Below are 576,716 nucleotides of genomic sequence, written 5' to 3' on the forward strand. Positions count from 1 at the left end.
CCAATTTGCAAACAGCCTGCTTAAAAACTGGATTGCCAGACCCAAAACTAGACAGGTGTTAGCACTACCTGCCATACACTGACACTTCCTCCATATCCTGCTTTCTCATTCCATCAATTGACCCTGTGGAAGAGGGAAAGCTACAAGATGAATTGCACTGCTTAAACATTACTAACGTGAGAAAAAAAATCCAAGTGTGCTTTAAAAGTATGCTGTAGACCATCAGGTATGGTAGCATAGTGGTATTATTATTGGGCTAGGAAACTAAAGATACAAGTTTAAATCCCACTATCGCAGCTGGAGAATTTAGCTTTAATTAAATAAATCTGGAATTAAAAAAGGCTAGTATCAGTAACGATGACCACAGAACTGCTGGATTGTCACTAATGTCCTTTAGGGAAGGTAAACTGCTGTCCTTACTCAGTTTGGCCTATATGTGGTTGACTCTTATCTGCCCTCTAAAACAGTCTAGCAAGTTGTTCTCAAGAAGGTATTCCACCACTGCTTTTTCAGGCACAATAGATATTGGCCTTGCCAGCGATGCCCACATTCTGTGAATGTATAGTTTAAAAAAGGTCAGCATAAGTAGGAACACAAATTGATCCATGAGAGAACATAAAAATTATATTAATGGGAGATTTCAAACAAACAAATATAAACACCAGTCGTTCAGAACCAGAGTTGGTAAATACAATGCATAACTGCTTCATGACCCAGTACATCGAGGAAGCAAAGAGAGGCAAACAATCTAATCACCAGGGATAGATGGTATTTTTCCAGATCCTGACTGAGACACGGGAGGAGATTAGTGAAGCACAGACAACTATTACAAGGGAAGCACTGGACACTTGGGTGCCATCGGTAGATCAGTAACAGGCGAATGTGGTGGCCTTATTCAAAAGTTAATTAAAAAAGACATCAGCAACTGCAGATCCATTAGTCTCATTAATCATGGAATCAACTAAACCTGAAGATTATCTAACACGGCAAATAACAGTCAGCATGCATTCAGAAAGGGAAGAGCCTGTCTGGCCAACCCCCTTGAATTTGAAGAAGTGACAACCCAAGCGGGCTGTAAAAAGCTTTACACACACTGTACCTAGATGTTCAAATGCACTCAACAAAGTTCAATACAAAAGGCGACTCGTTAAACTCAAAGTTGTAGGGATTTAGGTTAAACCTTGGGATTCGATAAGAAAGGGGGTGAAGTGCAGAAAACCTTGTTAAAGGTGGTTATGTCAGGGTGAGGGAAAATATTGAATGGACTGCCTCAGGACTGTGTGTTGGAGCTATTACTGTTTCCATCTATATGAGTGGTCTGGCTTCCGAATCTCAATGCAAAGTAGCCAAATTTTGCTCATGATAACAAATTATGAGGGGTACTGAAATTGGACAAGGTAGTTCAGAATGAGATGGGCAAAATATGTAAGCTGCACTGGGACCATGGATAGGAGGATGTAATTAGAACATGACACGTTTACATAGTCAGTTTTCATTGTGGATGGCATCCTTCCATCTACGAAAGATGAAGGACATGCAGCAAACAATCTATTTAGGTGGGTCTCTTCTCTCGGTGCATCTTTGCTGATGGCTGTGAAGGCCAATCCTTGAAAGGCAGTTTCTGCCACAAGTGCTGCGCGTGAAGCTGCCAAGTGATGCTGTGAGTTGTTTTAGACATTGGCTCCTGTTGCCAAGCTGCTGTCGCAACTGGTCTTCATGGTAGTGCGTTCCCAATCTACAGGATGTGTCACCATTTCCTTCTTTCGCCAGCAAGTGACTCCCACATGCAATAGTGAACATTTATGGCCTTCATGTCACACTTGCAGGCATCCTTGAAGCAGAGCTTTGGGCACCTGCTGGTCACCTGGCCCCGATTATCTCACCATACAGAAGGTCCTTAGATATGTCCTTTAGGTCTTCCATCCTGCGGACGTGTCTGTCCAACTGAAGGCACCTCTGTTTGATTAGTGCCAACACATTTGGGAGCTCTGCCTTTGAGAGGACTGCCACATTTGTGATTTTGTCCTGCCAGGATATACCCATAATGTGCCGCAGACAGCGAAGATGGAAATTATTGAGCTTCTTTTCCTGGTAGCTGTAAGTCGCCCAGGATTCACAGCCATACAGCAAGGTGCTGAGAACACAGTCCTTGTAAACCATGAGCTTGGTCCTAAAGGTCAGCTTGGTGTTATTCCATGCACGTTTTGCAAGTCAGCCAAAAGTGGTAGCTGCTTTCCCTATTCGTGTATCGAGCTCTGCATCAAGGGACAGGTTGTCTGTCGCCGTGGATGCAAGGTTTGCAGAATTTGCTAACCACTTCCAGTGGGGCGTTATTTAGTGTGATCGGGGTGGAAGTGCAACACCTTGTCCCATGACCACAGTTTTATCGACACTTATAGACAAGGAGAACAAGTTACAGGCACGGAGAAACAGTCCATGAATCTTTGTAGCTAAGTTTCCATGTGAGCGACTAGCACAGCATCATCAGCACAAGAGGAGTTCTCTGATCAGGACGTGTTGTGTTTTTGCCTTCGCTTTCAGCCTTGATAGATTGTAGAGCTTGCTGTCTGACCTAGTGTGCAAATAGACTCCTTCCATTTCTGCAGGGAAGGCAAATGTCAGGAGCACGGAGAAGAAGATGTCAAACAGAGTGGGGGCTAGGACACAACCCTGTTTCACTGCATTCTTTACTCCAAAACGGTTGGAAGTGGAACCATCAAACTGTACAGTGCAGCGCATGTTATCATGGAAGCAGCGGATGAAACTGAGGAGCTTCAGTGAAAGCCATTTTATCCAAAATCTTGTAGAGCCCTGGTCTGCTGATGGTATCAAATGCCTTGGGGAGATCTGTGAAAGTGAGGTAAAGGGGTACACTCTGTTCCCTACAGTTCTCTTCTAGCTGGCTATGGAGCAGATCAAATCCACAGTAGATCTGCTGGCATGGAAACCCTGCTGCACTTACAAGTACACTCAGTCTGCAAGTAATGGAGTCTTTTAAGTTTGACTCTAGCAAAGGAGTGAGATGCCCCAGTAGTTGTTGCAGATTCCTCTGTCGCCTTTGTTTTTGTATCGTGTGATGATTTTGACATCGTGCATCTCCTCTGGAACAGAGCCTACTTACAATTTTTTTTAATTTTTATTTTTATATATGTAAATAAAAGATTTTCTAATGCAAATATAAAATTAAGGACCAAGTTTATGACTTAAAAATGGGGACTCAATTACATCTTCCCTCCAGCTCTGCTTCATCTGAAGACGACACCTGGTTTTGAAACACCATGTACAATGCCATATAGAACATAGAACAGTACAGCACAGTACAGGCCCTTCGGCCCACGATGTTGTGCCGAACCTTTAACCTACTCTAAAATCAAACTAAATACCTACCCTTCATTCTACTATCATCCATGTACCTATCCAAGAGTCGCTTAAATGCCCCTAATGTATCTGCTTCTACTACCACCGCTGGCAGCGCATTCCACGCACCCACCACTCTCTGTGTAAAGAACCTACCTCTGACATCTCCCCAAAACCTTCCTCCAATCACTTTAAAATTATGTCCCCTGGTGATAGCCCTTTCCACCCTGGGAAAAAGTCTCTGACTATCCACTCTATCTATGTCTCTCATCATCTTGTACCCCTCTATCAAGTCACCTCTCATCCTTCTTCGCTCCAATGAGAAAAGCCCCAGCTCCCTCAACCTTTCTTCGTAGGACATGCCCTCCAGTCCAGGCAGCATCCTGGTAAATCTCCTCTGCACCCTCTCTAAAGCTTCCACATCCTTCCCATAATGAGGCGACCAGAACTAAACACAATATTCCAAGTGTGGTCGAACCAGGGCATTATAGAGCTGCAGCATAACCTCGCGGCTCTTAAACTCAATCCCCCTGTTAATGAAAGCCAACACACCATACGCCTTCTTAACAACCCTATCAACTTGGGTGGCAACTTTGAGCGATCTATGGACATGGACCCCAAGATCCCTCTGTTCCTCCACACTACCAAGAATCCTGCCTTTAAGCCTGTATTCCACATTCAAATTCGGCCTTCCAAAATGAATCACTTCACACTTTTCCAGGTTGAACTCCATCTGCCACTTCTCAGCCCAGCTCTGCATCCTGTCAATGTCCCATTGCAACCTACAACAGCCTTCCACACTATCCACAACTCCAGCAACCTTCGTGTCATCGGCAAAGTTGCTAACCCAGCCTTCCACTTCCTCATCCAAGTCATTTATAAAAATCACAAAGAGCAGAGGTCCCAGAACAGATCCTGTGGAACACCACTGGTCACCGAGCTACATGCTGAATACTTTCCATCTACTACCACCCTCTGACTTCTATGGGCCAGCCAATTTTGTATCCAGACAGCCAACGTTCTCTGAATCCCATGCCTCCTTACTTTCTGAATGAGCCTACCATGGGGAACCTTATCAAACGCCTTGCTAAAATCCATATACACCACATCCACTGCTCTTCCTTCATCAATGTGTTTTGTCACATCTTCAAAGAATTCAATAAGGCTTGTGAGGCATGACCTGCCCCTCACAAAGCCATGCTGACCGTCTCTAATCAAACCATGCTTTTCCAAATAATCATAAATCCTGTCTCTCAGAATCCTCTCCAATAATTTGCCCACTACCGACGTAAGACTGACTGGTCTATAATTCCCAGGGTTATCCCTATTCCCTTTCTTGAACAAGGGAACAACATTTGCCACCCTCCAATCATCCGGTACTACTCCAGTGGACAGTGAAGATGCAAAGATCATCGTCAAAGGCGCAGCAATCTCTTTCCTCGCTTCCCGTAATATCCTTGGGTATATCCCGTCTGGCCCCGGGGACTTATCTGTCCTCATATCATTCAAAATATCCAGCACATCCTCCCTCTTAACCTCAACCTGTTCGAGCATATCAGCCTGTTCCACGCTGTCCTCACAAATGACCAGGTCCCTCTCAGTAGTGAATACTGAAGCAAAGTATTCATTTAGGACTTCCCCTACCTCCTCCGACTCCAGGCACAAGTTCCCTCCACTATCCCTGATCGGCCCTCCCCTCACTCTGGCCACCCTCTTGTTCCTCACATAAGTGTAGAACGCCTTGGGATTTTCCTTAATCCTACCCGCCAAGACTTTTTCATGTCCCCTTCTAGCTCTCCTAAATCCATTCTTCAGTTCCTTCCTGGCTACCTTGTAACCCTCTAGAGCCCTGTCTGATCCTTGCTTCCTCAACCTTAAGTAAGCTTCCTTCTTCCTCTTGACTAGCTGTTCCACATCTCTTGTCATCCAAGGTTCCTTCACCCTACCATCCCTTCCCTGCCTCATCGGGACAAACCTATCCAGCAGTCGCAGCAAGTGCTCCCTCAACAACCTCCACATTTCTGTCGTGCATTTCTCTGAGAACATCTGTTCCCAATTTATGCTCCCCAGTTCCTGCCTAATAGCATTTTAATTCCCCCTCCCCCAATTAAATATTTTCCCATCCCGTCTGCTCCTGCCCCTCTCCATGACTAAAGTAAAGGTCAGGGAGATGTGATCACTATCACCGAAATGCTCTCCCACCGAGAGATCTGCCACCTGGCCTGGTTCGTTGCCAAGCACCAAGTCCAACATAGTCTCCCCTCTAGTCGGCCTATCTACATATTGAGTCAGGAAACCTTCCTGGACACACCTGCAAAAACTGCTCCATCCAAACTATTTGCACTAAGGAGGTTCCAATCAATATTAGGGAAGTTGAAGTCACCCATGACAACAACCCTGTTACTTCTGCACCTTTCCAAAATCTGCCTCCCAATCTGTTCCTCCATGTCTCTGTTGCTTTTGGGGGGTCTATAGAAAACTCCCAACAAAGTGACTGCTCCTTTCCTGTTTCTGACTTCCACCCATAATGACTCAGTAGACAAACCCTCCTCGACGACCTCCCTTTCTGCAGCTGTGATACTATCCCTGATTAACAATGCCACTCCCCCACCTCTTTTACCTCCCTCCCTATTCCTTTTGAAACATCTAAACCCCGGAACATCCAACATCCATTCCTGCCCCTGTGATATCCACGTCTCCGTAATGGTCACAACATCGTAGCTCCAAGTACTGATCCATGCTCTAAGTTCATTACCCTTATTCCTGACACTTCTTGCATTAAAATAGACACACTTCAACCCATCATACTGGCTGCAACTTTGCCCTGTCAACTGTCTAACCTTCCTCACAGACTCTCTGCACTCGGTATCTGCCTATTCAACAGCTAGCCCATCCACTGATCCGTGGCTCTGGTTCCCATCCCCCTGCCAAACTAGTTTAAACCCTCCCGAAAAGCTCTAGCAAACCTCCTGCCCAGGATATTGGTGCCCCTCCAGTTCAGATGCAATCCGTCCTTCTTGTACATGTCCCACCTTCCCCGGAAGGTATCCCAATGATCCACATATCTGAATCCCTCCCTCCTACACCAGTTCTGTAGCCACGTGTTCAGCTGCACTCGCTCCCTGTTTCTCGCCTCACTAGCACGTGGCACCGGTAACAATCCTGAGATTACTACTCTGCTCGTCCTGCCTTTCAGCTTCCAACCTAACTCCCTATATTCGCTTTTCAGGTCCTCATCCCTTTTCCTAGATATGTCATTGGTACCGATATGTACCACGACCTCTGGCTGCTCCCCCTCCCCCTTAAGAATCCTGTGGACTCGATCCGAGACATCCCTGACCCTAGCACCCGGGAGGCAACATACCATCCGGGAGTCTCGTTCGCGACCACAGAATCTCCTGTCTGTTCCTCTCACCATTGAATCTCCTATCACTATCGCTCTCCTATTCTCATCCCTTCCCTTCAGAGCCACTGAGCCAGGCTCAGTGCCAGAGACCTGGCCACTGTGGCTTTCCTCTGGTAGGTCCCCCCCCCCCAACCGTATCCAAAACGGTATACGTATTATTCAGGGGAACGGCCACAGGGGATCCCTGCACTGTGCGCCTATTCCCTTTCCCTCCCCTGACAGTCACCCAGCTACCTTTATCCTGTAACTTAGGTGTCACTACTTCCCTATAACTGTTTGCTATCACCCCTTCAGGATCCTGAATGATCCGAAGTTCATCCAGCTCCAGCTCCAGTTCCCTAACGTGGTTTGCGAGGAGCTGGAGTTGGGTGCACTTCTCACAGGTGAAGTCGGCAGGGACACAAGTGGTGACCCTCACCTCCCACATCCTGCAAAATCTAATCTAATGTATGCAGACACTTCCTGTGCCATGGTTAAGTAACGTTTTGATGTCAACGTTTACGATGGGAGTTGTCTTTGAAAGTATTTGTATCATCAATTTTCCAATGTAAACACTGATCTGTCACACTGTGCTTGAGGATCTCCCACCATGGATGGCACTGGATAACCTTGAGATCCTAAACTTCCATGCCTGCCTGCCTGCCAACCTTCAGTGCTAACCTTCCCACCCTACGCCTCAGCTCCACTATCCTTCCAGAATCAGTACTGGTCTTCCCACCCCAAACTTCAACTGCACTCTCCTTCCAGAACCTGTGCTGGTCTTTGAACCAAGGGTCTTTCCTCGGTTTACTCCTTTAATGGCTTCCTCAGAGAGACAGGGACAAATGGGGGACAGAAAGAAAGAGGCACAAATAAGTAGAGAATAAAATAGTAAAGCTAGGGAGAGTCTGAAACATCTGGGCTTCAACTGGATATTTATACCTTGAAACAGTTGAAGGAAGATTCTAACTACATATATGCACGCTCAAGAAGTACGGTTTATATAAGCTCTCAGCATACAATGTTTGCATCACCGTGAGTTGGTGGAGAATGGTGTATCCCCTCATCCCCTTGTTATACCAATGTGCTTTGTTGATTGATAATTTTCTTTAATCCACTAACTGGAAATCTGAATTTATATTTTTAAAAAGACATTTAAAAAAGAAAAGCTATAAGGATGACTTTGCTAGCAGCTTAAGATGGCCACCTAATTTGCAACACTGTAACTTACACCGCAATGCTGTGAGGAGGAACACAAAATGTCTGCTCAGTCCCCAGCAAGAACCAAGATCCAGGAAGTTTAAGGGAACTACCTGATCTTTTTAGCAAGAAGAAGAAATACTGTTAACTGCTATGTTTGAATCACTGAGTGACTGTCATGTGACAAGCCCCTTCCCATCTGTGATTTTAAGCTTGTGTCTTTCTGCAGCAGGGAGAAGAGAAGCAACTGGACTCTGACATGTGCAGAACCAAGTGGGAGTCCCCCCCCCCCCCCCCCTCTCTCTCTCTCTCCATTCCAGCATGAAAGCTTTCAAATCTTGCTTGTTGACTGACCACCTGTGCATACTCCGACTATAATCAGAAACCTCGTTGGAGGAAATCATCTGCATCATTGTCTCCAAGAGACCCACTGAACTAGTCATCTACATTTTTAAACTAAAAGCCTCAGGACCACCGAATTGAGCTATAAGCCAGCCGAATCACCAAACGCCATAGACTGTATACGCTTTTTTCTATGGGCTCTAACTTAACCAATCCACCTTTCCCCATTCTGTAACCTATTGTGTGTATGTAAACCTCTAGTGTGTGTGTGAGTGAAAGTTGGCGCATTGTTTATTATTTTCATTCATTCGGTTTAGGTACAATAAAGTTAACCTCTTTCTTTGCTAACTCAAGAAAAACAGTCTGAGTGGTTCTTGTTATGCTCATAGCAAGTAAGTAATCAAACACCTGAATTGGCCAGTACATCCATTTTAAGAAAGAATTAAACCTGCTGTGGTCAAACAAGGAAAGGGAAAAGAGGGAAGCCCTTTGATCTCTCCTCACTTGACCGTAACCCCTCATTTCCTTTTCCCAAAGCTGTGAAAGAAACTGGAACTTGAATTCTCAAAATTTTATTTCTGGCAAGTCTGATATTTAAATTAACAGCTGCAGCATTTCTGTTACGAACTTTTCACAGACATCTATACTTAGAGCAGGTGTTGTTCCTTTGTTGACAGAAATAAGTTAATAGATCTTAAGAAATAGGAGCAGGAGTAGGCCATTCATCCCCGTGAGTCTGCTCCACCATTTAATATGATCATGGCTGATCTGATTGTGACCTTAACTCCACTTTCCTGCTGGCCCCCCATAACCCTTGATGATTAAAAATCTGTCTAACTCAGCCTTGAATATATTCAATGGCCCAGCCTCCACTGCTCTCTGAGGAAGAGTATTCCCAAGATTAATGACCCTCTGAAAGAAGAAATTCTGCCTCATCCCAGTCTAAAATGGGAGAACCTTTATTCTGAAACTGTGCCCCCTAGTTCTAGATTCCCCCATGAGGCAAAACATCCTCTCAGCATCTATCCTGTCAAGCCCTCTCAGAATCTTATATGTTTCAATAAGATCACCTCTCATTCGTCTACACTCCAATGGGTTTAGGCCCAACCTGCTCAATCATTCCTCATTAGGCAACCCCTTCATCCCAGGAATCAACCTCGTAAGCCTTCTCTGCACAGCCTCCAATGCAAGTATATCCCTCCTTAAATAAGGAGACCAAAACTCTAGGCAGTACTCTAGGTGCTGTCTGACCAATGCCCTCTACAGTTGTATACTCCATCCCCCTTGCAATAAAGGCTAACATTCCATTCTCCTTCCTAATTACTTGCTGTACCTGCATGCTAACGTTTTGTGATTCATGTACAAGGACACCCAGATCCTTCTGTACCACAGCATTCTGCAGTTATTTAAATAATATTTTGCTGTTCTTTTCTTTCCACCAAAGCGGATAAGCTCACATTTTTCCACATTATACTCCATCTGTCAAATTTTTGCCCATTCACTTAACCTATCTATATTTCATTGCATGTGGCCTCCTCACAATTTACTTTCCTACCTACTTTTGTATCATCAGCAAATTTGGCTACAATACACTTTGTCCCTTCATCATTACAATAGATTGTAAATCAAAATAAAAGCATCATTTATCAAAATATCTTTAATTTGTAGACTCTTGCCTCTGTGCTTTAAATGAAAATTGAGTTTTAAAAAATCTCTTGCTTCTGATTCATCTTTGAGACAAAAGGATTTTTACAATAAACTTGGAAACCACAACACAATGAATATTTGAGTGTTTTATATGGTAATTTATGTTGGTTCAAGACTTTATGGGGGTAATTATAAACTAACCTGCCCAATTGCATTAACTTCAATGAGAGGTAAATTGGGCAAAGTGTAAAATGGGTAGTTAATCTGATCTGATCCCATCAGCTTCCAGCCAGGCGGATCAGTTAAAATTGTCTCCAATAACAGGCTGAATTTAGCTGCTTGTAATACTGACTTTTACTGAAAGGATGATTCTGGATTTCTGGTGAACCCAATGAGCAGCTGTTGGAAATCCTGAACTCCCATCCCCACCCCCATGGATACCGACGGCAGATCCGGAAGTAGGTGCCATCGCTGCCTGTGACGTGTGGGGCTAGCCAACTGCAATAACGCAGCTGGTGGCCATTTTACATAATGGAGGCACAGGGCCCGTCCAATCACGCATCGGGGTCGGGCTCCGAGGCGGTGAATGTGGCATCAGATGACTGCAATGTGGGTGCTCACACCATATTTAAAGTGGTGCCAGCGCTGCTTGTAATGCTGACTTTTACTGAATCAATGATTCTGGATTGCTGGTGAACCCAGTGAGCAGCTGTTGGAAATCCTGAACTCCCATTCCCCCCCACCTCCCCCAGAGAAAGACGTACGACCATTGGCACACAGCAGGAATGAATGGACACTATGGCTAGGGTAAGACCACATGTGGCCACATGGTTTAGTGATGCCTTCCTGAAGATTTTCCTCCAGGGTGCAAGGGAAAGACTGGAGGTCCACTTTCCAAGGGATGGCAAGAAGAGGGCCTCCTGCCTGACCAAGAGAGCCTCAATGGAGATCACAGAGGATGTTGACAGCCGTGGGGTCATCCAATGCAATTGGGTCAAGTGCAAGAAGAGTCAATGACCTACTTCATTCTGCCAAGGTGAGTGCTCCATACCTCCTTCCTCTTCGGGGCTTGCATGGGACGTAGCGCGACATGGGGAGGGAGGCACCACAAAGGCAAGGGGGTTAGTCATCACCACATCCTGGCAGATGCATTGATGCATCTTGGCGTCAGGCCATCTTCCTTCGCAGCTCAGCCCAATGACATCCTGGGGACAAGGGGAGGAACCATGTAGGAAACCCTATCAGGAGACAAGGGTCTCTAGCAGAACTGTTCTCTTGTTCTGCCTGCAAAGTCTATGTCCTACTTTGCACTTGCAGGACAACGGGCCCATAATGCCAGGGAGACCTCACAGACTGGCAGAAAAATAGTAGATTTGCAGCTTCTTTCCATGGCTGAGGAGATGGCACTGGAGGTAGCAGAGGCCCAGGGCGGCTGCTCGATAGTGAATGGTGAGACTGCAATCTCTGCACAAGAGAGTGAGGATTGTCTTCATTCGACATCCACCACATGTCTGGCGATCCACATCACGTATGGTTGGCATGACAAGATCTGCAATGCCTAACCTACAGTTGTTTATGTTCTCTCATGCAAATTATTGTCCAGCTGAAGGGGGACAGCCGTCAACCTCTGAGGAGGAGCAGCAGTCAGAGGAAGCACCATCACGTGACTCTCCTGCACCTTCCACCAGTGCAGAGATGTTCACCTTGGTGGGTTTGTGATCGGCCTTAGAATCAGGGTCACAAGCTGGTGAGAGCACCACACACACGCCTGAGCAGCTGACTGATGCTGAGACAGCTGAGGCCACTGACACTTGGAGGACTGCTGAGCCCCAGGCTGATGGTGAGCCTCTGGTGTCGATAACACAGGTCATGCTGGAGTTGCAGAGAGAGACAAGGCAACATCTAGCGGAGATGTCAGAGGCCATGCACAGGCATGAGCAGATGAAGGAGGAGTCCATCCATGCCATGAATGCTGCCATGTTTCAGGTGTGTGAGTACATGGCTTCCTCCATCGAGAGGCTGGTGACCCTCATAGAGAACCAGATCCCACAGATGCACACAGATCTGCACACCATCGCCTTGGCCATGAGCTTAATGCAGCAGCAGCAAGGTGAGAGAAGGACCAGGCGCCTGGAGTCTTCTCCAGGTCCTCATCCTTCTTTGGTGAGCAGGAACGTTCAAGTGATCCTTGAAAGGGAGGAGGAGGAGAGGCTGATCTCCACAGCTAGAGGCTCCCCTCAGGGTGGTCTGAGTGTGGACAATGGCACCTCAGCCCCTCCGCCAGCGAGCCCGGCTCCAGTAGCCACGACACCTGGGGAGAATCCTGCACCCATGCAGGAAACGCTCAGGCAGCCGGGCCTTCCAGGCCTAAGGCAGTCAGAGAATGGCCACCAAGTTCATCCCAGCCCTAAGTGCAGCCTGATCAGCAGCCTGCCTCCAGTCCAGCTGCTATCGCAGGGTTCACACCTCATAGAAGCACTCGTAAATATATTTTAAAAAGCACCTAGGGACATTTGCCATTTATATTATTTTAAAAAGGTCTATTGTTATTACAGTTCACATTCATTGTTGTAAATTGCTTATTCTTCCATGCCTTAACTGTGAGATGCTGACTTCACCGTTGCTCCCTCATTGGGCTGCCAGTATAGGCATAGGCTGCCTTTAACAAGGGTCTCAGATGTGCCAGAGTGAGTGGTGAAGCTGGGGGCTAGGCATGGAGTCCAGTTAAAATGGAGGCAACAGACTGAATATATTGAGGTGAGTCTTTACTGCATTCACTTTGACAGGCTATCACGATGGGTAAGTATGAGATTATCTCTTGCCTCCCTTGCTCATTTCTTAATGTGCCTGGCCTCCGGTTGAGGACTAGCAATCAATCATGTCCTCCTCATGCAAAGCCTCCCCCTCTGCAGTGCTAGAGAGTGCAGAGCACAGCAGATCACCATGATAGATGAGACCCTTGTTGGGACATACTGCAGGCCTCCACTGGATCGATCGAGGCACCAGAATCTCGTGGCCTGCTCGATGGTAGCTCGGGTGGAGCCGTGGCAGGTGTTCTACCACTCCTGTGCTGCAGTGCGAGGATTTCTCACAGCATCAAAAGGCATGCCTTCAATGGTTAGCCCTTGTCCCTGAGATCCATCCCTGAAGGTGAATGGGCAGCCTGCAAAGCTGTGGCATCTGGGACTGTCGAAGTATGTAGGTGTCATGGCAGCTTCCTGGAAAGCGGTCACACACCTGCAGGAAACGCTTTCTGTGGTCGCAGATCAGTTGAACATTGATGGAATGTAAACTCTTCCTGTTGATGAAGGTGGCTGACTGGTCCATGGGAACCTTGATGACTACATGCCTGTCATCTATCACATCTTGCACCTGGGAAAATCCAGCGATGGCCCCGAAGCCGGTGGCCCTCTCGGCCTGAATGTCAGGGTCAGTCCAGTAGCACACATAGCCGCTGGCCCTCAGGGCATTCATCACCTCCTTGATGCAGCAGTGGGCTACTGTCTGGGAGACCCCACACGTTTCCCTTGGAACCATGGAAAGAGCCTGGTAAAAGTTGAATGCCACAGTGATCTTCAGGGCTACTGACGTAGGGTGACCACCGTAGCCCATATGTCGCAACTCAACCTGCAGCATAGTGTATAAGCCAGTGATAGCCTCCCCGGAGAGTCGCATTCTTCACTGACAATGCCAGTCAGGCATTTGGAGGTAGCTGAGTCGAGTCCAGTCCGCCCTCTGGTGCGTGGATGGCTGTTGTTGCTCTCATCGTGGAGAATCACGGGCAGGTTCAGCTGTCTCTTGGCCCTCCCTCTGTCAGCGGCACTGCATCATGCCATAGGTGTCCACAAAGACAGGGTGGATGAGACCCATACCAGCTGATCATTATGTCTGCACAGCATTGTCCTTGCCTTTGCCTTTGCCTTTTCTACTCCCCTCGGCTACACGCTAATAGCACTCAGTGCCCGCCCTTGCTGAGAACCATGCCAACACCCAGCACTATGGCCATCCAACCCTCACACCCAGTACAATGGCCACTGGAGCCTCTCACCCAAGACCAAACTGACCTGGCACTGCCACCCGAGACCAAGCCCACCTGTGCAGAGGGTACAGCACTGCAGGCCGACAATGACCTCCACTTCTCCCTCTTCCCCTTTCCAGTGCTCGTCATGGCTGCCTTCCCGTCACCTCAGTGCCATCACCTTTTAATGGCCGGGGATCTGAAGGCACTTGAGGGCTGTCGCCATTTATTTAATTCCAAACCCTCCACTGAATCATAATCAGTTGCATACTAATGTATTACAATGACCTGTTCAGCAATTCAAATGGCAGTCCTGTTGTGTCGGGGCGGTGATGCTGCCTTGAAGCTTTCATGCTGCTGACTAAATCCTGAACTGACGTCACAATGTCAGATTTCCGAGCAGGCACATCTGTCACTAATCTCCGGCACCCCCCACCACCACCCCCCACGTCTCCATTCCCGCTCCTAATGCCTCTTAAATTCCGCCTAATGTGTGCCAAAGGGTAAATTTCTATTTCTTCACACCAGCGTCAGTTATTGGGAAATTGAACCCCTCAGCCATGACTGCAAGGGCTGCAGCGGTTCAAAAAGGCAGCTCGCCATCACCTTCTCAAGGGCAATTAGGGATGGGCAATAAATGTTGGCCCAGCCAATGATGCCCACAACCCATGAAAGAATAAAAAACAAAATTTACAATCCATTAAATTTATTGGATAGAACATCAAAGCTGGAGTGTTTCAACTTCCTGATATTTTCAGAAAATATATATCCTTGGAGATGCATATTATATATAACCACTTTGACTAATATCAAATTTAGCTCATATTTTTCCTCTGAGTCAACAGCAAATTACCTTTGATTACGAAGTTATTAATTATGTACAAGCACAGCATTATAATTTGGGTCTTTTTTTTATAAATAAGGTATTAGCAATGTGATAAAACCAGGTATTTGCAACATTTGTTCTTATATTAATATCTAAAATTCAACATCATTTAATCTATATAAAACTAACAGAACTAAACAAAATAAAATAAAATATCTTCCAGTTGATATCCTGGACGGCATGTTCTCAGTACACGTTGGGCACAAGACCTTTGCTATTTGATTTCTACTCAGCAACCTTCACACACATTAATAACTTACATTGTTAGTGAATGACAGCAGAATTGTAACCTTATGTGTTTTGTCTTCTAAGGAAAAATCCTCAGAAAATAGCCTTCTAAAATAATGAACAGATTGTAAGCCCTGAAATTCAAGTCAAACCACCTCCCCATTCCACTCTCTCTCATCAGTGTTACCAAACCACAGATTTACATTCCACAGTATTGGCAATCCAGAACCATTTCCCAATTCAACCAAACCCCAACGCCCTTCCCATAACTGTTCCAAAAATTCGACAACTCCATGCACATTATTCCTAAACCTCATATATCTCCCACAAATCTGCTATATTTTGCCTACCAACTTCCTGACAAGAGATGAGATAAAAAACAAATACATAGGTAAGAGAATACATCATAATAATCATTGTAACTCGATCACAGTTTACATGGAAACATGAGCAGAGCTCATGGCAGTGATATTCACTGGGTTGGAATTTCAGAATGCGTGGGGGAGATTTGATCGAGAAACCCAGAAGTGTGGGTTTCCCCAAATGCTGTGCAGAGTTTTTAAAAAGATTTTTCATCTTCCACCATCCATAAGCTTGACATCATCCAAAACTCTGCTGCCTGTATCCTAACTCACACGAAGTCTCATTCACCCATTACCCTTGTGCTCGCTGACCTATGTTGGCCTCTGCTTGAGCAATGCCTCAATTTTAAGATACTGATCCTTGTTTTCAAACCCCTCCATGGCCTTACCCCTCCCTATCTCTGTAACTTCCTCCAGCTCAACAACCATCAGAGATTTCTGTGCTCCTCTAATTCCAGCCTCTTGTGAATCCCCGATTTTAATCACTCTACCATTGGCAGAGATGGCTTCAGCTGCTGAGGCCCTAAACTCTGAAATTCCCTCCCTAAACCTCTCTACGCCTCTTCCTCTCTTCTCTTAAATACACTCTTTAAAGCTTAGCTCTTTGACTAAGCTTTTGATCATCTGCCCTAACATCACAGAATGTGGCTTAGTGTCAAATTTTATTAACACTCCTGGGAAGTGTCTTGGGACATTTTATTACATTAAAGGCACAATATAAACACAAGTTGTTGGTGTTGTTGAACAGCTTTCCTACCTGGAAGCCAGCCTGACTGACAGGTTAAGCTACCTGTTGGGCAAGGAAGGCTCCGGAAAAGTCCACAGCCCAGAATCGTGTAAAGATTGTTGTTGTTGAGGGTTGAGATCTTTGGATTGGGGGAAGAAATGATCATGGTGATGTTGAGGGGGGTGGGGGGAGGTGGGTGGTGGTCAGAGATCACAGGGTAGAGATCAAGGGGGAAGAGATAGGGCATTCGGACAAAATCGGAGATTGAGGGGGTTTGGGGAGATCAGGGGTCAGTGATGGGTGGGGTTGGGAGCTGAGAGATGTGGGACTTTGAGGGTGGAAGTGGTAGGAGAGTTTATAGGTTAGCTTGTTGGGCCTGGGCAAACACTCCTGCTCTTCCTTGGCCACAAGCACTTGCCTAATAAATCCTCTCCACCTTGCCTCCTTTTATCTGACAGGTTTTCTCAGCCCTGGGAAACAAGGCTAACGTGAGTTAAAAATGGAATGATTGTAAAAATGGAAGCATGCATTCTCTTTAAAGGGCCTTAGCAACTGATCCACCTGCTGAGAGTGGATTACTCACCTGCCCCTCATATTGTCTCCATTAAAACGGGAAGTGCACGGGCACAAAACAGCTTCCCACCTAACCCAAACCTCCAATGTCCAAAGCACCAGTCAAAATCCCAGAATATCAAGTAATAAAAGTGGAATTTGCAGGATTCAGTCATCATTAAGCATTGACAAAGATCTGTATTGTTTGTTATGCAGTAAAATACTCCTATTATGAAACCTCAGTGGCCCTCTTGGGCAGTCATGCAAAATGGACAATAGCAAATTGCACCCTCACCCAATATTGTTTCCATTGATGTCATCCAAACCAAGGACGTGACGCAAGAAGTCTCAATGAAAAGGAAGGTTTCAGAAAATAGTTTATCTACATGACCTATTAACCCCTAAAAACAAAAAAAAGTACTTGAGTGAAAAAGCAGAGGATAGGGAACAGAGATTTTATAGATGAAATGCACTAAAAACACACACCTACATATGCATTGTCTAAACATCAACATTTCAATTAATAGGCAATAGCCTCTGGAATTTCCATGTAGTTAGTGGAGAATATAAATATTGATATTTCACATCAATAATCTTTGGCTCTTATGTTGTCAGTCTTAAAGGACTTTTCAGCAGTAGAGAGAATACTATCTTTAAAATCTCACTGAAGGTTATTCTTTAATCCTGAACACCTTGAAGGACAATGCTGAAAAAAGCTTTTCAGAAATGTTAATTTTCTGTCCCCATTTAATATAACTACAGACTAAAGAGCCTTCCATATTGAAAGGAAAACTCAACATTGCTATTGGACAACACGAACTTGTTGCCATGCCATGAAAAGTCTTAGACGTAGTTCCCAAAAGGTATGGAACTATCAATTAATACCAATTTGAATAGATGAGGACAAGTTATCAAGAAGTTTATCTGATTTGTCTATATTGCTACGGTCACTTGGAGAAGCTCAGTTTATGGAGAAAATCTGTGTGCACTGTTAAAGCTGATCTGTTTTTCAGATGTTTGAGGAGTAATTTTCGGCACAGTGATACAGCTTAAGCCAAAGGACTATCCTAAGTCAGTCTTCAGGTATTGTCATCATAACTGCGGCACGCTGTGGGCATCAATTGGGTGCCGCAATGCAAGTCACCAGTCAGGACCTAATTAAATTTGGCTGGCTCAAGCAATGCCAATGCCAATGCCCATAGGTGAGTCTGGAAAAGGGGAGACGAGCAGATGGAGCAGAGGCTGGCAGCAGCCACAGTATTATCGTGGACGACGACTCCTAGCTCCGCAATAAATTACATTAAAAAAACTTTAAAAACACTCCCTTTAAGGCACTTGGTTGGACCACTGTAGTGCCCATCCAAATACTCAGAGCTAGTGGCAACACCAGCTCTAACTACCTTTAAAACAATTTTAAAAATGTGTCTGGAAATGGATGTTTTCTTTTATATTCATTCATGGGATGTGGGCATCACTGGCTTGGTCAGCATTATTACCCATCCCGAATTGCCCTTGAACTGAGTGGCTTGCTCGGCAAATTTCACAGGGCAGTTAAGAGTCAACTACATTGTTTTGGTCTGGAGTCACATGTAGGCCACACCACGTAAAGGCATCATATTTCCTTCCCTAAAGGACGTCAGTGAACCAGATGGGTTTTTACAACAATCAACAATGGTTTCATGGTCACCATTAGACTAGCTTTTTAACTCCAGATTTAGTAATTTGGTTATTAATTGGAAACTCGATTTTCAGAACTTCTGCTGGCAGTGGTGGCACTTTGCAAAATGGCCAGCAAAGTACTACCTGGAGAAAGGATCTTCTTTTGAATAAAAAGACCTTTCGAAGAGGACACGGAAGTCACTTAGGAGCATTTAAGGGTAAATTTTGTGGACTTTCTGACCTCTGTTGCCGGTACTAAAATATTACAGTTGGGTCTAGGCCGGTAGACTTGCTTTGAAAATAGACAAAGTATTTGGCCAGCAAGTGAAAAGTCTTGACGGGTGAGGTGGCACCCAGAAACCAAAGTCTTATATATATGAATGTACATGAAATGACTGTTGGTACACAGAGTGCTTTAAAGAAAGCAAAGAGAAACAAAAAATGGTGAAGTGGGAGTGGTGAAGGGGGTGGGGAGTGGTGTAGGAGCACCCATATGATTCCAATATTGAAATGAGGCCTGCGCTCATTTCATGCAATACTCATGGCTGCCTATAAAAAGGTCCTGCTGAGTTTAGTGGGTGCTCAGGCACACCTGCAGATCAAGCGGGTTTCTTCACAACTAGATGGCTATTATTGTAGCTGTTTTATTCCTTAAAATGGGTGCAATGCCATTGAATTTAGGCCCTGGTGTCTTCACTAAAATCCATTTGTTTTAGGATGTGCTTACCTGTATTAGAAGTGTGTGTGAGGTATTTGTTGTTTTATTTTACACTCATTACTGTAGTCAAACTCTCTATGAGGCAGCCAGCAACAGTGTAACACCAGTTAAAAATCTTCCTCTCTTTTGACAAAATGAAATCTCTAGAGTGATAACATACACCAGGTAACAGCCAGAAGTTAACCAACAGCCTGAAATTGCAAACCAGCACCTAACCTGTAAGTTTTGCATGATGCCTTTAAATAACAATGGTGATGGATTCTTCCTTCCAGTTAGTGCCATGTCGTGCTGGGAAAGTTAAGCATACGGCTATTCTTGCAGGATCCTAATGTAAATAACATATTCAGTTCTTAACATAATTTTGACAGGTGCTTACACAATATGGCAATAGCACAATTCTGACTCTTGATGAGTGTGTGCTTTCTGCCTGTCATATTGGAGGCATAAGAGCCCATTTAGTGCCTGAAAACCGGTCACTGCATGATTGAATTTCGAGGCCCAGAGGTTTAAAGGCGCTAAAGTACATAACCTAGTTGCCTTTGAGAATTCATCAGCTGGTCTGCGTCTTTTCAAAATAAGTAATATAAAGTCAAAACCCATGACATCTATAATTTGTTGTTATCGAGAGTGTTAATGAATTTTATCATTATGTATTGCCAGACTCAATTGCAGGCATGCACTGGCCACAGTGTATGAATTGCTAGCCTTTTGCATTATTGGATGACAAGATCTTTAAAATTCATTTGCCTTAAAGGAAACAAACTGAGTAAAAGCAAGGGTCTATTCGAATGTTATTGAGAGTCATATGGAAGCCATTTGGCCCATCGATTCCATGCTGGCTCTCCACGGAGCAGTCCAGTAGGTCCCACTCCCCTGCCCGATCCCTGTAGCCCTGCAAGCTTATTTCCTTCAAGTGGCCATCCAATTTCCTTTGAAGTCATTGGTTGTCTTCTGTTCCACCACCCTGGTGGGCAGTGAGTTCCAAGTCATTACCACCTGCTGTGTAAAAAAAGTTCTTCCTCACATTCCCCCTGCACCTCTTGCCCAAAACCTTAAATCTGTGTCCCCTGGTCCTTGTACTATCAGTTAATGGGAACCTTTATAAAGGTTCAGCCTAACCTCTCTCCTTTGTACTCAAAACCTCTATTTATGAATCCCAAGATTCCATATGCTTTGCTAACCACTCTCTCAACAAGTCCTACTACCTGCAAAGATCAATGCACATGTACCCTCAGGTTCCTCTGTTCCTGCACACTCTTTAGAACTGTGCCATTAAGTCTATATTGCCTCACCATAACCCTTCTACCAAAATGCATCACTTCACACTTCTCTGTGTTAAATGTCATCTGCCACTTATCTGCCCATTCTACTAGCCTATCTATGTCCTGTTGCAGGTGATTCGTATCATCCTTACTGTTTGTCACTCCTCCAAGTTTGGTATCAATGGCAATTTTTGAAATTCTACTCTGTATTTTTTTTTTGTTTATGGGATGTGGGCATCGCTTGCTAGGCCAGCATTTATTGCCCATCCCAACTTGCCCTTGAACGGAGTGACTTGCTAGGCCATTTCAGAGGGCATTTTAAGAGTCACATGTAGGCCAGACCAGGTAAGGATGGCAGATTTCCTTCCCTAAAGGGTGTTAGTGAACCAGACAGGTTTTTTACAACAATCGACAATGGTTTCATGGTCACCATTAGACTAGCTTTTTAATTCCCAGATTAATTGAATTCAAATGTCACCATCTGCCATCTGGATTTGAACCCATTCAAATCCCTAGAGCAGTAGCCTGGGTCTCTGGGTTACTAATCCAGTGACATTACCATTACGTCACCGCCTCCACCTACATTCCAAGATCTAACTCATTTATATATGACAAAAGAAGCAGTGATCCTGGCACAGACCCTTTGGGAACACCACTGTCTCCCATCCTCCAGTCTGAAAATCAAACATTTACTATGACTCGCTGTTTTCTGTCCTTAAGCCAATTTTTTATCCAACTGGACACTGACCCTCCTATTTCATGAGCCTCAATTTTGCTCACCAGCCTTTTATGTGGTACTTTATCAAATTCTTTCTTAAAATCCAAATAGACAACATCCACTGCATCCCCTTCCTCAACCTTCTTTGTTACTTCATCAAAACATTCAATTAAATTAGTCGAGCATGATCTGCCTTTTACAAATCAGTGCTGGCTATTCTTAATTAACGCAAACCTCTCCAAGTGCCTGTTGATTTTTTTCCCTGATTATTGTTTCTAAAACCTTACCCACCACTGATGTTAAACTAATTGGCCTGTAGTTACTAGGACCAAACTCACATCCTTTCTTGAATAAGGGTGTCACATTTGCCACTCTCCAATCCTCTGGCTCCTCCTCCATATCTAGTGAAGATTGGAAGATTATGGCAAGCCCTTCTGCTATCTCCACCCCCACTTCCTTTAGCAATCTGGGGTGCAAGCCATAAGGACCAGGTGACTTATCTACCCTAAGCATAGTCAGCCTTTCAAGTTCCTCCCTCTCAATTTTTACTCAATCCATTGCCTGTACTCTCTCCGCTTCTACCAATATTTTGTCAGATTCCTCTTCCTTAATAAACACTGATACAAAGTAATCATTAAGTATTATAGGGTGGCACAGTGGCGCAGTGATTAGCACTGTAGCCTCATAGCTCCACCGACCCAGGTTCAGTTCTGAGTACTGCCTGTGTGAAGTTTGCAAGTTCTCCCTGTGACCATGTGGGTTTCTGCCAGGTGCTCTGGTTTCCTCCCACAGCCAAAGACTTGCAGGTTGACAGGTAAATTGGCCATTGTAAATTGCCCCTGGTGTAGGTAGGTGGTAGGAGAATTGAGGGACGGTGGGGATGTGGTAGGGAATATGGGATTAATATAGGATTAGTAGGATTAGTATAAATGGGTGGTTGATGGTCAGCACAGACTCAGTGGGCCAAAGGGCCTGTTTCAGTGCTGTACCTGTCTATGACTCTAAGGAAGTTCTCCTGAATACATTTCAGAAATTCCTTATCTTTTACTCAATTATCCCAATTGATATTAGGGTAATTAAAGACCACCAATATCACTACTCTATAGTTGTTGCACATCTCTGTGATTTCCCTGCCGGTTTGCTCCTCTATCTCTTTCACTATTTGGAGACCTATAGAATGCCCCCAGTAGCATGATCATACTCTTTTTGCTTATCAACCCTAACAAAATGAATTCTGTCCTTGCCCACTCACCCTTCTTTCCAGCAATACAATATCTCCCCAAATCAGTATTGCCAGCCAACCTCGCTTTTTTCCTTCCCTATCTTTTTTGAACACTTTGTATCCTGTCTGTTAAGTGTCCACTCCTCACCATTTTTAAGCCATGTTTCATGCCTGCAATTTTTTTTTCTGGTTTCTGAAGGATATTCAGCTTAAACAGCTCTATGGCTGTGATTTACATTCATATGTAATGCATTAACTGAAGGATTGGCTGGTGATAATATTTTAATATCAAGAGGCATGAGAATACTTGACTGTCATCATTCACTGTGTCAACAATCAAGACATTGTTTTATACATTGAGGTGTATAAACAATAGATAAAGTGAAACTCAATTATTTCTTCAAGGTGTCATGCTAGACCTCCACCTGCCAAGGATGAGGCGTATTAATTTTTTTTTTAACTTTAGAGATACAGCACTGAAACAGGCCCTTCGGCCCACCGAGACTGTGCTGACCATCAACCACCCATTTATACTAATCCTACACTAATTCCATATTCCTACCACATCCCCACCTGTCCCTATATTTCCCTACCACCTACCTATACTAGGGGCAATTTATAATGGCCAATTTACCTTTCAACCTGCAAGTCTTTGGCATGTGGGAGGAAACCGGGGCACCCGGAGGAAACCCACGCAGACACAGGGAGAACTTGCAAACTCCACACAGGCAGTACCTGTGTCATATGAACATTGATTTGAAAACTGTTGCTGAAGTGAAGAAAGGACTTGTTTAAATAATCACCAGGCCCTTGGCTGGAAATACATTTGCATATTAATAGACAGTGCTTGTGGAGACAAAAGGGGTTACTTCCCTTATCCAATGGACTTTGAGTACAAGAAATTGAAGGTGAGGGAGCTCAAATTTCAGGATGACTGCTGGGATAGCTAAATCGTCAAACAGACGTGGTCAGACCAGCTGATCACATGACTAGCCTGCTTGGTAACCTGTTTTTTCTGAATTGTACAAACAGTTTGCAAGAGTGTCTGTTTGCTCCTGTACTGAAAAGACCTCTCCTGGCTGGCTCGCCTCAGCCTCTCCTGTCTGCTCCCATCTCTTTATCACAGAACTCCAAATCCACTGAAGCCACATGAACCATAAGAGAGTAAAGTCTCCTACAGTGAACAAGGTTTAAGAAGAATACTGGGTCCCAATGAAAAGCAAGACCTATCTACAATCAAGAACTCTACAGTGAACTCGAAGAACAGTAACAAAACCCTCTTCAGAAATTGTCTCAAACTTTTCCACTTTATTTTTCTTCTGCTCTTTTCTGTCTCTATCTGCATGTGTGTATCACGTAAGCATGCTAGCATGGGCATGTCATGTATCCGTAGGCGTTGACCGAATTAGAGTTTAAATTTAACACATTTCAACTTTTCTTCTTTAAACCTAAGAAAACCTATTTGTGCTGGTTTCTTTGCCTTATAATTGGAAAGCAGTGAACACGGATTCACCAAGGGGGAGCTGAAAGCACGGTGTGTTTAAAATTAAACCCTGTTACGGTAAGACCAGGTGAAGGCTGAGAGGGAACCCTAAACCCCTTTCTCACCGGGTTGTAACAAAGGTAATTCATGCCTACAGGACAAGAGGACATTACTTTAAAGTAATGAAGGTAAGTTTAAAATAGAGCTTAACAAAAATTCTTCAAGTGGATAAACCTTTGGAATAATCTACCAGGTAAGGTAATACAGTTAAAGACGTTAGAGGAGTTCAAACTGCGGTTGGATGCTCAGCTGGGTAAGTAGAAATAGCAACAGCATGAGATCAATGTGCGTATGAGAGTTGCATGAAGTTATACTTAAGCTAGTAGTTGTGTTGCTATATGGATTACATTCTGTGGCCAATCCTCACTGTAGATGCAGAAGTCAAGAATTCACAGATTTCAGAGAGTGAAGGCAGTGGTCCACCTTCATCAATTGTCATCAGGCCATTAAATCAGGAGGGCCAGATTGTGGTCAGAGGGAGAAATTGTGGATGGGTGGACCTGGTGGTTGGGGGGGAGGGGATGGTGGGGAGCAGATAGATCACAGGGGGTTTGGTGGGGGGGAACATTTACAGGGTAATTTGTTGGGCCAGGAAAATAGTCCTGCTCCACCCAGTTCACAAGCAGTACTGTCAAAGCACTCACATTATGGATTTACCCCTTCTCGCCTTCTTTTACATGTCTGGTTTCCTGAGGCCTGGGAAACACAGCCAGAGTGGGTTACACTGTTAAAATGAAGGCATGCAGCCTCCTTCATAGGTTTCAACCAACAACCTGTCTTCTGAGACTAGATTGCTGTTCTCCTTTAAAATCAGAAGTGAGCAGACTCGAGGTGGTTTGGGTTCCTGTTTCAGCCTGATAATTTTACATCCTTCCACCCAATCCAAACCCATCTGTTTTAGGGGTTAAAATTATCCCCTTAAAGTTTGACCAAAGATTAATCCAGCAGGTACAAATTAGCCACCTTCTGATATCATGGGCAGGATTTTGAGTTTTGGGTTGGGAACCTGACATTGGGGTCAAATAGCGTCACAACCTCCACTGTGTGAGAAAATAGTCAGCAGCTGGGCCACCATTGTGGAGGGAAAACCCAATTTTTTAAATCAAAGAAACAGGGAAGAAGAACCATAATGAATGAAAAAATTAATTCATGATGCACTGATCATACAAAAGAGGTTTAATTCAGACTTCCTAATGCTCTCCTGATCAAACATGGTACTTTTACTTATGCATTTATAAGTGTGTTTTTCCTTTTGTTTAAATTATTCAGATTGCTCTTGATTACAAACACGAATGCAGTTTTTTCAGGAGATCAAATTTTAATTATGACCCTTTGGAAAGACCAAGTCAAATAAATAAATTTCCCACATCACAGGGCTGAAAGATGTGCTGCATACTACTTTGCAATAAAACATTTAACTTTGAAATTCAATGAAAAGTCAAGGTGAAAATTTATACTTACTGATAAATAATATGAGGTATATACTGTAATGTGTTTAAGTTTTGCAGATAAATATAACAGCAATATTTATACTAGCCTTTAGCTGTTTAAAAAATGGAACCTAAGAGCTGCACCGTTCTGCACAGATTCAGCATTGTCTTTTCTAGTCTGGGAGTTGTAAGGTTAATGTTGTCACCAGTTAATGGAAGATCAAAAGCAAACTGCCATAAATTAGTTTCTGCCATCATAAAAGTTGGAACAAGAATCAGGGATAGGAAAAGAAATAGCTTCCTGAGTCTCTTCCACCATTCAATTAGAACATGGCTGATCTGAATCTTAATTCCATCCTGCCTTAGTTCTGTAACCCTCAGTTTTGAGATTTTCAATTGACCTAGCCTCAATAGCTTTTTGAGGGAGAGTTCCACTACCCTTTGTGTGAAAACATACTTCCTGACATCACCTTTGAATGGCCTTATTTTTAAGGTTATGTCCCCTTGTTCTGGACTCCCCTAAAAGTGGAAATAGTTTCTCTATCTAATCTATCAAATCCTCCAATCATCGTAAACAGCTCAATTCAATCACCCTTAATCTTCTGTACTTGAGAGGTAGATTTTCATTCTTTCCATCTGGGCATGAAACAGTGCCTGTGGAGCACAGAAAGCAAAATCCGCAGGGAGGAATTGCATAGTTCTCACAGAAAGTGCCAGATCTCCTTTCCATTCATTTTAATGGAAAAAGAATCATGGAAGCCATCGACATTTTCCAATCTGCATTTGCCCAGGCAATGCTTAGTGCTAGCTGCAAAGACAACAATTGATCCTAAAGTGTAATCTCTATAACACCATATTGGTTTGGTTATGAATTTTTACCTACCAGATGTTCCTAAACCAGGAATCACATGAGCAAATTCAGAAAGCTTGTAGTGGATTAATCATTGCTGCTTAAGTAAATCTTGTTTCCTTAACACATCGATTGTTACTGTAGTGTATGCAAAATATGCAGATTAAGAATACTGTTAGCTGATGTTCCCAGAGTCAGGCACAGAAGGGTCACTGACCTGAAACATTAATTCTGCTTCTCTCTCCACAGATGCTGCCAGACCTGCTGAGTATTTCCAGCATTTCTTGTTTTTATTTCAGATTTCCAGCATCTGCAGTATTTTGCTCTTACTAAAGAAAAATTGCCATCTTTCCACAAACCAGTAGCTGTGCAGTAACAATAGTACAATGTAAATTGACCTCCAGGGAAAATTAGATTAAACTCAACACTTCGATTTTGTGGAAAATATTCTGAATAGGAGCATGTCAGAATCATATCAGGACTTGATAATTACTCCTACTGAACTTTCTTTTCTCTGAATTACATTTATTTATTTATGACAACACTGCCAATAAAATATTCCATTACATTGCAGGATTATTGTGTCTTTTATTAATGTTCATGTACAAGGAAATTTATTAGACAGTTATATTTGCTGCTTGATATTCTGGCCAATGTACCTCTAAAAGCCGTATTCACCTCAAGATCTGTTGTTTTAGTGAAATGAAAAACACTCTCAAATAAATCCTGTCCAAAAATGTAGAATGCTCATGATGCACTCAATGATTCTAAGCCAGAGTTAAATATTTTGCTTTAGAAGCATGGAAATTCCTCCAGTAACTTACATCAAATTTGCCATGAGATTTTGCACTTGTATAAAAAACATTGGAGATGAATGAATTTTCATGTGAGGGACAGAACTAACATATTAGAGTAAGATATAAATGTAGAATCCTTATTAAAGTATCTTTCAGTACTGTATTAATGAAAAGCTAAATGATTTATATTTATAGCATGACAATGTGCAATTCATTGCTCAAATTCACTCTTATAGATCAGGAAGGCTCTTGTTCTGTGTTGTTAGCTGATTTCAGACAGGGCAGCAGTAGGAATGCTATAATTGACCTCCATGCTCCTGGGCTAGGGAGGAGGAAATCATCCTTGCCTATTCTGGAATAAAAACAAGAAATGCTGGAAATACTCAACAGGTCTGGCAGCATCTGTGGAAAGAGAAGCAGAGTTAATGTTTCAGGTCAGTGACCCTTCATCAGAACTCTCTGGTCCTAATCTGGTCCTGATTGCTTTCCAGTGTTTTTTGCTGGGTGCTTATGTATGTATGATGGGAAAGGACAAGATCAGGTTTGGCTGTGATATTTCCTCCTCCATCATTTCCCCGCCCCCCACAGTTGAATTGTTTATTGATATTCACTGTCAGCACTCACTCATGAATAATGGGCACTTGGGTGAGGTACATGGGAATAACTTGCTCTCCTGCACCACTAAGCCCAACAAAGGAAAGAGATGCACTTAGCTTGAGAGCCTCTGCCCTGTTGATCGGCCACCAATCTCTCTGTATACTGGAAAAGCCACATCTGATGTGGTGCTCAGGCATTTGGGCCCTGATGTTGAGCTCAGAATATGTTTTGGTGCCCGTGATTTAAAATTTTAGTCAACCGAATCAAGGCGGGAGGCAAGGGATAAGTCTCCCTCTCTATTTTGACTGCCAGTTTCCACTAGGTTGGGGGAGTTAAATTTCTCCTCATAAGTGTTTGAAGGGATAAAACACTGAAAAGTATTTAGTACAACCAGAGTGCAAGAAGAATTACTAAACAGATTTCAAGCATAAATGATTTTGCCAACATTTTCAAGTTGTTGCTCACAGAGCCTTGAAGATCCAGTATGATTGATCAAATTTAACCTTTTTGATCCCATTCACTTCAAGCCTTACATTTTATATACTTAGTAAAGGAGACCCCCGGAGGACAACATGAAAACCATGTGAAGTCATGTCACACAATCTATCTATAAAGGTTTTACATCCAGCATCCTCCATACCTGAAGCTTTGTGTACAGGCCATGGATGAATTCTCTGTTGCCACTGCCTTGTTTGCACTTTAAAAAAAAAACAGAGCCAGAGCAAGACCAAATTAACACAGCGGGTAGGAGCGGCAATTTACTGTCAAGTTGCTGCCTGACCTGCTTTGCAACCAGAACCTCCCTCCCATCCTTAATGAGTGGGAGGCTCATACATTTATTCAAATTGTAGTCAGAGGATGCAGCTCCAACCCATGATACCATTTTCATCTGGACCCTCAGTTCTTGCTTTTGTCTGCCAACTAACATGGGCAGTACAAGTTTGGAAATAGCCATTTCCTGTGAAAATTAAAGAGAAAGTTAAAAATTAACCCAATTGGCTCAAATTGACAAACCAACAACAAATCGCAACAGGTAGGGAACCTACCAATAAAAAAGTAATTTCTGGGTATGAGAACTACTGAGACATATCAAGGAAGTACAAAAGTTACCAGTCAGCAGTCCTATCAATAAAATGAAAGAAAAATTGTATTTAAAGCATCTTTTGCATCTTCATGCTGTTTCAAAATAATTTACAGCCAATGAAGTACTTTTGAAATGTAAGCAAATGCAGCAACCAATTTGTCCGCAGCAAAGTCCTACTAATAGCAAATGAGACAAATGGTCAATGAATCTTATTGGTTGAGGGATAAATGTTGGCAAGGACATTGGTAGAACTCCATGCTCTTCTTTGACTCATGCCTTAGGGTCCTCAACAGACAGAGATGACCTCATTTAACATTTCGTCAGAAAGATAACATCTTGGGCAATGCAGCACTATCCCAGTGGTGTAAAGAAGTAACAGCCTAGACTCTGCACACAATTCTTGAACCTGTGACCTTCTCACTGAAAAGTTAGAATGCTATCATTGAGTCAAGCTGATAATTCTAAAACAAACAAGCAGGGGAACCAATGAAACTACTAAAAGTATGTTTTGGAAATCCTTTCAGCCGCTATCTCATTTTGTCAGTAACACAAGAACAGTTCAGTAAAAGTAAGGGCTTGAAGATTCACAGAATCACAGAATAATACAGTGCAGAAGAGGCCCTTCGGCCCATCGGGTCTGCACCGATGCATTAAAACACCTGCCCTGTCTACCGAATCCCATTTGCCAGCACTTGGCCCATAGCCCTAAATGTTATGACGTGCCAAGTGCTCATCCAGATACTTTTTAACGGATGTGAGGCAACCTGCATCTACCACCCTCCCAGGCAGGGCATTCAAGACCGTCACCACCCTCTGGGTAAAAAAGTTCTTCCTCAAGTCCCCCTTAAACCTCCCACCTCTCACCTTAAACTTGTGACCCCTCGTAACTGACCCTTCAACTAAGGGGAACAGCTACTCCCTATCCACCCTGTCCATGCCCCTCATAATCTTGTACACCTCGATCAGGTCACCCCTCAGTCTTCTCTGCACCAGCGAAAACAACCCAAGCCTCTTCATAGCTTAAATGTTCCATTCCAGGCAACATCCTGGTGAATCGCCTCTGCACCCCCTCCAATGCAATCACATCCTTCCTATAATGTGGCGACCAGAATTGCACACAGTACTCCAGCTGTGGCCTTACCAAAGTTCTGTACAACTCCAACATGACCTCCCTGCTTTTGTAATCTATGCCTCGATCGATTAAAGGCAAGTGTCCCATATGCCTTTTTCGCCACCCTATGAAACTGCCCTTCTGCCTTCAGAGATCTATGGAAAAACACGCCAAGGTCCCTTTGTTCCTTGGAACTTCCCACTGTCAGGCCATTCATTGAATACTTCCGTGTCACATTACTCGTTCCAAAGTGTATCACCTCACACTTTTCAGCATTAAATTCCATCTGCCACATTTCTGCCCATTTGACCATCCCGTCTATATCTTCCTGTAACCTAAGACACTCCACCTCACTGTTAACCACTCGGCCAATCTTTGTGTCATCCGCAAACGTACAGATCCTACCCCCCACATAGTCATCTATGTCGTTTATATAAATGACAAATAATAGGAGTCCCAGCACAGATCCCTGTGGTATGCCACTGGACACTGGCTTCCAGTCACTAAAAGAGCCATCTGTCATCACTCTCTGTCTCCTACAGCTAAACCAATTTTGAACCCACCTTATCAAGTTACTTTGTATCCCATGTGTATTTGCTTTCTTGATAAGTCTCCCATGTGGGACCTTGTCAAAGGCTTTGCTGAAATCCATGTAAACTACATCAGCTGCACTACCCTCATCTACACACCTGGTCACATGCTCAAAAAATTCAATCAAATTTGTTAGGCATGACCTCCCTCTGACAAAGCCATGCTGACTATTCCTAATCAAATTTTGCCTCTCCAAGTGGAGATCGATTCTCTCCTTCAGAATTTTCTCCAATAGTTTCCCTACCACTGATGTGAGACTCACTGGTCTGTAGTTCCCTGGCTTATCTTTACAACCTTTCTTAAATAGTGGGACCACATTAGCTGTTCTCCAGTCCTCTGGCACCTCCCCCGTGGCCAGAGAGGAATTAAAAATTAGGGTCAGAGCCCCTGCAATCTCCACCCTCGCCTCCCACAGCATCCTGGGACACAAATCGTCCAGACCTGGAGATTTGTCCACTTTTAAGCCTTCCAAAAGCTCCAATACCTTGTCATTCCGTATGACAATTTGCACAAGAACCTCACAGTCTCTCTCTCTAAGTTCCATATCTACATCCTCATTCTCTTGGGTGAAGACAGATGTGAGGTATTCATTCAACACCCTGCCAATGTCCTCTGGCTCCACCCACAAATTTCCCCCTTGGTCCCTAATGGGTCCTACTCTTTCCCTGGTTATCCTCTTACCATTGATATACATAGAATACCTTGGGATTTTCCCTACTTTTACCAGCCAGAGATTTCTCATATCTCCTCTTTGCTCTCCTAATTGCTTTCTTAAGCTCCATCCTACACTTTCTGTACTCCAGTAATGCTTCCATTGATTTGCTCTCCCTGTATTTGCAACAGATTCCAGCAGGGCAAAACTTATAACCATTGAAATATATGTGAATATATACTTTCGTACAAGGTTAGTCATTGCTGGTCTAGGGTGAAAAGAACAAGCTTCAAGAGACAATGTGAATGGACTGTGAAGGGACATCTCCAGAGATCTCTATACTTCTACCTCTGGATGATAGATGAAGAGTGCAGTTTGTCAGTTTATTGCATTTCTGTTTCTTTAGGCTTGTCAAGCGACAAGCAGAGCTAAGTGATCCCATAACCAACGCATCAGATCTAAGCTCAGCAGTCCTGCCACATCCAGCCGTGAATGGTGGTGGACAATTAAACAACTAACTGGAGGAGATGGCTCCACAAATATCCCTGTCCTCAATGATGGGGGAGACCAGCACATCAGTGCAAAAGATAAGGCTGAAGTATTTGCAACATTCTTCAGCCAGAAGTGCCGAATTGATGATCCATCTCGGCCTCCTCCTGAAGTCCCCAGCATCACAGATGCCAGACTTCAGCCAATTCGATTTACTTCACATGATATCACAAAATGACTGAAGGCACTGGATACTGTAAAGGCTATGGGCCCAGACAATATTCAGGCAATAGTATTGAAGACCTGTGCTCCAGAATTTGTCGCGCCCCTAGCCAAGCTGTTCCAGTACAGCTACAACACTGGCATCTACCCAGCAATGTGGAAAATTGCCCAGGTATGTCCTGTACACAAAAAGCAGGACAAGTGCAACCTGGCCAATTACCGCCCCATCAGTCCACTCTCAATCATCAGTAAAGTGATGGAAGGTGTCACCGACAGTGCTATCAAGGTACACTTGCTCAGTTTGGGTTCCGCCACAGCCACTCAGCTCCGGAACTCATTACAGCCTTGGTTCAAACATGGACAAAAGAACTGAACTCAAGAGGTGAGGTGAGAGTGACTGCCCTTGACATCAAGGCAGCATTTGACAGAGTATGGCATTAAGGAGCACTAGCAAAACTGAAGTCAATGGAAATCCGGGGGAAAATTCTCCACTGGTTGGGGTCATACCTAGCGCAAAGAAAGATGGTTATGGTTGTTGAAGGTCAATCATCTCAGCTCCAGGACATCACCGCAGGAGTTCCTCAGGGTAGTGTCCTAGGCCCAACCATTTTCAGCTGCTTCATCAATGACCTTCCCTTGATGATAAAGGTCAGCAGTGGGGATGTTCGCTGATGATTGCACAATGTTCAGCACCATTCACGACTCCTCAGATATTGAAGCAGTCCATGCAGAAATGCAGCAAGACCTGGACAATATCCAGGCTTGGGCTGATAAGTGGCAAGCAACATTTGCGCCACACAAGTGCCAGGCAATGACCATCTTCAACAAGAGAGAATTTAACCATCTCCCCTTGACATTCAATGGCATTACCATTGCTGAATCCCCAACTATCAACATCCAAGGGGTTATCATTTACCAGAAACTGAACTGGAGTAGCCATATAAATACTGTGGTTACAAGAGCAGGTCAGAGGCTAGGAGTCCTGCGGCGAGTAACTCACCTCCTGACTCCCCAAAACCTGTCCACCATCTACAAGGCACAAGTCAGGAGTGTGACGGAATACTCTCCACATGCCTGGATGGGTGCAGCTCCAACAACACTCAAGAAGCTCGACACCATCCAGGACAAAGCAGCCCGCTTGATTGGCACCCCATCTACAAACATTCACTCCCTCCACCACCAATGCACAGTGGCAGCAGTGTGTACCATTTACAAGATGCACTGCAGCAATACACCAAGGCTCCTTAAACAGTACCTTCCAAACCCTCGACCTCTACCAACTAGAAGGACAAGGGCAGCAAATCCATGGGAACACCACCACCTGCAAGTTCCCGTCCAAGTCACACATCTTCCTTCACTGTTGCTGGGTCAAACTCCTGGAACACCCTTCCTAACAGCACTGTGGGTGTACCGACCTCACATGGACTGCAGCAGTTCAAAAAGGCAGCTCACCACCACCTTCTCAAGAGCAATTAGGGGTGGGCAATAAATGCTGGCCTAGCCAACGAGGCCCACATCCCACGAATGAATAAAATAAAGTGTTGGAAGATTTGTTCCTTTTTAATTCAAATGCTATTTTATTGGAACTGATGGTGAAAGTGGTGCGCAGGAAACAATTATCTGAAACAGGGATGTCCAAATGTTTTGTCCTATGCGCTGCATAGATGCATCAAGATGCAGAACAAGCAGGTGTATTTAGTGTTCAGGGCAAAGGAGGTCATACTGGTGGGATTCTGAGGTCATCCCATTGTCCTGCATCATCTTCTGACATTGGCACAGAAGGGAATGTACAAAAAAATCATCCAACCTGTAGGGTGTTTCCAATCGTGTGAGGGTCGTTCAGCCTTGCTTGTCACGACCAAACTCATTTATTTACGTTCGAAGGTCTGGGCCTACCCTTATGAATCACACTGAAGGATGATGAACAATGCAATCAACACAGCTTTCAGATTTCGAATAATAAAAGTATGTTTAATATGTACAGCGAATCTCAATATGGCAAAACCGATGCTAATGTTCCGATATGACTAACAACAAATAGATTACTTCCCTTTGGACTTCTTAAACGAAGCCCCTCCATGTTCCCTTACTCATGGTCAGTTAACTCCCAACACTACACTAACCCCTTTTTCTAAGGTTTGGTCAGGACATGCAGAGGTAACTCTCCACACAGCTGTGAGTTGAATATTCTGCAGGCTGCGGATGAAATGCTCACCCTGCTGTCTTTGGCTGCCGGGTCGTGTCTTCTAAGATCGAAATCCATGGGGGCAGTACCCATTCCTTAGGGCATGCGACTTCCTTTGGTACTGGTTGTAGAGAGAGCAACATGCTCTGATCTTCTGTCCTGTAAAGCTGTGTGGCTGTTGTCTGTTTGACATCAACTGCTTGACCCTCTTCTCCTTCCTCAGGCTGTTTCAGTTCTACTGTTTCAGCAGGCTTGCTTCTTTTGCCAAAACCGAATGTTCCCTTGTTTTCTGACTGATCTTGTCAGATGGTGTAAAATGCTTCGATTGGTCCTGGAGAGAAAGCTTTGTTTGAATGTGTAGTATTTTCTTGTCACTCATCTAGCTGGTTTCAAGCGGGGGAAGGGGAACAATGGGAACTGCTGGTCTTGCGTCATCTAGTTGAGTACTATATGAGGTGTGACCTGTTTCCGATGGGTTCTGTTGTCCAGACCGATTGACTTGATTATATCAACCAATGGATTTCATTGTCTCCTTAGCCAGCTTGGAGCAGTGATGACGTGGGTGGCTGGCTGAGAGCAGAGGCAATGACTCTGTTGTGTTGGGTGGGTTTTGGTTTAGCATTTGAAAAACTTGTCCTTTCTGGTCTGGGAACAACAGCCTGTCCTTTCGTAACTGTGTTTCAAACAGGATCCTTTTCACAGCCATTTTCCCAAAACTGGGGTTTTACCCCTGGCGAATAAAGTGTTGGATTAAAAATCATAATCCTTCAAACCCTCTTCCCACTGTAATTTCCTACATGGTTCCACACTAAATTCCATCTGCAGACCAGCATAAATCTTTGTAGGAGCCTCCTGGTCCAGGGATTTCAGATCCAGGCCCTTTAAGAATGCAGATAACACAATGAACCTACATCATCAATCTGTAATGGTGTGCAATTCTTTCAGTTCAGAGTATATTTTCCTCTCAGGGTAATGAAAAAGTAAATAGGCAAGTAAGACTGAAAGCTACAGTGCAGTTTTCTTTCAAGTTTTCCACTGCTATTCCAAGTCTGTTCCCATGTTTTGTGTTAGAAAAGATAACCCACAAGGTAAAACAATGCTCATTAAGCCTTTTGTAAAAGGCAGTCAGGATATATGTTGATTCCTGCTGGCAGAAAATGAGGCTGTTTTTCCGCAGGACCTTCTTGAACTAAAGGTTAATTCTGTATTTCAATCATGTTATCTGACAGGATTGCTACCTGTTAGTAGGTTGAAAACGAACTAAATTTGTGAGGGGTATATTTTGACTCGACATTACCAATTCTACAGTTGTTTGAATTAGATATTTTATTATTTAATTATATACCAATTTAGTTGCTTGAGAAGTATGATTTTGGATAGATCCTGACTGGTCAATTTACTTCCACTACAGTAACAAATTCAGATTGAATGGGGACTTTGAAACAAAATGGAATGTGTCCATTATGATTTAGGTTCACTATCCTCTACAATATAAGGATAATTAAATATTTATCTAACAAAATACTCTCTTTAGATAGTTAACAATTTACAGACAGCAGATTTATTAAGCTTGTGAGTTTGTTAATTTTTTCCAAATGTCCTTCATTTTCACTTAAAGGTCTTCAGTGACTTAAAATAAATGTATTTTTCAGCAAGGTGGTATATTGGCCTGCCACATTAAATCAACAATAAAAATCAACTTTTGCCACATTCATGATTATAGAGAATATTGATTTCCCATTTACATTCACTAAAACCCTTTTCATTAATTCTGGTTTGACGGAATACCAGCTGATAGAATGGATCATAAAGCAGCAGAGGACACAAAGCAATCCTATACTGCCATCTTAACTGCTTTTATATCACCTGACTTAATGATGTATTCTGGAAAATTCAGCAATATAGTAGTTAACTTAAGGATCTACTGTAGATTTTCAGTTTGCAACAAAATACAATTTACTTAATTTCATCAAAAGATGATGCAGAATGATGCTTTAGAGAGCTTGTACCAAAAGCAAAAAAAAAAAATCAAAATACATTTCTCAATATGCAATAGATTATGGAGAATTCTAACTGAAATACTTATTGAGGTAGAAATGTGTCTTGTACAGGAGTGCAACATGGGTGTAATCCGTCAGCTGCCTATTATACACCCCACCAGATATTCAATCCCATTAACCATTGTTGGGGAGATGCAGGGGGAGGTCGACAATTGTGGGAGCGGGATGTGTGAGGCAGCGATTCGCAGAGAGAAGGCCAAAGGTTTCATGAAGGGGCCGTGGGGAAGACTTCTGCTCCTCCTGGCCTACAAGGAGTGCTTGTAGGTATGCCTGGTGTTGCTCCTGGCATGCTCTCCTGCACTCCTCATTGAGTCAGGGTTGATCCCCTGGCTTGATGGTAATGGTAGAATGTGGGATATGCCAGACCATGAGGTTACAGATTGTGGTTGAATACAATTCTGCTGCTGCTGATGGCCCACCAGCACCTCATGGATGCCCAGTTTTGAGCTGCTAGATCAGTTTTGAATCTATCCCATATACCATGGTGGTATTGCCACACAACAGGCAGTATCCTCAGTGTGAAGTTGGGACTTTGTCTCCACAAGGACTGGTGGAACTTTGTATGGTACATTCTTGGACTGGAGAAGTTTAAAAGTTTACTGAGTAGATTGAAATGAGGTGCCAACATGGTGAAGCTGCATGCATGCTAAACACCAGAAGCAGCATGCTATAGACAGAGCTCAAATGATCTCACAACCAACGGATCAGATCAAAGCGCTACAGTCCTATCTCATCCATAGTGAAAGGTAGGGGACAATTAAACAGTCAACAGGAGGACGAGGCTCCATTAACACCCCCATCCTCAATGTTGGGGGAGTCTAGTACGTCAGTGCAAAAGACAATGCTGAAGTGTTTGCCACCATCTTCAGCCAGAAGTACTGAGTGGAAGATCTATCTTAGCCTCCTTCTGAGGCCCTCACCATCACAGATGCCTGTCTTCAGCCAATTCAATTCATTCCACGTAAGAAACACACTGGATACAGCAAGGGCAATGGGCCCATCAACATCCCAACTGCGGTGCTGACGACTTGTGCTCCAGAACTAGTCGTGCCCCTAGCCAAGCTGTTCCAGTACAACTACAGCACTGGCATCTTCCTGACAATGTGGAAAATTGCTCATGTATGCCCTCTCCACAAAAAGCAGGACAAATCTATTCTGGCAAATTACCACTCCATCAATCTACTCTCAATCATCAGCAAAGTGATAGCACTGTCGATGACACTTAAATGAGTGGCACTTACTCAGCAATAACCTGCTCAACTATGTCAGATTGGGTTCCACCAGGGCCACTCAGCTCCAGTCCTTATTACAGCCTTGGTCCAGACATGGACAAAAGAGCTGAATTCCAGAGGTGAGGTGAGAGTGACTGCCCTTGACATCAACGCAGCATTTAACCTAGTGTGGCATCAAGGAGTCCTAGTAAAATCAAAGTCAATGCAATCAGAGGGAAAACTCTCCACTGGCTGGAGTCATACTTAGCACAAAGGATGAAAGTTGTGGTTGTTGGAGTCCAGTTATTCAGCCCCAGGACATCGCTGCAGGAGTTCCTCAGTGCAGCGCCCTAGGCCCAAACATCTTCTGCTGCTTCATCAATGACCTTCCCTCCATTATAAGGTCTGAAGTGGAGATGCCTGCTGATGATTGCACAATGTTCAGTTCCATTGGCAACTCCTCAGGTACTGAAGCAGTCTGTGCCTGCATACTGCAAAATATGGACAACATTCAGGTTTGGGCTGACAAGTGGCAAGTAAGATTCATGCTGTACAAGTGCCAGACAATGACCATCTCCAACAAGAGAAAATCTAGCCATCTCTCCTTTACATGAAGTGGTATTACCATCACTGAATCCCCACCATCAACTTCCTGGTGGTCACTATTGTGTAGAGACTTAACTGGACCAGCCACATAAATACTATGACGATGAGAGCAGATCGGAAGCTGGGTATTCTGCGGCATGTTGCGGCCTTGTGACTCCCCAAAGATGTTCCACCGTCAAGAAATTCTGTCATGGGGAGAGGAGTTGCAATTGACAAGGATGGATATCCCGAGGTGGCAACTGCTCAGATTATTTTTTGGATGTGCACTTCTGCATCTAAGTCTCACAAAAATACTTCAAGACTTCCCTTAGCTGGGTCTCTTTTGCAATGCCCATGGAACTGATTGAAGTATACACTGTGCATATTAAAATGGGCGTATCACCTGAAACAGACAGATGCTTTAGATATCCAGGTGTAGGCTCCTTTTGAAATGGTACCAACTGTGCACCAGTATTAATAGGGCGGTAAGGCATTTTGAGGCTGTTAACATACAGTTAATTCCTGACAAAGCGAAGGAAAATCAACTCTAGTGGGTAAGATTTTCTATTTTTTTCCATAATGGGCACAATGCCCATCCACACGTTATCTGGGAAACCTGACCTATTTTCAGGTTTGGAATTATTCCCAGCAAGCAGTAGACACCCCTCCTGGCCTCACAAAAATCTTTTCTTTAAAAAGACTCAAAAATGTACCTTTCCAGACAGGCCTCCAGCATTCCTTGAAAAATTCCTAATTCAGCCTGTCCATGCCTGGGGAAACTAGAACTAGCATGCACAAGCATGCTCCAGTCATTTCTCCATGAAAATTGCAATTGGCACAAGACGTCAATTTGCATATTTAAATAGTCCCCTGCCTGTGTTTATTCATTCATTCTCAGGATGTAGGTGCCATTGGCAAGGCTGGCATTTATTGCCCATCCATAGTTGCCCTCATTAAGTGGGAGTTAAGCCTTTTTATTGCACCACTATTCTTTGCTGTGGTTTTGATACAACTGAGTTGCCTGCTAAGCCACTTAAGAGGGCAGTTAAGAGTCAGCCACTTGGTGTGGGACTGGAGTTACATATAGGCCAGACCAGTTGAGGACAGCAGGTTTCTTTCATTAAAGGACACTAGTGAACCACTTTGGCTTTGATGACAGTTTGACAGATTTGTTGTCACTTTTACTATTACATATTTTTTTAAAAAGTGAATTCAAACTCTTAGACTGCCATGGTGGGATTTGAACTCGTTTTCTTTGGATTTTTATCCAGGCCTCTGGATTACTTGTTGGGTGGGAGTGCTGGGTGACCATTTAAAGGCTTGCCTGAAAATTGATTCAGGCAGGCAAGTCGGTGCACAAGATACCCACCAGAGTTACTTGTGTCAGTCTCGTGTTTCTCAGTTGAGAAACTGGCAGCCGGCAATTGTAAACCACCCCTATTATTTATGCAGAAGGTTGTTATGATGTAGAATGTCCCATTAAATATGTTGCGAAGTGCAGGATCCATAAAAAAAACTTTTACAGAGGTAGTGGATAAATTATCAAAAGAAAAAAATTAAAAGAGTATAGAGACTGAGCGGGGAAATGGGAATAAGGGATAACTCGTTCAGAAAGCTGATGTTTTATTCAACCATCTTCATTCCTTCCCTTTATGTTGCAAGTGTATCAGGGTGATATTGAGCCTTTGGGAAAGGTGCAGAGGAGGACCACCAGATTAATTCACAGCTTAAAGCATTTTAATTATTAAGATAGGCTCAAAGAGTTGGGGCTCTACACTTTGGAGAAACATAGATACAGGGGTGATTTGATCAAGGTTGATAGATGATTAAGCCCTTTCCTATCCTGAGTGGCGTGAAACAGGGCTGTGTTCTCGCACCCATACTTTTTGGGATTTTCTTCTCCCTGCTGCTTTCACATGCGTTCAAGTCCTCTGAAGAAGGAATTTTCCTCCACACAAGATCGGGGGCAGGTTGTTCAACCTTGCCCGTCTAAGAGCGAAGTCCAAAGTATGGAAAGTCCTCATCAGAGAACTCCTCTTTGCTGACGATGCTGCTTTAACATCTCACACTGAAGAGTGCCTGCAGAGTCTCATCGACAGGTTTGCGGCTGCCTGCAATGAATTTGGCCTAACCATCAGCCTCAAGAAAACGAACATCATGGGGCAGGACGTCAGAAATGCTCCATCCATCAATATTGGCGACCACGCTCTGGAAGTGGTTCAAGAGTTCACCTACCTAGGCTCAACTATCACCAGTAACCTTTCTCTAGATGCAGAAATCAACAAGCGCATGGGAAAGTCTTCCACTGCTATGTCCAGACTGGCCAAGAGAGTGTGGGAAAATGGCGCACTGACACGGAACACAAAAGTCCAAGTGTATCAGGCCTGTGTCCTCAGTACCTTGCTCTATGGCAGCGAGGCCTGGACAACGTATGTCAGCCAAGAGCGACGTCTCAATTCATTCCATCTTCGCTGCCTCCGGAGAATACTTGGCATCAAGGTGGCAGGACCGTATCTCCAACACAGAAGTCCTCGAGGCGGCCAACATCCACAGCTTGTACACACTACTGAGTCAGCGGCATTTGAGATGGCTTGGCCATGTGAGCCGCATGGAAGATGGCAGGATCCCCAAAGACACATTGCTCAGCGAGCTTGCCACTGGTATCTGACCCACCGGCCGTCCATGTCTCCGCTTTAAAGACATCTGCAAATGCGACATGAAATCCTGTGACATTGATCACAAGTCGTGGGAGTCAGTTGCCAGCATTCGCCAGAGCTGGCGGGCAGCCATAAAGACAGGGCTAAAATGTGGCGAGTTGAAGAGACTTAGTAGTTGGCAGGAAAAAAGACAGAGACGCAAGGGGAGAGCCAACTGTGCAACAGCCCCGACAAACAAATTTCTCTGCAGCACCTGTGGAAGAGCCTGTCACTCTAGAATTGGCCTTTATAGCCACTGACCACCTCCAGGCGCGTATCCATTGTCCCTCGAGATAAGGAGGCCAAAGAGATAGATGATTATGGGAGTAGATTGTGTTCGTATGCACAGCTTGTTTCAACTAAATAGGTTGGAGGACCAGGGTCACAATCTCAAGCTTTTTCAAGCTAGGAATAGGTTAGATGTCTGGAAGTGGTTCTTTTATCAGAGAATAGGGGACCAGTGGAACAAGCTGCTTTCTCATGAGGTGAACACTGTTTCACCTAATTCCTTCAAGTGAGACCAAACCTTTCCTGGCTGGAGTGAGATCACCTCCTACTGCATGACATTTATCAGGCCCAGATTGGTCTCCTGGACTAGATTTAATTGCCTAATGGGGTTGGAGAGGAATTTCCCAGATTCCCTTCCCTCCTTCCCCCAGCCTGCAACTGGCCTGGGTCTTTATCTGATTTTCCACCTCTCCGAGGAGGGTACATGACTTTCAGGTAGGGCAGGGAGTATATATCATGATGCACAACATAGAAAACAGGACCAGGAGTAGGACGTAGCTCGAGTGTGTTCTGCTATTTAATAAGATCATGGCTGATCTTCTACATCAACTCCATTTCCTTTCCTATCCTCATATCCCTTGATTCCCTTTGTGTCCTAAAATCTATCGATCTTTGTCTTGAATATATTCAATGACTGAGCATCCATAACCCCCTTGGATAGAAAATTCAAAAGATTCATAACCCTCTGAGTGAAGAAATTTCTCCTCATCTCTGTTCTTATTGGCCCACCACTTCCCCTAACATTATGATCCCTAGGGTCATAATCAAGGCATCACAGTTGTTTTGAATAGGCTGGTTGGATCAGAGGGTTTTTTTGCTGTCCATCATTGTTCATATGTTTCTACCTAGCTTGATTAACTCAGGCTAAGTATACAACTAAATATATCTGACACCTATGCCTTACTTAAATTGACCTCAATGGCTATCTACATATCTGTGACAACTTGCTTATATGGTAGACTATGCTTCATAAAGTAATTTCTCACTATGTTTTTCAAGTTGGATGCCATCTTTTGGATAACCTGCAGGTACAAGCTGAGTAGCTCTTACAGAGAGCTGTCACAGACATGACAGGCCGAATGGCCTCCTTCTGTGCTGTAACCATTCGGGAGTGGTTAGCACTGCAGCCTCACAGCTCCAGCGACCCGGGTTCAATTCAGGGTACTGCCTGTGTGGAGTTTGCAAGTTATCTCTGTGTCTGCGTGGGCTTTCTCCGGGTGCTCCGGTTTCATCCCACAGCCAAAAGACTTGCAGGTTGGTAGGTAAATTGGCCATTATAAATTGCCCCTAGTATAGGTAGGTGGTAGGGAAATATAGGAACAGGTGGGGATGCGGTAGGAATATGGGATTAGTGTAGGATTAGTATAAATGGGTGGTTGATGGTCGGCACAGACCCGATGGGCCGAAGGGCCTGTTTCAGTGCTGTATCTCTAAATAAATAAAAATAAATAAATAAATTCTATTCTGTCTCTGCACAATGTCCAATATGACCATTTAGTTTAGTTTAATTTAGAGATACAGCACTGAAACTGGCCCTTCGGCCCACCGAGTCTGTGCCGACCATCAACCACCCATTTACACTAATCCTACACTAATTCCATATTCCTACCACATCCCCACCTGTCCCTATATATTTCCCTACCACCTACCTCTACTAGGGGCAATTTATAATGGCCAATCTACCTATCAACCTGCAAGTCTTTGGCATGTGGGAGGAAACCGGACACAGGGAGAACTTGCAAACTAACATACTTTCCACTGTCTATGCTGTTGCCTTATTTTCCCCAGAAATTACCCACAGCACGGTGATTGGCTCATGGAACACTTTGTATTAGTTAACTGTCTGTTTATCCAGTTAAGTAGTGTCCTTGTAAAAGCTTTTGGATTGGCCACTTGTGAATCACCAGACCTTCCAAGAAAATGGCAAACAATTAATTCTCAACTGTACATGAAAAGGGTTTTCATCCCTTTGAGTCTCATTTTTGTGCAACAGGCATTTGCTGGAATTTTTCTTTTTTAAAAAAAGGACTATAGATTTCAAATTTTCCCTGAATAGGACAAGTGTCAAGTTGAACAGAATTGCAGCTGTTTACCATTTGCTTGCATAGATAAAATGTTTTGTGAAAGCTAGTGATAGCTTTAACTATTCTTTTAATGTGTTAGGAACATAATGGCCTTTGACATATCAAGTGAAATGCATTAATTTAAAATTTAAATGTTGATTTCTTGATGCACAGAATTTGACAAATAAATTGCATTTTTGTACTAGATGCTGGCTAGGTACCATTTGAACCTTATACCATTTATATATCTGAAACAGAAAATGTGAGAATTACAACCTGCATGTTTTATAAGCTTACTAACTTGTCAAGGAGGAGGTATGGGGTGTGGTTACAGCGATTGATTTGTTGTTTGTTTCCTTGTTGTACACGTTTTGAACTTAGCTTGCCTAGGAGATATTTAACTGCAGAAATCAATTCTTCTATGATTAAAGAAAAACTGATTATTTTGCCCTGTCAAGAATGCTGTTATTGCATTCTAGTTAGGGAATAAACTTTCTGATCACTTAATGCGTTGTATCAGAGCAAAAAGAAGTTGCATTTGTATAACATCTTTAACATAGCTAAGCATCCCAAGTCATTTCACAGAGTAAAGGTTGGAACTGAGCAGCAGTGAGGAGACGAATTAAGGAATTTGGAAGAGGTAGGCTTTAGAGAAGCTTCTGAAGATGGAGAAAGAGCAGGAAGGTGCATAGTTTGGGAAGCAAACTCCAGACTGTGGAAAAAAGATGGCTGGTCTAAAAGTAGAATGGAGAGAGGAGAGAATGCACAGTTGGCCTAAATTCAAAGAGCAACGAGCACAAGGCGAGAAGAGGTTGCAGAGTGCAGTGGATCAAGGCCACTGAGCGATTTGTAGAGGAGGATAAGGATTTTGTAATCAATGAACTGATGGACTGGGAGCCAGCAAAGATTAAAAAAAACAGGAGTGATAGGTGTGTGAGGCTTACTATCAGAAATGATGCAGTAAAGATTTTGGATGAGTTGAATGTAGGATGGAGCTTTCGTGGATGATGCTTATGACAGTGCCGAGGTGAGGCAGCGATATATCTACGGGGTGGAAATAGACAGTTACATTGAGGGGCAATGTGAGGGTCAACTCAGACTGCCCAAGCTCTTTTCACCTAGGAACTTTCTAGTCTGCAAAGAGTAGAGACTTTTAACCAAACAATCTGTCTGGATCTGAAACCAAAGGGCAGTGTATCCCCAGGTATTGCCCAGTCCCTGAAGGAATTTTCCACAAGGCCTGTTCAAATTTATTTTTAGATTGTCAACAGTTTACATCCCATGATACATCCAGAATTCACAGATACATGTAGAGAGGTATCCAGATAGTCGTGTACATCTGGCTAGCACTACACATAAATGCTAATACTATTCATTTTTTTGTGGGTGGTTACAGGCCAAGAAGACTAGAATAGCGGCACATTGCAGAAGATGTAAATATAAATCATTGAGAAACAAATTCAGAATGGACATCTAGAAAATTGTTGTTTTACACAGAATGATAAATGCTTGGAATCAGCCATTAGGGAAAGTAATGCAGGCAAAACCATTGAGGTTATTCAAAAGACATTTAGATGCCTTGGGAGATTTAATGTAGTGGAGGGATGAGCTTCAATTGACCCAAAGGCCCTTTCTCACATCTAATTTTTCCTTAGGTTCTTTTCAATATTAAAAATAGCACTACATTTTGGTCCTTGCCCTTTCAGCTTGGTTTCTCAATAATAATAAAAAGCTAACACTCATTTACTTCTGAGAATTGTAGTATCTGATCAGAAATATTTCAAACTGGCAAGTCTCTAAATTCAATGGGTAAGGCTATATTACTGTTGCATTACAACAAGAAAACATTAGCACCAAGCTGAATTCTGTAAACACAGCATTCTCCATTAATGCCTTCACAGGATTTTAACACTGTGCTGTGATTGATGGAGGGTTGGACAAGACCTCTTTAAGCCAACACATCAAGCATTGTCAATAAGGACATTTAATATTTTATAGGTGGTGCATATGCCTAGCCTGAACAGCACCAGTAATCCTACTTGTGTTTATTTTTGCACAGTATTTGAAAAAGACACAGGCGTCAGATTGGGGAAAAGTGTTATCCATCATTTGCTCTAATAACAACAATCCTTCTCAAATAGATCCTTGCAGATAGTTGGCCACTTTACATACTGGCATCATTTATTCACAACACTACAGTGCAATATTGACAGTGACGTGAAAGGTGAAGTACATTTAAATTAAGATTGAAATGCTCATCTAGTCGCACATAATTTCATTTTGCTAGCACATTAAAATAAAACTCTGTTGGTTTGAGACAGTACCAAATGAGAGAATAAGATATTATTGAATGAACTTACCCTTTGACCACCTCCAGGCGCGTATCCATTGTCTCTCGAGATAAGGAGGCCCAAAAGAAAAAAGACCCTTTGACCTTTCAAAAAATATCAGACACTATTGAAACAACATGCTGATCTGGAACAAATTATTGTGCAAAGGCAATGCATTGAGAAGTAGACAGAAAACAAAGACAGATGGAATGTTTCATTTATTGGTAAGAGATAACAGAAAGCAAGTCACACAAGAGTCACAGAATACAACTGATCGAGAAGGTTCATTGTTTGATGTGCACTGTGTGATTTATCATATGCGTAATATTACTTTATTTTTCTTGATGTGAAATTTATTTTTGTGGGGTGTAAAAGTATTAATGCTTACAGTATAAAATATTCTGGTAGATTTCCTTCATCTTACCCTTGGGCTCTATAGCTGCCTCTGCAGGAGCTATTCATTGTCTAGCATCACTGTACCTAACAAGTCTTTCACTTAACCTGAAAACGTTGCTATATCTGATGTATAAAATTGTATAGCATGGAGCAAATCTTGCATGACTTATTATTTCTTGTTTTGCCCTCCTGACGATGAGGGTTGTCAGTACTGAGGAGTATAACACTTTACAACCTGAATAGCCAGAGACAGCATCAAGCTCAGCTATATGCCACTTAGTCCAGCCAGATGTAGTTTAAAGCTCCATTTACTTTGCTCCAGCAGTATGCCACCAATTTCGCAGGAGTTTCCACATTTGTCTCCCTGAATGGGGTTGGTAATTTATGTACTGAATTGTATAAATACTCTTATGATTTGGGAGTCCAATTCTATTAGGAACTGAGCTCAGGCTGGCCAAATCCATTCACCTACAACATATTCAATCAGCAACGGATAAGGCCTCCGTCCATTAGTCCAAGTTGGACTGCACCAGTTGCCTTACCCAATTCCCTGATTGTAATAGCCATACAAAAGTCATACTGGTGCAATTCCATGGAATACTCACTGCTCGCCTGGATAGGTGGACAGGCAACAACATGCGAAGTTTGAAACCATCCAGGTCAGAGCAGTCAGCTTGCTTAGTGCCGGTGCCACTGAGCTCAATATCTATCCCCTCACCACTAGTGCACCATGGCTGCTGTATGTTTTATCTATAAGATGGATGGCAGCAGGTTTACTTTAACAAAACCATCCAACCCTGTAATCTCTACCAACAAGAAGGACAAAAGCAGCAAGATCATGGGAACATTACCCCGCTCCTCTTTCCTCCTCCTGGGGCTCCAGTGGCTGGACAGGCGGCAGTTCTTGTGAGTCTGAAGCCAGTCTGAATTCAGGAGGGGAAGATTGCTGTGTGGGAAGACGGGAGTGGGGTGAGAAGAAAGAGTCCATGGTCACACCATCACCAGCTTGCCCATCATGCCAGATAGCAGAATAAGGGTGGGCTGGGATTTGAGAAGTGTCATAAGCCAGGAAGATGCTGTCATCCTCAGTGTTCTCAGCAATGTCAAATCCTATGGGCTCCATCACGGCTGACCCCATGATTCTGAGAGCCATCTTCTCCACAGGGCTCAGGAGATGCAAGTGCCCTTGTCACCGCTGGATCTGCTCTGCTCCCTTCTATTGTGTGCTACCGTGTCCTGCAGAAGAGGGCAGAATGCCAATGGTTGTATAGACCTGTGTAATATTACTTTTATTTTTCCTGATGTGCCTTCCATAGCTGACTAGCTGGATGTATGTGGAGGTAGTGAGAGGTAGGTATGAGGCTGGCACCATTGGTAGGTGAGTGTGTATGAGGTGGTGTACCTGGATGTTAAGCATGAGTCCTGATTGCTAGGGAGTGCTGCTACATGAGTGAGGGAGTTGTGGTGCATTGAGCAGTGTGAGAGGCTGATGTTATGGTGATTATGAGATGTCCTTTGAAGATGCAATCACTGTTTTGACCACATGCATGAGATCATTCGACTTCTTGTGGCACTGTTGCCAGGTCCTTAGGCCCAGACTCAGGGAGTTGACCTTCCTGGCCACCTGTTCCCACTCCCTTCTTAGGGTGGGGCTGGAGGGTCTCCTGACCTATGATGTCTCTCCTCCTGTGCATCTACACCACCAATACCTCCAGCACAAATCCATAATCCTAGGTCCCTCTGTCTGATCTGGTGTCCAGTTTGCAAGAATTTCCAGTGCAGCAATCTTTCTTTTAAGAAGTTTCCTTTTAAGAGGCAGCCTGCCTTTAAGAAAAGGTAGGCTGCCTGTATCATGTGGTCTTAGCATCGCTGTCTGAGAATCCTGCTGTGTGCAGAGTTCACCAGCAATGTTGAGAAGGAGAGAGCAGCGCATGGAGGCACAGGAACTAGCATCAAAATCATTCAGATGAGTGGATAGATGAATATTGTGTCTTAGCCACCTCATTATGAACCAGTGTTTTCATGTAAGAGAGACCCTGTGGTTTCTGGGAACTGTCGAAAGCTGTGTCTTTAAAATAACAGGAAAAAAATCCCTTTCCAATATTTATCAATCCCACTTTAAATTATATTGTGCATTCTTTGTTCTAATAATCCTCTGTATGAAAATATTTTTTCCAACTTCCCCCTTCAGTCTTCTATTATATTGAATTAATTTCTCGGTGTTATTGATTTGCTAATTAATTAAAACAAACCACTTGACCTCCCAAAACCTTTCACAGTTATGAAAGCTTAAATAGATTCCCCCTTAGTCTTTAAGTCAGTGAAATATATCCAGTGCTTCAAACCTTCCTTCATAACTATAACTGCTCGTTGATTTATTGTTCTAGTGAATTTCTGCTGTATTGCTATGCCTCTAATATATTTCCTATAATAGGTGGCCACAACGTCTAGCAATATTGAAACTGAGTCTAACCTGTGCCTTTTATGAATTCAAAATCACTTTTTGTGTTTTAAGTCAATGCTCCATGTATAATACCCAAAATCCCATTATTTTTTACTTGCACTGACTTTTTTAAAAATTCATGTATTTGCATTTGTAAATCTCTCTCTCCATTCCTTATCTTACCCTTGAGGAGCTCCTCCTCATTCCACAGAAATAAATTTTTTTTAAAAAGTTAACAAGTCTTTGTAGGTGGCCTACAGTGGTCCCTTTAATGACTGCTAGTTAGGCCACTGGACATCTGGAAAACTTGAGTGGAATCACCCAGTTGATGACGAATTTCGAGCTGAGTTCTAAAATTGGCATTAGACCCTGATTTTCATCTTCAAGGTGCTGTTTGAAGTTGTCAACTGGCAATTTGGCAGCTGGCACACTTTTGGGGGAGTTCAGACATGACTCAAAATTGGACCCTGACTTAGGAAGTACATTCCCTTTTGCTTTATAAGGGGTGAACGAATGTTCTGCCACTAACAAGACAAACAGGAAAGCTGACATGACCAAATGTCTGCCATTCAGCATTTCCATTGGCCAGTCTCCCGTTGTTACGACCAGGTGAGCAATGTGTCTAGGGGTCTCTTGCTGTCTTCACCTGGTCTCATTGTAACAGGGTTTAATTTTAAACACACTGTGTTTCGAGCTCCCCCTTTGTGGTTCCTTGTTCACAGGTTCCAATTATAAGGCAAAGAACTGAGCACACACAGGCTTTCTTTAGTTTAAAGCAGAAAGAAGAAATTTATTAAAACCTTAAACTTAAAACTCTATTACAGTTCACACCTACGGATGTACGACATGCTCATGCTAGCCTGCACACGCAATATAAACATGCAGATAGGAATAGAAAAGAGCAGAAGAAAAGATAAGTGGAACAGTTTGAGGCAATATCTTGTTACTGTTTCTTGAGCTCTCTGTAGTCCTTGATTGAAGATATGGTCTTCCAATTCGTTGGGGCCCAGTAATCTTCTTAAAACTCTGTTCACAATGCAAACCCTTCTCTCTTTGAGTTTCATGTGTTGTCACAAGATTCAGTTCTGTGGGAAGAGATGAAGGCAGGCAGGCAGACAGACAGGCAGGAGAGGAGAGGAGATGTTCTCAGTCTCGGGAGAAGGTCTTTACTCCATGATCACATGGCTTTGTCTGACTTTGTTGGGAGTTTCAAATTCAAAAAGCTCCCAGGGTGCTCAGCAGGTTAGTCATGTGACTAGCTCCTTATATGGAACAGTCTCTTCAACATCCTATGTTGGAAGTTCAAATCCAAAAGCTCCAGCCAGCTAGACATGTGATTAGAACCAGTTTGACCACTTCTGTGTATTGGAGAAACTGCTGAGTCCCCATTGTTTCAACATTGTCTGGTACTATGTAAATGTCCTTCCAGTCTGGGTTTGCAATTTTTAAGTTTTAATGTTCATGTGGCAAAATAACATGTGCCTCAGTCTTGGCAGGTGGGGTTTTGCCTGACACCCGTATTACGATGAAAGACTGGAAGAACTCCTGAGAAAATTCAAGATCAATTTCTTTCTCACAATCAATTTAAAGTATGACAACACTTTGATATAAATTGGCCTTAGGCTATAATAAGCTTCAAAGTAATTGACACAAATGGGAGATTTTTGTTCCATTGAGTATGAATTTACTAGTTTGGAGGCATAGCAATATATATTAAACATAAATACTTTACAACCCAGTTACTGCTTTTCCAAATTAATACAAATTGAAGAATGTAATAACCTCTGAATAGTGCAGCAGTCCAATGAAAAGCATACATATCATTATTGGAGAAATCAACTGAACTGTCCACTAGAGCTCCCGAAAGCACCTACACATGACTAGTTCTGACTCTTAGCAACCTCTGCAATTGGCCACCTCAGATTAAGCCCAGAAATACAGAACTTTGGATATACTGCTCATTTCTGAGCTGAACTTCCTCCTCACATCCAATCTATTAGGAAGACCATTTTCTATCACATGCATAGCATTGCCTGCTCTATCCTTACCTCTCCCTCTCTGCTACAGGAACTATTATCTGCATCTATATTGTCACAAAGCTCTATTTATTCACAGATTACAATTTATCTAAAATTCCACAGAATGAGGGGAAATCTGGATTTCTGAGTTTTCCATCTGAAACTCTGCCCACCCCACCAAAGTAACCTGCCTTTATTAATGTCCAGGCTGAAGACTCCAAAGCAGGAAGTATAAATTAGAATATTTAATTCATTGCAAAATCATATACAGGAAGCAAAATAAGGAGAGGGAAAGAAAGATGGGATAGAAAGGTAAAAGAGGCCCACCCCTCTGTCACTGGAACCTCAGTGACCCCAAACACCATCCTAACCCATATGAGGTCTACAGCCGATCAAACCACACCACACCCATCAATTTAACCTAATGATATAGCGTCTAATAACACCATGTTTGACTTAAATAAATTAAAATGCCAAAAAAATTCAGAAAACAGGCTAACAACTGGACCCAGAACATTCCAGCTCATAATGATACAATCTCAAATCACCACCTCCGTTCCCATCTTTGATAAACATAGTGCATTAGCTTTTCATTGGTTCACACCCTGTGTGCTTTTACTGTGTTGACAGTTTCTTCTGCAAATCCCTGTGGGAGTGGCAGATCTTTCTGAAACAATAGCTGGGTTCTAACATAGTCATTTTTCAAGAGTGAGATATGATTTCTTTTAAAGCAATTTACACATTGACAAAGCAGCTTGTAGAACAAGTCACAACCATCCAATATAAAGAGCTCAGCCCAGCTGGAATAGTGTTAAAAGCAGATTTCCTGCTCTCCTCTACCACCTCTTCATCATCTAATCCTGCAAGGAACTTGTCAGCTCGTACCAAATCCATGCAACCACAAAATCAAAACTGCAGTATGAACCAAATGTGCTTATGCATTAGACTTACTTAGTGACTGTATTTTTGGATCCAGGATGTTAGCTTGAGGCTTTACCATGAATTATTAAATGTACTGAGTGCGACAAAGCGATACTTCTTCAATAGCTGGATTTATGTGTGTGACTGAAATAGCAGTTTACCGTATACATGAATATATTGGCTCCTAAAATACTATTCTGTCTTGTTTTTAATGCTGAAATGAAGGTGTAAATGTAATTGTAGGTCATTTTGGAATATTAAAGATTACTTTTAAAATATCGATTACAGGGTAAGCATGTTGGCTGTGGAAGTAAAAGATTTTGGAGTCTAAAACTAGTAGGAATCCATTCAAATCCTAAGTCTCAGTCCACACCTGAACTCACATAGCTGCACTGCTTAAGTTCTGCCAGCTTTGAGCCAGGTTTAAAAAGCACAGCAGTGAAGTATTTAGTCTCATGGTGCAAGAAAAATACAATTTCTGTGCACTTTCCACCTATCATTCACAGGAGCATTGATGGCTGCCATGGAGAGGTCTGTGGCCCAAACTGTACTTTCAACTACCTGCAGAAGGAGGCATGAGAGTGGAGGAAACAAAGAGACAGAACAGCAAAATACACCACCTCCATTTTAACCTGGGCATATTTGAGGATGGGCAGGCATCCCTGGCAGCCAGCTGAGCATGAGTCTCGGGCCATTTTCATTCCCGAGCCTCATTCATATTGTTCTGGACTATCTCCGGCCTGAAGCCAGTGGGAATGTTGTAAGATCCAGCAGGCAGAGTGGGAAATTGGGCTACAAGACAACATTGATGGGGACACAAGGGGATGATCCCATAAGTGACGAATGGTGGGGGTGGGAAGGGAGGGTGCTCAACTTTAGGGGAGTGGAGGTTCAAGGCTACAAGGAACCTCCAGAAATTGTAAAGAAAAACTTACCTGGGCCCCTACTGGATGCTATGTGGGGCTCCCAATCCCTGAATCTCATTGACTCATATGTGACATAATCGGGCCATGGCATTTACATTTTAATTATGTCCCTGCCTGCCTATGGTGGGTAGTGTCCACACTGCCAGAATCCTGACAATGCAAAAGGCATGGGGCAAGAACATGTTGGGAATATGGTGCAAACTCCCCCAACCATTTCAACTATCCGCCCGCCCCATTTGCACCATGTTGGCTGGATAAAAAACTGAGTTTAAATCTAAAAATACAACATTAATTGGGAATTTCCTTGGAGTTTTCCCATTCCGCCACTGCAAATTCACTGGGAATATTGTGGAAACCCCATTTACATGGTTTGTGTTGCATTACCAGTGAAGTTGTGGCAGTGGAGGGGGAGCTGTCCCACAGAATTATTTGTGCTGCACAAAATGTAAACTGATTGTCACTTTTATTCTCATGCTCATGTAATCCTAGGAACAGTTACACTTCTGGTAAAGTTACACCAGCAAAACAGAAACAGCTTTGAGGACATTCTGGTCCATTATTTTTAAGCTGCTTGATGGCTTGCACAGACACGATGGGCCGAAGGGCCTGTTTCTGTGCTGTATAACTCTCTATGACTCTAAGCTGAACCATACAGAACTATAAAGAACAATTTTTAATTAAGAATTCTTTATGAATATTGACTTTTCATTGACAATAGAGCCTGTTGATATGACTAACATTGTAACTTCTGTCATGCAGGCCCCCACCTGCCAAGAACGAGGCATATTAATTTTGTCATATGAACAATGATTTTAAACTGTTACTGGAGTGAAGAGGACTTGTTTCAAAAAATCACCAGACACTTGGCTGGAAAAACATTTTTACATACTAATAGACAGTGCTTGGAGGGACAAAGAGGCTATTCCCTGCTCCAATTTAACCCACAATGGACTTTGAGCACTAGGTATTGTGTGTAAGAAGAGACATTCCAGGGTCGGCTAAGATAAGAGAATCCACAGACAGATGTGGTCAGACCAGCTAGTCACATGATTAACCTGCTTGGCAACCTGGTTTTTTTTTAATTGTACAAAGAGTTTGAACTCAGAGAAAGACTGTTTGCTCCTGGAGTGAGAAGACCTGTCCTGTTTGCTCCCATCTCTTTCTCACAAGCCTCTGGACCCACTGAGGACACATGATCTTCAGATATTGCCTCAAACTTTTCCACTTTATTTCTTCTGCTCTTTTCTGTCTCTGTCTGCATGTGTGTATTGCGTATGCATGCTAGCGTGGATGTGTGGCGTATACGTAGGTGTTAACCAAATTAGAGTTTAAGTTTAATAAAGTTCAACCTTTTTTCTTTATCCCGAAGAAAATCTGTTTGGCTAGTTTCTTTGCCTTATAACTGGAAGTTAGTGAACAAGGATTGACAAAGGGGGAGCTAAAAAAATGGTATGTTCAAAATTAAACCCTGTTACGGTAAGGTCAGGTGAAGGCTGAGAGGGAACTCTAGACCGCTTTCTCACCTGGTCGTAACACTTTGTTTAAAAATGGAGCGAGGGATAGGTCGAATAATTACATACCAGTCAGTCTAACCTCGGTAGTGGGCAAATTATTGGAATAATTCTGAGAGACAGTATAAACTGTCACTTTGAAAGGCACGGATTAATCAAGGACAGTCAGCATTAATTTGTTGAGGGAAGATCATGTCTAACTAATTTGATTGAATTTTTTGAGGAAGTAACAAGGAGGATTGATTAGGATAGTGGTTTACATGGATTTTAACGAGGTCCCACATGGCAGATTGGTTAAAAAAAAGTCCATGGGATCCAGGGAAATGTAGCAAGCTGGATACAAAATTGGCTCAGTGGCAGGAAACAAATGGCAATTGTTGACGGGTGTTTTGCGACTGGAAGGCTGTTTCCAGTGGTGTTCCGCAGGGCTCAGTACTAGGTCCCATGCTTTTTGTGGTGTATATTAACGATTTGGACGTAAATGTAGGAGGAATGATCAAAACCTTTGCAGACGACACAAACATTGGCTGCATGGTTGATAGCGAGGAGGATAGCTGTAGACTACAGGAAGATATCAATGGATGGTCAGGTGGGCAGAAAAGTGGGCAAATGGAATTTAACCCAGAGAAGTGTGAGGTGATGCATTGGGGAGGTCAAACAAGGAAAAGAAATACTTAATAAATGGGAGGATACTGAGAGGTGTACAGGAAGTAAGGGACCTTGGAATGTATGTCCACAGACCCATGAAGGTAGCAGGACAGGTCGATAAGGTGGTTAAGAAGGCATATGGAATCCTTTCCTTTATTAGCTGAGGCATAGAATACAAGAGTTAGGGAGGTTATATTGGAACTATATAAAACATTAGTTCCCTTATAACTTAAATACTATGTGCAGTCTGGTCACCTCATTATAGAAAGTATGCAATTGCACTAGAGAGGGTACAGAGGAGATTTACGAGGATGTTGCCAGGACTGGAAAAATGCAGCTATGAGGAAAGATTGGATAGGCTGGGGTTGTTCTCCTTGGAACAGAGGAGAATTAAGGGAGATTTGATTGAGATGTACAAAATAGTGAGGGGCTCGGATAGAGTATATGTGAAGGGCCTATTTACCTTACCAGAGAGGTCAGTGACTAGGGGGAATAGATTTAAAGTGATTGGTAGATGGATTAGAGGTGAAATGAGGAAATTCTGTTTCACCGAGAGGGTAGTGGGGATCTGGAACTCACTGCCTGAAAGGGTAGTAGAGGCAGAAATCATCATCACATTTAAAAGGTGCCTGGATGTGCACCTGAGTGTCGTAATATGCAGGGCTAGAGACCAAATGCTGGAAAGTGGGATTAGGCTGGGTGGCTTTTCTTTTTTCAGCTGGTATGAACATGATGGGCCAAGTGGCCTCTTTCTGTGTTGTAAACGTTCTATGATTCTATAATTATTAAAGGGCTCTTGCATTCTCCACTTTGATCACTTTTAGGGTTTATTGCACCTATCTGAGGTATTCCAAGTCTTCAGGAGCAAAGGCAATGCTGTTAAAATTCAAGTTATTTCTTCTTTTGCCCCTTCTCCAGATCCTGTCAATAAAGACTAGATGAACAGTCTTGTCCTCTAATTTTCCCTCTCACAAACCTTTGTGAAATCATGAACTAACAGGATTCCCAGATTGGATTTGTATATTGGAGAGGAGCTGCTAACCCAATATCAGGCAAAAAAATGTAAAAAAGACTTTAAAATTGCTCACTGTTGTCATTTTATATCCTTCTTCTTCCCTCATCAAGTCTGGTGTGACATACCCTTGCTGGGGAAGTAAATGGGTCGGAGACCAAAACTGCTCTTTAACTAGCCATCAGTACCTGAAAAGGACCTGGTATAACTGACCATTGCATTTCCATTCCTCCAAAATTGTGTAGAAGCAATTGATCTTCCCCAGCAATCTCCTTATAGCAGCAAGGTTTTGATTGGTCATTCCAAATGAACTTACACTATTCTAATTAATTTCCTGGAATAGATGAAGGGTCACTGATCTGAAACGTTAACTCTCTCTCCACAGATGCTGCCAACCTGCTGAGTATTTCCAGCATTTCTTGTTTTTATTTCAGATTTCCAGCATTTGCAGTATTTTGCTTTAATTATCCTGGAATAGAAGTTGGGCTAATAGTTTTATTGTTTTTTGTGATTTGTCTCCTGCCTGAAAAACAGGTATTGCATTTCCTTCTTCCTATCCTACGGTAACACCTCAACATTCATTAAATCTTTCCTGATTATCGCTATTGCTGTGCTTTTTTTCATCATCTGGTCTCCTCAATTCTTCTGAGTATATACCTTGAGGCCCTTGGAATTCATTTGTCTATATTCCCATTATTTTTTTCAAGCGTCTCTACCATATTGACCTCCAAATTCTCTAGAGTCCTGTAACAGTTGAGCAAATATATTTGTGTTGTACTCATTTGGGTTTTGACTGTGTTCTTTTGAATCTCACCTCCACCGTTATCTCCCAGTATTCTAACTTGGTCGTTAACTACTCTTCTGTTATTGTGTTACTTCGATATATTATTTTGTTTATTTTAAGCATACTTATTTTCTGTATTCCAACATTGTGCTTTTAAACATATTCCACTCACTTTCAAATTAGACATCCTTCAGTTATATCTCCTAATTAATTTATTTTAACTTCTTTCTCATTTTTGTACCTTTCCCTTTTAAAATTAGATATTTTTGCTTACTCCTTAGTGGTGCAGGTTTTTACATTTTCTCAAATTAAATCCTGTTTCAGCCATTAGTTCCAATGCTTCTAAGTTGCAAATTCTGCCCCGATTTTTTGATATAACTAAGTCACCATCCTTACCATTCCATTTGAGTTCTAAAAATATTGGGGTAGATTTTGATTTTGTGCAATAGTGTAAAGTGGGTGATAGCCAATTTTAATTTTCATTACAGTTAATGGTCCAAAAGCAATCATACCACCTTGACTGATTCACATGCCCTCTGTCCGGATGGTTATTCCCACTTTATGTTGAGACGATTAAGCTACTATTGTCAGTTACTTGATTCGATTGCTGTCCAGAAATGTGTCCTCATAGTGAATATGGAAGACCACTTTCATTGAAAAGCTATTGTTCCCAGTGGATCAAAACATGACCTTATGGAGATAATTTTAAGCTAACCCACCCAGCAGGAAACTAATGGGATCGATCAGCTGACCATTTTATACCCTGCCCAATTTTACTTTCTATTTTGGCCATAAAAACAATCGTGTATAATTTTTAAAGATTTTCCTGGTGCCAAAGGATGCCATTAATGCACTAACATTCTTAGGGCACAGATGTCAGGAAATACATCAAATTACATATTTACGCATTCTAAACTTATGAGAGCTGCTTCATCATTAAATATAATGAATTTGTTGTGAAGGAGCTTTGATATAGTCCTATAATTTGGAACTGTCATTTTAGTTTAGTTACATTTCTTTCTGCCTTTAAAGGGTACTTTAATTTATGTCTACCTTATTGGTTCTTTGAGTATAACCCCAAGTTCTCTTTTATCAGTAAGAGTTTCTGATCACTCGAGAAATGAGAGTAGAAATGTTTGAGTCATGGAGTTTTCCCTAAATAGTACCAATGGATATTTATAATTGGACTACAGGAAATATTAGGATGAGCTGACTTATTTCTTTGTCCCCAGTGGCAGACGAGTTGAAGCAATAGATAGTGCTGGCACTTGTGCTCGTAACTGGGAAATAGATGTTCCATTGTGCTACCAGTTTCTTTCTTGCTTTAAATCTACAACTATACCTTTTCGTGGTTTCAAAACTAGTGATGGTTTGACCACTCCAAAAGTGTACTGTTTTGCCTTGCAACAATTTTTACATATCCCCAAGCCATCGTCTTCCAGCAGAATGTCCAACCGGGACATCAACACTTTTACTGACACATTATATACATTGTTTTGTGAGGGATTATGATACAGCACACATATTCTGACTTTTGCCGACTGTTATAATCTTGAAACTTTCTATTTTTCGCACTGATATAAATTCCCAAACCATAATGCTTTCTCCCTAATGCTTTTTAATGCAGATATTAGACAAAAGCTTGTTTTCTCTGACTTATATAGTTAAAAGCTTCTATCTGTCTGGATAAAATGTTTAACTTTCATCTGTTCATAGCATTTGATTCAAAGTCAGGCATGCAAGGCATGCTTTGTCAAATAACGTTTGCACTGTTCTACTAAACCATTTTGTTTCCCATTGCAGCTCCATCACAGCACCTGTATTTGTTAAGCCTGCATACTTTTAAACAAGGTGTCAAACATTTCTTGAGCTTGTTCATTCCATTCATGTATGAAACTCTTCTGTCTGTTTTGGGGCTAATAGCTTCAAACCATGCAGATTTTCACTTCTTTTCATGATTGTTCCTGACAAAGCTATGAAGGAAATACTTGCTTATGAATTTGAATCATATAATCTTGCTACCTTCAGTATTGTGCTTCTTAATCTGGATTTAACACAGTCCTGACATTGGATTCTGTTTTTTTATAAATCAAAAGCAAATCCTGCTATTTAATCATTTTTCAGTTTGTGCAGCCATAAGATACTTCATGTGGAATGCACTTTTCATATATTGTCTGTATTGTCCTGAGAATGTATTAGACATTTTGCAGATTATTATGGCTGTTTCTGGATTATTATCTTATATCTTTGATTTAAATACACCACAAGGCTGCCATGACTTCCCTTAACTTTGACATTAATTTCACATTTCCCAAATTTAATATTAGCAATTTTATTTAACAACAATGACAACTGATTACTGCTTGATGTCTCTCTGTTTTGAATCATATCTTGTGTTGAAATCTAGGTATTCTTGCACATTGAGTCCTTCAATTTTCCCAGCTGTCAACGAATGCAGTGAAATTCTGTCACCAATATAATTCACTCAGACATGTATGAATAGATGAAACTTGACTGGGCTAAGGATGTGCTCAGGTTTTAGTTGACTACAGTTCAATTCTATTGGGTGTTCCTTCTTTCTATTATAATGAATTCAACTAAGGCAGGAGGATGCAAATATTAAAATTAAAACACTAAATAGCAGCATGATTCTATCATTAATCCATTCAGCATATTTGTGTAGTAAATGCCCAGAATCATGTTTGGGTATCCATCAAATGTTACCAGCATGAGTTTCTACTTTTTAACTTTGTTTTACTGCTAATGACAAATTCAGTTACCCAACACAACAGAACATCTAATAATATGAATTAAACAGCTCAATTAGACAGAAGTGAGTAACTGGGCATTTGGTTATTTTGGTGATAATTAAAACAAAATCAAATAAATCTTACTGAGCCATTAATCATGCTCAAGGAGTATAAACTTTGTAGAAATAATTCATTAAATATAAAAATAATCTCCCTCATATACCAAAACAAGAAATCTAAAAAAAAGTAATGTAGAGAACTGCAGAGAATTGGAGGCTTGTAAGAGTAAAGGGAGTTCATAATATCAGTTTAGCTGGAACCCTACCAACAAAAGTACTATTGAGTTCCTCCAACACTTTCCTCACTGCCTCCCAAGCTCAACCCTTACAAACTGCAGCTCTGTTATTTGCCAATCCCTATGCTACACATCTCTCATCTGGCCTTATCAACCTCCACCAGTTCCCTATCTCCAAATGTAATTATTTCAAAATCTTCATCCTCATTATTAATTCCCTTCATGGTCTATTGCCATCTAATCTCTGCAATCTTTTACAGCCCTATATCCCAACATGCACCATCCACTCTTCTCGCTGATCTTCCTTGACTTTGTACCCATCTCTCTGTTCTACCACCAGTGGCAGAATTTCCAGCCACTTTTCCCCTGTGTTCTGGAATTCTCTTCCAAATCCTCTTCATCGTGTTATATCTCACCTCACCCAAGTAAAACTTACCTCCTTGAGTCTACCATCAGCCACCCTCCTAACATCTCTGCTGCCTGCTTTTCACTGTCCACCACTTCCCTTTTAAAGCACCTCATGACCTCTCATCATGTACAAGTTATTTTACTCTGATGAACAAAAAGAGTGGATTCATCAAGCCCCCAGACTCTAGTAAGATTTTTTTTAACATTATGTAATGAACTGAAAGAAGAGAAAGGCCTGGGGAATGCCTATTATTATACAAGGGATTAACAGCCATTAGAAGAGTATCCGAGAGGACAGTATAATTCTTGAAGATTCTTCAACTTTGGGGTTGAGTTTCACTTGGGAAAATTGGTGTTTACAAGGTAGATAGGATCTAAAAATGGGGTTGATAGCCTTACCGCCCAGTTAGTCCTGACCGTCAGCCTATTGTAGCTTTCCACAGAGGCCTATCGCTGGGCAATTGAACCAACTATTTGAAATGAGTGGTAGGACCCTTCCCTGGCTTCTCATGTCCCCATACTGTGGTTCACTGCCGTCCCTGCCCAGCCTCACCTGCCTTGGCATCGTGTGTCCCGCCCCCCACTCCAACCTCGCAGTATGTAGCAGTGGGCCTCTGTTGTCCGCCCAGACAGCTGACATTCCTGAGCCTGAAGAGTGGTAAGCTGCGTCAGGACCCCTGTTTGGCATCTGTACCTCACCTTCCAAATTCAAATGAGGCCTGGGGACTGAAAATCGCGGCCCCCCTCTTCACCATCGGAACAGGTAGTCAGCAAGTGCGCTCTTGAATTTTGAAAATACACTATTTTTGTCACTGGTGTGCTACATTTATAACCTCCATTTGATTATGCAGTCTCCATAAATAATCGATAAACAGCATTCATACTTTATAGAAAAATCCTACATTTATACATCAAGGTCTCAGAGTATTTTCATTTACAGTATCCTTTCTAACACACACCCTTCTTCGCTGCAATACATCAATAAACAAAGCACAGGAAATAACACTGCATTTGATTTGCTGTTAAACACCACTCGTACTGACTGCTTTTTAATGGAATAACTCAGCATCTCTCATCATCTCAAGGAGACTTAGAGACTTAACATATTTTAGCCAAAATGATCTATATCTGTGCACCACTAAGTCTTTTTCCAGTGTACAATGATCCTAAAATTATTGCTGCTAATTCCCTTCTACATAAATCAGCTAAAATTGTTACCAAAGACTTAGAGGAATTGCCATTGAAAATACTTCAAGTAAAAATATTTCGTGGTATAATTACAAACATTATCTCTTATTTGCTGTAAAAACACTTGGTGAGTCAATTTAATATGAACATGTTTGAGAGAGATTGTTTTCATGTGTGCTTTTCTTTTAAAAAATGACAATGTTTTGCAGGTACACATAGTAATACTGTCATTTCTGACAGGATATTCAACCACAGAAGTTTAAACTGGTTGATATTTTACAGATGAGCCTTTATTATAATGGAAAGCTTCCCTTCAGATTATTTACTTGCTACCAATTATTTACAGTCATGTGAACATGGTTGCATTTACACAATCTGCATTAATACACAGAGTTCTAAGCCTCACAATGGCACTACAGAACCAAATGCCGAGGAAATGGCACATTTGCTAGGCCACTCTATGAATTTTTCCCATAACATGCCACTACAAATTACTAGATGCATAGTGTAAAATTATCAAATCCATTCCTAGCAAGATAAACATATTCCATAGAAGCAATGTCACTATAGAAAATTAATGTAATATGAACTATACTTTCAGAGGTAATTAAAATACATTGTTGTAGAAAGAGTCACCGATATGCCACTTGTATTTTAAGAGCAGCTACCAGAGTAATTCTAAATATATTAGTCAACAGATGAAGTGCAATAAAGGAATGCTTTATGCATCATATCACTGTTCATCTTGCTGACAGAATTTTTTTTGCAGTTTTGATTCCACCAAACCTAAGGATTATTAATGAATTTAATCCAGCATGATGTAGTTTGAGATTAATCAGTTCACTAAGAGCACATATTATCCCAGTTCTATGTTAGTAGGTTTTCCTGTTGAGGATATGAACGATAGTGTTCAAATTTCAGAGCTATTTCTGGGAATAAGTTGAAGTCGATGAACATGGGCAGATCCATATTTTAGATTCCAGTGGCAAGATAAATTTCAGATATTTCTCTGCCTGAAATTTTTAATAATGGTTGTAAAGGCTTGCTAACCCCAAAATGACATAACTGACTATAAATTATTGATTCAGATGCAGGTGCTAAAATGTACTCTTTACAACACATCTGCTCCTGTTAGCAAGCTTCATTGACTGTGGAGAAAACTGCATTTCCCATAAAGTGGTTGATGTAGTACCAAATGAAAAAACTGAAGTTTATATGGCCTGACAAACAAGCAGTGTCATCTCAAGAGATAATATAGGCTTACGGTTTTGTTATTTTATAAGTTATTTTAATGGATATGTAAATGTTTTGTATATTTTCTTCTCTTTTAGTTCTTTTAAAGATGTCTCATCATTATACATTTTGACTTTTGAACGACTGAACAATGGAGAGTGCTGGGTGACTGAACAGTGAAGGGTGCTGGGTTACTGAACTGTGGAGGGGGCTAGATCACAAAACAGTGAAGGGTGCTGGGTCACTGAACGGTGGAGGGTGTTGAGCAACTGAATGTTGGAGGGTTCTGGGTCACTGAACAGCAGAGGGTGCTGGGTGGCTGAATGGTGGAATGCACTGTTTGGTTGTCTGTTCCAGCAGCAAAGATACCCTTGCTATTTAAATTTGGCACTTAAGATGAGTGGTGCTAAACAGGTGGCCTGATGTAGTTTGCCAGAATGAAGCCTGAAGATTGGACCAGGTCAGCTGATTGAAGGTAAATCGGGAAAGGCAGGTCACAATTGTGGGGGTGGAGTCCCAGGGTGACAGCGGTCCAGATTATTTTTATGGGCCCTGGAGGACCAGGTTTAAAATAAGCAAAAATAATTCAACACTTATCTTTGACGTATTTCTTTGATTCCATTGTCCATGGAAGAGGTCCCTAAGTGCATGGCATAGGCACCTCCCAACTCTGGCATAAAATGGCAACTAGGGTCCTATTACTGTAGTAGGATACTGAATTTGTTACAACCGAGACTGGAGGAATGCACTGTCTTTCTCTAGTTCCACGGGTCACAACATATATTTAAATGTTTTACCCAGTTACCGCCATGGTCAATTATATATTCTACTTTTAGTTTCAGACTAAAACTGACCAGCCAGGTTTCTTTAATAAACAACAACATTATTAATTTATTATCAAACAAGACTTATTCAATAAAGATGCAAAGCTTATTAAAACACAGGTTGAAATATGAAAGTTCCCTTCCAAATAAATCCAACACACACAAGCACGGCCACTGTGGGAGATTCTGCCGGTCACGGATAGGCCTGGCTAGCCACCAGCGGCCTGCAACCAATGAGTACAACCTTCCCAAAATTTTTGTCTGTGAAGAAATGCCAAAAGACTGAGCAAATGGGAAGGATGCCTGCTGGAAACTGTCAGGGCCCTTCTTTAAATATGCAGATTGGATTTTGGTGATATTATCGGGGCTCATAATTCGAGAGTAACATTAAATCTATATCCGATCTATATTACAGTTAGTGTGACCATCATACAGTTAGTTTTAGCATAATCATGCAAAAGGACAAAGATAAAACAGGAGTAAAAGTTCTAAATTGGGGGAAGGCAAATTTTATGAAACTGAGAGGTGATCTGGCAAAAGTGGACTGGATACAGCTACTTGAAGGAAAATCAGTGGCAAACCAGTGGGAGGCATTCAAAAGTGAGATTCTATGGGCACAGTGTAGGCATGTCCCCACAAAGTTAAAGGGTGGTACTGCCAAATCTAGAGCCCCCTGGTTATCTAGAAGTTTACAGGATAAGTTAAAACAGAAAAAGAAAGCTTATGATGATCACAAAAAGCTTAATACTTTAGAAAGCCTAGAGGAGTATAGAAAGTGCAGAGGTGAAGTAAAAATGGAAATTAGGAAAGCAAAGAGAGGACATGAAAAAATATTGGCAGATAAAATCAAGGAAAACCCAAAGATGTTTTATCAGTACATTAAGAGCACGAGGATAACTAAGGAAAGGGTATGGCCTATCAGAGATGTACAAGGGAACTTATGCATGGATGCAGAAAACGTGGGCAGGGTTCTTAATGAGATTTTTGTCTCAGTCTTCATAAAGGAGAGGGTTGATGTAGACATTATAGTTAAAGAGGAGTGTGAAATATTAGATATGATAAGCATAATGAGAGAGGAAGTACTAGAGGGTCTGACATTCTTGAAAGTGGATAAATTGCTGGGGCCAGATGGATTGCATCCCAGGTTGTTAAAGGAAGCTAGGGAGGAAATAGTAGATGCGCTGAGGATCATCTTCAAATCCTCACTGGATATGGGCAAGATGCCAGAGGATTGGAGATCTGCGAATATTATACCATTGTTTAAAAAGGGTGTGAGGGATAGGCCAAATAATTATAGGCCGGTCAGTCTGACCTCGTTGGTGGGTAAATTATTAGAATCTATTCTCAGGGACAGGATAAACTGCCACTTAGAAAGGCAAGGATTAATCAGGGATAGTCAGCATGGATCTGTTAAGGGAAGGAAGGTCATGTCTTACTAACTTGACTGAGTTTTTTGAGGAAGTAACAAGGAGGATTGATGAGGGTAGTGCAGTGGATGTGGTCTACATGGATTTTAGTAAGGCATTTGATAAGGTCCTGCATGGCAGACTGGTCAGTAAAATCAAAGCCCATGGGATACAGGGGAATGTGACAGATTGGATCCAAAATTGGCTCAGTGTCAGGAAACAAAGGGTAGTAGTTGACAGATGTTTTTGAAAATGAAAAGCAGTTTCCAGTGACGTTCCACAGGGCTCAGTGTTGGGTCCCTTGTTATTTGTGGTATATATTAATGATTTGGACTTAAATGTGGGAGGCATGATTGGGAAATTTGCTGATGACACAAAAATTGGCCGTGTATTTGATAGTGAAGAGGATAGCTGTAGACTCCAGAATGATATCAATGGTTTCGTTGAGTGGGTGGAAAAGTGGCAAATGGAATTCAATCCAGAGAAGTGTGAGGTAATGCATTTGGGGAGGACAAACAAAGCAAGGGAATACACAATAAATGAGAGGATATTAAGAGGGGTAGAAGAAGTGAGAGACCTTGGAGTGCATGTCCACAGGACGCTGAAGGTGGCAGGACAGGTAGATAGAGTGGTGAAGAAGGCATATGGGATGCTTTCCTTTATTGGCTGAGGTATAGAATACAAAAGCAGGGATGTAATGCTGGAACTGTATAAAATGCTGGTTAGGCCACAGTTGGAGGACTGTGTACAATTCTGGTCACCACATTACAGGAAGGACATAATTGTTCTGGACAGAGTACAGAGGAGATTTACAAGAATGTTGCCAGGGCTTGAAAGTTGCAGCTATGAGGAAAGATTGGATAGGCTAGGGTTGTTTTCCTTAGAGCAGAAGAGGCTGAGGGGTGACTTAATTGAGGTGTAAAAAATTATGAGGGGCCTAGATAGAGTAGACAGGAAGGACCTGTTTCCCCTAGTGGAGAGGTCAATTACCAGGCGGCACATATTTAAGGTGATTGGTACAAGGATTAGAGGGGACAGGAGGAAAATCTTTATCACGCAGAGGGTAGTGAGTGTCTGGAATTCACTGCCAGGAACCGTGGTGGAGGCAGAAACCCTCAACTCATTTAAAAGGTACTTGGACATGCACCTGAAGTGCTGTAACCTGCAAGGCTACAGACCAGGTGCTGTAAAGTGGGATTAGATTGGGCAGCTAGATTTTTTTGGCCGGCGCAGACAGGATGGGCAGAATGGCCTCCTTCTGTGCCATAATATTTCTATGGCTCTATGGCTCTAATATTAACAATGTGTTCTCCATCATTTTTCTGATTCAGGTGGTGTTGATGACAGTGTTGAATGGCTCTAATGTTGAATTTTACCACTCTAAAATTTAAACAGGTACTTATTTCCCTGATGTCAGTTGATAACAGTTTGCTTTGATATAGCCCCTAATGACAGGAAGGAGAGATTTGTTGGTGGTGGAGGTGTTAAACCATCAAATGCACAAAATGCTATTTTGGGCCTGCACAGGGATGTTATTGTGGCTTTTGTGTCAGGCCAATCAAGCAGGAAGAAGTTGGGGCCGTGAGACCAAAAATGGTAATACTGCTGCCCAATATTGCTCTACTGCTCACCAACCAGCTGCCATTTCCCACAGGGTGTGGACAAGAGACTGAATGAGGTTATACTGATCAGGCTCAGAAGTTAAAAACTCCCAGGTTGAACACTGCTAAATTCAGGACAGTTTACCCCTGCCTCGGCCCAGTCCATCAGACTCCATCCCTAAAATTTGCGCTACAGGTAAACACAGTTCAGATTAGTCACTGTTTTGTTCTACCAAAACTCATTATTCAGGGTATGTGTGATTATGGGGAGACAGTGGTGTAGTGGTAATGTCATTAGACTAGTATTCCAGAGGCCCAGTCTAATTCCCTGGGGGCACGAATTCAAATTCCACCATGGCAGCTGGCGAAATTTAAATTCAATGAATAAATGTAATTAATTAATAAGAATCTGGAATTGAAAGCTAGTCCCAGTAATGGTGTGATGAAACTATCATCGATTGTTGTAAAAACCCATCTGGTTCACTAATGTCCTGTCGAGAAGGAAATCTGCCATCCTTACCCGATCTGGCCCATATGCAACTCCAGATCCACAGCAATGTGGCTAACTCTTAACTGCCCTCTGAAATGGCCTACAAAAGGCAACAATGCTGGCCTTGCCAGTGACACCCACATCCCATGAAAGAATAAAAAACAAGTCAGAAACTCAAATTAAATATGATCAAAGTACTGTGGTTGCTGGAAATCGGGAATAAAAACAGAAAATGCTGGAAATACTCAACAGGTATGGCAGTGTCTGCGGACAAAAACAGAGTTAATATTCTGACGAAGAGCCATTGATCTAACACATTAACTCTGTTTCTCTCCACAGATGCTGTCAGACCTATTGCATATTTCCAGCATTTTCTGCTTTTATTTAGATTAAATAACTTTGTGATTTATTTCCAAGAGATTGTTCCCATTTGCTACAGCATTACAATGAACTCACCATCAGTGAGCTGAGTTTACAATCCCGTTATAAGGTGACTGGCTCAATGTATGTAAGACAAACAATAACCAAATCACTGCATTCAAATATAGATAGAATTGTACAAGCTGGTGCATTAAGCAGTGCTGAGAAGTCAAAAGCTGTCAAGCAAGATTGATTGTGATATATTCTCAAACTCTACTAGAGTCTTCAGCCTTCTTCATTACAACAATTTTGCTTCTTGGCTTGATAAAGTATTCAGTTAGGTTGAGCTGGACAGAAGGTGAAAAGATGTTCCTTCTCTGTAATAAAACATTACTATCATGTTTTATGATTTTGTTTTCCACAGAAAGGATTTGGAAAGGAGTTTCATTCAAATTTGTACTCATATCAAATTGTTAACAGCTGGAATGGCCTTTTCTTATCCCTGAAAATGTTTAAATCTTCTTTTGTAAATATTAATATCTATTGCAACTGAAAGACTATGCTACTAATTTAAACACATTCTGCAATTCCTACAGGAAAAATAGGCTTTATTTACATAACAACTTATCCCATCCTCAACATATTCCATAGCAGTTTATGATTAATTACTTTTTGACATACAGCCACTTTGTTTTGTAGCCAATCAGCACCCAAGGTCCATAAATAGCAGTAAAAAGAATGATCAGTTTATCTATATTGGTGGTGATTGAGTAAGGAGTTTTGGCCAGGAGAACTCCCTTGTCTTCTGCTAAGGCAGCTATAATATCCACCTAATCAGACAGACAGGCCCTCAGTTTCCTAAAACACAACATACTGGAAACATTTAACTGGTCAGTCAGCATCTGTAAAGAGAACAGGTGTGAACTTTTCAGGTAAATACCCTTCACGGAACAGGTACAGAAAAGTCTGCTGAGACATGGGGCAGGAAACGAAAGTTAGGATCATTTCTGGGTCTCAAACCCGCCCACGGGAGAAGCAGAAATGAGCCCTGAGTTTCATGGGGGCAACCCCTTAATTGATAATGAGATGGGTTTGTCGGCCAGTTAGTGGCCGCAGGGGCGGGATGGACGCAGTTCAACTCAAGTGTCAGTCCGATTTAAACTCACCACGGCAGCCATTACTGTGGCTGCTGTTTGAGTGCTGAAAGTGGACAGTGAAGATTCACAGTGAACATTGGGCTGATTTTTCATTTCCATGATGTCTCAGGAGAGCCGGAGGCCTGGAACCTGGGGCAGGGTAGCATTTTGGACACTGACCTAGAGGTGACGCTGGAGGCTGTGAGGGAGAGGACGGAGGTCCTCTTGCTGGAGTGTGGCAGGAGGAGGACACCCTGCCAAACCAAACAGGCGTGGACGGACATTGCCGCCACTGTCGGTGGCAGAAGCATGATGAGAAGAACCAGGATCCGGTGTCGGAAAAGGTTCAATGACCTCATACATTCTGGCAAGTGAGTGTTACCCCCCACCACCTTCAGGATAGGTCTCTGGGTATTCACCTTCCAGCAGACACACCAGCTGGGGAGCCTCAGAGCACAAGCTGTTCCTGAACATGAGGTGGGTATGTGCCCAATCTACTCACTCAACCCTCAGAATGGCTCTGAGCCATAGAGCTGCTAAGAACCTGCCAGCACTGAAACATGCACCTTCCAATGAATAGGAGCAGCTGCCATTGGGCACAAAGGACAGCAGTGCCTTATCACACTCTATTTTGTCTTTGCAGGAGAAATGGGCACATAATGCCTGAGAGTGGGTTCAAGCAGGTGGAGGGGTACCCTACCTGCATTAGATAATGGCAATGGAGGATAGAGCAGTGAAAATAGCCAGGATCATGGACCAGGAGGAAGTTGGCCCTGGCGAATTGGACACTCATAGTGGAGATGGTGATTACAGAGGGCAATGTGCTCATTAAGGGGGTAGAGTGCACTCTACCCTGTCCGACAGCATGCAGAAGACTGAGTTGCATTGGGAGGCTTGAGCACTGCAGAGGCTTCTGCTGTCCAAGGCTAGTTCCCATGATCTCTTCTTGTGTCTCTCACGGTGCAGACTTCCACCCCATGAGACCTTTCACTCTCGCTCTGTGGCCCCAGATGACCATCAAGGAGTCAAAGAAGCAACATCACACCTTATAAGTGCACCATCCATCAACGCAGATACACTCACCTTAGTGGGTCCTCGCACGCATTTAGATAGGGTGGCACTGGGTGAAGAGCATGGCACAAGTGTGCAGGAGGCGGTGCCAAAGGCAGCTGTGGACAGTTTTCACAGAATCACAGAATAATACAGTGCAGAAGAGGCCCTTCGGCCCAGCGAGACTGCACCGATGCATTAAAGACACCTGACCTGTCTACCTCATGCCATTTGCCAGCACTTGGCCCACAGCCTTGAATGTTATGACGTGCCAAGTGCTCATCCAGGTACTTTTTAAAGGATGTGAGGAACCCGCCTCTACCACCCTCCCAGGCAGGGCATTCAAGACCGTCACCACCCTCTGGGTAAAAAGGTTCTTCCTCAAATCCCCCTTAAATCTCCCACCCCTCACCTTAAACCTGTGACCCCTTGTAACTGACCCTTCAACTAAGGGTCCCTAAGCTGCTCCCTATCCACCCTGTCCATGCCCCTCATAATCTTGTACACCTCGATCAGGTCACCCCTCAGTCTTCTCTGCTCCAGCGAAAACAAACCAAGCCTATCCAACCTCTCTTCATAGCTTAAATGTTCCATCCCAGGCAACATCCTGGTGAATCGCCTCTGCACCCCCTCCAATGCAATCACATCCTTCCTATAATGTGGCGACCAGAATTGCACACAGTACTCCAGCTGTGGCCTTACCAAAGTTCTGCACAACTCCAACATGACCTCCCTGCTTTTGTAATCTATGCCTCAATTGATAAAGGCAAGTGTCCCATATGCCTTTTTCACCACCCTATTAACCTGCCCTTCTGCCTTCAGAGATCTATGGACAAACACGCCAAGGTCCCTTTGTTCCTCGGAACTTCCCAGTGTCCGGCCATTCATTGAATACTTCCGTGTCACATTACTCCTTCCAAAGTGTATCACCTCACACTTTTCAACGTTAAATTCCATCTGCCACTTTTCTGCCCATTTGACCATCCCGTCTATATCTTCCTGTAACCTAAGACACTCCACCTCACTGTTAACCACTCGGCCAATCTTTGTGTCATCCGCGAACTTACTGATCCTACCCCCCACATAGTCATCTATGTCATTTATATAAATGACAAACAATAGGGGATGCAGCACAGATCCCTGTGGTACGCCACTGGACACTGGCTTCCAGTCACTAAAACAGCTGTCTGTCATCACTATCTGTCTCCTACAGCTAAGCCAATTTTGAATCCACCTTATCAAATTACCTTGTATCCCATGTGCATTTGCTTTCTTGATAAGTCTCCCATGTGGGACCTTGTCAAAGGCTTTGCTGAAATCCATGTAAACTACATCAACTGCACTCCCCTCATCTACACACCTGGTCACATGCTCAAAAAATTCAATCAAATTTGTTAGGCGTGACCTCCCTCTGACAAAGCCATGCTGACTATTCCTAATCAAATTTTGCCTCTCCAAGTGGAGATAGATTCTCTCCTTCAGAATTTTCTCCAATAGTTTCCCTACCACTGACGTGAGACTCACTGGTCTGTAGTTCCCTGGCTTATCTTTACAACCTTTCTTAAATAGTGGAACCACATTAGCTGTTCTCCAGTCCTCTGGCACCTCCCCCGTGGCCAGAGAGGAATTAAAAATTAGGGTCAGAGCCCCTGCAATCTCCACCCTTGCCTCCCATAGCATCCTGGGACACAAATCGTCCAGACCTGGAGATTTGTCCACTTTTAAGCCTTCCAAAACCTCCAGTACCTTGTCACTCCCTATGATAATTTGCTCAAGAACCTCAGTCTCTCTCTCTAAGTTCCATATCTACATCCTCATTCTCTTGGGTGAAGACAGATGTGAAGTATTCGTTCAACACCCTACCAATGTCCTCTGGCTCCACCCACAAATTTCCCCCTTGGTCCCTAATGGGTCCTACTCTTTCCCTGGTTATCCTCTTACCATTGATATGCTTATAGAATATCTTGGGATTTTCCCTGCTTTTACCAGCCAGCGCTTTCTCATATCCCCTCTTTGCTCTCCTAATTGCTTTCTTAAGCTCCATCCTACACTTCCTGTACTCCACTAATGCTTCCATTGATTTGCTCTCCTTGTATTTGCTAAAAGCCTCTCTTTTCCTTCTCATCGTACCCTGAATGTTTCTGGTCATCCATGATTCTCTGGGCTTGTTGCTCCTACCTATTAACCTAGAGGGAACATATTGGGCCTATACCCTCCTCATTTCCTTTTTGAATGCCCCCCACTGCTCTTCTGTAGATTTCCCAACAATTAACTCTTTCCAGTCTACCTTGGCCAGATCCTGCCTTATTTTACTAAAATTTGCTCTCCCCCAATCCAAAACCTTCTTTTGCAACTTGTCTATTTCTTTCCCCATAACAAGCTTAAACTGTACCATGTTATGGTCGCTATCACCAAAATGTTCCCCACCAACACATCAACCACCTGTCTGGCTTCATTCCCCAGAATTAGGTCCAGCACTGCACCCTCCCTTGTTGGATCTTCTACATATTGAGCTAAAAGGTTCTCCTGTATACATTTTAAGAACTCCACTCCATCTAAGCCCTTAACACGATGACTATCCCAATTAATGTTGGGAAAGTTGAAATCACCTAATATAATTACCCTATTATTATTTTTACACACCTCTGCGAATTGTGCACATATTTGCTCCTCAATTTCCCGCTGACTATCTGGGGGTCTATAATAAACACCTAGCAATGTGGCTGTCCCTTTTTTATTCCTAAACTCTACCCATAAAGCTTCATTTGATGCCCCCTCCAAGATATCATCTCTCCTTACTGCAGTAACTGACTCCTTAACTAATATTGCAATGCCCCCTCCTCTTTTACCCCCTCCTCTGTCTCGCCTGAAGATTGTATATCCCGGGATATTGAGCTGCCAATTCTGCCCCTCCCTCAACCATGTCTCTGTGATGGCTACTATATCACAATTCCACATGTCAATCCTTGCCCTTAACTCATCCGTTTTACCTGCAATACTCCTGGTATTAAAGTAGAGGCCTTCCATCCTGGTCTTACTCTCTTGAAACTTACTTCCGCTGTATTCCCTCTGACTTGTTCGCTTTCCTGTGTTTAGCTGTGTCCCTATTCTGCGAGGAGTCTGCATCCTCTCCCCCTGCCAAATTAGTTTAAACTCTTCCCAACAGCACTAGCAAACCCGCCAGCAAGGATGTTAGTCCCCCTTTGGTTCAGATGTAGATCGTCCCGCTTCTACAGGTCCCACCTTCCCCAGAAACGGTCCCAGTGGTCCAGGAATCTAAAACCCTCCCTCCTGCACCAACACTTAAGCCACGCGTTCATCTGTGCTATTCTCCTATTTCTATACACGCTAGCATGTGGCACTGGGAGTAATCCAGAGATTACAACCCGAGAGGTCCTGCTTTTTCGTCTACTGCCTAACTCCCTGAGTTCTTGATGCAAGACCTCATCCCTCTTTCTACCTATGTCATTGGTACCAACATGTACTATGACCTCTGCCTTATCACCCTCCCCATTCAGGATGCCCTGCAGCCGTTCAGTGACATCCCCGACCCTGGCACCAGGGAGGCAACACACCATCCTGGAGTCACGTTGATGGCCACAGTAGCGCCTATCTGTTCCCCTGACTATAGAATCCCCTATTACTATTGCTCTTTCTCTCTTTCCCCCTTCCTGTGCAGCCAGGCTGCTTGCGGTGCCAGAAGCTTGGCTCTGTCCGCACTCCCTGGAGGAACCAGCCTCATCAGCCTCCAAAATGGAATACCGATTTGCAAGCGGGACCCCAGGGGACTCCTGAACTACCTGCCTGTTTCTCTTGGACTGCCTGGTGGTCACCCATTCCCTTCCTTCTTCAAGTCCCTTCAGCTGCGGTGTGACCACCTCTCTGTACGTGCTATCCACAATGCTCTCAGACTCGCTTGGAGAATAGAGGACAAACACACCCCTGCTCAGTTGGGCACAGTTGCAGGGCCTCAGGAGTCACAGGAAAGGAGACCCCACCTCGATCAGCAGCAGCAGATGTGCTCCCACACGTTTGAGTTCCCTGAGGCAGCGCAGGATCATGGAGTCCATCCAGCTCATGTGTACCACAATGGTTTAGGGATTTGAATGCATGAGCTCCTCCATGGAGAGAATGGCCAACCTTTTGGGAGCCATATGCAGCAGTACTTTCAGTGCTTGCAGGAACTGCGCATTGATGTCCAGAACATGAATGCCACAGTGTGTAGCCGGGACCGAGTCAGTGGCACTGGTGGCATAGTGATGTTGGGAGGGCATGTCAGTTGCACCCCAGCTGGTGCTCCCCTCCAGTCATCCAGAGCATCTGCTAAGGGTTGAGGATATCATGCAGCGCCTTCATCATCCTCGGCCTCCTTGGCTCCTCTGATAATGGGAGCATCTGTGCAGCAGAGCCACGTGACGGAGTTTGTCCTGCAATGATACAGGTGCAGCAGCCTCTGGAGATGTCCCCATGGGCACCTCAACGATGAGGACAACCACCACATGTGCCTCAGCCGCAAGCCAATACAGGTGAGCAGGCTACCTCCACCTCCTCCGAGGCCACAAGGGGAGCACTGTGTAGAAGTGGCTGAAAGTGGAGGCCTCTGTGTAGCACGGAGCACTGAGTGGGTCACTGGTGTGTCTTCTTGCTCTAACTGTGCACTGTTTTCCTTCCTGAGCACTATGTTAATAATGACATTTGAAAGCTCATTTGAAACTCCTTTTATTGATGGCAGGACAAGAAATTAAGAATGAAGTGGTGAAGGAGAGCAAGGGTTCCTCAATGGTGATGGCAAAACCTCTGGGCAGATGTGCTTGCTTCATTGGTGGTAAGAGTTTAGATGCTCCAGGCTGTGTCTTCAATGGATGTGTTATCACAGGTACCTCAGAGTGAGTTGCATACTACATACTATGCACTTCATCCTGGGTCAGAGGGGCTCAGTTGAAACATTCCTCAATAAAATGATCCCTGACATTCAAGGCATCCTGATGAGACCCTTGCACCCTACGCCATGCCTGGCCATCTCCCTGTGCAGCTGGAGCACCTCGGTGTTCTGCATCCTCCCCCTATGCCTCCTCTTCCTCTTCCTCTCCACATGCTGTCCCTCCTCTTCCTCCGATAAGTTGCCACGTTCCAGGGCCTCACCGTCCTCAAGGACCACAACTCTCTGCATGGCCATGTTATGGAGAGCACAACAGACCACCACAATGAGTGAGACCTTTGCAGGGCACCAGCCCACCAGTCCAAGCACCAGAACAGCCTCTTGAGAAACCTGATTGCCTGCTCAATGGTTGTCCTAGTGAGCAGATGGCTTTGGTTGCAGCACCACTGTGCCTCTCTTTGGGGCCCTCATAGAGGGGTGAGTAGGCATATCTTAAAGGGATATCCCTTATTCCCTAGGGTCCATCCACAGACTTTGGTGGGGTGGAGTGAACAGCTATGGCAGCCTGGAATTCTGGAGGATGAAAGGGTCATGGAGCTGCCAGGGAAGTGAGCGCACACATGGAGGAAGCTATTCTTGTGGTTGTAGACCAGCTAAACATTGAGGGAGTGAAAGCCCTTCCTGTTGATGAATCTCATTGGCTGGTCACTGGGTGCCTTGATGACCACATGGGTGCAATTGATGACAGAGAAATCCAGCGATGGCAGTGAAACCCTTTGTCCTTGGGAGGCCACATCTGTCGTGAACTGAATGTACTGTCCAGCCCTCAGTGACCTGCGAGATGCTGTGGTGTGCTGCCATTTGCCAAATGCCACCAAGGTCCACAACTGATCCTTGGAAGGAGACAGAAGCAAAGTTCAAGGCCACTTTGACACTTACTGGCAGGGCATGGTAAGCAGTGTTGTGAGCTGTGAGATCTTTGGTGATTGGGGCACAGATGTCTCTGACCATCTGCCTGGAGAGTCGCATTCTCCTCTGTCGCTGGTGATCAGTCATCTCCAGGTAGCTCCATCTTCACTGACAGATCCTGTGCTGAAGGTATGACCTCCATGTCCTCTGCCCATTGTCTCTCTCACCTGCCCTACTGATACCTTGGGCTCTACCCTTCCTGCAGAAGGTGTTGCTCCTCATTGCCACTGGACCTGAAATGTGACACAATCATGCCTGCATTGCCAGCTACAGCCTTTCTTGTGGTCAGGTGGCTGTCCATTTTTTCTTGGCAGCCTTGCCACTGCTCTTATGCCCTGCACAATGCCAGGAGGGTGGGGACCCCCTGCTCTGCCCGATCGCTTACTGCCCACTCTCTCCGCTACCTCCGCAGTGCCAAAGGTATCTGTTTGTCAATGGTCAAGTCCCTCACTACATTGTTCACCATTTTATGGGTGCAAGGCAATTCCCTGAGGTGGCCATGACTGGCTCCCTGTGTACCCACCTCTATTGACCTGGTCCGCCCAGACAGCGTGTGCAGCCCGTGCGCCCCCATGAAAATCACAATCCATTAACGAGCTCTTAATCAGCTTCCCATCTGCCTTAACTGACCCTAATCTGTGACTGGGCGGGTTCACAATGCCACTCTACCCCGCCCTGGTGAACATGGCCAGCACCGGGAATGACATTGGGAAACCGATATCTTCAGCCCCCTTTCTCCTCTGTTCCTGCCCATGACGAGACCTGAAAATTTAGCCCTTGATTGTAATCCCATACTCAAACAATGTCTAATATCCAGTAATAATTATATTATTTTAGTGGAAGATTCAAGAACCTAATCATTTTGTAGTTTACAATAAACCTTGACAGGCAGGTTCATAAGTCATTCTTGTGATCATCTACTGTACAATTAATTCAGCTATTTGAAGCAACTGATTTCAATATATCTGTACACTTGGGATATCTGGTAACATTATTTTAAATCCAGTGACAGCTAACTGACTGTCTAATGATAGTGGCCAAGATTACATATCCTGTGTGTAACCTGTAGTGGGTGTGAATTTTCATAGGTCATGTTACAAATGTGGCAGTCCTCCCAAAGGCAGAGCTCCCAAGTGTGTTGGCCTAATCAAACTGAAGCGGCCTCGGTGGATTGGACACATCCGCAGGATGGAAGACGGTTGCATACCCGAGGATCTTCTGTATGGTGAGGTAGCCGGGGCCAGATGACCAGTGGGGCACCCAAAGCTCTGCTGCAAGGATGCTTGCAAGCATGACATGAAGGCCCTAAATGTCGACGATCACACCTGTGAATCACTGGCTGGCGAAAGAGGGAAATGGTGACACATCCTGTGGACTGGTGTGCACTACCAAGATGACCAGTTGCTACAACAGCTTGGCAACAGGTGCCAATGTCAAAAACAACAACTCACAGCATCACTTGGCAGCTTCATGTGCAGCATTTGTGGCAGAACCTACCTCTCAAGGATTGGCCTTCACAGCCATCAGCAAAGGTGCACCAAGAGAAAACACCCCATCTAAATGAATTGTTTTCTGCAAGTTCATCATCTTTTGTAGATGGAAGGATTCCAACCAACCATCTGAGGTTGCTCCTAATATTGAATTTTAAGAAACAACTACAATTAAAATTGCCTATTTTTTCCTTGAACTTACATTTTCTTTTTGGAAAAATACAATTATATAAAAGCTCCTTCCCATAAAACTTTGGATGATCCTTTTGGTGCCACACATCTTCACAACTGTATGGATTTCTGCAGTAATATTGGGGCAAAATCTCTTGAGGATTCCAATTTTCTGCAGCCTTCCAGTGGCCCTGATTATAGACCATCTCCCTCTTCTGCTGGTAACTGCGGTGCACAAATATCCTGCTGACTTACACAAATTTTCCAGTGTTTTGCTGATAGGTAGGGGAAGAAAACAGGGAAGGAGGGGTGAAACTCATTCCCCTGGGTCCATGCTCATTTGTACAGTTGTAAGGATCTTCTGGTGTCACTTGTATCAGGTGCCAGAAGCCCCTGCAAATACAAGTACATGTGCAAACAAAGAAAATTTAAATGAGGCAATAATGATGGAGTGATATAAATTCTAGAGTCCATTATAAAAGATTTTATAGCAGAGCACTTAGAGAACAGTGGTAGAATCGGGCAGAGTTAGCATGGAAATCATGTTTGACAAATCTACGAGAATTCTTAGAGGATGTAACGAGTAGAGTTGATGAGGGGGAGCCAGTAGATGTGGTTTATTTGGACTTTCAGAAGCTTTTGACAAAGTCCCACATAAGAATTTAGCATGTAAAATTAAAGCGCATGGGATTGGGGGTAGTGTTTTGCGATGGATAGAAAATTGATTGGCAGACAGGAAACAAAGAGTAGAAATAAACGGGTATTTTTCCAAACGGCAGGCAGTGACTAGTGGGGTACATCAGGGATCGGTGCTAGGACCCCAGCTATTCACAATATATATTAATAATTTAGATGAGGGAACTGAATGTAATATCTCCAAATTTGCAGATGACACAAAACTGGGTGGGAGGGTGAGTTGTGAGGAGGATGCAGAGAGGCTTCAGGGTGATTTGGACAAGTTAAGTGAGTGGGCAAATGCATGGCAGATGCAGTATAATGTGGATAAATGTGAGGTTCTCCACTTTGGTAGCAAAAACAGGAAGGCGGATTATCTGAATGGCTATAAACTGAGAGAGGGGAATATGCAATGAGACCTGCGTGTTCTCGTACACCAGTTACTGAAGATAAGCATGCAGGTCCAACAGGTGGTAAAGAAGGCAAATGGTATGTTGGCCTTCATAGCGAGAGGATTCAAGTAAAGGAGCAGGGATGTCTTGTTGCAATTTTACAGGGCCTTGGTGAGGCCTTCTTCTTTGGCCTCCTTGTCTCGAGAGACAATGGGTAAGCGCTTAGAGGTAGTCAGTGGTTTGTGGAGCAGCACCTGGAGTGGCTATAAAGGCCAATTCTAGAGTGACAGACTCTTCCACAGGCACTGCGGATAAAATTGGTTGTCGGGGCTGTTACACAGTTGGCTCTCTCCTTGCACTTCTATCTTTTTTCCTGCCAACTGTGAAGTCTCTTCGACTCGCCACTCTTTAGTCCCGACTTTATGGCTGCCCGCCAGTTCTGGCGATCACTGGCAACTGACTCCCATGACTTGTGGTCAATGTCACAGGACTTCATGTCGCGTTTGCAGACGTCTTTAAAGTGGAGACGTGTACGGCCGGTGGGTCTGATACCAGTGACGAGCTCGCTGTACAATGCGTCCTTGGAGATCCTGCCATCTTCCGTGCGGCTCACATGGCCAAGCCATCTCAAGCGCCGCTGACTCAGTAGGGTGTATTTGCTGGGGATGTTGGCCGCCTCGAGGACTTCTGCGTTGGAGATACATTCCTGCCACCTGATGCCAAGGATTCTCCGGAGGCAGCGAAGATGGATTGAGTTGAGACGTCACTCTTGGTTGACATACGTTGTCCAGGCCTCGCTGCCGTAGAGCAAGATACTGAGGACACAGGCCTGATACACTCTGACTTTTGTGTTCCGTGTCAGTGCGCCATTTTCCCACACCCTCTTGGCCAGTCTGGACTTGGCAGCGGACGCCTTTCCCATGCGCTTGTTGATTCCTGCATGGAGAGACAGGTTACTGGTGATAGTTGAGTCTAGGTAGGTGAACTCCTGAACCACTTCCAGAGCGTGGTTGCCGATATTGATGGATGGAGCACTTCTGAGGTCCTGTCCCATGATGTTCATTTTCTTGAGGCTGATGGTTAGGCCAAATTCGTTGCAGGCAGCTGCAAACCTGTCGATGAGTCTCTGCAGACACTCTTCTGTGCGGGATGTTAATGCAGCATCGTCAGCAAAGAGGAGTTCCCGGATGAGGACTTTCCGTACTTTGGTCTTCGCTCTAAGACGGGCAAGGTTGAACAATCTGCCATCTGATCTTGTGTGGAGGAAAATTCCTTCTTCTGAAGACTTGAACGCCTGTGAGAGCATCAGGGAGAAGAATATCCCAAACAGTGTAGGTGCGAGAACACAGCCCTGTTCCACACCACTCCGGATGGGAAAGGGGTCTGATGAGGCATACCTATTTTCTATGTTTCTATGTACATCATTTTCTGTCATTATCATATTGGCAACACTGGACGCTACTTACAGTAGCATTTAATAGTCATGTACCAATGCTAAGGGAAGTAAAATGGCAGAAATAATTTAAAGGGTCAAAACAAGATGATATTTGGATTTAGACACAATACTTTGGTAGTTCTACACCACTGGATTTTGCTAATTTATTGTTGCCTGGAATTTTTGTTTCTGTATGAATCTGTCTGCCCCTTTAAACCACTGCAGGCATTTGTTTCTTCCAGGAGCAGCCATTTCCTGCCCCTACCCCACAGGCGACCTCATAAGTGAGGCAGGAGTCGCATTGCATTATATTGTATTTACAGCACAGAAACAGGATATTCAGCCCAACAGGTCCATACCAGTGTTTATGGTCCATATGAAACTCTTTCCATCTATTTTCATCTAATTCCATTGTTATGATCGACGCAGGAGGAGTGCACTGTCTTCTCAAGTCCCACTTCTCCACAGGTCACAACATATATTTAAAAAATGTTTACCCAGTTACCAATACGGTCAATCATAGACTCTACTCTTTACATACGAACATACGAATTAGGAGCAGGAGTAGGCCACGTGACCCCTCGAGCCTGCTCCGCCATTCAATAAGTTCATGGCTGAATTAATTACTCCACATTTTCACCTACCCCCGATAACCTTCCGCTCCCTTGCTTATCAAGAATCTATCTACCTCTGCCTTAAAAATATTCAAAGACTCTGCTTCCACTGCCTTTTGAGGAAGAGAATTCCAAAGACTCACGACCCTCTGAGAAGAAAAATTTCTCCTCATCTCTGTCTTATCCCAGAATAAAATACACCAACCGGGTTTCTTCAATAAGCAATAAAATTATCAGTTTATTATAAAAACTGACCTATCCAATAAAGAAGCAAAGCATTAGCACACAGGTTGAAATATGAATGTTCCCTTTTTAACCCCCACACACAAACTCACTTATACAGCTGTAAGGATCTTCTGGTGAAACTTGCATCCGGTGCTAGAAGCCCCTGCAAATGCAGGTACATGTGCAAAAAATTCTCTCTGCAGAGCTCTGTTACAAAAATAAGACAAAAAAGAATACTTGGCCAAATACTTGTTAATTCTTGAAGGAAAAGGAGATGTGGAAGGAGTTGTCCCTTTTAGTTTAGCGTCCGGGTGTATGGTGACGGGTCACTGGGATCTTTTCAGAAGCAGTTCATTCTGGAGATGTCGAGAAATAGTCTGGTAGGTTTTCCAGGAGAAATGCAGCATCAGGGGCTTCCGCTATCACACTGTGGTTTTGCGGGGTTTTTTCAAAGACAGGAGGAAAGAGGAGCTGACACACTGGACCTCTCAGGGTCTCTTCGAGAGGTGCAGGAAAGATGAGCTGGAGGTTTAATCCTTTGCAGGTTGATCTTCAACTGCTTTTCAAACACAGTCCACACCCTAACAGAGCCAAAACAATATCTCAGAAGTGAAACCAAACAGCAAGTCAGTACCTCCTGACGCTCATAAATTGTGATATGTCACTTCTCTGTAAACATCTTCCCCAAATCACTGAGGTTTCTGTTGTTTATTGAGCTGAAACGATGTGATTTCCAGGAAAGATTGTTTTCAAATAAGGCCTCATGTGTCCTTCTAGTGACCTCTTTTAAAAAGCAAAGTACAACATTGATGTATTTATTTCAGTTCCCTAATAAATCCTTCTCCACATTTTAAAAATGAGTCCTCGGAAAAAATATTTTAAAAAAGAAGCACTTTCATATACCATCAAAATATCCTTTTATTCCTTTCTCCCTCATATGCTTATCCAGCTTTCCCTTAAATGCATCTATGCTGTTCACCTCAACTACTCCTTGAGGTAGCAAGTTCCACATTCTAACCACATTCTGGGTATAGACGTTTCTCCTAAATTCCCTACAGGATTTATTAGTGACTATCTTATGTTAATGGCCCCAACAAGTGAAAACATCTTCTCTACATTGACCATATCAAACCCTTTCATAATCTTAAAGACTTCTATCAAGTCACCATTAGTCTTCTCTTTTCTAGAGAAAAGAGTCCCAGTTTGTTCAATCTTTTCTGATAGGTATAACCTCTCAGTTCTGGTATCATCCTAGTAAATCTCTTCTGCACCTTCTCCGTTGCCTCTATATCCTTGTTATAATATGGAGACTAGAACTGTTCACAGTAATCCAAGTGTAGTCTAGCCAAGGTTCGCTATAAGTTTAACATAGCTTATCTGTTTTTCAATTCTATCCCTCTAGAAATGGACTTTTGTGCTTGATTTGTTTTTTTTATGGCCTTATTAATCTGCGTCGCAACATTTAGTGATTTGTGTATCTGTATCCCCAGATCCCTCTGCTCCTCTACTCCATTAAGACACTTAGGCTGAAGTTTCATTAGGTTGTGCTGGTATTTCCAGCACAATTCACCCAAAAGCGACCAAACCAACGCAATGGATCGAAGAATTTCAAATAAATTTTGGCCAGTGCAAATTGAGTTTCCTCAATCTTCTGCGCTGTTTTAAAAAACTTTGCACTTGAATCTGGCCCCCAGATTGAATTCATCACCATGATGAGTTTCCATTAATTGCGCTCCTTTGCAGGCCTTTGGGGGCTCTTAAAATTAACCTTTTTAGGTGCAAGGGTACTACAGGCACTTTTTAAAAGCTTTTAAACATATTTTTTAATTTACTAAGAAACTAACTACTGTACATCAATGTAACTAGCAAATGGTTCTGTATAGTTTTTTAAAGCCACATTCAGTTGTTTAAAATTAGGTTACTCACAGTTGTTGGACTAGACACTCAGATAAAAATACTTATTTTTTCATGATAAACCCATTTTCAACTGCAATAATAAAACTGCATCAGGTTAATACTCTTGGATACATCAAGGAATTTTTTAATGCAAAATGTTTTGTAAAGAAAAACTGTGTTCTAAAATGCTGCTGTGTTTCGCTGGTTCATGGAAGATTTTACATTCGGTGATGTGAAAATGATCTTGACCAGAAACTTGAGCAAAAATTCACTTTGCTAAACTAGCGCAATTTTCACCCAGATCATTAATTATGCTCAATGCAGAAACCCTTGGTCTTAGTTTCCAAGGAATATGTGGCCTCCTTAGTGTTCCGACCAAAATGTATCACCTTACATTTATTTATACTAAATCCTGCTAAAAATATTGAAATAAGGCTGACCTTGAAATGTTGCTTGTGTCAATAGTAATAAGAGCAAGCACAATAGTCTAGCTGAGGCCTAATTAGTCTTTTTAAATAAAGGTTTAGCTTAACCTCTTTGCTTTTGTACTCTATGCCTATATTAATAAAACCAAAGATCCCATGTGCTTTTTTAACAGCCATCTCGACTTGTCCTGCCACCTCCAAAGATTTGTGTACATATACCTCCAGATCTCTCTGTTCTTGCACCCACTTTAAAATTGTACCATTTAGTTCATATTGCCTTTCCTCATCTCCCTACCAAAATGTATCACTTCACACATCTCTGTTAAATTTCATCTGCCATATGTCTGCCCAATTTACCAATCTATGTCCCCTTAAGACTGTTACTAGCCTCCTCACAACTCATTGCATTTCCAAGTTTCATGTCATCTGCCAGCTTTGAAATAATGCCCGGTGTAGCCACGTCCAGCTCATTATGACAGATCAAAAAGAAACAGTCGTCCTAATACAATCCCTGGGGTCATCACTATACACGTGCCTCCAATCTGAAAAATGACCGTTCACTGCTACTCTCTGCTTTTTATGCCTTAGCCAATTTCATATTCATACTGCCACTGTCCCTTAAATCCCGTGGGCTTTAATTTTGCATACAAGTCCATTATGTGATACTTTGTCAAAAGCCTTTTGACGTAAGTCCATATAGATCAATCTCACTACCTTCATCAACCCTTTCCTTTACTTCATCAAAGAACTCAATCAATTAGTCAGACAAGACTTGGCTTTAATAATTCCATGTTGACTTTCATTAATTAACCCATACTTTTCCAAATGGCAATTAATTTTATCCTTGATAAAGTCTCTAAGATTTTCGCCACCGCCAACACAGGGCAGATGCTTCCAGTACCTTGGAAACAAAAGAAGCCACCAGCTTATGCAACCATGCTTTAAGAGGTGCATTTCCTCATTAATTAGGCCTCTGGCTGATATGCTGGAAATTACCAACCAGAAGTGGGTAGTTTCCCGTCAGGTTAGCTGGGTGATTATAATGAGGCCCAGGAGTTAAAGTAACCCTAGTCTGCATTTGGCAGAAGTGGATGAGTTTAAAACAGAAAACCAAAACTTACTTGGTTAAAATCACACCCCTGTGTAAGACTGTGAGATCACTGATGCCTCTGTGCACAGGTGCTGATTTGTACCATTATTTTTTCTTGCAGGCTATTTGTTCTTAGTTACATATAGCCAGCATGCAGGTAACTCTGTCATTTATACAGTGGAGAAATCGATTCCACGATCAGCAGAAATGTGCCTTTTCTCACTATTTGTATTTTTGATTATGTCTTCAGCCTCCCTTCTATCACTTTTTAACAATGGATCTAAAATCATATTCTGGCATCAGTGCAAATATTAATTAATGCACAAATTTAGGCATAATTAGACAATACCATGCATAGTTGATTGATTACTGTAACAGCTTTGCAGTGCATTTTAAACAACATTTTATGTTTATATAGTTCCAGGATATGTCAACCACACAATGATAATGATGTTCTTATTGCATTTATGACCCAATTATACTTTAGGTGCTGGCTTAACACCAGTGCTTGCTTTAGAGTAATATGAGCTGCAGCTCTGAGTTATGATGTTGGGTCCAAAACATGCTCTAGTCAGAAAAAGCAAAGTTTTGTACGTATGTACTTTCATGCATGTAAAGAATACATCTCACCTTCTTTTTACTTGTATCTAATGTTACAAAAAAGTTGACTGTCCTGTAACTCCTTTCCTAATATTAGAAACCTATAGGTTATTCAACAGACCACCTGGAAACTGGAACTTCCCCAAGCAGTCATTCTTCATGTATAAGTGTTGACAAAATGGCAGCACTGTTCTTTCATTAGGGACATCATTGCTGAGCCCTTTCTTGTCAAAGACACCTGTGAAGCACCTGGGACATTTTACTATGTTAAAGGCACTATATAACTATGTTATTGTTGTTGACCTACGTAGTACTAATGCCATGAGATTGACATGCCAAGTCCGTGATTGGGAGCAACTTTCAGTAATGGAGATTTCTTACTACTGACCAATATTTTTGCTATACATATTCACATATTGATATCTAAGTTTGTTCATGCCTCAAACCGAGTGTATTTTGCTGGTGAGCGGTGCTGGCATGCCAGAAAGGAAAACCCAATGGCGAAATGAAATTCAGTTTCAAATCTCAGCTTCAAAATTCTGGAGAGCTGTAGGTTTCAACATAGCTTGCCTGCCAAGACCTAAACAATTTTGCATCATGTGGCAATACCATGGTGCTATGTGGGATAGATTAAGAACAGATCTAGCAGCTAAAAACTGGGCACCCATGAGCTGCTGTGGGCCATTGGAAGCAGGAGAATTGTCTTCCACAACCGTCTGTAATCTAATGGCCTAGTGTATACCTCAATCCTCCATCACCACTAAGCCAGGTGAGCAACACTGGTTCAATAAGAAGTGTAGAAGAGTATCCAGAGAGCAGCACCCACTGTACCTCAAAATACGGTGCGAATGTGGTGAAGCTGCAACATAGGGCTGCCTACATGTATGCTAAACAGTGAAGGCAGCATGCCATAGGCAGAAATAAGCCATCTGTCATGCTAGGCCCCCACCTGCCAAGAATGAGGCACATTAATGTTGTCAGGAACCCTAGATTAAACTGTTACTGGAGTGAGGGGAAGACTTATTGAACAGATCAGCCATGGCTGGAAAATACATTTTCATATTAACAGACGGTGTTTTTAAAAAATTCATTCACGGGATGTGGGCGTCGTTGGCCAGGCCAGCATTTATTGCCATCCCTAATTGCCCTTGAGAAGGTGGTGGTGAGCTGCCTTCTTGAACCGTTGCAGTCCATGTGGGATAGGTACACCCAGTTTGGAGAGACAAAGCAGCCATTCCCTGGCATTCAACTCACAATGGACTTTTGATTACCAGACGTTGAAGGTGGGGGTGCTCACATTCCAGGTTGACTGCTAAGATGGCCGAACACACAAATGGACATGGTCAAACCCAGCAAGTCAAATGACTAACCTACTGGGCAACGTGAGATTTTTGAATTTTTACGAACAGTTTAGGCAGAAAGGTGTTTGCTCCTGGACTGAGAAGATCTCTCTCCTGTCTGCTCCCATCTCTTTCGCACAAGCCTCTGAATCCACTGAGAATCCCAAGAGAGAAAAGTCTCCTACAGTGAAAAAGGTTTATGACAAATACTGGGCCTCAACGAAAAGCAAGATCTACCTACAATCAAGGACTCTACAGTGAGCTCAAAGAACCGCAAGAAAAACTCTTCAGATATTACCTCAAATTTTTCCACTTTATTTTTCTTCTGCTCTTTTCTGGCTCTATTTGTCTGTATGTATCGTGTATGCATGCTGGCAAGGCGCGCGTTGTGTATCTGTAGCCATTAACCAAATTAGAGTTTAAGTTTAATAAATTTCAACTTTTCTTCTTTAAACCTAAGAAAGCCTGTTTGTGCTGGTTTCTTTGCCTTATAATTGGAAAGCGGTGAACAAGGATTCACCAAGGGGGAACTGAAAAAACGGTGTGTTTAAAATTAAGCCCCGTAACAGTAAGACTAACTGAAGGCTGAAAGGGGACACTAGACCTCTGGTCATAACACATCACACAACCAGTAGATTAAACCAAAGCTCCTACCATATGCAATCATGATCAGTGGTGGACAATTAAGCAAGTAACAGGTGAAGAAGTCCACGAACATCTCCGTCTTTAACAATGGTGGAGCCCAGCATATGAGTGCAAAAGACAAGATGGAATCCTTTACAACCATCTTCAGTCAGAAATGCCACATGGATGATGTTTCTAGGCCTCGTCTTGAAGTTGCCACTCAGGGGTCAGCAACATGTACAGACATGGACACCAGTGTCCATGGTAAAAATTTTGAGGTCCATGACTGATAATTTTAAATGTCTTGCTCCAAGGCTGCATGGTTGTTCAACATACTGCCCGCCAAAGGTGCCTGACATTCTGGCTCACAGATGTAAACTGCGGGAATGTCAAACACCTCGGTGGGCAGCTACAAGTTTGTCAGGACCCTGCTCCCACACAATATGGCTGCACCCAGCAGAAAGGCAGCATTCACAGCTTGCCTCTGTTATCGGCATTTATGGGGCGTGTACAGACAGAGCGCGGGGAGTGGCGAACATGGAGCGGAATCCGAGAGAGAAACACAGAAAGAGAGCAGGGAGAGAGAGACACGCACTCACACACACACACACACACACACACACACGCACAGAGGGAGGAGAGAGACACACAGAAAGAGAGCAGGGAGAGAGACACATGCAGAGATAGAGGAGAGAGACACAGGGAGAAAGGAAGGAGAGAGGCAGAGGGAGAGAGGGAGGAGAGAGGCAGAGGGAGGGAGGAAGAAGAGAGACAGAGGGAGAGAGGGTGCAGACAGACACAGAAAGAGGGGGAAAGACACAGAGAGAGGGGGAGAGAGACAGAAGGAGAGGTGGGTAATGTGACACAGGGGAAGAGGGGGAGACAGACATAGGGAGAGAGGGGACAGAGAGACACAGGGCGAGAATTTGTTCCCAGCCTGATGTCAGATTTAGTGGCGGGGTGGGGGGCTGGGGGGTGGTGGTGGGACTGGAGATTTGGAGCGGCAGCAGCTACCACGGAATGTGACCCTGGGATTGCCAGGCCTGAGCTTCCCGGTGGCGGGGAAGCTCCATGGCAGCCCCTCCGCTGATCTGCAGTGGGACCCTGGTTTAAATATTTAAAATACCAATCTGCATATATTACTATATCATCTGCCGCGATCTTCCCATCCGTTCCCAATCTTCAGCAAGACGTGCGGCACTCACATGCCTTCGCTTTCTTGTCCAGGAGAAGTTTGCGCCACCGAGGAGGGGAAGGGGTAAACTCTGCATTCTGTGTAAGGATAAAGGGAGATGGAGCAACTCTGCAATTTCTTGTGGATATGGGGGTGAGGAATGGGGTTAACTCTGCATTATTTTGAACTGTTTGCAGGACTGGCAGGCTTTTAAAAATGGCGTCTGCACCTGCTGCGGCATCAGGTGACGCTGTCAATGGCGTCACCAATGCCGCCTCCACCACGTGATTGTGGAAGTGGGGCGGGGGGGGGGGGGGGGGGGGGTGGTGGGGGGGGGAAACGGCCACCATCAATATGTTAAGTGGCCACCCACTGTGTAATTACGAGGTCATGGCAGCGCAGCTCCCATGTGGGGTGGCCGCCATTTTCTACACCCACCGCCATTCCTGGCAGCAGGACAGCAAATTCCAGCCCAGAGAGAGGGGGGGGGGGGCAGATAGACACAGGGAAAGAGTGGGGAGAGAGACACAAGGAAAGAGGATGGAGAGAGACAGAGAGAGAGGGGGCAGAGAGTCACAGGGATGGGGGGGGAAGAGAAACACAGGGAGATAGTGGAGAGAGAGACACAGGGATAGAGAGGGAGAGAGAGTCACAGGGAGAGACGGGGGGAGAGAGACACAGGGAGAGAGAGATATAGGGATAGAGTGGGAGAGGGTCACAGAGATAGAGGAGGAGAGAGATAGAAGAAGTGAGGGGGGAGAGAGACACAGTGAAAGAGGGAGAAGAAATGCACAGGGAGAGAGGGGGAGAGAGAGACAGGGAGATAGATGGGAGTGAGACAGAGGGAGAGAAGGAGTGAGACAGAAGAGGGGGAAAGGGATACAGAGAGTGGGGGGAGAGCAACACAGGGTGAAAGGTGGAAGAGAGACACAAAGAAAGAGGGGGGAGAGACACAGGGAGAGAAGGGGGAGAGATACAGGGAGAGAGCGGGGAGAGAGACATAGAGGGGGAGGAGAGAGACACAGGGAGACAGGGGGGAGAGACGCAGGGAGAAAGCGGGGAGAGAGACAGAGAGGGGGAGGAGAGAGACACAGGGAAAGAGGGGACAGAGAGATAGAGCATAGGGAGAGAGCTTGGGGAGAGAGAGAGAGAGAGAGAGAGAGAGCGTGGGGAATGAGAGAGACAGACAGAGAGTGCAGGGAGAGAGAGAACCAAAGAGAAAGCACGGGAGAGAGAGACAGAGAGAGAATGCAGGGAGAGAGACACAGAGACAGAGCATAGGGAGAGAGAGATACACAGAGAGTGAAGGTGGGGGAGATAAAGAAATGGGGAGAGGGGGGAGAGAAAGAGATCAGGATCACTCCTGATGGACATTTATCCCGAATACTCCGTGACATCAAGTGTGCAGGCAGAGATCGAGTATTTATGTAAGCAGAAACAATGCCAGATATATCACTAAATCAGTGACAAGAAAGTAAGTCAATAAATTAGTCTTCTCATTTAAAATTTCTTCAGAAAAATGCATATTTGTTGTTGTTTTGCTTAATGGTAAGATGAATTTTTACTGCCTTTACCTTTCTGAAATTTTCTCACTGGCCCCCTATGTAGGACAAAAGATTTAATGTGCCCTCCGCCACATGAAAAGATTAGACACCCCTGCTCCAAGCCTTTAACATTGTGTTTTAAAATAACCTGGCAGCTGGTTAATTTAAAACGCAAGGTTAAAGGCTTGTGTTATGTAAACTCACTTTAAAATGGCAAAAGTCACTTTGGGAATGTCTTGATTTCTATGGTCTGGCACACATTACTTTCACTTGGGACACAAGCTCAGAGACATGTTGAACAGTTATGGACTTTTACTTCTATATAAATGTAGCAATTCTGCTGCCATCCATTTGGAATTATGCCATTCCAGAACTTGTACTGAGGGGAAAACAGGCAAGAACATCCAAGGAATCTGAAGAAGTCAGCTCAGTACGTTCCTCATGAATACAAGAGTACGATGTAATAGGGCTGAGTGATATTGGCAAAAACAGGATGCTGCTGACCCATAGACAATAGTTAGTTAATACAATATAATGGATAGCTTTAATGCACCTTAATCTATGATGAACTGTCTACAGTTCCTTAACAGAATCCACGCTGTATTTTCAGTTTTAGAACCATATTAGAAGCAGTCATTAATTGATTTTTTTTATTGTAAATTGGGTTAAAGGAAAAGTTTTACAGGTATGTCTAAGATCAGTAACTGCAATGTGCATCATTTACTATCCAGTTTGAGGGCAGATAACCCGTGTGGCCAATGTCATTTGAAAATTGTCTGTATCATATCATTACATTACTTTAAAAGTGCACCTGTGCTAACAGGTAAGAGATATGGCTTGAACATTGATTGGTTAGTCATTGTACAATTTTACAGATAATGACTAAACATTTTCTAACTGAATAATACATGCAGTAGCAATCATTCAACTTTTTGCAGAACAGCTCTTATGTTAATAATTATCTTGTCAAAGCTGAATCAGAATTGACAGTGATAGACTGAGGTTTAGACATAAGTGAATTTAAGAGAATTGCTTTATTGGAAGAGCTGAAGGGCAGTCTTTATTTGTAATTGTGTTTATCAAATGTTTTCACTAGCTTCGGTGAGCAAATTAAAATTTGTCCATGAGAGATTCTGTTGTTTCTGTCTTTTAGAATCCAGGATCTGGTTTAATAGCCTGTCAAGATGAATAAACTAGCCTTGGCTACCTACCATTAATCTGTCTGTTCCTACCTGTCCCACTCTGCTTTTCTGTTTTACATGACTCCTCTGAACTACTGTCTGCTCCATCCTATAAAATTCTCCTGATTTGGAGATCGCTGCCCTTTTGTTGGCTGCCCTGTCTTCAGACACATATTACAAGCAGATGGAGAAGTTGCACACACGTTGACCACCATGGGTTAAATTGTCTTGTGACAATAGCAGTGTGAGAAATGACCCCTCTTCCTATAGCTGATTGTTCTACTGCCTCATCTCAATAACCACAATAACAATCCTCTCCTCGAGTTTCATGGCTTATTTGTTGAATTTGCACTCCTGGCACAGTGTGAATCCACAGAGGTCATTCAATACCACCCCGTGACATGGTGTAGCTAGCTATATTCTATCAATAAAAGTAATTTGCATTGGCATTGCATACTATTTAGCTTGCTAGCTAGCTAATACAGTTGTGTTGCTCTCCATTGATGTTTGTATGCTTAACTACTTCATTTATAGGGAGAAATGTGTTTTAAATTGAACTGTGTTTTAATGGCATTAGGTTAGCTATACACTTTATATACAGACTAATTGCCCCCATGTCCGTGGCTGAGTCAATAGTTTTGTCAAATGTCCATGATGCAACATGTCGTTGCCTATCCCTGTTGCCACCATCACAGATAACAGTCTACAGCCAATTCAACTCTCTCCATGTGACATCAAGAAAAGGCTGAGTGCACTGGACACAGCACAGGTTATGAGTGCCAATAACATCTCGGGAGTAGCACTAAAGAGCTGAGCTCCAGAATTAGCCACATGTCTAGCCAAACTGTTCCAGGACAGCTATGACACTGGCACTTACCTGGCAATAAAGGTCCTGGTATGTCCTGTCCACAAAAAGCAGGACAAATCTAATCCAGCCAATTCATACTCAGCCAACTCCCAATCATGAGCACAGTGATGAAAGGAGTTGTTAAAGTGCTATCAAGTGGCACTTACTCTCCTAGAAGTTGTCCACTAATGTTCAGTTTGGATTCTGCTAAGACCACAGCAGAAGGTGGAATTTGAATTCAGTTAATAAATCTGGAATTAAAAAGCTAGTTTAATGATAACCATGAAACCATTGGCGATTGTTGTAAAAATAAAACCCATCTGGTTCACTAATGTCCTTTATGGAAGGAAATCTGCTGTCCTTACCTAGTCTGGCCTACATGTTACTCCAGACCTTCTATATAAATGTAGCAATGTGGTTGACTCTTACATGCCCTCTGAAATGGCCTCGCAAGCCACTCAGTTGTATCTAACAGCTACGAAGTCAATAAAAAGGAATGAAACTGGACGGACCACCCGGCATCAACCTAGGCACCGGAAACAACAATGGCAAAACCAGCCCTGTCGACCCTGCAAAGACCTCCTTATTAACATCTGGGGGCTTGTGCCAAAGTTGGGAGAGCTGTCCCACAGACTAGTCAAGCAAAAGCCTGACATAGTCATACTCACGGAATCACACCTGACAGACAATGTCCCAGACACTGCCATCACCATCCCCTGGTATGTCCTGTTCCACTGGCAGGACAGACCCACCAGAGGTGGTGGCGCAGTGGTATACAGTAGGGAGGGAGTTGCCCTGGGAGTCCTCAACATCGACTCTGGACCCCATGAAGTCTCATGGCATCAGATCAAACATGGAAAAGGAAACCTCCTGCTGATTACCATCGACCGCCCTCCCTCAGCTGATGAGTCAGTACGCCTCCATGTTGAACAGCACTTGGAGGAAGTACTGACAGTGGCGAGGGCACAGAATGTACACTGGGTGGGGGACTTCAATATCCATCACCAAGAGTGGCTCGGTAGCACCACTACTGGCCGAGTCCTAAAAGACATATCTGCTAGACTGGGTATGCGGCAAGTGGTGGGGGAACCAACACGAGGGGAAAACATACTTGACCTCGTCCTCACCAATCTGCCTGCCGCAGATGCATCTATCCATAACAGTATTGGTAGGAGTGACCACCGCACAGTCCTTGTGGAGACTATGTCCCACCTTCACATTGAGGATACCCTCCATCGTGTTGTGTGGCACGACCACCGTGCTAAATGGGATAGATTTCGAATAGATATAGCAATACAAAACTGGGTATCCATGAGGCACTGTGGGCCATCAGCAGCAGCAGAATTGTACTCAAACACAATCTGTAACCTCATGGCCCGGCATATCCCCCACTCTACCATTACCATCAAGCCAGGAGACCAAACCTGATTCAATGAAGAGTACAGGAGGGCATGCCAGGAGCAGCACCAGGCATACCTCAAAATGAGGTGTCAACCTGGTGAAGCTACAACACAGGACTATCTGCGTGCCAAACTGCGTAAGCAGCATGCAATAGACAGAGCTAAGCGATCCCATAACCAACGGATCAGATCTAAAGCTCTGCAGTCCTGCCACATCCAGCCGTGAATGGTGATGGACAATTAACCAACTAACTGGAAGAGGTGGCTCCACAAATATCCCCATCCTCAATGATGGGGGAGCCCAGCACATCAGTGCAAAAGATAAGGTTGAAGCATTTGCAACAATCTTCAGCCAGAAGTGCCGAGTTGATGATCCATCTCGGCCTCCTCCTGAAGTCCCCAGCATCACAGATGCCAGACTTCAGCCAATTCGATTCACTCCATGTGCTATCAAGAAACGACTGAAGGCACTGGATACTGCAAAGGCTATGGGTCCTGACAATATTCCGGCAACAGTACTGAAGACCTGTGCTCCAGAACTTGCCGCACCCCAAGCCAAGCTGTTCCAGTACAGCTACAATATTGGCATCTACCCTGCAATGTGGAAAATTGCCCAGGTATGGGCAGGACAAGTCCAACCCGGCCAATTACCGTTCCATCAGCCTACTCTCAATCATCAGTAAAATGATGGAAGGTGTCATCAACAGTGCCATCAAGCGGCACTTGCTTAGCAATAACCTGCTCAGTGATGCTCAGTTTGGGTTTCGCCAGGGCCACTCAGCTCCTGACCTCATTACAGCCTTGGTTCAAACATGGACAAAAGAGCTGAATTCAAGAGGTGAGGTGAGAGTGACTGCCCTTGACATCAAGGCAGCATTTGACCGAGTATGGCATCAAGGAGCCCTAGCAAAACTGGAGTCAATGGGAATCAGGGGGAAAACCCTCCACTGGCTAGAGTCATACCTAGTGCAAAGAAAGATAGTTGTGGTTGTTGGAGGTCAATCATCTGAACTCCAGGACTTCACTGCAAGAGTTCCTCAGGGTAATGTCCTAGGCCCAACCATCTTCAGCTGCTTCATCGATGACCTTCCTTCAATAATAAGGTCAGAAGTGGGGATGTTCGCTGATGATTGCACAATGTTCAGCACCATTCGTGACTCCTCAGATACTGAAGCAGTCATGTAGAAATGCAGCAAGACTTGGACAAAATCCAGGCCTGGGCTGATAAGTGGCAAGTAACATTCGCGCCACACAAGTGCCAGGCAATGACCATCTCTAACAAGAGAGAATCTAACCATCTCCCCTTGACATTCAATGGCATTACCATCGCTGAATCCCCCACTATCAACATCCTAGGGGCTACCATTGACCAGAAACTGAACTGGAGAAGCCATATAAATACTGTGGCTACAAGAGCAGGTCAGAGGCTAGGAATCCTGAGGCGAATAACTCACCTCCTGACTCCCCAAAGCCTGTCCACCATCTACAAGGCACAAGTCAGGAGTGTGATGGAATACTCTCCACTTGCCTGGATGGGTGCAGCTCCAACAACACTCAAGAAGCTCGACACCATCCAGGACAAAGCAGCCCACTTGATTGGCACCCCATCTACAAACATTCACTCCCTCCACCACCAATGCACAGTGGCAGCAGTGTGTACCATTTACAAGATGCACTGCAGCAATACACCAAGTCTCCTTCGACAGCACCTTCCAACCCCACAACCTCTACCAACTAGAAGGACAAGGGCAGCAAATGCATGGGAACACCACCACCTGCAATTTCTCCTTCAAGTCACATACCATCCTGACTTGGAACTATATCGCCGTTCCTTCACTGTCGCTGGGTCTCCCTTCCTAACAGCACTGTGAGTGTACCTACCCCAAATGGACTGCAGCGGTTCAAGAAGGCAGCTCACCACTACCTTCTCAAGGACAATTAGGGATGGGCAACAAATGCTGGCTTGGCCAGCGACGCCCAAATGCCGTGAATGAATTAAAAAAAAAATGTACCAGGCAATGACCATCTCCAACAAGACAAACTCTAATAACCTCCCTCTGACATTCAATGATATTATCATTGCTTAGTCCTTTACCATAAACATCCTGATGGCTGCATCGACCAGAACCTCAACTGGACCAGCCACATAACTGCTGTGTCTACTAGAGCTGGGAAAAGATTAGATATTCTATGGAGAGTAGCTCACCTCCTGACTCATGAAAGGTACAAGTCAGGAGTCTGATGGAATATTCTCCATCTGCTTGGATGAATGCAGCAGCCACAACAATCAAGAAGCTCAACGCCATCCATGACAAAGCAGCCCACTTGGGCAGCTCCTCATCCACTAGCTCAAACATCCACCCCCTCCATCCCTATTTGCTGTGGCTACAGTGCATAATATCTACATGATACACTGCAGTAACCCGCCAAGGCTTCTTCAGCAAAACCACACAAACACACAAACTCCACCACTTGGAAAGACTAGGGCAATAGGTGCACGGGAATACCATTACCTCCAAGGTTCCCTCCATATCAGACACCACCTGGACGTGGACATATATTGCTGTTCCTTCATCGTCGCCACATCAAATTCCTGGAACTCCCTCTTCAACAACACTGTAGAAGTTCCTTCTTCACACAGAGTGCAGTCATTCAAAAAAAAGCTCACCACCTCCATCTCAGGACCACAAGGAAAGTGCAATAAGTGCAGCCTTGCAAGTGAAACACATATCCTGTGAATTAATTTCTAAAATTCCTTTGGCAACATCACAGTAACTTTAATTTCAATGAAGTAGAAGCAAAGATAATGGATCTGAAACATCACAATGACTAATTTCTGAAATGTTCCTGGAAACTATTATCAAATTACAAAACTGCAAGATTAAAATTCACAGGTGTCCTGAGGCATAATTTATCATTTAATTTACTGTAGGTAATAGATAGTCTTGGAATATATACGTTATGATTTAAAAATCTATTCTATCAGCTTTACTGCATTGGAGTAAAGCAAATACTTTGGTCACAGTTTACTTTTCTAAATAATTCTAACGTCTTGGAGGTTTAAATATTTTATGGCCAATATTAAATACTGGCCTGGCTATGTTTCCCATTGGACCTAAACAGCAACTGTTGTGGTATATAAAGTTATTTACCTAGAGTAATGTTGCTGCGTAGAGACTATTATTGAGCTAGAAAATGCTGCAGGCTACTGCTTGATGTGAGATAAAAAATGGCATGAAGGAGAGGCAAGACTTCCACTTTTCTTGTACTGTTGATAACACATTAATAGAATCCTATCTTGTGATCAGCAGTGGTTGCTAGCGTCATGCATGCTACAGTGCTGAAATTCTCTCGGCACATTTTGAATTATCAAGACAAAATATCAAGCAGTTTTGTATTATGCTTCAATAGATAATTAAGACAAAACAAGCTTAGGGACGATTAGATCTTAAATCAAAAGAACCTAATATTGCATTGGGTTGAATCCACCTGGCAAGAAAATAACACATTCATTAAAAAAAAGGAATGGTGTTACGGCAAAAAAAGTTGTTGCCGGGTAACAGGTAGAAGTAATCTGTCCAGAAAAAGAGTAAGTTACAGTGGTTATGATTCTTATTCACTCACACAAGCAATGTAGGACAAACGAGGGTGATTTTCTGCTGTGGTGCAAACACACACTGGACTGAATTTTATTGAGGTCCCGACGTCGGAATCCATGGCAGGGTGGGGAGGGTGGCTGGAAGATCATACTGGCAGAGGTCCGCCAAGGAGTTCGAAACCGGGAGTGCCGGGCCCGATCTTCCAGGCGGCAGCAACGACGGGACCTGACTTTAAATATTTACATTAAGGAAATGAATACATTTAAATAAAATTGACACCGATCTTACTGGCTGGCCGGGATCTTCCGGGCAGCAGCCGACGCTCACCCACCTCCATTTTCTCGTCCAGGGAAAGCTGGCGCCACCGACGTGGGGAAGGGGGAAACTTAGGATTTTTAGTGAAGTGGGGCTGGGAGGGGGGTGGGGGGTGCGAATGGGGTCAAAATTGCATTTCTAGTGTTGGGGGTGGGGGGTGGGTGGAAAGGGGTGACCTCTGCATTTTTAACAGGTTGGGGCGGTGTGAAGGAAATGGTCAAATCTTGCATGTAAGTGTTTTGTTGGTGGGAGAGGACAACTATTATACGTTAAGTGTTATTAGGGGAGGGGAAGGGGCGATATTTTTTATTGCGGTGTGCTTGTGGGGGCTGCCTGTGCAGAGGCAGCTGATGCCATTGCTGGCATCGCAGAGCCCGCCCCACCACGTGATTGGGGCGGGGGGGTGTGGCCCGACCAGCGTATTATCCTGAGCCACCGCATGCTAGATCACGTCAGTATGATGGCATGCATGGGCCATCCCGGCAGCGGGAGCATTAAACCCAGACCACTGGGTGGGAGGTGATCAAAAATCAAGAGCCGAGTCAGAGTGCTGAAAATACTCCAAGTAGGCTGCACAGTATTTTCCAAGCACAAACCATTGGAAACTTTGCAGCCTTACACTGCTGGAGTAGCTCCAGTAAAGGTCCAAACAAATATTCTAGTTAAGGCAGGGCTTCCCTCACCCACATTTTCTAGGTTTACTTCTGAAATACTTTATCAGCATAGAGGATCCATGTAAAACCTAGTGCACTTCCATTCACTTCTTGACCTTCAGAACTGAGGGGCTTAAAGGTGTCTGTCCCTACTGGTTTGAAAGAACATCATCCTGTCATGTCATCCACCGGTTCAGGATCAAGGTTCCCGTACAAAACAGTAATAGAGTTTTGTGTTTTTAGTTTGCTGTTGTTATTTACAGTTACATGCAGTTTGTATCGTTACTGCTTTTGACAGTTTCATTTAGAATCTTTTTTCAAATCACATTATTTTCCCTTTTTGTTCAGCTTCAACTCCAGACTGCCTCTGCTCCCGAGCCCAACTCAGGAAGACCTCTGCTTAATTCAAGTTCAGGAACACTTCCAGACAGCTTCAGTCTCAGGAACATCTCCACACCTAGATTCAGTTCCAGGAACATCTCCTGCCAGTCATAGGCCCAGAATACCTCTTGCCCTGTTCGATCCTAGGATTACCTAGAGTCATAGAGCACTGAAACAAGCCCTTCGGCCCACCGAGTCTGTGCTGACCATCAACCACCCATTTATACTAATCCTACATTAATCCCATTTCCCTCTCACATCCCTACAATTCCCCAACCTACACGAGGGGCAATTTACAATGGCCAATTTACCTGTCAACCCTCAAGTCTTTGGCATGTGGGAGGAAACTGGAGCACCCGAAGGAAACCCATGCGGTCACAGGGAGAACTTGCAAACTCCGCACAGGCGGCACCCAGAACCGAACCCAGGTCGCTGGAGCTGTGAGGCTGTGGTGCTAACCAATGCGCTACTGTACCACCCTAGTTGCAAGCCTAGGAGAATCTCCATTCTTGGTCTCAGCCCCAGGTGACCTCTGCCCACCTTGGACCTTGGACTTTACTATTCAAGCCATTAGGTAACAAATCCTGCTCCATCTTGCTTTGACTGACACCTCTTATTCCACTTCCTTCCCGCTCCAGGTCCCATTTTGCACAATGCCTGTGCCACTTTTTACATGGAATTTACAGTACAGAAACAGGCCATTCAGTCCAACTGGCCTAAGATAATCTTTATGCTCCAAAAGGAGCATTCTCCCACTCTACTTCATTGAACCCTTTCAGAAAATCCTCCTATTCCTTACTTCCTCATGTACTTAATTAGCTTGGCTGCATGTTGCATTCCCTACACACCTACACTGTTTTCATTCCCATGCACGATTCTCTATCCAAATGCTGCATTCTCCCACCCAAGTTCCAACTGCCTGTGAGCAATGGCACTGGAATTCAATTCATAAACAAACCACATTAAAACATTAGAATTCAGGAGAACTTTGATATGTCACAAAGGCCACCATTTTCCAGGTGGTATTCCAGTGGAGGCAGGTCATAAATCTGATGTGTCAATCTGGCTGTGAAGTAGAGAGAAAGTGGCAACTTAAAAATTTATTGCTTTTTTTCTCTTTTGAAATTTGATTTATGGCTGCTGGTCCAGTGAGGCTAGGAAAGAAAGGGAGTTTCAAATTTTGTTCATCTGATTCCTTGCTTGCCTAGTGATGCAGCTACTTCTTTCCTGTTGAGCAATCCAAGTAATCCTGTCCTTGATCCCTGGAAGTCTACTGAAAAGTAAAGCATCGGTGTTGCCTGGCCTTCTATAAAGGAACATCAAGGAAACCTGAATGATCGGACCACAGTCACAAATACACAGACATTACAGCCTCTTCGACCAAAGACAAAAAAATCTTCAAAAATAAATAATTCCTGCTCAGCCATCAGTGACTTTACAGATATAGCCACAGGATACAGCAAAACACAATAGGATAGTTTAGGATTGCACTCATTGATCTACAACGTAGGTCTATCAATCTTGGTAAGTTCTTGTGGATCTCCAGTGGGGTTACTCACAGGTAAATATTAAAAATAGAAATAATTAAATATATAAATAAATAGCATTCTCCTCAGAGGCAATGGGTAAATAAAGAAATATGCTCCCCTCAGGTATTGCCGTTCCAGAAGCAAATGAATCTGCGTGCACAAGGTGCAGTAGTTATATAAATATCATTCACATAACTATCATTCACACACCAGAGTCACACAAATACATGAAATTGTGGTCTGATCCATACCTTGTTACATAGAATTAGAAATTGAATAAATAGATGTAAGAAATATACAGAATGTGCACAGAAGTATTCAGAAAATAAATATACAGAGTAAAATCTATGGAACAATGTGGCTAAAATTCAAGATGCCCAATAGTGGATATCGGCCAGCCGTTGGACATCCTGCCCCATTAACTTCTCATTGATTTCAATGTGAAAAATGTCAGTCAGGTTATATATGGACTGCTGATCTGCTACCTCACGTATTGTGTATCAAGTTACATTAAATTGTATACGTGTGCACCTGAAATTTCTGTGAGAGTTTTTTCCACTCTTCATTGTTATTCCAGGTTTTATATATATATATATATATATATATATATACAGAAAGCAGGTAGTTAAAAAAGGAACAGGTATTTTAGTGCCACTGCTTTTGACAGTGGAGGGGGCAGCTGACTAAATCAGGCAGGAGCCTCATACATATATGCAAATCAGAGTCCTAAGATGTCAGTAAGAACTCAATGGTCACTGCCACCCTGCTCAACGAAAGTTGTTCTGGAGACTTAGGAGGCCACAAAATATAAGTGTTAAACTTTCCTTTCTGGCGCCAGAAAAGCAAGAGTGCTCCTTCAGATCCCGCGAGAAAAGTCTAGGCCTTTGCTGCCCCAGTTCCCCCAACTTTCTCACTGATGAGACACTGCCACTTATCTGGATGGCCTCTTAGCCATGTAAGTTTAAGAAGCTGGCCGCTGTCCTAATCAGGCAGGCAACTGGCCAATCAATTGAATCAAATGATCTGGGGTTTAAAATAGATTACGTCTTAAATTGGTGCTGTTGTGGGTAGGGGCAGGGAGGGTTGGCGTTGCCCCACCCCATGCTCAGGTTGAGGTTATGGTGGTGTGGGTGCTATTTCTGTTTCATATAATTTAATCTCAGCTTTAAAACATTAAGGAAGTCAGATGTACCATGCAGTGCTTTTATGAATAATAATTAGATGCGTGTTTTCAATTGCCCAGCCCAGACTCTCTGGAATAGTAATAAAACAAATCAGAATAGATCTCACCTAATTTTTCCCTTATTTTTTACAAATCAGATGTAACTCAGATTTCTTATTTATCCAAGCCTGAAAACCATATCCTCTGGTCATTTTTACCCCACCTGCATTTTCCACCTGACCCTAACTGGTGTGTTCCAGCCACGCAAACCTGGATTGGTGCATTCATAGCCAGCTGATGCTAAAAAGCATGTACTGTACAGGGTGTCTTCCTGCTATTGCCTTTGCTGAAATCCTCCAGGCCAACTTTTGGTTTGTCTTTTGCAACTTGTGGAGGAATAGTAAGAAAGCAACTTTAAAACAATGGAAAATTGCCATTCAGCATTGGGTGTCTGGAAAGTCACCAGGTACATGTACACATGTACAATCAACATCAGGCCTGGGGGAGAAATTGCATTGGTTCCTAATTAGACTAGAAAGGGAGGCTGGTTGAGCCAGAAAATGAGAGAGGTTGGGTTGATGGCTAAAATTAAAAGTAGAAATCTGAAAATAAACATGAAGTGGCATGCAGGATAAAAATATAAGATGTAGGGACAAAAAGTAAAGATCAAAAAAGGACGGCCTCTTTGTGCTTAGGAATTAATCTACAGAGTCACATCATTACCATAGACCAATGAGCAATGATGTAGTAAATCCATTATATTACATACACATAAGCACATTTTTCATAATATAGAGATAGATGAAGTTGTTTAAAATAAACATTTCCACTTCTGCTTTAGGTGACCGAGAACCTAGCTATCTTATCACCAATAAAAATAGAATGCCTATTGATTTCATATCATAGGTATACCATACTGTATACATTATGCAAAAGTAAGGGAACTACATGCTTTATATGCACATCCCAAGCATATTATACAGGAGCTCTAAGTCACTCATGGAGGAGACATACACCATACATATTGGTGATGTTCCCATCTGGGTTGGTAAATAAATCAATAGTCATTCTTCAGTCGTCTAGACAATTGACTCTCCTCTCACATTTCTGATCTACTGCAGAGTTCCATCTTGCTTCATATTATAAGATTTGTGTTCTCAAATTATTTTTTAGCTAAGCTGATTATTAGGAAGTTAAAATAGAATTCAGATATTGTCTGGGAGCCTGAGTTTAAAGTGAATATGCAAACACGGGGCAGACCACCAAGACTACATATTGGAAATTCTGCGTGCACGGTGTATGGTTTTCTGTCCATAATTTTGGGTCAGGAGACCGTGCACAGCAAGTTCTCCTCTCCTCCCATGAGCATGAAATCATAAATTAGCTTTATATGTTAATTGTCGCTGATTTCTCTCCTGTCTGTGAAACAATATGTGCATACGATAGCTTGAAGGCACATAATGGTCACTTAGGGGACATTTTGCGGCCAATCTATTTGATATTCAAGTCAAGTATTACAAAATTCAAAACCCATCCAAATGCCAGCAGTCGGCAGTTCATGCACTATCTGCCTCAAAGATAAAATCAGTTAATAACATGTTTGTGAACTGACTGGTTCGATTGGAAGTGTTGTTCAAAGAAGATAGACTCCACTTCAAATGAAGGTGGAAGAATGTCTGGGGAGCTGTTCTCAGATATTTAGTTCCCTTACTTTAAAAGCTTATTTTCCATGTCACAGCAGTGAGATGGAATTCCAAAAGCAGGAAGAAGTCTATGTTACGATCAAAGACTCATGAAGATTTTTGAAAATGACTCTAAGTCTTCGAACAATTTAGCATTTTTTTTCGAGTCAGTGTAAATTAGAATATAAATCAAGCAAAGGAAATCACTTCTACAGCAAAGGAACCATTTGGACTATTGTGGACCAGTTTCTTGAAAGATTCAGTCCTTTTATTCCTATTTCCCTGCACTTTCTCCATACCCTTTTAATTTATTTCCAAATATTTATCTCTACTTCTCTTTTAAAAGCACAGCTTTGGCTCAGTGGGAGATGTGAAAAATCTAGCTAGCAGCTTAACCTTAAAGATGTGTCCACATAAAGCCAAGTGCGCAGAAATCTGCTGCATGAAATACCAGGGCAATTTTAAATGAATTTCAAGATTTTAACCTGCTCAAAACACACCTACTTGTACAGAGTTAAAATTGGACCCTTGTGTTTAGTGGATGTGAACTCCAAGTAATGCAAGTAACATTTCTGATGGTATATTCTCAATGCAGAGCATTGCCAGCTGGACATTCTCAATGCTGAGCCTTGCCAGTAGGAAACTAATATGGAGAATTATTTTCTACCCATTAAGACAGATGGAAAATCATGGACTGTATGCTCATAATTTCCCAATATGTATATCGGGTTGGCAAAACTCTGCACCAGGACTGTGCAATCAGATTTTGTGGATATCTATATGGTCTCGCATCTTTCACTTTAATGCACAATGGGGTCCGATTAGCAACAGACTAATTAATATTAATATGCAGCCAAATCTGCTTTGCATCAATGCAAAAGTGCCAATATAACTACATCCTTAACTAGATTAAACATTGAGTAATGGGAATACTTGATTAAGATATGGTACTTCGCAATTTAAGTGAGTCCAACTATTAAATCATATGAGTGGACTTTCAAAAGCTGTTTGATATAATACCACAGAATAGACTTGTTAGCAAAATTGAAGTCCATGGGATTAAAGGAGCAGTGGCTGAAGAGATAAGAAATTGGCTAAGGGATAAGAAGCAGAAAGCAGTGGTGAATGGTTGTTTGTCAGACTGCAGAGAATTGTGCAGTGGTGTCCTCCAGGGGTCGATGTTGGGATCACTGGTTTTGATATAATAAATGAGTTGGATTTGGGGCCACAGGGCATCATTTCAAAGTTTGCAGATGACGCAAAATTCAGAAATGTAAGTGAAAAGTGAGGAAAGTAGTAACAGACTTCAGGAAGACATAGACAGACTGGTACATAGCAGACAAAATGTAACACATAGAAGTGTGAAGTGATTCATTTGGTAGGAAGAATGAGGAGAGGCAATATAAACTAAATGGTACAATTTTGAAGGGGATGCAAAAGCAAAGAGACCTGGGGGTAAATGTATGCAAGTCTTTGAAGGTGACAGGGCAAGTTGAGAAGTCTGTATGATAGGCAAGCAGGGTAATTGGCTTTATAAATAGACGCATAGGGCTGAATTTTAACTTGCAAGAGTGTGTGGGTTTGGAAGCAGCTTGGGGGGGTTAAAAGCAAGGAAATTGACAACGTGTCAGGAAGCCAGTTCCAAATCGTCAACTTCCATATTTATTTGCAGTGCGCTAGGCTGTGTGTGAGCAACCCATTAGGAGAAACGGGTTGTCAGTTTCAATATGTTGATCACTGACAGGCTTCTTCCTCTCATCAGTAAGGAACAGTATCTCTCTGTGCGTCCTTACAGTCCCCAGCATCACATCCAGGACAGCACTAAAACAAGGCACAGCCTTTGAACGTGTGCATTCCATTCCGTCAATTTGTTGTGTTGTTCTTCCAACTCTAAAATCCCTTAAATTTCATGTTTGCAATGTCCCTTTAAATACTGGAGTTGAAATGACTCATTTGCCTTATCATCATGTCTGCTCAAGCTGTTTGGTCAGGAAACTCAGAACTAATATGGTAATGCAGTGGCTGGGTTAAAAAGCCACTTACAGATTTGCTAGGCTTACTTTTGGGTTTCCTGTGCACTAATGGCCTCACCCCCACCCCACCCCAGTTCCCAGCACACTGAGAATATAACATCTAGCCCATACAGTGCAAATCAAGGAAATTATGCTGACCGTTTATAAGACAATGGCTGGGCCCAGTCATATTGTGTTCAATTCTGGGTATCACACTTTATGAAATATGTCAAGCCATAAGCGGGTGCTGAGCAGTACCACTAGAATGGTACCACAGAATAGTTATGTGGAGATACTAGAGAAACTGTGGTTGTTCTCTTTAGGGCAGAGAAGGTTAAAGGGAGATTTTATAGAGCTGTTCAAAATCATGAAGGTTTTTGATAAGAGTAAATAAGGAGACACTGTTTCCAATGGCAGAAGAATTGGTAACCAGAGGACACAGAAGCAAGGTAATTAGCAAAAGAACCAGAGGCAACATGAGAGAAAAAAAATGAACACAGTGAGTTGTGATCCGGAATGCACTGCCTGAAAGCATGGTGGAAGTAGATTTAATATACTCTTGCTGCATCACAGGTACCACAGCTCAATTGCTCATTACCAGTTTCATTCTCCTAGTATGCGTTGGTCTTTCCATCCTAAACGTCAACTAGTATGCTAAGATCTCTTTCCTGTGCAAAATTATGGAGTATGCAGCAGCTGACAAGCTAGAAACTAAGGGCTCGTGGGCAGGGAGCTTTACTGTAAGGCTTTCCTGATCTGTCCAGACACTTGAAGCACTACTTTAAGAATGCTCATTATTGGCTTTGTCCTTTAAAAGGATTTCCATTGCTATATTCTAAAGTATTTAAGGTTATATTTTGCATACCCAAAATAGATTTCAGGAAAGTTTTAAAAAGATTTTTAGAAAGATTAGAATGTTAAAGGAAATTAATAATTGTGGCTCACTTTATGTTAGCTTTTAAACTGGTCTTCAAAAGCTAAATCAAATGTTTGCCAGAACTAATAGTTAATAGTCTAGGTACAGAATCCAAAGTAAAATGAGAAGTATACATAGAAGGTCAGTTAAGCTGGTATGAGAAGATGGCTAAAGAAAGAATATCGTGACGACTTATCAGATACACACCCAAGATGAAGCCAAGCATCTTTTAGGAAGGTGGAACCATCCAATGCTACAGAAACCAATCCAATGAAAAATTAAATTGTATTTTTGTGCTCATAGCACAGAAGGTTAAATGAATATCAGAAACATATCAGTGTTATATTAAATATAAACTGTAAGTGTAACCTTGCTCATCTGTATTATGATCTTGGACATTGAAAATAACTGTTAGTCTGTCATTATGTTAAAACCAGCTAATGCTGAAATATTGTGATGCACTTAATCTAACACGTACAGATTTTGATTTAGACTCCATTGATTAGTAATTGCTATCCAAGTATGTTATGCAATCCTCAGTGTTTAACAATGTGATGGCATTAATTGTGTTATCCCATAGTAGTGTAGTATTTTTAGAACTGAACTAATAATCAAAAGGTTAAAGTTGAAATCACATCAAAAGTATGTTGGAAATTGAATTTAATGAACCTAGTAATTTGTGGGCTAGCATCTGAAAATAATGAACATGAAAGCTCTGAATTGTTGTTAAAACCTAACTGGCTCATGTAAGTCAAACCAATCATAATGTGGCCACAGTATAGCACTTATTTAGAGTTGTTGTTTTCTTATCTTCACACCTTTTCCTTGGAGAATAGTGCAAAGTAGTGTAAGAATTCATAGGCTAATAAAATGTGAAAGCTCTTTCCATGGCTGTAACCATCTGTATACCAGCCAAAAGAGCATTTGGTCCTATATGGCGGGAGAGTCTTATGAGGAGAGATTGCAGAAATTGGGCCTGTATTCTCGAGAGTTACAAAGAATGAGAGGTGATCTCATTGAAACTTACAAAATTCTTACAGGGCGTGACAGGGATCAGTCTGGTGAACCTCCGTTGCACTCCCTCTATGGCAAGTATATCTTTCATTAGATCAGGAGACCAAAATTTTACACAATACTCCAGGTACAGTCTCACCAAGGCTTTATACAATTGCAGCAAGACCTTTTTATTCCTGTACTCAAATCCCCTTGCAATGAAGACCAATATACCATTTGCCTTCCTAATTGCTTGCTACATCTGCATACTAGCTTTTAGTGACTCATGAAAAGGACACCCTGGTCGCTTTGGACATCAACACTTCCCAAACTCTCACCATTTAAGAAATACTCTGCCTTTCTGTTTTTCTACCAAAGTGGATCACTTCATACTTATTTACATTATATTCCATCTGCCATGTTCTTGCTCATTCACTAAGCCTGTCCAAATCCCCTTGAAGCCTCCTTGCATCCTCCTCACAACTGGCATTCCTACCTAGTTTTGTGTCATCAGCAAATTTGGAAATATTACATTTGGTCCCCACATTCAAATCATTTCTATAGTTTGTGAAAAGCTGTGGCTCAGGCACTGATCTTTGCACTACCCCACTAGTGACAGCCTGCCATCCTGAGAATGATCCATTTATTCCTACTCTCTTCTTTCTGTCTGTTAACCAATTCTCAATCCATAGCAGTATATTACCCCCAATCCCATGTGCTCTAAATTTGTTTCCTAACCTCCTGTGTAGGGCCTTATCAAAAGCCTTCTGAGAATCCAAATATACCACATCTACTGGTTCTCCTTCATCTATGCTGCAAGTAACATCCTCAAAAAACTCCAACAGGTTTGTCAAACATGAATTCCCTTTCACAAATCCATGTTGACCCTGCCCAATCATATCATTATTTTCCAAGTGTCCAGTTATCTCATCCCTTATAATGTGCCTGCAGCCATTTCTGGCATGGCTTACTCAGTGTTCCAAGCTGCGAAGGGCACTACTGTGGATCTGCTGTATATGCCCTGGAAGTTTTCACATAGAGCAGATCATGACATCCAACAGCCTCTCAGGCTGACTTGATGCACGTTCTGAAAATTTGGACTGCACAGATCCAAGTAAACATCCTCTCCGTGCTTTCAGCTCCAAGAGGGTCCCACCACACTGGTGCTACATAAAGGGCTAGCCATTCAAATTGCAGGTGAAGTGCTTTTGACTCACTGTGGTTCTGGCAAAGTTTATGGAAGTGCTGTGTTGTGTTCTGGAGGAGTTCTGGTGATTTGTTGGATTTGGAAGGGGGTGTTGTGCATCCTGATAGGGAGGTCAGAGGAGTCTCACCTGTCCACAGAAGGACTGCTCCAGTTATGGGGGCTGTACTTACTGTCTCTCTGGGCTGGGTTTTGTTGGGACAGCAGTGGCCCTGATGGGACAGAAAGCTGAGGGCAACCCCGCTTCAACTGTTTGGGGAAGTCCCAGTCGGACTTAGAGGTCCAGCATGCAGCTAATAAGCTGCCATCGGAGCCCGCCTCCAATAGATACCAACAATCAGAGGGCCGGCACCACTGGGAGTGGGTGGCAGTGCTGGGACTGCACCCAGCTATTTTCCACAACCCCCCCACAGCGCCCCCCCCACCCCCCTCACCCCGACCTTCTGTTACCTCTTGCAGGCCCCATAAAAGTCAGCCCCCTGGGTCTGCAACACAACAGGGAAATTGAACTAAGGCTGCAAAGAGGGGAAGCTTTGTGCAGAGGGAGGAGGGCTCTTCACAGAAAGCCCTACCAACCAAGGGTCTTCAAGGAGCAGTTCTTCAAATTCCACTTCAGCCAGAAGAAATAGGAACATAGGACATAGGAATATGCCATTCGGCCCTTCAGGCTTGCTCCGCCATTTCGATAAGGTCATGGCTGATCTGGTTGTGGTCTCAACTCCGCTTTCCTGTCTGCGCCCGCATAACCTTGACTCCCTTCTCTATCAAAAATCTATCTAACTCAGCCTTGAAAAAATTCAATGACCCAGCCTCCACTGCTTTCTGGGGAAGAAAATTCCACAGACTAATGACCCTTTGAGAAAAAAAATTCTCCTCATCTCCTTCTTAAAAGGGAGACCTCTTTTTCTTAAACCAGTTCTAGTTCTAGTCTCGCCAAAGAGAAAACCTCTTCCCCATATCCACTCTATCAACTTCTCTCAGGTTCTTATATGTTACAATAAGATCATCTCTCATTCTTCTGAACTTCAATGGATATAGGCCCAATCTGTTCAACCTTTCTTTATAAGATCAGCCCTTCATCCCTGAAATTAGTTGAGTGAACCTTCTCTGAACTGTTTCTAATGCAATGATATGCTTTTTCAAATGAGACCAAAACTGTACACAGTACTCCAGATATGGTCTAACCAAGGTCCTGTACAGCTGCAGTAAAACCTCCCTACTTTTATACTTGATTCCCCTTGCTATAAACGTAGTCAACTACATCATTGTTCAAGCAAGAGACTGCAAAGATATCCACAACACCCACCTGGTGACAGGTACCAACAACTGCTGGATCAATCACCAGCTCATCCGATCTACCATCTCCATCAGCCTAACTCCCAAGCAGCAGAAGCAGCAAAAGCTTTGCCAAAGAAAATAAACAATGAAGACCTCAAAGATTCTGCCAAAGTGACCCTTCTCAGACAGCACCTTACCACCAACCTCTCAATGTTCAACCACCAGGAACCATTGTGTGCTATTACTGCCTGGTCAACCCTAAAGGCCACTATAACAAGCACCTGCAAAGAAGTCCTTAGCTTCTCCATCAGGTAGCATCGTGACTGATTTGAAAAGAACGACTTAGTAATACAAGAACTAATTGAACGTAAGCGCAAAGCCTTCACAGACTGGAAACTTCACCTCACACCCAAGGTAAATCAGCAATCCTACAGGCTCCTGAAGCCAGCAGTGCAGCATAAAACCCAGAACACAAAAAACAAATGGTGGGCAAAAAGAGCACAAGAGATTCAGCAACTTGCAGACACCAACAACGTGCACGGTTTCTTCAGTGCTGTCATGGTGATATATGGCCCAATCACTCAAGGTCCCACCCTGCCGAGAGCCAAGAATGGAGGAGAACTCATGAAGGACAGGGAGGCAGTGCTCGCTGGAGGGAACATTTCAAAGAACTCCTCAACTGACACTCTGTCTTTGACTTGAATGTCCTCAACTCCATCCCTTAACACTCTGTCTGGCTCAGTCTTGGTGCTACCCCAGTCCAGAGCAAGGTCGAAAAAGCCTTTCAACAGCTGAAGAATACATGGCCTCTGGAGCAGACAGAATCCCTGCTGAAAGCTTGAAGCATGGCAGAGATACACTCTTGGCGTGACTGCACAACCTCATATCCCTCATCTGGGATGAGGAGTGCTTGCCGGGGAACTTCAGGGATGCAGTGACCATACTCTATTCAAGAAGAAAAACAAGACCGATTGCGGCAACTACAAAGGAATCTCCCTACTGTCTGCCACAGGGAAGATCATTGTAAGGATTCTCCTCAATCGCCTCCTCCCCGTGGCTGACAAGCGCCTTCCAGAGTCGCAGTGCTCCTTGTGCCCATCAAGAGGTGCCACAGACATGATCTTCAAACAGCGGCAAATCCGAGAAGAATGTAGGGAAAATGTATGGCCTTTTTGAATCTTACAAAAGCCTTTGACTCTGTCAACCACAAAGGCTTATGCAGTATCCTGCTCAAATTTGGCTGCCCTCAGAAGTTTGTCATCATCCTCCGTCTACACCACAATGACATGCAAGCCGTGATCCTCATCAGTGGAACCACACAGACCTTATCTCAGTCAAGACCAGAGTCAAGCAAGGCTGTGTCATCGCACCAACCCTCTTCTCCATTTTCCTTGCTGCAGCGCTACACTTCACCTCCAGTAAACTACCCACAGGCATGGAGATATTATACAGAACAGATGGGAAATTGTTCAACCGACACTGCCTTCAATCCAAAACCAAAATCACTCTAACCTCAGTCTTCATACTTCAGTATGCTGATGGCACTTGCATGTGTGCTCACTCTGAAACTGAGATCCAGATCGTTGTCCGAAGCATATGAGAAAATGGGTTTTTCTCTAAACACTCAGAAAACGAAGGTCCTCTTCCAACCAGCTCCCTCAGCACAACACCTCCCCCATCAATCACAATCAATGGCGAGATCCTGGAAAATGTGGACCACTGGAAGCCTCCTCTCGGCGAAGGCACACATAGACAACAAGGTTCACCATTGCTTCCAATGTGCCAGCTCAGCCTTCAGCTGATAGAGGAAAAGGGTATTTGAGGATCAGGATCTCAAACCCAAGACTAAGATCATGGTTTAGTGGGCAGCAGTGATCCCTGCACTCCTATACGCTTCGGAGACTTGGACAACCTACAGCAGGAACCTCAAAGCACTGGAGAAGTACCACCAGAGGTACCTGTGCAAGATCCTCCAAATCGGGTGGCAAGAAAGGCAGTCCAAAAGCGACGTCCTCTCCCAAGCCAACCTGCCCAACATCAGGGTGTTAATCACCCAAAAACAGCTTAGCTGGGTGGGAATGTCATTCACATGCCTGACACCAGACTATTCAGAACTTTGTCGCACTCTGAACACTTCAGAGATCAAACATCCCCATCGACTTATAGGAGTCCCTGACTCGTGACCAGTCTAGATGAAGAAAACGCATTCGGGAAGGCATCGTACACCTTGAGGGACTTCATTGGGAACATGCGGAGGTGAAGTTGAGGCATCAGAGGGAATGCACAAACCTCCAAACTACTCATCTACCTGACACTTCAAGCACCACCTCCCCCTCATGTGGCAGTCTGCAGATCACGCATTGGACTTACCAGCCATCTCAGAACCCATCGAACTGAAGTGGAAGCAAGACATCCTCGATCCCAAGGGACTGCCAAAAAAAATGTAGGCTATTTCAGAGAGCTTGGAGAGTCAGCCACATAACACAGAATAAACAATCAATATACAATTTTAAATGGAAACTCACTTGTCACACAGAAAAGAAATTGATAGCATTGGTGATTTTGATCTTCAGGGAAGGAATCTGCTGCCCCTACCTAGTCTGGCCAATAGATGTCTCGTCCTACGCTGTACGGTTAACTCTTTGACAGCCATGGCCGGTGCTGTACAGATGTTGCATGTTGTATGGAGGTCCTTTTGAAGGAGATGGCACAGTTCTGTAAAAGCAAAATACTGCGGATGCTGGAAATCTGAAATAAAAACAAGAAATGCTGGAACCACTCAGCAGGTCTGGCAGCATCTGTGAAAAGAGAAGCAGAGTTAACGTTTCGGGTCAGTGACCCTTCTTCGGAACTGACAAATATTAGAAAAGTCACAGATTATAAACAAGTGAGGTGGGGGTGAGGCAAGAGATAACAAAGGAGGTCTAGATTGGACCAGGCCACATAGCTGACCAAAAGGTCATGGAGCAAAGGCAAACAATATGTTCATGGTGTGTTGAAAGACAAAGCATTAGTACAGATTAGGTGTTAATACACTAAATATTGAACAGCAGCAAGTGCAAACCTTAAAAAAAACAGTGGGTAAGCAAACTGAACAAACTAAGATGAAATGAAATAAATGCAAAAAAAAGATTGTAAAAAATGTAAAAAAAGAATGTAAAAAAAAGGAAGAAAAAATAACTAAAAATGAAAGTAAAATGGGGGGCTGTCATGCTCTGAAATGATTGAACTCAATGTTCAGTCCGGCAGGCTGTAGTGTGCCTAATCGGTAAATGAGATGCTGTTCCTCGAGCTTGCGTTGATGTTCACTGGAACACTGCAGCAATCCCAGGACAGAGATGTGAGCATGAGAGCAGGGGGGAGTGTTGAAATGGCAAGCAACCGGAAGCTCAGGGTCCTGCTTGCGGACTGAGCGGAGATGTTCCGCAAAGTGGTCACCCAGTCTGCGCTTGGTCTCCCCAATGTAGAGGAGACCACACTGTGAGCAGCGAATACAGTATACTACATTGAAAGAAGTACAAGTAAATCGCTGCTTCACCTGAAAGGAGTGTTTGGGGCCTGGGATAGTGAGGAGAGAGGAGGTAAATGGGCAGGTATTACACCTCCTGTGATTGCAGGGGAAGGTGCCATGGGACGGGGACGAGGTGGTGGGGGTAATGGAGGAGTGGACCAGGGTGTTGCGGAGGGAATGATCCCTTCGGAATGCTGACAGGGGAAGGGAGGGGAAGATGCGACTGGTAGTGGCATCACGCTGGAGGTGGTGGAAATGGCGGAGGATGATCCTTTGGATATGGAGGCTGATGGGGTGAAAAGTGAGGACAAGGGGAACCCTGTCACGGTTCTGGGAGGGAGGGGAAGGGGTGAGGGTAGAGGTGCGGGGAATGGGCCGGACACGGTTGAGGGCCCTGTCAACCATAGTGGGGGAAATCCTCGGTTGAGGAAAAAGGAGGTCATATCAGAAGCACCGTCATGGAAGGTAGCATCATCAGAGCAGAGGCGTCGGAGCCGGAGAAACTGGGAGAATGGAATAGAGTCCTTACAGGAGGTAGGGTGTGAAGAAGTGTAGTCGAGGTAGCTGTGGGAGTCGGTGGGCTTATAATGGACATTAGTAGACAACCTATCCCCAGAGATGGAGACAGAGAAGTCGAGGAGGGGAAGGGAAGTGTCAGAGATGGACCATGTAAAGGTGAGAGAAGGGTGGAAATTGGAAGCAAAGTTGATAAAGTTTTCCAGTTCGGGGCGGGAGCAGGAAACGGCACCGATGCAGTCATCAATGTACCGGAAAAAGAGGTGGGGGAGGGGGCCTGAGTAGGACTGGAACAAAGAATGCTCGACATATCCCACAAAAAGAGAGGCATAACTCGGACCCATGCGGGTACCCATAGCGACACCTTTTACTTGAAGGAAGTGCGTGGAGTTGAAGGAGAAGTTGTTCAATGTGAGAACAAGTTCAGCCAGGCGGAGGAGGGTGGTGGTGGATGGGGACTGGTTGGGCCTCTGTTCCAGGAAGAAGCGGAGAGCCCTCAAACCATCCTGGTGGGGGATAGAGGTGTAGAGCGATTGGACGTCCATAGTGAAGAGGAGGCGGTTGGGACCAGGAAACTGGAAATTGTCAAAATGACGTAGGGCGTCAGAAGAGTCACGGATGTAGGTGGGAAGAGACTGGACCAGCGGAGAAAAGATAGAGTCTAGATAGGAAGAAATAAGTTCAGTGGGGCAGGAGCAGGCTGACACAATGGGTCTGCTGGGACAGTCCCGTTTGTGGATTTTGGGAAGGAGGTAGAAGCGGGCTGTCTGGGGTTGTGGGACTATGAGGTTGGGAGCTGTAGAAGGAAGATCTCCAGAGGAGATGAGGTCAGTGACAGTCCTTTGGACGGTGGCTTGATGTTCGGTGGTGGGGTCATGGTCCAGAGGGAGGTAGGAAGAAGTGTCCGTGAGTTGGCGTTGAGCTTCTGCAAGGTAGAGGTCGGTACGCCATACGACAACAGCACCACCCTTGTCTGCAGGTTTGATGACCATGTCGGGGTTAGACCTGAGAGAACGGAGTGCCTCAAGTTCAGAGGGGGACAGGTTAGAGTGAGTGAGGGGGGCAGAAAAATTGAGATGACCAATGTCTCGCCGACAGTTTTCAATGAAGAGATCAAGAGCGGGTAAGAGGCCAGGGGGAGGGGTCCAGGTAGAGGGAGAATGCTGGAGGCGGGTGAATGGGTCTGCTGGTCGGGGGGAGGACTCCTGGTCGAAGAAGTGAGCCCGGAGGCGGAGGCGACGGAAGAAGAGCTCAACGTCATGCCGAGCGCGAAATTCATTGAGATGGGGGCGTAACGGAATAAAACTGAGACCTTTGCTGAGTACAGAACGCTCAGCATCAGAGAGTGGGAGGTCAGAGGGTATAGTGAATACACGGCAAGGGGTCAGATCAGAAGGGGTGGGGTCAGAGGGAAGTGAAGCGGAAGGAGGATCTGGAGGGGCATTAGTCCCCATCAGCTGCTGGAGCTTGCGTTCCTTAACACCTGAAAGGAAGAAAAAAAGTTTTTGTTAATGCGTCGGATGAGACGAAAGATGAAATGTTACTGCCATCCAGTTAAACCTCATGAGCTTTAGGCATATCTCTACTATCATTACCATATAGCTTGCCAAGTATAATAGACTCGGAAAGGAAAAATGAGACTTGACAAGAAGACTGACATGCTATCTGACAACATGGATAGTTTTTTATTTCTCTTGCGGCTCCTCTTTTTCCCAGTCCAGTGCCAGTGAATGCAATCCCACAATGTACAAAACTGTAGTATACAATCTAAAGTAGAACATCTAAATTGGACAAAGGCTAACTTCAATGGGATGAAAGGGGATCTAGCCAGGATAAAATAGAATCAAAGGTCGACAGGAAAAACTCTAACGGAACAATGGGAGATGTTTCAGGTATAGGGTACATTCCAACAAGAGTTAAAGGTAGGGGAAAAAAAGCCAGGGCTCCTTGGATTATGAGGGAGGTGGAAAATATGATGAAACAAAAAAAAGAGGGTGTATAATGCATGTCAGGTGAATTTTTCAAGTGAAAACCAGGTCAAATACAATATGTTGAGAGGAGAAGGGACAGTCAGCATGGATTCATGATGGGAATGTCATGCCTGACAAATCTCATTGAATTTTTTGAAGAGGTGACTAAGGTAGTGGACAGGGGAATGTCTATGGATGTTATTTATATGGACTTCTAGAAGGCATTTGATAAAGTCCCACATAAGAGACTGTTAACTAAGGTAGAAGCTCATGGAGTTGAGGGCAAATTATTGACATGGTTAGAAAGTTGGTTGAGTGGTGGGCGACAGAGAGTGGGGATAATGGGTAAGTACTCCGATTGGCAGGATGTGACTAGTGGTGTCCCGCAGGGATCTGTGTTAGGACTTCAATTATTCACGTTATTCATTAACGACTTGGATGATGGCATAGTAAGTCACATATCCAAAATTGCTGATGATACAAAGTTAGGCGGCACTGTAGACAATCTAGATGATAGCATAAAATTGCAAAGAGATATTGACAGACTCGGTGAGTAGGCAAAACTGTGGCAGATGGATTTCAATGCAGGCAAGTGTGAGATTATCCATTTTGGACCAAAAAAGGATAGAGCAGCGTACTTTCCAAATGGGAGGAGGTTCAGTACAGTGGATGTCCAAAGAGACTTTGGGGTTCAGGTGCATAGATCTTTAAAATGGCACGAGCAAGTGCAGAAAATAATCAAAAAGGCTAGTGGAATGCTAGCCTTTATATCTAGAGGATTGGAGTATAAAGACACAGAGGTTATGCTGCAGCTGTACAAAACCCTGGTTAGACCCCACTTGGAGTACTGTGAGCAGTTCTGGGCACCACACCTTAGGAAGGATATATTGGCCTTGGAGGGAGTGCAACGTAGGTTTACAAGAATGATACCTGGATGACAGGGGATAAGTTACAAGGAGAGATTACACAAATTAGGCCTGTTTTCGCTAGAATTTAGAAGGTTAAGGGGCGATCTGATCGAAATCTTCAAGATATTAACAGGAAAAGACAGGCTAGATAAAGATAAACTATTTCCACTGGTTGGAGATTCTAAAACTGGGGGGCATAGTCTAAAAATTAGGACCAGACCGTTCAGGAGAGATGTTAGGAAGCACTTCTTCACGCAAAGGGTGGTAGAGGTTTGGAACTCTCTCCCACAAACAGCAGTTGAAGCTAGAACAGTTGTTCATTTTAAATCTGAGATAGAGAGATTTTTGTTAAACAAAGATATTAAGGGATATGGACCAAAGGCAGGTACATGGAGTTAGGCCGCGGATCAGCCATGATCTCATTGAATGGCGGGACAGGCTTGAGGGGCTGAATGGCCTACTCCTGTTCCTATCTTCCTATGTTCCTATGAAGTGAAGAGGAACATAAAACTGGCAAAGAGAGAATATGAGAATAGAACGCAGTTAACGTAAAAGGGAACCCAAAGATCTTCTATCAAAATGTAAATAGTAAGTGGGTACTAAGGGGTGGGCTGGGTCCAATTAGGGACAAAGGAAGTGATATATGCTTAGAGGCGCAGGACAAGGCTGGAATATATAATGAGTACTTTGTTTCGGTGTTTATGAAGGAAGAGGATGCTGACAAAATATCGGTAGAGGCAGTGATGACAGAGGTAATGGACTGGGTGGAAGTCGTAACCTTCTACCCTTGACAGGTTACTCTACAGTTGGAACACGAGAATTCCGACACTCAAAGTTCAAATAAACACTAATGTCTTTACTAGTTTTGGTAGGAATACCAGTTAACAATACAATATTGATAAGCTCCATGTTTCTTACACTTTTCCCCAGTAAAACTTGCTTGTGGAATCAACTGCTCTACATTTCAAAAGAAGACAAACCCTGACATCACCAATTAATGTCATCTTGCACCACATAAGGCAGCTGAATTAGCACTCTTTTAAACATGTTCAGCCATGCCTAGCTTTTATCCCTGTAGTATAAGGGTATGAAAGGGTTAATCCTGAGAGCACGTAAAGATTACTGCCCACCATGATGATGTAAGGTATCATGTGGGAGATACTCGAGAAAAGATATAATGTGGCTTTTGAAGGAAACAGTGTGGAGTGTGTATAGTTGTTATGAAATAAATATTAATGTTTAAATACTGTAGTCTAAGAACCTCTCTGGTAGACTCAATAAGGTGGCAGCATGCAGAACCAAACATATAACAATCTCCATGGCTGTCAGAGCAGACATAATGCGCTGGATTTAGTGTGGCCATCGAGGGCAGGATTGCTGGTAGGTTGGGACGGGAGGTTCTGGAGAATCACAATGCAGTCACTTGCCTGGAAATCCAGCATTGTGGCGTGGGTTACAGATTTTATCAGTGTTTGAAAAGTACAATGGCAGCACTCTCACCGCAATGCAGTGGGATGCTGGTTTAAATGTATTTAAATATCAATGAAAGAGATTTTATGTCTGAAGACCGATTCTGTGAATGACAGGCAACACTGACATGCCTCTGGTTTCACGACTAGTCAAACCTGGTGGCATAAAAATGAGAGGGAACATTGAAGCAATGTGTAGGCAGCCTTGAGCACTGCAGCCTAGTGGAAAAGGTGAATTTGGAGGCCATTCTGGGAGTGCGTTGCTGGAGGCCTCTGGAAAGGGATCCAGGATTGCTTGAGGGCTCTGCAAAGGGGTCCAGGATTGCTGGCAGCCTCTGCAAAGGGGTCCAGGATTGCTGGCAGCCTCTGAAAAGGTTTCCAGGGTAGCGGGGGCTCTGCAAAAAGGTGAAATCTGCATTTCGGGGGGCCTGGTTGTGGGGGTCACTCTGAGGTAGGCACATAGCTGTGCGGTGGATCTGTGTAATCTTACAGCTGGAACGGACATTGGACCTTCATTTAGGCTGGGATCTGAGGTCCATGAGAGACCATGCACATCCTCATGTACCAAGGCAGGAGATCAAATGGGTAGAGGAACATGCAAAGGAGGCAACAGAGAGAGTCTCACAAGGAATTAATTACAGCCATCCTGTTGTTGGTTCACAGAGAGTGAAATAAAGTCTCACCTTAATGCCTGAGCTCTGTCGCATGCTTTCCATGTGGTCCCTGTCTTGCGTGCGGATGGGTAATGTGTGCTGGTGCCCAAGGGAGAGCATTTGTTCACGGAGGCTCACATCACATTGACATGTTAATGAAGGCCGTGTTCACATCGGCATAGCCCGAAGGGGGAAGGGTGTCGACCTCTCACAATTAAGGAATAATGGTGCATGGCTTACAAACAACGAAGCCTAAAGATTTGAACAAAGCATCTTTTAATTATTTAACACAAAAGGTATAATCGGCACTCGTGAAACCCAAAGTGTTGCTATGTGCTTTTTTAAATCTGTTTGCGGGTGCTCCTATGTGGTGTGATCCCAGTGGCAGCAGCTGTGCTGGAGGAAGGCTGCTCCAGTCTGATCAGTCTGCCCCTTGCCCTTTGATGACTTTGGTGGATGTCCTCTGGCTGCCTGAGGCCTGGAGGGCCCCAGCTGCCTGGAGGTGTCCTGGACTGGCTGCTGGAGCTGGGCTCACTGGCAGAGGGGCTGAGGAGCCAGGTGCCACACTTGGAGCACCATGAGGGGAGAACCCAGATGTTGCTGTCAGTCTCTCCTCCTCCTTTCAAGGCTTTCTTGAACCTCCCTGCTCACCAGGGAAGGACCAAGAGCAGCAGACACATCTGACCTCCTGTTCCTTCTCTCACCTTGCCACTCTGCATTGAGCTCCTGGCCAAGCCGGTGATGTGCAGATTCGCTCAGATCTGTGGGATCTGGCTCTCCATGAGGATTGCCAACCTCTCGATGCAGGAAGCCATGCACACACATCCCTGAGAGATGGCAGCTGCCATAGCATAGATAGACTTCTCCATCATCCACTCAAGGCTGCACATGGCATCGGACATCTGGCATCTTAGCCAGATTTCATCCTATCCCTCTTTGCAACTGCAGCATGCCCTGTGCTGTTGACACCAGAGGCTCATCATCATCCTGGGGCTCAGAATGGACCTGGCCACCTACAGTCCTCCGACTGTCAGAGGCCTCGGCTGTCTCAGCCTCCACCAGCTGCTCATGCACATGTGTGGTACTCTTACCAGCTTGTGACTCTGATTCTGAAGGTGAACAGGTACCCGCTGAGGTGAAAATATCTGCGCTGGTGGTGGGTGCATCAAGTCATGGGATGGTGCACCCTCTGGGTCTTCTTCCTCCTCAGAGGTGGACATCTGTCCCCCAGTGGTTGCGGGCCCCTGCGAATGGCTACCTGCATGAGAGAACACATCATATGAAGCTTAGTCTGTGCAGTTCTCCTGATGCCTACTAAGCATTGTGTCGGTCTCCAACATTGATGCACATGCCAAGGGGAGACAATCTTCACTCTCTTCCACAGGGATTCCAATCTTCCCGTCAGCTATTGAGTGGCCGCCCTGGGTGCCCACCAGCTCCAAGGCCTCTTCCTCAGTGGAGATCAGTGGATGTACATCTGGGATTCTTCCGCCAGTGTGGGACATCTCTTTCCTATTATGGGCCCTCTTGTCCTACAAGAGAAAGGATGGAGATGGTTGAGAATCAACAGATCAACATGACAGTTCAGCTCTTTTCAACCCCTCAACCCCGACTGGAGAATCTGATGTCTCTCATGCCAACACTCGCTGTCATGGGAGTTAAGGGGGAGATGAGCTATGAAGGAAGGTGGCCTGTGACCAAGAGATATCCATGCACCTGTCAGGAAGAGACAGACCCTTAAGCACTCAGGCAACACTGCTTCGCTGCCGCCCTCCCCATGTCCTGCAACCTCCTGTGTACTCACATGCAAGCCTCAAGGAGGTGACTGATATGGAGTACTCACCTTGACAGAACGCAGTTGGCCATTGACCCTCTTCCTGTACTGGACCCCATTGTGCTGGGTGACCCCATGGCTGCTGACCTCCTTTGTGATCTCCACCCAGGCTTGCTTGGTCAGGCAGGAGGACCTCTTCTTCCATTGCATGGGAAGAGAACCTCCCGCCTTTCTCTTGCAGCCTGGAGGAGAATCTGCAGGGAGGCATCACTGAACTGTGGGGCCACCCTGTGTCTTTGTTCTGCCATCGTCTTCTGCCTTCCTCAGGAGTTGGGGGGATGTAGGACACAGTAGAACAGAGTTGTATGCTGCACCATTTCCAGGACAGTAGTGAATGCAGAGCTGTAAGGCCTTTAAAGTCATCTGAGACTGTAATCAATGAATCGCATTCCGCCCCCACCATGTAGTTGAGGTGGCGTGCATCTCCAATAAGGAAAATGGTCACCCGCCACATAATCACGGTGAGGCAAACGCCCATGTGATGGGCGGAATGGTGCCATTTACCAGGTGGGCTCACTAAATTCAGCCCCACATTTCCACATTCTTTGTGTCCAGTTTCATTTCTTAGCAGACTTATCAAAACATGAAGTTTCACTGAGGTTCGTACTTGATATCAGAGCAAAACAAAGGTTTGAAGTATGGCTGTTTATTGGTTTCAACCCAATTTTATAGCCTCTGAGTCTCTCGGTCAAACATTCCATATCCTGAATGTGTTGTTTTCCATCACAGACCAATGATCTCTTATATCTATTTAAAAAAGCAGCCAGCAGCTTTTAATAGGTTACTTTAGTTTGAAAAGCCTTTTGGCCTTCGCAATGCATGCTGGTAAGGTTTGGTCAGTTTTCATACACCTGCCAACAGCAAACAACATTTTGTATTTCAATTAAACTATCCATACTCCTGGGTTGGATGGTAATTGCAAGTCTCAACCACAAATTTTGTTTAAAATAATATTACCATCTCTTACAGGGGTGAAAATTGATAGACAGGATGTGCTGGAAAGGATGGCTATGCTCAGAGTGGATAAGTTGGCTGTTCCAGATGGCTTAGAATCATAGAAAGTTTAAGGCACAGAAAGAAGCCACTTGGCCCATCGTGTCTGTGCCGGCTGAAAAATGATCCACCTATTCTAATCCCACCTTCCAGCATTTGGTCCGTAGCCCTGCAGTTTACAGCACTTGAGGTGCATATCCAGACTCCTTTTGAATGAGTTGAGGGTTTCTGCCTCAACTACCCTTTCAGGCAGTAAGTTTCAGACCATCACCACCCTCTTAGTGAAAACGTTTTTCCTAATCTCCCCTCTAATTTTTCTACCAATCACTGTTAAATCTATGCCCCTTCATCACATTTCTCTGCTAAGGTGAATAGACCCTTCAACTCCACTCAATCCAGGCCCCTCAAAGTTTTGTACATTTCAATCAGATCTCCGCTCAGCCTTCTCTGTTCCAAGGAGAACAACCACAGCCGATCCAATCTCTCCTCAAAGCTGCATTTTTCCAGTCCTGGTACCCTCTCTAGTGCAATTACATCCTTTCTGTAATGAGGTGACCAGAACTGCACACAGTACTCAAGTTGTGGCCTAACCAACGAGTTATACAGTTCCAGCATAACCTCCCTGCTCTTGTATTCTATACCTCGGCTAATAAAGAAAAGGATTCCATATGCCTTCTTAACCATCTGAGGTTGCTAAAGGTAGTGGGGCGGAGATAGCTGAAAGGCTTGCCATTATCTTCCAATCTTCCCTAGGGGGAAGGTGCCAGAGGATTGGAACTTGCCAATTGTGACACCCTTATTCAAGAAAAGGTGTAAGGACATTCCGAGTAACTACAGGCTGGTCAGTTTAACATCAGCAGTGGGTAAGGTTTTAGAAACAATAATCAGGGGAAAAAATCAACAGGCACTTGGAGAGGTTTGAGTTCATTAAGGAGAACCAGCACGGGTTTGTAAAAGGCAGATTGTGCTTGGCTAATCTCATTGAATATTTTGATGATGTAACAGAGAAGATTGATGAAGGGAGTGCAATAGATGTTGTCTATATGGATTTTAAGAAAGTGTTTGACAAAGTACTTCATGAAAGGCAGGTTAACAAAACTGAGGTTCATGATATAGGAGGGTCAGTGTCAGCTTGGATAAAAAAAATGGCTTAAGGACAGAAAACAAGAAGTCGTGGTAAATGGTTGTTTTTCAAATGAGTGGATGGTAGCCAATGGTGTTCCCCTAGAGTCAATGCTAAGACCATTGCTTTTATTAATATATAAATGACTTGGATATTGGAATACAGACTAAAATTTCAAAATTTGCCAATGATACCAAACCTGGAGTGTGACAAACATTGAGGATGATACCAATCCAATGGAACGGGACTTAGATAGGCTAGCAGTCCCGCTTACCCCTCTGCCTGACGTACACATACAGGACAGCCACGGGCAGCCCGCTATCAGTTAGAGGACTTTTGGGCCAGATGAAAACGTTCAGCGGGCCGGACTCTGGCCTGCAGGCCATATGTTGGACAACTCTGGACTAGAAGAATGATTAGACAAATAAATGGTAAATAGAATTTAATATAGAGAAGTGTGAGATATTGCATCTTGGCAGAAGAGATAGGGAGAGGCAATATAAACTTAATGGCACAGTTCTAAAAAGTGCGCAGGGAGAGAGGGACTTGAAGCTTCATGTGCATAGATCTTTTAAGGGGACAGGACATATTGAGAGAGTTATTAGCAAAGCATATGGGATCTTGGGTTTTCTAAATAGAGATATTGAGTACAAAAGCAGGGAAGCTTTGCTGAACCTTTATAAAGCTCTGGTTAGGCCACAACTAGTGTATTGCATTCAGTTTTGATCATTACACTTTAGGAAGGATGTGAAGGTCCTTGAAATGATACAGAGGAGATTTACCAGAATAGTCCCAGGGATGAGGGATATTAGCTCCAAGGTTAGATTGAAGAAGCTGGGGTTATTCTCCATGGAGCAAAGGAGATTGAAGGGAGATTTCATGGCGGTGTAGAAGATTATAACAGGTTTAGATAAGGTAGACAAAGAAAGGTAGACAAATAAAAGCTGTTTCTGTTAGTTGATGGTACATGGAATAGGAGACGCAGATTTAAGGTTTTGGGCAAGAGATGCAGGGGGGAACATGAGGAAGAACTTTGTTCCGCAGCAAGTGGAAATGACCTGAAACTTGATGCCTATGAGGGTGGTGGAGGCAGAGACAATCAATGATTTCAAAAGGAAATTGGGTACTTGAGGAAATAACTTGTAGGACTATGGGGATACAACAGGGGAATGGGGCTGACTGAATTGCTTTACAGAGAGCTGGCATAGTCTGAATGGGCTGAATAGCCTCCTTCTGTGCAGTAATGACTATGGCTTTATAACTATGCTAAGAAAATTTGCAGCAACTCACCTATAAATTAATATTCCACCTTTCTGATTACATCCTCTCTAGCAACATCTATTCCTTTTAAGTGATATGAATACATCAAACAAGAGTACTCCATTATGAGGCACTTCATTTTTAACTACCTAATCTGTTAATTTCAACAAGATTAATTGACCTATCACATGTCATGAGTGAATGCATTGGCACTTGAGCTGAAAATTCTCCGAACAATAGTTTTGTAACAGCATAAAAACAGGCAATGTGCAAGCAGTATAGAATATTTCTGATATTGCTGGTCACTATGCTTAACAGTAACAGCAACATCTAAGCTATTGTTTACAGTGTTTCTATTGATCCAATATTAAAGAAAAATCAAATGGAGTTGTAATGGTTGATATTAATTTTACACACTATCACCAACTCACAACTACCTTACAGACTCCATTTATGTTTGGCTGACTTCTATGTATCTAATTGCAATATTGGTACAGCATTTGCTGGTATTAAAGAAGCATCTCTACATCTTAATATATAGGCAAGTAGTACAAAAATTTAATCAATACTATGATTATTTGTACAACCTTGACAAGCCAAGTTAACTTAAAGCTAATGCACAGCACCACAATAAAACAAATTCTGATTGTAATGTCGCTGTTTTTGTATAGGTTACAGATAATGGCAGGTTTATGAGAAGTTAAAAAGAATTTTATAATGCTTGGAAATTAGCCCATGTTAAAGATCACAGGTTCTCACACGATATATTTAGCACATTGATACCAGACGAGAGGAAAAAAATACTCTGGCTGGAATTTTATGCCACCCCAACGAGCCGGATGGTGGCGTAAAAATGAGCGGGAGGCTCCAGGAGGCTTTCCCGACCCGCTCCCACCTCTGCCCCACTTTATATGGGTGGGGAGAGACGGCGAGAAATGGGCAGCCCACCCCAGGCCAATCAAGGCCCTTCAGTGAAAGCTGGTGGCCCCTCAGTGCCCCGGGGCTTGGGCCTTGACAAACAGGCACAGGGTGCCCGATTGAGGCACCCCACTTCCCCAACCACCCCCAGGACCCGAGACGCCCCCCCTTCCCCCCACATGACCACCCTTGCCTCGCCAGGCCGCAACCGATCACACCAGCGAGGCAAACCAAATTTACCTGTAGTCTTGGCTCTATGTCCTCGGCTGGACTGCAGTCCCAGCAGTGGCCACCGCTTCCGGTGGCCCTACTGGAACTAAGAACTGCCGGCCTGATGATTGGCCGCAGCTCAATGAGGCGGGATTTCCATCCTCAAGCGGGTGGAAGTCCCGCCTCAGAACAATTAAAGCCCAGGAACCCGTAAAATGCAGGACAGATCCCCGGGCCGGGCAGAAGCGGGTTCGCCACAGACCTTTACGTCGGTAGCCAGCTCCCGTCCGCCCGTCGTAAAATGCAGCCCACTGAATCCAATATGTCTTTTAGATGTGATAATCTTAATTTCATATCTCACCACTAATAATAATACATTCATTCCACAGGTCACAACACTCTCTATAGATGTAACCCTCTTGAAATCTCTATCATCATTGATTCCAGTATTCAGCCAGTTCAGTACACCTCATACGACATCAAGAAGTAATTGAATACATTAGACGCAGCAAAGCCTATGGACTCAGACAACATCTCTGGTTGTAATGCCGAAGACCTGCACACCAGATCTAGACACCCCTCTACACCCACCCAAACTACACTCATGCAATCATGACCAGGCATTAATCTGATGATGTGGAAGACTACCCAGTATGTCCAATCCACATAAAGCAGTATAATTCCAGCCAAGTATCAATAAAGTAATGCAGGAGACATCAATAATGCTGTCTAGTGATTGCTATCCATCAATAACTGCTCACCGATGCTTAGCTCAAGTACTGTTGGTAACACTCAGCTCCCAACCTCATCATTGCCTTGATCTAAATGTGGATACAAAAGGTTAATGCCAAAGGAATGATGAGCATTCATGCAAGTAATGTACCAGGGAGCTCTAACGAAAGTGAAATCAATGGGGTCAAAGCAAAAAACTTCTAGTGGATGGATTCATTTCTAATACGAAGGAAGATGTCCATTGCATCATTAAAGGTCTAGGGTATTGTTGTAGGAGTTCCTCAGGTAAGTGTCCTTCACCCAACCATCTTCAGCTGCTTCAAATCAGTAATTGTCCCTCCTTCAGAAGGTCAGGACTGAGGTAATTTGCTGATGATTTAACAGTGTTCAGCTCCCTTCATAACCTCCTTGTTAGTGGAGCAGCCCATGCCAATCTATAACAGAGCATAAATAACATTCTGGCTTGAGCTGATGATAAGTGACAGGAGCCAGGCAGAGACTGGTTACTCAGTAACAAGTAGCTCACCCACTAATCCCTCTGTGCTTCTCTACCAGCTACGAGGCTCAAGCTAACAGTGTAATGGAATTCCCACCACTCACCTTGTTTGGTGCAGGCACAATAACACTCAAGAAGCTCAAACCCTCCATGACAGAACAATTCAATTGATTGGCACCCTTGCCACTGGAATCAATATCCACCACCTCCATCATTGGCCCGCATGCAAGATTCGCTGCAACAACAAGGTTACTTCAACAACACCTCCCTCCTCTGTATTCTCTACCACTGAGAACAACAGCAGCAATATGACAGGAGCACCTTCACCTCCAAATCATACATTATCCTGATCTTGACATATATCACCATCATGGAATGAAAATCAGGCAAGTCTGTAACAGGTGGGTGATTTGCTCCAGTAACTGACAGCCCATACAGTGAAGACAAAAATTTTATCTCATTTTGCTTTGCCTATTTTTTTTAATGACATTGTTGTATTCACCTTTACTATATTTCTTCTTTCCTCCACACTCCCCCACCTGCCCCCCACCCCTCAACCCACACTCATGCAGTTACAAGAATTCATTTTATAAAGAAGCACAATGCATTGAAAATAACCATTTAATGCCCCAGCATGCTGCATAGCCTTCTAACCTGCATCGGTCGATGTTCATTTATGGACTACAGTCATCACTACATTGATATGAATAGCTATCAGCGTGAAATAAATTCAAAAGTATAAACTCTGACATTTTTAAATGATTTCATTTATTGACCTGCCTAATTATTTTAGTAACAGTGAGTTCTGTACTGATGTACCTGATTCAAGTTAGCCATTCAGAATAATATTAGTTATCAGTCTTCTAGCTGGACAATGATGCTATTTGAATTGCCACTCAACCTGCTCTGAATGAGTCTTTTTTCATTTATGTTACACTTTGTACTCAGATCCGGCATTGCACTGTTGCATTGCAATTTATATCAATCATATTATTCCTATGCTTTTTTTTTTGTATTTATTATGTTACCATCATCATAACAGAGAAGCAATCGAAGCAACTGGGACTATGCTTCAAATGTGAATATGTTCCTGTAGAGTTTGTGGCCTCAGCAAAAATAACTCCCCGTTTCTCACTTCTTGCTTCAGATCTGCATTCAGCATATCTGTCAAAGCTGCTCTGTGTACTGAACCAGATCATTAGTATTTAGGCTGCAAAACTGTAATCTTTAACTGTAGCTCATTTATACAACTGTTCCCACCTGTAATCAGTCATGAAACGAGAAGCTTAAGCTAATTTTGCAATGAATATGTGAAGCAGACTAATTTTAGAACCGTATTAGTCCCTTCACTGAGGGATTTCAGACATTTCTGGAGAGGCGGAAAATGATCAAATGAGAAATGTCATAAAGTTCCCTACTATTATAACATTACTATGGTGAAATCTTAAAGGTATTCCATGTAAAAGATATGTCATGAATTGGTTGTCAACTGTCAGGATACATTTTATGCATTAGGCTCTGAACACAGAACTTTGCATCTTCTTTCTTTGGGCCTCCTTATCTCGAGAGACAATGGAAACGTGCCTGGAGGTGGTCAGTGGTTTGTGAAGCAGCGCCTGGAGTGGCTATCAAGGCCAATTCTAGAGTGACAGGCTCTTCCACAGGTGCTGCAGAGAAATTTGTTTGTCGGGGCTGTTGCACAGTTGGCTCTCCCCTTGCGCCTCTGTCTTTTTTCCTGCCAACTACTAAGTCTCTTCGACTCGCCACATTTTAGCCCTGTCTTTATGGCTGCCTGCCAGCTCTGGCGACCACTGGCAACTGACTCCCACGACTTGTGATCAATGTCACAGGATTTCATGTCGCGTTTGCAGACGTCTTTAAAGCGGAGACGTGGACAGCCGGTGGGTCTGATACCAGTGGCGAGCTCGCTGTACAATATGTCTTTGGGGATCCTGCCATCTTCCATGCGGCTCACATGGCCAAGCCATCTCAAGCGCCTCTGACTCAGTAGTGTGTACTAGCTGGGGATGTTGGCCACCTCGAGGACTTCTGTGTTGGAGATACGGTCCTGCCACCTGATGCCAAGTATTCTCCGGAGGCAGCGAAGATGGAATGAATTAAGACGTCGCTCTTGGCTGGCATACGTTGTCCAGGCCTCGCTGCCATAGAGCAAGGTACTGAGGACACAGGCCTGATACACTCGGACTTTTGTGTTCCGTGTCAGTGCGCCATTTTCCCACACTCTCTTGGCCAGTCTGGACATAGCAGTGGAAGCCTTTCTCATGCGCTTGTTGATTTCTGCATCTAGAGACAGGTTACTGGTGATAGTTGAGCCTAGGTAGGTGAACTCTTGAACCACTTCCAGAGCATGGTCGCCAATATTGATGGATGGAGCATTTCTGACGTCCTGCCCCATGATGTTTGTTTTCTTGAGGCTGATGGTTAGGCCAAATTCATTGCAGGCAGCCGCAAACCTGTCGATGAGACTCTGCAGGCACTCTTCAGTGTGAGATGTTAAAGCAGCATCGTCAGCAAAGAGGAGTTCCCTTTGCATAATGGAGCTCTTATCAGGACCTTGTGCATAGAGGCCAGTGCAGTCTGCACAAGATTTTCATCCATTAATTTTAATCCACGGAGGATCACATGTTCCAGGTCCATCTACAAGTGCAAACTATGTGAAGCTCTTGAAGCCTTCCAAGAAAACCACTGTCCAAGCAGAAGACCTGAATTGCATCATTGACCAGCCTCCCTTTCGGAAGAAGATTGAATTGTGCATTATCTGGGGTTTATGGGTCAGGCCTAATAAGAAGGGAAAATGTGCATAAAATGTGTACATAAGTATTTTTATTTTATTAATATGTACTGCCAATTAGAATTTAACTAATGTTCATTGTAGATAAGGTTTGATTGAAAAGTATGATTTTCTATGATGAGCAGTAAGCTTGCTGCATAATCTGCAGATGACTGTATAAGTCATAGCTTATATTAACTAAGAGAGTTTGTTGTTATGTGATTCTGTCAAATCTCTTAGGTGCATAGTTTATTTTTCCCATACTATTTTGCACACTATTTAACAGGTCTAATTAACACAGTCTACCCAAACATTTTGTGAAATTACACCATAAATCTATGTCCACTCCTGCCTTTAATCTTTTTTTGCTAAGTTGTATATTTAAAAGTAAACTCTTATTTGCATTCATAAGACTACATCAGATTTTATGGTAATATATACAAAGCATTGTTAAATTTTTCTGTTAATTTAACGTCCACTGTAAAGTGCAGATAGGAAAAGATGTAATAACTTTCACCACATACTATATAGATTGCAGAAATTTAAATAATCAGATTGAGTCTACTGTGATACTGCTGTCAATTGCATTCAGTACCCTGCCGACCACAGTTATACTGCAGGATACAGGGTACCAGATTTCTCATTAAGCTCAGCCTGGAAAGAGAACTGCACTGCCAAATAATATTAGGCAGGCAGAAGCATCCACATACCAGAAAGATTAAAACACTCTGCAGTAAGTCTGTTAAGTGTCAAGGGTTTCCAATGGATGTGCAAGTTATTACCTTGTCACTTTTTATAGTAAAAGGTACTAACTGTAACCCATAACAAACATTCATCTTCTCTTCTGTATTGATATCACTATTGTCCAATGAAATATGTTGTGCTTTGTTATATGAATAGTTAGCAGTGTGAAATAAATATGAAAGTATAAATGCTGGCAATATTGGTTAGAATACCCAAGGTGTTGCACATTTGTATTTCACATGCCATTTCTGACATTTACTGAGATCCACTATGACTGTTATCCTACTCTCTCTTTTAAGCTAGAATATTGTCTACTTCTTCTCAATCCCTGTTCTATATTATTTTCCTTCCCTTTGTTACAACTGAGGCGGGGGGAGTGCACTGTTAATTCAGTCCCACTTCTCCGCAGGTCACAACGTATTTTTAAAAAATTTTCCCACTTACTGAAACAGTTAATCAGATGTACTATTTTCCCAGAATAGAGCACACTAACCAGGATTCTTTACTGAACAACAAAATTAACTAGTAATGAAGTAAAACAGTATCACACAGATCAAATTACACTAATTTTTAAAAAGTCCCCTTTTAACCTTAATCAAATTTAAAGTCCCTTTTTACTTTAGTCCCTTCACACTCACACTCACACACACATATACACCGGTTAATTGAAAAAATAAAAAAGATTTTTAGATCAGAGCTCTATTACCAACAAAAAAACACCCGGGCAGATCACTTCCCCACTACTGAAGAAAACAGCCGATGAGACACGTTGCACCAAAACTGGCATACAGTCCAACTTTCGAGTACACGCAGTCAGGATCTTTAGAACAGTTCTCTTCAGGCAGCATTGAGAACTTTTTTTTAGCAGGCTTTCTTCAAATACAGGAAACAAGATGAATTGACACAATGTACTTCTCAGAGTCTTTTAGGGAATTGTTGGAAAGCGAGCTGGGTTGTAGTCTTCTGTTTTTCCTTGGAATTCTCTCCTGTAGCAGACTTGACTTATTAAACATTCAGCAAGAATCTGGTCTCTTCCTCCAGAAGGTAAAACATACATTCTGACTCACAACCAGAAAATCTGACAATTGCTCACTATTACTACTAGGCTTGTCCAATCAAAGGAGTGCTTGTCATCCTTCTGCCCCTGTTACCAAGGTTTCTGTTCGAACCCTAACCCGAACCATGTGGCAACCAGCAACACTCTTGCCAATTCAGCTCCCTCAGTGCCATTGGTGACTTCCTTTTTTAAAAAAAAACTTGGTCCACATTTATTCAGCTTAATTATAAATTCCTTTTAAAAATAATTTTTTAACAAAAAAGAATCACTTCATAACACCTTCCATAGTGTACAGAAATATTAGAAAGAACTTGCAGCTGTCATGACCTCAGCACATCCAAATGAAGTAGGTTTGCAGTGTAGTCACTACTGTAATGTAGGAAATGTGTCAGCCAATTTGGTGCACAGCAAGGTCCCACAACCATTAACGTGGTAACAATGGAATCATCTGTTTTACTGATGTTGGCTGCTGGACAAGCATTCACCAGAACTCCCTGCTCCTCATCAAAATAGTGCTATGGGATCTTTTACGTCCACTTGAGAGAGAAGATAGAGCCTTGGTTTAATGTCTTATACAAAAATGACACCTCTGACAATGCAGCACTCACTGAGTACTGACTGGAGTGTCAACTACAGCCTTGTGACTCAGAAGGAAGAGTGCTACCCACTGATCCATGGCAGACAAAACCTCTTTTCTGCAATTACTGAAGTGGGAGTATGTGAGCAGTTGCATGAGGCCTGTGACTGTGCACCCTCAGAAGGTATCAGCTCCTTTGAGGAATTGTCATCTGTGACCTCCACCAAATTCTGTGATGCAGATAAAAGATGTGAATTAGTACTGGCAAGGTAAGAATGGAGCACTTATCATTTTGAAGATGAACATATTTCACTCGCTGTTGAAATCAAGTCAACATGACTGAGTGCTGTATGGTATTTGGATCACTGATATTTTATTGTATCATGAAGTAGCTGGGAGCTCACTGTCTTTACATCTCCGATAGACAGGGACAGCAAAAAGCCACTGATCCCCAGCAACTCCTCCTCTGCAGTTTTTAGCATGGAATATGTGGAGGCCCACCTCTGGTTTTCCTCCTTTTATCATATTCTGTGTTTTCTTCTCCTGTAAGGGGGGAAAGAACAGACCGATGAGCACGTGTAATGGCATGTGTTTACTTGACGGATGGAGTACATTTGGTGAGGGAGACTATGGGCTGGATTTTGTGCTGCAGACAGGGCTCCGAGCGTCGGCCAAAAAGGCGGGGGAACTCTGCCTCTGCCTTTTCCTACCCACCCGAACAATCCTCCAGTCTTTTTAAATCAAAGTTTCAGGAGGCAAGATCCCAGTCCCTTTAAAGTCTTTAAAGGGATGGGGATCCTATCTCTAAGAGCTGCTGCCAATCAGACGGCTGGCAGCTCAGCAGTATTGGCAACACCTCTGGGAGTGGTGGCTACTGCCGATACTACAGAGGCCTCAGACCCAGGCTCGGTGCTTGAACATAGCTGAGGCGGGGTTTCTGGGGCCAGTCCGGAAGGCCTGGCGATGGGGGGATGGGGGTGAAGGGGTAGTTCTGTAGTCCAGGGGCAGGGAGGCCCAGGAGTAAAGCTGTTTCCAGTGGGGGTCCTCTGTGGGCCACAAATTGCCCATGAAGGAGTGACCCCCCTCCTCCAAGTCCGCTGGAGGGCACCTCATTTGACAACCTGTCCTCCCCACTTGCTGAGGCTCCCTGCCGTTGGTAAAATCCCAGCGGCGGTGGGAAGAGGCCCTTTAATTGGCCTTTAATTATGGACCTCAATTGGCCTCTGGGCAGGAAGGGCATTGTCGGCCTATCCCACACGTGGGAACATCACTGGACAAGGGGGAGGTGATGAGCCTGCCATTGGTGCAATACTCAGTGACCCGTATGCCACCCCGCCTCAGGGGGCCTCACAAATTACCAGCCTGTGAGACAGAGTCAGGAAATTGCATAAGGATAAGAATGAGTGGGAGTGGTCGATGAATAGATGGAGAGGTGAGGAAGACTAATGCCAACAGCATGAGAGGCTGGTGGTTTGGTGAGTATGAGAGGTGATGTGAAGATGCATTTACTCACCTTGACCATGTGTGTGATGCCACCAAATTTCTTCTGGCATTGCTGCCAGGTCTTCAGGGTCAGATCTTGGACATTTACCTTCCTTACCATCTTCTCCCACACCCTTTGGAGAGTGTGGTGTGAGGGCTTCCTGACCACCCTTGGAAACATTGACTCTCTCCTTCACTCCACCTCCACTAAGAGTGCCTCCAGCAAGGCCTCTGAGAATATTGGAACTCTCTTTCCTGGCCAGGTGTTCTATGTTCCTTCACTTTGACAGTATCAATATGAGTTATTTGCAGCCTTCAGTTAACCGGTACAGCTTCCCTTTAAGAGGGACAGACTGCCCTTAAGATCTGGAGGCTAGCTAGAACATGTGTTCATCTCACATATTCTTAGATTCCCTATTGTGTGTGCAGTCAGCCAGTAGCATGGGCTGGACACCAGAATCATTCAAAATAGGAGACAGCACAAAATGTACTTGTTGCCTACCTCCACTGGGACCAGTACAGGCAGGTCACGAATTCTGACCCTCTTGCCCAGAAAAAAGCACACACCAATTTTTAGCCTGAATGTTCAGAAAGCAGGAAGGGCAGAATCCCACTCCTCTCCCTAAACATTTACATTGATCATCTAAGCATTTTGTAAACCATCCACACAGCACTGGATTTCCATTCCATGCTGTGTCAAATTGAAGCAGTGCGAACATACACCATGTGGAGTAAGGTAAGGCCCTGATTCCAGAATTACATTACCAGTGTGAAGTTCAAATTGCCTTGCACTGACACTAAACCTGCTGTGTAATTGTAGCCTAAGTATATGTATTTTTTCTAACACAATGCTGACAATTTTAAAACACACTGGCTTAAGAAATGATTCTAAACAAAGCTGTCATTAAATTAATCTTCATTAAATTAATCTTCATTTGTCTCACACATGTATGCCTGGATATCTTTCATGGCAACTTTTTAATTTGTGGGCAGAAAAGGACCAATAGGTTCATATGTCATTCTGCTTACAAGGACTCACAGGTTAGCAATGAACAGATGTATAAATAAGCAAAAGAAATGCCAAATACTGTTTTGTGAAGACCAAGGTCCCTTTATCCCCTATTATTTATTTGCACAGCGAGAGCTGAATAACACACATGCAAGTGTTGAAAGAGGAAGAAGAAAGAAAAGATTGAAAGGTCAGCAAATCAGCCAGTTCAGTAAAAGAATTGGCAGATTACTGGGACCCAGTAAAGTATAGTATAGGGAATAGAGAACTTTTGAAAAAGAGAAAATGATTTACTTCATGCAGAAAATGAAAAGGTTTCAGTTCAAAATTCACTGCTTACAAATGATAGCAGATATGTCAAAGTGTGCAATCATATTGATTAAATAAAAACATACTGCTTTGCCCTCATTTTGTTGTTCTTAAAACTGCCTATTGTTAGAATAGTTTATTTTTTGTACTAAAATCTTGGAATTCTGTTTTTTTTTAAATTGAAAGAAAAAGACTTTTTTTCAGTGGACATTGATTGCTAAAATTTTGTGGGTTTGAACTGAGTGAAATATACACAGGCTGCAAGGCATCTGCAAATAGATGAGATTGTATACAAGGACAAAAAAACAAGCCATTTCAAGGAAACCAGCAAGGGGTTTGAACTCCTCAGAGCAACACTTTGAAGAACAGGGGAGACTCTATGGGCTGGATTTTACCTTAGGCGGACGGGAATTTGCCACCGATATAAAAGTCGGTGGCGAATCTGCTTCTTCCTAGCCCGGGGATCTGTCCCACATTTTACGGGCCCCGGGCTTTAATTGTCCCGAGGTGGGACTTCCACCCGCTTGAGGGTGGAAGTCCCGCCTCATTGAGTTGCCGACCAATCAGCGGGTTGGCAGCTCTTAGTCCCAGCAGCGTCACCAGGAGCAGTGGCCACTGCTGAGACTGCAGCCCTGCCGACCAGATGGAGCCAGGAGACGAAGTAAGTTGGGCATGCTTCACCAAGGAGATCAGTCCTTCCCTGGTGAGGTTGCAGTGGTTGTTTGGGGGGAGGAGGGAGTCTTGGGTTCCGGGGGTGTGTTGGGAGGTGGGGGCGGCCATCAATCGGGCACCCTGTGTCCAACTGCCATGGCCACCCCCACTGGCGCGCGGAAAGGCCGGAAACTATCCAATGGAGGCAGGCGAGGGCCCTTAGGTGGCCGTTAAGTGACCACTTAAGGACCTTGATTGGCCTCAGGCGGGCGGGCCATTCCCCCTTTCCACCCCCCCGCCCGACCACCGTAAAGTAGACAGGAGGCGGAAGTGAGGCGGGTAGGCCTCCTGGAGCCTCCCGCTCAATTATACGCTGTCCCTAAGCCACCATCCGACCCGCTGGGTGGCGTAAAATTCAGCCCTATGTCTGGTCATGTTGTCGGCTCAGGCAAGTTTGCTTTCACTTTGGACCCTTTTAAAAACCAGTCTGTGAGACAAAGAGCAGATATTTCGAAATTTGGTTTTTGACCTGACTAGAGATCAAAGTGGAAGACCCAGAAACAGACCTCTCTCCGTAAAGGAGACTTGTATCTCTTGAAAATAAAGCCTATTGCCTCCTGTACCTGAAGATTTCCTGCATCCATTGTGGTTCCTGTTGTCTCCTGTGTTTTGGGAGATCCTGGAACCTGAAGAAAGCTTCTACTGCTGTATTGCTGCTGTGAGTCCTAAGCAGACCTGTTGCTACACCCCTGCTGAATGAGCTATGTGACACCTGCTGTAGTCAAATTACCTTGAATGTCTACCCATCACAGACTGTTCATCAACCTCACCTAACAAGCCTGTCAATAAGACTGACTGCTGGGCAGAAAACAGAAGAAAAAAATGTGAATGAAATTCTGCTATTAAATTCAGCAGGACTCCTTGCCTCTGGTCTTGCTGTATTCTTTTCCATGCTTCCCTGCACCCTCCTGCCAATATTGGGCCAAACAATCAGAATCACAGCACCTGGAAGCATACCGACTCCCGACACAGGCTTTTACTTCACCATAACAAGTAATACAATGTGGTTGACTCTTAACTGCGCTCTGAAATGGCCTATCAAGCCATTCAGTTGCAAAGGGCAATTAGGGATGGGCAACAAATACTGGCCTTGTCAGTGGCGCCCACATCCCATGAAAAGAATTAAAAAACAATCTCCACTGACATTAATATATTATTCACAACAGATAAAGGGTGTGGGGAGCATTTTTTTAAATAGGACCTGGTACACCTTTATGGCAGTAAAATCTGTGATCTACTCCAAGTTTGACTGCAGCAAATTTCAAAGGTCCGAAACTCAGAATGTACCTTGATGGTTAATGTACATAAGATGTCATTGTTTCAACTGTAACCAATATTGATTGATGTTTACACTATAGTTGCCTGTACGCTCAATGCAATGACTAGTGGCATTTTGTCAATAATAGATTTTTAATCTTCTCCCCACTATATATTTCCCCTAAATCTCATAATATCACTGGCATTTTTATAATCCCCAAATCACTGGCAACTTAAAGTAAGTGATTTGCAAGTTTAATTTTAATAACCAGAATTACATTGGGACTTCGCTAATGAAAAGAAATTGAAATAGTTGTACAACTGGTTATAAAAATATAAGAAATTCTATGGGAGAGGAATCTGTATTTTCTAGCCCCAAAATGGGCAGAACAAAGTTGGACTTTGCTGGGCAGCTCCCACATTGGAAATGTGACCAATGCTATATTGGTTCAGGCACTCCATGGGTGTTAATAAGGCTCCAGTGTCTGAATCAGAACCCTTTTGTGAAATTGGTGTCTATGTGTGCCTGAAACGTCAATTCCTAAATGCACCCAGCAAATCATGATGGGAACAGTTGTCAGGCAGCAAACGGTATTGAAAGGGATCCTCACCTATTAATACTATATATTAATTGGGTGTATAATTGTATTCAGGTGGTGAGCAGTAATTGAGGACTCACCTGTGCACTTACATATCGGAGCAGGATGAAACTGTAGTTGTTCGTTGTAGGTGCACAATATGTAATGTGTGTCTCTATAAATAAAAACTTGTAACTGTATAAAGACTTGGCTCCAATGTTCTATCCTTCACTGCCTGGCTATCTGAGTTCTGACATCACCTCCATTCAGGTCAGTCTCTGGTTAGTTGTTTTAGGCTTCTACAGTGCTTTCAGGCTAGGGTTTTGACTGTTCACAGAATCACAGAATTGTTACATCGCAGAAGGAGGCCATTCAGCCCATCATGTCCACACTGGCTCTCTGAAAGAGCAATTCCCTCAGTTCCATTCCCCTACCTTCTCCCCATAACCCTGCACATTCTTTCTTTTCATAAAACTGTCTAATTTCCTTTTGAATTCTTCAATTGAACCTGCCTCCACCACGTTCTCAGGCAGCGCATTCCAGACCTTAACCACTCGCTGCCTGAAAAAGTTTTCCCTTATGTCACTTTTGCTTCTCTTACCAAATAATTTATATCTGTGCCTTCTCGTTCTCGATCCTTTCACGAGTGGGAACAGTTTCTCTCTATCTACTCTGTCCAGACATCTCATGATTTTGAGTAACTCTATCAATTCACCTCTCAGCCTTCTCTTCTCCCAGGAAAATAGCCCTAACTTCTTCAATCTATCTTCATAACTGAAATTCCTCATCCCTGGAACCATTCTCATGAATCTTTTCTGTACTCTCTCCAATGCCCTCACCTCACGTCTTTCCTCAAGTGCGGCGCCCAGAATTTGACGCAATTCTCCAGCAGAAGCCGAACTAGCGTCTTATACAAGTTCAACATAACTTCCTTGCTCTTGTACTCTCTGCCCCTATGAATAAAGCCCAGGATACTGTATGCTTTATTAACTGCTCTCTCAACCTGTCCTGCCACCTGCAGCCCCTTTAGAATTGTACCCTTTATTCTATATTGTCTCTCCATGTTCTTCCTACCAAAATGAATCAAGTTCCAAGAAGTGGGTGAAGGAGGCAAGATTGCAGGAAGCATTACAGCATGTGAATATGCTGGAACATAACATACCTGAACCTCACAGACGACAGTGTGTAAGGTGGTTGTGTTTCAACAGGGACTGTTACTTATGTGTGCTACCTGTGGGGGTGCGAATTGCAGCCTGTAGCGAGAGCATGCACTACATTGCCTATGGCAGTGACAGTCACCGTGACTCTAAACTTTTAATGCCTCTGGCTCCTTTCCAACTGCTTCTGGTGACATCAGTAACTTCAATCAGTTTGTTGTACACACAGTGATAAGGCAGTTTGTGGGAGGTAACAACAGTTCATTAGCTTCCCAATGGAGGATAAGACAAAGAGCATTGGAATTTACTCACTTTGTTGGATTCCCACAGGTGCAGAGCATCATAGACTGCAGTCATATGGCCCTGCATGCTCTCCATCACAGAGTAGAACTATTTTGCAACAGGAAGAGTTTCCATTCACTCAATGTTCAACTTGTTTGTGAACACAGGTAGCAAGTCATGCAGGTTTGTGCCCAGTTTCCTGGCAGTAATAATGACACTTCCATACTGCAGCAGTTCTCAATACCCTTTCTGTTCCATTCAGACCATCAGATAGCAGGCTGAATGCTGGGAAACAAGGGGTATCCCTTCAGCAATTGGCTCATGAACATTGTCAGGAACCCAGGCACAGATGCAGAGCACTGATAAGAGACATGCAACAACAAGCGTGTTGATTGAGTAAATAATTGGAATCCTGAAATACCAGTTCCACAGCTCAGAAGGAATCCATCAGTATAACTTGTAATGAGTGCATGTCAACACCAAGGGGAGTTGACTTGGAGCTGCCTGAGGAGGAGAAGTGGAAGAGGAAGATGAAGAAGGGGGCGAGGAAGTGAAAGTTGCACAGGAAGAGCATGCCCTTTGGTTTTGTGAATTGCCAGAGCTCTAAGGTTGAAAATTATAGAGAAGAGATTCTTATGAACTATCTTTTCCCTTCCCAGAGCATCAACACTCTATCCTTCCTTCTGATCTAGTCCTAACGTACACCATATCAATGCTCTCAAACTGTACAACATCATGGGTGTTCCTGCTGCAGAACTAAAATCAAAAGAGTTCCTCTTCTGCAGTGCTGCTCTCTTCTTCTGTTCTCCAAGTTCCTGGACCTGAACTGGAAGAAAGGGACAAGGGTTAGCACTTATTGGTATGGGTAAGCGTCTGAAAGCAGCTGCAACTTGCCATACATAGAGTGTGCGGATGAGGTTTAAGTGAGAAGGTAACAAAAGAATAATGACGTAAACTCCTGTGGGACTTGTCCTCCAGCTGGCAGATGCCAACTCCTGATGCAGTCCCTGCCCACAATGTGCAGAAATTGTTCTTCAGGCCTGACCCACCTCTTGTGGCTGCCTGCTCCCTCTTGCTCTGCAAGGAAGAGTTAGGACTTTTTTTTTATTCATTCAGGGATGTGGGCATCGCTGGCTAGGCTAGCATTTATTGCCCATCCCTAATTGCCCTTGAGAAGGTGGTGGTGAGCTGCCTTCTTGAACCGCTGCAGTCCATTTGGGGAAGGTATACCCACAGTGCTGTTAGGAAGGGAATTCCAGGATTTTGACCCAGTGACAGTGAAGGAACAGCGATATAGTTCCAAGTCAGGGTGGTGTGTGACTTGGAGGGGAACTTGCAGGTGGTGGTGTTCCCATGCATTTGCTGCCCTTGTCCTTCTAGCTGGTAGAGGTCGTGGGTTTGGAAGGTGCTGTCTAAGGAGGCTAGGTGCATTGCTGCAGTGCATCTTGTAGATGGTACACACTGCTGCCACTGTGCGTCGGTGGTGGAGGGAGTGAACGTTTGTAGATGGGGTGACAATCAAGCGGGCTGCTTTGTCCTGGATGGTGTCGAGCTTCTTGAGTGTTGTTGGAGCTGCACCCATCCAGGCAAGTGGAGAGTATTCCATCACACTCCTGACTTGTGCCTTGTAGATGGTGGACAGGCTTTGGGGAGTCAGAAGGTAAGTTACTCGCCTCAGGATTCCTAGCCTCTGACCTACTCTTGTAGCCACGGTATTTATATGGCTACTCCAGTTCAGTTTCTGGTCAATGGTAGCCCCTAGGATGTTGATAGTGGGGGATTTAGCGATGGTAATGCCGTTGAATGTCAAGGGGAGATGGCTAGATTCTCTCTTGTTGGAGATAGCCATTGCCTGGCACTTGTGTGGCAAGAATGTTACTTGCCACTTATCAGCCCAAGCCTGGATATTGTCCAGGTCTTGCTGCATTTCTACACAGACTGCTTCAGTATCTGAGGAGTTGCGAATGGTGCTAAACATTGTGCAATCATCAGCGAACATCCCCACTTCTGACCTTATGATTGAAGGAAGGTCATTGATGTAACAGCTGAAGATGGTTGGGCCTAGGATGCTACCATGAGGAACTCCTGCATTGATGTCTTGAAGCTGAGGTGATTGAACTCCAAAAACCACAAACATCTTCTTTTGCACTAGGTACGACTCCAACTAGCAGAGAGTTTTACCCCGGATTCCCATTGACCTCAGTTTTGCTAGGTCTCCTTGATGCCATACTTGGTCAAGTGCTGCCTTGATGTCCAGGGCAGTCAATCGCACCTCACCTCTTGAGTTCGGCTCTTTTGCCATGTTTGAACCATGGCTGTAATGAGGTCAGGAGCTGAGTGGCCCTGGCGGAACCCAAACTAAGCGTCTCTGAGCAGGTTATTGCTAAGCAAGTGCCACTTGATAGCACTGTCGATGACACCTTTCATCACTTTGCTGACTGATAGGGCAGTAATTGGCCTTGTCGGATTTGTCCTGCTTTTGTGCAGAGGACATACCTGGGCAATTTTCAACATTGCCGGGTAGATGCCAGTGTTGTAGCTGTACTGGAACAGCTCGGCTAGGGGCACGGCAAGTTCTGGAGCACAGGTCTTCAGTACTATTGCCGGAATGTTGTAAGGGCCCATAGCCTTTGCAGTATCCAGTGCCTTCAGTCGTTTCTTGACATCACACGGAGTGAACTGAATTGGCTGAAGACTGGCATCTGTGATGCTGGGGACTTCAGGAGGAGGCCGAGATGGATCATCCACTCGGCACTTCTGGCTGAAGATTGCTGCAAATAATTCAGCATTATCTTTCGCAGTGATACGCTGGGCTCCCCCATCATTGAGGATGGGGATATTTGTGGAGCCACCTCCTCCAGTTAGTTGTTTCATTGTCCACCACTATTCACAACTGGATGTGGCAGGACTGCAGAGCTTAGATCTGATCCGTTGCTTGTGGGATCGCTTAGCTCTGTCTATCGCATGCTGCTTGTGCTGTTTGGAACGCAAGTAGTCCTGTGTTGTAGCTTCACCAGGTTGACACCTCGTTTTGAGGTATGCCTGGTACTGCTCCTGGCATGTCCTCCTGCACTCTTCATTGAACCAGGGTTGATTCCTTGCTTTGGTGGTAATGGCAGAGTGGGGGATATGCAGGGCCATGAGGTTACAGATTGTGTTTGAGTACAATTCTGCTGCTGCTGATGGCCCACAGTGCCTCATGGATTCCCAGTTTTGCATTGCGAGATCTGTCCAAAATCTATCCCATTTAGCACGGTGATCGTGCCACACAACATGATGGAGAGTATCCTCACTGTGAAGACGAGACTTCGTCTCCACAAGGACTATGCGGTTGTCACTCCTACCATTACTGTCATGGACAGATGCATCTGCGGCAGGAAGAATTGTGAGGACGAGTATGTTTTTCCCTCTTGTTGGTTCCCTCACCACCTGCCGCAGACCCAGTCTTCCAGCTATGTCCTTTCGGACTCGGCCAGCTCGGTCAGTAGTGGTGCTACCGAGCCACTCTTGGTGATGGACATTGAAGTCCCCCACCCAGAGTGCATTATGCACTCTTGCCACCCTCAGTGCTTCCTCCACGTGGTATTCAACATGGAGGAGTACTGATTCATCAGCTGAGGGAGGGCGGTAGGTGGTAATCAACAGGAGGTACCTTGCCCATGTTTGACCTGATGCCATAAGATTTCATGGGGTCTGGAGTCAATGTTGAGGACTCCCAGGGCAACTCCCTCTCGACTGTATACCACTGTGCCACTACTTCTACTGTGTGATGGTGATGGCAGTGTCTGGGACATTGTCTGTAAGGTATGATTCTGTGAGTATGACGTGGTCAGGCTTTTGCTTGACAAGCTTGTGCGACAGCTCTCCCAACTTTGGCACAAGCCCCCCGATGTTAGTAAGGAAGACTTTGCAGGATCAACAGGGCTGGGTTTGCCGTTGTCATTTCTGGTGTCTAGGTCGATGCCGGCTGGTCCATTCGGTTTCATTCCTTATCAATTTTGTAGCGGTTAGATACAACTTAACGGCTTGCTCAGCTATTTCAGAGGGCATTTAAGAGTCAACCACATTGCTGTGGGTCTGGAGGGCAGACCAGGTAAGGACATCAGATTTCCTTCCCTAAAGGACATTCGTGAACCAGATGGGTTTTTAACGACAATCGACAATGGTTTCATGGCCATCATTAGACTAGCTTTTAATTCCAGATTTATTAATTGAATTTAAATTCCACCTTCTACCATGGTGGGATTCGAAGCCATGTCCCCAGAGCAATACCCTGGAACTCTGGGTTACTAGTCCAGTGACAATACCAATACGCCACAGCCTCCCCACTAATTAATTCTTTTATTTAAATATATTTACAGATGTAAATTTTGCACCAGTCGCCAAGCAGCGGGGGTGGGGGGGGATGTGGAGCAGTTGTGGGGGCCGCTGTGAGGCCTCGATGCCACCAGCAATATCAGGCTGGGCCTTCCTGGCGTCAAGGCCTGTGCAGGCCTCTGCCGGGGCCATTTTCTGGCCCCGCCCACCACGACCCCCAATGTTGGAGGAGCTGTAAAATTCAGCCCTTAGAGTAATGAGAAGTTTTGAGGATGTACATGTCAGGGCAGAATAGTATTTCTGGTGTGTGAAAGATGGCAGAGATGTGAGGAGGCCAAGAAGTGATAACGAGGATAGTAGAGGATATGAAGTACTGTAGTGGAAGCATAGGACATTGGACTGATGTACTGCAGTGACTGGAGGAAAATGTTGGTAATCGGGGGAGAGAAAGGTTATGATTGCTGGGGAAACAGGTGGTGTAAGGCTAAGCAGAGGCTAGATAAATCTACGAGTAAGGAGGCTTACCTTAACCAGTCTTGTGCAGTCATTTAACTTTTTCCAACATTGTAGCCATGTGCTGGTAGCAATTCTTTGGCATTGACCTGCTCTGTCGCCTGTGACCACTCACGTTGGGAAGCTTGCCTTGATATCTTCTTGCTACTTGGTGGATAGAAGATGTCCCCCCTCCTGATAACATTCTCCACCAATACGTCCAATGAAGAAGAAGAAGTGTTGGAAACATAAGGGGCTTTGCAGCTTCTCCTATGCCAGTCACTTTTGACAATTCTCAGTGACAGTTGCCTTCAACAAGGTGTGCCTCCCCTTTAAGAGGTGCAAGCTCCCTTTAAATATTAAGCACCCAGCCCCCTGCCTGCTTCCAATTTGGTGAGCTGCAAATGAATAATGCGAGTAACACTGGAAGCCCATCTATTTTAGCTAAGTGAATTGGGGAGACCAATTTGGGGCCTTAGTTACATCCATGTAATTGGGCACACACTTAGTGAAGCACCCATTCTGCGCCTGAAAATAGACTTAAACCAATTTCTGCCCTTATACGTTGGGTGAACAAATTTGGAGTCAGTGGCAATAATGCTTCAGAAAACTGTTCAAGTTAACTAAATAAATGACATTAAAAGCATATGGAGCTTGTGGATTAATACTTGAAGAATATTTTGCAGAGAATCCTGTTATATGACTTTGTATATGTTTGCATGCACCCTATCACCTCAACCTTGGTGCAAAGTGTAACATTACTTGTTCCTTTGATATGTGAACTATTTAAAACTCACAAAGCTCCAAGTAATATCCAAAGAAAACATCAGTTCTATTATAACTTAACACAAGCCACATTTAAACACATCTCACTCTGTTGGGCAACACCCAGAACTCCCTGGTCATGTGTGACACGACATCTCTTCCTCTGGTGACCTTCACTTACAGCTTCTTAAGGTGATCCTCTCTTAAGGTCGTCCCACATCACCCCCCTGTTTTCCCAAAGATAAAAATATATGTGCAATATACAATGATGTTTCAGTTCATACTAACTATACATGATTAAAACAAAACATTATTTAGAGGTAAGCAAGTTTAACACTCTTGAAAACATAGAGGAGGTTTGCGTATTCATCCCGATCTTGTTATCATAAACCTCTTCCCACAGCCGTGCTCATCTTGACAACTCCTCTGAGACTCTGGTGATTTGGAACTCTGATTAGCATGTTCTTCCTCTGTGCTCATAGCCTCTGTACTTTCATCTTCAGATTATATCTTTGAACGTGTCTGCGATGCCATAGTATTGTCACGTGTCGCGTAGTTGTACTTCGGTTCCACCTGAGAATTGTACAATTGGGTGTCTGAAACTTGTACGATCTGGGCTAGTCACACATCCTAGCAACCTCTGCAGGATACCACATTCCCGATGTATAATTGAGAACTTTGACCTTCTGTCCTACTCGCAATCGAGATAATTCTGGTCCTGCGTGCCTGTCATACGATGCCTTCATCTTCCCTTGATTAGAAAGGTTATAAAAATGATAACTGGCAATATCACCAATCACCAGTAATTCCTCTGGCTTCTGGGTACTTGCTGCAATGAAATGAAGCCCAAGGACAGACTCCCCATCATATCACCTCTTCGTGTCAAACCTCCCAACCTTTATGTCATCCCTTACATGGACTGACTCGATACGCTTGATCTGGACCAGAATTGATACATTATGAATAAATGAGCATCCATATACATTGTCATTACACTGTGAGGTGTATGGTAGCAGTGTGGGAATGACACTCCCTCCTATTTATTTTGTTGCCTTGGGTGCTGCTTGTTTCCCTCAGAGTGTTTCCTCAAACTGTGCAATTGAGATTTCAGCACTGTGGGAGACTAGGTCTGTGGTGCTCCAATGCACCAAGTCACCACATCTTAGTTTGTACTTGAGTCCTTATAAGTACATTAAATTATACAATTTTCAATAATAAAATGATGAGGTCGATACTGAACAAACAAAAATGGAATTATTATAAATTTTTAACATAAAAATGGGATTTAGACTGATGAAAAAATTAGCATTTTTCCCTAAATTTACATTTCCAACATGAGACTGGTTAGTTGAAAAGTTTGTTAAATCTGCAGATCATAGGGCTCCACCTACTTTACATGTCCAACTCATAATAGGTACAGTGATGAAGGCACACACAAAGCTGAACAAAGTTAAATATAGAGCAGAAAGCAAAAGAACAGCAGAAAGGTGGATATCAAATTTCCCAGCATGAACTGGAAGGCCATTGATATCCTATCAGAGTTCAAACTTTTTCAATGAAGAATGCAGTAAAGCTTCACAGAACAAGTGATTGTAGAACCAGAGAAGCAGGCTGTGAAGATATTGATAGCAGTTGTAAATGAGAGATGATACAGAATTAATACCTCTGGCTTATCTGAAGAGGACCAGAAAGATCCCACAAAGATATGGAAAGTGCTAGAAGATCAGCTTTGGGTTAAGAGTGAGTTTTAGAATTCATCACCTGGAATTGATGTCCAACAGGCAACGGCCACAGGAATCAATAGATTAATTTGTCATTAGATGCCATAGCGAGGGCAATACATGCAATTTTTCAGAAACTGAGCTGTTGGAGCGAATAATGGAGTTGGCAATTGTCTCAACATCTATTGAAGCGTTTCAAAAAAAGACCTCTTGGGGAAAAAGGTCACACCATTGATGCGCTGCTAGAAGATGGCAGGAAATATGCAGCCATTGTAGCTGGACAACAGCATCTGCAAGCACTAGGTGCATCTAACAGTATCGGCACAGTAACCAGGTCAAAAAAAGTAAGCAAGCTGTGTGGTAAATGTGGTTTGTCCCACTCACTGCGAAGTTGTCTTCATTTCAAGATCTGTGCAAGGTGTGCAGTGCAAAAGGACACTGGGCCCACCTATGCAATAAATCTGGCTCCAAAGATGTAGCCAGAAGTCACGATAGGACATGAACAAACAGAGACAGGTGCAGCAAGGACAGTGCCAGAAACCTGCATAAATGCAAGCTGATACACAAAGTGCACAGTGAAACAGACCTGAGACAAGACTCAGAGTGGAGCGATCCTCAACCAGAAGACGAGCAGGCATTTCACATTGTGAACCTGCCACATTGTGTTGATGTAGTCAAACAACTGGAAGATTTTGATATTAACATCATGTGCCCAAAGAAAGTTGGCAAACACACACTCAGGACTAAGACTGACACCAGAGCTAGTGCAAATATCCAACCAGTCCAAATCCTGAAGGATATGTACCGGGGTCATTGGAAATTAATGATAGAACTGACAACTGCAAAGTCAACTGCATACAATCCCTTGCAGTGACACACTAACAATGCAATACAGCTATGGCTAGTTGGCATGGAAATCACAAATATTTTACCTGGTAGACACAAGCAGACCAGCAGTGGCAGGACCACCAGCATGTAAGGACCTCAACATTGTGACTATCCATGAGGTCTCCAAGGTACACATTACAGCAGAAGAGACCAAGGGTACCCTCATTGAGTCAGTCCAGGACATACAACAAATATACTCAGACAGGTTTGACGCCATAGGAGATTTCAAAGGCAATGGCATACTGCACCTCAGAGAGGATGCAATTCCATCAATCGATGACCCCCCCCCCCCCCCCCGTAGAAAGTGCAGCGTGCACATCCAAGAAAACCTTAAGCACAAGTTGGATGCTAAACATGGATATTGTTCAATACACCTAGCTAAGGAATCTCAAGAAGTCACCACTTTCAGGACACCATTTGGAAGATATTGCTTCCAGAGACTACACTTCAGCTTATCTGTCAGTCAAGATCTGTTTCAGCAACATATGGATAGAATTATAGAAAACGTGCCTGGATGTTTATGCATTGCTGATGATATTGTAGTAATGGGCAAAATGAAAGAAGAGAATGATCGAAATCTTCATTCGTTGATGGGAGTAGCTTGTCACGAAGGACTCTTTTTCAACAGCAAGAAGTGCCAGCTGAATGTAAGTCAAATCAATTTCTTTGGCTCCACCTGAATCCATCCTGACCCAGGCAAAGTCGAAGATGTAAGGCATGTGCCGACCCCACAAGACAGGGAAGATCTACAGAGATGTCTTGAATTTTTTAAACTTCTTGGCACCATGCATTCCAAATTTTTCTGACAAAGCATCATTGTTGAGAGAGCTCTTAAAGAAAGACGTACCATATATATGGCAGGAGGACCATCATCATATGTTTAAGTCTCTCAACCAAGCATGTCAGCAGAAATCTGTACCCTGCAGTACTATGATCCAAGGAAGAAGACAATCCTGGAAGTCAACACCTCACAGAAAGGGCTAGGAGCGTGCACCCTGTAGGATGGCAAACCAATTGCATTCGGATCGAAATGTTTATCCTCAGCAAAATCAATTACTCAAACTTGGAGCATGAAACACTTAATCTGGTGTTTCAAATCACAAGGTTCCACAACTACCTGTTTGGTAAGTAGTTCACTGTGGAAACTGACCACAAACTACTGGAAATGATCTGCAGCAAACCATTGACTAGCACACCACCTTGACTATAGTGGCTGTTAGTGAAAGTGCAGGGGTACGACTTTGACGTCTGCTACAAACCAGGTACTGAAATGGTCACCTCGGATACTCTGAGCAGATTGCCAAACCTGACCAAGATTTAAAGAAGTTCCACTGGATCTACAAGTAGACAGCATTGACATCGAGATGGAAGGTGTGCTCAAAATCTATCAGTAACATCCAATGGCCCACAACTGAAGGCACTGTGAAGACTAATCATAGAAGGTTGGCCTGAAATGGTAAAAGAGGTGCCAGAAACCTTCAGATGCTTTTGGCCTTATAGAGATGGTATCTCGAGAGGTGTCACCTTCAAAGGATAACCAGTGATTGTGCCCAAAGCTCTCCGACAGGACATATTGTCACAACTTCACCAAGGCCATATGGGCATAGAGCGAATGAGACGACTGGCACGAGACACTGTTTATTGGCCAGCGATCAAAGATGACATCGAGAAGTTAGTGAGGATGTGCAAGGCATGCCAGAGCCACCAGCCACAACAAGGTAAAGAACCTCTACATCCTCACGAGATTCCATCGGTCCCTCAGTCCAAAATCACCACTGATCTATTTACCGTGAATGAAGACGACTGTATCTTAGTCTCCGATTATTTCTCCAAATTTTCAAATGTCAGACAGGTAAAAGACACTTCAAGTGTGGTCGTCACAGACACATTGAGTGCCATATTCAGTCTATTCAGTGCACCTGAAGAAATTATTTCTGACAATGGGCCACATTATACAGGCAGACCTTTCAGGGATATGTGTGCCAAATGGAGTATAAACCATGTGACTTCCTCACCACATTACCCTGGATCTAATGGTCTTGCCGAGTGAATGGTTTGCACAGTTAAATTTCTTCTCCTGAAGTGTCGGACAACGAAACAAGATTCTCGTGCTGCCATGTTACACCTCAGAGCTACACCTATGGATATGGGCTTACCGTCACCAGCAGAGATCATGTTTGGCAGACAAGTGAGAACGATTCTGCCAAGCCATCATCTGTCCAAATTCTCCGAGATGCAGGAGATACTGCTCGAAAAACAGGAGAGAATGAAGATGGTGCATGACTGACATGCAGGGGCTGAACTACCTCAGCTACACATAGGATAAAAGATCAGGGTCATACACCCCACAATGGGAACGTAGTTACCCACAGAGCTATCCAAAGTATGCAGTGAGCCTAGGTCCTACGAGGTTACAACATCTAATGGAGCAGTGTTGAGGAGGAACTGAAACCAATTAAGAGAAGTATGCCGTACTCCAATTGCACACAGCAGCCTCGAACGAACACACTCTGACGATGAGGGTGTGATGGAACAGCAGGACAAAATTCAACACATTGACAACATGTCTGCAAACCAGAAACAGCCAAAGGTGAAATCCACATCCCCAGAAGGTTATACCATAACAAGATATTGAAGAGTTGTCAAGTCACCTAAATGATATATGTACTTTTAAGCTTCTGCACTCGTAAATGTCACAGTCCCTATCCTTATACTTGTGAATTTTATAATCTGTATCCCTTATAGCTAATTTTGACATTATCCAATTTTGTGTTTTTACTTGTAGCTTACAAGACTTATTTTTGGAAAGAAAGGGGACGTTGCCTCAAGAGTGATGTCCCTTTAAGAACTCAATACACTAATGAGCCAAGTAGCAGGATGTATTCATGTGACTAGAAGCCATAGTCACTCTGCAATGTAACATCCTAGAAAAAGGTTCTGTATTTAGTTTGCTCTGTATTATATATACTTGTGTAGCTGTTAATAAACTTTCTAGATATCTTCAACGAACTGGAATCCATGTACTTCATTGTATTACTTAAGATAATAGAAAGAATACATGACAATGCGCATCATTGAATATTTGAATAAAGTAAAATATAATGTGCCTCGCAAGTTCTATAGACTGCATGCCTTCCAAGCTTTCTCTTCAGAACAGATCAACAGAGGTTTTCTCACCCAAAGGGATCTAGGTGTTCTTGTACATGAAACACAAAAAGTTAGCATGCAGGTGCAGCAAGTAATTAGGAAGGTAATGGAGTTTTGGCCTTTATTGCTAGGGGGCTAGAGTTTAAAAATAGGGAAGTCTTGTTATAACTGTACACGGTGTTGGTGAGGCCACACCTGGAGTAATGTGTACAGTTTTGGTCCCCGTATTTAAGGAAGGATATACTAGCATTGGAGGCAGTTCAGAAAAGGTTCACTAGGTTGATTCCTGGGATGAAGAGGTTGTCTTATCAAGAATGGCTAAACAGGTTAGGCCTTTATTCATGGACTTTAGAAGTATGAGAGGTGATCTTATTGAAATATATAAGATTCTAAGGGGACTTGACAGGGTAAATGTTGAGAATATGTTTCCACTGGTGGGGGAATCTCGAACTAGGGGACACAGTTACAGAATAAGGGGTCACACATTTAAAATTGAGATGTGAAGGAATTTCTTCTCTCAGAGGATGGTGAATCTCTGGAATTCTCTACCTCAGAGAGTTGTGACGGTTAGGTCACTAAATGCATTTAAGGAGGCGTTAGATAGATTTTTGAAATCTTGGGGAGTCGAGGGTTATGCGGAGCAGGCCCAAAAGAGGAGTTAAGGCCTGGGACAGATCAGCCATGATCTCATTGAATGGCAGGGCAGGCTTGAGGGGCTGAATGGCCTACTCCTGCTCCTATTTCTTATGTTCTTATGTGAAGTCAATAGCTTGTGGTGTCCAGTCCATTACTTGTTCTACTATTTGCGATTTGATTATATACCAGTTTTTTCTTGAAACAGAACAATAGTGGCATTAAGGCATTTTGATTTGGCTCTTGGAAATTGCTTTCTGCAGGACATTATATATGCCATGATGAGAGAAATAATGTAATTTGAAAAACTCTACTATTTAAGATTTATGTCTGTTTAGCAACTGAACTGCTGCTTCAGAAATGTTAAAGGATCATAATTGTTGGGGGGGATGGGTGGTGGGGAACATATTCACTGCTATTTTATTGCTATCACTAATGAAATCGAATTCTCAGAAATCAAATATTCCAAAAACATATTTTCCTGTGATTTAATTAGTGGCTCATTAATCTCAACAATAAATAGGCAATTATCCATTTTTCAGCAGGAAAAGTAGGTTACTTCACATCTTAAAATCATTAATCTAAGGAATGCATTGCTGCTGAGTGCAATGAATGTATTTCCAATTGAAGAGCTCAGAAAAAGTACCATATCCCTCAATTGCCCACCCTCCACTTGTCTTCCACTCAACACCATCAGTTAATAGGACACCTGCTCCTGGGCCTCTACAATGCACCATGAGACACCGTGAAAGGTGTATGATAGCAGAATGGGAATGCCACGCCCACCTATTTATCTTGCTACTTGTTTTTCCTCAGTGTTTTCTCAAACTTTGCAAGTGAGATTTCAGCAATATCAGAGACAAGGTGTGTGGTGCTCCAACGTACCAGGCCACCATATCTTCGGGCAGGGTTTCAGGACCCTGGGATGAAATGGGGGGGGTCCCAAGCTCGCACTTGCTGGCAGTGGGACCAACTCAACAATTTTGCCAGAGACAGCCTCCTAATTGGCTGCCTCCAGGGTCACTGTCCAATTAAGGATGGCAGGTAAGCCTCCGATGCTGCCGTCCCAATCAGAGGACTAGCAGCTCCAGAACATCGTCAGTCCCACCAGAAGACGTGGGCAATGCTGAGGCAGCTCAGGGAAATCGAGAAAGCACAGAGTTAAGTAAAAAGAAATTAAAATCCAGAGGGCAAGCAGACAGGCCCCTCTGGATCGCCCAGTGGGGCCACGGGGGTACCCTGCCCTGCCAGTGTCCCCTTCTTTGGAGCATAGAGCCTCCAGTTCCAATGGCCCCCTGACGCTGGTTGTCTCCCCATGCAACAGGAGGCTGCACTGCCACTGGCAAAATGCTGGTGAACCCAAAGAATGGACCCTAATAGGGTCCTTACATATTTAAGTTGGCTGCCTGTCTCCATTTGGCAGGCAGCCGGTTCCACTGCTGGGAAACTTCCCCGGCACAGGGACTGCATCAGGGAGCTATCTTGATGCAGCTCTCCACTATTTTCCAGGCACCCCAGGGCAGGGAAAATCCGGTCCTTAGTTTTTAAACTACTTATGAGGTTTGAAGTATATAGATACAATTATTAAATAATAAAATTAATACCAAAGAAACAAAAATTATAATTTTTAATGTTAAAAAAGGGATTTTGAATATTGCAAAAATGAGCATTTTTCCCTAAATTTACATTTCCAACATAAGGTTTGTTACGTTTGCAGATGATCGGGCTCCAACTACTTTGCTAGAGATTATCAGCAGCCTTGCTATTAAATAATTGTTTAATCAAGGCAAATGGCATTAAATTCCAGAAGGACATGTGCAAATGACAGCTTTCTCCACTCCATTATTTTTACTTGTACGACCTAGATCCAGAGTTTTGTTTTATTAAAACATTAAAAATGTTGATTCATAGGCAGCCCCACCAGCTATGATGTCGAGCACCTGCAGTTGTACAGTGATTGTTTTTAATAGTTTTATTTTTCCAGAGATTAATTACAGTATGGAATTAAAACAAATTATTGATTTTAAAAAATTTAATCAAAACAATACCACTGAAACAAATGGTTGGCACGATACTCAAATCAAAAGTAAGGCGACTTGACAAAGTCTTCTCACACAGCACAAAGGAGTTCAGGTTGCGTGAAGTCTGCTTGGATTTCGACAAGTGCATCCTTTCATCCTTTTTCAACCAGACTGCACAACAGAACGAGAAAATGTTTATTCTGAGCTCAACCTACTTAATCAAATCATTTCAACCTTTGGGAAAAGTTCCACATAGTTAGTTCCAAAATGTATTTTTAATACCACAATGTAATTTGTTATAGACCAGTAAATAAAGAGGCCAGCTGAGTTATGCAGTGCAATTCGAAACATTTTTAAAACAATGTATGTAAAATATCCCTTGAACATTTCACAAAAATCCATGCCTAAAAAGAAACTGTAAATGCTGATAAAGGCAATTTTTAGACTGAAGAGGATGAACTAATTTCCCTTACATGAAAATGTAATGTAAGCATTTCTCACAAATGGATATCTCAGCCCTTAACTTCTAGAATATCAAGGAGATGCAAGGAGTGAGATTTATGATCACAGAGCATGACAGATAACCAAAAGTAAATTTGCTCATTTTTAAACCATGACTGGCAACAAAATAGATTTCAGGTTTTCTTTTGCCTATTTCCTCCATCACTCATATGTTCAAAGTGGTGAATCTACAGGCATTTAGTCCTGAAGCACAAGTCATTCTCTGGTGGCTTGTTGCATTCATGTGTGTTTAGACATTAAAGGGTAGGAATTATTTTCGCCAAGTATGAAATTCCTTTGTTCAGTGTTTTAACAGAGCTGTTAGGCCATTTTCTCCTCAAAGCTGAGGTAGTTTGCACAAATTGTAATATCCACCAAGTCCCATTTCCCCTATCTTAGCTGACCTACATTGGCTCCCGGTCAAGCAACGTCCGGATTTTAAAATTTTCATCCTTGTTTTCAAATCTCTCCATGGCCTCACTCCTCCCTATTTCTGTAATCTTCTCCAGCCCCACAAAACCACTCAGATATCTGCACTCCTAATTCTGGCCCCTTGTGCATCCTCGATTTTTAATCGCTCCACCAAGGGTGGCTGCACCTTCAGTTGCCTAGGCCCTAAGCTCAGGTATACCCACCCTGCCAACACCACTCCATCTCTCTACCTCACTTTCTTCCTTTAAGACACTCCTTAAAACTTACTACTTTAACCAAGCTTTTTGTCATCTGACCTCATAGCTCCTTATATGGCTCGGTGTCATACTTTGTTTTATAATGCTCCTGTGAAGCGTCTTGAGATGTTTTATTACATTAAAGGTGTTACATAAATACAAGTTGTTGTTGTTGTAGTACTGCTGACCTGGCACTTTCCCATCTGCAGAACCTGGTTACAGGCTACCTTTACTAACAAAGCCATTAAGGTTCTATTTATAAATGAGAAATAAGTGTGACGTCATGTACGAGAAGATGAATAAGCACAGCACAAATTCACATACAATTTCTATCCCACAATGAAAAATAAAGGAACAGGATGAAAATATCCACCCTTATAGGATCTTGATCCATCATCTAAAGAACTGTGTGCATGTGAGACTTGATTTTCTATCTGGGGTTGGGAACCCGATGCCCGGATAATTTCCAGGTTCCAACCCCACACCGCCACTGCATCGCACACACAACACTATTTTTAAAATGCTAATGGCCTGACTGGGCAGGAGGCGAGCTCGGCGTCCAATTAGAGGCACTGAGTGCCTCCAGGAGGCCAGAGCTGCCTGCCTGCCGCAAGAGGCAAAGCCAAGTGTCAGCCACGATGGGGCCTCCCGCTGCCTTGCTGAGGAGAGCAGGCAGCTCCTCAGAGGAACAGCACCAAGTATAAAATTGAAAAGGAGGAGGTGAAATGGCCAAAACAAAGGTACGGTGCATGACCCCACGCAGGAGAGCAGGGCTCCTGATAATTTTAAACATTTTTAAAAACACTTTCCCTTTGCCCTGTGCACTAGCATGCACCAGAATCCCCTTCCAAAATTGTGGTGCTGCCATTTCCGGCCCGTTAACAAGATCCTAAAGGAGCTTAATGGGTCCTTATGTGGAGGTGAGCAACCTCCCCCCTTCCCACCCCCTGCTATTGAAAATTGCAGACTGTCCTGAGGCGTCGGGTCCAGTAGATGACTTCCAGGACCGCCATCTTCAAATCACGTCCACTCCAGCTTCTGACTCCACGGCCCTTTGAAAATCCAGCCCGTGGTGTATTAATCTTTCACTCCTCTGGATCAGAATTCGGCAGCTTTCCTAATTCCACAAATAAAGATAATCGCATTGGGTCAGATCTGGATTTAGGGTAAAAAATCCTATGTGTCTTGATAAAGATACCTCAAATCCAAACTCAAAAGTGAATTTCCCACTGCATCAGAGAGGTATTTCCATGTTCCATGCTATTCAACCCTCTGATCTCATTGAATAAGACAAACAGTTAAAATCCTATTAGTGCAAAATCATGTATAGGAAAAGGGCTCAAACTCATTCCACCTGGAATGTTGGTAGCAGTTAGAGAGAAGAATTGTTGATCCTATTTATCAAAGCTTCATTTAAACCCAGAGCTCTGAAATGAAACCACTGTGCTGCATTCATTCCTCCCTAAGTAACGACCTAGCAACAAAACTAAATGTTTTAGACACATTAAAGGGAGCTGAAAGTCAGCAATTCCCTCGGGGTGCTAAGCCACACCAGGGAAGTGATTTGTGAAGCACTGAGTCATTTTGAGGAAGCAATGAAAACTGGAGATGTTCCAATCAACTACAAACAGGAAACACATTCCCTCTATTTAAAAGGGTCAACAAAAACATACTTGGCAATTACAGACAGAAGCAGTACCAAAAAATGAGGTGCCAATCTGATAAAGCTGCAAAAAAGAACTACTTGCATGCTAAACAGCAGACAGAGTTAAGAGATCTCACAACTAAAGCATCAGATCAAAGCTCTGTAGTCCTGCTATGTCCAGTCATGAATGGTGGTAGACAATTAAGCAACTAAGTGGAGGAGGAGGCTCCATGAAAATCCCCATCCTTAACGGTGGTGGAGCACATCATGTAAGTGCAAAAGATAAGGCTGAAGAGTTTGCAATCATCTTCAGCCAGAAGTGCCGAGTGGAAGATCCATCTCAGCCTCCTTCTGATGCCTCCACCGTCACAGAAGCCAGTCTTCAACCAATTCAATTCACTACACATGATTTCAAGAAACAGCTGAGTGCACTTGATACAGCAAAGTCTAAGGGCCTCAACAACATTCCAGCAGTAGTACTCCAGACTTGTGCTCCAGAACTAGCTGCACCCCGAGCCAAGCTGTTCCAGTACAGCTACAACAGTGGAATCTACCAGACAGTGTGGAAAAATTCCCAGGTATGGTCTGTCCATAAAAAGCAGGATAAATCCTAATTGGCTCCATTATCATTTCATCAGACTACTTTCAATGAGCAAAGTGATGGAAGGTATTGCCGACAGTGCTATTAAGCAACACTTATTCACCAATATTATAAAAGCAAAATACTGCAGATGCTGGAAATCTGAAAGAAAACAGAAAGTGCTGGAAATACTCATCAGGTCAGGCAACAGCTGTGGAGAGAGAAGCAGAGTTAACGGGTTGTATTTTATGTTGCCGCTGCCGAGTAGGGCGGCTGCCGTAAAAGATGGCAGCCCACACCGGCGGGTTTCACTCCATGGAGTCGCTGCGATCTTATACGCAGCAGCTTGTTAACAGGGCCGGGGCTGACCGCCCCCCACCCCCCAATGACGTGGAGGGGATGGGCCGAGCCGTCCCCGGTGTCACTGCGCAGGCACGGTACCATTTTTAGAGGGCTTCCAGCCCTTACATTTACTTTAAATTTTTAAAGAGACATTACTTTACAAGTTATTACAAATAATGAAATAAATGTTCCCAGCCCCTCTCCAACCCCCCCAATAAATTTACATTTCATATAAACATAGAAACATAGAAAATAGGAGCAGGAGTGGGCCCTTCGAGCCTGCTCCGCCATTCATTATGATCATGGTTGATCATCCAACTCAGTAGCCTCTTCCCGTTTTCGCCACATATCCTTTGATCCCTTTAGACCCAAGAGCTATATCTAACTCCTTCTTGAAAAACATACAATGTTTTGGCCTCAACTGCTTTCTGTGTTAGCGAATTCCACAGGCTCACCACTCTCTGGGTGAAGAAATTTCTCATCTCAGTCCTGAAAGGTTTACCCTGTATCCTTAGACTATGACCCCTGGTTCTGGACTCCCCCACCATCGGGAACATCCTTCCTGCATCTACCCTGTCAAGTCCTGTTAGAATTTTATAGGTTTCTATGAGATTCCCCCCTCACTCTTCTGAACTCCAGCGAATATAATCCTAACCAACTCAATCTCGCCTCATACGTCAGTCCCGCCATCCCAGGAATCAGTCTGGTAAACCTTCGCTGCAATCCCTCTATAACAAGAACATCCTTCTTCGGATAAGGAGACCAAAACTGCACATAATATTCCAGGTGTGGCCTCACCAAGGCCCTGTATAATTGCAGCAAGACATCCCTGCTTCTGTACTCGAATTCTCTCGCTATGAAGGCCAACACACCATTTGCCTTTTTTACCGCCTGTTGGACCTGCATGCTTACCTTCAGCGACTGGTGTACGAGAACACCCAGGTCTCGCTGCATATTCCCCTCTCTCAGTTTATAGCCGTTCAGATAATAATCTGCCTTCCTGTTTTTGCTACCAAAGTGAATAACCTCACATTTATCCACATTATACTGCATCTGCCATGCATTAACCCACTCACTCAACTTGTCCAAATCACCCTGAAGCCTCTCTGCATCCTCCTCCAAAGGTCAGAAACTTTTAACTTTACCCTTTCCCATCACCCCCTAGACCAATCAAGTAAGTTTGACTCCGCTCCCCCTCTCCGATAAACTTACCTCCTCCCCCTCCCTACAGGTGTCGAGCCTTGTTTCCCCGGACGGGGATCCAAAGGCGCGTCAGTACCAGCCGCCAGGATGAAGATTGCAGCAGTACATCAGGAGGCGACGGGAACTTCATTAATGCAGATAAGTTAATTTATTTACATATTTAAATTGAGGTCCTGGGGGCAAGTGGCAAGGGGGCCGCCACGAGGCCTCACCGCCGCCGGCAAGGTCGGGATGGGCCCTGCCTGCATCGAGGTCTGTGGTGGGCCTCATCCGGGGCAATCTTCATGTACCCCCCATCACGGATCCAGACGTCGAAGACCCTATAAAATCCAACCCAACATTTCAGGTCTGTGTCCGTTCATCAGAACCCTTGGATGAAAGGTCACAGACCTGACACGTTAACTCTGCTGCTCTCTCCACAGATGCTGCCAGACTGTTGAGTATTTCCAGTACTTTATGTTTTTACTTAATCACCAATGACCTGCTTACCAATGTTCAAGTTTGGGTTCCACAAGGACCACTCAGCTCCAGACCTTATTCCAGCCTTGATCCATACATGGACAAATGAGCTGAATTTCAGAGGTGAGGTGAGAGTGTCTGCTCTTGACATCAAAGCAGCATTTGAGCAAGCATGGCATCAAGAAGTAAAATTGTAATCAATGGGAATCATAGGGAAAACTCTCCACGAGCTAGAATCATACCGAGCACAAAAGAAAGATGAAGAGCAATCATCTCTGCCCCAGGACATTGCTGCAGGAGTTCCTAAGGACGGTGTTTTAAGGTCAACCATCTTCAGCTGTTTCAATGATCTGTCTTCCAACACAAGGTCAGAAGTGAGGAGGTTTGCTGATGATTGCACAGCATTCAGTTCCATTCATAACTCCTCAGATAATGAAGCAGTCCCTGCCTGTATATCGCAAAACCTGGACAACATTTAGGTTTCGACAGATAAGTAGCAAGTAACATTTGTGTTACACAAGTGCTAGGCAATAACAATCTACATCAAAAGAGAGTGCAACAACCTCCCCTTGACATTTAATGCTATTACCATCATCAAATCCCCCACCATCAAAATCCAAGGGGTCAACACTGACCAGAAGCTTAACTGGACCAACCATATAAATACCATGGCTAAAAGAGCAGGTCAGAGGCTATGAATGCTGTGGTGAGTAACTCACCTCCTGACTCCCAAAGTCCTTCCACCATCTACAAGGCAGGAGTGTGATGGAATACTCTCCTCATGCCTAGATGGGTGCAGCTCCAACAACACTCAAGAAGCTCAACACCATCCAGGACAAAGCAGCCTACTTGATTGGTATCCCATCTACCACCTTAAACATTCACTCTCTCCGCCACTTGCAAATACTTCTTCGGCAGCACCTCCCAAATCTGCGACTTCTACCACCAAGAAGGACAAGGGCAGCTAGATGCAGGAGAACACCACCACCTCCAAATTCCCGTCAAGTCACACACCATTGTAACTTGGAAATGTATCACCATTCCTGGGTCACTGGGACAAAATCCAGGAATTGCCAAACCCCCCTCTCCACCTCTCTATCAGCATAAAAGGCCAAGATGGGATCTTAAACAAAACGCTGGTTTAGTCCACATTTCAAGCAAGACAGCATCTTGTAAATAGAGTTGAAGCCAGTGCTAGGAACAGCTGTCGAGAGGCTTGTTATACAACTGATTGCCACTTAGAATGCCTGCTAGCACTCATTGGAGACGCTGTTCAGCAGTTTGGTAGTTAATGCTTCAACTAACAGCCTCTCCTAACAGCGACCAGCTGCTTGGGAATAAACAAATCTTTAATGTCGATTTCAATCATTACTCAAAGGGATACTCACCATTTCATGGTCATTGCTGCTGGAGCTGTTAAGAGGATCTCTGAAACATTTCGGGAGACTTTCTATGGTACCTTAAGGCTTCACCCAAGCAAATTTATTTTGGAAATTCTTTCAGGAAACCACCTAAAGAGAAAGACTTGCGGGTTGATAGGTAAATTGGCCATTGTAAAAAAAAAAATGCCCCTAAGTATAGGTAGGTGGTAGGAGAATTGAGGGAAAGTGGGGATGTGAGAGGGAAAATGGGATTAATGTAGGATTAGTATAAATGGGTGGTTGATGGGCAGTGTGGACTCGGTGGGCCGAAGGGCCTGTTTTGGTGCTGTATTTCTCTATGACTCTAAATACAATGCCACTCCACCTTGAGAAAGGGAGTGCTTGCTTATGGCTATCTTGCTAGGGATGGCCCTTGGGCTGGCCAAGTAATGGGAAGAGGACCTGAGACAAGGCAAAGTGGCACCAGCTGCTGTAAGAGAGAGAGAGACAGTAAGTCAAAGAGGTAAAAGTGACCCTGTGGGCACAGAACATCCCTCCTCCTCTGGACTTCTTCCACCCAGCCCTCCAGTGCCATATCCTAGAAACTGTGTGCTCTCTCCCTCAGTCCCTGTGGCAGCCAGAGCACTCCCCACCTCTAATGGGTGTGAGGAACCCACATATACTATTCCATGAAAGTTCCATCTAATCAGCACTTCAGTGCCAAACCTGCAGGTGTCTGTTTATCACCAACAGGCCGGTTCAAATGACAGTAAACAGCAATTTGGACCAAAATTGTGTGCTTAATGCAGACTTTCAAACAGGTGTGTCTTATTAGCACTGCACCCATTTAGCACCTGTTTTCACGCTTTGGCCAAATTAACCCCTTTGTTACTGGAGTTATTAGTTATTAAAGATATTAAAGTTATTAGAGCCATCAATGATCCATTCCGAATTGTGAGCAGCGTTCAGCACAATCTCTGGCATCTTCAATGTGGTATTCAAAAGCACATACCAAAGTATTGTTCACATGCATACATTTTGTTATAATGAATTATTACTTTTTGCATGGTAATGTGAAAGGTTTGGGGTATGACATGAGTAAGCTTCAATGAGTTGAATGGCCTTTTCTCACTTTTCTGTGATCTTATTTTATGTTGTCTCTTTAAAAAATAAATTTTAGAAAGGATAAAATTAATTCTCATTTGGAGAAGTATTGGTTAGTAATGAAGAGCCAGCACAGATTTGTTAAGGAAAATCACATCTGACTAATCTGGTTAAATTCTTTGAAGGAGTAAGAGAGAGGGTTAATGAAGATAGTTCAGTAGATGCTGTATATATGATCCTTCAAACTGCATTTGATAAAGTTCTTAACAGACTTGTTGAGAAAATCGTAGCACATGGTATTCAAGGGAGCTGGTAACTTGGGTAAGGAAGACCGAGAGTAATGGTGAATGGGTGTTTTCCTGACTGGAGAGAAATATCCAGTGGCATCCCCCTAAGGGTCAGTGTGAGGACCATTGTTTTTCCTATTATATCTAAATGACATGGACTTGGGTATAGGAAGTATGATTTCAAAGTTTGCAAATAATACAAACCTTGGCAACATAGTAAATAGTGAACATGATAGCAGCAGCCTTTAGGAGGGCATAAACAGACTGGGCAGACATAATGCAGACATGTGAAGTGATGAACCTTGGGAGAAACAACATGCAGAGGCAGTCTAATTTAGATGGTGCTATTTTGAGCATGTGCAAGAACAGAGGGGTTTGCAGGTATATATTCACAAACCTTTGAAGGTAGTAGGGCAAGTTGATCAGGTGGTCAAGGAAGCATCGGCAACACCTGACTTTCTAAATAGGGGCATTGAACACAAAACAAGGAAGTCATTATATATTGTTACAAATTACTGGTTAGGCCTCAGCTGGAGTATTGTGTACAACTCTGGGCACTACACTTTAGGAAGGATGTCATGGCCATAGAGAGGGTAAAGACGAGGTTTACCAGGATGATACCAGGGATGAGAGGGTTCACTTATGTGGAGAGGTTGGAGAAACTGGTATTGTTCTCCTTGCAGCAGAGAAGGTTAAGCCAAGAACTAATAGAGACATACAACATTATGAGTGGATAGTCTGGCAAGTGGATTGGGAACCAAAGGTCATAAATTTAAAATGATTGGTAAAAAAAAACAGGAAATGAGGAGAAAGTTCTTCCCATAAAGGGTTGTTAAGATCTGGAATGCACTACCTGAAATGGTGCTGAAGTCACATTTCACAGAAACCTTTGCAAAGCAATTGGGCATATACTTGAAGCAGGGTTATGGGCAAAAAACTGGGGTGTGGGACTAAATTGAACAGGACATTCAAATAACTGGAACAGGCATAATGGGCCAGGCGACTTCCTCCTGTGCTGTAAAGTTACAAGATTTATTTTAAAATAACCAGATATACCCTCTTCTGAGTCTTTCATTTTGCATTCTGTTTTAGTAAACCACTGCATACATGACACTAAACTGAGATCACTAACAAACGATCTCATTAGTGATCTTCATGTAGTCCTGAGTGAGAAATAACCTTCAACGCCTATGATTGGGCTACATTGAAGTACAGCTGTATGAATCACACCAGTGCAAAATCAATTAGAAACCTCATTAAAAAAATTAACATTTTATGTTAAAATGCTGGAGAACAGTTGCTATGGTGATACTGGTGATGTAAATAGTCTAGAGAATCAAATTAACTGTGGTTCCTTTCTTTTAACCTGTCTGCAACATTCTCCCACACCTGGTGTTAGTTTAATAACTCATTAATTTAACAGTAGAGTTTTAGCTGCAAAGTTTCTTCAAAGTCTGTTCTTTGTTAGAAGAACTTAGAACAGTAAAAGTAGATTGATTGAACATTAGAGCAGGAGAAGGTAGAAAAATTATCTTCAAGGAAACCTTGCAACCTTGTTAAGTTTTAGATCCAAAGCATCCTCTGTGAGAGTGCAGCCACTTCAAATTGAATAATGTGAGTACATGTGGTCAGGCAGCAGTCCAACAATTGCTCACTTTACTCTGTAATGGGATGTCGATATTTTAGAATTAATTACTTAGTGATTCTGTGTTAGGAGAAATACAATGTCTATAAGTAACAAACTTTTACTCAGCCTACTTGTCTGATGGTGCAGTCTTATACATTAATAATCTAGTAGAAGACTAGCATATTTAGCCCAATCTTTCCCACAGGTACTCAAAAGAGAAGCCAATATTTTCCACATTTGGCCCAGGCATCTAAAACACACAGAAATATCTGAATATTCATGGCAGCTGTGACAGGTGTGTGGCACTTCTGCTCCTTTAAAGAGAAAATCCTTCTGACTGTTTTGTTTTCTGCATTTAAGCTCAAAATTCAAACATTTGAGTGGGATTCCTCAGCAGCACAGCATCACAATCATAATTGCCTGACTTTTAGTAGAAGGAATGTGGTATGGATGCCACTGAGAGTGAACGTGCTGCTCTGCAGTGCCGCCATGAGCAGCCGATAGGCCTAGAAATTCCACACATTGAGGTGCCCAACTTTTAAGCCAATGGAAAATAACTTGTTCACATCAATGGTCTGGAAAGGAATTTACATCAGAATTTCATGGATCAGTACACTTCCATATCCATTGAAGTGGTGATTGGTGCAAAACACAGGTGACAAGACTGGCTGCGGTAACTACAGAGGGGTATCCCTGCTGTCCACCACAGGGAAGGTCATTGCAAGAGTCCTTCTCAACCACTTCCTCCCCATGGCTGAAGAGCTCCTACCGGAATCACAATGTGGATTCCATCCATCAAGAGGCACATTGGATATAATCTTCACAGCAAGACAACTCCAAGAAAAATGTAGGGAGCAGCAGCAACCTTTATACATAGCCTTCTTTGACCTCACAAAGGCCTTCGACTCTATCAACCGGAAGGAATTATGGAACATCCTCCTCAAATTTGGCTGCCTGGAAAAATTTGTCACCGTCCTCTGCCCATTGCCTTACAACATGCAAGCTGTAATTTAGATTAGATTAGATTAGAGAGATACAGCACTGAAACAGGCCCTTCGGCCCACCGAGTCTGTGCCGACCATCAACCACCCATTTATATTAATCCTACACTAATCCCATATTCCTACCAACATCCCCACCTGTCCCTATATTTCCCTACCACCTACCTATACCAGTGACAATTTATAATGGCCAATTTACCTACCAACCTGCAAGTCTTTTGGCTTGTGGGAGGAAACCGGAGCACCCGGAGAAAACCCACGCAGACACAGGGAGAACTTGCAAACTCCACACAGGCAGTACCCGGAATCGAACCCGGGTCCCTGGAGCTGTGAGGCTGCGGTGCTTACCACTGCGCCACTGTGCCGCCCCTTGCCAACGGATTGCCACTGACCCAATCCGAGTCCAAACTGACGTCAAGAAAGGCTGTGTCATCGCACCAACGCTCTTTTCCATTTTTCTCGCCGCAACACTCCGCCTCATCTCCTTGAAGCTCTCTGCTGGAGTAGATCTACTCTACAGGACGAGCAGCAAACTATTTAACCTACGTCGCCTCCAGTCCAGAACCAAGGCCACTCCAACCTCTGTCATCGAGCTGCAGTATGCTGGCGATGCTTGTGTACATGCACCAAGCTTCAAACCCTCGTCAATGCATTCATGGAGGTGTATGAAAGAATGGGCCTTAAGCTAAACATCCAGAAGACAAAGGTCCTCTACCAGCCTGCTCCCGCAGTGTAACACTTCCCCCCAATTATCAAGATCCACTGCGAACCACTGGACATTGTGGATCACTTCTCATACCCTGGACATTGTGGATCACTTCTCATCCTCTCAGCAAGGACAGACATTGATGATGAAACTCAGCACCACCTGCATTTTGATCTTGTTGTTGGATATGGTGAGGTCAAGAGCATAGTGCTGCCGATAGTTAGTGACTGAACCCCAATAATGTCACCATGGCATCACTGAGAAGAACTGCGCAACTATAAGTTTCCGCCCCCTTGTTACCCATTCTTAGCTTGTTTTCCTGTGAATCCATCTACAGAATAAAAATGAAGAAGTTGATGATGATGAAGAGGGAGGTGAAGAAGATAAAGTTGGACTCAAATCCACCCATAAGTTCCTGCCCAATAGATTTTAAAGGGCAAAAATAATGCAATTTGACATTAAACATATTCGTAAATTAATTTATGTCTAAAAAAAAAGGAAAAAAATGTTAAAAATTAGTATCAGATTTTAAGCAACAATTCCCTATTTTAATAGCAGTATGAGTCACAAGCTGAAATCTAATGTACAAGGTGAAAATTACACTTCCTACAAATGTTTCCATCTCCAAGCTACAATTCTCCAGACAAGCTCAGGGGTAATTGTTACCTACCTCACGTGATGAGAAACTGACCCTATCCGATCAGCCACTAGTTTTATGCACCACCAAATTTTACTTTCTATTGAAGTCAAACAGGCAGCCAATCCAATTGCATCAGTTTCCCACCTAACAAGTTAGGGGTTAAAAGATTCTCTTTACAACCACTACAGTGATAAAATGATGATGCCTCATGGAGAAAGACCAAGATCTGCAAACACAATTGTACGGAGTGCACATTTGAAGCTACTTCAGGTGACTGTGGTGTCATGTAAAGTTGGATAAGCTGTTAAAAATCCCATTTACACGACAGTTTCTGCTAAAGTAAGTTGATGGTGGATGTCATTTTCAAGCAAGGCCATACAAACTGATGAAATACAGCCACAAAAACTTAGCTTTCCTTAAACAGCATAGCTTTGTTGTTGAGGCAGCTTCAAAATGACCCGAGATCAATAGTGCAAGTCACAATTGATCTTCACAGCCTATCTCCTGTGATACCTGTGTAACTGAATTGTGAGATGTGAAATTCTGCTGAAATGTGAATTCTGCTGTCAGTGAACATGTACCCAAAGGTAGAGGTACTCATACCACTCTGGGGCCAGCAGAAAATCAAGGGTCTAGAAATCTGAGTATGCTATAACAATTTTATGTGTAAAATGGACACCTAAAGGTCCAATATGATGGTTGCATGTGCTTCCCTGTTCCACGCTGGAAATGAGCGACCTGCCATATTGAAATGGGCTCCTCTGTAGGTGTCCAGGGCTTGTGCCATATTAAAAGTGTTCACTATAATATGCAATAAATTTCCTTGCTTGTTGTAAGGCCCATTTGTGAAATTGGGCTAATCCCAATGCTTGGCTCGCCAAATGAAAAAACACTCAGCAAATAATGATGCTAACAGCCAGCCAGGACCCTGCAGTAAGGCTATTTGAAAGGATCATCCATTCTGTACAGTTTTTTTCATGGCTTGTCCAGTTAAGCTGCTGTTAACTTTAACTTTAACTATAAATTTAAGTCTATTTCTGTATTCTACATCTAAATTCTGGCTTTTGCTAACGAGTGTTTGCTGCTTTTGGCAGCCTTCAAAACAGCTTTATTGCAGTCATGGGTGGTCTGGTAGGTCTACCTTTAGGGCTGGAGAATGAGGGGAGTAGCGAAGAAGACAGGAGACAACAGGAGCAACAGTGAGGAGGAGGAGGAGGGCACTGCGCAGCAAGTCATACCCAGAGTGGGTCTTCAGAGAGCACTTCTCCTCTACCAAGAGCAATGTGCCAGCCACCTTCATTTCACCAAGGAGGCTATCACATGCTGCAGGCACAATTTGAGCCCTAAACCAGCACACAGACTGCACCGCCTGTGGCCCTCAATGTCACAATTAGCTTTTATGCTACGGGCCTCTTCCAGGCTGCAACAGGTGATATTAGCGGCATCTCCTAATTTGTTGTGCAACTCTGCAGCTGGGAGGTCTCCAAGACTCCCTACACCAGGAGGAACACTGACATCATTTTCCCCATGGACACTAAATCTGGAAGAGACAGCACGCACATTTCTGTGCTTGGCACCCCATTGCCATCCTGCCATTTTCCAAATAGGAAGGTTGGGAATAGTACAAAAGTGAGAGGAATCGTAATAGTAGGGAACAAGTGGACAAGTTGCAGAGGGATCATGACAATTTGTGAGATTGAGCCAAAAGGTGTGTGATGTCATTCAATGAAAAGAAATACAAAGCTAGGGAAGCTGGAAAAGGGACGTAAACCATGGGAGCATAAAATAAATGGGAACAGTTTACAGAAAATGATACAGAGGTGAATCTGGGGCTTTTTTTTTAGAAAACACCCTGACACTATCTGAAAAGTGTTCAGTAGCAGTGCAAAAAACAATAACCTAGAAATCGAAATCCCTTTTTGGGCACAAGGGGGTTACAGGGAGTGATCCTCAAACTGATAGGTGAGGCCCGAGGTGCCCTTAATCTCATTCCATCAAGCTTGTAAGCTGTGCAGCCAAATTTCTAGGCTGATAGTCTCAAGGGATGGAGAGAAAATCCTAGGAAGCGCTAGTCCACCCCACATACAGTTTTGGGAATTGTACCACAGGAAGGACATGATGACTTCAGAGAAATTACAAAGAAAGGAAACTAGGCCGATGAATGGAATTAGCATCTTTGCTATGAGAAGAAACTATGATACCAGAGATGTTTACTTTGGAAAAACAGTGGTGTAGTGGTGATCTGATTGAAGTATTTATCAATGAATAGATAAATTGGATCCAGAGAGATGTTCATCATCAATACAAGCCCTATCAAAAGGGGCATAGGGATTCAAACCAGGATGAGAAAAGAAAAATATACAACCTTTTCATGCAATGGGTAGGCTAGTCAACCAGCGAAGTACTAGAAGTGAATAGTACCATAAATTCCACTCGGTGATGAGTGCGTTTTTGGCAGACAGAGCTATTGAAGGGCATGAAAGATAAAAGTGCAGCAGGAATCCTGGTTTATTGGATATAAATTGTCTTTTCAAGTCCTATGTTTCCAAGGACATTGGAATATATTAGATGGTGGTAGTGAGCAAGGGCATAGGTTAGTTAAATGTGTCGAGTAATGTATCATAGCTAATCTTGTATTTAATAAATTTAAGAGAGTTTATTGAAGAAGTGATTGTATATGTAAAGAGAATACAGTTGATCTAATCTATGAATGGATTTTCTGAAGGCATTTGATAAATTGTCTCACGGGATGTTTGTTCCAAAAATTCAAGGATGTAGCAAAAGGAGAAATATGACAGCATGGAAAGAAAATTGACTGATTGTTAAATAATGAAGAGCTAGGGTTCACCAGCAAGTATTTCAGGAGCACACAGATTAGTTAGTAGAATGGGCCACTTGGTGGCAGATGCAATTTAATGCAGAAAGATAAGAGGCCATTACTTTTGGAAGAAAAAAACAAGAAATGCAAGTTTATATTAATGGAAAGATGTGGCTTAAAGGGTATGGAGCACTCTAATGACAAAAATATATAGGACCAGATTTTCAAACTCTGCTGAGAGCAGGAGCAGCAATGAACACAATTTGAAGATCATCTTCTCAGAGGTCAGCAATGGGTCCAGCCACCTCTGGAACGCAATGCTATTTTAAACTGCAGCTGGCAGAGAAAGAATGGGTCGGACGTCCATTAAAGAGCTCATTAACAGGCTTGTCAGGAGCAGGGAGCTATTTTTAAAGTCTGGGAATGGGGGAGATTCCATGGGGGGAACACAACAGTGTTGTGAAGATGTGAGCATTTTGCAGGGACATTATGGCTATTGGAAGGGCTGATTAAATTAAAGCAGAGGCAGCAAATAAAGTTCAGCTGAGTCAGATGCGTCTCAGTGTAGATATTATTGAAGCTGGAAGAGTTAAATGTTACATTGGAGAATGACATGAAACTGGATAGGAAAATGAGCTGGCTGGAATTACAGTGGCAGCTAAGGTTGGCACAGGAAGGCCAAGTGAGCGTTGAAGGCTCAGCTGAGGGAGTTAAGATGGGAACAGGCTGCTCTGACATTGGACAGAGCAGCCAGGATGAGCTGTGGCAGATGCAACCTCCTGGACAGCTGGAGGCCAGAGGAACACAGCGGGTGGCAGCAATGGGAGGAGGGTGCTACCCAAGGTATCGGGTCTGCCACCCAAGAGTCAGCTACCCGCAAATGACAGAGCGCCAGTGCTGTAGGAGGTTGTGTCTATCCAGCCAGATAGTCTTAGTCCTGTGTGCTCTGATCCACAATTACCTGAGGCCTCAGGGCCCCCATGGCAGTCCCCTACCTGCAGCCATCAAGGTCTCAGGTGCCGTGAACTGCTATGCAACCTGGTCATTCCAGGGATCAGCTGTGAAAATAGGTGGCATTTCGCAGTCGGCAACTCATTAGGCCATCAGGCAGGTCATGGATGCCCTTTTCAGAAGGGCAGGAACTGCAGCCACTTTGATACAGTTGGGACTGCGCAGGCACAGAGGGCATTGGGGTTTGACGCCATCAATGGATTCCTTCAGGTGCAGGGCATCATCAATGGTACTCATGTGGCCATCAGCGACCGGTCAGTGAGATCTATCAACAGGAAGGGTTCTACTCCACAACCACAAGAGCTTCTTCCATGTTTGCTCTCACTTTCCTGGCAGCTGCCATGACTCCTTGAACCTCCACCAGTCTAGGCTGCCTTGGTCCTTCACTGCATCCCCCAAAGTGATTGCTGGTTCCAAAGGGACGAGAGAAATCCCTTGAAGAGATGGTTACTGCCCCCTCTACAGGAGCCCCAGACAGAGAAAAAGAGGTGATACAACCAATGCCACCTGATCAGCAGGCCAACCATTGAGCAGGCCATCGAGTTTCTGAAGATGCGATTCTGGTGTCTGGATTGGTTGGGTGGTACCCTGCAATACCCTCCTGCAAGGATCTCGGTCATTGTGGTGGTCTGCTGCACTCTCCATAACACGCCCCTCCAGAGAGGTGTGGACCTTGAGGACAGTGAGGTCCTGGAAAGAGAGAGTCCCTCGGGGAGGAGCAGGAGGAAAGAGAAGAGGAGGAGGAAAAGGGGTTGGCGGGGAAAACATTAAACAGAGAGGTGCCCATGCTGCAGGACAAGGTGGCCTCCTCCTGCCATCCTCTGGAAAGAGGGCATCCCTCCTCTTCCTCATGGCGTTAGATCCAGGTGGGCATCGATGAAGCAAGGGTCTGCCCTGATCTGAGTGCTAGGTCTCCAGCTCCCCTGTGATATCTTACTTCCCTCTGGTGCTTTGGGAGGTGGATCTCTCCCTCAGGACAACCAGCAGCCTCAGTGATGGCTGCCGCGGAAGTCTACATGAGCTCCACACTTGATCTGACCCACTGCCATTTTCAATCCCAATGACTCTAAGAGGACAGGAAACCCATCTCCATACCAATTAAGGGTTTACGCATTTGAAAATTGCAATCTGAATCAGTTTCTCAGAGGCAGGTTTCAGACCAAAAACCAGACCAGGCTCCTGTTCCCCACCACCAATTTGAAAATTCGGCCCATAATGTCTTGAAGATACAAGTGAAAGCAGATAAAGATGTAAATAAAAAAAATAGCTTAGGGCATAGGGTACATGTGCTAAAAGGTTATCAGTTGGAGAGGAATTTCCCAGAGTTTTCCTAACATAAGGCCACAATTTATTTCCTCTCCTAGGAGATGTTGCACTAATATATATAGTGAACATTGATAGATTTGATAGCCTATTCTTACTCTTCTTTTCATTTATTTATATGTAAAACATGTTTTTTATTTGATTAAATATTCAAACTTAAAGAAAGAGAATATTGTTCACTGTAGCCAGCAGCAAAACATTGTACTATTGTAAAAGTACAAGAAACTGATAAACAAGGTCATTGTGATCTAGAGTGGATAGCTGTTACAATTTAATGCTTGCAACTCTCAGGCTGTGTTTCTTGTTAATCTTTTTTTCTTTGGCATGATCACAGTTTCAGTGTTTTAATTATAACAGGATGTACCTTTTTAAAACAGAATAGCACCCTTTCTCTAAAGTTGTGATAGTTGTCAGCACAAGTGTAAAAACAGCATCCTGGAGTGTGAGACATGATTATTCCATCATAATTCTGTAACAGTAATGATCTACATTACACTTCAAGCAGACATCAATACTTGCCTTTTCAAACAAAGCTTTGAAAACATTACCTGGAAATGTTGTGATTGCTGTTTAATATTGTCATATAATTATGAATTCTATAGATTATTGTTTTGGTGTCTGTTCTTTCAGTGTAAATTGTTACTTTAACATGCTTCCCCTTGCAGGGGAGTTTATTCTTCAGAATTAAATGATTTTATAAACTGATAAGGTTCTATTGTAAAAACAAGCCCTTTAAGGAAGGCCTTTGTTACTGGAGCAGTGTGGTTTGAAATTGTTTGCCCATGTTTGACTCAGATTATGCTATATGCTAATTGTTGGGGAAGAAATAGAATAGCTCTGCTTCCAAAATTCTGCTTTGTCTAGTAGTATAAATCAAAGCATCGTGTAGAGCAGTGGAGTCACTTAATAACTAATGTATTTCGGCATGCCTTTTTGTAAAGCTTCTTTTGTAATGTTAGTGGATTGAAAAAATGCACCTCACAGCACTGACTACGTAAGGACTCATAGATTGTCAGTGTAATTGTTCATGTCAGTAATAATTGTGTGGGTGGTGCAGAAAGTTTGCGAGTTCCTGAACTCATGTGCTTGCAGCCCACTGACGACTGTGCTGAAAATTCCTGGAAGGATTGTATGTCAGTGGGCCACTTTCTCTCACTGTCTTTGTATTTATCTCATTAATATAATGTGAATAAGTGAAGCGATCCAGAAAAAATTGAAAGGCAGAGTATTTCTTAAATGGTGAGATGTTGGGAAGTGTTGATGTACAAAGAAACCTGGGTGTCCTTGCTCATGAGTCAGTAAAAGCTAGTATGCAGGTGCAGCAAGCAATTAAGAAGGCAAATGGTATGTTGGCCTTCATTGCAAGGGGATTTGAGTACAGGAGTAAAGATGTGTTGCTGCAATTGTATAAAGCATTGGTGAGACCACACCTGGAGTACTGTGTACAGTTTTGGTCTCCTGTTCTGAGGAAGGATATACTTGCCATAGAGGGAGTACAACGGAGATTCACCAGACTAATCCCTGGGATGGCAGGATTGTCTTATGAAGAGAGATTGCAGAAACTGGGCCTGTATTCTCTAGAGTTTCGAAGAATGACAGGTGATCTCATTGAAACTTAAAAATTCTTGCAGGGCATGACAGGGTCGATGTGGATAGGATGTTTCCTCTGGCTGGTGAGTCTAGAACAAGGGGACGCAGTCTCAGAATTAGGAGCAGGCCATTTAAGACTAAGATAAGGAGGAATGTCTTTACTCAGAGGGTGGTGAATCTGTGGAATTCTCTAACCCAGAGATCTGTGGAAGCTTAATCAGTGAGCATGTTCGAGACAGAAATCAATAGATTTCTGAATACAAATGACATCAAGGGATATGGGGATAGTGGGCAAAAATGGCGTAATAGTAGATGATCAGCTATGATCTGTTTGAATGGTGAAGCAGGCTTGACAGGCCGAATGGCCTACTCCTGTTCCTATTTCCTATGATTCTATGATCCTATGATCCTACCAAGTTGAGGGGGGAATAGGTAATCTCCCTGCTTTCATGCATCACAAGTGCAGTGTACTTGTCTCACCCATTTAAACTGGGTATTGAGATCAGGTAGGTTGACATAGAAATGTAGAAACAAGTTAGCAGCAGTATCTGGCATACCTAAAACAATGAGGTGCCACCTACAACACAGGGCTACACGCATGCTAAACAGTGGAAGCAGCATGCTATAGATAGAGCTACGTGATCCCACAACCAATGGATCAGATCAAAGCTCTGCAGTCCTGCTATATCCAGTCCTGAATGCTAGTGAACAATTAAACAACTAACCAGTGGAGGTGGCTCCAAAAACATCCCCATCATCAGTGTTGGGGCAGCCCCGCCCGTCAGTGCAAAAGACAAGGCTGAAGCATTTGCAACCACCTTCAACCAGAAGTGCTGAGTGGATGATCTATTATGGCTTCCTTTTGAGGTACCCCCTATCATAAATGCCAGTCTTCAGACAATTCGATTCACTCCACCTGATATCAAGAAACGGCTGAAGGCATTGGATACAGCAAAGGCCCTGACAACATCCCAGCTGTAATACTGAAGGCTTGTGCTCCAGAAATAACCACGCCCTTAATCAAACTGTTCCAGTACAGCTACAACACTGGCATCGACCCAGCAATGTGGAAATTTTCCCAGGTATGTAAGCAGGATAAATCCAATCAGGCCAATTACTACCCCATTAGTCTGCTGTCAATTATCAGCAAAGTGACAGAAGGTGTTGTTGACAGTGCTATCAAGCAGCAATTACTTAGCAATGACCTGCTCACCAGTGCTTAGTTTGGTTTCCTCCAGGTCCACTCAGCAACAAACCTCATTACAGCCTTGGTCAAACATGGACAAAAGAGATGAATTCCAGAGGTAAGGTGAGAGTGACTGCCCTTAACAACAAGGCAGCATTTGACATCAAGGAGCTTTAGCAAAATTGAAATCAATGGGCATCAGGGGGAAAAGTCTCCACTGGTTAGAGTCATACCTAGCACATGGAAGAGGTTTGTGGTTGTTGGAGGGCAATTATCTCAGCCCCAGAATATTGCTGCAAGAGTTCCTCAGGGTAGTGTCCTGGCCCGACCATCTTCAGTTGCTTCATCAATGATCTTCTCCCCAACAAAAGGTCAGAAGTGGGGATATTCACTGTTGGTTGCATAGTGTTCAGTAGCATTCACATCTCCTCAGATACTGAAGATACTGTGCCTGCATACAACAAGACCTGGACAACATTCAGGGTGATAAATGGCAAGTAACATTTGTGCCACACAAGTGCCAGGCAATGACCATCTCCAACAAGAGAGAATCTAATCACCGCCGTTGTGTGATTGCCTTTAAGAGTGATGTCCCTTTAAGATCTTAGTATGCCAATAAGCTCAGTACCAGGATGCAGTCATGTGATTACTTGCCAGAGGCACTCTGTAACTGTCACACCTAGAGTGGCATTCTGTAAATAATTAGCTCTGCACTATATATACTTGTTAGCTGTTAATAAACCTGTTTTAGATCTTCAACCTGCTGTACTCCACACATCTCATTTATGTTGCATCAGACAACATAAAAAGAACTCATTACAATCTCCCCTTGACATTCAATGGTATTACCATCGCTGAATCCCCCATCACCAACATCCTGGGGGCTACCATTGACCAGAAGCTTAACTGGACCAGCCATTAAATCCTCTGGCTACAAAAGCAGGTCAGAAGCTGGGAATTTTGCAGTGAGTAACTCACCTCCTGACTCCACAAAGCCTCTCTAACATCTACAAGCCACTAGTCAGGAGTGTGATGGAATACTCTCTACTAATTTGCATGACTGCACCTCCAAAAACACTCAAGAAGCTCGACACAATCCTAGACAGAGCAGCCCACTTGATCGGCATTCCATCCACCACCTTAAACATTCACTCTATCACCGATGCACAGTGGCCTCAGTGTGTACCATCTACAAGATGCACTGCAGCAACTCACCAAGGCTTCTTTGACAGCACCTTCCAAACCCATGAGCTCTACCACCTAACAGGACAAGGAGAGGAGACGAATGCAAAAACCACCATCTGCAAGATCCCTTCCAAGTCACTCACCATCCTGACTTCAACGTATATGGACTTTCCTTCACTGTCACTGGGTGAAATACCTGGAACACCCCTCCTAACAGCACTGTGGCATACCTACACCACATACATGGACTGCAGCAGTTCAAGAAGGCAGCTCACCACCACCTTCTGAAGGGCAATTAGAGAAAGGGAATAAATGCTGGCCTAGCCAGCGATGCTCACATCGCAAGAACAAATAAAAAAAATAGGTGATTTATAGCACAAAGGAGGCTATTCACCCCATCATGGCTGTGCTGGCTGAAGCAGAACTATCCAGCCTAATCCCACTTTCCAGCTCTTGGTCCATAGCCCTGTAGGTTATGGCACTTCAAGTGTAATGAAGGTTTCAGCTTATACCACCCTTTCAGGCAGTGAGTTCCAGACCCCCATCACTCTCTGGTTATTGACCTCTCTGCTAAGGGAAATAGGTACCTCTTATCAACTCTATCAAGGCCCTCCATAATTTTATACACCTCAATTAAATTATCCCTCAGTGTCCTGTGTTCTAAACAACCCCAGCCTATCCAAACTTTCCTCATAGCTAAAATTCTCCATTCCTGGCAACATCATCGTAAATCTCCTTTGTACCCTCGCTAGTGCGATCACATCCTTTCTGTATTGCAGTGACCAGAACTGTACACAATACTCTAGTTGTAGTCTAACTCATGTTTTATACAGTTCTAGTATAACCTTCTTGCTCTTGTACTCCATGCCTCACCCAACAAAGGAAAGTATCCTGTATGTCTTCTTAACCACCTTGTCTATCTGTCCTGCTACATTCAGGGAACTGCGGACATGCACGCCAAAGTCCCTTTTTCCTCTACATTTCACAAGTCTCCTATCATTCATTATGTATTCCCTTGCCTTGTTTGCCCTCCCCAAATGCACAACCTCTACTACCTCAGACTTCTCCAGATTGAATTCTATATTCCAGTTTCGCACATTTGGGAATTGAAACTTAACACCAAACTGTATTTATATGAAGATGAATTTTGCATGGGACTTCACAAACTTTTCCTTGTAGTACCTTTGATGTAGAAAATTATCTGAGTGCACTTTGGGCAGCAGTTTTTCTGTTTTTGTTGAAAAATATAATTTAAAATATGAGGATCGCTTTCACTCTACTCTCACTTGATTTAATGGAGGAGGATCAAGAGGACGTAACAAGATTACCTCTAAGTTATCTCTGAAGGCTGAAAAGCCAAGTTTCTCCATTTTCTCCTCATAACAAATGACAATAGTGCAGGTGGAAATCAGATGGTACCAAAGGTATACCAAGTTCAGCAAAGAGGCACCACCTTCTTCAAGATCTGCAGACAAGGTCCATCATAGAGTTGGCCAGTGGCAGTCAAGGTGACCCCTGCATTCAACTTTCATGCTTCTGGCTTCCTCCAGGCTAGCACAGAAGACATATGCAATTGGTTGCCCACCGACTTAGCAAGCATCGAATACTTGGAGGAAGAAATCATTTACTCATTAATGTATCAGTCCACACAGTGATGCTTTGTTCAGTAGGGCCAGTAGCCTAATTTCAATGATTGCTTCTTGTAAGGATTCATTAAGGAAAAGATGAGTCCCAAATTGCTGCAATGCAAGCAAAATTAACAACTTTGATATGAGCAAGGTAGAAATACCATACAGGCTTAAATGATTCAAAAACAAATAAATGACCAGGGTAGACGATATTTAGCCCAGAGGAATAATTGAGACAATGAAGAGGATTGGAAAGAGGCTAACATGGTGGCCATTTTTAAAAAGGTTGACAACAGAGACCCAGACAATTATACGGCCATTAGTCTTGAATACCATGCAAAATATTGGGAACTGATTGCCAGAGTAAAGTCGAGGATTACTTTTCATCTAGATAACGGTAATTCAGAAAATAGTAACAGATATGGATTCAGATGGTGAAGATGCTACCTTGGCTTTTTTAAGGTATTTGCATCCCAAGTACACTGTGAAAAACCTATGATACGGTGGGACCATTTTCCTGTGGCTACTCAACTGGGCACTAGGCATGTAGAGAACACACAAAGTCATCTCCAATGACCTGAAACCACCAATGTTTTTGGCTTCAGTTTATTTAAATGGCCCACCCCCTGGCAGGCACCAGTACCTGAAGTAGGGGAGGCAAATCAAGCACTGCTCTAGGCCTCCCAAAAGACCACAGTAGTTGGGGCCCTTTTGACTGCTGTCCAAAAATCATTGAATATTTATGCATTAGAATTGGAAACAATGTACTAATTTAGAAGCTTCTAGCTCCAGTGTGTGCCACACTTATGCCACTCATGCCTTATCATGGACACTACATTATCAAATTAGTACCAGTACAATGTCCCTGTATCAATAAAAACATTTGACAGACTCAAATAGAATCGGAAAATGTTTTTAATTCCTTCTGGAACACATTTACAAAATGTCTACTGTAAGAAAATGGCAGAGGAGCTACTATGCAATACAGTTGTCGTGAAAAAGGAGTTAAAAGGTCTGATCCTTCTACATTAACCCTGTTTTAGTTAAAGAATTATTTTTATTTATTTGACTGCATTCACATAGGATGGCCTAGTTAGTGATTTTTTTTTTGTTTACACCAGGCATTATTACAGATTTTTCTATTGTTTTCTTGTAATAGAATTAAAGGACTAACAAGATGTTTATGCATTAAAGACAAGAAATGCTGGAAGTACCCAGCAGGTCTAGCAGCATCTGTGGAGAGAGAAGCAGAGTTAACTTTTCAGGTCAGTGACCCTTCTTCAGAACTGGCAAATATTAGAAATGTAAAAGGTTATAAGCAAGTAAAGCAGGGATGGGGCAAGAGATAACAAAGGAGGTGTAAATAGGACAAGGTCACAGAATAGCTGACCAGAATACTTTTATTTCAGATTTCCAGCATCTGCAGTATTTTGCTTTTATGTCTATGCATTAACCTTGGTATCATACACAAAATAATAAAAGCTTTAGAAAAATAGCTGTTTTCAGAGGACAAAGACAGTCATATCTTTCATTGCATTTCTTGATTCTCTATTAATTGCTGGCTCATTTCTCATGCTGCAATGTCTACCTAACTGACAGCTCGTGTCCCATCTGGTGCCTTGTGCCTCAATGACTGCCTCCTATTTTTCCCTCTTTAGCTGCCTAACTGTATTGGCCCATACTTAATACAGGTGACCAATGTTAAAAACAGTGTCAAATAGCATCAGCTATTGCAATGGAGTAAGTAATGATTTTGACACACATACATATGCAACAGTAAATCAATCCATTCATTTAAATGGATGTCAGAAATCATTTTAATGCTACAGCTTTGTCAACATTTCAGTTTCCCTTTTTCCAACCTCTGATCGCTTCTTTTTCTATTATGTTGTTTGTTGTAAAGAAACCGATGGTGATTCAGTACATGGGCAGCAATGCTTCTATTTCAAATATCATATTAAACTGTCAGATGGATTTCCTGTAGTAAATCATGGCTACCTTATGGCATTGGATACATAACACTATCAGTGGCGGTGTTCTTTTTAACTTTTTGCTTATCATTTTTATTACTATATTAATATAAAATCAGGGAAAATTCAGCACTCAGCATGTTAGCACGCCAGCTTAAGGTGATTAAAAAGGGCGTTTTCCCCATCCTCACAAAGATTTCCCAAAATGAGACGGACGATTTGGCAGTAAAATTGGGTGAGCTAATCCGTAGAACTCCTAGCATTCAATTTAGGTGCAGAGTTAACACAGGTGAAAGAACAAATTTTCTGCATTAGTCATTGGAAGAAAATAAACTTACAAAATCCAGTAAAAAGAACATCAGTAAATTCAGTGGATGGTACTGATAATTTTACTGTCCTTTGGATTGCTATTTTTCACATGTAAAAGTCATTTTATTCTTGCGACGGGGGTCCTGGTAGAGGGCTGGAAGGCAGCCCTCAGCCTTCACCTCAGCCCTCCATCAGACCCCCAAAGCCATTCCACAGTGGGCAGCCAATTAACTGCCCGCCATCAGAAACTCCGTCCCTTTAAGGGACGAGCTCCCACCTCCAGAGCTGCTAGCCAATCGGAAGGGAGCAGTGGCGCTACCAGTGCTGCAGGAGGCCCTGCAGCACTGAAAAAGGAGACCCCAGCACAGGTGAATGGGGTCGGGGTTGCTAGGTCTTTCAGACAGGCCCTAACAAAAGGGTGGGGGGGGAGGGTAGAGAGGGACAAGTGGATCAGTCAGGATGGAGCTGTATTTTCCCAGGGGGAGGGTGGTGGTAATTGCCATCAATTGGGGGCTCTCTGGGGCCTCTGGATTGCTCACAAAGGAGGGAACACCCTCGACCCCACTACGTTTTACCTGGCGGCTTCTCCCGGCAGTGGTGGACCCCTCCGCCTTCGACAAAATTGCGGTGGAGGCGGGAAGAGGCCCCTTAAGGGACCTCCCCCGCCCCAGACAAAATGGCAGGGGGCCCGGGCAATGTTAGACAAGGCACCCCCTGTAATTCTGTTTGCCACCCACCACCACCTCCCGGCCCACCTCCAAGGGCAGAATAAAATAAAATAATTACCCAGTAATATTAAGTAGCAAATGTTGTTCTACAATTAAAGGGTCTAGTCAGGCTTAAAGTTGAGATTGGCTTTTGTTAATGAAATGTGATAATTTATTTGCACCTGAGTACTCCAGATATCCAGGACTTTACTGAAAGATTTGCCGTTGCAGGTGAAGATTTGGGTTGGATTTTCCTCCAAGTTACTGTTTGTTTTGGGGTGAATTTGGGGCAATAAACAATGTAAATGGGTTCTTAGAGGGTATTGCCTGAAATCCACTGTTAAAAAACTGCATGTGAATTATAATGAAGCACCAGTTCTCTTTCAGTACTATGAGTGTGATTGCCTCCTGTAAATTGGGTTGGGGTGGTGGTGTGGCTAATCCATCTGGCACATTTCACCCAACTTCTTCCCCAAATAATTTCTGCCACAATACAAGTAGCAATATAAGTTGTAGGAAAATATTCTGTGGAGATATTACATCGAGTAGGCTGTTTTTGTATGCTGCTACTAAAAGTTGGTGTTACTTTTGTTGCATGTTCTTTGAACCTCTGTGCTACTGTGGACTGTACAGGAAGACTGACCACTCCAGATAAATCAGTAATACAAGATTGTGGGTTTTTTATTAAATACTGAGAGAGCAGCTGGTACATTGAGATTTACACTGTACAAGTGTTTCTTCAAGACTGCGAAACACTCAGAATCGCATGGTGTGTTACATCATAGCTCTTACATGACTAGCATGATCTTGTAGCCACACCTGTTAAAGGTGTACACACACAACTTTGCCTGCATAACAATCTCTTTAGTGCTTTGGCGGTTCAGCCAGGACTTTCTCTGCTAATTTTATTCAGCTGTATTCAAAGTGCAGTTTTGCACTGAGGACATGTATTTTCCAATGTGAATGTGTCTATTCTTTGCCATGGAAAGGAGGATAAGGACATGGGAAAGGCTAGACTGGGGTCTCTTAGAGTGAGGTGTCACAGATAGATGCAAACAGGTTGCATAAACTAAGCTTGTATTCCCCCAAGTATAGATTAAGGGATGGACTAATTGAATTGTTTATGATGCTTAAAGGATTTAAAAAGCTAGATAGAGAGGAACTATTACTCCTGGTGGAGAGTCCAGAACAAGGGGGCATAACCTTAAAATTAGAGCAAGTCTGTTCAGAAGTGATGTCAGGAAGCGCTTCTATACAGAGAGGAGAGTGGAAATCTGCAACTCTCTTTTAGGTCAATTGAAAGTTTCAGAACTGAAATTGATGGATTTTTGTTAGACAAGGGCATTAAAGGATCTAGAACCAAGGTGGGTAAACAGAATTAAGATATAGATCAGCCATGATCTAATTGAATGGCGAAGCAGACTCGAGGGGCTGAATCGCCCTTTCCTGTTCCTATGTTCATAGAGGCTCTTCTGTACATATTCATGTGTACTCACCAGCATCGTATAGACCAAGAAGGTCTTACTTAGACTTTTCTGAGCATCAGTGCCTCAGAAGGCTGCTTTTCTTCCCAAAGGTTATTAGGAAAATATGCCAACTGAGGAGTGTAGGGACCTAGATTTCAGGTCTTGAAAAGAGAAATATTTAGGAAACATCATTGCTATGTGCAGGCAGTGGAGACAGTTTCCATACATATGGTTGAGATGATGGAAGGAGCCCACTACTCACATCTACAACACAATATGGGAAGTATCCTATGGCTTGCAGAATAATGTGGAGACAGTGACAGCCAGGAGATTTCCGCATTTTCAATATACCAAGCTTACCTTAAAAGGACATTGGTGGCTTCCAGAGTGGCAGCTCCCATTGCTGCAATAGATACCTTGAGAGTCAGCCTGAACACTACACTTCACAGGCCTTCTTTTTTTTAAATTCCTTCACGAGATGTGGGCATCGCTGACAAGGCCAGCTAGGTTGCCCTTCCCTAATTGCCCTTGACAACTGAGTGGCTTGCTAAGCTACTTCAGAGGGCAGTTAAGAGTCAACGACAATGCTGTGGGTCTGGAGTCACATGTAGGCTAGACCAGGTAATGACGGCAGGGTTCCTTTCCTCAAGGACATTAGTGAGCCAGATGGTTTTTATGGCAATTGATGATGGTTTCATGGCACCAGTACTGAGACTAGCTTTCAATTCCAGATTTTTTATTGATTAATTGAATTTAAATTCCACCAGCTGCCTTGGTGGGATTTGGACCTGTGTCCCCAGGGCATTAGCCTGGGCCTCTGGATTACTAAAACTATTCACTCCGTAATAACAACAGGAGAATTCAGACCCTTGTGTTAAATTCTGATTGATTTAAAAAAAAATATTAACTAAATAGTTGGACTATAGCCTGTTCAAGCTATAGGTACTAGCCTAAAACTGGCTGTCTGGTCTATTCAATTTGTATCTTTCATTTTAGATTGTTACACAGTAGGAACAGCATTGCTGAGATGCTTAAAAGTATTTCATTTTTATCCATATCATCTATGCATATTCATCGGTTATTCTTATGATCTCAGTGACTCCTAACATAATCTTAATTGTAGTGACACTAACTGCAGTCATAAAGTTTTAGATGTCTGCATCCAAATTTTAAACCCAACTTGAACATTGACTATGGTAAATAAATAACTTGCATTAATACAGTATCTTTCACAAAAGTCATAGCCAATGGATTGCTTTCCAGTTGGAATCACAATTATTAGATAGGGAAATGGGACAACTAAATAGCACGCTGAAAGCTCCAACAAACAGAAATGAGATAAATGAGCAGATTAATGGTTGATGGCTAAATGTTGGCTCAGAGTATTTCCAGCACTTTCTGTTTTTATTTCAGATCTCCAGTATCCGCAGTATTTTGCTTTTATTTTAGGGAAAAATTAAGCAGATATCTGTGCACGGGTTATGTCCTTGCCGAAGAGAAAACAAAGTATGTCACTTGCTAACAAAAGCAAGATCAAGTGCAAACTATTTTGTGAGCTAAAGCCAATCGGTTGGACAATGAGGAAGGTTTGGAGCATCTCTTGAGCTTTATGGCTAAATTTTATAGGAAAGATGATCTATTAAATGCATACAAGGCATGGTCAGCCTTTGATAAATTTAGAAAGACAGCCGGTTATTCCATAGAAAAATATATCATGAAATTTAACACACCATATAAAAGATTACAGAAATTCTATTTGGAAATTCCTTGTTGAGTGCTCACTTTCAAATTGTTGGATTGTGTTAAAGTGTCACACACGTATAGGCTCCTGGTCTTAACTGGAGTTAGATTCTTAGAAAGAGACACGTTTTTAGATCAGGTGTCTGATGCTTTAAAAAAATTCCTGGGAAAGCAGTCATTTCCAGCAGCCTTTATGGCACAAATGGGACATTCAGCAGTGTCACAGAAGATGGAGGACTCAATGCTATTGGCATTTGGAGATCGTTTCGATATGGGGCACAGGCATCAATACAGCAGAAGATCACAGACAAAAGAAATGAGGATGGAGACATTTTTGGCAGATCTGGCTGACAGCAGGGATGGAATAACAATAACAGACGAATGAACCCCAGGAATGCCTGGGGAATTATTCAGGTGTGATTCAAAATATCATTATACTGTAAATTGTCCAAAATGGAACGAAAGGGTTTCGAGGAGACACGTGACATGGAAGGTTCGGAAGCAGAAGGTGATATTGATCAGTGTGAAGGAATTGCACTGGTCATAAGAAGCTTCAGACAGGTAATGAGTGTACTAGTTGCAGTTTATTTAATTGCACCATGCTGGACAGTGATTGCACATCCACAGTACGTGAAACTGATTGGTTGAAATGTTATTTGGATTCACTCAATAGTAAGGATCAAAGTAAGGTCAGTGAATATGAAAGTTCTACTTGCTTCAGGTTCAGGGATGACAACACATTAAGGTCATTGAATAGGGTGGTGATTCCATGCAGATTAGCTGGAGTAAACCACTTTATTAGTACAGATGTAGTGAGATACACTTGCTGCTGAGCAAACTTTCCATGAAAAAGACACAAATGAAATTGGACATGGTACATGATAAAGCAATTGTCTTTGGGTAAATTGGAAATTTACTGCTTTCCAATCTGGACATTATTGCATCCCTTTAACAAAACCTAGCATCTCTAATGAGAATGTTAAAGAAGTGTTAATGGCATCAAGTGAGAGGAGTTTGAGAGCCAAAATGCAAATTGCCTTAAAGTTACATCAACAATTTGCTCATCCCTCCTGATTAAAAATCCTACTAAAAGATGCAGGGGTGGTTGAACGCACAAAGTTTATTGAAGAGATTAGTGAAAAATGTGATATATGCAAAATGTATCAGAGGATACCATCACAGTAAGTCTCCCATTAGCAAGAGACTTTAATGAAGTAGTAGCTATGCATTTAAAAGGTGTAAGTCAAAGACAGAAACATTTTCATTCTGGATTTCATAGACATGGCAATAAGTTTCAGTCTTTCTGCAGTAAAACATGGTAAAAGCAAAAGTGATTGTAGACAAAATGATGGAAAAATGAATAGGGACTGGACTGGGGTCACTGGCTAAATTCCTGAATGACAATGGAGAAAAATTTTCCAATTTTATTTATTATTCGTTCATGTGATGTCGCAGTTGCTGGCTAGGCCGGCATTTATTGCCCATCCCTAATTGCCCTTGAGAAGGTGTTGGTGAGCTACCTTCTTGAACCGCAACAGTCCTTGGGGTGTAGGTACACCAACAGTGCTGTTAGGAAGGGAGTTCCAGGATTTTGACCCAGCGACAGTGAAGGAACGGCGATATAGTTCCAAATCAGGATGGTGTGTGGCTTGGTGTTGGTGGTGTTCCCATGCATCCGCTGGTCAGAGGTTGGGAATTCTGCAGCGAATAACTCACCTCCTGACTCTCCAATGCCTGTCCACCATCTAAAAGGCACAAGTCAGGAGTGTGATGGAATACTCTCCATTGCCTGGATGGGTGCAGCTTCAACAGCACTCAAGAAGCTCGACACCATCCAGGACACAGTAGCCCGCTTGATTGTTACCCCATCCACCCCTTTCAACATTCACTCTCTTCACCACCGACGCACAGTGGCAGCAGTGTTTACTGTCTACAAGATGCACTGCAGAAACTCACGAAGGCTCCTTCGACAGCATCTTCCAAACCTGCAAACTCGACCACCTAGAAGGAAAGGGGATAGCCAGCCTTGTCACACAGATGGATATGTACAGAGAAAGTACTCCCAGATGGGACCTAAAACGCTAAAGTCAGACTAGTGGCTCAGGGTTTCGAAGAGAGATTTGGTGATCAGGATGTTACAGTGGACTGCCCCACGGCAGGAAAGTGATCTTGAAAATCATCTTAGCTCTTTTAGCCACTTACTTGTGGAAATGTAGGTTGATCGATATGAAAGCTGCATTTATGCAAGGTGAAAAATTTCAAACAGAAGTGTTTTTGAAATCACCTAAAGAAGTGAGTGATATAGAAGGGAAGCTGTGGAAATTAAACAAATGTGTTTATGGATTGAATGATGCGCCAAGAGTATGATATTTCTCACTTAGATCTGTCTTACTGAAAGTAGGTTGTATTCAGCTGAAAGCAAATCTAGCAACATTCTAATGGTATCACAAAGAGAAACTCGCAGGCATCTTTATGATGCATACCGATGATTTTCTGTGGGGAGGTTCTGCGCAATTTGAGCAATTGGTTATCGATAAGTTAAAAGGGGAATTTAAGATTGGGAGTCAGGCTTCGGGGATCTTTAAATATATAGGATTAGACATTAATCAGAATAGGTTGGGAATAACCTTAAATCAACAATCAGAAAGTGTTAATTGTATCCCAATAAATCGAGCCAGATTGTTACAGAAAGATGATCTTACATCCAAAGAACAAATAGAGCAGTTAAGAAGCGTGATTGGACAGTTAAACTGGTTATGTACTCAGACAAGACCTGATGCCAGTTATGACATATTGAAACTTAATACTATGATAAAACACGTTACAATTGAGGAAGTTTTGAGGGCAAATAAACCATGAAAGAAATCAATTTCGGAGAATACATACTCAAGTTTCCAGCCCTGGGTGATCCAAAATACATGAGATTAGTCCTTTTATTCTCATTCCAATCTTCTGGATGGATATTTGAGTTCAGCTGTGTTTATCATATTCTTGGTGGGGAAAAATGGAAAGTGTTGTCCCTTTGCCTGCGTAGACAAGAAAATAAAAAAAGGTAGTTAAAAGTACCCTAGCTGCAGAAACACTGGAGCTAGTAGAAGTGATAGATATGGGATTTTACTTATCTAACATTTTGGAGGAAATCCTATACCAGGGGCATTCTGAGAAAAGTGTGTCCATTGAATGCTATGTGGATAACCGTTTCCTGTGGGATAATGTACATTTGACAAAGAGTGTCACTGAGAAAAGGTTAAGGATTGGCCTTTCTAGTATAAAGGAAATGTTGAAGAGAAGAGATAAAGAAGATAAAATGGGTCGACGCAAGTCACCAATTATTGGACTGTTTAACAAAGAGGACTGCCTGCTCCAAGAAATTGTTGGAAGTACTAAAAGAGGGACACCATGTATTATAATGAGTTTAGGAAATATGGAAAACCATTTTTTTTCTTTGATTGATTTGAAATTATTTAAGTATGTTATAAAGTTTTGTTTAAAGAAAGGGGTATCTGTTAATGGGAGGTTAATTATATTGTTAAAGATTCACAGGTGACACATTGTTTATTTAAGAACTTAGAGGGAATATAAAGACAGCCTACTGGGACACGAATGGTTAAACAGGAAGCAGCAATATGTAATGCTGCATTCTGTGAATAAACCCGACTACCAAGAAAAGGATCTGTGTCTAGCTTCATTTTTCACCATTTGACTTGGATCTATTTAACACACTCCACCACCTGAAGGCTATTTGTTTGTACCTGCACACTTGTGAGTGACAGATCTTTCACACTCAGGGAAGTAAATTGCCAACACTGCCCTTGTTGCTAAGCTTAGATATCTAGATTAACGGAAATAGAATGTAAAAAATCTCAAGAGCAACAAGAGTCCTGTAAACACTGAGAAACTTGAACAACTCGAAGTTGCATGTGTTAGCAGTTTTACAAAACAATTTATTTTAGTTGCACTGTCACTGTTGTTGACTAGACACAACCACAAAACATAAAGCAATAAATTACTCCTATCAGTTCTCCTGGGAACTGCAGTCCATGCTATGAACAATCTTTCTTGTCATGCCACAAGCTGAAACCAGCAAACCAAAATAAGGTAATAAGTATTCTTTATTCCCTTGAAGATCTGCTCAGCAAATAGAAAATAAATGTTCAGGAATAAATGATTAGAGAAACATTTACCATTATATAAAGATTAATCGCATTTCAAAATCATAAAATCAGTGAAGGACACATAGAAACTAATTATGTGCATTTCGTCCTTACAAAGAACAGGAAGTGATTTCCAAATATATGCAGATTGTGGGTCCAGATGGAATTACTACGAACTAGGTAGAAAGTCACTGAGAACATGCTATGCAGCTTAAAGACAGCATTTTTAAATAATTGAAGCATATCAGAGATACAGTGAGGTCCCAATTGTCATCCTTCAAGTTATAATGCCAGCTTTATTTAATCTTATTTAACTGTGTGGTCCAGTTGCATCTTTTTTTCTAATTTTTAACACTAAAAATTTAAATATTAGATGAGAAAAACACACACAGCAAGAAGGAAACTGGATTTATATTTGTTGAAATAACAAGTACTCTTGCCTTGATATTCTCAAAAAGATGGGGAGAATGAAATCTGGATTTGAGGACAGAGCGATGCCCAGTGAAAGGTGCACGTGAGTACTCGCAAAATACATTGTTTTTGAGATGTTAAGAAGGTGTTTACAGAAGCTGTGAAATTAGAAACAGACACAAATATGGCTTGATGGATGTACAGTGGCAGATCAGTAGCTCTTGTAACTATGTAACTCAGTGGGATGTGGGATTGAAGGCAGAGGCAGCAAAATGCAATTATATTTCTTTCCAGTTAAATTTAAAAACTAGCCAGTCTGACAGTTACTTTGCAACTGTATGGAAGTTAGCATTTATTTTCACATCTACAAACACTTGAGAATCAAGCTTCTTCTTTAAATGCATGAAATATACCAACTTGTTCTCGAATGGTATAGTTTAGTGCTGCAAATGCAGCTGCACAGGAGAATAGATTTCCCTGAGTGATACACACACAGACACAATGTCATGGTAACTTTGTATCCTTGACTTAAAAAGGCAGAAGCTAATAATTATAACAATCTTCGAGAACAGGTGTGAGGGGCCACATTACAAATTTTGTTCCACATAGGGGGCTGGTGAGCAAATTTTTGAAGGATAAAGGCATTAGAAATTTATTTTAATATTAATCAAAACAACAAAAAATGTGCATATTTGTGAACAAGCTTTAAATGAAAAGACTAATTTATTAATTTACTATGTTGAACACTGATTTAGTGAGATACCTGGCATTGTTTTTACTTGCACAGTTAAACAATGTCTGCCCGCACACTTGTAGCGATGCAGAGTATTCCAGATAAATGTCCATCTGCCAGGAGTGATCATGATCTCGTTCTCTTCCCTCTCCCCCAAACACTGTGTCTGTCTCCCACTCTCTCCCCCTCTCTAAGTCTGTCTCCCTCTTCCTTCCCCTCTCTGTATCTATCGCCTCTCTCTCACCCTCTCTGAGTCTGTCTCGCTCTCTCATCCTCTCTGTGTCTGTCTCCCTCTCTCTCACCCTCTCTGTCTGTTTCCCTCTTCCTCCCCCTCTCTGTGTCTGTCTCTCTCTCTCTCCTCTTCTCTGTGTGTGTCGCTCTCTCTCTCCTTCCCTCCTGCCGGGTCCAGGCCATAAACCATGGGCTCACCTTCACTTTAATCAGCATGCTGTCTGTTCCCCAGGGCGACTGCAACTACTGTCTCTGATGTGACTCTCTCCGCTCATTAGCCTCTGGGATTCCACCACCGGGCCACAGCTAATCAACACGCAGGCACGCAGTGCTCTCTGGGAGTTGTCGTCCCAGATTATGGTTCTGTCCATAGCGACCAGGAGCAGGGGGACTACATTTCCCAGCAGGCGCTCACTCACCAAAAACAACGGGGCGGCCGATTGTAATAGAAATCTTTGGTGGGCCGGAAAAAATTTCACATCCCTGAAGCTGAAAGCAAACAACCGAGGGCCAAAACTGTGCAACAAGGAGGAGGAACGGCCAAGTACAGTTTTCATCCACGGGCTGGATGGAAAACTTAGGTGGGCCGGCCTCTGCCCACCGGCTGTATGTTGGACAACACTGTTCGAGAATATATGCCGGTGTAGATTCTTTTTCCAGCTAGACAAAGGTAATACCCTGGTCCTTTCTTGACCTTTTTAGTTCAGAGTGAACCTAGAAGGGAACACTCGTGAAATGTGCTATTCTTGATGAATCAAACATATGAAAAGGCCCTGAAAACATGGAAGATGACTAGAAATAAATAATTGTTGTTTTTGTATGGAGCACGAGTAATTATTACTTGTCCTTTCTTCTGAAAGTATACTGTAAAACATACGAACATACATACGAACATACTAATTAGGAGCAGGAGTAGGCCACTCGGCCCCTCGAGCCAGCTCCGTCATTCAATAAGTTCATAGCTGAACTGATTACTCCACATTTCCATCTACCCCAATAACCTTCCACCTCCTTGCTTATCAAGAATCTATCTACCTCTGCCTTAAAAATATTCAAAGACTCTGCTTCCACCGCCTTTTGAGGAAGAGAATTCCAAAGACTCATGACCCTCTGAGAGAAAAAAATCCTTCTCATCTCTGTCTTAAATGGGCAACCCCTTATTTTTAGTTCTAGGTTCTCCTACAAGGAGAAATATCCTTTCAACATCCACCCTGTCAAAACCCCTCAGGATCTTACATGTTTCAATCAGAAAGTCAAAACGCAATCCATCAGAGTCAGCATGGTTTTATGAAGGGTAAATCGTGTTTGACTAATCTGCAAGAGTTCTTCAAAGATGTAACAAGCAAAGTGGATAATGGGGATCCTGTAGATGTAGTATGTCTAGACTTCCAGAAGGCATTTGATAAGGTGCCGCACAAAAGGTTAATACACAAGGTAAGATCACATGGGGTTAGAGGCAATTTCTTGGCTTGGATAGAGGACTGGCTAACCAACAGAAAACAGAGAGTCAGGATAAATGGGTCTTTTTCTGGTTGGCAAGATGTAACTAGTGGGGTGCCACAGAATTCAGTCCTCGGGCCCCAACTATTTACAAGCTATATTAATGACTCATTCAAGGATAGAAGGTATGATAGCCAAATTTGCAGATGACACTAAAATAGGTGGGATAGTAAGTTGCAATAAAGAAATAAGAAATTTACAAATGGATATGAATAGGTTAGGTGAATGGGCCAAAATTTGGCAGATGGAGTTTAACGTGGATGAGGGTGAGGTTATCCATTTTGGTCAGAAGATTAGAAAGGCAAATTATCATCTAAATGGAGAGAAACTTCAGAGTGCTTCAGTGCAGAGGGATCTGGGTGTCCTCGTGCATGAATCGCAGAAAAATAGTATGCAGGTACAGCAAGTAATAAGGAAGGCAAATGGAATTTTGGCATTTTTTGCTAAAGTAATACAGTATATAAGTAGGGAAGTGTTGCTGCAACTGTACAAGGCATTAGTGAGACCGCACCTGGAGTATTGCATACAGATTTGGTCCCCTTACTTGAGGAGGGATGTAATTGCATTGGAGGCAGTTCAGAGGAGGTTCACTAGATTGATTCCAGAGATGAGGGATTTGTCTTATGAAGAGAGATTGAGCAGTTTAGACCTTTACTCTCTCAAGTTTAGAAGAATGAGTAGAGATCTAATTGAGGTATATAAGATGATTAAGGGGATTGACAAAGTAGACGTGGAGAGGATGTTTCCTCTTGTGGGGCAATCTAGAATGAGAAGTCATAGTGTTAGGATAAAGGGTAGCAGATTTAAAACAGAGATGAGGAGAAATTACTTCTCTCAAAGGGTCGTGAGTCTGTGGAATTCGCAACCCCGGAGTGCGGTGGATGTTGGGACATTGAGTAAATTTAGGGAGGAGATAGACAGATTTTTAATTAGTAATGGGTTGAAGGTTTATGGAGAACGGGAAGGAAAGTGGAGTTGAGGCCGAGATGAGATCAGCCATGATCGTATTGAATAGCATAGCAGGCTCGAGGGGCTGAATTGCCTACTCCTGCTCCTAGTTCTTATGTTCTAAGTCGCCTCTCACTCTTCTAAATTCCAGCAGATACCAGCCTAGCCTGTCCAAACTTTCCTTGTAAGAGAGCCTGCCCATTCCAGGTATTAGTCTAGTAAATTTTCACTGTACTGCCTCCAACGCATTTACATCCTTCCTTAAATAAGGAGACCAGTACTGTACACAATACTCCGGATGTATAGCTCTGAAGCATAACCTCCCTACTTTTGTATTCAATTCCCCTCATGATAAACGATAACATTGTTAGCTTTCCTAATTATGTGCTATACCTGCATGTTCATGCACTAGGACACCCAGATCCCTCTGCATCTCAGAGCTCTGCAATCTCTCATCATTAAAATAATATGCTTCTTTTTTATTCTTCCTGCCAAAGTGGACAATTTCCCACTTTCCCACATTATACTCCATTTGCCAGGTCTTTGCCCACTCACTTAACCTATCTATATCCCTTTCTAGCCCCCTTATGTCCTCTTCACAAGTTATTTTCCTACCTATCTTTGTGTCATCAACAAATTTAGCGTCCATACCTTCAGTCTCTTCATCCAAGTCATTTACATAAATTGCAAAAAGTTGAGGCCGCAGCACAGATCCCTGTGGTACAAATGTATCAGTTTCAAGTATGTAAAAGTTTCATACATGCCGTACTCCTGTGCAAACAATCATGGACGTGCCCTAACTGCTTTGAACAAAATGATGAAAGTTGTCTATAGGTTTAGAAGTCGAACAGAGAGGATGCTGTAAATAACATCGACCCATAAGGACCGAGTGACAAATCAGTAGTCTTTTCTATGCGTTGGTCCAGTATGAAATGATGATTAGTGAATGTATTTACCTTCACTACCAGTTTGCAGAGTTGCTTTATCATTGCTCAGTACAAATATTCATTTAGCTTTAGAGCACAAGATAGAGAAATAAATCAATGGCTGTGATTAATATAATCTCAATAATCTATGTTTAAAGATGTTTAGCACTAGTAAGTTCATGGAACAACTTGTATCATATTAACAACAAGAACTTTCATTTATATTGCACCTTCAACATAGAAAACAGTCCAAGCCATTTCATAAAGATGTAAGGAAGAGAGACTTTGAGCCAATGAAGGAGAGATTAGGAGGGAATAACCATAAACTTGGTCAAAGAGATCAGTTTTAAGGAGGGTCTTACAGAAGGAGAGGGGGTTGGAGTAGCAGTGTGATTTAGGGAGGGAATTCCAGAGAATGGGACCTAGATTGTTGAAGACACCACCTGTCATGGTGCTAACTGGCAGGAAGGCTCCCATACTTACTTGAATATGGAGCGGTGTGGGCCAAGAGTGCTCCTCCCAAACCCACATTAATTGAAAGAAGGATGTAAATGTGTTGGAGGCGGTTCAGAGGAGGTTTATTGGATTGATACCTCGAATGAGTGGATTGTCTTATGAGGAAAGGTTGGTCAGACTTGGATTGTTTTCACTGGAGTTTAGAAAAGTGAGGGGAGACTTGATTGAAGTGTATAAGATCTTGAATGGCCTTGGTGGATGTGGAGAGGATGTTTCCTCTTGTGAGTGAGTCCAGAACTAGGGGGCACTGTTTTAAAATTAGAGGATGCCCTTTTAGGACGGAGATGAGGAGAAATTTTTTCTCTCAGAGGGTTGTGCGACTTTGGAACTCTCTGCCTCAGAAGGTTGTGGAGGCAGGAACATTGAATATTTTTAAGGTGGAGGTAGATAGATTCTTGTTAGACAAGGGAATCAAGGGGTATCGGGGTAGATGGGAATGTGGAATTTGAAATACAAACATATCAGCCGTGATCTTATTAAATGGCGAGCAGGCTCGAGGGGCAGAATGGCCTACTTCTGCTCCTAATTCGCATGATCGTATGTATGTATGTTCGAATGTAGGCTGCTGCCACACCCCTCCCCCCCCCAACCCTCACCAATCTGCCTATCAATCCCCCCTATCCAGCTACTGTTCCCCTGGTCACCGAATGCTCCCTGCCTCAGGGAGCCTGAGGCCTAATCACTCCCTCCAGCCTCACTTACCTGAGGGCCACTGTGTCGCTAGCACATGCCTAATCTTTATGACGGTTCATTGGCAGCTTGCCAAGTTCACGGGAATGAGCCCAAAGGCTAATATTGGGGGTGCCTCAAACTGCCATTCAGGTGCAGGGATAATACTTTGCGGCCCATGTGTGCTCAAAAATGAACAGATTTCTGGACGTATGTCCTGCTAGTCCACTAGCCCAGTTAAAGGTTGACTGGGAGGTCAGATTTTGTAAAACAAAAGGGGGAAACTAATTTTTGGGAAGGTGAGAAAATATAAAAAAAATCTCTCACTCAAAAATGTGACATGCAATCTGTTCACACATCATGGTGCAATATTTTTCACCAAGCAACAACATATGAAAAAGGTCAGTTCAAGCTATTCTGTATACTGAATCTGATCATCTCATTCATGCTGTTGACCCTGCTGTATGAACACTGCTGAGAAGGGATGATTAGTACACACATCACTGCATGTTGCAGTTAATATTATTATTTAAAATTCAGGAACAAAATTAAGAACAGCAGTTCCATATTGTGTTTTGTGATTTAATACAGGGAAAATGCTGAAGTGCATAAATATGGCAATTGTAGCAATTGGATACCTGTATTATAATTAGCCCTGATATTTAAAGTGTAAAACTCTTGCCCAGATTAATCAATCTGGTCAGTAGGAAATATTGTGGAAAGCCACTTTCTACAGAATTGCTGAAAAAAAAGGAATGAACATCATTTTATCGTTAATGGTTTTGTTTAACTTAATTTTTTCTCTTCATTTTTTCACCCCTTTCAGGCCACACGCTGGGATGAATTTAGTGCAGCCATTTGGAGCGGGAATGGAGACATGGGGGTCAGAGAATAGTATTGAATGAGCCTGCCCAGATATCCTACGTTGTGACTTTGGTTCCAGATTGAGTCAGTGATGGGAAAGCACTGAGGCATCGTCGCCACCCAGACATGATGGAAGTGTAATTTAAATTGTAGAACAGTTAGTTTTAATGCATTTGCATGTAATTGTAAGTGATTTCCAATGGGGTGGGGGGGGGGGCATGGGATTAAGTGGGCGACGTGTGGCTTTCTTGTGCCTTTGGAACCCTGGTCATTGAAAGCTGGTGGCACCGAGGCATTCCATAGGGGAAGAGGGGGAAGTGGAGGCGATTGTTGGCCTAAAGTGCTGCGTGCACTGTAAGGGTGAGCAGGATCTCGGGCACTGTGTAAGGGGGTGCTATCAGGTGGTCTGCAAGGGCGGGGCTTGGTTTCAGCTGGCAGTATCAGGTGCTCAAACTGTTGGGTGAGAGGTCCGGATGCCCATACTGCCGGGGGAGAAGGTCACCTATCAACAATGGTTGGCACTGAGGGCCATTAGGGAGTCTGCCAGGAGAAGTAGCAAAGGGGAGGCTGCCAAGACAGGGTCGCCTCTGCAAGAACAGTGCTTGGGAGGCCTACTGATCACCTGGCTTGGATCTCATACAACCTGTCTTTTTGGACTGCCATGGTGTGATGCAGTGCAACTGACTGAGGGAGGGCCAAGAGGCAGCTGCGTCTATCTGTGACGCGCCACAATGAGGGCAACAGCAGCCGGCCATGGCAAGAAGGCCCAACTGTACCAGAGTGTTTACCAGACTCGAGTCAGCTACCTCCAAATGTCCAAGTGGCCAGTGTTAGCGAAGACGACGGCTCTCCAGGGAGGCCGTCACTGACTTATGCGCCATGCTGTAGGATGAGTTGCGACCTATGGCATGTGGTGGTCACCCTATGCCCGTGGCATTGAAAATCACTGTGGCACTTAACATTTACACTGTAGGATCATTCTTTTGATTCACTGTGGACATGTGTGGGGTCTCCCAGGCAGCAGCACACCACTACATCAAGGAGGTGAACAATGCCCTGTTCAAGAAGGCAGGAGGTCACCAATGCCCTGTTTAAGAGGGCTGGTGACTATGTACGCTACCAGACCGACCCTGACAGTCAGGCCGAGAGGGCTATCAGCTTTGGGGCCATCGCTGGATTCCACCAAGTGCATGGAGTGATAGATTGTACACATATGGCCATCAAGCACCAATGGAGCAGCCAGCCGACTTCATCAACAGGACAGGGCTTTCATTCAATCAACATTCAACAGGTCCGCGACCACTGATATCATTTCCTACAGATGTGTGCCCACTTCCTGGGAAGTAGCCACGATGCCTACAACTTTTCAGGACCCCACTCGATTCTTGGGGTCAAGGGCCATTGAAGACATGGTAGGAATATGGGATTAGTGTAGCATTAGTATAAATGGGTGGTTGATGGTCGGCACAGACTCGGTGGGCCGATGGGCCTGTTTCAGTGCTGTAACTAAACTAAACTAAACTACACTAAACTAAACTTGGCAGACCGAAAGAGGTCATTGACTCTCTTCCTGCACTGGAGGGGGTTCAGATGGAACAGGCTACGCTGACATTGGACAGAGCAGTTAGAATGAGCAGCAGCATGTGCAACTTCCTAGACAGCAGGAGGCCAGAGGAGCATAGTGGGGGCTGCAAGGGGAGGAAGGCGCTACCCGAGACATCGGCTCTACCGCCCAAGAGTCAGCTACCTATAAATGACAGAGCACCAATGCTGCAGGAGGCTATGCCTATCCAGGCAGATGGTCGTGGACCTTTGCGCTTTGATTCGCACTAACCTAAGGTCTCATGGTTCCTAGGGTAGTCCCTTACCTGCAACCGTCAAGGTTACCTGAATTTCTATGCAACTGGCTCATTCCAGGGATCAGCTGCAGTCCTAGGTGGCTTCTCACAGTTGGCAGCTCATCACACCATCAGGCAGGTCACAGATGCCATATTCCAGAGGGAGGAGGACTCCATCCACTTTGACACAGATGGGCCTGTGCAGGCACAGAGGCCTTTGGGCTTCGCTGCCATCAATCGATTCCCGCAGGAACAGGGCATCATTGATTGCACCCATGTAGTCATCAAGAGACCGACAGTCCAGCCAGTCAGATTCCTCAACAGAAAGGGCATGGGCAGAATGCAGTTTCAGGTTCCCAGGCCACTGGCACTGGTGCTACAATGCGGCATCCCCCTTTGGAGAGGAAACAACAATAACACATCTGTCAGAGTGGTGAAAAAAGAGATTATATTGTGAGGCATATGAAACGACAGACAAATTTGCTCAAAAGCACCCTATAGGTGAATTCAGTGCCAGGGTTCCTCTCCCTAACACTCCTACAGGGTTCTCCCCCGCAGCTGAAGATGAGGTGGAGGCCGCCTGCTCCGTACTCTCTGCCCCCTGCAATGAGATTGCCCATGGGGGCTCCTCCACAGGCTGCTGTGCCTGTGTCATAGCAGGAGCTGCCTCTGTCACGGTCCCTGGCACACAGATAGCTCCTGAGTCCAGAGGGTGAAGGGCCGAAGGCTGATATCAGAGCCCTCGAGCAGTTGCCCCGTTGTCTGCCACTAGGACTGTCTCAGCCCTTTCATGGCGCCCGTGGATGCTGGAAGCGGCCAGTGACTGGAACGCAGCTGGCATCCATTCCAAGCACCTTAGCGCCATCAGTGACACTGAGCAGTCAATTCTGTAGAAAGTTTCACTCTTTCTGTGCATATCAGCGCGCTGCTCCTGCACCCATTCAGACTGGTGCTGCACATCGTTCTCCAAGGGATTGTCCAGTCTCACAATGGAGGAGCTCATGATTGAAGCCCTGGGTCATGACGGAGCACAAGTACTGCATGGACTTCTCCATTGCCTGCCCATGGCTGCTCAAGCCCTCAGGGAACTCCGGCAAACAGAAACTTATCTGTTTCTGGTTCTTGAGAAAGGCCCTGCTTGTCTGTGACACCTGAGGTCCAACAGCCTCATCCAGCGAAGCATCGCTGTGTCTGTCCTCTGAGGGGGAATGCCCACAGTTGACTCTGCCTCACCCTCTTCCTCCTGCTCGCATGTGATGTGAGGTTCACCCAGTGCTTCCCTCTCTCTGCTAGTCTGTACCAAAGTGAGTGTCTCAGCGCTGGTGGAGTGTGCCAAGGTGGGATGTGACAGTGAAAGTTCCATAGACACTCCCCCCATCCATGGATAAGGGCCCTGATATGGCAGGTTCACTTTGATGCCTCATTGCAACTGGCCCTGTGGGAGACAGAAGAGAATGATGATGAGAAACGGCTTTACTCAACAAATGCCCCGGTATAACCATCCCCTTAGATGACACTGTTCTTAGTCCATAGATTGCATTGGGTAGGAGTCTCCTCTTTCACCTCAGGAAAGAGCTAACCAATGACCCTGTTGTTCACGGCCTCCCGTCTTGCCATCCCTCACCAAATGGCTCTTTGGCACCCTGGCAATCTCCAGCGCCACCTCCTCCACTGCTGTCAGTATGTGAAGCAGGGCCACTCCACTTTGCATTTTGGCTATTTTCTTCGTATTATGGACTCTCTTTTCCAGGATGAGAGGAGAATGATTCATCAGTCGGCTGCCCTCCCTCATCTCTTCCAACATGACATGCAAGTGGGCTGATGTTCCCCTCAGTGATGTCCCCATCTGAATGTGGTCCCATATGTGAGGGTGGCAGTGTCTCTGAGTACAGAGTGTTGGCCAGGGGCTGCAAGAAGTACAGAGTCTGTTACAAACTGTTGAATTGCTTGTGAACTGAAGTAACCTGAGCTCAGACACTGTTGGATTGCTTGTGAACTAAAGTAACCTCTGCTCAGACACTGGCCTGTGCTGGTAAAAACCAGTTTGAACTAATTAATTTATGTGAAAGACAAGGGAGAGATCACAGGATTAGAGCCTTATTTGGACACGGAGTGATACTGGGGTCTTTGGACCTGGGCCAATAAGGAGAAGATATGAACGAGGTGAGCAGGCCTAAACCAACAGGAAAGACACAGCACAGCTCGAAGAGATAAGAAAGAGAATAAGTATGGAGAATCTCAGGCATTGAGCCAGCGAGAAACTCTGGAGACCAACCATCGCGGAAGTGGAAGACCCTGCGTCAGCAATGCGGCGACGACGTAAAAGAGAGAGAGAGAACGGAACACCTGGCCAGCATCAGCTCTCCCCTTTTTTGGGTATGATCCTTTGTTTTCTGTGACTAGATCAGGGAAATGTCAGAGGAACCTAGTGGGTGTGCTTATCGGTTCTAGTTAGCTTTGTTATTAACTGTATAACCCAGTTTGAGTTGCATGCTTTTGTCTAACCAAGTGTATAAGCCTTATTCTTACATTGTACAACAACGTGAATAAAGTAAATTGATAATTAAAGAAAGGACTGAGTTTCCTCCTCTTTGTACTAAGCCATTAACCCTAGCCAGTGGATTAGGGGGAGGGTGGCTCTCCTGTAACCCCGATATCCCAAACACCCAGCCTGAGCCTGAATTAAGAGGACTTAGTCCCACGTGACGGCCAGGATCAAGTGGGTGAAGGGAATAAAGGGGCCAAGGGGGAGTTGACTCCACGCCACAGTTTACAAGAGCGTTCACTTACTCTAACAACATGAGGGAGAACTATGGGCATTCTATGAGGTCAGCTTGTATGCATTCTGGTACTTAAAAGAGTTGGTGCCCAATGAACTGGGTGCCGCTGGCCACTCACTTAACTGGACTGCAAGAGGTCATTGAATCATTTCCTGCACTGGACCCAGGTCCTTCTTGTGGGTCGCTGGCTGCTGACCTCTGTGGCCACCTCCATCCACATCTTCTTGGTCACGGTAGGCAGATTCCTCCTCCCTGAGGCTGGGTAAAAGATGTCACCCCTTTCGGAGACAGCATCAATGGGAGCCTCCAGAGAGGCATCATAAAACGGGGTGCTGCCCAGAGCCTCGTGCCCCACACCAACACAGGCCCTCCAAGCTTCCTGGTGATGCATCTGTAATGACAACAGTGATGGTTGTTACTGGCCTTTAAAAATTGCAGTCAATGACCTGTTTCCACCTCCAAAACCTCTAATTGGGCACCGAACTCGCTACCAGACCAATTACTCGGTTTGCATTTTAAAGTAATACTGCCTCAGGGGAAGGGACCCGGAAATGCTCCAGGCATCAGGTTCCCAACCCCAGAATGAAAATCCAGCCTAAGGGGTCAGTTGCTAGCCCTTGCACCACTATCCTTTGTTGTCTACCATTGAATCATCTGTCAATCCATATTCATACATTTCCATCTATCCCATCTGCTAGGACCAATGTAGCAGCCTATTATGTGGGGTGATTCTTGAAATGGAAATTCAGGTAGATAACACCCACTGTGTTTTGCCTATCTACTAGGTCTGTTATCTCCTCAAAGAAATCCAAAAAATTAGTCAAGTATGACCTTCCTCTCTTAAAACTATGCTGACTGTTTCAGATGAGCTAATGCCCCTCAAGATGCTTCCTCATATTATCCATCATAATACTTTCAAATACTTTCCCAACAGTGGAAGTAAAACTTACAGTTTTATACTCTAAATTACAGAAGTAAATTATACAGACATGGTCTACACTAACAAAATGTAATTATAAACCAATTGTAAGAAACTCTTCACAAAAAATGATCATACATTGAACTAACTGATGAAGCAGAGACACCAAATATCTTGGAATCATTTAAGAAATAATTACCAGAAGGTGCGGGTAGGAGGGTGGGAGAGGGAAGAGACAGTAAGGTCTTTCTGGGTGGATAAATTATGAGCTGAATTGCTCTCCTCATCTATAACCGTCAAAGTCATTTGGCGGAATGCCTCATCACCAGAACTTTCAAACAAGCACCAAGACGTAGCTTGGCTGGTGGTGAGAAGGGCCCTCCCCGTCAGATCCTTCATGCACACCCGAAGTCTCGCCCCCTCCGCACAGTGCCCCCGCGTTGGCTGTGGTGGGGAAGAGACGGTCGCCCACCTCCTCCTGGAATGTGCCTTTGCAAAGCAGGTGTGGAAAGAGATGCAGTGGTTTTTGTCAAGGTTCATCCCAAGCAGCTCTGTAACACAGGAGTCTGTGCTCTACGGGCTGTTCCCAGGGACGCACACCGAGACAAACATCAACTGCTGCTGGAGGGCTATCAATTCGGTGAAAGACGCCCTTTGGTCTGCCCGAAACTTGCTGGTCTTCCAGCGCAAAGAGTTGTCCACCGCCGAATGTTGCAGACTGGCACATTCCAAGGTCCAGGACTACGTGCTGAGGGACGCACTAAGGCTTGGGGCAGCCGCAGCAAAGGCTCAATGGGGAAAGACCACAGTGTAAGGTTCCCCCACCAAGCTGGACTGAGGGGCTGGATCCATGGGAAACCCCTCGAACTGTATCGTTAATATTCTCAATTGCTGTAAATGTAAAACTGTAATTGACATGACAATTGTGAAACAGAAGGGTTGGGAAGAAACTCATGACAGTATTGAAAGAAACTGATCTCTTTTGCAATGTTTGTATTTTTTGGTGTGGTTTGGAAACTGTTTGGCAATGTAATTTTTACAGATTTTTATGAATAAAGTATATTTTGGAAAAAAAAATAATTATCTGGTGATCTTCTGAAAACAAGTCACGGGAAAGAAACAATTGCATACAAGGAGCATCAACGGTCAGTGGGTCAATTCGTGGCTGCCATGCAATTCAACCAGCTGCCTCCTACTCATTGTGGGTTCGCTGGTGCACCTGCAGCCTATTAGAGGTAAAGAAATGCCCCTGACAATACCCATAAAAGGACTTAGAATTGCTACAGCCAATTCTTTCACAGGCCTGAGATGAAAGTTGTCAGAGGCAGGAGTCTTATCTACCTTAAGCTTCATACAACCTCCCCAATATGCCCTCTCTTGTGATTTAAATTTTTTCAGTCTACATTCAACATTAAACTATACTCTCAGTTCTGGCACTTTCTGCTCATTTATTTTATGAATAACAGTTAAGTATTTCAGCATTTTCTCTATCTTCAGACACCATTTCCCTATTGTCATTTTGTAATGGGCCTCTTTGCATCTTTTGTTTAATCCTGACATACTTGAAGAATGTGTCACCATTTTGCTTTTTGCTTCCAACTAGTTTTTCCTGGTGATCTCTCTTTGCAGCTCTTACCAGTTTCTTGGCATTCCTCAGCCTATCTTTGTAGACCTCTCTATTCTTTTCCTTTCCTGAGCATTTGAGATTATTTTTCTTTCTCTCCATGATGCCTTTCATAACTGAATGTAAGGACATTATCATTATGCAATCTCAAATGTTTCTTTCCTTCTACTTTGTTTTATGTTTCAACTTCATTTATTAAAACTAAATTCAAAACGCACTACACTTTGTGGTTTCCTTAATGTTTAGGAATGAGTCCTCACAATTTCGATAAATTCTTGTAATACGTTCTTTATGTTGTCTGATGCAACATAAATGAGATGCGCATTAGTATATTAAGATCTTAAAGGGACATCACTCTTAAAGCGATCATGCAACAATTCTCAATCCCATGTGACTGTCCCATTGTCACTCCAGTCAATATGAAGATTGAAATCCCCAGGAGTACTACTGAATACTTGCCACTCATCTGTCTTATCATCTCCAACATAACTTAGATCAGAGTCCCTTTGATTTTTTGGTGGCCTGTATCATAGTCCTAGTATTAACTTTTTCTCCCTTTACTATCCTTTAATTTTAACCAAAGAGAGTCAGTACAACTTCCAGTATAGAATTACATTGTAAGTAGCTTCTCTAACAAATGATGCTGCTCCACCTCATGCCTTACCTTCCCATAGAAAAGTTACAGCACAGAAAGAGGCCAGTCCTTCCTAAAAGACCAAAACACCTCCATTTACTTACATTTGATTTAACCAAGTTTCAGTCATTCCTACAACATCTATTTCCTCCCTTTCGCAGCATTTCTCGCCCAACAAAAACAGATGGGAGCCTTATTAGTCCAGGGTCCGATAATGTGGGTTTAAAGTACTAATGTGTAAGAGCTTGCAACATACTGCGTGGGTTTCCGCCGGGTGCTCTGGTTTCCTTCCACAGCCAAAAACTTGCAGGTTGATGGGTAAATTGGCCATTGTAAATTGCCCCTAGTGTAGGTAGGTAGTAGGAGAATGTGGTAGGGAATATGGGATTAATGCAGGATTAGTATAAATGGGTGGTTGTTGTTGGCACAGACTCGGTGGGCTGAAGGGCCTGTTTCAGTGCTGTATCTCTCTATGACTCTGACTCTATAATCTATACATGATCTGTTCATTGTCACAGAGTGACCTTACCAGCTGGGCTGTTGAAGGGCACCCAGGAAAGGTATAAAAAAGATTTATAAACAATTTTTCTGTAGAAAAATTGATCACACCAAAATAGCCAACTATCCAGACCCCTCCTTGAGATCACTTCTTCTACCTTATAAGTTACCCGCAATCTTTACCTGCAGTACAAGAACAGAATTCATAATTTTATTGCAATTTGCCAATCCTGCTTGTTCAAACTCATTAACTCCCTTAACAATGGATCTACTTGCTTAATAGCCAGTAATATGAAAAATTGTCTGTCTAAAGACACTTATGACAATTAAGACAGACTAACCATATCAGTGTATAGAATCATAGAATGGTTACAGCACAGAAGGAAGCTATTTGTCCTGTTGAGTCCATGCTGACTCTTTGCCAGATCAATTCAGCTAGTCTCACTGCCCCACCCTTTCCCAGTAACCTTGCACATTTTTTATCTTCGGGTGCTTATCCAATTCCCTTTTGAAAGCCACAATTGAATCTGCCTCCACCACACTCTTAGGCAGTGTATTCCAGAGCCTAATTACTCAATGCACAAAAAAGTATTTTTCATGTCACCTTTGGTTCATATTTCAATAACCTTCAATCTGTGTCCTCTGGTTCTTGACCCCTGCATCAAAGGGAACAGTTTTTCCCTCTCTACTCTGTCTAGACCCCTCATGATTTTGAACACCTCTATCAAATCTCCCCTCAACCTTTTCTGCTCTACGAAGAACAACCAACCCCAGCTTCTCCAATCTATCCACGTAACTGAAGTCCCTCATTCCTAGAACCATTCTCATAAGTCTTTCCTGCACCCTGTATAAAGCCTTCACATCCTTCCTAAAGTGCATTGCCCAGAATTGGGCACAATACTCCAGTTGAGGTTAAACCAGTGTTCTATAAAGGGTCATCATAGCTTCCTTGCCTTTGTACTCTATGCCTGGATTTATAAAACCAGGATCCTGTATGCCTTTTCAATCCCACTTTCTCAACCTACCCTGCCACCTTCAGCGATTTGTGCACATATGGCGCCCAGGTCTCTCTGTTCTTGCACTCCTTTTAGAATTGTACCCTCTAGTTTATATTGCCTCTCCTGGGGCTGCATTTTGAAAGCCCACTGCCAAAATATGAGGCGGGTGAAAAACATGGCGGCCTGCACTCATGGAGCGCACGTCGCAAAGCCACCGCGATTCCAAATGTGGCGGCTCATTAGCATGGCCAGGGCGGCCGACCGCCCCTCCCAATGACGAGGAGGGGGCAGACAGACTGTCCCCGGCAACGGTGTCCAGCACCACTGCACCGGCGAGGGCGCCATTTTTTAACGGTCTTACAGCCCTAAATGGCCATTTAAATTTTTAAAGACACAGTGAATGTAAAGGTAATAAAAATGAATGAAAAAATCTTTCAAGCCCTCTCCCACCCCTCCAATGGCATTATACATAATTGCTGCCCTTTCGCTGCTACCTCCCCCACCCCCGCATACCTACTGTGAATATATGACCTTCTTCCCCACCCCAAAGTTCAGAACCTTTGTCCTTTACTCCTTCCCATCACCCCCCAAACCAAGCCGAAGAGTTTTTTCCCACTCCCCCTTTCCCACACTGAGAGAAGTACTTCCTCCCCCCTCCCCACAGGAGTCGCGCCTTGTTTCCCTGGATGGGGATTCGAAGGCGCGGCATTGCTGGCCGCTAGGCTGACGATCGGTGCGGCAAATAAGGAGGCAACAGGACCTTCATCAATTCAGGGAGGTTAATTTATTTATGTATGGAAATCGTGGTCCTATCGCCGAGTGGTGGTGGTGGGGGGGGTGGGGTGTCGCCACAAGGCCTCTCTGCCTCCATTGAGATCGGGCTGCGCCCTGCCAGTGTCAGGGTCAGTGGTGGGCCTCATCCGTAGCGATCTTCATGTCCTGCCCCACCACCATTCCTGGCGTTGGGTACCCTTCAAAATCCAGCCCCTTATTTTTCCTACTTCACATTTCTCTGCATTAAATTTCATCTGCCATTTATCGGCCCATTGCACCAGTTTATGTATGTCCTCTTGAAGTCTATCACTATCCTCCTCACAATCCACAATTTGTCTTGGACAAAACTTGGAAGTATTTTCTTGTAAAATTCCCCAACATAACTGATTTTCTTGCATCACAAATCCCTTTGACATTCATTGAATATTTCATTTTCAAATTAAGCCTTCAAATTGTTTTGGAACTGGAATTTGTACTCCCAGATTCCCCAGCTATGGCAGAAACACTTCTTCCCTTGTTAGAAAAATAGATAACAGATCTAGCACTGTAAGCAGACCAGCTGAAACTTAATGTATACAATTAGATTTGGTAGATTGAGATGAATTGACACCTAGATAAGCCTAAAAGATTCCAACAGTAATCATCATTTTCACTAAAACTGTGATCACCAGAAAACTTGTTTTCCCAAAGCAGTCTTCAGAATCTTGAGAGAGGTTTCTTGTTTTTATTTCAGATTTCCAGCATCCGCAGTACTTTGCTTTTATTTTACTTTAAGCTGTTTGCTTGAACAACTTATATTTCTGGAGGTATGGGCTGATGCTTCCATATTTGGAGATAACTCATCTTGCTCCATTTCCTGTTCATACCCTAATTTTCCATTATTCTTCTACACTTCAGTGTTGCAGCAAATACTTAAGACCTGGTTCAAACAGGCCTTATTAATGTTCACAATTCATCCATGAAATTGGAGTGGAAAGCAGGTGGAGTGACTGATAACGCCTTTAATTAATGCGTGCGCAAAGTAAAAAAAAATCTTGCAGAATGACGCTGTGTGCAAATATATGTGAAGAAAACCACGCCATGCAAATGCATAGCAAAACAATGTTAACATTTTCCAAACATCAAGTGCACTTCAATATGTGTAACATATAATTCTTCTAGTGCCAAAAAGAAAAAAAAATATATATAACCCGAGTGCCTAAGCTCATGACACATTACTTAAACTGTCCTTACAGAACTGAAAAGAAGTACATATCGTTAGATATTCAAACGTAGGAATAGAAATTGGTATGCAATGTGCCTATTTCTCAGGTGTAAAATGGAGCAGTACATAACAATTTGGCAGTGACGTTGTGGTCAATCTACGCAGGCATTAGTTCTGCTGTCGAATCAATTTGGCATTTTATTTAGGCGTCTGGGTCTTAAATGATTCTTCGTAGCCCCCTGCTGTCAACTCCAAGTAAGTTTTTAAAAAATGTCTGAAAAGCCTATCCTGTGGATTTAGCAGGAGCAGCAGTATGCCTCATGCCTCCACCTCCCCAGGAGATGCCATTGCTTCTATCCCTCCAACCATAGCCAACCCCAATATCCCCTTCCTGAACTTACTTGAGGGCCATAGTTGACGAGGCAGACAACATGACATTGATGTCTTTGCTCAGGCAAGAAGCCTATGGGAGTGCGACCAGTGCTGGTAGCCCATGTTGAGTATGCTGATGAGGCACGAGGACCAATTTGCATCGATCCTCGGGCCTCTTGGTACAGGTAGATATGAATCGTGCCTGCTGAATATGGGCCATAGTGTTGCTCCAAAATTAAAAAGAAAGGTTACCTATGTAATCTGCTGCATAATCAACATTTAATCATCACATTAAACATTTGTAATGCATCATGTCAATAAAAGACATAATAGTCATTTGGTAGTACAGAACTTGAGTATTGCTGAAAATAGAGACATGTCGTTGCAGCTTTTCATCTTGCACTCATCAGGACAATCTGCAAGATACCAATGTAAATTTAAACCAGGCAGCTGCTTGGTTTAAGTTTAAATTTCAAACAAAGCTTGGCAGTTAACTGTCAGTCACTGTAAACTGGTGCATTCTCCATGGCAATGCCTCTACCAATCAGAGTTTACTTGCCAACCAATCAGCACTCTCTTCCCATACAGTATAAAGTTGTTGTTTTCCCTTACATTGGTATCTTGAGGATTGTCCTGATGAGTGCAAGACGAAAAGCTTCGACAACTTGTCTCTATTTTCAGCAAAAGACATAATGCTTTACGGGAATCAAACAGCACATTTTACACAATCTACATACTACACTCAACTGCTTTATTTTCTGATAACATTAATTATCCTTCCAGCTGCCTTATTTATTTGAATAATCTTTTCAATGAGCCAACAAGATGCCACCTCAGTTTGAAATGCTAAAGAGCACTTAAAGAAAAAATAAATAATTACATAAGACCTTCATTGTAGCAACCTGATAATGTGATTTCATGCAGGTTATTCTGTATTCAATCACTCTCAGTTCTTTTTTCTGTTACTGAATGTAGAGACACTGACCTTGACAACATGACTTGAATGCAGACAGTAAGCCATTGTGAGTAAGATATAAAGCTCCTGTTAATTGAAAATATATATACCAGAGCAGAGTCTAGAATTTGTTGAACTAAAAGGTATGCTGTGATTAGAGACTGTTAAAGAGCATTAATTGGTGTATATATTATTTGCTTTGGTAAATATTACTTAAACATAATTCAGTACAGCTAAGTTTGACTTTTTGAACATAGGAAGAACATAGCAAGATTGGATCAGGAGTAGGCCATTTACCCTCTGATCCTGTTGTGCCATTCAATTTTATGGCGACTGATCTGCACCTCAACTCCATTTAGCCCCCTTTGCTCCATGTCCGTCAGTAAACTAAACCTATCAAAAATCTAACCATCACAGCCATGAAAATTTCATTTGATCCAGCATCAACAGCCTTTTTGAGGAGAGAATTCCAGATTTCACTCCTTAAGTGCCTCTGATTTTAAGATTATACTCATTTACTCTGTATTTCCCATCGAGGAAATCATTTCTCTGTATCTACTCTATTGAATCGCTTTCTTATTTTAAAGACCTCAAATAGATCTGTCCTCTGCCATTTAAACTCCAGAAATATAAGCTAAGTTTAGACAACCAGTTCTTGCAATTTAACACTTTCAACCCTGATATAGTTTTGGTGATTGGGCACTGTATGCCCTCCTGAGATGTGGTGCTCAGACTGAACCCAGCACTCCAGACAGGGTCTGAAAAAAATATCTGTATAACTGAAGTGTCACTTTCTCACTTTTGTATTCCAAACTCCTTGAAATAACGACCAACATTTCATTTGCTTTATTGATTATTTCTTGTACCTGTGTATTAGCTTTTAGTGATTTCTGTACCTGAATACCTAAATTATTTTGCTTCTTCATAGTTCTTAGTCGTTCACCATGAAGAAAATATTTGGATTTGTCTTCCTTGGGTCCATAGTGAACTCCATCTGCCATGGTTTTGCCCACTCACTTACTCTATGTCCCTTTGTAACATCTTGCTCCGATCTATACAACTACTGTGCTCCTAACATTGTATAATCTGAAAACTTAGCTATACAGCTCTCTACTCCTACATATATTACTATATACTATATATGGTAAAAAAAACTGACACTCCAGCACAATAGATTTCAGCTGTAGCTCAGTGGTTGTATTTTCACCTCCTGGTCAGAAGATTATGGGTTTAAGTCCCGTTACAAGAGACTTGAGCACAAAGTTGAGGCTGACACCTGAGTGCAGTGCTGATATGGTGCTGCAGTGTCACAGGTGTCATCTTTCAGATGAGATGTTAAACTGAAGCTCTGTCTGCCCTGTCAGGTGGATGTAAAAGATCCCATGGACTATTCAGAAAAGAGCATGGAAATTCATCCGATGTCTTGGTCAATATTTATCCCCACACCAATATCAGTAAAACAGATTGGCCACAAATCTGTCTCTGTAGCATCGTTGGTTTCAATACTATGGGAACTCAGAAATGATAAAAATGGTGGAAGGCCCGCTTCTGGCCACTGATCACCATGTTAGGAGGGGCAATAGTGCAAGCACCAGAAGCATGCAGAGTGGGCAGATCATGACAGAGGTCAGTGTCTAATGCTGATTGGGTGCCTGACCTACCATTTAGAACCTCACTGGTCCAGTTAACACTCTTGCTTAAACACACATCATGCATTTAGCTGCAAGAGGGACTCTCCTGACCTTCCTCCCCCACCACCCCCCACCCCAACTGCCACCCTATTAGCACAGGCAATTGAGAGGAAAAGCTGTGGACAGAGGGAGGAGGAGGAGGGTTCTCATTAGATGGTCATACTTGTTGTGATATTGCTTTAATTGCTTTAATACTAGTTAACATACTATTGAATATATATATAGTTTAGTATACATCATCACAGGAAGTGATGCAAGTTAACATGTGATACAGTAGTTTGAGCAATGTTAGTCAGCAGGTAGCACATATATTGAAGAGTGCGCCTAGAATCCTGTTATTCTTCAACAAAGAACCCTTTGTTTAGTTTCCCAATAATTGTTGTAGTGTTTGGTAGGTTTGTATTAAGAGCCAATAGCACAATATGATGGCAGTGATGAGGATGTGCACAATGTGCTAGCAGTGGTGTTCGACACAGGGAATTTAATTAAATTATTCCAATCAATATTTGGGTAAAATAAAGGGTAAGCAGCGGGAGGAATTTCTGACATGTGTTCAGGAGAACTTTTTTGATCAGTATGTCCTCAACCCAACTAGAAAAGAGGCACTGCTGGATTTGGAAATGAGGTGGATCAAGTGGACCAGGTGTCTGTGGGAGAGCACTTGGGTAGAGTGATAATTGTATCTTAAGGTTTAGACTAGTAATGCAGAAAAGCAAGGAACAAAATAAGGTAGAATGTCTAGATTGGAAGAGGACTAATTTCAACATGATGAGAAGGGATCTAGCCAGGGTAGATGGAATCAAAGACTGACAGGAAGAGCTGTATTGGAACAATGGGTTATCTTTAATGCATCAGCCACATAACTGGAATAAAAACAAGAAATGCTGGAACCACTCAGCAGGTCTGGCAGCATCTGTGGAAAGAGAAGCAGAGTTAACGTTTCGGGTCAGTGACCCTTCATCGGAGCCACATAACTGTCATGCATTCAGAGATACCTGCAAGGCATGTGGTCTAAAAGGATACTGGGAAAGACTGTGTAGAAAATCTGGCAGCGAAGAAGTGGCCAGAAGACACAGCAAGCCACAGTTCAATAACAAAAAGGTGCTACCGAGCAGCAAGAATAAAAACGAGTTTGCCAAGTGCCATTTAAAGCATAGGCACATCCACAAGGTAGGCATAGACATGGACAGCAAAGAAAGCACCAAAATAGGCAAACTCAAGCTAGAAAGTGAACAAGCTTTCCATGCAGTGACAGTTACACTACTGGAAGCTTTCACCACAGTTGAAATTACATGTCCTAACAAAAGTGGCTAGCACAAGCTATGATTGAAGATAGATACTGGGGCAAGCTCCAACAATTTGCCACTGCGGATACTCAAAGACATGTACCTAGCAAAGTGGGAGCCAATGTTACAGCCAATAAGAGCTAGTCTCACTGCATATAATAGTTCACCAATCTACTGCATGGGAGCATTGACATTGGAGTGCAAATATGGAAGTTCTGCATGATCGCCACAAATCTTCTATGCTGTTGACACCAATGGTCCAGCAGTAGCCGGACTGCCAGCTTGCGGTGAACCTCAGATCGTGATGATTCATGAGATCAGTAAAGCGCCAATGCTGGATAATCACGGCAAGTGTGAACCCATTGAGTCCATTCAAGATTTGCAATAGAAATATCCAGATAGATTTGACACTGTGGGCAGTTTTAAAGGAGATGCCATTCTTCATCTGAAAGATGATGCAGTTCCTCCCATAAATCTACCATGGAAGTACAGTGTCCACATAAAGGACAAACTAAAAGCTGAGCTTGACACAATGGAACAATAAGAGATTAATTGCTGTGATCAGAAACACACAGATTGGTGTAGCTCTATAACCATTGTAATTGTTATGACGGAGGCGGGAGGAGTGCACTGTCTTTTCAAGTTCCACTTCTTCACAGGTCAGAACATATATTTAAATGTTTGCATCAGTACTTTGCATCAGTATTCACCAAAGAGAAGGACTTGGTGGATGATGAGTCTAGGGAAGGGAGTGTAGATAGTCTGGGTCATGTTGTTATCAAAAAGGAGGAGGTGTTGGACGTCTTGCAAAGCATTAAGCGAGATAAGTCCCCAGGGCCTGATGGGATCTACCCCAGAATACTGAGGGAGGCAAGGGAAGAAATTTCTGGGGCCTTGACAGAAATTTTTGTATCCTCATTGGCTACAGTTGAGGACCTTGAGAGCCAAGGTCTTCTCAAAGTTGGATGCAAAACATGGTTACTGGTTGGTGCATCTTTCCGAGGGTTCACAGGAACTAACAACTTTCAGAACATATGGGAGGTATTGCTTCCTATGGTTACTATTCAGTCTGTCAGCGGATCTAGACCTGTTCCAACAGCATATGGATCGCATTACCAAGAGTGTTTCTGGCTGTGTTTGCATTGCCATTGACATCGCAGTCCTGGGAAGTACCAGAGCATGACAAGAATCCTCACATTCTAGTGGAGATGGCTGGGCAAGAAGGTCTCATGTTTAATCGCATAAAATGTGCTATCAATGTGAGCCATATTAATTTTTTCAGTTCAATCTATTCTGACACTGGAATATGACCAGATCCCAGTAAAGTTGAGGATGTACATTCAATGCCTACTCCTCAAGATAAAGAAGATTTACAGAGGTGTTTAAGCCTGTTTAATTTCTTAGCACCATATATCTTGAATTTCTCTGAGAAAGCATCATCACTGCGTGAACTTCTCAAGAAAGATATGCCATTCTTTTTGCAAGAAGATCTTACGCTCACATTCGATTTGTTAAAACCATCACTTTCTGTTAAAGCATGTTTACAATACTATGATCCAGTTGAGGACTGGAGAATAGCCAATGTTGTTCCTTTGTTTAAGAAGGGTAGCAAGGATAATCCGGGAAATTATAGGCCAGTGAGCCTTACGTCAGTGGTAGGGAAATTATTAGAGAGGATTCTTCGGGACAGGATTTACTCCCATTTGGAAACAAATGAACTTATTAGCAAGAGGCAGCATGGTTTTGTAAACGAGAGGTCGTGTCTCACTAACTTGATTGAGTTTTTTGAGGAAATGACGAAGATGATTGATGAAGGAAGGGCAGTGGATGTTGTCTATATGGACTTCAGTAAAGCCTTTGACAAGGTCCCTCATGGCAGACTGGTACAAAAGGTGAAATCACACGGGATCAGAGGTGAGCTGGCAAGATGAATACAGAACTGGCTCGGTCATAGAAGACAGAGGGTAGCGGTGGAAGGGTGCTTTTCTGAATGAAGGACTGTGACTAGTGGTGTTCTGCAGGGATCAGTGCTGGGACCTTTGCTGTTTGTAGTATATATAAATGATTTGGAGGAAAATGTAGCTGGTCTGATTAGTAAGTTAGCGGACGACACAAAGGTTGGTGGAGTTGTGGATCATGATGAGGATTGTCAGAGGATACAGCAGGATATAGATCGGTTGGAGATTTGGGCGGAGAAATAGCAGATGGAGTTTAATCCGGACAAATGTGAGGTAATGCATTTTGGAAGATCTAATACAGGTGGGAAGTATACAGCAAATGGCAGAACCCGTAGGAGTATTGACAGGCAGAGAGATCTGGGCGTACAGGTCCACAGGTCACTGAAAGTGGCAACGCAGGTGGATATGGTAGTCAAGAAGGCATACGGCATGCTTGCCTTCATTGGTTGGGGCATAGAGTATGAAAATTGGCAAGTCATGCTGCAGCTGTACAGAACATTAGTTAGGCCACACTTAGAATATTGTGTGCAATTGTGGTCGCCATACAAAAATAAGGACGTGGAGGCTTTGGAGAGGGTACAGAAGAGGTTTACCAGGATGTTGCCTGGTCTGGAGGGCATTAGATATGAGGAGAGACTGGATAAACTCGGATTGTTTTCACTGGAACGACGGAGGTAGAGGGGTGACATGATAGAGGTTTACAAAGTTATGAGTGGCATGGACAGAGTGGATAGTCAGAAGCTTTTTCCCAGGGTGAAAGAGCCAGTTACTGGGGGACATAGGTTTAAGGTGTGAGGGGCAAAGTTTAGAGGGGATGTGTGAGGCAAGTTCTTTACACAGAGGGTGGTGAGTGCCTGGAACTTTCTGCCGGGGGAGGTGATGGATGTAGGTACGATAGCGACGTTTAAGAGGCATCTTGACAAATACATGAATGCAATGGGAATAGAGGGATACGGTCCCCAGAAGTGCAGAAGGTTTTAGTTTAGACAGGCATCAAGACCGGCGCAGGCTTGGAGGGCCGAATGGCGTGTTCCTGTGCTGTACTGTTCTTTGTTCTTTGTTTACCCAGTTACCGATACGGTCAATCATAGACTCTACTCTTTATCCCTGAATAAAAATACACCAACCAGGTTTCTTTAATAAACAACAAAATTATCAGTTTATTATAAAACAAGTAACGAAGCAAAGCATTAACACACAGATTGAAATATGAATGTTCCCATCTACCTTAACCCCTCGCACACACACACCAGTTAACCGAAAAATAGAGATTTTTTTCTTTCGAGCTCTGTTACAAAAAAACGGACAAACAAGAATACTTTGGCTAAATACTTATTAATTCTTGAAGAAAAAAAAGAGAAGATTTGGAAAGATGTCAGTTGTTCCTTTTTAGTTTGGCATCCCAAGTGTGCGTAGACAGCTGTCACTGGGATCTTTCTGGAACAGTTTTTTCAGGTGACGTTGAAGATCAGTTTTGCAGGCTTTCCAGGAGAAATGCGGATACAGGGGTTTCTGGCAGGTTTTTCAGGAGAAATGCAGCATCAGTTTCTCTATTTCTTACACTTGATTCTCAGGAAGTGCTCAAAGAGTTGGAAGAGGGTGAGCTGATGGTGGCTGCTGTCTTGGCTGGTTTTCTCCAACTGTGTGCAAAACAGTTCCCATCCCAACTCACTGTCCAAAGTGAAACCAAAAACAACTTCAAGAGTCAAGCCTCCTGACTCCTATAAATCTTGACCTGTCACGTCTCTGTATTTATCTGAAGACAAGTGACTTCCAGTAAATTTTGTTTTCAAACAAGGCCTCTCAGTGTCCTTTCAATGACCCCTGAGAAAAAAAAAAACATCCTTGGAAGCCTTTTCAGTTTTCCCAAATAAAACAATGTCCATAATTCTAAAATACATGAGTTCTCAAAAAAAACTTAACAAAAAATATAGAAGCACCATCATAACATAATAAAGATGGTACCATTAGAGTATTCTTGGATCTCAGAAGATTAAATCGAGCACTCAAAAGGTGTCCTCACAAGACTCCTATTTTCGAGGAGCTCAACCTAAGGTTTGCTAGAGCCAAGGTCTTCTCAAAGTTGGATGCAAAACATGGTTACTGGTTGGTGCATCTTTCCGAGGGTTCACAGGAACTAACAACTTTCAGAACATATGGGAGGTATTGCTTCCTATGGTTACTATTCAGTCTGTCAGCGGATCTAGACCTGTTCCAACAGCATATGGATCGCATTACCAAGAGTGTTTCTGGCTGTGTTTGCATTGCCGTTGACATCGCAGTCCTGGGAAGTACCAGAGCATGACAAGAATCCTCACATTCTAGTGGAGATGGCTGGGCAAGAAGGTCTCATGTTTAATCGCATAAAATGTGCTATCAATGTGAGCCATATTAATTTTTTCAGTTCAATCTATTCTGACACTGGAATATGACCAGATCCCAGTAAAGTTGAGGATGTACATTCAATGCCTACTCCTCAAGATAAAGAAGATTTACAGAGGTGTTTAAGCCTGTTTAATTTCTTAGCACCATATATCTTGAATTTCTCTGAGAAAGCATCATCACTGCGTGAACTTCTCAAGAAAGATATGCCATTCTTTTTGCAAGAAGATCTTACGCTCACATTCGATTTGTTAAAACCATCACTTTCTGTTAAAGCATGTTTACAATACTATGATCCAAGGAAAAAACTACACTCAAAATAGATGCTTCACAAAAGGGTCTCAGAGCATGTATGTTACAGGAAGTTAGACCAATTGCAATAATTTCTAAAAGTTTGTCACCCACTCAGGTGAACTATTCAAACATAGAATGAGAAACATTGGCACTAATGTTCAGTATTACCAGATTCTAAACGTACCTATTTGGAAAACACTTTGTTGTCAAGACTAATCGCAAGCTGTTAACAATGATTCGGCAAAAAACACTCACCAGCATGCCACCTCGACTCCAAAGACAGCTAATCAAGGTACAGGAGTATGATTGTGAGGTCCGATATAAAGCTGGAAACCTCATGGTTCCGTCTGACACATTGAGCAGGCTACCCAAACAGAAGAAGGCAGCAGATATACTGTTGAATGTCCAAGCGGATGAAGTAGATGTGGAACTGGATGTGTACAACATTGACCTAATGTGATTTGAACAGAACAATCGTGAAGAGCTCCAAAGAGAGACTTCCAGAGATTCGGTCCCTAGGGCATGAAGGCAGCTCATCATCAGTGGATGGCCAGATACAATGCAAAAGGTGCCCACAGACCTCAGAACCTTTTGGCCATATCCTTACCCAATTACATGATGGTCATATGGGCATTGAAAGATCAAGATGACTTGCACATGGGACTGTTACTGGCCAGGGATCAATAATGACATAGAACGAGCAGTGAGGATGTGTGATGCATGTCAAAAGCATGAGCTCGGTCAACATAGACAGCCACTCCGTCCTCATGATGTTCCATCACATCCATGGTCAAGAATAGCTGCCGACTTATTTACTGTCGGGTCTGATGACTTCTTATTTATTACCGACTACTTCTCCAAATTTCCTGTCATTCAACTGAGCGATACATCAAGTGCATCGATAGCAAATACGAGTGCAGTTTTCAGTCTCTTTGTTTCTCCGGAGAAGATAGAGATGGATAACAGTCCGCAGTACACTGGTAAGCCATTTCAAGACATGCACAAAGTGGGCTGTAAATCACATTACGTCATCTCCACACTATCCAAGGTCAAATGGACTAACAGAAAGGATGGTGAGGACAGTAAAATCACTAAACTTGAAATGTAAGAGAGACTGATCAAGACATTCAAATAGCAATATTGCACCTGTGATACAGGATTACCATCCCCAGCTGAGATCATGTTCGGAAGGCAAGTCAGGACAACTCTTCCGAGTCATCATCTGATCAGATCGCGGTCAGTCCAAGAGCCATTATTGGTAAGACAAGAGAAAGTAAAAATCATACATGACAACAGCAACCATCTTCAGCCAGAACAAACAAAGAGCAAAGAACAGTACAGCACAGCAACACGCCATTCTGCCCTCCAAGCCTGCGCCGGTCTTGATGCCTGTCTAAACTAAAACCTTCTGCACTTTCGGGGACCGTATCCCTCTATTCCCTCCTATTCATGTATTTGTCAAGATGCCTCTTAAACGTCGCTATCGTACCTGCTTCCACCACCTCCCGCGGCAGCAAGTTCCAGGCACTCACCACCCTCTGTGCAAAGAACTTGCCTCGCACATCCCCTCTAAACTTTGCCCCTCTCACCTTAAACTTATGTCCCGTAGTAACTGACACTTTCACCCTGGGAAAAAGCTTCTGACTATCCACTCTGTCCATGCCCTCATAACTTTGTAAACCTCTATTACATCGCCCCTCCACCTCCGTCGTTCCAGTGAAAACAATCTGAGTTTATCCAACCTCTCCTCATAGCTAATGCCCTCCAGACCAGGTAACATCCTGGTAAACCTCTTCTGTACCCTCTCCAAAGCCTCCACGTCCTTCTGGTAGTGTGGCGACCAGAATTGCACGCAATATTCTAAGTGTGACCTAACTAAAGTTCTGTACAGCTGCAGCATGACTTGCCAATTTTTATACTCTATGCCCCGACTGATGAAGGCAAGCATGCCGTATGCCTTCTTGACTACCTTATCCACCTGTGTTGCCACTTTCAGTGACCTGTGGACCTGCACGCCCAGATCTCTCTGCCTGTCAATACTCCTAAGGGTTCTGCCATTTACTGTATACTTCCCACCTGCATTAGACCTTCCAAAATGCATTACCTCACATTTGTCCGGATTAAACTCCATCTGCCATTCCTCCGCCCAAATCTCCAACCAATCTATATCCTGCTGTATCCTCTGACAATCCTCATCACTATCCACAACTCCACCAACCTTTGTGTCATCCGCAAACTTACTAATCAGACCAGCTACATTTTCCTCCAAATCATTCATATAAACGACAAACAGCAAAGGTCCCAGCACTGATCCCTGCAGAACACCACTAGTCACATCCCTCCATTCAGAAAAGCACCCTTCCACTGCTACCCTCTGTCTTCTATGACAGAGCCAGTTCTGTATCCATCTTGCCAGCTCACCTCTGATCCCATGTGACTTCACCTTTTGTACCAGTCTGCCATGAGGGACCTTGTCAAAGGCTTTACTGAAGTCCATATAGATAACATCTACTTCCCTTCCTTCATCAAAGTTGATGATCCATCTCGGCCTCCTCCTGAAGTCCCCAGCATCACAGATGCCAGACTTCAATTCACTCCGTGTGATATCAAGAAATGACTGAATGGAATGGATATTGCAATGCCAATGGGCCCTGACAATATTCTGGCAATAGTACTGAAGATCTGTGCCCCAGAACTTGCAGCGCCCCTAGCCAAGCTGTTCCAGTACAGCTACAACATTGGCATCTATCCGGCAATGTGGAAAATTGCCCAGGTATGTCCTGTACACAAGAAGCAGGACAAATCCAACCCAACCAATGACCGCTCTATCAGTCTACTTTCAATTATCAGTAAAGTGATGAAAAGTGTCATTGACAGTGCTATCAAGCGGCACTTGCTCAGCAATAATCTGCTCAGTGACACTCAGGTTGGGTTCCGCCAGGGACACTCAACTCCTGACGTCATAACAGCCTTGGTTCAAACATGGACAAAAGAGCTGAACTCAAGAAGTGAGGTGAGAGCGACTGCCCTTGACATCAAGGCGGCATTTGACCAAGTATGGCATCAAGGAGCCCCAGCAAAATTGGAGTCAATGGGAATCAGGGGTAAAACATTCTGCTGGTTGGAGTCAAACGTAACACAAAAGAAGGTAGTTGTGGTTGTTGGAAGTCAATCATCTCAGCTCCAGGACGTCACTGCAGGAGTTCCTCAGGGTAGTGTCCTAGGCCCAACCATCTTCAGCTGCTTCATCAATGACCTTCCTTCAATCGTAAGGTCAGAAGTAGGGATGTTCGCTGATGATTGCACAATGTTCAGCACCATTTGCGACCCCTCAGATACTGAAGCAGACCGTATAGAAATGCAGCAAGACCTGGACAATATCCAGGCTTGGGCTGATGAGTGGCAAGTAACATTCATGCCACACAAGTGCCAGGCAATGACCATCTCCAACAAGAGATAATCTAACCATCTCCCCTTGACATTCAATGGCATTATGATCGCTGAATCCCCCACTATCAACATCCTGGGGGTTACCATTGACCAGAAACGGAACTGGAGTAGCCATATAAATACCTTGGCTACAAGAGCAGGTCAGAGTCTAGGAATCCTGTGGCAAGAAACTCATCTCCTGACTCCCCAAATCCTGTCCACCATCTACAAAGCACAAGTCAGGAGTGTGATGGAATACTCTCCACTTGCCTGGATGGGTGCAGCTCCAACAACACTCAAGAAGCTCAACACCATCCACAAACATTCACTCTCTCCACCATCAATTCACAGTGGCAGCAGTGTGTACGATCTACAAGATGCACTATAACAGTGCTCCAAGGGTCCTTAGACAGCACCTTCCAAACCCGCGACCTCTACGCCCTAGAAGGACAAGGGCAGCAAACGCATGGGAACACCACCAACTGCAAGTTCCCCTCCAAGCCACACAATTGACTTGGAACTATATCACCATTCCTTCACTGTCACTGGGTCAAAATCCTGGAACTCCCTTCCTAATAGCGCTGTGGGTGTACCTACCCTACATGGACTACAGCTGTTCAAGAAGGCAGCTCACCACCACCTTCTCAATTCGGGATGAGCCTAGCTGCCTAGCCAGTGATGCCCACATCTCATGAATGAATAAAAAAAACAAACATGCAGGCGTAAAGTTGCCTATCTGCCTATAGGACAGAAGGTCATAGTGATCCACCCACAAGGGAAGACGTGGTTCCCTGCGGAAGTGTCAAAAATCTGTATTGAGCCACATCTCAATGGGGAGATGTACTGGAACCACAAAGGGTTCCGCTCCCTGAACATGCAGTTGTGTGCGACCATGCACAGAGCATCGTGTGAATACGCTATCTTGGCAGCAGCCACGATGCTTTTCTCCTGCACCAGTCAGCTGCACCTACCTTCTTTGAGCCATCATGGCATATCAGAGGGTGGCTGCTTGGTGGCAAGGGCTACCCACGCTACATGCAACTCACGACTCCTCTCTGCCACATGTGGATAGCACTTGTATAATGACAGCCATGCAGCAACCAGGAACGTTGAGCAGACAATCGGCATCTTGAAGCAATGGTTCCTGCCGAGACTACTTAGAGGAAGAACTCCAATACTCATCGAGTGTGTTTCCAAATTTAAGGTTGTCTGCTGTGTCCTACACAACCTGGAAATCATGAGGGTGCTGCCCTTGCCCCCAGGCCTTTGCCAGCACCTTAAGAGGAGGAAGAGAAGAGGAGAAAAAAGAGGAAGAGGAGGAGGAGGAAATGGAGGAGGAAGAGGAGAAGGAAAAGGAGGAGAAGCAAGGGAGGAGGCATCTCAGACATCATTGCTCCATTCAGGCTGTCCAAGAGCATGTTATCGGACTCCAGTTACCCTGAAAACATCCCCAGATCACCACAACAATTCCCCAATTGTTCACCCATCTGCAGCAGACCATAATGTGTTCTCTTGGCCAAAGTCCTGAAATAAAAGACACTACAAAATAACCATTCCATAACAACTTTATTCAACAACACTTCCAATAATACATACAATTCTCAACTATTCACCCTTGTTCATTCCCTTAGAGCCTATCTTCCATGTGTCTGCCTGCCCAAGTGCTCTTACATGTGCAACCCCATTGGCTGCAGTATGGCTGGTGAAAGGCTGCTGATTTTCAGTGGGGAGACTGCAGATGACCTTCCAGGATGACTTTGAACAGCTCTGGGCCTTGAGGGCCTGGCTTTGGAAAGCATTACCTCGGCATGGGCAGCAGCAGTCTGAACTGGCTGGTTGGGTGGCAATAGCAGGGGTACTGGCAGAATGGCAAGGCTGGGAACACAAATGCAATAATCCCGAGAGAGGACAGTGGGTTTGTGCACCACAGAGCCACTGCCATTCCCTTGGGGCAGAACCTCAGCAATCCTTGTAATCTGATGGAGGACAGATTGCTGGACTGCTGCAAGAACCTTTGAGCACTGGTATCTGCAGCCATGATGTTAGCAGTTTGAGATTGCATGGCTACAAGCATCGATCTCATCACTTCAGTCTGAGCTTTCATTGCAGCACTGAGATATTGGGTGGTTTCTGTCTGTGCAGCATTGGAAACTGAGACATCGACCACCAGAAGCTGCATTATAACTGGCTCCTCAAGTGTTATCATGGAGTTGTCCATCATTTCCACACTGGAAAGGAACGGCTCCGAGCTGTGCAGGAAGCCCTGTGCCAAGTTGGAGTCAGGCTCCACCAGGTTTCTGACAGTGACAGTCGGTGCTCTGGCAGGCCTCCCAATGCACTAAGCATTTTGGTGTCCATACCCATTAACCTTTTCCTGCACACTGCCCCATTAAAGTCCTCATCTGTGTCCTCTGCATCAGAACAGATTTGAGACATTGCCCTCTGAGGAGTTGACACACATGCTATTCTTTCCTCCTGGATTTGCCCAGTGACTTACCACATGCTGATCCCACCTCTATATTTACACTCTAAAGTACATGCAGTACTAATATCTGAGCTGGTGGCTGCAGGTGTCAAATTAAGTGATGGTGCTTCTTCGTCGGTCATCTGCTCTTTTTCTTGTTCTTCATTATCTGGTTGCACTGGCTGACCAGGTGGCAGGTCGTGGATATCTGAAAGCATAAATGCGGAAAGGGAGGGTTGGAGTGAGGGGAGGAGGGGTGTGTGGCAAGCAAGAGGTGCATGGTCACACCATCAACAGTGTGTACATCATACCAGATAGTGGAATGGGGGTGAATTGGGAATGGAGAAGGTGCATGAGGCAGGAACATACCATCATCCTGGATGGTTTCAGCGATGCCATTTGCAACAGCCTCAGTAATTGCTGCACCAATAATTTGCAGCACCACCTCCTCCAAGGGCTCAGGATATGCAGCTGTGCCTGTCCCCTGCTGGTTCTTTCCTGCTCCATCTTGTTAGCTGCCACACTGCCCTGCAAAAGAGAGGCAAGAGTGTAAGTGAGTGAACTGCAATTTATCTGGATGATATGCCTGTCATAGCTAAATAGCTGGAAATATGTAGAATTTGTGAGATGTGGGCATGAGGTTAGCAGCAATGATAGTATGTGAGGGTGAGGTGGAGCATATGAATGTAGGCATGAGTTCCGATTGCTGATGAGTAGTTGAAGGAGGTGTGCGTGAATTGAGTAGTATGTGAGATTGATGGTGCAGTGAGTAGGAGAAGGCACTTGAAGATGCATTCACTGACCTTGACCGCTTGTGTTAGATCATTTAACTTTTTTCAGCACTGCAGCGAGGCCCTCAGGGCCAGACTCCTTGCATTGACCTTGTGATTATCTGTTCCCATTCCCTTTGAAGTGTATGTCTGGAGGGCCACCTTTCTTCTCCTGCCCATAGCCTGGATGAAGGCAACCAGCACTACATTGGAGAACCTGCAAGCTCTCTCTCGGACCTGGTGCTCCATTATTCCTCTTTCTTCTTTGTGAGCAACACTTTCAGAAACAGTTCCAAGACCTGTTGCAGCCAGAATGCATCTCCCCCTTAAGCAGGGCAGTTTGGATTTAAGAAGTGTCGACTATCTTTAACTCATGCTGACCTCGTATGAACCTGGACCCCTACTAAGCATGCAGCGAATCAGCAGCATGTTTAGCCCTGAGCTGTATGTCTCTGTTCTGGTGATGAGCTAGCAGCATGAAATTTGCATGCTGTCTGCATCACCTCAATTGCGGGGGGGAGTGGGTAATCGTGCATCTTGATCCCTGTGCCCACTAATGGACCATATCCAATTTTAGCCCATTATCTGGTCATTATCTCATTGCTATTTTTGGGACATTGCTGTGTGCAAATTGGCATATTTGTTCACTGTATTACAACAGTCACTGCACTTCAAAAATACTTCAATTGCTGTAAATTGCTTTGGGACCTCCTGAGGTCATGAAAGAGATCTATTTTCTTTTTCTTTTCACAGATCCATGCAGAACACTGCCTGTCACACCTGCCAATCAGAGAAAGTTCCCTTTATTGTTCTGATGAAAGGTCACTGACCTGAAACATTAACTCTGCTTCTCTCTCCACAGATGCTGCCTGACCTGATGAGTATTTCCAGCATTTTTTGTTTTTATTCCCTTTATTGTTACTCTCTGGCTCTTAGTTCCCAACCAATTACCAATTCATGTCACAAGATTACCTCAATTCTTTACGCTCTCATTTTTGCTGATAATCATTTAGTAAATGCATTCTAGAAGTCCATATAGGTACTCCCCTATCCACCATGCTGGTGCCATCCTAAAAATATTCAACTGGATTAGTCAAACATGACCTATCCTTCACAAATCCATGCTGACTCTTTTTGGTAGCTTGTACTTGTCCAAGTGTTCAGTCACTCTGGGGTCGATCTTGACTTTGTGTAATAATGTAAAATGGGTGATAGTGAATCAGCAGCTGGTTTATATCTCTCCCAATTTTTATTTTAATTGAAGCCCCACACAAGTTGCCACCCGGACACCTGCACCTTGTGCACTCCATTCAAAGTACCTTGTGACTCACATACCTTGACATTTGTGTCCGTAGGACAAATTGCTACATACTCCGCAGGAAGGCAAGTCAACTGTCGGGTGGGGGCTGGAGATCTCCTTTCTGAAGCCACTGACAAAACAAAACACAGTGCCTGAATGAGCAAGTTAAGACTTAAATGATTGTATATAAAATAGCACTATTATAAAACTATATACAGAAATGAAATGTGAAAATATTTAGTGCAGAAGAAAAGCCTGTTAGTGTTAATTGCTTTTTGAATCAAAGGTTTATTGCTATTGTTTACTGAATAAAGTTTTATTGTTACTGTTTGCTGAATAAAAGTTTTGTTCTTTCTTGATCTCTCCTGCCTGTCAGTATTTGAGTTCACAAACCCAAGAACAGCTCCTGTCACAGTGCCTTCCAAACTCGTGACCTCTACTGCTGAGAAGAACAAGGACAGCAGGCGCTTGGGAGCACCAGCACCTGCAAGTTCCCCTCCAAGTCACACACCATCCTGATTTGGAACTATATCATCATTCCTTCATTGATGCTGGATCAAAACCCTGGAACTCTCTCCCTCACAGCACTGCAGTTGTACTAACACCACACGGACTACTTTGGTTCAAGAAGGTAGCTCACCATCACCTTATCAAGAGCAATTAGGGGTAGGAAATAAATGTTGGCCTTGCCAGCGATGTCCACATTCTTTGAACAACTAAAAAATCGTCCACAACAGTATGGTTGAGACTTCATCATACCGCTGCAGCTAGCTGTCTTGTAAGGAGGAACATTCCAAAGTTGGGGGCAATCACTGATCACCATTAGGGTGGCACAGTGGTGCAGTGGTTAGCACCGCAGCCTCACAGTTCCAGTGACCTGGGTTCGGTTCTGGGTACTGCCTGTGTGGAGTTTGCAAGTTCCCCCTGTGACCGCGTGGGTTTCGCTGGGTGCTGTGGTTTCCTCCCACAGCCAAAGACTTGCAGGTTGATAGGTAAATTGGCCATTGTAAATTGCCCCTAGTTTAGGTATGTGGTAGGAGAATTGAGGGAAGGTGGGGATGTGGTAGGGAATACGGAATTGATGTAGGATTAGTATAAATGGGTGGTTGATGGTTGGCACAGACTTGGTGGGCTGAAGGGCCTGTTTCAGTGCTGTATGACTCCCACCTCTGGGTTCTTGGCAACGGGTCAGAATCCTTAGGTTCTATGGGCTCTTCGTCTTCTAAGTCCAGGTGAAATTGTGCATTGCACAACAGGTCACTACAGTCTTTGCCATACTCTTGGGCCAAGTAGTATCAGAACGACCCTGCCTGTCCAGGCATCTGGAGGGAACTGTAGAGCCCTGAAAGATCCTCTCTACAACCTTTCAGGTCACCACGTATGTTCTGAAGGTAATCATGTGAGCTTTTACTCAGTGAGTTAGGCATTTTGCGAGGCCTCTGACATGCTCAGTTGAATTTGCATTGGGTCCTAATGGCATCACAGAACTCCTGTCTGCATGCATTCAAGAAGCACCCATTTGTTTGCTACCTATATACAGTGGGCAGTACAAATGGCAGTCAGGATGGTTACCTTGAGTTTTCAGGCCAGATGGGTTAAAATGATCCCCTATTGCCAAAAATGTAATTTTGAAGCTAACCCAACATCAAAGAGACCCATTTTTCTCCCCTTCCCCTCCCCCATAGTGGAAACACTTGATCAATTTAATGAGTGCAGTACATAAGGCAGCCAGGCATATGTGTAAAATTACTACTACTGTTCGTTCAGTCGCCTGTTGGCTGTGACATCTAATTTATTTGGTATGGCTCATCTTATGAATATTAATAAGCTTCAGGAGGTTAATCTAACACCACACATCTGAGGTGTGATTTAACTATTGGAACTCTGAATATCATTTGCAGCTCTTGTGATTAAAATTCCAATAGCATCTGTAACAAGGGTTCTGCACATTTTTGATGCTGGATTTATCAGGTAGAATTGGAGAAACAGAGATGCAGATCATTTCTTCAGGATTAATATTTTCTGAATACACCACAAAATTCAAATTTAATATTGTGTGAAAGTGCGATGAAAATTTGCTAAGAGCTCAAATGAAATATTCGGCTATCAACCATCACTGAAGATAACACAGAGGGATAAAATGCCTGATCAATATGAATAATTTGACATAAAAATATGATTTTGCATTTATACAGTGACACTGTCAACTGGAAACTATTTCTTTTTGGTACTCTGTATAGCAGTGGAAATATATGTTGTGCTGTGCACATTAAGATTTTACTTGCAGCAAAATTCACTGGAGACCAATACAAGAATACAGCTGTGATTTAAGGTGCATACATTTTGCCTAAATGCCTAAGTAAATTGAAGGGAGAGCACTCTAGCATTTCAAAACAAGTTGTTTGTCGAAAACACAGCTTAAATCTCCTCAAAATGGACAGGGTTTAATTCTCTTTGGATCCTGAAAATCTCTCCCCCCTTAAAATGTTCTCTCCATTGAGACAAAACTGACAGTACACATATTACTAGTGAAATATGTGCACAGTATTATCTGAAATAATATCTGCATTATTATTACTAGCTTTTTAAACGTTTATAAATTTGATTTTGTGGATCCTAAAACTAGCTGAGAAGTGCTTTTTTGCATTTTGCTGCAGTTTCTTTTGGGCCTCCTTATCTCGAGAGACAATGGATACGCGCCTGGAGGTGGTCAGTGGTTTGTGAAGCAGCGCCTGGAGTGGCTATAAAGGCCAATTCTGGAGTGACAGGCTCTTCCACAGGTGCTGCAGAGAAATTTGTTTGTTGGGGCTGTTGCACAGTTGGCTCTCCCCTTGCGCCTCTGTCTTTTTTCCTGCCAACTACTAAGTCTCTTCGACTCGCCACAATTTAGCCCTGTCTTTATGGCTGCCCGCCAGCTCTGGCGAATGCTGGCAACTGACTCCCACGACTTGTGATCAATGTCACACGATTTCATGTCGCGTTTGCAGACGTCTTTATAACGGAGACATGGACGGCCGGTGGGTCTGATACCAGTGGCGAGCTCGCTGTACAATGTGTCTTTGGGGATCCTGCCATCTTCCATGCGGCTCACATGGCCAAGCCATCTCAAGCGCCGCTGACTCAGTAGTGTGTATAAGCTGGGGATGTTGGCCGCTTCAAGGACTTCTGTGTTGGAGATATAGTCCTGCCACCTGATGCCAAGTATTCTCCGAAGGCAGCGAAGATGGAATGAATTGAGACGTCGCTCTTGGCTGGCATACGTTGTCCAGGCCTCGCTGCCGTAGAGCAAGGTACTGAGGACACAGGCCTGATACACTCGGACTTTTGTGTTCCGTGTCAGTGCGCCATTTTCCCACACTCTCTTGGCCAGTCTGGACATAGCAGTGGAAGCCTTACCCATGCGCTTGTTGATTTCTGCATCTAGAGACAGGTTACTGGTGATAGTTGAGCCTAGGTAGGTTATTGTGGATTATATTAATGATGATTTGCAGGTATAATTGAATGAATGGTATGTACAGTGTTCTTTAAAATTAAGATGTTTTATGTTTATATCTGAGAGTATATTAAGGACCAAATATAAGAAACACATTTTACCAAATCAGTTCAAAGCAATTCACTGGAATTATTAATACGTTTCAAGAGGTGAATCTAACACCACACATCAGAGGTGTGATTTAACTATTGGAGCTCTGAATATCATTTGCAGCTCTTGTGATTAAAATGCCAATAACATCTGTAACAAGGGTTCTCCACATTTTCGATACTGAATTTATCAGGTAGAATTGGAGAACAGAGATGTAGATAATTTCTTCAGCATTAGTATTTTCTGAATACACCTCAAAATTCAAATTTAATATTGTGTGAAAGTGTCACTAAAATTAGCTAAGAACTGAAATGAAATATTCAACTATCAACTATAGAGTAAATGCTAATAAAACAGTTTCTTCTATAAATATTGCCATTATATTTAGAGTAGAATATGTTAATGACATATTCCAAACACGAACATACAAATTAGGAGCAGGGGTAGGCCATTCGGCCCCTTGAACCAGCTCTGCCATTTGATACGATTATGGCTGATCTGATTGTGGCCTCAACTCTAATTTCCTGTCTACTCCCTATAACCTTTGACTCCTTTATTAATCAAGAATTTATCTAATTCAACCTTTAAAATATTCAATGACCGTGCCTGTACTGCTCTCTAGGGAAGAGAATTCCACAGGCCAATGACCCTCTGAGAGAAACATTTTCTCCTCATCTCCATCATAAATGGGCGACCCCTTATTTTAAGCTGTGTCCTCTAGTTCTAGTCTTTCCTCTCAGCATCCACCCTGTCAAGAGCCCAAAGGATCTATAAGTTTCAATAAGATCATGGCTGAGATTTTACGGCAGGTGGATGGGAGCCGGCCACCGATTGAAAAGTCGGTGGCAAACCCACTACCGCCTCACCTGGGGATCCAACCCGTATTTTGCAGGTCCCCGGGCTTCAACTGGTGTGAGGCAGGACTTCCACCCTCTTGAGGTAGGACGTCTCGCCTAATAGAGCTGCCGGCCAATCAGCGGGCCAGCAGCCCTTAGTCCCAGCAGCGTCACTGAGTGTGGTGGCCACTGCTGGGACTGCAGCCCAGCATGAAGAGAAGATGCCTGGGAGCCGGGAAGGCAGGTAAGTTTTGGTTGCCTCCCCGGCGGTAATCAGTCGGACTCTGGTGAGGCAAGGGTGGTCAATTGGGGGAAAGGGGGGCAGGTTGGGTGTTGAGGATGGTTGGGGTAGTGGGGCCAGACATCCATTGGGCACAGAGTGCCTGAAGATGTGGGCAACCCTGGGATGTTCGAGAGCTGCCTGGTTTTGTTAGGCAGCTTCTCTCGGCTCCTGGACGTCCACTTGCCACGCGTAAAATCTGCCACTTAAGAGCCTTGATTGGCCTGGGGTGGGCAGGCCGTTTTTCGCCCCAACCGCCCTACGTAAAGTGGTGGCGGAGGTGGGAGCGGGTCGGGAAGGCCTCCTGGAGCCTCGCGCTTCATTTTACACCACCACCCCCCACCCCCCCACTGTTCCGCTCTTTGGGGTGACGTAAAATTCAGCACCACATCTCATTCTTCTAAACTCCAATGGATACAGGCTCAACCTGTCCAACCTGTCCTCATAAGATAACCCCTTCATTCCAGAATCAGTCCAGTGAACCTTCTTTGAATTGCTTCTGATGCAATTATATCCTTTCTTAAGTAAGGAGACCAAAACTGTACACAGTACTCCAGATGGGGTCTCACCAATCCCTGTACAACTGTAGCAGAACTTCCCTACTTTTATACTCAATTCCCCTTGCAATAAACGATAACATTTCATTTGCCTGTCTAATCACTTGTTGTACCTGCATACTAAGCTTTTGTGATTCATTAACCAGGACACCCAGATCCCTCTGTACCACAGAGTTCTGCAATGTTTTTCCATTTAAATAATATACTGCTTTACTATTCTTCCTACCAAAGTGGACAAGTTCACATTTTTCCACATTATACTCCATCTGCCATATTTTTGCCCACTCACTTAACCTATCTATATCACTTTGCAGTGTCCTCATGACCTCTTCACAACTTACTCTCCAACCTATCTTTGTGCCAGCTGCAAATTTAGCAACCATACATTCGGTCCTTTCATCCAAGTCATTAATATAGATTGTAAGTAGTTGAGGCCCCAGGACTGATTCCTGTAACACTCCACTAGTTACAGCTTCCCAACCCGAAAATGATCCATTTATCCCTACTTTCTGTTTCCTGTTAGCTAACGAATCCTCTACCCATGCTAATATGTTACCCCCTACACCATGAGCTCTTACTTTGTGTAGTAACCTTTGATGTGGCACCTTATCAAATGCCTTTTGGAAATCAAGCATACTACATCTACACATTCCCCTTTATCCACATTGCTTGGTACTTCCTCAAAGAATTCTAATAAATTAGTCAAACACAATTTCCCTTCCACCAAACCATTTGACTCTGCCTGATCATATTAAGATTTTCGAGATGCTGTGCTATAACCTCCTTAATAATAGATTCTAGAATTTTCCCTATGGCAAATGTTAGGCTAACTGGTCTATAGTTTCCTGCCTTTTGTCTCCCTCTTTTTCTTGAATAGAGGAGTACATTCGCTATTTTCCAGCCTGATGGGACCTTTCGGGAATCTAGGGAATTTTGGAAAATTACAACCAATGCATCTACTATCTCAGCAATCACTTATTTTAAGACCCTAGATTGCAGGCCATTGGGTCCTTGTAAGCCTTTAGTCCTAACAGATTTCTCAGTACCCTTTCCCTGGTAATTATAATTGTTTTAGGTTCCTGTGGTATATTGTATTATCTTTTGTATACTGCCTCTCTGCTGCCTTTTCTATCGGGAGGTGTAAATAAAAGTTTCCAACATGGCTGCTCCCAGTTAAGACCTCATATTAGTTTTACTCTGAATACACAACAGAAACATGATGACAAGGATGGGATTGATTTTTTTTGCATTTCATTCTAGAGATTACAGTCTGAAGAACATTCTGGCACACTCTTTGGAACTCTCAAAGTTGATTTTGAGGAGGTTTTAGTGATTTGAAAGATTGCCTCATGTGTCTGCAATTCGTGTTCAGTTCAACTCTGAGTATGTAATTTTAAAAATGTTTAGTTTTTGTTTAGTTTAGAGATACAGCACTGAAACAGGCCCTTCGGCCCACCGAGTCTGTGCCAACCATCAACCACCCATTTATACTAATCCTACACTAATTCCATATTACTACCACATCCCGACCTGTCCCTATATTTCCCTACCACCTACCTATACTAGGGGCAATTGCTAATGGCCAATTTACCTATCAATCTGCAAGTCTTTGGCATGTGGGAGGAAACCGGAGCACCCGGAGAAAACCCACGCAGACACAGGGAGAACTTGCAAACTCCACACAGGCAGTACCCAGAATTGAACCCGGGTCGCTGGAGCTGTGAGGCTGCGGCGCTAACCACTGCGCCACTGTGCCACCCATGATGACATATTTTGGGACAATGGGGGAAATCCAACTCTAACAAAGAGGACTGGTGTAATTATGAACAAAGATTACACATTTGGCTTAAAGCTGACAAAATCAGAGATTAGGATGATGTGAATGATTTCATCACCATGATGGGGCAAGATGCTTTTGAGGTGGTGTTTAACCAATGCTGTCCATGAGACTTTGGACTATTCTGAAATAAATGAGATTCTGGACTCATATTATGCCTCGACTAAGAATGAAATTGCACTCTGAGTTGCATTTCGTGGAAGGAAGCAGTTGCCAAATGTATCTATGGCAGATTATATTCTCAAATTAAAGAAACTGTCTCGTCACTGTGGTTATGGTGCCAACTTAAAAGTCAACCTTCGAGACACATTTGTTGGAGGTCTAAAGAACAGTAAAATCCAGGCCAACCTTTTGTGTAAAGGCAATAAACTGAAGTGTAAGGAAGCCTGCGATGAGGCCGCAGCCATGGAAACAGCAGGAAGAAATAGCTGCAGATTGCAAGGAAGTTCTTTTCCTGAGCTGTCAGAGGAGGTCTCCACCAGACTTCAGCAGGAACCAGGCAGTCAGGTTCACAGACTCAGAGTCAGAAATTTAGATGCTATCATTGCCATGGTAGCCACCAACCATCTAAATGCTCCCAGTTCCAATCAAAGCACTATGCTTGTGGGAAAGTCAGTCATATGCAGATGGCATGCAGGAGTAGAGGAAACAATAATGCTCCAGGTCGCAGAAAATTTCCAGGTCGCAGCAATGCACCAATTTGAGGCTATGTTAGATTTAATGCTAGATCAGGCTCCTGGAAGTCCTCAAATGTGCATATGGTAGATATGGAAACAGAAGTTGATGTTCTAGAGCATGAAGGTCAAGAGTTATACTCAATCAGAGAGCAAGAAAAACAAAGCATGGAAGTTGAGAGAAAAAGGGTTGAAGATATAATTCCAGCACCCACAGTAAAAATGAAAATCGAGGATTCACAACTTACTTTCGTAATCGATACAGCCGTAGCAGTGTACGTTACCTCATAAGGAGAGTACAAAAAGTCCCTAAGTCAAATTTGCTTACAAAAAACTGGTGCGAAACTGACTAGTTATTCCAACAACAGTATTCCAGTCTTAGGTGAAGTGAGTGTTAAGGTGGAATACAATGATGCATCGTATTATTTGCCATTGGTGGTAGTAGGAAGGAGGAAATAAAGTCTCCCTAATGAGAAGAAATTAGATTAAGAACATACCTTTAAACTGGGCTAAGTTATTTACAATAGGGATCAGTAAGAGTACCTTTGACATTAAGGAATTGAAGACCAATTCATTTTTAGCCCATGAGTTACCTATAAATTACTTTACATACACAAATGATATGCCACTGTCTGCCAGAGAAATTTCTGAAGAATCTTGCAAAGAAGTGGTGCTCAGTAAAGTAATAAATTATGTTAAGAATGGCTGGTCTAAAGAGTGCAATGATGAGCAATTGCAAGAGTATTTTACATACAGAAATGAACTAAGTGTCTCCTCTGGGATTTAAGAGTCATTATTCCACCAAGGTTTAGGGAGAGATTGTTAGAGAAACTTCATCAAGAGCACACTGGGATAGTCCATAAGAAAGCAGTCGCAAGAAGCTATTTTTGGTATCCAAAGTTAGATAGAAATATCGAAGAGTTGGTGAAAAGTTGTGAAGTGTGTCTCAGAATGAGAAATGATCCAACCAAAAGTTCCTTTTATTCCATGGTCAAACCGTGGGAATGAGTACATGTCAATTTCTTTGAAGTGTAAGTTAAAGAGTATTTTGTTTTGGTCAATAGCTATAGCAAGTGGATAAATGGTGAGTTTATGCCCAATACCACAAGTGCCAAAACTATTGAGGTTTTGAGAAGTTGGTTTACAATTTATGGATTACCAGAAGTGTTGGTGTCAGATAATAGTCCACAGTTTACATCAGAAGAGTTTCATATATTTCTGAGTAAGAATGAAATCAAACATTAATACCTCCAGCATCAAATTAAGCTGCAGAAAGAAGTGTACAAATTATGAAAAGGTCTTTGTGAAGTATTTGCTAGGGGACAAGCTAGACAGTAATTTCCATGTTTCTGTTTGACACAGGCTAAACATTTTTCTGTTCTCTTACAGAATAACCGTAAAGTCTACAATAGTCTTATGAGTTAATGTTTAAGCATGCTCCTAGGACAAAGTTTAATTTTCTTAAGCCTGATGTCAATAGCAAATTAAGAGAAAAGCAAGACAGAGAGAAGATAAGTCATGATACTCGAGTCATGAAACTTAAAGAGCTCAGTGCTGGTCAGAAGGTCATAGAGAAAAAACACTGAGGTGATAACGAGAAGTATGTGTTTGGAGTTGTTGTAAAAAGACTAGATTCATTCACATATTTACTGAAGGTTGGAGAGAGACTCTGTCAGTGTCACAACAATTGTTACAACCAGGTGGGGAGGGGTTGAAAGACTCCCCTCTTGTCCCTCTCCTTGTTTGACCGCAACAAGGTTTATTTCTGTTAAACAGTGGATATGCTTACCAATTCAGTGAGTGTTTAACCATTTATATGCTATGATCATAAAAGGACCATTCAGACAGGTATTTTGGAGTTTAAACAAGAAAGAGGTTAGTTTATTGTACTTAAAATCAAAACTCAATCTAAGTAAAAATTATAGCTATGCTCCAACTTTCTCACACACATACGAGAATCACAAACACACAAATAGGTTACAGAGTGAAGAAGAGTAAATTGATTGGATTTGACTGTGGAGTTTGGCAATCCAGTTGACTTCTGGCTGAACTCATGGTCCTGAAGTTTCTGGTGAGTAGAGGTGGCCACCTGGTTCAGGGCTTTCTTGGAGATGGTGATGTAAATGGTTTTATCCACTGAGTCTCTGTCTGCAGCAATGATAAGCTTGGATGGTTTGTAGCCCGCAGACAGGGTTTGAAACTTACAGTGTTACCTGCAGATAGATAGATAAATAGATAGATAAATAGATAGAGAGAGAGAGAGAGCGATCCCCTTTGGTACTGCACTGATTCAAACTCAGAAGTTTGTCTGATGTAGGCAAATGAAACTCCAAGTTTTCACACAGATGGAGAGACTGTCACATGATTGTCCTAGTGTATTGTCTTTTGTGCTTTAATGAGATCCAATCTCTCTCAGGTCTCATTGTTTCATTGTTTACTCTTTGAGGTTCATCTCCACTAGTGGTAATGTTCCAAGATGGCTTTGAATGTCTTGCTAATGAAGGTGATAGCAGGTAATTCATTCAAACTGCTTAAGCCATTGTTGTGGTGGAGAGCTATTCAGACATGTCTCTCCACCTCAATACCTTGGAATGTGAGGCATTTCAATGCAAATGGTGGTGGCGATCTTTGCTACTTTCTTTTTAAAAGTTGAATTTAGGTTTCCAACCAATGAATTAAAAATCATTATTCAGCATAATACATTCATGACATGATCATTAGCTTGAAAGAGGAAATCTGACAAAGGGAGGGCATGAGAAACCTCCTACAGTCCAAGTTTCTACAGTTCCAAGAGAAAGTCAGGAAGAAAGTCAAAGTCACAAAGAAGGTGAAGGTTTGCCGAAATCACAGAACCCACCAGTAGAGGAAAGTAAGTCAGGGTCTTTGATTAAGACTAATCAATCAAATTCACAGCCCTAACCATTAAGTGGAGTTGGTAGTCAATGTCAAAGTTCAGAGTTGACACAGTGTGAGATCCTGGGAGAGCACAGTCAAGCTAATAAAAATAGAAGAAGATACCCGGACAGAATGAGAAAGAAGTCAGATAGGTTAATTGAAAGTATTCAGGAAGGAAGAATAAATAATTTGTTTATTTCATTACTTTTTGCCAATGATGATATTTTTGTTAAAGACATACTGATGTTAAGGAAAAAACTTTTTTTACATGTAAATTATTTTGCAAGTTTTGGTTATATATGTTTTAGTTGTGATTACAGTAACAAGCATGCAACTCAACCTATTAAATTTCAGAGTATCTTTATCGTACTCTGGAAAATGATCTACAAGTACCATTTACTGTGTAAGTTATTTGTTTAAGTGGGGAGGGAGTGTTGTATATTGTAATATCTTTTATATACTGCCTCTCTGCTGCCCTCTCTGTTGGGAGGTGTGAAAAATGGTTTCTAATATGGCTGCTCCAGTTAAGACCTCATTCGTGTTACTTTAACTCTAAATACACAACAGTTCCTCCCTTCTTTTCACCTCTTGATTTACAAGTATTTTTGGGATGTTATTTGTGCCTTCTACAGTGAAGACAAACACCAAATATATGTTCAATGCTTCTGCCATTTCCTTATTTCCCATTATCAATTCCCCAGACTCACTCTCTCGAGGACCAATGCTCATTTTAGTTACTCTTTTCCCTTTTAAATGCTTGTAGAAACTCTTACTATCTGTTTTTATGGGCTGGATTTTAAGGAGCCCTCAATATCGGGATCCATGGTGGGGTGGGGGGGGGCGGCCTGAAGATGGCGCCGATTGAGGCCTGCCACAGACCCCGATATTGCCGATGGTGATGAGGCCTCATGGCGGCCCCCCTGCCACTCAGTAATGGGACTGCAATTTAAATATTTAAATACATTAACATATCTGAATTAATTACTCTCCCGTCACCTACTGATCTTCCGCCATGATCTTTACCCCGGTGACCGACACTGCCAGGCCTTCAGATCCTTCTCCAGGGAAATAAGGTGCAACACTGGTGGGGAGGGGGGAGGAGGTAAGTTTCTCACTGTGGGAGGGGGGGAACGGGGTCACTTTGATGTCATGGGTGTAGGGGATGGTGCGAAGGATTATAGTTTAACGTTTGTGCAGTTGAGGGGGCTAAGGTCAGATGATAAAAGTAAGTGTTTTGGGGGTGGGAGAGGGGCAAATAATTAATTTAGGTGTTATTGGAGGGTGGGAGAGGGGCAAAAGAGATATATTTATTTAATTTCATTTAATCTTTCTTTAAATATTTAAATTTTTGTCTATTTTTGTCTATTTAAATTTAAATAAAACTCAGCAGCTCCAAAAGTGCCACAGAGAAGCTGTTGTGAGAGCTGGAAGACATGCTTTTCTCAATGGTGAGTAGTAGGAATCTGGAGAGAGATGTGAGGCTACTGGCATCACTTGTGCAACTGGGGTTGGTACGGGAAGGCCTGGTGAATGAATGAGCCCCAGCTGAGGGAGTTCAGATGGGAACAGGCTACTCTGACTTTGGACAGAGCAGCCAGGATGAGCTGCAGCAGATGTAACTTCCTGGACAGCAGGAGGCCAGAGGAGCACAGCGTGGGGCTGCAAGGGGAGGAAGGCACTACCCAAGACATCGGGTGCACAGCCCAATAGTCAGCTACCTGCAAATGACAGACAGCCAGTGCTGTAGGAACCTGCGCCTATCCAGGCAGATGGTCTCAGACCTTTATGCTCTGATCCACAATGGCCTGAGGCCTCACTTCCCCAACGGCAGACCCTTTCCTGCAGCCACCAAGGTCACAGTCATCCTGCATTTCTGTGCAAGCAGATCATTCCAGGGATCAGCTGAGGACCTAGATGGCATCTCACAATCAGCAGCTTGTCACGCCATTAGGCAGGTCACAGATGCCATATTCAGGAGGGCAGATGATTACATCCACTTTGACAGAGAGGGGCTTGCATAGGCACAGAGGGCATTGGGTTTTGCCTCCATCGCAGGATTCACCTAGGTGCAGGGCATCAGCAAATGAGCCCATGCAGCCATCAAGTCACCCAGTCACTGGCCAGTGAGATTCATCCTCAGGAAGGGCTTCCACTCCCTCAACATCCAACTGGTCCACAACCACTACAAGAGCTTCTTCCATGTATGTCCTTGCTTTCCTGGCAGCTGCCATGACTCCTTCATCCTCGGGCAGTCCAAGCTGCCTTGGATCTTTATTCCATCTCCCAAAGTGCATGGATGGATCCAAGAGGCCAAAGTAAATCTCTTGAAGAGATGGTTACTGACCCCTCTTCGGGAGACCCAGACAGAGTCACAGAGGTGAAGCAACCAATGCCACCTGTTCAACAAGACAATCATTGAGCAGGCCATCAAGCTTCTGAAGAGGTGATTACAGTGCCTGGACCAGACAGGTGGTTTGCTCCAGTGCCCATGTGGTCATTGTCATTGTGGTGGTCTGCTGTGCTCTCCATAACATGGCCCTCCAGAAAGGTCCTTGAGGACAGTGAAGTCCTGGAAGGATACAGCTCATTGGGGGAAGATCGGGAGGTAAGAGAGGAGGAGGTATTGGAGGCAGAGGGGGATAACACTGAACAGAGAGGTGACCCTGATGCATGACAAGGTAGCCATTTCCTGCCACCATTTGGGAAGAGGACCTCTCTCCTCTCCCTCATGGCCTGCAACATTAGATCAAAGGCGGCACAGTGGCGTAGTGGTTAGCACTGCAGCCTCACAGCTCCAGGGACCCGGGTTCGATTCTGGGTACTGCCTGTGTGGAGTTTGCAAGTTCTCCCTGGGTCTGCGTGGGTTTTCTCCGGGTGCTCCGGTTTCCTCCCACAAGCCAAAAGACTTGCAAGTTGGTAGGTAAATTGGCCTTCATAAATTGTCACTAATATAGGTAGGTGGTAGGGAAATATAGAGTCAGGTGGGGGATGTTTGGTAGGAATGTGGGATTAGTGTAGGATTAGTATAACTGGGTGGTTGATGGTCGGCACTGACTCGGTGGGCCGAAGGGCCTGTTTCAGTGCTGTATCTCTAATCTAATCTAATCTAAGGTTGACATCGATGATGTGAGGGTCTGCCCTGCCCTAGTGCCAGACCTCCAGCTCCCATGTGATATCTCACTTCCCTCTGGTGCTGTGGAAGGCAGATCTCTCCCTAAGGACATCCAGTGCTTCAGTGATGGATGCCGTGGAAGTCTACTTGAGTCCCATACTTGATCTGGCCCACCTTCATTCCTGGCCCCACTGGCTCTAAGTAAACAGGAAATACTAATTAAGTCTTACCCGTTTGAAAATATGAATCTGCATCAGTTTCCCACTGGAGGTGGGTTTCTAATCCAAAATCAGACCAGGCTCCTGTTTCCTGCCTCCATAACGAAAATCCAGCCCTAGAAGTTTCTCAATTTTGAAGGCGTGAGCCTTGAAATAACTTTGTATGAATGTTAGCACATTAGTAGGGAATTACTGTGCACATTTTTTTAAATGGAGGCATGAGTGCATTTGGGTTTGTTCCAATTGCATTTGTATGCAAATATTTGTACATGCACTTTTCAGATTTTCCTTCTGTATCCATTTAAGCCAGCAGAAACTGGGGCCGTTCCAATGTCAATAAACAGATCGTGACAATGTGCAATGAGAGTACTGTATTTCAATTCATGTTGCCTGAAATGATGAAGTAGATAATTATAAACAAATTCTGGTCATTTTTCTACAGTTATGGTTGTATTTACCTATGATGATTATTATTAGATAACTAGATAAAAGTTTCAAAATGATGCTGTATGATCAGTGGCAGAAGAGTGGCTTTTTTGAGCTGTGAAAACAATTTAAAAAATAATCTAAGGTTGCCAGTTAAAATAATTTCACTGGAACAGATTCCATTAAAGGGATTTCCGAAATCTGCATTATTTGCATTTTGACTATCCACTTTTCTGACTATCAGCCAAAATTTTCACAAGGCAAAGCCATGCGGGAGACATTGCCTGCCTTATTTCCCAGCCCAGTAAAATCATACTCCTCTTCTTGAAATAAATCAACTTCACACTCAAGGAAATAGTAAGTACAACTTATATTATTTATATTGCATTTTCCTTGGAACATATAAGCACAGGGAAAGTAAAGAAAGCAGAAAAAGCTTGCATTTATACTGTGATTTAACATGATCCGAGGATAACCAAAGTGTTTCACAACTAATTAATTACTTCTGAAGTGGGGTCACTGATTTTTGTGAGAAAATGCAACAGCCAATTTGCATACCATGAAATGCACAAATAGCAAATGAAATAATTGAGCAGTTAATTTGCCTTTGGTGATGTTTGGTGAAGGCAAGGTCACTGCCAGAACTTCTTATTTTTCTTCAAATAGTATCATGCATTGTTTCACACCTCTTTGAACCACAGAAATGAGTAGATGAGGTTGTAATGTCTCAGTGAAGAGATAGCAGCAATGAAGCACTCCTTCAGTACTTCAGTGAAATGCCAATCTAGGTTATGTGGACATTTCATGGTCCAGTGTGCTGCCTATTGAGCCAAGCTGACTCTTGAAGGATGAGAAAGGAAATATTTTGTCCATCAAAGTAGGACCTCTGGTTATTGAAGATTCAGCTAAATTTTACACTCCCTCTTTATTGATTCATCTAACAGATAATCCCAAACATTTAAAACTTTGAGGAAAAATATTTTTTCTTAATTTTTTTTTTAAAGCACCAATTTCTGTCCAGTTTCACTTGATGAAGTCTGTCTGTCTATCCATAATATATTGAAAGTTTTAGGGCGGCACAGTGGCGCAGTGGCGAGCACCACAGCCTCACAACTCCAGCGACCCAGGTTCAATTCTAGGTACTGGCTGTGTGGAGTTTGCAAGTTCTCCCTGTGTCTGCGTGGGTTTTCTCCGGGTGCTCCGGTTTCCTCCCACAGCCAAAAAGACTTGCAGGTTGATAGGTAAATTGGCCATTATAAATTGCCCCTCGTATTGGTAGGTGGTAGGGGAATATAGGGACAGGTGAGGATGTGGTAGGAATATGGGATTAGTGTAGGATTAGTATAAATGGGTGGTTAATGGTCGGCACAGACTCAGTGGGCCGAAGGGCCTGTTTCAGTGCTGTATCTCTAAATCAAATCAAATCAAAATCCACATGCACGGCCTGTTTATGCTAATTGATTTCCTTTTATGTTTTGTTGTGTCAACCTTTTCCATTATAAATTCTTATGTCCGCATTTATAATGGAAAGCACTTATGACACTCTGGTTGCACAATCTGACCATTGGGTTTTCAGAATGTACTTAAAATTCTTCCGAATCTTTTATTCATCCACCATTGTTTCCCCTGCAATTGAAATTTATAATGCCCAAAATAAGGGTTTAATCAAAACAAAATATTCTAACAATTCCAAAAATTACACCTTTTACAATGTCATTGTCAAGGTTATCGTGAATTGCCTTTATTTCTATTAAATATTCAGCACAGTTTTTACTTAAAAGCCTTAAGCTTCTCTCAGAAATGATGGCTCCGAGTTGATCGTTTGGCACAGACTTCTGATGCCTTGAGTTGAATTTGGACTGGTCTGAGTGTGTGCAGATGCATCAGTGCTATAGAGTCAGCTGTACCAAGGAATATGTTTTCTTCAGCTTCCAGCAGTTTTCGCACAAAAGTTTTTCACATGTATTTGAAGGAAAAGTAGAAAAATTTGAAAAAATTTACTGAAGTAAGATTCTGTGCCTGTGTATGAGAGAGATAAAACTAAACTCTAAAAATAGACTTACAAAGTAAAACTGAGAAAGAGAGATACTGGGGTAACAGAGAAGGTGAGTAAGGGATTCGGGGGGGGAAATGTGCATCAGAATATTATTTCAGTTATCAAAAAACCCAAAAATTGTGTTTTGAAGCCAAAACCTGTGTTTTGTTGACAGTTAGAAATGGCCAACACTAGGACTTAAGCCACTCTGAGACAGAGTAGTAGAAATTGAGATGTGTTGCGCACAATTTTCAGGTGTATAATTTCTTGTGGGATTACCTTAAGAATAGACCACCTTACGACAGGGCCACCTTAAGGGTTGTAAGGGAAGGTCACTGGAGGAAGTGATGTTGTGTCACATATGACCAATTAGTTGTGGGTGGAGTCCGGAAGAGAGAGCCATGTTTTAGATGTGCTCGTGTAATAGTTGTCTGTACATATGTTTTCCAGTTAAAGTATAATAAAACCCACATTTTTTTTAAATATTATTTGTAGTCCTGTGAGTCTTATAATAGATCACAAACCAAAGGAACATATAATATTATATGGTGGCAGCATCTGGGATATATTTTTTTCTGAAGAACACCAAATATTACTTGATGGCAAGGCTTGGGTTTTTTTTTCTTTCTGAAGACCACCAAAAACAATGTCATGGCAGGCAATTTTCCAGGAGACCAAGGTTTTCACCTATCTGGCAGAGGGTTGATAAATTTGAAAAGCAGTAGCTGAGGCCATTAATATTTTAGCTTTCCTTTTTTTTTGCTTCATGGGTGGGGCCTAAGCTGAAAAGAGTGGGAATAACCCAGCAGCGCCACTGGAGGTCCAGCACAAAGTAAAAGGCTGGCTGTGGCAGCTGCTAATATTGCGAGCTCCAGCCCTCTTTAAAAAACTGCTCTGTTTAAAAAAAAGACAGCTTGTAGTTTGAAAAAAAAATCAATCAGCTGTGTCAACAAAAAGCTGATCTCTCAATTTACAAAAACCAATGAAATCTGTAGTCTCTCACTCTTAAAAGGGTCAGGTATGAAAAAAATGAATCTGTCTTAAAAAGGAAACAGAAAGGAGCGTGCCTGTGAAAAGTAAACCTGTGAAAAAGTCTTACATTTATAAAAAATCAGATTAAGACAATGGCTTTCAAATATCCAATTATAGATTGGAAGGTGCTGAACATGGTGTCTGATTTAAATTGCTTCGACAGTGAATGGAACTGTGTTTCCTCGACCAAGAATTGAGCAAAACAGAGGAACAAGTACCAAAATCAAGATCACGCTGGGCAACGAGGCTCTGAAATGGATCAATATGTCAGGGTTGCCAGCTGATGATCAGAAGCACCCTAGAAAGATATGGGCATTCCTGGAGCAGCAATTCAAAATGAAGATAACATTTCCAAGTACATTAACTTGAGCTAATTACCTACCGGAAAAGGCAAGATGAATCCATTGACCAGTTTGTTGCAAGGTGCCGAGACAAAGCTCAATATAGTGACTTTGCAGATGTAGAATTATTGGAACGGATTATGGAGCTAGTAATCGCATCTACCCCACTAAAGGCCTATCAAAAAGACCTGATAGAAAAGAAGAAAGGGCACACCATGGGCTGGATTGTGTGGAAGAGGCGGGATCCCAGTGCCAGGCTGAAACGGCTGGGGGATCCCTGTCTCGGCCTTTTCCTGCCCCCCAAGTGTGATCTTCTGGTGTTGTGAAGATTAAGTGTCCCGTGCGAGATCCCCATCCCTTTAAAGACGGGGATCTCGCCTTCATGAGTTACCAGCCATCAACTCATCACTATTGGCAGCGCCACTGGGAGCGATGACCATTGCTGGTGTTGCAGATGCCTTGGACCCAGACCCAGCACTGGACCCCCACACCTCAGATAAGTGAGGCGAGATTGACGGGGCCTTCTGGCCTATCCCACACCCAGCAAGATCACTGGGCGATGTGGTGGTGATGGCCCTCTGTCCCCGCCACCCATTGCGATTCTATGGGCCCTCCCGCCACCGAACTCAACTCAGGGGGCTCATAAAAGCCAGCTCCATAGATGCACTACATAATGATGGAAGGAAATTTGAAGCTATCACGGCTGGGCGCCAACAGTTACAAACGTTGGGGGTGGTTACAACAATTGGTATGGTAACCAGGGCTCAAAAGTCTGCTAAGCCTTGTGGCAAATGTAACCTGGCTCACCCAATTTGCAGTTGTCCGGCATACCAGGACATGTGAAAAGCTTATGATATATGAGGACATTGGGCAAGGCAGTGCAGTAGGCCGAGCTCAGATACTGCAGACAGGCATGGTGGAAGATCACATGCAGAGAGAACGTCTGCAAGACAGGATGGCAAATGCAACAAAATGCATGCCAACACGCAACAAAAGCTCAAGCAGGTATATCAGGTTGGCAGAGTGACAGATTGCCAGGAGGACACAGATGAAGAGTGCACTCATGTGAACAGCAAGTAAGCATGTCACATAGTCAATCTGCATCAACATGTCAATGCGATTATGCAGTCTGAGGCATTCGCCCTGATCGAGATTATATGTCCACAGAAGAGTGGCAAGCATTAGCTCAGAGTAAAAATCGTGCTAATATTCTGCCCATCCTTATAATGAAGGACATATACTTAAAGAAATGGGAATCTATGGTATAACCTGCCACAGATAGGCTGACTGTCTACAATGGTTCTCCAATCAAGTGCATTGGAACAATAACCTTGCAGTGCATCTACATGAGCTCAGAATGGCTACCACAAATGTTTTTTATATTGTAGACACAACTGGTCCAGCTGTCACCGGACTTCCAGTATGCCAAGATTTACGAATCATCAAATTACATGAGGTCAGCACTACACCGAAAGGTATGAAAGGTTGCAACACAGAGTGCATTGAGTCGGTGAGAGACCTGAAAATACTTTACCCAGACAGGTTTGATGCAATCGGCGATTTCAAGGGTGATGCCATACTGGACAAGAGGGAGGATGCAGTTCCGACTATTGACACAACAAGGAAGTGCAGTGTTCATGTTCAAGAGAAGTCTAATGTGGAGCTGGATGAGATGGGGCGTAACGGAATAATCCGCAAGTGCACCAGCAGATTTTCTTCCCTAAAGGACGTTAGAGAACCACTTGTTCGGAAAACATTTTGCCATGGAGAGTGACCACAAGCCACTTCAAACTATATGACACAAACGGCTCACGAGCACTCCTCTGAAGTTGCAGATACGTTTAGTGAAGCCCCATGGCTATGATTGTGACGTTCCATATAAACTGGGCAGCAAAACGGTCACATCAAACACCCCAAGGAGGTTGCCTAACCCAAAATAAAGATTCAGATGTCTCGCTGGATTTGCATGTCCACAGTCCAGATACTTTTTATTTCCAAAATATAATATATTCATAAAAATCTGTAAAAATTACATTGCCAAACAGTTTCAAGCAGTTTCAAACAGCACCAAAAAATACAAACATTGCAAAGGAGATCAGTTTCCTTCAATACAATCATGAGTTGCCTCACAACCCTTCCATTTCATTTGTCATGCCATTAACATTTTTACATTTTACAGCAAATGAAAATTTTCCAATACAGTTCGAGGGGTTTCCCCTGGATCCAGCCCCTCCGTTCAGCTTGGTGGGGGAACCTTACACTGTGGTCTTTCCCCATTGAGCCTTTGCTGCGGCTGCCCCAAGCTTTAGTGCGTCCCTCAGCACGGAGTCCTGGACCTTGGAATGTGCCAGTCTGCAACATTCGGTGGTGGACAACTCTTTGCGCTGGAAGACCAGCAAGTTTCGGGCAGACCAAAGGGTGTCTTTCACCGAATTGATAGTCCTCCAGCAGCAGTTGATGTTTGTCTCGGTGTGTGTCCCTGGGAACAGCCCGTAGAGCACAGACTCCTGTGTTACAGACCTGCTTGGGATGAACCTCGACAAAAACCACTGCATCTCTTTCCGCACCTGCTTTGCAAAGACACATTCCAGGCGGAGGTGGGCAACCGTCTCTTCCCCAACACAGCCACCCCGGGGGCATTGCGCGGAGGGGGCGAGACTTCGGGTGTGCAGGAAGGATCTGACGGGGAGGGCCCTTCTCACCACCAGCCAAGCTACATCTTGGTGCTTGTTTGAAAGTTCTGGTGATGAGGCATTCCGCCAGATGACTTTGGCGGTCTGCTCGCGGAACCATCCGACAGGATCCCCCGTCTCCTTTTCCCACAGGGCCCTGAGGACATTCCGTGCAGACCACTGCCTGATGGATCAATGGTCAAAGGTGTTTTCCCACAGAAACTGCTCCACGAAGGACAGGTACGGCACGGTCCAACTGCATGGAGCGTTCCGCGGCAATGTGACCAGGCCCATCCTTCGCAACACCGGGGACAGATAGAACCTCAGCACGTAGTGACACTTGGAGTTTGCGTACTGGAGATCTACACACAGCTTGATGCAGCCGCACACGAAGGTGGTCATCAGGATGAGGGCCACGTTGGGTACATTTTTCCCGCCCTTATCTAGAGATTTGAACATCGTGTCCCTCCGGACCCGGTCCATTTTAGATCCCCAGATGAAGCGGAAAATGGCTCGGGTGACCGCCACAGTGCAGGAGTGGGGTATGGGCCAGACCTGCGCCACGTACAGCAAAAACATGAGCTCCTCGCACCTGATGACCAGGTTCTTACCCATAATGGAGAGAGATCGCTGCCCCCACATGCTCAACTTTTGTTGTACCTTGGCTACTCGCCCTTCCCAGGTTTTGGTGCATGCCCCGGCCCTTCCGAACCACATCCCCAGCACCTTCAGGTAGTCTGGCCTGAGACGGGGACAAAGGATTGGTCAGCCCAGTTCCCAAAGAACATGGCCTCGCTCTTGCCGTGGTTAACTTTGGCTCCCAAGGTCACTTCGAACTGGTCGCAGACGCTCATCAGTCTGCGCACGGACAGCGGATCCGAGCAGAAGACGGCGACGTCATCCATGTACAGGGAGGTTTTCACCTGAGTGCCTCCGCTGCCTGGGATTGTCACCCCTCTTATGCTCGAATCCTTCCTAATAGACTCAGCAAAGGCTTCAATACAACAAACAAACAAGACCGGGGAGAGAGGACAGTCCTGTCTGACTCCAGATTGGATTGGGAAACTTTCCGATTCACACCCATTGATTGAGACTGCGCTACTGATGTTTGTGTAGAGCAGTTTGATCCAATTGCAGATTCCCTCCCCAAACCCCATTTTGGAAAGCACGTCCATCATGTAGGTGTGCGATATCCTGTCGAAATCCTTCTCCTCCTCCAGGCTGATGAGGCAGGTGTCCGCCCTCCTGTCCCGTACATAGGCGATCGTATCCCTGAGTAGCGTGAGACTATCAGAGATCTTCCTGCCGGGTACAGTGCAGGTCTGATCAGGGTGAATCACCAACTCCAGAGCAGACTTGTCTCAACTGGTTATGACTTTGGACAGAATCTTGTAGTCAACATTAAGCAGTGAGATGGGCCGCCAATTTCTGATTTCTGCCCTCTCCCCCTACCGCTTGTCGATGAGGGTGATGATGCCTTTCCTCATGGATTCTGACATGCTGCTGGCCAGGAGCATACTCTCATATACTTCCAGCAGGTCTGGGGCGACCCAGTCCTACAGGGCCGAGTACAACTCGACCGGTAAGCCGTCGCTTCCGGGAGTTTTACTTGTCTCGAAGGACTCAACGGCCTTTGTCAGCTCGTCCAGAGTTAGCGGCTTGTCCAGTCTCTCCCTCCTGTTGTCACCTAAGACCTCTGTGATAGATGACAGGAAGGACTGGGAGGCTCTGCTGTCTGTGGGCTTCGCGTCATACAGCCCAGCATAAAAGGATTTGCTGATCCTTTGTATGTCGGACTGCGAAGACGTTACCGAGCCATCCTCTTCCTTCAGGCTGCTGATAACAGAGCTCTCTCTGTGTACCTTTTGGAAGAAGTAACACGAGCATGTCTCATCCTGCTCGATGGAGCGGACTCTGGACTGGAAGATGATCTTGGAGGCCTCCGTGACAAAGAGCGAGGCCTGCTGGCTCTTCACCTCTTGGAGGTCCTCCTTGACCTCGACCCCCATCGACTGCAACCGGAGCAGATTTTGCATACTTTTCTGGAGTCGGGACATTTCCCTCTGTCTCTCTCTCGCCTTCTGAACACCTTTGTGGATGAAGAACCTCTTGATATTCTCCTTGATCGCTTCCCACCAGTGAACTGGAGACTCAAAGAGGGGTTTCACGGTCCTCCAACCTTTGTAATCCCTTTTGAGTTCCTCAATGTTCTCTGGGGTCAGCAGTGTAGCATTGAGCTTCCACGTCCCTCTGCCAACCTGCTGGTCGTCCTGTTAGTGAGTCGGCCAGTAAGAGGCAGTGGTCGGAGAAGAACGTCGGTGGATCCGACCGTGACAGCACGGGACACAAACAGGAAGTCAATCCTGGAACGGGCAGACTGGTCCGATCTTGGCCAGATCGGTCAAGGTGCGCTCTGTCTGCAGGTTTGCTGAAGACGTCGTGCAGTTTGGCATCTTTAACTGTTTCTATTAGGAATCTGGACATAGCGTCCAGTTTGCTGTCGTCACTGCCAGATCGTCCAGCCGCATCAATGATGCAGTTGAAGTCACCGCCTAGGATGACCGGCCTGGACGTCGCCAGCAGCAGTCCAGATACTGAGATTAAGGATGTCAACTTCATGAGTTTTGGACCTCACAAATGTGAGCAACTAAGAGATGAGATGGCATGTGACCCTACCCTATCATTGTTGTGGAGGTGCTTGTGGAAGGATGGTCTGACACCACACAGGAAGTAACTGAACGTCTACGCTTTTTCTGGCCACATTGAGACAAGCTTGGTATATCACAGGTTGCAATTTTCAAAGGGGAACAAGTCCTGATACCTGAAGCTCTGCATTTTGATATCCTAGCCAAACTGCATCTAGGGCATTTATGAATAGAAAGTACCAGACTGCTTGCCAGAGAGATGGTCTACTGGCCAGGAATCAACAGTGACGTTGAGACGGTGGTGAAATCCTGTGAAGCATGTCAAAATTTTCGGCCGAATCAACAGAAGGAATCCTTGATCCCACATGAATTACCTTCATAGAATAGTCATAAAAAGTTCAAGGCACAGAAAGAGGCCACTTGACCCATCGTGTCTGTGCCAGCCAAAAAACGATCCACCCATTCTAATCCCATCTTCCAGCATTTGGTCCGTAACCCTGCAGATTACGACACTTGAGGTGCACACCCAGGCTCCTTTTGAATGAGTTGAGGGTTTCTGCCTCAACTACCCTTTCAAGTAGTGAATTCCAGATCCCCACCACACTCTGGGTGAACAATTGTTTCCTCAGCTCCCCTCTAATTTTTCTACTAATGACTTTAAATCTATGGCTCCTAGTCACCGACTTCTCTGCTAAGGTAAATAGGCTCTTCACCTCCACTCTATCCAGGCCCCTCAAAATTTTGTACATTTCAATCAGATCTCCCCTCAGCCTTCTCTGTTCCAAGGAGAACAACCCCAGCCTTTCCAATCTTTCCTCATAGCTGCATTTTTCCAGTCCCAGCAACATCCTCATAATACTCCTTTGTATCCTCTCTTGTGCAATTATATCCTTTCTGTAATGAGGTGACCAGAACTGCACACAGTACTCAAGTTGTGGCGTAACCAGTATCCAGTTCCAGCATAACCTCCCTGCTCTTGTATTTTATACCTCGGCTAATAAAGGAAAGAATTCCATACACCATCTTAACCACCTTATCGGCCTGTCCTGCTACCTTCAGGGATCTGTGGACATTCACTACAAGGTCCCTCACCTCTGTACACTTCTCAGTATTTTCCCGTCAATCATGTATTCCTTTGCCTTGTTTGACCTTGCCAAATGCATCACCTCACACTTCTCTGGGTTGAATTCCATTTGCCACTTTTCTGTCCATCTGAGCATACCATCAATATCTTCCTGCAGCCTACAGCTATCCCCCTCGCTATCTATGACACGGCCAATCTTTGTGTCGTCTGCAGACTTCTTGATCATGCCCCTACATTTATGTCCAAATCGTTAATATACACCACAAAAAGCAGGTGACTCGGTACTGAGCCTTGCGGAACGCCACTGGAAACTGCTCTCCAGTCGCTAAAACGCCCTTCAACAATTACCCTTTGTTTCCTACCACTGCGCCAATTTTGTATCCACCTTGCTGCATTCCCCTGCATCCCTTGGGATTTTATTATTTTAACCAGTCTGCAATGTGGGACCTTGTCAAAAGCCTTGCTAAAATCCATGTAGACCACCATCAACTGCACTACCCTCATCTATCTTCCTTGTTACTTCTTCAAAAAATTCGATCAAGTTGGTTAGACAAGATCTTCCCTTAACAAATCCATGCTGACTATCCTTGATTAACCTGTGCCTTTTTAAGTGACAGTTTATCCTGTCCCTCAGAATAGATTCCAATAATTTGCCCACTACTGAGGTTAGACTGACTGGTCTGTAATTATTCGGTCTATCCCTCGCTCCCTTTTTAAACTGAGGTGCAACATTGGCAATTCTCCAATCCTCCAGCACCAGACCTGCATCCAATGAGGACTGGAAAATGATAGTCAGACCTTTCGCTATTTTCTCTCTTGCTTCTTTTAACAGCCTGGGGTGCTTCCATCTGGCCCTGATGATTTAGCAATTTTCAAGGATGCTAATCCCATTAATTCTTCCTCACTCCCTATGTTTATCACATCCAATACTTCACGCCCTTCCTCCTTAACTACAATATCTGCATCATCCCCCTCTTTTGTGAAGACAGATGCAAATTATTGATTAAGAACAATCCCAACATCTTCCACCCCGACACGTGCGTTACCTTTTTGGACTTTTATGGGCACTACTCTTTCCTTAATTATCCTCTTACGCTTAATGTATTGATAAAACATCTTTGGGTTCACCTTGATTTTGCTTGCCAATATTCTTTCATGCCCTCTCTTTGCTTTCCTAATTTACTTTTTGATTTCACCCTTCCACTATCTATATTCTTGGCTTTCTGTAATATTCACATCCATGGGCGAAGATCAGCACAGATTTATTTCATGTTCATGGTGATGATTTCCTCCTGTTACGGATTACTTCACCAAGTTTCTGATCATCAGGCAGCTGCGAGATACGTCAAGAGCTGTGGTTGCTGATATGGTCAGTGCCCTATTCAGTTTATTTGGTGTGCCAGAAGACATCATCTCTGATAATGCACCGCAATGTGCTGGAAGACCATTCTATGTGCGCCTGTTGGGGAGTCCGTCACATGACACTGTTGCCGCATTATCCAAAGTCCAAAGGCATGGCTGAACATATGGTGCACACCATCAAATCACTAATTTTAAAGTGTAGGCAGATGGGACAAGATCTCAAGGTTGCAATGCTGTATCTCTGAGTTATTCCATCGGACATGAGCTTACAGTTGCCTGCAGAGTTGATGTTTGGATGGCAGGTAAGAACTACCCTGTCCAGTCATCATCTCTCAAGTATTCCACAGTAAATAATATACTTCTCTCTAAATAAGGGAAGATGAAGGCATCATATGACAGGTATGCAGGACCAGAATTAGCTCGATTGCAAGTAAGACAGAAGGTTAGAGTCCTCAATCACACGTCAGGAACTTAGTATCCTGCAGAGGTTGCAAGGATATGCAACTAGCCCAGATCATATGAGGTCCAGACACCCAATAGTGCGACTCTGAGATGGAGCCAAAGTCAGCTCAGAGAGATGCACAACAACACTAATTGTGACAACAATGTGTCATCGCCTTCAAAGACAAAGTCTGAAGATGAACATACAGAGGCTATGAACACAAAGGGAGAACATGCTAACCAGAGTTCTGAGTCTCAGAGGAGTCATCAAGATGAGCTCAGCTCCGGGAAAAGGTTCACTATGACAAGATCAGGATGAATAAGCAAACCTCCTCGACTTTTTAGGGAGTGTTAAATTTGCTTACCTTAATCATGCATAGTTAGTCTGAACCGCAACATAACTGCTTATTGTATATGTGTTTTTATCTTTGGAAAAATGGGGGATGTTGTGGGACGACCTTAGAGCTTACAAAAGGGCCACCTTAAGATCTATAAGGGAACATGACAAGAGGAAGTGATGCCTTTTCACACATGACCAGCTAGTTGTGTGTGGAACCTGGCAGACAGAGATGTGGTTTAGGTGCGCTTCTGCAATAGTTGTTTGTATGTATATGTTCCAGTTAAAGTATAATAAAACCCACATTTTCTTTGAATATTACTTGTAGTCCCGTGAGTCTTACATTAGATCACACACCAAAGTAACAAGTAATATTAGCCAGTAAAAATCAATCAACAACTAAACTGAAGGTAATTAATGAAATTGAATAAGAGATATTGTTAACTGAAGCATTGAGCTTCAAAATGGCAGCACTGGCATTGCAGTTACCATATTAAAACAATATAATTTAAGGCATTGGTGATATAAATCAAACCCACTTAAAGCAATATTCAGGTTCATAAGGTATGTTTAGTCCTTTTTCCCCCACTGAAGGAGAAACTAACTTTACAGGCTAGGATCTTTGATGGCAAACCTATAAATGATAACTAGACTTTCAATTTTCTCCACATAATCTTTAAAATCTTGTTTTGAAATATTTGGATTTGTAGGACTTATGCATGATATATGCATGCTAACCATTTCATTCAGTGTCTCCTGTGCTGACATCTGCCCATGCTGCGGCAATGTTGTTTAAACTGGCAACTTGATAGACCAATCTGTAAGCCAGTCACCCATTTACCCCAGGTACATTCCCCCATATATTGTGAAATCTTGCCTTACTCTTGATATCAATGGCACATACAAGTGTTTGTTCTTACAAACTAGTTTATTTACCTATTACCCAAACTACAGATATACTCACTATACTGGTAATTGGTAACCCTGAGTGCAAGAGTTCATGCCTGGCTAATCAGTCCAGCGAACAAGTTCTCTTCATGTCTTCAGTGACTGACCATGTCACTGTTCCTGACTGCAGCAACAACGTCCTTGTGGGCTGTGACTTTATACCTTTTTCTGACCCTGGTCCCTTGACATATAATGTAATGTCTCGAATTGGGTCATCCGATTGGGTTTCACTGCCTTATCAATCCCACCCGGACTATGTCAGACCACCTGCATGTGCTAATATCCTGTTCTCAGCAGGTGGGACCTTAGGTGCATACCAGCAATGGATGTGATATCTGCTTCTTGCAAATACAGGAAGAACACCATTCACGCATATCCCGAGGGGCCATTGTCTATGAGAGCTGTTGTAGACAGAGTGTTTGACGTTTTAATAGTCTGGAGCTACCACCTTAATGGCATGTCCTGACTCGTCTGTGTGTGTGTGTGTGTGTGTGTGTGTGTTTATGTGTGCGGGTCCTTGTTCAGTTAAAACTGTCTTTATTTTTAAAAAGTCCAACATGAGCCCCAGTGATGATGCCTTTGGTCAGAATTCTTCTCTCTTTGTCCCAATGTCCTCCGTGCTCCATGTTCCTACCAACCTTTGTCAATCTCTGCACACTAAATCACCAAGTCCCAGCTTACATCTGTAACAAGTCCATTTCACAATTTGACAGAGCAGTTAAAACATAAACTGAAATCCAGCAAAAACTGCTACAAGCAAATAGCTGAATAAAAACATTGCAAATCCTGGCTTCTGTATGTTTATTTTTTCCATCCACCACCCCTCCCCACTTCCAGGATTATTGAGATCTATCAAAAGAACATAAGAGACTTATCATTTGGCAAACATATTGTTACGATTACTGTTTTGGGATAGTCGCCTGCCATTAAAAGGATGCATGAGTGTGCTTTCATTTAAAACAACTGACCTTTGTACATATCCATCCGTAATCTTCTTTGGTCACTTCTCTGAATTACTTCCCATCTCAATATGGTATAAAATAGAATAAAGTGATGGATATGTCTGTTACAAAGAAAGAGTGAATTTTGACTAACTCCACTTTAATCTCTTTAACAGTGATCATAGTGAATAGCAGCTAGGCACAAATCAAAGTATGATTCTTCATGAACTATGGAATACAAGCCTAATCTATGTAATCTCACTTTATAATCTAACCCTTGGAGCCCTGGTAACATTCCATTAGCCTTTATGATTATTTTTTGTACCTGCCTACTACATTTTAGTGATCTATGTACATAGACCTCTCAATCGCTTTGGAAACTGTTTCCTTCTCTTATCCAAACTGTCTGTTTTTTTGGCAAATTATCTCTGTTAGTCTTCCCACAGACTCTCCACTGCCTGCATCAACGCTGTTCCATATCAATCGACAGGTGATCCACTTTACAGGAAGTGATGGATCTGGCTGCAAAGTAGCCCTTTACCTCCAAATTGGAATAATTGGTATTGCAAGATCCTCAACCTCAAAGCTTAACTTTAAACTCATAACATTTCCCTACAGAAGAAAGCTGATTTTGAAGTGTTACTCCCTGAATGAAATCCAGTCCTCTGCATTCATATCATCTTTTTAAACTTGTCAAATTACTATTTAAATCCTGGTTTGATCATTTCAAAATGCAGGTTACCAGTGTAAATAAAATATTGCAACGTGATACTAAATTGGCATCGCGCATGTCCTGTGGTACTGCTCCCTCGTCCCAGCACAGGCAAACCAATTCGTAGAGTGCTGAGAGTATAGCAGGCTTAGCACTCTTGATTATTTCAGGGGTAATGCCGTCCTTCCCAGGGGCTTTTCCGCTGGCTAGAGAATCAATGGCATCACTGAGTTCCAATTTTGTGGCTGTACGTCCAGCTCATACATGACTGGCAGAGGCTGGGCTGCATTGAGGGCGGTCTCAGTGACAACATTCTCTCTGGAGTACAGTTCTAGGTAGTGCTCAACCCAGCGGTCCATTTGCTTGCGTTGGTCAGTGATTGTGTCCCCTGATTTAGATTTAAAAGTGACCACGGTGACTGCAACAACTACCATGGAATCTCACTGCTCAGCATAGTGGGGAAAGTCTTTGCTCGAGTCGCTTTAAACAGGCTCCAGAAGCTGGCTGAGCGTGTCTACCCTGAGGCACAGTGTGGCTTTCGAGTAGAGAGATCGACCATTGACATACTGTTCTCCCTTCGTCAGCTACAGGAGAAATGTCATGAACAACAGATGCCCCTCTACGTTGCTTTCATTGATCTCACCAAAGCCTTTGACCTCGTCAGCATACGTGGTATCTTCAGACTACTAGCAAAGATTGGATGTCCACCAAAGCTACTAAGTATCATCACCTCATTCCATGACAATATGAAAGGCACAATTCAGCATAGCGGCGCCTCATCAGACCCCTTTCCTATCCTGAGTGAAGTGAAACAGGGCTGTGTTCTCGTACCCACACTGTTTGGGATTTTCTTCTCCCTGCTCCTCTCACATGCGTTCAAGTCTTCAGAAGAAGGAATTTTCCTCCACACAAGATCAGGTGGCAGGTTGTTCAACCTTGCCCGTCTAAGAGCGAAGACCAAAGTACGGAAAGTCCTCATCAGGGAACTCCTCTTTGCTGACGATGCTGCATTAACATCTCACACTGTCTGCAGAGTCTCATCGACAGGTTTGCGGCTGCCTGCAACGAATTTGGCCTAACCATCAGCCTCAAGAAAACGAACATCATGGGACAGGACGTCAGAAATGCTCCATCCATCACTATTGGCGACCATGCTCTGGAAGTGGTTCAAGAGTTCACCTACCTAGGCTCAACTATCACCGGTAACCTGTATCTCGATGCAGAAATCAACAAGCGCATGGGAAAGGCTTCCACTGCTATGTCCAGACTGGCCAAGAGAGTGTGGGAAAATGGCGCACTGACACGGAACACAAAAGTCTGAGTGTATCAAGCCTGTGTCCTCAGTACCTTGCTCTACGGCAGCGAGGCCTGGACAACGTATGTCAGCCAAGAGCGACATCTCAATTCATTCCATCTTCGCTGCCTCCGGAGAAATCTTGGTATCAGGTGGCAGGACCGTATCTCCAACACAGAAGTCCTCGAGGCGGCCAACATCCCCAGCTTATACACCCTACTGAGCCAGCGGCACTTGAGATGGCTTGGCCATGTGAGTCGCATGGAAGATGGAAGGATCCCCAAGGACACATTGTACAGCGAGCTCGCCACTGGTATCAGACCCACCGGCCGTCCATGTCTCCGCTTTAAAGATGTCTGCAAACGTGACATGAAGTCCTCTGACATTGATCACAAGCTGTGGGAGTTAGTTGCCAGTGATCGCCAGAGCTGGCGGGCAGCCATAAAGGTGGGGCTAAAGTGTGGTGAGTCGAAGAGACTTAGCAGTTGGCAGGAAAAAAGACAGAAGTGCAAGGGGAGAGCCAACTGTGTAACAGCCCCGACAACCAATTTTTCCTGTAGCACCTGTGGAAGAGTCTGTCACTCCAGTATTGGCCTTTATAGCCACTCCAGGCGCTGCTCCACAAACCACTGACCACCTCCAGGCGCTTACCCATTGTCTCCCGAGACAAGGAGGCCAAAGAGGAAGAAGAAGATACTAAATTACACTATTGTTCAATAAATACTCTTCCAGGCTCGCTTTGTAATGTTAATGTGTTTTTCTAAAGCAATTACCGAAACAGCATTAATCAACAAGGTCACAGCCACCATATTCTGTGCACCTACTCATCCCGGCATCAATCAAATTTTGGCTGTTCTGAATAACACTAATGGTAGGAAGAACATTTGTCTGTCACTATGTTTGCAAACTGAAACTGTGATGCATAGTAACTGCTATTAACAGTGACCTTGAATTACAGCTCCATAATTCTTTATTTTTTGGCTTGTAAATGGGAATTCTATCTCTTTTAAAGAATGATGTTACAACAATTGCAATACAGAATCCCCTGTGCTCCAACTTTCCACATGAGTTTACTACCATTTTGTGTTTTCACAAATGATTTACGCGTTGAAAGGAAATCCATTCAAAGCAGCACGTTGGAAATTAATTTGATGTTGTGTTGGCTAAAGCCAAAGTACAATGCATGGTATACTTGTACTTATTTACATGGTCAGAGATCGACTATTGACATGCTGTTCTCCCTTCGTCAGATACAGGAGAAATGCCGTGAACAACAGATGCCCCTCTACATTGCTTTCATTGATCTCACCAAAGCCTTTGACCTCGTCAGCAGACGTGGTCTCTTCAGACTACTAGAAAAGATCGGATGTCCACCAAAGCTACTAAGTATCATCACCTCATTCCATGACAATATGAAAGGCACAATTCAACATGGTGGCTCCTCATCAGAGCCCTTTCCTATCCTGAGTGGTGTGAAACAGGGCTGTGTTCTCGCACCCACACTTTTTGGGATTTTCTTCTCCCTGCTGCTTTCACATGCGTTCAAATCCTCTGAAGAAGGAATTTTCCTCCACACAAGATCAGGGGGCAGGTTGTTCAACCTTGCCCGTCTAAGAGCGAAGTCCAAAGTACGGAAAGTCCTCATCAGAGAACTCCTCTTTGCTGACGAAGCTGCTTTAACATCTCACACTGAAGAATGCCTGCAGAGTCTCATCGACAGGTTTGCGTCTGCCTGCAATGAATTTGGCCGAACCATCAGCCTCAAGAAAACGAACATCATGGGGCAGGATGTCAGAAATGCTCCATCCATCAATATTGGCGACCACGCTCTGGAAGTGGTTCAAGAGTTCACCTACCTAGGCTCAACTATCACCAGTAACCTGTCTCTAGATGCAGAAATCAACAAGCGCATGGGTAAGGCTTCCACTGCTATGTTCAGACTGGCCAAGAGAGTGTGGGAAAATGGCGCACTGACACGGAACACAAAAGTCCGAGTGTATCAGGCCTGTGTCCTCAGCACCTTGCTCTACGGCAGCGAGGCCTGGACAACGTATGCCAGCCAAGAGCGACGTCTCAATTCATTCCATCTTCGCTGCCTTCGGAGAATACTTGGCATCAGGTGGCAGGACTATATCTCCAACACAGAAGTCCTTGAAGCGGCCAACATCCCCAGCTTATACACACTACTGAGTCAGCGGCGCTTGAGATGGCTTGGCCATGTGAGCCGCATGGAAGATGGCAGGATCCCCAAAGACACATTGTACAGCGAGCTCGCCACTGGTATCAGACCCACCGGCCGTCCATGTCTCCGTTATAAAGACGTCTGCAAACGCGACATGAAATCGTGTGACATTGATCACAAGTCGTGGGAGTCAGTTGCCAGCATTCGCCAGAGCTGGCGGGCAGCCATAAAGACAGGGCTAAATTGTGGCGAGTCGAAGAGACTTAGTAGTTGGCAGGAAAAAAGACAGAGGCGCAAGGGGAGAGCCAACTGTGCAACAGCCCCAACAAACAAATTTCTCTGCAGCACCTGTGGAAGAGCCTGTTACTCCAGAATTGGCCTTTATAGCCACTCCAGGCGCTGCTTCACAAACCACTGACCACCTCCAGGCGCGTATCCATTGTCTCTCGAGATAAGGAGGCCCAAAAGAAAGAAAGAAGAATTTACATGGTCAGTAGTACAATTGTTGATAGCAGCAGGAATGAAAGCATAGCAGTCAATCAGTAGAGCACCATGCTGGTGTTTCAGTTTCAGAAGAGCAGTATTTTGCGACTATATAACTTGGCTTTTTTGAACAGTTTGTTAATGTAATTGCTAGGGTTAATCCTATAGAGCCTCAGTACCTCTATTTTCCATAGTTTGAGTCTCAATAGACAGAAATTGAGGTTGATTATGACAAACATCCACTAATCCAACCCCCACCCTCCCTTCATGTATTACTAATTAATTTTAGTGATCTAACAGTGATTGGCTGTTAAAGAACGAGCGTCAAATAAACCTTTGAAAACTCAATACCTCAGCACACCAAAAAAATCAATAATGAGCCCAAAGGTGCTGCTGTGCATCAGGCAAATGTGCCTCACATTTTCCGGCACCGATCTCTAATGTCATCCTGTAGTACTGGTCCCAAGTGCTTTCACTGTATAGAGCCTATGGCACCTAGTGCATGTGGTTCATTAATGGCTCTATTTTGATGCTAATTCAGGGCATGTTCCTTAATGTGCCTCAAGCACCTGTCGGTTGTGTGTTGTTGTATTAGTAGCATTGTAGGACATTCTAGAGAAAGTCTCAGGCTAAGGTATAGATTAACTCAGAACTGTTTATTATTTATAGTATACTATATACACACTCCACAAGCCACCTAAGCGAGCATCCTCCATTCTTCTTCTTCTCCAACCTATGTCATGTAACTGTTACATTATCACTCTTACAGTGGGAGAGATCTCTCTCACTGCCTCACTACTTTTACATCCTTATATTACATCTCCCCTCAAGTCTTTATCCAACATTTTTCCAAACATATATATTTTTATGACTTCTCCACTATTCTCTCTCTCCCAAGTGTCTGCCTTTACAGATTCAGTCTCATCGGAGGTTTGACAACTCTCCCCGATCCGGTTGTAATTTGTCTGAGACGATCAGTAGCTTTCGTAGTAATTCTGGGTTGTTAACTTGGTTTTTCGTTTCTATGGACTGTCGTATTTCATTCGGTTTGGTTTATTCATCTTCATATGGATCTTGCAGATGGATTATTGGCTGTTGCTTTTGCGTAATAGGAATGGGGCGGCACAGTGGCGCAGTGGTTAGCACCGTAGCCTCACAGCTCCAGCAACCCAGGTTCAATTCTGGGTACTGCCTGTGTGGAGTTTGCAAGTTCTCCCTGTGTCTGCGTGGGTTTCCGCCGGGTGCTCCGGATTCCTCCCACATGCCAAAGACTTGCAGGTTAATAGGTAAATTGGCCATTATAAATTGCCCCTAGTATAGGTAGGTGGTAGGGAAATATAGGGACAGGTGGGGATGTGGTAGGAATATGGAATTAGTGTAGAATTAGTATAAAATGGGTGGTTGATGGTCGGCACAGACTCGGTGGGCCGAAGGGCCTGTTTCAGTGCCGTATCTCTAAATAAATAAAATAATAAATAAAATATTCCTCCAATTCCTTCATCTGTCCCCTTCAGTCAATCGCTGATAGTCCTCATGTTTATGGATTACTGTCCCTTCTGTATCCAAACGTTTTGACCAGTGTTCAATTTGGGTAAGCTTCTTGCTCAAAATCTTCTATTATAATTCCAGGTTTCTTTCATTCTGTAGGAGTTTTCTCTTTCTTGAATTTTCTTGTAGTCTTGAGTCTTCAATCCAGGAATTAATTGTTGAGGCAATACTGGAAGCTGTGTTCTTAGCTTTCTTCCCATTGGTAATTCAGCTGGTGATAATCCGCACATTAATGGTGAGTGGTTTCTGCCATATCATTGCCAGTGGTTTCTCATCCGTCTCAACTACGAAATGCTTGACAAAGAGATGAGTGTGAAATTTGGTGATGCTGAGTACCAGTGCGAGTGTTTCCCTTTATATGTTGGAATAATTGACCTTTTAACAAAGCAGCTACTTCAAGAATGGTGTCTTTATTTGGGTCATAATACTGCAAACATGCCTCTGTTGACAGTGATTGCTTCAGCAAATTGAATCCATGCTGGTGGTCCTAGGGCCACAGGTAGGGTGTATCCTTTTTGAGGAGTTCCTGTGGAGATGAAGACTTCTCAGAAAAAATTGAGATGTAGGGAGCTAGGAAATTAAATAGAACAAGACATCTCCATAAGTCTTCCTTGTCTGTAGGCTAGGCATGGACTGAATATCCTCTACCTTGCTGGGATCCAGTCTTATGCCTGTATCACTGTAGATTGATCCAAAAAATTGATGGGGCTTGTGTTGATGGCACACTTCTTGCTGTTGAATACAAAGCCTTCCTTTCTGACTGTTTGCATTAGGATGTGCAGATTCCTGTCATGCTCCTCTTTTATGCTGCCCAAAACTGCTGTGTTGTCTGCAATAGAGACACACCCTGGAACATTCTCAGTAATATGATCCATACATTGTTGAAATAAATCTTGGCTTACTGCTAGGCCAAACAGTAAGTTCAAAACCAATATCTTCCAGAGTTCTTAAAGTTTCTAACTCCTGTGAACTTTCAGAGAGATGGACTTATCAATATATGTGCTTTGCATCTAGCTTCAAAAAGAATCTGGCTCTTGCAAACTTTGGATTTAACTCTTCTGAAGTGGGGATTTTATGGGGACATCATTTTAACATTCAGTTCAGCCTTCTCGGGTCTAAACATACCTTATGGTCTGTTTGTTTTGATCACAGCTGTTACAGAGCTGCACCATAGAGCCATAGAGTTATACAGCACAGCCCTTTGGCCCATCGTGTCTGTGCCGGCCATCCAGCACTCAACTATTCTAATCCCATATTCCTGCACTTGGCCTGTAGCCTTGTTTGCAATGGCATTTCAAGTGCTTTTTAAATGTTGTGAGGGTTCCTGCCTCCACCACCTCTCCAGGCAGTACGTTCCAGATTCTAACCACCCTCTGGGTGAAAAAAATTTCCTCAAATCCCCCCTAAACCTCCTGCCCCTTACCCTAAATCTATGCCCCTGGTTCTTGACCCCTCCATTAAGGGAAAAAGTTTCTTCCTATCTCACCTATCAATGCCCCTCATAATCTTGTATACCTCAATCATGTCTAAGTCCCACCTCAGCCTTCTCTGCTCCACGGAAAACAACCCTAGCCTATCCAGTCTCTCTTCATAGCTGAAATGCTCCAGTACAGGCAACATCCTGGTGAATCTCCTCTACACCCTCTCCAGTGCAATCACATCCTTCCTATAGTGTGGTGACCAGAACTGTACACAGTACTCTAGCTGTGGCCTAATTAACGTTTTATATAGCTCCATCATAACCTCCCTGCTCTTATATTCTATGCCTCAGCTAATAAAGACAAGTATCCCATATGCCTTCCTAACCACCTTATCTACCTGTGCTGCTGTCTTCAGTGATCTATGGACAAGTACACCAAGGTCCTTCTGACCTTCTGTACTTCCTAGGGTCCTACCATCCATTGTATATTCCCTTGCCTTGTTAGTCCTCCCAAAATGCATTACCTCACACTTTTCAGAATTAAATTCCATTTGCCACTGCTCCACCCATCTTACCAGCCCATCTATATCTCCCTGTAATCTAAGGCTTTCCTCCTCACTGTTTACAACACCACCAATTTTCGTGTCATCTGTGAACTTACTTATCATATCTCCAATATTCACGTCTAAGTCATTAATGTACACTACAAACAGCAAGGGTCCCAGCACTGATCCTTGTGATACACCACTGGTCACAGGCTTCCAATCGCAAAAACAGCCCTCAACCATTATCCTCTGCCTCCTGCCACTAAGCCAATTTTGGATCCAATTTGCCAAATTGTCCTGGATCCCATGGTCTCTTACCTTTTTAACCAATCTCCTACGTGGGACCTTATCAAAAGCCTTACTGAAATCCATGTATACTACATCTACTACTTTACCCTCATCGATACATCTAGTCACCTCCTCGAAAAATTCAATCAAGTTAGTTAGACACGATCTGTCCTGACAAAGCCATGCTGATGTTAGACTCACCGGCCTGTAATTACCTGGTTTATCCCTGCTACGCTTCTTGAATAATGGTACCACATTCGCTGTCCTCCAGTCCTCTGGTAACTCTCCTGTGGTCAGAGAGGATTTGAAAATTTGTGTCAAAGCCCCTGCTATCTCCTCCCTTGCCTCACAGAACAGCCTGGGATACATTTCATCTGGGCCTGAGGATTTATCCACTTTTAAGTCCACTAAAATAGCTAATATTTCCTCCCTTTCAATGCTAATATGTTCAAGTATATCACAATTCCCCTCCCTGATCTCTACACCTACATCGTCCTTCTCCATAGTGAACACAGATGAAAAGTAATCATTTAAAACCTCACCTATGTCCTCCGGCTCCACCAAAAGATTGCCACGTTGGTCCCTAATGGGCCCTACTCTTTCCCTGGTTATCCTCTTACCCTTAATATACTTATAAAACACCTTGGGATTTTCCTTTATCTTGCTCACCAGTGTTTTTCATGTCCCCTCTTCGCTCTCCTAATTACTTTTTTAAGTGCCACTCTACACTTTCTATACTCCTCTAGTGCCTCCGCTGTTTTCGGCCCTTGGGATCTGCCGTAAGTCTCCTTTTTTTTTCTGATCCAATCATCTATATCCCTTGACATCCAGGGTTCCCTGGGTCTGTTAGTCCTACCCTTCACCTTAATGGATACATGTTGGCTCTGAACTCTCACAATTTCCTCTTTGAATGACTCCCACTGATGTGATGTAGACTTTCCTACAAGTGGCTACTCCCAGTCCACTTTGGCCTGATTCTGTTTTATCATATTAAAATCGGCCTTCCTTTATTTATTATTCAGTACCTTTATTTCTGGTCCATCTTTGTCTTTTTCCATAACTACCTTAAATCTTACAGAGTTATGGTCACTATCCCTGAAATGCTCGTCCACTGACACTTCTACCACTTGATCGGCTTCATTCCCTAGGATTAGGTCCAGTTCTGCCCCTTCTCTTGTAGGACTTTCTATGTACTGGCTCAAAAAGCTCTCCTGTATGCATTTTAAGAATTCCGCCCCTTTTAAGCCTTTTGCTTAATCTGTGTGCTGCTGAACATTTGGAATAATTCCTTGCCTCTCCATAGTATCCAGCACAGCTTTGAGTTTGTCCGTGATGTGGATGCTACATTTCCTTGGTGGATTTATAGAAGGAATGACATCATCTCTCACATGTAGAGTAGCATCTCCTTTAAAACTTCCCACGGTATCAAAACGATCTTGGTACATTCATTGCAATTCCTGGATGGACTCAATGTGGTCACATCTATTTTGGTTGTCTGTCCTTGGCACACTGCTGATTGACACAATTAAAGGCTCTCTACGTGCCAGTATTCCTGTAACTGCTGGACCATTGGTATCAACTATGTAGAAGACTTGCTGTGACCACATAGCATTTTCGTATCTGTCCTCCAACCTTAATGCTCCCATACAGTTGATAGGAGAACCATTGTATGCAATGAGGCTTACCTTTGTAGTTGTATCATGGCTTCCTATCTTGCCAGGTACATATTCTTTAATATTCTGAGTGGCAAAATATTTGTACTTGCCCCCATATCATCCTTGAGTCGCAACTTGTGCTGGCCACTCTTCTCTGGGCATATGATGTCGATGATGGTGAATGCTTCCCACTGTGTAAGCATATCTATCTGATGTGCAACTGTTACTGTGTGAAAAGTTTGTGCACCTTCAGTGCCCTCTTTATTACTCATGTCCTTGTCTATCTTGTGGACATGTCTGTTTAGATTAACTTCTTACAAATTCATCCCTGTTTCTCCCACAAAGTGGTATTTGTTTGTCAGGTCATGGCCTGCTGTGACTTCTCCCCAATTTTCCATTACGATACCTGCTAACAGCCTTTCCCAGTGCCCTTTCTTGCCACACATCTTGCAGTTGCCCATGTAAGCTGGACAATTTCTCAGTTGGTGCATCAGACCTCACTTGCCATATATTTTGCCTTGCTGAGGTGACCTGCTTACCTCGCCTATGATTGTTGATCCAACTGTTCGTATGCACTGCCCACTTGCATCTATGGCCTCGAACTTTCTGCGTTCTTTCAGGACACTTTGAATGTCATACCCTTTTCCTTTGTCTAATAACTCTTCCTGAAAAGCTTCAATCAGGGTAGGTGCAATGACCGATTCCATTAAACCGTTCGATAACTCCATTTCCGCGAAATCACAGACTTTTCCTTTCTCGTGGCATCTGCTAACACATTCATAGTTGGTCCCAATTTTTATTTTTATCGCTTGCTTGTCAGGCTCCATGACAGTAAAATCCAAAAAGCAAAACTCCATGCGCTGTTTGAAGAGTTGGAATTCATGGAGGAGATCTTGGGTTTTCCAATTCATTGACAGGTATTTGGTAGTAATGGTACCAAATTTCTTTATTGCAAGAATCCTTAGCTGGAGCGTTCTCCCTTAAATGACTCCCTTTTCTTTTTTTTTTACTGTTTCTGAAGCTTTCCATGAAGGGAAAAAAAATTCAGATCTACTGTGTCTATAGCATCAGACTTCAGCCATGCCCTGAGCTCAGTGCCTGCAGTGTGGGCTTTAAGCCTGTAATCAGGGAGACTCCGCCTCTGAAGTGATCATGGCGGGTAAACACACAGTGTGTAATAGCAGTGCCGCTCCACAGCCTCAACAGGAACCAACTCTGTTCACTTTTCCCAAGCTCGATTTCTCCCGATTCCTGCCTTTTCTTGCTGGCCACCATCAAAATAAACAACCTCCTTCGTGTACTCACATGCTCCTGGGCACTGAATTGAGTGGATGGTCATCAAACCTGACAGTATTGTGCTACTGCCTCTACCTCCGACGACATATCACATCGTCCTGTCTTTGACAGATTCCGACAGGAAAGATTGCTGTTCCTGATTCTCACTCGAGATCACTGCCCCATTCAACAGCATTGCTGAGCCACTCTGCAGTACTGCTACCTCAATGCGTTCTGCTGCTTCCACGCTGTGGTCTTCAAATACACATCATTGCCACTGCTGCCACTATATTATGTCATTTCCTTCTTCAACAATAAGATACTAAACAATCTTGAGCTGATTGGTAGTTAAATAGTGGGTTCTTTATTATGAAGGAGCAAGTTTACAAGAGAGCTCTATCATACATATGTGACTAGGTAGCTAACCTGGCTCCAACTACCCGAATCACATGTTGGTTGACATTACTTTCTGTGATAATGTGTGAAGTACTCAGACTGTTAAACTGATATCACAACAATCCCAATGCTGCATTATTGATTCCAATGTTCCTAAGGTCTGTGATGGAATTCCACAGATAGAAGTTAAACGATTGAACAGGTGGAAAGAGCAAGAACTCAACTGAGAATACAAATATTTTGCCACTCAATAGCTTATAAATCCAACTAATCATTTCAGGCATAGAATGGTCTACCATCTATTGCATATTGTAATTTTGGGTTAATTGAATATTCTGAGTGGGTACCTACCCTTGCAACAAAGGTCCCCACCTCACAAAGGAGACAGAACACAGAGCCGAATCTTGATGCTCTGACAGAGGGAACCAGCTAAAGACAACTGCCATGGAAATTCTTGTGCTTTTTCTTAGGGAATGGAAGGAAAACTTGCTTAAGTTAATCAATCTCTCTGTGGTTGATCAGCTTTGCTTTATGTTGTCCTTCACGGGCCTTCGATTGGCCCATAACCATATTTCTGCCTACTCTCAGCAGGCGGGGAGCTCGACTGGAATCCACAGGCAGATTACTGAACAAGAGAAATGAATTTAGGCCAGCAGTTCCCCTAATAGCCATGATTAGCTAAATTCCGAGACTGGGGATTGAAGAGTGCAATGTTGTGGGGTGGTAATGCAATTGCCAGGGCTGTGGTTTTGGGCAGTATTTCTACACCTCCTGACTCCAAAAAAGGTGCTTTTTAAAGAATTAAATTAAAAACAACTTGCATTTACATTGTGCCTCTAAAGTAGTACAACATTCCAAAGGAAGTACCACACGTAGGGCCAAGACACTGGAGGCACAGCCACCAGTGGTGGGGCCATGCACAGGAAGCCATAATTGGAGGAATGCAGAGTTCTCAGAGGGTTTCAGATATGGACTATGTTACAGATATAGTGAGAGGCAAGGCCATGAGGGGTCTGAACACATGAACATCTTTTGTTGATGATTATGGGATAGGGGAGCGCTGAAGAATCCTGAAAGGGGCAAGTGTAATTTGGTAAAGGGGTTCTTCACAAGGTGTTAAGTTCCTCATTAATGTATTCAAGGGAAGTACACCTGTTTTAAACATTCGATCAGGATGCCTAAAAAGATGGGCCCAAGAATTTACCAGTTGAATTAACAGCTCTGTTGATTAAACACAGACACAGTTAAATTGGGATGGAATGAATTTATCTCCATCATACAATCAGGAGTGAGGCATTTCTCCATCTTCAGCTCCATTCACAGCTTGCTATTCTGATAATAAAGCAGTCCATATCAGTCTACACCAGTGGTAAGTAATATTTGTGGCACATAAGTATCATGTAATGACCATTATGAACAAACAATGGCATAGTTACCTCCCATTGAAGTTTAATGATACCACCATTGAAAATTTCCACTTTATCAATATCTTGGGGATCACCAGGGAGCTGAAAATGAATTGGACCAGCCAAATCAAAACCGTAGCTGCGAAATCAGGGTAAAGGCGGTACTCTGAAACTTATGGCTCACCTTCTGATACCTCAAATCCTCTCCACTATCTACAAACCTGAAGTCAAGAGTGTAATGGAATATTCACCACTCACCCAATGGGTGCAGCCACCATAATACTCAAGATCCTCAACACTATGGAGGGCAGTGCAGTTCATTTGATTTTTGTCTCTGCCACTGGAGTCAATCTCCAACAGTCCACCATTTATGCATTAAGGCGGCAGCATATACAATCCATAAGATGTACTGCATGAACTCAAAGGTTACTTCAAGTTTACTCCCTCGACCACCAAGAAGAAGAAGACCAAAAATCTGCTGGGAACACTATCAACTCCAGGTTTTACCACACCCCTCCCCAAGTCACATGCAATTCTGACTTGGACACACATCAATATTCTTTCATCATTGCTTGGCAATACTCTAGAATTACCTATTGAACACCATTGCAGCAGCATCATCACAAGGGGCTGCTCGACTCTGAGGGTCGTGGCGGGGGGGGCCTGTAAAATTCTGCGGGGATGGGCCTGCCTTGTCCCCCGATGTCGAGAAGAGCTCGCCGCATATTACAGGGGGCCGGGGGACCTTAATTACCACATGCAAAATGATACTTACCTCTCCTGATTATGCAGCCAGCCGCCTCTCGATGCACACTTCCGCATTTTACGTTGAACGGGCGACCGTCATATGACGTCCCGTTCACGAACAGAAAACCAGACAGGACATCAGGAGCAGAAGAACTCGTCAGTGAAGGTAAATACAGATATAGAGGGGTCCCAACTCTGCATACTGCAAGGGAGGAGGGAGGGGGGATGGAATTACAGGGGCCATGTCTGCAGACTTGCAGGGAGTCACTGCGATTCCACCCTCTGTAATGGTTGTCAACACTGTGCCATTGCTTGCCTCTGTCAGTGAAGGAGCAATGGCACTCGAGTCACCCTGTATGTGGGGAGGGTGCCAGAAAGGGTAGGCGTCTGAAGCTTATATGTCTGGTGAGCCAGTTGAGCTTATACAATCTTTATGAGGTCATGCGGTGCCACTGTTAGTGGGAGCTACGACAGGCAATGTTATGCCATGCCACATAGCTGCTACATGAAAGCACCTGATGTATCAGTCAACATTAATCTCTGCCCTGTCAGGAATCTTTGAAGAAGTGAAGGAACCAAGTTTAATTGCAACTTAGAGATGGGGTGGTTGACCCTATATTAATAGATCTGTGAGGACTCGTATGCGCCACAGGCTAAAACAAAAGGAAGTTGCAGCCCACATAGAGGCCCCTGGTCATGAGCAGCATCACCCAAGGAGAGATCGCCACTACAGATTGCCGCGCATCTTCAGGTCCCGCATGACATACCTACAGATGTCAGAGCGCCAGGGTCAGAGGCGACTGCGAATGTTGAGAGAGGCAGTGACACATCTCTGTGCCCTGAAGCAAGATGACCTGCAGTCCAGGAGCTTCGTTGAACAGTCTATGCCTGTGACTCTCAAAGCAACAGTGGCTCCCAATTGTTAAGCATCTGCATCATCTCAGGGGCCCACGGTAGACCTTTGGCCGGTCATTCCGTCAGCAGTGCACCGCTGTATCAGGGAGGTCACCAATGCCCTGTTCTGGAGGGCTGGAGACTATATCTGGTTCACGATGGAACCTGAAAGCCGGAACCAGAGGCCCATCGGTTTCAGCTGCATCGCGGGATTCACACAGGTATAAGGGGTCATAGATTGCACCCATGTGGCCATTAAGGTTCCCGCCAGGCTAACACCTGCAGACGTTACCATTGAAGGATTCATTTCAATCTAGGTGCAGCTGGTATGTAGCTCCGGAGATGCTTCATGAAAATCTGTGCCCGCTTCCCTGGCAGCTGCCATGACACCTGGGTCCTGCGCCAGTCCCGGCTGCCGCTGCTGTTCACTGAACTGGCTCAGATGGAGGGATGACTTCTTGGAGACAAGGGCTATCCCTTGCAGACATGGCTCCCGACATCAGTGAGAGACCCCACCACTGCTGCAGAAGAGAGATAAAATGCCATCCACTGAGCTGAAAGATCTGCCATTGAGCAGGCGATCTGCATGCTCAAAACATGCTCTCGATACCTGGATAGATAAGGTGGTGTCCTGTACTATGGGCTAAAAAGGGCAGCACCTTTCTTTCCTGCTCGAGGTGCTCTGCACAAATACACACCCAATAGGGAGCATGCCTGGCATGATGAGGAGAGACATCAACTGCATTCCTCCTCGAACAATGAAGACGCAGAGGACCAACAACAGGACAGTCGCATGGGAGAGCAAATGCCACCCAGGCTCCGCATGCAGGGCTAGCAGGGATCTAGGGATGTATGGCAGTGCCTTAGCAGACAAAGGCTCTCTGCTCCATAGGAGACGACATGAGCTCTGCAAGCCACACATCCCCCTCGCTCATCTGCTTTATTCAAACATAGACTGGGATAATAGTAGTGTAAAGGGCAGTGAGGGGCAAGAGTTCCTGGAGTATGTTCAGGAACATTTTCTGCAACAGTATGTTGCTAGTCCAATGAGAAAGGAGGCACTGCTAGACCTGGTTCTTTGGAATGAGGTGGGCCAAGTGACTCAAGTATCAGTAGGACAGCATTTAGGGGATAATGTTAATTGTATAATAAGGTTTAGGTGGACTATGGAAAATGACAAAGAGCAATCCAGGGTAAGAATAATTAACTGGGGGAAGACCAACTTCAATGGGGTCAGAATGGAGCTGGGACAAATAAATTGGAGTCAAAAGCTGGCAGGAAAACTGGTAGATGAACTATAGGCTACTTTCAAAGAAGAGATAGTCTGGGCCCAGACAAAGTATGTTCCCTCAAAGGGGAAAAATAGGGCAAACAAATACAGAGCTCCCTGGATGACAAAAGAGGTAGAGATTAAGATAAAGAAGTAAAAGTGTGCTTATGACAGATGCCAAGTAGAAAATACTATTGAGAGCCAGACTGAATATAGAATTTCTAGAGGGAAAGTGAAAAAGCAAACAAGAGACCAAAGAGAGAGCATGAAAAGAGACTGGCAGCTAGCATTAAAGGAAATTCCAAAGTTTTCTATAGGCACATAAATAGTAAAAGGGTGGTAAAAGGAGGAGTGGGACCTATTATGGATCAGAAAGGGGATTTACACATGGAGGCAGAGGGCGTAGCTGAGGTATTAAAAGAATACTTTGCATCTGTCTTTATCAAGGAAGAAGATGCAACATCCAGGTTTGGGCTGGTAAGTGGCAAGTAACATTCACGCCACACAAGTGCCAGACAATGACCTCAAGGAAGAAGATGCAACATCCAGGTTTGGGCTGGTAAGTGCAAGTAACATTCATGCCACACAAGTGCCAGACAATGACCATCTCCAACAAGAGAGAATCTAACCATCTCCCCTTGACATTCAATGGCATTACGATCGCTGAATCTCCCACTATCAACATCTTGGAGGTTACCATTGACCAGAAGCTGAACTGGGGTAGTCATATAAATACTGTGGCTACAAGAGCAGGTCAGAGGCTGGGAATCCTGCGGTGAGTAACTCACCTCCTGACACCCCAAAGCCTGTTCACCATCTACAAGGCACAAGTCAGGAGTATGATGGAATACTCTCCACTTGCCTGGATGAGTGAAGCTCCAACAACACTCAAGAAGCTCAACACCATCCAGGACAAAGCAGCCCACTTGATTGGTACCCCACCAACAAACATTCACTTCCTCCACCACTGACGCACGGTGGCAGCAGTGTGTACCATCTACAAGTTGCACTAGAACAACGCACCAAGGCTCCTTCGACAGCACCTTCCAAACCCACGATTTCTACCATCGAGAAAGACAAGGGCAGCAGATGCATGGGAACACCACCACCTGCAAGTTCCCCTCCAAGCCACACATCATCCTGACTTGGAACTATATCGCCGTTCCTTCACTGTCACTGGGTCAAAATCCTGGAACTTCCTTCCTAATAGCACTGTGGGTGTACCTACCCCAATGGATTGCAGCAGTTGAAGAAGGCAGCTCACCACCACCTTCTCAAGACCAACAAGGGATGGACAATAAATGCTGGCCTAGCCAGTGATGCCCACATCCCATGAACGAATAAAAAAAAAGATGCAACCCAGGCAATGTTGAAAGAGGAGGCAAATCAGATGCTAGAGGGGTTTAAAATGTTTAAAGAGCAAGTATTAGATAGGCTGTCTGTACTTAAAGTGGATAAAGCACCAGGACCAGATGAGATGCGTCCAGGATACTGAGGGAAGTGAGGGTGGAAATCGCAGAGGCACTGGCCATAATGTTTCAATCTTCCTTAGACTCAGGGGTAGTGCCAGAGGACTGGAGAATTGCAAACGTTATTCCCTTGTTCAAAAAAGGGTGTAAAGATAAGCCCAGCAATTGCAGGCCAGTCAGTTTAAGTTCGGTGGTGGGAAAACTTCTGGAAAAAATAATTTGGGACAAGATCAATAGTCACATGGACAAATGCGTGTTAATTAAGGAAAGCCAGCATGGATTTCTTAAGGGAAAATCATGTTTAACTAACTTGCTGGAGTTTTTTGAGGAGGTAACAGAGAGGTTTGATGAGGGCAATGCTGTTGATGTGGTGTACATGGACTTTTAAAAGGCATTTGATACAGTGCCACACAACAGACTTGTGAGCAAACTCGTAGCTCATGGAATAAAAGGGACAATAGCAACATGGATATGAAATTGGCTGAGTGACAGGAAACAAAGAGTAGTAGTTAATGGATGTTTTTCATGCTGGAGAAAGGTTTGTAATGGAGTTTCCCAGGGATCTGTGTTGGGACCCTTGCTTTTCTTGATATATATTAATGACCTAGACCTTGGTGTACAGGGCACAATTTCAAAGTTTGCAGATGATACGAAACTTGGAAGCATTGCGAACTGTGAGGAGGATAGTCTCGAACTTCAAAAGGACATAGACAAGTTGGTGGAATGGACAGACACGTGGCAGATGAAGTTCAATGCAGAGAAATGTGAAGTGACTCATTTTGGTAGGAAGAACATGGAGAAACAATAGACAATAAAGGGTACAATTCTAAAAGGGGTGCAGGAACAGAGGAACCGAGGTGTATATGTGCATAAGTCATTGAAGGTGGCAGGACAGGTTGAGAGAGCAGTTAATGAAGCATGCAGTATCCTGGGCTTTATTAATAGGGGCATAGAGGACAAGAGCAAGGAAGTTATGTTGAACTTGTATAAGACACTAGTTCGGCCTCAGCTGAAGTATTGCGTCCAGTTCTGGGCACCGCACTTTAGGAAAGACATGAGGGCATTGGAGACAGTACAGAAAAGATTCATGAAAATGGTTCCAGGGATGAGGAATTTCGATTATGAAGATAGTTTGGAGAATTTAGGACTGTTTTCCTTGGAGAAGAGAAGGCTGAGAGGTGATTTCATCGAGGTATTCAAAATCATGAGGGGTCTGGACAGAGTAGATGGAGAGTTCCCACTTGTGAAAGGATCGAGAATAAGAGGGCAGAGAGTTAAAGTATTTGGTAAGAGAAACAAAAGTGACATGAGGAAAAAAATTTTCACGCAGTGAGTGGTTAAGATCTGGAATGTGCTGCTTGAGAACGTGATGGAGGCAGGTTCAATCGAAGCATTCAAAAGGGAATTAGACAGTTATATGAAAAGGAAGAATGTGCAGGATTATGGGGAGATGGCAGGGGAATGAAGCTGAGATAATTACTCTTTCGGAGAGCCAGTGCGGACACGATGGGTCAAATGGCCTCCTTCTGCACTGTAACGATTCTGTGATTCTGTGATTCTGCTGTGCACCAGTTCACATCTGCAGTATCTCCGTGTAAACCATTAGAGGCAGCAGCTGACTGAACCAATATCCATGTCACTGCATCCGTTGAGAGGCTCATGAGTTATGGTGGCATTGCAATGATTCGATTGAATACATTAGCTTTCCTGAAGGGCCAATGGAGCAAGGGATTTGACATTGGCACTACATGCTGGCACACATCATTCAACCAGGAAAACAGGACACACATCTTAATGAATAACATTTGTTGCAAGACTTCTGCACATTGATGTGATACCCATGCATTCCTATTTGTGTCAGTGTGCTCTTTTTAAACACTTGCGAGTGGCCCTTCTCGCTGCAATCTCTGCGCTAGCAGTCTGAGGGGAGGAAGGTTGCTGACCTGATTGCCCCTTGGCTGTGGATGACTTCGGCAGTTGTCCTCTGCGAGCATGAGGCCTGGAGGGCCCCGGCTGGCTGGAGGGATCCTGCGTCATCACAGAACTCTCCTCAGACATCGCGGCTGCTGGAGTGTCACTGGCGGAGGGGCCAGCGTCCACATTGGAATCACCTGGAGAGCGGACCACAGATATAGTGCGCTGGCTCACCTCCTCCGTCTCAGGGTTCGTTGGAACCCCTCTGCTCTCCCAGGAGGGACCAGGGTCAGGGTCAGTCTCCATGCCCCCATTCGCTCTCTTGCCTAGCCACTGCTGAATGGATGTCACGGCAGCGGCGAGGGATTGCAAGTCTGAAAATATTAATTGATTCTGGCTCACCATGAGGGCTGTCGCCGCCTCCTCAATTGATGACGCCGGGCACTCATATGCCTGGGACATGTCAGCATTCATGGCCTGGATGAACTCATCCACCATCCGCTCAAGGCTGCGCATGGCCTCTGGCATCTCCACCTGTAGTTGCCATAACTTATTCAAAAACTCCGGCCTGCCCTGGTCTGTCAACAGCAGAAGGTCATCAGTAGCCTGGGGCTCAGCATTGGCCTAGCCACTCACAGGCCTCTGACTGTCAGGGGCCTCAACTCTCTCAGCCTCAGTCAGCTGCTCGGGTGCATGTGCAGTGCTCTCACCAGATTGCGACACATACTCTAAGGCCTGACGGATACCCACTGAGGTGACAGTATCTGCGCTCTTCGCCTGGAGGGGCAAGGAGGCAGATATTAACAATGGCATGTCAACAGGGCGACACATGTCAAAAGACAGTTGCAGGCCACAAAGGTGAGGGGTTCTCAGTGTGCACTACTGAGTGAGCCACTCATGTAGGTGCCATTTCCTGAGCACCAGACAAGGGTAAGTTCTGTCATGCATTGCACCATTCATATCGCTTCATCCTCCCCGCCCAACTTCACATTCTTCGGCACAGCAGTGGCACACATATGCCACTTTGTGTGGGTGCACCCAGTTTCAGTGGAGCCCTGATAGACATTGGCACTTACTATCGCGCTTCTTAGCAGGTCATTCATCCGTTTGCGGCACTGCACCCAGTTGCGATGGATGGCACCACGGCTACTCACTTCCTGTGCCACCTCCAGTCAGGCTTCCTTGGTCAGGCAAGAGGACCTCTTCCTACCATTGCATGGGAAGAGGACCTCCCGCCTTGTGTGCACAGCCTGGAGGAGAGCGGTCAGGGAGGCATCACTGAACCATGGTGCCACCCTGGCATGCTGCTCTTTTTCCATTACGATAGATGCCTTGATTGTTACCGGCCTCTATTGCAGGGATCCATTTTGGGCGCAGGCATAGCTGCTGTACTGGCTGCCCTTTAAATCGGTCCCCGGCACACGACTCGCAGCTGTGCCGACTTGCAACACGGAGCTGTCAGTCTCGCCCTACATGTAATATGGAGGGAGCCGTTCGTGGTGTCTATGGTAATGAGTCCGGCTATGAGGCGGCTGCTGAATGCGCGGCACGCGAATAAAATCCAGCCCAAGGACTGCAGCAGTTCAAGGAATTCAACAGGTAGTTTATTCATATGCTGATAATTAATTGGAATTATGGTTGCTTCAATTGGTGCTGAGGCCTAGAAATAGTGTTCAATTAATCAAAAGTTTGACGACAATTTATGACAGGCAATGTTTGGCCTGAATGTTACAGAATGTAATCTCATGTTGTTATACCTTCATATCGTTTAGGATGTTCAATACTAAGAAGCAGGAAACTCCCACACCTAGCATACATTAGGATCAAAATAATTTTTTTAGCAACAGGATTTATAATTGTCTACTTTGGATGGCAAGTGGTGATATCAATGATATAGATCATAATCTGAATGGATCGACAAGTACAGAAAAATTAGTGCAGGATCAGCAAAGCTGGCTATGCTGGACTCTGGAACTAATACTCCAGCGCCCCAAGCAGAAAGGAAAAGCGATGCTGCTCGGATGGACAACCTGGCTGGGTGGTCCAGCGTACTATAAAGACTGGAATTTATAGAGTGCCTTTTACGACCACAAGATGTCCTAAAGCACTTTATAGCCAAGGAAGTACTTTTTGAAGAGTAGTCACTGTTGTAATGTAGGAAACCTGGCAGCCAATTTGCACACAGCAAACTTCCCGAAACAGCAATGTGATAATAACCAGATAATCTGTTTTTCGTGATGTTGATTGACGGATAAATATTGGCCAGGACACCAGGAAAAACTCACCTGCTCTTCTTCGAAATAGTGCCATGGGATCTTTAATGTCCACCTGAGAGGGAAAATGGGGCCTTATTTAATGTTTCTAGTAGTAACTAGTAGTGCAGGTAAAGGGGAGGCAGTAGATGTAGTATACTTGGATTTCCAAAAGGCATTTGATAAGGTGCCACACAAAAAATTAATACACAAGAGAAAGGGATGGATTTTAGAGCCCCCCACATCGGGGGTTGTGGCGGGGGAGGCCTGAAAATGCTGGGTCACAGGGAAGGCCTGGTTCAATATTGCCGGTGGCGGCGAGGCCTCGTGGCAACTCCCCCACTGCTGAATGGTGGGAGCAAAATTTGCATAGGCACATGTATTTAAATAAATGATAGAGGTGAAGGTAAGAGAGGAGGGGGAGTTGCACTATTGATGAGGGAGGACATCACGGCAGTACTTAGCGAGGATATCCCAGGGGGAATGTCCAGCGAGGCCATATGGGTAGAACTTAGAAATAAGAAAGGGGTGATCACTTTGATGGGATTATACTATTGGGCCCCCAATAGTCAGAGGGAGGTGGAGGAGCATATATGTAGGGAAATCATAGATAGGTGTACGAATTATAGGGTTGTAATAGTAGGTGATTTTAACTTCCCTAATATTGACTGGGACTGCCTTAGTGCTAAGGGATCTGATAGGGAAGAATTTGTTAAGTGTGTGCAGGATAGTTTTCTGAAGCAGTATGTGAATGGCCCTACTAGAGATGGGGCTACACTCTACCTCCTTTTAGGAAATGAGGTTGGGCAGGTGGTTGATGTGTCAGTGGGGAAGCACTTTGGGACCAGTGACCATAACTCTATTAGCTTCAAGATAGTTATGGAAAAGATAGGACTGATCCTCAGGTTGAAGTCCTAAATTGAGGGAAGGCTAATTTCGATGGCATCAGACAGGAACTCTCAAAAGTTGAATGGGAGAGGCTGTTTACAGGTAAAGGGACGTCTGGCAAGTGGGAGGTTTTTAAAAGTGAGATAGGAAGAGTTCAGGGCCGGCATGTTCCTGTTAGATGGAAAGGTAAGGCTGGCAAGTTTCGGGAACTTGCCGAGGGATATTGAGGGACTGGTCAGGACAAAGAAGGAGGCATATGTCAGGTATCGGCAGTTGGGATCGAGCGAGTCCCTCGAGGAGTATAGGGGATCTAGGACTACACTTAAGGAGGAAATTAGGAGGGCGAAAAGGGGCCATGAGATTTCCCTAGCTGTTAAGATAAAGGAGAATCCTAAAAGGTTCTATAAGAATTAAGAGTAAAAGGGTAGCTAGGGAGAGAGTAGGTCCCCTTAAGGATCAGTGTGGCAATCCATGTGTGGAGTCCCAGGAAATGGGCGAGGTCTTAAATGAATATTTCTCGTCCGTATTTACTGTGGAGAAGGTCATGGAAGCTAGTGAGTTCAAGGGAGGGAACACCGATATCCTGGAGCATATCAACGTTACAAAGGAGGAGGTGTTGGAGGTTTTGAAGCACATTAAGGTGGATAAATTCCCAGGGCCTGACCAGGTGTATCCTAGGATGCTATGGGAAGCAAGGGAGGATATTGCGGGGGCCCTGGCAGAGATTTTTGTATCATCGTTGGCCACGGGCGAGGTACCGGAAGACTGGAGGATAGCTAATGTTGTGCCTTTATTTAAGAAGGGCAGCAGGGATAAGCCAGGGAACTACGGGCTGGTGAGCCTTACATCAGTGGTGGGAAAGTTATTGGAAGGGATTCTGAGAGACAGGATTTATATTCATTTGGAAAGGCATGGTCTGATTAGAGATAGTCAGCATGGCTTTGTGCGTGGGAAATCAGGTCTCACGAATTTGATTGAGTTTTTCGAGGAGGTGACCAAGAGGATTGACGAGGGCAGGGCGATGGACGTTGTCTACATGGACTTTAGCAAGGCCTTTGACAAGGTCCCGTATGATAGGCTGGTTCAGAAGGTTCGAACACATGGGATCCAGGGTGAGCTAGCAAATTGGATACAAAATTGGCTTGGTGATAGGAGGCAGAGGGTGGTAGTGGAGGGTTGTTTTTCAGATTGGAGGTTGGTGACCAGTGGTGTGCCGCAGGGATCGGTGCTGGGCCCTCTGTTGTTTGTCATATATATTAATGACTTGGATGTGAATGTAAGGGGCATGATTAGTAAGTTTGCAGATGACACCAAAATTGGTGGTATAGTGGACAGTGAAGAAGGTTGTCTAAGGTTGCAACAGGATATAGATCAACTGGGAAAGTGGACAAGGGAGTGGCAAATGGAATTTAACGCAGACAAGTGTGAAGTGATGCATTTTGGGCAGTTAAACCAGGGCAGGACATATACAGTGAATGGCAGGGCCCTGGGGAGTGTTCTTGAGCAGAGAGACCTTGGGGTGCAAGTACATAGTTCCCTGAAAGTGGCAACATAGATAGACAGGGTGGTGAAGAAGGTATATGGCATGCTTGCCTTCATCAGCCGAGGCATTGAGTACAAGAGTTGGGACGTCATGTTTCAGTTGTACATAACGTTGGTTATGCCGCATTTGGAGTAATGTGTGCAGTTCTGGTCGCCGCACTACAGGAAAGATGTGATTAAGCTATAGAGAGTGCAGAAAAGATTCACAAGGATGTTGCCTGGTTTGGAGGGCTTGAGTTATAAAGAGAGATTGGATAGGCTGGGTCTGTTTTCCCTGGAGTGAAGGAGGCTGAAAGGGGACATGATAGAGGTATATAAAATTATGAGAGGCATAGATAGGTAGATAGCCAGAGTCTGTTTGCCATGGTAGGGGTGACTAAAACTAGAGGGCATAGATTTAAGGTGAGAGGGAGGAGGTTTAAAAGGGATCAAAGGTGTAAATTTTTCACACAAAGAATAGTGGGTATCTGGAGTGAGCTGCCAGAGGAGGTGGCGGAGGCAGGAACAGTAGCGACATTTAAGAGGCATCTGGACAGGCATCTGAATGAGCAAGGCATAGAGGGATATGGAATTAATGCAGGCAGGTGGGATTAGTATAGATAGGCATTATGGTCGGCATGGACACAGTGGGCCGAAGGGCCTGTTCCTATGCTGTATGACTGTATGACTCTATGACTTTAATCAATTACTTATCTGCTCCTGCCGTCCGTCTGGAGCAATATTGCTGCAGGTGGCCGGCACTCCTGTGCCCTCGGAACCCCGTCCGGGGATCCGAGGCGTAACATTGGTAGGGAGGGGGGAGCAGGTAAGTGTTTCAGTGTGGGGGGTGGGGAGCAGGGTCAAACTCATCTGATTGGTGTAGGGGATGGTGGGAACGGGTGAAGTTCACAGTTTATGAACTTCGGGAGGTGGGGCGTAGGTCAGGTGGACAAGGCAAGCATTTCATTGCTGAGAGGGCAAGGAATGAATTGTTCGGGGGTGGGAGAGGCATTAGAAACATTTATTTATTTTTTTTGAATCAATTTAAAATGACTGTATCTTTAAATATTTAATTAAATGGAAGGGCTCGAAGCCCTTTAAAAACGGAGTCGGCGCCTGCACAATGGCACCTGCGCCCTTGCCAGGGATTGACAGCCCGCCCCCTCCACCTCATCGGGATCTGCGGTCCGCCCCAGCCATTTAAATGAGTCACCGCATTTAATATCGCGGCGACTCCGTGATGTGCGGTCCGCACAGGCGGACCGCCATTGTTTACATCGCCGCCAATTTTGGTGGTGGACATGTAAAATGCAGGCTAAGGACTCATGTAGTTGGGGTAATATATTAGTATGGATGGAGGATTGGTTAATGGACAGGAAGCAGAGAGCAGGGATAACTGGGGCATTTTCAAGTTAACAGGCTGGAATTAACGGAGTGCCACAAGGATCAGTGCTGGGGCCTCAATTATTTACAATCTATATTAATGAATTAGACAAAGAGATCAAGAGTAATGTATCCAAGTTTGCTGACAATACAAAGCTAGATGGGAATATAAACTGTACAGAGGACACAAAGAGGCTGCAAAGAGCTATAGACAGGTTAAGTGACTGTGCAACATGGTGACAGATGCAGTATAATGTGGGGAAGTATGAGGTTATTCACTTTGGTAGCAAGAATAAAAAAGAATATTTTTAAAACATGTGAAACTTCTAAATATTGATGTTCGGAGACGCTTGGATGTACATGGAACAGAGAAAGTCAGTATGCAGGTCCAGCAAGCAATTAGGAAGGCAAATAACTTGTTGGTTTTTATTGCAAAGGGATTGGAGTAAAATAATGAAATCTTGTTACAATTGAATAGGGCTTTGGTGAGACCACACCTGGAGTACTGTGCACAATTTTGGTCTCTATATCGAAGGAAGCATATACTTACCATGCAGGCAGTAGATTGAAGGTTCACTAGACTGATTCCCGGGAGGAGAGGGTTGTCCTATGATCAGAGGCTGAGTAAATTGCTCCTATACTCTCAGGAGTTTAGAAAAATGAAAAGTGATCTCATTGCCACATGCAAGATTCTGAAGGGCTTGACAGGGTAGACACTGAGGGGTCGTTTCCCCTAGCTGGGCAATTTAAAACATGGCGCTGGATTTTATAAGCTCACCACCGATCTCAGTGACAAGCTTCAAAAATGGGGCAGACCGCCCACCAAAGAGCCGTCGCGATCTCAAGCATCATTCTTAGCATACCTGACAACCAATTTAAGATTGTCAGTAGGGCTTGCAATGTGGCGCATTTGCGCATTTGTGCCTACTAGAAGCTACATATATTAATACACATGGCCCTGTTCTTTGAAGACGGAAAGAATATGTACAAACATTGCACCTGTTTCAACTGAACAAAATAAGGGACAGCCATTTGCTGGTTCAATCCTCAGGGCAATGCCTTGACCAATCAGAGTCAAGCTGCCTGGTTTAAATTTCAAACAAAGCTTGGCAATTAACTGCCAGCTATCGTAAACTGGTGCATTCTCCATGGCAATACCTCACCAATCAGAGTTCACTTGCCAACCAAGCAGCACACTATTCTCATGCAGTATAAGTTGTTGATTTCCCTCACATTGGTTATTCTTGCGTATTGTCCTGATGAGTGCAAGACTAAAAGCTTCGACAACATGTCTCTATTTGCAGCAATAACCCACATTTGTTCAAGTGACTGTCCATTTTGTCCTGAGTTGCTGTTTCTAAAAGCTTTCCTATGATCGAGGTTAAACCGAATGGCCTGTAGTTGCTGGCCTTCTTCTTACACACTTCTTTGAACAAGGATGAAACATTTGCAATTCACCAGTCCTCTGGCACCACCATGTATTGAAGGGGGATTGGAAGTTTATGGCTAGTGCCTCTGCAATTTCCACTCTTACTTCTCTCATTATCCTTGGATGTATCTCATCCAGTCCTTGTGTCTTTAAGTACAGTCAGCCCATGGAATACCTCCTCATCATCAATTTATAGCCCATCCAGTGTCTCAAATACCTCCTCTTTCATTATGACTTGGGCAACATCTTCTTGCTTGGTAAAGATAGATACAAAGTACACATTTAGTATCTCAGACATGCCCCATGCCTCCAGGCATAAATCACCTTTTAGGTCCCTAATCGGCTCCACTCCTCTACCATCCTTTTACTATGTATATGCTTATAGAAGACGTTTGGATTCCCTTTTATGTTAGCTTTTCTCATACTCTCTCCTTGCTTCTCTTTTTTTTCCCTCTGAACCTTTTATATTCAGCCTGGTTCTCAATTGCATTATTCACATGACATCTGTCATATGCACCTTTTTTTCTGTTTTATCTTACTCTCTATCTCTTTCGTCATCCAGGGAACTCTGGATTTGTTTGCCCTACCTTGCCCCCTTGTGGGATTGTATCTCTACTGTACCAATTATCTCCTCTTTAAAGGCAGCCTATTGTTCAGTTACAGCTTTTCCTGTCAATCTTTCATTCGAATTTACCTGGGCCAGATCCATTCTTACTCCATTGAAGTTGACCCTTGCACAATTAATTATTTTTAATTTGTATTTCTCCTTGTCCTTTTCCACAGCCAATCTAAACATTATGATGTTATTATCTTGCTACAACTGTATCGGTGCATAAATGTCGGGAAGTCTTGATACAACTGTACAGGGCATTTAGGGGATGTGTGAGGCAAGTTCTTTACACAGAGGGTGGTGAGTGCCTGGAACTTGCTGCCAGGGGAGGTGGTGGAAACAGGTACGATAGCGACGTTTAAGAGGCATCTTGACAAATACATAAATAGGATGGGAATAGAGGGATACAGTCCCCGGAAGTGCAGAAGGTTTTAGTTTAGGCAGGCATCAAGATCGGTGCAGGCTTGGAGGGCCGAATGGCCTGTTCCTGTGCTGTACTGTTCTTTGTTGACACTGCACATTGAGTACGACATATAGTTTTGGTCTCCTTACTTAAAGAGGAATATATTTGTATTGGAAGCAGTTCAGAGAAGGTTCATGAGGCTGATTCCTGGGATGAAGGGTTTGTCTTATGAGGAAAGGTTGAGCAAGTTAGGCCTATACTCATTGGCGTTTAGAAGAATGAGAGGTGATCTTACTGAAATGTATAAGATTCTGAAGAGGCTTGGCAGGATAGATGCTGAGAGGATGCTTTCCCTCACAGGACAATCCAGAATTAGGGTTCACAGTTTCAAAATAAGGGGTCTCCCCTTTAAGACAAAAATGAGGAGGAATTTCTTTTCTCAGAGGGTCGTTAATCGTTTCTTCAGAGAGCAGTGGAGGCTGGGTCATTGAATATATTCAAGGCTGAGTTAGACAGATTTTTGATCTACAAGGGGGTCAAGGGTTATGGGGAGCTGGCAGGGAAGTGGAATTAAGGCCACAATCAGATCAGCCCTGATCATTGAATGGCAGAGCAGGCTCGAGCGGCCGAATGGCCTACTCCTGCTCCTATTTCCAATGCATTATATTGATCCACTTGACCCACCTCATTCCCCAGAACCAGATCCAGTAATGCCTCTGTCCTCATTGGACTGGAAACTGATGTAGAAAATTCTCCTGAACACGCTTTCGAAATTCTACCCCCTCTCTGCCCTTTACACTATTACTATCCCAGTCTATAGTCGGTTCATTAAAGTCCTCCATCATAACTGCTCAAAAACTATTGCGCCTCTCTGTAATTTCCTTGCAAATTTGTTACTCTATATCTTTCCCACTAGTTGGTGACCTATAGAATACACACAGTATTGTAATGGTAGCTCTAACCAGATGCATTCTGTACTTGATCCCTCCAGGACATTCTGTCTCTCCAGCACTGTAATGTTATCCTTAATACTGTTACCCTCTCCTCCTTTCTTTCCTTCCCTATCTTTTCTGAACACCTTGTAGCCAGATACATTTAATATCCAGGCCTGTCCTTTTTTGAGCCAGCTCTCTGTTATCACCATGACATCATACTTTCACGTGGCTATCTGCCCCTGCAGCTCACCAACCTTATTTACCACACTCCAAGCATTCACATACATGCACAGTAAACCTAATTTAAACCTTATTACATTCCCTCTTACTCTGACCTCACCTAATACCTTACTATTTCCTACTCTGGTGCTATCTCTCTCTCTCTCACAATTATCTTTGCACCTTGTTTATCCTCTTAATATTACCTCCTGGTTCCCATACCACTGCCAAGTTAGTTTAAACCCTCTCCAATAGCATTAGAAAATTGCCCCACAGGGACACTCTGTTTAGTTGCAATCCATCTGACCTATACACTCTCATCGCCCCCAGAAGCCCTCTCTCCTGCACCATCTCTCCAGCCAAACATTCATCTTTGAAGTCCTGCTTGGCAGTTTCTTCCCTAGCTTCCTAAACTCTACTTGCAGGACCTCATTCCTCTTTCTATCTATGTCATTGGTTCCAATTATGGACCATGGCCTCTGGCTGTTCACCCTCCCCCCTCAGAGTGCACTGTAGCCGCTCAATGATGTCCTTGACCCTGGCAGCAGGGAGCAACATACCATCCTTGACTCACATATGTGGCCACAGAAGTGTCTGTCTGCTCCCCAAACTATTGAATCTCCTATCTTCCTCCTGCCCCTCTGTACAACTGAACCGGCTGTGGTGCTGTGGACTAGGCTCTGGCTGCACTTCGCAGAGGAACAATCATTCTCACCAGCATTCAGAACTAAATACTGATTGGAGAGTCATATACATTCAGGGGACTGCTGCTCTACCTGCCTGGTCCTTTCTGACTGTCTAGGGTCACCCATTCCCTCTCTGCAAAGTCTTAAGCTGCAGAATGAGCACATCTATAAACATGCTATCCATGAATCTCTCAGCTCTGCAGATGCACTGCAGTGCCGCCAGCTGTTGCAGCAGATGGCACTTCCAGCACATGTGGTTGTCCAGGACACGAGAAGTGTCCTGGAGTTCCCACATGTAACAGGATGTGCACTCCATGGGTCTGAGCTGCCCTGCCATGCCTCTATTTATTAGACTATTAAATTTGCTACTGAACTAAATGAAGACTCACCAGCTCCTTACCAATCAGCAGCTTCTGTGCTGATGCACTTTATTTTATAGGGAGATCAGCTAAAATTTTTATTTAACTCTTATTATCTAAAAACCTTAGATTTTAGTTTACTGAAAAAATCAGACTTCTTTGGTGCTACTATCCCTTGGTATTTAATTTTAACTTTATCCCCTAGATCTTATTGATTAATAGAGCACTGATTTTAATTATATGATAAATTATCAAATTCGCTTTAGTTTTTGTACTAATTAATCTTACATTTTAGTTGATGAAGATTAATTTAAAAGCTTACCAGAAAATGCACCTCTACATGACTCCTTATCCTGTGACATCATTTTGCGATTTGTTTTCCCTGCCATTCGTTTCAGGCTCACACCCACTCTGATTCCGGCCTGCTTTGTGTGTCTCCGTTCTGATCCCGGCTTGCTTTCTGTTTCTCCGCTCTGATCCCAGCCTGCTTTCTGTCTCTCCGTTCTGATCCCGGCCTGCTTCCTGTATCTCTGCTCTGATCCTGGCCTGCTTTCTGTATCTCCGCTCTGAGCCCGGCCTGCTTTCTGTCTCTCCGATCTGATCCCGGCCTGCTTTCTGTCTCTCCGAACTGAACCCGGCCTGCTTTCTGTCTCTCCACTCTGATCCCAGGCTGCTTTCTGTCTCTCCGCTCTGATCCCGGCCTGCTTTCTGTATCTCCGCACTGATCCCAGCCAGCCTTCTGTCTCTCCACTCTGATCCCGCCCTGCTTTCTGTTTCTCCGCTCTGATCCCGGCCTGCTTTCTGTATCTCCGCACTGATCCCAGCCAGCCTTCTGTCTCTCCGCTCTGAAACCGGCCTGCTTTCTGTCTCTCCGCTCTGATCCCAGCCTTCTTTCTGTCTCTCCGCTCTGATCTCAGCCTGCTTTCTGTTTCTCTGATCTGTTCCCGGCCTGCGTTTTGTTTCTCTGCTCTGATCCCGGCCTGCTATCTGTTTCTCTGCTCTGATGCCAGCCTGCTTTCTGTCTCTTTGCTCTGATCCCAGCCTGCTTTCTGTCTCTCTGCTCTGATCCCAGCCTGCTTTCTGTCTCTCTGCTCTGATCCCGGCCTGCTTTCTGTCTCTCTGCTCTGATCCCGGCCTGCTTTCTGTCTCTCTGCTCTGATCCCGGCCTGCTTTCTGTATCTCTGCTCTGATCCTGGCCTGCTTTCTGTATCTCCGCTCTGATCCCGGCCTGCTTTCTGTCTCTCCGATCTGATCCCGGCCTGCTTTCTGTCTCTCCGAACTGATCCCGGCCTGCTTTCTGTCTCTCCACTCTGATCCCAGGCTGCTTTCTGTCTCTCCGCTCTGATCCCGGCCTGCTTTCTGTATCTCCGCACTGATCCCAGCCAGCCTTCTGTCTCTCCACTCTGATCCCGCCCTGCTTTCTGTTTCTCCGCTCTGATCCCGGCCTGCTTTCTGTATCTCCGCACTGATCCCAGCCAGCCTTCTGTCTCTCCGCTCTGAAACCGGCCTGCTTTCTGTCTCTCCGCTCTGATCCCAGCCTGCTTTCTGTCTCTCCGCTCTGATCCCAGCCTGCTTTCTGTCTCTCCGCTCTTATCCCAGCCTGCGTTTTGTTTCTCTGCTCTGATCCCAGCCTGCATTCTGTCTCTCTGCTCTGATCCCAGCCTGCGTTTTGTTTCACTGCTCTGATCCCGGCCTGCTTTCTGTCTCTCTGCTCTGATCCCAGCCTGCTTTTTGTCTCTCCGCTCTGATCCCAGCCTGCTTTCTGTCTCTCCGCTGTGATTCCGGCCTGCTATCTCTCTCTCCGCTCTGATCCCGGCCTGCTTTCTGTCTCTCTGCTCTGATCCCGGCCTGCTTTCTGTCTCTCCGCTCTGATCCCGGCCTGCTTTCCGTTTCTCTGCTGTGATCCTAGCCTGCTTTCTGTTTCTCTGCTCTGATCCCGGCCTGTGTTTTGTTTCTCGGCTCTGATCCCAGCCTGCTTTCTGTTTCTCTGCTCTGATCCCAGCCTGCGTTTTGTTTCTCTGCTCTGATCCCGGCCTGCTTTCTGTTTCTCCGCTCTGATCCCAGCCTGCTTTCTGTTTCTCTGCTCTGATCCCAGCCTGCGTTTTGTTTCTCTGCTCTGATCCCAGCCTGCTTTCTGTCTCTCTGCTCTAATCCCGTCCTGTTTTCTGTCTCTCCGTTCTGATCCCAGCCTGCTTTCTGTTTCTCCGCTCTGATCCCGGCCTGCTTTCTTTCACTCCGCTCTGATCCCGGCCTGCTTTCTGTCTCTCTGCTCTGATCCCAGCCTGCTTTCTGTTTCTCCGCTCTCATCCCGGCCTGCTTTCTGTTTCTCCGCTCTGATCCCAGCCTGCTTTCTGCCTCTCCGCTCTGATCCCGGCCTGCTTTTTGTTTCTCTGCTCTGATCCCAGCCTGTGTTTTGTTTCTCTGCTCTGATCCCAGCCTGTGTTTTGTTTCTCTGCTCTGATCCCAGCCTGTGTTTTGTTTCTCTGCTCTGATCCCAGCCTGTGTTTTGTCTCTCCGCTCTGATCCCGGCCTGCTTTCTGTTTCTCTGCTCTGATCCCGGCCTGCTTTCTGTCTCACTGCTCTGATCCCGGCCTGCTTTCTGTCTCTCTGCTCTGATCCCAGCCTGCTTTCTGTCTCTCTGCTCTGATCCCGGCCTGCTTTCTGTCTCTCTGCTCTGATCCCAGCCTGCTTTCTGTTTCTCTGCTCTGATCCCAGCCTGCGTTTTGTTTCTCTGCTCTGATCCCGGCCTGCTTTCTGTTTCTCCGCTCTGATGCCAGCCTGCTTTCTGTCTCTCTGCTCTGATCCCAGCCTGCTTTCTGTTTCTCAGCTCTGATCCTGCCCTGCTTTCTGTCTCTCTGCTCTGATCCCAGCCTGCTTTCTGTCTCTCTGCTCTGATCCCGGCCTGCTTTCTGTCTCTCCGCTCTGATCCCAGCCTGCTTTCTGTTTCTCCGCTCTGATCCCGGCCTGCTTTCTGTCTCTCTGCTCTGATCCCGGCCTGCTTTCTGATTCTCCACTCTGATCCCAGCCTGCTTTCTGTCTCTCTGCTCTGATCCCAGCCTGCTTTCTGTCTCTCTGCTCTGATCCTGGCCTGCTTTCTGTTTCTCCGCTCTGATCCCAGCCTGCTTTCTGTCTCTCTGCTCTGATCCTGGCCTGCTATCTGTTTCTCCGCTCTGATCCCGGCCTGCTTTCTGTATCTCCGCTCAGAACCCTGCCTGCTTTCTGTCTCTCTGCTCTGATTCTGGCCTGCTTTCTGTCTCTCTGCTCTGATCCTGGCCTGCTTTCTGTTCCTCCGTTCTGATCCCGGCCTGCTTTCTGTTTCTCCGCTCTGATCCCCGTCTGCTTTCTGTTACTCTGATCTGATCCCAGCCTGCTTTCTGTCCCTCCGCTCTGATCCCGGCCTGCTTTCTTTCTCTCCGCTCTGATCACACCCTGCTTTTTCTTTCTCTGATCTGATCGCGGCCTGCTTTCTGTCCCTCCGCTCTGATCCCAGCCTGCTTTCTGTCTCTCCGCTCTGATTCCGGCCTGCTTTCTGTATCTCCGCTCAGATCCCTGCCTGCTTTCTGTCTCTCTGCTGTGATCCCGGCCTGTGTTTTGTTTCTCTGCTCTGATCCCAGCCTGTGTTTTGTTTCTCCGCTCGGATCCCAGCCTGTGTTTTGTTTCCCTGCTCTGATCCCAGCCTGTGTTTTGTTTCTCTGCTCTGATCCCAGCCTGCTTTCTCTTTCTCTGCTCTGATCCCAGCCTGTGTTTTATTTCTCTGCTCTGATCCCAGCCTGTGTTTTGTTTCTCCGCTCGGATCCCAGCCTGTGTTTTATTTCTCCGCTCTGATCCCGCCCTGCTTTCTGTTTCTCTGCTCTGATCCTACCCTGCTTTCTGTTTCTCTGATCTGATCCCGGCCTGCTTTCTGTCTCTCCGCTCTGATCCTGGCCTGCTTACTGTTTCTCCTCTCTGATCCCGCCCTGCTTTCTGTATCTCCGCTCTGATCCCAGCCTGCTTTCTGTTTCTCTGATCTGATCCCGGCCTGCTTTCTGTCTCTCCGCTCTGATCCTGGCCTGCTTACTGTTTCTCCTCTCTGATCCCGCCCTGCTTTCTGTATCTCCGCTCTGATCCCAGCCTGCTTTTTGTTTCTCTGATCTGATCCCAGCCTTCTTTCTGTCTCTCCGCTCTGATCACACCCTGCTTTTTCTTTCTCTGATCTGATCCCGGCTTGCTTTCTGTTTCTCTGATCTGATCCCAATGAAATTATTTCAATGAAATAAGTGTTAAATTACCCAGTACTTTTGAAATGCTGCTTTGATGTCTTTAACAGTTTGGCTTACTGTCAGTTTCCTATTTCTCATTTATTTCCTCAAGATCGGCAGCCCATATTACATCTCTCCCATCGTTTATTTCTATTGACCTCAAATCGAGAGAGCTGTTAATAGGCTGCCGATTTGCTGTCACCCATTTACACTATCTACAAAAGTCAAAATAAGCCCCAGTGACCAGACTAAACTTAACTCAAAGAAACACTTTTGCTTCTCATTGAAGAGTGTAGCTCTGTCTTAAGGGAGATTGCAAACTAGACCTAATCCAGATTTGGATGGTTTAATGGAGCTCAACCAAACCAGATTTGGTTGGTTCTGGCTCAGTTAAGTTGAAACTTATTTTATAGTGATTGAATCTATTTTTTTTAAATCTGACTTTGAAGCAGAGCCAAGCTTTTATTTGCCATTGATTTTGAGGTAGAAACAACAATGTTTGCAACATTTGTAAACCAATATTTGGACTTGAAGTAGATTGGTTTTAGTTCATTCTGATTAAATGATCCGTAAATTAATTTTATTTATCTTGATATTGTAAAGAAACTGTCAAAGACACGTCCACATTGGTTCCAAATTACTTTGTTTAGAAATCTATTTGTTTCCTTTTCCATGTTTTTGTATCAATTTTATTTTTGTTGTTTTATTATTATTTGTTCTCAGGATGTGGGTGTCACCGGCAAGGCTGCATTTATTGCTTTTTTACCAGTTGTGCTGAGAAGATAACAGAGCCAGTTCAGAAGGCTTCGAGAGTCAACGCCGCATTTCATCTTTCCTTCTTTACTTATTATTTTTGGAGGTTTTTTCATATTTCTCTATGACAGGTTTGTTTGTTTTGGCATTTACGTTTTAAACTTTTTTTTAGGCCATTGCGGTTTCTTTTGGCCCAATACATTCTACAATTTTACAGGTGGCATCCTATCACAAGAACAAAATGATGCAAGTTAACGTGCAATACCCTGGCAGCAGCAATCGTGCTTTCATTTTGTGCCAGTCTACAATGCTGCGACTATTTGAAGGAACAAGCAGACTAAATATAGAATGCAAGTTCTTTCTTGCGTTCTTTAATACTGTAGCAACTGGTAATAGAACTTGATTTATGCTACTTGGTTATAAAGTCAATTCTTAGGGCCATGAGAGACAACCGAGTAAGCATACTTGTTTAAATATAACAACCTCTTCTCCCGGCTGCTAAATTTTGAATATTTCCAAAATGGCTTTCAAAAGAGAATTGGTTAAGTATCTGAAGAGAGAAAAATTTGCAGAGCTATGGGATAATGGTGCGGAGTGGAACTAGGTGAGTTGCTGTTCCAGAGAGCTGGCACAGACATGGCGGATCAAATGGTCTCCATCTGTGCGATAACCATTCTATGTTTCAATAATTCTATGATACTGAGAATATGAATGGCCATTTCAAAATATTTAAACAAAGCTGTAATCTGGGTTTATTAAGTGTCTGGAGATCCAAGGGACCAATCAGGACTTTTCCAAATAGATCAGGCTCTCAAGTGTGGAGGTGGTATACCATCAAGTGCAAGTGTGAGACAGAAAGATGAGTGTAAACAGGCCAAATGTGTGACACCCAGGCCTCATGGACCAAATGCCCACGGAACTTAACTGCTGGGAATTTTCTCAGCTATTCTCCCAATTGGCCGCCATAACTTCAGTGGAAGATCAGCAGATGCTCCTGATCCGCAGGTAGACCATGGAAATAATCTTCTGCTAAAGTTACAGCAGACAATCAGTAGAACAACTTTCCCTCCCTCTCTCATCACTACCACCACTCTGAAAAATGTTTTTATATTTAGATTTTATAATAAAGATCTTAATATATCTAATGCCTTGAAATTTATCGTCCTCTACTCTCACTATGCTAATGTGAAAAATACTATTCAGAAAAAGGTGATGAAATAGCCAGATGCTTTGTACTGTACTAAGATATCATGAACACATATATTCAATATCCATTCAGCAGCAATTTATAATAATCATATATAATAAAAGGTCTCCATTTGGTATATTCAGTAACGGAAGATAAAAACGGAGTTAATCCCCTGTGACAGATGCAATAATCTAATACGTGAGCCAATAGGTCTGCAGTTCTTCATGGCACCTGTTGATTAAACAGCCCGTCTGGCTCGTTGATAAGATCAGAGTGACCTGGGGCTAGGATTCTTTCTGTTCAACTCTACAAACAATTGCTTTGATGAGTACGTTAATCCTAGCTGGACAGGCAGCAGAAGACTTCCTGTGCACTGGAAAGGTAAGCTCCAAGATTTGAGATGTTTTAAACACATCAGTAGCCCAACACTCATCTGAAAGCATCAAAGCAAATCCTAAATTCTCTAGATTTTGGTTATTGGGATGTGTTCCTACATAGAAAGAGTGCGCACAAATAGAAACTCTACTTGTATGGATCTCTGTGTACTTTGGTTTGCAGGCTTTAACCATTGCAATGAGTCACTACATGTCAGCCATCTGGTTGAACAAATAAAGCAGTTAAATAAAAACAGGAAATGCTGGATATTCTCAACAGGTCAGGCAGCATCTGTGGAACAAGAAACAGAGGGCTGAATTTTCCCGGCCCATTGGCGACTGGCTGGGAAGTGGGAGGGCTGGCAAAAAGGCAGGGGAAGGCATCAGGAGGGGAGCCTGATGTATTCCCACATCCATGTCATATTTCCAGCAGTGAGAAAGCCGGCTGGTTGGTTGGCTGCCAGGTGACCAATTGAGCAACGTAAGTGTCCAGTTGAGGGCTGCTTCCCATTTCCGTGGCCATTTTGTCCACATCAGGAGAGCCTGCCACTGCATGTAAAGACTGCCCAGTGAAATCTGACAGCCTCCCAGTGGGCTCCAGAGTGAGGAGGCCCTCCTCTACGGGCACTCCATGGCCTACAGAGGTTCCCCCCCCCACCCACCTCAATGGCAACTGTGCTGCTGGTGCTCCATGACCTCCACCCCCACCACCAATAGACCAGGATCTGGCGCCAGGCCCCAGCTTCCCCTAACTTACTTCAACTCTCTTTGAGGGCGCCCCGCCATTGAGGTGCCCTCTCCTTCGAACTGCAGCCTCAGCAATGGCCACCACTCGTGGTGGCACTGCTGAGGCTGCTGAGCTGCTGGCCCTCTGATTGGGCTGGAAGCTCTTGGGTGCGGGCCGCCATCCTTAATTGAAATATGGCGGACTGGGTCCCATTACCCGCTGAAGTGGAGGTGCCTCCTGCTTCGGCCCCAGTGGCAGGACTTGTCAGTACACAGCTGAATTAAGCCTAGAGTTAACAGTTCAGGTTCATGATCTTCTGTCAGAACTCGAAAAACTTAGAGATGTAACAGTTTTTAAGCAAGTACAGAGACAGAGAAAGGGTGGGGGGTGGGGGGGGGTGTGGTGGAAAGAACTGAAGGGAATGTCTCTGATAGGCTGGAAGGCAGGACACATTAAAAGAAAAAGGGATGATGGTGCAAGGCAAAAGGGTGGGCTGAATTTTATCAGTGCGCTGTGCTCTGTGCAGGGGCTCATTTAAATGGAGGGGGCGGAGGGTCTGCCCCTGATGACGTAGAGAGGGCAGCTGCCGCGTCCCCAGCAATGGCGTTCGGTGCCATCACGCAGGCGTCGGCGCTATTTTTAAACGGCTTCAAGCACTTCAGTGACATTTACATTTTTAAAGGTCCCGGGAAATAAAAATAAAATTTTAATACAACTTTAAATCCCGTCTCCCACCCCCCCAATGGGTAATCTATATATAAATTGCCCTGTCCTCCCAAGAAAAAACTTTTATTTATACTTTCCCATGAACTTTATTCCCTTTGACCCTCAACCCCTTCCCACCGTCCCCACACCCAATGAAAATGGTTTTCCACACATCCCACCCGTCCCGCCATGATAATTTTTTCCTCCCCCCTCCCCATCAATGTCTCACCTCGGAACTCCGTACAGAGTTCCGAATGCGCGCGAGTTGCAATCGGCGGCTGTAAAATCAGCGTGGGATGACCGCCGCCAGCAGGTAAGTTAATTTGAACTTTAATTATCCTCATTTTAATATTGTCAAGAAGGCACCGAGGCCTCACCACCCCCGCTAATATCCGGTGGAGCCTTCTCTTCATTGTGGGCCGTGGCGGGCCGTTCCCGCTAGCATTTTACAAGCCTCCTCACCATGACCCATGGTGCTGATGGGCTGGTAAAATTCAGCCCGGTGTGGTAATTTGGCAAGTTAAGAAACAAATATGAATCTAGAGGAATTGTAAATGGCAACAGCAGAACCATCATCGGTTCCTGCTGTTCTAACAATGGGAGCAGTTTTTCTGATCTGAAGTTGTTGAAATCAGTGGAAGGTGAAGTTTGTTAGACTTCACTGGATCAGTGCAGGCGGCTGAGGTCACAGAAGTCAGAGTAAGAGTGGGACGGAGAATTAAGATGGCAAGCGACCGGTAGTGCAGGGTCATATTGGCAAACTGAATAGAGGTTTTCAGCAAAGCGATCACCAAATATGCATTTGGTGTCCCCAAAAGTAGAGACCAAAGCATGAGCAGCAAATACAGTATAGTAAATAATATGATATATATATATAATATATAGATATAATATAGTAAATTGAAAGAAGTGCAAGTAAATCACTGTTTCGCCTGGAAAGAGTTTTTTGGCACCTTCAACGCTGAGAAGGGAGAGGTGAAAGGGCAGGTGCATCTCCTGTGCTTGTACGGAAAGGTGCCATGGGAAGGGGAGGTGTTGTTGGCGGTGATTGAAGAGTGGATCAGGGTGGCGCTGTGGAAGTGGTCTCTTTGGAATGTTGAAAGTGGAAGGGAAGTTGTATTTGGTGATGGCATCATGCTGGAGGTGGTAAAAATGGCAGAGGATGATCCATTGCATGTTGAGGCTGGTGAGGTGGAAGGTGAGGACAAGGCAAAGCCTATTGTGGTTCTGGGAGGGAGTGGAAGGGGTGCGAGCAGAAGTGCTGGAAATGGGATGAACACGGGTGAGGGACCTGTCAACCATGGTGGAGGGGATTGCTCAGTTGAGGAAAAAAGAAGACACATCGGAAGCATTGGCATGGAATGTGACATTTGCAGAATAGATGCAACAGAGACGAAGAAACTGGGAGAATGGAATAGGGTCCTTACAAGATGCGTGTGGGAAGAAGTGTAATCAAGGTAGCTGTGGCAGTCAGTGGGTTTATAGTAGATATCGATTGATGGCTTCTTCTCAGAAATGGCAATAGAGAAATCGAGGAAGGGAAAGGAAGAGTTGGAGATGGACCATGTGAAGGTGAGAGAGTGGTTGAAGTGGAAAGCAAAATTGATTTTTAAAATTTCTGTTCGGTTGAGTTATACAAATAGTTATATTTACTCCTTTAAGATTTGTATGACTACATTAAATATAGTGTGGCTGAACTCCTTCACAACATCTTTTTGTGTTTAAACCAGTAATACAATTGTGTGAACCAGAAACTGTGGTGTTTCTTTTATAACTAATTGTTAATTTAATGACCCTTTTACAATGTGTTCAAACAGAACATGAGTCACATATTAAACTAAATTCAAGGTTTCTAGAATTTGATTTTCAATTGCAATGTAGAAAATGAAAACAAGATCACAGCCTCTATTGTAATGAAACATTTTCTATTTCTTTACAATCATTTAATCTTTAATATATAAGTAAATGGTTTGATGGTTTTATCTTCTATTTCTGTAATAAGCATTGTGACCGATAAGAATCTGTGTTTTCAATAAACTCTTTGTTATGCCTAGATTTCATTCTCCACATTTTCAATGGGTACTGCAAGGAATTTCTGGATTTATAAATGAGAAGTTTTCAATTATGTTTAACAGATATAATATTCTGTCTCTGCGAAAAGAACATAAATTAAGTGTGAAAAAGGCAACATACGAACATACAAATTAGGAGCAGGAGTAGGCCACTCGACCCTTCAAGTCTGCTCTGTCATTCAATAAGTTCATGGATGAACTGATTACTCCACATTTCCACCTATCCCTGATAACCTTCCACCCCTTGCTTATCAAGAATCTATATACCTCTGCCTTAAAAATATTCAAAGACTCTGTTTCCGCTGCCTTTTGAGGAAGAGAATTCCAAAGACTCACGATCCTCTGAGAGAACAAATTTCTCCTCAACTCTGTCTTAAATGGGCAACTCCTTATTTTTAAACTGTGACCCCTAGTTCAAGATTCTCCCACAAGGGGAAACATCCTTTCCACATCCACCCTGTCAAGACCCCTCAGGATCTTATATTTTCAATTAAGTCGCCTCTTACTCTTCTAAATTCCAGCAGATGCATGCCTAGCCTGTCCAATCTTTCCTCATCAGACAGCCCACCCATTCCAGGTATTAGTCGAGCAAACCTTCTCTGAACTGCCTCCAACGAATTTACATCCTTCCTTAAATAAGGAGACCAATACTGTACACAGTACTCCAGATGTGGTCTCACCAATGCCCTGTATAGCTGAAGCATAGCCTCCCTACTTTTGTATTCAATTCCCCTCGTGATAAACAATAACATTCTATTGGCTTTACTGATTACCTGCTGTACCTGCATACTAACCTTTTGGAATTCGTGCAGTAGGACACCCAGATCCCTCTGCATCTCAAAGCTCTGCAATCTCTCACCATTTAGATAATATGCTTCTTTTTTATTCTTCCTGCCAAAGTGGACAATTTCCCACTTTCCCACATTATACTCCATTTGCCAGGTCTTTTCCCTCTCACTTAACCTATATCCCTTTGTAGACCTCTTATGTCCTCTTCACAAGTTACTTTCCTACCTATCTTTGTGTCATCATTACATTTAGCAACCATACCTTGGGTCCCTTCATCTATGTCATTTATATAAATTGTAAAAAGTTGAGGCCGCAGCACAGATCCCTGTGGCACATCACTCGTTACATCTTGCCAACCAGAAAATGACCCATTTATGCCTACTCTCTGTTGTTAGCTAACCAATCTTCTAACTATGCCAATATGTTACCCCCTACACCGTGAACTTTTATTTTCTGTAATAACCTTTGATGTGGCACCTTATCAAATCCTTCTGGAAATCTAAGTACAATACATCCACAGGACATGTAACTCCCTCAAAGAACTCCAATAAATTGGTTAAATATGATTTCCCCTTTCATAAAACCATGTTGACTCTGCCTGATTACCTTGAATTTTTCTAACTGCCTTGCTATAACAGTTTTAATAATAGCTTCTAACATGTTCCCTAAGACACTTGTTATGCCAACTGGCCTGCAGTTTCTTGCTTTCTGTCTCCCTCCCTTTTTGAATAAAGGAGTTACATTTGCTATTTTCCAATCTAAAGTAACCTTCCCCAAATATAGGGAATTTTGGAAAATTAAAACTAACGCATCAACTATCTCACTAGCCACTCCTTTTAACACCCTAGGATGAAGTCCATCAGGACCCGGGGACTTGTCAGCCTGCAGCTCCAACAATTTGTTCAGTACCACTTCCCTGGTGATTGTAATTTTCTTGAGTTCCTCCCTCCCTTCCATTTCCTGACTTACAGCTAATACTGAAATGTTACTTGTATCCTCAATAGTGAAGATCAATGCAAAATATATGTTCAATTCATCTGTCATCTCCTTATTATTTATGATTAATTCCCCATACTCACTTTTTATAGGACCAACGCTCACTTTGTTAACTCTTTTCTTTTTAAAATTTCTATAGAAACTCTTACTATCTGTCTTTATATTTCTAGATAGCTTTCCATCATACTCTAATTTTACCTTCTTTATCAATCCTTTAGTCATTCTTTGCTGTTTTTTATATTCTGTCCAATCTTCTGACCTGCCTCCCATCTTTGCGCAATTATAGGCTTTTTGTTTAATAAAAACAAGAAATGCTGGAAATACTCGGCAGGTCTGGCAGCATCTGTGGAGAGAGAAACAGAGTTAATGTTTCAGGTCAGTGACTTTGCTTCTCTCCACAGATGCTGCCAGATCTGCTGAGTATTTCCAGCATTTCTTGTTTTTATTTCAGATTTCCATCATCTGCAGTATTTGGCTTTTTCTTTAAGTTTGATACTACCTTTAACTGTTTTAGTTAACCATGGATGGTGGATCCCACCCTTGGAATTTTTCTTTCTCATTGAAATGTATCTACTCTGTGTATTCTGAAATATCCCCTTAAATGTCTGCCACTGCGTCTCTATTGACCTATCCTTTAACCTGATTTGCCAGTTCACTTTAGCTAGCTCTGCTTTCATGTCCTCATAATTGCCCTTATTTAAGTTTAAAATACTCATTTTGGACCCACTCTTCTCTCCCTCAAACCGAATGTAAAATTCAATTATATTATGATCGCTGCTACCTAGGGCTGCCTCAACCATGAGGTCATTAATTAATCCTATCTGATTGCGCAATACCAGATTTAGTATAGCCTGCTCTCTGGTTGGTTTCAGAATGTATTGTTCCAAGAAATTATCCCAAAAACATTCTATGTGCTCCTCATCTAGGCTACTTTTGTCCATCTGATTTTTCCAGTCTATATGTAGGTTAAAATCCCCCATAATTATCGCTGTACCTTTCTGACAAGCTGCCATTATTTCTTTCTTTATATCCCATCCCACAGTGTGGTTAATGTTCGGTGTCCTGTACACCACTCCCAAAGTGACTTCTTGCCTTTAAGATTTCTTATCGCTACCCAAACTGCTTCTACATCCTAGTCTCTGCAGGTCTGCAACTTTAAAAGAGAAATTGACCTCCGTCTACTGTGAATCCCAAACATCTGCCTCACTTCAAACCACTTACCTCTTTACCTCTCTATCTATTTCTCTAGGGTGTGTATGTGTGTGCGAGTGAATGTGTGTGTGGTTGCACTCTGTGACCATTTCAGAAATTAATATTGCTCAATAAATAGTAAATCTTCTGTTTTAAACCTGTAAGAAAACCTGCTGCTGTGTGTTTATTTGACAAATAAAACACCAAGGGGTTAAAACCCTAGCAACGAAAACACTTGCATGTTACCAGCCACTCAAACCATATCCCCAATGCAGAGCAAAACTTTGATGTGTTGCGACACTGACGATTGGTACCAAAATTTAATGAGGAGGAAGTTGAGTCATATCTTGTCTCCTTTGAGAAAATAGCTACAGGCTAAAATAGCTGAAAGAATTTTGGACTCTCTTCTTAAAAGGTGAGTTCATGGGTAGGGCTCGTTAAGTTTTTTCCCTGTCAACAGAAGAAATTTCTTCTGATTATGAACAAACTAAAACTGCAATTCTAAATGCATATGAGCTGGTACCAGAAGCATATAGACAGAAATTCCGACACACCTGGAAAAGACCCACACAGACTTACATTGAATTCGAAAGAATTAAACATATGACTTTTGATCGCTGGATACAATCTCTCAAGCTAGAACCCTCATATGAAAATTTGAGACAAGTGATATTGCTGGAAGAATTTAAAAATAGCATCCCAGTTAATATAAGGACCCACATTGAAGAGTAAGGAGTTACAAGGGTAAAAGAAGTACTTTTTTTCGAATGTACTCACTGTTGTAATGTAGGAAATATAGCAGCCAATTTGCACACAGCTCCCACAAACAGCAATGTGCTAATAGCCAGAAAATTTGTTTTTGAGATGTTGATTGAAGGATAAATATTGGCCAGGACACCGAGGATAACACCCCTGCTCTTCAAAATAGTACCATGGGATCGTTTACATTCACCTGAGAGGGCATACAGGGCCTTGGTTCAGTGTCTCATCTGAACGACAGCACCATTGACAGTGCAACACTCCCTCAGTAATGCAGTGGAGCGTCAGCCTAGAATTTTGTGAACACGTCCTGGCTCAAGTCACAATAATGGAGTAGGCAGTAGTTAAATTGGATTGAAAGTCGCTAGGATAAAAATAGATAAAGAGGAGATATATAAAACGTTGGCAGTGCTCAAAGTCAAAAAGTCATCCTGTCCGGAAAGGATGCCGACCCAGTTGCTGAGGGAAGTATGGATGGAAATTGCGGAGGCTCTGGTCATAATCTTCCAATCCTCCTTAGATATGGGAGTTGTGACAGAGTACTGGAGAACTACAAATGTTACACCCCTGTTCATAAAAAAGGGGAGAGGGATAAACCCAAGTAACTGCAGGCCATTTAACCCCGTGCTTGGGAAACCTTTAGTGACAATAATCCAGGGCAAAAATAATTAGCCCTTGTAAAATATGGGTTAATAAATGAAAGCCATCACAGATTTATTAAAGCCAAATTGGGTTTGACTAACTTGATTGAGCTCTTTGATGAAGTAACAGAGAAGGTTGATAAGGGTAGTGCAATTGATGTTGTGTTTATGGATTTTGAAATAGTGCTTGATCAAATACCACATAATAGACTTGTTAGCAAGATTAAAGCCCATGGGATTAAAGGGGCAGCAGCTGCGTGGATCCATAATTGGAGAATGGACAGGAAGCAGAGAGTAGTGGTGAATAGTTGTTTTTTCAGACTGGATGGAAGTGGCACTGGTGTCCCGCAGGACTCATTGTTTGGACCATTGCTCTTTTTAATATATATTAATGGCCTAGACTTGGATATGAAGGGCATAATTTCAAAGTTTGCAGATGACACAAAACTCAGAATTGTAGTAAACAGTGAGGAGGATAGTAAAAGACTCCAGGAGGACATAAACAGACTGGTGATATTGGAAATTATGATGGGTTTCAATAGAGTGACTAAAGACTATTTCCTCTGGTTGGAGAGTCAGTAATAAGGGTTTCATTAATTTAAGATCGTCACTAAAGTATGACAGCAGTTTAGTAGTGATTTCTTTCAACAGAGAGTTGCAGGAGCATAAAATACTTTGCCACAGCGAGTAGCTGAGGTAGGGAACATTGCACCTTCTAAGGAAGCAGTAGATAACGTTTGATACAGAATAAAATAGAGGACATTGGTGAGAGAGCAGGATAGTGAAGCTAGTTTTGGATTGCTCTAGCAATGAGGTAGAGCAGATGGTTTTGGCCAAATGGTCTCCTTCCATGCTGAATCAACATTTGTAATTGATTTTTTTTTACCTGCAGTATCTTTACTGACACCAGTGGAAAACTTCTGTGCTAATGTGTGTGGCAGAAGAGAAAGAACAGTGGAGGGATGACAGGCAGACCAGACTCCCCAAGAGTTCTCTGTGTTCCCTCAGCCACAACCACCACTGTGTCAGCAGTGATAACATCACCTCTTTATGTGAATGCTCGAATCACCATAACGCTGGTTGATGAACAGCCAGTGTTCCCTGATCGGCCACTCCCACTGAAATGTCACTGACCATGGCAACCGAACGATGTTTCAGGACTGTGATATGTGGAAGTATGTGGACAGCAAGACTGGCTCGGATTGTCACATCTGAAGTAAATGTCTCTGTCATGAGACACTCCAGTTCAGAGTATTTGAGCTGGAGTGTGAGTTAGAGGCACTCTGTCACATAAAGAAGGTGCAGAAATTTGAATAGTTTTCTTCAGTGTACAGTGACATCTCAGAGGAAAACACAGGAAGGGGAGTGTGTGACTGTTAGTCAGCAAAGTTAGAGGAACCAAGGGGAGATAGAGAAAGAATTCCAACAGGCACAGCGCCTATGCAACTGGTACAATATAGGTGCTACCTGTGAGAATAAGAATGATGTTTGCACAGTGGACAGCCAGAATTTTACCTATGGCACCATGAAGCAGGAGGCAGTTCAAGGGAGAGAAGAGCAGTATAGAAAGTTGTAATCATAGGGGATTCAATAATTAGGGGGACACATAATATCCTCTACAGTTGCAACTGAGAATCCAGAAGGGTGTGTTGCCTATCTGGTGCAAACATAAGAACATAAGAAATAGGAGCAAAGTAGACCATTCAGCCTCTCAAGCCTGCTCCGCCATTCAATATAATCATGGTTGATCTTCTACCTCAACTCCACTTTCCTCCCTGCTCCCCATATCCCTTGATTCCCTGAGAGATCAAAAATATTTTGATCTGTTTCGAATATACTCAACGAAGAAGCATCACAACCCTTTGGGTAGACAATTCCAAAGATTCACAGCCCTCTGAGTGAAGACATTTCTCCTCATCTCAGTCCCAAATGATCGACCCCTTTATCCTGAGACTGTGTCGCCCTATTCCAGGTTCCCCAGCTAGGGGAAACAACATCTTGGTGTCTAGTCCTGTTGAGCCTCTTCAGAATCTTGTATGCTGCAATGGGATCACCTCTCAACTCCAGAGAGCATAGGCTCCGTTCACTCAACCTCTCATCATAGGACAACTCTCACATCCCAGGAACCAATCCAGTGAACCTTCGCTGTATTGCTTCCAAGGCAAGTAGAAATGTCAGTTAGAGTAGTGAAGTGCTTCACTTGTGAGATGTGGGAAGTCCGTGACGCTACCAGCATTCCGGAGGACTACATCTGCAGGAAGTGTACCCAGTTGCAGCTCCTCACAGACCGCATGGATCGGTTGGAGCGGCAATTGGATGCACTCAGGAGCATGCAAGTGGCAGAAAGTGTCATAGACAGGAGTTTTAGAGACGTGGTTACACCCAAGGTGCAGGCAGATAGATGGGTGACCGCTAGAAGGGGCAGGCAGTCAGTGCAGGAATCCCCTGTGGCTATCCCCCTCTCTAACAAGTATACCGTTTTGGATACTGTTGGGGGGGATGGCCTATCAGGGGAAAACAGCAGCAGCCAGAGCAGTGGCACCACGGCTGGCACTGTTGATCAGCAGGGAGGGACAAAGCGCAGAAGAGCAATAGTTATAGGGGACTCTATAGTCAGGGGCACAGATAGGCGCTTCTGTGGACGTGAAAGAGACTCCAGGATGGTATGTTGCCTCCCTGGCGCCAGGGTCAAGGATGTCTCTGAACAGACAGGGGGCATTCTGAAGGGGGAGGGTGAACAGCCAGAGGTTGTGGTACACATCGGTACCAACGACATAGGCAGGAAGAGTGATGAGGTTCTGCAGGAGGAGTTTAGGGAGTTAGGTAGAAAGTTAAAAAACAGGACCTCTAGGGTTGTAATCTCGGGATTACTCCCTGTGCCACGTGCCAGTGAGGCTAGAAATAGGAAGATAGTGCAGCTAAACACGTGGCTGAACAGTTGGTGTAGAAGGGAGGGTTTCAGATATCTGGACCATTGGGATCTCTTCAGGGACAGATGGGACCTGTACAAGAAGGACAGGTTGCATCTAAACTGGAGGGGCACAAATATCCTGGCTGCGATGTTTGCTAGCGTCACTCGGGAGGGTTTAAACTAGTGTGGCAGGGGGGTGGGAACCAGAGCAGTAGGACAGCTAGTGAAATAAATGAAGGGGAACTAGTAAATAAGGCCAGTAAGACTAAGAGGAAGAGCAAGAAGGGAGATGTTGCTGAGCACAGCGGGACTGGTGGTCTGAAGTGCCCCATTTGTTTCAATGCAAGAAGTATAACAGGTAAGGCAGATGAACTTAGAGCTTGGATTAGTACTTGGAACTATGATGTTGTTGCTATTACAGAGACTTGGTTGAGGGAAGGACAGGATTGGCAGCTAAATATTCCAGGCTTTAGAAGCTTCAGGCGGGATAGAGGGGGATGTAAAAGGGGTGGGGGAGTTGCATTACTGGTTAAGGAGAATATCACAGCTGTACTGCGGGAGGACACCTCGGAGGGGTCATGCAGCGAGGCAATGTGGGTGGAGCTCAGGAATAGGAAGGTTGCAGTCACGATGTTGGGGGTTTACTACAGGCCTCCCAACAGCCAGCGGGTGGTAGAGGAACAGATATGTAGACAGATTTTGGAAAGATGTAAAGGTAACAGGGTTGTAGTGGTGGGTGATTTTAACTTCCCCTATATTGACTGGGACTCACTTAGCGCTAGGGGCTTGGATGGGGCAGAATTTGTAAGGAGCATCCAGGAGGGCTTCTTGAAACAATACGTAGATAGGCCAACTAGGGATGGGGCCGTACTGGACCTGGTATTGGGGAATGAGCTCAGCCAGGTGGTCGAAGTTTCAGTAGGGGAGCATTTCAGGAACAGTGACCATAATTCCATAAGTTTTAAGGTACTTGTGGATAAGGATAAGAGTAGTCCTCGGGTGAAGGTGCTAAATTGGGGGAAGGCTATTTATAGTAATATTAGGCAGGAACTGAAGAATTTAGATTGGGGACGGCTGTTTGAGGGTAAATCAACATCTGACATGTGGGAGTCTTTCAAACGTCAGTTGATTAGCATCCAGGACCAGCATGTTCCTGTGAGGAAGTAGGATAAGTTTGGCAAGTTTCGGGAACCTTGGATAACGCGGGATATTGTGAGCCTCGTCAAAAAGAAAAAGGAAGCATTTGTAAGGGCTGGAAGGCTAGGAACAGACGAATCCCTTGAGGAATATAAAGACAGTAGGAAGGAACTTAAGCAAGGAGTCAGGAGGGCTAAAAGGGGTGATGAGAAGTCATTGGCAAACAGGATTAAGGAAATTCCCAAGGCTTTTTATACGTATATAAAGAGCAAGAGGGTAACCAGGGAAAGGGTTGGCCCACTCAAGGACAGAGAAAGGAATCTATATGTGGAGCCAGAGGGAATGGGCGAGGTACTAAATTAGTACTTTGCATCAGTATTCACCAAGGAGAAGGACTTGGTGGATGATGAGCCTAGGGAAGGGAGTGTAGATAGTCTCAGTCATCTCATTATCAAAAAGGAGGAGGTGTTGGGTGTCTTGCAAAGCATTCAGGTAGATAAGTCCCCAGGGCCTGATGGGATCTACCCCAGAATACTGAGGGAGGCAAGGGAAGAAATTGCTGGGGCCTTGACAGAAATCTTTGCATCCTCAGTGGCTACAGGTGAGGTCCCAGAGGACTGGAGAATAGCCAATGTTGTTCCTTTGTTTAAGAAGGGTAGCAAGGATAATCCAGGAAATTATAGGCCGGTGAGCCTTACGTCAGTGGTAGGGAAATTATTAGAGAGGATTCTTCGGGACAGGATTTACTCCCATTTGGAAGCAAATGGACTTATTAGCGAGAGGCAGCATGGTTTTGTGAAGGGGAGGTCGTGTCTCACTAATTTGATTGAGTTTTTTGAGGAAGTGACAAAGATGATTGATAAAGGAAGGGCAGTGGATGTTATCTATATGGACTTCAGTAAAGCCTTTGACAAGGTCCCTCATGGCAGACTGATATAAAAGGTGAAGTCACATGGGATCAGAGGGGAGCTGGCAAGATAGATACAGAACTGGCTCAGTCATAGAAGATAGAGGGTAGCAGTGGAAGGGTGCTTTTCTGAATGGCGGGATGTGACTAGTGGTGTTCTGCAGGGATCAGTGCTGGGACCTTTGATGTTTGTAGTATATAGAAATGATTTGGAGGAAAATGTAGCTGGTCTGATTAGTAAGCTTGCGGACGCCACAAAGGTTGGTGGAGTTGCGGATAGTGATGAGGATTATCAGAGGATACAGCAGAATATAGATCGGTTGGAGACTTGGGCGGAGAAATGGCAGATGGAGTTTAATTTGGACAAATGTGAGGTAATGCATTTTGGAAGGTCTAATAAAGGTGGGAAGTATACAGTAAATGGCAGAACCCTTAGGAGTATTGACACGCAGAGAGATCTGAGCGTACAGGTCCACAGGTCACTGAAAGTGGCAATGCAGGTGGATAAGGTAGTCAAGAAGGCATACGGCATGCATGCCTTCATCGGTCGGGGCATAGAGTATAAAAATTGGCAAGTCATGCTGCAGCTGTACAGAACTTTAGTTAGGCCACACTTAGAATATTGCGTGCAATTCTGGTCGCCACACTACCAGAAGGACGTGGAGGCTTTGGAGAGGGTACAGAAGAGGTTTACCAGGATGTTGCCTGGTCTGGAGGGCATTAGCTATGAGGAGAGACTGGAAAAACCCGGATTGTTTTCACTGGAACGACGGAGGTGGAGGGGCGACATGATAGAGGTTTACAAAGTTAAAAGCGGCATGGACAGAGTGGATAGTCAGAAGCTTTTTCCCAGGGTGGAAGAGTCAGTTACTAGGGGACATAGATTTAAGGTGAGAGGGGCAAAGTTTAGAGGGGATGTGTGAGGCAAGTTCTTTACACAGAGGGTGGTGAGTGCCTGGAACTTGTTGCCGGAGGAGGCGGTGGAAGCAGGTACCATAGAGACATTTAAGAGACATCTTGACAAATACATGAATAGGATGGGAATAGAGGGATACGGGCCCCGGAAGTGCAGAAGGTTTTAGTTTAGGCAGGCATCAAGATCGGCGCAGGCTTGGAGGGCCGAATGGCCTGTTCCTGTGCTGTACTGTTCTTTGTTCTTTGTTCTTTGTTCTATATCCTTCCTTATATATGGAGACCCAAAACTGCATACAGTACTCAGCAACCCCTGTACAATTGTTGCAAGGCTTCCTTATTATTGCAGTCCAATCCCTTTGCAATAAAAGCCAGCATGCCATTTGCCTTGCTAATTGTTTGCTGTACCTGCATGCTAACTTTCTCTGTTCCTTGGGCGGCACAGTGGCGCAGTGGTTAGCACCGCAGCCTCACAGCTCCAGCGACCTGGGTTCAATTCTGGGTACTGCCTGTGTGGAGTTTGCAAGTTCTCCCTGTGTCTGCGTGGGTTTCCTCCGGGTGCTCCGGTTTCCTCCCACAGCCAAAGACTTGCAGGTTGATAGGTAAATTGTCCATTATAAATTGCCCCTAGTATAGGTAGGTGGTAGGAAAATATAGGGACAGGTGGGGATGTGGTAGGAATATGGAATTAGTGTAGGATTAGTATAAAATGGGTGATTGATGGTCGGCACAGACTCGGTGGGCCGAAGGGCCTGTTTCAGTGCTGTATCTCTAAAACTAAAATTAAAACATAAGTACACTCAAGTCTCTCTGAATATCAACATTTAAAAGTTTTACAACTTTTAATAAATATTCTGCTTTTCTATTACTACCAAAGTGAATAACCTCACACTTCCCCACATTATACATCAGCAACCTTGTTGCCAATTCACTTAACCTGTACATAACTCTTTGCAGACTCTTTTGTTCTCCTCATAGCTTGCATTCTCATCTAACTTTGTGACATCAGCAAACTTTGGATACGTTACTCTCAGTCTCTTCATCGAAATCATTCATATAGATTGTAAATAGCAGCACTGATCCTTGCAGCACTCCACTAGTTACAGCCTGCCAATTTGAAAATGCCCCATTTATCCCTACTGTCTGCTTCTTTTCAATTAAGTAATCCTGCATCCATGCCGATATATTACCACTAACTCTATGAGCCCTTATCTTGCATATTAAACTTTTGTGTGGCACCTTGTTGAATTCCTTTTGGAAATCCAAGTATCTACTGGTTCCCCTTTATCTACTCCATTAGTTACATCCTCAAAAATTCCAATAGATTTGTCAAACACAATTTCCTTTTCATAAAACCATATTGACTTTGTCGGATCATACTATGATTTTCTTAGTGCATTGTTAATACTTTCTTAATAATAGATTACAACATTTTGCTGATGACTGATGTCAGGCTAATTGGCCTGTAGTTCCTATTTTCTCTCTTCCTCCTTTCTTGAATAGTGGAGTTACATTTACTAACTTCCAATCTGATGGGACCATTCTAGAATTGAGTGAATTTTGGGAAAATCATAACCAGTGCATCCACTATCTCTGCAGCTATCACATTTAAAACCCTTAGATGTAGGCCATCCGATCCTGGGGATCTGTTGGCTTTTAATCCCTTAAGTTTCTCAATTTCCTACGCTGATATCAATTACTTAAAGTTTCTCACTCTAATTAGCCCCTTGGTTACCCTCTATTTTTGGTATGAAATTTGTGTCTTCTACTGTGAAGAAAGACACAAAATATTTTTTCAACATCTGTGCCATTTCCTCATTCTCCATGACAATTTCTCCTGTCTCTGCCTCTAAGAAACCAATTTTTACTTTAGCTACTCTCCTTTTTATATATTTGTAAAGGCTCTTGCAATCTGTTTTTATATTCCTGGCTGATTTACTCTCTTTTTTTTTTACTTTGCCAGAGAGTAGGAGTTAAAGGTAATTACTAAGACTGGAAAAAGGCAGGAAGTGGTGTTCCGCAAGGATCATGCTGAGAGCACTTTTGTTCGGCATCTACATAAATAATTTCAGCTCGGGAATGAGAAGTAAAGTTTCAAAATTTGCGAATGACACCAAATTTGAGTATGCAATTAATACAGAGGAGGACTGCCACAAAATACAGGAAGACATTAATAATCTTGCCAAATGGGTGTGTGATTGGGAAATGAACTTTGATATAGGTAAGGGTGAGATGGTACATTTGGTAAGAAGAATAAGGAGGCCGCATAATTCTTGGAAAATAAGTGTATAAATTGGGTAGAGGAGCAGAGGGATCTGGGTACAGATACACAAATCACTAAAAGTATCATCTCTGATAGTCCTTACAATTGAGTAAAGATCCTGAATTATCTTCTGGTGCCCCGATAGCTACATGAGTGCATTATATTATGCCTTGGATCCAAGGGAAGCCGTGTGTTGCCTCAACTCCGGGAGCTCTCTTATTCTATTCGGCAGGCACAGTACTGATTTGCTCTGGCAAGGAGGACAGTGATCACCTGCTTGATGTAGCTGTGCACTACGCTCTGGGAGATACAGTTGATGTCTCTGAAAGGAGCCCCTGGCAAAAAAGTTAGGGGAGGTGGTAATTTTGACAGCCACTAGAAAAACATGGCTCCATGGTCCAACAGGCAACGTGCCCACTTGCAACAGCCTGCATAGATCAGCAACAGCCTGTTTGGTGAAGAACAGCCTCCTCCTGCACTGTACCTCAGAGATATCCAAGGAGCTGACTATTGGCCTACGGACTTTATCGGCTCTGTGAAGCCTCTGTGAGTGGTCCACCTCAGCTGCTTTCTTCTAAGAGGCTCAGCTGCTGCTTGTCCGGGTTGTTGAGAACGTTGCTGCAGTTGGTCTTCTTCCTCCAGTTGTTGCTGCATCTGAAAACAAAAAGCAAACGCAGCACCCATGATAAGCAATGAGTACGAAATAAAGGGGAATAACATCAGAAATAATCAAACTGTAAGTTTAGAACTTGGACGTGCATTACTCACAACAGCAACCAGGTTCTAATGATCTGCCTGCCAGTAGCTGAATGCCCCTTTCAATCCAATTTCCAGTCCTGAACACAATCCTACTTGAAACAAAAACAAGAAATGCTGGAATCACTCAGCAGGTCTGGCAGCATCTGTGGAAAGAGAAGCAGAGTTAACGTTTCGGGTCAGTGACCCTTCTTCGGAATCCTGCTTGAGTTTGCTCAGTGAGTTTGCCTTTCAGCAGGACTTCTGACCTGACCAGTTAAAATTGCATTTGGGTCCTAATAATATCATAGGACCTCGATTTGCATTTATTAATGAAGCACCCTTCTGTTTCTGCAGCAGTGTTTGCCACCAGAGTCAGCTCCAGAGTTAAAATGACAGTTGGTGGAATTCCAGCAGGAATGGGGCAGTAAGTCAGTTTCTTTTATTTTAACTGCTCACTTGCCCTGATCCTGCTGGATGAGTTAGGTTAAAATTGGGGTTCACACATTCATTATACCCCAATAGATGGCTTTAAACTGACAGCCAACTCGCAGCTCCATATTTACATGATGTGGGCTGCTGTCAGTTCATAAATTTCAGGTTATTTTCCAAGAAAGACTGCAGTCAGTCATGGAGACACAGCACATTTGCAATCAGCTGCACTCCACTATGCTTCATGTTTGATGAGATTGCAAGTTATATATCCTAGACCAGCTTCTATTGATAATCATAGTTTTTTTTTATGAAGACCTGAGGCAGATTTCTAATCAAGGTAAAAAAGCTATTTTTTTTATTCTTCTTCATAAAATGTGGTCAGAAAATTTGTAGTAGTTCAGTTTACTGTGTGTCTTCACGTAACTTGGACAGCTGCCTAAAATGCCTTGGCTTCATAACTATGGAGATTGAACCACGGTGCCTTGATTAGAATTGAAGCCATTTCCCACTGGAAAATGCAAACCACTCAACAGGACTTTTCAAATTGCTTTTAATTTTAAGGTAATATCTTTTTTAGTGCTGTTGGAGTTCAACTTCAAAGGAAGAAAACAGTGAGACTAATAATTCAGTCCTGTGCGTCGGGCACTGGCTGCATCAGCACCCCAACAAGACGGCCTCACCTGATAATGCAAGGTCAGCTCATTGACATCATTGCCAGTGTAGTATAAGGGTCTGAAAGGGTTAATCTTGAGAGAGTGTAAAGAATACCTCCTACCATGATAATGTAAGAGATCATATGTGAGAGAGACTTGAAGATAGATGCAGTATGGCTTTGGAGGAGTCACACAGACTGGTGTGAAGCTGTACATAGTTATAATGTAATAAAGGTTAGTGTTCTAATTATTCCTGACTAAAGAATCTCCCTAAGCTAGACTAACTAAGATGGCAGCACACCAAACAAACATACAACAGCCAGCACTCCAAGGTCAGAACAAATGACATACCAGGAGTGGGCCAAGGTTGGCAGGATTGCCTCTGTATCGTTTTAGGTGGAAAATAGTGAGGCACAGAATAGTATCATTAAGCAATCAAGCTTCAGAGCTGTGCCTGTAAGTGGGCCTACAAAAAATGATGACATGACTTGGAGGAGAAGGTCAACTGCAATACAGAGAGCATGAGATAATTGAGTCCAATCTTCGGTCTGAATCTGGCAGCAGAAAACCATTTTTGGTCTGTTCAAGGCTGTGAAAATAAGTGGAACAACAACAATTTTCATTTAAATAACACCTTTAATGGAGGAAAATACCCCAAGGCAGTTCACAAAAGTATTAGTAGACCAAAATTGACATCGAGCCAAGCAGGAGGCTTGCAGCGTTTTAAAAGGGGAGAGAGAGTGTCTAAGAAGCTTGCAGTTTAGGGAGGGAATTCCACAGCTTAGGGCCCAGATGGCGAAAGGCATAGCCAGTGTTCATAGGCTGAAGGAAGTGGATGAAGCACAAGAGGCCAGATCTAGAGAAACGGAGAAATCCCACAGGGATATAGGACTGGAGAAGGGGTGAAGTCATTGAGGGAAAATGAGGATGAGAATTTTAAAATCGAGGTGTTGGTGGGCCGGGAGCCAATGTAGGCCAGCGAACCCAGAGTTGATGGTGAAATAGATTGCCTTGCAAGCTTCTTTATTGCTCATCACCGTAAACTTGATACCTGTTCACAGGCAAAGGAGGCAGGGAACCTTCTTTATGAATATGCATACTAATTCTCTTCCGCTATGAAATATTACCATACTGGTGTGCTACACATTGAATCAAACACTGTGTATTATGTCAGCTACATATTTATACATTCATCTAAGGAAGTGTATTCCCTGAAACCTTGTTACAATGTTTCTTGCCTCATGATCCTCAATCTTACACTCACCTTTCATATCTGCTTGCACATGACAGGAAGCAAGACAAATGTTTGTAAACAAGATTAGGAGGTCGTCATACCGATCAACATTAGCTCTTAATATGGAGTGGACCATCAATATTATAGGTTTGGAGGCAATAGGAGTCAAAGAGGAAGAATTCCGAATCTTCCCTCAAGCTCATGGTTAGTATCTTTCACTTATCTAGGGTTTGTTTCCTTATTCGCTCACTCACAGGTGCTCATTACAGGTTTTCAATGTCTGAGACATGGCAGCACTCAAGGCATCGATGGACTCCTCCATCGTCTGCTCATAGATGTGCATTGCCTCTAGCATCTCCACCAGATGTTGCCTTACCCCTCTCTGCACCTCCAGCATGCCCTGTGCTGTTGACAACAGAAGCTCGACATCATCCTGGGTTCAGCATGGGCCTGGCCACCCACAGTCCTCTGACTGTCAGAGGCCTCAGCTGTCTCGGCCTCAGCCAGCTGCTCGGGTGCTTGTGTTGTGCTCTCACCAGCTTGTGACCCTGATTCTAAAGCTGAGCAGAAATCCACCAAGGTGAAAGTATCTGTGTTGGTGGAAGGTGCAGGACAGTCATGGGATGGTGCTTTCTCAGAGGTTGATGGCTGTCCCCCTTCTGCTTGAGTCTCCTGTGATCACCGACCTGCATGAGAGAACACAAACGTGTGTGGGTTAGGCTGTGCAGATCTCGTCAAGTCAGCCATGCATGATCTGGGTCGCCAGAAGTGAACTGTATGCTGATGGCAGCCAATCCTCACTCTCTTATCCAGAGATTCCAGTCTCTCCACCTGATATTGAGCAGTCCCCGCAAATTCTAATGTCCAAGTCATTGTGAAAGAGGAGGTAGTTGAGACACTTGATGTGCTAAAAATTGAAGAAGAGGAGGTATTAGATAAGCTGGCTATATTTAAAGTTGATAAGTTAGCAGGATCATCTGAGATGCATCCAAGGATACTGAGGGAAATAAGGGTGGATATTGTGAAGGCACTGGCCATAATTTTCCAATCCTCCTTAGATACAGGTGCCAGAGGACTGGAGAATTGCAAATGTTAACCCCTTGTTCGAAACAGGGTGTAAGGATAAGCTAAGCAACTACAGGCCAGTCAGCGTAACCACAGTGGTGAGAAAGCTTTTAGAAACAATAAGTCGAGTCAAAATTAACAGGCACTCGGACTAATGTGACTTAATCAAGGAAAGCCAGCATGGACTTGTTAAGTGCAAATCGTGTTTAACTAACTTGCTTGAGTTCTTTGATGAGGTAACCGAGAGGGTTGATGAGGGTAATGCGGTTGATGTGGTGGACATGAACTCCAAAAGGCATTTAATAAAGTGCCACACAACAGGCTTGTCAGCAAAGTTACACCCCATGGAATAAAAGGGACAGTAGCAACATGGATACGAAATTGGCTGAGTGACAGGAAATAGAGAGTAATGGTGAATAGTTGTTTTTCGGACTGGAGGAAGGTTTATAGTGGGGTTCTCCAGGGGCTGGTGTTAGGTCCTCTGCTTTTCTTGATATATATTAATGACCTAGATATTGATGTACAGGGCACAATTTCAAAATTTACAGATGACACAAAGTTTGAAAGTATTGTGAACTGTGAGGAGGATAGTGTTAAACTGTCGGAAGAACAAGGAGGGGCAATATAAAATAAAAAGTAAAATTCGAAATGGGGTGCAGGAACAGAGGGACCTGGGGTATATGTGTAGAAATCATTGAAGGTGGCAGGGCAGGCTGAAAGCAGTTAATAAAGCATACAAGATCCTGGGCTTTATAATTTGGGGCATAGAGTACAAAAGCAAGGAAGTTATGATAAAGCTGTATAAAACACTAGTTCAGCCTCAACTGGAGTATTGTGTCCAGTTCTGGGTGCCGCACTTTAGGAAGGCTGTGAAGTTATTAGAGAAAGTGCAGAAAAGATTCAGGAGAATGGTTCCAGGGATAAGGAAATTCAGTTATGTGGATAAAATGGAGAAGGGGCTGTTCTCCTTGGAAAAGAGAAGGTTGAGAGGAGATTTGATAGAAGTGTTCAAAATCATGAGGAGTCTTGGATAGAGTAGATAGGGAGAAACTGTTCCCATTGGTGGAAGGAACAAGAATCAGAGGACACCTATTTAAAGGAAGCAACAGCAACATGAGGAAAAACATTTTACACAGCGAGTGGTTAGGATCTGGAATGCACTGCCTGAGAGTGTGGTGGATTGAGGCAGATTCAATTGTGGCTTTTAAAAGAGAATTGGATAATTTTCTGAAGAAAAAAAATGCGCAGGGCCACAAGGAAAAGACTGGGGATTGAAACTAGGTGAGTTGAACTTACAGACAGCCAGTACAGACACGATGCCCGGATGGCCTCCTTGTGTGCTGTAACCATTCTATGATTTTCTGACTCTATTAAACAACAGGGAGGCAGACAGAGGAGAGCCAAAGTGGGAGCTATCATATTGGGCTAATGTAGAGGCAGACAAAGGGCCGTAGCAACAACATTATTCAGATTAAACAGCTCGGGAAACAGGACAGAGCTTTGAGGAAAGAAAAGATAAAAGAACTTCCCTATTGTACCTTTCATGTTCTGGGGACAACCAAGCACTGCACTGACAATTAGATATTTTTCAAATTGAGTACCTCTGTTTTCTAGAACAATGCAGCAGCCAATTTGTGCACAGCAAGGTCCGACCAACAGGAATAAGATAAACGTCCACATAACCTGTTGGCTAAGGGATAAATCTTGGCCAGGCTGTCACAAAAACCGTTTCAGAAACCGCACTTGTCAATACTATTACTGACATCATTACTGTAGCTGGTGCACCCAAAATCCTTCACTCCGATCAAGGCGGAGCTTTTATTTCCAAGGTTTTCAAAGACTATTGTGTGCACAGGGGGATTGGGTTAGAGCACAGCACACCACATCATCCTCAGTCAGTGGGACTGGTGGAACGTAAAAAGCAGGAAGTAAAAAAGCTATTGACCAAACTGTTGAGAATCAGAGGGAATAAGTGATCCACCATCATTCTGGAGGTACAGTTATCACTAAATAATGTGCCCACATGTGCATCAGGGACAGTGTTCCCTGGAACACCGTATTATTTAATGTATGGTGTTGAAATGCATACATCACCTACTCGCGGTTCTTTTATTGTCTCTACGCTTTATGACTCCCTGACCCGACAGCAACAATTAGATTTGAAACAAGAAATAACAGATCAAATTTATGAAATTGATCAGAGGATCAGAGAGAAGAATAGACAAAAACAGGTAATTAACAAAGCTTGTCAACCTGTAACTGCGTAGTGGGTTCAGGAGAGAAAGTTTGAACAGAAACCTGGTTTGAGACCCAAGTGTAAGAAACCTGTTCAAATAAATTCTGTTATTAATGAAAGAACTGTCAAAATATTTGCTAACCAGCTGAATGGCAAGCAATCTCTTAAAATTGTCTTTGTAGACAACTTGAAGAGGTGTCCTGGAGGGTACAGGAATGGAGGAACAGTACAAGGTGCAGCCGTACACTATCTCTCAGGACCCAGCCTGGAGGATGGCATCGGAAACGATGCTAATCGAACTGCAACCAACTGCGTCAATAACTGTTCCTCCCCCACACAGGACTTCGGAGTGCCTCAAAGGTTGTTTTCACAAAGAACCACACTCGGCGCAACAAGCGATAGTCAAGTTACAACAACAGAAGAAGGAAACACTGTGGGAGAGGAACAAAGCACTCAAGACTCTCAGTGATGGGACTTGCTCTTGCGTAAAGCAAGAATAAAGGTACTGGTACATTCTTTGTTAAAGGTCTTCCAGATGCAGGCAATGCATGTGACATGCCAGAGATGTCTTCCTGCTTGAACACCACACACTATGCGATCTCTTGCAGAGAAGCAGAAATAAAGCATTTTACTGCATTTGCCCTGAGTGACTTTGGAGGGGTCGTAATACAAGTGATGGTCTTATTCATTATAACATTGGAAGAGTGTGATGGTACTAAGGAAAACATGGTGGAAAGGTTCTTCTTTGTATCGCCACATTAACTTCTGATGGAGTGTACACCTGTTATAAAGATAATCAAGTTCTGCATAACACGTCTATGCAGGACACATCAGAATTCCCTGATGTTCAGCTCTATTCATTTCATTCCTGGTGTGAGGACATTGGTTGGAATGTGACTAAAAATCAACTAAAGCACCTTTTAGTTTATCTCAACAGGACTTTTTTGGTTTAAGATCAAGCGGCAGCTATGGAACCTTACTTCTCTACAAACAAGCCCTCTGAGGATGTTACTTGCTGTGCTCACATTTTCCTACATATTAAATCCTCTGGATCTAGAAATTCTTATGCTCCTTGTGTTATTTATATGCCTGTTAAACTTAATAAGCTTAGTACTGTATTTAGCCAGTTACAGGGTATAGACATGATTCTTGACTGTACAGATTATTTAGGTGAGGAAACTGTTAAAAGGGTACAACATTTGTTGTCACAGGTTAAATTGACTAATATTTGGCAAACTCTATATTGGCTACAGGCTACTGGTCAAGAGGTTGTAGAGGCAATGCCGGGGTTAACTTTTGCTGCTATAAGTTTTTTTTAGCTCTGCAGATAGAATTTCGGACCAGTGGCCTTCTTGTCCATTTCGTCGAAGACATGTCTATCTCTCTTCGTCAGACTTCTCTACCTTATCACATGGTTTCATTGATTGATCATTGATGTTCGACATGTCGAAATATAGTCATCTCATTAGACATTTTGCGACCTCAGACTACCAAAGCATAGTTTTATTCTGAACTTTGTGATAAAATTAAAAGATTAATTTTTGGATAATTTAGATGATCCATGTAAAAACGCAGACTATAATTGTTGTCAATGTAGTCTTTATTATTATTGCACTGTTTTACATAATAGGTAATAACACCTTAGGGAATGCTTACATCTTAGACATTACTTAGTTAAAACAACCTATCTTCGTTGTTCGCCTTTATATTGGTCAATACGGGGGTGTGATGAAACATAGGTATAATAGGCGTAATTAGGTAGAATTTAGATATAGTTAATATATTACACCTTTTAGAATTAAAGATTGAATAAATGGTCAATTTTCAAGACTCACTGACATGCCGCTTTAAGAAGGTTGAGTTAGGAATTTCAAGGTCTTTCAAGATCCCTGTTACAATAGAATGTGAACCAGAAACACCTTTTAAGTTGGAAAATCCATTTTTAGCATTTCTGTTGCCAGGGACTTGGAGGATAAAAACAAATTGAAATATACTTTGTGAGATCAGTAAGTGGTAGCAATAAACTTCTTTGATAGTGTTGGTAAAATGTAGACAGATTGACTCAAAAGGTTGTTACAAGGTACCATAAAAACACAATTATAGATAATAAAATAATTAATGAAATAGCACTTACAGGGACAGATGTCAAGTAAACACAATCATAAACATTTTGACCAGATAAATGCTCACAACTTCAAAAGCAGGGGAATTCCAGAGAAACATTAAGTGGAGGTGCTAGTTAATGAAATAAAAACAAGAAATGCTGGAAATACTCAGCAAGTCTGGCAACATCTGTGGAGAGAGAAGCAGAGTTAATGTTTCAGGTAAGTGACCCTTCATCAGAACTGGCAGAGGTTAGAAATATGATTAGATTAGATTAGATTAGAGATACAGCACCGAAACAGGCCCTTTGGCCCACCGAGTCTGTGCCGAACATCAACCACCCATTTAACCTAATCCTACACTAATCCCATATTCCTACCAAACATCCCCACCTGTCCCTATATTTCCCTACCACCTACCTATACTAGTGACAATTTCTAATGGCCAATTTACCTATCAACCTGCAAGTCTTTTGGCTTGTGGGAGGAAACCGGAGCACCCGGAGAAAACCCACGCAGACACAGGGAGAACTTGCAAACTCCACACAGGCAGTACCCAGAATTGAACCCGGGTCCCTGGAGCTGTGAGGCTGTGGTGCTAACCACTGCGCCACTGTGCCGCCCCTAGGTTTTAAACAAATAATGTGGGGGTGGGGAAAGAGTTAACCAAAGAGAAGGAAAAGGTCTTATCAACACCTCAGGGTTCAAATCTTATCTGGAACTGGTCTTTCTCTCTCTCTCAGCCTTGTGCTGCAATCAAAATGGCTTTTGATGTTAACCGTGTGGCTGGAGGGGCCAGACTTATGTTGATTGCTTAATGACTGAACTGGAAAGACCCCTTTGTTTTTCAAAACAATTATCTTTAAAGATAAACTCATTAAGTTTTAGTTTTTCTCATGTGACTTTAGGTTTCAGTTCCTGATGGGCTGTAAAATAGCTTTTCATGGCCCCATTTTGATAACATGGAGGCTGTTCACAGTCTATTGTGGTAAGGGTAGCTGGAGACAAAGATTCTGGGAGTGCCTTTGTTTTAGCTCATTTTGTGTATAGCTCACATCCATGTGTAACAGGCTGTCTCATTTCCATGTAGATGGGGTTAATTGGTTTTAGCTCTAGTAGACATGTATTTTAATACAGGATGTGGTATTTGTCATGTGACTATGTCCTCTATCTTGTTGAAATCAAATGTACCCGTCCTTTTAAAATTGTTCTAATTTTTTAACTCTTCAGTTTATTTTTTGTATTTTCATTGCTGCACCTCTAATGAGTGTGACACTATCGATAATACCACAAATGAAACAAATCTCCAGAAACCAGGTTTACTGTATGCCACTACAGTACGCATTGATCATAATCTATTTTTACCATGGTAAGATTGGTTTTAAGAGATGTTTTTTGATGTAGTTTGCCTACTTCAATATTCATTATGAAAGACATAATCTGTGTTGTCTATATCACTGACTGTTTAGCAGTCCACACATGTGAATCAATTATTTAACAAATTACTTTTCAGTAGAGCTATCAACCATTTGGATCAGGAAAATGTGAAACACTTAACAATGGAAAAAGTAATGGATAAAAGTGAGACAGACACTAATGTAGTTCGAATGTAATAGAGTAAACTTCAAATGAAAAAATAATAAATTATTAGCTGTATTTCACTGAGTTTATAAGTGTCCTGAAAAGATACATTGTTATTCTATTAACAGTTCTACCTCAGCTTCAGTTTATTGCTGCTCGTGTTTTGCCTGAGTTTTGCTGAATATTGATTTGTTTTCTATTGTGTTTGATCGAATCTGTGACTCTGTCAACCTTGTCTCATCTTTAGAAGAAGAATGTTATTGATGCACTCTTAAGAAAGTAATTAGAACTGATTGTTGTTCTTTTCAGATCCAGAGCGAAGCCCATTAAGATTGTATCTAAGAATGTTTTATATTTACACTAATTTTTATACAGCTCTACAGTATTCATCTTGAATACATACACTGTTAAACTAATTAAACAATGTTATAGCATAATGTTCCTCCACTGTTGGTTACCAAAAGATTTAGAGCCTGAGAAACGGCAGAGATGTATAGTGAGGTCAAGGCTTGGATAGGCAGCAACTATACCACTCCCTGCTGAAGGACAAAAGAGCATAAGAAATAGGAACAGAGTGTGCCATACGGCCCCCCGAGCCTGCTCCACCATTTCAATAAGATTGTGGCTGATCTTCTATCTCAACTCCACTTTCCTGTCCTATCCCCATATCCCTTGATCATCCAAAACATACTCTATGACTGAGCGTCTACAGCCCTCCGTGGTAGAGAACTTCAAATCTTCACAATGCCCTGAGTGAAGATTTTTTTCCTCATCTCAGTTCTAAATGGCTGATCCCTTATCCTGAGCTTAGGACTCCCATTCCTAGACTCTCCTGTCAGGGGAAAATGTCTCACAGCATCTACCTTGTCAAGCTCTCTAAGAATTTTATAAGCTTCAATGAGATCACTACCAATTCTTTGAAACACCATAAGCCCATTTTACTCAATCTCTGCTCAGAGGAGCTTCACCAGAATGGCTCCAGGGATGAGGGATTTTAGCTACAAGGTTAGGTTGGAGAAGCTAGGGTTGTTCTCCTTGGAGCAAACATACGAACATGAGAACATACGAATTAGAAGCAGGTGTAGGCCTCTCGGTCCCTCGAGCCTGCTCTGCGATTCAATAAGTTCATGGCTGAACTGATTACTCCACATTCCCACCTACCCCCCTGAGATTGTGGCTAGATTTGATAGAGGCGTACAAGATTATAACTGGTTTAGATACGAAAGACAAAGAAAAGCTGTTCACAATTGATGATGCAAGGACGAGGGGACACATATTTAAGGTTTTGGGCTAGAGATACAGGGGGGAATGTGAGGAAGAGCTTTTTATGCAGCAAGTGGTAATGATTTGGAACTCGCTGCCTATAAGGGTGATGGAAGCAGACAGAATCAATGATTTCAAAAGGAAATTGGATGGGAACTTGAAGAAAATAAACTTGCAGGGCTACAGGGATCAACCAGGGGAATGGGACTGACTGGATTTCTCTATGGAGAGCTGGTATATTCTTAATGGGCCAAATGGCCTCCTTCTGTGCAGTAAATGACTCTGTGACACTCTTTGACTCTGGCACAATCCTCTCATCCCAGGAATTAAGCTGATGAACCTTCATTGTACCCCACAAAGGCGAGTATAGTCTTCCTTATGTAAGGAGGCCAATATTGTGCAGCGTACTCAGGCATGGTCTCACCAAAGCCCTATAGAATTGCAGAAAGACTTTTTTACTCTTATGTGCCAATCGCTTTGCAATAAAGGCTGACATACCCTTTGCTTTCCGAATTGCTTGCTGTACCTGCATGTACACTTTCTGTGATTCATCTACAAGGACCCCAAAATCTCTTTGAATACCACATTTAATAGTCTCTCACTTTTTTAGAAAATATTCTGCTTTTCTATTCTTCCGACCAGTGGATAATTTCATATTTCTCCAATTATACTCCATTTGCCACCTTTTTGCCTTCTCACTTAACCTGTCCATATCCCTTTGCAGCAGCTTTCTGTCCTCCTCACAGCTTACATTCCCAATTAACTTTGTATTGTAAACAAACCTGAATACATTACGCTCGATATCCTCATCTACCTGTGTTTGGCAGAGAGATTAAGATTGAAGTATCAATGTTAGCAATTGTCAAGTGATATTAACACTGGCAGGTCGCATAATACCATCTAAGACGAGTGAGAAGTATATTCCTCTCCTCTAAATAAGGACCAATGGAAGTGAAGCTTAACAGAACTGCACCTTGAAATTCAAGGATAGATTATTTCCACATAAACTGATGGAATAACAACTTAACGAGGCAGGGTTGTCCCAGCTTTCTAGCCTGTCATTGGGGCCACCGCCGCTTCAACAAAATCCAGCCTACACACCTGTTGTATCTCTTCCCACCCCATAATTGACTCCACTCCTCACTTCACCCCACTCCCCTCCCTTTCAAGATTCTGACCAGAATGCAATTTTAACTCTGAGTAAGTGAATGGGTTTTGAGTGAGTTAAATTCAGGCCTAGGCCCCAAGCTCTGGAATACCCTTCCTCCACCTCGCCACCTCTCTACCTAGCTTTTATCTTTTAAGACACTCCGTACAACTTACCTCTTTGACAAAGCTTACGGTCATCTGACCTAATATTTCCTTTTGTGGCTCAGAGTCGTACTTTGTTTTATAATGGTCCTGTAAAACGCCTTGGGATGTTTTATTACATTAAAGGCCCCGTATAAAGATACGTCGTTGTTGTCAAATGAGTATCTTTCAGATTGCAAAAGCTGGGATTTCCTGCCCATTCCATCAGCTATCTGCCTCGGTGCACTGGTTTTGTGCTCAATGCTAGCCAGTTGCATGTAAATAGGGGCTGTGCCTCAAAATAGCTTGGGTCTTATGGCGGTAACAATGGGCATGTGATGGGTGCACTCCAGCCACTGGCTGCCTGAAGTTAAAATCACTCTTTTTGTTTGGTGTTTTAAGAAAGTTATGAATATGTTTGTTTTCAAAGGTTGCCAACTTTGTTAAGACAAAGAATAGATATTTGACACAAATGTATTATTGATATATTAATCATAATGTGGTAATATTTTTCTCCCTTTGGAATAAACATTTTTCCATACTGGAGCCAAATGCCAGGTTATGAGCTATGCCTTGGTGTGTTATGCCTTCACTTTCTGCTCAAGTTTGATTTATGTATTGCACCACTGTCTTAGAGATCTGCATGTATATACTGCGTGGGCAGTATGACTTGAATGCGAACTGCATGAGTGTCTTTTGATGGCACAAATAAAAGAGCAGATGTTGACATGTCCACTACACAAACTAATAGGAATTATAAGTATTATAATAATCTGTATGGAGCCATGGAGATAATGGGCATATCTCATTTAGGCAGCCAACATCGCCTTTGATTTAACATCTTAGTTGCAGTCAAGTATTCCTTCGGATGAATAACAATTGGCCCAAAAATATTAATGCCAAGCTCAGAGCATTGACAACAAAAGAACTTCCTTAGATTATTGGACACATTTTATAGATAGTAAACAGAATAAAGTCGTGGTGAAACTCCTACCTGGACATATTTATTTTTATCTAAGCCCTGATTCTTCATCACATCTTAATTACTGCTGGTCAAGAACATAAAGGAGAAATATAAACATCAGGAGCATATTTGTTACTAAAATTTCTTCCAGTGATTTATAACCCATTCAAATGGTAATGTAACTCTGGAAAATGTGGTTATAATTCTGGGCTCCTGGTAAGCTAAGTTAGTTGTCAAAAACTTTTGTTATTCAACACACAACTTTCTGTAGGATATTTTAGCAAATTGCATTTGGGATAATAATGTACACAAACATTATGGCCTAGAAATGTGGTTGTGCAGGGGACATATGGAGTAATCCCTGTGCCTGAATGGTGAGGCCCAAGGTGCATCCATTATTGGGCCTCAGGCCTTGTTACCATTGATCCAGCTAGCTGTGGACAAAAAAAAAAAACAGGCAATTCACCCACAATGTGGGATTTAAGCAACCTTCAGGCAAGTGATTCAAGAGGGATCACCAATGGTGGAGGGGTGGGGGAGATAACAGTGGCTAGAGGAGAGAGGTACTGGTGGCCAGCAGTGGGGGGTGAGGGGGGGGGTGGTGACGGTGGCAGGGTAGAGGTGGCCGGGGGATAGGGAGGTAGGGATGGTCATAGGAACATAGGAACAGGAGTAGGCTATTCAGCCCATCGAACCTGCTCTGCCATTCAAAACAATCAAGGCTGATCATTCACCAATGCCTTTCTCCCACACTATTCTCATATCCCTTTATGTCGTTGGTATTTAGAAATCTGTCAATCTCTGCTTTAAATATACTCAATGACTGAGCTTCCACGGTTTTCCAAAGATTCATAACCCTCTGAGCAAAGAAATTTCTCCTCATCTCTGTCCTAAGTGTCTTCCTCCTTATTTTGAAATTGTGTCCCCTAGTGCTAGACTCACCAACCAGGAGACACATCTTACCTGCATCTACTCTGTTTATCCCTTTAAGTATTTTGTAGGTTTCAATGAGATCACCTCTCATTCTTCAAAATGCTCGAGAATACAGGCCCAGTTTCCCCAATCTCTCTTCATAGGACAGTCCTGCCATCCTGGGATGGTGGGGGAGGGGCAGGTAGCAGTGGTGCTTTGGGGAGCAGTGGCTGGCAGTGGCTCATGTTCTTTGAAAGTGGAGTTGTGAGCAGTATTTCTGATCCTCCTGGCTCCACGTTCAGGAAAAATCCTTTTAAAATCTTACAATCAAGGTTTCACAGACACGCCTTTTAAAAAACGCTTGTTAGGCCGCATGTAGGCCTGGTTTCCTGGAATGCCAGCTGCCTCAGTGTAGACCAACCTTGGAGTGGGGGGGTCTCAAACAGGTGAAAAGCCCTTGATTGGCACATGCGAAGGGCCTAAAGTCTCTTCAGGTGAGGGCATTGCATAATGATATTTTTGGTCTTTACCAATGTTGGTGAGCAGCACACCTCTTTCTTGTAATGAGTATATCCTTCCTGGCCATGTGAAAAACAACTGCTGCGTGGCTATATTTCTGGGTCAATCATTTTTTTGGGAATGTAAAGGTACATCCCTTTGCAACACTCAGCAAATTAGCACAATACATCCATATTTTTTTCAAAATGTACTTTCTCTTTAATACATACAAGAAAATTATGTCGAACTTTAAATAGGATACAAATCACCATTGAATCTAACCCAGTGCTTTGGTATTCAAAATATGATCACTCCCAATTTAATATTTGTTCTGCCTTTAAACATCACTTTAATGCTGTACTGTGCTTTTTTTAACATTGTGAAATGTTTTGCAATCCTCCATGTCTTTTTTTCTGTCAATAAAACTACATCATCAAAATTATTTTAAAAACTAAGGTAGCAGACATTGGGCTGGATTTTAAGAGCCCACCGCTGAGATTGTCGGTGAGCTCAAAAAATGGCGGCCCACATGTGCCGAAGAGCTGCCGTGATCTCCCACACAGCAGCTCATTAGCATGCCCAGGTCAGCCCACGTCCCCTAATCACATGGAGGGGGGCACGCTGCGTGATGCCAGGAACGATGTCAGCTGACAAGTCAGCAGGTGCTGGCGCCATATTTAAATAGCAGTCAGCCCTGCATGCAATCTTGCAGATTTAAACCTTTGCTGCTGGAGCTGACCAGCCAGCAGTGACGCCTGAAGAGTCCCATTTGCCAAGGAACTACCCCTGCAAGGCATCAGAGATGTCAGAGGTGCGAAGAAGGGTGGCCCCACGGTTCAGCGATGCCACCCTGCTCACTCTCCTCCAGGCTGCACGGGCAAGGTGGGAGGTCCTTTTCTCGAGCAATGGTAAGAAGAGGTCCTCCTGCCTGACCAAGCAAGCCTGGATAGAGAGTGCAGAGGAGGTAAGCTGCTGTGGGGTCATCAGCCGAGACTGGATTCAGTGCCACAAGAGGGTGAACAATCCAATGCGCTCAGCAAAGGTAAGTTGCACTTTGTTGTATGGTTCCTTTTGACCTGGGTTTGCCAACACAAAGTGGCACATGGATGCCACTGCCATGTTAAAGACAGGCAGGTGGGGCAGGGAGGATTGATGCCACATAAGTGGCTGCATGTATGAAAGAACTCACCCTCATTTACTGCTCTGAGCATGGCAACTACATGACAGGCTGAGTCCGTATTACAGATTGAGTTTCCCCTACCTTTGGTTTTAGCGTTTCTGTTGTGAAATGTATCATGTTGTTGTTTGGCAATGCTCAATATCTGCATCCTTGCTCTTCCAGGTAAAGAGGGCCCACAATGCATGGGAGGCATCCAGGACGGGTGGAGGGGTGCCAGAGATTAGACTATTAACACAGGCTGAGAAGGAGGCCCTGGAGCTAGCTGGCAGCCAGTGAGGATGTGCCATTTCAAATATGGAGCTTGGGGCTCTGGGTGAACATACAGGTCTTTGACAAACACAATGATTACTCAAAACATTTCGTTTTTGGAGACAATGCTGTCATAATCATGACATGTGCACCATAAAAACTAAAACTGTGCTCTTCACATTGTGGGCTGAATTTTCCCAGCTTGCTGCTGATTCTTAAAAGGAAGGCCAACAGAAAGTTGACTAGTAAACATGTTTTTACTGGAAGGCACATGCTTGCAAAGAACCCAGCAGGGGGTTGTGTTGTGACCCTGAAAGAGCTATTTACAAGGAAATGACAAGTCAAGATTTATGGTCGTCACATAACATGCCACTGGAAAATGTTTTTTTTTAACTGTTAAAAAAGCCAGTTGATTTGGCTAAAAGCAGGCAGTTGAAGTTTGCTTACTGACCTGCCAGGGGAACAGAAAAAGACAGCTTCTTTCTCTCTCTCTCCGAAGAATCCCTGCATCGTTAAAGAATTCCTGCATCAAGTTGTACTGTTGCCTCCTGTATTGGAAGAATTCCTGCATCTTTGAAGGAGCTTTGCATTGAATGTGTGAGAATTGAAACCTTTGTTGCTGCACACCTGATGCAACACCTATGTGAAGCCTTCTGTAGCTGCATCTCTTGGAAGTCTACCCAGACTGCTCATCAACATGCCTGGAAAGAATTGTTCTCGGAAGATTCCCTTTGACAGCCGCCTATTCGCCTTTAGGACACCTTGCCAAAACAAAGGACTTCCATGCCTTTTCAGTCTTAAGTTTTATTTTATTCTTTCTATTTCTTTGTAAAGGCTGTAAACAAAATTCCCTTTTTTTCCTGGTTAACCGGTTGTGTATGTATGAGTGTGTGTGAGAGGGCAAGGTTAAAAATAAGGGGCTTTAATATTTCAATTCATGTGTATGATTATTTTATTATTGGTTACGTCTTGGGGTATAATAAATGGATAATTTTGTTGTTTATTGAAGAAATCTGGTTGGTGTGCTTTATTCTGGGGTAAAGGAGAGTATCTGATTGATTGTTTCGGTAAGTGGGAAAATTTCAATATTTGTTGTGACCTGTGGAGCAGTGGGACTGAATTAACTGTGCACTCCTCAGTTGTAACAACACCCACCCACCTCCTTCAAAACTGCAGAGTTGAGACCCCCTTCACAACACACACCCACCCACCTTCACAGGCTCCGAGGACTGATGCCTCGGTGCTGCTGGCTTTTGTGCCAAGTGAGTGCCGCATGTCCATCTGAAGATCGCGAACTGGTGGCTGAATCACAACGGCATGCATAATAATGTATAGTAAGAGGCTCTTTACATATTCAAATCCGGGTCCCATTGCTGAGCGGTGGGTGGGCTGCCATGGAGCCTCACCACCACCGGGAGGATCGGGCCGGGCAATCCCGGCATCAAGCTCTGTGGCGGGCCTCTGCCGCAACCATGTTCCGGCACCCCACCCCCTGCCACAGAGCCCGATGTCATGGGCTTGGTAAAATACAGCCCATTAATTAAGGCTCCCCAATCTCTGCTATCCAGTTGCCAATACAGGACTTCATTTCAATTTACAGAAAACATATTTCTCTCACAAAAGCAACAGCAGAACAAATCTGAAACAGAGAATATCAATAAGTCACCGATGCCAGATTAATTGACAAGAGGCTCTTTGTTTACAAAACATACCAAATGAATTTGAGGAAAGGATTTCAAAATCAGAGCTGTATAACAGCACACCATGGAGAACTGCAGACAGAATCCACCAAACATGTTCGAAACAATCAAACAGAAAGAGATCTCCAAAAACTTTTATATTTATATACCAGCTTTAACATAGTAAAACGTCTCCAGACACTTCACAGCAGCATCACTAAACAAGATTTGACACTGAGCCACATAAAGAGATTTTAGGATGAATGACCAAAAGCTTGATCAAAGAGGTAGGTTTTAAAGAGCATCTTAAAGGGATTGAATTTGCATCAGATGCATCACCAGAGATCAGCACACTTGAGAATCTGAGCACAGCGGATACTATTGTCATTCACAGGGAATTCAGTAAAAATTGACAGTGACATGTTTTGTACTTGTGGTTTACCATCGGCAGGAACTCTCCTAACAATTGAGATGGGGGCATTTTCAAATGAACCAGACCTTGAAGAATACTGTATGTCTTTGAGGTGCAAAATTAATGAACGTATCAGAAATGGTAAATTAAATTTTCTCAGTTTTTTTTTAGCTTCAATCAGCACTCCAAGTGAAGGTTTCTAGAGGGAAAATGTGTTCATTATAATATAATAAAGTTCTTTAATGGATATAAAGCTTCAGTTATAAATTCCACATACTCTTAAGGAAATATAGTGCCTTCACACCACTAGATTAACAATAACTTTTCAGCCTGATTACTGATGGTATGAAATAAATACATTGCAACAGGTGACATGCTGGACATACTTTTTGATCATACTCGTATTTCAAGTGTGTTCTCAGACCCTTCCTGTATGGCGGTGAAGCATGGGTGACTTACAGCTACCAGGAAACGAAACTCAATAACTTTCATCTGCGCTGTCTGTGGCGCATTAAGCGTATGTTGTAGCAAGACAAAATCACAAATGCGGCAGTCCTTTCAAAGGCAGAGCCCCCAAGTGTGCTGGCATTAATCAAACAGAGGCAGCTTTGGTGGATCGGACACGCTTACAGGATGGAACATGGTCGTATACCCCAGGACCTTCTGTATGGTGAGGTAGCCAGGGCCAGACGACTAGTGGGGCACCCAAAGCTCTACTTCAATGAAAGCCCTAAATGTCGACTGTCACACCTGGGAGTCACGAATTGGCAAAAGAGGGAAATGGCGAAACATCCTGTGGATAGGAGTGCATTACCATGACAACCAGTGGCTATAGCATCATGGCAATTGGTGCCAACTCCGAAAACAACAACTCACAGCGTCACTTGGCAGCTTCACATGTAGTACTTGTGGCAGAACCTGCCTCTCAAGGATTGGCCTTCACAGCCAGCAGCAAATGTACACCAAGAGATGATGCCCTACCTAAATGGATTGTTGCTGCATGTCCATCATCTTTTGTAGATGGAAGGATGCCATCCAACCAACCAACCAATATTTCAAGTTTATTTGATTCCTAATAACATGATATTTTTTCTGTAATACACAACTAAATATCTTGCTTTTTATTTCTGTTTTAGCTAAATTCGAAAGGACTGTTAACATAGAGATTGCATGCTGACCGATTGCATTACATATTAAATGACTCCAGTGGTTTCAGAGCAGAGGTTTCCTGTTAAAATGCCTATGAATGAGAAAGTGCAAATGCTGTTGTGATCAGTGAAGGTTTTCCCATGATGGAAAACTAGGCTATTTTGAAGGTGTTTGAAATTATTCAAGATCTGCATAAACCTTAAAAATGCTTCTCTGCAAAGCGTCATTTTGAATTATTTTGATGTAATGTCAGTATATTGTCATGCAGACCGCCACCTGCCAAGAATGAGGCATATTAATTTTGTCATGTGAATATTGCTGCTGCTGGAGTGAAGAAATGACTTGTTTGAAGATCACCAGACACTGGGCTGGAAGGACATTTGCAGACTAAGAGATGCTGCTTGTGGAGACAAAGGACTATTCCCCGCTCCAATTAACCCAAATGGATTTTGATCACCAGACATTGAAGGTGTAAGGAAGTGCATTCCAGAGACTGCTAAGGTAGAATCCACAAACTTCGCAGGAGAAACTGTTACAAATAAGGAGCTAGTCACATGACTAACCTGCTGGGCAACCTGGGTTTTTTTGATTTGTGCCACAGGGAAAGAATCAGAAGGCTGTGTGGAATTGAAGCTGGAACAAGGAAGCCTCTCTCTTTCTCTTGCTTTCTCCCAAGCCACTGGACCCACGTAAGACACGTAAACCTCAAGAGAGAAAAGACTCTTACATTGGAACAAGTTGAAGCGTGAACTGGACCCCAACGAATTGCAAGACTTACCAGCAACCAAAGACTCCACATTGAAATTAAAGGACTGTAACTACCAGGTATTGCCTCAAATGTTTCCCCTTTATTCCTTCTACATTTTCTGTTTTATGTGTGTGTGTGTTTATCACGTATGCATGCTAACGTGGTCGCATCGCAAATTCGTAGTCGTTAACCGGATTAGAGTTTAAGATTAATAAACTTCTACCTTTCTTGTTTAAATCTAAGGAAACCTGTTTGATTTCTTTGCTTTACAATTGTAGCAGTGAACAAGGATGCACTAAGGGGGAGCTAAAAACACAGTGTTTCTAAAATTAAACCCTATTACGGTTAAACCATGCAAAGGCTGAGAGGGAACCCCTTCTCACCTGGTCGTAATAATATTGACCACAACTTTTCCTTTACATGCCTCACAAACCCTTTTACTATCTGTCTAAAACATGGTCTACCAATCCTTAATTTTTCATTCAAGTGGACCATACATAATAACCTAAAGATATTTGAAAATGTTTTTTTTAAATTGGTTCAGATTCATAGATATGAACTAATTAATGAACTATAAATAGTCATTTGGTAGCACAGAACTTGAGTATCGCTGAAAACAGAGACATTTTGTTGAAACTTTTTGTCTTGCACTCATCAGGACAATTTGCAAGAATACCAATGTAAGGGAAAGCAACAAATTTATACCGTATGAGAAGAGAGTGCTGATTGGTTGGCAAGTGGACTTTGATTAGTAGAGGCACTGCCATGGAGAATGCATCAATTTATGGTGACTGACAGTTAATTGCCAAGCAATGTATACACATTGTGCCTCTTTCAGCTAAACAAAATAAGTGACAGCCTTCATTCCTCAGGGAAATGCCTTGGCCAGTCAGAGTCAAGCTGCCTGGTTTAAATTTCAAGCAAAGCTTGACAGTTAACTGTCAGTCACCGTAAACTGCTGCATTCTCCATGGCAATGCCTCTACCAATCAGAGTCCACTTGCCAACCAATCAGCATTCTCTTCTCATACAGTATAAATCTGTTGCTTTCCCTTGCACAATGGTATTCTTACGAATTCTCCTGATGAGTGCAAGACAAAAAGCTTTGATAATATGTCTCTGTTTTCAGCAATACTTAATGAACTATAATTAAACTGTCCTTATTGATTTAAGAATTGGATTAAATGAGGTTGACAATATCTAACAGTTTTATAAATGTTCAAATAACACTATATGGTGGTGGCTGGGGAAATAGAATATATGTGCCTCACAGATATCGAACTAAAATATACATGCCAAGTATATCCTCTGCCTATTTCCTGGATGGTAATATTGATAAGGCAGAAGACAAGGCAAAGTAATGACAGTTAATAAAACGTACCTATTTTTGTAATTTTATATAAAAGTAACATTTCCTGAAATTACTTAGAACTGTTTCTTTACAATGTACAAGTAGTTTCGTGTTGATCATAGTGATTTTTAAAGTGACTCGTTTGCTAAGTCCATGCATTATTTAACCTGTTGTCTTTCTGTATCACGTACACTTTCTCTTTGTCCAAGTACTCAGAATTCATGGTCCTTCACTGTCTTAAGTTTTTACCAATATTTTGTAACTCTTGTCAGGTTTCTGTCTGTTTTCTTTCTTTCTTTCTGCTACTATCTCATTATTTCTGTTTGCTATTTTACAGGCTATCTCTATGTTCTGACATTATTTCTCACTTTGCATTATTTCAAAGGAGGCTGATAATGTTACAGGAACAATTCATTTCTCTTTCAAGCAATGTTAAAGCTTCAGTAAGTCACTCACTTATTAAATGACAATCCACCCTAGAAACCAATCTGATTATTAAAATTTCTGCAAGAAACCTGTGGTCCAGAACATAGTCAAAATGAATTAGGCAGTGACTGGAGATGCAGAATCAGTTACACCATGTGACTTTGACATACTATCCTCCCTGAGAATGACTTTATAAAGTATTAATGGAGTGTGTCAGCTGTGACAGCACAAAAAGAATGTAACCCTGGGGAATGAAAACAATGATTTTTGTAATAAAAAGGGCGACAGCTATTATATGGTGATTCTAAATGGAATAAAAATAGAATCAAGTGTTGGAGTCTGTATTATCAGATTTTTGCCTCATGTGCATCAGTGCAGCCATTATGGCAAGAACTTTAAAGAAGAAATAGGAAGGTGACAACAAGATTAAGCTGCGAGGGAGCTTTGTGCTGCCGTCTGTCACTGTTAACTGCGAAAGCACCGGTAAAGGTCAACAGACTCCTGCAGCCCTGCATACCACGAGCTGCTGGCTTAGATAAAGGCAGTCAAGCGAGAAAATAATGTATCCTTACCTTGACCTAAAGCCATTTACAAAGTAATTCATGAATAGTGCAACCAAAGTGTTTGTACATACATCAATTTGTTTCTTTTCTCATATATAATATATTTGTTTCTTTTCTTGGTTGTGACTGGGAGTCCTGTGTGCTTTGTTGCCTCCTTGCTGTCAGGGAAAAGAGAGTCAGTAGCCAAAAGTCGTGGTACACATTATAACTCGATGATATCAGTGGAAGCACATTTAAGCTCTACTTAATAAATTCAGGTGATTATCTCCATATTCTGTCCTGTGTCACATGCTGGACAGGTTAGGAAAGGAAAATGTCAACACATGGCTGCAGAGCTGATGCAGGAGAAAGAGTATCCATTCTTGCAGCATTGGACTGACGTCTGAAACAAAAGATGGCTATACCGAACTGAACCAGCAAAGAGGTCTTTGTGAGGAGGTAAAAAGATCAGCGGAGAGGGTAAATTTAATCTAGTATGCCACAGAATGAGGAAAATCTAGGTTTGAGATTAGAGAGAGGCACAAGGATTAAGAAAAATATTAGAATAGAGACAGACAGCTTAATGGAAATAAACAGAGAGAATATACTATCAGAGAAGAAGAGAATGAAACAGTCCATGAGGTAACAAGAGACAAAAACACTGTTGTCGAAGGGACGAGTATATCAAAAAATTAAATGAGAAAACCAGGTAAAAGAATAAAAGTCAGCATTCTAAAAACTTGGAGTCAGGATTTAATGATATGTATGTGAATGCACAAAGTATTCAAAATGAAATTTGAGATTTAAAATCATAAATACTTATAGGAGGGATAGAGCTGTAATGGAAACATGGCATAAGATTGGACAGGGCTGGGAACTTAATATTCCTGATTATAACATTTTCTGGAGAGACATCAAGGGAAAAATAGTGAAGGATTGTAGCACTTTGCAAGAACCTAAGGGTGTCCTAGTGAGCTGCATTAAAACTGAATCCATATAGGTAGAGATAAGATATCAAAAAAAAAGAAGCAAAATTCTTGTTGCGCATTACAGGCCACCAAACAGTGGAGATGAGATAGAAATGGAAATCTGCAGTTGAGAGAAATGTGCAAGAACAGCAGAACAATATCGGATGATTTTAGCTATTGCAAGATATATTGGAGTGAAGGTAATGCATGTGATCAAAGTGGAAAACATGTTTTTTGAATGTTTCCTGGATCAGTATGTTTCTAGTCCAACAAGGAGAAAGGCATTGCTTGATTTAGTTCTAGGATATTAAGTGGGTGAAGTAACTGAAAAATGGAGAAATAGAGCACAAAGCTTACGAAATTACACATAGAAAATATTATCAAAAGAGAAAAGAAACACTGCAAGAATAGGAAAAGATATTGAGCTGGAATATGTGGTCAGTAGCAAAGCAAGAGCACTCACCACTGATGACAAAGTAAGCTTCGCTGAGATCTTTCTGGTGAGCATTTGGTAGCACTACGACTGATGGCAATGTTCTTTACTGGGCATTCACAGTGCGGAGTAGCAGTAATGTCAGCAGACTCTCCAAGCAGCCAATCACATTAAAGGATTTTCACAGACAAACCCTCCACCCCCGCAAAACAGGAAACCAAAATCACTGAAATAAAATCATTTCTAAAAATGCTTATACAGAGCAAGTTAAAGATTGGGACATATGCATGGGGTGAAGACAGAAGGTAAAATATTCCAAAAATATTCCATTATTTTAAACATTTAGGCCGAGATTTTATCCAGGTGACAGGGGTCTCAACCTCTGGCAAAAGTGCCACCGAGAATACTGCGTCTGCCCTTCTGTGGGAGGCCCGCCAAATGAAGTGCCAATTAGGCACTTTACTGGACAGCGGCAGGCCTTCCACGGGATCAAGGACCCCGATGATAGATATCCCACCCTCTGAGAGCTGTCAGCCAATCAAAGGCTGGCAGCTCTTTATCTAAGCAGTGCCATCGCTGCTGCCGGTGGAGCACCTGCCTGAGGCCCAGGAGCTGCCCTGGACCCAGGCCACAGGTTGGTCAGGGTGAAAGGGGTCCTGCAGGGTGGGGGTTGCAGAGGATGGGGATGTATGGGGGTTGGCAGCAAGGGTAGGGAGCGGCTCTCAGCGGGACCTCTCTTCCCAATGCCGGGTCCCTCGTTCAGGCCCTAAGTGTCTTTTAATGAGGGAAACACCTCCTGCTAGAGCCAGCAAGCAACTCGCACGGGCTTTCTTGGCGTGTTCCCCGTGTGGCGACAGACTCGCCCACCACTTGGCTAATTACGTTAGCAGTGGGATGAGGCCCTTAATTGGGCACTCATTGACCAATTAGGGGCCTCAATTGGCAGCAGGATGGGAAGGCTGTTCACAGGCTTTCCCGCCCCAGACTTAATTTTGGTAGAGGCGGAAATGTGGCGTGGTCCCCTCCCACCACCATCCCACCTGATTACATGCTCTCCCCGTCTCCAAACCCGCCGTGGGAGAGAGCATAAATTTCCCCCCCTTAGTTTAAAAAATATACTAATTAATCAGTTACCAAAACTCTGCAAATATAAAATTATTTTTTCAGGGCCGTTCATTAAATTTTATTAATTACATCACTGTTGAAAACCCACGGGGCAGCACAGTGGTGCAGTGGTTAGCATCACATCTCCAGGGACCCGGGTTCAATTCTGGGTACTGTCTGTGTGGAGTTTGCAAGTTCTCCCTGTGTCTTCGTGGGTTTCCTCCGGGTGCTCCGGTTTCCTCCCACCGCCAAAGACTTGCAGGTGATAGATAAATTGGCTGTTATAAATTGCCCCTAGTGTAGGTAGGCGGTAGGGCATATGGGATTACTGTAGGGTTAGTATAAATAGGTGGTTGTTGGTCGGCACAGACTCGGTGGGCTGAAGGGCCTGTTTCAGTGCTGTATCTCTAAACAAAAAAAAAATGAAAATTACACCTAATTGAACAAGGTGTAACTTTTTAAGGGGGCGGGAAAGTTGAAACTTTTACTGGTTTCACTGATTGTTGGCTCTGTGGGGTATCCAGAGGGCCACCTGTGTCGGAGCACAGAGTGACAGACTGCAACTTCAGGATATCCACACTAATCTGCACATTCCCACAGGTTCAAAGGGGTAATAACGGGGAATGCCAATATTTCACCATTAATCACGCCCCCATGCCTCACAAAATCCAGCTCAATGAAGTGCCAGTGATAAGGATGTTGGACTAGAAAAAGGTAAAGTTTAGCAAGATAAGAAGGGACCTGACCCAAACTAATTGGGCAGACAGGTTGGTAAACAGATCAACAAAATCTTCAAATCTGACTTGCATAGGGTACAGCATAAATACTTTTAGAAGGCGAAAAAGAGGCTGCATCAGCCTGAGAGAGTACTGCATCATTGGCAATTTCACCTTTCAGATGAGACATTGACCTGAAGCTCAGTCTACCCTCTCACATGGTCATAAAAGATCTCAAGGCATTATTTTGAGGAATAGCAAGGGAGCTCTCCCCAGTGTCCTTGTTATCCCTCAACCAATACCACTAAAACAAACAACCTGCTCATTCATCTCATTGCTGTTTATGGAAACTATCTGTGTGCAAATTGACTGCCATGTTTTCTACATTTTCAAGGGAATAAAAGCAGGTATGCAGACAATTGAAGGCCGAGGTTCAACAAAAAACCCATGACTGAAAGAACAGCTGGTGGGCTAAAAGAGCACAGGAAATACAGCAATTTGCTGACAGCCACGACATGCGTGGATTCTTCAGCGCAGTCAAGACCATTTATGGCCCAAATACACAAGGACCTACCCCACTGAGAGCAAAGAATGCAGTGATGCTGATCAAGGACAGAGAGGCAGTCAGCGCTCATTGAAAGGAGCACTTCAAAGATCTCAATTGTGACTCAGTCCTTGATTCGAGTGCCTTCGACCACATTCCACAGCATGCAACCCACCATGACCTCAGCACAACTTCAGCCCGACTTGAGATTGAAAAGGCCATCCAACAGCTAAAAAACAATAAAGCCACCGGTGTAGACGGAATTCCTGCTGAAATTCTAAAATACAGCAGAGAGGCACTCTAGACACAAATACATGGTCTCATCTCCTTCATCTGGAAGGGGGTGGCCATGCCAGGGGATCTCCAAGATGTTGTAATTGTGACCATCTTTAAAAAAGGCGACAAGACCGACTGCGGTAACTGCAGTGGGGCATCCCTGCTGTCCACCACAGGGAAGGTCATCGCAAAAGTCCTTTTCAACCACCTCCTCCTACGGCTGACGAGCTCATACCAGAATCACAATGTGGATTCCATCCATCAAGGGGTACAGCGGATATGATCTTCACAGCAAGACAACTCCAAGAAAAATGTAGGGAGCAGTAGCAACCTTTATACATGACCTTCTTTGACCTCACAAAGGCCTTCGACTCTATCAGCCAGGAGGGATTATGGAACATCCTCCTCAAATTTGGCTGTCCAGAGAAATTCAGCACCATTCTCTGCCTGCTGCATGGCGACATGCAATCTGTAATCCTTGCCAACGGATCTGCCACTGACCCAATCTGATTGCAAACTGGGGTCAAACAAGGCTGTGTCATCACACCAACGCTCTTTTCCATCTTCCTTGCCACAACACTTCACCTCATCTCCTTGAAGCTCCCGGCTGGAGGAGATCTACTGTAGAGGACGAGCGGGAAACTATTTAACCTACGTCACCTCCAGTCCAGAACCAAGGCCACTCCAACCTCTGTCATCAAGCTGCAGTATGCTGACAAATGCTTGCGTATGCGCACACTCAGAGGCCGAGCTTCAAACTCTCATCGATACATTCACGGAGGTGTATGAAAGAATGAGCTTTAAGCTAAAATTCCGGAAGACAAAGGTCCTCTACCAGCCTGCTCCCGCAGCACAACACTGCCCCCGACTATCAAGATCCACAACGAAGCACTGGACAATGTGGATAACTTCTCACATCTTGGGAACCTCCTCTCAATAAGGGTAGGTATTTACAATGAAACTCAGCATCGCGTCCAGTGTACCAGTGCAGCCTTCAGTCATCTGAGGAAAAGAGTGTTTGATGACAAAGACCTCAAACCTGGCACCAAGCTCGTGGTCTACAGGGCTGCAGTGTTACCTGCCTTCCTGTATGCTTCGGAAAAATGGACACTGTAGAGCAGACATCTCAATGCCCTGGAGAGATATCACCGATGCTGCCTCCCTAAGATCCTGCAAAGTCAATGGCAGGACAGGTGCTCCAAAATCAGTGTACTCTCTCAGGCCAACATCCCCAGTATCAAGACACTGGTTATGGCTAGACAGTTATGCTGGGCGGGCCACGTCATCCGCATGCCTGACATAAGGCTCCCAAAACAAGCTTTCTACTCTGAGCTCCAGCATGGCAAGAGGTTACCAAGAGGGCAGAGGAAACGTTACAAGGATGTCCTTAAAACCTCCCTGAAAAAATGTGACATCTCCACTGATTCGTGGGAATCTCTTGCCTGAGACCAGCCAAAATGGAGAAGAAGCATCCGCGAAGGTGCCAGCCAATTCGAACAACATTGACCTGCCCAGGCAGCAACCAACCACAAACAGCGGAAGGAGCGTTCGGAATTTCGAGCATCCCATTCAGTCGCCTCACCAAACACCGCCTGCCCCACCTGTGGCAGAGTGTGCAGATCCAGAATTGGACTATTCAGTCACCTAAGGACCCACAACCCTGGAGTGGAAGAAAGTCATCCTCGCTCCCGAGAGACTGCCTAAGAGAAGACAACAGTGCCTGCAGTTCAAAAGTACTTCATTGGCTACAAAGATTGTGAAAAGTGCTATATAAATGCAAGTCTTCCTTTCTAGTGGAGTTGGCAGTCAAGTGGCTGATGCAACTTAACGTGGATAAGTGTGAGGTAATACGTTTTGCGAGAAAAAGTAATAATTGGAGCAGAAGGGTAAGTTGAACAGAGAAATCTTGGGATTTCAAATATATCGTTCCTTTAAAGTACAAGTGCTGATAGAAAATCCAAATCATTTTGGGTTCTACAAATAAGGGGACATAATACAAAGTACAGAAATAATGATTAATTTGTACAATACATTGGCTAGGCAACAACTATAATAGTGTCCACTGATTTTGGTATTCTATTACAGAAATGAGATTAAAGCTATAAATACTGGGACTATTTCCAATGAAGCAAAGAAGACTAAGAGGAGATTGAATAAAAAATTTTAAAATTATGAATCATTTTGATAGAGTGTATAACAAAGGTGACTATTAGTCACTTCAATCAGTTTCTTTTATTATTCACAATACAAATGCTTTTTTCTCATTCCATTTACCTACCAAAAACAAAACCCTCTACCAATCAATGCAATTCTTCAAGGAGGAATTAAGTTAGAGCACGTGGACCACAGTTACTGAATAGAGGCATAAGAGATTTAGGACAGTGAGCCGGAGTCTATTTTTTGCACAGAGGGTTATGAGACTATGGCATGCACAACCAGATTGAAACAGAGATCGTGGGTGGAACTGGATTGGCCACCTGTTGTACCCACCACCCGATTTACCTTTACATTGACTTTTGCCAGTATGCTGAGGCCATTTATACCATCCCTTGCATCCTACACATCAGTCACCTGATTGAAACGTATGAGTAGCATATTATCCAATATTGCAGTACTAGTCAGAAATGAGCCAGCAGCTCAGAACATCGTTGACTTCAATAGCCCCTGGCAGTCTTTTCTCCATGTTACAACTTGTGACAGGTGTCATTGTTGCCGACAACAAAACTCTGGTTGCTGCTAAGCAAGTGGAGGCAGTTGGCCTCAGTCACTGACTGTCAGGTACACCAAGGTGTGCAGCCTTCTGAGACTGGTGGGCACCGCAGGGGCTGGAGTGCATCATCGATGCCAAGAATGGCATTTTAATTTGAGTTTTTTTTTATTTATTCAATTTTAATAAAATTATTTTATAAAATGTATATAAGGGCCTGAGGAATAAAGGCCCCCGCAACATAAAATACATATAATGGGTATAAAGGCCAAAAAAAAAGAACAAGGTCTGCAAATGTGATCAGGTGCTTGTTGATCTTTCAGGCATTCCTTCTTCCACCTGGCACCACCTGAACAGTGAAACATTGTATTTAAGACACTCTTTAAAAAATTATATTCAGGAGCAAAAAACATAGTCATCAATAATTTTTCTCAAAAAAAATTCAGAAATATGGAAAAAGTCTAAATAAAACAATACTATACTAAAATGTACTGTAAATATTTTAAGACATACAAAGGTTATGGCACTTTTAAAGCTCCTTTCCCCATACCATTTTCATCAAAAATTGTTATTTGCATCTTTTCATATAGTTAATAGATCTTCATAGATCTGTTTCATCGCATGCTATTTTCTTAAATTCTGAAAACGTAAATTAATTACCTTTATATTGCACAGTCATTGTCATTCTTTAAATAATTTGCCACAGGCAAAGTAAGATATGCAAGTAGGAAATTAAAGGAATTGTTATCCTTTTATAAGCTTCAATCAGGAGGAATATGATCTTTTCTTACTTTCATAAATTCCACGTTGTCCTTTCAATTAGAGGAGGCTCTTAGCCTTCAGATCTGCAAAGTCCATTGATTGTACTCAAAGTTACCATATGATAGGATCATAACATATTGTTTGGATATCTAGTTTATATTGGATCAGGGTTAAAGAAAATTCCACGACCACAGCAGTTTAATATACCTTTAGCAGGTTATTTTTTAAAAAATTGAACGGCTACATATTACAAAGCAGTGATAATCATTTGTTAAGCCTAAAAAACAAAATTAAATTGCTCTACTGATCTTTCCATTCTTGGCATCTTCTGCAAATATAAATAATAAACCTACTCTGAATTCAGGATTAGTTTTACTACTGAAATACGAGCAAATGTCTCTTGGGAAGATCCTGGTATATCAGAGTATACACCAATTTATAATGACAGGACCATTATAGCCTGAAATGCAAAATATATTATATATAATATAGTTCAGCACCTGTGGTGTTTCTCATTTTTCAATGTGTTAGGAAAAATTTGTGTCTCTCTTTCCAGTGACTTTTTTTTTCTTCTCATCTTCCACTCCAATTATTTATGGCTCTGTTCTACTGTTTCTATATACTTCTTTTTTAGAAAATCTATAAACGCAATTCAAAATTTAACTGTAAAATACCTAGAAATATAAAACTCAAACTTAGCTGAAGAGGAATCCAAACAGAAAATGCTGAAAATACACAGCAGGTCAGGCAGCATCCATGGAGAGAGAAACAGAGCTAATGGCCAGGATTTTATGGCCACACCGCGGGTCCCAAGCCCGCAAGGGCAACCGGTGGGAGGATGGAGGCAATTTTACTGGTGGCAGCCAATTAAGAGGCCGTTGCCAGGGCTGCCATCTCATTAAGGATGATGGCCTTCCTCTTTGAGCTGCTGCCCAATCATAGGGCTGGTAGCTCTGCAGCCTTGGCAGTGCCACTGATAGAGGTGGCCACTGCTGAGGCTACAAGGCCTCCATATTGAGGTGCCCTTGAAGGGCCGACAGAAGAGGTAGTGATGTGGCGAGACAAGGCATGCAGGCACCAGTGATTGGAAGGGTGGCACTGATGGGCTCCTCTGTCAACCATAAAGTCTCGGGAAAGAAAGGCCCACCTCTCCCGGGGAAGCTGCTGGGAGGCTGCTTTGATGAAGCTTGCAGATTCCTCATGCTGCAGGGGGCCATCTAATGATGCTAAAATGCCAGTGATGTCGTAAAATTGCTCTGAATTACCTTAATTGGCCGTCCACTCCAGTCAGGGTGGCTGAGCTGTTGCCATTCCCACCTTTGGAAATATCCCCTGGAGGTGGGAAAAAGTCAGGCTTTCTCCTGCTACCCCCACCCCCGATCCATTCTGCTGCTATTTTACCATCACTCCCACCTCCCAGCTTGTCGCCAAATGACTGGTAAAATTCCGCCTACGTTTCGGGTCGATGACCTTCATCAAAACTGGAAAAAGAAAGGGATGTAACAAGTTTTAACATGTACAGGGGCAGGTAAAGGGAGAGGAGAGGAAGAACAAAAGGGAAGGGCTGTGATAGGATGGAAGACAGGAGAGATGAAATGACAAAAAGAATGATGGTCCAAAGCAAAAGGAGATGGCAATAGGACATGTAAAGAAACAAAAGATGGATCTAGAGAGCTGTAAATGACAAAAGCAGAATCATTACCAGTTGCTGCCATCCCAAAAAATGGGAGTAGAGGTCATGTTTTTTTTGTTATTATTCATTCATGGGATGTGGGTGTCGCTGGCTAGGCTAGCATTTGTTGCCCATCCATAATTGCCCTTGAGAAGGTGGTGGTGAGCTGCCTTCTTGAACCACTGCAGTCCATGTGGAGTAGGTACACCCACAGTGCTGTTAGGAAAGGAGTTCCAGGCTTTTGACCCAGCGACAGCGAAGGAATGGCGATATAGTTCCAAGTCAGGATAGTGTGTGGCTTGGAGGGGAACTCGCAGGTAGTGGTGTTCCTAACCAATTGCTGCCCTTGTCCTTCTAGGTGGTAGAGGTCGCGGGTTTGGAAGGTAGTGTCTAAGTAGCCTTGGTGCGTTGCTGCAGTGCATCTTGTAGACCTGAAACTGTAGAACTTAACGTTGTGTCTGGAAGTGTAAAGCTGTAAAGTGCCTAATCAAAAGATGAGGTGTTGTTCCTTAAGATTACAATGAGCTTCATTGGAACAGGAAAACAGAGAGGTTAGAGTGGAGGTTGGGACAGAGAATTAAGATAACAGGTCTGGAAGCTTGGGGTCATGCTTGCAGTGTGAACAGAGGTGTTCTGCAAAGTGGTCACCAATCTGCATTTGGCCTCCCCAATGTAGAAGAAACCACATCATGAACAGTGAATACATTATACTAAATTGAAAGGACAAGTAAATCGCTGTTTCACCTGGAAGGAGCACTTGGGAGCCCTGGAGAGTGAGAAGGGAGGAGGTAAAAGGGAATGTGTTGCATCTCCTGCACTTGCATAGAAAAGTGCTGTGGGAAGGAGGAGGTGTTGGGGTTGATTGAGGAATAGACCAGGATGTTGTGGAGGGGAAAGTCCCTTTCAAATGCTGAAAGGGGAGGATAGTGTCATGCTAGAGGTGGTGTAATTGGTGGAGAATGATCCATTGAATGCAGAGGCTGGTGGAGTTGAAGGTGAAGAGAAGGGGAACCCTATTGTGGTTCTGGGAGGTGGGTGAAGAGATGAGAGCGGAAGAGTGGGAAATGGAACGGACGTGGTTGAGGGCCCTGTCAACCATGGTGGGCAGGAGTCCTCAGTTGAGGAAAAAGAAAGACATATCCGAAGCTCTGGTATGCCAAATGGCATCATCAAAATAGTTGCGACAGAGGTGGAGAAACTGGGAGAATGGAATAGAATTCTTACAGGAAGCGGGTGGGAGTAAATGTAGTCAAGGTAGCTGTGGGAATCAATGGACTTATAGTGGAATAAAAACAAGAAATGCTGGAACCACTCAGCAGGTCTGGCAGCATCTGTGGAAAGAGAAGCAGAGTTAACGTTTCGGGTCAGTGACCCTTCTTCGGAACTGACAAATATTAGAAAAGTCACAGGTTATAAGCAAGTGAGGTGGGGGTGGGGCAAGAGATAACAAAGGAGGTCTAGATTGGACCAGGCCACATAGCTGACCCAAAGGTCACGGAGCAAAGGCAAACAATATGTTAATGATGTGTTGAAAGACAAAGCATTAGTACAGATTAGGTGTGAATACACTGAATATTGAACAGCAGCAAGTGCAAACCTGAAAAAAAAACAGTGGGTAAGCAAACTAAACAAACTAAGATGAAATGAAATAAATGCAAAAAAAAGGATTGTAAAAAATGTAAAAAAGAATGTAAAAAAAAAAGGAAGAAAAAATAACTAAAAATGAAAGTAAAATAGGGGGCTGTCATGCTCTGAAATGATTGAACTCAATGTTCAGTCTGGCAGGTTGTAGTGTGCCTAATCGATAAATGAGATGCTGTTCCTCGAGCTTGCGTTGATGTTCACTGGAACACTGCAGCAATCCCAGGACAGAGATGTGAGCATGAGAGCAGGGGGGAATGTTGAAATGGCAAGCAACCGGAAGCTCAGGGTCCTGCTTGCGGACTGAGCGGAGGTGTTCCGCAAAGCGGTCACCCAGTCTGCGCTTGGTCTCCCCAATGTAGAGGAGACCACACTGTGAGCAGTGAATACAGTATACTACATTGAAAGAAGTACAAGTAAATCACTGCTTCACCTGAAAGGAGTGTTTGGGGCCTGGGATAGTGAGGAGAGAGGAGGTAAATGGGCAGGTATTACACCTCCTGCGATTGCAGGGGAAGGTGCCCTGGGATGGGGACGAGGTAGTGGGGGTAATGGAGGAGTGGACCAGGGTGTCACGGAGGGAACGATCCCTTCGGATCAGGGGAAGGGAGGGGACTTATAGTGGATACTGGTTGTTAGTCCACTGCCAGAAATGGAGATAGACAAACTGAGAAAGGAAAGGAAGAATTGGAGATAGACAAAGTTGACAAGGCATTACTGTAAAAGACAGTGAGGACTCAGAACATTAGGATCTACTTAGGGACCTAGCCTATGGTCCATACTAGTAAGAACAGGCATACTGGCTGAGCAACCTGTAGTAATGGGACTCATCTGCAGGGACAGATCAGAATCATGGCCTGGACTCCCCAGAATAATAAAAAAATACTAATAATTCAAAGGCAGCCTTTTTTGTAAGGGGACCAGAGGACCAGTTGTAATCTTCTAGGGAGATCTGAAAATCACCACTAACTCTGGGGATTTGAGTGATAGAATCATATGCTGGAATTTTTTGGCTCCCGCCCACCAGCATCACATGCGGGGCTGCCAATCAGCGACCCCTTGGTGTATTCAGCACCCAATAGGGTGCCCGCGGCCGGCTGATTTAGTGGATTTGGGGGCGGGACCAATATCAGCACTTTAAAATGTCAGACACGAGTACAGAGATTTGGGGGCTGGGCCATTGACAGCACGGTAAAAAGGCAGACAGCAGTAAAATGGAGCAGACATTCAGGGGAATACAGGGAAGGAGGAGTTGTCAGTGTAACTGCCGAGGTGACCCGTTGACTGGAAAGTGAAGAAGTCAAGGAACAGTTACAGTGCCCAGGGACAGGAAAGGGGGCAACATTTGCAGACAAAATCCAGAGCAATGTTGGGGAGAAGGTTCACCAGAGCCCCAATATTCTCAGAGGAATCTCTGCAGGCCCTCCTCCAGGCGGTGGAGGCGAGGCGGGACATATTATTCAAAGCCAATGTCTGAAGAAGGCCTGCAGACGTGACCAAAAGAGCCTGGCTGGAGGTCACTGAGGAGGTCAGCAGCTGCTGTGTGGTATGGAGGACATGGCTGCAGTGTTGCAAGCAGCTCAATGACCTGCTTCACTCTGCCCGGGTAAGGGGTACTCCTCATCAATCTCATTGTGAATATGTCAGAGAAGGGTCAGTCTGTCCGAATGATGCAAGGTGGAAACCAGCAATGAGCAGTCCTTGCCTGCTGCATTGTATTAGTACGCAGAATGGGCTGGTCCAGGATGCATGGTGATCCAATAGTGTTCAATTTGGGCACTGCATTGCAGTCGCGCTGAGAGACCAAATCATATGTCTAAACTGGGTGTGTTTATTTAAATAGGAGAAGAGGTCTCACAATGCCTGAGAGAGGTCCCGGACTGGTGGTGGCCAGGGCAATCAGGCATACCTGACCAGTATGGAGGAGGATACCTCGATGCTGGCAGAGGAAGACGGAGGACGCGCCGTGGCAGATGGCGAGGTTAGGGGCCATGGTCGTCAGAGTGAATGGCACATAATGTGGCACTGCCTGTGTGGAGTTTGCAAGTTCTCCCTGTGTCTGCGTGGGTTTTCGCCGGGTACTCCGGTTTCCTCCCACCACCAAAAGACTTGCAGGTTGATAGGTAAATTGGCTGTTATAAATTGCCCCCAGTATAGGTAGGTGGTAGGAGAATATAGGGATAGGTGGGGATGGGGTAGGAATATGGGATTAGTGTAGGATTAGTATAAATGGGTAGTTGATGGTCGGCACAGACTCTGTGGGTCGAAGGGCCTGTTTCAGTGCTGTATCTCTAAATGAAATTAAAAAAATAAATAAAGGGGTGGGTGTTGTGGGGGCAGTTGAAGTGAAGATTGTCTCATGCCCTTAAGTGTGCTAATTAAAGGAGATGCACACAAATGTGTGCAAACTGCAGTAAGGGACATGTGCTGCAATCTGTGGTGCTTATCAAACTGATCAATCTGGTTTTACCTGCAGGTGAAACACATCAGCGGCCAGGAGGGGTCTCGGGGGCTCAACAGTCCCCCTCTGAGGATGAGGAGATCGCCTCAGAGGGTGCACTGTCACATCTTCGCACCTTACCAAGTGCCAGCGCAGAGACTTCCACCATGGTTGGTTCATTACTGTCTCCGTGCAAACCATGTCACTTGAGGGTGTTAGCACAGCACAGTCGCCGGACCAGCCACCAGAGCCGGAACCGGCCGATGCCTCACATACTCGAAGGAGTGTGGTAGGCCAGGCCAGTGCAGAGCTGCAAGCTGATGACACACCTCTGAGAACATCCATTCAGCAGGAGATGTTGCAGGTTCAACATGCGGTGCATGAAGATCTGGCGGAGTTGCCAGAGATGCTGCAAGGCATAGCACATACCCTGGAAACTTCCTTCCAGGGCATGTCTGCTGCAAACTCTCAGGCATTTGTCCAGCTGGCATTCTCCATTGACAGATTGGCAGCTGCAGTGGAGGAGCCAGTACTGGAAGCCATCCGTGATCTCACAGGGACTGTAACCTTCCTGGACCAGGTCAGCAGGGCACAAACTCAGATGCACATGCGGCAGGTGGAGGCTGCTCATCTCTCTGAGGTCAGCTTTGAGGATCAATCGAGCCTCAGGAGGGCACAGGGGCAGCAGCCGAAAGCACATGGGAGCTTCTCTCAGGGCACTCCTGATGCATCGTGCAGCCCCTTGCTTCCTCCGACATGTCAACCGCAAACTCCCAGCATGTTAGAGGGTGCACCTGATATTTCTCATGAGCACCCTGATATGCTGCAGCCTGCATGACCATGAGCAAGCAGAGGATGATCGCCAAAGTCATCAAGAGCAGGGCGGCAGTCCGATCAGCCACCTGCCTCTGGTGAGTCTGGTGGCGAGGGATCATCCGCACATAAGAGCACCCGCAAACGTTTTAAGAAATCGCAGTAACATCACTCCTGGTTCACTAGGCTACCTTCCGATTACTTATTTCAATTGCACATTACATCACTGTAAAGAAATTTGTGGTTTGAACATGTAACTTTGCATATGTCATCCTTGAGGTAGCATCAGACATCGTTGTGCTGTTGAGACAGTTATGTAAGAGATGTCACACACTTGGATTGGGATCATCGTGACATGATGTTGCTTTCAATCTGATCATCTCTTCTCTTGGATGTGCGTGTCTTTCCCTTTTCGCAATTCCACAATGACACATTGCATGCCACAATCTGAAATCTTTGCATGGAGCGATCCTCTCAAGAGAAATGCCTGCCTGTTAGGACATCCCGCGTCTCTCTTGCCCTTGATTACAGAGGACATTCTGCTTCCTCTCCCATGCCATCATGTTGGTGTTGCCCATCGTCCTCATCAGAAATTCCATCTTCATTTGATGACGCCTCACGGTTACCTTGAACCTCCTCAATAGCGTCTCCCCTTTCCATCGCCAGGTTATGCAAGGCGCAGCAAACGACAATAACTCTAGATGCCCGTGCTGGCGTGTACTGCAGTGCTCCTCCTGAGCGGTCCAGACACCTGAATCTCATCTTGAGCAGGCCAGTCGTTTGTTCAGTTGTCACTCTTGTGGCCGCATGGCTCTCATTGAAGTGTTCCTCAGCATGACCCCTTGGGATTCTCATGGGTGTCATCAGCCATGTCTTCAAAGGATAACCCCTGTGGCCAAGTATCCAACCTTCCAGTCTGTCTGGGGGACTGAAAAGAGCAGGCACCTGAGAGTTTCTGAGAACGTATGCATCGTGGAAACTTCCTGGGTGCTGTGCACAAACCTGCATGATTCTCTTCTGATGATCGCATACAAGCTGAACGTTCAATGAATGGAAGCCTTTTTGGTTAATAAATGCCCCTGAATGACCTGCTGGTGATCTAATTGCTACATGTGTACAGTCTATCATGACCTGAACCATTGGGAACCCAGCTATTGCGTTGAATTCTCTTGCTCTTTCAGCCTGGTTGGTGTTGGACGTTTTGAAATGAATGAAATTGTTAGCATGTCTGAACAGTGCATCAGCCACAACCTTTATGCAGTGGTGCGCAGCTACTTGGGAGACTCCACACAGGTCTGCCGTCGATGATGTAAATCTAACAGGATTGTAGTGGTGGGTGATTTTAACTTCCCCTATATTGACTGGGACTCACTTAGTGCTAGGGGCTTGGGTGGGGCAGAATTTGTAAGGAGCATCCAGGAGGGCTTCTTGAAACAATATGTAGATAGTCCAACTAGGGATGGGGCCGTACTGGACCTGGTATTGGGGAATGAGCCCGGCCAGGTGGTCGAAGTTTCAGTAGGGGAGCATTTCGGGAACAGTGACCATAATTCCATAAGTTTTAGGGTACTTGTGGATAAGGATAAGAGTAGTCTTCGGGTGAAGGTGCTAAATTGGGGGATGGCTAATTATAACAATATTAGGCAGGAACTGAAGAATTTAGATTGGGGGCGGCTGTTTGAGGGTAAATCAACATCTGACATGTGGGAGTCTTTCAAATGTCAGTTGATTAGAATCCAGGACCAGCATGTCCGGTGAGGAAGAAGGATAAGTTTGGAAGCATTCGTAAGGGCTGGAAGGCTGGGAACAGACATAGCCCTTGAGGAATATAAAGACAGTAGGAAGGAACTTAAGCAAGGAGTCAGGAGGGCTAAAAGGGGTCATGAAAAGTCATTGGCAAGCAGGATTAAGGAAAATCCCAAGGCTTTTTATACGTATATAAAGAGCAAGAGGGTAACGAGGGAAAGGGTTGGCCCACTCAAGGACAGAGAAGGGAATCTATGTGTGGAGCCAGAGGAAGTGGGTGAGGTACTAAATGAGTACTTTGCATCAGTATTCACCAAAGAGAAGGACTTGATGGATGATGAGCCGAGGGAAGGGAGTTAGATAGTCTCCGTCATCTCGTTATCGAAAAGGAGGAGGTGTTGGGTGTCTTGCAAAGCATTAAGGTAGATACGTCCCCAGGGCCTGATGGGATATACCCCAGAATACTGAGGGAGGCAAGGGAACAAATTGCTGGGGCCTTGACAGAAATCTTTGCATCCTCGGTGGCCACAGGTGAGGTCCCAGAGGACTGGAGAATAGCCAATGTTGCTCCTTTGTTTAAGAAGGGTAGCAAGGATAATCCAGGAAATTATAGGCCGGTGAGCCTTACGTCAGTGGTAGGGAAATTATTAGAGAGGATTCTTCGGGACAGGATTTACTCCCATTTGGAAACAAACAATCTTATTAGCGAGAGGCAGCATGGTTTTGTGAAGGGGAGGTCTTGTCTCACTAATTTGATTGAGTTTTTTAAGGAAGTGACAAAGATGATTGATGAAGGAAAGGCAGTGGATGTTATCTATATGGACTTCAGTAAAGCCTTTGACAAGGTCCCTCATGGCAGACTGGTACAAAAGCTAAAGTCACATGGGATCAGAGGTGAGCTGGCAAGATGGATACAGAACTGGCTCTGTCATAGAAGACAGAGGGTAGCAGTGCTTTTCTGAATGGAGGGATGTGACTAGTGGTGTTCCGCAGGGATCAGTGCTGGGACTTTTGCTGTTTGTAGTATATATAAATGATTTGGAGGAAAATGTAGCTGGTCTGATTAGTAAGTTTGCGGACGACACAAAGGATGGTGGAGTTGCGGATAGTGATGAGGATTGTCAGAGGATACAGCAGTATATAGATCGGTTGGAGACTTGGGCGGAGAAATGGCAGATGGAGTTTAATCCGGACAAATGTGAGGTCATGTATTTTGGAAGGTCTAATGCAGGTGGGAAGTATACAGTAAATGGCAGAACCCTTAGAAGTATTGACAGGCAGAGAGATCTGGGCATACAGGTCCACAGGTCACTGAAAGTGACAATGCAGGTGGATAAGGTAGTCAAGAAGGCATAGAGTATAAATGCTTGCCTTCATCAATCGGGGCATAGAGTATAAAAATTGGCAAGTCATGCTGCAGCTGTACAGAACTTTAGTTAGGCCACACTTAGAATATTGCGTGCAATTCTGGTCGCCACACTACCAGAAGGATGCGGAGGCTTTGGAGAGGGTACAGAGGAGGTTTACCAGGATGTTGCCTGGTCTGGAGGGCATTAGCTATGAGGAGAGGTTGGAAAAACTCGGATTGTTTTCACTGGAACGACGGAGGTGGAGGGGCGACATGATAGAGGTTTACAAAGTTATGAGCGGCATGGACAGAGTGGATAGTCAGAAACTTTTTCCCAGGGTGGAAGAGTCAGTTACTAGGGGACATAGGTTTAAGGTGAGAGGGGCAAAGTTTAGAGGGGATGTGCGAGGCAAGTTCTTTACACAGAGGGTGGTGAGTGCCTGTAACTTGCTGCCGGGGGAAGGTGGTGGAAGCAGGTACGATAATGACGTTTAAGAGGCATCTTGACAAATACATGAATAGGATGGGAATAGAGGGATATGGTCCCCGGAAGTGCAGAAGGTTTTAGTTTAGGCAGGCATCAAGATCAGCGCAGGCTTGGAGGGCTGAATGGCCTGTTCCTGTGCTGTACTGTTCTTTGTTCTTTGTTCTTTGTTCTTTGACAGTTCGAAAGAGCCACATGCATAAAAGTTTAGAGCGACGGTCACCTTTAGAGCAACCGGCATTGGTTGGCCACCGAGGCTGTTTGAGGTTACATCCACTGTGACCATCTTGCACAGAAATGTCACGGTCTCATGTGACAGATGCAGCCTTCTTCTGCACTGGCGTTTCAACAGGTGCAGTTAGCTCAGACACGGTCGGTATACCCTGCCTGTTGGGTAGGCGCGTCTCCTGACATGTGATTGCTCTCGCCCGACTCTGCCACCTGCTCTCCCTCCCACATTAACGAGGAGACACTTGACCAGCTGATTGTGCATGCCCATGCCCAGCTGTCCTTCTGTCCCTGATTGGGGAATGGTCCTCCTCCTCTGAAGAGCTGCCTCCAGAATTCACAATCCCCATCGTTGGACTGGTTACCAGATTCAATGACAGAATCTCTTAAGTTCCAACTGTCAGGACAGCTGACTGAGAACAAATAGGTCCCGAGCTGCAGTGAGTCAGACTCACTTGAGCCCTGCACACAAGTTACAAAGAAAATTCCACAGCTAAGCAACACCAAAAGCTTTACCTGCAACACCATCACTGATTGCCTGATTTTCGCCCTTTTAAAGCTGCCGGGTCCCCAACGCCATCACTGACCCGATTTATGGCCGTAAATTTCCAGACAGTTGGCTTCTCAATTGCTAAAAGTGCCTTTAAATTACTTGCGGTCGGGTGTACGAGTGTCGACTCGATTGCGCCCGACTTCCTGGATCGTAAAATGGCGTCTGTGCGCGATGACGCCGGGGACCCGATGTCATCGGACACCATTTGACCACCTCGATGACTCCAAACTGACCCGATTCAGGTCGGTAAAATTCCAGCCATAGAGTCATTTATGGCACAGAAGGAGGCCTTTCAACTCATTAAGTCCATGTCACTCTCCGTGGATCAATCCAGTTAGTCCCACTCCCGCATTCCATCCCCGTAGCCCTGCAAGTTTATCTTCTTCAGGTGCCCATCCAATTTCCTTTTGCAATCATTGATTGTCTCCACTTCCACCACCCTTATAGGCAGCAAGTTCCAGGTCATTACCACACGCAATGTAAATAAGTTCTTCCTTACATTCCCCCTGCATCTCTTGCTTAAAACCTTCAATGTGTGTCCCCTAGTCCTTGTACCATTAGTTAATGGGAACAGTTTTTCCTTGTCTAACTTACCTAAGCCTGTTATAAACATACACACCTCCATGAAATTTGCCCTCACTCTCCTTTGCTCCATGGAGAACAATCCCTGCTTTTCCAAATTAACCTTGCAACTAAAATTCCCCCATTCGAGGAACCATTCTGGTAAATCTCCTCTGCACCCTCACAAGAACCCTCACATCCTTCCTGAAGTGTGGTGACCAGAACTGGATGCAATACTCTAGTTGAGGCCTAACCAAAGCTGTACAAAGGTTCAGCATAACTTCCCTGCTTTTGCACTCAATGCCTCTATTTATGAAGCCCATATACTTTTCTAACCACTTCTCAATATGTCTTGCCACCTTCAAAGATCAATGCACATGCACCCTCAGGTCCCTCTGTTCCTGCACACTCTTTAGAACTGTGCCATTAAGTCTAAATTGCCTCTCCCTATTCCTTCTGCCAAAATGCATCACCTCACACTTACCAATATTAAATTCCATCTGCCACCTGTCTGCCCATTCTACTAGCCTATCTATGTCCTGTTGCAGGCAATTCATATCATCCTCACTGTTTGCCGCACCTCCAAGTTTGGTATCATAAGGAAATTTTGAAATTCTACTCTGTATCCAAGATCCAAGTCATTTATATATAGCAAAAAAAGCAGTGGTCCCAGCACTGATGCTTGGGGAACACTACTGTCTATCATCCTCCAGTCTGAAAAACAACCATTTACCCCAACTCGCTGTTTTCTTTCCTTAAGCCACTTTTTTAAAAATCCAATTGGACACTGACCCTCCTATTCCATGAGCATCAATTTTGTTAACCAGCCTTTTATGTGGTACTTTATGAAATGCTTTCTTAAAATCCATATAAACAACATCCACTGCATTCCCTTCATCAACCTTCTCTGTTACTTCATCAAAAACTTCAATTAGATTAGTCAAACATGATCTGCCTTTTACAAATCTGACTATCTTTAGCTGTGGATGGGAGACTCAGTGGCACTTGCAGTCCACCAAAGCGATTTACACCTTCGGCCTTTCCACTGATCCAGCAGTACCAGTGTGGTGCTCAGAGACATTTGCATCTCAGCACTTACACTGAGATGCGCTGCTTTGTGTATTTTCAGGGCCAGCCACATTAGTAAAATGCAGCACAACTTCATTTATTTATTTTGGCAGCAGAGATTTCAGAAATAAATTAAAGTCAGGCTGCACAACCTTTATTTATTTATTGCACAGCAGAGAACGAGGTTTTGACAGGCTCAAGATTTTGTGAGGCATTATAAAGTATCAGCCTCTAATTGAACTGGCTCAAGATATAGGCTCCAAACTGATGTGCAACATATTTAGAGATCAGGAAATATTGGCAGGAAAGCCCAGATAAACACCGCGAGCACCTGAATTGAGAAGAACACCAGGCCCAAACTCCACCCTGTGTGCAGAAAGATATTGTAGGGATTTCTAAGGTAAATTACGTAGGCTTATAGCTAAGTTCAGTGACTTCTTTGAGTTTTACTAAATGTAATTTTCAGGCATTTAAAAAATCATTTTATTAATTTACGGATGTAAGTTCAGAGAATTCCCAATATTCACTCTGTACTAGGAGTGAAAATTTCTAAAATTACTTTGATATAGTCAGTGGCTCACATGCATCATCAAAAGAAATAAAACTGAAATTTGTCACACTAAGTGAAAGTTGAGCTATTTGATTGGTTAATTTTGCAGAACTTGTTGGTGACTTGTTGCTTTATTCACCTGTTTTTGAATGAAACTGCTTTTAAGTTAGTCAATGAGAGATTTGAGCTTATCAGGATGGTTAAACTAAGAGACAATGGTTGGAATTTTACGCCCTCCAAATGAGCAGGCTGTTGCCGAGGGAGAGGGCATAAAATGGAGTGGGAGGCTGGCGGGGGGGACCCTTCCCGACCCGCTCCTGCCTCTGCTGCCATTTCACACGGGGCAGTGGCAGCGAGGAATGGCCCACCCGCTCCAGGCCAATCAAGGCCCTTAAGTGACCAATTATCTGCCACTTAAGGGCCTCCGCCTGCCGCTGCGGGTATTTTACATTTGGCTGGCAGGTGGTTGAAGCCTCAGAAAACCCGCCTGATAAAACTAGGCAGCCTTCTGGCAGGCTGGGTGGGTGCCCTCCTAATCGGGCACCCTGTGCCCCACGGAGGGCTGCCCCCTAAGCCCCAACCTCCACCAACGCACAACACGCCTTCCCGCTGTCCCCCTTGCGGATCCCCCTTGCCTTGCTGGCGCCCGACCGATTGTCCCCAGCGAAGCCCTAAAAACTTACCTTTTTTCTGGGGCCATCCGTCATCTTCCTCCTGCAGCTGGGTGTAGTGCTAGCAGTGGCCAATGCTCCCAATGGCGCTGCTGGACCTAAGAGCTGCCGGCCGCTGATTAGCCAGCAGCTCCATTTGGTGAGATTTCCTTCCTCAATGAGGTGGAAATCCCACCCAAGGCCAATTAAGGGCCTGGGGAGCGTAAAATGCAGTCTGGATCCCCAGGCATGTTGGAGGCGGGCTCACCACCGACTTTTCGGCCGGTGGACAGGTCTTCCCCGCCCACCATAAAATTCTGGCTGATGGTTATGCGAGATATGACAATTATATGCCATACAGCCACACATGACTTCTGATGTGTGACATTTTTGAGTAAGGATACACACTAGGTAAATGACTTTTAGTTATACAGAATGATTCTATTAATGAAAACATTTTTGCTCATCTCTCTACCGCTTTCTTATTCTGTCTGACTTCTAATGTTATTATTTTAACTTGGCTTTTTAACGGTACTTTTAATATATTTTATTTATTTGCAGCTGGATTAAGCTGCTGAGTCTCTGAAACCTTTATTTTGTTCTCCGGGTTTACCATCAATATCCCAACAAAGTTCTGGCTGAAGATCATTAGAATCCCTACAGAATTTCTACTCCAATATATTTAGGATTTGGATAAATCAGCAAAAAATAGTTTTTGTCACATCCCCAGTTCTTTGGATATTGAAATAAATTCTACAGCCTCTGTCCAAATGGGTAAATATAACATATGGAACAGCACCAAACAACATAGACCAGGGACGTCAGTTCTGACAAAAGGTCGTCAATCTGAAATGTTAACTCTATTTCTCTCTCCACAGATGCCGCCTGACCTGCTAACCATTTCCAGCATTTTCTGGTTTTATTTCAAACTTCCAGCATTTGCAGTATTTTGCTTGTGTTTTTAGACTAGGAAGATCCCAGGTTCAATCCTCAGTCCCATTTGTTTACACTTCCAAGTCTTTAGCTAATAAGTAGTTCCAGCTATGCATCAATGGAAAGCGACAGTGTAATGCTCTATTGCCCTCTTACAGCAGTCTGCCTTTGCGCAAAGTATGGAACACCTTTCATCCTATGCATAGAATGTATGTGCTTCCTATTTTTACTTTATATATGCAGTATATTGTATTGAACTTCAACGACCACTGATCAGCCCAGATGGAAACCACATTGCGCTCTCAATCCTGTTGCGATCTTGGCTATTTCCTTAGCCTCTGTAGTCTACTCCTCTCCTCCAGTTTAGTGTCATCTGAACCATGCTGCATCAGCTAAAGTCTTGTGCTCCAGTGTGACCTAATTAAAGCAGACAAGTTCCGACAAGTATTCCTTTCAACCTGATCCTAAGGTCACCATTATTAGTTATTCTTACTCTCAATGTGAACCTTCAGAGAGAATAGAATTCTCATCTAATAAAATACAAGTACCCACAGATGATATAGGGCAAGATGATTAGAAATAGCACTCTCACAGAATGCATTTGGTATGTTTCCCTGACTAGAAGTAATTGCAATATCTGAAAAGATCAGTGTCGCAGAATCTTCATGGAATATGTTTTACAAAGGACATCTGAAGAAGTGGGCTACTGGAAGACTCTGGTTAAGCAGCTTTCAATTATGTTTCAAAATAAACCAGGAAAATGAAATTCTCATAAATACCTAACCAAGGACTGAAAGTAAAATCTGCAGATTAAGTGACTGTCTTAATAGGATCCACATGGTAGAAATGCTTAGATATGACAATACTGATTGAGCAAATCAGGTGAATAAGTAATAATATACTATGACACTTGCTTAGTAAAAAAAACCTTCAACTAGGGCTGATTTTAATCAAATCTGCGATTATCTAAACAAAAAGGATGTAGCTTGCTAACATGTCATTGGAAAATGACTGCTTTGATAACATTTTCCATGCTTAAAACTGACAGATTCCACTAGTCTGTAACAATGTGTAGGAAGATAGATTGCCATGTTACGACACATGTATCTGTACTAACCAATTCAATATGGGTGCTAAGCCACACAAGTATTAACTCTTTCTCAGCACTACCAACTGAACATGATAGGTTTTGAGTTACATTTAATGAACATTATGAAACAGAACTGGAAAATTGCTGCTGAAGTGATATTCTTGTTTAGATAATTGCAGTTTTGAAGGGTAACAGTCACAAGGAGATTAGCTGCAGAGCCATGTTAACTGAATGGTTTAATGCTAATAAGATCTCCTGCCAGTATCAAGGAGAAATGTAAATATTAAAAATATTTGTGCTATGTATTAATATTATTCAGGAGATGAATTATAATTTTTGATAATTGTGTTTTTACAACTTTGTCCATTTAAAATCATTTATTTTATTGACTATCCTTATTGTATTGCTGATCTTTCCAGTTATTAGACAATGTAACAATTTTTTATAGGATTATGCCGTAAAATTGTCACGTAAATTTAGATTTCCTCTTGTGCTGTATTTGGCGCTCCCCGATTAGCTATGGCTGATGTAATGATTGAAGTAAGCACTGAAGTTGCTAAAGAGGGCTGCAAGTTGAACATTATTCCAAAACTTACAAATTTACTGTAGTTGCTTCTGTCTAATGGACTGTAGCTGGATAGTAAGCTTAAATAGAAACACTATCAATTTCAAATCCACTCAAACCACTCAATTTTCTTCATCTAAATTTGTGCTTTACATTATACTGGCAATTTTCCTTATTAACATGTATTTTTACAAATTTGAGCTGTCTGTGATTTAAATAGAGATAGTGGCTGGAATTTTACACTCCCCCAAAGAGCAGGAAATTTGCAGGGGCTGGGGGGAGGGATGCGTTAAATGGAGTGGGAGGCTCAGGGAGCCCTTCCCAACCCGCTCCTGCCTCCGCTGCCATTTTATGCAGGGTGGCAGGAACAAAAACCGGCTGCCCGCCCCAGGCCAATCAAGCCCCTTAAGTGGCCAGTTAATCGCCATTTAAAGGCCTTCGTCCACCACCACAGGGGTTTTACCCGTGGCCGTTCGGGCGGCACAGGCCAGAGAAAAGCCGCCTGACAAAAGCAGGCAGCTTTCTAATGGCCTGGGGGGGGGGGGGGGCCCTCATGATCAGGCACCCTGTGCCCAACAGAGGGCCACCCCAAGTGTCCCAACCACCCCCAACACCCAACACGCTCCCCCGTCTCCCCAATCGACTCCACTTGCCTCGCCGGGGTCTGACCGATCACCTCCAGCAGGGCCCCAAAAACTTACCTATTCCCAGGGCATCCTTCTTCTTCTTCTTGATGCTGCAGTCCCAGCAATGGCCACCATTCCCGATGGTGCTGCTGGGACTAAGAGCTGCCGGCCCACTGATTGGCCGGCAGCTCCATTAGGTGGGACTTCCTGCCTCAATGAGGTGAAAGCCCTGCCTCGGGCTGATTAAAGGCCTGAGCACCGCAAAATGCGGTCCGGACCCCCAGGACAGGCGGAGGCGGGTTCGCCACCGACTTTTCAGTTGGTGAATGGCTTCTGTACGCAGAGGGTAAAATTCCGGCTAGTAACTGTGATTATACAAATATATTGATCATCTTGTCACAAATTTATTTATTTTAAAGAGAAAGAAAATCAGAATATTTAGTTGTTGCTGACACAATTTCACCATGCCTTGCAAAGATTCCACAAACACAAATATAATAAATCATATATTAAGAGTAAAACACTACAAAAATTTTACAATAATTATATTTTCATGTGTTAACTGCAATTATCCTTCTCAGTTTTCTTCCCTTCCTGCTGGCCTGGAGCCTCTGCTTCATGTTGCAGTATGGTTTCACAGGCACTGACAGCTCCCCAAGTAAGTTTTTTTCCCGGTGAAAGCATTAGTCTCGAAATTTAGCCATGCAGAGTCTGCTTTTCCAGCGTTGAGTGGCTTGCAAAGCTCCCAATTTGGTAGGCAGGAAGCAGGCACATTTCACGTTGGAAGTGCACCGCCCCATATTGGATAAGGTAGATGTGTTGGTGGCAGCAGTGCGCATCAGTAACATTTAAAGTGCAAGATAATTTATTCAAATTAGGGTCCAGTTCATCTCACAGGACCTATTTTTGATTGGCCTAGTGCTTTGATAGCCATGTTCTGATCTCACACAGCACAACAGGCAGGAAGGCTGCATACTTAACTGAATGTGGAACTTTTGCATTGGGGCCTTGCCACAAGAAGGATACCTACATCTGTAACACACTTTGTGCCTGGTAATCATTCAGATTCTGGGCATGCTCCACACATTATACAGCTCAGGAAGATGTTGAGGATAATTGAAATGAAGAGAGAATTGTAAGTTGGTGGCCCTTCAATTTTCATTATATTTTCGTTCTTCCATACTAATACTTGGTAATCCAATTTGGTTTGAAATTACACCTTGTTACTTTAAAGATTTGAACTGCACTTCATAGAAAACGTAATGACAATTTATTGGTTTGTTTTCATTTCTATTTTTATAGGCATATTCAAGATATTGTATGACTATAATATAATATATGCTATTTGTGCATTTATGGAAATGTGACTTATGGAAAAGCAATGAAGTACATAGGAAACAACCTCCATTATTTGATACACCTTACTTCATTGAACAAATACGCAGAACAGATTTTCAATCTTCATATGTGATACAAGCACTGTGGAATGATTTTCTATATTAATGGCACAATATAAATGTAAGTTCTGTTATAATTATCATCTGACACTTAGTAGTTGACAGTAGTTATGAAATTTGTAACATGCTGCTTTTCCTGTTTTTTGTATTTATTCATATGACCTGGAATTTCCTGAAAACTTATGTCGAACCAACTGCATAATGGTAATTTTTGGTGCAAAAGATTGAGAAAATTTGATTGCACGCGACTTGTGCTGATTTTTATGTTCCACTCGAGTTTCCTAAATATTTTACACCAATTGCATGAAGCACCCACTGCCTCTGACATTCACTAGCAAAGCTCCATGACCCATTTAAAAGTGTAGTTGAAGACATTTTTTTGATTAATTCATGGGATGTGAGTATCGGTGGTAAAGTGAGCATTTATTGCCCATCCCTAATTGCCCTTCAGAAGGTGGTGGTGAGTCGCCTTCTTGAACCACTATAGTCTGTGTGATCTCGGTACCCACACAGTGCTGTTAGGTATTGCCTGAATTTACACCAGTTCTGAATGAACTGTAAATTTACACCTAAAATTTTAGGTGCAACCGGACTGCAAATCATATTTCTGATGTTTTCCAGCTATTTTGTAAGCATTTTCTTTATTTCTCCTCACTGAGACCTACAATGTATTTGCTATTTGTTTAAATGTACTATTATGCCATTGGAATGATTGCGTTAAAAATTGAAAAAAACCTCCACAATTAAATTTGCTTAAATGTGCTGTGTTAAAATCCAGGCCAGGACATTTATTTATTTTTAGGTATGATAAGAGATTTTCAATGACTATGTAGCAGCAATAAAGTACATGATAGAGCTTTGGTTTCCATGGGAAATAAACCTGGTAGGTGTGTGTGCTCAATGCCACTTTAGCTTTATTTTGTTGTAGAAAAATCTAACCACTCTCGCGTCCACAGGATTAAAGCAAAATAAAGACTTTATTTAAAGCAGGTGAAAGGGAGAAGCTTCTGGTAACCCAAAGAACTTCTCAGCGATAGAGTTTACAGCACACATTTATAGGATACAATAGTCATTATTCATTGATAACACTATCCCCGGCACATACCAGGTTTACGACTTGATCAATGAACTGGATTGTGTGGCACCGCCCCCCCCAACAAATGTTTCCTGTTAACTCTGCCCCCAACCTTGATGCTGCTATATCCCATGATGTATTGTTGCTTGTCTAGTCTCTAATTTCCCCTTATCTCTTTTCTTAGTGAGGCAAGGACAGCATGTTTACACAGGCTGTTTGAGGCAATCAAGTATTGAGTTGTACTATCTCAGAATAATGGTCAAGTATCCCATTTGGCCAAAGAGTCCCTCACAACTACAGTGTTTCTGCTAAGATTATTAACATATTCTCATGCAAAATCTACTGATGTTGACCCTTTGGCCCCACTTCAGTTTTCCAATAAGCCCTTATTGTATAGCCTACATATAATGATTTTCTTTTAGAGCTAGTTAAATGAAAAAAAATTATCATGATGCATATGTAAAGAAGGATCTCACCAGCTTTGGCTGAGTGTCTTTGTCACCTGCTCAGTAGAGCAGGTTAACATTCAGAACACTGAGTTCCTGGTGGCTTTCTGGCAGTTGAATAGCTTGGACAATTTTAACTGAAGTTTTGCTGGGCGGGTAAGATGAGCATCAAGCCCCTTTAAAAAAATATTGTGATCTCTTTTGTAATTAAAATGGAAGAGGAAGAAGAATTATGGGAACACTAATCGGAACTTGATACCCCATGGAAGTCTCCTTCATTGTTTTGCTGGTTTCTAGGCCTCAGGGCGGCAAAGTGGTGCAGTGGTTAGCACCGCAGCCTCACAGCTCCAGGGACCCGGGTTCAATTCTGGGTTACTGCCTGTGCGGAGTTTGCAAGTTCTCCCTGTGACCGTGTGGGTTTTCGCCGGGTGCTCCAGTTTCCTCCCACCTCCAAAGACTTGCAGGTGATAGGTAAATTGGCCATTGTAAATTGCCCCTAGTGTAGGTAGGTGGCAGGGAATATGGGATTACTGTAGGGTTAGTATAAGTGAGTGGTTCTTGGTCGGCACAGACTCGGTGGGCCGAAGGGCCTGTTTCAGTGCTGTATCTCTAAATTTAAAAAAAATTAATCTTGGGCATTCATGGGTGTCAGCAGGAGGTGGCAGTCTTGATTGTGACAGCAATAAGATCCAGAAATCAGAAGGAACAGCAGCAGTTTGGAGAGGCAGGGTGCGATGGACAGTAATGATATACAGACAGTTGTTTGTGGTGGTGAATATTTTATAGTGCCAGTAAAAAAAAAAATCAAAAACAAAACAGAACAAACTCATCAGTCTCCAGGTGGTATTAAGAAATAGTTCAATATGATTTGTTAAATTACATGTGCACTTGGAGGAAAAAAAGGTGAATTCAATTCACAATTATTATGGAAATGATATTATGCAACTACACTGATGTAAGCAGAACACAGGTTTCAGCAAACATTGGAATCACTCAACCTCAACTGCAGTAAAGCAGGCTGCTAGGTGAGGCATTTCATTCCAACAGTCTCCCTCCTTGCAGAGCTCAAACGTGTGACAGTAAAGTATGTTTTGATTGGAGATGACTTTACAGTTGTCTCTGCTCAGTTTTTTTGAGTGAAGGACACTCAGGGAGGTGGCTGGGCCTGTGGAGGACAAAATGGAGAGCAACATATTAATACAGTAGAAAAAGAAACAGAATATTTTCTAAAGTACAATACAAGCAAACTAATCATTGAAACTTGCTTGCTGAAGGAAGAATGTTGAGCAGCTGTGATTATAAAATAAATTATAAAGGGATCTAGCTAAAATATATCATGGTAGTAATGTCTTCTTACAGTATAAGGAGCAAACAATATTATAGCTTCCTCATTTAAAATAACAGTTTATTATTAAAGCTTCAAATACCTTTCTTGTTGCTTTCAAAATGTGCATATGATTTTTCTCATATAAATGTAACTTTTTTTTACTGCAATTTCTAATAGATATTCTGAAACATAACTGTAGCTGTTCATATCAGACAGAGAGGTAGGTTTTGATGAGAATCCATAAGGTAATCATTTAAGTGAAAAGTTTTTATTTGTCCATATTAATGGTTAATATTTTTATTACATCCCACAATGTGCAGTCACACACTTTGCTAGAGGCCTGATTGAGAATTGCCCATCTATCTGCTCAACAGATGAAATTTTGCAGACGGAGCTCTTGGCTATCTTCATGTGCAATAGTATTAGTGGAGTTTTTACTGGTTGTTCTGTTTGGTTTTCTATCCAATGTCTCATGGCATCTGTCTACTCTCCTTAACTGATGAGCAATACTCAAAGCGAAACTTATTGAAAAATGATAAGTACGTCCCGTATTAAAGCAGGCACCAATTTAGCAGTCTCCAGTGTGTTTGGGCATCAGTAATGTTCCAATAACTTGGCTGAAAATCACAGGGACTAAATGCACAGTGTGAATATTTTACTGTTGAATGGACTATGCTTCAGAATGAAGTTATCTAGTAGCACAATATCACTTGTAATAATGCTGTGCTATCGGTCTCAATAGTTGTAGCTAAGGAATGGAATGCTGTAATTGCTTACATGCTGACAGTAATTAAACTCTAATTAAGAGATTGGACTGGATTTTAACAAGCCCTCCATGTTGTGATCCATGGTGGGGGAGGCCTGAAGATGGCTCCAGATGAGGCCCACCAGGGACCTCGACGCCGCAGGGCCCGACCTGATCCTCCCGGAGGTGGCGAGTCTCCGTGGTGGCCCCCCCCCCCGCCTCTGTGCAACGGGACCACAATTTAAATATGCAAATCAATAAACTTAATAAATTTAAATACACCTACCTCCAATTGTGAGGGCCCGCCATAATCTTTGGCGCGGCAGCCGGCACTCCCGTGCCTACAGATCTCTGTCTGGGGAAACGCAGCGCCACACTGGTGGGGAGGCGGGAGGGGGGTCAAATAAATGTAATGGGTGTAAGGGATGGTGGGAAGTGTTGAACCTTAAATTTTGTGCTGTTTGAGGAGGGGAAAGGTCAGATGTAAAAGGTAAGTGTTTTGGGGGGAAAGGGCAAAAAATATTTTGTAATTGTTATTGGGGGGGCTGAGAAAGGGGCATAAGATATTTATTTATTTAATTTTGGGGGATCTTTCTTAAAAAATGTAAATATGCTGGAAGGGCTGGCTGCCCTTTAAAAGTGGTGCCAGCATCTGCCCGCACAGGCAGCTGACGCCATTGCCGGGGACAGACAGCCCGCCCCCTCCATGTGATTGGGGGGGGGGGGTGCCGCCCTGGCTATTTAAACGAACCATCGTGCTTAACATCACAGCGACTCTTTGGTGTGCGGTCCTTTGAGCTCACCGCCGAGATCGGCGGCCGGCTCTTAAAATCCAGCCCATTAGTAGGGAAATAAGTAATGGTCAAAGCATTCAAAGTACAGCAAACAGATATGAGGTAATGTTAGAGACTTGCATTTCACTCTGAGACCTGAATTCAAAATCCTCCCAGACCGAGAGCACAATAGTCTCATCTGCCTGCTCTGCAAAATGAATTTGAGCCGAGTGGCATGAGTCTACAGCACAAACTACCTCAAATTTAATACAAATCGTCAATCCCACTCAGCGTGGTTGATGAAGGCAGTGAAAAATTGCTAAGATGGTGCAACTGAAATACTGGGCTGAATTTTTAAAGCTCACCACCGATGGCGCAGAGGGGGAGGGAGCTCCGTCCGCGGCAATGTGTCCGGTGCCATCGCGCAAGTGCCATTTTTAAAGGGCTTCAAGCCCTTACAAGTTATTTAAATTTTTAAAGAGAGCTGCAAGTTGCATTTAAATTTAAACATTCAATAAAAGCTTGAAGCCCCTCTTCCATCCTCCCAATGACCAAACAAGTTTTCTCTCTTCCCCCCCCACCAAAAAAACGTTTTTACCGGTCCAGAACTTTCACCCCCAAACTTTAATATCTTTGACCTTCAACCCCTGACTACCATCCCCTCAGCCAATAGTAAGAGTTTTCCCTGCTCTCCCCTCCCCAGCAGTGTTCCATCTGGCAACCGGCCAGAATATTGGCGTGGGATGGCCATGGTAGAAAGGTAGGTAGTTATTCAGTGATTTAAATTTATTTAAATATTGAAATTAAGGTTTCGTCGCCGAATGGCGGGGGAGGCCGCTACAAGGCCTCACCACCGCCGGTAAAATAGGGCAGGGCCTTCCCGGCGTCAAGGCCCGTGGTGGGTCTCTCCTAGAAGGATTTTCTGGGTCCCCCCGCCACAACCCCCAACGTCGGGGGGGCTGGTAAAATTCAGCCCACTGTATTCAAAACAAGTTGTTTAACATGTTTAAAAGGAGTCAGTTTGCCCAGCTCCCAAGAGGAATGCCAGGTTGAGCGGTACAATTCTGCAACATTACAGAAGGAATGTGTCCCAGAGCCATTTCATTGCTAACAACAGCTGCCACATCAGACTGTGTAAAATCACACGACTGGTGCTCTGAATCCCTGGACAATAGTTTAGTTTCCATAGGTCTTACACTCAGTCAGTCTGAATTCCTGACCCTTACTGATAGCAGTGGATGTGCTTTGGGATGGCAGTGTCAAGCAGCAACCAAACAGGGATGGAGAGTTTACCTCATATGCCTCTGCACAGCTGAGGAATTGCATCTTCTTTCAACAAAAAAGTTAAACAAATTTTAGTAAGTGCCTTGGGCTAGAACTTACTGTCAAAATACTGGTGAGGCTAATGGTGCTCACTGTTATTTATGCACAAGTACAAATCACACAGCAACTTCAGGCGAGGGCAGATGTGTGGTTAAACATAAAGATCTGGAAGTTGCCTAGAATTTACTGTGCAGAAACAGGCCATTCAGACCAACAGGTCTATGGCAATTTTGTTGTTCCACATGAGCCTCTTCCCACTCTACTTCACCTAACCCTATCAGCATATCCTTCTATTCCTTTCTCCCACTTGTAGTTATCCAGTTTCCCCTTAAATGTATCTATGATATTCCCCTCAACTACTCTATGTGGTAGCGAGTTCTACATTCTCACCACTTTCTGAGTGAAAATTTTATTTCCTTAATCCCCTCTAGAATTTATTCATGACTATCTTGGGGTAGAAATTAATCTCGGACGGTGATTCAAAACAGGCAGTATTAGATCAGCCACCCATTATACACAGTGCCTAATATTTAATTCCATTAATTGCAATGGAACTCAGTATCAGGCATTGCATATAATGGGCAACTAATCTGATACCATCCGCATTACGTCACCACCCAAGATGAATTTCTACCCCCTTATACCTATGACCACTAGTTTTGGTTTCCCCAACAAGTGGAAATATCTTCTCTACATTTACCCCATAAAACCTCTTCATCATGAATCTGAACCTCTAGATCCCTTTGCTCCTCTGGCCCATTTAGATTCTTAGGGCCCAATTTTAACTCTGTGCACATGGGTGGGTTTTGAATGAGTTAAAATCACACCCTCATTTTCCAGGATGTATCTGACCTCCTTATTCCTCCTACTTATGCACCAGCTTAAGGTTTATGTGCTAACTCTGTGTACTTCTTGTTAACAACCCAAAGGAGAAACAAATTGGAAACAGAAGTACTTACAAGAAATGCAAATGTTTCACACAAAGCTCTCCATAAATGCTACATAATGATGGAGACTTGTCGAGTGGAGCAATATTTTTGTTCAATGATCTGCTGAACTCTGAAAACTCATCTTCCAAGACCAGGCAAGTGAATTGATTCCGGATTGTGTAGTATCCACACCTGAAGGTCTGAGTCACACCATTCTGCCATCAGCTGTCTGAAAATGGCATCTTGCTGTCTGATCACCATTTGAATATATTGAATGCTGTGAAGTTCTTACACTTACACATTAGTTACAATCTAAAGTCAGCATAGAGAGTTAGATCTTGTCCATTTCAGTCTAAGTTCCTTTTTAACAGTGATGTAAGTATTAATTACTGCCAAACAACCTCTCTGGGCACTGAAAATTAACTTTTACAAATGTGGAGTCTCATTCCTACAGGTTTTAATTGTCAGAGATTTTTTTTTACTTTTTCCTTTGTTCCTCTTTCTTTCCCTCTTAATCCAATTTTTCTTTTCCTCTATTTCACTTCCTGTACCTGATTTGACATTGAATTCCCCGTTTTAACTTACATTTACTGTTTCAGACATTGCATCATTCATTTCACAATCCTTCAATCTGATTGGTTAAGGCGATACACAATTGATTGCCCTGTTCAGACAGATCCCAGGTGCCCTGTAGAGGGTGCCACGCCATTTCCATCTTACACATCCAGCAATTTCCAGTGCCAAGTCTTGTGGAAATTAAACTGGTAGGGGCAAGTAATTTACCAGTGACAGTAAATTCTGGTCCATGATTTTTCCCTACAAAATAGGAGGATTCTTTAAACAAACAGTCTCAGCTAACCTTGCCTTTCACTTTAAGACTTTAAACATATGTTATGAACGCTGGACTTTTGTAACATGATTATGTTTTAAAAACTGTGATTTTTAAAAGCTTAAGATGGAGTCCATAAAGTCGTGGGAACTTAAATCCATTCTACGAAAGGACAAGACAACAGAAACACACGTCAAATAATTTTTTTTTGAAAAAATAGAGACTGCAGGGGGATCACCTGAAGAACAATGGGTTTCACCCTCCCACACTTTCAGATCGTAAGCAAGGAGTCAATGATTCTGAAGATGCAAGAGAACAATGGAATTCCCAGGGTGCTCAGGTGTATTAGAGCAGGACAATAGGCTATTGACTTGTGTGTTCAGATACATTTAACAGAAAATGTAAGAAGGGAATCCAATGGTTGCAGCCTCAGAGCAGGCAGTAAGGAAGACAACAATGGTGGCAGCCTCAAGAGGGAGAGAGCAAACACCTTCTCTTGGAAGCCTGAGAGAACAAAAAACTGTGAAGATTTGAAACTATTTTGAAAAGTGAAGTTTGTGGAAAAGTAGAAGACCAGCAGAATTACCAGGAATTGCCTTATTCACAGACATCCAGGTCAGAATCATATCAATGGTTTGGTTGAGTGGGTGGAAAAGTGGCACATGGAATTCAGTCTGGAGAAGTTTGAGGTAATGCATTTGGGGAGGCCAAACAAAGCAAGAGAATGCACAATAAATGGGAGGATATTGGGAGGGGTAGAAGAAGTAAGAGACCTTGGAGTGCATGTCCGCAGGTCCCTGAAGGTGGCAGGACAGGTAGATAGAGTGATGAAGAAGGCATATGGAATGCCTTCCTTTAATAGCCGAGGTACAGAATACAAAAGCAAGGATGTAATGCTGGAACTGTACAAAACACTGCTTAGGCCACAGCTGGAATATTGCATACAGTTCTGGTTACCGCATTACAGGAACGATATAACTGCTCTGGAGAGATTGCAGAGGAGATTTACAAGAATGTTGACAGGGCTTGAAAATTGCAGCTATGAGGAAAGATTGGATAGGCTAGGGTTGTTTTCCTTAGACCAGAGGAAGCTGAAGGGTGACTTAATTGAGATGTACAAAATTATGAGGGGCCTAGATAGTGTAGGCAGGAAGTACCTGATTCCCCTAGCGGAGAGGTCAGTTACCGGGGGCACAAATTTAAAGTGATGGATAGAAGAATTAGAGGGGACATGAGGAAAAACTTTTTCACCCAGAGGGTGGTGGGTGTCTGGAATTCACTGCCTGGTTTGGTGGTGGAGGCAGAAACCCTCAACTCTTTTAAAAGGTACCTGGACATGCATCTAAAGTGCTGTAACCTACAAGGTTATGGGCCATGTTCTGGAAGGTGGGATTAGATTGGGCAATTGGTTTTTTCAGCCAGTGCGGATATGATAGGCCATAATTTTTCTATGGTTCTATAGTTCTAAGTGCTTGGAGAAGTAAACAAAGAGGACATTGATTTTTGAAAGTTATGGGAGATTCAACCCATGACAACTGGAAGGAGTTTGGGTCTTTAGACCACAAAGGATTTTGCCATAAGAAAGGACTGTGTAATGTGTTAAGTGTGGTGTGAGGTTTCCAAGTATTTTAATAAGTAAAGAAAATATCTTCCTTTGTAATTTGTGCCATCAGCTATTTACAACATAGTTAATGGGGATTTATTTTAGTTTAGTTGTTATAATAAAAGTCTTAAAATGTGAAATCTTGTGTAATTCTTTAAATTGGTCTGGGGGTTCAAAGCTCGTATTTTTAATGTTAACGGTCTTACTGATGTCATAACACATAGAGTGACATTATTGTGTTAGTTGTTTTAATATTAAGATGTTTTGACTAAAACAAAAATTCTTCTCATAACTATGTAGAAAATATATATTTTCAGAGAGATTGTTGATGCTTTTTGAGGTTTTTGGGACAGATAATGTCAATATTAAAGGGGAAAACCATGAATGATGTTGATGTTGGGAAGATTTCAGTCACATGTAGATGCCTGCTGAAAGGTTGTGTGGTAAATGCAAGAAGGAACACAAAGAAGTGCAGTGACAGATCCTGCAGCTTGGCATGATGAGGATCAGCTGTTTTTTTGGTTATTGAAGTACTCCATGTCTTAATGTAAATTATGCAAAACAGATAGGGATTCACAAAGGTCTCATTTACATGATGACATCAGATTAGGAGCTGATATCCTCACAATAACTGGACTATATTAGGAAACAAATATGCTTTGTTTGTATGTGATGAACAAAGCTGACAAAAGCTGAATATTTAGATTTACCACATCTCCATTTTCAGAAATCGGGCTGTTCATATGAAATCATTCAATGATATGAAGACATTTATCAAATTAGGAAAATGCAAGAATGCTTATTAGCGTTGTAAAGAAAATTATTTGTGATGGAGATGATTTCTGTTGCATTCATGAAGCAGACCTATGAGATTCAATGGGCTGAATTCTAGAAGCCCACTGCCGAAATCAGTGATAGGCAAAAAAAATAGCAGCGTGCCCATGCGGGCCACATGCCAAAAAGCCTAAATAGCAGGGGCGGGTCACGCCCCTGGCAATGGTGTCAGCTTCAGCTGCCTGTGCACAAGCACTGAGGCCCTTTTTAAAGGGCTGTCAGTCCTACCGGGCCATTTAAATATTTAAAGCCAAATTGAATTAAAATAAATAAATACATTTCTTTTGCCTCTTTCCCACCCTACCAATATCAAGTAAATTAATTATTTGTCCTGTGCCCCCGAAAAATACTTACCTTCACAATCTGACCTTCCCACCGAAAACTGCACAAACTTTAAACTATAACCCTTCCCACCATCCCCGATAACCATGATGTTCATTTGGCCCTATCTCGCCCATCCCCCTGCACTGAGAAACTTACCTCCTCCCCCCCTACTCCCCACCAGTGTTGTGTCTCATTTCCCCGAACTGGGATCCGTAGGTGCGGCAGTGCCGGCCGCCTGGGTGAAGATCGCGATGGGACTTCAGGAGGCGATGGGAGACTTATTAATTCAGGTAATTTAATTTATTTTAATATTTAAATAGTGGTCCTATCGCCGAGTGGCAGGTGGGCTGCCATGAGGCCTCACTGCTGCAGGTAATAGATGGCTGGGCCCTGCCAGCATCGAGGTCCGTGGCGGGCCTCATCCGGGGCCATCTTAATGCCACCTCTCCACCCACCCACCATCACGGATTCCGATGTCGAGGCTTCTATAGAATCCAGCCCAATGTATTGCAATTGTTATGCATATTATTATTCTAATGCAACTGAGCAAAAATTAGCAATCTGTTTATGTGCTATCAAAACTCTTGCATATACACTTCCTGTTATCACATGTTTTGGCAATATTTTTAAGTAAACATTTTAAATAGAAATTGATCACATAAACATTGTATAGTGACATTCCTTATGTAAACAGTGTTATGAAAGTGCTTCTGTTTTTGTTAAATATTTTCCAAAGAATTCATAGTCAAACTGAAGAGATGTTGGACTGTTTTTCTTTCAAGAGGGTCATCAAGAGGACACTGAAAGAACTGGTTTGGCAACGACATTTACTGGTTGTCACATGACTCAAATTAAAAATGGAACAGAAACCCTGGTAATTGGGGAAGATGTGGACCGAGAAGTGACAGTCACGTGTGTTGTGCCTAACATGCACTCTACTCTTAAAGAATCCACGGAATCCGATTGGTGAAAGGTATCTCAATATTTTATTCACACACTAAATCATCAAGTACAAGCTCTCACTACTTGTACAGTATCAAAACTCATCAAAGTACAAGCTCTCACTACTTGTACAGTATCAAAACTCATCAAAGTACAAGCTCTCACTACTTGCACAGTATACTACCCGTTAAGACACGGGGTGATCAGTCTCAGACTTGCGACTGCTCTTCTGTTCTCTGAGCCCCTGGCTCAGGGTATCTTTTCGAGTGTTCTTCCCCAGGGTTCTCGTACCTTCCTCAGTTTCAGTCAGGGGTTAAATCTTGTTTCTAAGACCCGCCCCTCTTACTTACTCATCGGGGTCTGGTATAATGACATAATGATAATTCCTTATTTGGCTCAGTGAGAACCTGTTCAAACCTTCACAGTTTCCCATTGTCTATTATGAGTTTAATCATATCTGGTGTCCATGACGACCCCTAGTTTCAGGGATCCTCCTCAATACCTTTTCTATAATCATATCTACAACTCCTTGGTCATCTGTGTGCTGTGGCCTCTTTTACCCATCCTCCCTATGCTTTAACAGGCTGTTCATTGTTGTGTTACTGGCTCCTTTGTTTTAATGAAGCTCTTATGTGTTTTTACTGTATGTGTTTTCACTGGGTCTACACGTGTCCCTTGATAGGACAGAACCCCAGCTCTCTTTACCCAAGCATGCGGGCAATGAATCACAGAATCACAGAATAATACAGTGCAGAAGAGGCCCTTCGGCCCAGCAAGTCTGCACCAAAGAATTAAAACACCTGACCTGTCTCCCTAATCCCATTTGCCAGCATTTGGCCCATAGCCTTGAATGTTATGATGTGCCAAGTGCTCATCCAGGTACTTTTTAAAGGATGTGAGGCAACCTGCCTCTACCACCCTCCCAGGCAAGGCATTCCAGACCGTCACCACCCTCTGGGTAAAAAAGTTCTTCCTCAAGTCCCCCTTAAACCTCCCGCCCCTCACCTTAAACTTGTGACCCCTCGTAACTGACCCTTCAACTAAGGGGAACAGCTGCTCCCTATCCACCCTGTCCATGCCCCTCATAATCTTGTACACCTCGATCAGGTCACCCCTCAGTCTTCTCTGCTCCAGCGAAAACAACCCAAGCCTATCCAACCTCTCTTCATAGCTTAAATGTTCCATCCCAGGCAACATCCTGGTGAATCGCCTCTGCACCCCCTTCAATGCAATCACATCCTTCCTATAATGTGGCGACCAGAATTGCACACAGTACTCCAGCTGTGGCCTTACCAAAGTTCTGTACAACTCCAACATGACCTCCCTGCTTTTGTAATCTATGCCTCGATTGATAAAGGCAAGTGTCCCATATGCCTTTTTCACCACCCTATTAACCTGCCCTTCTGCCTTCAGAGATCTATGGACAAACACGCCGAGGTCCCTTTGTTCCTCGGAACTTCCCAGTGTCAGGCCATTCATTGAATACTTCCGTGCCACATTACTCCTTCCAAAGTGTATCACCTCACACTTTTCAGCGTTAAATTCCATCTGCCACTTTTCTGCCCATTTGACCATCCCGTCTATATCTTCCTGTAACCTAAGACACTCCACCTCACTGTTAACCACTCGGCCAATCTTTGTGTCATCCGCGAACTTACTGATCCTACCCCCCACATAGTCATCTATGTCGTTTCTATAAATGACAAACAATAGGGGACCCAGCACAGATCCCTGTATGATTCTGGTCATCCTTGATTCTCTGGGCTTGTTGCTCTTACCTTTTACCCTAGAGGGAACATGTTGGGCCTGTACCTTCCCCATTTCCTTTTTGAATGCCCCCCACTGCTCTTTTGTCGATTTGTCGACAAGTAACTCTTTCCAGTCTACCTTGGCCAGATCCTGCCTTATTTTACTAAAATTCGCTTTCCCTCAATCCCTGTCCCTCATCAATTTGCCTCAAATTTTCCTTCGTCTGTTCTAACATTCACGAATCTTATGTACTACAAACACTTTCATTATTTGAAATGTCGTGGACCTCCTTTACCTTTTCTATTATATCATTAATAGCATGAGCACGACCTTCCAATATTCTCACCAGTCCTGTCACTATGTTCATCAGATCCTGTCCTACTTTAGCTACACCACTCTGTGCCTTTTGTTCATCTTTCAAAATATCCTTTACTATCTGGCTGAGAGTTCTAACCTTCTGGTCCACATTTTCCAAATCTATAGATTCCGGGTACTGCCTGTGTGGAGTTTGCAAGTTCTCCCTGTGTCTGCGTGGGTTTTCTCCGGGTGCTCCGGTTTCCTCCCACAAGCCAAAAGACTTGCAGGTTGATAGGTAAATTGGCCATTATAAATTGTCACTAGTATAGGTAGGTGGTAGGGAAATATAGGGACAGGTGGGGATGTTTGGTAGGAATATGGGATTAGTGTAGGATTAGTATAAATGGGTGGTTGATGTTCGGCACAGACTCGGTGGGCCGAAGGGCCTGTTTCAGTGCTGTATCTCTAATCTAATCTAATCTATAGTATTGACAATTGAAGTTCCTGTATTGAAGACTGTGGCTGCGTTGTTCACTAAACTACGTTTACATTCCTTTCCCTTTACAATTCCCTCCTCACCAAATTCTTGTCTCAGCAATTGTTGCAAAAGTACCTTGTACAACTCTCGGGTCTTCTCAGGGCACCAGCCAGGTAGCTGGATGTCTGAGATATTTAATATTACCAGTACCAACTCATGCTGTATATTATCATATACAATTTTATTAGTTTTTATTATCGCAGGTCCATTTTCTGGTCTTGCAGTTAAGGCAGGGCAAGGGAGATCAGTCACTTGTGGCTGCTGGGTCGTAACCTTACTCATCTGTAATTCGGATGTGGGGGTAACCATGGGGGTTGGTGCTTCTTGTCCGTTTAATCTCACAACCTGGAGTAGGAACTGTCCTTTTTTATTTTCCCTAACACAATAGAGCCATTAGCCCTTATCATTGTGTGGTTTCACACATATTGATCGGTTTTTACAGTCTTTATCATCGCACTGCCATACAGGGAACTCGGGGGGGCTCCCTGGTTGGTCCCTTTTGGGCATTCGACATGTACCCACTGTCCGATAGTAACATTTACAAGAAAGACCCACTACAATTTGTCCCTGAGTCTGGGACTTCCATCTTCCTGTACATGTAATCCACACCCTGTCTGCCTAATCCTGTCCTCCCCTGTAGAGGAACGGTCAACAAAAAATTTTGAGTACTGGTTTGATTGCTGGCTCCTTCCCTTGTACACCTCATAATGATTTTGACACAAAAGGTCCCTGGAGGGCCTTTGTTGTCAAAACCTGACACTCATGGGGTTCGCCCTGGTAGATTAAATTGTCCACTAAAATAAAAGTAAAATACTGCGGATGTTGGAAATCTGAAATAAAAACAAGAAATGCTGGAAATACTCAGCAGATTAAATTGTCCGCCAGGCACATAGTAGTTCTTTTTCAGGAGATTATATAAAGGGGCTGCCTTTAAGGCAAATCCATCCATATGGTTCCTGCAATATCCAACAAGGCCCAAAAATGATCTCAGAGCCTTAGTATCTTGTACTAGGGGGAGTTTGAGGATTGTCTGTACTCGCATCTGCTCTATCTGATGCTTTCCCTGTGTTATTACTGTTCCCAAATAGGAAACCTTTTCTTTCAATATCTGTGCCTTTTTCGGGTTAACTTTCACTCCGACCTTCTGGAGGAAAGTGGAATATCGACGGACTATTATGAAATCTCTGGGGGAGACACGTCCAGGTGTATTGTCCCTGGAACGTAAACGCAAATTTATATTGACACTCTTGTGCCAGTGGTATGGACCAGAACCCATTGCTAATATCAAACACAGTAAACCACTTAGACTGTTTTGTTTTTTATTTTCTAAAACTTTGATTGTCCTCTTAAATATCAGATAAATTTCTCTTTGAGTGCTTTAAATAACCACTCATATCAATTAAATTGTGTTTATTGATTCCAATTTCTTATGCCTAGACTTGGTGGGTTTTTCTTACATTAAAGACAGAAGTGCTTGCAACTATCTCTCCTTCTCAAGCACTTTGTCTCATTGATAAAGATGCTGTGACATTTGATGTCTGCAATTAAGTTCTTAAATTCTTCAAGCTGCTGGATCTCTTGCTGTGGCATCAGTTCTCATGTGGTCTTGGAACCTACCATCACCTGCTTAAAAAAAGCGCAAAGAATCCATTGTGGCTCTGCCCCTGAGACCAATGGGTTAATTTGTCCAATTCTATCTGTCAATTTAGAAATTTAAGATTTAATAATGTCCAATATATATAAATTTTACTCTCAGCAATGCAAAAATTGTGTGGTGGATTAAATGGAAAAACAATAGCTGCAGCAGGGTTAATTTCTTTGTTTGTCTCCAAGGGGGCGGAGCAAAACATTCTCAGCTGCATCACTTTACGTAACTTTTTTTTTGATCGAAAAGAACTACACTTCATTTTAAACTTTTTTTCAATCCTTTTGGTATCCTTAGGGTTTGAAAACAACAAAATCATTTGTAACATTATCAACTTCAAAGGAAAGTATCTCCATCAGGAAAGACAGCATTTTAGATTAAACTCCAATTGTTTCCAAACTTTTAGCATCTTTTTAAGAGGTTTCTAATCCAAGGATTTTTTTTTCATATAACAAAGATGAGTCCAAATTCCAATTACTGCAATAAATATTTAAAAATCAAAACTGCCAACGTTATATGAACGAGTCTTATGTCTGGAACTGAAGACTCTTCCAAACTTGACATAATAAACTTGAAAGTTCATTGTGGCCACAAATGAAATTTCCAGTTTTTCAACTTAACAGGTTAGTTAACTTTAATAGTATAAACTTAACTCAGACTTATTAACTTATAATACTTATTAACTACACACAGAACATGCTTTTTTTAAAGATAGGTAAAGTATGTCATTTTTCTTGTTCGTTCTTCAGGCAACTTTTCAAATGACTGTAATAAAACCAAGAACTAAAGAAAAAGTTATTTAACATTCTTAAAACAAAAGATTTAACATCAGCTTCTTAAACAAATGTTAAACAGATCGAATCTTTCCGATATCTCCTTTGTTTATCCTTCTCTCCCTTAAACCAATATCCAATTCCTGACATTTGCTACTTAAATACAGTCAGTAAAACATGTCTTTAATTTAAACTCCAAAAAAAACTAGAACAGATTTTAAACTGGAACTCCAATTAAAGCAGTGTTTTAAACTTCAAATTGGATTTCTGCCAAACATCTTCAGACCTTCAAGGCTGAAGCTTATCTCTGAGAAATTTGTTCATTGCCTTTTCACAGTTGCAAAACCAACTTTTAAAATAAAAATAAAACTTTTACTTAGAATATAATTCAATTTTATATCCCATTACTGGATGCACAATCTTAAATTGAAATGAATACACTCAACAATCACTTTTCACACTCATTCAATTCCAAACAACTTAGAAAATTGATTCCTGTAATGGGTTATGAATTCAAAGTACCAAAATCTGTGTCAAATTCCCTGTCCCGATGCCAAGGAACACGCACAGGTTCAACTAATTCACAACCAAAACATGACTCAAGGTTCCCACAAAATATACACGTGTAAAAATAGAAAAAGTAACAGACTCATTCTTTCAACATCAAAGCCAGACAACAAAGAGTTAATGACTTTCAGTTCCACAGAACACAGGCTGCAAATTGCAAGGACATTCATTTCACACATGGAAGCTTCCAACATTCACACATTCGAAACAAAAGACACAGTAGCTTGTTTTTACTCACTTGAAATTTCACTAAAACATAGTCTTTTTATGTCACTCTGCCATAAACTTTGTCATGGAGCCCTCTGGCCTTATCTGCCAAGTTGGCCCGATTAAAATTGTCATTGTCATCATCCTCCCTATCCGCAAAAGTGCATATTCTGCCCCTCTGTGCTGAGAGTTGAGACTGTAGTTTGTATGTCTCCTCCTGACATTTGGTAGGATCCACTGACTGGTACACCAGCTCCTTCTGTAAGCGGTGCTGAATCGTCATTGCGGTCTGTAAGTCAGAGCATTGCTGTTCCGCTCCTGTGAGCTGTTCTTTCGCCTTGTCCGCTTCCCTCTCAACCTTACTGCGACTGTACTCAGCCTTTTCGGCCTGAGACTGGAATTGGATTAAATGCACTACCTGTGCTGAACTAACTGACTCTGCCTTCAGGGCCCTATCATGCCATTCAGCAGTGGCTTTCACTAACTTAGGCACCCATTTGGCTTGGTGGGTATGCGCATCCTCCCGAAGAAGGGTCACTGACCCGAAACGTTAACTCTGCTTCTCTTTCCACAGATGCTGCCAGACCTGCTGAGTGGTTCCAGCATTTCTTGTTTTTATATGCGCATCCTCCCAATGCTGCACCCCAATGGACGTCTTGCCTGTGTACTGTTTAACTGCAAACTCTATCCATGAGGGCCACTTGCCCTTCAAATATTTCTGGAGTTCCAACTCCCACTCTGGCCTGGCCAGGGCCATAATTATTCAAAGGTTCACCAATCCAATCCGTCAGACTCGTAACTTTGTTTATAATTTAGTTCAAACTCAGCGAGGCTATTCAAAATAACTTGAAATAGCACTACATCCGAGTCTCTGGTCGGGCACCAATTATGCTGTGCCTAACACGCACTCTACTCTTAAAGAATCCACGGAATCCGATTGGTGAAAGGTATCTCAATATTTTATTCACACACTAAATCATCAAGTACAAGCTCTCACTACTTGTACAGTATCAAAACTAATCAAAGTACAAACTCTCAGTACTTGCACAGTATACTACCCGTCAAGACACGAGGTGATCAGTCTTGGACTTGCGACTGCTCTTCTGTTCTCTGAGCCCCTGGCTCAGGGTATCTTTTCGAGTGTTCTTCCCCGGGGTTCTCGTACCTTCCTGTTTCAGTCAGGGGTTAAATCTTGTTTCTAAGACCCGCCCCTCTTACTTACTCATAGGGGTCTGGTATAATGACATAATGATAATTCCTTATTTGGCTCAGTGAGAACCTGTTCAAACCTTCACAGTTTCCCATTGTCTATTAGGAGTTTAATCATATCTGGTGTCCATGACAACTCCTAGTTTCTGGGATCCTCCTCAATACCTTTTCTATAATCATATCTACAACTTCTTGGCCATCTGTGTGCTGTGGCCTCTTTTACCCATCCTCCCTATGCTTTAACACGCTGTTCATTGTTGTGTTACTGGCCCCTTTGTTTTAATTAAGCTCGTATGTGTTTTTACTGTATGTGTTTTTACTGGGTCTACATGTGTCCCTTGATAGGACAGAACCCCAGCTCAGCCCAGCCTGTTCCATCTCTTTAAATAGCCCGTAGAAGGAGAGAATTCCCAAGGAAGGAGAGAAGACCACAACCCAGCTCAGCTTTCCATCACCTCTGTAAAAGTCCCTGAGAAGCCCACTGTGGCAACTTAGCTCATGTGCTGTCTTTGAAGAAAAGCCTGATAAATTATTACTCAATACTGCCCAAAAAGAACTGTTATAAAAGATCCCAGTGACCCGTCCACGTGTACTTGGAATCCTAGTATCCTAGTTTTGGAACACAACATATTTCATCTGCTGTTTTCTTCAAGAATGAGCAAGTATTCAGCCCAAGTGTTTTTTTTTTGTCTGCAATAGAGTTCTGAGCAAAAAATTCCTTTTATTTTTCCAGTTAACGTGTGTGTGTGTGTGTGTGGGGGGGGGGGGGGGGGGGGGGGTGGCTAAGGTAAAAAGGGCACTTTAAAATTTGAACCTGTGTGTTAAGACTTGTTTTATAATAAACTGATAATTTTGTTGTTCATTAAAGAAACCTGATGAGTGTGTTTTATTCTGGGGAAAAAAAGAGGATATGATTGATTGTATTGGTAAATGGGAAAATTTTAATATATGTTGTGACCTGTGGAGAAGTGGAACTAGAATGAACAATGCACTCCTCCCGCCTCGGTCATAACATATAATTGGGGGCTCTCTTGCCGGGATAAACCCAATGCCAACTGTGTACAGTTGTAAGTGGGGTAATAATAATTGGAAAGGAGAAAAAAAAACCAGCTTTCTTGAGCAATAGATTGAAGTTTACTCTACTGGAATGTCTTTAACAGTTGCTGTGACTTTTCTGGGGAAGTAGGCTATATCCTTGAATGATTTGATAGACTGAACCATGGTTAAACTAAAGGATTTGGCAGAACTGTTGGTATTAGAATTAAAACCAGGAGCTAAGAAAGCAGATGTAATTGAAGTAATAGCACAGCATTTGAAATTGGAAGAAGAAGAAAGCAAAGCACAGGGTAATGCAGTTGAATTAGCTAAAATTCAGTTACAAATGAAAAAACTTGAGCAGGACAAAGAATTGAAAACACTTGAGCTTGAAAAATAATAGACAATGAAAAAACTTGAACTTGAGGAAGAGAAATGGAAAAAAGAAAGAGAAAGAGGAGACAGGGAATTCAAATTTAAAAAAGATAGAACTAAGAAAACGAATGGTCTTGACTCCAGAGAAAATTCTTGTGGGGAAGAACTGGCTCCAGCCCAGGACCCAGTGGAGAGCTGTTTAAATTTGTGCAAGGCCTCCCTAGGTTTGAGGAAAGGGAACAAAGAACAAAGAACAGGACAGCACAGGAACAGGCCATTCGGCCCTCCAAGCCTGCGCCGATCTTGATGCCTGCCTAAACTAAAACCTTCTGCACTTCCGGGGACCGTATCCCTCTATTCCCATCCTATTCATGTATTTGTCAAGATGCCTCTTAAACGTCATTATCGTACCTGCTTCCACCATCTCCCCTGGCAGCAAGTTCCAGGCACTCACCACCCTCTGTGTAAAGAACTTGCCTCACACATCCCCTCTAAACTTTGCCCCTCTCACCTTAAACCTATATCCCCGAGTAACTGACTCGTCCACCCTGGGAAAAAGCTTCTGACTATCCACTCTGTCCATGCCGCTCATAACTTTGTAAACCTCTATCATGTCGCCCCTCCACCTCCGTCGTTCCAGTGAAAACAATCCGGGTTTATCCAACCTCTCCTCATAGCTAATGCCCTCCAGACCAGGCAACATCCTGGTAAACCTCTTATGTACCCTCTCCAAAGCCTCCACGTTCTTCTGGTAGTGTGGCGACCAGAATTGCACGCAATATTCCAAGTGTGGCCTAACTAAAGTTCTGTACAGCTACAGCATGACTTGCCAATTTTTATACTCTATGCCCCGACCGATGAAGGCAAGCATGCCGTATGCCTTCTTGACTATCTTATCCACCTGCGTTGTCACTTTCAGTGGCCTGTGGACCTGTACGCCCAGATCTCTCTGCCTGTCAATACTCCTAAGGGTTCTGCCATTTACTGTATACTTCCCACCTGCATTAGACCTTCCAAAATGCATTACCTCACATTTGTCCGGATTAAACTCCATCTGCCATTTCTCCGCCCAAGTCTCCAACCGATCTATATCCTGCTGTATCCTCTGACAATCCTCATCACTATCCGCAACTCCACCAACCTTTGTGTCGTCCGCAAACTTACTAATCAGACCAGCTACATTTTCCTCCAAATCATTTATATATACTACAAACAGCAAAAGTCCCAGCACTGATCCCTGCAGAACACCACTAGTCTCATCCCTCCATTCAGAAAAGCACCCTTCCACTGCTACCCTCTGTCTTCTATGACCGAGCCAGTTCTGTATCCATCTTGCCAGCTCACCTCTGATCCTGTGTGACTTCACCTTTTGTACCAGTCTGCCATGAGGGACCTTGTCAAAGGCTTTACTGAAGTTCATATAGATAACATCCACTGCCCTTCCTTCATCAATCATCTTTGTCACTTACTCAAAAAACTCAATCAAATTGGTGAGACATGACCTCCCCTTCACAAAACCATGCTGCCTCTCGCTAATAAGTTTGTTTGTTTCCAAATGGGAGTAAATCCTGTCCCGAAGAATCCTCTCTAATAATTTCCCTACCACTGATGGAAGGCTCATCGGCCTATAATTTCCTGGATTATCCTTGCTACCCTTCTTAGACAAAGGAACAACATTGGCTATTCTCCAGTCCTCTGGGACCTCACTTGTAGCCACTGAGGATGCAAAGATTTCTGTCAAGGCCCCAGCAATTTCTTCCCTTGCCTCCCCCAGTATTCTGGGGTAGATCCCATCAGGCCCTGGGGACTTATCTACCTTAATGCTTTGCAAGACACCCAACACTTCCTCCTTTTTGATAATGAGATGACTGAGACTATCTACACTCCCTTCCCTAGGCTCATCATCCACCAAGTCCTTCTCTTTGGTGAATACTGATGCAAAGTACTCATTTAGTACCTCGTCCATTTCCTCTGGCTCCACACATAGATTCCCTTCTCTGTCCTTGATCGGGCCAACCCTTTCCCTCGTTACCCTCTTGCTCTTTATATACGTATAAAAAGCCTTGGGATTATCCTTAATCCTGTTTGCCAATGACTTTTCATGACCCCTTTTAGCCCTCCTGACTTCTTGCTTAAGTTCCTTCCTACTGTCTTTATATTCCTCAAGGGATTCGTCTGTTCCTAGCCTTCCAGCCCTTACGAATGCTTCCTTTTTCTTTTTGACTAAGCCCACGATATCCCGCGTTATCCAAGGTTCCCGAAACTTGCCAGACTTATCCTTCTTCCTCACAGGAACATGCTGGTCCTGAATTCTAATCAACTGACGTTTGAAAGACTCCCACATGTCAGATGTTGATTTACCCTCAAACAGCTGCCCCCAATCTAAATTCTTCAGTTCCTGCCTAATATTGTTATAATTTGCCTTCCCCCAATTTAGCACCTTCACCCGAGGACTACTCTTATCCTTATCCACAAGTACCTTAAAACTTATGGAATTATGGTCACTGTTCCCGAAATGCTCCCCTACTGAGACTTCGACCACCTGGCCGGGCTCATTCCCCAATTCCAAGTCCAGTACCACCCCTTCCCTAGTTGGACTATCTACATATTGTTTCAAGAAGCTCTCCTGGATGCTCCTTACAAATTCTGCCCCATCCAAGCCCCTAGGACTAAGTGAGTCCCTGTCAATATAGGGGAAGTTAAAATCACCCACCACTACAACCCTGTTACCTTTAAATCTTTCCAAAATCTGTCTACATATCTGCTCCTCTACCTCCCACTGGCTGTTGGGAGGCCTGTAGATGTAGAGGTATTTTTCATTTCTTTTGAAAAGATAGCCGAATAGATGAAGTAGCCAAAGGAAAGCTGTACATTGCTTATGCAAAGCAGGCTGACGGGCAGAGTTTTTGAAGTTTATGCCATGCTTTCAGAGGCGGCTTCTGCAGATTATGAGATGCCAAAAAAGGCTATTCTCACTGCGTATGAGTTAGTCCCTGAAGCTTGCAGGCAGAAATTTCAGAACCTCTAGAGTTTGTCTCAGCCGACTTAGATAGAATTTGAGAGGGTAAAGAAAATTAATTTGTTCATTTGATAGAGGCACTGAAGGTAGAGGCCATGTATGAGAACCTTAGGGAACTCTTTCTCCTGGAAGAATTTAAAAATCCATTCCCTCCATTAGTAAGAACCCATGTAGAGAACCAGAAGGTTTCAAAAGCCAGACAGGCAGCAGAAATTGCTGATGATTATGAGCTCGTATATAAACCCAAACCCTTTGTCCATCACCCCCACAAACCCGAGAAGGATAGAAGGTGAGAGATTGAAAGGAAGGCATGTAGCCGGGGACAAGAAGGGACAGCTGGTAACACCCCAGGATCTCTTCCTCAGACCAGAAAGGAAGATGCTGAAGGTGGAAGTGAGGTCTGCAAGTCTTAATGTTACCATTGTCTCAAAGTGGGACATCTTCATGCAGAATGTTGGAAGTTGCGGGGTAAACCCATGTGACTTATTGGGGTGCACAAAGCCGATGCAGAGAAAGGGGCCCTGACTGAGAGTATGGCAGATCAGGTTGTAGCTCTGATTGCAGCTGTAAGGCCAAGTAAAAAAAAACAATGTGAGTGTAGGGGTTCAGAATAATATACCTGAGAGTTATAAGGAATTCTTGTCGAAAGGAAAAGTAACTCCGTATCCCTCAAGTGAGGCAGGTAAACCTATAGTTATACTTAAGGATACAGAAGCCATCCAAACTCTTATGCTAGGGAAAAACATAGCATTGCCACCAGAGGGTGCACTGAATGCCAAGGTTTTAGTGAATGGTATTGGCGGAGAGTATACACCTGTATCTTTGTATCGGGTGTACCTAGAGTGTGACCTAATGTCTGGAACAGTAAGTGTAGGAGCTGTCCATAGTTTGCCAGTAGACAGAGTTGACCTAGTCCTGGGGAATGATTTGGCCAGAGCGAAAGTAATAGCTTCTCCAGTAGTCACGGAAAAGCCAAGTGGTGCCAGGAATTTTTCCTTCATGTGCAGTAACCCAAGCAATGGCTAAACAAGTTTCATTGTTGGAGGTGAAATTGGCACCACTGTCAGTTCGCCAAATAACTGAAACTTTCTTTGGGGATTTGGAGAATCGAAAGGAAATGTTTAATAAGTGTTCTCTGATCACGGCTCAGCAAGCCAATCCAGAGTAAAGTGGCAGAATCAACTCTAACAGAAGTTGAGGCAGAAGGAGTTCTGGAAAGCTATTATATTAAAAATGGGATTCTGCTGAGGAAGTGGAGACCTCCTCACAGACCTGCAGATGATGAATGGACAGTAATTCATTAGAAAGTGGTACCGCCAAAGTGTCACTGGGAACTATTAAGGATAGCACATCAAATTCCTATCACGGGATATGTGGGGATCCGGAAGATCAAATAAGTCAACATTTTTGCTGGCGAGGTCTTTCCAAGGATGTGGTGCCATTTTGTAAAACATGCCATATGTGCCAGATTATGGGAAAACCACAACCTGTCATAAAACCGGAACCTCTAATTCCCATACCAGTTTTTGAGGAACCATTTAGTAGGGTGTTGGAAGACAGTGTAGAACCTTCACTGAAAACAAAAGCAGGACATCAAAATATACTCACTATCATGGATATGGCTACTCGATTCCTAGAGGCCATTCCCTTGAGAACAATTTCTGCTAAGATAGTAGTAGAAAAGTTAACCCAGTTCTTCACAAGATAAAGATTAATGATTGAGATTCAGTTGGATCAAGGTTCCAATTTTATGTCTAAAATTTTGCATGAAGTTATGGGTAATTTGGGTATAACACAGTTAAAGTCTTCAGCATACCAACTACAGACACAAGGAGCTTTAGAAAGGTAGCATCAGACTCTCAAAACGATGATCAGCACATACTGTCATGTATGTCCCCATAATTGGGATAAAGGGCTGGAATTTCTTTTATTTGCCACTAGGGATTCACCTAATGAGTCTACCAGTTTTAGTTCTTTTGAATTAGTTTATGGACATGAGATAAGAGGTCCACCTGTGGAAGAGCCTGTCACTCCAGAATTGGCCTTTATAGCCACTCCAGGCGCTGCTTCACAAACCACTGACCACCTCCAGGCGCGTATCCATTGTCTCTCGAGATAAGGAGGCCCCAAAAGAAAAAAGAAAAGATAAGAGGTCCTCTAAAAACTAATTAAAGAAAGGTTTTAGAACAGAGGGATGAATCTTCAGTGCTGGATTATTTATCCATGTTCCAGGAACGGCTCACGAGAGCTCGCAAAGTGACTCTGGAATACCTTAAAACTTCACAAACAACTATGAAGAAATGGGAAGAGAAGCTTGCTAAGACCCAAACATTGCAACCAGGGGTTGAAGTGTTAGCATTACTGCCTTTACAGAGTGAGCCGTTGAAAGCACAGTTCAGTGGTCCATATAAAGTGGTCAAGAGAATTGGTAGATTATTTGATTGACATCCCAGATCACCGGAAAAAGAATTGGCTGTGTTATATCAAAATGTTAAAACATTATTATTGCAGGGAGGAGGATAATCAAGGGCAGGTATGTCAGGTAGTAGGAACAGTGAAGGATGTAAGGGATAGTGAGGATGAGGCAGAAGGAGGCCTAGACAATTCTCAAATTGAACCTCCTACTATCCAGTTAGTTAATACTGAATTGCTAGGGAGATTGGACACTATGCTTTCATATTTAGATGCAGAACAATGAGAAGACCTAACAAAGCTACTCACAGCATTTAAAAAAGTCTATAGGGATAAGCCAGGATGTACAACCTGAGTCACACATGATGTGGATATAGGGGAATCTGTTCCTATAAAACAGCACCTTATCACTTAAGTCCATGAAACAGGCCCAGGTAAAAACAGAAATCCAATACATGCTGGAGAACCACCTAACTGCACCCAGTCAAAGCAGCTGCAGTTTACCAGTAGTATTAGTGCCTAAACCTGACATTTCAACTAGACTTTGCAAAGACTTCTCTTTGGCCTCCTTATCTCGAGAGACAATGGGTAAGCGCCTGGAGGTGATCAGTGGTGTGTGGAGCAGCACCTGGAGTGGCTATAAAGGCCAATTCTAGAGTGACAGGCTCTTCCACTGGTGCTGCAGAAAAATTTGTTCGTCGGGGCTCTCCCCTTGCGCTTTTGTCCTTTTTCCTGCCAACTGCTAAGTCTCTTCGACTCGCCACTCTTTAGCCCCACCTTTATGGCTGCCCGCCAGCTCTGGCGAACGCTGGCAACTGACTCCCACGACTTGTGATCAATGTCACAGGATTTCATGTCGCGTTTGCAGACGTCTTTAAAGCGGAGACATGGACGGCCGGTGGGTCTGAAACCAGTGGCGAGCTCACTGTACAATGTGTCTTTGGGGATCCTGCAATCTTCCGTGCGGCTCACATGGCCAAGCCATCTCAGGCGCCGCTGACTCAGTAGTGTGTATAAGCTGGGGATGTTGGCCGCCTCGAGGACTTCTGTGTTGGAGATACGGTCCTGCCACCTGATGCCAAGTATTCTCCGGAGGCAGCGAAGATGGAATGAATTGAGACGTCGCTCTTGGCTGACATACATTGTCCAGGCCTCGCTGCCATAGAGCAAGGTACTGAGGACACAGGCTTGATCAACTCGGACTTTTGTGTTTCGTGTCACTGCGCCATTTTCCCACACTCTCTTGGCCAGTCTGGACATAGCAGTGGAAGCCTTTCCCATGCGCTTGTTGATTTCTGCATCGAGAGACAGGTTACTGGTGATAGTTGAGCCTAGGTAGGTGAACTCTTGAACTACTTCCAGAGCGTGGTCGTCAATATTGATGGATGGAGCATTTCTGACGTCCTGTCCCATGATGTTCGTTTTCTTGAGGCTGATGGTTAGGCCAAATTCATTGTAGGCAGCCGCAAACCTGTCGATGAGACTCTGCAGACACTCTTCAGTGTGAGATGTTAAAGCAGCATCGTCAGCAAAGAGGAGTTCCCTGATGAGGACTTTCCGTACTTTGGACTTCGCTCTTAGACAGGCAAGGTTGAACAACCTGCCCCCTGATCTTGTGTGGAGGAAAATTCCTTCTTCAGAAGACTTGAATGCATGTGAAAGCAGCAGGGAGAAGAAGATCCCAAAAAGTGTGGGTGCGAGAACACAGCCCTGTTTCACGCCACTCAGGATAGGAAAGGGGTCTGATGAGGTGCCGCCATGTTGAATTGTGCTGACAAGGTCAAAGGCTTTGGTGAGATCAATGAAAGCAATGTAGAGGGGCATCTGTTGTTCGCAGCATTTCTCCTGTATCTGATGAAGGGAGAACAGCATGTCAACGGTCGATCTCTCTGCACGAAAGTCACACTGTGCCTTAGGGTAGACACGCTCGGCCAGCTTCTGAAGCCTGTTTAGAGCGACTCGAGCAAAGACTTTCTCCACTATGTTGAGCAGGGAGATTCCACGGTAGTTGTTGCAGTCACCGCGGCTACCTTTGGTTTTTATAGAGGGTGATGATATTGGCATCGCGCATGTCCTGAGGTACTGCTCCCTCGTCCCAGCACGGGCATAGCAGTTCAGGTAGTGCTGAGAGTATAGCAGGCTTGGCACTCTTGATTATTTCAGGGGTAATGCTGTCCTTCCCAGGGGCTTTTCCGCTGGCTAGAGAATCAATGGCATCACTGAGTTCCGATTTTGTCGGCTGTATGTCCAGCTCATCCATGACTGGTGGAGGCTGGGCTGCATTGAGGGCAGTCTCAGTGACAACATTCTCCCTGGAGTACAGTTCTAGGTAGTGCTCAACCCAGCGGTCCATTTGTTTGCGTTGGTCAGTGATTATGTCCCCTGATTTAGATTTGTGGGGGGCGATCTTCTTGATGGTTGGCCCAAAAGCTCTCTTAATGCCATCATACATTCCTCTGATGTTTCCTGTGTCTGAGGCCAGCTGAATATGACTGCATAGCTATTGCCAGTAGTCATTTGCGCAGCGACTGGCTGTTCTTTGTGCAGTGCTTCTGGCTGCGTTAAGTGCTACGGATGTTAACTCGCTGGGGGCTTTCTTGTAGTTCAACAGTGCAATGCGCTTAGCGGCTATGACAGGTTCCAGCTCTTCATTATGAGATTGAAACCAGTCTGCATTTCTCTTTGCACATTTGCCGTAGGTGGTCAAAGCTGACTCATAGATGGCGTCTCTGATGTGGGCCCACTTGGTCTCAGCATCCCCTGTGGGAGTGTTTTGAGGGGCTGTTACAAGTGAATTTAGAAATTTTTGTAACAGCTGTGGATGAGAAATTCTGCTCGTGTTGATGCGCGGGTGGCCCTTCTGCTTGGAATGATGCGACTTCTTTTGTCTGAGTCTAACCTTGCTGCACACCAGGGAGTGGTCGGTGTCGCAGTCCGCACTGTGGAAGCTGCGTGTGATTTGAACACTGTTTCAGGAGGCTCGCCTTGTGACGATGAGGTCTAGCTGGTGCCAACGACGCGATCTTGGGTACCTCCATGAAACCTGGTGACAGGGTTTAGTGTGAAAGAATGAGTTGGTGATGCAGAGGTTAAGATAGGTACACAACTCAAGCAGTCTCTGCCCGTTCTCATTCATCCTTCCAACGCCATAGCGCCCAAGGCAGGAGGGCCATGAGTCATGGTTGGCCCCAACCCTGACTACAGAAAAGCTAATGTAGTATCAAAGGCAGACTCCTGCCCAATACCTTGCTTGGAAGACTTTATTGACAGAGTGGGCAATGCCATGTTTCTTACAAAAATAGATTTGTTAAAGGGATACTGGCAAGTTCCTTTAAAACCCCGAGCAAAAGAAATAATGGCCTTTGTCACACCAGAAGGTCTTTTCCAATGCCGAGTGATGCCATTCGGGCTAAAATATGCTCCAGCAACCTTTCAGAGACCAATGAACCAAGTGGTAGCCAGTGTTCCGAACTATGTAGTTTACCTTGATGATGTACTTGTATCCAGTGACACTTGGGAGGACCACTTGGAACAATTTGAAGCTCTGTTTAGAAAATTACAATCGGCTGATTTAGGAATAAACTTTGCCAAAGTGAATTGGTGAAAGCAAGAGTGACCTACCTCGGGCATATAGTAGGGCAAGGACAAATGTTGCCAAGAACAGTAAAGTAGAAGTATTGGTCGAGTTTCCTACCCCTAAAACTAAACAAGAAATCATAAGGTTTTTGGGGATCTGTGGTTTCTACCGAAAGTTTATACCAAATTTCAGTACTATAGCTGCTCCACTGACAGATTTACGACAGCAAAAGAAAACCAAGGTAGTGTGGCCAGGGGAGTGTCAAGCATCTTTTGAGAAGCTGAAAGCCATTTTGATTAATGAAACAGTGTTGGCTGTTCCAAATTTCACTAAGCCCTTCAAGGGAGCAATTGATAGGTTACCTGGGGGCCGTGCAGTCCTGTTACAAGATGATGAATCAGGGATAGAAAGGCCAGTGAGATACTTTTCCAAAAAGCTAAATCAATATCAAAAAAGGTATTCAACTGCGGACAAAGAAACCCTAGGTTTATTATTGGCTCTTAAGCATTTTGAAGTCTATATCAGCCATGACTACAAAGAGACACTGGTATATGCTAATCATAACCCCCAAGCCTTTGTGGACAAATTTAAAAACCAGAATGCCAGACTATTCCAATGGAATTTACTATTACAAACTTATCACGTAAAGATTATCCACATTGCAGGAAAAATGCTATTGCAGATGCTTTATCGAGAATCTAACTTTGCTTGAGTTATCTGAATGAAAAGAGGGTACAGAGCAGAACTATATTAACTAGAAAAAAAGACTGAATGAGTGTGAGTGTGAAAATGCATTTTAACATTTTTTATTTTCATTTTTCCCACGCTTTGTAATGAAACACATTTAAAAATGGCTTTCCATTCCTCCAAGGGTGGAGGTGTTATGAAATTGGTTCTGTTTTTTGTTGGAAATATTTTTTGAGGAATTCATAGTCAAACTGAAGAAATGTTGGACCAGTTTTCTTTTCAAGAGAGTCATCAACAGGACACTGAAAGTACTGATTTGGCAACAACGTTTACTGGTTGTCACATGACTCAAGTTAAAAATAGAACAGAAACCATGGTAACTGAGGAAGATATGAGCAGATGTGAGTCATGCGTGCCCTAACAGGACAGAACCCCAGCTCAGCCCAGCCTGTTCCATCCCTTTAAAAATCCTGCAGAAAGAGAGAATTCCCAAGGAAGGAGGAAAGACCACAAACAAGCTCAGCTTTCCAGCAACTCTCTAAAAGCCCTTGAGAAGTCCACTGTGTCAACTCATCCCATCTCCTGTCTTTGAAGAAAAACCTGCTAAATTAATACTCAACGTCGCCTGAAAAGAACTGTTCTAAAAGATCCCAGTGACCCGTCTTTGTGTACTCGGAAGCCAGACTGTATGTCAGTTTTGGAACACAAAATATCTCATCTGCTGTTTTCTTCAAGAATGAGCAAGTATTCAGCCCAAGTGGTTTTTTTTGTCTGTAATAGAGTTCTGAATAAAACTCACTTTTACTTTTCCGGTTAACCGGTGTATGTGTGTATGTGAATGTGAGGGACTAAGGTAAAAAAGGAACTTGAAAATGTCAATCTGTGTGTTTATGTTTTACTTCATTACTGGTTAAGACTTGTTTTATAATAAACAGATAATTTTGTTGTTGATTAAAGAAATCTGTGGGTGTGTTTTATTCTGGGAAAAATAGCGTATATGATTGACCATATCGGTAAGTGGGAAAATTTAAATATATGTTGTGACCTGTGGAGAAGTAGAACTAGAATAAACAGTGCACTCCTCCTGCCTTGGTTGTGACAACAGTGAATGTCATAGTGAGCTCAATTTTAAAGAGCCCTCGACATCGGGATCCATGGTGAGGGAGATCTGAAGATGGCCTCGTCGCTGGCAGGGCCCGGCCTGATCCTGCTGGTGACGGCGAGGCACCAAGGCAGCCTCCCTGCTGCTGGGCGATGGGACCACAATATGAATATTTAATTCAATTTAATTAATTAATTTAAATATACTTACGCCTCCTCTTGATCATCCGCTGCGATCTTCAGCCAGCAGCTGACACTCCCACGCATTTGGATCCCCGTCCGAGCAAACGAGGCGCAACACTGGTGGGAAGGGGGCAGGAGGTAAGTTTATCAGTGCAGGAAGCGGTGGGGAATGGGGTCAAATTAACATCATGGTTTAGGGGATGGCGGGAAGGGTGGTAGTTTAAAGTTTGTGCAGTTTGCGGGGGAAGGGAAGATGGTAAAGGTAAGGGCTTTGGGGTGGGAAGGGCAAATAATTAATTTAATTTTTATTAGGGGTGGGAGAGGGGCAAAAGAAATGTATCTATTTAATTTAATTCAATCTATCTTTAAATATTTAAATAAGCCTGTAGGGCTGACAGCCCTTTAAATCACAGGCAGTGATTGTTGTGGGGGGGGGGGGGGGGGCAGCCCGCCCCAGCTATTTAAATGAGCCACCATGCTTCAGATCACGGCGGCTGTTTGGCGTGCAGCCCACCCGTTTTTGAAGCTTGCCGTCAAGATCTGCGGCAAGCACATAATATCCAGCCCAGTGTGTGATTGAACCCATTGAATCACTCAATATGTTTCTTGAAAAAAAAAATTCTTGTTATTTTACTCAGTTAATTGTAAATGTTTAATGTCCTAAATAAGGTTTTAAACAAAATTAAAGAGAAAATAGATTTTTCATAATAACATGATTAAATTTACCGATTGAATAATCTTTTGTGTCTTTCAATTCCTCTATGAATGTTTCATTTTGCTCGAGGTGGACTCCTCCATACTTTAATGATGTTGCAGTTCCTTGGTGGGTTGTCCAATGCATCCACTCTCTGATGGTGCACTTTCAGTCTCTTTCTCTTAAAGGCTGAGGTGTTGAGATCTTTATCTCTGCCCTCTTCAGCAGGGCTTGGACCCAGGCTTACCCTTCAGTGACTTCTCTCCTCTGCAGTCCTTTCCACCCTGTGCAGACCCCTCTAACTTATTATCATTCCCACCTGGAGTGTTGATTTTTGAGCTGATACGTGTTGAACTTTGAGTTGGCTGGCTTGACTCACCTTCTTCAGGAGGGCGTGATTCTGCAGAAAGACCTGTAAGTACAAGAGAGGATCGATGCTCAGCAAATACTGGTGAGGTTAGGGAGCCTCAGAGATGTGTGAGTTGTGAGGCATTGCAAGTTTGCCCAGCTCCCAGAAATAGATGCACATCAAGGACAAGGAGAATGAAAAAGAAGATATCATTGTACCCACTGTGTCGATTCTCCCACCTCTCCATCCCCAATGCCCTGAGCCCCAAATGGTGAGGGTTTCTTGCTCCATTGCACCAGGACCTGAATCTGAGCTGTCCCTCCTCCTGTTTGACACCAGTTCTGGGCATTGTGCACCAACTTGTCCAGAAAGAAAGTGGAGTTTATTAATGAATGGCTCCATTAAAGGCTGGAGAAAGCAACGGGCAGAATGGGGAGCTGTAATTGAGTAGGAAGTGGCAGAAAAGTGATGAGTAAATAGCTTTCCTGGCGCAACCAGGTAACAGCAATATGCTGCATGTGCCTGCTGTGAGGGCAAGTGCGACTGCTGATAGTTCAGCTGAAACTAGGTGGAGGATGGGCTTAGTTCCCATGGTTAATGAGAGTAGAAGCAGGTGCAAAAGTGATGGCAGTGTTTAGGGTGATGTGCGTAGGTTTATTGGAGAGGAGTAAAGTAGCAAGATGTGCTGCTGAGAAAGAGACATGACAAGAAATTATTCTTTCCTTGGCCGATCGTGTAAGATCATTAAACTTCTTCGAGCATTAAACTCTGTCCTTGGGGGCAAGGCTGATTCCATTCATCTAGTCAGAGATCTCTGTCCAGGTCTGCCTAAGAACTCTAGTCTTGGTGGAGGGGAAACTGCACCAATATCTCCAGGACAGCATTAGAAAATCTTGGTGCCCTTACTTGAGCCATTGCTGTTCTTTTGCTTCACCTCTGTGAGGCTAAACCAATGTCCTCAGCAGCCTCTCTTTTTATGATGTTGCCCACTGAAAAATCTGCCTCACTCATTGTTGAGCTGTTCATCAGCATCTGAAAACTAGCAGGCAGCTCACTGGTGAAAGGGCAATGCGGCCTGACTATCAAAATGGCCTGAGCCCATCACATTTATCGCAGACGAGCATTGGGCTATCTAGCTCATCAGGTGTTAAATCATCCACCAAAGGTAAAATCAAATCACTGCACAATAAATGCACACTTAGGGGATTTGTTAGATTTAACACAAGAATAATTTCATCCCCCCGACATTGCCAGATGCAATGTCAGGCTAAATATGGAGCACTCTCATCAAAGTGTATTCAGAAGTGTGATCTGGCAGGGTATAATAAAACATGAAATTACTTTGACTGAATAGGAGAACTGTCAATGCAGGTGATGAAAACTTTTTTCTTATGAGTTTACAGCAGTTTACAAAGAGTACAGACCTGATTGGAACAGTATTACCAATAATATGACCTTGAAAAGAAATGCTGGTGCTTGTCAGAGGTTGATTTTTTTTTTAGCTTGGTAGAGCCACAACACAACATGAATTCCTGATGTTGAAAGGAAAATTAAAGATGTATTGGATTTTTTATACATCTGAGAGAATGGTTTGACCTGCTGTGAGTGATTATTATGCCAGCATTGTTTAGTATATCACTGGTATGTGAGGAAGTGATATTTGGCCCAGCTGGGTGCTTTTCTATCAATCTAATTTTTAAAGTTAATGACTCATAGCAATAGCTATGTCACACTAAACTGAAGTTCAAATATTTGAACGTTTCACTCCTTCCTAGTAGAGTTCCATTTTGAAAAGCATTATGCTTCATACAGTTAACAATAGCAACTTGCAATTATATAACAACTTGTATTTCTATAGAGCTTTTAACATGATAGAACATTCCAAGGTGCAACACAGGAGTATTATAAATCAAAATTTGACATTAAGCCGCCCAAGGAGAATCAGAGCAGATAGCCAAAAGCTTGGCTAAAGAGGCGGGGAAAAGAGGAAGGAGGAAAGAGAGGTAGAGAGGTGGTCAGGTTTACAAAGGGAACTCCAGAGCTTAGGGCCTAGGCGACTGAAGGCACGGCCACCAGTGGTGGAGTGCTTAAAATCGGGAATGCTCAAGAGGCCAGAATTAGAGGAGTGCAGGTACTTTTAAAGTAGTGAGATGTCCCAAGGAAGTAAATAGGAGTGATATCAAGCAAAAGTTGACACCAAGCCACAAAGGGAAATATTAGGACAGCTGACCAAAAGCTTGGACAGTTTAGGAGTTCTTAAAGGAGGAAAGACAGGAGGAGAGGTGGAGAGGTTTAGGGAGAAAATTCTCGAGCTTAAGGCCTAGGCAGCTGAAGGCAGTGTTTAAAATTGGTGATGCACAAGAGGCCAGTACTGGAGGAACACAGAGATCTCAAAGGCTTGTAGAGCCACAGAAGCTATAGAAATAGTGAGAGGCAAGGTCATGGAAGGGTTAAAGCAAGGATGAGACTTTTAAAATTGAAGGAAGCCAATGTAGGTCATCGATGGGTGAAGGGACTTGGTTTGAGTTAGTATGTGGGCAGTAGACTTTTGGATGAGCTCAAGTTTATGTAGTGTAGAAGATGTGATGCTGGCAAAGAGCATTGGAATAGTCAAGGCTAGAGGTTATAAAAGCATGGCTAATGGTTTCAGCAACAGATGAGCTAACAGCAGACTGCTGCTTCAGAAAAATTGTTAAACTGCAAAAATAACATTTTCTATGCTGTTTAGTTGAAGAATTATTTGTTCATGCTACTGGGACCCATCCTGTAACTTTTGAAAATTTGATATTACCTTTAGATGTCAACTTCAAAAGTTGTGAAAATTATAAATACACAGTTTATATTACACTGAAGCAGTGGCAGTTCAATGGATGATAACAAGGTCATCAAGCCAGAGTCACTTCATTTAGGAAAAATAAGTTTCCACACCTCTGTGCTAGTAATAATGCTGGTAGTGATGGATAGAGTCCTTTAATACGCCAAAGGTATATACAATCAAGGGAAATAGAAATGGCAGAAAATAAATCAGACAGCATAATGGCTGCAAAAATTAGGCTCTGTAATGCTGCTAGTGTCGGCACTGGAGCTCAGAAGGGCTGCAAATAACAGTCAATCCACTTCTGGCATGGCCCATGTCAATCAGCATTTTAGGAAGGGTGATAGAACAAAGAACAAAGAACAAAGATAATTACAGCACAGGAACAGGCCCTTCGGCCTTCCAAGCCTGCGCCGATCCAGATCCTCTCTCTAAACATGTCGCCTATTTTCTAAGGTTCTGTATCTCTTTTCTTCCTGCCCATTCATGTATCTGTCTAGATACATCTTAAAAGACTCCATCGTGCCCGCATCTACCACCTCCGCTGGCAATGCGTTCCAGGTGCCCACCACCCTCTGCGTAAAGAACTTTCCACGCATATCCCCCCTAAACTTTTCCCCTTTCACTTTGAACTCGTGTCCTCTAGTAATTGAAACCCCCACTCTGGGAAAAAGCCTCTTGCTATCCACCCTGTCTATACCTCTCATGATTTTGTACACCTCAATCAGGTCCCCCCTCAACCTCCGTCTTTCTAATGAAAATAATCCTAATCTGCTCAACCTCTCTTCATAGCTAGCGCCCTCCATACCAGGCAACATCCTGGTGAACCTCCTCTGCACCCTCTCCAAAGCATCCACATCCTTTTGATAATGTGGCGACCAGAACTGTACGCAGTATTCCAAATGTGGCCGAACCAAAGTCCTATACAACTGTAACATGACCTGCCAACTCTTGTACTCAATGCCCCGTCCGATGAAGGAAAGCATGCCGTATGCCTTCTTGACCACTCTATTTACCTGCGTTGCCACCTTCAGGGAACAGTGGACCTGAACACCCAAATCTCTCTGGACATCAATTTTCCCCAGGACTTTTCCATTTACTGTATAGTTCACTCTTGAATTGGATCTTCCAAAATGCATCACCTCGCATTTGCCCTGATTGAACTCCATCTGCCATTTCTCTGCCCAACTCTCCAATCTATCTATATTCTGCTGTATTCTCTGACAGTCCCCTTCACTATCTGCTACTCCACCAATCTTAGTGTCGTCTGCAAATTTGCTAATCAGTCCACCTATACTTTCCTCCAAATCATTAATGTATATCACAAACAACAGTGGTCCCAGCACGGATCCCTGTGGAACACCACTGGTCACACGTCTCCATTTTGAGAAACTCCCTTCTACTGCTACTCTCTGTCTCCTGTTGCCCAGCCAGTTCTTTATCCATCTAGCTAGTACACCTTGGACCCCAAGCGCCTTCACTTTCTCCATCAGCCTGCCATGGGGAACCTTATCAAACGCCTTACTGAAGTCCATGTATATGACATCGACAGCCCTTCCCTCATCAATCAACTTTGTCACTTCCTCAAAGAATTCTATTAAGTTGGTAAGACATGACCTTCCCTGCACAAAACCATGTTGCCTATCACTGATGAGCCCATTTTCTTCCAAATGGGAATAGATCCTATCCCTCAGTATCTTCTCCAGCAGCTTCCCTACCACTGACGTCAGGCTCACCGGTCTATAATTACCTGGATTATCCCTGCTACCCTTCTTAAACAAGGGGACAACATTAGCAATTCTCCAGTCCTCCGGGACCGCACCCGTGTTTAAGGATGCTGCAAAGATATCTGTTAAGGCCCCAGCTATTTCCTCTCTCGCTTCCCTCAGTAACCTGGGATAGATCCCATCCGGACCTGGGGACTTGTCCATCTTAATGCCCTTTAGAATACCCAACACTTCCTCCCTCCTTATGCCGACTTGACCTAGAGTAATCAAACATCTGTTCCTAACCTCAACATCCGTCATGTCCCTCTCCTCGGTGAATACCGATGCAAAGTACTCGTTTAGAATCTCACCCATTTTCTCTGAGTCCAAGCATAACATTCCTCCTTTGTCCTTTAGTGGGCCAATCCTTTCTCTAGTTACCCTCTTTCTCCTTATATATGAATAAAAGGCTTTGGGATTTTCCTTAACCCTGTTTGCTAAAGATATTTCATGACCCCTTTTAGCCCTCTTAATTCCTCGTTTCAGATTGGTCCTACATTCCCGATATTCTTTCAAAGCTTCGTCTTTCATCAGCCGCCTAGACCTTATGTATGCTTCCTTTTTCCTCTTAGCTAGTCTCACAATTTCACCTGTCATCCATGGTTCCCTAATCTTGCCATTTCTATCCCTCATTTTCACAGGAACATGTCTCTCCTGCACGCTAATCAACCTCTCTTTAAAAGTCTCCCACATATCACATGTGGATTTACCTTCAAACAGCTGCTCCCAATCTACATTTCCCAGCTCCTGCCGAATTTTGGTGTAGTTGGCCTTCCCCCAATTTAGCACTCTCCCTTTTGGACCACTCTCGTCTTTGTCCATGAGTATTTTAAAGCTTACGGAATTGTGATCACTATTCCCAAAGTAGTCCCCTACTGAAACTTCAACCACCTGGCCGGGCTCATTCCCCAACACCAGGTCCAGTATGGCCCCTTCCCGAGTTGGACTATTTACATACTGCTCTAGAAAACCCTCCTGGATGCTCCTTACAAATTCTGCTCCATCTGGACCTCTAACACTAAGCGAATCCCAGTCAATGTTGGGAAAATTAAAATCTCCTATCACCACCACCCTGTTGCTCCTACATCTTTCCATAATCTGTTTACATATTTGTACCTCTATCTCACGCTCGCTGTTGGGAGGCCTGTAGTACAGCCCCAACATTGTTACCGCACCCTTCCTATTTCTGAGTTCTGTCCATATTGCCTCACTGCTCGAGTCCTCCATAGTGCCCTCCTTCAGCACAGCTGTGATATCCTCTTTGACCAGTAATGCAACTCCTCCACCCCTTTTACCTCCCTCTCTATCCCGCCTGAAGCATCGATATCCTGGGATATTTAGTTGCCAATCATGCCCTTCCCTCAACCAAGTCTCAGTAATAGCAATAACGATAATGTGGGCAAACTGTGCATGTGCTGGAAGCCTGCACAGTGGGAAGATTGTGACATCAGTCAGCTGATTTGGTGCTCAACCTGCCATTTTGAACCTCACAAGACCTGATAATGCCCTGTCATAAATACTCACAGCTGAACATGCATTCAGCTGCATGAAGGACCACCCCACTAGTACTACTTAAAGGCACCAGCATGGGACTTTCAGGTGAAGTGCTCTTGACTTCCTTTTGTTGCTGCATTGTTAGTGGAAATACTGTGCACTGTGTTATTAGAGGAATTCTCACAAATTGTTGGAGTCAGAAGGGAGCGGTGCTAGGCTTTTGCAGCAAGTTCAGTGGAGTTTCAAGGCTTCTGAGCAGAAAAATTGCTATCACTCATGGAGGCTATAGTTAGAGTCCCTCGGGCTGCAGCACAACAGGGAGATGGGGAGCATAGGCAGCATAGGCAGCAGAGAGTGGAAGCTGTGCACAGAGGGAGGAGGAGGAGGGCTCTCAACAGAAGGCCATACCCACCTATGGTCTTCAGAGAGCAGTATCTGAGGCAGCTATGATCCACTAAGGAGGTGGTGGCTGAACTGTACCACCACCTCCAACAAACTGCAGAGCAGGGCAAGGATGTCGCTGCCAGTGGCCATCAAGGTCGCAGTCGCACTTGATTTCTACACCTTAGGATCCTTCCAGGTGGAAGTTGGTGACATCACCACCATATCTCAGTTCACCATGTATTACTATGTCAGGGAGGTCACTGAGGCCCTGTACACAAAGAAAGGGGGCTTATGGGAGGAACGGGCATGCAGCTTTACCTGGGTGGCAGGATTCCCAGTGTTGCAGGGAGTCATCAACTGCATGCATGTGGTTCTGTAGGCACCACATCGCAACAGGGTGATGTACCCCAATCGCAAATGGTACCACTCCCTTAATATGTGGTTGATATGCAACCATGTACAGAACATCATGTTGGTAAATACCTGTATTGGCAATAGCCACAATTCTTTTATCCTGCACCAGTATGCTGTTTCCACCATGTTCAAACCACCATGATGAACCAGTGGTTGGCTGCTTGGTGACAAGGGCTATGCTCTCTACATGTGGCTCATGACTTCCTGCCGCATGTGGACAACATGTATGTAATGAGAGCCATGCTGCCTCCAGGAACATTGTGGAGCAATCCATCAGCATTTTGAAAGAACGATTCCACTGCGTGAACTGCTCAGGTGGTGCCCTGCAATACTCTCCAGTGCATGTCTCCAAATTTATGGTGGTCGGCTGCATTCTACACAACCTCACTCTCATGAGGGTACTGCCCTCAACAACAACCTCAGAGGGAGGAAGAGCAGGAGGAGAGGAGAAAGGAGGCTTTGGGGACACCATTGCTCTGATCAGGCTGTCTGTGAGCAGCTCCTCAGACTCCAGTTGCCCTGAAAACGTCCCCACATCACCATTGCTCCACAATTCCCCATCTTTCCATCCTTTGCTACGGACCATCAAGGCTTCCTCTTGGCTTAAATCCTGAAATAAGATACCACAAAAAATTCCATTACAATCTTATCAACTACATTTCCAATAATACATACAAAATTATTCACCCTTGTGCTTTTCCTTATTGCTTGTCTTACGAGTGCCTTTGCCTGACCTAGTGCTCCTACACAGTGCTATCACAGTGGCTGTGGCATGGCTGGTGGAAGGCTGCTGACTTTCAGCTGGGGAGACTGCAGATGACACAGTGGGCGGCACAGTGGTAAAGTGGTTAGCACCGCAGCCTCACAGCTCCAGTGACCCAGGTTCAGTTCTGGGTACTGCCTGTGCGGAGTTTGTAAGTTCTCCCTGTGACTGTGTGGGTTTCCGCCGGGTGCTCCGGTTTCCTCCCACAGCCAAAGACTAGCAGGTTGTTAGGTAAATTGGCCTTTGTAAATTGCCCCTAGTGTAGGTAGGTGGTAGGGAATATGGGATTAATGTAGGATTAGTATAAATGGGTGGTTGTTGGTCGGCACAGACTCGGCCTGTTTCAGTGCTGTATCACTAAATAAATAAATGACGTTGTAACATGACTCTGAGCAATTCTGAGCTTGAAGGCCTGACTTCAGACTGCACCATCTTAGCATGGGCAGCAGCAGTCTGGGCTAGCAGGCTGAGAGGCAATGGTGGGAAGACAAATGCTGTCATCTTGAGCGAGGACAGCAGGTTCATGCTCCATGCTACAGCACCTCAGCAGTCCTAGTAATCTGCTGAAGCTCAGATTGATGGACTGCTGTGAGATCCTGCAAGCCTCTTTGAACACTGGTGTCTGCAGCCATGATAACAGCAGTCTAAGCTTGCATGACACCAAGCTGGGCTTGTGTGGTAGCAAGCAGAGATCTCATGATCTTAGTCTGAGCTTCTACTGCAGCACTCGGACATTTGGTGACCCCTGCTTGAGCTGCAATGGAAGCTGAAACATTGACCACCAGACACTGCATTATGACTGGGTTCACAAGTGCTATCATGGAATTGTCTACCATTTCCACACTGGAAAGGATAGTCTCCAAGCTCTGCATAAAACCCAGTGCCAAGATGGAGACGGATTCCTCCATGCTCCTTGACAGTGACAACAGGCTCTGTGACAGGCCTGCCAATGCACTAAGAATGTCAATGTGCATGCCCATCAGCCTTCTCCTTTACTCCATCAAATTCCTCATCTAAGTCCTCTGTAGCAAAGCGCATCTGCAACCTCACCGTCTGGTGAGCTGGCACACACGCCACTCTTTCCCCCTGGCCTGGCTGCAAACCACTCATGCCCGGTAACTGACTACATGCTGATCCCACCTCTATACTAGCCTCTAAAGTAAATGCAGTGCGAGTATCTGAGCTGGTGGCTACGAGTGTTAGATCATGTCATGATGCCTCTTCATCAGATATCTGCCAATATTTGCACCCATCATTGTGAGGCTGCACTGGATGGCCAGTTGCAGTTCTGGGGTACCTGAAAGCATAAATGCAGAGAGTTGGGGTGATGGAAATGGGTTTGGTTGGAAAGCAGGCGATCCATGCCAGATATAGGATGAGGGTAACAGTGGATTTGAGAAAGTGCCTAAGGCAGGAACATATCATCATCTGGGATGTTCTCAGCGACACCAGTTTCAATGGCCTCAGACACTGCCGTGCAAATAATTCAGAGCACCATCTCCTCTAAGACGCCCAAGTGATGCAGGTGTCCCTGTCCCCCCCCCCGGTTCGCTGCTGCTTCCTTCTGTCCTGCAAGAGAGAGGGAAGAGTGTCAGTGAGTGTGTTGCGATGTGTTTGGGTGATGTGCCTATCAAAAAAGAATAGCTGGAAGTATGTGGAAGCTGTGGGATGTGGGAGTGAGGCTTGTAGCAGTGGTAAGTGTGTGAGGGTAAGTCGGAGCAGATAAATGTTAGGCGTGAGTCCAGATTGTTGAAAATTGTTGATGTGTGAATGATGTGGGTTTGTTGCATTTAGCAGTGTGTGAGGTTGGTGGTGCAGTGGGTGGGAGATGTCATTTAAAGATGCATTCAATTACCTTGATCACTCATGTGAGATCATTGAACTTTTTCCAGAACTCCAGCCAGGTCCTCAGAGCCATACTCCTTGAATTGATCTCCTTGGTTATCTTGACATTCCCTTCACAATGTGTTTCTTGAGGGCCTCCTGGCTCCCTGCAGAAACGTGACATCTGTCTTCATTTTCACCTCCTGGACTAATGTCTCCAGTGCTGTATCAGAGAACCTGAGAGTCCTGTCTCTGGCCTGCTGCTCCATTGCTCCTCTTTATTCCTTGTGAGAAACATGCTTTGAGACACTTAGGTGCACACTAGCTTTAAAAAGTGGGGGCTAACTTTAACTCATGTTAGCTTCACTGAATTTGGGTCCCCTGTTGAGTGTGCAGCCAGCGCTGGGCTGCATGCCGCAACCATGGATATGCACAGGCAGCATGAGGTTTGCATGCTGCCTGCATTACCTTGCGCTGTTTTTCAAAAATTCTTTCATGGGATGTGGGTGTCATTGGCCAGGCCAGCATGTATTGCCCATCCCTAATTGCCCTTGAGAAGGTGGTGGTGAACAGCCTTCTTGAACCACAGCAGTTCATGTAGTGTAGGTACACTCACAGGGAGAGAGTTACAGGATTTTGACCTAGGGACAGTGAAGGAACACTGATATATTTCCAAGTCAGCATGGTGTGTGACTTGGACGGGTACCTGCAGGTGATGGGGAATGCTTAAGGTGGTGGTTGGGGTGCCAATCAAGTGGGATGCTTTGTTCTGGATGACATTGAGCTTCTTGAGTGTTGTTGGAGTTGTATTCATCCAAGCAAATTATTCTATTTTATTCTGTTTTGTAAGCAGTAACCAGAAAATGCAGACACATTAGACACATATACACATTGTTCTGCTGGTTAGAAAGGAAACAGACTTTCTGGTGAAGCCAGAGGACTAAGTTCTCCACTTTAGGAGCTGACAGCAATGCCACTAAAGAAAGGAATTCATAATCACCAGTGCAGCCATGATACAGCTGCTGGCTGTGAATCATACTTCCCATGCTAAACACATCAGTGACATAAAAGTAAGTGAACACTATTTGGGCATGCTTAGCTCCTAATTGCCTTCAATCCTAATAGTTGACAGAAGTGCAGCTGTGGCACACACCAGCTTTGAAGGTGAAGTTTTTGGAGTTATTCTGGGATCTCGATGCAGGAGGAAAGCTTGATTTACCAACTGCCCTGTTGCAGTAATGGTGGATGTAGTGCGGGTTCCTCATTAGAATTGACATTACAACAGTACTTCATTAGCTTTGGGGTGCCTTCTTTCACATTGGCACCTTCTTTTCTTCTTTTGGGCCTCCTTATCTCGAGAGACAATGGATACGCGCCTGGAGGTGGTCAGTGGTTTGTGAAGCAGCGCCTGGAGTGGCTATAAAGGCCAATTCTGGAGTGACAGGCTTCCCATGCTAAACACATCAGTGACATAAAAGTAAGTGAACACTATTTGGGCATGCTTAGCTCCTAATTGCCTTCAATCCTAATAGTTGACAGAAGTGCAGCTGTGGCACACACCAGCTTTGAAGGTGAAGTTTTTGGAGTTATTCTGGGATCTCGATGCAGGAGGAAAGCTTGATTTACCAACTGCCCTGTTGCAGTAATGGTGGATGTAGTGCGGGTTCCTCATTAGAATTGACATTACAACAGTACTTCATTAGCTTTGGGGTGCCTTCTTTCACATTGGCACCAAAACCTGCCTAATTCATGTTTTGGAGAAGCTAACCCAAAGCAATATTCTGGTGTCTCCAACAAGGCCGATAAAGGAGGTACAAAAAACATAGTGACATCAAGTAAGTTCTGAAGGAAAGTGATTCCAATGGAAACAGTACTGCAGACTGTATGATACAATGGAGACAGATGCCTTTTCTGGCCATTCAGTGGGATTAGAAGAGGACTCAGATACTGGCTTTGGGGGCCCTGACTACCAAAGGATGCTAATGAGCATACAACAGGAAATGTTAGGTGCACAGGGCAGCCTGTCAGTGAGCTTGCACCTAATGGCTCAAAGCATGAAGAAGTCCAGCTCCAACTTGTGCTGGGACATCAGACATGGAGCATAGAAACCATTCTGTCCAAGATGGTGAGAGAATTGGATCCTTAAATACAATAATGGTGGCCACCATGATGCAGCCTCCTCTGAGAGCTTCCATGGTTACTCACGTGGCTGCCATGGAAGTTTAGATGGTAGCCATCTTGGCTCAGGGGCCAGTGTTGACAGTGTTAAGGGCCACAATGACCTTGATATCTGCAGACGGTGCTGTCCATGCCCTGGTTTGAGGCTTCAGTTGTTGCTGCACTAGGTGAAATAGCTGGGTGATGGCCTGAAAGATGAAGTGCTGAAGCTTCATGCATTGCTCCACAGTGCAGACCTGTTTTATAAAGCTTCCTGCACAATGCCCTCCTTCTCCTACTTCTCCCAGCTGCTCCTCCTCTCTCCTATCTTCCTGGGTGTACCCTCCACCTCTCAGCCCGAAGGCAACTCTACCAGAACACCCATGACTGAAATAAAACTGTCTTCAAGGCTGAAAAAAATCCCAGAACCAGCAAAACGTTGTTAAAGTTAGAATTTCTTATTAAATGTAAAAAATCATTTTAAAAAAAGACCTGGGACGGTTTTTTACATGAAGGCAGCAACTCCTGCCACTGGAGCTGAAAGCAGGTGGTGAGGCCAGGTGGGCGGAGTTTCACGCCCTTTTTTATCAAGGCTGGCCAATTAAGGGCTGGCGTGTGGGGAAGGCATCCAGTGAGACCGGGAGGGTGAGGGACAATTCCAGAGTGTCAATTGCTGGCACCACTTTTAAAAACCACACAGCAGCACAGGATAATGCAGCAGCTTTGGACGGCACAGTGAGAGCGCCCTGGCATCAGTGCAAGTCAAAGAGATGGCCAAAGGTCGATCAAGGGTCCCCCCAAGATTCAGTGATGCCTCCCTGGAGGTATTCCTCCAGGCTATAAGGAAGTGAAGGGAAGTGCTGTTCTCACAGGACAACAGCATGGTAGAACAAACAGGCCTGGATGAAGGATGCAGAGGTAGTCAGCAACTGTGGAGTTGTCCCTCGTACCTGACTGCAGCACCGAAAATGGGTCAATGACTTGATGTGCTCTGGCAAGGTGAGTGCAGTGCATAATATTAAGCTGGCAGCCTTGCATGTGACTGAAGGTGAATAAAAGAGAGGAGAAGGGGGTGCCCACCCTGTCAGTCGAAATGCCCAGGCATCAGCATTGGCTGTTAGATGCATGTCAGTCTCTCTGTGCAGGACACCAGTCAGGCAGAGACGACTCCTGCACAGCCAGTGCTGATTGGCTTCATGCAAGAGGCTTGCCTGTGGTATCACATTAGACAGTCAGGCTGCCAGCAACATAGGAGTCATGCTTCTCTTTGATGGGTACTAACAATACAAATGTATTATGTGTTTGCAGAAGAGAGCTCATAATGCTTGGGAAATGTCTGCACTGTTCAATGCTTCTCCCCTCTGTAACGCCAGGTTGTGCAAAGCACAGCACACCACCACGATTTGCAAGACCCTTGCTGGAATATATCAAGGGGGTCCACCAAGGCATCTGAACTCCATTTTCAGAAGGCCAATGGCCAGCTCAATGGTTGCTCGAGTTGTGCCGTGGCAGCTGTTGTATCTCTCCTCTGCATTTATGCTTGAGTTCCTCAAAGGCGTCAGCAGCCATCTCTTCATTGGGTCGCCCTTATAGGCCAGTATCCATCCTTGACAGCACATGGGGGGGCTGGAAAAGGTCGCACACCTGGAATTGCCTTAGTATGCAATCACCGTGGCAACTTCCTGGAATCTTGCACAAGGATCTGAAGGATCCGTTTGAAGTGGTTGCAGACCAGTTGTACATTGAACAAGTGGAAGCCATTCCTGTTGATGAAGGCCACTGCCTGGAGCCTTGATGGACATATACATGCAGTCGATGGCACCCTGCACCTGGGGGAGTCCAGTGACGGCCTCTAATCCTATTGCCACCTCAGCTTGATTGTCTGGATGAGAGCATAAACATGCATATTGGCTGGCCCTCTTGAACATGGCATTACTGACCATCTTGAAGCTGCAATGAGCCACAGACTGGAATATCCCCAGAAGAACCAACACTGACATCCCACTAAGCCTCCACCTGGTTAGGGTCAGAAGCTCCATTCTTCCTGTGCACCCATGGAAAAATTAGAAAAACCTTGTAAAAGCGCTGTTATTTGCTTGTTTAACAGGCTTAATTATCTCCAACCTCGCTCCAGCGCGATCTGCTCCTGCCAGCCCAGCCACATTTTGTAATATCCTGTCACGACATGGAGGCGGTGGGTTTCCTTCCTGACGCATTCAGCTTCAGTTTTACCATCCTCCCACCTCCAAGCTCATCTCCAATAGACTGGTAAAATCCAGCTCCCAGAAGTTAACTAACAGCCCAAGAAGATGGCCATAGAGGACCCCGATTTAATATGGTGGCCAGCATACTCCTCATGCAGAATAAGCGCACACACATCACATTTTACACCTGTAAAATGGGCACAACATGATCAAATTTCTAGGCCTAGATCTTTCTACAACCATTGAGTGACTGACTATGTGCGGCACCTTTTCCTTTTCATAGAGCTGTTTCGCATTCACAGTTAGCATCCTGCTACAAAACAAGTTATAATAACCCTGCATATTAGTTATATTAGAAGAACATAGTATGTGTGTTAATTAAGCCTTTTATGCATATGTGTTATGTTGTTACATGAATTAATGGATGTTATATTTTTGGGAATATAAATATTTGGAAAATTTGATCAGGTAAAATTTATTGCTGGTATAGGGCAATATAGGCATCAATTTTCACCAGCAATCCTATGATTCATTTGTAATTACCAGTGTAACAATCTGATCCATAACGTTATAACATTGTATGTTTGCTTCTTTCCATTACACAAATTAACTACACCTGAAAATTCCAAACCACTGGAGAGGTAATACATCTAATGAAGGAACCAATATCCCCTTCCAGTTTTTGCAAGATTCAAATGGCCATATAACACTTCAATTTCACACCACCACACTGAATCCAGCTGCAATAAGATGTGTTTCTCATCCGACTTATTGAGAAGTTAGTTCTCCTTTAAAAGCAGTAACTTTAATTGACTGCAGAGATCTAACAGTACGGAAAATTATATGTGTTTTTGCACAGTATTACACCACATATTTGTGATTCAAACTACTTTTTTTGGCCTTTGGATGAACATATTGATTGAAACCATGTTCAAGTATTTTATCTTAACCTACTCACTGCTAACATATTCCATGTAAATTGGCAAAATAACAGCTCACGGAGGTCCCAAATTCACACCGCACTGCTTCGCATTGCTTTAATCTTCGAAGCTGACAAATTCTCACATGTTTTATGCATAGATAAAAGTGATGTTTTGGAACTGTTATGGTAAGTTTCTAGTCCCCAAACAATTATTTGGAGACTAATGACAAAAATGATCAGCCTCTTGCCATTTCATTGATTAGGGGACACATTTGAAGCTCGATCTCAAGATTGTGACTGTCAACATTGATGTGAAATATTTATATATCAGCATATCTACTGATGGTCTTTTAACCTCAAAAAACAGGCAAGAGATAGGTTAATAGGTTATTCTGAATACAATATTGAGAAGGCAACTATGCAGAATAATTTAGTCTTAGATATTATCTGTAATACAATTAGGAAAAGGGGTAAAAGGTGTTAGAGGCACCAATTTGCAACATCATCGCTACTATTCATTTGTATATGCCAGTGGAAACATTTAATCCATAATCTTATAAAATTGTGGGCAGGAATTTCTGCCAGGTTGGTGTTGGTTTTTCAGTACAATTCAGCTGAAATCAGCCAAATTGGTGCAAAAGATCATGGAATTTTAAGCGCAAATTATGTTGAGTACAAATTGAGTTTCCGCAAATATTTTGTGTGGTTTAAAAAACATTGTACTAGAAGTCAGTCCTACCAACAAAACGGACCACACCCTCAAGCAGAATTAATCACCAATGCAAGTTTGCGCTAATTGTGCCCATTTGTGGGCCTTCAAAGAGGATCTTAATATTAAGCTTTTTTCAGGCACAAGGATACTAATAGGTATGATGTTTTCAAATCTTTTGAATATAATTTATTTTAAATAACTAATAAACTCACTACTGTGCACCAATATAACTAGTAAATGGTTTTGTATAGTTTTTAAAATCATTTTGAGTTGGTAAAATTGGGTTACTCACAAGTAATGGACGAGACACTCCGATTAAAAATGCTTATTTTTGGTAATAAATCAATTTTCGGCTGTATTACTCAAATTGCATATGATTACTGTTGTGATACCACCTTAACAGTCTTTGTACTTCACACATCATCACAGGAAATGACATCAACCAACACATGATAGCTCAGTTGGAGTTGTTATGTTCGTCATCTAGTCACATGTGTATTATAGAGCTCTCATGTAAACCTGTTACCTACAATAAAGAATTCACTCCTTGATTACCTTCCAACTCCAGATTGTTTGGTACCTTATTGCTGAATAAGGTAATAACAGAACAGTTACCATTCCTAAATATATCAGGAATACTTTTATAGAATTCTATTCTAAAACGCCGTCAATTGCTCCCGCTTATGGCAGATTTCAGGTTCAGTGATATACAAATGAGTTTGAGCAGAAACTTGAGAAAAAACATTTCTCAAAACAAGTGCAATTTTGGTGCACTATGCACTTTATTTGTTGATTGAGCCCAATGGGGAAAGTCCAGGCCTTTGTATTTAGTTTTCCATTGCACAAATTATCTGCCAAGTTTCTGAACAAATAAGGGACATAGTCATTGATTTCTATTCTGTTGCTGATTCATAGACAGAGGTAATAACTTTATTTTATTTTTATTTAGAGATACAGCACTGAAACAGGTCCTTCGGCCCACCGAGTCTGTGCTGACCATCAACCACCCATTTATACTAATCCTACATTAATCCCATATTCCTACCCCATCCCCACCTTTCCTCAATTCCCCTACCACCTACCTATACTAGGGGTAATTTATAATGGCCAATTTACCTATCAACCTGCAAGTCTTTGGCTGTGGGAGGAAAACCCCGGAGCACCCGGCAAAAACCCACGCAGTCACAGGGAGAACTTGCAAACTCCGCACAGGCAGTACCCAGAATCGAACCCAGGTCGCTGGAGCTGTGAGGCTGCGGTGCTAACCACTGCGCCACTGTGCCGCCCATAAATAGCAGAGAATGGTTTTGATCCATCGATCTCTGGGTTATGGGCCCAGCACGCTTCCGCTGCGCCACTCTGCTAACTTTTAAGAACAGACTTTCTAATAACTATACATCAGCTGACAGAAGTATAAGATTCATATAATCAATCTATAAAGATTTAGTGATAATTTGTACATTGTAAGTAAGGATGAAGCTGCATCAAAGAAAAATACTTCCCTCTTGTGTGGTTCCCCAAGAATGCATTTAAGCAGTTGCACTTGCTAATATGGAATAGGGGATGGCGGGATAAATCAGGATCTTTAACTATCCTGTAATTGCTGTGAGAAATAAGCTAGTTCCCTTATATTCTCATAATGCATACAAAAGATCATGGTTGTGGCTTCAAAATAATGGAAACAGATTTCCATGGCAAGAATAGCTTGGGAATATTCTGAGTGACAGGTTTGGAACAAAAGTAAAAGCAAAAAAACTGCAGATGCTGGAAACCTGAAATAAAAACAGAAATTGCTGGATAAAACTGGTGCCTGGCAGCACCTGTTGCAAGAAAAATGGGCTGGATTTTGTGCAGGAGGCGGGGCTCCATGTGCCGGGCCGAAAAGTCGGAAAAAACCCTCCTCTGCATTTTTTCAGACCCCCAGACCAATCCTCCCATCTATTGGGGTCAAAGTTTAAGGAGGCAGGGGATCCCACCTCCAAGAGCTGCTGTCCAAACACAGGGCTGACAGTTCAGTGGTATCGGCAGTGCCACTGGGAGCGGTGGCCACTGCTGGTACTGCAGAGGCCTGGTACCCAGACCCAGCTGTGGAACCGCGGAACACAGGTAAGTGAGACGGGGTCGCCGGGGCCAGTCCAGAAGGCTCCGGCAAGGGCAGGTGGGGGAATTAGATTTCGGTCCAGGGGGAGGAGGGTTCTGGGCAGGTGAATTGTTTCCCAGTAGGGATCTTCCGTGGGCCACAAATTGCCCATGAAAGAGGTCCTTCCCCCCACAAGCCCACAGGGAGGGTACCATGTTTTCCAAGGCATCTTCCCGCATACTAGAGGCCCCTCCTCCTTCTGCTGGTAAGATCCTAGTGGTGCTGGGAAGAGGCCTATATTTGGCCTCTGGGCGGGAAGGCCATCATCGGCATAACTCGCCCCCAGGAGAATCAGAACCGGCAATCCCAAAATCAGATTCCGTGGCGACCACTGCCACCCCACCCCCCGCACCTCAAACCCGCCGTCAGGAGGAGAACAAGATCCAGCCCAATCACAAGTTCTGCTGAAAGGTCACAGACCTGAAAAGTTAACTCTGTTTGTCTCTCCATAGATACTGCATGACTTGCTGATTATTTCCAGAAATTTCTACTTTTACTTCCGTTTTGGAACAATTTTTTTTCTAAAAATATACTTTATTCATAAAATTGGTAAAAGTGCATTACAATACAATTCAAGTGTGGCAGATATATAGGGCAATACAGATCAACTTGGGTGATCACTCTAGGGTGCTTCACTCCACTTACAAAGTAGATTGCATCTACTTTTATATGACATTAAACGTACAGCCCAAGGGGTTTTACACTGGTTCTAGCATCCCAATGTACTATGGTGAAAGGGCCCTAAACTGGCCTTTCTCCATTGAGCCTTTGCTACAATTGCACTTAGCTTCAGTGCATCCTTCACACCTAGTGCTGGACCTTGGAATATGCCAGTCTGGAACACTCAATCGTAGACAGCTTCTTACACTGGAAGACCAACAGGTTTCTGGCAGACCAAAGAGCATCTTTCACCAAGTTGATAGACTTTTAGCAGCAGTTGATGATTGCTTCAGTGTCCGTTCCTGGAAACAGTCCATAGAGTACAGAGCCCTGTGTTACAGAGCTACTTGGGATGAATCTTGACAAAAACCATTGCATCTCTTTCCAGATATTGTTTGCAAACACATGTTCCAGAGGAGATGGGTGATGGTCTCTTCCCCACTGTGGCTGCCTAGAGGACAGAATGCAGTGGCACTGAGATGCTGGCTGTACATGAACGATCTGAGAGGAGGGCGCTTCTCACCATCAGCCAAACTCTAAACTAAACTAAACTACGTCTTGGCGCTTGTTTGATAGTTCTGGTGATGAGGCATTCATGCCAAATAAGTTTGATAGTCTGTTTGGGGAACCATCTGACAGGATACACCATCTCCTTTTTCTGCAGGACTTCGAGGATGTTATTTGCAGACCACAGCCTGATGGACTTGTGGTAAAAGATGTTTCTCTATACAAATTTTGCTACAAGGGACAGGTGGTACGGCACATTTCAGCTAAATGGAGCATTCTATGGCAGCGTGGTCAGACCCTCTGTCGCAGTACCAGGGACAGATAGAACCTCAGCACATAAAAAATAATAAATAAATAAATAAATAAAAAATAAATAATGACACTTGGTGTTGGCGTATTTGGATTTATATACAGCTTGATACAGCTGCATACAAAGGTGGCCAACTGGATGAAGGCAATGTTGGGTATCATTTCACCCCATCTGGAGATTTGTATATCTCTGTGGACATGGTCCATTTTTGATCTCCAGATAAAGTGGAAGGTGGCTCTGGTGATGTCACTACGCAGGAGCGGGATACAGGCCAGACCTGTGCCATGTTGCAGCAACACTGAGAGCATCTCACACCTGATACCCAGGTTCTTATCCACAATCGAGAGGGAATGTCGCTCCCACATTCCCAGTTTCTGCTTTACTCCAGATCTGATTAGAAGCCTTTTCAATTCCCAGCAGTTGATTAAAACTGTGCTACTGATATTTGTGTAGGCCAGTTGGATCGAATTGCGGATTCCCTTCCCCATTGTGGAAAGCATGTTCAAAATGTAAGTGTGCAATATTCTATAAAAGGCCTTCTCCTGGTCCAAGCCTGGTCCAGGCAGATGTCCACCCTCCTGTTTTGTACATAGAGGATCGGATCCCCGAGTAGCAAGAGGCTGTCAGAGATCTTCCTGCCAGGTACAGCGTAGGTGTTATCCAGGTGGATCACCAACTCCAGAACAGACTTGACCCGGCCGGCAATGACTTTGAATAGAATTTTGTAGTCAATGTTAAGCAGTGAAATGGATTGTCAATGTCTGATCTCTTCCCTCTCCTCGTTCTGTTTGTAAATGAGGATGAGGATGATGATGTCTTTCCTCATGAATTCTGATATGCTGCCAACTAGAAGCATACACTCCTACACTTCCAGCAGGTCTCAGCCGTTACAATCACACAGAGTCGAATACAACTCGTCCAGTAAACTATCGCATTCAGGAGTTATACTCGTCTCAAAGGACATGAAGGCCTTTGTCAGCTCATCCAGAATTAGTGGTTTATCCAGACACTCCTGTATTCTGTCATCTAAAACCTCTAAGAAATACTGGGAGTCTGTACTGTTTGTAGATTTCACTCTGTACAGCCTGGCTAAGAGGATTTGCTGATCCTTAGTATGTCGAGCTGCAAGGATATTATTGAGCCATTTTCTGCCTTCAGGCTGCTGATCACAGAGCTCTCTCCATGTTCCTTTTGAAAGAAGTAACACGAGCACTTCTCATCCTGCTCCGTGAAGTAGACTCTGGACCGGAAGATGATCTGGCCTCCTGCTTTTCACCTCCTGGACATCCTCCCCAACATCGACCCCCATCAGCTCTCGCAGGAGCAGATTCAGCATGCTTTTCTGGAAACAGGACATTTCCTTCTGTCTCTCGCTCACCTTCTCAAAACCTTTGAAGATGAAGAACCGCTTGATGTTTGCCTTGGTCGCTTCCCACCAATCCACTGGGGAATTAAAGAGGGGTTTCACAGTTCTGCAACCTTTATAATCCTTTATGAGTTCCTGGATGTTTTTTGGGGTCAGTAGTTTCACGTTCAACTTTCCATATTCTGCTACCAACCTTCTGGTACTCCTGTAGGTGACAGCAGGCCAGTAGGAGGCAGTGATCAGAGATGAATACCAGTGTGACGTCAGTGGATCTGACAGTGAGTTCTTAGGACATGAATAGGCAGTCTATCCTGAAATGGACAGAAATGCCTGGTCTCGACTAGGTTTATCTAAATGACACTCTGTCTGCAGGACTTCTAATATGTTATGCAGCTTGGCAACTTTACTGCTTCCATCAGGAGTCTGGATGCGGCATCCAGTTTACTGCCAGCTCTTCAAATCATCCAGCTACTTCCATTATGCAGTTGAAGTCACAGCCTAGAATGACGGGTCTGGACTTCGCTAGCAGCAGTGGGAACTGCTGGAAGACAGCCAGTCACTTGTCCTTTTGAGCCAGGGCATACACATTGATTAATTGGAGCGGAGAGTTTTTGTACCATGTGTCTGCTATAAGGAGGCAACCAGCCACCACCTCCTTTACTTTGGTGATGGTGAAGTTGCCTCCCCACAGCAGAATACCCAGGCTGGAGGAATGGCAATCATTGTCTTCTGGCCAGATCAATGGTCCATGGGATTACCACCGTGACCACTGTCAGTAGTTGTTGAGGTGAGCTAGGCACCTGCAAGAACAACAGGTTGGCCTTGACCTTGGCAAGCTAATCCAAGGTTGAAACACATCGCATAGTGCTTTTAATACTACAAGCACTAATAGATACAATCTTTACACCTAGTTAAAAAACTATACGTTCCATAGTCACACGAGAATATCCAGTTATGTTGTTCCCAGCACGTGGATCTGACTCTGCAACCTGCAGTCTGCATAAACTGTTTCATTAGACCTGGGCTGAGGAACAACCCTGGTCTCTTATGGAGATGCTGTTATGCCGGAGTGACATCAGTGGCGTTGTCACAGAGTCATAGTCTTAGAGAGATACAGCACTGAAACAGGCCCTTTGTTGTCTAAGCTGTTTTGCGACTGCAGTTATGCTGCTCCTAGTGTCCCAGAGCTAGGATGCACTGGGCACATCGCTACTCCCGATGTTCTGGAGCTGGGATGCACTGAGCACATCACTGCACCCATGTTCCAGAGCTGGGATACGCTGGGCACATTGCTGTTCCCTGTGCTCCAATGCTGAGGGGGGTTTTCTGTGCCATTGTCACCAATGACATTTTGGGCTGTTCATTTTGATGGCGCTAGTAGCTTGCTTTGCCTTCTCTTCATCGTCAGAGGAGCAGCAGTTGCTGTCCGTCTGTTGCACGAACAGTCTTTTGCTATTCATCTCAGCATCGCTGGCAGCTCTTATATTTCTCTTATGTTTCCTTTTGCCAGTTTTCCTTTTCAGCACTTGCCAGTCTCCTGGTTGGTCTCACTGCTGGCCACTCTTCCAGGGACTCTGTGCGCTGGGGTTCAACACCCTTCTCCTGCTCCTTTCCCCTCTCTCCGTCCTCCTTTCTCATGGTATATTCACAGGAGATCTTGGGGGTTAGGTTGTTGGTATCCTTTAAGACGGCCTGCTTTGCTATTGCTTCCTTGTGCGCTGCCTTAATCCATGCCAGCTGCGCCTAACAGAAGCTATGCTTTGGGTATCCCCTGTAGAGATGGCGATGCTGACCACACAGGTTGCAGCACTTATTCTCCTTGCAATCCTTTATGATTCTATTCTATAACTGTGCTGTAGGTAGCTGCAACGTGATCAGATATATAGCAGATGCACCACACTTTGTGTTGACCCATTTACTCCGTGAACCCTCGAGTTTCTCCGACAGTGGCAATTCATTCCCCTTTTCTTTGAATGCCTGAAAAGCTTCAGGTATGCAATAACATGTTTAAACATTGCATCAAAATGTCTACAGACTGAATTTTATCAGCCCGTCGAGGGTCCCAGTGGTGGCACCTGATGCGGGACCGTCTCCACAGGTCACGTGTACGACTGGCTGACCGTAATCACGTGGCTGCTGGCCCATTTGAATGCAGGAGGTACCGGGCCAGTCCCATTGGAGGATGGGGCTGGGCGATGAGGTGCCGAGGGTGCCATCAGCTGAGACGGGTGCATGTCCTGGCGCCATAGTTAAAGCGCTGCCAGCCCTGCTTAAACTGCTGCTTCACATGGTGAGGTTGATGCTGGTTTGCCTTTCTGCTGCTGTGCTGCTTACTGCAGACCTTGTGCTGCTGGCTGGAGACCCTGTGCTGCTGTGCTGTTGACCAAGGCCTCATAAGACTAGGAGCTCACTGGAAGCCGAGGGACCATGTCAGGCAGAAGACACCAGGTGGCCCAATGATTCAGCGATGCTTCCCTGGAGATTCTCCTCTAGGCTGCAAGGGAAAGGTGGGAGGTCGTCTTTCCAAGAGATGGCAATAAGAGATCCTCCTGCCTGACCAAACAAGCCTGGATGGAGATTGCAGTGCCTTCGCTCCGCCAATATGAGTCCTGCATACCCATCTCATCTCTGGGGTTTACATGTGGTCATGCGGAAGGGAGTGTGACATGGTCAGGGAGTGGCTGCAAGGTGTGTGTCAAGGGACTGAGACAACAGCAGATCATGTCAGATCCATGGCTGCATGTCCAAGATAGCTGACCCCTTGCATATCCCTTGAGAGCAAACATGAGAAGGAGGCATTTGGGAGCCCATATCAGGGGCCAAAGGGCTGCCACCAGAACAAGTGTCCTCCTGGTCTTCATGGGAAGTCTAACAGCGTCCCTCTTTCTGCTCACAGGAGAAAATGGCCCACAAAACTAAGGATAGGTCAAAGACTGGAGGATGGATCCCGGACATCTGCAATCTGATCTCAGCAGAGGAGGAGGCCCTGAAACTAGTGAGCTCCATGGAAGGCCATTTCGTAGCAGACGGAGAGACTGGATTGTCCACCTACTCGAGTGAGGAGGCATTGTGTTCATGTGCCCACCATCACCTTTCTAGAGAACCATATCAGGCATGGTTTGCATGGGCAGATTCATGCTGCAGAACCCCTAAATGTTTGTGTTTTCTCATGCAGGTCGCAGCACCTCAAAGGGAAGATTGTCTGCTAGCACTTCTGGAATCCCATCATCATATGAGGACAAGGAGGAAGAATCTTCAGTGGGTGCCCTGTCACACAGTTCCCCTGCACCCTCCACCAGTACAGATACTGTCACATCAGTGGGTATGCACTTGGGCTCAGCTGCAGCGTCACAAGCAGGTGAGAGCACCACACATGCATCCTAGCAGCTGACAGAGGTCGTGACAGGTGAGGCCACTGATAGTGGGAGGACTGTGGGAGGCCTGGCCAATGCTGAGGCCCAGCCTGATGACGAGCCTCTGCTGTCAGCAGCACTGAATATGCTGGAGTTGCAGAGAGAGGTAAGGGAACATCTAGCGGAGCTACCCGAGGCAATGCTCAGTCATGCACGTACAATGAAGGAGTCTATCCATGCCATGACTGCTGCCACATCTCAAGCGTGTGAGTGCTTGGTTTCCTCCATCGAGAGGTTGGCGACTCTCCTCGAGAGTCAGATACTAAAGATGAGCATAGACCTACACACCATCGCCTTGGCCATGAGCTAATGCAACAGTGGCAAGGCGAGAGAAGGACAATGAGCCTGGAAGCTTCTCCAAGTACTCGTCCTTCTCTAGTCAGCAGGGAGATTCAAGTGAGCCTTGAAAGCGGAGAGGCTGACCTCCACAGCTGGGGGCTCTCCTCAGGGGGCTCTGAATGTGGACAGCAGCTCCTCAGTCCCTTGACCAGTGAGCCCAACTCCAGTAGCAGTGACGTCTGAGGAGGCTGCTGTGCAAGAACTCCTCAGCCAGCTGGAACTAAAGGCCTGCTACCTGATCCGAACCCGACGGGACCTGACGACATGTGTCGGGTTCGGGTCAGGACGGGTTGCTCTTCCGGGTCTGGCTTTCGGGCTCAGGTCAGGCCACGCCGGGTCCAGGTTGGGCCGGGTCCGGGTCAGACACACACTGTACTCCACAGACTCTGAGTCTGCGCAGTGAGCAAGTGAGCATCTCTATGACATCATCGTGCTCATGCTGCAGCAGTGCAGCTTCTATTCCATCCATCCAAAAGTGGTAAGTACAGTGAGTGCACTAAGGTCGGGTCGGGTCCAGCTCAGAACAAATCGGGGTCAGGTCGGGCGGGGGTCGCGTCAGGTACGGAAAAAATGGAAGGACTCGGGCGGGGTCGGGCTTAGGTTCGATGCGGTCTGTCAGGTTCGGGTCGGGTTTTTTTTTCCAGACCCGAGCAGGCCTTTAGCTGGGACTTTCCAGGTCTCAAGCAGCCAGAGGATGTCTGCCAAAGTCACCCCAGGCCAGAATGCAGTGTGTTTGGGAGCCTGCCTCCACCTCTGCTGCCAGCACAAGGGGAGTACTTCATAGAAGAGTGAAGAAGAGCACTTAGACGCATTTGGGATTTCACAGATGTGTGCAACTCATTCTCATTATTGGATATTGTGAACATTTAAATAAATGACGGTCACTTTCATTCTTGAGAATTTCTCTTGCTTTCCCTGCTGCCCTGTCAGATGCCACTTTCATGAATGCTCCTTCAATGGGCTGCCAGCACGGGGGTGGGGTGCGTATGGTCACCTTCTCAGCTCTTGAGTGCACCTGGTAAGCCTGGGCACAAAGCGTGGGAGTTTGATAGGAAAGCGGCGATACGCAGAACACAGTGAGGTGAGTCTTTACTGAGTTCCCTTGAAACGAACATCAAGGTGTCAAGAATTGGGTATGTATGAAATTGTCCCAAGCCTCCCTTGCAAGTCATTTGCCTCTGGTACATGGGCTTCATTATCCCACGCTGCCTGCTCAGCATCCTTCTCCACATCCACCAAGGTGGATGAGGAATGACGATCAATCATGTCTTCTTGATGCAAGGCCACCCCCACTCAGCAGTACAGATTGTGCAGAGCACAGCCGACCACCAGGATATGCAGGACCCTTGCTGGGGTATACTGCAGGGCTCCACCAGATCCATCTAGGCACCGGAATCTCATCTTCAGCAGCCCAATGGCCTGCTCAATAGTTGCTCGGGTGGACCCATTGCAGATGTTGTATCTTTCCTCTGCTGCAGTATGAGGGTTCCTCACATGCATGAGGAGCCATGTCTTTGATGAGTAGCCCTTGTCCCCGAGAATCCATCTCTGAAGGCAAGAACGGGGCTGGAAAAGCTGTGGCACCTGGTGTTGTAGGACGACCTTAAGAGGATCACCTTACGAAGTTGTAAGTGAAGGTTACCAGAGAAGGTGATCTTGCATCACATATGACCAGGGAGTTGTGGGTGCAGCCCGACAGTGTGAGACGTGTTTAGATGTGAGTCTTACAATAAATCAAACACCAAAGGAACAAGTAATATTACACCTGGGAGTGAAGAAGTATGTAGGCATCGTAGCTGCTTCCTGGGAAGCAAGCACACACCTGCAGGAAACCCTTTCAATGGTTGTAGATCAGTTGTACGTTGATGGAATGGAAGCCTTCCTGTTGATGAAGGCAGCTGGCTGCTCCATAGGAGCCTTGATGGCCACATGCATGCAATCTATTGCACCTTGCACCTGTGGAAATCCAGTGATGGCCCTGAACCCGATGGCCCTCTCCAGCTGACTATCAGGGTTCGTCCGGTACAGTACGTAGTTGCCGGCCCTCTTGAACAGGCATTGGTCACCTCCTTGATGCAGTGGTGGGCTGCTGCCTGGGAGACCCCCACACATGTCCCCAATGAGTCCCTGGAAAGATCCAAATGCATAAAAGTTGAGTGCCACAGTGATCTTCAGGCCCAGGGGCATTGGATGTCCACCAAAGCCCATGGGGATCACAGCTCGTCCTGTAGCATGGTGCATTAGTTGGTAACACCTGCGTGGAGAGCTGCAGTCTGCTCTGACAATGCCAGTAGGATATTTAGAGGTAGTTGAGTCGAGTCCAGTACACTCTCTGCCACAGATAGGCTCTTCTTGGCATTGCCGACTGCTGTGGCTCCCCAAGTCAGTCTTCACCAGCTTGCCCAGCTATCACCTGGCCCTCCCTCCCTCGGAGTCTCTGCTGCATAGCCTGAGGATCTGCAAAAACTGGGTGTATGAGACCAATGCCAGCTAGTTGCTCCTATTCCTGTGCACTGTCCTTAGAGGGAGGACCTTTCCTTTGGAACCTTCCCCTTGCAACTCCACTCTGACACAAGCTAATGCCTTTCAGTGCCCACCCTTGCAGAGAGCGCACCAGCCTGGCTATGAAAGCTGCATCCCTCTGCGCCCACTCTTGGCCGTGAGAGCAGCACCCCCTCTGTGACTAGACTTGCCATGAGGGCTGCAACCCCTCTGCACCCACCCGTTCTGTGAGAGCTACACCGCTGTTGAGCAATGGCCGCTGCTTATCCCTGTTCCCTTTCCTGCATTGATCCAATGCTCCTCATGGCTGCTTTCCATGGGTGGCACTGAGGCATTGCCTCGGTACTGCCACCTTTGAACAGGTGGGGATCAAAAGTCACGTGATTCCCGTGCGCTGTTGATTAAATTCAAAACCCTTCATAAATTTGGAGTGAAGTCCATGCAAATGCACATTAGGTACTTGTTCAGCAAATCTAATTGCAGTTCCACCGTGTCGTCGTGGCAACCCCGACTTGAACTTTTCCTGCCACACACAAAATCCGGAACCAGCTTCACAATGTTGGGTTTCCGGGCAAGCATGTCCCCTCCCAACATTTCAGTCCCCCACGTAAAAAGCAGGACCACAAAGGTTGTAATCTCTGGATTACTCCCGGTGCCACATGCTAGTGAGTATAGGAATAGGAGTATAGGATAGAGCAGATGAATGCGTGGCTGAGGAGGTGGTGCAGGAGGGAGGGCTTTAGTTTCCTGGATCACTGGGTCTGTTTCTGGCAAAGGGACCTGTGCAAGTTGGACGGGTTGCACCTGAACCGGAAGGAGACCAACATCCTTGCTGGGAGGTTTGCTAGTGCTGTTGGGGAGGTTTAAACTAATTTGGCAGGGGGATGGGATACAGAGTGGAGATACAGTAGGGGGCGATGCACAGAAAATATATATAAGAGAAACTGAGTCAGTCTGGAAGGCAGAGCAAATTTAGACCTGTTAAGCCACAAGTGAAAAATGCAAGGCTGGATTGCAGCTATTTTAATGCAAGGAGTCTTACTAGTAAGGCAGATGAAATGAGGGTGTTGATTAGCATATGTGGGACATGGTTGAGGGAAGGGCAGGACTGGCAGCTCAATATTCCAGGGTATAGAATCTTCAGGTGTGACAGGGGAGGGGGAAAAGAGGAGGTGCCATTGCACTGTTGATCAAGGAGTCAATTACTGAAGTAATGAGGGATGATATCTGAGAAGGTTCCTCAAATGAGGCCATATGGGTAGAACTTAACAACAAAAAGGGGGCAATCACTTGGCTGGGAGTGTACTACAGGCCTCCAAACAGTCAGGGAGAGATAGAGGAGCAGATATGTAGGCAAATCTCAGAGAGGGGTAAAAATAATAGGGTAATAATAGTAGGGGATTTCAACTTCAGAACTATGTGTCCTGGCCTGTCGGAAGACCTTACACAAATCAACGATTATCGGGAGACCGCCATCATTAACAACGAGCTCAGTAGACTCAATGTGGACATTGCAGCACTTCAGGAGACACGCCTCCCTGCGAGCAGATCTCTAACAGAGACTACACCTTCTTCTGGCAGGGTAGGGATCCTGAAGAACCAAGACAGCATGGAGTGGGCTTCGCCATCAGAAACTCTTTGCTCAGCATGATAGAGCCACCTTCAAATGGCTCAAAACGCATACTGTCCATCTGACTGCTCACCGCCACTGGTCCAGTACACCTACTCAGCATCTATGTTCCAACACTCTGCTCCCCACCTGAAGATAAAGACCAGTTCTACGAGGAACTCCATAATATCATTAGTAGCATTCCCAATACCAAACATCTGTTCCTGCTGGGGGACTTTAATGCCAGGGTTGGGGCCGACCATGACTCATGGCCCTCCTACCTTGGGCGCTATGGCATTGGAAGGATGAATGAGAATGGACAGAGACTGCTTGAGTTGTGTACCTATCATAACCTCTGCATCACCATCTCGTTCTTTCATACTAAACCCTGTCACCAGGTTTCTTGGAGGCACCCAAGATCACGTCGTTGGCACCAGCTGGACCTCATCATCACAAGGCGAGCCTTCTTAAACAGTGTTCAAATCACACGCAGCTTCCACAGTGCGGACTGCGACACCGACCACTCCCTGGTGTGCAGCAAGGTTAGACTCAAACCAAAGAAGCTGCATCATTCCAAGCAGAAGGGCCACCCGCGCATCAACACGAGCAGAATTTCTTATCCACAGCTGTTACAAAAATTTCTAAATTCACTTGAAAAAGCCCTTCAAAACACTCCCACAGGGGATGCAGAGACCAAGTGGGCCCACAACAGAGACGCCATCTATGAGTCAGCCATGTCTACCGATGGCAAACGTGTGAAGCGGAATGCAGACTGGTTTCAATCTCATTTTGAAGAGCTGGAACCTGTCATATCCACTAAGCGCATTGCACTGCTGTACTACAAGAAAGCCCCCAGCGAGTTAACATCCGTAGCACTTAAAACAGCCAGAAGCGCTGCACAAAGAACAGCCAGGCACTGCGCGAATGACTACTGGCAACGCCTATGCAGTCATATTCAGCTGGGCTCCGACACCGGAAACATCAGAGGAATGTATGATGGCATTAAGAGAGCTTTTGGGCCAACCATCAAGAAGATCGACCCCCTCAAATCTAAATCAGGGGACATAATCACTGACCAATGCAAGCAAATGGACCGGTGGGTTGAGCACTACCTAGAACTGTATTCCAGGGAGAATGTTGGCATTGAGACCAACCTCAATGCAGCCCCGCCTCTGCCAGTCATGGATGAGCTGGACGTACAGCCAACAAAATCGGAACTCAGTGATGCCATTGATTCTCCAGCCAGCGGAAAAGCCCCTGGGAAGGACGGCATTACCCCTGAAATAATCAAGAGTGCTAAGCCTGCTATACTCTCAGCACTCTTTGAACTGCTTTGCCTGTGCTGGAACGAGGGGGCAGTACCACAGGACATGCGCGATGTCAATATCATCACCCTCTATAACAACAAAGGTGGCCGCGGTGACTGCAACAACTACCGTGGAATCCCCCTGCTCAGCATAGTGGGGAAAGTCTTTGATCAAGTCGCTTTAAACAGGCTCCAGAAGCTGGACGAGCGTGTCTACCCTGAGGCACAGTGTGGCTTTCGAGCAGAGAGATCCACCATTGACATGCTGTTCTCCCTTCATCAGCTACAGGAGAAATGCCGCGAACAACAGATGCCCCTCTACATTGCTTTCATTGATCTCACCAAAGCCTTTGACCTCGTCAGCAGACGTGGTCTCTTCAGACTAATAGAAAAGATTGGATGTCCACCAAAGCTACTAAGTATCATCACCTCATTCCATGACAATATGAAAGGCACAATTCAGCATAGCAGCGCCTCATCAGACCCCTTTCTTATCCTGAGTGGCGTGAAACAGGGCTGTGTTCTCGCACCCACACTGTTTGGGATTTTCTTCTCCCTGCTGGAATTTTCCTCCACACAAGATCAGGGGGCAGGTTATTCAACCTTGCCTGTCTAAGAGCGAAGACCAAAGTATGGAAAGTCCTCATCAGGGAACTCCTCTTTGCTGACGTTGCTGCATTAACATCTCACACTGAAGAGTGTCTGCAGAGTCTCATTGACAGGTTTGCGGCTGCCTGCAACGAATTTGGCCTAACCATCAGCCTCAAGAAAACGAATATCATGGGACAGGACCTCAGAAATGCTCCATCCATCAATATCAGCGACCACGCTCTGGAAGTGGTTCAAGAGTTCACCTACCTAGGCTCAACTATCACCAGTAACCTGTCTCTCGATGCAGAATTCAACAAGCGCATGGGAAAGGCTTCCACTGCTATGCCCAGACTGGCCAAGAGAGTGTGGGAAAATGGCGCACTGACACAGAACACAAAAGTTCGAGTGTATCAAGCCTGTGTCCTCAGTACCTTGCTCTACGGCAGCGAGGCCAGGACAACGTACGTCAGCCAAGAGTGAGATCTGAATTCATTCCATCTTCGCTGCCTCCGGAGAATCCTTGGCATCAGGTGGCAGGACCGTATCTCCAACACAGAAGTCCTCGAGGCGGCCAACATGCCCAGCTTATACACCCTACTGAGTCAGCGGCGCTTGAGGTGGCTTGGCCATGTGAGCCGCATGGAAGATGGCAGGATCCCCAAGGACACATTGGACAGCGAGCCCGCCACTGGTATCAGACCCACCAGCCGTCCATGCCTCCGCTTTTAAAGACGTCTGCAAACGTGACATGAAGTCCTGTGACATTGATCACAAGTCGTGGGAGTCAGTGGCCAGCGATCACTAGAGCTGGCAGGCAGCCATAAAGGCGGGGCTAAAGTGTGGTGAGTCGAAGAGACTTAGCATTTGGCAGGAAAAAAGACAGAAGCGCAAGGAGAGAGCCAACTGTGTAACAGCCCCGACAACCATTTTTTTCTGCAGCACCTGTGGAAGAGTCTGTCACTCTAGTATTGGCCTTTATAGCCACTCCAGGTGCTGCTCCACAAACCACTGACCACCTCCAGGCGCTTACCCATTGTCTCCCGAGACAAGGAGGCCAAAGAAGAAGAATATCAACTGGGATAGTCTTATTGCAAAAGGCTTAAAGGGGGCAGAATTCTTAAAATGCATAAAGGAGAGGTTTTTGAGTCAGCAAGTAGAAAGTCCGACAAGAGAAGGGGCAATACTGGACTTAATCCTGGGGAATGAAGCCGAACAAGTGGTAGAAGTGTCAGTGGAGGTGCATTTCGAGGATAGTGACCATAACTCTGTGAGATTTAAGGTAGTTATGGAAAAGGACAAAGATGGACCAGAAATAAAGGTACTGAATTTGGGGAAGGCCGATTTTAAAATAATAAAACAGGATCTGGCTAAAGTGGACTGGGAATAGCTACTTGTAGAAAAGTTTACATCAGCCCAGTGGAGTCATTCAAAGAGGAAATAGTGAGAGTTCAGAGCCAACATGTACCCGTTAAGGTGAAGGGTAGGATCAACAAGTCCAGGGAACCCTGGATATCAAGGGATATAGAGGATTGGATCAGGAGAAAAAAGGAGGCTTATGGCAGATTCAGAGCGCAGAAAAGAGCAGCGGCGCTAGAGGAGTATAGCAAGTGTAGGGGGGGTACTTAAAAAAAGTAATTGGAGAACGAAGTGGGGACATGAAAGAACACTGGCGGACAAGATAAAGGAAAATCCCAAGGCATTTTATAAGTATATTAAGGGCAAGAGGATAACCAGGGAAAGAGTAGGGCCCATTAGGGACCAAAGTGGCAATCTTTGTGTGGAGCTGAGGACATAGGTGAGGTTTTAAATGATTACTTTTCATCGGTGTTACTATGGAGAAGGACAATTTAGGTGTAGAGATCAGGGAGGGGGAATGTGATATACTTGAACATATTAGCATCGAAAGGGAGGAAGTATTAGCTCTTTTAGTGGGCTTAAAAGTGGATAAATCCTCAGGCCCAGATGAGATGTATCCCGGGCTGTTATGTGAGGCAAGGGAGGAGATTGCAGGGGCTCTGACACAAATTTTCAAATCCTCTCTGGCCACAGGAGAGGTACCAGAGGACTGGAGGACAGCGAATGTGGTACCATTATTCAAGAGGGGTAGCAGGGATAAACCAGGTAATTACAGGCCGGTGAGTCTAACAACAGTGATTGGGAAACTACTGGAAAACATTTTGAGGGACAGGATTAATCTCCACTTGGAGAGGCAGGGATTAATCAGGGATAGTCAGCATGGCTTTGTCAGGGGGAGATCGTGTCTAACTAACAATTACATTTTTCGAGGCGGTGACTAGATGTGTAGATGCGGGTAAAGCAGTTGGTGTAGTCTACATGAACTTCAGTGAGGCTTTTGGTAAGGTCTCGCATGGGAGATTGTTTAAGAAGGTAAGAGCCCATGGGATCCAGGACAATTTGGCAAATTGGATCCAAAATTGGCTTAGTGGCAGGAGGCAGAGGGTAATGGTCGAGGGTTGTTTTTGCGAGTGGAAGCCTGTGATCAGTGGTGTACCACAGGGGTCAGTGCTGGGTCCCTTACTGTTTGTAGTGTACATTAATGATTTAGATGTGAATACAGGAGGTATGATCAGTAAGTTCGCAGATGACACGAAAATTGGTGGTGTCGTAAATAGTGAGGAGAAAAGCTTTAGATTACAGGACGATATAGATGGGCTGGTAAGATGGGCAGAGCTGTGGCAGATGGAATTTAATCCTGAGAAGTGTGAGGTGATGCATTTTGGGAGGACTACCAAGGCAAGGGAATATACAATGGATGGTAGGACCCTAGGAAGTACAGAGGGTCACAGGGACCGTGGTGTACTTGTCCATAGATCACTGAAGGCAGCAGCACAGGTAGATAGGGTGGTTAGGAAGGCATATATGATACTTGCCTTTATTAGCCGAGGCTTAGAATATAAGAGCAGGGAGGTTTCGGTGGAGCTGTATAAAACGCACAGCTGGAGTACTGTGTACAGTTCTGGGCATCACACTATAGGAAGGATGTGATTGCACTGGAGAGGGTACAAAGGAGATTCACCAGGATGTTGCCTGGGCTGGAGCATTTCAGCTATGAAGAGAGACTGAAAAGGCTAGGGTTGTTTTCCTTAGAGCAGAGAAGGCTGAGGGGACATATAATTGAGGTATACAAGATTATGAGGGGCATTGATAGGTTAGATAGGAAGAAACTTTGTCACTTAATGGAGGGGTCAATAACCAACATAGATTTAAGGTAAGGGGCAGGAGGTTTAAAGGGGATTTGAGAAAAAACATTTCACCCAGAGGGTGGTTGGAATCTGGAACGCACTGTCTGAAGAGATGGTAGAGGCAGGAACCTTCACAACATTTAAGATGTATTTAGATGAGCACTTGAAACGCCACAGCATACAAGGCTATGGGCCAAGTGCTGGAAAATGCTATTGGAATAGTTAGGTGCTTGATGGCCAGCACAGACACGGTGGGCTGAAGGGGCTGTTTCTGTGCTGTATAACTCTATGACTCTATGAGTCTAATCCCTAGGCTCCTGCTGGCCAGATAAAATTCAGCCCTACTTCTGGCAAAATCCTAAAAACATAAGATATCCCCAGTTCAAAATCCATAGCAGTTGAACAGAATCTTTTTCACAAAAAAAGGTGCGTCCATGAGTGTGCCTTCTTCTGTGTTTGTCACTGTCATCCTGACAGAGTTGTGCACCCCTGGCTCAGTGCTTGGGTATTCTTTCCTGCCATTCTGACACAGTTAACTGTTCTCCTGCTGTTGGTGTTCGGCCAAAGCCTGCATAGTTTGTATTGCTATGTATTGTATTTTTACAAATGTTATGAATAAAATATATTTTTGGAAAATAAAGCCAGCACAGAGTTCCACCAATCACCGAGAAGATCGCACATTGCAAGGGCAGTAGGTTAAAGCGAGCATTGAGATCCACTTAACCAAAGGAAAAAGGCTCGCCACTCAAAACCTCTGGATAAAACAGATATTTAGCCAAAAAGCTGGGAAGGTTGGGAACAAATGCTAAGATCTTTCATTTGGAGCTGGTTAGAGTAAACAGCTGAATGTGTAGATACAACCGCAGTTATCAAGGGACAGTAAATCCTCCTGTTGGGAACTCTGAATCAGAAAGTGCTAAATGAGATTTTTTAGGCATCACTGCTCTACAGAGTTGTGTAGGCTCCAGACAGCATTGATAAAATTACATTTTGGCAGCTGGTGAAAAATTTTGGGGAGTGGAGAAAAGTTTGTTTCACAGACAGACAAGGATCAGAGGAGTCTGCAACAAAATAGATGGAAAGCTTTGACAAGCTAATGAATTGTTTTTTTTTATTCATTCATGGGATGTGGGCTTCGCTGGCTCGGCATTTATTGCCTATCCCTAATTGCCCTTGAGAAGGTGGTGGTGAGCTGCCTTCTTGAACCGCTGCAGGCCATGTGAGGTGGGGACACCCACTGTGCTGTTAGGAAGGGAGTTCCAGGATTTTGACCCAGCGACGGTGAAGGAACGGCGATATAGTTCCAAGTCGGGATGGTGTGTGACTTGGATGGGAACTTGCAGGTGGTGGTGTTCCCATGCATTTGCTGCCCTAGTCCTCCCAGTTGGTAGAGACCGCGGGTTTGGAAGGTGCTGTCTAAGGAGCCTTGGTGCATTGCTGCAGTGCATCTTGTAGATGGTACACACTGCTGCCACTGTGCGTCGGTGGTGGAGAGAGTGAATATTTGTATATGGGGTGCCAATCAAGTGGGTTGCTTTGTCCTGGATGGTGTCAACCTTCTTGAGTGTTGTTGGAGCTGCACCCATCCAGGAAACTGGAGATTATTCCAGCACACTCCTGACTTGTGCCTTGTAGATGGTGGACTGGCTTTGGGGAGTCAGGAGGTGAGTAACTCACCACAGGATTCCTAGCCTCTGACCTGCTCTTGTAGCCATGGTATTTATATGGCTACTCCATTTCAGTTTCTGGTCAATGGTAACCCCTAGCATGTTGATAGTGGGGGATTCAGCGATGGTAATGCCATTGAATGTCAAGGGGAGATGGTTAGATTCTCTCTTGTTAGAGATGGTCATTGCCTGGCACTTGTATGGCACAAAAGTTACTTGCTACTTATCAGCCAAAGCCTGGATATTGTTCAGGTGTTGCTGCATTTCTACACGGATTGCTTCAATATCTGAGGAGTCGTGAATGGGCTGAACATTGTGCAATCTTCAGCCTACATCCCAATTCTGACCTTATGATGGAGCGAAGGTCATTGATGAAGCAGCTGAAGATGGTTGGGCCTAGGACACTACCCTGAGGAACTCCTACAGTGATATCCTGGAGCTCACATGATTGACTTCCAACAACCACAACCATCTTCCTTTGTGCTAGGTATGACTCCAACCAGCGGAGAGTTTTCCACCTGATTCCCATTGACTTCCGTTTTGCTAGGGCTCCTTGATACCAAACTCAGTCAAATGCTGCCTTGATGTCAAGGGCAGTCACCCTCACCTCACTCCTCGAGTTCAGTTCTTTTGTCCATGTTTGAACCAAGGCTGTAATGAGGTCAGGAGCTGAATGGGTCCTGGCTGAACCCAAGCTGAGCGTCACTGAACAGGTTATTGCTAAACAAGTGCTGCTTGATGGCACTGTTGATGACACCTTCCATCACTTGACTGATGATTGAGAATAGGCTGATGGGGCGGTAATTGGCTGGGTTGAACTTGTCCTGCTTTTTGTCTACAGGACATACCTGGGCAATTTTCCAGCATTGCAAGGTAGATGCTAGCTGTACTGGAACAGCTTGGCTGGGGGCGCAGCAATTTCTGGAGCACAGGTCTTCAGTGCTATTGCCAGAATATTGTCAGGGCCCATAGCCTTTGCAGTTTCCAGTGCCTTCAGTTGTTTCTTGATATCACGCGGAGTGAATCAAATTGGCTGAAGTCTGGCATCTGTGTTGCTGGGGAATTCAGGAGGAGGCCGAGATGGATCATCAACTCGGCAGTTCTGGCTGAAGATGATTGCAAATGCTTCAGCCTTATCTTTTGCACTGATGTGCTGGGCTCCCCCATCATTGAGGATGGGGATTTTGTAGAGCAACCTCCTCCAGTTAGTTGTTTCATTATCCACCGCCATTCACGGCTGGATGTGGCAGGACTGCAGAGCTTAGATCTGATCCATTAGTTATTTATTTATTTTATTTTATGGGACCGCTTAGCTCTCTCGCATCATCCTTACGTAGTTTGGCACGCAAGTAGTCCTGTGTTGTAGCTTCACCAGGTTAATACCACGTTTTGAGGTATGCCTGGTGCTGCTCCTGGCATGCCCTCCTGCACTCTTCATTGAACCACAGTTGGTCTCTCGGCTTGATGGCAACAGTAGAGTGGGGGATATGGCGGGCCATGAGGTTACCGATTGTGGTTGAGTACAATTCTGCAGCTGCTGATGGCCCACAGTGCCTCATGGATGCCCAGTTTTGCATTGCTAGATCTGTTCGAAATCTACCCCATTTAGCACGGTGGTAGTGCCACACAACACAATGGAGGTTATCCTCAATGTGAAGGCAGGACGTCGTCTTCACAAGGACTGAGGTCACTCCTACCAATACTTTCATAGACAGATGCATCTGCGGCAGACAGATTGGTGAGGACGAGGTCAAGTATGTTTTTCCCTCTTGTTGGTTTCCTCACCACCCACCGCAGACACAGTCCAGCAGCTATGTCCTTTAGGTCTCGGCCAACTCGGGCAGTAGTGGCGCTACCAAGCCACTCTTGGTGCTGGACATTGAAGTTCCCCACCCAAAGCACCCTTGCCACCCTCAGTGCTTTCTCCAAGTGGTGATCAACATGGAGGGGTACTGATTCATCGGCTGAGGGAGGGCGGTAGGTTGTAATCAGCAGGAGGTTTTCTTTCCCATGTTTGACCTGATGCCATGAGACTTCATGGGGGCTGAAGTTGATGTTGAGGACTCCCAGGGCAATTCTCTCCCCACTGTATATCATTGTGCCAACACCTCTGCTGGGTCTGTCCTGCCGGTGGGACAGGACATACCCGGGGATGATGATGGCAGTGTCGGGGAAATTGTCTGTAAGGTATGATTCCGTGAGTATGACTATGTCAGGCTGCTGCTTGACTAGTCTGTGGGACAGTTCTCCCAACTTTGGCACAAACCCCCAGAGGTTAGTAAGGAGGACTTTGCAGGGTCGACAGGGCTGGGTTTCCCGTTGTCGTTCTGGGTGCCTAGGCCGATGCCAGGTGGTCTGTCCGGTTTCATTCTGTTCTATTGATTTTGTAGCAGTTAGATACAACTGAGTGGCTTGCTAAGCCATTTCAGAGGGCATTTAGGAGTCAACCACTTTGCTGTGGGTCTGGAGTCACATGTAGGGCAGCCAGGTAAGGACAGCAGATCTCCTTCCCTAAAGGGCATTAGTGAAGCTGCTAGGTTTTTGCAACAAGTGACAATGGTTTCCTGGTCATCATGAGACTATCTTTTAATTCCAGATTTATTAATTTAATTCAAATTACACCTCCTGCCGTGGTGGGATTCGAACCCATGTCCCCAGAGAAATCCCCTGGGTCTCTGGGTTTCTAGTCCAGTGACGATACCACTATGCCATCGCCTCCCCATATTTCCTATTTAGCACCTGGATGAAACTTTTCTTTAGCATATTAATCACCTTTCTATTTGGGGGCCACTTTTATTAACTCAAGAGAATATACACAACTTTTAAAAACCCAATATTAAAAGTAGTTTTTATTTTCAAATCCTTTCCATGGATTAAAAAAAAAATCTAAAACCATGGATCATCCCTCTCTTCAGACACAACCCCTCTCCCTTTCAGAACTCCCATCATCAGTCCCTTTCTTAAAAAACCTACCCTTGACCACTCTTTAAACACAGGAAATGTGAAAGGTGAATCATGTTTAACTAATTTTCTGGAATTGTTTGAAGAGGTAATCACATGGACAAATGTGTATTAATTAAGGAAAGCCAGCATGGATTTCTTAAGGGAAAATCATGTTTAACTGACTTGCTGGAGTTTTTTGAGGAGGTAACAGAAAGGGTTGATGAGGGAAATGCTGTTGATGTGGTAAACATGGACTTTCAAAAGGCATTTGATACAGTGCCACACAACAGACTTGTGAGCAAACTTGGAAGCTCATGGAATAAAAGGGACGGTCGCAACATGGATATGAAATTGGCTGAGTGACAGGAAACAAAGAGTAGTGGCTAATGGATGTTTTTTTGGGCTGGAGGAAGGTTTGTAGTGGAGTTCCTTAGGGATCAGTGTTGGGACCCTTGCTTTTCCTGATACATATTAATGATCTAACCTTGGTGTACAGGATGCAATTTCAAAGTTTGCAGATGATACAAAACTTGGAAGCATTGTGAACTGTGAGGAGGATAGTGCAGAACTTCAAAAGGGCATAGACAAGTTGGTGGAATGGGCAGACATTGGCAGATGAAGTTCAATACAGAGAAATGTGAAGTGATTCATTTTGGTAGGAAGAACATGGAGAGACAATATAGAACAAAGGGTACAATTTTAAAGGGGATGCAGGAGCAGAGGGACCTGGGTGTATATGTGCATAAGTCATTGAATATGGCAGGACAGGTTGAGAGAACAGTTAAAGCATACAGTATCCTGGGCTTTATTAATAGAGGCATAGAGTACACGAGCAAGGAAGTTATGTTAAACTCGTATAAGACACTAGTGCGGCCTCAGCTGGAGTATTGCGTCCAGTTCTGGCGCCGCACTTGAGGAAAGACGTGAGGGCATTAGAAAGAGTACAGAAAAGATTCATGAGAATGGTTCCAGGGATGAGGAATTTCAATTATGAAGTTAGATTGGAGAAGTTAGGACTGTTTTCCTTGGAAAATAGATTTGTTGGAGGTATTCAAAATCATGAGGGGTCTGGACTGAGTTGATGGAGAGAAACTGTTCCCACTCATGAAAGGATCGAGAATGAGAGGGCGCAGACTTGAAGTATTTGGTAAGAGAAGCAAACTGACATGCGGAAAAACTTTTTCATGCAGCGAGTGTTTAAGGTCTGGAATGCGCTGCCTGAGAACATGGTGGAGGCAGGTTCAATTGAAGCAGTCAAAAGACAGTTATATGAAAAGGAAGAATGTGCAGGGTTATGGGGAGAAGGCAGGGGAATGGAACTGAGGGAATTGCTCTTTCAGAGAGCCAGTAAGGACGCAATGGGCCAAACAGCCTCCTTCTGCACTGTAACGTTTCTGTGATTCTGTGATTCGGTGAAAGGGCACAGGCCTGAAACTTTGGCTGGGATTTTATGGCTCTGATGCCAACGGCATTACAGATAGGTATAAAATCATGTGGGGTGGGGTGGGGTCGGGGCGAACATCCGACATCATTACACTGGGTCCACATTTTATCAGTGGTGAATGACAAGTGAAGGAAGAATGGAGCACACCTTTTCAAAGCTGATAATTGACAGCTTGTTAAGATTGTTGAAGACCCAATTGAATAGCATTTTACATGCTGGTTTGAACTTTACAAGGAGTGCACGGGAGCCATGTGATGTCGGAGCCCCGGCAGGTATTTAAGGGCAGTAACAGGACAGCAGCTGATGTCATTGCTGCACTCAGCAGTCACGGGGTCAGGAACATCACCTTCACAGGAAGGCTGGTGCAGTACGGCCAGAGTGTTTAGTGTGAAGGAGGGGAGTTGAGGAGCCAGGGATCTAGGGCTGAGCCTCCATCCTGGTATCAAGCTCCTGGCACAGAGATCAACTGAGAGGGGGCTGAGAGGGGGATGGAGTGGGCAATGTTGAGGAAGCAACTGGCAGAGTAGCCTTTAAGATTGGCAATGCCCAAGTATCATGGACATTGCCCATTCAGGAGGTGAGTCCTCCAGAGAGGAGGTGAATCTGAGAGGGATGTGCGGGCACAGCGATGTGGTCAGCAGCAACCTCATGGCCACCTGCAGTGGAAATTGCAGGATGGGGAAGCGGCAGAAGACCGCATTATTGACCTCTTTACCCTCTCCCAATGGCAGTTCTATACTGCTGGCTGGATGCCTTCTGAGGCTGCTGCACAGTTGGTCGCTGGCTGCTGGGCAGGATGGTCTGAGGCAGTATTTCAGTGCTGGAAGCCCTTTAAAGATGGCACCAGCACATCCAACCCGTCCTCCACCGCAGTCTGCATGTCTGGCCAGTGAATGGTCAACTATCCAGCCTGCCAGCCATTAATTGGCCAGCCAGCACAAAATTGCTCCGAGAACAGAGATTGGAGCGGGAGTGCAATCGCCACACGCTTCCAGTCCTGTCTTCCCCTCCCCGGCAAGTCATCTAAAATCCCAGCTGTTAACTCTGTATCTCTCTCCACAGATGCTGCCAGTCTTACTGTTCCTAGCACTTTTTCTTTTTATTTTAGATTTCCAGCATCCACAGTATTTTGCTTTTGCATTAGATCTTTAAATGTGTTGTTTCCCATCCAAATGCGTTCCCATCTCTCCCGCAGCTTCCTGTTTGAATCCATCTGATCTGCTTTCCATTCCCCCACGGCACTGAAACAACCTTAATTGCTTACCTAGTTTCATCAAATGGCTCTAGCATTTATTTATAAATCAATGCTAAAGATTGATATTAAATGGATAATAATGATGGTAATAACAAGAAAGGATAATTTATTTGCATAAATGGACTAAAACAGAAAACGTTGTTTTCAATAAAGGTTTCAGAGAGTGGTGACAGATTATTTGGGAAAAATGCCAGCATGCTGCCGCAATCCCTGAAGTATTCCTAACATGCAAATTTCTGACTCTTCTATCAGTATACATATGGATAGCCGAAGGCCACAAATTAGATGCCAGGTAAAATTGTTTTTTTCAAGTCTGGTTCAATAACACTATTCATTTAAGACATTGCTATTCATTATCAAGTAAAATCACTGAGATATTCCATGATAGAGATCCTCAATAAAATGCAAATAAATAATCATTTCTTGTTATTACCTCCACTGTGTTAAGACCAGGTAAGAAAGAGGACTAGGGTTCCCTCTCAGCCTTCACCTGGTCTTGCCGTAGCAGGGTTTAATTTTAAACACATTGTGTTTTTAGCTCCCCCTTGGTGAATTCTTGTTCACTGCTTTCCAATTATAACAGGTTTTCTTAGGTTTAAAGGAGAACGGTTGAAATTTATTCAACATAAACTCTAATTCAGTTAACATCTATGGATACGTGACACGCCCATACTAGCATGCATATGTGATACACACATGCCGATAGAGACTGAAAAGAGCAGAAGAAATAAAGTGGAAAAGTTTGAGGCAATATCTGAAGATGGTTTTGGTTACTGCTCTTAGAGCTCGCTGTTGAGTCCTTGATTGTAAGTAGGTCTTGCTTTTAATTGGCGCCCAGTATTCATCTTAAACCTTGTTCGATATAGGAGACTTTTCTCTCTTGAGGTTCATGTGTCTTCAGTGGGTTTGGAGTTCCATGAGAAAGAGATGGGAGCAGACAGGAGAGGTCTTCTCAGTTCAGGAGCAAATAGTCTCTCTCTCTGTGTATGTACAATTAAAAAATGGCTGCGTTTGCTGACAACACCACCACCATTGCGCTGCAATGGCACATGCGCAAATGCAGCCTGTGCCACTAAAACGTCACAGTCTGCGACGTCAGGCAGCTGCCAGGATTAAAGATGGCGCTGCTCAAATAATCACACAATGGCAACCTAAACACTTGGCAGCATACAATGGCCGGAGGGGAGGGAGCAATCGGGCGGGGGAGGGGAAGGAGTGAGCGGGCCAGGGAGGGGAGGGAGCAAGCAGGCCGGGGAGGGGAGCAAGCAGTTGGGGGTGTGGCAAGCGGGCAGCGAGCGTGCAGTGGGCGGGGAGGTGGCAGTGAGTGAGCGGTCGGGGGGCGGAGGGTGAGCGAGCAGGCAGGCGGCGGGGGAAAGGAGGAGAGCGCACCCGCCACCAGCAAGGTCTTCGGCCGCGCTCTTCCCACACCCGCTCTCTACCCGCTCCCCAGACCCTCTCTCCCCCCACCCCTGCTCTCTCCCCCCACCCCTGCTCTCTCCGTCCCGGATCCCCTCACCATCTGCCCGCGTTACGCGATGACATCATATGCGCATGCGCCAACAGTCCTGGCACTGCAGAACGCAGCGAATGCGCAGAGGGTAGGGACCAATCTGCGCATGTGCGCAGATTGGCGCAGTCGGATGATGTAATTTGCTGGCTGCGTTGTCAGCAATCACTTTCTTAAAAAAACTCAGGTTGCCCAGCCAGTTAGTCATGTGTTTGTGGATTTGACCATCTTAGCAGCTTCCACACCTTCAATGTCTGGTGACCAAAGTCCATTGTGGGTTGAATGTGTCAGGGAATGGTCCTTCGTCTCCACAAGCACTGTCTGTTAGTATGTAAATGTTTTTTCCAATCACGGCTGATCTGTTTAACAAGTCATTCCCTCGCTCCAGTTTAAAATCAATGTCATAAGACAGAATTAATATGCCTCATTCTTGGCAGGTGGGGGTCTGCATGACACCTCCACACCCAGCAGAATGAAATGCGATTTGAGAAAAGTGTATTTCATTAAAAAATGGTCGAGAGAGGAAATATAAGACACAGAAAAAAAAGCATGCGTCTCTCTCTCTCATTCAATCACATTCATTCATAATTCCTAAAACTTATTACAGCCTGTCTTATCTTGGTGTCAGTGCTGCTTTAACTACCCCTTTTTTGGCATCCCAGTAAACATGTGTTTCTTTGGGCGATTTTTCTTCAGTTTGCCCATTTCCATGACTGCCGAGGGTTTTTGATCCTGTTGATGTCTGAAAAGTGTGTGTGGGGGGTGGGGGGGGGAGAGCGGTGGGTGGGGGGAGTAGATTTAATTAGCTGTAAGTTGGATTTTTTTTTTGCTCAGGACAGTCAGTAGTGAGTAGGTCTATCCTGAATTCTCTTTCAGTGCTTTGCTGAGTCATGCAAAAGTTTTTGACTTTAGGGGATGGGTGGTTCTCTTTTTTTATGACTGTGCGGGAGGATTCTTTGCTAATCTCCCCTTTGCCCTGTGAGACACTCCTGCCTGCATGTATTTGTGCAGACTCTACTGCACTCCCCTGTGGCACTTTGACTAGGTGAGGCATCACCCTCACGGCTTCTCTGTCCCCTAGAGGTCTTTCTTTGTCTCTGCAGGTTCCTGTAAATGCTGTTAGCAACTCTGGTTGGGTGCTTTTAGTGTGTACATTTACATAGGAGGATGTGGGGTCTAACATTTCACATTTTTTGGGGTTGGCTGACTGGACAGCAGCGTTTTCATCCGGGATTCCTCCCGGACTTCCTTTAACCTGCCCTCTTGGTTGCTTTTTCCCCTTCCCTTTCTAACCTTTTGCTAGCCGTGTGCCTGCCTGTCCCCTTTTGTTCTCGGCGGGGGTCCCTTACAGTTCACCAGCCCTCTGCTAGAAGGTCCTCCTAACACCGGTACAGAACTTGGTCCATTTATCACTGTAGGGGTTTCCCCTCAACCTGGCACATTTGGCAACTCCTGCAGTACTCTACCATAACTTTGTGGAGTTTTGGCCAGTTAAACTGCTGTCTTATGCGGGCGTTGGTCTTTCATATACCGGCATGTACAGCCACTGTAATCTTTCTTAATATTTCTCTCCGGTACCTCTGTGGCACCACTAACTGGTGAAATACTGTCCACTCCTTGCTCTCAGGTCTGTGAGGAGAACTCCATTTCCTCATCAGTACCTCATTCTTTATAGTAGCAATCAGGACTCCCTCTGCTTCACTTTCAGACTGGGCAGCCTGTGCTAACTATCGCAGCACTGGGTCGGCTCGCTGAGCCTCAGCTAGGGAAAATCCATTTAATTCATTCCCTGTGTCTCCTAACTTTCCAAAGAAAGTCTCGGACAGACAGACCTGGTCATCTACCTGCAGTGCTAATTCAGTCTCCTCAGGGGGAGCTGGTTTGATCATGGCCTTATCCACTACCCATTCAGGGAAACTGCAGCGGACCGCCTCCTGCCACAGCCTGTCTCTCCGACCTCCTGCAGTCTTTCCTTCACTACTGGGGGTGGGGCTACCATCTTCACTAACACCACATCATTACCTAGAAGCAGGTCAACCCCGTCCACAGGCAAGCTAGGGACAATCCCTATGGTCACTGGTCCTGAAACTAGGTCACACTCCAGGTGCACCCTGTATACAGGTTTAGGCATACACTGCCCTCCAATACCATTCACCACCATTCTGGTGTTCACTGCACTCTCTGTGGGAAAGGTCAGGCCTTTTCCCAGTAAAAGGAATCTAGTGGCCCCTGTGTCCCTGAGAATTACTGTGGATTTGCTTGCCCCACTCGAGAGGTATGAGGTTACTTTCCCTTCAGGCACAAACCCTGATAACCTTCAGGACTCCTATTAAAATTTCCAGCACTTGCAGTAGTAAAGTTCCTGGATTTCACTCTTAGTGCAGTTAAAGCCACAGCTTGTTCTGCTGTGCTTTCCGTCAGGGTCTCTTCTTCACTGATCAACTCTATAGGTTTTCCCTTTAGTTTCCAGCAGTCAGCCTTTAGATGATCTGCCTTATTACAATGGAAGCACACAGGTCTCCGGTTCTCAGTCTTGCTCACAGCATCTTCCTTTTTGGCTGGAGAAGGGCCCCCTGTGACTCCTGCTTTTCTTTTTCTCCCAGGGCTGCTTAGGCTCCTATTACCTTCTCACTCTTTGTCCTTTTCAGATTTGTGGGGGTGATTAGGAAAGGTTCTTCCCTGGGAAACCGACTTATAAATTAAAGCAAACTCATTGGCCAGAACGGCTGCTTGCAGGGCTCTCTGAACCCACTGGTCCTCTATGTGGGTCTTTATGGAGAGTGGGAGAGAGTGTTTAAATTCCTCTAACAGAACTACTTCTCTGAGATTCTCATAGCTGAGCTGTACACTAACAGCCCTCAGCCACTGGTCAAAAGCCAGCTGCTTACTTCTTTCAAACTCCTTTAAGTTTGATTAGCTTGCTTCTTGAGGGTTCTAAACTTTTGACGATCGGCTTCGGGTACTAATTCATATGCCCCGAAGATAGCATTTTTTGTCAGTTCACAATTTGATGAACTCTCATCTAGCAACAGGGAATAAACCTCATGGGCTTTTCTTTGTAATAAAAGCTTGCTTTGTAATAAAAGAGGCCAAGTCTCAGCTGGCCATTTTAGCTGCCTTGCCAGTTTCTGAAAGGACACAAAAAAGTCTGCCCCATCTTCCTCATTGAATTTTGGGATTAGTTGAGATAGTTTTAACAATTCTATACCCAGCCCTGAATTACACTCCTCCATTTGGGCGGCACAGTGGCGCAGTGGTTAGCACCGCAGCCTCACAGCTCCAGCGACCCGGGTTCAATTCTGGGTACTGCCTGTGTGGAGTTTGCAAGTTCTCCCTGTGTCTGCGTGGGTTTCCTCCGGGTGCTCCGGTTTCCTCCCACATGCCAAAGACTTGCAGGTTGATAGGTTAATTGGCCTTTATAAATTGCCCCTAGTATAGGTAGGTGGTAGGGAAATATAGGGACAGGTGGGGATGTGGTAGGAATATGGAATTAGTGTAGGATTAGTATAAATGGGTGGTTGATGGTCGGCACAGACTCGGTGGGCCGAAGGGCCTGTTTCAGTGCTGTATCTCTAAACTAAACTAAATATTGGCCCTTCTTTCACTTAGGTTACTCTGTCACCCCTGAGTTAACTCAAGCCGTTTCAGCTCTCTCTCGTCGCATTCTTTCTGGAATATTCTTTCTCTTTCTCTCTCCTCTCTTGCTTTCTCTCTCGCCTTTCTTTTTTTTTCTTTTATTCCTTCTGGAAGGCTCTTTCTTTCTGTCTCTCCTGCCTTTCTTTCTCTTTTTTCCATTTCCTAAAATTCAAGTTTCCTCTGTTCCAATCATATCTTTGCTAACAATACCCTGTTGGAGTCTGCTTCTAAACCTGTTTCTGCTTCTTCAGATTGAAGGGAAAAATGGTTAGCCACAAGTCTTAGGAGTTCAGACTTTCTAGCCTTGGCATGGACAGTGATCCCACACTGCTCAGCCATTTTTCTCAACTCCTCCATAGACAGTGCTTTTAACTTATCCCGAGTTATTTCATCTTGGCTTGGGGAGCTACTAGCTTCAGTTGCAGACATGTTAGTATTCAAGCACACACAACCACAAGAAAACCTGTATTGACATCTTACTCTTTTTTGATTGGGAACAAATTTGGCTTCCCACTTCCAATTTCACTCGTTTGTCTGTGGGTCAAATCCAGGACGGTAGCCCCCAAATTTCGTTAGGGCAAGATAAGAAAGAGGTCTAGGGTTCCCTCTCAGCCTTCACTTGGTCTTACCGTAACAGGGTTTAATTTTAAGCACACCGTGTTTTTAGCTCCCCCTTGGTGAATCCTTGTTCACTGCTTTCCAATTATAAGCAAAGAAACCAGCACAAACACGTTTTCTTAGGTTTAAAGAAGAAAGGTTGAAATTTATTAAACTTAAACTCTAATTCAGTTAACGCCTACAGATACGCGACACACCCATGTTAGCTTGCATACGCGATAGACATATGCAGATAGAGACAAAAAAGAGCAGAATAAATAAAGTGGAAAAGTTTGAGGCAATATCCAAAGATGGTTTTCGATACTGTTCTTAGAGCTCACTATAGAGTCCTTGATTGTAGATAAGTCTTGCTTTTCGTTGGGGCCCAGTATTCTTCTTCAACCTTATTCGATGTAGGAGACTTTCTTTCTTGAGTTTCACATGTCTTCAGTGGGTTTAGAATTCCGTGAAAAAGAGATGGGAGCAGACAGGAGAGGTCTTCTCAGTCCAGGAGCAAACAGTCTCTCTCTCTGTTTGTACAATTAAAAAAACTCAGGTTGTCAAGCCAGTTAGTCATGTAACTAGCTGGTTTGACCACATCTGTTTGTGGATTCGGCCATCTTAGCAGTCATCCTGGAATGTGAGCTTCCTCACCTTCAATGTCTGGTGATCAAAGTCCATTGTGGGTTGAATGTGTCAGGGAATGGTCCTTTGTTTCCACATGCACTGTCTGTTAGTATGTAAATGTTTATTCCAGCCATGGCTGATCTGTTTAACAAGTCATTTCCTCGCTTCATCAACAGTTTAAAATCAACGTCTATATGACAAAACTAAAATGCCTCATTCTCGGCAGGTGGGATCTGCATGACAACTGTTATTAATTTATTATCTATTTTTAGCAGTGATTTATACATAAATGTGACTCTGGTCAATGAATGCAAATAATATTTTTTAAAATACAGATCTGTAGCCTAAGTTGTCTTTTTAAAATCTCTTTGTTCACCAAAAGTAATTGAATGTTAATGACATTCTGTTTCTTTTGGTACTAATGACTCCAGAGGTATTAGCATCTAATAAATCCAAGGAAGCTTGTCATGGATGCTAATTTTTCCATAGAAAAGATGATAGGTCTTGGAAAGGTTAATAACCATTTTAAAGTACAACTTTACTCAGAATAGACCAAATTAAACTCTGAACAGCTAGGTTTTCTATTTGCAGAGTCAAAAGCAAATAAGGAGATATATTTTTAATGGATTAACTTATTCAATATTATCCAACATTCTGAAGCACAACTCTTTCCTCAGTCCATCTTTTAAATGTTCTCTGTTCTTTATTGTGCTCATATAGTTATCTATAACTTCACACAGCAATTATCTATACAATATACTTTCAAATGGAAAAATTCTAAACATTTCAGTAAATTCAAATGTCATTGCATTTCCAGGAACCACAAATTGAATGAGGTAACTTTGCTAAGAAATGTCAGAAGTTTCATCTTACAAATCCTTCCTTAATTTTAATAGTTGTTGGTATATCTGTATGAATCTCATATTTTGTTCCACATTCCTGCTATTTGCTCTTTCTACCTCATCCCGTGTGTAACTATCCAAAGGTGTATGTAAGCTTCTGCTGCTCAGTTTCAATCAATAATACTCTGTGACTAATCGCTCAAGGGTACATACTATTTTCCATTTCTCATGGCGGGAAGGTGCTCCCCTCCATAGGGTAACTTTTCACCTTCAGTGCATGGACAGTAATTGTGCAAAGAGAGTTGTCATGCATTGTCGAAGGAATCTGAATGTTATCCCATGTGTTGGATGAACAATTATCCCCATTGTTACGACCAGGTGAGGAATGTGTCTAGGGGTCTTTAGCTGTCTTTACCTGGTCTTATTGTAACAGGGTTTAATTTTAAACACACTGCATTTTGTGCTCCCCTTTGTGAATCCTTGTTCACAACTTTCCAATTATAAGGCAAAGAAATTAGCTCAAACAGGCTTTCTTTGGTTTAAAGAAGAGAGATGAAATTTATGAAACCTTAAACTTTTAAATTCTAATACGGTTCACGCCTATGGATATACGATGCACCCATGCTAGCATGCATATGTGATATAAACATGCAGATAGGGACAGAAAAGAGCAGAAGAAAAGATAAGTAGAACAGTTTGACGCAATATCTTGTTACTGTTTCTCGAGCTCGCTGTAGTCCTTGATTGAAGATATGGTCTTGCATTTTGTTGGGGTTCAGTAGCCATTGCATGGGTCCCTCATTATCCTGCTTACCTTATAGTGGTTGCAGTTCGTCAGTGTCCCATAGGCTGCTGCCATTTCAATGGTGATATTACAGAACATGCAGTATAATTGTGGTTTCTACGCACCAGAACACTGCCCTGTAAGCTTGCAGTTTTAACATGTTTATTTGTTCTCTTATGTGTAAAAAGATACTGTGCCTACCGTGGTGCAATTTGCACTAATAACTAATAAATTTGAAGTCCCGTGGACTGTATGTTCAATAGTTCAAAACTGATTCCATATTGGTAGCAGCTATGATTTTATTAAAGCATAAGGAAGAAATAATATATTATACTATTCAGCAGTAGCTTACAAAGAACAAATTAAGAATTATACTACTTGTTATTGTCCTTTGGGTAGAAGGTGTAGCCCATTCCTTGTTCCTTCTACTCACATACACACCTACACCCATTTTGAGTATGGTCCAGCTCTTTTACACTGAGAATGACCCAAACTTTCTAGAATACGCCCCAGAGACTGAAACTATGGAGCAATCCATTAAATCAGAGGCACAGTAATTTCTGTGGTCAGGCACAGGCCTTGGGCCTTCCTATTCTGTTTTTTAGCCTTAGCTTTTTTTGTGCTTATTTTGTGTTTCCGTGATTGATGATGCAACCCAGGACCTTGAGGACATCAAGAGTTCTAACTGTAAGTGAAATCTAGATTTTAACATACTTTCCCTAATTCTAGCAGATGATAAATAAAACTGATGAATTTATAATCTAGCAACCTTACTACGAAACTGCAAGCTAGCAAAGCTTAATGTTGCAAAATAGTAAAAAAAGGAATTATCTTTTATTATATTTCAACAACTTACAAAGATGTATTCAATGCCACAGACGTAGAAAGAGATGAGATAATACTGTTTACCCCTCTCCCAGCAATAACAATTTTTTTTTCAATAACAAGGACTCTTGTGATCATTCATCACAAGATTTTGCAGAATAGCCTGTCTAACAAAAAGCCATTCTAACGAAAAGCCATAACACAGTCATTTAACTCTTGCAATACCTAATCCCTCTAAATGCCTTAAAAAGCCGATATTCTTACAGAACCCATTGTTATGACCAAGTAAGAAAGGAGTCTAGGGGTTCCCTCTCAGCCTTTTCCTGGTTTGACTGTAACTGGGTTTAATTTTTAAAACACCGTGTTTTTAGCTCCCCCTCAGTAAATCCTTGTTCATTGCTCTCCAATTGTAATGGCAAAGAAATCAACCAGACAGGTTTTCTTAGATTTAAACAAGAAAGCTATAAGTTTATTAACCTTAAAACTCTAATTTGGTTAAAACTTCTAAAAAATACGTGGCGTGACCACGCTAGCATGCATACGCAATAAACACACATGCAGATAGAGACAGAAAAGGGGAAAGAATCAAGGGGAAGGGTTTGAAGCAATAGCTGGAGTTCATTTCATGTCTTTTGAGTTTAATGTAAAGTCTTTGATTGCAGTTCAATCTTGCTGTCTCGTTGGGGCCCAGTGCACTTTCAAACTTGTTTCAATGTTTTTCTGTCTTAAGGCTTAATTTCCTTCCATGGGTTCCTGTCTTTGCATGAGAGGGAGAGAGAGAGAGAGACCTTCCTTCTCTGTTGTCTTAAAATTGCAGTCTGACTCAAACTGTTCTGTAAGCATAATTCAAAACTCCAAGTTGGCCAGCAGGTTAGTCATGTGACCTTATTTGGGAACAACCGCTCCTGCAGTTTGTGCATTGTCTATCTTAGCAGACACCCTCAGTGGGTTGGGGAGGTTGGTGGAATGAAATGCTGGCTTTTTATGCATTTAATGTCTGACGATCAAAATCCATGTGGGTTAATTGAATCAGGGAGCAGTTCCATTGTCTTCTCCAGGCAACTGTTCTTAGCATGCAATTGTTTCCAGCCACTGTCCTTTTAAAATGAAGGTGCAGCCATATTTCAGTCCAGTAAGAGTTAAAAAATGTATGTTCCATATGACAAAATGAATATGCCTCATTCCTGGTAGGTTGGGTTTCCATCACACCATGGATAACTAGTTGAGCACCATCACAATCATAACTCGTACTGGCTTCACAATAGCACTCCTCAGTTTTAGCTGTCATGATAACAAGTGCCACCAACCAAGGTCAAAGAGGAGAGCCAGAATGCCTCAGTAGTCATCCATCCAGTTTTCCACCTCTGTGGAACAAATCCCATTTACTGGCAATTCCAGGAAACCAGTATTAACATGGACGATGTTTCAGTTGGCATTGCACTGACATTGTAGTACACTATACATCGTACACAGGCAGAATAATATCATGTTGACTTCTGAAGGCCTGGCAGAGCTGGAATAGCACATGGGTTCAAATGATGAGCCCTGCCTCCTTGGGAAACTGGCAGTATCAAGAGAGCCTTGCCTGGATCTGCGAATGCAGCTCAGTGTCAAACTGTGCATGATGGATCCAATCCTTAGCAGTTACTTTATAATATTATACTGCATTGTTGCCCAAGGAATGGATCATTCCTGTCAAAATCCCTAGGAACAACCCTGGAGCACAAAAATCTTAGGGTGTATGTCACATTAGAGCCACACATAGAGCTGTGCTCACATAGAATTGCCCCTCCAGCTTGATGGCATAACTCATAGCTCCCTGGAGAACTACATATTTTGTATGCAGTATTTTGCAATCCTTCCCAGGGTGGGTGCCTGATTCCAGGGACTTGATTCCGGGGGCTGTTCAAGTTCTATAGTGTCTGTGTTGGCTTTCAACCTTCTGCCTTCTCTATCTGTGAATTAAGTATAAATAAACATTGGCACTGCTATTTATTGTGTGATCTGTGCAGCATTTATTACAGTGCCCTTATTTTAACTCCAGTTCAAAATGAACTCAGGCAATGACAGGAGTAGTTTACTAAACATCAGCAGAGAACAACACTAATGGAAGCAATTGTGCAACAAATTGACTTTAACAAGTTAGCTCTTGTTAAAAGAAAAGTAGCTAAAGACCTTGACCACAAAATTCAGCTCCGTAGTGCTGCTGTGAACAACACAGAAGTTGGAGACCCTCAAAGTGGCAAGCGTGGTGCTTGCAGCCAGTTCTGGCTTACTCAGTGTCCAATGCTGCAAAGGGCACTGGCGTGGATCTGTTGTACGTGCACTGGAAGTTTTCACACAGAGCAGATCGTGACATCCAACAGCCTCTCAGGCAGACTTGATGCACGTTCTGCAAATTTGGACTGCACAGATCCAAGCAAACATCGTCTCAATGCTTTCGGCTCCAAGAAGATCCCCCCACACTGGCGCTATATAAAGGCCCAGCTATTCAAAATTCAGGTGAAGTGCTTTTGACTCACTGTTGTTCTGGCAAAATTTGTGGAAGTACTGTGTTGTGTTTCTGGAGGGATTCTGGTGATTTGTTGGATTTGGAAGGGGGTGCATCCTGATAGGGAAGTCAGAGGAGTCTCACCTGTCCACAGAAAGGCTGCTCCAATTATGGGGTCTGTACTTACTGTTTCTCTGGGCTAGGTTTTGTCGGGACACCAGTGGCCCTGATGGGACAGAAAGCTAGGGCAACCCTGCCTCAGCTGTTTGGGGAAGCCCCATCTAGACCTAGAGGCCCAACATGCAGCTAATAAGTTGACATCGGAGCCCGCTTCCAACAGATGCCAGCCAATCAGAGGGCCGGCAGCTCTTCAGTCCCAGCAGCGCCACTGGGAGCAGGTGGCAGTGCTGGCACTGCACCCAGCCAAGAGATGCTATTTTCCGACCGCTCCCCCCACCTCCCCCCTACCCCCCCCCCATCACCACCTTCTGTTCCCTATTGTGGGCCCCATAAAAGTCAGCCCTCTGGGTCTGCAACACAACAGAGAAATGGAACTAAGGCTGCAAAGAGGGGAAGCTTTGTGCAGAGGGAAGGGGGAGGAGGGCTCTTCACAGAAATCCCTACCGACCAAGGGTCTTCTAGGAGCACTTCTTCAAATTCCACTTCAGCCAGGAGAAATAGGAATATAGAACATAGGACATAACACATAGGAGTAGGCCTTCGGGCCTGCTCCACCATTCGATAAGATAATGGCTGATTTAGTTTAGCTTAGTTTAGTTTAATTTAGTTTAGAGATACAGCACTGAAACAGGCCCTTCGGCCCACCGAGTCTGTGCCGACCATCAACCACCCATTTATGCTAATCCTACACTAATTCCATATTCCTACCACATCACCACCTGTCCCTATATTTCCCTACCACCTACCTATAATAGGGGCAATTTATAATGGCCAATTTACCTATCAACCTGCAAGTCTTTGGCATGTGGGAGGAAACCGGAGCACCCGGAGGAAACCCACGCAGACACAGGGAGAACTTGCAAACTCCACACATGCAGTACCCAGAATTGAACCCGGGTCGCTGGAGCTGTGAGGCTGCAGTGCTAACCACTGTGCAACTGTGCCGCCCTGATTGTGGTGTCAACCCCACTTTCCTGTCTGCCCCCCATAACCCTTGACTCCCTTCTCTATCAAAAATCTATCTAACTCAGCCTTGAATATATTCAATGTCCAGACTCCACTGCTTTCTGGGGAAGAAAATTCCACAGACTAACAACCATTTGAGAAAAAAAAAAATTCTCATCATCTTCTTGAAAGTGAGACCTCTTATTCTTAAACTATGTCCCCTAGTTCTAGTCTCCCCCACAAGAGGAAACATCCTCCCGGTATCCACTCTATAAAGTCCCCTCAGGTTCTTAACTGTTTCAATAAAATCATCCCTCATTCTTCTGAACTCCAATGGGTATCGGCCTAACCTGTTCAGCCTTTCTCCATAGGATAAGCCCTTCATCCCTGGAATTAGTCACGTGAACCTTCTCTGAACTGCTTCTAATGCAATTATATCCTAAATCAAAAAAGGAGAGCACAACTGTACACAGTACTCCAGATTTCCATTTTGGCAGGAAGAATAAAAAAGGAGAATTTTATCTAAATGGTGAGAGATTGCAGAGCTCTGAGATGCAGAGGGATCTGGGTGTCCTAGTGCATAAATCGCAAAAGGTTAATATGCAGGTACAGCACGTAATTTGGAAAGCTAATAGAATGTTATCATTTATTGCCAGAGAAATTGAATACAAAAGTAGGGAGATTATGTTTCAGCTATACACGGCATTGGTGAGATCACATCTGGAATACTGTGTACAGTGTTGGTCTCCTTATTTAAGGAAGGATGTAAATGTGTTGGAAGCAGTTCAGAAAGGTTTACCAGACTAATACCTGGAATGGGCAGGCTGTCTTCTGAGGAAAGGTTGCACAAGCTAGGCTTGTATTCGCTAGAGTTTAGAAGAGTAAATGGTGACTTGATTGAAACATATAAAATTATGAGAGGTTTGACAGGGTGGATGTGAAAAGGATGTTTCCTCTTGTGGAAAAAAATAGAACTAGGAGTCACTGTTTAAAAATAAGGGTTCACCCATTTAAGACAGAGATGAGGAGAATTTTTTTCTCTCAGAGGGTTGTGAGTTTTTAGAACTCTCTTCAAAAAGCGGTGGAAGCATAGTCTGTGAATATTTTAAGGCAGAGGTAGATAGATTCTTGATAAGCAAGGGGTGAAAGGTTATTGGGGGTAGGCGGGAATGTGGAGTTGAGGTTACAATCAAATCAGCCATGATCTTAATGAATGGCGGAGCAGGCATGAGGGACCAAGTGATCTACGCCAGCTCCGAATTTGTATGTTCGTATGTGGTCTCACCAAGGTCCTGTGCAGCTGCAGTAAAATTTCCCTACTTTTATATTTGATTCCTCTTGCAATAAACACCAAAATTTCATTTGCCTTCCTAATCACGCGCTGTGCCTGCATACTAACTTTTTGATTCATGTACCAGGACACCCAGATCCCTCTGTACCAAGTTCCGCAATCTCCATTTAAATAGTATACAGCTTTTCTATTCTTCCTGCCAAAGTGGACAAGTTCACATTTTCCCACATTATTCTCCATCTGCAAAATTTTTGCCCACATACCTAACCTATCTACACCCTTTTGTAGACTCTTTACCTCCTCTTGACAACTTACTTTCCTTCCTATCTTGGTGTCATCATCAAATTTAGCTACCACACATGTGGTCCTTTCATCCATATCATAGATATCATTTTTTTTTTATTCATTCATGGGATGTGGGCATCGCTGGCTAGGAGAGCATTTATTGCCCATCCCTAATTGCCCTTGAGAAAGTGGTGGTGAGCCACCCTCTTAAACCGCTGCAGTCCATGTGGGATAGGTACACCAACAGTGCTGTTAGGAAGGGAGTTCCAGGATTTTGACCCAGCGACAGTGAAGGAATATAGTTCCAAATCAGGATGGTGTGTGACTTGGAGGGGAACATGCAGGTGGTGGTGTTCCCATTCAACTTCTTCCCTTGTCCTTCTAGGTGGTAGATGTCGTGGGTTTGGAAGGTGCTGTCTAAGGAGCCTTGGTGCATTGCTGCAGTGCACGATCTTGTAGATCGCACACACTGATGCCACTGTGCGTCGGTGGTGGAGGGGGTGAATGTTGAATGTTTGTGGATGGGGTGCCAATCAAGTGGATGCTTGGTCCTGGATGATCTTGAGCTCCTTGAGTGTTGTTGGAGCTTCACCCATCCAGGCAAGTGGAGAGTATTCCATCACACTCCTGACCTGTGCCCTGTAGATAGTGGACAGGCTTTGGGAAGTCAGGAGGTGAGTTACTTGCTGCAGAATTCCCAGCCTCTGCCAATAGCCTTTGCAGTATCCATTGCCTTCAGCCATTTCTTGATATCATGTGGAGTGAATTGGATTAGCTGAAGACTGGCATCTGTGTTGCTGGGGATCTCAGGAGGAAGCTGAGATGGGTCATTCACTTGGAACTTCTGGCTGAAGATAGATGCAAATGCTTCAGCCTTGTCTTTTTCAGTGTTCTGCTGGGCTCCCTCATCATTGAGGATGGGGATATTTGTGGAGCCACCTCCTCCTCTTGGTTGTTTAATTTTCCACCACCATTCAACACTGGATGTGGCAGGACTACAGAGCTTAGACCTGATCTGTTGGTTTTGGGATCACTTAGCCCTGTCTATCGCATGCTGCTTCCACTGTTTGGCATGCAAGTAATCCTGTGTTGAAGCTTCACCAGGTTGACACCCCATTTTTAGGTATGCACGGTGCTGCTCCTGGCATGCCCTCCTGAACTCTTCATTAACCAGGATTGGTCCTCTGACTTGATGGTAATGTTAGAGTGGGGGATATGCCAGGCCGTGATGTTACAGATTGTGGTTGAATACAATTCTGCTGCAGAAGTTGTGACAGCTGGTTACATGATGCTGAATACAGTTGCCTCCAGAGGGCTTAGTTGATGAAGGTGTGCCTGTCTCTCTCTCTCTCTCTCGCCTGTTCTGCCCTGCTCCCTCCTGTTATGGATGACCTTGTCCAGCAAGAGAGAGGGAAAAATGACAGTGATTATGATGCACTGTGTTCGGGCGATGAACCTGCCACAGCTGAATAGCTGGAGGTATGTGGCTGCAGCGAGAGGTGGGTATGAGGCGACTTTCATTGGAAGATATGTGAGGCTGAAGTGGAGTATCTGAATGTTAGGCGTGAGCGCTGAGTGCCACAGACTGCTGATGGGTGAGTGATGGAGGTGTGTGCATTGAGCAGTGTGAGAGGTTCACTGACACACATGAAGTCATTGAACCTTTTGCATGCACTGCTGCCAGATCCTTGGGCCGTGACTCTGGGAATTGACCGCCCTGGCTACCTACTCCCATTCCATTCTGAGGGTGTTCCTTGAAGGCCTCCTGGCCCCCAATGGAGACACGACCTCTCTGCTCCTGTTAACCTCCTGGACTAAGGCCTCCTGCACCACATCTGAGAACCAGGGAGTCCTCGGTCTTGGTCGTTATGCCATTTGGTGTTTTTCTCCTTAAGCCATTTGCATTGCAGGTAGTCAGCAGCAGCTTCCTTATAATGAGTCCAGCTCCCCTTTAAGAGGGGCAGGCTACCTTGAAAAGGTACAGGCTAGCTGGAACATGCTGGTCAGTCCTCTCAGCCAGCCACACTCATTGCAGGTCACACTCAGGTGAATTCTACAATCATTCAAATGAGGAGGCAAAGCAAAGTTTGCATACTGCCTGCCTCAAGGGGACCGGACGCAGGCTGATCGCAAATCACGACCCCCTTGCCCGAAAACAAGAGAAAACCTATTTTTAGCCCCTTTGCTCTGTTTTGGAACCAACAGAAAATGTCATGTTCACCAGCAGTTGCCATTGCTAACTCAATATTCTTTTTGCTTTGCCTGATTTAATGCCAAAAGCAATTGTTAATTGCCTCAAATTACAGCACAGAAATTGGGCCCTGGAAAACAGAGGGGAAAAAAAATCAAGATTCTCCTACTTTGAGCTGTAGAGTAAAACATATACACAAAAAAAGGAAGAGGTCCTTTTCATTCCTATGTGGTCTCACTTCAAACCCAGCCTTCGAAATCTATTTTAATTCATTTTATCTCACTGGATTATTAACAATGCGAATTCTGAGCTTTAATCTTTTAACTACTTAATGTACCAGCATGGCTTCTCTAGTTCTCAGATACACTACTGACCTACATCATTATCAACATTGAGGAAAACAAATCTTTCAAAATGCCAGTGGCTGAAAATTTACAAAGAAAATGGCTTATTATCATAACATAAAGTTGAAACTATGTAATTAGGTAGAAAAGTGACAGAAATTTTTTATGATTGATGAGCATTTTCTGAGTCTGGTGAAAATATTCATCAGTAACATTTTTGCATAAAAGGAACAGTAGATTGTAAATGATAAACATCTTTATTTCTAACCATTCATAAATTTAGTTGTCTAAATAGATAAAAGTATTAATCAATAATACACAAGTAAGTGGCGAACTTTAGTAACTAGTGGCAAGAAGAGATGAGCAAATGGGTTAGATTTAATGCATCCTATTAAGGGACTTTTAAACTTGGCTGATTTATAAGTGCTGTTAATCTCCACATGCTGAGAAATTACATTATAACCATGTATATAAAGTAGTTTCTTCACACAAAAGTGAATTACTAATGGGCATGTAAAAATCTTAATAAAATAGCATGAACTGGCAGAATTATGGAATATGTTTTAAACTCCAGAAAATGGACATGCAAATCAGAACCTTCAGCTGATCACTTAATGTCAGGTTTTATCAACCTAACATGATGTGGGGAAAATATATGCTCTCCCCCGCAGCAGTTTTAGAGGTGGGGAGAACATGTAATTAGGTGGGATAGTGGTCTTCCTACCCCACTGTCAATTGAGGCCCTTAAGTGGGCAATTAATGCCAATTAAGGGCCTCATCCAGCCACTGCCGCAGTTAGCCCAGCGGCAGGCGGGTCTGTCGCCGCACAAGGAGTGCGGCAAGAAAGACTGTGCAGGTTGCATTCCAGCTCTGGGGTGGCGGGGGTTGGGGGGGGGGATCCCTTGTTAAAATGCATTTAGCACCTAATGAGGGACCCGGGATAGGGAAGGGGGGCCCTGCCCTTGCTGCCAACACCCCTACCTCCCCCTCCCCCACAGCCCCCACCCCGCGAGACCCCTCTCGTCCTGACCTACCTGTGGCCTGTGTCCAACACCACTCCTGGGCCTCGGTGGGTGCTCCACCTGCAGCAGCCACCATCTCCATGGTGGCGCTGCTCAGTTAAAGAGCTGCCAGCCTCTGATTGTCCGTCCGCTCTCAGAGGGTGGGATTTCCATTGCCGGGGTCCTTGATCCCCTGTAAGTGCCCAATTGGCACTTGACTCGGTGGGCCTCCCACTGAAGGCGCGATGAAAGATTCTCAACGGCACATTTGCCGTAGGTTGAGACTTCCGTCACCCGGATAAAATGCCAGCCGATATGTGGGTTCAGTAATATAAATACTGTTAATTAGCATTACTTTCAAGTGCCAAAATAAATGACAAAATGTATCTGTTTTGTTGGGATGAGCATTATAGACCAAAAATGGTTAACTCTTACCTAGTCCCGATTGATAGAGGTTGTTGGTAGGTGAGTAATGTGGTTGTGGTGAATTGAGCAGTGTATGAGTCTAAGTGGTGCAATCAATGTGATATAGAATTTGAAGATGCATTCACTGACCTTGACCACTTGTGTAACCTCATTGAACTTCTTGCAGCACTGTATCAGGTCCTAGAGGCCAGTCTATCTAGCTATCTGGTCCTACTGTCTTTGCAAGGTTTGTCTGGAGGACCACCTGGCCCCTGCAGATAAAGTACATCTCTTTTGCTCTCCACCTCCTGTGCCAAGACCTGCAGTACATTGTTGGAAAATCTTGGTGCCTGCTCTTGTGCCATTCCTGTGTCTTTCCCAGGTCAGAATCAGTTGTAGAGTGACTTACAGCATCTGTTCAAGTGTTAATGTCCCTATAAGATGTGCAGACTGGCTTTAAGTAGTGCAGGCTTACTTTAACTTGTGCTAGCTTCTCATGATTTTGCATCACAAGCTCAGGAGTATGACCATTCAAAAGCTCGCTTAGCACTGGCTATATATTACAATCATTTAAATTAGCAGGCAGCATGATACCTGCATGCACTAGAAGTAACGGGTGTGGGGTAATCCCACATGGAAATCCCCGTTCTCACTTTCAGGGCCTGTCCAATTTCGCAACCTTAGCATTTTAGGGATGATTAGAATTACAATTTTAAGGCACTGGGGCCCTGTGAAACCAACTGAGTTATTGTGAAGTATAAGGTCAATATCAACAAAGACCACATGGCTAGGTAAAGCTAAGGGAGGCCATTTAACCTATCTAGCTGATGCTTGCATAAAATAACAAAGTCTAGATGAGGTCTATCACCCTTTTGGTTTGGCAAGTTTAAAATCAACTTCCCTCTCATTGTAATCCCACTATTAGTTTTGATTGCAATTTTTATTTGCGTTAAAAATCAGACACCCCAGCAAAGAGAAGACTCCTATTATTCTCAATGGGAAACATTGGCGAGAGAGGGCTAATTAAGTTCACCAAACATAACACTCTAGTGTTTGGCTGATCATAATGAATACCAATCATTTAACACATACTGTGAGAAAGTACTTGTCTTAATGCAAGTTAATGAAAATCTAATGCACAATTTGTAGTGCTGATGAGTACATTATCATTATCCTAAGGGTTAATACGATTCTAAAAATGAATATCTGTTTACGAGAAACCAATTTTCTTGCATTTTAATAAGAGTGTAGAAAGGCAGAAGCAAATTTAACTCATTATGGGTAAATAGAGGAATATTAGCTTGAACTCAGCTGTCGGGAGTCAGGAGAGCAAAGAGCAGAGAGTTGGGAGAGCGAGAGCACCATGGGAGCGGTCCCAAACTTTTAAACCGAAGCATGACAGAACAGCATCAGAGAGTTGGGACAATGAGAGAACCACATGAGTGGCCCCAAGGATTTAAACAGAAGAGGGGTAGTGCAGCAACAGAGAGAGGTGAACGGTGCAAGAGAAAAAAGTCACTAAGTGATATTCCAGCACAAGGAGGGGTGGCGGAGACTAAGTTACAGGTAAAATTTGTTACCCTATCTATATCTAAACTAGATCAAGTAATTAGTTTAAAAAATTAAAAACAGCAAAGTTGATGAAATACATAAACTTTAATTAATTAAATAAATAAAACAGGGTTATATTGGGATAGCAATGCAGGTGATGTGCCGCAACTGCAGTATGTGCGAGTTTGTGGAGATCATCATGATCCTGGACAGCCACACCTGCAGTAAATGTCTGCAACTCGATGAATTTCTGCTCACTGTTGTTGAACTAGAGTCCAAGGTGCAGACTTTATGGGGCATCAGTGAGGAGGAGAGTTGCCTGGACACTTTGATCCAGGAGGCAGGCACACCCTTTACATTAGGTAGTGGTACAGATCTGCTCAGTAGTCAGGGATAGGAGGGTGTGACTGTAAGCCAGGCAGGTAAGGGGCTGCAGATGCAGTGCTGGAGCCTTTGCTCTTATCCAGCAAATATGCGGTCTTATTGCCTGTGTGGATGAGGACAGTCTACAGGGTGGTTGGGCAAACTGTCCATTCAAGGTTGGGGGGGGGGAGGGGGGGAGCAAAAAGGAATGTGTTAGTGGTAGGGGACAGTGTAGTCAGAGAGATACATGTTCTCTGCATCCATGACGAGAAGTTCTGAAGGTTGTGTTGCCTGCCTGGTGCCAGGGTCAAGGATACCTCCTCACAGCTGGAGAAGAACTTGTGAATGGGAGGGGGAGGCCAGTTGTCATGGTCCATGTAGGAATGTGGTTCTGCTGAGAGAATTTAAGGGTTTCAATTCATGAGCCATGGCACAGGTACTGGTGCCATTCAGACTAGCTCTACTTAAAGCAGGCTGAGACCAATGTCCTGGCAAACTGAATAACTTTAAACTAATGAAGGGAGGATGGCAGATTCAGGAAAGGGTAAATTTGAAAGCAATAAGAAAAATGTTGAGGCTGCACAGCAGAGTAGAGATTTGGCTAAAAGTCTAAAAGTCAGCAGAACAGGTCACAAAAGGACTGAGAGCTTAGCAAAAGTAACGGAGCATTAGTGACATGGGTGACACTGGGAAAAATAGAAAAGAATTATAGCTAAAGGCAATATGTTTGAATGCATTTGCAACAAAATAGATGAATTATTAGCACAGTTTGAAATGAATGGGCTTGATCTAATGGCCATTATGGAGACGAGGTTGCAGAGTGACTAAAGTTGGGAATTAAATATTCTGGGATATTTGACCTTTAAGGCAAAATGGAAAAGGAGGAGATGTAGCCCTAATAATAAAGGATGGAACAAAGACAATGGAGAGAAGGGTCTTAGCTCAGAAAAGCAAGATGTAGAATCAGTTTGGCAGGAGCTAAGAAACAACAAGAGGCAGAAAACAATCATTTATAGGCCCTCTAACAATAATTATCGTGTCCAAAAGAGTATAAATAAAGTGATCATGGAGAGCCTTTAATCTTTATATAGACTGGGCAAACCAAATTTGCAGTAATAATGTAAAGGACTGGTTCATGAATTTCATTCAAGGAAGTCTTCTAGATCAGCGTGTCAAGGAACCAACTAGGGAACAGGTTACTTTGGATCTAGTATTGTGCGTGAGTCAGGGTTAATTCTTCTTTGGCCTCCTTGTCTCGAGAGACAATGGGTAAGCGCTTGGAGGTGGTCAGTGGTTTGTGCAGCAGCGCCTGGAGTGGTTATAAAGGCCAATTCTAGAGTGACAGACTCTTCCACAGGTGCTGCAGATAAAATTGGTTGTCGGGGTTGTTACACAGCTGGCTCTCCCCTTGCGCTTCTGTCTTTTTTCCTGCCAACTGCTAAGTCTCTTCGACTCGCCACACTTTAGCCCCGCCTTTATGGTTGCCCGCCAGCTCTGGCGATCGCTGGCAACTGACTCCCACGACTTGTGATCAATGTCACAGGACTTCATGTCGCATTTGCTGACGTCTTTAAAGCGGAGCCATGGACGGCCGATGGGTCTGGTCGCAGTGACGAGCTCGCTGTACAATGTGTCCTTGGGGATCCTGCCGTCTTCCATGTGGCTCACATGGCCAAGCATCTCAGGCGCCGCTGGCTTAGTAGGGTGTATATGCTGGGGATGTTGGCCGCCTCGAGGACTTCTGTGTTGGAGATACGGTCCTGCCAGCTGATGCCAAGGATTTTCCGGAGGCAGCGAAGATGGAATGAATTGAGACGTCGCTCTTGGCTGACGTACGTTGTCCAGGCCTCGCTGCCATAGAGCAAGGTACTGAGGACACAGGCTTGATACACTTGGACCTTTGTGTTCCGTGTCAATGCGCCATTTTCCCACACTCTCTTGGCCAGTCTGGACATAGCAGTGGAAGCCTTTCCCATGCGCTTGTTGAATTCTGCATCGAGAGACAGGTTACTGGTGATAGTTGAGCCTAGGTAGGTGAACTCTTGAACCACTTCCAGAGTGTGGTCGCCGATATTGATGGATGGAGCATTTCTGACGTCCTGTCCCATGATGTTCATTTTCTTGAGGCTGATGGTTAGGCCAAATTCATTGCAGGCAGCCGCAAACCTGTCGATGAGACTCTGCGGACACTCTTCAGTGTGAGATGTTAATGCAGCATCGTCAGCAAAGAGGAGTTCCCTGATGAGGACTTTCCGTACTTTGGTCTTCGCTTTTAGACGGGCAAGGTTGAACAACCTGCCACCTGATCTTGTGTGAAGGAAAATTCCTTCTTCTGAGAACTTGAATGCATGTGAGAGCAGCAGGGAGAAGAAGATCCCAAACAATGTAGGTGCAAGAACACAGCCCTGTTTCACGCCACTCCGGATTGGAAAGGGGTTTGATGTGGTGCCGCTATGCTGAATTGTGCCTTTCATATTGTCATGGAATGAGGTGATGATACTTAGTCGCTTTGGTGGGCATCCAATCTTTTCTAGTAGTCTGAAGAGACCATGTCTGCTGACGAGGTCAAAGGCTTTGGTGAGATCAATGAAAGCAACGTAGAGGAGCATCTGTTGGTCACGGCATTTCTCCTGTAGCTGGCGAAGGGAGAACAGCATGTCAATGGTGGATCTCTCTGCTCGAAAGCCACACTGTGCCTCAGGGTAGACACGCTCAGCCAGCTTCTGGAGCCTGTTTAAAGCGACACGAGCGAAGACTTTCCCCACTATGCTGAGCAAGGAGATTCCACGGTAGTTGTTACAGTCACCGCGGTCACCCTTGTTCTTATAGAGGGTGATGATATTGGCATCGCGCATGTCCTGTGGTACTGCTCCCTCGTCCCAGCACAGGCAAAGTAGTTCGTGCAGAGCTGAAAGTATAGCAGGCTTGGCACTCTTGATTATTTCAGGGGTAACGCCGCCCTTCCCAGGGGCTTTTCCGCTGGCTAGAGAATCAATGGCATCACTGAGTTCCGATTTTGTTGGCTGTACATGACGGGCAGAAACAGGGTTGCAATGAGGACGGTCTCAGTGACAACATTTTCCCTGGAGTGCAGTTCTAGGTAGTGTTCCACCCAGCGGTCCATTTGCTTGCATTGGTCAGTGATTGTGTCCCCTGATTTAGATTTGAGGGGGGCGATCTTCTTGACGGTTGGCCCAAAAGCTCTCTTAATGCCATCATACATCCCTCTCATATTTCCTGTATCAGAGGCCAGCTGAATATGACTGCATAGGTGTTGCCAGTAGTCATTTGCGCAGCACCTGGCTGTTCTTTGTGCAGCACTTCTGGCAGCTTTAAGTGCTCCGGATGTTAACTCGCTGGGGGCTTTCTTGTCGTTCAGCAGTGCAATGCGCTTAGTGGCTATGACAGGTTCCAGCTCTTCAATGTGAGATTGAAACCAGTCTGCATTCTGCTTCACACAATTGCTATAGGTGGTCATTGCTGAGTCATCGATGGCGTCTCTGATGTGGGCCCACTTGGTCCCTGCATCCCCTGTGGGAGTGTTTTGGAGGGCTTTTTCAAGTGAATTTAAAAACTTGCATAACAGCTGTGGATGAGAAATTCTGCTGGTGTTGATGCGTGGGCGGCCCTTCTGCTTGGAGTGATGCAGCTTATTTGGTTTGAGTCTACCCTTGCTGCACACCAGGGAGTGGTTGGTGTCGCAGTCCGCACTGTGGAAGCTGCATGTGATTTGAACACTGTTTAAAGAGGCTCGCCTTGTGACAATGAGGTCTAGCTGGTGCCAACGACGTGATCTTGGGTGCCTCCAAGAAACCTGGTGACAGGGTTTAGTATGAAAGAATGAGTTGGTGATGCAGAGGTTATGATAGGTACACAAATCAAGCAGTCTCTGTCCATTCTCATTCATCCTTCCAATGCCATAGCGCGCAAGGCAGGAAGGCCATTGTCGTGGTCGGCCCCAACCCTGACATAAAAGTCCCCCAGCAGGAATAGGTGTTCAGTGTTGGGGATGCTACTAATGATATTATGGAGTTCCTCATAGAACTGGTCTTTAACTTCAGGTGAGGAGCAGAGTGTTGGAGCATAGATGCTGAGGAGGTGTACTAGACCAGAGGCGGTGAACAGTCGGATGGACAGTATGCGTTCCGAGCCATTTGAGGGCGGCTCTACCATGCTGAGCAAAGAGTTTCTGATGGCAAAGCCCACTCCGTGCTGTCTTGGTTCTTCAGGATCCCTACCCTGCCAGATGAAGGTGTAGTCTTGCTCTCTTAGAGATCCGCTCGCAGGGAGGCGTGTCTCCTGAAGTGCTGCAATGTCCACATTGAGTCTACTGAGCTCGTTGTTGATGATGGCGGTCTTCCGAGAATCGTTGATTTGTGTAAAGCAGGACACATAGTTCTGACGTTCCAGCTTGCAAAACAAAGGGCTGGTACCTTCTTTCCTTTTTTGGACGTGCTGTTTGGTGCGGTGTTATAGTCCATTTGCCAGGCAATGACCCTGAGCTCCAAGCACCCATTAAAGTAGGTGGACTGTGATGGGACAGAACCTTACTGACCGGGGGCTGCCCGGTTTGAGGCGGGCGGTAGCTGTCCAGTGAGATGCGATGACCTCACCCACCAACAAAGACAACCCGTGGCACCCAATCTCTACGCCAATTGAGCTGGACTTATATCCCGTAACTGCTGCTTCTGTGTTGATTTAGTCGCTGTGAGGCGACTATGGAGTGACCTCTCCATGGCGCATGCCTGGGCGGATGTATGGAGGTTGTGAGTTGCCAAGCGTCAAAACCCCCCTCTTGGCCTTCCTGGTGGGGTCCAAAGGAGTGCAGAGCACGACGTTTGGTACCAATATGGCTGCAGGAACTGCCGGAAACATGCCAAAGGTGACACATGACCGCCTTCGGGGTTCCGCTCCGGATTTTCTGTTAGGGTTTACTCCCTTAGCCTTGGGCTCTCCCGAAACGCCCACAAGGCAGTGGGGTTGTTGGGGCCCCTACACAGGGGTAGGTGGATGCCGGTGGGAGGATGTGGAGGGAAGGGGGGAAGGGGGTGCAGAGGGGGAAGTGCGGGGAGGAGGAGTGCGGTGGGAAGGTGTGGAGGGAAGGGGGTGCGGGGGGAGCTGGGAGGGGTGCAGGGGAAGGGGGTACGAGGGGAAGATGGTGCAAGGAGGGAGCTGTGAAGTGGGAGCTGGGGGGTGGCGGGTGGTGGGGGGAGGGGTTTCAGGTAGTAAAACATTGCATCAGCTCCCACCATTGTCCATTTTACAATGGTGTACTACTACTGGGATCGGAATCGGGATCCGGGAGCCGAGCCGGAGTTGAGGGAAAGTTTGTGTGGAAGCAGCGCGGAGTCGCCAAGTGAGCGGGAGCCGCTGCCGGGACCATGTGGCCGCTCTTCCTCCTGATCGTCGCCGTGGACGGGCTCCCCGAACATAGCCAAGTGGCCTTCCAAGCTTGGCCACAACTGGCAGGGTCATCATCAGCCGTCCTTACCCGGATTGTCAGCCGTTCACCCTGTCTCTGCGGTGAATTCCTCTCCCAGCCTTACTCGACCACTGTCCTGGACGCCGCATTAATTAATGACCTTGTAATAAAGGAGCCCTTCGCTCTTAGATGGGCAAGGTTGAACAACCTGCCACCTGATCTTGTGTGGAGGAAAATTCCTTCCTCTCATCAGGGAACTCCTCTTTGCTGATGATGCTGCATTAACATCTCACACTGAAGAGTGTCTGCAGAGACTCATCGACAGGATTGCGGCTGCCTGTCCCAAATTTGGCCTAACCATCAGCCTCAAGAAAACGAACATCATGGGACAGGACATCAGAAATGCCCCATCCATAAATATCGACAACCACACTCTGGAAGTGGTTCAAGAGTTCACCTACCTTGGCTCAACTATCACCAGTAACCTGTCTCTCGATGCAGAATTCAACAAGCACATGGGAAAGGCTTCCACTGCTATGTCCAGACTGGCCGAGAGAGTGTGGGAAAATGGCGCACTACACAGAACACAAAAGTCCAAGTGTATCAAGCCTGTGTCCTCAGTACCTTGCTCTACGGCAGCGAGGCCTGGACAACGTACGTCAGCCAAGAGCGACGTCTCAATTCATTCCATCTTCGCTGCCTCCGGAGAATCCTTGGCATCAGGTGGCAGGACCGTATCTCCAACACAGAAGTCCTCGAGGCGTCCAACATCCCCAGCATATACACCCTACTAAGCCAGTGGCGCCTGAGATGGCTTGGCCACGTGAGCCGCATGGAAGACGGCAGGATCCCCAAGGACACATTGTACAGCGAGCTCGCCACTGGTATCAGACCCACCGACCGTCCATGTCTCCGCATTAAAGACGTCTGCAAACGCGACATGAAGTCCTCTGACATTGATCACAAGTCGTGGGAGTCAGTTGCCAGCGATCGCCAGAGCTGGTGGGCAACCATAAAGACGGGGCTAAAGCGTGGTGAGTCAAAGAGACTCAGAAATTGGCAGGAAAAAAGACAGAAGCGCAAAGAGAGAGCCAACTGTGTAACAGCCCCGACAACCAATTTTATCTGCAGCACCTGTGGGAGAGTCTGTCACTCTAGAATTGGCCTTTATAACCACTCCAGGCGCTGCTTCACAAACCACTGACCACCTCCAGGCACTTGCCCATTGTCTCTCGAGACAAGGAGGCCAAAGAAGAAGAATAAAGGAGCCACTGGGGATGAGCGATCATAATATGATGGGTTTTTGTACTGAGTTTGAGAGTGATTTAGTTAAGTATGCAACTATAATCTTAAATCTGAACACAGCAAACTATGTAGGAATGAGGGACAAGTTGTTTATGGTGGATTTGGAAACTAGAATAAAATATATAATGGTAGATAGGCAACGGCAATCATATAAAGAATTAATTCATAATATGTAATGATTATACATTCCCTGAAGGAATAAAAACCCCACAGGAAAAGTGGTCTAACCAGAGAAGTTAAAGATAGTATTAGATTAAAGGAAGAGGCTTATAAGGTTGTCAGAAAGAGTAGTAAGCCTGAGGATTGGAAGGATTTTAAAATTTAGCAGAGGATGATAAAGAAACTGATAAACATGTGTCTCTTACAGGCAGAGTCAGGAGAAATTATACTGGGGAATAAGGAAATAGCAAAAACATTAAACAAATATTTTGTATCTGTCTTCATGGTAGAGGACACAAAAAAAGCACTACAGAAATAGTGGGGAACCAAGGTTCTAGTGAAAATGAGGAACCTAAGGATATTAGTAAATAAATAGTACTGGAAAAATTAATAAGACTAGAAGTCAACAAATCCCTGGATCTTGTAGCCAACACCTTCTGGCATTAAACTAGATGGCTACAGAGATAGTAGATGTACTGTTTTTGATCTTACAGAATCCTGTAGTTCTAAAAAATTTCCCCATGGATTGAAAGGTCGCAAATGTAACCCAGCTATTCAAGAAAGGAATAAAAAGCAAGCATAGAACTGTAGGCAAGTTAGCCTGACATCAATAGTAGGGAAATATTGGAATGTATTATTAGTGTTATGACCAGGTGAGAACGTCCAGGGGCTCCCTCTCAGCCTTTGCCTGGTTTAACCGTAACAAGATTTAATTTTAGAAACACCGTGTTTTTAGCTCCCCCTTCGTGAATCCTTGTTCACTGCTCCAATTGTAAGGCAAAGAAATCAAACAGGTTTCCTTAGGTTTAAACAAGAAAGGCAGAGGTTTATTAATCTTAAACTCTAATCCAGTTAACGACTACAAATATGCAATGCGACCACACTAGCACGCATACGCGATAAACACCACGCAGATAGAGACAGAAAAAGTAGAAGGAATAAAGGGGAAAAGCTTAAGGCAATATCTGGTAGTTACAGTCCTTTAAGTTCAATGTGGAGTCTTTGGTTGCCGGTAAGTCTTGCAACTCGTTGGGGCCCAGTTCACGCTTCAACTTATTTCCATGTCAGAGTCTTTTCTCTCTGGAGGTTTACATGTCTTCCGTGGGTCTGGTGGCTTGGGAGAAAGTGAGGCAGAGAGAGAGAGAGAGGCTTCCTTGTTCCAGCTTCAGTTTCAAAACTGCCTTCTGATTCTTTCTCTGTGGCACAATTCAAAAAAACCCAGTTTGACAAGCAGTTTAGTCATGTGACTAGCTCCTTATTTGGAACAGTCTCTCCTGTGAGGTTCATGAATTGTACCTTAGCAGTCTCTGGAATGTGCTTCCTTGCACCTTCAATATCTGGTGATCAAAATCCATTTGGGTTAATTGGAGCAAGGAATAGTCCTTTGTCTCCACAATCAGCGTCTCTTAGTATGCAAATGTCCTTCCAGCCCAGTGTCTGGTGATCTTCAAACAAGTCATTTCTTCACTCCAGCAACAGTTTAAAATCAATGTTCATCTGACAAAATTAATATGCCTCATTCTTGGCAGGTAGGGGTCTGTATGTCATTAGTGATATGAGACAGGGCACTTAGAAACTCAATATGATTGGGCAGAGTTAACATAGATTTATGAAAAGGAAATTGTGTTTTTTTAAGGATCTAACTAGTAGGGTGGATAAGGAGGAACCAGTGAATGCAGTGTATTTAGATTTTCAAAAAGCTTTCGATAAGTTGCCATACAAGAGGTTATTACACAAAATTAGAACATATGGGATTAGAGATAATATATTAAAATGGATTGAGGATTGGTTAATGAAAAAAAAACAGAGTAGGAATAAACAAGTCATTTTTGGGTTGGAAGGCTGTATCTAGTGGGGTACCGCAAGGATCAGTGCTTGGCCTCAGCTATTTTCAACCTATATCAATAACTTAGATGAGGGAATCTAGTGTAATATATCCAAGTTTTCTGATGATACAAAGTTAAGTGGGAAAGTAGGCTCCAAGCAGGATACAAAGAGACTGAAAAAACATTTAAACACGTTAAATGAGTGACAAGAACATGGCAGATGGAATATAATGTGTCAAAATGTGAAGTTATGCACTTTGATAGGAAAATTAGGAAAGCAAAATATTTTTAAATGGTAAGTGACTGGGAAATGTTGGTATTCAGAGGGGCCTAGAACCATAGAAAACCATAGAAAGGTTACGGCACAGAAAGAGGCCTTCAGCCCGTCATGTCTGCACCGGCCGAAAAAACTAGCCGCCCAATCTAATCCCACTTTCCAGCACCTAGTCCGTAGCCTTGCAGGTTACAGGTCCAGGAACCTTAAAAAATGAGTTGAGGGCTTCTTCTCCACCACCAATCCAGGCAGTGAATTCCAGACACCCACCACCCTCTGGGTGAAACAATTTGTCCTCATGTCCCCTCGAATCCTTCTACCAATCACCTTAAATCTGTGCCACCTGGTAATTGACCTCTCCGCTAGGGGAAACAGGTCCTCCCTGTCTGCTCTATTTAGGCCCCTCATAATTTTGTACACCTCAATTGGATAGAAAATTGGCTTAGTGATAGGAGGCAGAGGGTGGTAGTGGAGGGTTGGTTTTCAGATTGGAGGCCGGTGAACAGTGGTGTGCCTCAGGGATCAATGCTGGGCCCTCTGTTGTTTGTCATATATATTAATGACTTGGATGAGAATGTAGGGGACATGATTAGTACGTTTGCAGATGACACAAAAATTGGTGGTATAGTGGACAGTGACGAAGGTTGTCTAAGGTTACAACAGGATATAGATCAACTGGGAAAGTGGGCAAGGGATTGGCAAATGGAATTTAATGCAAACAAGTGCAAAAGTGATGCATTTTGAGAAGTTAAACCAGGGCAGGGCATACACAGTGACTGGCAGGGCCCTGGGGAGTGCTGTTGAGCAGGGAGACCTTGGGATGCAAGTACATAGTTCCCTGAAAGTGGCAACACAGGTAGACAGGGTGGTGAAGAAGATGTATGGCATGCTTGCCTTCATTGGCCGAGGCACTGAGTACAAGAGTTGGGACGTCATGTTACAGTTGTACATAACGTTGGTTAGGCCGCATTTGGAGTAATGTGTGCAGTTCTGGTCGCCGCACGACAGGAAAGATGTGAATAAGCTAGAGAGGATGCAGAAAAGATTCACAAGGACGTTGCCTGGTTTGGAGGGCTTGAGCTTTAAAGAGAGATTGGATAGGCTGGGTCTGTTTTCCCTGAAGCGAAGGAGGCTGAGAGGGATGATGATAGAGGTATATAAAATTATGAGAGGCATAGATAGGGTGGATAGCCAGAGTCTGTTTCCCATGGTAGGGGTGACTAAAACTAGAGGACATAGATTTAATCTGAGAGGGAGGAGGTTTAAAGGGGATCAAAGGGGTAAATTTTTCACACAAAGTATAGTGGGTATCTGGAATGAGCTGCCAGAGGAGGTGGTGGAGGCAGGAACAGTAGCAACATTTAGGAGGCATCTGGACAGGTACTTGATGAGCAAGGCATAGAGGGATATGGAATTAATGCAGGCAGGTGTGATTAGTATAGATATGCATCATGGTTGGCATGGACGCGGTGGGCCGAAGGGCCTGTTTCTGTGCTGTACGACTCTATGACTCAATTAAGTCACCCCTCAGCCTCCTCTGTTCTAAGGAAAACAACCTTTCCTATCCAATCTTTCCTCATAGCTGCAATTTTCAAGCTCTGGCAACATTCTTGCAAATCTCCTCTGTACTCTCTCCAGAGCAATTATGTCCTTCCTGTCATGCGGTGACCAGAACTGTATGTAATACTCCAGCTGTGGCCTAACTAGTGTTTTATACAGTTCCAGCATTACATCCCAGCATTTGTATTCTATGCCTCGGCTAAAAGGAAAGCATTCCATATGCCTTCTTCACCACTTTATCTACCTGTCCTGCCACCTTCAGGCACCTGTGGACATGCACTCCAAGGTCTCTCACTTGCTGTACCTCTCTCAATATCCTCCTGTTTATTGTGTATTCCCTTGCTTTGTTTACCCTCCCCAAACGCATTACCTCAAACTTCTCTGGATTGAATTCCATTTGCCACTTTTCTGCCCACTCAACCAAACCATTGATATCATTCTGGAGTGTACAGCTATCCTCTTCTCTATCAACTACACAGCTAATTTCTGTGTCATCTGCAAATTTCCCAATCATGCCTCCCACATATAAGTCCAAATCATTAATTTATACCACAAACAGCAAGGGACCCAACACTAAGCCCTGCGGAACACCACTGGGAACTGCCTTCCAATTTCAAAAACATTCGTCGACCATTAACCTTTGTTTCCTGACACTGAGCCAATTTTGGATCCCACTCATCACATTCCCCTGCATCCCATGGGCTTTTACTTTTCTGACCAGCCTGCCATATGGGGCCTTGTCAAATGCTTTACTAAAATCCATGTAGACAACATCCACTGCACTATCCTCATAAATTCTCCTTGTTACTTTCTCAAAAAATTCAATTAAGTTATTAAGACACACCTTCCCTTAACAAATCCATGCTGACTATTCCTGGTTAATCCATGCCTTTCTAAATGACAGTTTATCCTATCTCTCAGAATTGATTGCAATAATTTGCCCGCCACCGAGATCAGACTGACCGGCCTATAATTATTTGGTCTATCCCTTGCAACCTTTTTAAACAATGGTACAATGTTTGCAGACCTCCAATCCTCTGGTACCTCACCTGTATCTAGTGAAGATTTGAAGATGATCCTCAGAGCATTAATTATTTCCTCCCTGGCTTCCTTGAACAGCCTGGGATACAATCCATTCGGCCCTGGTGATTTATCCACTTTCAAGGCTGTCAGACCCTCTAGTACTTCCTCTCTCATTATGCTTATCGTATCTAATATTTCACACTTCTCTTCTTTAACTACAATGTCTGCATCATCCTTCTCCTTTGTGAAGACAGAGACAAAGAACTCATTAAGATTTGGGCGGCACAGTGGCGCAGCGGTTAGCACGGCAGCCTCACAGCTCCAGCAACCCAGGTTCAGTTCTGGGTACTGCCTGTGCAGAGTTTGCAAGTTCTCTCTGTGACCGTGTGGGTTTCTGCTGGGTGCTCCAGTTTCCTCCCACAGCCAAAGACTTGCAGGCTGATAGGTAAATTGGCCATTGTAAATTGCCCCTAGTGTAGGTAAGTGGTAGGAGAATGGTGGGGATGTGATAGGGAATATGGGATTAATGTAGAATTAGTATAAATGGGTGGTTGTTGGTCGGCATAGACTCGGTGGGCTGAAGGGCCTGTTTCAGTGCTGTATCGCTAAATAAAAATAAAATAAAGATCCCTGCCCACATCTTCTGCATCCATGTATAAGTTACCTTGTACATCTCTGATAAGTCCTACCCTTTCCTTAGTTATCCTCTTGCTCTTAATATACTGATAAAACATCTTTGGGTTTTCCTTGATTTTACCTGCCAATATCTTTTCATGTCTTCTTTTTGCTTTCCTGATTTCCTTTTTTACTTCACCCCTGCACTTTCTATACTCCTCTAGGCTTTCTAAAGTATTACGTTTTTGTGACTGTCATAAGCTTTCTTTTTCTGCTTTATCTTACCCTATATGCTTCTAGATAACCAGAGGACTCCAGATTTGGCAGTACCACCCTTTTTCTTTGTGGGGACATGTCTACACTGTGCCCGTAGAATCTAGCTTTTGAATGCCTCCCACTGTTTTGCCATTGATTTTCCTTCAAGTAGCTGTATCCAGTCCACTTCCGCCAAATCGCCTCTCAGTTTCATAAAATTTGCCTTCCCCCAATTTAGAACTTTTACTTCTGTTCTATCCTTGTCCTTTTCCATAATAATGCTAAATCTAACTGTATTATGGTCATTATCTCCAAAATGGTCATCCACTGCTATTTCATCCACTTGCCCAGCTTCATTCCGAAGATTAAATTTAGAATTGCACCCCCTCTCGTTGGGCTTGTTACGTGCTGGCTAAAAAAGTTCTCTTGAATGCAGTTCAAGAATTTTGTGCCCTCTGTGCCCTTCACACTGTATGTCTCCCAGTTGATATTAGAATAGTTGAAATTCCCAACTACTATTACCCTATTGTTTTTGCACTCAGAATTTTTCCTACATATTTGTTCTTCTATCTCCCTGTCACTATTTCGGGGTCTATAGTACATTCCTAGTCGTGTGAATGCCCCTTTTTTATTTCTGAGGTCAACCCATATGGCCTCATTTGATGATTCATTTCGCATATCATCCCTCTCCAATAATGCCACTCCTTTTTTATCCCCCTTTCTATCTCAGCTAAAAATGCTGTATCCAGGGATAAAAACAAGAAATGCTGGAAATATTCAGCAGGTCTGGCTAATATTTCCAGCAGTATTTCCAGTCCGTATTTCCAGCACTTCTTGTTTTTATTTCAGATTTCCAGCATACGCAGTATTTTGCTTTTATTGCTGTATCCAGGGATGTTGAGCTGCCATTTTTGCACCTCTTTAAGCCAAGTTTCCGCCTTCTGTTGCAATTCTATGGGACTCCCACCTCCAAATCCATCTCAGGGGGCCTGTAAAATTCAGCCCATTGAGCATATTCAAGATGGAATGATTTTTTTGAATACTATGGGAATGAAGGGATATGGGGATTGTGCGGGAAGGTGTTGCTGAGGCAAAAGATAAGCCATGTCTCTTATTGAATGATGGAGCAGGCTCAATGGGCTGAATGGCCTATTCCTGCTTCCATTTCTTACATTCTTATGTATATGCGAAGTGTACTGTACAGACTGTTCATCCGTGTAGTTCTAGTATAATACAGTAATAGATTCATTATGCATTGCTTTTAGCACTATAGTTTTAATGTAATTGCCAGTTGAACATTGGGGATCTTAGATGTAGCTCAGAAAGACAATCCTAGCAGGTGAAGTTCTTAGCATTCAAACAGAATGCTCTTAGTTGGCACAGAACACTGCCTGATTGAAAGGTCTGTGTATTTTCTTCCTACTGAGGTGTGTCAATGATATCAGCAGGTGTTGCTAATAGAATTGCTAACTACTGTTCCAAGACCTCCTGACCGACCTGTATGAAAGATTGAATGATTCCCATCCACCTTGGCCCCTGCCCGCACAACGCCTGCCAGGAGTTAAAATCAGGGCTGGTATCTTGCAATTCAAACTCAGTTTGAAGTTGTGCTTTGGAGCCTGCTATCTAATATTCGTAAGATTGTAGGTCTGACACAGTAGTGTGCCATTACCTCAGAGCAACACAACACAGGATATTCCTCATGCCGATATTTGCAACAATCAGCTACACACATCTCAGGCTGTGCAGTTAGTCAGCTGGAGGAGGTAGCACTGTGTGAGTCACAGTGTATTGGTGAGGAGGACAAATTGGTGATTTCAGTGGAGACACAGGAAGCTTACTGCACTGTTAGTCCCATGACTGTGTTACAAACAAGACGGGAGTAATGCACTGTCAATTCAGTCCTATTACTGCACAGGTCACAGCATATTATTAAAGTTTCCCACCTACAGGTATCTTTAAACAACAACAAATTAACTACTTATTAATAAACTAAATCTTAAACAATATTGAGATAAATTTATGTCTGAAAAGACTTGAAAATTTCTTATTCATCCTAACCCTTCTGCACACACACAGATTCAAAACCAATGGTTAACTGGTTTTAAAAATTATGTTTTTAAATTATAGCTGTTTCTTAGGAATAATAAAGCAACTGTGTTGTAAGTCCTGGTTGGTTACTTTCCCGGATCAGTGAGGTGTCCCAGAGTCAAATAGTGAGATGCCACTCGAAGTCTCCAAATGAGTTGATGAACAGTCTGTAATGGATAGGCATTCAAGGCACTTCAGCTGCAGTAGACGTCAGACAGATCTTTCAACAAGGAGTATAACAACAGGTCTATTTAGATTTTGAATTAGCAGTCCATGAGTAGAAAATTTACAGAGAATTCCAGAACCCTCAGAAACATGAAAGGCAACAGAAAGTCACTCCTGAGGCAGAGACGTCTCAGAAACGAGAAGTAAAAAGGAATTTTCTACCTCCAACAATGCAAAAATTCCTTTCCAGGGGTCTTTTCTTCTTTAGGTGAAACACAGCCTGTAGGCTACTGTAGATTTTTTGCTGAGAGACAAATCCTTCCTTCCTTCAAGGAGAGCATGATTTGCTGCTTTGCCAGATCAAACCAGTTCTAGCCAGTCTTTACACACAGTCAAACTGATACAATACAGCATCTGACCACTCTTTCTTGCTGTTGCCTAGGAAACAGGCCTACAGCTCGCACACACTGTTCGCAGAGGAACAAACAACTCTCAGTCTTAAAGGCACACAGACCCCCTTTAGTTTTTAAACAGAGAAAAAAAAACAGTTCCATGACAACTGCCATGAATAATCTCCTTCTACTTTGGAAAATACAATAGTGCAGTGAAAGCTGCAGTTTTCTCCAACTGCTATTCAGTGGGAAAGGCCAGAGAAGTGGCGGCTATGATGATCACAGACATCATTTTGATGCAGCTAGGAGCAGCACACGAGGTGATACTGCAGTTGATCCCTATGTAGTCTGGAAGGAGATAGATGCAGAAAGGTGTAGGTTGTTGTTGGACTCGTTTGCCACTAACCTTGATATCCTTATAGTCCAGGAGCCTCTCTAGCAGATGGTATAGCTCTGCAACTAGCTTCCTACTGAGCTGAAGCCAGATAAGGTAGTTCCCTATAGTTATTGCCACTTAAGGATGCTAGGGATTGCATATCCATTTGGTGGCATAATGGCAAGAGTAGACAGCATGACATCTTTCATTTTGTAACATTATATTTGGGCTCTTTACAAACAAACCCGATCATTACTTTTAACTTAATTCATTAACCAGCAAAGCCATCTATAACTTGCAGTTGGATGCCTTGTTAATCTCTGACTTGCAATAAAAGTTTATTATCTAGCAAATCTTTTCCTCTCCCCTTCGGTTTAATGACTTTCCTATTCTGATGAATTAAACTTTACTGTAGAAATACTGTAGAAAACAAAGCACTTCACAGGGACACAAGATAAAACAGACACCAGGCCGAAGAAGCAAATATTAAAAGGAAAAATATAAGGCATCCGATGGAAATTAAAAAACAAGTGTAAGAGTGGAGTAAATAATCATAAAACAGGAGATGAGACCTTAAAAAATCAGACTGGTAAAGCTCAATAAATGCGTACTAGATAGCAGGGTCAAAACTAATGAACTGTTTTCTAATATAAAGTGATTAAAGAGTAGGACAATTAACGGTTGGGGCCTGTCAATGTAAGGGAAAATAATAATTGGGAATTTCTATAGACCACCTAGGCAAAGGAAATAATTGATTATTTGAACAAACAGGAAGTGCATCAAAGGAAAGGAGAGTCTTCTATTATGTATTGTTTTAATTACCAAAATAAATGAACAAAGAAAAGGGAAATTCCAAGGAACTGACAGAACTGTTTATGATGCAATATGTTACGTATGGATTCTGAGAAGATACCATCCTTAGCCGAATACTTAGTAGTGACCCTGAAGTGAAGGAAATATTTGAAGGTTAGGAATCGCTTGCATACTTGTGATTATAATGCCATTAATATCAACAGTAAACTCAGGCTGGTACAAAAGATAATCAGATTATAGTACCAGATGCTAACAGGGTTTATTTAAAGCAATGAGGAGACAATTGGGAAGGTAAATTAATAAATGGAAAAACACAAAGTAAACATTGAATACTTTTAAGCAGATACAATTCTATATATCCTATAAATGATGCACATTAAATATGCAGCATCAGAAAATAAATTGAATTCGACGTAGGTAGGTCAATATCAGAGTCTTGAAGAACAAAAATATTTTAAGGAAACTAGAAAAAAGGTAGTTTAGTAAAAATGAAGGAAGGCTAAAAAATATTGTCAAGATTGAAAATGAAAAAAAATGTCAATAACAATTTGATAAATAAAAAAATATAATTTTTTTGGAAAAATGGAAATGCCAATCGGCTTTTATATTTAAAAGAATGGAATCCTTAACCAGGGGGCAATAGCTAACTTTTTAGGCCAGCCCTCAATAGCTCTTCAATCTGCTTACAAAGATTACAGATGTGCTCAATGCAATTAGTAGCTTTATTAATACAGTTGACTACTTCTTGCTATCTTTGTTTTCTCCCATCTTCCGCTTTCTTCCACATATTTTGACTTCAATTAATTTTTTTCTCCCTGACCTAACATATCCATTCTAATCCCGTTTTCTTAAAATAATATTACGAGGCAAATCACTTATACTTCTTTTGCCTCTCATCATCCATTTGTGAAGAACTTGCAAACAATTTGTCTTTGATTTGCAAAAACTGACTCCAGGGAGCAGTTTTTCATCCAATTAAAAACCTTTAGTTATTGCCTTGTAGTATCTGAATCGGCAATTGCTGAATGAATAAACCCCAGAGTCTAATCATACCTTGGTAAGTGAACTCTTTCGGAAGGGGTTTTTTCAATTGAAGGAGCTTGCAGGCACTGGAAAGCTAATGCCAAAGTATGCCGTAGGACAGACTACTGAGAATTCTCCTCCAGGCTGCAAGGGAAAGGCAGGTGCCATTCTTCCCCAGCGATGGCAAGAAGAGGTCCTCCCGCTTGACCAAGCAAGCTTGAGATCGCAGAGGAGGTCAGCAGCTGTGGGGTCACCCACAGGACTGGGTGCAGTGTCGAAAGAGAATCAATGATTTCCTGCACTCGGCCAAGGTGAGTGCTCCATAGCACTCTCCTTTTTTGGGGATTGCATGTGACTATACCGGAGGTAGCGGCATGGGGATGGTGGCACTACTACGGTAATGGCAGAGGGGCTAGGGTATTAACTCATCATGACAGATACATGGCTGCATCTCAGCCATAGACGACCTTCCTTCATAGCTCACCACCACCCCCACCCCTCCTTAACTCCCATGACAGCATATGACAGCATGAGAGATATCAGATGCCCCAGTAGGGGATGAGGGGCCGACACTAGCAGAACTTTCATGTTGATCTCTCTGCCAATCTGTATGATTTCCATCCTTCCTCTTGCAGGACAAGAGGGCCCACAACAGGAAGGAGATAGCCCAGACTGGCAGAGGAGCTCTGGATCTGCATCCTCTCACCACCGCTGAGGAAGAGGCCTTGGCACTGGTGGGGACCTAGGGTGGTCGTGTGATCATGGATGGAGAGACTGGAGTCCCTGCACAAGAGAGGGAGGATTAGCTTCAATCGGCATACACATCACTTTTGGAGACACGCATCACATATGGTTGGCATGATAAGATCTGCACAGCCTCACCCACACATGTTTGTATTCTCTCATGCAGATCAGCATGCACAGGAGACGGCAGCTACAGGGGGACAGCTATCAACCTCTGAGAAGGAGGACCAATTAGAGGATGCACCATCCCATGACTCTCCTGCACTTCACCAGCGCAGATACTTTCATCTCAGTGGGTTTCTGCTCGGCTGTAGAATCAGGGTCACAAGCTGGTGAGAGCTCCACACATGCGCCCAAGCAGCTGCCTGAGGCTGAGACTGCCGAGGCCTCTGACAGTTGGAGGACTGTAGGCGGCCAGGCCCTTGCTGAGCCCCAGGCCTATGACGGGCCTCTGGTGTCGACAACACAGGGCATGGTGGAGTTGCAGAGAGAGGTAAGGCAACATCTGGCGAAGATGCCAGAGGCCATGTGCAGCCATGAGTGGATGATGGAGGAGTCCATCCATGCCATGAGTGTTGCCATGGCTCAGTCATGTGAGCACATGGCTTCCTCCATCAAGAGTTTAGAGAACCAGATTCCACAAATGCACGTAGACATGCACACCATTGCCTTGGCCATGAGCTCAATGCCACAGTGGCAAGGCGAGAGAAGGACCAGGAACCTGGAGACTTTTCCCACTCTTCGTCCAGTGAATAGGGAGGCTCAAGTGAACCTTGAAAGGGAGGAGGAGAGGCTGACCTCCACATCTGGGGGCTCCCTCGGGGTGCTCCAAGTGTGGACACCCATGCCAGGTGATCAGTAAACCTGCAGATCGCTGTTGATGCAGAGATGACCATGCCTTGACAATTGAGCTTTTGACAAATCTCTCGGCGGAGTCCCAACCTTGCCGAAAGCCGACCGTCTCTTCCAGCACTATGAGCGAGCAAGCATATCACACAGCAGCTTGGCAACCCAATACAGACTCCCCAAACCCACACTAACCCTTTGCAGAACCCTGAGACCCCAAACCCCCTCGCAGAGTCCCTGAGACACCGAACCCCCTTGCAGAGCCCCCGAGACCACGCGCTCCCTTGCAGAGGCCCTGAGACCCCAAACCCCCTTGCAAAGCCCCCGAGACACCGAGCCCCCTTGCAGAGGCCCTGAGACCCTGAATCCCCTTGCAGAGCATGCAGCAACACATTCTCACAATGGCCTCCAAACCTCCCTGTTCCCCTATGTAGTAATGCTCAGGGCTGCTTCCCCATTGCAGCATTGAAGCCTCTCACTTTGGTACCACCAGGTTTTAACAGTTGTGAACCTGAAGGCACGTGAGTGCCTCCCATTATCCACTAAATCAAGAGCCAGCTATTAAATCAAAGATAATGAGATGTAAATGCATTAAAAACAACTGCTCAACAATTTAAATATAGCTTCCTGTCGTGTCGAGGTGGCAATGCTGCCTTGGTATTTTCCCATCACTGACAGAATCTGGAACTGACGTCACAACACTGGATTTCCGAGTGGACAGTTCCAACTCGATTCTCCATCCTCCTTATGACACCATTCCTGCTTTAAACGGTTGCATTAAATTCTGCCTGGTAACACACTGGGCACGGGTGGCCTGCAGCCAAAGCAGGGATCAAGGGTAAAGCAAGTCTCAGCTCGCTGCAGGGCAAGGTTGCACACAAGTTCTGCTACAGAGCACTCAGATGAGGACTTCAATGGGGCAACCTACAGAAGAAGGCCGATGGGTATGCAGACTAAAATGCTTGGTACATTGGCAAGCCTGCCGGACACCTGCGGTCAATGTCAGTAATCATGGGGGAGTCTGGCACTAACTTGGCACAGGGCTTTGCCAGAGTTTGGAGCCCATTCTTTCCAGTGTGGAAGTGGTGGCCAATGTGAACATTTACAGACAAACCATGATGCAGCGTCTGATGGCTGATGTCTCAGCTTCCATTGCAGCACAAGCAGAAGCCACCCAGTGCTTGAGTACTGTAGTGTAAGCTCAGACGTCAGTCATACAAGGTCAGTCTCCTGCCACTCAAGTTCAGCTTGCTGCCACAGAAGAAGGTCAGACTGCTGCCATCATCCCTACAGGTACCAATGTTCAAAGGGGCTTGCAGGGTGTCACAGCAGTCCAGCAATCTCTCCTCCAACATAATGCTAGAACTCCTAATGCACAACCCCTGGGGAGTGGCAGTGGCTCCACGGAACACAAACCTGCTGTCTTCTCTCCACCTGATGACCTCCCACCACCACCATTTAGCAGATACCTTTGCTATTGCTTGTCATCCAGCTCAGACTACAGCCACCCATACCGAGATGGTGCAGTCTGAAGCCAGGCCTTCTAGGACCAAATTTGCTCAAGGTTGTCCGCCAAAGCCATTTGCAGTCCACTTCACTGAATGTCAGTAGCTTTCCATTAGCCATGCTGCAGCCATGGGGTCACACTGCGCAGGAGTCCCAGGATAGGCAAAAGCACCCACAAGACAGGAACTAAATGAATTCACAAGGGTGATCAGTTGGCTTCTGTGTGCATGGATTGCACACCACAGTCATGAGCCATGTGGTCCGCAGATACCCTTGTTGCCCAGTAGCCACCCGTTAGTTTGTCATGGTGACTCAAATACAGCTGGTAAACGAGACTGCCACAGAATGAAGGCATCTTTTCTACTGCCAGTATATCAGGCATGGACCTTCATGAAGTGTTAAGTACAGTCTCACAGCAGCTGGACATTGAGGGAGTGGAATCCTTTCCAGTTTTGGTACATCTCAGAATTGACATGTGCCACCTGCAAAGCAATATGTATACAGTCAATGGCCCCCTTCACCATTTTAAGCCTGCAATCCTAGCAAAGTTGCATGCTCACTCACCCTGCTTCTCTATGGCCAGCAAGAATGAAATATATTCCACTCTCTTTGCATACAGAGATTTAGTGACTTTCCTCATGCAACGGTGGACAGCAAAATGGGCCGATGTTGCAAATATCATCTTCTCCAGCCTGGAAGGAGACAGACACATAAGATATCATGGCCAGGTCACCTTTGCAGCCACTGGCAATGCTGTCCTTGCCTTCCTCTGAGGCTGCAGTTGTGGCTGCAACAAGAGACAGGTTTCAGTGAGCACCTTCCTGCTCCCTGATATATTGTTCCTCGCTGAAGTTCAGGTCGGAGAGTTACTCCCTGAAGACCCTGGGCAAATATGGCCTCCTGTTGAGAACACTTCTCCCACAGCCTGCCCCTCTTCCACCCAATTGCCCTGCTCTATATTACCTCTGCTCATTCTCCCAGTCATGTTGTAGGCCAAGGGAATGCAAACTACTGCACCTATGTCTGTGCAGAATCCTTGAAGTCAGGACCAAGTCCTTCAGCACCTGCCATACCATTCCCTATAGACTTCAGTAACTTTAAGTAGCAGTTCAAACCTCCAAATACTTCTACTGACTCATCAACAGCCAGTACAAATCAATCAGCAACTACCTTGAAGGTAGTTGATGATCACTTTCAATAATCCTGCTGCTGAATGCAAGTTCAGCTATGTGAGGTTAAGAGAAGGTGTTAGCTGAAATTACACCACTAGCATCAAATCAGCATTGCACTCTGATTAATGTCACAATTTGCTGACTCTGCATTTTTTCTGGTGCACGCTCTCTGCATCCACACTAATTCCCTACTTAAGATGGCAGCTGGTGCAGCCTGCACCAGAAGTGTGCAGGTGCAATGGATGTCTCTTTGGACCCAAAATGGCACCCGTAGCACCAAAAATATGGGTGACATGCAACCGTTATATGCAGCACTTATGTTTGTGAATAAACTGATGGTCAGCAGTGAAATGGTCATTAAGAAATTGAAGTATTTTAAGATTCATAACACACTAGTTTATTTGACTGTACTAAAGAGAATGAATGGTATTGTTAACCTCCATGGAGACAGAGCAATACTGAAAAGTTGCTAATGAAATTCTTACTTGCAAAAGAGGTCAGCAGAGGATCTTGGGGAATTATCGGGAATTTATTGTAGGAAAATATTGGAATTCATTCTAAAAAGTATAATTAATAACTAGTGAGAGTAAAGGCAATAAATTCAAACCAACATGGGTTTACAAAAAATAGGTCATACAGCAAATTAATTAGAATTCCTTTAGAGCCTAGTGCAGTTAGTTGATAAAGGGTAACACAGTTTATATCTGGGCTTTCAGAAAAATCTGATAAAGTCCCTCTCAAGAGACTTATGACCAAAGAGAAACTTCATGAAATCAAGGAACAGCTAGGAATTTGAATAATTGGCTATATAATAGGATAGTTACTAATAATTCTAGTTCTAATTGGACAGTTGTGGTTAATAAGAGCTTCCTGAGATGGATGCTGGGATGACTATTTCAAAGGACTGTTCATAATGGTCCAGATTTTCAGTCAGCGGTGAACGAACTGCTCCAGCCATTCATTACAGTTACACTTACCTACAGACATTCGATAAGATTTTGCACTGGAACTTGCTGTGATTAGAAAGCCATTTTTGCACAGTGATCTCAACAGACGATCAGGATCCTATCTGAATGCATTAAGTAACAGCATGCCTCTTCAACCAATCAGATTGAAGAATTGTAATGAGCACCACAGAGTCTGAACCAGAAAAAGTCAGAATATTGAATTCAAGGCCAAATCAAGAACAGGAAGCTAAATAAGGAGAGGAAAAGAAAGATATAAGAGAGGAAAGAGAAAAAAAGAGAAAATTTTATCTTTTTAAATCTCCAACGTAAATTAAAAGCTGCAGGAATGAAATTCCACATCACTATAAGTTAATTTTCAGTGCCAGAGAGGTTGTTTCGCAGTAATTTAGGCTTATCACATCATTAAAATTCACTCGCACGGGAATGGACAAGCCCTAACTTTTCCTGTCGAGTTTAGTGTGTATCTTATCACATAAGGATCATAGGAAATAGGAGCAGAAATAGGCCATTCAGCCTGTCAAGCCTGCTCCGCCATTCAAACAGATCATGGCTGATCATCTATCTCTACGCCATTTTTCCCCACTATCCCCATATCCCTTGATGTCATTAGTATCCAGAAATCTATTGATTTCTATCTTGAACATGCTCAATGATTAAGCTTCCACGGCCCTCTGGTGTAGAGAATTCCACATGTTCACCACCCTCTGAGTAAAAAAATGCCTCCTCATCCTCCTCCTCATAAGTACAGCAATTTCACAGCATTCGTGTTTCAATACCGAGTCTCTTGGTGCAATACTGTTACACAGAAGCTCCTGGAGGAGCAGGGCAACTCGGGCAGCAACTTCCTGATTTCTGCACTTAACTAATAATGTGTGGTCACTGGAACTTGCAGCCTGATTAACAGTTTAATAATGAGTGTTGATAGTTTCACCATTATTTCTAGAGCAAAATCTAACCCTTATGTATTAATGATGTCAAGAAGGGTACTGTAAGCAGAATGTCTAAACCTATTAATGATTTCAAGTTACTGTTACGACCAGGTGAGAAAGAGGTCTAGGGTTCCCTTTCAGCCTTCACCTGGTCTTACTGTAACAGAGTTTTATTTTTTAAACACACTGGTTTTAGCTCCCCCTTCGTGAACCCATGTTCACCACTTTCTAATTATAAGGTAAAGAAATGAGCACAAACAGGCTTTCTTCGGTTTAAAGAAGAAAGGTGAAATTTTATTAAAACTTAAATGTAAACTCTAATTCGGTTGAGGCCTACGGATACACAATTCGCCGACATTAGCATGCATACACGATACACACATGCAAATAGAGACAGAAAAGAGCAGAAGAAATAAAGAGGAAAAGTTTGAGCCAATTCTGAATAGTTTTTGGTTATGGTTCTTCGAGTTCACTGTATAGTCCTTGCTTGTAGGTAGATCTTGCTTTTCGTTGGGGCCCAGTACTCTTCTAAAACCTTGTTCACTGTAGGAGACTTTTCTCTCTTGGGGTTCATGTGTCTTCAATGGATTCCAAAGCTGGTGAGAAAGAGATGGGAGCCGACAGGAGAGAGATGTTCTCAGTCCAGGAGCAAAACTACCTTCTGCGAGTTCAAACCCTGTCTCGACAATTTAAAACTATCCAAGTTGGCCAGCAGGGTGGTCACGTGACCGACTGGTTTGACCAGGTCGTTCTGCGTATTGTATGGGAGCAGGGGATAGCCCCTTTGTTCCAACACTGTCTGCTAATGTGCAAAAATGTCTTTCCGGCCAGGGGTCTGGCAATTCCTAATAGCAGGCCTTCTCTTTCTCTCAGCAACAATTTGAAATGTTTAATGTCCATGTGGCGAAATTAATGTGCCTCATTATTGGCAGGTGGGGGCCTCCATGACACTACATAGAAAATAGGTTGTTCTAAGCAGAAAGAGAATACCAGAAATATAAAGAGAATTAAGCATGCTGAAAATAAATTGCACAGAGGAAAAAAAAAGAAAAAACTGCAAGTGGGCAATATTTCCAGTATTTCCTGAATGGCAAAGAGTATTTAATATTTTGAAATATAACCTAATGCATTCTGGGGCTAACAAAGCTGACACACTGAATGATATGTTGGTTGAGTGCTACTATCTGCAAAGAATCTGGTTCAAATAACATTTTGCATAATGGAAGGCAGAGAAGCAGTTTTATTGCTTACGTTTGAAAGACATTCACACAGAAGATAAAATAATTCCCTAGCAGTCAGCAATAAATCTTTGGAAGAAGTTGCTGAAGGAACTATCTGTGATTGTAGTGTTAATTGGTCTGGAAGTAGTGATTGGGAATGTTGGGCTGTATTTTACCAATCCCTCGACATCGTGCTCCATGGCGGCGGGGGCGGGGGTGGGGTGAAAGATGGGACCGGCAGCGGTCCACCACAGAGGCCGACACCGGGAGGGCCCGGCCCGATCCTCCCGGCGGTGGCAGGGCTCCGTGGTGGCCCACCCCCCGCCAATGGGCAACAGGACCTAGATTTCAATATTTAAATTAATGACATACATAAATTTAAATTAACTTACCTTCCATCTTCCATGCCTGCCGCGAACTTCGGCACGGCAGCCAGCACTCCGATGCCTTCAATTCCTTGTCTGGGAATGGCAGCGTGACACAGGTGGGGAGGGGGGGAAGAGGTAAGATTTTCAGTGCGATGCGGGGGACTGGGTCAAATAAATGAAATGGGTGTAGAGGATGGTAGGAAGGGATGAGCTTTAATCTTTGTGCAGTCTGGGGGGGAAGGTCAGACTTAAAAGGTAAGTGTTTTGGGAGGGAAGGGCAAACAGTTAATGTAATTGTTATTGGGGGTGGGAAAGAGGCGTTAGAAATTGATTTGATAAATTTTGGGGGATGTATCTTTGAAAATTTTAATTGACTTGCAGGGTTGGCTGCCCTTTAAAAAGGGCGCCTGCGCCTGTGCACAGGCAGCTGATGCCATTGCTGGGGATGGACAACCTGCCCCCTCCCCAAGATTCAGGAGAGCGGGCCACCCCGGCTATTTAAATGACCCACTACGCGTTTGATTGCGGCAGCTCTTTGACGTGTGTGGGCTATCAATTTTAAGCTCACCGCCGAGATTAATGGCGGGCTCTTAAAATCCATGCCATTGTGTGTGTACACCTTTAAGAGGTGTGGTTACAAGATCATGTCAGTCATGTAAGAGCTATGATGTAACACACCACGTGATTCTGAGTGTTTAGCAATCTTGAAGAAACACCTGTGCAGTGACTATCTCAATGTGCTAGCTGCACTACCATTACTCAATAAAGAACCCACAATATTGTTTTACTGATCCCATCTTGAGGGGTCAGTCTTTGTGTACAGTCTCTACGAACACAGAGGTTCAATGAAAATGCACCATGTTGGCAACAGTGAGATTTCTGAAGACGCAAAGATGCAGCACATTAGCACCGCCGGGTTTTTAGAAGAACTAGTCATGTTACAGGCTGATAACAGTGAATAGAGCACACTTGCTTTAGTCCAGATCAGACCACGCTACAAACTGTTTTTTCTCTCAAGTGTACTCAGCAACCATCTGGATCTCCAACACCCCAACCTTTCAAGCAGTGCTGTCAACGACAAATGGGTTTTATGGTTTCAAGATTCCTAAGGGTGAGAATGAGAATGAGGCATAGCCTGTTACATCCAATGGACAGTGCCTCCAGTGTGAACTGTATCCAGTGCATGAAGTTAGAGTTGTTATTCTAGAACAACACAGGAAAATGAAGGAAATGCATAACAATCACACTGGGAGTTGTTACACCAATGTGTTTTGTTGAATGATAACTTTCTTTAATTCACTGACAGGAGATCTGAATTGATATTTATTTTTAAAGACATCCTTAAAAGACATGCTGCCAGCAAAGTCATCCTTTCAGCTTAAGATGATCCTAGTTTGCTACGCTGTATCCTACATTGCAAAGGACTGTGAGGAGAGAGACAAAATGTCTGCTCAGTCCCCAGCAAGAGCCAAGACCCCAGGAAGTTTAAAGGAACTACCTGTTCTCTCAGCAAGCAGAGAAATACTGCTAACTGCTATGTTTGAATAACTGAATGACTGTCATGTGACAAATCCCTCCCCATCTATGGTTTTGAGCTGGTGTTTTTCTCTGCAGCAAGTGAGAAGCAACTGGACTCTGACGTGAGCAGACCCTAAGTGTTGGGGGTTCCTCTCTCTCTCTCTCTCTCCATTCCAGCTTGAAAGCTTACAAATCTTGCTTGTTGACTGACCTCCTTTGCATACCCTGGCTACAATCCGAAACCCCATTGGAGGAAATCATCCGCATCACTACCTCCAAGAGACTCACTGAACCAGTCATCTACCTCTTCAAACTAAAAGCCTCAGAACTACTGAATTCAGCTAGAAGCTAGCTGAATCACCAATCTCCACAGACTGTATACCTTTTTTATGGACTCTAACTCAACCAATCTACCTTTCCCCACTCAGTAACCTATTTGTGTGTGTGTAAACCTCCAGAGTGTGTGTGTGTGAGTGAAAGTTGGCACATTGTTTATTATTTTATTAGTTCGGTTTAGGTACAATAAAGTTAACCTCTTTATCTGTTAACTCAAGAAAACCTGTCTGATTAGTTCTTGTTATGATCACAGCAAGTAAGTAATCAAACACCTACTGAATTGGCCAATACATCCACTTCAAGAAAGAATTAAACCTGTTTGGTCAAACAAGGAGAGAGAAAAGAGGGAAGCCCTTCGACCTCTCCTCACTTGACTGTAACAGAGTGAACTTCCCAAACTAACTATTGGTCAGCAAGTTATCATTCAAAACCCTATCACTGGTACACGGATTTCTGCAACAGTATCCAAAGTCAGACCAGAGCAACATTCTTATGAAATAACTATACCTACTGGCGTTACATTGCATCATAACCAAGGTCAAATCAGAGCTGTTCATAATTCCAAGTCCGTGGAAACTTCATTCCAACTTGTACAAGATTGAATACTAGATCTCAGGAAGAGTCTACAAGTTCTTCTTCCATGAAATCCAATTCACAAACAACTGTTCCAGTATCCAAGAACTGCTACCCTGTTTTGAAATCTGGCAGAGTTAACAAACCCCCTTTACGTTTTTGCGATTGATGTTTTTGCATATTCTTATTGTCTTTTTCTGTAGTATTTCATAATACTTTTCTGTATATGTACATAATAACTTCTACTTACCTAAAGGAAATGTTTAAATTTGTAAATATTTCCTCTTCTTTTTCTTTTGGGAAAAGGGGGATATTATGTGTGTGCACCTTTAAGAGGTATGACTACAAGATCATGTTAGTAATGTAAGAGCTATGATGTAACATATCACATGATTCTGAGTATTCCGCAATCTTGAAGAAACACCTGTACAGTAAACATCTCAATGTACTAGCTGTTCTCTCAGTATTCAATAAAGAACCCACAATATTGTGTTACTGATCCCATCCGGAGTGGTCAGTCTTTGTGTACAGTCTCTATTAACACAGAGGTTCAAGGAACACACAACAGGGAATTTCTTCAGACACATCAATACTTGGCTGCAAGTCTAATGGAACTCCCATTAATGGGGTTCTGCTGCACTTCCGACAAAGTTGTGGTGGCAGTGGAATGGAAGCAGCTTTGAGAAATTTCCCAGGCAGTGTCTAGATGAACAGATGGCATACTTCCTTACCATTGTAGCAGGCTGCATCTTTCTCCATGTCACTGCTTGAAATCAGGTGCAAGTCGGATGATCAGGAATGGGAGATGTGGCAAGGAGCCAATCTTATTGGGGCATTTCGCCATAAGTGGTGACGGACGTTAAGCATACTAACCCATGTTTGTCTGAGTTTATTCAAATGATATGTTAATTACAGGAATACCTATTATTAATGAATGGATAGCAAATTGGCTTAAAAATAGAAAGCAAAGAGTATGGGTAAAGGGTAGTTATTTAGATTAGAGAAAGGTAGAAAGGGAAATTCCACAAGAATCAGTGCTGGGACCACTGTATTCATAACTTACATTAATGATTTGGGCAGAATATCAAAATTTATATACAATACCAAACTGGGTGGGGGGGGGCAGTGGGTGGGGGGGGGGGTGAAGTGGTACATATAGCTAACGCTGAGGAAGAATGCAACATAATACACAAAGGCTTTAGAAAACTTGCAGACTGGACAGTTAAATAGCAAATGAACTTTAACATAGATAAAGATGGTAGGAAAAATAGAAACATCACCTACACTTCAGAAAATAAAAAAAAACAAATGGGGTAGAGAATCTCGGGATATAGAATTCCAAAGTAAAGTTACATTAAACTTGTATAGGATTCTGGTCATGTCACACACAGGAACATAAGAACATAAGAAATAGGAGCAGGAGTAGACCATTCATCCTTCAAGCCTGTTCTGCCATTCATTGAGATCATGGCGGATGTTCTACTTCAACACCATTTTCCTGCACTATCCCCGTATCCCTTGATGTTTTTAATATATAGAAATCTATCAATCTCAGACTTGAACATACTCAATGACTGAGTGTCCACTGCCCTCTGGGGCAGAGAATTCCAAAGAGTCACCACCCTCAGAGTGAATAAATTCCTCCTCATCTCAGTCCTAACTGGTCTGCCTTATTCTGAGAACACTGAGAACATGAAGCACTGTGCACAGTTCTGGTCGCTATACCTTCAAAATGACATAGAAACACTGAAAAAAGTGCAAAAAATATTTACAAGAATGGTACCAGAAGTGAGAGATTGTAGGGAATGGAAAAGACTGGACAGCTTGGGGCTTTTTTCTTTAGAAAAGAAACGACTTAGAGGTGATCTGATAGAGATCTTTAAAGTTATGAATGAGTTGGACAGGGTTGCTGTAGAGACAAAGTTTCCACTTGTAGGAAAATCCAAAGGACAATTTGTTTACAAATTTGTGGTCAGAATATAGAAATCACTATGTTAAGACCAGGTGAGAAAGGTGTCTAAGGGTCTTTTACTGTCTTCACGTGGTCTTATTGTAACAGGATTTAATTTTAAACACACTATGTTTTGAGCTCCCCCTTTGTGAATCCTTATTCATAACTTTCCAGTTATAAGGCAAAGAAATGAGCACACCAGGTTTTCTTTAGGTTTAAAGAAGAAAAGTGAAATTTATTAAACTTAAACTCTAATTCAGTTCACATCTATGGATACATGCCGTGCCCAGGCTAGCATGCACACGCGATCCGCACATGCAAATAGAGACAGAAAAGAGAAGTAAAATAAAATGGAGAGGTTTGAGGCAATATCTGAAGAGGGTTTTTTTTTTACTGTGCTTCAAGCTTGCTGTAGGATCCTTGATTGTAGGTAGTCTTGCTTTTCATTGGGGCCCAGTATTCTTCTTAAACCTTATTCACTGTAGGAGACTTTTCTCTCTTGGGGTTCATATGTCTTCAATGGTTTCTGAAGCTGGTGAGAGCGAGATGAGAGCAGAGAGAGAGGTGTTCTCAGTCCAGGAGAAACAGCCTTCTGAGTTCAAATTCCCTTTTGGAAGTTCAAATTCAAAAAACTCCAACAGTCAGTCATATGACCAAACTGGCCTGACCACGTCTGTTTGTTTATTCAGCCATTTTAGTAGTTAAACTGGAATGCTTCAATGTCTGGTATTCAAAAGTCCATTGTGGACTAAATTTAGCAGGGAATAGCTCCTTTGTCCTTTGAAGTAATTGTCTGTTGATATGCTAATGTCTCTCTCCAGTCAAAGTCTCCAATTATTTTTTAAAGCAAGTTTTTTCTTCACCACAATGGTTTGAAATCAATGTTCATGTGGCGAAATTAATTTTCCTAATTCTTGGCAGGTGGGGTGTTTGCCTGACAACTGCAACAGGAAATGGTTCAGGCAAATAGCTTAGATGGTTTCAAAAGGAAAGTAGATGAGTATATGAGAGAAAAGGAATAGAAAGATATTCTGAAAGGTTGAGATGAGGCAAATGGAATGGAAGGAGACTTGCATGCAGTATTAATACCAGCACAGACTAGTTAGGCCGAATGGCTGTTTCTGTGTTGTTTCTTCTATGTAATTTTATGTTACTCCCTATGGACACTGGTCATCAGGAACACCATTGCGTTCTTGGCCTTCAGCATTGCTAAGATGACAGAAGGCAGGGTTTTAAAAATTAAAGGGCCAACTTGCCAAACTGCAATTGATTGCAGAGCAACAAGATCGTATATATTTGTATAAATGTTTTAATTTAATTTTCTGCAGCTCTGAGTACTGCCCAAGCGATATGCTGAATCATCCATTTCCCTTCCTGCACACCACCCAAAGTTGTTGACACATGGTACTAAAGTACTGCCAGGAGCCCACCAATATTTTTTAATGAACTTGACCCGGAAAATATGCTAGGGTCAGTGCTCATTTGATGGAAGGGCACACAGTTCAACCCAAAGTGATGTAGACAAGAATCTAGAGGTATGACTTATTCATTATTCAAGCATTATCGATGGAGGTTTTCCCTTGGCTAACAGGTAACAGATGTCTGAAGGAGATGAGAAAGATAATTATTCACTCTCGGAACATGGTTGTCACTAGCAAGGCCAGTATTTAATAAATATTTCCAGTTTCCTTGAGAAGTTAATGGCAATGCCTCTTCTTGAACCACTGGAGTCCATGTGTGAAGTTATTCCCACAATGTTGTTCGGAGAGATTTTCCAAAATTTTGGGCAAGTGATGATGAAGGATTGAAGATGTATGTCCATGTTAAGGTACTGTGAAACTTGGAGGGGAACACTGGGGGTAATGATGTTCCCATACAGCTACTGTCCTTCTAAATCATAGAAGTCTCAGTATTGGCAGGTGCTGCTGAAGATCTGTTCTTAATCAATCCCATTTAGCATGATGGTAGTGCCACATGAAATGATATAGGATGCTTACAGTAAGAAGGTGAGATTTGGTCTTCACAAGAACTGTGTAGTGGTCACTCCCACCAATGATGTCATAGACAGGAGCATCTGGGACAAATAGATTGTTGAGGAAGAGGTCAAGTAGGTTATTCACTCTTAAAGTGCCACATAATACGCTTGTTGGAAACTTTGAAGCCCATGGAATAAATGGGACAGTGGCACCAAAATTTGGCTAAGTGGCTAAGTGACAGGAAACAGAGAATTGTAGTGAACAGCTGTTTTTCAGGCTGGGGGAAAGGGATACAGTGGGGTTCCCCAGAGGTTGGTATTAAAACCACTGCTTTTTTGTGCTATATATTAGTGACTTGGATTTGAGCGTACAGGGCACAATTTCTAAATTTGCTAATGACAGAAAACTTGGAAATGTGGTGAACAATGAGGAGGATGGTGTTTGACTTCAAGAGGACATAGATAGGCTGGTGGAATGGGCAGACAAATGGCAGATGAAATTTAACAGAAAAGTGTGAAGTGATACATTTCAGTAGGAAGAACGAGGACAGGCAATATAAGCTAAAGGGTACAATTCTAAAGGGGGTGCAGGAACAAAGAGACCTGGGGGTGTATGTGGAGAAATCGTTGGAGGTGGCACAGCAGGTTCAGAGAGTGGTTAAAAAATAATATGGGATCCTGGGCTTTATAAATATAGGCATAGACTAGAAAAGTTATGATGAACCTTTTTAAAACACTGGTTCAGCTACAAATGGAGTATTGTGTTCAACGCAGGGCACTGCATTTTAGGAAGGATGAAGGTCTCAGAGAGGGTGCAGAAAAGATTTACTAGAATGGTTCCAGGGATGAAGCACTTCAGATATGTGGATAGATTGGAGAAGCTGAGGCTGTTCTTCTTAGAGCAGAGAAGGTTGAGAGGAGATTTGATAGAGGTGTTCAAAATCATGAGGATCTGGACAGAGTAAATGGAGAGAAACTGATGGCATTGGCAGAAGGGTCCAGAGCTTGAGGACACAGATTTAAGGTGATTGGCAAAAGAACCAAAGGTGACATGAGGAAAAACTTATTTATGCAGCGAGTCTTTGCGATCTGGAATGCACTGCCTGAAAGGGTGGTGGAGGCAGATTCAATTGTGGCTTTCAAAAGGGATTTATATAAATACTTGAAAGAAAAACATTTGCAGGGCTACGGAAAAAAGGGAGAGGACTTGGGCTAGCTGGATTGTTTTAGCAGAGTCTGTATAGACTAGGCAGGCTGAATGGCTCCTTCTGTGCTGTAACCATGCTATGATTCTAAGTTGATTGACTCACCACCTACCTCAAGCCCAGTTTGGCAGCTTTGCCCTTCAAGACTTGCCCAGGTCAGTGAGCAATCATACTATTGATCCAGTCTTGTTGATTGAAGTCCCCCATCCCAAACACATTCTGTGCCCTTGCTACCAAATGGTGTTCAACATGGAAGAATACTGACTCATAAGTAAAGAGAAGGTGGTAAGTGGTAATCAGCAGGAGATTTTCTTGCCCAAATTTGGCCTAAGGCTATGAGATATTCTGGGATCTGGAGTCAATGTTATGAACTCCCAGGGCTACTTCCATGTGACAGTAAACCACTGTGCCCCTACGTCTGGTGGGTCTGTTCTGCTGGTAGGACAGGCCATACTGAGAGATTAAGTTCAGATTTTCTCGATGCACCGATTGTGGCTCAGTCATTTTGTAACTCACTAGAATATCAGAAATGTCCAAACGTTTTGCTCCTCACATTCTTTGATATACAGCTTTGCAAAACCAATCTGAAAACCAAAGATAATTAGCCACACAATCAACGCCCAGTTATATTAACAAATGCATAAAGACCTGTCAAAGACCACCTGGGGGTTTGACAGAACTGGTTAAGCTAAAGTTATCCTAAATAGATTGTAATATCAATTAATTGCCTGCTGATGCATGTTACGTGTTTATAGCATTTGAGCTATTGTTTTTCTTTAGATGTTGTTGTGGCTGTTGTAATCCAGTTTGCTTGGCTTTTTTCTGATAAATTGTAGGCTGGGCCAGAGTGACATAAAGAGGAATTTTAACTGGAAGTGGGATTTGGGCAAGTGTGGGGTAAGATTGAGTGAGCACCAAACATGGTCAATGTCTGCAGAGTGAGGCCAGGGTGATATTAATGTCAGGGTTTCATTTGAATATAATTGCACAATAGCATCGGAAAAATGGGCTGCTCACCTATTTTCGTAGCTCAATTTCCAGAAGAGCACCCAATTTTAAAGAGGTTGTATTCCCAGGAACAATGCCCAGCAGACCTGGAGAAGGGTATTTGAGAAGGTCAGTGCCAGGACCATCAGCCCAAGTGCCTGGATTCAATGCACAAAGAGGTTCAATGTCTTTGGGAGCGCAGCAAGGTCCAGTACCAACTCTCCATCTTTCTCAACACTTGGCAGTAGACGTTTTACTGCTGCCCTGGAATAACAATTCCTTCACCTCTGTCACATCCTTTACCACCATCCACAAGGACACACTGTACCACCTTACTTTTTCAATCCATATACAATCACCTCTTCCTTTACAGTCTTCACAATAACAGCATTCTTTTCTCATGGTAGCAATTGCACAACCAACAATTCCTCTAAGGATTTCTTCCTCACTTCAATTCGAAACACTTGTCTTTTCATTCATCACCTCCCCATCTTGATTTAATCTTGTTTCATGTCCAACTCTCAGCAGATGCACAACGTGGAGAAAAATTACAGATTGCCACTTTCCTTTTCAATTTTTCCTCACTGACGAGCATTTTCTATCTGCCAGACAAAATATCACACAACGCCAAGGAAGGAAGTAAGACTAGGGAGATCGAAGACCCAATAGTAGCTCAAAAAATTGCACATTTAGCCATTTTCACAAATTCAAGCTATTTCTGAAGATTGGAGTGGGTGAGGAGGAGTGTCATGAATTCTGCACATAGGCAATATCACATTTGTGAAAGGATAAAATGTTAGAATTTTTGGGAGGTTTGGTATAGTTGAGTGTGCAAGACAAAGGTGTCACGATAGTTGTCTGAGAAACTTCCACAAACTTGCTTGCTCCTGCTTCTGTTATCGAAGTTGAGCTGGACGTGAAACTTAGGAACAAGAGTAGGCCATTCAGCCCCTCATGCCTCTTCCGCTATTCAATTAGATCATGGCTGATCTGTATCTTAACTCCATCGGCCCGTCTTGGTTCTATATTTCTTAATACTCTTGCCTAACAAATACCTATCAATTTTGGTTTTGAAATTTTCAATTCACCTAGTATCAATAACTTTGGAGGGGGTAGGGACGAACGAGTTGGAGATTCCACCACACTGTACAACATAGCTCTAATTTTAAGGTTATTCCCATTTGTTTCTCCCACTGGAGGAAATTGTTTCTCTCTATCTACCCTATCAAATCCTTTAATCACCTTAAACACTTTAATTAGATCATTCCGTAGTTTTCTCTACTGAAGGGAAGACAAGCATAGTCTATGCAACTGTTCTTATATTTAATTCCTTTTAACACTGATATCATTCTGGTGAATCTGTGTTGTACTCCTTCCAAGGCCAATATATCTTTCTGCTTCTCTTTCCACAGATGCTGCCAGACCTGCTGAGTGATTCCAGCATTTCTTGTTTTTGTTTCAGATTTCCAGCATCCGCAGTATTTTGCTTTTATATCTTTCCTGAGGTCTGGTGCCCAGAACTGAATGCAGTACTCTAGATGCAGTCTAGCCAGAGCTTTATACAATTGAAGCATAACTTCCACCTCTTTGTATTCCAGATACTTGCAATAAAGGCCAGCATTCCACTAACCTTTTCAATTAACTTTTCTGCCTATCTATTAGTTCTGTAAATGGACCCCTGCTCCTCCACAGTTCCTAGCTATGTGGCTGGTCATCCTATTTATGAAGGCTACTGTCTGGTTTTCTGGTGCCCTCGGGCAACATGCATGTAGTCTATCATGCCCCGGACACAATGAAAACTATTGCAAATCGCTAAACTCACTCATGTTGATTGCAGGCATCAATTGGGAAAGTGCTGCATTGGTTGGTGCTGCGCAGCAGGGCATTGGTGAACTTCTTGATGCAGCTGTGATAACTTTGACAGGCACTGGGAAAGGATGGGTACCTGTTCCAGCAGGCAGCAGTTCTTGTTACAGGAGGTTGCAGAGATCTGGAACAGTCTGACTTGAGAAGCATGAGTCTTCTGATGTCCTGCTTCTCAGATAGATCCAGAAAAATGGCTCAGCCTATAGGCCCTGTGAGCCAGGTATGGCCTTCTAAGAGCAGTACCTCTCACCTGCTGATCTTACTGGCTGCTGCCTTTCGTTTTTCACCCCTTTCCTGATTCAATTCAAAGTTGTATACTGGCACCCAAGATCAATTGTCTGAGCTTAAATCAGCAAGGTAAAAAAACTCTCAGGAAGAACCAGTGTACAAGTTGGAAACTCTCCTGGCAATCCAAATAGCATAATGGTGCCTGAATCCCTCTGATCCAATTACCTGCAGGATAGCTGCCTTTTATAAAATGCAAAATACTGCAGATGCTGGAAATCTGAAACACAAGCAAGAAATGCTGCAAATACTCAGCGGGTCTGGCAGCATCTGTGGAGAGAGAAGCAGAGTTAACGTTTTAGGTCAGTGACCCTCCATCAGTTCTGATGAAAGGTCATTGACCTGAAACATTAACTCTGCTGCTCTCTCCACAGATGCTGCCAGACCTGCTGAGTATTTCCAGCATTTCTTGTTTGTGTAGTTGCCTTTTATATACTGCTTCCTGTGATTCTAAGAGACCAATCCCATTGGATTTTATTGGTGGGTTGGATGCTCGGCAGAGCCATGGAATTTTGTATTGATATTGCCATGGTGCCCTAATGACCTCATTGGACCCTGAATTGCATGCAGTCATGAGGCTCCTGCCTCTTTCTGGTCAACTGAAAACAAAAGATTAAAAAGGTGGTCAGCTGGAAATCATTGAGAATACGGCAGTAACCACTGTGAAGCAATCTTAGTATCGCCTGTGCCCATTCCCAGCAGCCCTGTGGGGGTGTTGGTGGGGGGAGGGGGTGGTGGGAAGGTGAGCAAAGTGTTAAAATCATCCCAATATTCAACTTCCCAACATGCAATGGCAGAAGCCATTTGAGGATGGTATCTCTCATAAAGAAACAGTTTTTAGCAACTTAATGTAGTACACAGAAAACCTATAAGCTATGGATAAAAATACTTCATAACAATTTTGATTATGCCACAAATCGGTAGAATAAATGGTCTTATATGTTCCCAGATCCTTGTGAATGTCATCTCACTTACAGTTAGTTCAGCATCATCAACGACTCTGATATTACAAAGTACTCTCATGCATGGCATTATGAACAGCATTCTGTAAGGCTTCAATAGGTGATAGTATTAAACTGAATTGGGTGAGGGGTAGTGGATGGCTCATTGTGCCCCAGAAGTGGCTTTCAGCCAATTTGTTTTTGTAATTGATATTCATACAGCCAAATATTATGTAATGGCTGTGCATAATTTACATCTGACAGAAATGCAAATCCAAATTCTTTCATAAAGATCCTTTTTAAATAAACTTTAATGTCACAAAGTTATTGGGGCAATCATATTTTGTCCCACCATAGTTGGCATGTGTAAAGTTGTCTACTGCCCAAAAGCAAATGTAAACACAGTGATGACTGAAAAACGCTAGTAAAAAGTTTTTGCACAGATGGAAACTGTATTACCGTTCATTCGTGTAGGTACAATTGGGACCATAGTGTTAAGCAGATTATTTAAGAGGACAATTTAGTGATAGGTTATTTGGCAATATCTTGCTACATAAAAGTGGGTGAAAGGTAAGTTGAAACTTGCTATTTTAAAATTGTTTAAATCATTGTCATCAAGTGAAACATTTGAATCCTTCCCAAAAGATTACTCGTTTATCCACTTTTCTTGCAATTTCATTGGTCAGTATGTTAGAGCATTTTGCAAGAAAACGTACATAGATTTCTTATAAACATCAGTATTGGGCAAATGTACACCTATTTAAGAACAAATCTATAGTAATTTATACACCGAAGTAGCAATTGCTGTAGTAATAGAACATGGCAAATTAATTTTCATAAACTCACAAAATAAGGTGGTACCTTTTGGGGAAAAAAATAATAATTGTATTTTATACAGCAGAGAAAGCTGGGTAATGTTAAAGAGTAGAGGGATTTAACAGATAAGGTTCACAAAACAGTAAAAGTAGACTTTAAGTGTATAAGGCCATAAAAAAACTAATAGAAAACTGGGTTTTATGGCAAGATGTATAGAACATAAAAGACGAGATGGAATCAGGACTCTAAATAAACCTTTGTAAGAGAACAATTGGAGTACTGTGTTCAGTTTTGGTCTCCACAATATCGGAAGGATATTGAGACAGTAGAGAGGGTACAGGCGTCGATTCACTACAATGCTGCCAATCTGAGGAAGCATAAATTTGACAGACTTGAAACACTGGGTTTGTTTTCATTAGAAGAGAAGAAATTAATAAGTGATTTGATAGAGATTTAAAATTATGAAGGGATGGGACAGGTTAGATAGAAACAGAATTTTTCCAGTAGTTGAGCTATCTGGAAAGAAGGAACATAGATATAAAATTAAATGCAAGAGGTTTAGGACAGAGATGATGCTGTGAAATGTAATACTGGAGTTATGTCTTGAAGAAAGGATCATATCAACAGGAAAGGGGAATAAAGAGATATTGAAATAAGGCAGGCACATGGGATTAGCAGGATAAAATGACAATATGGACTGATTGGGCAGAATTGGCCCGTTTCCATGTTGTAATTTGTATGTAATCTGTACTGTATCCATATTTGTATTAGTATTAAAGTTCCCATGTTCATTTATAATTTTGTATGGGAGTGGAATTGTTTATCAGGCACTTAAAAGACACAGTTATCATTTATCCACAGTGAATCATAGATAAGATATGGCATTATTGATGATGATCATGTACGACTTTAGGTATAATACAAAATGGAGATGTAATCAGCCTGAGAGCTGCAAGAATGGATTAATTAGGTCTGGAACCTGGGACCCTCGGTATATCTATATTTAGCGCAAATCATTATTTTCTGCATCCCATAACCCAGAATATCTCAAGCACAGTTTACAGGCATTAGAGTGTAATTACAGTGCATTTGAACTTGCCTCTAAATGTAATAGCTGCTATGCTTTTAGTCTCTAATTTTTCATTTTGTCATTTGGCAATCATGGAACATTGTGTGGCTTACATAAATTATAGTCAGGGATCTTCAGACATGGACACAAAGCTTGACCAAACTCCTTTTAGTGTTATATTTCACATCGCTCATCGAGTTAATCAGAGAAAATCTCACAAATGCACACCTCTTTGAAACTCTTTTTGACTGGAATCCTATTATCCTATGACTCCAAATCTACACAAAGATCAAAAGGCAGAGCTGGAATTCCCTAAGGAACAATGGGAATAATCAAAAGAAGTATCTTGGCCAGAATTTTACGCCACCCCAGCGAGCCGGATGGTGGCGGGGGTGTGACGTAAAATGGAGCAGGAGGCACCGGGAGGCCTTCCCGATCCACTCCTGCCTTCGCCCTACTTTATGTGGGCTGGGTGGGTGGGAGGGGGGTGCGAGAAACAGGCCACCCACCCCAGGCCAATCAAAGCCCTTAAGTGGTCACTTAACGGCCACTTAAAGGCCTTCGCCCACCTCTACGGGGATTTAAGCCGTGGCTAGCGGGCGTCCGGGAGACGTGAAATGCCGCCCATTGAAAGCTGGCGGCCTCTCAGTGCCCCGGGGGTGGGCTCTGACAAATGGGCACAGGGTGCCTGAATGGGTGCTGCCCCCACTTTCCCAACAATCCCCGGACCCGAGATGCCCCACCCCCACCCCAAATGACCACCCTTGTGTCACCAGGGCGCGACTGATTTCCCTGGTGAGGCAAACCAAACTTACCTATACTCCTGGATCCATGTCCTCGGCTGGGCTGCAGTTCCAGCAGTGGCCACCGCTCTTGGTGATGCTGCTGGGACTAAGAGCTGCCGGCCCGATGATTGGCCGGCAGCTCACTGAGGCGGGACTTCCTCCCTCAAGCAGGTGGAAGTCATGCCTTGGAACAATTAAAGCCTGGGGACCCATAAAATGTGGGACGGATCCCCGGGCTGGGCAGAAACGGGTTTGCCACTGACTTTTATGTTCGCCCGGTGTAAAATCCAGCCCCTTGTCTTCTGCCTATTAAATCATTCAAACTAGCAGAGTGAAATTGTAGCTCCAATACTTCACAGGCTGACCTGATACTTCAAATCTTGCAGACCTAATTATTGGGCCCACACAACTGAACATAACAGTCTTAGAAACAAAAACCTCCAAACCGAAAGGAATGTCTCATATTTTAAATGAATTAACATTTAAACCTTCTATTCCTATAATAAAAACTTAGAAAAACTTCAAACTTGAAAAGAAAAACACAAGGTGTATAAAATTTGTTACAAATAGTGAAAATGTTGTTATTTATTTTCCATTATTGCAACAATATTGCCAGTGCACACTCTTCACTTGCATACTTTGGAATGCATATTAGAAACCTTGCTGACCTATTGCATAAAATAGATAATCAAAGATAACTTTTGGCAAAACATTCAGGAAGTGAATTAGCATCCTCTACTAACACCCCACATTCATAGTGTGCAACAATGGCTTCTGCTCTCTTACATTCGTCCTCCATCAAAGGACAAGATAGAGCAGTCTCTATATTCCCTTCTGTTCTCTCTGCCCATGAAGCTCCCGACAACGTGTATCAGATCAAATTCAAACATTAGTGGAGTACAGGCTGAATGGACATGGCACAAAATATCATTCTAGGCTAGTAGCTTACCAACTCACATCCAGTATCTTACAAAATGTTAGAGACTTTAGGCAATTCTAAGGGCTGGGATTTGTGCTGGAGGCGGGGCTTCCGGCGCTGGGCTGAAAAGTCGGAAGAGCCCCGCCTCTGCTTTTTTATGCCCCGCCACCCACCACCCCCAGAGCGATCCTCTGGTCTTTATAAATCTAAGTTTCAGGATGTTCCCGATGGTGGGGGAGTCCAGAACCAGGGGTCATAGTCTAAGGATACGGGGTAAACCTTTCAGGACTGAGATGAGGAGAAATTTCTTCACCCAGAGAGTGGTGAGCCTGTGGAATTCGTTACCACAGAAAGCAGTTGAGGCCAAAACATTGCATGTTTTCAAGAAGGAGTTAGATATAGCTCTTGGGTCTAAAGGGATCAAAGGGTATGGGGCAAAAGCGGGAACAGGTTACTGAGTTGGATGATCAGCCATGATCATAATGAATGGCAGAGCAGGCTCAAAGGGCCGAATGGTCTACTCCTGCTCCTATTTTCTATGTTTCTATGAGGTGGGATCACCATCCCTTTAAAGACTTTAAAGGGATGGGGACCCGTCTCGAAGAGCTTCCATCCAATCAGAGGGCCGGCAGCTCAGTAGTACTGGCAGTGCCACCAGGAGTGGTGGACATTGCCGGTACTGCAGAGGCCTCAGAGCCAGGCCCAGCGCTGGAACCCAGAACATTGGTAGGTGAGGCAGGGTCATCAGGGCCAGTCCGGAAATTGTCCACGAAGGAGGGCCCCATGCCAAGCCCACAGGGAGGGTGCCTCATTTTACAAGGCAGCCTCCCCATGCAGCGGAGGCCCCCCACCCCACCCCCCGCCGCCGGTAAGATCCCATCGGCAGCAGGAAGAGGCCCTTAATTGGCCGTTATTAAGCCACTTTTTGCCTCTGGGCAAGAACACCAGCGTCGGCCTATCCCAAGAAGATCGCTGGGTGACGGGGAGGCAATAGGCCCTCTGCATTGCCTCCCCCTGCAGGGCGTTGCAATACTCCATGCCCTCCCGCCTCAGGGGGCCTCACAAAATCCCGGCCTAAGGCACAAACTTAGCTATTCCAAAACACATTCTGCATGCAGAATAATACTTTATAGATGGTTACATTAAGCTGAAATTCATCAAACTGTAAAAAAACGAGCATTTTACCCTATACAACATATTCAATAACGTAGCCTGATGAAATAAGCTTTCAAGATCACTTTTAACTAGTATAAACAATAAAGATGAATATCCTTCCTACCTCTTCTTTCTATTCAAGATGCTATTACTCAGGTGGCAACCCAACAATTTAGAGACTCTGATAGTCCTGTACCTAAATTATACTGAGCAGGCTACAGACTCTTAAATATGCAATATTTATCTTCAGCTTCCAGAATAAATAGGGACTTCCACCTCCCAATTAGCAGACATTACTACTGGACAAACCAGGACTGTAGCCTTGTCCCTACCAATGGCCTGGAACACATTCTCTGTCATAAACTGCCATGGCTCCATATAATGCAAATCACAGTAAACCCTTGATGAGACCTGAACTTTCCTGAAACTCCATCGAGCTACATCACTCCTTTCCTGAATCTAACACAATTGGGCTGGATTTTGTTCTCAGCCCGATGTCGGATTCTGTGGCGGGGGGATTCCAGAGAATCAGAGCGGCAGTGGCCCCCACGGAACCAGATGCCAGGATTGCTGGGACCAATCTTCCTAGTGGCAGGGAAGGTCCGTGGTGGCCCCTCCACTGTTCTGCGGCAGGACCCGAGTTAGCATATGTAAGTTAAGGCTTTGCATGAATTAAATTGTAAACTGCAGTTCCTGATCTTCAGCACAACGTGCGGCACTCATGCACCTTCACTTTCCCGACCAGGGAAAACTGGCGCCACCGAGTTGGGGAAGAGGTAAACTCTGTACTCTGATGGATGGTGGGGGGGGAAGGGGTGAACACTGCATTATGGTGTACTGTTTGCATGGCTGGTAGTCTTTTAAAAATGGCACCAGCACCTGCTCCTTCAACAGGAACTGAAGCCGCCCACTCCACATGATTGGGGGGGGCAGCCCACCTGGGGTATTCAAATGAGCCGCCGCGCGCTACATTGTTGTGGCATGGTGGCGCATGGCCCTTGTGTGCATATCATCATTTTTTTCACCCGCCACCCGCCGCTGCTCCAGGCAGCGGGAGAATAAAATTGAGGCCATTTATTGAGCAATAGTTGTGTGAAATTTATAATTCAGTTCCACAGATTAACAAAAAATATACTTTAAAGTTCACACAATACATATCACGGAGGATCATGTACATCACAAAGTGCCAACTCATTGGCACTCAGGACTGCAGACCACTGTTACAAGAAATTCAATGACCTTGCCAGGCCATGCAAGGTAACACACTACACAAAAACCTGTTTATCCATTGCCCATTGCAAAAGACAAGGCTGAAGCATTTGCATCCATCTTCAGCCAGAAGTGCTGAATGAATGATCCACCTTGGCCTCCTCCTAAGGTTCCCAGCATCACAGAGGCCAGTCGTCAGCCAATCCGATTCACTCCACGTGATATGAAGAAATGGCTGAAGGCACTGGATACTGCACAGGCTATGGGCCCTGACAACATTCTGGCAATAGTACTGAAGACCTATGCTCCAGAACTAGTCACACCCCTAGCCAAGCTGTTCCATTACAGCTACCGAGCAATGCGGAAATTTGCCTAGGTATGTCCTGTACATAAAAAGCAGGACAAATCCAACCCGGCCAATTACCACCCGATCAGTCTACTCCCGATCATCAGCAAAGTGATGGAAGGAGTTGTTGACAGTGCTATCAAGTGGCACTTGATCACCAATAACCTGCTCATTGACGCTCAGTTTGGGTTCCGCCAGAGCCACTCAGCTCCTGACCTCATTACAGCCTTGGTCCAAACACGGACAAAAGAGCTGAACTCAAGAGGTGAGGTGAGAGTGACTGCCCTTGATATCAAGGCAGCATTTGACCGAGTATGGCATCAAGGAGCCCTAGCAAAACTGAAGTCAATGGTAATCAGGGGGAAAATTCTCCACTGGTTGGAGTCATACCTCGCACAAAGGAAGATGATTGTGGTTTTTGGAGGTCAATCATCTCAGTCCCAGGACATCACTGCAGGAATTCCTCAGGGTAGTGTCCTAGGCCCAACCATCTTCAGCTGCTTCATCAATGACCTTCTCTCCATAAGGTCAGAAGTGGGGATGTTCGATGGTGATTACACAATGTTCAGCACCATTCGCGACTCCTCAGATACTGAAGCAGCCTGTATCCATATGCAGTAAGACCTGGACAACATCCAGGCTTGGACTGATAAGTGGAAGTAACATTTGCACCACACAAGTGCCAGGCAATGACCATCTCAAACAAGAGAGAATCTAACCATCTCCCCATGATGTTCAATGCCATTACCATCGCTGAATTCCCCACTATCAACATCCTGGGGGGTTACCATTGACCAGAAACTGAACTCGACCAGCCACATAAATGCTGTGGCTACAAGAGCAGGTCAGTGGCTGGGAATTCTGTGACGAGTAACTCACCTCCTGTCTCTCCAATGCCTGTCCACCATCTGCAAGTCAGGGGTGTGATGGAATACTCTCCACTTGCCTGGATAGGTGCAGCTCCAACAACACTCAATAAGCTCGACACCATCCAGGACAAAGCAGCCCACTTGATTGGTATCCCAGCCACCACCTTCAACAGACACTCCCTCCATCAGCGATGCACAGTGACAGCAATATGTATCACCAACAAAATGCACTACAGCAACTCACCAAGGCTCCTTAGACAGCACCTTTCAAACCCGCGACCTCTACCAACTAGAAGGACAAGGGCAGCAGATGCATGGGAACATCACCACCTGCAAGTTCCCTCCAAGCCACACACCATCTTGACCAGGAACTATATCACCTTTCTTTCACTGTTGCTGGGTCAAAATCCTGGAACTCCCTACCTAACAGCTACAGCGTACCTACACCCCAAGGACTGCAGCGGTTCAAGAAGGCAGCTCACCACCACCTTCTCAAGGGCAATTACGGATATGTAATAAATGCTGGCCTAGCCAGCAATGCCCACATCTCCCGAATGAATAATAAAAAAATTCTGGGCACTAGTATACTTTACACATCTTAAAATAAATGTTTGTACATCTAAAAATTCATAATGCACTCTGGTTGACGGGAGTCTCTGACCCAGCATCTTATACTGTGGCTATCCCATTCCTCTATCAGCTATTAATTACTTGAAGAACCCTAAAATCACTTCCTCTATTTAACAGCCTCTTACTATCTTCCTCCATCACTTAAGTTCTCTTATGCCATTTGGAACATACTTCTCAACTGTTAGTTTTACCCTCATTTACTTAATCTTCTTAAGAAATAAGTTGACATACAAATCCATCTCACTCTCTTTAAATCTAAGAGCGGAATGCTTACCCATTCTTATAACCCCTTCCTTCAATTCCTGCAGATCCAGTACATAACTACCTCCTTGTGAATTATATGATGAAGTTGAGAACAAAGGCGAACAGGATAATGATGAAGATGGAAGTAAAAGTGGGTGAAACCTCACCCATGAGTTCCTGCACAGACAACTGCCTCATGTTCCTCTACCCTAACTCTCTCCAAGTCACCCAATGCATCACTTGCTTCTCCATTCCTAAACACCAGCTGAGATACTTTCATCTGTGGGCAATTAGACAGTGTCAGCGAGCAGGTGGCACCAGATGATTCACAGTGCATGAGGAAGCCAAGATGATTAGGAAGTGGGTGAGGATGTGCCATCTTCCCTGTGAAGGTTGAAGAAGACTGTCCATGGCATTACACATATCTCCTCAGTAATGTTCCATCTAATCTCTGATTCTAGTATATTCTATGAGTGGAATGGGTAATATCTGCTGGGATACATCCTCCTTAAATGCTGCCTGCTTCTCCTTTGCTCCATCTGTGATCCTCCTCCTCCTCTTCCAACAGTGAAAACAGAATACAAACAAATTGGAAATGACATACCTGCTATTCAGAAAACCTCACTGTAGGTATGAGGTGGGGGTGTCAAAATTTTTCAGAGGTTGGAGAAGCTGGGGCTGTTCTCCTTGGAGCAAAGGAAATTGAGGGGAGAATTGAAAGAGATTATGACAGGCTTAGATAAGGTAGAGCAAGAAAAGCTGTTCCCATTAGCCAATTGTACAAGGATGATGGGACACAGGTTTAAGGTTTTGTACAAGAGATGCAGGAGAGATGTGAGGAAGAACTTTGTTATACAGCGGGTGGTGATGATCTGGAACTCTCTGCTGACGAGGGTGGTGGTAGCAGAGATGATCAATGATTTTAAAAGGAAACTGGATGGGCACTTGAGGGAAATAAATTTGCAGGGTTACGGGGATACAGCAGGGGAATGGAACTCACTGGATTGTTCTACAGAGAGCCAGCATGGACTAGATGGGTGGAATGGTCTATTTCTATGCTGTAATGACTCTATAGGCTGGATTTAATGTAGGTGGCAGGGGTCCCATTGGTGGGACCAAAAGTGGGTAATAACCCCACATCGGCAGGCAGTGGGACGCGGGGCCACATTTTGCCAGTGGCAGCCAATTAAGTAGCTGCCACCAGGGCTGTCATTCATATTAAGGATGGCGACCCGTGCCCAAGAGCTGCCAGCCCAGTTACTCCACTAGTGGTGGCCACTGCTGGGACTACACCTGGAGGATGAGGGTGTATTGGTGGCTGTGTGTGCTCAAAGTGAGGTAAGTAGGTTCTGGCAGTGCTGGGGCCAGTCAGGCAGGCTCTGGCAAGGTGGGGGAGGGGGTGGGTTTCTGAGGGCAGGTGGCACCGTTGCTGCAGAGCAGCCATTGTAGCTGTGGGACCTCTCTGTGAGCTACAGAGTGCCCAAAAAGGAGGGGCCACTGGAGCCCACTGGGAGGCCCCCAGGATTTGCCTGGTGTTCTTTCCATGTGATGGTGTGCCCCCCACCCCCCCCCCCCCCCCAGCAGCTGTTAAAATGCCAGCGGAGGTGGGAAGAGGCCCTTAATTGGCCACTGAAGTGTCTCAATTGGACTCCGGGTGGGTGGGTGAGCTGTCTGCCACCTTTCCACTTTTCCTGGCACTGGCAAAATGGCATGACAGCAGCAAGATAATGGGCACCCCACCCGATGCCTTCCCCTGCCATTTTTACAGCTTTCATGCCTCTTAGCCTGTCCCCAAGGGGTTGGTAAAATTCAGCCCTGTGACCCTATGATCTAATCCAGTCAGAAACAGTAAGAAATGATCCAGGTGTGTAAGCAAAATTACAAAAAATGCAACTACAAAAACAGTTTTCCATCTGCATTAATCAAACCCTTGACTATCACTTGTCTCAGCTGATCCTGGCAACAACTGTGCCTTATAGTTCCCACTCTAAGTTACCCTGAGTGTGTTGCAAGTGTAATAACAAGAAATTTGGAGCTGCAACACAATTGGCCCTCATTATCATATATGTACATGAGGGCACTTGCGACTTGTTGGGCAGATTGCAGGAAGAGCCAAAAAACATGGGAAGGTAATTTACTGGTGGAAAACTGATAGAAATAGTTTCTATCTGATTTTGCTGATAAAAAACATTTACTAGCCTCGATTATGCACCAGGAATAGTGGAAACTGGCAAGAAATACACCCTCATAGCTCAGCCTCAACCAAGTTCAATAACTGTCCTCCCTGTAATGACAGACCCTTTCATAATCATTAGTTAGAGTTATGTTGAATTTTATAATTTAGGTAGTGTTCCATTTTTTTCACAATCTTTAACCTTTAAAAATAATAATCCCCAGATATTAGACTTTATCGAGCACACATTTTATCTACTGGCAGAATACAACTTCCATGGAAAATATAATGATCCTCTTGGAGATAATTACACCTAGATGTCACTTTGCCAGTACCAGCAGGACACTCCATCCTATATTTTACACATATGTCTAGTCAGCAGCTATCCAGTTCAGCAGTCTTCTCTGGAATTATTGTCAACACGTTGGTGTCTAAAGGCCTATCTGATCACCTGAGGAATTTTCTGAGAAGTTAAGAAAATTCTAAATGTTTCAGCAAAGATTGACAGAAATGCCCAGTCGTTTGTTACTGCTTAATATCTGGCCACGTATTACTTCATGCTCTTGTCCTATAACATTTATGTATGAATAAAAATGGCACTGCTTTTCAAATCTGTTTTCATTTCAATCTTTTGAAGCTTCCTACAGTCAAAGAGTAACAGTCACTTGGGGATGTGTGTTGTTAACATTGTCTGGCTTCCTCCAAGCATGGTTTAGTTGTAGGTCGTTTAATACCAAATGAACATGAAAACCTGTTTCGTTTATAAAATGAAATCTTGGTAACACTATATTTGTTTCAGAATTCAACTCTCTTTAACTTCCTTAATTCTAGTTAATTGTTTATGTGAGTTCCAGAAAAGATCCCTATCCCTCACTTGGTGCCCTGCAAAATTCTTCAGCTGTCAAGCTTTCTTAGAATCATAGAATCATAGAAATACTACAGCACAGAAGGAGGTCATTCAGCCAATCGAGTCTGTGCTGGCTCTTTCAAACAGCAATCTAGTTAGTTCCACTCCGGCGATATTTCCCTATATCTGTGAATTTTTTTTTTCATCTCAAGTATTTATCCAATTTCCTTTTGAAGGCTACTATTGAATCTGTATCTATCACCCAATCAGGCACTGCATTCCAAATCCTAACACTCGATGTTTAAAAGCTTTTGCACATGCCACTTCTCATTATTCTGCGTGTGGATTTGGGATCCTTGGGTCAGTGACCCTGGGTGTAACCAAAAGTCTCATTTAAAGAAGAGGATGTAAAATGGGACAGTCCAATAAAATATCAGGCTTGTTGTTGCTCAGGTTCATAAAAGCAGAAATGTGGAAATAACAATCCTTCAGAAGCTTTCAGTAAAGCTATCATCTATCCTGTTTGTCACCCCGCACCCAGCTTTCCCCCCCAGAAAAAGGTCAACACTGCATGACTTTGTTTCACAAGCTTGTGACAACTATTGGAGTGGTTAGCCATATTATCCTGCATCGGACTGGCCTGTTGTTAAGCCATATGGAAAAATCCTCTGCCTGAATAGACAACAGTTTATTCACTATGGCTAGAAGAGCCATTGATGAGCTGGTACAAACTATTTCCCCCTATTGTCGAGGCCTGTAATTTGTTTAGCAGTCCTTTGTGGACTATCATCTAAAGAGGCTGGTCTCAGGCCACAGTATTCTCTGTTAATCAGAAATAAATTAATATAAAAGAATATCAACTGCCCACATCTGCCAGAGTGTATTCCACAGGGTTTATTAATCCAACCTGGTATGAGTAACAGAAGCACATCTGTTACTTAATTCATGATGGCACTTGCCAACCTGAATTCAGTTGATGTAAGACTCTGCTACATTACTCGATTTTATGCATCCTCTCTTATTTTAAATCTCTTACTTTTTTTTTACTCCCTCCACAGTAAGCATTCTAACTTCTGGTGAAATACCAAAATTCAAGCAATGAAAAGAGTTCTGTAACGGAGCAGATTTGAAACACTATCTGACCTACCACAAAAGGAAAGATAAACTATCTATACTGGGTCAAACATGGTTTGCAAACATATTTTACCATGAAGACAACAGAGGAACATGCAAGAAAAATTAACAATCCCTGAGCAAAATGATAGAAACATGAGCAATTAATAATTTGCCGACAAAATATTAATTATTTGAGGAGATGGAGAGAGAAAGAATAGACAGGTTGGATTAAAGATCCCTTTAAGCAATTTATTTTTGATGTATTTAACTTCCTCTAATTGTAGGTCTGTGACAAAATTTCATACTTTGATTTTTAAGGCATTAATAAATCTTGAGATAACAATGAATTTATCTTATTTCCCATTTACTGCTTTACTCAAAGGTGAGAAGATTGGTAGGGACCATTATATCTTATGTAGATGAAAGAGTTTAATACAAGTATTTAGAATGATTTGAAAATTTACGGCATTTTTCATAAAACAACACTAATTACAAAATGATGTGATAAAAGTGTTTAAAGTTATGAAAGGCTAGGAGAGAGATAGAGAAGCAGACTGTTACCAGTAGAGAAAAATCTAGAATGAGAGGTCATGAATACAAGATTAAATGTAAGGGAGTTAGAACAAAGGGCAGGGAAACGTCACAGAGTTCCTTCCAAAATTAGTGTTTGAGGCAGAAAATACACTGACAGTCAAGATTTGATTGGATAGGTGGATGAAATGATTTGGGAACAAGGTGGGAATATGTGATCTGGGTCTGCTGCATGATTGAAGCATTTTGAGCAGTCACAAAACAGTCTTTTTCAGTCCTCCAGGCTGAGCAAATTTAAAGAGCTGAAGCTTCCAGTTTTCAGAGTTTGGAGCAAATTCTTCATAGCTCAATTATTGATTTTGCCACGTGTATTCAGTCCCCCAGTTTCAAAAGGTTAGTGACATCCCCAAGACTGATGCTGTTGTCAGGTATTGATGAAGCTGCAGGTTTGTTAGAGGTGCTACCCTTCAGAGGAGACATTAAACTAAGGTCATGTCTGGCTGTTCCAATAGTTCAGATGATTTCATAGCATGAGTCAAAGAAGAGTAAGGAGTCAGAGTTGGGCATCAGGATCAGGTAAGAGAGACGGTGTGAGAGCTCATGAAACATATGTAGATGAGGGAAATTGGGATATTGGAGATTGAGGGATAAGGGCTGGAAGGTGCATTAGAGTGCACAGATCACGAGCCATTGTTTTGGAAAATACTCTGAGCCCTAATTGCATAATCATGGGATGCTCCACTATAAGTGAGTGTTGAGGCATTGACTCGTACATCATCTAAAAAGGAGTTGGATAAATGTTCTAAAACGAGCAATATAAAAGTATCTGGGGGGGAAAGGGGTTATAGGAGAGCACAGAGCACCAGCAAAGACACCTGGGGCCGCATTTCCATCAATCTATTTATAAATATTAGTGCTGAGCTGAGTTTAGGCCCTGTGTAAAGTGCCCCAAACACTGATTCTGCTGCCCTTTGTGCGATCTCTCTGTTTAGTTCAGACCAGCCAGTGTCCCACCAGTTTTGACATGTTGGGGTAGAGTTTCCACTTTGGGTGCAATCAGCAATTCCGCTGCAAATTGTGCCCATCTTCAAAAGGATTTTTTTGCCCCGAGTTTTTGTGCAAACTCATCCGTACATCGCTGAACACAAAATCTGCAATGTACCAGCACAATCAGGCAATGTATTAAAACATAAATTTTGTTTACTTTACCTGGGAGTGTGACCAGTTTTATGGACAGCGCCTGCTTCTAGCGCCATGTTTTTAAAACTATCACAAAAGACATGTGAGTTGCGCTGAATGTAATTTGCGCTTACAATTCGTTAATCTTTTCTGCTGGTTATGTTGATATTGGATGAATCACGCTGAGAAAACCAGCACATTCAAGCAGAAACTCCAGGCTGTGAAATCCAAGTACCGATAAGATAAATGCAATAATATTTGCAGACATCACATGATCAGGTGTCACATGATTCAGCATCATATGATCAACTTCCAGGAATGCCTCCAACCAGAGTTGGCAGCCCTAGGGGGAATAAGCATTGCATAATGGGTAGATTAAGCATTGTATTAGGCTATGTCTTTGGTTCTAAACTGCCAAACATATGTATTAAACAGTAAATGGATAAACAAAGAACAATGGCACACCATACATTTATAGTAGCTTACGGACTTAATTATCCTTCCTCAAAAGCTAGAAAATAACAAATAGTCATGCCGGCTGCACTAAACTGGATCTGGCACAAAGTCCTGGAATATTAACATTACATGGTGGTTCACTAACCTTCCATGAAACCTCTCTGGCCTGTTGCACTTTCTCTGATGGCTTCAGACAAACTCCTGAGTGGAGAGATACACATTATACTCAAAAGGGTTGAAGAATTTAATCCAACTGCTATGCAATGACCAGGAAATTTCTCAAAATTGTTGTACTCTATGTATTATTTTACAATGTTAAGATTGATTAGGAGTGTGTAATAATTCTGAGGTCTGAGCCGTGGAAAGGTGTAATTGTGGCCTCTCCAGCACTGCGGGAAGGGTAAAAGGAAGTTAAATAAAATAAGGCAAAAGCTAAAAGGTTCTGTAGGGCAAGTTGGAGAGAGACTGTGAAGTGTTGTGGCAGTTGCTGACTTGTAGCATAGTTGCCAATTATTATTAAATACATTCAGTTCTATATACATAATGATGTTTGGAGCTTTGTTTGAAGAGGTTGGATGACACTGTTTTCCAATGCATAAGTGGTCTTCGCAATATGTAAACCATAAAACTGGCACCAGAAGGAAACGCTAGCTAGATATTACACTGGATTCCTGATAGTAAAATCCAATTAATTTTTCTTCTAATGGAGCATCACTTTATTGTCTCTTAATTGACAGTACTTGAAATCAAATACCTTGAAATTGGATGCTTTGGATATTAGCATATAAGTACATATCATGTTCATATGAAATTTCTTTGCACATTATTTTAATACAGACGTTTTGCTGATGAACAGAATCATAAATCTGATTTAACTCCAATTAATTTTCACTTGTCTTATGGATCACTTTTAAACATGCTTAATAGACCAATCCGACATTAAACTTCAACATTTTCTGTTGATTAACAGCAATTACACTAACGCCCTTCACTTATATTTTATATTTTCTACAATATTTTTAATAAAATCCTTGCCACCTGATGACAAAATGTTTAACACCCAAAATCATTGGTTAGATTTGTTGAGTTTGCTTTCTGTTAATGAAATGCATATCATTATGCATTCCAGCAAGTGATTCTTGTTACTAATATCTTGGATTAAAGTCTTCTAATACATCACCCGTTGCAATCAATTTTGGATTTTCTGAAGCTGCTTTTATTGTTCCAAGAAAAGCCAGCTAAAGATGCCTTTTAAGTCCCTATGCATCAATTAATGCTGAAACAAACATTACAAACAGTTCGAAAAATATTCCCTGCTTTAGGAAAAAAAAATTAAATCATCGGGAGTTTCAATGAAGTATATTAAGTCTATTTAAATATATAAGCAATTTATTTTAAATAAAATTATAATGGGATGATTTGAATAATTTTCACCAGCCAAATGGCAGTAAGGTTCTTCTTTTAATGTGCAGATCAATAGCAACATCAGGGCCCAAATGCAATTTCAACTCAGGAACGGTGTGGGGAAGCTGTAATGGCTTCCCACTGAAAAGTTACAACTATTTAAATACAGATAAAAGAACAGAAGAAATTGGAGCAGGAGTAGACCATACGGCCTCTCGAGCCTGCTCCATCATTCAATATGATCATCTTCTGCCTCAACTCCTCTTTCACGCCTGCTCCCCATATCCCTTGATTCCCAGACTGATAAAAAATTTGTCTATTTCAACCTTCAACATACTCAATAATGGGGCATCCACAATCCTCTGGGTTAGACAATTCCAAAGATTCACAACCCTCTGAGTGAAGAAGTTTCTCCTCATCTCAGTACGAAATGATTAACCCCTTATCTTGAGACTGTGCCCCTGTGTTCTAGGTTACCTAGCCAGGGGAAACAACCTCTCAGTGTCCATTTATTCAAGCCTCTTCAGAATCTTCTATGTTTCAATGAGATCATCTTTCATTCTTCCAAACTCCAGAGAGTATAAGCCCAATTTACACAGCCTCTCATCATAGTACAAACCTCTCATCCCAGGAACCAATTTAGTGAAACTTTGCTATACTGCTAGGCAAATATATACTTTTTTAAATATGGAGACCAAAACTGCACACAGTACTCCAGGTGTGGTCTCACCAAAGGCCCATACAATTTTAGCAAGACTTTCTTATTCTTGTACTCTAATCCCCTTGCAATAAAGGCCAACATGCCCTTTGCCTTCCTAATTGCTTGTTTTACCTGCATGCTAACTGTTTGTGTTCCTTGTATGAGTATACCCCAATATCTCTGAATATTGTCAGGAGTTTCTTTGTGTTATCTTAAGCAACACAATGAAGTACGTGATTCCAGCTCCTTAAAGATCTCTAGAAGGTTTATTTACAGCTAAACTAATACACACAGTACAGAGCAAATTATATATAGAACCTTTGTCCAGGGTGTTACAGTGCTGTCATGCTAGGCCCCCACCTGCCAAGAATGAGGCACATTCATTTTGTCATGAACATTGATTTTTAATCTGTTGCTGGCATGAGAACATTACTTGTTAAATAGATCAGCCGTGGCTGGAAAGACATTTTCATATTAACAAACAGTGCTTGGAAGGACAAAGGACCATTCCCTGACACATTCAACCCACAATGGACCTTGATCACCAAGTATTGTGTGTAAGAGGAGAATTCCAGAGACTGCTAAGGTGATACAATCCAAGACGTGGTCAGATCAGTTAGTCACATGACTAACCTGCTTGGCAACCTGGTTTTTTCTGAATTGTACAAACAGTTTGAACTCAGAGGCCAGAATTTTACAGTGGGCAGACGGGAGCCAGACTCGAATGTAAATGTTGGTGGCGAACCCACTTCCGCCCAGCCTGGGGATCAGTCCCGTATTTTACGGATCCCCAGGCTTTAATTGGCCCAAGGTGGGACTTTCACCCATTGAGGGAGGAGGTCCTGCCTCAGTGAGCTCCCAGCCAATCAGCGGGCCGGCAGCTCTTAGTCTCAGCATCGCCACCGGGATCGGTAGCCACTGCTGGGACTGCAGCCCAGCCGACTGAGGAGGATACCAAGGAGCCGGGACTGAAGGTAAGTTTGGGTTGCCTCACCAGGGGAATTGGTCATGCCTTGGTGAGGCAAGGGTGGTCATTTGGGGGGAGGGGGTGCGTCATAGATCCAGGGGTTGGGTTGGAAGGTGGGGGTGGCCCTCAATCGGGCACCCTGTGCCCGATTATCATGCCCCCCCCCCTCAGGGTGCGGAAAGGCCGGCAGCTATAGTTGGGCAGCCTTTCATGTCCCCGGCATGCCCGCTTGCCATGGGTAAAATACCCATGGAGGCGGGTGAGGGCCCTTAAGTGGCCGTTAAGTGGCCACTTAAGGGTCTTGATTGGCCTCGGGCGGGCAGGCCGTTTCCCACCCCCTGCTCACCCACCGGACCTCCGTAAACTTGGTCGGAGGCGGAATCAGGACAGGTAGGCCTCCTGCTCAATTTTACTCTTGCCCACACGCCACCAACCGACCCGCTGGGACAGCATAAAATTCCGGCCAGAGTGTCTGTTTGCTCCTGGACTGAGAAGATATCTCCTGTCTGCTCCCATCTCGTTCTCACAAACCTTTGAATCCACTGAAGACTCATGAACCCCAAGAGAGAAAAGTCACCTACAGCGAACAAGGTTTAAGAAGAATATTGGGCCCCAATGAAAAGCAAGATCTACTTACAATGAAGGACTCTACAATGAGCTCGAAGATCCGTAACAAAAACTCTTCCAATATTGCCTCAAACTTTTCCACTTTATTTTTCTTCTCCTCTTTCCTGTCTCGATTTGCATGTGTGCATTGTGTATGCATGCTAGCGTGGGTGCATCGAGTATCTGTAGGCGTCAACCAAATTAGAGTTTAAGTTCAAGTTTAATAAATTTCAACTTTTCTTCTTTACACCTAAGAAAACCTGTTTGTGCTGGTTTCTTTGCCTTATAATTGGAAAGCAGTGAAGAAGGATTCACCAAGGAGGAGCTAAAAACCAGATGTGTTTAAAATTAAACCCTGTTACAGTAAGCCAGATGAAGGCTCAAAGGGACCCCTAGACACCTTTCTCACTTGGTCGTAACAGTGCAGAGGGACCATGGATTCTAGTCACATGACTACATCCTGGTACTTAGCTCATTCGCATATGGGGTTCTTAAAGGGACGTCACTCTTAGAGCAATCATACAACATCCCCTTTCTTTCCAAAGATAAGTCTCATTCGCTACAAGTAAAAACACATAAGATTGGATAATATCAAACTTTGCTATACAGGGATAGAGATTGCAAAATTTACAAGTATAAAAATAGGGATTGTGAAATTTACGAGTGCAGAAGCTTAAGAGTCCATATATCGTTACGGTGGTTTGACAACTCTTCCAGATCTTGTTAGGGTGTAACCTTCTGGGGATGTGGATTTCACCCTTGGCTGTTTTTGATTTGCAGGCATGTTGTTAATGCATTGGTTGTTGTCCTGTTGTTCCGTCACTGCATGTCAGTCATGCACCATCGCCATATTCTCATATGTTTCGAGCAATGTCTCTGCATCTTGGAGAATTTACATATAAGCTGTTGCTGTTTCTTCTGAAGTTTCTCCCTCTCTGCATTAAATTTCTGTTGCTTTGCCTTCAGCCTGCTAACATACTTTTGAGGCCTTGTTATTCTTGGAAAGTTCTGACACCTCATCTTGAACAGCCAACAGACTCATTCCTCCTCTGCCTCTCCAGGACATTGTGCGTCCTTTGCCTCTCCTCATCCTCTGAAACTGAGGACCTGGGGCGGAGTACTTGGCCTCATGGAAGTACCTGTCCGTTCTGGCTCATTTTGGTGCTGGCAGTTCTCTAGAGAGCAGATGTGACGACGCAGCATAGTTGTGCTGTTGCTTGATTTCCAGACTGCACCGTTTTATGCGGGCCAGAATCTGTGATCAGGTTCCGGTCCTTGGGGATTTACTTTTGGCAATGGTCCCCAATGTCAGTCTTTGCTTCTCAATGGTTCCAACATCACTCTCTTCTTCTGAGTTGCTGGAGTGTGAAGAAACAGTGCCTGATGACAAAGAACTTTCACCATCTGAATTTGGATCTTCTAGCACTTTCCATACCTTTGCAGGAGCTTTCTGGTCCTCTTCAGATAAGCCAGAGGTATTGATTCTGTATAACCCCTTGTTTACAACTGCTATCAGTATTTTCATAGCCTGCTTCTCTGCAACTGTTTGGTCTATGAAGCATAACTGCATTCTTTGTTTAAAAAGTTTGAACTCAGATAGGATATCAATGGCCTTCCAGTTCATGCTGGGAAATTTTATATCCATCCGTCTGATGTTCTTTTGCTTCTGCTCTGTATTTAACTTTGTTCAGCTCTGTGTGTGCCTTCAGCACTGTGTTATCTATTTGTGGCTTAAAGCCTGTCTTAAAACTTGTACTATTAACTCTGTTCCCCTTTAAGAAATTCTTTTCTTCAGGTTAGCTGCTTTGATGGAGTGTAACAGGTGCTTGACAGTGTTCTCTGTTTTGTTCTCTTTCAGCCTTGGCGTGCATGTTTACATAGCTGTTCAATAGGCAGTTCAAGGGTTTTCTCCCTTTGCTTTTTTTTTTGCTGGAGTTTATTTATCTTGTGCACACTGGTTTAATGATTTTTTCAGCTTGACTGCTTTAATAGAGACGTAGGGGTTTCACATGCTTTTTTCCACTATTGGACTTTGTTTGTTTTTTTCAGTTTGCATTCTTTTCAGGGCTTTCCCCTTTTTTTCTCACTCACATTAGAAAAAATGTTTTCTTTAAACTCTTCAAATGCTTTTTTAACTGGGATTACTCGATTGTCGGCATGATGACTCACCCAATCGCTTGCTTTTCAGCCACACTTCCATTCTATGGAGCTGTGCTCAGCATTCTTTCACTCTTTTCAGGTACTTTTTCAGGTACTTCTTCACTTGTTGCTTCAAATTTCCTCTTCTGTTTTCTGTATTGCTTTTAAACATTGTTTGCTGGTTTACCCGTGGTGTTCAAGCTTACATCGTGTCTTTTCATCACCGCCGCCACCATATCATGAGTTTCTTTGTGTTATCTTAAGCAATACAATGAATTACGTGGATTATAGCTCCTTGAAGGTCTCTAGAAGGTTTATTTACAGCTAAACTAGTACATACAATACAGAGCAATCTATATACAGAACCTTTATCCAGAGTGTTACAGTGCAGAGAGACCATGGCTTCTAGTCACATGACTGCATCCTGGTACTTAGCTCATTAGCATATGGTGTTCTTAAAGGGACATCACCCTTAAAGTGATCACACAAAAAAAATCAAGATTTAGAAGTTCCATGCCTTTTCAAAAAGTTCTGCTTTTCTATTCTTGCTACCAAAGTAAACAACTGCACATTTCCTCACATTGTATTCCATCTGCCACCTTGTTGCCCATTTACTTAACCTGCCTATATCTCTTTTCAACCTCTTTGTGTCCTCCTCACAGCTTACATTCCCACTTAGCTTTGTATCGTCAGCTAACTTGGATACAAACTGCGTCTAAGTCATTAATATAGTTAGTAAATAGTGGAGGCCCAAGCACTGATCCTTGCAGCATTCCAACAGTTATAGCCCGCCAACTTGAGAATGTCCCGATTATCCCTACTCTTTTCTTCTCGTCCATTAATCAATTCTCCATCCATGCTAATATATTGCCACCAATTCCATGGGCCCTTATCTTGCATACAAACCTTTTGTGTGGCACCTTATTGAATGCCTTTTAGAAATCCAAGTATACTACATTGATTATCTCTGCTTTATCTACCCTATTCATTACATCCTCAAAAAACACTAAGAAATTTGTCAAACACGATTTCCGTTTTGTAAAACCAAGTTGACTCTGTCTGATCATTCTATGATTTTCTAAGTGCATTGTTAAGACTTCCTTAATAATAGATTCCAGCATGTTCCTGATGACTGATGTCAGACTAACTGACCTAGAGTTCTCTGTTTTCTCTGTCTTTCCTTTCCTGAATAGTGGTGTTACATTTGTTAACTTCCACTGGGACTATTTTAGCAACTGGTGAATTTTGAAAAATCACAACCACTACATCCACTATCTCTGCAGTTACCTCTTTTAGAACCCTGGGATGTAGGCCATCAGGTCCTGGGGATTTGTTGACTTTCAGTCCTGTCAGTTTTCCTAATACGTTTTCTCTGCTGATTAAGTTTCTCACTCTTATTAGCCCCTTGGTTACCCTCTATTTCTGGTATATAATTTGATTCTTCTAATGTGATGACAGACACAAAGGCTGGAATTTTAGGCCCTCCAAAAGAGCAGGCTGGTGGGGAGGGAGGAGGGGGGTGCAAAATAGAGTGGGAGGTTGGGGGCCCTTCCTGACCTGCTTCTGCCTCCGCTGCTAATTTACGCAGGGCGGCAGCGATGAGAAATGGCCTGCCCACCCCAGGCCAATCAAGGCCCTTAAATGGCAAATTAATGGCCACTTAAGAGCCTCCGCATGCTGCCACGGGTACTTTACATTAGGCTGGCAGGCGGCTGAGGCCTCAGAAAAGCCACCTGATAAAACTAGATGGCCTTCTGGTAGCCTGGGGGGCTCTCCTGATCGGGCACCCTGTGCCCCACGGAGGGCCACCCCCGAAGTCCCAATTACCCCCAACACCCAACATCCCCCTGCCCCCCTAAGTGACCACCCCTTGCTTTGCCATGGCCTGACCGATTGCCCCAGGCAAGGCCCCCAAAAACATACCTCTTTTCCGGTGCTCTCCGTCATCTTCATCCCAGCAGTGGCCATTGCTCCCGGTGGCGCTGCCAGGACGAAGAGTTGCCGACCCACTGATTGGCCGGCAGCTCAAATAGGTGGGACTTCCTGCCTCAATGAAGGCTCCCCCCACCCACCGTAAAATCCAGCCCAAAATATTTGTTCAGTGTCTCTGCCATTTCCTCATTCCCCATGATATTTTCTCCTATCTCTGCCTCTGAGGGATTAATGTTTACTTTAGCTATTATCCTTTCTTTATACTTGTAAAAGCTCTTACAATCTGTTTTATATTCCTGGCTCGTTTACTCTCATATTCTATTTTTTCCCTTTTTATAATTTTTTGGTTGTCCTTTGCTGGTTTATAAAATTCTCAAATCCTCAGGCTTACTACTGTTCTTCACGAGATGATATGCCTCTTCATTTAAATGTAATACTATCCTAGAGTTGGGGGTATATACAGAGTTGGTGTTAATGTGATATCCCCCAAAGCTGCTGAACTGTAAAACACATAGCTAGAAGGCAGGAGGCAGCCGTGCAACTCTATAGGACTGAAGGGCTGATCTTTTGTCTGACCGAATGGCAGAGTACTGAACTGACACAGCAAGAAAGGAAGGCAACTGCTGGAAGACGAGAAATAACCTGCAGTCATTGAAGTAGGAAATCCAGTTCCATAACAAAATATACTAGAAATAGCTGGCATGCTTAATATGATATAATTAGTAGCTTTGTAATTAATTCCTAAGGTGATGGAAAATATTTAACACTATTTGCCCAATATAAGTGGCTGCCTGTGATCAGCATGGATGATATAAGTCATGGGACAGTATTTAATTTGAACCGCTCGGTGGTAGTGGATCAGCTACCCGATGTTCTTTCCCTGACTTACCATGGCAACATGAGGGCAGGACATTTTGTTGGAAAGTTCTGAGTTCAATTCCATTTGAACCACTCTGAGAGTGGACCTACTGCTTATTTTAAACCCTTCTTGCCCCACCTGATTTTCATTTCAATGTGAGGAGGACATCCTGAGAAGTTTCTAATCCTGCTGATTTTCATTTCCTGACAAAAAGGCAATGTGAGGGAGGATGTCCCATGTAAAAGTTACCAGGATGGATTTATTGGTCACTGCACTTTAGACAATACAATGCAGCAACACAACGTTTCAGAGCAGTCTGGTGATAATCCAGTTAGTTTTTTCTCTGCAAAGATTTAGTTGCTTCTTTAAGTCCAATGCTCAATGTAATGGTTTTAAAGGAAACAACCTCTAAACAATACAGTTTGAAAGCAATATTACATAGTTTATCAGGTTGGTAATGTGTTTCCATAGGTGTAATTCATCTCATCTAGCTGTGCCTCACCTGTCAAAAAGCTCACCAGCCACCAGTGCTTTTCTTCTTTTCCCTACAAATTACAAATGGACAAAAACAATTTATATTTCACTGTCTTTTGATTATTATGGTTTGTACCAATGAATATTCAGTATTTTGGCATCTTTAGCAATTCCCCAGAAAGTCCTATGTCACTTTTGAAATGTAGTCACTGTTGTAATATAGGAAATGTGGCAGCTAATTTGCACAGGAAGATCCCACAAACAGCAATGAGATAATGACCAGATGATCAGCTTTAATGATATTGGTTGAAGGGTAAATGTTGGCCAGGATACCAGGGAGAACTCCCATGCTCCTCTTTAAATAGTGTCATGGGCTGTTTTATGTCCACCTGAGAGGGCAGACTTGGTATAATGTCTCATCTAAAAGACAGTGTCGCCAGCAGTGCAGCACCCGCTGAGTACTGCACTGAACTGTCAGCTTAGATTATATACTCGCATCTCAAGTCCTGGACTGAAACTTAAATCCACAACCTTCTGAGTCAGAGGCAAGAGTGCTACCACCAAGCCAAGGCTAACACCTACAGCACAAAGCAAAACAATTTCCATTGGTGGCAGAGGATACAACCTTAAATTTGCTACTGCTTTAAGATTACAAAGTATTTCAAAGTATTTACAGAACAGAAATAGATAATTCAGTCCAACAGGTCCATGCAGTATTTGTGCTCCACACCTCCTCCCACCCTTCTTTATCTAAGCTCATTAACATATCCTTCTATTCCTTTCTCCCACATGTACTTATTTATCTTCCCCTTCTATAGTAATCTCCTCAATTATTCCTTGTGGTAGCAAGTTCACATTCTAATCACTCTCTGGGTGAAGAAGTTTCTCCTGAATTCCTTATTGGATTTATTAGCGAATATTTTATATTTAGAGAAGCCATACAGCTAATGCATGTTTCTTGTATGAATGCTGTACAATTTCTGTATAAGTACATGTGATGCAGCTATAGGCAGTCTTTGCTGAAAATGGTATCGGCTTTTCATGAATTATATATTTCTCAATTAACAGGAATCAACAGTCTTTACTTTTCCTTCTGAAAAAACAGAAAAAAACTATAATAAAATTATGTGACAAATGGTATGGAGAAATTCAAAGACAATAGGACTTGAAGGAGAATTAGAATCTATCTTAAGAGCATTCTGTGGAACATTAATAACCCTCTGACATTAAGCAAAATTGCTTTGCTAATAGGCATGGGATTAAAACTAGTCAAGTCCTAATTCCATTGGCTTTGTAATGGTATCAATAATGTGTTTCTCAAAATATCAATTAAAGAGATTATTAATGCTAGTATACTATGGGCTCAATTATAATCAGTGTTGACTTCTCACACAGTACTTCATTAAATCATTTTAACAAATATTAGTGACCTAATAAGTAATTTTGAAATGTTCTTTTTAATACACTACACATGCTGTTGGTATGCAGAAACTAATGAAAGTGATGTTCTAAGAAAAACAATGGGAAATCAGTATATCCCTTTGAGATTTTTTTTCTTTCATTTAATAAAATTTGAAAGTTGTGTTTTCCTTCCTTCTTTTGTCTTCGTGTGCCATTTCATTATTGGTTTCTACTCCCATTATATTTGTGTTATTTTTCTCCATAACGAGTAAATCGATGCTACAGTTACCGAGAATAACAGAGCACCAGCAGGAACCCCTAGACATTGTTAACTCCACATGCCTACTGGAGAATTGTTTAAAGATGGCATGTTGACATTTTTCCATTTCCCCAGGGTTCTCTTCAAACAGATCTGACTTGTCCCTAATGATCTGCTGAAAATAGACCATAATAGTCAGTAAACACCAGATATTAGTCTTTTCTTGCATTTTTGTATACTTTGCATATTCCAAGGATCATTGACTTCCATCAAAGGGCTCTGTGTCCAGATATATCTGGTGCACAACAAACAAATGTCCAGGAAGCAGAAGGGACTACATCTATTTGCCTGACTGTACTAATTATATTAGCAGCAACAGGGAATCATTCTGTTCCATCAATACCCAAGAAATGAATGGTGCTCACTGTGAACTCTGCAGTGCGATTGTTAAATGGCTTGGCTATCCCCATGATGCATGCATTATCTGGATGAATACAGCATTTTCCCTAATGGAACACTGAGAATTCAGAGATTGTTGGCTGCCAGGCAAGTACAACATTTTCTTTTCAATTCCTAACCTTCCCCAAAAAATACTCCTTGTTAAAGATTTTAGGAACTGCTCTCATTTAATTCTTATATAAATCTTGATTAACTCAGTTTCAGTACATAGGGAAGCTGTTAACAGTTTCAATTTTGTCCATTTTTAGTGGGTGGTTTCATATTGCTAGCTATCCTCTTCAGTTTGATTTCATTTACTGAACTGAAAGAATCAGTTCCCAGTGGACCAGCAAGCTGGCTTTTGTCAGTAGTCTAAAGTAACACTGACAAAGTTGGTAGCATTTTAACAATAGAAATAAATCCGATAGTGTTAATTTGAATGGCAAAGAGCTAATTGATACCTAAATAAGTTAGTCACCACATATTGACATTTTAGCACCTTTTACAGCATTGGTTATCTTAAAACGAAATTTTAAAAAATACTGTCATTTTAAAATGTAATGATTAGACAATGCTTAGCTAGGTATATCATTCTGGGTGGTTCTACATGCTAATGTTTTAATTCAAACTTCACAGTGGTAATTACAGTGAGTTGTGATGCACATTTCTCATTCTGAGCTAAGATTACTGTACCAAATTTCAGACTGTTGGAAATGTATGGATAGTTTGTATTATGTTGAATGGGATATTTGCTTGGAGCCATATAAATCAAAAATGTATAGTGATTTATTTGTGTTCAATAATACATTTAGGACAAGTAAAGGAAATCACTGATATTTATGAAGGATGAGAGCTGCTGGTCAGTGTTTAAATAAAAGGTACGTTTTAAGTTTGAGCAATTTCAGTTACCAAAGGTTTCAAAGAAACTTTACAGCTTTTAGTTATGTGGAAACTCTACGTTATCATTCTCATCAGATGACTGTTCACAGTACCCATTAAAGGAAGTTTCCATAGTGACTTAACTGTGAAGGCTTAGCATGAATGCCTAGCAGTCAACGATAATATGAGTCATATAAGCTCCTGCAAAGGAATTGTATATAGATGTGTGTGCACAGGACATTAGCCTTGAAATTACTGAGAGCAATGTTCGCAAATGAACATTTAATGTATGTCTATTAAACCCCTCTTTCCATTATTCCCATAGAGGCATTAACTCATTTAAAATAAACTTCTGTTAAAATAGTGAAATGGGGAATTTGATATCAGGGTGTCAAGCATTCGTTTGATAGCATCCAGGCTTTGGTTATTTACCAGAGTCCTATGTTAACTTATATAGTTGTGAGAAATAAATTTCTGTTCTTATTAAAATTTCCTGCTGTAGCAGATATTTGCTGTGATCATGGCAACATTTGAGATGTCTTAGTTTATGGTCAATATTTAATCCATCTGCCAGATGAGATGTTATGTTATTTTACAATGGTTAGAAGAATGACCATTAAATTATCGATAAGAGTGCTCATAAAGGCATGAGAGATGAATGTTGCAGTCCATCATGAGAACTCTGGCTTTGCTACTTATCATGTTGCAAGATGGGGAGAATTTGAGACATTCTGATTGGCCTGTGTCAGCTTCATCCAAAAATCATGACCTAGGGTTTCCACTCGATTGCATTTTTTTTCAGTGCAATTTCCCCAATGCGCAGAACAGGCACTAAAGATTGCGAAATTTTAAACACAAGTTGCATGCTGCCTGTTGTATGTTTAGTTGGTGTGCTGCTACTTTAATATGCTTAGTTAGTCTAGCTTAGAGAGATTCCTTAACCTTGAGTACTTAGAACATTAACCTTTATTACATTATAACGATGCACAGCTTCTGTGTGACTCCTCTGAAGCCACACTGCATCTCTCTTCAAGTGTCCCTTAAATGTGATCTCTTATATCATCATGGTAGGAGGTATTCTTTACACTTTCTCAACATTAACCCTTTCAAACCCTTATACTACATCTCCCCACCCCCCCCAAGTCTTTATCCAAATAGATATATTTATATACATTCGCTTATATTTATTTTTACATACTACCCCATCTTCCCCCAAGTCTCTGACATCACAAATTCAATCTGTCAGGAGGCTTCACAACTCTCCCTGATCATGTTGTTGTCAGGTGCAGAAGATTGGTAGCCTTTCTCTGAATGCTTGTTTCTTGACTTGGACGGCCTTCATTGAGGTTTGTAGTATGCACTACTTTCTGAATTTCAGGTTCAACATCTGGTTCATCCAAATGTATGATTGATTGATGTCTTTGATGAATAGGAATAAAATTCCTCCTGTTTTTTCTTATAGTACCTTCTGAAGTCTGTACTAAATAAGATCACCGTTGATTCTTATCTCGCTGGACGATTACTCCTTCTCTAATTTGGTCTTGTACCCACACCTTTTGTCCATCTGTCAACATCGGTAGGTTCCCAGTACAGTATTTCTTGTTATAATTATAGGCTTTTTGCTTTCTGTAAGACCTTTCCCTGTCTTGAACTCTCTGATAATCCTGGACTTGTAGCCTGGAAGTAACTTTTTGGGTAGGATTAAAAATTGTGTTTGAAGCTTCCTTCCCATCAACAATTCTGATGGTGCTCATCTGCATAGCAATGGGGTACTCATATCAGAGTCCAGTTGCATCTCCTCTGCTGCAGAGAAAACACCAGCTTAAAACCTCAGATGGGGAGGGGCTTGTCACATGACAGTCACTCAGTGATTCAAACATAGCATTTAGCAGTATTTCTTCTTCTTGCTGAGAGAACAGGAGTGCCATTTGAAAATCGTCATTTTTCTTTAACAGTGCTTTGATAGTTCTGACTCCTCTTACGCCAATGTGATTTGTTGAATGATTATTTTCTTTGGCCTACTGGCTGGAGATCTGAATTTGTATTTTTTTCAAAAGACATTTTTAAAAAGACAAGCTGGCAGTAAAGTCATCCTTTCAGCTTAAGACTTAGTTTGCAACACTGTATCCTACATTGCAAAGGACTGTGAAGAGAGAGACGAAATGTCCGCTAATACCCCAGCAAGAACCAAGACCCAGGAAATTTAAAGGAACTACCTGTTCTCTCAGCAAGAAGAAGAAATACTATTCAATGCTATGTTTGAATCACTGAGTGACTGTCATGTGATAAGCCCCTCCTCATCTGTGGTTTAAGCTGGTACTGATGTTATACCAAATGGTAGCTGATTAAGACAAAATCTTCCAAATGGAGTAATGAAGGTTGTCAATAACCTTAACTTCTTATCCAATGGAACTTGCCAAAAGCCACTTTTCGCATCAAGCTTTGTGAAGACGGTACTTTTGGATAACTTTGCTAAACTTTCGTCCACTGAGGACATTGGATGTACTTCTCGTGCCATAGCCTTATTAAGTTGAGTTATGTCTACAGAAATGCAAAGATCACTGTTAGGTTTAGGAACTGGAACCATTCCCAAGCACCAATCTACAGGTTCAGTAACAGGAGAAATGACTCCCATCCTGGTCATGTCTTCCAGTTGATGTTGGAATTGCTTTATTAGTGGGTGTGGTATCTTTCTAGCCATGAAAAGACATACTGGTTTAGCAGCTTTTCACAAAGTAATACTATAGTCCGTCTTCAGTCTCCCTAGACCAGTAAACAATTTTGAAAATACTGTTTGGAAGTGACTCCTGGATTCTTGTTGCTTAACTTCTTCTACTTTCCTTATAAGGTGAAGGTCAATACAAGCTCTTCTACTTAAGGGAAACAATTCCTAATTCCTTAGAACATACAGGGCTCAATTTTACTAGCTCGCCGCCGCTTCTAAGGTGGCGGCCCGCATGCGCGGCTTTTACTCCATGGAGACCCCACGATATTATACACGGTGGCTTATTTACATGGCTAGGGTAGACTACCCCCCACCAATGACGTGGAGTGGGCAGGTACTCCATCCCCGGCAATGGCGTCCAGTGCCACTGCGCAGGTGCGGCACCATTTTTAAAGGGCTTCCAGCCGTTACATTTAATTTTCATTTTTTAAGTTATACGCATGACAAAATTAAAGTAAAAACTTAATAAATGATTCAAGCCCCTCTCCCACCTCCCAAATGACTAAACAAATGAATAATTGCCCTCTCACCCACAAAAACGTACCTTGCGATCCCGACCTTCCCTCTCACCCCACAGTTTATTAACTTTTACCTTCAACCCCTTCCCACCATCCCCTCCACCAATCGCAATAGTTTTTCCTGCTCCACACCACCTCCCACCCCCGCCCTGAAAGCGTACCTGCTTCCCCCCTCAACCAGTGTGCTGCCTTATCTGAAGGCGTGGGAGTCCTGGCAACCGACCGGAATATGACAGCGGGACGGCTGACAGGACCAGGTAGGTCATTAATTCTTTAATCTGCATCAATTTAAATATTCAAATCCTGTTCCCGTCGCCGAGTGGTGCAGGGGCTGCCACAAGGCCTTGCCACTGCCAGTAATATGGGGCAGGGCCTTCCCAGCTTCGAGGCCTGTGACAGGCCTCTCCCGGAGGCATTTTCCCGGCCCCCCCACCACAACCCGGTAAAATTCACCTCACAGTGTTTCCAATATCTGCTTTCCCTTGTACTACTGTGCTGTCTGTAGCTTCCCCTTAACGTCCAGTTCAACCCCTCCTGGGCCATGTAACTGAGTTTCTGTAGGTTGCAGGTAATGCATCGATAACCATGGCTGTTTGTCTGATGAGACTGTTACACTTGCTCCAGTGTCCAGTTTAAAATTAGTTATATCTCCTTTGACATATATACTTGCAGACCAAAATGACTGATTAGGATCATTGATCTCACCAAGAAAGTTTTTTTGATTGTTCTCCTAATGGAGGTTGTTTAACTTTGTTAACCACTCTATGCTTGAATGCTTTTTCTTTTAAACTTCTGGGAGTAGAGATTTTACTCTGGCACATTTTCCCAAAATGCCCTGTTACGCCAATGTGTTTTGTTGATTGATAATTTTTTTAAATCCACTGACTGGAAATCTGAATTTATATTTTTTAAGAAGACATATTTGAAAAGTCATCCTTTCAGCTTAGATGGTCACCTAATTTGCAACACTGTGTCCTACACTGCAATGCTTGTGAGGAGACTAAAAGTCTACATTTCCCAGCAAGAACCAAGACCCAAGAAGTTTACAGGAACTACCTGTTCTCTCAGTAAGCAGAGAAATACTGTTAACTGCTATGTTTGAATCATTGAGTGACTGTCATGTGACAAGCCCCACCCCATCTGTGGTTTTAAGCTGGTGTTTTCTTTGCAGCAGAGGAGATGCAACTGGACTCTGATTTTCCTGGTGCTGCCTGCTGAGTGCTGTTAGGAACAAATTTTTTACCTTCTGTCACTGCGGCTCACCAGATCCTCGATCATTGCTTGTTTCTCCGACTCGAAGCCTGCGATCGCTGGGCCAAATTTCTACCAGCTACTTCCCCAACTCGCTGTGTCTCCTTTGTCTGCAGAGCAGCTCTGGAGTTTTTCCACAGCCTCATTGCAAGTTCTGCAATTTTGGTACTTTTTTCACGCCAACTCTCTTCAAAGTATTTCTTCAAATTCTTCGTTTGAGTGTTGCATAATAAGAACCACCATTGTTCACGATTCCACCACTGATCACCATGTTATATCTTTGGTTGGTATGCTGCCACCTTAATATACTTAGTTAGTCTAGATAAGAGAGATTCCTTAGTATTGAGTAATTAGAACATTAAACTCTGTGTGATTCCTTTGAAGCAACACTGCATCTCTCTTCAAGTCTCTCTCACATGTGATCTCTTACATCATCATGGTAGGAGGTATTCTTTACACCTTCTTAACATTAATCCTTTCGGACCCTTATACTAAGCTGCTCAATTCAAATTTCCTCAATTGTTTGCACTAGTTTTGCAAACACAGCATGAGAAGCCAATCCACAAAACTGGCCATGCCCTTCGGGTAAGTTAATCACCATTGGGTGTTTCCACTAATTGCGATCATTTGCAGGCCTTTGAAGACGTTCTAAAATTTAAACTGGATTTTTTGGGAACATGGACACAATTAGGAATGTTTTGGAAGATTTTGAATGATTTTATTATAAATTTACTAAGAAGCAGACTACTGACCCCAATCAAACTAGAAAACAGTTTTGTATACAGTAAAAAGTTATTTTCAGTCATTTAGAATCTGGTTCCTCACAGATAGTGGATTGACACACAGGGCTGAATTTTGTTTTGGTAACGAGGGTCCCAACGGCAGGCCAGAAGGCAGAGGGAAATCCCTCCTCGGCCCTCTGTCAGATCCCCGATGTGCTGGTGTGATTTCACGGTGGGCAAGCAATTAACTGCCTGCTGTTGGGATGCCGTCCCTTTAAGGGACGAGCTCCCGCCATCAGAGCTGCTTATCAAACAGAGGGCCGGCAGCTCTGCAGTAGCAGCAGCGCCACCAGGAGCAGATTGCGCATTGATGGCCCTCCGTGAGCCAAAAAGTGCCTGAGTAGGAAGACTCCACCACCACCCCAACTCCCCAGGGAGGCCATCAGGGTTCACCTGGCAGTTTCCCCACGTGGTGGAGGGCCCACCCACAGCTGACAAAATATCAGTGGCGGCGGGAAAAGGCCTTTAATTGGCAACATAAGTGGCTCAGTTGACCCCTTGGTGGGAGGGCTGTTATTTACCTTCCATGGCACTGGCAAGTTGGCATGACACTGGGAAGACAACGGGCACTCCACCCCACCCACCTTACCTCATCATTTTATGAGCCCCCACCGTCTCCCAGCCCATCCCCAGAGGGCTGGTAAAATCCAGCCCAGTGTTTTAAAATGCTGCCCAATTGCATTGGCTCATAGCAGATTTTGCATATGGTGATACTCACATGAGTTTGAGCAGCAACCCGGGAAGAAAATCACTTTGAAAATGGGCGCTATTTGCACCTGAATCGCCAATTGCACCCAAAGTGAAAACTCTAACCAGGGCATTTGAATGTTGCAAGAATAAAAAGTAGCAAGCAGATTTTAGGTCAAAGAAAGATTCTCAATTACTTCTTTCCTAACATAGACTAGTATAAACATTCCTGCTTTCCAAACTTTGCATGTCCTCTATTCTGAGACTTCAGGATTATTCCCAAGTGAGGCTGACTTCTGGGTTTTTCCCTCAATGTCAGAATTGCATTCTAATGTTTAAGCAGTATGTCCTGGTGTAAACTTGGTCTTTGAGCCCAACTTTTGTCCTCTAGGCGAATACGCAATGTCAGCCTATCTGCACAGTTACTTCAACTGCATATCTTACTGATCACATGGCAACTGTGGTTCTTTGACAGACTTGCCTAGGCCTTCTCTCTACCAAAGATGCTGCACTCTAACACAGGCTTTTCTCTCCTTACTGTTCTGATTTCAGAATTATGCAGATATCTTGGAATTAGCAAATCAATGGGTTTACTTCCTGGCCTATTCCTATTGACATGAAGGTTCTTTGGTTGCTAAGCAGTCAAACAGCCTATGGACTCAAATAGAAATGGGGTCTGAACATGGCTTTGATCAATGACCAAGATCTACATGTGGTGGAAGTTAGGGTCTGCTAAATTAATTGTGGCTGGCAAAGATAATTTTAAATAGTCCTTTTTTAGGTTAATAAATATTTCTAAGAAACTGCTTGATTCTGAGCCACTGGAGGACCTCGAGATTGTAGTCCATCTTTGACTGATTGCCTACAGTGGCTTCCTGAATGTACACTCTATTATTGGTGATTGAAATACTTCAGGATTCAAATGGTTGTGCAAATCTCTCTGCCAGCGATACCACTGCTTCCTTTCTGATGTTTCTGTGACATTGGCATGCAGTAGAGAGAAGTACAACAATTGATCACATAGTTATGAATACCTAGGATTCTTTGGTTTCCAATAATATTATTTGAAACTAATGGGAAATTTCAGACCTTCTTTACCATGAGGGAAATGTTTAGTGCTCTTAGGCAAGATGGAGTGACAGATCATCTCTATGTACAGCCACAATGAGGGCATTGCCATCTTTGAAGCTTAGGATCGAGTTTGTGCGACTGCCAATGAAGTAACCTTAATGACAGATAATCTGGTCATTTATGTCCTACTCTCTGCAGCCAAAGCCATAAGCACACTGAAGTTAGAGTTTGATATGTGCTAATTCACTAAATAGCATCCTTTTAGGGTAACTGCAAATGGAAGATGGGCTTCTGGGAGAAAGCAAAAGGCTTTTATTGGTAAGAATTGGTATGTGGCCCCCATTTTTTGAGCATGAAATGGGCGCAAAGAATACCAATTTAACAGTGGGACATCCTGTGCCCAATCCATGCAGGCATTAGTCCCACTGTTAAATTTCCAGGGTCCATTATGATTTGAGATGGCCCAGGCCTTATGCCCTTTGAATATGTAAATTGGAGGCCTGACACCTGTTAAAGGACTCCTTTTCAAAATTAGTCAGCGATGGGCAGGGCAGACATTACACTCAACATCAAAATAACAATAAAAAAAACCCTGCCTGAGGGAGCCAGAAAGAGTAGGTGTGCTCCCTGACCACAGTAATCACAATCAGACCCTCTCCTGTAGCCCACTCTAACTGCACCCCCGCAATCCAGAATTTATCTGACAGCTGCTGCTGGCATTGCAGTGGCCTGATATTGATCTCCACTTCGCTGGCAAGCAGCCTGAATCAGGCCTCGGGCCTACTTGTTCTGGTGAAGGGATCATTCACTATGCCCAGTTTGTGACAGCTCTAATTTTTCCCACTTAAAGCACGACTTCAAGCCTCTTTGAGTGATCATAAACTGCTGCAAAGGTAGATTATGATGCAGCATACCTCGAAGCCAAGAAAATCATTAGGGAAACAAAGTGAGAGATCAGTGAGTTGTATTCACCCACAAGGGCATGCAATTTCACAAAAATGATCATAAAAGTCTCATAAATCATGACCAAAAATGGTCCTCTGAAATAATGACAATAACTGAAAAATCTTGAACTCTCAAACAAACCTATGATCCAGCATGCGGTTATAGTTTCCATCCAGAAAGAAAGGCGATCTTAATCAGTCCAAAAACTTGTGAGGAATTTTGCAGATATTAATGGCTCGTGAGCTGGTTCTTGAAGCTGTTAGAATATGCTTATTGAATGGTTTGAAAACTTTTTGAACAGGTTTGAAATTTCACCCGTGACAAAAGTATAGAGTAGGTTGTGGCTTTGTATTAGATAACAGAGCATCATCAGGCTCAAGGGAAAACCATTTACACTGCTTTCATCGACTTTCATAAGGCTTTTAACCTCGTGCTTCATGCATTCCGCATGAAGCTATACTAAAATCTTGGATTTTATCTAGGAATGTGAAGTTTTACTCAGTCAAGATGGGCTGAATGGCTTCCATCTAAATTTCTATGATTATTATATAAAAACTGTACACAAAGATCTAACAAACTTCCAAACTTTAAAAAAACAGAATTTTTATCAGAATGGAAAAATCTGACATAACACTAATATAAAATTAGTTTTCCAGGGCCAGAGAGGTCCTTCAGCAATGGTTATGACATACTAGGCTATTAAAAACCCAGACTGGGATTTTACGGGTTAGCGGTGGACCCATGCACCAGCTGGAAAGTTGGGGGCAACCCCTCCTCGGCCAGTCATGGAAGCCCCAACTGCATTTTACATTCCTCAGGCAAATAATTGCCTGCTGTCGGGGCTTCTCTCCCTTTAAGGGATGAGGTTTTGTCCCCAAGAGCTGCTGGCTAACTGGAGGGCAGGCAACTCTTGGGAGCAGTGGCCACTGCTGGGACTGCAGCAGGCAAGGAGCAGCCATGATGGAGGATGCCCCGGAATGAAGGTAAATTGGGTGGGGCTCACTGCGGCCAATCAGGCAGGCCCTGGTGAGGGCGTTGGGTGGTCAGTCATGAGGGTCGTGGAGGTTCTTTCAGTGTGGCATGACCACAGCATGCCTGATCAGGAGGGCCCCCCTCCTGCCACTGAGCCTGCCAGGGTATAGCCGGTGGCCTCACCACATGACAAAGTGTCCATCCTCTGCTGGTAAAATATCACTTAAGGGCCCCAATTGGCCTCAGGGTGGGAGGATCATCCACCACCTTCCTCCCCATTGGTTAAGTGCCAGTGGCTGTGGGATGGTGATGGGCACACCACCCACCATCATCCCACCGAATTTCTATGCCAACTCCCCCCCACCCCCCACCACCCAGCACACTCCCCCTGGGGCCCTGTAAAATCCCAGCCTCAGTTACACTTTATTAACAAGACATAAATTTTTGGGTGTTTTGTAACGGTAATATTACAGTGTAAAAAGGCAAGTTCTTATCAATTCAATGATTTCTAATTGATTGTAGTCTGCAGGGACTCCAACATCACACCCTATGAAGAAGCGTAAGATCACTGACCACAACTTTGGGATTTCCACACTTAATTGCACATGTGCAGATGTCAGAAGTTGCTGCCAGTTTCAGAGGAATAACGATTACGAACTCTGACAGTTTCGCGATCAGTACAACTGCAAAATCTGGTCCATTCTGTTGTTGGCAGATTTACCTGGGAATCTAATGCATGCCAGTCCCCTGCTTGAACAATTAAATGGATAAGGTGGGTGGGAAGGGCAAATACAATAATTTGGCTTTTTACAGCTTAAGGGGAAATCTCAAAGTTCGCAACCTTGGTGTCATATTTGGCCCCCAAGATGAGCTTCTGACCATATCACTAAGATGGCATATTTCCACCTCCACAACATTGTCTGACTCTGCCCTTGCCTTAGCTCCTCTGCTGCTGAAATGCTCATTCACACATTTATTACCTCTTGACTTGACAATTCCAAAGCGCTCCTAGCCAGCCTTGCATGTTCTGCTGTCCATAAACTTGAAGTACTTCAAAACTCTGCTGCCGGTGTCCTAATTCACACCAAATCCCATTCACCCATCACCCATGTGCTCACTGACCTGCACTGGCTCTTGGTTAAGCAATGCATTGATTTAAAAATGTTCATCCTTGTTTTCAAATCCCTTCATGTCCACACACCTCCCGAACTCTGTAATCTACTGGAGCCCTTACAGCCCTCTGAGGTATCTGTGCTCCTCCAATTCTGGCCTTTTGAACATCCCTGATCTTACTCATTCCATCATTGATGACTGTGCCTTCAGCTGCCTAGGCACCTAAGCTCTAGAATTTCCTCCCTAAAACTCTCTGTCTCTCTAGCTCACTTTCCTCTTTGAAGATGTTCCTTAAAACCTACCTCTTTGACCAAGCTTTCTGCCCTAATATCACCTTATGTGGCTCTGTGTCAAATGTTGCTCTATAACACTCCTGTGGAGCACCTCGGGATGTTTTACCAAATTAAAGGCACTATATAAATACAATTCATTGTTGTTGTTGTATTGATTGGAAGATGCAAAGTGTGTCTGTCCTAATTGTTGATTCGTATTGGTACTGAGGAACTTTGGTGGAATAAAGTCAGAGGAGAAAAGGCAAATGGCATCTTTTATCAACAACAGCAAAATCTCAAGGCAGGCTTATCTTTTAACATGTTTTCATGCAATTCTGCATTATTCCGGACTCCTAGGCATGCACCTTCAACTGGTCAAATCATCATTAGATGTGATACGTTAAGTCTCCACGCTGTGCTCAAGAAGGCAATGGTGATTTGTGTTGTGTACCATGACACTCTTGGTAGTATCTACAGTTTGCGTAACAAAGGCTGAAACCTGTGTTTGTGAATTATCTAATGAGCAACTAGTTAACTATTCTGTTTGGCAGGAGGAGGGCAAGTACAGTCTCCCTGTAGATCCATTTGCTTCAACTTGATAGCTTGATGTTGACAGTGCAGAACCAGACCAATTTACTACAGCTTCTCGATAATCTGATATCTGAACCAAACAGGTTTCCTATATTATTAGAGTGATTACACTACAAAAGTACTTTGTCGGCTGTAAAGCAATTTGTAATGCCCTGAGGTCATGAAAGATGTTTATATAAATGAAAGTTTTTTTTTCTTTCCAGCATTTTCTGTGGATCTTTAAAACAGATTTCCTGTATCCACGGTATTTTGTATTTCTGTTCAATTTTTTTGGCACATGTTTTCTCTTGCTTGGGCCCAGTCCATCTTTTCAGTAACTCTGGATCTGATCTGCACTGTTAGTTTCTGCACTTTTTTCTGAAACAGATATTTTTTTCCATGAAAAATAGTCACAAATGGCATTGTTGGTGGAATGGGAGGACAAGTGGCCGATAAAATTTAATGCAGTGAAATGTGAAGTGATTCATTTTGGTAGGAAGAATGAGGAGAAGCAATATAAATTAAAGGGTATAATTCTAAAGGGGGTGCAGGAGCAGAGGTGCCTGGGAGCATACGTGCACAAATCATTGAAGGTGGCAGAGCAGGTTGAGAAAGCAGTTAATAAAGCTTATGGAATCCGGGGCTTTATAAATAGAGACGTAGAGTACAAAAACAAAGAAGTTGTGATGAATCTGTATAAAGCATTGGTTCGGCCTCAACTGCAGCATTGTGTCCAGTTTTGGGCACCACACTTTAGAAAGAATGTGAAGGCATCAGAGTGGGTGCAGAAAAGCTTTACGAGAATGGTTCCAGGGATGAGAAACTTCAGTTATGTGGACAGATTGGAGAAACTGGGGCTATTCTCCTTAGAGAAGAAAAAATAAAGAGGAGATCTGATAGGGGCATTCAAAATCATGAGGGGTCTGGACAGAGTAGATAGGGAGAAACTGTTCCCATTAGTGGAAGTGTCAAGAACCAGAGGACACCAATTAATGTGATTGGCAAAAGAAGCAATGATGACATAAGGAAAACCTTTTTTACACAGCGAGTGGTTTGGATCTGAAATGCACTGCCTGAGAGTGTGGTGGAGGCAGATTCAATCAAGGCTTTCAAAAGAGAATTGGATATTTTTCTGAGGAGAATGAATTTGCAGAGCTAGGGGGAAAGGTGGGGTCATGGAACTAGATGAGTTGCTCTTGCAGAGAGCCGGCACAGACAGGACGGGCCCAATGCCCTCCTTCTGTGCTGTAACCATTCTATGATCCTATGATTTTATTCTACAGTTAGCAGAACAGTCCATATCTGCAAGTCCTATCTGCACTATTTCATGGCAGCCATTAAATCAAACCATTTTAAAACTGGTAAATAAAACTTTTTAAATAGTGCAGGCATGGATTTTGCAAGAATAGTTTTTTATAGGGTAATTTATGGTGCAGAAGGAGGCCATTCGGTCCATCGAGTCCATGCCACTCTGCACAGAGCTAATCAGTCAGTCCCACTTCCCCGCTCAATCCCATAGCCCTGCAAGTCTCTTTCTCTCAAGTGGCTATCCAACTTCCTCTTGAAATCATTGATTGTCTCCACTTCCACTACCCTTGTGTGTCAGTCTTTGGTTCCATTCTACCCTGGCTAGATCCCTTCTCATCGTGTCAAAATTAGCCCTTTTCCAATCCAGACATTCTATCTTATTTGGTTCCTTGCTTTTCTGCATTACCTGTCTAAACCTTATGATACAATGATCACTCTTACACAAGTATTCCCTGACAGTGGTCCCACTTGGCCCACCTCATTTCCCCGCACCAGATGCCTCCTTTCTAGTTGGGCTGAGAACATACTTGATGAAGGAAGTTCTCCTGAACAAATTTCAGAAATTCTTTCCCCTTATTACTCTTTACTATGAAATTATCCCAATTGATATTTGGGTAATTCAAGTCCCCCAATATCACCACTCTATAGTTCTTGCACATTCCTGTGATTTCCCTGCAGATTTTCTCTACTATCTCTCACTATTTAGAGGCCTATAGAATAGCCCTAGTGGCGTGATCATACCCATTTTGCTCCTCAACTCTACCCTAAAGGATTCTGTCCTTGTCTCTTCAAGGACATCCTCCCTTTCCAACACTGCAATGTCTTCCCTAATCAGTACTGCCACCTCACCTCCCTTTGTTCCTTCTCTATCTTTTCTGAATACTTTATATCCTTGTATATTAAACGTCCAGTCCTTGACATTTTTAAGCCAGGTTTCCGTTATTGCCATTACATCATATTCCCATACCACTATTTGTGCTTGCAGTTCAACAATTTTATTCACCACACTTTGTGCATTTACACACATGTAATGTAAGCCTGTCTTTGCATTCCTTCTCAGTCCACACCTATCTAATGCAGAACTACTTCCTTCTCTAGTACTAACACTCTCATATTATGCACCTTATTTCTGTTTTCTACTTCTATATGCCAGTGCCCATCATAAAAGTACACATCAAATGAAACCCCAAAGAATGAATGTAAGTAACTTAATTGAAAGCACAATCTAAAAACTAAGTAATAGTCGTGCTCTGAGCTGAATTTTCATAGCTCACTGCCGCTTTTGGCTGCGAGCTTCAAAAAGTGTGCACTGCACTCGTGAGACGTGCGCCGCGGAGCTGCCGCGATATTTTGCACGGTGGCTCAATAGCATGGAGGGGTGGAAGGCCCGTCCCAGATGACATAGATGAGGTGGGCGCACCATCCCCGGCAATGGCGTTCGGTGCCATTTTTAAAGGGTTTCAAACCCTTCAGGATTATTTAAATGTTTAAAGTGACAGGCTTGTCAAAAGATTGAAATAAAATTTTACTCACACTTCCAATCCCCTCTCCCACCTCCCCCAATAAATAATCCATTTATTATTTGTCCTATCCCCCCAAAAAATGTAAGTTTTCGATCACGACCTTTCTCCCCGGACTTTCTTTCCTTTAACCTTCAACCCCTTCCCGCCATCCCCTCAATCAATCACGTTCATTTTACCCACCCTGAAAAATTCACTCCTCCCCTCTCTTCACGAGTGTCATGCCTCAGATCTCCAAATGGAGATCCTAAGGTGTGGGAGTTCTGGCTACTGGCCGGAATATTGGCACGGGATAGCCGTCGGAGCAAGGTAAGTGTTTATGCATTGATTTAAATTTATTTAAATATTTAAATGAAGGCTCCGCCACCGAGTAGCTGGAGGCCACCCCAAGGCCTTGCCGCTGCCGGTAAAATGGGGCGGGGCCATCCTGGCGTCAAGTCCCATGGCGGGCCTCTTCCGGATGTATTTTCCGGGGGTCCCCCTGCCATGACCCCAACTCAGGCGGCTGGTAAAATGCAGCCCACTAAGTAACAGCACTGCACCTACAAATCATTGTTATGTGTTTTATTCTCAATGATGTGATGGGTGTTTTGATGTGTTAACAGTATATTGTTTCCCTCTGAAGGTTACTGGTGATATTTGAATAGATGGGGGAGAAAGATATTCTTAAAACAAAAACATACCAGTACTCTGATTTAAAAACAATGTTAAGACAAAATAACACCCTGAATATCTATTTTATTCACTGTAGGATTCACGAATGTCTGCGAAGATAACGGTCAAGAGTTTCTGCTTTGGGAACAATTGGTGATCTGGCTGGAAATTGCACGCAAAATTGCACTAGTTTTCAGAAGTAATTTTCTTCTGCTCATGTTTCTACTCAAACTCATTTGCATATCACTGAACATAAAAGGGAGTGTTTTATTATTTAATAAAAAAATTGATATATTCATGAATGGTAACCTGGTGCTGTTTGATGAACACAGCTAAAAATTGGTTTATCACCAAAAATAAGCATTTTTAATCAGGGTTTATAGTCCATTACTTGTGAGTAACCTGATTTTAAATAACTGAAAATGACTTTACAAATCTATACAGAACCATTTACTAGTTTCATAGGTGTACAGTCAGTTTGAGTCAATTAAATATTTTTTAATACCTCAAAGCTTTTAAAACATATGAATTAGTGCCATTGCACCTAAAAAAAAAAGCGCAGCTTAATCTTGAGAGCCTTCTCAAAGGCTGGCAAATGAGCACAGTCAGCAGAAATTCACCATGATGATTAATTCAATGTACGGTGTGGCCAGTTTTGCAAAAACTATTGAGTGCAATATTTTGTAAACTAGCGCAAAAGATCATGGATACATAATTTGTAGTGAATGTAATTTGTGCTTGAAATTTCTGATCTTTTGTGCTGGTTTGACCAATTTCAAGCAATTCACTGGAACTAGCAAAGCAGCTTAACAGAAACTTCAGGCCGTGGTGTATTGTGTATCTCATGGGTTTGGTCAACAACCTCTTTAGTTAGCAGTGTGGGGCAGGGATAGTCATGTCATTAGTGCCAGAGTGACTTCTGGTGTATGTTAAAGTGGTCATAAAAAGTAAAGGTAATTTCTATTGCATTTAATACTTTACTTTCATATTTTAATATTTAATGCAGTTGACAATTTTCCAGCTCCTTAGATAATTTGTGAACTCATTGTTTGTGATAGCAGTTAGTAAAAATCTAGAAATACTTCATTTTAAGCCCACAGGTTGTAGAATGAATTGAACAAAGGGAATATTGAGCCTAGATACTCTGGGACAGATTCTGGCGATGGGGGTCCCGGTGGTGGGCCAGAAGGCAGGGGACACCCTGCCAAGGGCCTCTATCAGACCTCCATTGCTATCACATGGTAGGCAGCTAACTAACTGCCTGCTGTCAGGGATGCTGTCCCTTTAAGGGACAAGCTCTGCCTCCAGAGCGGCTATCTAATCAGAAAGCCAGCAGCTTTGCAGTACTGGCAGAGCCACCAGGAGTGGTGGCCATTGTTGGTACTGCAGGAGGTTCTGCTGTACTGAAGGCTGGAGGAGACCCCAGGAGTGGTAAGTGGAATCGGGGTAACTGGGGCCATTCAGACAAACCACAGTGTTGGGATGGTGGGAGTTGGTTAGTGTGTGTGGGGTCTTCCTGGTGGCAGCCATCACCACTTGGGGTGCCCTATAGGGGCCCTGGATTGTCCCCAAAGGAGACAGGTCCCTCGACCGTCAACAAAATTGAAATGGAGGCGGGAAGAGGCCGTTAAGTGACCATTAATTTGCCATTTAAGGACCTCAATGGCCTGGAGTGGGAAGGCCATCCTCAGCCTTCCCCATCCCGATCAAAATGACAAGGGGCCCGGTCGACGTCAGGAACGGTGCCCCCTGCCATTTTGTTTGCCCCTCGCCTCCATGCCCATCTCCAAGGGCAGCACAAAATCCTGCTCTCTGTTTTTGCAGAATTGAGGCACTTTTTTAGGACAGTTGGACTTCAGCCTGCTATAAAGATGGGCATGGTGTATCTTCCAGCCTTGGCCTCATGTAAATAGTACACAAGTTTCATAGCCTCCACCAGACTCCACCTGCTTGTGGAGGAAAGGGTGTGTGTGAAGTGGATTATAATCCTAACCCCTTTGTGGGACTATCCTGGATCAGGCGTACTCCCCAGATGATCATTCTCACTTAAGGTTGAGAAAGACAGATACTAAAGACACTTCAATGGGTCTGAAGAACTGATCTAACTCTCCCCAAAGGAAAGGAACCAGCTGAAAATATTACCATCCTCCAGATAGCCTTTTTATCAAGTTTTAACCAGATTATAACAACCCAGATATTAAAGGATCCAGGGATCTTTCCGCAATAATATACCTCCCCACTTAAGAGTGTATGGAGATTGGTTCTTGAGTTTGTGATACAGAAGACTATATGAGACAATATAATTTCTAAATTATATAAAAGATTATTAAAGAACCAAATATGCCATTCACATTTTGTGGGAAAGTCAATCGCAACGCTAATAGTTCTAGAAAAAGAAAGTATAATCTTGTTCCTAGTAAAGAATCCAATTATTCAGTTTAAATACTGTTACAGTAAAACATTTAAGATATTCATTAACATTTATAATAACATTTACCTTAAATCCCCAAGTAAAAAGCTACAGAGTTTAGTAAGAAACCTCTATCCCAATCAAGGGGAGAACAATCATCGCCTCATCACAGTAGCTCGTACCTTTACCATAAGAAACGCTGGACTAAATCCAATGAATATAAAGATCCGCTGTGTGGTTCCAATATTTATACTGTTTCTCAGCTGCATAAACAATGTTTTTACATTTGAGGGTGTTACCACTTTGCAAGTAGGTTAACCTCTCTATTTCCTAAATAAGGTCGTATAAATAAAATAAAAGCAAAATACTGTGAATGCTGGAAATTTGAAATAAAAACAGGAAGTGCTAAAAAATACTTAGCAGGTCTGCAGCATCTGTGGAGAGAGAAACAGAGTTAATGTTTCACGTCTGGGTATTTCCAGAACTTTCTGGTATTATTTAAGGCTGTATAACTGTTAATTTCTGGTTAAAATTCACATTGTTTAATTTCTAGGAAAAGGCTGAGCCAGCAGGAAGCTGTGATCAGAGATGCTGGTCAACATAACCTTACAGCCAGCAGGAAGCTGGAAGTTGCCAATGGTGGTAAACTTCCTGGTCACTCAATTGTGTTTTAAGATTACAATTCAGTTTCCCAGATTCAGTTGACAGGTGATTTAAGCCCATCCGTTGATAATCATGTTGTCCATTGTTAAACTGTAGTGATCATCCTGACTTGGAACTATATCTCCCTTCCTTCACTGTAGCTGGGTCAAAATCCTGGAACTCCCTTCCTAACAGCACTGTGGGTGTACCTACCCCACGTGGACTGCAGCGGTTCAAGAAGGCAGCTCACCACCACCTTCTCAACCGCAATTAGGGATGGGCAATAAATGCTGGCATAGCCAGTGACGCCCACATCCCATGAATGAATAAAAAAAAATTATGAAGCCTGTATTATCAGTGTCTTACTGAGGTGATGATGTTCATGACTTTTTGATGCAAGTTCCTGTTTTTCAGAACCTGTCCTTGTGTTCTTAGAAAGAGGTATGCTGCATCCATGAACACAGAGGCATGTCCAGGCACACTTATGAACTTTTTTTACACTTTCAGGCAGATGAACCCTGCTTTTAATTTTTTAATCCTTAATTTATGGGAAAATAACTCTTTTAATCTTATAACCCCTTATTATGGCTGGATTCCTTCACATGTGGAATTGGCGAGACAGGCTTCAGTGGTCTGGTACAGCATAGTATTGCCAACAGCTTTTCTGATGTTGGTATACATTCAAAAACAGTTTTAATTTTTTTTTCAGGCCTATTGGATTGATCAATTGCATAAGTTTAGAGGGCACTTATATTTTAAAATGGTCTCTATACCACCTATAGTAATGCTGGACACCAGGGTTGACAAGACATCCCTGGTATCCTGCGACAGATAATGTTCCATTATTTGCATGTTATTTAAATACACCTCTAATATTGAGTGTATTGTTTGTCGTATCACTTCCAATAGAAGATCCCAGAAATGGCTTGAGGTAGCAGAGAGCACTTGGAGCAGCTCAGAAGCAATTTCCTGCCTACTTCAGCTGTAGTTATCTTGGTTCACTTGTGTAGCTCTAGCAGAAAATGTACCATTAGGACTCATCAATCATCCTTCTTTAAGGTGCTTTTGACAATTTATTAGGACCTCGCTTTCAGGCTAACAACGCAGAGCATTTTGCAAATCAAATTGGTAAAAGTGAATACTTGATGGAAAAAAAGCTGTATTTTGGAAACCTCATCCTTATAGTAATAAATGTTTACTGAAATAAAATACTATTGTACCAAATCACTGCTTTACAGAAAGCCATGAAAAGATCATCATCACTCATGTGGATATAAAAGGATACAGTTTTGGATTTTGCTGGAAAGCGTTCTCACTGAGTCTCCTCTCCATCTCCTGCAGAGCAAGCAGAACAAATGATGGATTAGCTGTTGTTTGGTTGAACCTTAAATGCCGTTTTCATTCAATTGAATTTTTGTTAGAGGCAATAAGCACATTCATCACTGGTTATTCTGCCATCTCTTCTATGTTTTAATAGAATGTTCATGGTAAAAATACTCTAAGTGATTCTTCAATCTGAGTGACCAGTATATGCCGCATTTGTTGGGAGGAATCCATAAATAGTTGAGACCCTGTTTAATACCAGTGGGTTTTTTATTTGATTTATTGAATACTTCACAAGTGATCATCAAGGAACTGTTTTCAAGTGACTTGCTCATGTAATTTTACATTCACGATGCCCCAGGAACTTTTCTTGTATTTGTTTATGGAATATTGGTGTCTTTACTGCTATACCTAATTTCCCTTGAGAAGATATTGGTATGCTGCCTTCATGAACTGCTGCAGTCCAGTGCTATTGGGTAGGGAGCTCCAGGATTTTGACCCAGTGATAATGAAGGAACGGTAATGTATTTCCAAATCAGGGTGATGTGTGACTTGGAAGGGAACTTGGAGGTGATGCTATTTTCATGTGCCTGCTGCCCTTGCCCTTCTAGGGGGCAGAGATTGCAAGTTTGGAAGGTATTGTTGAAGAAGCCTTGGTGATTTTCTGCAGTGCATATTGTAGATGGAACACACTACATTATGATGAGCTGATGGTGGAGGGAGTGAATGTTTAAGGTGGTGGATGGGGTGCCGTTCAAGTGGGCTGCTTTGTCCTGGATGGTGTCGAGCTTCCTGAGTATTGTTGGAGCTGCACTCCTCCAAGCAGAGGAAGGATATTCCATCACACTCCTGACTTGTGCCTTGTAGGTGGTGGAAAGTCTTTGGGAAGTCAGGAGGTGAGTTATTTGCCACAGAATACCCAAAATGACCTGCTCTTGTAGCCAGTATTTATGTGGCTGGTCCAGTTCAGTTTCTGGCCAATGGTGACTCCCAGGATGTTAATGGTAGAGACGCAGTGATGGCAATGTGTTGAATATCAAGGAGAATTGGTTAGACTCTCTCCTGTTGGATATAGTCATTATTTGGTAATTGTTACTTGCCACTTTTCAGCCCAAGATTGTCCAGGTCCTGCTGCATGCAGAAATGAAACTGCTTCATTATCTATTTTGGGCATAGTTGAAAAATATAATTTGCCAATGACGACATTTGAGGTTAATATCAGAGGTGGCCAAAACATGGCCCATGCTCCCAACACTCTTTACCCATTCGCAATCGTTGAGTGGCTTCCAACCTCATCAAATTCTGAGTCATTGGGTAATTTGCCTAATTTAAATCAGCTCCATGAACAATTTTCCCAAGCACGGAGTGATTAGTCACTTGGCAAAGGAGTATACAGAATCACGAGTGTAGCACTCTTAAAAGAGGCAGCAATGTTTGGAGGTAAGCTGACTGATGGGACAGAATGGCTGGATATGCTCCCTGAACCATACCTTTCAATGAGAAGCTCTTATTGCAGGAGGTGGCAATTTTTGGAACAGAGGGAAATCCCCAAGGTAGAGCCAGTGTACAGCAGGCATGGTGGGAGGTGGCCAATCATTGGAATTCAGCTTCCTCAATATTTTGTTTATGGGAGTAAGTGAAAAATGGCATTCTCCAGACTAAGGAAGGGTGCCTAATTAGGGAAGATTAATGGTTTCTCACTCACTGCAAGAGAATGATTGGACCATACATGCAACAAACACTCAGTCACATTGCCAGTGCAGTCTGAAAAGCATTGGCTTCATTACTTGCTTCTTAAACTTCCTAAATATCAAAAAGTGCTCCTCCAACTTGATGATTGCCAAAGGGATAGTTTTCTGTTCACTTACACAACTCTGCTGACCAGCTCACTTCAGCACTCTCGAACTCATGTATTCTCTTGCTCATCCTTTCACACCGGAATCAATGTAAGCTATTTATTGTTTTTTTTAATTCTTTCACAGGATGTAAGCATCACTGGCAAGGTCGGCATTTATTGCCCATCCTTAATTGCCTTTGAGAAGGTGGCGGTGAGCTGCCTTCTTGAACCGTTGCAGTCCATGTGGAGTCGGTACATCCACAGTACTTTTAGGAAGGGAGTTCCTGGATTTTGATCCAGCGACAGTGAAGGAACAGCGATATAGTTCCAAGTCAGGATGGTGTGTGGCTTGGAGGGGAACTTGCAGGAGGTGGTGTTCCTATGAATCTACTGCCCTTGTCCTTCTAGGTGGTAGAGGTCGAGGGTTTGGGAGGTGCTGTCCAAGGAGCCTTGGTGAGTTACTGCAGTGTATCTTGTAGATGGTAGATACTGCTACCACTTTGCTTCAGTGATGGATGGAGTGAATGTTGAAGGTGGGTGATGAATGTTGATGGGGTGCCAATCAAGCGGGCTGCTTTGTCCTGGATGGTATCAGGGTTCTTGAGTGTTGTTGCAGCTGCACTCATCCAGACAAGTGGAGAGTATTCCATCACTCCTGACTTGTGTCTTGTAGATTGTGGACAGACATTGGGGAGTCAAGGGTTAGTTGCTTGCCACAGAATTCCCAGCCTCTAACCTGCTCTTGTAGCCACAGTACTTATATAGCTGGTTCAGTTCAGTTTCTGATCAATGGTAACCCCCATGATGTTGATAGTGGGGGATTCAGTGATGGTAATGCCATTGAATGTCAAGGGGAGATGGTTGGATTCTCTCTTGTTGGAGATGGTCATTGCCTGACACTTGAGTGGCATGAATGTGACTTGCCACTTAATAGTCCAAGCCTGGATGTTGTTCAGGTCTTGCTGCATATGAGCACAGACTGTTTCAGCATCTGAGGAGTCACAAATGGTGCTGAACATTGTGCAATCATCAGCGAACATCCCCACATCTATCTTATGATGGAGGGAAGGTCATTGATGAATCAGCTGAAGATGGTTGGGCCTAGGATACTACCCTGAGAAACTCCTGCAGTGATGTCCTGGGACTGAGATGATTGACCTCCAACAACCACAACCATTGCGCTAGGTATGACCCCATCCAGTGGAGAGATTTCCCCATGATTCCCACTAACTCCAGTTTTGCTCGGTCTCCTTGGTGCCATACTCGGTCAAATGCTGCCTTGATGTCAAAGGCAGTCACTTTCACCTCAGGTGCTCCATTCAAAGCAGAAGACTGGGCATTGCCATCAGTACAGAACCAGCACTGGTAGAGGACCAACCAACAGGTGACTGCTCGGTCATTATGAGTAGTAGCCGCTCCAAATAATAATGGCTTGCTACTTTGTGCACAGTTGTTCGTGTGTACCTTATGCTAACACATGTTCCCTTTCACATTATCCCAGGGTCTCCCAAGATGAGGAAGCTTGCTTCAGTTAGGAGGAGAAACTAGCCGCATAATTCCATGTCTCATCAAATACTTTAAACACCACAATCACCAGCACAATACATCTACTTCAGGAGAATTAGTTACGAGAGTCGGAAACAAACAGCAAGTGGAGCAGTGACCATCTGTGAGGAGAAACAAGTGGAGATGGCAGCAGGTGAGCAGCAACTGGACAAAGGGCCAGACAGGCAGTTGCTGAGTCACCTATAGATTTGTACCTTATAAGGATTGTGTATCAAGCTGTGATCATTATTCAGCAGAACCCTTTAGTGTTACTTCCACAAAATTTCAGGTAACACATAGCAGTGCTGCTCTGGCATCTGTAATGAGAGAGAGTTCTGGGGAACCTGCAGAGCATCATGGAGAGAATGGTAACTCCAGAGCACCTGTCCAAGAGGACCCCAAGGACTGGTGCATTTTTGTTCACTAATATAATGCTAAAGAAACCTTGGGTTCCAATTTAACTTGCCTGGATGGGTGCAGCTCCAACAACACTCAAGAAACTTGACATCATCCAAGACAAAGCAGCCCGCTTGATTGGCACCCCATCCACAAGCATTCACTCCCTCCACCACCGACACACAGTGGCAGCAGTGTGTACCATCTACAAGATGCACTGCGGCAATGCACCAAGGCTCCTTAGACAGCACCTTCCAAACCCGCAACCTCTACCAACTAGAAGGACAAGGGCAGCAAATGCATGGGAACACCACAACCTGCACGTTCCCCTTCAAATCACACACCATCCTGACTTGGAACTATATCACTGTTCCTTCACTGTCGCTGAGTCAAAATCCTGGATCTTCCTTCCTAACAGCACTGTGGGTGTACCTACCCCACATGGACTGCAACGGTTCAAGAAGGCAGCTCACCACGACCTTCTCAAGGGCAATTAGGGGTGGGCAATAAATGCTGGCCTTGCCAGCGATGCCCACATCCCATGAATGAATAATTTAAAAAAATTAAAGGACACTCATTTATGGTCCACAGAGGATCAGAGATCAGCTTCAGTGAGCCTCAATGGAAAGCTTTATGCTGTTTAGTGCTGGTCAAGAGTTTGTCCCCCAACAGATCCTGAGTCATCTGTAAAGAGCGCCCAGCAACAGAGATTATGCAACAAGATAGACAAATGAGGACTTCATCTCTCAGGGCTAGGATCAATCTGTTCTTCCCATAGAGGACTCCAGAACAGCTAAATAGCAGACAGGAACAGCCAACCATAGCAAACCATAGCAAACTGCTGAAACTGCTGGCAGTAGTGGCAAAACCATCGCATGAAAAAGCTGCAACGGGGCATTATTCATAGATGAGTTAGTCATCCAGTTCCTATTAAGGAGGAGCAGGAGACTGAAAGGCAGACAACATATTTTCATCAAGGGCAAGGACCGAGGAAACAAAAATTGATGCAGGAACACATCTGTGCTGGGCAAATAAAGTGACTGTCCCTTTTTTGGAATATTTAGTGATTTTTTTTGGCCAGAAGAAATAACTGTTAGTTGGAGATAAACATTTAGCCACTGTATTAAAGGCCAAAGGAGTCACAGTTGCTTGGTACTGTCGTCTCTCAGGGCATTACAGATCTTTGCTTGTCCCCTTATAACACTAGACCAGAGGAATGTGGCAAGCTGACCAGCAGCAAGCTAACATGAGATATGGTCTACCTCAGTCTCATGACCCTTCACTAACAGCAAGAGGAGCCAAGCACATCCTGTGATCCTGTCCTTCTTGTTGCACTTAGAAGGAGCACCAGAACAAGTGATAGAAAGGCATGTCATTAGCTATGTCAAAGTGCAGTCCTTTTTAAATATGAAGTTGTGAAGAGCACAGCAGGTACAACTATTATTGGCACTCGATCTGGAGCATATTGTGAAATGTGAGGAGGATAGTGATAGACTTCAAGAGAACATAGACAGGCTGGGGGAATAGGTGGACAGCTGGCAGATGAAACTTAAGAGAGAGAAGTGGTGATACATTTTGGTAGGAAGAATGAGGAGAGGCAAGATAAAATAAAGGATGAAATTCTAAAGAGGGTGTAGGAGCAGAGGGACGGGGTATAATGTGCACAAATCGTGAATGTGGCAGGGAAGGTTGAGAAAATGTATAGGAAAGTGTAAAGTTGAGTATAGGAATAGAAGGATAGAACAGATGAATGCGTGGCTGAAGACATGATGCAGGATGGAGGGCTTCAGTTTCCTGTGGATCACTGGGTCTGTTTCTGGCGAAGGTGGGACCTGTACAAGTTGGACGGGTTGCACCTGAACCGAACGGGACCAACATCCTTGTTGGGAGGTTTGCTAGTGCTGTTGGTGGGGGGGAGGGTGTTGAACTAATTTGGCGGGGAGATGGGATACAGAGTGGAGGTACAGTATGGGGTGATACACAGCCAAAAATAGAAGAGAAATTAAGTCAATCTGGAAGGCAGAGCAAATATAGATCTGTTAAGGCACAAGCAAATAATGCAAGGCTGGATTGCATCTATTTTAACACAAGGAGTCTTACTAGTGAGGCAGATGAATTGAGGGCATTGATTAACACATGGGAATATGATATTATTGCTATCACAGAGACATGGTTGAGGGAAGGGCAGGACTGGCAGCGCAATATTCCAGGATATAGAATCTTCAGGCTTGACGGTGGAGGGGGGGATGAAAAAGAGGAGATGACATTGCACTATTGATCAAGGAGTCAATTACTGTAGTCAGGGGGGATGAAAAAGAGGAGACGGTATTGCACTATTGATCAAGGAGTCAATTACTGCAGTAAAGAGGGATGATATCTTAGAAGGTTCCTCAAATGAGGCCATATGGGTAGAACCTAACAACAAAAAGGGGCAATCGCTTGGCTGGGAGTTTACTACAGGCCTCCAAATAGTCAGGAAGAGATAGAGGAGCTGATATGTAGGTGAATCTCAGGGAGGTGTAAAAATAATAGGGCAATAATAGTAGGGGATTTCAACTTCCCCAATATTAACTGGGATAGTCTCAGTGCAAAAGGCTTAAAGGGGGCAGAATTCATAAAGTGCACTCAGGAGAGATTTTTGAGCCAGCATTTAGAAAGTCCGACAAGACAAGGGGTGTTACTGGACCTAATCCTAGGGAATGAAGCCAGACAAGTGGTAGAAGTGTCAGTGGGGGTGCATTTCAGGGACAGTGACCATAACTCTGTAAGATTTAAGGTAGTTATGGAAAAGGACAAAGGAAAAGAAATAAAGGTACTGAATTGGGGGAAGACCGATTTCAGTATGATAAAACAGGATCTGGCCAAAGTGGACTGGGAATAGCTACCTGTAGGAAAGTCTACATCAGACCAGTGGGAGACTTTCAAAAAGGAAATAGTGAGGGTTCAGGGCCAGCATGTTCCCATAAAGGTGAAGGGTAGGACCAACAAGTCCAGGGAACCCTGGATGTCAAGGGATATAGAGGACTGGATAAGGGAAAAAAAAGGAGGCTTATGGCAGATTCAGAGTGCTGAAAACAGCGGAGGCCCTAGAGAAGTACAGAAAGTGTAGGGGGGGGTACTTAAAAAAGTAATTAGGAGAGTGAAAAGGGGACATGAGAAAACACTGGCGGACAAGATAAAGTATAATCCCAAGGCATTTTATAAGTATATTAAGGGCAAGAGGAAAGCCAGGGAAAGAGTAGGGCCCATTAGGGACCAAAGTGGCACTCTGTGTGTGGAGCTGGAGGATATAGGTGAGGTTTTAAATGATTACTTTTCATCTGTGTTCACCATGGAGAAGGACAATGTAGGTGTAGAGATTAGGGAGGGGGATTGTGATATACTTGAACAAATTAGCATTGAAAGGGAGGAGGTATTAGCGCTTTTAGCAGGCTTAAAATTGGATAAACCCCCAGGCCCAGATGGAATGTATCCCAAGCTGTTATGTGAGGCAAGGGAGGAGATAGCAGGGGCTCGGACACAAATTTTCAAATCCTCTCTGGCCACAGGAGAGGTGCCAGAGGACTGGAGGAGAGCGAATGTGGTACCATTATTCAAGAAGGGTAGCAGGGACAAACCAGGTAATTACAGGCCGGTGAGTCCAACATCAGTGGTAGGGGAACTATTGGAAAAAATTCTGAGGGACAAGATTATTCGGTACTTGTAGAGGCAGGGATTAATCAAGGATAGTCAGCATGGTTTTGTCAGCGGGAGATCTAACAAACTTGATTGAATTTTTCGAGGAGGTGACTAGATGTATATCTAATTCTAGAGTCCATTATCAAAGACTTTATAACAGAGGACTTGGAAGACAGTGGTAGAATCGGACAGAGTCAGCATGGATTTACATAAGGGAAATCATGCTTGACAAATCTACCAGAATTCTTTGAGGATGTAACTAGTAGAGTTGATGAGGGGGAGCCAGTGGATGTGGTTTATTTGGACTTTCAGAAGGCTTCCGACAAAGTCCCACATAAGAGATCCGCATGTAAAATTAAAGCGCATGGGATTGGGGTAGTGTATTGTGCTGGATAGAAAATTGGTTGGCAGACAGGAAACAAAGAGTAGGGATAAATGAGTCATTTTACAAATGGCAGGCAGTGACTAGTGGGGTACCGCTAGGATCAGTGCTAGGACCCCAGCTATTCACAATATACATTCATGATTTAGATGAGGGAACTAAATGTAATATCTCCAAATTTACAGATGACACAAAACTGGGTGGGAGGGTGAGTTGTGAGGAGGATGCAGAGAGGCTTCAGGGTCATTTGAACAAGTTGAGTGAGTGGGCAAATGCATGGCAGATGCAGTATAATGTGGATAATTGTGAGGTTATCCACTTTGGTAGCAAAAACAGGAAGGCAGATTACTATCTGAACAGCTATAAAATGAGAGAGGGTAATATGCAACGAGACATGGGTGTTCTCGTACACCAGTAACTGAAGGTAAGCATGCAGGTTCATCAGGCGGTAAAAAAGGCAAATGGTATGTTGGCCTTCATAGCGAGAGGATTCGAGTACAGGAGCAGGGATGTCTTGCTGCAATTATACAGGGCCTTGGTGAGGTCACAGCTGGAATATTGTGTGCAGTTTTGGTCTCCTTATCTGAGGAAGGATGTTCTTGCTATAGAGGGAATGCAACGAAGATTTACCAGACTGATTCCTGGGATGGTGGGACTGACATATGAGGAGAGATTGAGTCGGTTAGGATTATATTCACTGGAGTTCAAAAGAGTGTGGGGGTTCTCATAGAAACCTATAAAATTCTAACAGGACTTGACAGGGTAGATGCAGGAAGGATGTTCCCGATGGTGGGGGTGTCCAGAAGCAGGGGTCATAGTCTAAGGATATGGGATAAACCATTCAGAATAGAGATGAGGAGAAATTTCTTCACCCAGTGATTGGTGAACCTGTGGAATTCGTTACCACAGAAAGTCGTTGAGACCAAAACATTGTATGTTTTCAAGAAGGAGTTAGATATAGCTCATGGGTTTAAAAGGATCAAAGGATATGGGGCGAAAGCGGCAACAGGTTACTGAGTTGGATGATCAGCCATGATCATAATGAATGGCGGAGCAGGCTCAAAGGGCAGAATGGCCTACTCCTGCACCTATTTTCTATGTTTCTCTGTTTCTATGTTTTTATGTAGATGAGGGTGAAGCAGTTGATGTAGTCTCCATGGATTTCAGTAAGGCTTTTGATAAGTTTCTGCATGGGAGATTGGTTAAGAAAGTAAAAGCCCAGGGGATCCAGGGAAATTTGGCAAATTGGATCTAAAATTGGCTTAGTGGCAGGAGACAGAGGGTGATGGTTGAGGGTTGTTTTTGCGATTGGAAGCCTGTGACCAGTGGTATACCACAGGGATTGGTGCTGGGACCCTTGCTCTTTGTAGTGTATATTAATGATTTAGACATGACTATAGGAGGTATGATCAGTAAGTCCACAGATGACACGAAAATTGGTGGTGTCATAAATAGTGAGGAGGAAAGCCTTAGATTACAGGATGATATAGATGGGCTGGTAAGATGGGCAGAGCAGTGGCAAATGGAATTTAATTCTGAGAAGTGTGAGGTGATGCATTTTGGGAGGACTAACAAGGCAAGGGAATATACAATGGGTGGTAGGACCCTAGGAGGTACAGAGAGTCAGAGGGACCTTGATGTACTTGTCCATAGATCACTGAAGGCAGCAGCACAGGTAGATAAGGCAGTTAGGAAGGCATATGGGATACTTGCCTTTATTAGCTGAGGCATAGAATATTAGAGCAGGGAGGTTATGATGGAGCTGCATAAAATGCTAGTTAGGCAACAGCTGGAGAACTGTGTACAGTTCTGGGCACCACACTATAGGAAGGATATGGTTGCACTGGAGAGGGTGCAGAGGAGATTCACCAAGATGTTGCCTGGGCTGGAGCATTTCAACTATGAAGAGAGACTGGATAGGCTAGGGTTGTTTACCTTAGGGCAGAGAAGGCTGAGGGGACATATAACTGAGGTATACAAAATTATGAGGTGCATCGATAGGGTAGATAGAAAGAAAATTTTTCCCTTAGTGGCGGGTTCAATAACCAGGGGGGCATAGATTTAAGGTAAGGGGCAGAAGGTTTAGAGGGGATTTGAGGAAAAAAAATTTCATCCAGAGGGTGGTTGGAATTTGGAACACACTGCCTGAAGGAGTGGTACAGGCAGGAACCTTCACAACATTTAAGTATTATTTAGATGAGCACTTGAAACGCCATCGCATACAAGGCTACTGACTAAGTGCTGGAAAATGGGATTAGAACGGATAGGTACTTGATGGCTGGCATGGACACGATGGGCCGAAGTGCCTGTTTCTGTGCTGTATAACTCTATGACTACAGTGGTTAAAAATATATACAGGATCATGGGCTTTATAAATCGGGGCATAGAGTATAAAAGCAAGGAAGTTATGGTGAACTTTTATAAAACACAGTTTCAGACTCAACTGGAGCATTGGGTGGAATCTTAACACCTTTAAAAATTTTCAGAGGTCAGGACCAAAAGCAGGTCCCGACATTGCTGGTGATGCCTAGCCAGCCCCCTGCACGATCTTTATATTATTTTTTATGTTAGAGATACAGCACTGAAACTGGCCCTTCGGCCCACCGAGTCTGTGACGACCATCAACCACCCATTTATACTAATCCTTTTGACCAGTTATGAGGACCCCTCTGGGAGTGCCGTCCAACTGAGTACAGAGGGCAGGACAGACACCCAGCTGGGCCAATGGGAGGACCCGCAGTGTTGTCCTGCTGACAACTCAGCCAGGAGAGGTGGGCGCTGCTGTGGGCAGGCAGGAGAATGAGAAGGTGCCTCAAGGTGGATGAAAATGATTCCTGGCCACAGCTTCCAGGCCAACATCAGGGAGCAGGACCCCCTCCACAGGATGGCCTGTGGCTGCAACTATAGCCTTGTGGCAGCAGCAGCCCCTGGGGAAGTTTATTTTTTTAATACAGGAGGTTTTGCTGGTATCCTGATTTTGCCTGCAGAGTGGGGCATGTCTGATCCCAATGGCGTCTCTAGTCTGGCCAGGTAATTGGCACTAATTGGCTGCCTGCTGCTGCCAAAAGTGTTGCCGTTTCCGTTGCTCACCCACCTTCAGCAAGATCAACCGGAGGCAGCAGCGTGTTGAGTGGCTGACCCAAAGTACCATTCCCAGAAATTCCTTCACCACCCATCACCAAAGCCACCTTTGCACGACTGGTAAGCTTCCGGCCATTGTGTTCAATTCTGGGTATAGGTCAATAAATTAATCATTGAACCATTGCGGGGGGAGGCAGGGGGAGGATGGGGGAGGGGGTGGGGTGGGGTGGGGGTGGGGGTGGGGGTGGGAGTGGGGGTGTTGTTGGGAAAGGACCTCCAGCTTTTAGTAATTTTTTTTTAAGAAAATGAACAACCTTTAAAAATTCAAATTTTTGCTGAGGGCTTGAAGCTCTTTAAAAATGGCGCTGATTTGAAGGGCTGTAGGGGAAGGTCGGGTGAGTGGCATTATCTGAGTTGCTCTTACAGAGAGCCAGCAAGGACATGATGGGCTGAATGGCCCCCTCTGTGCTGTAACCATTCTATGATTCTATTGCATTGACCTGTGAAAGCATTCTTTTAGTATGCAATGGTCCTCTCAATATGCAGTCCAGTAAAAATAAAATTTGTGTTGCAACTCCACATATTCTTCAGGCTCAAAACCTCCTTCCTTCTACTTTGATCATTTTACCCTGTACTTCATATACTCAGTGTAGCTTATTGCAGCGCATTAACAGTGCAAACCCAGGAAACCCGCAGCTGCTACACCACTGGCTTTCACTCTGACTTATGTAAATGATACAAATGTTCCGGGATTTAGAAGCTTCAGGCAGGATAGAGGGGGATGTAAAAGGGGTGGGGGAGTTGCATTACTGGTTAAGGAGAATATCACAGCTGTACTGCGGGAGGACACCTCGGAGGGGTCATGCAGCGAGGCAATATGGGTGGAGCTCAGGAATAGGAAGGGTGCAGTCACGATGTTGGGGGTTTACTACAGGTCTCCCAACAGCCAGCGGGAGGTAGAGGAGCAGATATGTAGACAGATTTTGGAAAGATGCAAAGGTAACAGGGTTGTAGTGGTGAGTGATTTTAACTTCCCCGATATTGACAGGGACTCACTTAGTCCTAGGGGCTTGGATGGGGCAGAATTTGTAAGGAGCATCCAGGAGAGCTTCTTGAAACAATATGTAGATAGTCCAACTAGGGAAGGGGTGGTACTGGACTTGGAATTGGGGAATGAGCCCGGCCAGGTGGTCGAAGTCTCAGTAGGGGAGCATTTCGGGAACAGTGACCATAATTCCGTAAGTTTTAAGGTACTTGTGGATAAGGATAAGAGTGTTCCCGAGTGAAGGTGCTAAATTGGGAGAAGGCTAATTATAACAATATTAGGCAGGAACTGAAGAATTTAGATTGGGGGCGGCTGTTTGAGGGTAAATCAACATCTGACATGTGGGAGTCTTTCAAACGTCAGTTGATTAGAATCCAGGACCGGCATGTTCCTGTGACAAAGAAGGATAAGTTTGGCAAGTTTCGAGAACCTTGGATAATGCAGGATATTGTGAGCCTAGTCAAAAAGAAAAAGGAAGCATTCATAAGGGCTGGAAGGCTGGGAACAGACAAATCCCTTGAGGAATATAAAGAAAGTAGGAAGGAACTTAAGCAAGGAGTCAGGAGGGCTAAAAGGGGTCATGAAAAGTCATTGGCAAACAGGATTAAGGAGAATCCCAAGGCTTTTTATACGTATATAAAGAGCAAGAGGGTAACGAGGGGAAGGGTTGGCCCACTCAAGGACAGAGGAGGGAATCTATGTGTGGAGCCAGAGGAAATGGGCAAGGTACTAAATGAGTACTTTGCATCAGTATTCACCAAAGAGAAGGACTTGGTGGATGATGAGTCTAGGGAAGGGAGTGTAGATAGTCTGGGTCGTGTCATTATCAAAAAGGAGGAGGTGTTGGGTGTCTTGCAAAGCATTAAGGTAGATAAATCCCCAGGGCCTGATGGGATCTACCCCAGAATACTGAGGGAGGCAAGGGAAGAAATTGCTGGGGCCTTGACAGAAATCTTTGTATCCTCATTGGCTACAGGTGAGGTCCCAGAGGACTGGAGAATAGCCAATGTTGTTCCTTTGTTTAAGAAGGGTAGCAAGGATAATCCAGGAAATTATAGGCCAGTGAGCCTTACATCAGTGGTAGGGAAATTATTAGAGAGGATTCTTCGGGACAGGATTTACTCCCATTTGGAAACAAATGAACTTATTAGTGAGAGGAAGCATGGTTTTGTGAAGGGGAGGTCGTGTCTCACTAACTTGATCGCGTTTTTTGAGGAAGTGACGAAGATGATTGATGAAGGAAGGGCAGTGGATGTTGTCTATATGGACTTCAGTAAAGCCTTTGACAAGGTCCCTTATGGCAGACTGGTACAAAAGGTGAAGTCACACGGCATCAGAGGTGAGCTGGCAAGATGGATACAAAACTGGCTCGGTCATAGAAGACAGAGGGTAGCAGTGGAAGGGTGCTTTTCTGAATGGAGGGATGTGACTAGTGGTGTTCCACAGGGATCAGTGCTGGGACCTTTGCTGTTTGTATTATATATAAATGATTTGGAGGAAAATGTAGCTGGTCTGATTAGTAAGTTTGCGGACGACACAAAGGTTGGTGGAGTTGCGGATAGTGATGAGGATTGTCAGAAGATACAGCAGGATATAGATCGGTTGGAGACTTGGGCAGAGAAATGGCAGATGGAGTTTAATCCGGATAAATGTGAGGTAATGCATTTTGGAAGATCTAATACAGGTGGGAAGTATACAGTAAATGGCAGAACCCTTAGGAGTATTGACAGGCAGGGAGATCTGGGCGTACAGGTCCACAGGTCACTGAAAGTGGCAACGCAGGTGGATAACGTAGTCAAGAAGGCATACGGCATGCTTGCCTTCATCGGTTGGGGCATAGAGTATAACAATTGGCAAGTCATGCTGCAACTGTACAGAACCTTAGTTAGGCCACACTTGGAATATTGCGTGCAATTCTGGTCGCCACACTACCAGAAGGACATGGAGGCTTTGGAGAGGGTCCAGAAAAGGTTTACCAGGATGTTGCCTGGTCTGGAGGGCATTAGCTACGAGGAGAGGTTGGATAAACTCGGATTGTTTTCACTGGAGTGACGGAGGTGGAGGGGCGACATGATAGAGGTTTACAAAGTTATGAGTGGCATGGACAGAGTGGATAGTCAGAAGCTTTTTCCCAGGGTGGAAGAGTCAGTTACTAGGGGACATAGGTTTAAGGTGCGAGGGGCTAAATTTAGAGGGGATGTGCAAGGCAAGTTCTTTACACAGAGGGTGGTGAGTGCCTGGAACTTGCTGCCGGGGGAGGTGGTAGAAGCAGGTACGATAGCAACGTTTAAGAGGCATCTTGACAAATACATGAATAGGCTGGGAATAGAAGGATACAGTCCCCGAAAGTGCAGAAGGTTTTAGTTTAGACAGGCATCAAGATTGACGCAGGTTTGGAGGGCCGAATGGCCTGTTCCTGTGCTGTACTGTTCTTTGTTCTTTTTTTTTGCTTGAGACCAATGAGCTCACAGTCGGCAGATTATGGGAAGACTCAAAATACATGAGGGAACACATGGGAAGTGCTTTAATGATGCAAAACGAGCACAAATGATCTTCCTGCATAAACAAATTCCTACATTGTTAGTATGCCGAAAATGGTAAGGAAATTCACCTCCAATATATTTTGATCATTCAGATTTAAAGTCCATGCAAATTATTTGACATGAGGTCTTCCAGGTTTTGAAGTCTGCTGCTGCTCATTGTCCACTTCTGTCCTCCGGATCAAGATTTTCCAAATGCACACGTGTCAAAGGTATCTCGACTAGTGTAAATTAATGAACATAAAACTTGTTTCGTGTGAAAAAAATCTAATTAAGATTTATTCATGCTTCTTTCAAACATGAGTATCATACATTGTAATCAAAATTGTCATTTCTGTAACAAGACATTTCTTAATAACATTAAAATCCATCAGGCATTACATAGGACTAAATGATAATGAGAACATATGGTTATATTTGTAATACCAAATTAATATATCAGTGTAAGGCAGTGGGATATATTAAACCTTTATTCCAATGTAATTTAAGAAGGACATATTTCAGCCAATAACCATCAACTGATTTCATCTTTTTAGGTACTACCTAAAATAACCTGGACAATGCAGAGCAGTAACAACCACTGAAATTTACTTTTGCCATGAGCCACAACAGACTAAATACTATAGTAAATCCATAAGAATATTATATCACATATGATGACCGAGCACAAATTTGTGTTAAAATATCAGATTTTTAAAATTTGTTCATGACATGTCAGCATCATTGACAAGGCCAGCATTTATTGCCCATCACTAATTGCCCTTGAGAAGGTGGTGGTGAGTCACCGTCTTGAATTGCTGCAGATTAACATAGAATTATAGAATAGTACGGCACAGTTATTTATAGAATGCTAAAATTAGAGACGCAAGCAATTCAGCCCAATGAGTCTTCACTGGGATTTTTCTCCAAATGAGCCATTTAGTCTAATTCCATTTTCCTGCTTTCTCCCCAAAGCCTTTAATATTCCTCTTTTCATCAAATTCTGTTTGAAAGAATTCTACTTCAGCAACAGCTGTGGCAGCGAATTCTCCATTTTAGTCATTCTTTGTCAAAGATTTTGGGCCTTTATTTCTAATTTGTTTCATGATGATCTTAAACTAGGGCTCTTGTTACTGTCCCATTGACCACTGACGCTGCACCTTAGATACTGTTGTGATATTGTGTTTGTTAGTATGTTAAATATAATCATTTAAATGTATGTTTATGCTAATAGCTATGTCATCACAGGAAGTGATGCAATATCACATGATGCAGTTCATTTGCTCAGTCAGTTAGCAAGTCTCCAATACAGCTGTGCAATCAAACCTTTATGCCTGCCCGTCAGCTTCATTTGTTTTAGTCTAGAAAGAGATAATACAATTTGGTGGCAGAGCTAGTGAGTTGACAGCATTGATCAGCAACTGAAGATGACAACTCAAGTCAGAAGGCCTACGTGAAGCACTGCGACTGGGTCACAGCTTTCACATCAGGAGAGTAACGGTGTGAGTAGAGATTGAAGACAATTTGAGCGTACTCCCGGTTTTGACCCGAGCCAGCAAGAAAAATTACCAATCATTTCAGCCACAGAGATCAGTGCAGCGTTGTTTTGGCACAGATCCCTCGCTGCCAATGCTGGACTCGCGTGCCATTAGCTGACCCCAACACCAGGACCCCTCCCACCTGTAAACTCACAAGCCTGCACTGCAGCAATGTAGCTCAGGGCCTGGCTCCTGATCAGCTCTACTGACATGGCAGCTTGCTGCAACTTTCAAGGCAAGGCTTGCTCTTCAGGCGGTAAAAAAGAGGAGAAGGCTTAGGCAATGGCAGCCAGATTTCCAGCGATGGACTGGAAAGCACCTGATATCCCAGGTGAGTTCAAACTCTTTAAACAGAGGATTGAACTATGCTTCCTAAACCTCGAGGTTGTGGATGTAGGGATAAAGATTGGGATTGCCATAGGAAACGAAGATTTGCACAGGATCAATACCCCTGGTTTATCTGATACAGACCAGAGGATCCATCAAAGCTATGGCAAAATTAGAAAGTCAGCTTAAGATAAAAGTTTACTTCAGAGTACACTGACTGGAACTCATGCGGTGTAGGCAGAAAGCCAACGAGAGTTTGAATGACTTTGTTAGCTGATGCAGAGAGAAAGCGACTTCTCTGATACTGAACTCTTGAAATGAATTATGGAGCTGGTTATTGCCTTCACTCCTATTGAGGCATTCCAGAAAGATCTCCTGGAAAAGCCAAAGAGACATGGCGTGGAGAGTATGCTACAGAAAAGACGCCACTACAAGGCAATTATCACAGGGAGAGAGTGCTGGCAAGCCTTAGGGTCCGAAAGGCTTGGCGGTACAATATCCAAGGCACCCAAGCAGAACAAGGTATGCAGTAACTGCGGGCTCTCCCACAACCGCATAGATACTTGGCATACGCAAACATGTGCAAGACATGTGGGCTTAGAGGGCACTGAGCCAAAATTTGCAGATGATGCAGCAGTAAGAACAAAGGGAGATTCCTGTTTCAGGTCACTGACCTGAAACGCTAACTCTGCTTCTCTCTCCATAGATGCTGCTAGACCTGCTGAGTATTTCCAGCATTTTTTGTTTTTTTCTTCTTTTTTTCTTTTGGGCCTCCTTATCTCGAGAGACAATGGATACGCGCCTGAAGGTGGTCAGTGGTTTGTGAAGCAGCGCCTGGAGTGGCTATAAAGGCCAATTCTGGAGTAACAGGCTCTTCCACAGGTGCTGCAGAGAAATTTGTTTGTTGGGGCTGTTGCACAGTTGGCTCTCCCCTTGCGCCTCTGTCTTTTTTCCTGCCAACTACTAAGTCTCTTCGACTCGCCACAATTTAGCCCTGTCTTTATGGCTGCCCGCCAGCTCTGGCGAATGCTGGCAACTGACTCCCACGACTTGTGATCAATGTCACACGATTTCATGTCGCGTTTGCAGACGTCTTTATAACGGAGACATGGACGGCCGGTGGGTCTGATACCAGTGGCGAGCTCGCTGTACAATGTGTCTTTGGGGATCCTGCCATCTTCCATGCGGCTCACATGGCCAAGCCATCTCAAGCGCCGCTGACTCAGTAGTGTGTATAAGCTGGGGATGTTGGCCGCTTCAAGGACTTCTGTGTTGGAGATATAGTCCTGCCACCTGATGCCAAGGATTCTCCGAAGGCAGCGAAGATGGAATGAATTGAGACGTCGCTCTTGGCTGGCATACGTTGTCCAGGCCTCGCTGCCGTAGAGCAAGGTACTGAGGACACAGGCCTGATACACTCGGACTTTTGTGTTCCGTGTCAGTGCGCCATTTTCCCACACTCTCTTGGCCAGTCTGAACATAGCAGTGGAAGCCTTACCCATGCGCTTGTTGATTTCTGCATCTAGAGACAGGTTACTGGTGATAGTTGAGCCTAGGTAGGTGAACTCTTGAACCACTTCCAGAGCGTGGTCGCCAATATTGATGGATGGAGCATTTCTGACATCCTGCCCCATGATGTTCGTTTTCTTGAGGCTGATGGTTAGGCCAAATTCATTGCAGGCAGACGCAAACCTGTCGATGAGACTCTGCAGGCATTCTTCAGTGTGAGATGTTAAAGCAGCATCGTCAGCAAAGAGGAGTTCTCTGATGAGGACTTTCCGTACTTTGGACTTCGCTCTTAGACGGGCAAGGTTGAACAACCTGCCCCCTGATCTTGTGTGGAGGAAAATTCCTTCTTCAGAGGATTTGAACGCATGTGAAAGCAGCAGGGAGAAGAAAATCCCAAAAAGTGTGGGTGCGAGAACACAGCCCTGTTTCACACCACTCAGGATAGGAAAGGGCTCTGATGAGGAGCCACCATGTTGAATTGTGCCTTTCATATTGTCATGGAATGAGGTGATGATACTTAGTAGCTTTGGTGGACATCCGATCTTTTCTAGTAGTCTGAAGAGACCACGTCTGCTGACGAGGTCAAAGGCTTTGGTGAGATCAATGAAAGCAATGTAGAGGGGCATCTGCTGTTCACGGCATTTCTCCTGTATCTGACGAAGGGAGAACAGCATGTCAATAGTCGATCTCTCTGCACGAAAGCCACACTGTGCCTCAGGGTAGACGCGCTCGGCCAGCTTCTGGAGCCTGTTCAGAGCGACTCGAGCAAAGACTTTCCCCACTATGCTGAGCAGGGAGATTCCACGGTAGTTGTTGCAGTCACCGCGGTCACCTTTGTTTTTATAGAGGGTGATGATGTTGGCATCGCGCATGTCCTGGGGTACTGCTCCCTCGTCCCAGCACAGGCATAGCAGTTCATGTAGTGCTGAGAGTATAGCAGGCTTGGCACTCTTGATTATTTCAGGGGTAATGCTGTCCTTCCCAGGGGCTTTTCCGCTTGCTAGGGAATCAATGGCATCACTGAGTTCCGATTTGGTTGGCTGTATGTCCAGCTCATCCATGACTGGTAGAGGCTGGGCTGCATTGAGGGCAGTCTCAGTGACAGCATTCTCCCTGGAGTACAGTTCTAGGTAGTGCTCAACCCAGCGGTCCATCTGTTTGCGTTGGTCAGTGATTATGTCCCCCGATTTAGATTTGAGGGGGGTGATCTTCTTGATGGTTGGCCCAAGAGCTCTCTTCATGCCATCATACATTCCTCTGATGTTTCCGGTGTCTGAGGCCAGCTGAATATGACTGCATAGGTGTTGCCAGTAGTCGTTTGCGCAACGCCTAGCTGTTCTTTGTGCAGTACTTCTGGCTGCTTTAAGTGCTGCGGATGTTAAATCGCTGGGGGCTTTCTTGTAGTTCAAAAGTGCAATGCGCTTAGCGGCTATGACAGGTTCCAGCTCTTCATTATGAGATTGAAACCAGTCTGCATTTCTCTTCGCACTTTTGCCGTAGGTGGTCAAAGCTGACTCATAGATGGCGTCTCTGATGTGGGCCCACTTGGTCTCAGCATCCCCTGTGGGAGTGTTTTGAAGGGCTGTTACAAGTGAATTTAAAAATTTTTGTAACAGCTGTGGGTGAGAAATTCTGCTCGTGTTGATGCGCGGGTGGCCCTTCTGCTTGGAATGATGCAACTTCTTTGGTCTGAGTCTAACCTTGCTGCACACCAGGGAGTGGTCGGTGTCGCAGTTCGCACTGTGGAAGCTGCGTGTGATTTGAACACTGTTTAAGGCGGCTCGCCTTGTGACAATGAGGTCTAGCTGGTGCCAACGACGTGATCTTGGGTGCCTCCATGAAACCTGGTGACAGGGTTTAGTGTGAAAGAACGAGTTGGTGATGCAGAGGTTATGATAGGTACACAACTCAAGCAGTCTCTGCCCGTTCTCATTCATCCTTCCAACGCCATAGCGCCCAAGGCAGGAGGGCCATGAGTCATGGTCGGCCCCAACCCTGGCATTAAAGTCCCCCAGCAGGAATAGGTGTTCGGTGTTGGGGATGCTGCTAATGATGTTATGGAGTTGTTCATAGAACTGGTCTTTAGCTTCAGGTGCGGAACAGAGTGTTGGAGCATAGATGCTGAGTAGGTGTACTGGACCAGAGGTGGTGAGCAGTCGGATGGACAGTATGCGTTCCGAGCCATTTGAGGGAGGCTCTATCATGCTGAGCAAGGAGTTTCTGATGGCGAAGCCCACTCCATGCTGTCTTGGTTCTTCAGGATCCCTGCCCTGCCAGAAGAAGGTGTAGTCTTGCTCTGCTAGAGAGCCACTCGCGGGGAGGCGAGTCTCCTGAAGTGCTGCAATGTCCACATTGAGTCTACTGAGCTCGTTGTTAATGATGGCGGTCTTCCGAGAATCGTTGATTTGTGTAAGGTCTTCCGACAGGCCAGGACACATAGTTCTGACGTTCCAGCTTGCAAAGCGAAGGGCTGGTACCTTCTTTCCTTTTTTCATGTTGTTTGGTGCGGTGTATCAGTCCACCTTTCGGGCAATGACCCTGAGCTCCAAGCACCCATTGAAGCAGGCAGACTGTGGCGGGACAGAACCTTATTGACCGGGGGCTGCCCGGTTTGAGGCGGGCGGTAGCTGTCCAGTGAGGTGCAATGACCTCTCCCACCGACAAAGGCAACCCGTGGCGCCCAGTTTCTACGCCAATTTATCTGGACTTATAACCCGTAACTGCTGCCTTCCGTGTTGTTTCAGTCGCTGTGAGGCAACTATGGAGTGACCTCTCCATGGCGCATGCCTGGGCAAATTTATGGAGGTTGAGAGTTGCCCAGTCGTCAAAACCCCCCTCTCGGCCTTTCTGGTGGGGTCCAAAGGAGTGCAGGACACGACGTTTGGCACCAGTATGGCTGCAGGAACTGCCGGAAACATGCCAAAGGTGACACATGACCGCCTACGGGGTTCCGCTCCGGATTTTCTGTTAGGGTTTACTCCCTTAGCCTTGGTCTCTCCCGAGACGCCCACAAGGCAGTGGGGTTGTTGGGGCCCCTACACAGGTGTAGGATGGTGCCGGTGGGAGGAGGGGATGCAAGGGGGAGGGGTAGAGGGAGGAGGGGGGGGTGCAGGGGAAGGGGGTGCGGGGTGAAGATGGTGCGAGGGGGGGGGCGGGCTGGGACGGGGTTGTGAGGGGGTGAGCTGAGAGGGTGGAGCAGGGAAGGGGAGGGGGGTGGAAGGGGGGTAAAGGGGGGGGGAGGGGGGGTGGAATCTGGTGCAGGTAATAAGCCATTTCCTCAGTGCCCACCATCGACGTCCGGAAAGCTCATCCACGTCCTTCGGGAGGTGAAGCATCATTTGGCAGACTTAGAGGTGATTACATTTGCTAAGGGTTTTTTTTTTTGCAGTGGTTTAAATAAAGGCATGCAGCATTGCCGACAGTGCGCTGCAGATGCTCTCCGAGCCATCTCCCGCGGGCGCTTTGAAGTTGCGGCCGGGGGGGCCGTTCGTGGATGTTTTGGGTGTTCGGGGCACCTTTTCACAGGACTTCTCTCGGGTCCCGCAGCTCCTTCTTCACCTCAATGGACTTACCGCATGCCGTGGCTGCAGACACTCTGGACTGTGAAGACAGCAGGATCGGAGATTAAAGTATCGGCAGCTGTTCTCGTCAGTTTCATCCGGATCAATTGCATTGAGAAAATTTTTATTTTAGTCCAAAGTTCTCTGTTGTTTATTGAGCTGGAAGTCAGGTAGTTTCCCAGAAAGGCTTATTGATGTTGCTGGAAGTCAGGTGGTTTTCCGGAAAGGCTTATTTTCCTCACAAGACCTCTCAGTGCCCCTTTTAAAACCATTTCCAACGACTGTTTTTCAAAGACAAATGGCCTTTACATGACCCCCTTTGAAAACCCCAAAGTTTAACATTTCTTTAATCTTTCAAAATGAATCCTTAAATAATATATTTAACAAAAAACAGAGGCACTTTCATAACACCTCCATCCTTGGAGGAATGAAATACCATTTTCAAATGTGTTTCATTATGAAGTCTTGAAAAATTAAAGATGAAAAATTTTAAAACACACTTTCATTCTCATACTCATTCACTCTTTTCTTGTAGCTAATACAGTTTTGCTTTGTACCATCTTTGTACTCAGATAACTCAAACCAAAGTCAGCTTCTAGATAAAGTATCTGCAATCATATTATTTTGTCCCACAATATGAATAATCTTTAAATGATAGGGCTGTAATAGTAAGCTCCATCAGAATAGTCTGGTGTTCTGGTTTTTGAATTTTTCCACAAAGGCTAGCGGGTTATGATCTCTATATACCAGTGTCTCTCTGTAGTCGTGGCAGACATAGACTTCAAAGTGCTTATGACCCCAAAATAGACATAGGGTTTCTTTTTCCACTGTTGAATATCTTTTTTGGTGTCAATTTAACTTTTTGGAAAAGTATCCCACTGGCTTTTCTATATCAGATGCATCGTCTTGTAACAGGACTGCACCGACCACCAGGTCACTAACATCAATTGCTACCTTGTAGGGCTTAGTGAAATTTGAAGCAGCCAACACTGATTCGTTAGTCAAAATGGGTTTCAGCTTCTCAAAAGATGCTTGGCACGCCCCTGACCACACTACCTTGGTTTTCTTTTTCTGTAGTAAATCTGTCAGTGGAGCAGCTGTCGTACTAAAATTTGATACAAATATTAGGTAGAAACCACACATCCCCAAAAACCTCATGATTTCTTGCTTAGTCTTAGGGGTAGGGAACTCCACCAATGCTTGTACTTTCGCTGTTCTTGGTAACACTTGTCCTTGCCTCGCTATATGCCCGAGGTAGGTCACTCTCGCTTTTGCAAATTCACTTTTGGAAAGGTTTATTACTAAATCAGCCAATTGTAATTTTCTAAACAGAGATTCTGATTGTTTCAAGTGGTATTCCAAGTGTCACTATATGCCAGCACATCATCAAGGTAAACTACACAGTTAGAGGCACTGGTTACCACTTGGTTCATTAGTCTCTGAAAGGTTGCTGGGGCATTTTCTTTAGCCCAAATGGCATCACTCGGCATTGGAAAAGACTGTCTGGTGTTACAATGATATATCTTTAGCTGAGGGTGTTAAAGGAACTTGCCAGTATTCATTTAACAAATCTATTTTTGTAAGAAACATGGCACTGCCCACTTTGTCAATACAGTTTTCCAAGCGAGGTATTGGGTAGGAGTCTGTCTTGTTACTGCATTAACTTTTCTGTAGTCTATGCAAAGTCTACTTGAACCATCAGGTTTACGTGATAATACCACTGGCGCACTCCAGCTGCTTTGACTGAGTTCAGTTAGGAGATTTTCTAACATGTATTGCATTTCTGCTTTTACCGGGGCCTGATTTTCTGAACTTAATTGATAAAAATGCTGTTTTATAGGAACGGATTGCCCTACATCCACATCATGTGTGGCTCAGATTGTACAGCCTGGCTTATCCCTACAGACTCTTTTCAATGCTGTGAGTAGCCTTGTTAGGTCTTCTCATTGTTCTGCATTTAAATATGAAGCATAGTGTCCAATCTCCCCAGCAATTCAGTATTAGCTAACCAGACAATAGGAAGTTCAATTTGATAATTGTCTAAGCCTCCTTCTGCCTCATCCTCACTATCCCTTTTATTCTTCATTGTCGCTACTACCTGACATACCTGTGCTTGCTTATCCTCCTCCTGGTGATGATGTTGTTTTAACATATTGATTTAACACAGCCGATTCTTTTTCTAGCAATCTGGGGTGCCACTCAAATAATTTACTTGACCAATTCTCTTGACCATTTTATATGGACCACTGACCCGTGCTTTCAACGGTTCACCCTGTAAAGGCAGTAATACCTCATCCCCTCGTTGAAATGTTCGGGTCTTAACATGCTTGTCTGCCCATTTCTTCACAGTTGTTTGGGAAGCTTTAATGTATTCTTGAGCCACTTTGCAAGCTCCTGTGAGCCATTCCCAGAACACAGATTCATAATCTAGCACAGAAGATTCATCCCTCTGTTGAAAAAAACCTTTTAAAATTAGTTTTAGAGGACCTCTTATCTCATGTCCATAAACGAATTCAAAAGGACTAAAACCGGTAGACTCATTAGGTGAAACCCTCGTGGCAAACAAAAGAAATTCTAGCCCTTTATCCTAATCATGGGGATATTATGAAAGTATGCCCTGATCATTGTTTTGAGAGTCTGATGGTACCTTTCTAAAGCTCCCTGAGTCTGTAGGTGGTATGCTGAAGACTTTAACTGTGTTATACCCAAATTAGCCATAGCTTCCTGAAAAATATTAGACATAAAATTGGAACCTTGATCTGACTGAATCTCAATCAGTAATCCAGATCTAGTGAAGAACTAGGTTAACTTCTTTACCACTACCCTAGCAGAAATTGGTTTTAAGGGAATGGCTTCTGGGAGCCATATCCTTGATAGTGAGTATATATTGGTGTTTCGCTTTTGTTTTCAGTAAAGGTCCTACACAGTCGACCAACACCCTGCTTAATGCTTCCCCAATAACTGGTATGGGAATTAGAGTTGCCAGTTTTATGGCAGGTTGGGGTTTTCCCATAATCTGGCACATGTGGCACATTTTACAAAACTGCATCACGTCCTTGGAAAGACTTGGTCAGTAAAAATATTGGCTTATACCTGACTTATACCGGATCCCCACATGTCCTGCTATTGGAATTTCATGCGCTAACCTTAATAGTTCCTGGCGATACCACTATCTGATGAATTACCATCCATTCTTCGTCCGCAGGTTCTGTAAGGATGTCTCCACTTCTTCATCAGAACCCCATTTTTAATATAATAGCCTTCTGGAACTCCTTTTGCCTCAGCTTCTGTTTGAGCTGATTCTGCCACTTTATTTAACTCTGATTCAGCTTGTTGAGCCTTGATCAGAGAAGACTTATTAAACATTTCCTTTGGATTATCCAAAGACCCAAAGAAAGTTTCAGATATTCGACTATCTGACAGTGGTGCCAATTTTACCTCCGACAATGGAACTTGTTTAGCCATTGCTCAGGTTACTACACATGAAGGAAAAATTCCTGGAACATTTTCCTGCAACTGTTCTGTATCCTTAATTTCACTTAGTTTTTCTGTGACTACTGGAGAAGCTACTACCTTCATTCTGGCCAAATCATTCCCCAGGAGTAGATCAACTCCGTCCACTGGCAAACTATGGACAACTCCCACAGCTACCATTCCAGACATTAGGTCACACTCCAGGTGCACCTGACAAAAATGTACGGCTATATACTCCCCGCCAATACCATTCACTAAAATTTTAGTATTCAGTGCTCTCTCAGGTAGAAATGTTATGCCTTTCCCCAGCAAAAGAGTTTGGGTGGCTACTGTATCCCGAAGTATAAATATAGGTTTGCCTGCCTCAGTTGAGGAACAAGAATTCCCTGTAACTCTCAGGAATCTTATTCACAACCCCCGCACTCACTTTGGTTTATGTATTTGACCTTACAGCTGCAGTCAGAGCTACAGCCTGATCTGCAGTGCTCTCGGTCAGGGCTCCTTTCACTGTATTGGCTTTGTGTACCCCAATAAGTCCCATGAATTTACCTCGCAACTTCCAGCACTCTGCACGAAGGTGTCCCACCTTGAGACAATGATAACACTTAGGCTTTCGGACCTCACTTCCACCTTCAGCATCTTCCTTTCTGGCCTGAGGAGGAGATCCCGGGGCATTCCCAGCTGTCCCTTCCTGTCCCTGGCTACTTGCCTTCCTTTCACTCTCCCACCTTCTATCCTTCTCAGGTTTGTGGGTATAATGGACAAAGGGGTTTGGGCTTGTAAACAAGCTCATAATCATCAGCAATTTCAGCTGCCTGTCTGGCTGTTGAAACCTGCTGGTTCTCTACATGGGTTCTTACTAACAGAGGGAGTGAATTTTTATATTCTGCCAGGAGAATTAGTTCCCTAAGGATCTTATACGTGGCCTCCATCTTTTGTGCCCATATCCAATGATCATAATTAATTTTCTTTACCCTCTCAAATTCTATATAAGTTTGTCCAGACAATCTCAGGAGGTTCCAAAATTTCTGCCTGTATGCTTCAGGTACTAAGTCATTCGCAGCGAGAATAGCCTTCTTTGCCATCTCATAATCTGTAGACGCCTCCTCAGAAAGAATGGCATAAACTTCATGAGATCTGCCCATCAACATGCTTTGCATAAGCAGCGTCCTGCTTTCCTTTGGCCACTTCATCTGTTTGGCCATCTTTTCAAAAGAAATGAAAATGCCTCTATGTCCCTTTCCTCAAATTTAGGGAGGTCTTGTACAAAATTTAGCAGCTCTCCACTGGGTCCTGGGCTGGAGTCAGATCTTTCCTCACCAGAACTTTCCTTGGAGCCAAGGCCACTCATTAGTCTTAGTTCCATCTTTTTAAATTCAAATTCCTTTCCTGCTCTTTCTCTTTCCCTTTCCTTTTCCTCGGGTTCAAGTTTCTTCATTGTCAATTCTCTTTCAAGTTAAAGTTTTGTCAATTATTTTTCTTCCTTTTTCTGTTCAAGCTCAAGCTGCTTAATTTGTAACTGAATTTTAGCTAATTCAACTGCACTACCCTCTGGCTTGCTTTCTTCTTCCAATTGTAAATGCTGTGATATTACTTCAATTATGTCTGCTTTCATAGCTCCTGGTTTTAACTCTAACCCCAATTTTGCTGCCAATGCTATTAGCTTAACCTTGGTTACGTTCCTCAAATCACTCATGGATACATCATCTGTCCCCAGAAAAGTTGCAGCAACTGTTAAAGGCATTCCGGTGGTGTAGACCTGGTCCTTTTTCTTTTTTCAATTATTATTATCCCATTTACAGTTGTACGTCATTGGCGTTGGGTTTATCCTGCAAACAGCCCCCAATTATATGTTATGACTGAGGCAGGAGGAGTGCACTGTTTATTCTAGTTCCACTTCTCCAAACGTCACAACATATATTTAAATTTTTTCCCAATTACTGATACAGTCAATCATAAACTCCATTTTTATCCGAGAATAAAAATCACCAACCTGGTTTCTTCAATAAACAACAAAATTGTCAGTTTATTATAAAACAAGTCTTAACCAAGCGTAAAGCATAAACACACAGATTGAAATATTAATGTTCCCTTTTTACCTTTGCCCTTCACACTCACACACACACATACACCGATTAACCAGAAAAATAAAGGGATGTTTTTGTTTTTTAGAGCTCTAATACAGATAAAAAACACTTAGGCTGAATACTTGCTCATTCTTGAAGAAACAGCAAATTAGATATGTTGTGTTCCAAAACTGGCATACAGTCTGGCCTCCGAGTACACATAGATGGGTCACTGGGATCTTTTAGAACAGTTCTTTTTAGGTGGCATTCAGAATTAGTATAGCAGGCTTTTCTTCAAAGACAGGAGATGAAACGAGTTGACACAGTGGACTTCTTAGGGTCTTTTAGAGCTATGCTGGAAAGTTGAGCTGGGGTGTGGTCTTCTCTCCTTCCTTTGGAATTCTCTTCTCTCCTTGGAAGTTCTCTCCCTTTTTATACAGTTCAACCCCAACTCAAAACAATTCAAAAGTGAAACCACCAACAGGAGGTTAACAATTTGACCTCCATCAATCTTGACCTGTCACTTCTGTTACTACTGTGGCAGGAGCAATGCACTGTCAATTCAGTTCCGTTACTCCACAGCTCATAGCATAGTATGAAGCTTTCACACCCAATCAGAAAAGCAGTCAAACTAAACAGTCCAGTGACCCCAGAATAAAACAGACCAAACCAAGTATCTTTAGACAACAATAAATTAACTATGTATTAAAATTTTTTAATATTTAACACTATTAAGATAAACTTATGTCGAAAGACCTTATAACTTCTTATTTTATTCTCTTTTTCTTTGGCCTCCTTGTCTCGAGAGACAATGGGTAAGCGTCTGGAGGTGGTCAGTGGTTTGTGCAGCAGCGCCTGGAGTGGCTATAAAGGCCAATTCTAGAGTGACAGACTCTTCAACAGGCGCTGCAGATAAAATTGGTTGTCGGGGCTGTTACACAGTTGGCTCTAATCTAACTCCCCATTAAAACACATACATTCATAAACTAACAGTTAACCGGTTTTAAAAGTGGAGTTTTTAAAAAATAGCTGTCTCTTAAGAATAAATAAAATAAGAAAGTCTTTGTGAATGACGTTCCTGGTGGATGAGGTTTTCTAATGTGGATTTGATGAAAATGGTCTGTCAGAAGATAGGCATTCAACTCTTCGGCTGCAGCAAGCTGTTATCCCACTTGTGAGAAAGAGGTCTTGGGTTCACTTTCAGCCTTCACCTGGTCTTACTGTAACAGGGTTTTATTTTTAAACACACTGTTTTTAGCTCCCCCTTGGCGAATCCTTGGTTCACCGCTTTCCAATTATAGGTAAAGAAACATGCACAAACAGGCTTTCTTAGGTTTAAAGAAGAAAGGTGAAATTTTATTAAACTTAAACACTAATTCGGTTGACGCCTACGGATACACAATATGTCCACACTAGCATGCATAAGTGATACATACATGCAAATAGAGACAGAAAAGAGCAGAAGAGAAATTAAAGTGGAAAGGTTTGAGGCAATATCTGAAGAGTTTTTGTTACGGTTCTTCGAGCTCACTGTAGTCTTTGATTGTAGGTAGGTCTTGCTTTTTGTTGGGCCCCAGTAGTCTTCTTAAAACTTGTTCACTGTAGGAAACTTTTCTCTCTTGGGGTCCATGGGACTTCAGTCAGTTTTTGGAGTTCCGTGAGAAAGAGATGGGAGCGGATAGCAGAGGCTGCGGCGAGCCAGCAGGAGAGGTCTTTTCAATACAGGAGCATTCTGTTTTCTGCCAGTTCAAACACTGTCTCTACAATTTAAAATTTTCCAAGTTGGCCAGCAGGATGGTCACGTGACTGACTGGCTTGACCAGGTTTGTTTTGCGTATTTTATTAGCACAGGGGATAGCTCTTTTGTTCCAACACTGTCTGCTAATATGCAAAAATGTCTTTCCAGCCAGGTGCCTGGCAACCCCTTGTAACAGGCCATCTCTTCTTCCCAGCAACAATTTGAAATTTAATGTCCATGTGGCGAAATTACTGTGCCTCATTCTTGGCAGGTGGGGGCCTGCATGACGCCTCCACACCCAGGGGAATGAAACGCAATTTGAAAAAAAAGCAAGTTTCATTAAAAGGGTTGAGAGAAAATATTAAGATACAGGAAAAAAACATGCATTCATTCGTTATCCTAAAGCTTATTAAAACTGTCTTTTCTTGGTGCCAGTGCTGCTTTAATTTCCCTTTTTTGGCACCCCAGTAACCATGAAGTCTTCAGTTTGCCCATTGCCATGACTGCCTAGGGTCTTTGTTCCTGTTGAGGTCTGCCAAAGGCGGGGGTGGGGGCGGTGATTAGCTTTAATTAGCCCTAAATTGGAGTTTTTTCGAAGAGAGACAGTCGTGGGTGGGTCTATCCTTAACTCTCTTTCAGTGCTTTGCTGATTCATGCAAAGACGTTTCACTTCAGGGGGTGGGTGGTTCCCTTTTTCTCTGACTGTGGGGGAGGGTTCTTTGTTAATCTGCCCTTTGTTCCTTGGGACACTCCAGCCTGCAGGTATGCACTCCCCTGTGGCACTTCAACTAGGTGAGATATCACTCTCATGGTTTCTCTGCAGGTTCCTGTAAATGCTGTTAGCAACACTGGTGGGGTGCTTCTAGAGTCTGAATTTAGGTAGGAGGATGTGAGGTCTAACATTTCAAATTTTTTCGGGTTGGCTGACTGAACAATAGGAGTTTTCATCTGGGATTCCTCCCGGACTTCCTTTAACCTGCCCTCTTGGTTACTTTTTCCCCTTCCCTGTCTAACCTTTTGCCAGCCAAGTCCCTGCCTGTCCCCTTTTGTTCTCGGTGGGGGTCCCTTACAGTTCACCAGCCCTCTACTGGAGGGTCCTCCTAACACCGATACAGGACTAAGGGATGTAGGTTTCACTGTAGGTTGGGGTTTCCCCTCAACCTGGCACATCTGGCAACTCCTGCAGTACTCCACCACATCTTTGTGGAGTTTTGGCCAGTTAAACTGCTGTCTTATGCGGGCTTTGGTCTTTTGTATACCAGCATGTACAGCCACTGTAGTCTTGTGTGCCCTTCTTAATATTTCTCTCGGGTACCTTTGCGGTACCACTAACTAGTGAAGTACTGTACACTCCTTGCTCTCAGGTCTGTGAGGAGAATGCCATTTCCTCATCAGTACCTCATTTTTGAAATAGTAGCAATCAGGGACTCCCTCTGTTTCACTTTCAGACTGCGCAGCCTGTGCTAACTCTCGCAATACTGGGTCAGCTCACTGAGCCTCAGCTTGGGAAAATCCATTTAATTCATTCCCTGGGTTTCCTAACTTTCCAAAGAAAGTCTCAGTCGGGCAGACCTCATGGTCATCTGCCTGCAGTGCCAATGCAGTCTCCTCTGGAGGAGCTGGTTTGATCATGGCCTGACCCACTACACATTCAGGGAAACTGCAGGGGTCCGCCTCCTGCACAGCCCTGTCTCTCTGACCTCATGCGGTCGTTCTTTCACTACTTTGGGGGCTTCTACCTTCACCTCTGCCAGATCATTACCTAGGAGCAGGTCAACCCCGTCCACAGGCAAACTAGGGACAATCCCTATGGTTACCGGTCCCGAAGCTAGGTAACACTCCAGGTGCACCGGTGTACAGGTACAGGCATACACTGCCCTCCAATACCTTTTACCACCATTTTGGTGTTCACTGCACTCTCTGGGGAAAAGGTCAGGCCTTTTCCCAGTAAAAGTGATCGAGTGGCCTCGTGTTCCTGAGAATCATTATGGACTTGCTTGCCCCACCTGAGGGGCATGGGTTACTCTCCCTTCAGACACAAAACCCTCATAACCCTCAGGAAGCCTATAAATATGAATTTTCCTGCATTTGCAGTGGTAGACTTCCTGGGTCTCACTCTTACTGCAGTTAAAGCCACAGATTGTTCTACTACGCTTTCCATCAGGGTCCCGTCTTCACTGAACGGGTGTGCCCTGATTAAACCGACCAGTTTTCCTTTCATTTTCCAGCAGTCAGCTTTTAAATGCCCTGCTTTATTACAATGGAAGCACACAGGTCTCCTGGTCACACTCTTGCTCACAGGACCTTCCTTTTTGGCTGGAGGAGGGTCCTCTGTGTCTCCTGCTTTCCTTTCTCTCCCAGGACTGCCTGGGCGGATATCACCTTCCCACCCTTTGTCCTTTTTGGATTTGTGGGGGTGATTAGGAAAGGTTCTCCCCTGGAAAACCGAAAAATGGTTGGCCACTAGCCTTATGAGTTCAAACTTCCTAGCCTTGCTACGTACAGTGATCCCACACTGCTCAGCCATTTTCCTCAACTCCTCCATAGCCAGTGTTTTTAACTTATCCCAAGTTACTTTACCCTGGCTTGGAGAGCTATTAGCTTCAGCTGCAGACATGTCAGTATTCAATCACACACAACCACAAGAAAACCTGTATTAATCTTGCTCTTTTTTGATTGGGAACAATTTGGCTTCCCACTTCCAATTTCTCTTATTTGTCTGTCGGTCAATTTCTGTTATGACCAAGTGAAAAAGAGGTCTAGGGTTCCCTTTCAGCTTTCACCTGGTCTTACTGTAACAGGGTTTTCTTTTTAAACACACTGTTTTTAGATCCCCTTTGGTGAATCCCTGTTCACCGCTTTCCAATTCTAAGGTAAAGAAACGAGCACAAACAGACTTTTTTCGGTTTAAAGAAAAAAGGGGAAATTTTATTAAACTTAAACTCTAATTAAGTTGATGCCTACAGATATGCAATGCACCCAGGCTAGCATGTATATGCGATACACACATATAAATAGAGGCAGAAAAGAGCAGAAGAAAAATTAAAGTGGAAAGGTCTGAGACAATATATGAAGAGTTGTTGTTATGGTTCTTCGAGCTCACTGTAGCCCTTGATTGTCGGTAGGTCTTGCTTTTCGTTTTGGCCGAGTATTCTTCTTAATCCTTGTTCACTGTAGGAGACTTTTCTTTCTCGGGATTCATGTGTCTTCAGTCAGTTTTTGGAGTTCCATGAGAAAGAGATGGGAGCCGATAGGAGAGGCTGTGGCAAGCCAGACAGGAGAGGCCTTTTCAATCCAGGAGTAAAACAGCTTTCTGCCAGCTCAAACACTGTCTCTACAATCTACAGTTGGCCAGTAGGGTGATCACTTGACCGACAGGTTTGACCAGGTCTGTTCTGTGTATTGTTTTGGAGCAGGGGATAGCTCCTTTGTTCCAACACTGTCTGCTAATATGCAAAACTGTCTTTCCAGCCAGGTGCCTGGCAACCCCTTGTAATAGGCCTGCTCTTCTTCCCAGCAACAATTTGAAATTTAATATCCATATGGCAAAATTAATGTGCCTCATTCTTGGCAGGTGGGGACCTGCATGACACACGCATTAAACAGTTCTTTGAATGATGAGCACAGCAATTTAAATGGTGTCTTGAAAAAGAAGGCTTTTCTTTACTCAGGGAATTAATTTGATTGTAGGTCCTTCTAAAAAAATTTTGAGAGAGATCCAAACAGTTCCTTTTCTTCAGTATGCCTTGGCTGGAAAGACTCTCAGAACTAACTGGTTTCAGCTGGTTTCTGCCAGTTCCACACACAGCCAAGTGGAAACATTGCATTATGTGATCTCTCTCTCTCTCCTGCTGTTGTCCAGGGTAACAAAAAATGCAGCTGTGACACACTGTCTCTCAGAAATTCCAGAACTTTCTCCCTTAAAGGTGCACTGTTTTTAATAACGTCTTAAAGGTACACACACTGTTTTTAATCTGAGGAGAAAAAATTACAGGTCTGTGACACCTCCACCCTTGGTGAAATGAAATGCCATTCCAGAAATGACTTTCATTACAATGTCAAAAAAATTCAAAGTTGGTAAAACACTAACATTTTTTTGCATTCACGCACCATTCACTGTACTAATAATTTACAGCATTTTCTTTATAACATCGCAATCCATGTAAGTTAACATGGTTAAATTCATGACAAAGTGTCGGCAATAACATTTTTCCCCACAATATGTATAGTTTTTAGATGATAAGGCTGTAACAACAAACTCCTTCTAAATATTGTAGCATTTCAGTTTTTAAACTTTTCCACAAATGTTAATGAGTTATGGTCAGTGTATATTAGTATTTCTTTATTGTCCTGGCGGACATATACTTCAAAATGTTTGAGAGCCAGCAAATGTCCTAATGTCTCTTTTTCTAAATGAATACTTTTTTGATGGCAATTTAGTTTTCTTGAAAAATACCCTACTGGCTTCTCTATGCCTGATTCTTCATCCTGTAATAGGGCTGCACCAACCCCAGGTCGCTAGCATCGATCGCTATTTTAAAGGGTTTAGCGAAATTTGGAGCAGACAACACTGGTTCATTAATTAGGATTGCCTGTAGCTTTTTAAAAGCGGCCTGGCATTCCTCTCGCCATACCACTTTGTTTTTCTTTTTTTGTAGCAAATCGGTTAATGGAGCAGCCACAGTGCAAAAAATTCATACAAATTTCCTGTAAAAACCACAAATCCTGAAAAACTTCATTATTTCCCTTTTAGATTTAGGGATAGGGAACTCCATGAAGGCTTGTACGTTTGCTGTTTTTGGCAATACCTGTCCTTGTCCCACTATGTGTTTGAAGTAAGTTACTTCTTGCTTTTCTGAATTCGCTTTTTGCCAGATTTATCGCTAAGTCCACTGCTTGTAACTTTTTAAACAGAATTTTTAGCTGGTTTAAGTGTTCTTGCCAAGTATATTCTGTATATTCGTACATCATCAAGATACACTACACAGTTGGGAACATTGGCTACCACCTGATTCATTAATCTTTGATAAGTGGCTCAGGTATCTTTTAGCCCGAATGGCATCACCCGGCACTGATAAAGACTGTCAGGTGTTACAAAAGCTCAAGGAGTCAAAGGAACTTGCCAGTATCCCTTTAACAAGTCGATTTTGGTAAGAAACCTAGCACTGCCACTCTTTCGATACAGTCTTCTAAATGCGGAATTGGATAGTTGTCTGCCTTTATTACTGCATTGACTTTTCTATAGTCTTTACAAAATCAGGTTGACCTGTTAGGTTTAGGTCATAGAACTATTGGTGAACTCCAGCAACTTTGACATGCTTTCGATCAAATTGTTTTCCAATATGTACTGGATTTCTGCTTTCACTTGGGCTTGTTTGTCCAGACTCAAGCAGTAAGGATGTTGTTTTAAAGGAATGGTTCCCCCAATATCCACATCATGTTGTGCAACCCGGCTTGTTCCTACAAACTCTTTCAAATGTTGTGAAAAGCCTTGTTAGGTCTTCACGTTGTTTTGCCTCGAAGTGGAAAAGCATGTTGTCCAATTTTCCTAGCCATTCTGTGTTCACTGATCTGATAGTTGGAGGTTCAATCTGAGAATTTTCTAGACTTGCTTCTGCCTCATCTTCACTATCCTTTTCCTTTTCAACAGTCTCAATTACCTGACATACCTGTACTGGTTTATCCTCCTCTCTGTGATAATATTGCTTTAACATATTGATGTGACACAACTGATTCTTCCAGCAATCAGGGGTGTCAATGAATTAATCTACCTTACCCACTCTTTTAATCACTCTATATGGGCCATTGAACCGTGCTTTTAATGGTTCTCCCTGTAACGGTAACAACACCAATATTTCATCTGGTTGAAAAATCACAGGCTTTTGCATTCTTGTCTGCCTATCTTTTCATATTGGCTTGGGATGCTTTAAGGTGTTCCTGAGCCATAGCATACGCTTTTGTGAGCCTTTCCCAGAACACTGATGCATAGTCCAATATTGAAGATTCATTCTTTTGTTCCAAGAATCTGTCTTTTATGAGTTTTAGAGGACCTCCTACTTCATGTCCATAAACAAGTATGTATTGATGTCCCGCTTTTGTTTTTGGCAAGGGTCCTACACGGTCTACTAATACCCTGCTAAATAGTTCCTCAATCACCGGTATGGGAATTAGTGGTGCCAGTTTTATAGTCGGTTGCAGTTTTTCCACCAGTTGACATGTATGGCATGTCCTACAAAATTGTATCACATCCTTTGTAAGGCCTGGCCAGTAATAATGTTGGCTTATGCGTGATTTGGTCTTCCGAATTCCCCTATGTCCTGCAAAAGGAATGTTATGTACTAACCTTCATAATCCCTGGCAATATTTAGGTGGTACCACTATCTGTTCAACAGCTGTCCAGTCTTCATCTGCATGTCTGTGAGGCAGTCTCCATTTTCTCCTCAAAACCCTGTTTGCCGTATAATAGCCTTCTGGAACTCCTTTCACCTCAGCTTCTGTCAGAGCTGTCTGTTCTATTCAGTATATCTCTGGATCAGCTTGCTGTGCTGCAATGATAGGACATCTGTTAAACATCTCAGTTAGATTACCTAAGACCCCAAATAAGGTTTCAGATACTTAGCTATCTGTTTGTGGTGTCCCTTTTACCTCTGACAATGGATCCTGTTTCATCATTGCTCGAGTGACTACACACGCAGGAAATATTCCCGGAACTTGCTCCTGTAATTGCTCCGTTTCCCTAACTTCACTTGGTCCCTCTGTAATTAGATGAGCACCTGATAGTTTTGATCCAGCCAAATCATTTCCTAGGAGATCAATTTCCTTTACTAGCAAATTGTGGACAACCCCTACAGTTACCATCCCCGATATTAAGTCACTCTCTAGGTGTACTTTATATAAAGGTATGGGTATATACTCCCTGCCAATTCCATTAACTAAAACTTCAGCATTCAAGGCACTCTCTGGTGGAAACGTTATATCTTTCCCCAGCAAGAGTGGTTGGGTTGCTCCTGTATCCCTGAGTATAATGATAGGTTTTCTTGCCTCACTTATAGGATATGGAGTTACTTTCCCATTTGACAAAAATTCATTATAACTTTCGGGTATCTTATTCTTATCCTCTACACTCACTTTAGTTTTTGTATCTGGTTTTACAACTGTCTTTAAAGCTATGGTCTGGTCTGCTATATTCTCAGTCAGAGTCTTTTCATCTGCATTAGCTTTGCACACCCCAACAAGTCCTGTGGGTGAACCTCGCAATTTACAGCATTCTGAACGAAGATGACCCGTTTTGTTGCAATGATAACACTGCGGCTTGCGAACCTCACTTCTACCCTCAGCACCTTACTTTCTGACCTGAGGAAGTGATCCTGGGGCATTCCCAGCTGTTCCTTTTTGTCCCCGGCTACTTACCTTCCTTTCACTCGCCCACTTTCTATCCTTCTCGGGTTTATGGGAGTGACGGACAAAAGGTTTTGGCTTATTCACAAGGTCAAAATCATAAGCAATTTCCACTGCTTGCCTAGCTTTCAAAATGTTCAGGTTATCTACATGAGTTCTCACTGCTGAAGAAATGGAGTTTTTAAATTCCTCCAAGAGAATCAACTCTCGAAGATTCTCAAATGTGGATTCCATCTTTAATGCCTGAATCCAACAGTCAAAATTAATTTGCTTCACCCTCCCAAATTCTACATATGTCTGCCCAGCCAATCTCCATAAGTTCTGAAACTTCTGATGGTAAGCTTCAGGGAATAACTCAAACGCAGCGAGAATAGCCTTTTTTGCCATTTTATAATCTGCAGAAGCAAATTCAGGAAGCATGGCATAAACTGCATGAGCTCTACCTACCAACCTGCTTTGCATAAGCATTGTCCAGAATTCCTTTGGCCATTTCATCTGTTTTCAATAGATATGAAAAATGCCTTTCCTCAAACTTAGGAAGAGCTTGTATAAATTTAAATAGTTTTTTGCTGGGTCCTGGGCTGGATTCAGATTATTGCTGACCTGAATTTTCCCAGGAGTCAAAACCACCCCTTTGTCTTAGTTCCATCTTCTTAAATTCAAATTCCCTTGCTTCTTTTCCACTTTCTTTCTGAAATTCAAGTCTAAGTCTTTCCAATTCTATTGCTTTTTCTTTTCATGTTTCAAGTTTTTTTGTTTCTAACAGAATTCTGGCTAATTTCACTGCATCGCTCTCTGATTTACTACATTCTTGTGCCTCATCTTCTTCTACTTCCAGATGTTGGGCTATTGGGTCAATTATCATTGCTTTTTTGGCACCTGATTTCAATTCTAACCACAATTTTGCCACCAATTCTTTTAGTTTCTTCTGATTTAAAGTTATCAAGTCACTGAGGGAAACAATCTCCTTACCCAGAAACTCTGCTGCAACTACAAATGCCATTACAATGGTATAGACTATACCTTATACAAGAAATCTGGTTTCTTTTTTATGTAATTAGCGTTAGATTTTGATCCCAGCAATCAAGTTTCCAATGAATATGATCCTAGATGTGAGAGCAAATAATTTGATTGCAAACGCAAGCTCCCTAATTAATTTGATTCTGATCCCAGAACGAGCTGCCCAATTAAAATATGTTAGGACCGTGGTGGGAGCAATACACTGTCAATTCAGTCCCGTCACTCCACAGCTCATAGCATATTATAAAGCTTTCATACCCAATTGAAAAAACAGCCAAATGTAACAATCTAGTAACCCCAGAATGAAACAGACCAAACCAGGTATCGTTAGACAACAACAAATTAACTATTTATTTAAAAAACTAAAAATCTTAAACACGATTAAGATAAACCTATGTCTAAAGATCTTATAACTTCTTATTTTAATCTAAGTCCCCCTTGACACACATACATTCATAAACTAAAAGTTAACCGGTTTTAAAAGTGGAGTTTTAAAAATTAGCTGTCTCTTAAGAATAAATAAAATAAGAAAGTCTTTGTGGATTACATTTCTGGAGGATAGGTCTCTAATGTGGATTTGATGAAAATAGTCCTTCTGTACTCAGGCATTCAACTTCTCGGCTGCAGCAAGCATCTTTGAATGATGAGCAAAGCAATTCAAACGGTGTCTTGAAAAAGAAGGCTTTTCTTCATTACTCAGGGAATTAACTTGGCCTGTAGCTCTCTGAACATTTTTTCTGAGAGAGAATAAAACAGTTCCTTTTCTTCAGTATGCCTTGATGGAAAGTCTCTCAGAACTAACTGGTTTCAGCCTGTTTCTGCCAGTTCCACACATAGCCAGGTGGAAACATTGCATCATGTGACCTCTCCCTCTTCTGCTGTTGCCCAGGGTAACAAAAAATGCAGAAGTGGCACACTGTCTCTCAGAAATTCAAGAACTTTCTCCCTTAAAGGTGAACTGTTTTTAACAAAGTCTTAAAGGCATAAACACTATTTTTGATCCGAGGAGAAAAAATAATTACGGGTCTGTGACAATTCTTTGTAAACAATATCTCCCGGTGTCCAAAAATCAGATAGTTTCCCAGAAAGGCTTGTTTTCTTCACAAGACCTCTCAGTGCCCCTTTTAAAAAAACATTTCCAGGGTCTGTTTTTCAAAGTCAAGTGGCCTTTATATGTCCCCCTTTGAAAATCCCAAAGTTTAACATTTCTCAATCTTTCAAAAATGAATCCTCAAAAAATTTGTTTAACAAAACACAGAGGCACAATAAAACACCATATTTAAATGTGTTTCATTACAAAGTGTAGAAAAAATAGATGAACAATTTTAAAACACACTTTCATACTTATACTCATTCACTATTTTATTGAAGCTAATACAGTTCAGAATTACCGCCACGATAAGTTGGCCAGAAAATGAAGGACCTTCACCCGCAAGAACAGACATGGATCTCAGCAAAGGTGTCCAAAGTGTGCAAAAAACCATGTTTGTATGAAGTGACAACACCAAATAATGCATTCCTACAAAGGAATCAATCTCACCTCTCTCTGCTTGCCATACACAAGGTGACCAACCAACATTGCCTATGTGTACCCGCATATCATTTGAAGACAAAGAGACACCTGTCACGCCAACGTGCTTTGTTGAATGAGAATTTTATTTAATCCACTAACTGGAGACCTGAATTCATACTTTTTAAGGAAATTTAAAAAGGAACAGATGAAAGATGATTTTGCTAGCAGCTTTATATGGCCACCTAATTTGCAGCACTGCATCCTGCATTGCAAGGCTTGTGAGTTGGAGACAAAATGTCTGCTCATCCCAGCAAGAACCAAGACCCAGGAAGTTTAAGGGAACTGCATGTTCATTTTATCAAGAAGAAATACACTGCTAACTACCATGCTTGAATTACTGGGTGGCTGTCGTCTGACAAGCAACCCCACCCCCCCACCCCCCCGCAACACCACCATCTGTGGTTTTAAGATGGTGTTACTCTGCAGCTGGTTGAGAAGTATCTGGACTCTGACACGTGCAGACCTAAGTGGGGTCCCACTCTCTCTCCATTACAGCTTGCAAGCTTTGAACTTGCCTGCTGACTGATCACCTCTGCATACTCCAGCTACAATCTGAAAACCCTTTGGAGGAAATAATCTGCATTGATGTCTCCAAGAGACCCATTGAATCAGTCAACTATCGCTTCAAACTAAAAGCGTTGGGACCACCAAATTCAGCTAGAAGCCAGCCGAATCACCAAACTCCACAGATTGTATATCTTTTTTTTCTATGGACTCTATCTCGATCAATTTACCTTTCCCCATTCTGTAATTTATTTGTGTGTGTGAGACGCTCTTGTGTGTGCGTGTGTGTGTGTGTGTGAGAGTGCATATCTGTGTGTGTGTGAGTGTGTGCATGTGAAAGTTGATGTGTAGTATATTATTTTACTTAGCTCAGTTTAAGTGCAATAAGGTTAACCTCTTTCTTTGCTAAACTCAAGAAAACCTGTCCAATTGGTCTTGTCATCATCATAGCAAGTAAGTAATCAAACACCTACTTTTAAATTCATGGGATGTGGGCATCGCTGGCTCGACCAGCATTTATTGCCCATTCCGAATTGCCCTTGAGATGGTGCTGGTGAGCTGCCTTCTTGAACCGCTGCAGTCCATGTGGGGTGGGTATACCCACAGAGCTGTTAGGAAGGGAGTTCCAGGATTTTGAGCCAGCAACAGTGAAGGAATGGCGATATAGTTCCAAGTCAGGATGGTGTGGAACTTGGAGGGGAACTTGCAGGTGGTGGTGTTTCCATGCATTTGCTGCCTTTGTCCATCTGGTTGGTAAAGGTCGCGGGTTTGGTTTGGTTTGTCTAAGGAGCCTTGGTGCGTTGCTGCAGTGCATCCTGTAGGTGGTACACACTGCTGCCACTGTGCGTCGGTGGTGGAGGGAGTGAATTTTTGTGGATGGGGTGCCAATCAGGCAGGCTGCCTTGTCCTGGGTCATGTCGAGCTTCTTGAGTGTTGTTGGAGCTGCACCCATCCAGGCAAGTGAAGAGTATTCCATCACACTCCTGACTTGTGCCTTGTAGATGGTGAACAGGCTTTGGGGAGTCAGGAGGTGAATTACTCGCCACAGGACCTGCTCTTGTAGCCACGGTATTTATATGGCTACTCCAGTTCAGTTTCTGGTCAATGGTAGCCCTTTGGATGTTGATAGTGGGGGATTCAGCGATGGTAATGCCATTGAATGTCAAGGGGAGATGGTTAGATTCTCTTTTGTTGGAGATGGTCATTGCCTGGCACTTGTGTGGCACCAATGTTACTGGCCACTTATCAGCCCAAGCCTGAATATTGTCCAGGTCTTGCTGCATTTCTCCACAGACTGCTTCAGTATCTGAGGAGCAGCAAATTTTGCTGAGCATTGTGCAATCATCAGCGAACATGCCCACTTCTGACCTTATGATTGAAGGAAGGTCATTGATGAAGCAGCTGAAGATGGTTGGGCCTACAACACTACCTTGAGGAACTCCTGCAGTGATGTCCTGGAGCTCAGATGATTGACCTCCAACAAACACAACCATCTTCCTTTGCGCTAGGTATGACTCCAACCAGCAGAGAGTTTTCCCACTGATTCCCACTGACTTCAGTTTTGCTAGGGCTCCTTGATGCCATACTCAGTCAAATGCTGCCTCGAATGTCAAAGGCAGTCACTCTCACCTCACCTCTTGAGTTCAGCTCTTTTGTCCATGTTTGAAGCAAGGCTGTAATGAGGTCAGGAGCTGAGTGGCCCTGGCAGAACCCAAACTGAGCGTCAGTAAGCAGGTTATTGCTCAACAAGTGCCGCTTGATGGCACTGTTGATGACACCTTCCATCACTATACTGATGATTGAGAGTAGGCTGATGGGGCAGTTATTGGCCAGGTTGGACTTGTCCTGCTTTTTGTGTACAGGACATACCTGGGCAAATTTCCACATTGCTGGGTAGATGCCAGTGTTGTAGCTGTACTGGAACAGCTTGGCTAGGGGCGCAGCAAGTTCTGGAGCACAGGTCTTCAGTACGATTGCCGGAATATTGTCAGGGCCCATAGCCTTTGCAGTATCCAGTACCTTCAGTCGTTTCTTGGTATCACGTGGAGTGAATCAAATTGGCTGAAGTCTGGCATCTGTGATGCTGAGGACTTCAGGAGGAGGCCGAGATGGATCATCAACTCGGCACTTCTGGCTGAAGATGGTTGCAAATGCTTCAGCCTTGTCTTTCACACTGATGTACTGGGCTCCCCCATCATTGAGGATGGGGATATTTGTGGAGCCACCTCCTCCAGTTAGTTGTTTAATTGTCCACCACCATTCACGGCTGGATGTGGTAGGACTGCAGAGCTTAGATCTGATGCGTTGGTTATGGGATCGCTTAGCTCTGTCTATTGCATGCTGCTTACACAGTTTGGCACGTAGGTAGTCCTGTGTTGTAGCTTCACCAGGTTGACACCTCATTTTGAGGTATGCCTGGTGCTGCTCCTGGCATGCCCTCCTGCACTCTTCATTGAACCAGGGTTGGTCTCCTGGCTTACCGGTAATGGTAGAGTGGGGGATATGCCAGGCCATGAGGTTACAGATTGTGGCTGAGTACAATTCTGCTGCTGCTGATGGCCCACAGCGCCTCATGGATGCCTAGTTTTGTATTGCTAGATCTGTTCCAAATCTATCCCATTTAGCACAGTGGTAGGGCCACACAACACGATGGAGGGTATCCTCAATGTGAAGGCGGGACTTCGTCTCCATAAGGACTGTGTGGTGGTCACTCCTACCAATACTGTCATGGACAGATGCATCTGCGGCAGGCAGATTGGTGAGGACGAGGTCCAGTATGTTTTTTCCTCTTGTTGGTTCCCTCACCCAGTCATACCCAGTCTATATCATTTAGGACTCGGCCAGTACATCCACTTTAAAAAAGAATTAAACCGATTGTGGTCAAACAAGGAGAAGAAAAATAGGGAAGCCCTTTGACCCCACCTCATCTGACTGTAACACAGCAAGCAACACATTGACAACTGAGGACAATCCTTCCAAACACAATCTTCAGGAGGAGAGGATGGTCAGTTTGAGAACACACCTACATATCATTGTTACACGGTCTGGTCAAGTCATCCGATGACCAGTATGGTTCCAAATGTAGAAAGCACCTTGAAGAGGAATGTTACAAATGTTTTTGTTACAGTTGAATGTTTTATGTAAATAGTGTTATAATTGTCAAATTTCTTATATGTCATCAGGGTTGCTTATTTATATAGATATGAATGTTTTACTATATGAGGTTGTCATTTAAAGGAAGGGGGATGCTATGATAATGTGTTTATTAGTATGTTAAATATAACCATTAAATATGTCTATGCTAATATGTATGTCATCACAGGAAATTATGCAATATCACATGTTTCAGTTCTCTTGCAGAGTCAGTTCGTGCATGCTGAAGCAACAGCAAGTTTCCATTAAAGCTCTGCATTCAAACCTTTATGCCTGCCGTTCAGCTTTATGAACATACGAATTAGGAGCAGGAGTAGGCCACTTGACTCCTTGAGCCTGCTCCGCCATTCAATAAGTTCATGGCTGAACTGATTTCTCCACATTACCACCTACCCCTGATAGCCTTTCACCCCCTTGCTTATCAAGAATCTATCTATCTCTGCCTCAAACATATTCAAAGACTCTGTTTCCACCGCCTTTTGAGGAAGAGAGTTCCAAAGACTCACAACCCTCTGAGAGAAAAAAATTCTCATCTCTGTCTGAAATGGGCGACTCCTTATTTTTATACAATGACCCCTGGTTCTAGATTCTCCCACAAGGGGAAATATCCTTTCCACATCCACGTTGTCAAGACCTCTCAGGATCCTATATGTTTCAACCAAGTCGCCTCTTACTCTTCTAAATTTCAACAGACACAAGCCTAGCCTGTCCAATCTTTCCTCATTAGATAGCCTGCCCAGTCCAGGTATCAGTCTAGTAAAGTTTGTTTGTATTAGTCTAAGAAACAATGGAGGCAATGCAGAGGAGTCAAGAGACTGATCTCTATGTAAATGGTTTTAATTGTGAGAAAAGACGGGAGATTTGGGCATTTCAACCTGGAAGGTATGCACCTGACAGATAATGGTGAACTTCAACTATGCCTTGACCTAAAGGCAGTCAACAAAGCTATCATACCAGACAAGTATTCACTTCCTACAATTTAAGAGCTGTCAGCATCATTTCATGATTCCACTGTCTTCACAAAGCTTGATATGTGACGGAGTTATCTTCAGATACCTCTAGCAGAGCAAAGCAGATATCTTACAGCTTTTGTTACTCATGAAGGTGTGTTTCAGTACTGAAGAATGCCAATGGACTAAGTTCAGCACCTAGCACATTCCAGAAGATAGTTTATTCATTCTTGTCGGATGTTGAGGGGACGCTAATTGACATTCTGGGCAAGTTATTTACGAAATGGGGTTTGCCGGAGACCATCACTACAGACAATGGACCGCAGTTTGTCTCAAGTCAATTCACAAAATTCCTAGTCAGTTACGGAATCCATCACCTGCAGACGTCACATTACAACCCGTAATCGAATGATGGCATTGAATGGTTCAACAGGGTGACAAAGGAAAGTCTGAAAGCTAGTATGTGGGAGAGGAGACCATTCAAACAGTCCGTTCACATCCTACTCTGCACATACCAGGACAGCAGGCACGAACAAGTTCCCCTCTAAGGTACACACCATCCTGACTTGGAAATATTTCGCCGTTCCTTCACTGTCACTGGGTCAAAATCCTGGAGCTCCCTTCCTGACAGCACTGTGGGTGTACCTGTGCCACACAGACTGCAGTGGTTCAAGAAAGCAGTTCACCACCACTGTCTCAGGGGCAAAGAGGGATGGACAATAAATATTGGTCTTGCCAGCAACTCCCACATCCAATGTTGCTGCCAAGTTGCGCGGGTCTGCGGCCGCACAGCAGCCTGAAACGCACTACACAGTATTTGGTCTGATAAATAATGTATGTATGTGGTTGTGCAAAAAGATTTTAAGGTTCCACATGCTATGAAAAAAGACTACACATAGAAACTAAATTTTAAAGGAAACATTGCCCATATCCATGAATGACTAAAAAGGAAGATGGCAACATCAGTACTATAATTATCCTCATCATCCCAGGAATTGTACGGACATTGTAAGGTTCTTGCTCTAGACTCCACTGACCCCTTCTCAAAGTTCTTATGTATGAATCTCAAGTGAGGGCAGTTCAGGTCAGTTGTTGTACCCCCCATGGTCAAATATTCAGCCAATACTAGTCACTTCATGTCTTGCATATGAAGAATGGTTGGTTGGGCAAGGTACCAGAGGGAAGCTGACGCTTGCAGCTCCATATTCCAGCCTTCAGGCGGTGAGAGGAAAAACTAAAACAATAGGTGCTACATTATACTCATGTCTGAGTTGTAATTTCTATGATTCTATTTGGAGGGGAAACAAGCAGCGACACAACAGGCAAATCAGACCACAAAGATAGGATACCAGATGACACTGGACACTCTTTCAGTGATGTGTAAGGTTGTTTAAAAGGATGAACTACAAGAATAAATACTAACAACCTCCAGTGTAACTCATTGCTTTAATGAATGTCTAAATTTGGTGGTATATTTAACCTTGTGAAAAGTTGCACTGCACAAGGTTTCAACTTTCACATTGTAGAGGTAAAGCTATTAATCAAGACATTCTGTGTTTCATCATGATTGAACATAACACATTTGCATAATATCTTACAAAATGATTCATGCGCCATAAGCTACAATAAAGTGCTTTATTCAAAGTCATTAGTGTATTATAATTTTGCAATTTTCCACCAAATTTGCTGACAGTCAAATTGTTCTTTCCCCAAGGATCTGCTTTTTACCATAACAATACATATATAAATAATTTTACAGATTAGAATTGCTGAATGAAATATTTTATTTGGTATTAATGTACACATCAGTTATGCAAAAAACTTCCATGCTCGCTCATGCAGTTCTGGCAAAAAAGATAAATTTCAAATCTCTTGGATTATTTACACATCAGTTCAGAAGGAATGGTTAAATATACAGTTAGTGTTGAATTAAAGGCTCACTTTTAGCTCATTTAACATTACAATGAAAGTACAAATGCAAGAATATTGATGCTATCTCTATGACGTGATCATATCTTATTTACTTATTTTGAAAGGTTTATGTCAGATTTGAAGCAAATACATTCTTGGCAATAAGAACTGCAAAATATTGCACCATTTAACACCAAGATATCTCAGAGTGCAGTCTGCTAGCTCCACTCCCTGTTTTCAAATCATATTGAAAGAGACATGCTTCTTGTGTGTTTTTTCAATTTGTGGCATTTGGTGCTGTGGCTTGATCCCAAATCAAATCAACCTGTAAAAACTGATAAGGATCATTGTTTCCTGTCGGCCTTCAGGCCACAATACATTATTGCTTATGAACCCTGTTGAAAGGGGTCTCCAAATTCTAATTTTTCAAGAAATCAGTTTCACATAATTACCCTTCAGCTCCAGGCAGAGATAAATCTAAACCTTTTCTTCTATAAGATCTCATTTAACCAAATAAAAAAATGTACCACAGGCTTACAAGACTGTCTAAAAATATTTTTGAAACATTCTGTTAGAGCTGGAGAGAAATGTATGTGTGACTTAGCAGAGCATGGTGCAGAGCCTTGCTTATTAAACATCAATGAAAAGTCATGCAAATTGGGCACAACACCGCATATCACTGCTAAAATGTACATTATCCATTAAAAGTGAAAGCAATTCTCTCTTGGCAGTGTTAATATTTTGTAAATCTGAGTAGTTCTTTATTTAAGAATGTGCTTTCTGAACCAGCTCATAGTAGTTGCACACCCCACAGGGCTGATTCTTACAGACAAATGCAAGCAGCCTAATCGACAACTGCTATCTGCAGCCAACTAATGGAATCACTTTGGACAGCTTTTAGCAGACTGCCTGGTATAAGCCAGTTCTGGTCAGGTCATTTGATTATTCTGATAAAAAAAAAGTACTGAAGCTCAAAGATTCAATAGATTTATGTGTGTAAATAAATCATTGCACAAGAGTGAATCCTGAAGATACTGGCCAAAATTTTACGCCACCCCAGTGAGCTGGATGGTGGCGGGGGTGGGGGGGGGGAGGGGGGGAATGGCATAAAATGGAGCAGGAGGCTCCAGGAGGCCTTCCCGACCTGCTTCAGCCACCCGCCCCAGGCCAATCAAGGCCCTTGAGCTGCTAATTAACGGCCACTTAAGGGCCTTTGCCCACCTCCACAGTGATTTTACCGTGGCAAGCGGGCATCCTGGAGCCGGAAAAGGTCACCTGGTGAAATTTGGTGGCTTCTCAGTGCCCTGGGGGTGAGCCCTGACAAACGGGCACAGGGTGATCCAATGATGGCCGCCCCAACTTCCCCAACTACCCCTAAGACCCAAGACGTCCCCCTTCCCCTCAAATGGCCACCCTTGCCTCACCCGGGCCGAACCGATTACACCCGGTGAGGCAACTCAAACTTACCTGCACTCCTGGCTCCATATCCTCGGCTGGTCTGCAGTCCCAGCAGTGGCCACCCCTCCCAGTGCCGCTGCTGGGACTAAGAGCTGTCGGCCCAATGATTGGCCGGCAGCTCAATGAGGCGGGACTTCCTCCCTCAAACGGGTGGAAGTCGTCCCGCCTTGGAACACTTAAAGCCTGGGAACCCGTAAAATGCGCGACAGATCCCCAGGCTAGGCGGATGCGGGTTCACCACCAACTTTTACATCAGTGGCCAGCTCCCGTCCGCCTAATATCAAATCCAGCCCACTGTTTCAGTGTATGGTCATGTAACTTAAAATTACATGATGAATTACCCGTTCACTCAGACATGCCCCATATAAAAATACAGTATTATTGAAAGGAATGCTGACAAAAACAAGACAATGTACCTGTTCATTGAACATAAAGCTGTTGAAGAATGCTGCACAGGAATGGGGGGAGGTTTGATGGTATTTATTGCAAGAGTGAAAAGAACATGAATGAGTTATCGAATAATTGCAATAAACAATGTATTACATGTCCCCACTGCCATCAAGTAATGTTTTTAAATGTGAATTATTTTTGTAGATGTTTTTGGTTCTTTAAATGTATAGCGTTAGTTTTACTCATTAGGTATGCCTGCACACTAGGGGTTAAATTTTCAAAACGGGGTCAGGAACCCAACATCCGGATGATTGCTGGGTCCCAACCTCACGCCTGAGCTGCGTTGCTAGCGTGATGTTATCTTCAAATGTTAACGTCCTAATTGGGAAGGAGGTGTGAGCTCAGCACCAAATTAATGGCACCGAGCGTCTGCAGGAGGCAGGAGCTGCCGACAGCCATGATGGGGTCTGCTGCTGTCTTGCCAATGACAGGGGCCCCAACCCGGACCCCGCTCCCCCCCTTCCCAACCCCCATCCCAATGAACTCCTTCATGGACTTAATGGGCCCTTAATTGGAGGCAAGCAGCTTCTTCGTTCCCTCCCTGCCCTGATATTGAAAATGTCAGACTGTCCCGGAGGTATCAGATTCCGGAGACGACCTCCAAGACTGCGATTTTCAAATCACATCTGCACCGGGTCCTGACCTGCATTTCTTGAAAATCCGGCCCCAGTTGTCCAAACATATTTTGAAAGGTATTTTATATTTGTGGATTATGTATTTTTTTTCCATGAGTGAAACGATATAGAATTAGTGTGTTATGTACACGTGGGTCATTGAATTAGTCATTGAATTAGTTTCTTCCCAGTTCCTCAACTATGAATCACAGGTGGTTCTGTGTTCTGTGGGTCCTGCTATTATCGCCATTGTTGGTACACCAGTCTTTATTGTTCTTTTATGCATATTAATTGCAAAAGTTTTGATGGGTTTTAAGCTGAACAGTTTTGGAAACAATTGAGGGTCAATGTTTGGGTATTTACTCAGAATGGAGAGAGGAACAAAAATAACGTTTCAGGTCAGGGTGAATGGTCATGACCTGAAACATTGGGCTGGATTTTACCTTATGAGGACGGGAATTTGCCACTGACGCAAAAATCGGTGGCGAACCCGCTTCTACCTAGCCCAGGGATCCGTCCGGTAGTTTACAGATCCCCAGGCTTTAAATGCTCCGAGGCGGGACTTCCACCCACTTGAGGGAGGAGGTCCCGCCTCAGTGAGCTGCCGGCCAATCAGCAGCTCTTAGTCCCAGCAACACTACCGGGAGCGGTGGCCACTGCTGGGACTGCAGCCCAGCCGACGCCATGGACCCCAGAGAGTGGGTAAGTTGGGCATGCATCACCAGGGGTTGAGTCGTGCCCTGGTGAGGCTAGGGTGGTCGTTTGGGGGCAGGGGGCGTCTTGGGTCCCGGGGATGGGTTGGGAGGCAGGGGCAGCCCTCAATTGAGCACCCTGTGCCCGACTGCCATGGCCCCTCCCCCACCCCCGCTGGGGCGCAGAAAGGCCGGCAGCTTTCGCTAGGTGACCTTTCACACCCCTAGCATGCCTGTTTGACATGGGTAAATATCCTTGGAGGTGGGTGAGGGCCCTTAAGTGGCCATTAAGTGGCCACTTAAGAGACTTGATTGGCCTCAGGCGGGCGGGCCATTTCCTCCCTCCGCCCGACCACTGTAAAGTTCACTGGAGGCGGGAGCGGGGCGGGTAGGCCTCCCGGAGCGTCCTGCTCAATTTTACGCCACCCCCACACCATCATCAGACCCGCTGGAGTGGCGTAAAATTCAACCCATTAACTGCTGTCAGACCTGCTGAGTACTTCCAGCATTTTCTGTTTTTGTGTCAGGTTTCCAGCATCTGCAGTATTTTGCTTTTGAGTTGGCTGATTTAGAACATTTAGAGCATTATACAATTTTACTTGTAACATTATTTTTAGAAGGGTGCACATCGTAATACTTTGGTATATTTAGAAACCATTTTTCTTTCACAACATTCCATGAACAGAGCTTATTCACACACAAGACCAAGTGCACATCTTACTAATTTGTGTTTTCTCAGGAATAATGCAGCCAAGATCTGTCAATTGACCCCAAATGCAATAAGTTGCATACTGAACTTTTCATGTCTGTCGATAATCTTGACTGAATTTATTCTCACCTAAGTCATATATTTAGAAGTATATACTTTAAAATACAAACAAGTGCTAGTCATATATAATTTAATGGTTGGATGATATCCAACAGTGCATTTTTTTTGATTAAACAATTTCTTCATCACTCCTTTTACCCTTCCAAATACTCAAACTTTGGGGTTTTAACAGTTGGTTTCTCTCAAATGCACTGAAACGTGGGGCTGCATTTTATTCTGGCAACGGGGATCCTGGCAGTGGGCCAGAAGACGGGGGGCTGGGGGGAGGACACCCGAAGCCATTTCACGCTGGGCAGGCAATTAACTGCTCACCTTTGGGGACACCAAACCTTTAATGGATGAGCTCCCGCCTCCAAGAGCTGCCAGCCAGTCAGAGGGCCAGTAGCTCTGCAGTACCGGCAGCACCACTGGGAGTGGTGGCCACTGGCCATATTGCAGGAGGCCCTGCTGTATGGAGACATCTGGGACCCTGGGACAGATGAGTGGAGTTGGGGTCACTCGGGGTGGTGGGGGCTTTCCTTCAGGGGGGATTGGCGATTGCCACCAGGGGTCCCTAGATTTCTCCCACCGGAGGGAATGCCCCTGACCCCACTAGGAGGCTGCCAGGCTTTACCTGGTGGCGTCTCCTCACAGCGGCGGGCCCCTCTGCCTTCTATTAAATTGAGGTGGAGACAGGAAGAAGTGCTTGATGGGCCACTTAAGGGCCTCAATTGTCCTGGGGTGGGAAAGCTGAGGACAGCCTTCTCTGTCCTAGACAAAATGGCAGGGAGTCCAGACAACATCGGAATGGTGCCCCCCCCCGCCATTTTGTTTGCCCCCTCACTTCCATGCCCGCCTCCAAGGGCATTCCCTCACCACACTCTCTCTGTTAAACAGAGAGTTTAAATATCACATTTTCCTTTGATCTCCTTAGAAATAAGTTTGAGTGGCCAACTTTGATAATGAACTTACAAATTATGAACAGTTGACAATACACCTGAGTGATGAGTTAATATGTTGAATCTAGGAAGACATAAGCAGTGGTTGCCCCCAGGTTTCTCTACTCTTCTTCCCCTTTCCCATTCCCCTGCTTCACCACTGCTTTATGGCTCCTAACCACAAAAGAAGGCAACTAAACACAGCTGGATAACATATGTGAGACTTACCCATCTCGCAATCAGTCCTTTCAAATTGGACAAGCAGCAACAACGGTAGGACCGAGTGAGCAGGGCGGCAATACCCTATTTGATTTTTGTCCATGAATACAGGTAAATGGGATCTTCAAAACACTAATGCTCCACCTCAAACCCAGACAGCGTCTTATGGGCATCAATAGTGGTGGTCCTGAAAGTGTAACAGGAAATATATTCTGTTTACAATCTTTTGGAGCCAGAGATGAGTTACCTTGTTACAAAAATATCACAGCTGTGGCATCAAATTGATCACTCGTCTTTAGATTAACTTACTTTTCTCACCTTAAAATCGCACCCTGTAGTTTAATTTGCCACTTTACATTGCAATCTAGGACCAACAAGAACAAAGCTGTCAAAGGCTGGAAAGGTTTTCTCAGCCAATCAATTTCCAAAATTTACTTTGCTAGATCTTCTTTTAGCATGATGATAAGTAAACTAACCTGACAGTAGTAAGACGGCAGCTACTAGCCATCTGAAATCAAACTCTGGACAAAAGAAAATACAGTATTGATGGGGGGAAGCAAAATATATTTATTAAATTATGATATTGGTCCAAAATTAATTTTCACCACTGTACAACACCTTAGAGATAGTCTCCATTCAGGCGTAATAAAAGGTAGACTTCTTCAGCAGTTACACCTACTTGAATTTTACAGCATAGATTTAACATGGCATTAAAACATTAGTTTTATTCGGCCAATTATAGTTCGGTCAAGTGGGGGTGCATTCAATTAACTTTAGACAGGTTATAATTTCTGAATCATTTGCATGCCATAGTTGTCTAGAGTGATGCAGGATTTAATTTAACACTAGTGGTGGTATCTCACTCAAATAAAAGTTAATTTTTTGCTAGTATGCCGAATGCTTTAGAATGATGAGAGAGACATGCTGTGCATGCTGAGACAAGGCAGGATACTGTCCACAGGAATATTGTAATGTTATCAACACCACTGGCGAAGAGAGCAGAAATCACACTGAAGAATCTAGCAACAATTACCAATCCTCCCAGGGGGTTGTATAGCTTCCAAGCTATTCAATATTGCATTTCTTTTTCTGAAATTTTTGATTTTGTTTTTATATTTCCAGGTTTTTTTTAAAATTTCCGTAAGTGATGCACTGCACCCATAATTTCCTGACTATTTTTGTTATGCTTAATATCCCAAGATTTTTCTTTTCCTACTCATCTCATTTCAGATATACTGGAAGTTTGCAAGATTTTTCTTTAATTTTTGTGCTTCTGGGTTTGACTTTACTGAAAACAATTCCTGGGCAACTAAAAATATTATGGGCTGAATTTTAAGCAGCCCTCGATGTCAAGATCTGTGGTGTGGGGGATCTGAAGATGGCCTCGGATGTCAATGCCGGCAGGACCTGTCCCAATCCTCCTGGCGGCAGCGAGGTTCCCTGGTGGCCCCCCTCGCCTGCCGCTGGGCGACAGGACCACGATTTACATACTCAAATGAATAAAATTTGGGTGGACACAGTGGCGCAGTGGTTAGCACCGCAGCCTCATAGCTCCAGCGACCCGGGTTCAATTCTGGGTACTGCCTGTGTGGAGTTTGCAAGTTCTCCCTGTGGCCGCATGGGTTTCCGCCGGGTGCTCCGGTTTTCTCCCACAGCCAAAGACTTGCAGGTTGATAGGTAAATTGGCCATTGTAAATTGCCCCTAGTGTAGGTAGGTGGTGGGAGAATGGTGGGGATGTGGAAGGGAATATGGGATTAATGTAGGATTAGTATAAATGGGTGGTTGTTGGTCGGTACAGACTCGGTGGGCCGAAGGGCCTGTTTCAGTGCTGTATCTCTAAATAAAAATAAATAAAATAATAAATTAACATGTGCTTACCTGAGATCTTGAAGGCGCACTGTGATCTTCGGCAGGGCAGCTGGCACTCCTGTGCCTTCAGATCCCCGTCCGGGGAAACGAGGCACAATATTGGTGGGGAGGGGGAAGGAGGTAAGTTTGTCAGTGTAGGAGGAGGGGAGACAGGGTCAAATACACATAATGGGTGCTGGGGATGGTGGGAAGGGTTGAACCTTAAACTTTGTGCATTTGGGGAGGGAAGGTCAGATGTAAAAGGTAAGTGTTTTGGGTGGGGGGGAGGCAAATAGTTATAGTAATTGTTATGGGGGGTGGGAAAGGAGCAAAAGAAATGTATTTATTTAAATTTGGTGTCTATTTCTTTAAATATTTAAATAAGCTGGCAGGGCTGGTTGCCCTTTAAAAATGACGTCAGCACCTGCGCACAAGCAGCTGATGCCATTGCTGGGGACAGACAGCCCACCCCTTCCAGGTGGTTGTGGGTGGGGGGGTGGGGCGCAGCCCTAACTATTTAAATGAACTGCCTTGCTGAAGATCAGGGCAGCTCTTTGGCATGTAGCCCAGGCAGGGGGGCCGCCATTTTCTGAGCTCGCTGCCAAGGCTTACAGAGCCCAGCCCTACATCTCTGTTTGCTTCCATCCCTACATACAGATCTTCTGTGTGCTTTTGTTTTTTAGGAGCAAGGAACTTTCAGGATTTTTTTTACGTTTTTCAAATTCCGGAGAATTCTTTTCACTTTTGATTTTCACCACCAAAGCCCAGATGCTTCATTATCAATGTTTTAAAATCATCTAACAATTTTCCTTTTGCTTTTAATTCATAGAATTTTTCACTTCTTTGATATTCTAGCATGTTGCATTATTTTATATAAGTTGCTGCAATGGCTTTTCTCATTTCTGGGATGGATTTAGCATTTTTCATTATTGTTTGCTCTTGCTGCCCCGAGCTATTGCTCATGAAGATGTTTATAATGGTCCTTCAGGTTGAAGTACTTTGTACCTTACTGCATCAAGTGTACACAGTGTAGAGTCAATATAGCCTTTGTCAATATAGAAGAGCTTTCTGCATGAAATGCTACACATTATTATTCAGAGCATGTGCATTTACTCATCGCTTGCTTTAGCTCTCCACATTGTTTTGACATCCCTGGCTCTAAGCTCACACTGTCATCTGAAGAACTGTTGACAAAAACAAGAAAAAAGAACAAACATTTTGCCGTCATTGAAAAGCATTTAAAATCAGTATAATAATCAATAGAAAAGAGTCCTTCAAATTAAGTAAGCAAAAATATGAAAACATGCATGAAGATTCTAAATCAGTGGTACTCACTCTTTAACCAAAACTAGAATCACAAAGAGAAACTACTGAAAATTTGGAAGTGTTCATCCTTGAGAAAATAAACAAAAACACAATCTACGCTAGGCAGAATAGTCTGCTCAGTTCTTCATTTTGATAGCTGATTGAGAAATTTCTACTGTCCAGTTTATTTGGCATAAAGATTAGCTAGTGTGATAGTGTCTTCCCATAGCTGATCTTTTGTATTGTGCTCTTGTAGTATCACATTGAAATACAGCTTTTGCCTTTCCCCTCCTTAAGGAAAGTATCTTTGTCTAGCATACCATGTTTATCTTGCATTTCTTTGTATTTGTCTTGATTTCTATTCATGCTTTTTATTAAATTTATCTTCAAATCTACTTTTGCCTACAGAATTTTTACAGAGGATTAAAAAAGTGCACAAATTGAAAACCACGAACTCATCTAAAAAGTTGCATGTCTTTCAACAATCAGGCCTAAAGAAAATGGGAAGCTTTAAATGGATGACTTTACTTTCTGATTACAGTTAGATGGTTTTTCGTCCCATTTGCTTTTGTTTTAGAAATGCCACAGCATGAACAGAAACAAAAGGCCAAAAGGTATGCATTTTCCAAATGGCTCATGGGAGGTATATCATTTTCCCTGAAATGAAACAAAACCACAAGGCAGCTGATGGAAGTATTCTATGTATGATGCTTATTGACTGTTTTAAAAAATACTATTTCAAACATGCACTATTTTCATGGAAAAATGCACATGCCATTCTGGATGTTTCACAAGGGGCTGGACTTGTTTGAGGTCTTGACGTCAGGCTCTGTGGTGGGAAGGGCCGGAAGATCGCAGTGGCAGCGGCCCGCCACAGAGCCCAACGCCGGGAATGTCAGGCCTGATCTTCCCGGCGGCGGAGAAGCTCTGTGGCGGCACATCTGCCACTCTGCGGCGGGACCCAGATTGCAATATTCAAGTCACCTATTTAAATACATTTAAATGAAAGCCGCAGCAATCTTACCGGCCAGTTCCAGATCCTCTGAGCGACGTGCGGGACTTCCGCACCTTCACATTCCCGTCCAGTGAAAGCTGGCGCCACCGAGGTGGGGAAGGGGGGCAACTCTGCATTTGTGGTGAGGTGGGGGAGAAGGGGTCAGCTCTGCATTGTCAGTGTAATGGGGGGGGGTAAGGGTTGAACTCTGCACTTAGGTCAGTTGTGGGGGTGAAAGGGGTCAACTCTGCAGTTAGTGCATTTGGGATAGAAAAGGAGTAATCAGGGCTTTTCTGGAGTAGTTGGAGGGGGAGTGGGTCAAACTTTATTTTTTGTTGCAGCTGTTGGGTGGGGAGGAGCGGGATCAACTTTCATTTGTCAACGCAGGCCTGGCAGCCCATTAAAAATGGCACCGGCACCTGCGCAGAAACAGGTGGCGTGTTGATGGCGTTATTGAGGCTGCTCCTGCCACATGACTGGGGGGGGCCACACTGCATATTATAATGAGCCAAAGCGCAATCGATCACGATGGCATGCAGGCTGCCAATTTTTTTTTGCCCAGTGCCAGATCCAGCCCATAATGTGAGTTCCCAGATACTCAGCTGGTTAAGGCAGTGATTGCAGAGTTATATGATCAGGATGGTTCCATATTCAATCCCCAATCTGTGTTGAATTGA

Source organism: Heterodontus francisci, chromosome 17, assembly GCF_036365525.1.
Source record: "Heterodontus francisci isolate sHetFra1 chromosome 17, sHetFra1.hap1, whole genome shotgun sequence".
NCBI classification, from domain to species: Eukaryota; Metazoa; Chordata; class Chondrichthyes; order Heterodontiformes; family Heterodontidae; genus Heterodontus; species Heterodontus francisci.